This window comes from Pelophylax lessonae, assembly GCF_965119305.1.
Source record: "Pelophylax lessonae genome assembly, chromosome: 1".
In the NCBI taxonomy this organism is placed as follows: Eukaryota; Metazoa; Chordata; class Amphibia; order Anura; family Ranidae; genus Pelophylax; species Pelophylax lessonae.
In genome coordinates this window covers 653,785,070-654,361,785 of record NC_138768.1, presented here as the reverse complement: position 1 = coordinate 654,361,785, position 576,716 = coordinate 653,785,070, and the positions used below count along the sequence as shown (strand labels likewise).

At 44.0% G+C, this 576,716-nt stretch overlaps 2 protein-coding genes across 2 annotated transcripts; one reads left to right on the top strand and one right to left on the bottom strand.

Annotated features, from left to right (window-relative positions):
* Positions 1 to 81,902: 81,902 nt before the first annotated feature.
* Positions 81,903 to 157,015, bottom strand: ZNF330 (zinc finger protein 330; the record flags this gene model as incomplete). The annotated part of the gene is made up of 9 exons (XM_082271001.1): positions 81,903 to 82,208; positions 83,138 to 83,255; positions 83,347 to 83,393; positions 83,759 to 83,863; positions 109,785 to 109,911; positions 130,294 to 130,373; positions 138,064 to 138,134; positions 138,250 to 138,269; positions 156,896 to 157,015. 9 exons carry the CDS (start codon positions 157,013 to 157,015, stop codon positions 81,931 to 81,933), a joined length of 966 nt encoding a protein of 321 aa, XP_082127127.1. The 3' UTR covers positions 81,903 to 81,930.
* A 74,061-nt stretch (positions 157,016 to 231,076) lies between these two features.
* Positions 231,077 to 484,068, top strand: RNF150 (ring finger protein 150). The gene is made up of 7 exons (XM_082243763.1): positions 231,077 to 231,617; positions 351,459 to 351,709; positions 415,510 to 415,581; positions 430,005 to 430,087; positions 448,106 to 448,202; positions 460,749 to 460,956; positions 482,799 to 484,068. Exons 1-7 carry the CDS (start codon positions 231,173 to 231,175, stop codon positions 482,915 to 482,917), a joined length of 1,275 nt encoding a protein of 424 aa, XP_082099889.1. The 5' UTR covers positions 231,077 to 231,172; the 3' UTR covers positions 482,918 to 484,068.
* Positions 484,069 to 576,716: the final 92,648 nt, after the last annotated feature.

Sequence of the window (576,716 nt, the reverse complement as noted above, 5' to 3'; positions counted from 1 at the left end):
AATGCAAAATGGTTTATTCATCTTAAGCCATTTAGAGGATGGTTATTATCAAAGAAATATGGGATCAAGTGTCTTTAGTAGTAGAGTGGAACAGTAAGTATAACTTTCCCACGCTTTAGCACTGAATCCAAGAGTAAGCACAATGGTGGAGTGGAACAATGCATGCAAAAGATGGCATAGATGGAATAGTGAGGATGAGAATGCACAGCATGTAGCACAAACAAAGGGTCACAATGAGTTATAGTGGAGTAGTATTGTTAAGATGACATTGCACATTTTGCAGGCCAGCGAGGAGAAGCAGCCATGGTGAAGATAATGGGACAATGCCATCACACAGTATTCAGTAAGGGGGGGCAAGGTAGGGGCCCAAAATGGATGAGCACAGAACTGCCAGGATGGGAGTAGACATAAGGGAGTGGAACACTGAGGAAAGAACAGAGAGGGAGGTGTGCGTGTTTCATAAAGTTGGCAGGAACCAGGAAATGTCCTTTCTTTTTATTATACGGTATAAATGTGATGTAACCTGTACTTAGAAATGTATGTCAGCTATGTTGAACTTCTAAAAATACAAGTTGTCTGTCTGTGCCAAGCCTCATGACTTTCCAAATCATTGACTCTGAACTCCTGTACATGCATACATGGCCAAGGTCAATATCTCAGAAAATACTAAAACCATTTTATCATCCAAACAGTCAGAGAACTTTCACTGTCTAAAGAGAGGTCAGCAATGGCAACAACCTTAAACTAAAAACATAATTTCAGTAAAAAAAATGTAAAGCAAACAATATCCCAAACTGAAATACTTACCTTTTATCTCAAGATGCCCCGACAGTTAATTTCTGCCACAAAAAGTCCCTAGTTTCTCAGATTGTATGACTACCAGTGACCCACCCTAGCCTGCGAATAAGTAGTGAAGGTAAAGCAGCTGTACAGTGAAGAAATAATCTCTCTGTCACTCTGATTTCTTCTTCGCTCAGCCTTCTTTTGCTATTTTAAGTCCCTTAGGATGACAGTCTATTCCCTAATAGTATTTTAAAAACTGAATTGTTTTTTCAAACTTAGCGTACAGGCATGGCCAAAAGTTTTAAGAATGACACAAATATTATTTTTCACAAAGTCGGCTACTTCAGTGTTTTTAGATCTTTTTGTCAGATGTAACTATGGTATACTGAAGTATAATTACAAAGGATTTTATTGACAATTATATTAAATGTATGCAAATAGTCAATATTTGCTGTGTTGACCCTTCTTTTTCATGACCTCTGAAATTCGCCCTGGCATGCTGTCAATCAATTTCTAGGCTACATTCTGATTGATGACAGCCCATTTTTTCATAATCAATTCTTGGAGTTTGTCAGAATTTGGAGAAGGGAGGTGTTTTGTTCATCTTCCTCTTGAGAATTAACCACAAGTTCTCAATGGGATTAAAGCCTGGGGAGTTTCCTGGCCATGGACTCAAAACTTCGATGTTTTGTTCCCCAAGCCACTTAGTTATCACTTTGCCTTATGGCAAGGTGTTCCATCGTGCTGGAAAATGCGTTGTTCCTTACCAAATCTTTCTTAGATAGTTGGGAAAAGTTGCTCTCGGAGGATGTTTTTGTACCATTTTTTATTCATGGCTGTGTTCTTAGGCAAAATTGTGAGTGAGCCCACTCCCTTCACTGAAAACCAACCCCACACATAAATGGTCTAAGGATGCTTTACTGTTGGCATGACACAGGACTGATGGTAGCGCTCATCTTTTCTTAAACATAATAGGCTAGGTGGGACTTTGAGTGAGACCCCAGCAGGTAGTGCCCGGCGTCTCCATCCCTATAACAAGAAAAAAATTGAGGTTGAAGGATTATAAGAGGTGCATGAAAGTCAGCCAGCCCCCAGTCTGATGTACTCACCCTCCAGTCTGTCACCAACCAAGTAGACCTGTCTCTTGGTACAAAGAACAGGGGTTTAGTTGACACACATTTGCAAACGCATGTGAAAGCTGCAGAGCCACTTCACGCCACCCTGTTAAATCTGCAGTCCTAACACTCCTAATTTAGTGTCTCCACACTGGAAGCACGTGGCTGCTAATGGATGGATAGGGGAACAGGTGAGAGGGAGACAGCCCAACCTCCCCCAACCCACCCTCATCCATGACTGGTCTGTTGTCTCAAAACTCAAATAACTAAGTTGTAACGATGGTACAAACTGGAAAGGACCAGCTGAGAAGCATTACACCTCCATCCCCTTGGTGTATGCAGTATAAAGACAGATAGGGATTTTATATATGGGGCATGGCCTGTAAAGCACAATGCCTTTCAATCCCTAATTTCCTATTTGGGACATTGTGTGAGACAAGCAGGTCATGCTATTGGTCTCCATCCCTGTATACGGAAAAATAAGGTCAAATCAGACTGCATCCACCAAAAACGCACAAAAATCGCACGGTGGGACTTTATATGAGGCACCAAGCTGTAGGCAAGGCGTCTCCATCCCTGGTTGCTTAAACATAATAGGCTAGGTGGGACTTTGAGTGAGACCCCAGCAGGTAGTGCCCGGCGCCTCCATCCCTATAACAAGAAAAAAATTGAGGTTGAAGGATTATAAGAGGTGCATGAAAGTCAGCCAGCCCCCAGTCTAATGTACTCACCCTCCAGTCTGTCACCAACCAAGTAGACCTGTCTCTTGGTACAAAGAACAGGGGTTTAGTTGACACACATTTGCAAACGCATGTGAAAGCTGCAGAGCCACTTCACGGCACCCTGTTAAATCTGCAGTCCTAACACACCTAATTTAGTGTCTCCACACTGGAAGCACATGGCTGTTATAACTAAGTTGTAACGATGGTACCTTTCCAGTTTGTACCATCGTTACAACTTAGTTTTTTGAGTTTTAAGACAACAGACCAGTCATGGATGAGGGTTGGTTGGGGGAGGTTGGGCTGTCTCCCTCTCACCTGTTCCCCCCATCCATCCATTAGCAGCCATGTGCTTCCAGTGTGGAGACACTAAATTAGGAGTGTTAGGACTGCAGATTTAACAGGGTGCCGTGAAGTGGCTCTGCAGCTTTCATATGCGTTTGCAAATGTGTGTCAACTAAACCCCTGTTCTTTGTACCAAGAGACAGGTCTACTTGGTTGGTGACAGACTGGAGGGTGAGTACATCAGACTGGGGGCTGGCTGACTTTCATGCACCTCTTATAATCCTTCAACCTCAATTTTTTTCATGCTCACCTTTTCTTCTCCGGACAAGGTTTTATTCTGGCTGCCCTAAATAATCGGAAAGGGGATTGAGAAAATGACTTTACCCCAGTCCTCAGCAGTCCAATACCTGTACCTTTTTCAGAATATCACTCCGTCCCTGTTGTTTTTTTCTGGAGAGAGGTGGCTTCTTTGCTGCCCTTCTTGACACCAGGCCATCCTCCAAAAGTCTTCACCTTACTGTGTGTGCAGATGCACTCACACCTGCCTGCTGCCATTTCTGAGCAAGCTCTGCATTGGTGTTGCCCCAATTCCACAGCTAAATCAACTGTAGGAGACAGTCCTGGCGCTTGCTGGACTTTCTTGGGCGCCCTGAACCCTTCTTTACAAATAGAGTAAAAATGTTTTTTTATGGGATTGTCAGGATTATTGGGAAGATTAAATAAAAGAAAAATGGAAATATGTCATATTCTGTTTTATATAGAAATTTTGAGCAGTGGCGTCCATGTTGTAGAAGGTCACTGAAAGTTCAAACCTCCTTTTAGGCAAAAGTGTCTATTCAAGAGATTTCTAAAAGGTTTCCCCAAACATGCTGTGTTGACCTAAGGTAATAAATAAATAGCCTGTTGACTTTCTTTACATAAAGTCTAGCTGTACCAAGGTAATCTTGTTTGTGTGGTGATCATAAACCCTAGTCAAGTATTCTGTGTTTAAACCCATTTAAAAATAAGATTTACAGATACATTATAATCCTATGTAAAAGAATATTAACAATGAAGTATATATATAAATAACATACATAGATATGTAGGAAATCTTTCTATATTATAGTGTGTTTCATATTCTTGCTAGATTCTAGTTTTGATGACTCATCACTGCATGTCAAGAAAGATTTCAGTAAACCTTAGTAAGTGGTGAAGTGGTCATAAAACTTTTCTGACCTTGCCAAAGAAGTCTAGTCTAGAAGGTCTGGGATTATAGGCTCTTTGTCAATATAAGGTTCAAAGTTTATTTGTTATATTGCTATATACTGAACCTAAGAGCAATACAATTCTGCCATCTTTGGTGACTGACTGCTACTAAGTGAAGTCTTTGGCTTAAAAAGTAATTTCCAATATATATAGATATATTGATAATAATAGTTTTTAAATGGTGTTACCAGATCCAATCCTTACCTAGATACATGATGGAGATATTAGATGGACATGTATATTAGATGAGAATATGGATAGATTTTTATGTTGTTTTTATGATATTCTTAAATGGAGAAATCATATAGTTTTAATATCCAATATACTGGACAACCAAGAGGTGTCACCCAATGACCTCAACAGTTAATGGATAAGTTAGCCCAACCAATGGGGATAAAGTTACTCCTTCTGGGTTCGACTTATGGTAATTTTACAGCCCTTTTGTTCAATACAATATAAAAAAGGAACCCCAGATGTGAGAGACACATGACACATTACTGACAACATACATTACACTTACAACACACACGCTACTTCAGCCATGCATATACTCATCTATACATACTCCATTTTGCTCCATCACTCATCTGAAACTTTGAAGGATGCCAAACGAAACTCCTCCCTAACTGGCCACCATTTTGGGAAGGCGGCCATCTTAAGGACTCTGGTAATGACCATTTTAAGCTAGCAGCCATCTTAAGTGTGGTAAATATACCTTGCTGTTTATTTGATTATTATTTAATATTGTTTATTTCCTTCCTTATATGTTTTATATTTCATATTCAAAGGTAATGAGATTACAATCCCAGCTGTATGAACCATGTAGATTTTTCTTTAAAAACTGATTTTTGTTTTTATTAATATTAGATTAATATCAGATTTAGCACATTATTAGCGATCTAGTCTCCCGTTTTGCATAGCCTATTCTCGCTCCATCTGCAGCGGAGTGAATGTCGGCTGCGCAATTAGCAGACAATTGTGGTCTGATTGTATAGAACATTTAAATATGGTTTCTACTATACCTGGGGAAAAGTAATCTTGCTTTATTTTTACTTTCATCATTGAGCTAAATATCACATTGCATTCATTTTAAGTTTGTATTTTATGAAAAGTTATCTCTTTGTGTCACTCAATAATCAATTATTGTGAATACATGTCTTGTGAATAAATATATATATATTCCCTACTGTAGACTGTTTTCACTAAGATTGGTATATGCTTTTAAAAAGAAATGAATAGATTAAAAATAATTCGTTACATATTGATTTGTGGAAATCTTTGCTTATTTACATAAATGGAGACACTGTTATATTCAGAGCACTATAAATATTCTGACAGGATTAAGTTCATGTTCATGGCAAAGAGGGACTTTGCAATTAATTGCAATTCATCTTATCATAACATTCTGGAGTATATGCAAATTGCCATAAAAAAAACGGAGGCAGCAGACCTTGTGAAAATTAATAATTGTGTCATTCTCAAAACTTTTGGCCATGGCTGTATGTAAGGCTGCACTTTATTGTGAAACCAAAGACCTTGCTGTTTTAGTTTCAGGACCTGTCTTTTTATATCTAATAACCTAATCTGTAACCTAATGATCATTTTTCATGAAAAATAGGGGAAAAGTTAACAAAATTAAATGTTAAAAATAAAATAAAAGATCAAACTTAGTGAGTTAAATAAACTGTACTAATTTGGGGAAAAAATAGAGACCTGTTTTTGTAAATCTGTTTTAGGTCAAGCAGTTTACAATTAATCACTAAATGCAAATTTTAGAGGAAACAAAGTTGAGTCCTATTTTAACAAAAACTTTTCTGGCTAGCCACAGATTGGTCTAGTAAAAGCCGCATTTGTTGTGCTGCATTTGTCATGCAAAATTTTTTTTTTTTTTTTTTCACAAGATACCTTGCTGTTTTAGTCTCACAACCCAACAATTAAAGTGATACTAAACACACACTGTTAAATTTACATTATTTACAAATTTACATTTCTGTATATGAATGATGGCACTGTTGTTATTTTAATAATAAAAAAAAAAAATAAAGTACCTTTTTCCTAATCGATGTGCAGCTGTCGCATGCCAGGTCTTTCCCAGCCTGTCTGCATGGAAACATAAGCATTAGGAACTTCTAGTCCTCTGCTGTTGGTCACATGTTCAAAAAAATGCCTTTGGAATAAAGAGTAAAAATAAATAAATAATTGTCATACAAATATATATTTGAAATCAAATCTTTATTATTTTTGGCAATAACATGGTGTGGGAAGATTTCTACCAGTCACTACTATTGTATGTAGTAAACACTGCACTTTTCTAGTTCTTATTTATAAAACAAATACCTAAGGGGTATTTGATCAAAATGTAAAATCATATATTGATTTCCACATTTTACGTCTAGCCTACTATGATTTTGATATTTAGAAATTCAGTTAGTGCAGATTCCTCACAGATTTACTTTCTTTTATTCTGTGACTCAGTCACTATTCCTTGTTGATATGGACTGTTTTACAAATTTCACACATCCTGCCTTATGAACTAGGCAGCAAGGTACCATGGGATACGTAGTCCTTAGAAATTGAAAGTAAACAGAAGAGGAAAAGATGCAAAGCATGCAGGGAATCCAGAAAGTTGTGGAAAGAGATGTCCAGCAGACAGACAGCACTTACAACATGAAAGGATATTTCTCAAATAAGCTTATATTGGATTGTCAAAAAAAAAAATGACAATAATAATAATGAAAGTGTATGCAATGACCACAGATTTCCTTTAATTTTTTAGATCCAGCAAATTGACAGTCTACTTCCAAACCCAATGCATTGAAAAACAAGACACATTCTATTCCCCAGGCATTAGTTACTGCTGCTGCTGCATTTTCTATTTCCACCAAGAAAATATTGTGCAAAATAACTAAAAATCATATCCCACATGATAATACCCGTAAAATATCTTTGAAGAATTGCCAGTTTACAGGGATGAAGGTTTGGGGGCTAAACATGCTTTGGGTGTAATTATCGCAACTCACAGGCAGAGTCAAATTTTCTCGTTTCTAGTACTCAGTAAAACACTGTTGAAATTGTGTCAGTAAAATAAATAACATCTTGATGACATCTGGATTTGATTTAAAAAGTTTATCTGTCTGCAAATATATAACCATTAAATGTGTTTCATTTACGTGTTGCAGATGCAGCATTTAGTTTGCTGGAAAAGGAACCTGAGCGGTGTAGTGCTTTTCCCAACACCCCGTTGTTGGACTGAATGCGATTTTCAATTGCTTGCTGCCTTCCACCTCTTTAAAGTAGAACTAAAGGCAAAACTTTTTTTATATATATTTTGGATAGTATAAGGTATAACCCCCTGTCTGTTTTTTTTTTTCTATCTGTGTCTCATAATGGAGATTCACCTTCTATTCCAGTCCCATAGACAAACAGGAAATGTTAGATAATCCCAGGGTGTCACATGGGTCACTAGAACTAGTGTCTCCATTGGAAAATTTGCCCTCTATTACTGTTGTGGTGTCAACCCAAGATTTGTTATTTTCTTTTAATTTCACTTTTGAAAAATGCTAACAGTAAAAATAGAGAGCGTGGATCTCCCTAACCAGGGGAACACACAGCAATAAAAACTGGCAGGCGTCTGAGCCCTCACTACTCTATCCAATACTAAAAAAAAAAAATTTTGCCTTTGGTTACACTTTAATAACTGCTGTGAATCATTTATTTGCTCGCTCGACTCACTGTTTAACTACTATTTTTTTTTCAGGCATTCGTCTGACCTACAAGGTAAAACACATAGTCCATGATCAGATAAAGCTATGGAACTTCTCAAAGGACTCTTCTCATCCTATTGTATGTAGAAGTGGATTTTTATTGCCTCTGTGGTATGCTTGAACATGTTTTATACAAACCTCATAACTTTCCAATCTTGGTTGATGCAATGAAAACACACTTACAGTATATGTTTCAAGCTGCTTGTTTAAAGTGGAACTTTACTCTCCCAATCAACGACTAACGGCGAAGAAACTAGCTCTTAAAATAAGGGTTGGATTTATTTAGAATAGGGAAATAAATACATTATAGTTGCAGATAAGGAAGTGGGGTAAAACAACGGGGAGGGAGATAGACTGGGGAAGGAAAGGGGTCTGTCTGCTATCACACTCACATCCTCACTGTGAATCTCTCAGGCCAGGGTCCTTTTATCCAGACTTGAGACCAGTGGCGGCTGGTGCTCCATGGGTCGGGGGGTCTTTAGACGGACCACACCATACCCCCCCCCCCCGGACCACACCAGCCTACACACCATACCCCCCCTTTCCGGTCGCCAGCTCACTCACTCTAGACATGTGGAGGGCAAGCAGGCAGGCAGCTTCTCCCTCAGTCTTCTGCGTCTACTCCCTCCTCCTCCTTGGCCAATGGCAAGGCTTCTCTCAGGACCTGCTTCCTGATTGGCCAGGAGCTGGATCCGTGTGACAATAGCGAATATTCATTCGCTATTGTCACACAACCGGGTGGGCTCCGGGCGCAGTGCTCTGCGCCCGAGCCCACCCTTTTTTGAAGCCTTTTAGAGCCTCTGGCTCTAATCACCTGCTTCAAAAAAAAAAACCCCATTGGAATCCATGTGTCCGGTGCCCTGCATGTAGATTAGGGGGCCGTACGCCTGGATGGGGGGGTGGCGCCCCTGCACCCCCAATGGATGGGCCACCAGTGCTTGAGCCCCACACCCCAGCTGGGGGTTGATAATCACAGTCATAAGTCTGCTATCACACTCAAATCCTCACTCCGAATCTCTCAGGCCTTTTTGTTCAGACTTGAGACCCACACCCCAGCGGAGGGTTGGTAATCACAGTTACTGAAGACATTTGAACCAAAAGTCAAAAAAAGATAATCCCTCTCCCAGGCTCAATTTTCTTTGAGCAGATAATCATACAGGATGTCTATCTAATTTATCACCCCTCAGGCCCCATGCTTGAATAGCCTCAGGAGTCCTACTGGTCAGATGATAACAACCCTGTGCATTCTTCTAGCCCTGTTTACTGCAGGCTGGCTGTGGAAGGTGTCATCTGCCTCAAAATCCTTTCAAAATCATATTGTCCAAGCCATATTGTTTTCATGTCCCACCTGCATTAATATACATTTTTTCCAATATTACACATTTCTTCAGTTACTTCCTGGTTTTTATGTCATACATCCCAGGTGTCTACAGGAGGGGTCTTCTCAGCTAAGCACACTCTCCTGCATGCATGCCTGAACTAAGGACAGACAGATTCCAGGAAGTATATGCTACATGAATCATTTGCCCTTACTTAAGATGGCAATGGCCAAAAATGCTAAGGATGTGTTTTTCAAAGTGATTTTTCACCAAAATAAAGCATGGAGACATGGATAGATGGGGTTTTTTTTATGAATATTAAAAATGTATTAAATAGTGTTTTTGGTTTGTGGGGGCTCAGGCGCAGTGAAGATCCGCTCTAATGCAGTAAGCTAAGCCCTAATGTAATACCACTTAAGAACAAGTACAAAGCTGTCCAATCATACATCAATTAAAAAAAAAAACAAACACTGTACAGCCTTTCTTGCTGAAGTGTACTTTATTATATTCATTTTTATAGTGCACTGTTCTGCATAGACTATCCTACCTGTATAAAGATATGCTTGGTCCCAGGCCTGGACTGGCATTTTGACTGTGGGCCACTCAGCCCTAATCAAGAGGGATTTAACAAGACAGCAAGGTTCATTTCACATTATTTACCTGTTGCTTGGACCCACAATGGCATTGATTAGTAAAAAAAAAAAAAAAAAAAAACGATTGAAACCCCTAAACCAGAATGGCAGCCTGGCAACTAGTATTTTTAGAGAAAGAGATCCGCAAATGCAACATAAGTTATTTTGTCAGTGCAGGTTCCTAAATAATATTGCTTTACAGGGTTTCACAAAGCTGGGTCATAAGGTTATGGGTGAATTGCAATGCTATGCATTACTTACTGTAAAAAATGAATACAGTAAGCAAAACTGAGTTTTAATGTATTCTCTGTTTCAGCCTGATATGAGGATTGCATGGTCAAAACAATAGGGTTTAGGAGGGAGGAGTGATAACTGCAGCTCTCCATAGTAAATCATGTGAAATGTAGCCACAAATAAGTTATTAGTGACTGGAGACTTTCTAGAAAAGGAGTGGATTGCTAGGAGCTGCAAAGAATGCTGCAGGTTAGAGGTGATCAGCAGCACTGTCACTAAATGCCAGTTCCTCCCTATAGAGTCTTTGGGATAAGCCAAAATGGTGTCAATACCTGGCACATGCTCAGTATTAGTGGGAAGATAATCATTATAAATGTTGTGTTGCTGCTACCCATTGAACAATAGCATTGGCCTTTAAATGTATTGCCATAAACAACAGCCATACACTGGGAGAAGCACATACAGAGTGGTCCCTACAGCAGGTAAACCTATGTTGCAAGGGGACATTAACTTCAAATTTCCCTAAGGACCACCTCCCTACCCCCCACTTACTACTGCAGCTTACACAGGCATTTCCTTCACTAGCCAGACAGCTCAACCTTAACAGACCAAACTGCCCTGCAAACGCAGCAATAAGAAAGTTGAGACAAACTTTTTACAGTAGTATTAAACCCAAAACCAAAAATGTAATATTTTGCAGCTTACCAATCGTTAGGCATGGTGGCTGCATTAGTTTAATTTTTTCTTCTGTTTTCACACACCCCCTGTACTACAGACAGTGCCTCCACACTGGATGAATGAGAACAGGGGGCATATTTGGACAGCACCATTGTCAGTCTTGAGGGAGGGGAGTTTTAGATATACTAGCAGATTTAAATATTTAAACAAACTGAAGCCAAACTCTGTCAAATACTTTAAAAGCAGTTTCAGCATTTTTTTTCTTTTTTTTTGGGGGGGATAAAAGGTTTTACAATAAAACATAAAAGCTTATTCATTTTTAGGCACCCTTAACAGTGTTAAATGGTTTGTCTCATCTCTGCAACTGATACATCTGCAAAAGAGCTTGTTCTTTTGAAATACAACAGACTTACTGGCTGGATCACCAGATTAAAATAGAAGAAAGAAGAAAGAAAGCCTAAAAAAAAAGAAAATGCAAATGCAGCCATGACATCTAAGAATTGGTACGCTGCAATATAATAAATGCTTAATTTTGTGTTTAATACTGCTTTAACACTGACAGGGCTGCTTTCATACTGTTTACAAACTGTTTCTGTATTTCCTAAAAAAGTGTTACTTGGAGTTAGGCTAAAGCCTCGTACACACGCAACGATTATCGGCCGACCGATCGGCCGTCTTTTGTCCAGTGTTGTTGTGTTGGTTGGAATGTGCTCTAGACTGCACACGAATTTTCTCGGCCAACAACAACCAACTTCAGAAGTGATGTCATGTGCTGGTTTACTTTCCGTGTGCTTTTTCTTCTCTGAGCATGCCCAGTCTTGCTCATCTGATTTTTATCTGCCGAAATCTGTACTGACTGAGGAACAATCGGCCGTTCTGTTGACGGCCAACAAAAATTTTATAGCATGCACACCAGATTTTGTTTGGCCGAAAAGTCGGAGTCTGTTGTCGGAAGCATCATACTAACAAGCGGACAATTGGCCGATCGGGCGTTGGCCTAAAATTCACGGCCAACGATCGTTGCGTGTGTATGAGGCATTAGTTTGCTAGTCGTTATGTAAAACACAATCTAAATCTACTAACACTACCCTCGCAAGCCAATGCAGTTGTCCAAGGATGTCTCCTTTGCTCCTCCATAGATGGAGGAACCACCCTAAGATAGGCAATGTGATACTGGCCAGATCACCAGGTGAAAAAAAAAGGAACAAAAAAAACAGAAAACAAATGCGCTAAGATGCAATATATAAGGATTTTGTTATTGGGTTTAGGTATGCTTTAAATATCAAGAGTTCCATTCCAAAATGTCACTGGTTTTGTGGTGATCATCTAGTTATAGGTACCTTTAAAATCAAGATTTGCCAGCTAACATTTAGTTCTCTGGAAAATGGAATAAAATAACTATAGAAAGCAGACAGCAATACTGGCATTACCTTGCCATCCTATCACTTGCAGCACTGGTGCGCCAAAATTATGTATCTTAAAAGACAATACTGAAAGCAGTGATGAACCCCTATGATGTATATATTTAATTTGCTGACTTGGAAGCACTGGCATAGAACATCACACTTGAGGACACCAGCAATCAATACTTCTTATTGTTCTTAGATTGTCTTTAGTAACAGATCTGCCAGTATTCATCTTTAAAACCTTACTTTTCTTTGAAAAAATCCATATATTACTATTCCGTTTTATTGCAGTATAGATTTCAAATCATGCACCTGTAAAATTAGACATTATTCACAGAAGCTTTGTATATTAATGTAACTTATGCAGGAGAGTATGGATATGTGATTGGTTTTGGTTCCTAGGCCTAGATCATAAAGAGGAAAGCTGATCGTGTATATTTTTCATTTATTCCTCAGTGGTTGCAAAACAACTGTATACATTTTAAAAGACTATGGATTAATAGCTGTGCCACTGTATAGTGCGTGGTCAATTCTTTTTTTTTTTTTTCCCTATAAAACTATAACAACTTTCTGTTGTATATATGGGGACCCACAGCGGAGAGAAAAATTGGCTATAAGAAGACAGCTCTGGAAACCATGAGCTGGAAAGTAAGTACATAATTTTTAAAAGTCCACAGCTACAGTATTTGTAACTGCTGAATTTTAAATAAAAAACGCAGTGAAGTTCCTCTTTTGATACACAAAAATGTACCCATTTGCTTTAAAACCCCCAAATAGGGTCTGGTGAAATCACTTACTTTAGAAAGTTGCAAGTCCACCACTTTGCAATTAAAATTTCACATGAGCGCAAATTATATTATATCAGCTTCTATAAGATCCTTGAGATTGTTAGAGAAAATACGTGACCAAAATGTGTCACAGGAGGCAAAATGGGGAAAAATATGGCACAACCACAAGTCTAAAAAAGTAAAGAGATCCACAACTTTAAAAAGTAAGAACAGCCAAGGGACAACTATAGTGGGGAATTATTTGACCCCCTGCAGATTTTGTAAGTTTGCCCATTTACAATTGAATGAAGGGTCTATAATTTTCATCACATGTGTATTTTAAATGATAGAGACAGATTATCAACCAAAAATCCAGAAAAAACACGATTCAAATGTTATAAAGTGAGTTCCAGTTCAGTGAGTAAAATAAGTATTTGAACCCCAAGCAAAACATGACTTAGTACTTGGTGGAGAAACCCTCGTTGGCAAGCATAGAAGTAAGACTTTTATCATAGTTGGTTACCAGGTTTGCACACATATCAGCAGGAGTTTTGGTCCACTCTTCTTTACAGATCGTCTCTAAATCCTTAAGGTTTCTTGGCTGACGCTTGGCAACCTGAAGTTTCAGCTCCTCCATAAATTGTCCATAGGATTAGGGTCTGGAGACTGGCTAGGCCACGTCATAACCTTAATGTGCTTCTTCTTGAGCCACTCTTTTGTTGCCTTAGCAGTATGCTTTGGGTCATTGTCATTCTGAAAGACCCATCCATCACCCATCTTCAGTGTTCTGGCTGGGGGAAGAAGGTTCTCATCCAAGATTTTAAATAAATGGCCCTGCCCATTGGCCCCCTCAATGCCACAAAGTCATTCTGTACCTTTAGCAGAGAAACAGCCCCAAAGCATACTGTTTACACCTACATGCTTGACTGTAGGGATGGCGTTTCTGGGGTCATAGTTAGCATTTTTCCTCCTCCAAAAATGCAGAGTCCAATTTCTCAAGAAGGTACATGTACAGTCATGCCAATGAACATCTAAATGATTCAGAGAAGGATTGGGAGTAATGGCTATGGTCAGATAAGTCCAAAATTTAGCTCTTTGGCATTAACTTGACTCGTCATGTTTAGAGGAAGAAAAATGCTGAATATAATCATAAGAACACCAACTACAAGAAATGTCTTACCTCAGTGCTTGCCAACAAGGGTTTCCCACCAAGTACTAAGTCATGTTTTTCTTGGGGATCAAATACTTATTTTACTCATTGAACTGCAGCTTCATGTATAGCATGTGTTTTTTTTCTGGATTTTTGGTTATATTCTGTCTCTATCATTTATGATAGACACCTATGATAAAAATGCACAGAGCAGCCCCGATCCCCCTTTTCTGGGGTGCCCCATCGTCGCTCCTCCTCTTCACGTTAATGCATAGAATGCATTAAGGTGAAAAACCATGAGACTTTACAACTTCTTTTATTTAATACATATATGCAGGCAAACTTACAAAATCTGCAAAGGATCAAATAATTATTCTCCCCACTGTATATCTTGCATGTTCCACATAGCTGGGATTTATAAAAAAAGTAGCAGGATTATAGGGAAGATGGATAGAGCTAACTAGAAAGGGAATTCTAAATTAAACAATATAAATTCTCAGCGCTTCCGTTCATTTGTCAAGTGTAAAATTTCCAAAAGAAAGTGGTATGTGTATGTATACACTACCGTTCAAACGTTTGGGGGTCACTTACAAATGTCTTTAGTTTTGAAAGAAAAGCACTGTTTTTTTCAATGAAGATAATATTAAATTAATCTGAAATACAGTCTAGACATTATTAATGTGGAAAATGACTATTCTAGCTGGTAACGGCTGATTTTTAATGGAATATCTTCATACTGTAGGTGTACAGAGGCCCATTTCCATCAAGCATCACTCCTGTGTTCTAATGGTACATTGTGTTAGCTAATCGTGTTAAAAGGCTAATTGATGATTACAAAACCCTTGTGCAATTAGGTTAGCACAGCTGAAAACTGCTGTGCTGATTAGAAAAGCTGTAAAACTGGCCTTCCTTTAAACTAGTAGAGTATCTGGAGCATCAGCATTTGTGGTTTTGAAAATGGGAAGAAAAAGAGAACTTTTTTCTGAAACTCGACAGTCTATTCTTGTTCTGAGAAATGAAGGCTATTCCATGTGAGAAATTGCCAAGACACTGAAGATTTCCTACAACGGTGTGTACTACTCCATTCAGAGAACAGCACAAAAGGGCTCTAACCAGAATAGAAAAAGAAAAACTATCCAAGAACTATTTAGGGAAGAAGCAGTCAGCTGGTATTCTGTCTGTAATGGTGTGGCCAGGACAGTCACCAGATCTCAACCCAATTGAGCTGTTGTGGGAGCAGCTTGACTGTGTGGTATGTAAGAAGTGCCCATCAAGCCAATCCAACTCGTGGGAGGTGCTTCAGGAAGCTTGTGGTGAATTTTCTTCAGATTACCTCAACATATTGACAGCTAGAATGCCAAAGGTCTGCAAGACTGTAATTGCTGCAAATGGAGAATTCTTTGATGAAAGCAAAGTTTGAAGGACAAAATTATTATTTCAAATAAGAAACCATTATTTCTAACCTCGTAAATGTCTTGACTATATTTTCTATTCATTTTGCAACTCATTTGGTGAATAAAAGTGTGAGTTTTCATGGAAAACATGAAATTGTCTTGGTGACCCCAAACTTTTGAACGGTAGTGTATATACGCACAAAAGTGTCTCTTAGGTGCTCAGTCTGGATAAAAGTTCACTTCAAAGGGGGTGAAGATTACTGTGATCTCCTATAGAGGTTAGGCTGCCTGCACTTGCTTCTGGGAACCCACGCAGTAACAAAAGAAGGGAGGGGGAGAGAGAGGTGCCAGGCGACCAATAGTGTAGCACAGTTTAATAGAGAGATATATACAAAGGTCAATGAAAGGTTCCACTCATGATCATGATCATAGGCTGAGGAAGGAGGCATGACTAGGCTCTGAAATGCGTTCCAATTGGTTACTCCACCCGAAGGTTTGGAAGGAGTCCACTGGTTCATGACAGCTCGTGCTCGCAGCATCCTCCTACACTCTCCCATCAGAGCCGCCGCCGCAGCAAGGACTGTTTCTCAGATCCTGTGCAGGATCATTCCCAGAGCCCGTCAGGGCACTACTTGTTACCCTGTGAGCGGAACCTTTATTGATTTTTTTTTTTATATATCTCCCTATTAAACAATTTTAAATGAAAACATGGTTTACTCTGTAACAGCCTCGATATTAAAGACTCACTTTCACTGGGACAATAACCCTAAAAACATACCCAGTGCTACACTGAAGTAGTTAAAAGGAAGAATCTGAATGTTTTAAAAAGAACAAGTGAAGCCCAGAACCAAATGCAACAAAGAATTTGTAGCAAGATTTAAAAAATTGCTGCTCACCAACAGTTGCCATCAAAAGCGCAATAATGCAATAGGCTGCACACACATACACCAGACACTTTATTCAGACCAGACTGTGGCTTCTCAAGTAACCAAGTAAAACAACCACTGAGTTCATAGGCATGTGCACGAGCCAGGTGTCCCTGGGCACACCCTAATCACCAAGGTTGCCAACTGCCTGGAGGGCTGGCTGCAGTTGTCTAAGCCTAGTGTCTGTGACACTCTCTCTTACACTGCTCAGAGACAGCACAGCACAGAGGGCTCGATCTGCTCCTCCATCTCCTGCTCCTATCCCTCTGTGTCTGCCTGCCCACACTCCAATTCCTGACGTGCTGTGTCTTAGAAAAGGGTTGTGTTGAAGCCCAGCAGCCAGCATATACATCATGGATGAAAGGTGTCAATGCCTGAGCCTCCATCCTTGAATGAGTGAACTGATTTAAGGAGGAATGCTGGTCACTCTGATGTAAGTGGGGGCTTTGTTGAGCAGAAACCCCCTTTCATCAGAGTCCCCTTTTATACAGTGTTCTCCCTTAAAAAAAATTGTCATGCGTGGCTAAAGTGTTTGGTTTGGCTTGAAGAAAAGGTGGCAAACCTAATTTAAGAACGTTATTGCAGGGCCCTAAAACCAACCTGGCTCTTCAGAAATAACCATTTGCCATCCTCCTATACTCTGGAGACCAATATGCTGTGTTTTTTTTTTTCCATGTGTACAGCTCAAATTATATATAACTATCATCTCTCTGCAGGATCCTAATGAACTAGACAGCACAATTCTAGGTCAGCAAATAATAATATGCTGGCTCCAATTGTACATCTTGCTTTCCATTTACTGTGGTAATAATGACTTGAGTGATTAAATAACACGTGGATCCCTAAAGATAGACCTGTGTCTATGTCAGCTTAAATATGACCTTGGGTAAACACAGCAATGACAGGATGAGTTTATAACACAGAAATTAACCATTTTTATATCCTAAAGCTGATATGAAATACAACATTGTCTTTATTTCTTTATTTCCTTCTATCGCCTCTGATGCCTTTAGGTTTAATGCTAGTAATGGGCTGAATTTTAAAAGGAAAGGTGAAGCTGTGCTGAGTAAAAAAAAAATAAATCAATGTTTACTTACAGATGTACAGTATATTATGGGTGCCTTCTATGTCCACATCTATATATTCCCTTTAACCATGTAGGGCTCTTCTAATCAAATTCAGACTGGGTGACAGGTGATTCTTTGTTACATTTCAACCACCCCTTTTCCTTGGTTTATTATTTCTGAAAAGCCTGGATCTCCCTATAATATATGAAAGTAAGTAAAAATAATATTTCTGAATTTTTGATTTTATGAGGCGCACAGTTGACCTTTGATTGAGAAGTGAATGGATGGTGTGGATAGGCGGAAAGGTTTTTTTAATCAGGCAGCAATTATAATATTATTAACCTTATGATTAAGCTGTATCAGTGAAACGTGTCAAGGCTTTGCAAAGTTTCTGCGATTAAATAAAGAAGCTTCTGGGGATCTATATGTGCTTTGTCTCATTTCAAGTTTCATGACAAGGAAAGCAAAATCTGGAACCTTGCACTGACTCCAGCGTGGAGGTGAGTCAGTCTTACTGCTGTAAGCAGCACTCTATACGTGAACACTTGTAAGTTATTTAAATAGAAATTTGCTCTCCCCCGAAACCAATTCTATAGATACTTTCAATTGAGACATGCTCTTCACTCTGTCTTGTTTCTGTACATTGTGCCTCACTGATCACCCTGTCATACAGAATGTCATTCAGGTGAAGGACAAAAAAGGTATGATCTCTAGAAGTTACTCGATCCTTCTTTCTGCACTACAGGAAGCCTCTGCCTCTGCCTTACATGTAGGAAAGGGTGGGAAAAAGATTTGGGTGTGATTGATGGTGAAAGATGGGGGCTATGCTTAGCCTCTGCCCCGATGGTTTCAGTTTTGGCTTCACATAAACCTTCCCATCTCTACCTACTTCATAGGGCGTACCGGTCCCAAGTTCAACTGTATAAGCAGGGGCGTAGACCTAAGCCTTTTTGTCCGAAATGTGCACGAGATCATGGTGATCTTGTCCACATGCTTTGGAGATGCCCCAAGCTCACTCAATATTGAACCGAGGATATTGACACAATGTCTCAGGTGTATATGTTTAGACTCCCGATGGATCCTGTTGTCTCAGTAAATATGTGTAGCGCTAACATCAAAACAGTGTTGACTATGAAAATAATGCTCAAAAAATACACATTATATAAATAGTGACATATTAATAACAAAAACTGTGCATCTGTGTGAAAAAAAGTCCATTGAAGAAATAAATGAATCAATAGAACAACAAGTCACAGAATGGGCGATGATAGATGGAAGACTTTGATCCCAAGGAGATGGTGGAGCAGGAATACACCCGTGAGGAACACAAAAAATGGCTGCTTACCAGAAGCTTAGGCCCCCAAGTTAATGGATAGGCCACAAACGCTTAGATACAAAGCTGCAATATTATCATTCCTTCAGGTATCAAGGGAGGAGATGTTTATCTGATATAAACCCTTGTATTCAACTCCGGGGATAATAGGAACCAAATGTATAAGGAGGAAATAAAGAGCACATAGCGTAATCTAGTAAAAGGTGAACCAAAAGTTTAATATGAATTGCACTTACAATTTTTCCATTAAAAGCAGGCAGAACGCTAAAATCGCGGTGTCCCGCGTGTGGATACAAAGCCGGCGTCTAAGGGGGCGTGGTAGCATCACATCAGGTACCGCCCGATCCTGTTGTCTGCCTGTTGGGCGCCTTGGAGGAGCAATCTCTTACTCCGCATGCTCATGTAGCGATTCTATGATTATTATATACAGCTCGCAAGATTATTGCTCGATGCTGGATTGCTCCTCGGGTGCCCACCAGGGGACAGTGGATAGAAAATGTGAACAAAATGCTCATCCGTGAGAAATGAACCTATCAACATAGAAATGTTCCCTGAAAATTTCAATCTATGTGGTAACCATGGTTAGAAGTCCCGGGCCTAGCACCAGTTTGTAAGGTACAGAATTCTCCAGGGTTAAGCTCAGTCCAGGGTATTGACGGGAAAATAGGTCTGATTGGTGCAGAGGACGATAGTCCTTTTATAATTGTGATAATGGAGGTCATGTGTGGTTTTCACTTTTTTTCCTTTTTTCTTTTAAACAAATTTTATTTCCTTTTTTGTGTACTTTTTTAACTTTCTTGGGAGGTCCCAGAGTTTTGGGACACAATCCACACCTTTCATGGCTGCATAGACTAAGTTATTGTGTACATCTTATGTGACTGGGTATATTCCATTCTTTGTTAGTTTGATTTTCAAGCCGAGAGAAAGTGTACTGAAATGCACTTTTCTTTTTCTTCCAAGCCACCTGCTCATACCTTGTACTGCATCAATATATATCATTGTATGTTCACACCTTTCTGATGTGTATCTATTGGTTTTTACAATAAACATTTTCTGATTCTAAAACATGTTATTAAAATGATACTTAAAAGTTAACCTTTGCACAGGACGATGCACACTGCTCCTGAACAAGCAGTCAAAACTCTTTAAAAAGGCCTTCATTTACCTCTGTAGCTGCATGCATTGTGAAGAAATTAATTTTCAAAGCTCACAACAGAGGTATTTTTAAGTTGTTAGAAACTGACTGACTGGCTGCATTCTGATCTGTGCAATAGACCCACAAAGATTAACACAGAATGCACTTTGAGAACCTGTGCATCAGTACAGGAAAAGTAGGCCCCTTCGCATGGGTGTATCGATCAGTACCCCCGCCTAAAAGTCACCTAAAGTGTGGGGGTGGAGAAGAGTCTGTTACTCATCTTAGAGAGAATATATGCCCAGATTATGGGCACTCCCTTCTTAATTTGAGGATCTTTAAGAAGCAATTACAGTACATGCAGCTAGGAAGGTTAGTAAGGGCTTGTTTCAAAGCTGTTTTACTACTTGGTAAAGTGAAATTCCAGCTTATCCCTAACCACTCTTAAAAGTGTCCCCTACTTCCTCCTAACACCTATGTTAAATAACCTGTGTAAAAAAGATGTATATACTTACCTATTTTTAGGCCGCTCCAGTCTGGTCATGTGACCCAGATCCCCTGTGTCAGCCAGCGCAGCTTCAGGGGAGAGGAGGCAGTACCAGCAATGGATGGGCCATTGAAGCCTATGGGTGATCTCATTGCTCCAGGCTTTACTAACTCTTGTCACAGCGTTCTCTCTTCCCCCCTGCAGCCGCCACTGGCTGATACAAGGTAGATCACATGACCATATCAGAGTAAGCTGAAAATAAGTTAGTAAACATAGTGTTAGGAGGGGGAGGGGACCATTTTAAGACTAGCTAGGGTTAAGCTGGTATTCCACTTTAAGGATTTTTCAATATTTTAATGACCATAGTCTGGGCACAAATTAAATCTAAAATGAGTAACAGACTCTTCTCCATTCTAAGCGACCATTGTTCTGGGAAGACGTCATATGACGTGATCCCAGAAAAGCAGGGCAGGCGGGCGATCGTGTGCGCGCCGCCCTGCACTACCGGTGTCAGGGTGTCCCCGGGACACTCCCTGTCACCGGCAGGGGGGAAACAGCCAATGGGCATGGCTGTTTCCCACGTGATCGGCTGTGTTCCAATGACACAGCCGATCACAACACAGGAGCCCGGAAAATGACCGCGCATGCGCGATCGGGAGCGCGCAGCGCGGTCATGTAGGTGGCGCTGTGTTCCGTAGGAACACAGCTGTCACCGGCAGTAGTAAACAGTCACTGACAGTGACTGTTTACTAAGTGATCGGCTGTGAATAAACACAGAGCAGTAACTCACTGTTACTAGCTCTTCTCCCCTCACACAGCTTCCAGTGTGAGGAAAGCAGAGCTAGAAATAGTGAGTTACTGCTCTGTACACCTGTCAAACGTAAAAGCACACAAAAAAAGGTCCCCACACAGTCCTCAGCCCCCCCCAATGGCACCTGTCACCCAACAGTCACCTCATCAGTGCCCAGAAATTGACACCCATAAGGCTACGTTCACATGTGAGCGTAGCGATCACGGGCAGAATCACAGCGATTCTGCCCGCGATCCGGAAATCATTGCAAATTGCGGGATGCCTGTGCGTTGCCCGTGATTTGCAATAGCACCCCAAACGCTGTGCGATGCCGCGATTTCCACCTGCCGAATCGCGGTAACATCGCGCAAACAACGCATGACGCTCAAAAAAGGTACAAGAGCTTCTTTGGGGCGTCATGCGTTGTTTGCGTGATGTTACCTCGATTCGGCAGGCGGAAATCGCAGCAACATCGCACAGCGTTTGGGGTGCTATTGCAAATCACAGGCAACGCACAGGCGTCCCGCGATTTGCAATGATTTCTGGATCGCGGGCACAATCGCAGTGATTCTGCCCGCGATCGCTACGCTCACATGTGGACATAGCCTAAAGTTCACCGGTCACCAGAGACTGCCATCAGTACTGCCGTGCACCATCGCCCGTCACCTGTCACCCATCAGTGACCATCGCCCGTCACCTGTCACCCCATCAATCACCGTCACCTGTCACCCCATCAGTCATCATCATCTGTCACCCTATCAATCATCGTCACTTGTCACCCCATCAGTGATCGTCACTTGTCACCCCATCAATCATCGTCACTTGTCACCCTGTCAGTGATTGTAATCTGTCACCCCATCAATCATGGTCACTTGTCACCTCATCAATCATCGTCACCTGTCACCTCATCAATCATCGTCACCTGTCACCCCATCAGTCATCGTCACCTGTCACCCCATCAGTCATTGTCACCTGTCACCCCATCAGTCATCGTCACCTGTCACCCCATCAGTCATCGTCACCTGTCACCCCATCAGTCATCGTCACCTGTTTGCCATATACATGCAATCACTTACCGACCGCCTAACGACTATATGCGTCGGCCATTAAAAGCTAAATACTGGGGTTATGGCAGCAGATATTTGGCAGCCTGGTATTTTTTTAAACGACGGGCGGTCGGCTTTCAGATAAGGGTGGTCCCAGTGGTGGATTCACCGCGGAATTACCCTTACGGTGCAGGGGAAGAGGCTGCCCCCCCCCCTCCTGCCGCATCCCAGACGCTTTCCCAGCTTACCGGCAGCGGGAAAAACTATCCGGTCCCGGATCCTCAGAGACAGGAAGTCGAGTGAGGGCAAGATGGCCCTCACTCGACTCTATGGTCTTGGAGGACCGGAGCTACGTCAAAAGACGTTGCCTAGCAACCGGTTTAAAGGGCCGCTTTTTTTTTTTTCCTTTTTCAACAATTTTTTTTTTCTTTTTTAGTGTAGTTGTGAGGTGTGAGGTCTTTTTGACCCCAGATCTCACAATAAAGAGGACCTGTCATGCCTATTTCTATTACAAGGGATGTTTACATTCCTTGTAATAGGAATAAAAATGATTAAAACATTTTTTTTTTTAAACTGTGTAAAAATAAAAAAATAATAAATAAAATAAATAGGAAAAAAAAAAATTAAAGCGCCTTGTCCCCGTTAGCTCGCGCGCAGAAGCAAACGCATACGCAAGTCCCGCCCACATATGTAAACGGTGTTCAAACCATACATGTGAGGTATCTCCGCGATCGTTAGAGCGAGAGCAATAATTTGAGCCCTAGACCTCCTCTGTAACTCTAAGCTGGTAACCTGCAGAAATTTTTAAAATGTTGCCTATGGGGATTTTTAAGTACCAATGTTTGGCGCCATTCTGTGAGCATGCGCAATTTTGAAGCATGACATGTTGGGTATCTAATTACTCGGCGTAACATTATCTTTCACATTATGGAAAAAAATTGGGCTAACTTTACTGTTTTCTTATTTTTTAGTTAAAAAAAGTGAATTTTTTTCAAAAAAATTGCATTTGGAAGACTGCTGCGCAAATATGGTGTGATAAAAAATATTGCAATGATCTCCATTTTATTCTCTAGGGTCTCTGCTAAAAAAAAATATATAATTATTGGGGGTTCTAAGTAGTTTTCTAGCAAAAAAAATGATTTTAGCTTGTAAACACCAAGTGTCAAAAATAGGCCCAGTCTTAAAGTGGATAAATGGACAACTTTGTGAAAAGTGCTACTTGGATGTTAGGCCTATGTATGTGGCCAGGCTGTGAAAAAGTGTTACACATGTGGTATCGCCATACTCAGGAGGAATAGCAGAATGTATTTTGGGGTGCAATTTTTGCTATGTACATGCTATGTGCTAGAAATATTGCATAAATGGACAGCTTTGTGTAAAAAAAATGTGTTTTCATTTTCTTTCCACATTTTCCAAAAACTTGTGGAAAAAAATGACATATTCAAAAGACTCATTATGCCTCAAAAATTATACGTTGGGCTGTTTGCTTTCCAAAATGGGGTAATTTTATGGGGGTTTCCATTGTCCTGGTGCTCCAGGGCCTTCAAAAGTGCAATAGGTTGTCAGGAAATTATATGTGTAATTTGTGCTCCTAGAATGCCGGACGGTGCTACTTGGATGTTAGGCCTCTGTATGTGGCCAGGCTGTGAAAAAGTCTCACACATGTGGTATCGCCATACTCAGGAGGAGTAGTAGAATTTGTTTTGGGGTGTAGTTGCAAGTATACATATGCTGTGTGAGAGAAATAACCTGTTAATACGTCAATTTGTAAAAATAAAAAAAAAAAAAAAAAAATTTTCATTTTGCAAAGAGTTGTGGGAAAAAATTACAACTTCAAAAAACTCACCATGCCCCTTATTAAATACATTGGAATGTCTACTTTCCAAAAAGGGGTCATTTGGGGGGTATTTGTACTTTCCTGACTTTTTAGTGTCTCAAGAAATAGATAGGCCTTCAGTACATCAGGTGTGGTCAAGTGTGATCAATTTTCAATGATTAGCACCATAACTTGTGGACTCTATAACTTTCACAAAGACCAAAAAATATATACTTATTTGGGTTATTTTTACCAAAGATAAGTAGCAGTATAAATTTTGGCCAAAATTTGTGAAGAAAAATTACTCATTTGCTAAATTTTATGACAGAAACAAAGAAAAATGCGTTTTTTCACAATATTTTCAGTCTTTTTTTATTTATAGCACAAAAAATAAAAAACCCAGTAGTGATTAAATACCATCAAAAGAAAGCTCTATTTGTGTGAAAAAAAGGACACAATTTTTTTATGGGTACAGTGTTGCATGACTGAGTAATTGTCATTCAAATTGTGAGAGCGCTGAAAGCTGAAAATCAGTCTGGGCAGGAAGGGGGTGAAAGTGCACTGTAGGCAAGTGGTTAACATTAGTGATGGTCACTAGTGAAAGGCGGAAGAAGGCAAGTCAGTAAGAATACATGTCCATGATAAGTCTTTCAAACTAAATTTGCAAATTAGAATAACTGTCTGAAAAAGGTTATGATACAGGGAGTATAACATAAACTTGTATGCATGAAAGCCATGATTGGATGATGAGACTATATAGTGTGTTTAGAAGAGACCCATGTCATTATGCTTAGCACTCCTTATTTCTCATTTGAAATGTTCATGCTTAGCTACAGGGACCCATGGCAAGTAATCAAAATATGCCTTGAACTGCAAGGATCTGGTCTCTGTAAAGGTCTGGTGATCTTTGATTGTAGTGCACTTCACATTTACTTGCACCTTTCAAGGATGCTTTATGTGGGTTGCTGGTACTCAGGTGCCCCTAGGACCTAAGCACAAGATTTCAGAAGCAGCAAATTATCTGACTTTAAAACCACTTGCCGTCTGCTCACATTGCTGCTACTGCAGCAATGTGGCTTGTTATCGTCTAGCGACGTAGTACTACGTCGCTGGACTCCTCCCCCTGTAGGCGGCGCTCGCGCGTTTTCAGTCACAGCAGGAGTCGGGCCAGGGGAGGAGCAGCGGTGATCGCCGCTGCTCTTCCCCGATCGTCGGGGAATCTAGTTTGGAGATCCGCCTGCCTGTGTAAACAGAGCGGGCGGATCTCCTAAGTGACAGGGAGTGACAGATTGCAGTGTTCAGCATAGCTGAACATGCGATCTGTCCCTGACTCACTCAGTCACCTTCCCCCACACACGTCAGTAAGCACCAGGCATACATTAACCCCTCCCTCTCCAATAAATTTAACCCCTTCCCTGCCAGTGTCATTTTTACAGTAACAGTGCATATATATAGCACTGATTACTGCAGTAATGTCACTGGTATCCCCAAAAGTGTCAAAAATGTCAGTCAAGGGTCCGATCTGTCCGCGGCAATGTCGCAGTCCCGCAAAAAAAATCGCAGATCGCCGCCTTTACTCGTTAAAAAAAAAAACACCAAAAATGACAAAAATCTTTCCCTTAGTTAGTAAACGCAATAACTTTTGCGCAAACCAATCAAAATACGCTTATTGCGATTTTTTTTTACCAAACATAGGTAGCAGAAAACAAATTGGCCAAAAATTTAAAAAAATTTTGATTTTTAAATTTCTTTTTGGGGGAATTTCATATAAAAAAATTTAAAAATATTGTTATTTTTTCAAAATAAGCAATATTTTTTTGTTTATAGCGCAAAAAGTAAAAATCGCACAGGTGATCAAATACCACCAAAAGAAAGCTCTGTTTGTGGGGAAAAAAGGACGTAAATTTTGTTTGGGTACAGCGTCGCATGACCGCGCAATTATCAGTTAAAGTCGCACAGCGCCAAATCGCAAAAAGTGGCCCAGACGTAAGACAGCAAAATCCTCCAGTGGTAAAGTGGTTAACAGGAGCTTTCCCCAGCAAGAGAATTGGTGCCGAAGGATGAGACAAGAGTGTGAACAAAAGGTGTAGCCAAAGGCCATTGCCAGGGGTAACCAGAACCCAACCTCAGAACCAGAATAGGGCCAAACTCCTGGTCAAAAGCACATCAGAAGTCAGGACAGGAGAAGTGCAAAGTCAGAGAAGCAAAAGCATGTAGTGGACAACTACAGAGAAAAGAGCAGCCCAACAGCTTAGTGGTTAGCACTTCTGCTTTAGAGTACTGGGGTCCCTGGCGTGAATCCCAGGCATGGGAAATGGAGTTTGCATGTTCTCCCTGGGCTTCCTTTAAGTACTCTGGTTTCCTCCCACACTCCAAAGACATGCTGATAGGTTAATTGGCAACTGTCTTCTATTTGTCTTAGTATGTTTATGAATGTGAGAAAGGGACCTTAGATTGTAAACTTCTTGAGAATTGTTCATGTTTGGTTACTGTGGACTATAGCACTTAGCATTTAGCACTTTGGAAAAAGACTTCTTTATTGAATAGGACTGATTTTTTCTATACTTAATAGGGGCTCATTTTCACTAGCGATGCCCTCTGAAAAGTGATCGACGTGTAAGAAGGTGTAGTTATCTTGTCTGCCACTAGGTGGCCCTGTCACAAAATAGTGTTTGGTAACTGTGAATATTGTAAATGAGTGTTAGGTACCTTTTAGACAAAGCCTATCTGTAGTGATGTAAGTGGTGGAGTCAGTGTCCATATACTGTATATAGAAGGTTGTGGGGAGCCTAGTGCAGTCAGAATGAGAGCTAAATACCCCACTAGCATGCAGATGTCATCAACTGGGCAGAGGCCCTGGATAGGGCTGGAGGACAGGATGAGGTAGTGCTGCACACAGAAGAGTCGGCTATAGTCTTCCTGTCTCATATGGTTGGTGTAGGCTAGAGCGGGTTGCATAAGGCCTTTCAGGCCAGGCCAAGTGTCCTCTGCTGTGAGTTCTATTCTCTTGGAGGACCTAGGAGAAGGGTACAGATACCAGAAGTGCAGCTGAAGTGATCCTGTCTCTTGAACGACATTCAAGGAGTCATGAGTTGGATGCACAGAGCCTATGGCAAGTCAGAGCCTTCTAAGTAAGTACTAATGACCCTGGAAGGGAGAGAGAGACTGTGAAAAAGGAAGATGGCTTAAGGGTGACGTACTGTGTGCTACTTTCACATAATGACTGCTGCGGTTCATCCACGATATGTGATTGACAAAACAATGTCAAGTGACCCCAGATTGTTTGTCAATGTGAAGTGACTAGTTATTGCTATTTTCTGAAGGAACATCAGTAAAGTGTGGAAACTGTACTATTTGTGTGAAAATAAGTTTCCTTTGAATATAAAGGCTAATGGCCATTGATGTCGTGGAAGGCCTTTGGCATGGAGTTTGGCACAATATGGTGACGGTAGAGGGATACAAACAGGTGGATTGTTGTTCCATCCAGAAGAAGCAGGGTGGGGACTTGTACCTCTTAGAACCAACACACAGTCAATCAGAAGCCCCCTTACACACGGTGGATTGCTTTTCAGAGGGCATTTGACAGGCGGTGATGAGGTGTTATGTTGCCTCCTCACCACTTGTTCTAACCTCTGAACATGACAGGGCAGATACTTTTTGCTGCTCCACACTGTACAACACTGTCCACTGCCCTTGCAGCTTAAAGTGGTAGAAAAACAGAATTTTTGTAAAATCTTACCTGTAAAATTCCTTTCTCGGAGTCCTCCGACAGTCGCCGCCTCTTCATATTCGTCACATATGGGGTATTAGACTTTGCTCCGAAGGAGTAGCTAGGCAACAGAATATGTTAACAATAAAGCTTTAACATATCCCACCCTCAAGGGGTGGTCCCCTCAGTCAATACCCTCCTACTTCCTGCAACCATATCTCAGTTTTAGTGGAATAGCAGTAGAGTATACATTCAAACCCCAAAAGAGGGGCGGGGGCGGCGACTGTCGGAGGACTCAGAGAAAGGAATTTTACAGGTAAGATTTTACAAAAATTCAGTTTTCTCTTACGTCCTCCGACAGTCGCCGCCTCTTCATATTCGTCACATATGGGGACGTCCCAAAGCAGTGCAAACATGAGGGGTGGGAAACGCATCCGCGTCGAAAGGCAACGCAGTCTCCACATCAAAGAAAGGAACCTTACCAAAGGAAGGAAACCAGCTGGGCAACAGCAAAAATAAGTGCTCAACAGGAGCAACAACCCAGGAAAAGACAAAAAAACCAGGGGATACAAAAAACTATCCCAACAGCCAGGAGTCCCCAACAAGGGACCCTATGGAACAGCCGCACTAAGAACCTTGCGGCCAAAGGAAGCATCCGCCGATGCCTGAACATCTACTTTGTAGAATTTTGTGAAAGTGTGTACGGTCGACCAAGTCGCCGCCTTACACACCTGGGCTACAGAAGCCCCATGACGGCAGGCCCAAGACGTACTCAGTGATCTAGTAGAGTGCGCCTTCACAGGCACAGGGGGAACCTTCCCCTGCAAGGCATAGGCCTGTTCAATGGTCTGCCTGATCCATTTGGCAATGGTAGAGGCGGAAGCCGCCATGCCCTTCCGAGGACCCTCTGGAAGAACAAACAAGGAGTCAGTCTTACGAAAAGACTCAGTCGATTTAAGGTAAACCCTTATCGCCCGAACAACATCCAGAGAGTGCAATCTCACCTCCTTCGGATGTTTAGGCTTCGTGCACAACGAAGGCAAAACAATATCCTCGTTAAGATGGAATTCCGAAACTCGTTTCGGTAGAAAAGAAGGATTAGGTCGCAAGACCACCTTATCCAAATGAACAACCAGGTACGGAGACTTGCAGGACAAAGCCGCCAGTTCCGACACTCTGCGAGCCGAAGTGATCGCCACCAAAAAGGCGACCTTTTTGGACAACATAGACAACGAGATCTCCCTGATCTGTTCAAAAGGAGCACGTTGTAACACAGATAGAACTAGATTCAAGTCCCAAGGGGGCAAAGGATCCCTCCTAGGAGGAACCAGATGCCGCACACCCTGAATAAAAGTGCCAACCAAGGAGTTGGAAGCCACGGGACGTTGAAACAGAACGGCCAGCGCCGACACCTGACCCTTAATCGTAGCCAGCGCCAAACGCTGATCGACACCCGTCTGAAGGAAAGATAGCACACGGGAAACCGAGTACGTGCGGGGTGAAAACCCCCTGGACTCACACCAGGCAAAATAGGCCTTCCAAGTACGGTAATAAACCTTCCCCGAGGAAGACTTCCTCGCGTTGATCAAAGTATGAACGACCTCTGGAGAGAGACCCTTCTCCTTCAGGACCTCGGTCTCAACAGCCAGGCCGTCAAAGCCAGCGACTGTAAAGCAGGATGGTAAATCGGTCCTTGAGACAGTAGATCGTCTCGAAGAGGCAGACGCCAAGGAGCGTCGACCGCCAGATTCACGAGGTCTGCGTACCAGGACCGGCGAGGCCAGTCCGGTGCCACAAGAATCACCGTGCTGCTCTCCGAGTGCAACCAGCGAAGGAACCTGGACAGCAACTGAATCGGTGGAAACGCGTACATCAGCCTGTACTGATGCCACGGGGCCACTAACGCGTCCGACGCGTCTGCCCGAGGGTCGCGCGTCCTTGCCACGAACCTCTTCACCTTGTAGTTGAGGCGAGACGCGAACAGGTCCACATCTGGAAGACCCCACTTCGCGCACAACATCTGGAAGACAGCCGGGTGGAGAGACCATTCCCCCTGATCCAGGGTCTGGCGACTCAGATAGTCCGCCTGCCAGTTCTCCACTCCCGGAATGTGAACCGCCGTTATCGCCGGGACATGAGCCTCGGCCCAAGACAGAATGTCGGCCACTTCTCGAGCCGCTCGGGCACTCCTGGTGCCCCCTTGGTGGTTGATGTAGGCCACCGCCGTGGCATTGTCCGTCTGCACCCGAACCGGGCAGCCCTGCAGCCGGTCCGTCCAGCGATGAAGACAGAGCCTTATCGCACGCAATTCCAGAATGTTGATCGGAAGGGAAGACTCCCCCTCCGACCAGGTCCCCTGGGCGGACAGAACGCCCAGAACACCACCCCAGCCCGACAGGCTGGCAGCCGTGGTGATTATCGTCCACGAGATCGGACGAAACGACTTGCCCCCGGACACCAACGGGGACTGGAGCCACCACAGAAGGTTTTCCCTGGTGCGATGACTCAACGAGATCTGAAGATCCAGAGATTGAGGTCGCCCGTCCCACCTGGACAGGATCTCCGCTTGGAGACCCCGCGTGTGAAACTGCGCGAAAGGAATCGCCTCGAAGGCCGAGACCATCAATCCCAGACATCTCATACCCGTCCGCAGAGACGAGTGTGGAACGTCCCTGAGGGACCTGACTTCCTCCTGAAGAGTCCTGAGTTTGTCTTCCGGCAGGAAGACCTTCGCCCGCACCGAGTCCAGTATCATTCCCAGATAGGGGAGACGAACCGACGGACTCAGTGTCGACTTTGGAACATTTATCGTCCAACTGAACTCCTGCAGAGTTTGCATTGTGACAGACAGGTCCTTCTCCAGACCCTGTCTGGTCGCAGACCGAACCAGAATGTCGTCCAGATACCCCAGGACAGAAATGCCCTGGGCTCTCAATAATGCCAGAACCGGTGCAAGCACCTTGGTGAAGACCCGCGGAGCCGAGGCGAGCCCAAAGGGCAACGCCACAAACTGGTAGTGATCCTCCGCAATGGCAAATCGAAGGTACTTCTGATGACCCTCGAATATGGGGATGTGAAGATACGCATCCTTCAAATCGATGGAGGCCATGAATTCCCCCGGAACCAGGGCAGCCACCACCGAGCGCAGGGATTCCATGCGGAACTTGCGAACTTGCACAGAGCGGTTCAGAGCTTTCAAGTCCAGAATCGGATGAACCTTGCCCTCCTTCCTGGGCACGGTGAACAGATTGGAATAAAACCCCCGAAATCTGTCCCGATGAGGCACCGGAACCACCACTCCCTGAGCCCTCAGGTCCCGCACCGCCAGGTGCAGATCCCGCAGGCGCTCTGGAGACAGTTGAAGATTTGAGGGAAAAAATCTGCTCTCCGGCCGAGAGAGAAACTCGATCTTGTAACCAGATCGAACGATTTCCAGAACCCATCTGTCCCTCACACGGGCCAACCAGGGCTGAAGAAAACCGAGCAAGCGTCCCCCCACCCCAAAACTGGGTGAGGGCGCCCCTTCAGGCCGAACTGTTATGGGCCGCAGGTCCGGATTGACCGGACTTCTGTTTCCCAGACCAGGGCTTCTTCTGAGAGCCTTGGCCCTTGAACGGTTTGCCCTTGTAGTGCGGCCGAAAGGCACGAAAGGACCCCTGAGGGGGCCGAAAATGAGCATGCTTCTTCCCAGAAGCCCCCTTAGCCTTGGGGAAATGGGGCAAGAGAGTGCTCTTACCCCCGGTAATCCCCTTAATCAACACATCCAGGGACTCCCCAAAAAGGCGAGACCCATCATAAGGCAGATTGGCTAAGGTTTTACGTGAAGATTGGTCCACCGACCAACATTTCAACCAAACCAGGCGGCGAGACAACACCGCCACGCTGTGCACACGCGCGGCCAACGGAATCAGGTCCAGGTCCGCATCACACAGATACATGACACCCTGGTGGATCTGATCCACCATATCCAGGGTCGCCGCCGAGGCCGAATCGGCCACTAGGACGCGCCTAAGCATCTGCGTCCAACTTGCGATCGCCTGGGCCGCCATGAGAGAAGCAAACAGAGCCTTAAGCATAGAACCCGTAACAGAATAAGTATGACGGGCAAGAGACTCCAGTCTCCTATCCGTGGCATCACGGAAAACAGGGGATCCCTCTGCAGGGATCGCAGTGGCTTTGTTCAAAACCGCAATAGCATGATCCACTGGCGGAGGCACACACCACCGTTCATCAGTGGCAGGCGAGAAAGGATAACGCAGCTTAAATTTACTTGGTACCGCAAAAGGCTTGCGCAAATCGCGCCATTGGTCCTTAACAGCGCGCTGAAAATCAGCATTGCAGGGAAAAACCTGCGGCGTCCTGCGTTTTCCCTGCGTCCCATAAGCCGCCAAGGCAGCTGGGGGACACACCTCGTCCTGCAAACGTAGCGTCTGCTTAATGGAAGCAATCAACTCATCCATGATTGCAAGCTCTTCAGGCGAGCCAGGGGGAGAATTATCAACCCCCTCAACTTCAGCCTCTACCTCAGACCCCACTAGATCAAGAGAGGAGCGGGACCCCGATAGGGGGGTCCCCGCCAGAACAGCCCCATCACCTTCACCCTCAGAATCAGAGGACAGAGCAACTCTGGGCCGTTTAGTAGATTGAGCAGCCACCAGCATTTGCACCTGTGCAGCAAGGCCAGCCACAATAGTGGCTAAATCCCCCCCTGGGGGGGAAACAGCGGTCCCCTGGCTTTCCACCAATACTGTGGGAAACTTGCCCTCCTGAGAATCCATTGCCCCTGTATGCCAGACAACCAAGGGTTAACTGCCCCCTTACAGCAAGCGCGGCAAGCGCAGCCCACCGCACCACACTCAGGCACAATGAGACCCCCACAGGGAATATACAGACTGAATACAGGCAATGGAACACAGGAATAGAAGGATAAAACCTGAGGAGACTCCGCTGCTGCTGCTGCCTCGATCGGTGCTTCCAGGAGAGAGGAAGTGATGCTGCCAGGGCGCTCTATGTAAGCCTATGGAGGCTACAAGAAAATGGCCGCCGTGCATGTAAACCATGCGGCCGGAGCGGGCGCCGGTAAAATGGCGTCGTTTGGCGCCGAAATCGCCGCTCCACAGTGCATAAAATCACACACAATATTATCCCATTATATGGATACATGTTAGATCGCCGCAGCGATCGCTGTATATGCCCCAACATGCCATTAAAAACATGCCCCACAGCACACAGCTCCTCACACTGCCCAGCCTGACATACTCAGTGTCATACAGCTCCCCCCCCCCCTTGCAGCCCACAGCATGCAGCCGAGAGATAGGGAGACAAGCAGTGTGATTAAAGGCAGGTTACACAGTCCCAGACTGAGACCCCCCCCAGACAGACAGGTCCCCACATAGATACACTTACCTCACATGGCGTGGGGAACCCGCACAGGCGAACAAGCCGCTGCACATGAGGCAGGGAGAGTCGCAATTCAAGACGCACACAATGGCGGTTCAGAAACCGCACAGCGTCCGGTGAGGTAGCCACCTCACCAATCATCCCTGCACCGAACAGGGATGGGTCGTTCACTGTGCCAGGAGCGTTACCTGGCTGAACGCTCGATGGCAGACTGGGAAGCCACTGACCCACGACCTGCGACCAGGGGGATCAGCCCGAGACCCAGTCCGCATGATCCTCTTCGTCCGAAGAACTAACTAATGCTGACAAAAATAACAGCTAAGTAAAGGTAGAGAGAAAACTCAAACAAAATATCAAAAAGAAGAAAGAGTCTGGGACAAAAAGTCCCAGCACAGAGAGAGCCAGCCACTCCTGACAAGCTAGACATTAAAACTGAGATATGGTTGCAGGAAGTAGGAGGGTATTGACTGAGGGGACCACCCCTTGAGGGTGGGATATGTTAAAGCTTTATTGTTAACATATTCTGTTGCCTAGCTACTCCTTCGGAGCAAAGTCTAATACCCCATATGTGACGAATATGAAGAGGCGGCGACTGTCGGAGGACGTAAGAGAAACTCTTATTTTTTTGTTTTTATCTACAGGTTAGCTTATAATAAAGCTTACCTGTTGGTTAAATTAATATCTCCTAAACATGCACTGTCTAGGAGATATTCTTGTGAGCAGCGGTCAGTGATGTCACCGGCACATGAGTTCTGAAGGAAATACCTATGCCGTTCCTCCAAAGCTCTGTGCCATGGGAAGTGACGTCATTGCGGCTCGCCCATTCAAGTGGCTGCAGCTCATGTAGCTCAATCATATGTTGTTACCACCTTTATGTAATTACATATGTACATGGGGTTGTTCATACTGTACGTGCTCATTATATATAAGATCTCTTTCCTAATTGGGCTTTGCTGATCCTCTTATTTGATTGCCTTCATTACAGTCTCTCTGACTTAAAACAACAGACTGCAGTCTTTATAGATGTTAAAGTGGTTGTAAACCTCTGACATGAAATATAAACAAAGAACATCCATCTACAGTGTGTACTTCTCTCAATCCAGAGCAATGTAATTTCTGCCTGCTACCTAGTTCCTCTAATATCTGCATGAGTCACTTCTGACAGGTTTTCCTGACACCAAGACATAAAAAGGTGACGGGAGGGAGCTCCAACACACAGTCTGTTATTGACAGCCTCAGCTCTGTTCCTGTGTGAAGGGGGGCTTGTCCCTTCCCTCCAAACAGCTCTCACTGAGCTCTGCAGAGTGTAACTTCAGCCCCCCGCCCCTTGCTTTTTGGAAGCTCTGACAAGCTGTATAAATTGTGCACTTTGAATGGCCATAGAAAAGAGAAAGAAAAGCATTGAATTCTGGCGCACAGAGGGTGTATGTTCCAAAGTAGAGGAAGTCTCTGATTTATTTTTAGGAAGGGAAGGAAACAGAGGAATCTCAGTCCATAAGTTCATCCCAATTAAAATGTCATTAAAATAGCAGCGGCAGCCATCCTAGGATTGTGTCCAACTCTAAAAAGACATAAAGGAAATAAGGGGGGGGGGGGTCACCAACTGAGTGTAGTATTAAAGTTAGATTTTAATATTTCATGATTTAAAACACATACAGGATGCAAAGATCAAAGGTGCTCCAAACTGAGTGTTCAATTGATCCGGATGGCTGGCAGAGGATGGAAGGAGACAAGAACGCACTGCAGCATTGGGATGTCTCATGCTGACCAGTGTGGAACGCATAGGTGGAAGTGACGTCACTGGAGGATCGGAAGTCGGGGCTGTACCATCAAGGCAAGAGTACACGCTCGGAGTTCACAGCTCCGCCTACTTGCCTGATGCTACACAAAGTGATGCAGCTTAAATAGAAGAACACAATGTTCGCGGTCATGGGACTACAATGGCCAGCGGACCAAACGCTATTGGAGACATCATTATCACATACTTAAAATGCACAAAAAAAAATGTTGTACAATATATATGAGGCATGCACATAAACTACAACTTATATGAACCCATAAGAACTAATCTATGAACACTATAAGAAAATGTTTTGAAGCATTTTTCTTAAAAGCTATGGATCATTGTATAAGCAAAGAGGGGGATGATTAGGGGACATTGCAAATTAAACTGATAAATGTTCCAACACTATATGCAAATCCAATGGACTTCAGAATTGCGGGTGGGATCAGGAAAGAAAAGAAAAGGGGGGGATATGAGTAGGGGAAAGGAGAAGAAAGAGAAAAGGATGGATTGAAAAGGGGGTTAAGGGGAGCTAAATAACAAAATCAAGTTGTGGTCACATATTTTAGAATTAGTTCAACTGCGGCATCAAAGAGTCCTATCTTATTTTCATGGGACTACTTACTATGCAAGCAAAACCACCCCCAAAAAGGGTTTATTCCAAATCCAAAGAAAATAGGAGACCGTAAGGATCCGCTGAAAGATAAAAAACAGTTGTATTAAGACAAGAGGTATATAAACAGTTTGAGTATATAAGCTGACTTGTTATAACAATGTATGCACTTAAAATGTCCTCATTTAACCCCCCCCGACACGAGAGTATTGAGCAAATATATTCAGGAAGTCTCTTGTTGGCACAGACGTTTGAAACCTTCTGCCAGGGGTGGACTCACAGAGATGGCCTTGATAACTCAGACTTTGAGACCAGCTGTTGATTTTTGGTGGTGTTGTTTAAAATGTCTCTGAACATTATGATCGTCACAACCTTTTTTCAATAAACTTTTTATGTTCACCCAAATGTTTACGGAGGGTAGGGGTTGTCCTGCCTATATAGCCCACATGGGCATGTCAGGCAGTATATCACGTATTCACTGAAGCAATTGAGAAATTCTTTAAAAGTGTATGTCTTCCCTTTGGTAGTTAAAGTTTTTTGGCCATGCCTAATAAATGGACAATTGAGCCACAGTCTTTTCTTACATTGAAACATGCCTATGAGTGGAATCAGAGGGATATGTTTGACATTGATGCCAACAATCTTTTTAACTACTTCCCGCCCGCCCTATAGGCAAATGACGGCGAAAGGTGGTTGCATTATCCTGACCGGACGTCATATAACGGCGGCAGGATAATGCGCTCTAAGCGGCCCCAGGGGGGGCGCAGAGCGGCGATCGGTGCTGCGGTGTGCCACTCTAACACACCGCATCTCCGATCTCGGTAAAGAGCCTACTGATGTAGGCTCTTTACCATGTGACCAGCTGTGTCCAAATAGGAAGTGCCGTTGATCGGCTTTCCTCAGTTCGTGCCTCACAGGCACGAGTAGAGGAGAGCTGATCTGCGGCTCTTCTGACATCAGAGCATTGATTACCAGTGCAGACCCTTGGAGGGGTGCCACTATAACCACCGGGGATGCCCACCCATGACCCCAGGGATTCCCACCCATGACCCCAGGGATGCCCACCATGGCCACCAGGGATGGCAATCAGGGCTCAGGGAGCCCGCCAGTGCCCTCCCCATCAGTGCTGCCCACCAGTGTCCATCATTGCCGTCTATCAGTGCCACCCACCAGTGCCCATTATTGCCCACCAGTGCCACCTATCAGTGCCCATCAGTGCCACCCATCAGTGCCGATCAGTGCCGCCTATCAGTGCTCATCAGTGTAGCCTATCAGTGCCCACCAGTGCCGCCTATCAGTGCCCATCAATGCCGCATATCAGTGCCCAGGAGTGCCGCCTATCAGTGCCCACCAATGCTGCATATCAGTGCTACCTATCAGTGTCACATATCAGTGCCTATCAGTGCTGCCTATCAGTGACGCATATTAGTGCCACCCCATCAGTGCCTCCTCATCAGTGCCTGTCAGTGCGGCCTCATCAGTGGTCATCAGTTCAGGAAAAAACGTATCTATTTACAAAATTGTATAACATAAACAAAAAAACTTTTTTTTTTCTTTAAACTTTTCGGTCTTTTTTTATTTGTTTAGCAAAAAAGAAAAAACCTTGCGGCGATCAAATACCACCCAAAGAAAGCTCTATTTGTGGGAAATAATGACATAAATTTGGTTTAGGTACAGTGTTGCATGACCGCGCAATTGTCATTCAAAATGCAACAGCGCTAAAAGCTATAAATTGGCCTGGGCGGGAAGGGGGAAAAGTGCCCGGTATTGAAGTGGTTAATTTTGCTAGGTGCAACTTTACTGTTGATACTGTTTTTAGCTTTGCGGTAAGACAGATTCCCCCAGTAAGAGATTCTTGTAAGAAGGGGTCTTCGAGTAGTAGAGACCAATGTTGGGATAAGATGTTCTCTTTTCTTTTATACTGACTATGGAATTAAGTGTTGAAATGTATTGGCAGCAAACTTTTGGGGAGGTTTTGTAGAACATCGTTGGATGGCCTCTGAAACAAGAAATGGGGGGTAACTTTTATCCAGAAACTTCTTGGTAAAAAGTTCACCCTGTGCATGTTAATCCGAATCTCTGGTGCAGTTGTTATGGATCCCAAAGAAATTGGCTTTTAGGAATATTCCTTATCCACCTGGGGGTGATCCCAACTGTGATAGTGGATAAAGGAGTTACCAGCAGTTGGTTTCATTACATTTTTTGCATGTATTTGTTGGTCCTGATGACATCTCTAGGTTCAAGAAGTTTAGGCTGTCTGAAACAGTAAAAATATTCAAAAGTAGGACTGCACTCAAGGCAGATGTTGAAATCAATAAGATCCTTTATTCCTCATAGACAAATTCACACAGACAGTGCATGACAGACATGTCAGGTTGACACGTTTCACGATATAGACAATCGCTTACTCATAACCAACAGTGTGGCCCAAATAGCGGTGCCATTGGATTGCAGATAGTATGTGCCGTCAAATTTCGAAATAACCATGCTTCAAACAAAATTGTGTAGCCTCAAATATGAACTAGGCTTGTCTCTGATTAACCAGAGGATCTTCCCCTAAGAAATGTTCTACTGCCATGAGGCCTACTTCATGAGGTATGGAACTATACAAGGACGTGACACCCAGGGACAACCAGGTGTACGTAGGTTCCCACTGATATGGTGACATCATTTTGAGTAGGTGTGTACTATAAATATAAAGGTAAGTTCTGGGGGAGGGGTTGGAGGAGCTGGTCAATATACATGGAGAAGCCACTGGTAAAATTTTCCATTGAAGCTACTATCTTTCGATCCGGTGGAATTTTTTGGTCTTTGTGGATTTTGGGTAAGTGATGAAAGTATCGTGTTTTGTAAAATTCCTTTTTAAGAAAGGATAATTCTGCTTAAGAAATAATACCCTCATCAAAGGCCTGATTAGCCAGAGAAGCAGCTTGTTGGGTGTATTCAGGTAATGGATCGTGTGACAGTTTGGTATATGTATTGCTGTCCGATGGGAGTCTATAGGCTTCTTGAAGGTAGTCATACATATCCTGAACAACTATACCTCCCCCTTTGTCCGCGGATTTCATGACAATATCCTTATTAATGACTTATTTATCTAGGGCTTTTTGTTGTTGTACAGTGAGAGTCATGGTATTTTTTGGAGTAGATTTATACATCCGGATGAGGCCAGAGTACACCAGTGTTTGTATATAAGGCCCTTTTTTGTGTGTGGGGTTGAGAATGGATGTGGGTCTTAGGTGAGTGTATTGTATAGGAGGTGATGTTGGACGATGTGTGTTAGCCATTCAATTTCCTCAGAATTACTCTCTACATATAATTCTTCCAAATCTCTTAAGATAGGTAGATCAGAGCCATCACAGGGAGGAATATGTATGGATGGATGTTCTATGGGTTCTTCGGGGAGAGACTGGGTTTTGGATGATTTAATGCTATAGAATCTCTTTACTGTCAGATACCTTATGAATTTATTAAGACAAAGGGGTTGGGATGGGTAGTGGGTGCAAACGTAAGTCCCTTGCTGAGTAGGGAGAGAATTTTGCCTTTTCTTCTGTCTACCTACACCTCCTCCCCCCGCATGCTTTCTTTAGGCTATGCTGGATGGGCGGCAAATCGCTAAAAAAGTCTGAGTATACAAATAGAAAAATATGTGAGGCCACAAGGGGGTACCACATCCTGATTGAAGCAAGAAGTATATGGGAAAAGGGGGGACTGGAATGCGGACTTTACTGATACCAAATTAGGATGCCACATATTTGTATTAAAAAGCAGCAAAATACATTACAAAAAGACATAAAAGACATACCGGTAATCTTAAAACCAATACATATTTATGCTCTCATAGTGCATGTATAGAGTATACAAAATATCTCTGATAACATCCAAGAGGTTGACGCGTTTGGCAAAGTCTGCTTCCTCAGGACCCTTTATCTTGGTAGTAGAGATATATCCTTTTCATACAAAACAGAGTTCTTTAACAATTTAACAATCATATCAAATATTAAACCGTTACAATTCAGGGATCTATGCATCTACATGCCAATGACTGTTGCACTCAGCATCCATAACATGACTTACATGACAGTTTGAGACAATGGCCAGCTAATGCAACATGTAAAGTGCATAAAGTAGGGTGTATTTGTTGTATGCCAGATAGTTTCCTAAAAATCAAAGATATATAATAGCAAACCATAGTAATAGGATTCGGCCATCATGATATTCAGTAATTAAAGCTAACAAAAGCAGCTAGAGATCACACAATATTACTTACTATGCCAGCAACAAAAACACATTCAACCACTGGGATCAAGGAGAGGAGATGATTTCTTACGGGCAAAATGAAGCAGCAAAAGGAAGTCTGGAAGGAAAAAAAGTCTGAGGATTAACAGAGGTGTCAGCTGGAATTAAGTTAAATTGGAAACTGGGGGAATCTGGTATATTGGATGTTGTTGACTCTGGACATGTGATGTTATTGACACACATTGTGTCATTGAGAGCAGCCTTGGGGATAATGGTGTCCGGATGGAGTTGGAAACTGATGATTTAGTTGTTGCATCATGAGATGTTGTGATACTGGTAGTGACAGGGGGAGGTGAGGCCCAAGGTGCAACTGGGGTGATTGTCTGTTTTGTAGTCCTTTGGGAATGGCATTTGTTGGATTTTTCATATGGATGTTTAGGTCAGGGAGTCTAGGGGGATGTATAGTCATGCCTTTGGGGGGGGTCCCAACTTTGATATATACTAAAGTGTGGCCATGGGAGGGGGTCCCTAGGTATGGAGAGCATAAATGGCATTAGACCCTGCGGTGGAGGAATTCTTGGTTTTCTCTAACAAAAGACTTTTCTCTTTCTCCTCCTTTCATTCCCCCCCCCCTTTTCCATTTTCTTTCCCTTCCCAATCCCACCCACAATTATGAGGTCCTTTGGATTTGCATATAATGTTGGAACATTTATCAACTTAATTTGTGATGTCCCCTAATCATCCCTAATAATTCCTCCCCGTTTGGTTATACAACGATCCATCACTTTTAAGAAAAATGTTTAAAAACATGTTTTTATAGTGTTCATAGGTTAGTTCCTATAGGTTCAGTTGTAGTTTATGTGTATGCCTCATATGTATTGTACAACATTTTTTTTTGCATTTAAATGATGTGATAATGATTTCTCCAATAGCGTTTGTCCGCTGGCCATTGTAGTCCCATGGCCGCCGATATTGTGCTTTTCTAATTATGCTGCATTACTTTGTGTATCATCAGGCCAGTAGAAGGAGCTGTGAGCTCCCAGCGCGTAGCCTTGTCTTGACGGTGACGTCACTTCCGCCTGTGCGTTCCTAGCTAGTCAGCATGAGACTTCCCACTGCTGTAGAGCTTTCCTGTCTCCTTCCATCCACTGCCAGCAATCCAGACCCAGCCGGCAGAGCTTTGAGGACAGTTCTACATCCCGGGCTGAACACTCATTTAAGAGCCCCTTTTTTATCTTTGCATTCAGTATGTGTTTTCAATCATGCAATATTAAAATCTTACTTTAATACTACACTCAGTTGGCGCCTCCTATCCTCCCTTCCTTTACGTAGAAAAGAAAAGAATACAGTTTAACAGGTACAACTCCTGTAGAAGGATTTGTTTAATCTCTGTGTATCGCCTGAGACTAGTCACTTTACTTAGTATATGTAAGGGTTTACAACCACTTTAAACACCTACAATTCTTCTGTTTGCTAGAGACCATGCTATTATAATATAATCTGTAGGTACAAACATTTTTATATACATGGCACAAAATGACAAAAAGAAGTACTCTTCTACTTACATTACTAATGTGATCTCGTAATGCATATGTGCCCTACCGCTTAATTTGGATTTATCCAACAGGTCTATGTAAATGATACACAGTAAGTGTTTCCTGGGAAAGGTTGGAACCTACTGGCAATAAGCATTTAGTAACAAAATGATTCCAATAACTCACAATTAAATATTAGGAGCTACTGAAGCCAATAGATCAGCACAACAGCCAGGAAACCAGATTATTTTAGGAGTCAGCAAATTACAGCCACATATTTCTCTCCTGACAGTTTTACTTTTAAAATGCCACTGGGTTATTTACTCTTTATTAGCTCTATAGTATGCTCCCTTTGGATTGCAGGCTTTGTGCGCTGGTGCGCAGTCAGGTTGAAACAGGACGGGGCCATCCCCAAACTGTTCCGGCAAAGTGGGAGCATGAAATTGTCCAATATGTCTTGGTTTGCTGACACCTTAAGTGTTCCCTTCACTGGAACTAAGAGGCCAAGCCCAACACCTGAGAAAACAACCCCACACCAGAATCCCGCCTCCACCAAATGATTTGGACCAATGCACAAAGCAAGGTCCATAAAGACATGGATGAGCGAGCTTGGGATAGAGGAGCTTGACTGGCCTGCACAGAATCCTGACCTCAACCCGATAGAACACCTTTGGGAGGAATTAGAGACTGTGAACCAGGCTTTCTCGTCCAACATCAGTGCCTGGCCTTACAAATGCGCTTCTGGAAGAATGGGAAAACATTCCCATAGACACACTCCTAAACCTTGTGGACAGCCTTCCCAGAAGAGTTAAAGCTGGTATAGCTGCAAAGGGTGGACCCTATGGACTAAGACTGGGATGCCATTAAAGTTCATGTGCGTGTAAAGGCAGGTGTCCCAATACTTTTGACAATAAAGTTTATATGTAGAGTGAAAAAACACACCGGCATCTAAGCACACAAATGAGGTGGGTAGTTGAGGATGCTTAAAACATGATAGAGCAAAGACACCAAAATGCACACTGTTGTGCCAAAAACATGCAATGATGCACACATTGGTGTATATGAGCCCTTACCATTTTGTTCCACTATACAATATCCTAGTAGTAATTTGAAACACATACCGGGCAGTTTATAAAGGGTGTTGCAGACACCCTTTAGAATTCCGTCAGACCTCCACACCGAAATTGTTGGTGATGTTGATGCAAGTAGATTCATGTACCTATAGAAACAGGTACATTTATCTGTCAGAAGCAGGAACAATACTGGGCACTTCTTCCTCAGTGCACTCCCTCCCCATCCACTGCGCCCAGCACACAGCCAGGTGCATGGCTGATGAGTTTTGTAATGGGGTGGACAGAACTTATCTGGGAACTGGGAGACAAATTGCCCATCTGGTCCACCTTGCTTTGATTGACATAACAGTAACTGTGGAATCGGCCCACTGCCATGTGCTGTCAATCAAAAGCAAGGCAGACCCGATGGGGAACTAGTCTCTCAGTTTTCCATCAGGCTTCACTCATTCAACAGGTGCTGTGGCCATGCATATTAGTTCCCCATCAGCTTCCCTGTGCCAATGCCACATTTGCGTAATGACATCACCGGCATCCCCACTCTATTGTTTACAATCAGCTTTCAGCTGGGGAATCTCCTGGAGAACTGCTTAATAGAACAGGAGATATAGCCCTGCGTGGGAAGCAGTCACATTTATGACCCACTATGAGCACTGGTGTCTCTCGGTAATCCAAGTTAGAGCTGGTTACCGTTACAGCCAGTTTCAAATCTGCAATAAGTAATTCTTAAAGAATCTGATGTAGTCAAATTAACAAGTTCTTACTGCTTCTCAGGGCACTCCACATCATGCTCGGACACACTGGGAAAAATTGCTACATATTGAATTTACAGATGAGCAGTGGCGACAAGCATCATTGCTTGCACATAAAGGTTCCATAAGTACTAGAATACAGGAAATGTCGCATAAGTCACTGACCTTCTGGTACGCTACCCCTGCAAAAATTAAATTGTGGTACCCACTGTCCTCGGATACATGCTGGAGATGCGATGGTTCACGTGGAGATTTGGTGGGCCTGTCCACTATTGACCCCCTTTTGGAATAAAGTTTGTAAAATTATTAAGCGCATTACTGGAACTGATGAGAAATTCTCATCAGCTTATTGTCTTTTACATGTTACTGATTGCCCAGCAAGATTGCCCAAATGATCCCTAACAGGACACCTTTTAAATTCAGCTAAACTTCTCATCCCTAGACATTGGAAATCCTCACGCTCTCCCACGATTGTTGAATGGCTCGCTGTAGTTGAGGAAATTTACAACATGGAAGAGTTAGCAGCTATTGCCAGGGATTCCATTGACAAATGCAACAAGCTATGGTCGCCCTGGTTGGTCTTCCGTTACTCCACCTCTTATACTCAATTAGTCAATTAGTCAATTAGTCACCAGTTGAAGGTTATCAGGATTTTGGTTACACTACACCTTTGACCAGTCCTATCTGGTCCACTCTCCAGTAGTTATATTTACCTTCATGACTTCCATGGTAGCACTTGCTCTTGTCTTTTTCTATTTGATCTGTACCAAGACTTACCCCCCCCCCCTTCTAATATTTACAACCCCTTTATTCTTTATTCTTTTTTTATTTATTATTCTTTTAATTCTCTGATCTGGATTTATTGTTAATAATATATTTGCTGTACTACCGCACATCATCGATATCTTGATGTATGTAAAAGCTTTTTTGTGTTATGATGTTATTGATCTTTTGTACCTGTCTATTTCTCCAATAAAATATTTCTAATTGAAAAAAAAAAAAAAATCAACAAGTTCTTAAAGTTTCCATAGCAAGAACTATCTGAAATTGTAACACAGGTCGGTACTGTTACCAAAACTGGCACAAGTGCTTGCCTGAATAACGTGCAGGTAGTTTTACGAAGATATTACCACCAGGAAAGTGTTCGAAATAGTGGATAATATCTGGGGAATTAAAAAAAAGTAGGAATCTTACATATGTAGCAACAATTTTTAGAAGATACGGCAGGTTCCACAGGCAGGCTAAATATGAATACATCACTCTGCAGGACTATGTGACTTGAGCAAGTTATCAGGAGGAGGCTCTTAATTGTACTATATTCTGCGCACTTTGTTTCAAATGGTAATGGTAGGCCTCACAAGGCTTTAAAGAGGCTGAATAAAAATAAATGTCATTAATCCTCAAAGCCGGAATTAGCTCTGTGTGGACCAAGGCCCCCCAACAAAGTAAACTCTACAACAGATGTTTGACACATACACACAGCAATCATCACCACCAACCTGTACTCTCATCAGCAGAATCTGTTTTCGGATGGCTGTTTGCTTGACTTAAAAAAAAACTGTGCAGTTGCTCCCTTAAGATGTAACCTGGCGGTATAAATTATGCTCATTTTATATCCAGCAGGTGCCTGGTGCACCTGGTGTACAAAGCTTCATTTCCATTTGTCTCCTATTAACAGATGGTCTTAATCTAAAGGGAATTTGCAGAATACAGCTTTATTTCAGAAGCAGCTGAGACTTTCATTTACCAGCTGGGTGCCTGCTCCTTGCTGGGGAAAATTCATCCTAAGGAGGAATGAATAAGAGAGGGAACACTTCAAGACATAATTAAAATGGGTTAAATTGTTTCAACAGAATGAAATACAAGTGTAAACACTTTTTTGAAACAACAGTGGGGGTTGAATTGATGATCGTAAATGGAGAGAGGAACTTGTATGAAGGTCCATTCTACTAAAGATTTATATAATATAAAAATGACAGCAATAGGCTGCAAATGCCAATTTTTTGATTTTTAAATGTTACTGCTCAAAAGCTATAATCTTTATTTCATGTATGTTTCTAGGTAGGGAAACACAGAGATCATGGATATAATGGATATGGATTGAAAGAAAGGAAAGCCGCTCAGGTGTAGTAGTTAAGCCTGGTGCAGGTCAGATCCGTCTTCCGAAATAGTAGAAATCCAAAAGTGTGAACACACACAAAGCAATTAGTTGAAATCAATAAATTCCTTTATTCCTCGTAGGTGAATTCATACAGACAGTGCAAAAACAGACATGTCAGGTTGACGCGCTTCACGATATGGATATGGATAATGGAATGGAGTTTGGATAATACAGTTACAGGGAAAGGATTTTGGAGAAATCATCCAATGGAACAGATTTATGAGAGGAGATTTTCTCTCACTTTGGAGAGATTTCCTATCATTTCCAGTTGTTTCACTGGGACAGAAAGTGAGGAGAAATCTCCCCCATGGGAAACATGCCGCAAAAACTTCAGGAACACTCACGGGCTGCCCTCATGTCCAGAAAAGGGCAGTCACAGCCAAACCCGCATGTAGCTAAGGATCTTTATGCGCTTGGTGGCTGAGCTGGGATGGCTACAAGGAATATATCATCCTGCTTGTCGCCCAGTTCAACTGTTGATTGAAGGTCATTCAGACATAAGAAAAATAATAAATCCCTGCAAGAGAAAGGGGAACTAAGATTCCCAACAGGGAGCTTAGGTTATTACTCCTCGACACTAAGCTAAAAACTGAACTGGCTCTAGCAAGTTGGGGGTTGAGTCACCTCACCATCAGGAGACGCCCCCCGGGGCTGTGCTTTGTTTTTGTGCCTAGTGTCCTCCTAAAGTGGCACTATAACCCAATGAATGAAAGAGAAAATAATTTTGGAGAAATCTTCTAAGAGGACGACTTTATAGGAGGAGATTTTCCCTCACTTTGAAGAGATTTCCTATCATTTCCAGTTGTTTCACTGGGACAGAAAGTGAGAGGAAATGTCCCCAACAGGACACATGCAGCAAAAACAAAATATGAAAGTACTGACAGCTCTGCACTATATGCAAAACCAAAAATAAAAAGAATGTCTAGAGGCACAGCTATTATACACTGCCTGGCCAAAAAATTAGATTAGCTTCTGCAATGTCACAAGATTTATTTCCATCCAGTGTTGCAATAATTTTTCACCAAATGATGGGAGATTCAGACCTCTGTGGTGGCAAATCCATGTGTGAAAATTATGTCTCATGCTCTTTGAACCACTCTTTCACAGTTTGTGCCCGATGAATCCGGCATTGTCATCTTGGAATATGCCCGTGCCAATAGGGAAGAAAAAAATCCATTGATGGAATAACCTGGTCATTCAGTATATTCAGGTAGTCAACTGACCTAATTTTTTGGGCACATGTAGTAACTTCCTTTAGTTAGTTGCTTAGTTAATTCCAGGTGGCAACTTTTTTTTTGGCCGGGCAGTGTAATTAGAAACCTGTATAGCAGGGGTCTCCATACCTTCTAAACAAAGGGACAGTTTATTGTGCTTCAGCCTTTAGGGGGGGGGGGGGGAGGCAGTGGGAATAGAAAATGGCTTGGCATTAGTGTCCTATCTTTGGTTTTAGGGAAAATATCAGTGCGCTATCATTGGTATCAGTGGGAGTAGTAGTGCCCCATTATTGGTATCAGTGGGAGGAATAGTGCCCCATTATTGGTGTCAGTGGGAGGAATAGTGCCCAATTATTGGTATCAGTGGGAGTAATAGTGCCCCATTATTGGTATCAGTGGGAGGAATAGTGCCCCATTATTGGTGTCAGTGGGAGGAATAGTGCCCCATTATTGGTATCAGTGGGAGGAATAGTGCCCCATTATTGGTGTCAGTGGGAGGAATAGTGCCCAATCATTGGTATCAGTGGGAGGAATAGTGCCCAATCATTGGTATCAGTGGGAGGAATAGTGCCCAATCATTGATATCAGTGGGGGGAATAGTGCCCCATTATTGATATCAGTGGGAGGAATAGTGCCCCACTGTTGTTGTCAGCGCAGGAATTTTTGACTCATAGTTGGTGTCCGTGGAAAGAATAGTGCCTCGTATCAGTGGGAGAAATAGTGCCCCAAGGGCTGGATAAAGGCATGAAAAGGGCCCCACAGTTTGGCAACTATTGCTGTATAGGGTAATGATCTAACATACTAATAGAACTGAAAACAATGCACTGTATGGAAGTTTGAGGACCCCACCACTGCCAGTATTATACCATGGCCCTTATTCCTGTATTCCCGGGTTTTTACTTTTCTCAGTAGTGTCCTATTTTAGAATTATTTTATTTTAAAGATAATATGCCATCATGAAACACTGAAACATTGCTGCCACATAGCCAAAATGTAAGCCACTAGCTCTATGCTCTTAAAACATGGGACAAAAAGGATAAATCACATGGGTGGGGGTGTCCTAATATTAAGAAAGAATAAACCTTCAAAATCTCATTTTTGGTAAATGATGGAAATAAAATCTAACTTTTGTTGACATAATCTGTCATTTGATGCCTTTTGGAGATTTTTCCATCTTTCCTTGGCTTCTTTATGCATATAAATACAAATTTTTACCTGGGGTGCCCAAACTTTTGATCACCACTGTAGCTGGCAAACTGAAAAATGCCACCCACACACGTGCAGCTGCAAGTGACTCACCCCTTTAAACACCGCTGGCTCTACACAGTTACCAGCCTGCAATGTCCGAAGTATACCAGGGAACAAGTATACCCTGCTCGTGCATACAGGATTCAGATACAGCCATCACACTTGGCCCAGGTCCATAGGCAACTGATCCGATTGAAGTGCTTTCCCTTCTCCAGCAAAGGTGTTCAGAATAGGCCATGAAAGGGAAACCTTCAGAGAGACATCTGTAGGTACATCCATTTCATGAGGACACTAGCTAAAAAAGGAGGTTTATCTGAGCTTGGAGGGGTTATGCCTGTATGGGGAATACCTGCCCTTTTTGCCAGTGTCCATTCACCTGAAGGTGGCGTCATAACCCAAGAAGTCATAAATATGAAATCCTGCACTGTACATTAAAGACAGTGAGGGACCACCCACAACTCGGAACAAAGAGGTGGGCGCCAAAATCCTGCCCCAGCAAAGGAAGTAGACCTTTTCCTCTACCCCTAGAGCTAACAAGCATTTAACTCTTGCAAAGTGAAATTCCTACTGCAAGGGATTTTTCATTTTTTTTTTTTTTTTTTTTAATTCAGCTTTAAGTGCATGTAAAAATTCTGGAAGGAAAAAAATGATGATGGAAAAAGTCACTGGACCTATCTTCAACAAGCAACAAGATAAGATATAAATGTTTTACAGAATTTTCACATTGACTTCATTAAATGAATTCCGGCCTTTAACCCAGAATGAAATGTCCTGCAAGTCAGTACTATACATACTGTATCTCCTCCCCACCCCATCCCAACAAGCACTATCCTCTTTCCACACCTACACCACTATGTCAGGTACTAGTAGAATAAGAATTAACTGTTGTATTAGGAATATAACAAAAACAGTTGGTGCAGTTGCAGCCTTATAGGAACAGGGACAGATATGCACCGGCAAACAAAAAAAGCGCTGAATTATGTACATTAAATAAAATCCAGCGTCTGTCTTGTAATACTGTGTTCCATAGCACAATCAACACAGAGTGCTACAGTATAATTTAGAACATTTAATATAACTGCACTACACTGCGGTTTTCCCCTAGTAATCAGTACAAATAGATGTATTCTTTTCCTACTGCAGTTTAGAAAGGAAACCTAATATGACACAGGTTGCAGATTTAATACAGAATGAAAAGTGTCTGACCCTACCACCTATATTAGGTTGTTTTAAAAAATGGTTGCATGCATTTTTAAAAGGTTAATTAAAAATGGTACCAAATCTTGTAATCTGCTCCTTGTAATAGTCTGTAGGTGGTGTTCTGTGCCCGGGCATAGTAATCATTGTTCAGGTGCTAAATAGCTTTTAAACTAGCAACCCGCACATTTTAATAGGATTAACATATGCTATACAGAAGCTCTGGTACAAATTGTTAAAGGTATCTGCTATTCAAAAAATGTCATAGTATACAAGAGTCATTGCAATAACCTTTTTTGACTGGCAAACCAACTCCAACTGTCGGTGAAGGTACTTTTTATCATTTTGATATAGCTATAGAATAACTAGATCTTCATGCATAAGGTCTAACAATAGCAGTAATGTCAAAAGAAAAGTAGTCACTTGTAAGGGCACATCTGAAACATACAGTATATGGTAGTGTTAGCAGGCGGGTAAGCTGTACAAGTCATCATTCTTTGCTCCTCTCTGGATTTCCTATAGTTATGAGACAACATTAATGCAATATTTAATATTGTCCTTGAATATGATTTCATTCACCTAGCAAGATGTGATACATGTGTCTTCAAAACAAAGTTATACTTCCCTTTGTTAAATAAATTGATTTTGTGCAAGACACCAAGCTTAAAATAGGTGAAACATCCATAGCTGAATATTTTTATATTTGATTGCAAGTTTTATGGAGAATTGTTTTAACACTTTGCATCCGGAGCAATTTTTAAAAAAATTTGTGACAGCATTGGACAATTGACAGGCACTCTTTAGGGAGACATCAGGGGTCTTGATCTGCTGATTACCTTGGCTCTGTAAAAGTGATAAGGCGGCCCTACCTTTGCCCAGATCACTTTTACAAATTTGCCTTCAGCATGCTGCTAGAAATAGAAACAAGCTCACAGCTGCAAGCTTATTTTAACCACTTCAAAAGCTGGCCAAAATAACAAATCTTTTGGCAGTAAAACAGTTAACCACTTTCCCCCTGCCCACAATGTACTGCAGAGTGGCGACCGGTGTAGGCAAAGGGACATATCCCAATGTCACTGCTTACTTCCGGGTTTATGCACACATGCATGCCCCCTGGCCAGCACCTGCTGTGACTATACACAGCGGGAATAAACAAAAAGAAAGCAGCGCCAGCTTAGTGAAGCATAAGGTTTATTAATACAAAAAACACATAGTGACTTACTCTTAGGTAAGTAAAGGCCGGTAGGGTAGGTGAATGGGATCATCCATCTTCTTGTCCTGGATACTGTTCTAGAAAGGAGGGATTGCGGGGTGCCGGTGGTGCGTGGAGGCTGTTGTCTGGCAGCCTGTCTGATGGTGCTGTGGTGGTGGAGGACTCTCAGTGGGGCTCCACTTCTTACTTCCTGTCAGCCTGACATCACTTCCTGTGAGGCGGAGGGAAAGATGGGCGTTGCTAGCTTTCGGAGCATCCGTGCTCCTTCATTAGGCGGTAAAAAAAGCTAGCAACGCCCATCTTTCCCTCCGCCTCACAGGAAGTGATGTCGGGCTGACAGGAAGTAGGAAGTGATGTCGGGCTGACAGGAAGTAGGAAGTGGAGCCCCACTGAGAGTCCTCCACCACCACAGCACCATCAGACAGGCTGCCAGACAACAGCCTCCACGCACCACCGGCACCCCGCACCCCTCCTTTCTGCAACGGTATCCAGGACAAGAAGATGGATGATCCCATTCACCTACCCTACCGGCCTTTACTTACCTAAGAGTAAGTCACTATGTGTTTTTTGTATTAATAAACCTTATGCTTCACTAAGCTGGCGCTGCTTTTTTTTTGTTTATTCTCCTCAGAGCCTCTCCTTGCTCCAGCTGGCAGCCGCTTTTCGTGGGCCCCCTCCCCCCTTCCACCTCATCCTTTTTTATATTTGTCTACCCATTTTTTACTTTCTATATTTTTACCTCATGGTATGCCACCCACCATCAGAGAGCGCCATGTAATCATTGACTTTATGCTTATACACAGCGGGAGCCTGTCAGCAGATACCGGTACCGGCCGGTACCTTCAAATCGGATGTGTCCATTAATAGCCATAAGCTCTGTGTTGACATTCAACACAGAGCTCCGTACAGAGACAAAGAGCTCTCAATTTCTCACTCCTGCAAAGCAGGGATGAGAAACTTGGAGATCTATTAGTAAAAGCAGCACACTTTATACACAGGCACACATTTAACCCCCATAATCGCCAGTGTCATTAGTACAGTGACAGTGTATAATATTATCACTTTATTATTGTCACTGGTGATGTCAGTGGCAGTCTGTTTCCCCTCCCCATCCAGCATCAGTTAGTGTCAGATTTCCCACTGCACTATTTCAATCCCATTATAAGTCGCTGATCACCACCATAAGTGGTATAAACAAAATAAAAATTTCTCTATATATATACCATAGTCAATCAATATACATTTATTGGGATTTATTTTTATCAAAGATATGTAGCAGAATACATTTTAGTAACAAAGAAATGGCCCCTGCCCCATCTATAACTGGCCTTCACAGCAAGGAGCACATGGATGGGCAAACACATGAAAGACAAAACCAGAGAAAATTCCCAGTTCAACTCACCAACCAGTCTGCTTACCAACCGAATTACCTGTCTAACAATATGCATTAAAAACAGGGGTTTAGTTAGCACACATTTGCAAACGCATGCTTAAGCTGCAAGGCCACTTCACGGCACCCTGTATCACTTGCAGTCTTAACCCATCTAAATTTTTGAGAGACTCTACAGTGGAAGCACATGCATTCTAATGGATAGATAGAGGGCGGGTGGGCCTGGAGGTAGCCCAATCCTCCTTAAAGGTGCAGGCACATCCTGGAAACGCAGCACATGGCACAATAGCAGCAAAGGTGCCCAGTGTGTCTCCTTACCTATATTTACCCCAGTAACAAAGAAATGGCCCCTGTCCCCATCTATAACTGGCCTTCATAGCAAAGAGCACACGAAAGGGCAAAAACATGAGCTTTCTTTTAGTGGTGTTTGATCACAACTGGATTTTGAATTTTTTGCAATATAAACGAAAAAAGACTGCCATTTAAAATAATAATAATAATAATAATAATATTTTTTACTTTCTGTTATACAACATATCCAATAAAATTTTTACGAAAAATACATTTATACATAACTTTTGGGCAAAATGTATTCTGCTTGAAAGCCAAAACCAGAGAAAATTCCCAGCTCAACTCACCAACCAGTCTGCTTACCAACTGAATTAACCTGTCCAACGGTATGCGCTAAAAACAGGGGTTTAGTTAGCACACATTTGCAAACGCAAGCACAAGCTGCAAGGCCACTTCACGGCACCCTGTATCACTTGCAGTCCTAACCCTTCTAAATATATGAGAGTCTCCACAGAGGAAGCACATGCATTCTAATGAAAAAATAGGGGCAGGTGGGCCTGAAGGTAGTCCAATCCTTCTTAAAGGTGGAGGGACACCTCGGACACCCAGCACATAGTACAGTGGCGGCACAGGTGTCCAGTGTGTCCCCTTACTTATATTTACACCAAAGAAATGGCCCCTGCCCTAATCTAATACTGGCCTTCACAGCAAGGAGCACATGGAAGGGCAAACGCATAAAAGACAAAACCAGAAAAATTCCCAGCTCAACTCCAGGCTCACCTGCCCTCTATCTATCTATTAAAATGCATGTGCTCCCACTGTGGAGACTCTCATAAATTTAGAAGGGTTAGGACTGCAAGTGATACAGCTTACGCATGCGTTTGCAAACGTGTGCTAACTAAACCCCTGTTTTTAATGTATATTGTTGGACAGGTTAATTCAGTTGGTAAGCAGACTGGTTTGTAAATTGAGCTGGGAATTTTCTCTTGTTTTGTCTTTCAAGCAGAATACATTTTGCCCAAAGGTTTTATATAAATTTATTTTTTGTAAAAAAATTTTATTGGATATGTTGTATAGCAGAAAGTAAAAAATATATATATATTTTTTTTAAATGGCAGTCTTTTTTCGTTTATATTGCAAAAAATACAAAATCCAGTGGTGATCAAACACCACCAAAGCAAAGCTCTATTTGTGTGAAAAAATGATATATGAAATGAAATGACGATGCAATTACCAGTTAACCACTTAAGGACCAGGCCATTTTTTGTAAAACGGCACTGTGTTATTTTAACTGACAATTTCGCGGTCGTGCAAAACTGTACCCAAATAATATTGATGTCCCTTTTTTCCCCATAAATAGAGCTTTCTTTTGGTGGTATTTAATCACCTCTGTGGTTTTTATTTGTTGCGCTATAAACAAGAATTCTAAAAGTGGCAATTCTAAAAAAAAAAAAAAAAATGTTTTACATTCTGTGATAAAACATTCCCAATAAAAAAAAAAATGTAAAAATCAAATTTTTTCATCAATTTAGGCCAATATGTATTCTGCTACATATTTTTGGTTAAAAAAAATCCCAATAAGTGTATACTGATTGTTTTGCGCAAAAGTTATCATGTCTACAAACTAGAGGAAAGATTTATGTCACTTTTTTTTATTTATTTTTTACTAGTAATGGAGGCGATCAGCGATTTTTAGCGGGTCTGCGACATTGCAGCAGACAGATCGGACACTTAACTGACACTTATGGGGGAGCCAGTGACATTACTACAGTAATTAGTGCTAAAAATATGCACTGTCACTGTACTGACACTGGCAGGGAAGAGATTAACACCAGGGGCAATCAAAGGATTAAATATGTGCCTAGGGGATGTTTTCTAACTGTGTCGGGATTGTAATCACTGGATGAACACAGAGACCTGTGTTCCTAAATAGGAGGAACACAGGATTCCTGTGTTCATCACGGACAAAACAGCAGTCTGCCTTGTTTACATCAGCAGACCGCCGTTGTGTCTCCATTGGGAGTGATCGCGGGTACCCGGCGGACACCGCGTCTGTCAGGCCCGCTAATTGGCTCCCCCTCTGTGTGCGCACCCCCCCCCCACTTACTTCTACACGAAGTGACGTACTTTATACTGCGACAGGTACATTGTTTTGTGTAACAGAGATGACCTGCTGCAGTATAACTACAGCGGCTGGTTGGCAAGTGGTAAATAGCAAAAAATGGCCTGGTCATGAAAGGAGTAAAATCTTCCGGAGCTGAAGTCTTTTAAACAATAAGGTTTGCATGGAGTTCCACTTTAATCTCTCATGTACCCATTTTCTTCCAAACGCTCTTTGCAACAGTATAGGTGCATTTACACCTGCAAACGCACCCTGCCTCTGATTAGATATGAGAACCCTAGCGGGTGTCCCCTGATTAGCTGTGAGAGGCATCCCCATTGAAAGCAATGCCAATCTACTAGCATACAATTCCTGTGCGATCACATGCGATTGGCTGCAGGAACGGGCAGCCTCCCATTGCTTTCAATGGGGCTGTTTGTCACAGCCAATCATGGGAACCCCTGCTGGGGTTTTCACAGCTAATCCAAGGCAGGGTGCATACTCAGGTGCGAATGCATCCTAAAAAGTGCCTATGGCCATTAGACTAATCCGACATTTTTATGTTTATAGACCCCTCCTCGTATGTTTTTCCAGGTGACCCCTCTGCTTGTCTTCAAGGCAGCCAGTGCTCACAGCTTTCCCTTTCATAGATATATTATAAAGGTTTGCCTGATGCAAACTGACTTATCACAAAGGTCACTCAGCGACTGCTTTGTGGAAAATGACTGCCATCTAAAGTGACATTAATTCACCTGTAAACTTACCTTTCTTTCAGACTTCAACAGCGGAAGCTCAGTATTGTTTTGTATAAATCAGCCAGAGTACATTTCCATCTCCTGTTTCTTATACTACTAGTATATTATATCCCTGCTGTGTCATTTAAATGGGCTTTAGCTTCCCAGGCATTTATAAGAGGAATTAGAAGTGACAGTGTGTTAAAAGGTACTTGACACCAGTAGTGTGAAAAAAGAAAAGTAATTCTATTAGCTGGAATACCATTATTTTATTGATCCAATCTAAATACAGTCATAACCCTTCACATCAGAAGCATTGTTCTTTCCAATGAAATATGCTGCTATCACTGCTCAAGAGATTCAAACTGAGACTTTGTGCTGCAGGCCAAGAAATTCTCAACAGAGCGGGTTTTATAAGAGTACTTGCTAACTAAACCACACAAATATGATTATCTTAACTAGAAAAAAAAAATCAAGCAGCAATAAACTTCTAGGGTCAAAGTTCTGTTTGTCTACAACACATAATGTGTTATTTGTAATATAGCGTTGACACTGGGCTTCATGTTTACAATCTGACATGATACTTTCATTCTGTTTTCTCCCATGTACTCCTATGGAATTATTGACAAGTAGAAAACTCACCTTAGGACCACTACATACTGCAGTCTCAGCACACTGTTACTGATAAGTGGTTAAAGAGTAACTCAACTTTTGTTGAGAAAAAAAACATTCCCCTCTGAGTGATCTCTGTACATTGCAAGAATTTGAACAAACTTTGCTGCAGATTCCTTCTGTTATCCTGAATAAATAGTTGTTTGACTGTGTCCATGTGCAAAATGAATGTGAATGGGAGTGATTGCACAATTATCAATCAGCTGCTGCACTGGCAAGGCTATAATGAGGAGAGTAGCAGGGACTGCATTCCTTTAGATGTGACTTATTTTTGGTAGTATCTCACCATAAATTACAGAGGTGTTGCCCAAAATCTGACTTGTATCTTTGTGCAGACTTCTGGGAAATCAGTAGGTCAATCACACAAGCAGAAAATGACATTTCTGGGGGGCATTCTGTACACCATCTGTGTACAGAATATCTCCAGGTTGTTATATTGTATTTTACAGAAAATTACAGCAATGCAGATTGAAAATAAAAAGTAATTTTTAATATCATCCAATTACAATATGACTTGTGTCACAATTATATATGCTATATATATATATTTTTTTTTTTTATTTGCTCATTTTTCCCCCACAAACGTAAAGTTACCTTTTAAAGCAAGGGTGCGCAACCTGTGGCCCTCCAGCTGTTGTGGAACTACAAGTTCCATGAGGTATTGCAAGGCTGACAGTTACAAGCACTGCTCATGACGGCAGAGACGTGAAGGGACTTTTAGTTCTGCAACAGCTGGATGGTCACAGGTTGAGCGCCGTGCTTTAAAGGTACCCCAGTGGACAACTCCTTTTGTTTTTACAAAGAGTCAAGAAAAATGATGTGAACAGCTCCTCTTACTATATACACTGCTCAAAAAATAAAAGGAACCCTTTTCAACCACTTACCGCAAATCGCCGTAGCTATGCGTCGGCTGCATTAAGTGGTTGTACCGGGGTAATACCTCTAGCTAGAGGCATCATCCCAGTACCATTTTTTAGAGCTGGCGGTCGGCTTTCCGGCGGTAATAACCGATGCGGCTCAAGATCCACTCGATCGTTAACCCAGAAAGCGGAAGGGGACGTCCCCCCCCCTCCCGCCGCCTTAGGCGGCTCTGCCCGGGTCACCCGTCCCATCGGGATACCCAAGCAACCAGCCGGCGTCTCCGATGACGTAATCTGGAGGCGGCGTCTATGATGTCACGTCCAGGTTACTCAGCTGCTAAAGACGCCGAATTTAAAAAGTAACTATATTCAAAAATGCAGTTTTTGGCATTTGGAATACATTGAAGTGCAGTGGAGGAGTCTATGGCCTTTTAGGCCCCCGATCCCTCCATAAAGGGTACCTGTCACTGCCTATTGCTGTCACAAGGAATGTTGACATTTCTTGCGAAAGCAAGAAAAGTTATCAGATTTTTTCTTTTTAATAACCTGTGCTAAAATTAAAAAAATAAATAAATTAAATTCTTTTTAAAAAACGTTGCCTATGGAGATTTTTATTGACCATAGTTTTTCGCCATTCCACGGATGTGCGCAATTTTAAACATAACATGTTGGGTATCTATTTACGCGGCGTGACATCATCTTTCACAATATTCAAAAAAATGGGCTAACTTTACTGTTTAGTTTTTTTAAATGCAGTGAAATGCAATTTTTCCCCAAAAAAATGGCGTTTGAAAGACCGCTGCGCAAATACCGTGTGACAAAAAACATTGCAATGACCGCCATTTTATTCTTCAGAGTCTTTGTTTAAAAAATATATATATATATATGTATATATATATATATATATATATATAATGTTTGAGGGTTCTAAGTAATTTTCTAGCAAAAAATACTGATTTTAACTTGTAAACAACATGTGTCAGAAATGAGCTCGGTCCTTAAGTGGTTAATCAGAGTACAGCATCAAGTCAGTTAAAATGCCTGGTATATTGATCTACTCAGTTAAGTAGCAGAGGGGGTTGTTAATACGTTTCAGCTGATTTGGTGTTAAATAAATTAACAATAGGTGCACTAGATGGACAACAATGAGACAACCCACAAAACAGGAATGTTTTTTCAGGTGGAGGCCACTGACATTTTTTCCCCCTACTCCTCTTTTCTGACTGTTTTTTACTAGTTTTGTATTTGGCTAGGGTCAGTGTCACTACTGGTAGTATGAGGCAATACCTGGACTCTATAGAGGTTGCACACGCAGCACAACTCCTCCAGGATGGCACATCAATACATGTCATTGACAGGTTTACGGTCTCCCAGCATGGTCTCAAGAGCATGGAGAGGATTCCAAGAGACAGGCAGTTACTCTAGTAGAGCTGGACGGGCCGTATAAGGTCCTTAACCCATCAGCAGGACTGGTAGGCCACTGGTGTGAATGTCTCTGACTAAACAATCAGAAACAGACTTCATGAGGGTGGCCTGAGGGCCCAACGTCCTCTAGTGGGCCATGTGCTCACTTCCCGGCACCATGGAGCTCGATTGGCATCTGCCAGTGAATACCAGAATTGGCAGGTGCTTTTCACAGATGAGAGCAGGTTCCACTGAGCACGTGACAGAAGTGAAAGGGTCTGGAGAAGCCGAGGAGAATCTTATGCTGCCTGAAACATCATTCAGCATGACCAGTTTGGTGGTGGGTCAGTGATAGTCTGGGGAGGCATATCCATGGAGGGATGCACAGACCTCTACGGGCTATACAATGACACCCTGACTGCCATTAGGAACATGATGAAATCCTTGGACCCATCGTCAAACCCTACGCTGGTGCAGTGGGTCCTGGGTTCCTCCTGGTGAACAACAGTCCATCCGATGCTACCAGGTTGCACCTCAGTCTGTTTAGGAGCTCAGTGATGCCCTTGTCCAGATCTGGGAGGAAATACCCCAGGACACCATCCGTTGTCTCATTAGGAGCATGCCCGGACATTGTCAGACATGCATAAAAGCACGCGGGGGCCATACAAACTACTGAGTATCATTTTGAGTTACTGCAATGAAATTTCAGCAAAATGGACTAGCCTGCTGCATCATTTTTTCATTTTTATTTTTTTGGAGTGTCTGAGTTTAGCCCTCTTCAGGGTGATCATTTTCATTTCTATCAAACGATGTGGCATCCTTTCATTCCTAATACATTACCCAGTCCAAATCAGTAAAGATATCCAGCAATGATATTTTTCCCCATTGAGATCTGAAGTGTTTTCAAAGTGTTCCTTTAATTTTTTTGAGAAATGTATTTCAGAGTAAATCTGCTGTTATACAAATATATCAAACCCAACAAACTCTTAGTCTGTTGGGTTTGATATTGATTTGGCCCACCCTTTGCTGCTATTACAGCTTCAACTCTCGCAGGAAGGCTGTCCCACAAGGTTTATGAGTGTCTCAATGGGAATGTTTGACCTCTCTTCCAGAAGTGCATTTGTGAGGTCATGTACTAATGTGGATGAGAAAGCCTGGCTCACAGTCTCCGCTCTAACTCATCCCAAAGGTGTTCTATTGAGTTAAGGTCAGGACTCTGTGGAAGCTAGTAAAGTCCCTCCACACCAAACTTGCTCATCCATGTCTTTATGGACCTTGCTTTGTGCACTGGTGCACAGTCATGTTGGAACAGGAAGTACCAACCCTAAACTGTTCCCACAAAGTTGGGAGCATGAAACTGTCCAAAATGTCATGGTATGATGACACCTTAGGAGTTCCCTTCACTGCAACTAAGGGGCCAAGCCCAACCCCTGAAAAACAACACCACAACATAATCCCCCTTCCACCAAATGATTTGGACCAGTGCACGAAGTAAGGTCCATAAAGACATGGATGAGCGAGTTTGGGGTGGAGGCACTTGACTGGCCTGCACAGAGTCCTGACCTCAACCGATAGAGCACCTTTGGGATGAATTAGAGCAGAGACTATGAGCCAGGCCTTCTCGTCCACATCAGTGCCTGACCTCACAAATACGCTTCTGGAAGAATGGTCAAACGTTCTCAAAGACACATTTCTAAACCTTGTAGACAGCCTTCCCAAAAGAGTTGAAGCGGTTATAGCTGCAAAGGGTGGGCCAACTCAATATTGACCCCTACGGACTAAGACTGGGATGCCATTAAAGTTCATGTGCATGCAAAGGCAGGTGTCCCAATACGTTTGCTAATATAGTGTATATAGGCATCATAGTACTAGTGAGCATTCCTGGTGCTTGCAGTTAAAACAACGCTGTTATTAAAATGAAAAACGTCAGCATGACTTGCCTGTAAATTACTGAATTACCTTTTGTCTGTGCCACCAGATTGCTTTATTAATGAAAAGAAAACCCTCTGAAGTTTGCTGGAAAACAGAAACTTCTAGAAGTGGCGATCTCCTGTGACCACTGCAGTGCTCAATGGTTCTTCCCCAAATTGATGGCTTTCCTGCAGACTTCAGGAGGATTTTTTTGTGAACAGAGCAGCATTCTGGTACTGCAGACAGTGGGTAATGTAAGTATTTAGAATCTTCTCTTTCAGGTATGTCCATCTGGGGTTTTATTAACAGTTATATAAAAGAGTAAAGGTGCCCGAAAATTGGCAAGATTTGGCCACGCAACACTACATCTACACAAAGCCTATCTGGCTGTAAAAGAGCTAAAAGACGAGTCTTTAGCATTTTGAAGTCCACTGTAGCATCTCGAACCAACAAATTTGTGCAACTGTTCATCAAATGCATATTTTTAGGACAAAATATAATAAAATTAAGTTTAGTGCACACAAACACAATACCCAATATTTGGTAAAATATAAAGGATGGTGTTGCAACGAGTCTTAAAATTGTGTGCGCCTGTGATATCGCGAAAAGCAATGGCACCCAAAAATCTCGATAGGCAAATCTTTAAAAGCCTTTACTGCTTATTGGTTTAAAGTTAACTGTGAGCTCTAGCACTAGAATTATTATTCTCACTCCAACGTTCGTGGCAATACCTAAAATGTGTGGTGCTATCGTGCTTTACACACATGTGCACCTTGAAGGAACATTTGCATTTCGTGGGTCTGTGAAGGGTAATGGGGGAACAGGAAAATTTTATTTTGGCTTTTAATAAATTTTATTGCATTGCCAAGTGCATCCTTTTAACTATCACACATTCATCTGTGGCTTCCATACAGTAAAATGATGGTATTAGTTTGGTATCCCTCTATAGGAGCTGTTGGTGTAAGCATTTTGTGACGAGACCAATCTCGCCACTGGGCATTGGAGAAGCCTGGTTGCTCGCTAAGCGTAAACCCCATGGCGATTTGACTGTGTTTGTGGCATCCGAGCGCTGTTTGGATATGTTGAGCGCTCAGATCCAGGCTATCTGGGGATGGGTTGAATGTGGGGGTTCTGTTCAGTGGACTGGGAGTTATGCATTTTTGTGTCTTTTTGTGTTTCTTTAAACATGTGGCTAATGGAGTCTTGCCTCTATCCTGGAAGCTAAACCTTCTTCCTGTAAACTGTAAGGCACAGTAAGTGCACTCCTAATATGGTCATCCCAGGAAGTTCTGAGGAGACGGACTGTCTAAGGTGGCTCCCCATTCACCTTTTGTCAGGTGTGCTAATGACCTCACCTGTTGTCTGCTAAGGGAGGTATTGACACTCAGAGTAATGTGTATTGAGGGCTCGTTAGGGAACCATTGTTCTGTGTCTGACTATAGTTTACATTGATTGCCCCCTGGGGCTTCTGTCTCCTTGCATTGGTCAAAGCTATCTGACCAATCCCTGTTGACTCATTTTCAAGTCCTCATTTGCATAGCAGCCCTCCTGGTCAAGCTATCTGACCAATCACTACTGACTCATTTTCGAGCCCTCATTTGCATGTCTGGAGAGGACCTTATGGGGGACTGCAGGTACTGTGAAATTGACCAATGGGAAAGCGGTTGTTGGGGGAAGGATGTTCCAAATTCTGTATAAAAGTGTGCTGTGTTCTTCCAATAAATGTTGTTCCTGTTTTACCCTCAACTCGGAGCTCTGTCTCGTTCTTGGGGGGATTCACTGTATGCTGTTGGAGACTGATTGCTAGGAGTGTAAGCTGATGTATGCTTTTCCTGTTCGTCTGCTAGCAGCTATTCGTGAGGTTCCAGGTTGGAGTGCTATTTTGTATCCAGTTCGGGAGTTTGATATTCTGCAGTAGCTGTGCCTGTCTCTCAGAAAGCGGCATATCGCCTAAACGGATTTTAACCCCTTGTCTGCTGAAACGGTCCGTTACAATTGGTGGCAAGCGGCGGGATCGTTCCTACAGCCAGAAGGACAGCTACAGGAGACACCATTGCTCTGGATTTTACAATTGAGGGCAACGCATGTCCCAGTACAGCGACCCTGACAGCACCAGCATGGAACCAGCAGTGGAGTTCGATGAGGGTGCCATGGATGACCGAGATGCAGTCCGTAAAGGCATCTGGTACCAGGCACTGGGCATTGTGGAGTACCAGCAGGGTGAGAGACTCCCCAAGGTAGACCAGCGGTTGCAGAAGCGAGTAGCCCTGCGGATGCCCTTCCTGGGGGAGCAGCCCGGGAGGAATGGGTAAAAGAATTGGAGCTCCAGGTATGGCAGGAGATGTGGCTGGAGTATGCCTACCAGGCGCTGTGGTGGTGTGTTGCACAGTACCTGCCCTGGACAGCCGAGCATGACAAGCCAGAGGTAGAGGAGTTTGATGGTCCTGGCTTGTTATGGGAGTCTTTTTCAGAGCTGGAATTTGGGAGCCCTACACAAGCCCGGTTCAGTGATCTCTTGGAGTGGAGGGAGAGCAGGTATGACTGGGACGACGCTCACGAAATTGAGCAAGACCTGGTCCACCTGGTGACCCGGGAGATGGAGCTAGAACAGGACTACCAGCAGCTGTTCCAATACAGTGAGAAGGCTCAGCAGGAGAGCAGCAGGACAGACCCAGAGCCAGACCCATTCAGAAGGGACGAGATGGTAAAGTTTTACTGGGAAGAACCCCAGGTGGCCGGTAGAGATGGGACCAAGGTCTCTCCACCAGTCCTGCAGGGAATTGGGAGCCCAGTCTCCATTCCCCAGCGGCAGTGTAAAGTGCAGGGAGAGGAGAGCAGCGTCCTCCCTCCCCAGCGGCAGGCTGAGTTACAGGGGGCAGAGGTAGTTGTTCCTGCCCCCCAGCAGCAAAGTGATATGCCAGGAAGGCAGTGTGAAGTACAGGGAGAGGAGAGCAGTGTCCTCCATCCCCAGCGGCAGTGTGATGTGCTGGGAATTGGGAGCCCAGTCTCCATTCCCCAGCGGGAGATGCAGGAGGGAATTGGGAGCCCAGTCTCCATTCCCCAGCGGGAGAGTATCCTACAGGGAATAGAGAGCCCAGTCTCCTTTCCCCAGCAGCAGGACTCTGTGTTGGGAGGAGAGACAGTCGGTCTCCCTCCGCAAAGGCTGGAAGTATATATGGGAGAGCCCAGTCTCCATCCCTCAGCGGCAGATTGAGTTACAGGGGGCAGACACAGTTGGTCCTGTCCCCCAGCGGCAGATTGAGCTATTGGGAATTGGGAGCCCAGTCTCCATCCCACAGCAGCAGCTTAACGTACCAGGGGGAGACAGTAAGCCCCCCAATAGGCTTGTGACGGTATCAGATTTTCATGCTGCGATTAATTGATTAAGGTTTTGCCACGGTATACGGTATTATCACGGTATTCAATTATTAAATTTAAATTATTAAATTTCCACCTCACTTCAATTTCATTGCTGAATTTAGGGGCTTTGGTTCACTTATGCACATTATTATATAGTCAGTCAATGGGAAAGTGGTTGTTGGGGGAAGGATGTTCCAAATTCTGTATAAAAGTGTGCTGTGTTCTTCCAATAAATGTTGTTCCTGTTTTACCCTCAACTCGGAGCTCTGTCTCGTTCTTGGGGGGATTCACTGTATGCTGTTGGAGACTGATTGCTAGGAGTGTAAGCTGATGTATGCTTTTCCTGTTCGTCTGCTAGCAGCTATTCGTGAGGTTCCAGGTTGGAGTGTTATTTTGTATCCAGTTCGGGAGTTTGATGTTCTGCAGTAGCTGTGCCTGTCTCTCATAAAGGGGCATATCGCCTAAACGGATTTTAACCCCTTGTCTGCTGAAACGGTCCGTTACACATTTGTAGTCAAAAGGCTTCACTGTAGAATGTAAGGAAAAGGGGAAAAGTAATAAGCCCCCTTTTCCTCATGGGAGAGTGGCTGGGGTAGGAAAATAGTTCATGAGGTAATATTTCCCTCCTTTTTTTCCTCAGGTAAAAAGGGAGGGATTTTCAAGGTATCCTGAGGGAATAGCTGTAGTGGGCGTGGCGTTGCAGGGGTCAGAGCACCTATAGGAATAGGTTTAGTGTAGAAGCTTCTAGAGCCCTCTGAGACCTTATATAAGGTGGAGCTCCCCTCAAAGGGGCTCATTCGCCTCAGAAGATTCAGCAGTGTGAGTTCCCCATCCCACCCCCCTCCCTTGTCGCGGCTGTATATTATGTGGTGGTGTCACCTTTGCTATAGCAAAGGGGGACGGTTTTTTCTTATATTTGAGTGGAAGTTGATGGTTTTAAATGTGATTTTATTTATCCGGCCTGAGCCGTGGTGGCTAGGCTGTTGAGAGTGTTAATGTTTTATTATATATTTATTTATTGAAAGTTTTAAAAACCAGTAATAAACGGCCGCAGCCTATATTTTTCCAAAGAACACAGGTGTCTGCTTTTTATTTAAGTTAAGTGTTAATATTATATTGGATCCTGCCTACTGTCCCATCCCAATGGTGCCTAACAGGAGCAGTACAATGCTGTTGTCTGCATTTGATGCCTGTTTTCTACTTTACTTTTAAAAGAAGGACCAGAGAAGACATTTATTGCCTTAAAATCTGTATATACACAGTATATATTTTTTTCAATTGCAGGTATATATTAAACTAATCATCATGGGGCTTTAGTTAAGAATTGTGAGTTATACTGTGTAACCATTATTTTATCTTTCATCAGTTTAGAACACTGGTCTCCAAAAGCTGCCTTTTACCAAGTATTGGGGCACCATTTTTTTCCTCTCACGCCAATGGGCCACTTTTCCTCACCCAACACCACCAAAATCTACCCTCTGACACCAATGATGGGGCAATATTCCTCCCACTGATACCAATGATGGGGGCACTTTTGCTCTCACCAACACTAACAACCGGGCAGTATTCATCCAAATGACACCAATGGACATTTTTTTTACTTCAATGGACCATCATTTCTGAGACATTTTTACTCCCACTCACCGCTGAGTCAAGGGGATTGTTTATTTCCACTGAAGCAAGGGAATTTTCTAATCCCAAAGGCCACAGTCTAGACTCACTAAAATCTGAAGGACCGGTAAACGCCCCTTTGTTTAGAACAATTAAATATACTTTGAATTTGGTTAAATATTGCACTAGTTTTACAGCTTTGTTTCCTCTTTTATAATATTAATATTAACATTAACTAAGACCTAAAATAATGTGTAGATCTAAAAGGATGCTGATGTGAGGTCATCAAAATGTAAGAGGTGGCCCACCACTGTTCAAAGGACACCTTCCTCTTCAGCAAGAGTGCCAGAAAAGACAAGTCTTATAGTGTGAGCAATATTGAAGCTTTGTGGTCTTCTGATCACATTGAACCAAATCCGAGAGTTGGATGTTCAGCAACTAAGCTGAATTGGATTGCCTACAGAACAATGGATGCAGTCATACAATTACATCCTGCAAATTGAAATACAGTCATTATGCAACCACATCTAGCACTCTGTTTGATTTTCGAGCCTGATTCAGTTAATCGAGGATTTTTGTTATTTTTATTTATTTCAGGTATTTTTATAGCGCCGACAATTTATGCAGCACTTTTACATATACAGTGCTCATCATAAAAAGGTAAACCCCTTTTGAAAAGTAAGATTTTAATCAATATCTCAATAAACACAAGAACAATTCCCAAAATGTTGAGAAAACTGCGTTTTATAGAACATTTGTTTAGCTCCATTACATGAAAGTAAGGTTAATATTATAGCTTAGATTACAAAATCTTCAGTTTTACTCAAATAAGTTGATGCAAACATAATACACCTCACAACGAAAACTACTACATCTAGTATTTTGTATGACCTTCATGATTTGTAAGCAGGGCCATCTTTAACGCAGGGCAAAAGGGGAAACTGCCCTGGGCCCAATCATTGCTCTGGGGCCCAAAGTAGCTGCCCCTTGAGCTTGCGCTGCTGCCCACCAGGTCTTTCTTTCAGCCGGAGTCGACACGGATGCATGCCATTCCTCTGCAGTGTACGCCGTATTGTGTCAAAGGAAACAATCACCCCAGTTTGGCTTTATACTTTTTTAGTGAACTACAGTGAATTTTCATGGCGATTTTCTTCAACCCTTCTCATCAGAAGACGCTCCTGTGGAGGTGTTAACCTCCATGGGCGGCCTGAACGTTTCTGTGAGATGGTTTCAGTTCAATCTTTGCATAACTTTTGCTACCATATTCTGACTGATAAGTAAAGCTATGCTGATCTTCTTGTAGCCTTCACCTTTCTTGTGTAAAGAAATTCATTTTCTTTCTCAGGCCTTGTGACATTTCCCTTTCAGGTGGTGCCATTGCTAATAGCATGAAGTGGGAAGTTTTCTTTGTTAAGTAACTCACTTTTATAATCAACTGTCTGCTGGACACCTGCTTAATGAATTACACTCCCCTGTAGTTGAATTCTTGTTAATTAGGATTTTGTTGTCTAAAATTTAGCTTTGCTCGTAAGACTTTAATTGGGGTGTATTCATTTTTGCAACATGGTCTTGAATAAATTTGTTAGGAAAAATACTTTTTTTTTGTGCAAATTAACAAATCTTGGTTGCAATCAATGGCCTGCATTTGTAGGAATATTTTGTAGTATACTGTCCCATTGAAAATGTTGATTCTGAAAAGAAAGTAAAGGTTTTCTGACAAATTTGTTGGGGTGTACTCAGTTATGCTGAGCACTGTATATATTGTACATTCACATCAGTCCCTGCTCTTAAAGAGCTTACTATCGAAGGTCCCTAACTCACATTCATACATACACATACTAGGGCCAATTTACACAGGAGCCAATTAACCAACCAGCATGTCTTTGGAGTGTGGGAAGAAACCTGAGTACCTGCAGAAAACCCATGCAGGCACAGGGAGAACATGCAAACTCCTGGCAGGCAGTGCCGTGGTTGGGATTTAAACCAAAATCCCTAGTGCTCCCAGGCGAAAGCACTAACCACTTAGCCACTGGTAGTCTATTAATGTTTCCTGAAAGAATAATATTTGTAAAATAAAATGTGTGCATGTGACCCTGTTGGGTCATTAATAGGATATGAGGGGAAATCTTCCCAACAAAGACACAAAAGGGGATAAAAGCCCATGCTGTACCTAAAACAAGAAAAACTGGATTTTTGTCTTACCGAAAGACCCTTTTCTCTGATGTTCATTGACGGACACAGCTCCAGATCTTCTTGACCCTTAGGTTTATGCTGCCCCCTACAAGAGTAGGATACTAGGTGGGAAAAAAGTTTTACTAACCCTATAGGGCAGTCCAAGGGGGTATACTCCCACTTCCTGCTATAGGTCTTCAGTTTTGTAACAAGCAGTGTCAGAAGAACATTAAAAACCCAACTCAATAGAGGGGCGGGTGCTGTGTCTGCCAATGAACATCAGAGAAAAAGATTTTACGGTAAGACAAAAAGTCATTTTTCGCTTTCGTTCATTGACGGATGTCCCAAAAGCAGTGTCAATATGAGGGATAGGAAGAACACAGCATGAAACACACTTCCAAAAGGCTAAACATAGCCAACCAGGTAAAACAGGAGCTCAACCAGGAACAACTGAAGCTCATCTGAAAAAAAAACAAATAGACCCTCAAAGAGGACTAATCCTCTCCAACAGCGGCCTGCAAAAACCTTGCGGCCAAAAGAAGCATCCGCAGAGGTCAACACATCCACCTTATCAAATTTTGTTAAAGTGTGCAAGGACAACCAGGTGGCCACCTTGCAAATCTGCACTACCAACGCCTAATGACAGAAGGCCCAAGAGACACTAAGCACCCTCATAGAATGCGCCTTAACAGGGAAAGGAGGATCCTGACCCTTAATGGAGTAGGCCTGCACCCTCTTCTGCATGATCCATCTGGAAATGGTCGCAGCAGGCGCGGCTCCCCCTTACGGGATCTATCCGTAAGGACAAATAGAGAATCTGATTTTGGGAACTACTCCGTTGCCCCCAGGAACACCCTGATTGCCCGAACCACATCCAAAGAATGTAGGGCAATCTCTTTAGGATGCTTAGGCTTAGGACACAAGGAAGGCAACACAGTGTGTTCATTTAAATTGAAATCAGAGACGACTTTAGGAAGGAACGACAGGCAGGGACAGAGCACCACTTTGTCTCTGTGAACCACCAGGCAAGGTGAACGACAAGACATTGCAGCCAACTCTGACACCCTGCCCCCCAGATGTTATAGCCACCAAAAAGGCTACCTTCAGTGACAGAGTAAGCAGAGGAACCTCACAAATATTTTCAAAAGGTGGTTTCTGAAGAACCGACAGCACCAAATTGAGGTCCCACGGAGGTAACAGAGACCTCACTGGGGTAGCCAGGTGGTGGACACCCTGAACAAAGGGGTGAACCAAGGTATTTGTGGCCAATGGGCACTGAAAGAAAATTGCAAGGGCCGAATCTGGCCTTTGATGGTACCCAAGGCCAAGCGCTGAACTATGCCTCTTTGGAGAAACTCTAAGACACGAGACACCGAAAAGGAACAGGGGGAAGCCCCCCCCAGGGGAAGCCCCCCCCCCCCCCACGAGACTTACACCAAGCAATGTACGCCCTCCAGACTCGATGATAAATCTTTCTAGAAGTAGATTTTCTAACTTTTAACAGCATAGGATTTACTGATTCAGAGACCCCTCAATTATTCAGCACCTGGCTTTCAATAGACAAGCCGTTAAAGCCAGCGACTGTAAAGCAGGATGGAAGATCGGGCCTTGAGCTAACAGATCTTCTCTGAGAGGGAGTCTCCAAGGGACATCAGCGACCATCCATACTAGGTTTGCATGCCAAAACCTGCGAGGCCAGTCCGGAGCCCTTAGGATGACCGGAACCCCTTCTGGAGGAAATGAGTACATCAGACGATACTGGCCCCAAGGAGCCACCAGAGCATCTGTGGCACTGGCCAGAGGATCTTCAGACCTTGCTACGAACCTCAGCACCTTCCTGTTGAGACGCGAGGCCAACAGGTCCAGATCGGGAGTCCACCGGAGACACAGTTGATTAAACACCTCCTGGTGGAGAGACCATTCTCCCTGATCCAACCTCTGCCAACTGAGGTAGTCCGCCTGCCAATTTTCCACCCGTGGAATATGCACGGCAGAGATGGCTGGAACTAACCGTTCTGCCCCCTTGATGATTGACATATGCCACAGCACTGTCCGATTGAATCCTTACCGGGCGCCCCCGCAGACGATCAGTCCATTGGGTCAAGCAAAGCCCGATCGCCCAAATTTCCAGGATATTGACCGGCAGGCTGGACTCCTTCAGAGTCCAAACCCCCTGACTACAATCCGTGCCCGACACCTCCCCACCAGGACAGGCTGGCATCCGTGGTTACCACCGTCCAGTACAGGTGGAGAAAAGATTTTCCTTGTCGAAGCACCAGAGAGCGGGGCTCGTACCCCAGCTCAACAGGATCAGATTGTTTAGAGTCTGTCTGTTCTTGTTCCATTTGGCAAAAATCTCCTTTTGCAAAGATCTGGCATGGAACTGAGCAAACAGAACCACCTCGAAGGTGGAGACCATCAGGCCCAACACTTGCATGCAAGTCCTGAGAGATGACCGCCGGCTGGACAACAGGAGCTGTACTGCATCCTGTAACTTCCGGAGTTTCACCTCCGGAAGAAACACCTAGACTGAGGCCGTGTCCAGGGTCAGGCCCAGATAGTTCAGCTTGGTGGACAGGATCTGAACAGATTTTTGGAAATTCAGTTTCCATCCGAACTCTTGCAAAGTCGGCACCGAAATGTCCAGATTGTCTTTAAGGCATTCAGAGACTCTGCTTGCAGAAGGAGGTTGCCCAAGTACCCCAGTACCGAAATCTCCTTCTGCCTTAGCAATGCAAACACCAGGGCCAAAACTTTTGTGAACACCCGAGGAGTCAAGGCAAGACCAAAAGGCAACACCACTAATTTATAGTGCTCCTCGCCCACGGCAAAGTGAAGGAAAAGCTGATGCCTGACATATATTGGGATATGAAGGTAAGCGTCCTTGATATTGACGCCAAAAATCCCCCTTGATGAAAGGATGCCACTACCATGCGAATGGACTCTATTCGAAATTTCTGAACCTGCACAAAGTGGTTCAGGGCCTTGAGGTCCAGGATTGGATGGACCTTGCCTTCCTTCCTGGGAACAGTAAATATGTTTGAATAAAACCCCTGAAAGCGTTCTGACTCCAGGACCAGTACAATGACCCCCTGTGAAAGCAGATCCTGTACCACCCCAAGAAGACCTCGTAGGCGATCTGGGGACAAGTGTAAGTTGTAAGGGAAGAACCTTGCCAGAGGTCTTGAATCGAGGAGGTCCACGGATCCAGAAAGAAGCAAAGACATCCCCCCACCCCAGATACGGGTGAGGGCGCCCCTTCAGGAAGAAGTGGGCTTGTCTGCGGTCCCGAAGGAACCTGCTCTCGACTTACCAGGCCAGGGCCTCTTGGAACCCACTGCGGCATTACAGGCGAATTTTGATCCCTGGTCCTTAGATCCAGAGGGATGAAAGGACCGCTTATGGGTTGAGAAGAAAGGGCCACGTTTGCAATGAGACTCTTTGCTCCTGGTAGTCTGTGGATGCAGAGTGCTCTTACGACCCTTAATGATCTCTTCCATGGAAGCTCCGAACAAGCGGTCTCTTACAAAAGGGAGATCAGTCAATACCTTCTTGGAAGCCTGGTCCGCAGACCAGTATTTCAGCCATATCATGCGGCGAAGAGTCACCCTTGTCTTGGATACCCTGCAGGCTAAGGGGGCCGCATTCAGAGTGGCATCACAGATATACTGCAGCCCCTGGACCAACTGGCTCGCCAGCCCTGCCAGGTAAGGAGTCAGGAGAAGGCTGTTCCCCTTCCAAATCCTGGCGCAGGAGCTTAGCCTATTCTGTTAAGGTCTGGGAAACCAATGTTATGGCAAAAAACGGCCGCAGAATGGAACCGGCTATGGTAAAAAGGTATCGGACTATTCAGCTCTTTTGTCAAAAGGGTCCTTAAAGGATAGATAGTCCTCCCCGGGAGAAGGGTGGCTTTATTCAACCAGGAAAACTAAGAGTCCAGCACAGGTGGTACTGTCAGTTTCTTTAGCAGGGACTTTTCAAAAGGATACCTTCTAGTGAAGCGCTTAGGGACCCCGACAGTGCGTTTGGGGGAACTCCACTGACTCATGACAAAGTTGTTGAAATAGGCTGAAAGTGGAATATCTTTGCCGCTTAGGGCTCTGCGGGTACCAAACTGCACCGTCGCAGCCAATGCAGCAGTAGCTGTGTCCTCCAATTTCAAAGTTTCCTGCACTGATACAATCAGTGCATCCACTAGCGCCTTTTCATGCGCGGCTGTAGTGGAAGAGGAATCAAACTCTCTATCAGAGCACTCAGGGTGCATGGACGCAGACCCAGTAGGGTGACTCGTGTCCCCATCGGCCCGATCAACCTCTGAATTTGAGGAGGCAGAGGATGCTGGTGAAGGCGGAGGACGCTTTTTGCTCATCCTATTTTGGAGGGCCATATCTACCTTGGGCATTAGTGACTACAGGACCGCCATTATAGCAGACAAGGCGGACTGGGACCCTGTGGGCCCCGCAGCCTCTGAAAGAGGATCAGGTGGTAACATGTGCTCCAGGGACTCCATGGGTTAACCTGGGAACCACCAGCTACAAGTGTAAAATATGCTGTGAAAAATACCCCCCCCCCCCCACCACCACTGTACCACAAGTCCCAGGGCACCTATTACCTATGTAGCAGAAAGAGGGAGATGTTTAGCATCCACAGGGACTCACCACCCCCTACTCAGATGCAGAGCCAGTGCCAGGCTGCACGCATTGCGGCAATCAGAGAGAAAGAGGAAGTTCAGGAACTGCCACCAGAGGCCCACTGCCGATTCACCCTCCATAGGCTTCAAATACATGGCAGCTGTGTAATAGCAATGGGAAACTATGGCCGCCAAACTACAGAAACATGGCCGCCGATATATACAGCAGCCAGCCACGGCAAAATGGAGGGCCCACGCGGCTCCCGGGACCCCCAGGTACGCTTGGACAGTAAAGGGGGTACCCCCACCAGGACCAGGCCCCCCAAGAACCGTGTTTTGCTCAGCCAGCGGCGTGCCCCCCTCCTGGCCTCTAGCACCCCCTCGATACCCCCAAACATACAAACAGGCATGGCTGCCCCGGAGGGGGGGGTAGCTAGGCTTGGGTGAATAGGGGGTGGTCCGCAGAGGGACCCCAATAGTGAGGAGGAGCGTTCAGTGGGAAGGAAGGGCACTCGGGGGTCCAACCAACCATGGGAGGGGCCCACGTCCACCCCGAAAAACCACCAGAGGGGAGCGGGGGTCACTACTCACACCTTCGGACCAGGCAGGCACCGCTCCAGGCATACCACCGCACCATCTTGGAATGGGGGTGCTGCAGGCCAGAGGCACGCTGAGACTCAGGTCGTGACCAGGGTGGGGGGCGTGGCCTGAAGCTTCATGTGAGCAGACGTGCGATTCCGCCGTCAGGAAGAAGGCATGCAGGCCCAAGATGGCGGCGAACCTTCCCCCGCTCTGGATCCGGCCGTGCAGGTCTCGGAAAGCGGTAAGATCCTTGATGCTATCTCGCACTGCCAGGCTACCCTTACCTCGAAAATCGAGGAGGTTAAGGTGGATATATCGTTGATCCGCCAAGACCTGCAGAAGCTCAGGGGGAGGATGACCGAGGTGGAGGACCGCTTAGGTGTGGTGGAAGATGAGCTCCCCCCGGTCCGCACATCGGTGGAGCAGGCCTCTAGGGACATTGCACAATTATTCTTCAATCAGGATGACCTGGAGAACCGTGCAAGACGGAATAACATGCGCTTTATTGGTCTCCCTGAGGGTTCGGAGGGTGCCGACCCTGCCACTTTCCTGGAAAACCTGCTGGTTACTGTGTACAGCCGCGCCGCCTTCTCCCAGGCTTTTGTGGTGGAAAGGGCCCATAGGATGCCAGCTAAGAAACCTCCCCAGGGTGCCCCACCGCGAGTCTTTATAGCCCGATTTCTCAACTACAGGGATAGGGATGCAGTGCTTCGCCTGGCCCGGGAGAAGGGCAACATTCCCCTGGATAACCACACAGTTATGGCATTCCCTGATTTCTCTGCAGCTGTTCAAAAGCAGCGCAGCCAATTCACTGAGGTTAAACGACGATTACGAACCCGCAATATCAAGTACTCCATGTTATATCCTGCACGACTGCGTGTGGTTGCTGACGACAGAGTGAGATTCTTTGAGGATCCTGATGCTGTGGTGGCCTGGCTGGATGGTCTCCCATAAAGCTGCGCTCCACTGTCATCGCCCGCTGCCCTGTGCCTTCTTGTATAACTGATGCCCTTGTGCCTTGCCATCCCTGCTTTCCATTTACTTCTTCAGCTGCTACACTTTTCACCAGACCTTATGCTTCCTCTTATGGACATGCCTCTCTGCTGCAGGACGCGGGATCCCCTGCCTGGCTGTGCTGTGTGCGGTCTCCCTGCTCATGTCTTTCTCCTATGGAACGGTTCCACTCCTACCTTGCTGCACCTCTCCCTCACCCCATGGACATGCCTTTCTGCTGTGTGATATTGTTCTTTTATTTGGCTGGGGTGAAAGGGGTGTCTTGCACTGAGTCTCCAGTGGGATCTGCCGTTTCCCTTTCTACTCCCCTGAGCCTCCTCCATCCCTTTGGTACGGAACACTGTTTACTCGCTAACCGGGATGCATCTGGCTCACGTTGACCTCTCATGTTTGATGACTCACATCACTACAGGGCCCTGGACTTGGGCTCTTCCTTCGGAGAATGTTCGCCCCCGTTTCCCCCTGTCTTGGGGGGGTACTATGTATGTTAAGCCTGGTGCCCCAGCTGGTGTTCCGTGGCCCCTGCTGGCCTGGTTCAACCTGCTGGTGTCCTTTATGTATGCATAACTGTCTACTTTTTTACTGTTTGATCTGGGTTGATGCTCCCGCGTGTTGGGGTCTGTGCGGAGCCGGGTGGGCGGGTTAATGTATTTGGGACTTGTTTGTTCCTGTTCATGTGTCTATTTTTGGGTTCACTTTTATATGTCTCTCATTTTATTTACTGTACAGTCAATTTTGCTTGTCACTTATGGGTGGAGTGGGCGTTGCTGCCTGCGCTAGGGGTCCTCCTGCTTCCCCTGCCTGGTTATGTCTTGTTTTCGTTACGATGGCCTCTCTAAAAATCCTTACCTGGAATGTACGTGGGGTGCGAGATAGGATTAAACGCTCTGTTGTCCTATCCTATTTGAAGGACCAGCGTGCTGACATTATGGTTTTAGTTGAGACGCATGCTAATGACCACATGTTACAGGCGCTGCGTCGACCATGGATTGGATGGTCGTTTCATGCCACCTATTCCTCGTACTCGAGGGGGGTTTCCCTACTCATATCCAAATCTACTCCTTTCCAGGCGGGGGATGTGCTTACGGACCCTCAGGGCAGGTATGTTTTTGTCCGGGGGGTGATCGGTGGTCGGGAGGTTCTAATTTTAGCATGGTATGTGCCACCCCCTTATGCAGCCTCCCTCCTTACAGTGGGTTTTGACTTTATGGCTAAGTTCCCCTCCATCCCTGCAATATGGTTAGGGGACTTCAACATGGTCTCTAATCCCGTACTGGACAGACAGAGCCCCTCCCTGATGGACACCGCCCCTGTGCCTGACACTAGATTTAGTAGACTGCTTACAGACTTTGACTTGGTGGACACCTGGAGACATCTCTACCCCACTACTCGCGCCTATTCCTGCTACTCTGCCACCCATTACTCCATGTCAAGAATTGATTCCATTTGGCTATCGCGCTCGCTGACACCTGGTCTGCGGGTTGCGGGGTTTGGGCCCCGCCTGCTCTCCGATCATGCCCCATACTGGATATCTCTGACCTCCTTTCCTGGCCCTCCACAGAGCCACTGGCGCCTGAATCCTTTCTGGCTCTCTGTGGTCCCGGGGATGGACAGCCTTGGGGAGGAGTGGACGCACTTTTTTGCTACCAATGACCTTACCACCTCCCCCCTATTAGTGTGGGAGATGTTCAAACTCCACGCTAAAATGCTCTTGTCGGAGCGCATTTCCAGGTTTAAGAGATCTTCTCGGCTGGAGTGCTCCTCCGCGGAGCGCCAACTCGAGGCGCTTGAGAGTCAATATGCTCTTGCGCCTTCCCAAGAGTTACTTGCTGATTTGAATTTACAGACGAGGGCAGTGGAGCAGCTCTGCCGGGAACGCGCTAATCGCAAGCTTTTCTTTTGCAAGCAACGGGCTTTTGAGTTTGGTGAGAAGGCGGGTAAGCTCCTTGCGTACTTGGCTCATCTCCACGACAAGCCCCCGGTTGTTATTTCCCTTCACCGGCTCACTTCCGGGGACCCCGCGGACCCGTCTGCGGTTGCGGAGGAGTTCGCCTCCTTCTTCCAGGACGTCTACACGTCCAAGGTGCAGTATTCCCCTTCGGATTTAACGGCGCTCCAGGTCGTGACCAGGGTTGTGACCAGGGCTATGTGTCCTTGCGAGGCGTTTAACTCTCCAGCCAGCCCCCGTCCATTGGGGCTATATTGCGGCCAACCTGGAGCAGAGCTAATGTCGGGTCGCACTCGCTGGCCAGACTGGGAAGACTGTAAGGATCTAGGATATCCAGTTCGTCGCCCAGCAGTTGATTGTAGTTCTCACAGGAACCAAATTGATTGTAGTTCTCACAGGAACAGAAAATAAAAGAAGAAAAAAAATTCAGTTTAAAAGGAAAAAATGCCAGGACCAGAGATCCCAGCAAGGAACTAGGTCCTTCTGACTAGGCAGAAAAAAACTGGACACCTATAGCAGGAAGTGGAAGTATACCCCCTGGGACTGCACTATAAGCGAAGTTAAACTTTTTTTCCGCCTAGTGTCCTACTCCTGTAGGGGGCAGCATAAACCCAAGGGTCAAGAAGATTCGGAGCAGTGTTCGTCAATGAACGAAAGAGAAACATACATTTTGATTCTAGTTGGATTTTAATATGTCCAGGTTTGTACGGATTTTCCCCTGTTGCAGTGTAAGAAAAATTGTTCCTTTACTTATGACAAGAGATTAAATAATCATTTTCCTCTATGATCCTAATAAAAAAACAAGATTTTTGTAAGATCTTACCGTAAAATATTTTTCTCTGAAGTCCATTGACAGAAGCAGCCTCCATCTTCATTAGCTGAATAGGTTATGCTGCCCCCTGTAGTAGTAGTAGTAGTCTAGGCAGGAAAAATTTAAATGTACACACCCACGGGGCCGTCCCCACAGGCATAACCCACACACCCTCTGCTCAGCAAACCAGTTTAGTTGTAAGCAGTGAAGAAAAAACAATCTCCATATCGGAGGGGCGGGTGCTGCGTCAGTCAATGGACTTCAGAGAAAAATATTTTACGGTAAGATCTTACAAAAATCTTTTTTCTATCGCCCATTGACAGATGCAGCCTCCATCTTCATTAGCTGAATGAGACGTCACAAAGCCTTGTAGGCATGGGGGTTGGAAGAATGCAACCAGAAAGTAACGTAAACTCCAAAGGCGAAACTTAGCCCACTGGGTAACATGAAGCTCAACCAAATAACAGGAGATCACCCAGGTTAAAAGACCCCTTAAGAGAAATAAAAAACATTCTCTTACAAAACAGCAGCCTGCAAAACCTTGCAGCCAAAAGAGGCATCTGAACATGCCAACAAATCCACCTTGTAGAATTTTGTAAAGGTGTGCACAGACGACCAAGTTGCTGCCTTACAAACTTGTACAACAGAGGCCTGGTGGCGAAAAGCCCAAGAGGCAATCAGCGCTCTAGTAGAATGCGCCTTTACAGGGAAAGGAGTAACCTGACCCTTGATTGAATAAGCCTGAACAACCGCCTGCCTGATCCATCTTGATATGGTCGCAGCAGTAGCAGCCAAACCTTTGCAAGGACCATTCATAAGGACGAAGAGAGTCCGATTTTCTAAAGGACTCAGTAACTGTAAGAAAAACTCTTATCGCCCTAAATACATCCAAAGAGTGCAAGGCAAATTCTTTGGGATGCTTAGGCTTGGAAGGCAACACAAGGTCTTCATTAAGATGAAAATCCGACACCACCTTAGGGAAAAAAGACGGATTAGGTCGGAGAACCACTTTATCCCTGTGGACCACCAAATAAGGCGAACACCATGACAGCGCCGCCAACTCAGATACTCTGCTAGCAGAAGTAATAGCCACTAGGAAGGCCACCTTCTGTGACAAGGAAAGCAGAGAAATCTCCCTATTATTCTCAAAAGGAGGCTTTTGAAGAACAGACAAAACCAGATTGAGATCCCACAGAGGTAACGGGGATCTCCTCAGGTGCGAATCAAGCTATTAGTAGCCAACGGACGTTGGAAGTAAATGGCCAGGGCTGACACCTGACCCTTGATAGTGCCCAACGCCAAGTGCTGCTCAACCATTTTTTGTAAAAAGGCCAAAACCCTAGCTATAGAAAACAAGCGAGGGTGCAGCTGCAGCTATTCACACAATGAAATGTAGGATTTCCACGTACGATGATAGATCTTCCTAGATGTAGACTTCCTGGCCTTCAAAAGGGTAGGAATCACCGAGTCAGAAAGACCTCTGTCCCTCAACACCCTGCCTTCAACAGCCAATCCAGCGACCGTAAAGCAGGATGGAAGATCGGTCCTTTAGACATCAGAGTTTCCCGCAGAGGAAGTCGCCATGGAGGATCCACAACCATCTTTACCAGGTCTGCGTACCAAGTCTGCCGAGGCCAGTCTGGTGCCACCAGAATGACCGGAATACCTTCCACTGCCACCCGGTGAAGAAACCTCGGCAGGAGTACGAGTGGAGGGAAGGCATAAATCAGCCGATACTGGCTCCAAGGAGCAACCAGAGCGTCTGTGGCATCGGCCAGAGGATCCCAATACCTGGCCACAAACCGCTGGACTTTTCTGTTGAGGCGAGATGCAAAAAGATCCACTTCCAGAGTCCCCCACCGGACACACAGGAGGTGAAAGACCTCCGGATGAAGGGACCATTCCCCTTGATCCAACACCTAATGACTCAGGTAATCCGCTTGCCAATTCTCCACACCCGGAATGTGGACTGCGGAAAGAGCTGGAACATTGGCTTCCACCCAAACCAGAATCTCGGCCACCTCCTTGGCTGCCAGAACACTCTTGGTGCCCCCTTGATGATTGATGTAAGCCACAGCCGTGGCATTGTCTGACTGTGTCCGAACTGGAGAACCACGTAACCGGCTCGTCCAGTGGAACAGGCAAAGCTTGATCGCTCTTAGCTCCAGAATATTGATTGGCAAGGATGACTCTTCTGATGCCCAAGTCCCCCGGGCACAGAGCTTCCCCAGCACTCCACCCCAGCCTGAGAGGCTGGCATCTGTGGTGACCACCGTCCAAAGCAGCGAAAGGAAGGACTTGCCTTGACACAAAGCAGGAGCCTGGATCCACTAGGATAGGGTCGACTTTGTGAGATGACTCAAACTAATCTTCTGGTCCAATGACTGAGGGTCCCTGTTCCATTTTGCCAGAATCTCTTTCTGCAGAGGCCTTGAATAAAACTGAGCAAACGGGACCGCTTCGAAAGTCGAAACCAGCAGGCCCGCCAGAAGTTGCAAAGGGTGATCAAGTTGCTGATGGAAACTGAAGTTTTTCCAAGGGGAGAAAGACCCTCGCTAGAGTGTAGTCGAGAGTCAGCCCCAGATAAGTTACCCACACCGATGACGACTGACCCACACCGATGACCGATTTCTTGAAATTGATCGTCCACCCGAATTCTTGAAGGGTCTGAACTGTAATAGAGATGTTGTCCAACAGATCCGAATGAGAGTCTGCTCGCAACAAGAGATCGTCCAGATAACCCAACATTGAGATTCCTGCACAGCACACTGCCAGGACCTTGGCAAAAACTCTTGGAGCAGAGGCGAGACCAAAGGCTAACGCCACAAATTGAAAATGCTCCTCTGCCACCGCAAAGCGGAGGAATCGCTGATGTCCCTCGAAGATGGGGACATGGAGATACGCATCTTTGATATTGATGGGGGCCAGGAAATCCCCCTGATTTAAGGATGCCACCACCGACCGAATGGACTTAATTTGAAACTTCTGCACCCGCACAAAGCATTCAGAGTCTTGAGATCCAGGATTGGACGCACCTTGCCATCTTTCCTGGGCATCATGAACAGGTTTGAATAGAAACCTTGAGAGTGTTCCTGCGGAGGAACCGGCACAATCACTCCTTGAGCCAGGAGATCCTGCACCGCTTCCTGGAGATCATTCAAACGCTCTGGAGACAAGTGAAGATTTGACTGAAAAAACCTGTGTCCCGGCCAGGAACAAAAATTTGATTTTGTACCTGGAACAAATCAGTTTGCGAACCCATTTGTCTTGAACGAAGGAAGTCCATGGTTCCTGAAAGAAGCGCAGATGTCCCCCCACCCTAGAAATGGGTGAGGGCGCCAGAAGCTCTGAACGGCTTACCTTCTTCTTGCGTCCCGGGGGCAGGAAAAAAACATCTTTGAGCAGTAAAGGAAGGACCCCGCTTAGCACTGGGAGTTTTACCTTTGGAGGATTGAGGAAGAAGAGTACTCTTCCCGCCAGTCAGCCCCTTGATCAACTCATCCAGTGAGTCGCCAAACGCTCTCCCAGAAAAGGGAGATCTGTCAGGGCTTTCTTGGAAGCTTGGTCAGCCGACCAGCTCTTCAGCTAAACCATGCGCCGTAGGGCAATACCCACAGCCGTAACTCTGGCCACCAGGAGAGCCACATCCATGGATGCATCACACAGGTACACCAGGGCCTGAGCCATCTGGTCCAAAAGTTCCATCAGCTCTGGGGGAACTATCATCAGGGTCCATGTTCCCTTTCAAAACCTTAATCCATTCCGTAACTGTCTGTGATACCAAAACAGACACAAAGACCGGTTTCAAAATGGAACCCACCAACACGTGAAGATGGCGGAAAGGCGATTCCACCCGCCTGTCAACCTGGAAACAGGGTGGTCCACCTTAGATGGCACTGTCCAACAGTTGGAGACCGTATCAGCAAAAGGATACCGACGTTTAAAGCGTTTTGGAACAACCAGCACGTGCTTAATGCTCCGCCATTGGTCATTCACAACATTATGAAAAGTCTCGGGACAGGGAAATACCTTGCCAGACTTTTGAGTCTTGCGGGAGCCAAAGGCCACCCGTGTCCCTGCTGGCCTGGGCTCAGCAGCCAATTTTAAAGTTTCCCCCAGTGAAATAACCAGGGCTTCCACCAAAGCACGTTCCTGCGCTGCAGCTGAAGAAGACAGGGCCTCTTCACCATCTGACTGAGAGGACAGCGACCCTTCAGGTAGGGGGGGCGTCCGTGGCGACCACATCAGCCTATGAATCAGAGGACTCCACCAAAGATGGAGGAGGCAGCGACCATTTTCGGCTATTAACCTTTTTCCTGGCATAATCAAGTTTTGTTGCCAGGCTTTCCAGAGCTGCTGAAATCGTGGCCAGCGACTGCAATCCAGACTGTCCAGGAGTCGCACAGAGTGGGTATGAGGGTGAATTTACAGCCTGAGACTCCATATGGAAAGTTACAGAAAAACGGAGTACTGTCACTTTAAGACGCGCGGATCGCAGTTCCCACTGCCGATCGCAGCTGTCTGCAGAGTCCCCCTTAAACATACACTAACAGCAGAGTGTGCAGGGATATGCCCGCAAAGACCCCAGTACTGTACCACCTCCAGAGAAAACCCTCCTGATCGGCCAGTGCAGCAGGAAGAGTCACAGGAAGTGACCTCGGCCTGAATGTAAAAGGTCATGCTGCTAGTGAAGTACAATAGGACTACACAAAAATGGTTGCCAGTGCATTTTAATAGGAAGCTCCGGGAAAATGGCTGCCCCATACAGGCCAATGGGAAAAATATACACATTGCCCCATGCGGCCAGGGAACCCCACAAGGAAGGCCTCAAATATCTACAAGACCCTTCAAGAAACAAGGTACTATTGCCACCCCCCTCAGGATGCCAGACGCCCCAGTTACATAGCCCCCCGTGGGGACGGGAGAGTGAGACAGGGCACAGAGGCCAGGTACCTGACAGGCCAGGGGGATCTTTTAGGAGGTACAGGTCCTATTATCCCCAGGAGAGGCCCCACATCCCCCCCAAGGCCACCAGGGGCAAGGGGAGGTCACATTTACTCACCATACCATGAACCGGGTGGGCTCCGCTCCATGCATAGCTCCTCTTACCTGAAGTTGGGGTGCCACCAGCCGAGGGGTACACTGCGACTCAGGTCGTCGCATCCCGGCAAGGCATCCGCTCGCAGGCTTGTCCCCATCCAGAAAGGGGCACCGTCGTGGCGAGGTCTAGTGTGGGACTATAACCTGCTCGTAGGCCTGGCTGGGGATCTAGATTATCCAGTGCGAAACCCCGAGCTGGCATTGCTTGCAGATCACCAGGAGGATCCCCCTGAACACTAGCTAGTAAAGTGAGTAAAGGGAAATAAAACAAAATATTCTGAAAAGAATAAAAAACTGAGACCGAAGTCCCAGCAGGAAACCTAGGTCCTACTCCTTCTCTAGGCAGAAGCAAACTGGTTTGCTGAGCAGAGGGTGTGTGGGTTATGCCTGTGGGGACGGCCCCATGGGCGTGTACATTTTAATTTTTCCTGCCTAGACTTCTCCTGCAGGAGGGCAGCATAACCCATTCAGCTAATGAAGATGGAGGCTGCGTCTGTCAATGGACAATAGAGAAAGTAATTTTATTTCTCGCTAATGTATATTATTGCAGAACCAAACTCAATCTCTAAAATCTCATACGCTTTGATATGTTAATAAAATTGCAAAATTTGTTTCCAGTTTTTTGTCCTAATCTGAAGCTTTTATTAAAGTAATACCTGGTGATCCAGCCATAAATGTCCTTGTTAATATATTTAATGTTATGGAGTGAAAGCTGTCCTCCAACTGTGGTCATGCATTGTCACCCTATCATATGTGCCCCTGATGGAAAGTACAATGTCAACACATTGTGCAGGCGTGGCCTATGGTATTGATTTGTAGTCAATGCTGTAGTGAGTGCAAGCAGACAGGAAGTGCCTGAAAAAGTCTGGGGGAGATCAACTTCACCAAGGTACAAGAAAAGGATGAAAAAAAAAAAAAAAAGGTGAAAGCTGCATTTTATGAAAATAATCCACAGCCGTAATTTATACTACCCAGTACTTTATTAAATTAATGTATATGTCACTTAGGGTTTGGATTTACTTTAATCATACACATACATGAGGCACTGCTGCTTCATTTAAAAGGTATCATAAAGGTACATTCTCATTATAGTGCACAATATTTAGATAACTCAGTCTTGAGACTCTTCATAGTGGGCATAGCCACTGGCATATGTCCTTCCTAAGTTCAAGTGGCTAAATAGTTCCGTGGCCTCTGTATCAGAGTCCTTTTCTCCTTCCTCATCACCCTCCTCTTCATCATCATCATCCTCCTCTTCCTCATCCTCATAATCATCATCGTATGTACTGGTGGCACCAGATGCCAGATTCTTCCAATAATTGTCATAACCAGAAGCTCCATTTTCATCATCATCTGCTCCAGTCTGTCTGCCAAACTTGAGTGTTCGTGCTACAAATAAAAAAAAAAAAAAAAAAAAAAAAAAAAAAAAAGAGTACGGCTTAGAAGTGCACTCTGTGCCCCTAGGTCTGGCTATACTTCCACTAGTTTCCACAGGCAAGGTCTATTAAATATAGAGGCCTACATTTGTACCTTCTGCCCTCACCTACCTACAAATCCAATAAAGTCCAGAGCAAGCTGAATGAGCTATACAGGTTTACAACTGTACCTCCTGACCGCCACCTATCTACATATTCACTAATTTTCACTTCAAGCATTATGAACTATACAAGCTTACTACTGTACTTCCTGTCCTCCGCCACCTACACATCCGCTAATTTCTGAAGCAGGTTCTATAAACTATGCTGACTTATTGCTATACTTCATGCCCTCTGCCTACCTACACATCTGCCATTTTTTTAGTGCAAGCTCCATCAACTATACAGACTAACTATTGTATTTTAAGCCCTCAAGCCTATGTACACATCTACTAATGGCAAGCTCCATGAGCTACACAGGCTTACTACTGTAATTGTATGCCCTCAGCCTAGCTGTACATCCACTAACTTCCAGTGCAAGCTCAATCAAAATATACCGTCTTAATACTGTGATTGCTGCTCTTAGCATAACTATACATCTGTTTACTTTCAGTGAACGCTCCGTGAAATAAAAAGGATTACTACTGCACATCCTGCACTTAACCAAGCTATACATCCGTTAATTTAATGTTCAAACTCCATGACATATAATGGCTTTTACTGCATGCTTCATAAAATATACTATTTTTAAAAAGGTTTATCAAAACTGAAAGATAGTCCACCAACTGAATTCATTCAATAAATGGTATGCTCTTTCCTCACAAGGGACTGTTAGAGCATATTGGAGACCAAAAATTTTTTTTTGATCAAGCAAGGCGGAGTAAAAAAGAAAAAAGCACTTACTAGACATGCTGAGATCCTTTGTTTGCTGCGTTTCATGGCCGCACTTTGGGCAGGGGGGCTCCTTGCCTTTCTCAGTCTTAAAAACTTTGCTACGAGCATGATCATCGCAGAAACATGCCTGTCCAAAGAAAGTGAAAGGAGTAAAAGGTCATTAAGATGATTCCAACTGTCAGACTGTAATCATTTTTGTCAATATTAGTCATAATTACCTTGCAGCGCAGGCATGAATGTTGACCTAAGCGATTGCAGGAAGCACCTGTTAAAAAAAAAAATGTCAGCAAACCACAAAACAATCCGAACTATTTAATCTAGGTTACATTCATAAAGGGGTTGAAAGAGAGAACTGGCATTATAAACACCTGTCAGGTGTCCCCAACCACTATTTGCGATAGGGTGCAGCAAGCCAAACAGTTTAGTACAGATTTGCACATTAGTCAAGCATAGCATTCACTTGAGTAAAAGATAACAAAATGAAGACTATAAACAACACAGGACTTTTCTGCTGTGGCAGGGATACATAGGAAATACACTGATGCCTATCAGTGAGTATTCTAATTTGATTTGCATTTTTTTGTTTTCATCAACTATGATTGACCTTTAAGCTATTTGCCAATGACTTACATTTAAAGGTTTCTGCTTCCAAGACTTGGCAGCTTGCCTGGTGTTCAAACTGGTCATCTTCACACAAGAAGTTGTAACAGAAAGAGCAACTGAATATCCTGCCACCTGTATAACACAAGATTATTAATAATTATTAAGATTATTAAGAAAGCAGAAGTTCAAGGAAACATTTACCAATACAAAACTTAAGCATATTTTAAATCAATCAATGCAGGTTTGTGCCTGCACTCTGAAAACCTTTCCATTACTTGAGGGCAGGGTGTTTCAAGGAAGAAAACAGGCAAGGCCACAACATGTGACCATTATTTTTGCTGCCAGTCTGCATTTCTTGGAAACAGGCCAGCATTGTTTAACAAAAAATTCAATTTGTGTCTTACCGTAAAATCCTTTTCTCTGATGTTCATTGATGGGACACAGCTCCAGAATCTTCTTGACCATTGGGTTATGCTGCCCACTACAGGAGTGGGACACTAGGCAGGAAAAAGCTTTACCACGCCTATGGGGCAGTCCCCGGAGATATACTCCCACTTCCTGCTATAGGCACTCAGTTTTGTTGCAAGCAGTGTTAGAAGAAATTTAACCCAACTCAATAGAGGGGTAGGTGCTGTGTCTATCAATGAACATCAGAGTAAAGGATTTTCCGGTAAGACAAAAATCCAATTTTCTCTTTTGTTCATTGACAGACACAGCTCTAGAAACTTCTTGACCATTGGGACGTCCCAAAGCAGTGTCAAACATGAGGGGTGGGAAAAAAACACAGCAGAAACTGGAGCTCACATGAAATATACACCCTCAAAGAGGACTAGTCCCCTCAAACAGCAGCCAGCAAAGCCTTGCGGCCAAAGCAGCATTCGCAGATGCCAGCACATGCACTTGTAAGAATTTTGTGAAAGTGTGCACAGACGACCAGTGGCTGCCTTGCAAACTTGCATCACTGACGCCTGATGGCGGAAGGCCCAGGAGGCACTAAGCGCCCGCGTACAAAGCGACTTAAAAGGGATCCTGACCCCTAATTGAATAGGCCTGCACCACCATCTGTCTAATCCATCTGGAAATGGTTGTGGCAGACACGGCCAACCCTTGCGAGGTCCATCCATAGGGACAAATAGCGAGTCTGATTTCCTAAGCGACTCGGTTGCTGCCAGATACACCCTGAACGCCCGAAGCACATCAAGAGAATGCAAGGAAATCACCCTAGGCTTAGAACACAGGGAAGGCAACACCATGTCTTCATTCAGATAGAAACCAGAAACAACCTTAGCAAGAAGCGAGTCACAAAGACGAAGCACCACTTTATCTCTGTGAACCACCAAGTAAGGTGAACGACAAGACAAAGCTGCCAGCTCTGACACCCTACATACAGAAGATATCGCCACCAAGAAGACAATGGGACAATGTAAGCAGAGGAATCTTGGGAATATTTTAAGGCGGTTCTGAAGAACTGACAGCATCAAGTTGAGATCCCACGAGGGCAGCTGAGACTGCACTGGGGGGAGCTGGGGGGAGCCAGGTGGCGAACCCCCTGAACAAAAGTATGAACCAAAGAATGCATAGCCAAAAGACATTGAAAGAAAGCCGCCAAGGCCGAACATGGCCCTTGATGGTACCAAAGGCCAGACGCTGCTTAACACCTCGCTGGAGGAAAGCCAAACTCTGAGTCCCTGAAAAGGAGCAGGGGTTAACCCCCCAGAGATGCACAACTGCAAAGTACGCTCTTCAAACGCGATGATAAATCTTCCTAGACATAGATTTACTAGCTTGCAGCAGTGTGGGAATCACCGATTTAGACAATCCTTTATCCTTCAGCACCTGGCTTCCGACAGCCAAGCCGTTAAAGCCGAGCGACAGTAAAACAAGATGGAAGATTGGCCCTTGGGCTAACAGATCTCCTCTAAGAGGAAGTCTCCAATGAGCATCGATGACCAACCATATCAGATCTGTGTACCAAGACCAGGGAGGGCAGTCTGGAGCCACTAGGATGGCTGTAATCCCTTCTGCCTCAAACCTACGCAGGGGTCTTGGCAGAAGTTCTAGAAGAGGAAAGATATATATCAGACAATGCTGGCCCCAATGGAGCCACCGGTGCATCTGTGGCATTGGCCAGAGGATCCCGAGACAGGTTTGTGGAACAAAGCACCTTCCCGTTGACACGAGAGGCCAACAGGATCACCTCAGGAGTTCCCCAACGGAGACACAACTAATCAAACACCTCCGGAGGAAATGTCCAGTATATCAATCGGTAGTCTGGATTCCTCCAGAGTCCAGACCCCCTGAGCACAATGCGTGCCAAAAAAGCCACCCCACTCAGACAGGCTGGCATCCGTGGTGACCACCGTCCAGTACAGGGGAAGGAAGATTTTACCAGTCGAAGCGCCGGAGAGCAAAGCCACAGAATCAGGGACCCTCTAGTACCCCAGCTCATCAGATTGTCTACAGACTGTGGATTCTTGCCCCACATGGCAAAAATCTCTCTTTGCAGAGGTCTTTTGTGGAATTGTGCAAACGGAACCGCCTCAAAAGGTGGACACCATCAGACCCAGCACCCGCATGCATTCCTGAAAGATGACCGACTGCTGGACAACAGGAGCCGAATTGCATCATGCAGATTTTGGAGCTCGTCCCATGTGAGGAACACCCTGGTTGAGGCCAAGTCCAGAGCAGACCCAGATAGTCCAACTAGGTGGACGGAACCAGAGCCAATACCTGGAAATTTAATTACCAACCAAACTCCTGCAGAGTCCGCAAGTACTCTCCCGTGTAGGGATGCCACTACTATACAAATGGACTACATTCGGAACATCTGTACCCGCACAAGGCGGTTCAGAGCTTGAGGTCCAAGATTGGACATGCCTCGCTTTCATTCCTGGGACCTGTAAACATGTTTGAATAAAAGCCATGAAAAAAACGTTCCGATTCTGAGACCAGAACAATCACCCCTTGTAGTAGCAAGTCTTGCACCGCCCCGAAGAGACCTCGCAGGCGGTCTGGGGATAAACGCAGGTTGGAAGGCAAGAACCTCTCTGGAGGAGAAGACCGAAAACTCGATTTTAAAGTCAGACCGAATAAGCTCATGGACCAACCTGTCTTGAATCAAGGAGGACCATGGGCCGAAAGAAGCAAAGACATCCCCCCTCCCCACCCCAGATACAGGTGAGAGTGCCCCTTGAGGCAGAAGAGGGCTTGTCTGCAGGTCTGGAAGGACCCGCTCTCGGCATACCAGACCAGGTCCACATTGAAACTTCTGGAGGAGGTCCTGACAGACTTTGATCCCTTGACTTGAGGTCCTAAAGAACAGAAAGGCAGCTTATGAGCCGAGAGGAAAAAAAAGGCTCACAAATGTGACGAGACTCTTTGCCCCTGGCAGCCTGTGGAAGAAGAGTACTCTTCCCTATGAAAGACTCTTAATGGTAACATCCAGGGAGGCTCAGAACAGGCGATCCCCCACAAAGGGAAGATCCGATAAGGCCTACTGGAAAGTCTGGTTTGCAGACCAGCATTTCAGCCATATCATGCGTCAAAGGACCACTGCTGTCACGGACAGCCCAGAGACTAAGGGAGCCGCATCCAGAGAGTCATTACAGACCAACTGCAAGCCCTGGACCAACTATTCCGCCAGCTCCCCAAAGGCAGGGGGAAGCTGTTCTCCCTCCACATCCTGGCGCAAAAGCTTCGCCCACTCGTGAAAGTCAGGGATACCAATGCAATGGTGAACACCGGCCTAAGGACCGAACCGGCCACAGTAAACATGTGGTGGACCAAAGTCACGGCTCTCCTGTCAAAAGGATCTTTTAAAAACCAGAGACTCCTCCATCGGAATAAGGATGGATTTATTCAGCCTGGGGACCCGAGAGTCCACCACAGGTGGGACTGCCCAATTTTTCGACAAAGACTTCTCAAGAGATACAGTCTATCGAAACGCTTAGGCACCATCATATTGCGTTTAGGACAACTCTACTGACTTACGACAATTTTGTCACAGTAGGCGGGAAAAGGGAATACCTTTGCCGCTTTAGAGGATCTGCGGGCACCTAGGGGACCAGCAGCTCTGATGCAGCAGCAGCTGCATCTCCCATGTTTAAAGTTTCCCGAAACCAATACAATCAGTGCATCCACCAGCGCCTTTTCATGCACAGCTGCAGTAGAAGAGGAACTATCCTCACTATCAGAGTATTTGAATTACGCTGACACAGACCCAGTAGGGTCGCTATATACTAAGCTCACCCTAAAAACTTAAGCAGGGGAGGCCCCTGACCGCAATCCTGCAAGTAGATGCCGGCCAAAAGGTCCACAAGAAGACGACCTATTAGACCCCGCAAAAAAGCAAGGGGGTTGCCCGCCATAAAGGACATAGTCCCCTTGAGGACCCTCGCCAACACAATAATGGCTGCTACACTGTCACTAAAATCGAAGCGCCACCTGGTTCAACAAGGCTGACCATATGGCCCAGCAGGTCGCAAGCCGTGGCCTAAATTTCAGTGGAGGCCCAGCCTCAATTTCCTAGATCCACAGCCCGGTAGATGCCGGGGGGGGGGGGTGCTTCAGCTAAATTCACTGAGGCCGCCCCCCCCCCCCCCCAGGCCATGGCCCAGTAGGCTGCAAGCTGCGGCCTAAAATTTTGAGGGCGCCCAGCCGCAGTGGAGCCGAGCACACAGGGCAGTGGGGGGGGGGGGGGGGTCAAATGACCATCAGCAGCTCGTTCAGCAGGGCCGCCTCACCTAGGTTCCGGTCAACAGCTCGATTAGCTTGGTAGCTCGGACAGCTTGGTCAGCAGCCCGGGGAGCTTGGTTAGAGGCTCAGACGGCTTGGTCAGAAGCTCAGACAGCCTGGCCAGAAGCCCGGACAGCCTGGTCAGAAGCCCGGACAGCTTGGTTAGAAGCTCAGACAGCTTGGTACATCAGCCGTGAGTAGCCAGCAAAGCCGTGGTCATACTATGGGTTGGGGGCCAAAAGACCCACAGTGAGGGTTTAGAGGAGCTGGGGGGGGGGTGGAGGAGAACCCGGGGGGTCCAACCATCCCAGGGAGGGGCCCACATTCACCCTGAAAGGCCCCAAAGGGAGAGGGAGGGACACTACTTACCCCACCATGGAAACCAAGTGGGCACCACTCCAGGCAGACCACCACACCATCTTGGAATGGGGGTGCTGCGGGCCAGAGGTACACTGTGACTCAGGCCGTGACCAGGTCTGAGCGTCCTCGCAAGATGTTTTAACTCGCCGGCCAGCCCCGTCCAGTAGAGCTATGTAGCAGCCAACCTAGCACGGAGCTGAGATTGGGTCACGCTCACTGGCCGGACTGGGGAGACTGTAAGGATCTAGAATATCCAGTGGGTCGCTCAGTCCAGCAGTTTATTGTAGTTCTCAAAGGAACAGAAAATAAAAAAGGAGGAAAAAAATCAATTTAAAAAAGAAAAAAATGCTAGGAGCAAAGATCCCAGCAAGGAACTAGGTCCTTACTCCTGACTAGGTAAAAAGAACTGGGTACCTTTAGCAGGAAGTGGGAGTATATCCCCTGGGACTGCCCCATAGGCGTGGTAAAGATTTTTCCTGCCTAGTGTCCTACTGCTGTAGGGGGCAGCATAACCCAATGGTCAAGAAGATTCTGGAGCGGTGTCCATCAATGAACGAAAGAGAAAATAAGTTTTCACACCAAAAAACATTTAAAATGAGGGTTTATTTTTAAGGGTAGTTTCACATTAGTACAGCAGCAATTTGATTGGATCTTCAGTGTGACTTGATTTGGTTTTGATACTACTGCATTTTGACTCATCCCTGCTTGCAGCCAGCAGGGATGAGTCATTGGTTGTTAAGGAGCTGGCACCTGCCGGACTCCTAACAACCAGTGACTCATCCCCACTTTCAATAGCAGAGATGATACATTGGTCATAAGGAGCTGGCACTCACTGGTCTCTTAACAACCAATGATGCATCCCTGCTGTCATCACAATTTTTTTACCTGATCTTCCATTCCCCTGGCAAACAGTGCTCCCTTCCACTTCAGCAGTTTGCTTTCCCTTGGCATCCTCACAACCAATGCAGGGCAATGCACCAGTCTAGGTGACATCAGAGGACAGGCCTAGGACCACTGGAGCACTTTTTTATGGGGGAATTACTGATTTCACTAGAGGTTTCAAATATTCTAAAGGGGCTACAGGTGCCTTAAATTTGAGCACTATTGACTTACTGTCATAAAATAATAAGAGACCCAGCAAGGTCCTGTTTGCCCTGGAATGAGTGAAGGCCTCTACTAGGCCCCATATCCAAATATCAATCTGGCATGGTAACTCTTATGGTGATCTGGGTAAAAATAAATTTTATGAAATTATGAATACACGTGCCTGTATTCCCCAGAGCCATCCAAACACTGCCAGCAATGGGAGAGGAGATTGAGAGTAGATTTTATGTAGCCTATGGGGCATCAAGTAAACACTATGTAATATCTTGAACTGAATGAGGCGGTCTCTGGCAGAAACCAGCTGAAGGAAAGGGGAATCCAAAATTTCTCCCAGTCCTCCCCATCCAACTTAGACACCCAGGAGGCCCATAACCTCTCCAGTCTGTGGTGCATCGTGTGCTGTGAAGTTATATATTTATTAGACAAAGGTTTTAGCAAGGAATCATCTCTCATGTCTAGATATCACATGGTTCTAAAGTGAGAGAGGAGTCCCAAACTGTACCCTATAGGCGTGATGGAGTTGCAGGAACCGAAAGAAGTTAGGGAGGTTGAACAGAAGCGTCAAGGCATCAAAGATCTTAAGAGCACCACCCTCACAAATATGGCACAAATACTTCACTCCCCTAGAGGCCCACAAAGATGGATCAGGGAAAGACTAAAGTTCAGGAAGATTGGGATTAAACCAAAGTGGCATATGAGGTGTACTATGAGTAGACCATGGAGGTCCTTTGGGCAATATCTGAATCAAGGCCTTTACCAGCACTATCATGGATAATGTAAGGTAACAGGGCGCCTAGGCTTCTCTATACAAAAGGTTGCAATAGGAACCCAGGCGAGAGGCCTCCAGGGCAACCGAAGAATTTGAGTCATCTGAAATCAACCAGTTGTATGCATGGGTAAGCATAGCTACCAGGTAGTATGGATGGAGATCCAGACAAGCTAATCCTCCCTGAGTCCATTGTTAATATTTTTAAATATGAATCTATCATTAAAGGAAAACTTGGTGATCCATTCACGATGGTTCTTGTTCAGACAACTCGGTTGTGAGTTGACAACTCTCTTTCTCAATTGTGTGCTTGCATTGTCATTTTGGGGATTATTTACTAAAGATAGAGAGGGCAAAATTAGTCACAATTCTGCAGAGAAACCAATCAGCTTCTAACCTCAGCTTGTTTCATTAAACGTTAGCAATAAAACATGAAAGCTGATTGGTTTCTCCGCAGAATTGTTACTAATTTTGCCCCCTCTAGCTTTAGCAAATAAACCCCTCTGTAACATGCACCCCTGATGGAGACTACAAGAGGCCATGCGGACTTGTACAGGCATGGTCTAATGTTATCACTATCAGAAGTACAGAGCAATGTCGGTGCAACTGACACTGTAGGGTTGTTTATGTACACAGGAAGTAGCTAAAACAGGCTGGAGGAGACCAGCAGTATTGAGATGCAGAGATGTGCTAAGATCAGAATAGATGCATGTGTAATGTTTCTTAGAGCACTGAGGGAATGGTACTATATATATACAGAGAAAATGCTAATCTTGCCATACACAGACTGAAGTTTTTCAGCAAGAGGTTGACTTTATCTCAATCAGCTATTGTTTGACAGTAACTGTTTCAAAATATTAACCACAGGTGCAAATTAAAACTGTAAAAAGGAAACAAGAAACAATTCTCTCTAGAAGCCTCAGAGAGCCAAGGAAAATACTTCTGTTCTTCTCTGTATAATTGCTTTTTTTCGGTCCTGCTGGAACATTTTATGTCGGAAAAGTAAAAAAGCTGACTAGCACCTGAAGAACAGGACAATTCACAAAACAATCATTCACTGTTAAAGAAAACATTGCGCTGGAAGACATCTATAGTGTTTGTTCTTTTTCACCTGCACTATATAATTAACCAGCAATTTATACCATTTTACCTCAACGGGTTCAAGCTAAAAACCAGCAAGAAGAATTGCTTACACTTCTGTACATCATCCTAATGCCTCGTACACACGTACCGATCTTCGGCCGACCGATCGGCCGTCTTTTGTCCAGGGCTGTCGTGTCCGCTGAAAAGTGCAAAAGACTGCACAAGAATTTTGTCCGCCGACTGCAGAAGTGATGTCATGTGATGGTTAACTTTCCCTGTGTTTTTTCTTCTCTGAGCATGCCCAGTCTTGCAAATCTGCTGATTGTCGGCCGAATTCTGTACTGACTGGCAAACAATCGGCCGTTCTGGTGTTGGCCAACAAAAATTTTAATGCCTGCACGACAGATTCTTTTCGGCCGAAAGTGCGCTGTCGGAAGCATCATACTAACAAGCCTACAATCGGCTGATCGGTCGTCGGCCGAATATTTACGGCCGACAATCGGTACGTGTGTACGGGGCTTAACTCTTTCACTTTCTCAATGGACAATTAAAAACTTCTAACGTTTAGTATAAAAACTGGTGGTGCCAGGGATTCAGAAACAACTTGCCATATTCTGCCTTGTATAAACGACCTTTCGACTAACTGGGACAACAGACCATCTGTTTTAGTTGAATCTTGTACGGAAAGTGTTTACTGGTACCTTCTGGGGAAAGGCTGATAGAAAAAATCAGGTCATGAAAAGAATTAGAAGACCCTGAGACCTTATTTCGTTTCCACGAATCACGAAGGCAAACCGTGTGGTAGCTTCTGCTAGGATGATGTTCTTTTGAAATGCAGGTAAAACCCAACAAATAGCAAACCATTCTGGGTGGTTAAATAAGGCCCTGAAAGGTTTTCTGACCCCTGTATTTCGATACAGGACTTTCAAATATGCACTCCCTATCCCTAGATTCTGGCATCAGGCATAATTAGATCTAGGGGAGAAGTGTGACCCTGGTTTAGGCTGAATTCACACCTAAGTGTTGAATCTTTAAGTGATTCTTGGTGGGATTTTTTTGAACGTTTGTATATGTATTTTTAAACATTTGTGTACAGCCTTTTAAAAGCGTTTTAGCTTTAGCGTTTTTTAATTAGCCAATAGAGAAAAATATCATCAGTTTCATCATTTGTTGCCATGTTTTTCAGCTTTTTCATATTATTTATTTATGTATTATTTATTTTAATTTAATCGTTGCATATGAGCAGAAAAATGCTCACACGCGCAACAAAATGCAATAAAACGCACAAAAACCCTAGAATCAAGAGTTTTTATGCATTTCTATGGAACAAAAATGCTTCAAAACCGCACCAATTTGCCCGACTCAAGCTACAAAAAAAACCCCAGCACTTTGAGCTTCAAGCGACTTCTAGTGAAGATGTGAACCAACTTCATAGAAATCCCAAACCGATTTGGGGGTGTCATTAACTTTACATTGACACCCACAGCGGTTCGCAGAGCGCAGTGAGAACTGCCTGCAATTCTGATGGGGTGGAGGAACCCGCACAGGATTCGCTGCGGCTCCTGTATCGCACCAGTGTGAACCTTGCCTTAAAGAGCATTTAAAGTGTATGTCAAGCCCAAACTAAGATAAGATAAGATTTATTGTCATTGTAGAAAACAAAATTTACAATGAAAATGTCTTGTTTTTAATATTTTGGTATAATTAAATAATTTATGATAAATGCTTAGTTGATGATTGTGATGTATGATTATTGTGCGGAGTAGAAATGTTATTTGATGCGATTTCAGCTATACAAATTGTATGGCTGAATTTGTACTGTACAAACATTGCATGTGATGTGCACAGGAATGTGGTGTGAATCACATGCAATGTCTGCAATCGCATTAGTGTGAACCCAGCCTGAATCTCCACTGAAGATCTTTCCGATTATCTGAAAGATGCTTTATTGTTGAATAATATAAGACTGATAAGGAAATTTCACAAAATGTCTGGTATGTATCTGGGACTACTGAACCACAGAAATAGAAGCTGTACTAAGACTCAACACAGATATGGTCCTATGCATTGAAATTCGCTCGGTAGATCTCAACAATGCTAATAACTACAAGAAATCTGCTCTTCCACATTGGTTAAATACAACTAGAGGCAAAACTTTTTGTTTTGTTTTTAACCAATTCAGCCCCAGAAGATTTTACCCCCTTCCTGACCAGGCCCTATTTTGCGATTCGGCACTGCATTATTTTTAACGGACAATTGCGCTGTCGTGCGATGCTGTACCCAATTAAAATTGATGTCCTTTTATTCCCACAAATAGAGCTTTCTTTTGGTGGTATTTGATCACCTGTGTGATTTTTTTTTGCGCTATAAACAAAAAAACAGCGACAATTTTGGAAAAAAAAAAAACAATATTTTTCACATTCTGCTATATGACATTCTCCAAAAAAAAAAAAAAAAATAAAAAATCTAAATTTGTTAACATTTTAGGCCAATTTGTATTCTGCTACATATTTTTGGTAAAAAAAAAAAAAAAACGCAATAAGCGCATTTTGATTGCTTTGCGCAAAAGTTATCACGTCTACTAACTACGGGAAAGATTTATGTAATTTTTTTTTTTTTCTTAGTAATGGCGGCGATCTGCGATTTTTTGCAGGACTTCGACATTGCGGCGTACAGATCGGACCCCTGACATTTGTGACATTTTTGGAGGGACCAGTGACATTACTACAGTAATCAGTGCTAAAAATATGCACTGTTACTGTAATAATGACATTGGCAGGGAAGGGGTTAACATTATGGGTGATCAAGGGGTTAAATGTGAGCCAAGGGGAGTGATTTTTACTGTGGGGGGTCTGGCTTCTGAAATGACCATAGAGACATGTAATCCTATATAGAAGGATGACATGGGCTCTATGATCATTGCAGGGAGAAGGATGGTCGGCTGTGTTTACAACAGCCGACCGTCCTTCTCTCTCAGCGGGGAACGATCGCACAGTGTCAGGCGGCAATCGGAGCCGCCTGCCCGCTGCATCAGCTTCCGCCGCCTGCGGCGCGCACTCGCCCCCTAGCCTCCCGAGAGCGAGCACTGTACATGTACGCCAATTTGCCTGGGAGCGGCTGCCTGCCACAGTACATCTGCGGCGAGTGGTTGTAAAGTCGTTAATAGGAGAGATGGATTAGAATGCTTCTCATTTTTTATTACCATCTGTGCCTCTCCTGTTAGAGAGATTCACCCTCTCTATTTGTCCTGTTTACCATTATAACTGAAGGAAAAGAAAATCCCAAGTTTTGGGTTGTTCCCAAAAAAGTAATGGTGGGGAAATCTCCCAATGTGGTCCCAAAGGGATTTCCTTAATTTTTAGGAATTTCCTTTCACGTCCTGTTTTAGGTCAGGAAGTGAAGAGAAATCTCCCCCCATGGGACATGATGGCAGACAGGGGTTATAACCCTCCCATACTCTATCCCAAATGGGGGAAAAAACGGAAAAAAGTTTTGCCTATAGTTCTACCTTAAAGATTAAGTTTAGTCAAAATTAAAAACATAAAATTCAGGATAAGGAACATAACTTCGCTAAGTGTCACTTGTGCTGATTTTTCTGGTATCAGTAGAAATCTTCCTCCGTCCTACCCCCACAACCTTCGGGTGCAACAAGGTTAATACAACTAAAAGGCTGACTGAAGCTCTAATCATGAAAGCCTGACTATTCCTGGCCTTTTCTACCAGATCCATCATTCATAGAAACTACAGCTTTTCAAGGTTCCAAGTTATTTCAAATTTCAAAATTTGAAATCTTTCACCAATATGTCCCTCAGCTGTACTTGCCTGGTATTTATCCTATTACATGGAAACTAGAAAACATTAAAGTGACATGTTTACACCACACATTCCAAATTCATTGTTAGAGTTTTAATTGTAGAAAGCTGTGGATTGAATCTAATTGGCAGGAAACAAAAAGTAAACATTTGCTTTAAAAGCCTGTATGGTCAAAATAAAGCAAAATAAGTCATGCAACTAATAAATAAAAAAATAGTAATGCATTCTTAATCTTCTGGTGAGTCATAAACTTAAAGGAGAAGTTGGCCCTACTTCTATGAATCACAGGAGAGCAGTTCATTCTGCACTCCTGTGACCCGTTTTCAGCTGATAGAAGGCTAAGGTGTACGTTTAGCAAACAGAAGTTTTCGCTCAGTTCACTTCTCGGCAGTTCTCAGAGAAAAAAATATCTCCTCTGGCACCCAGTTTAGAAGGCGGAGAACTTCACTTCTCACAGGGTGATCTGAGAACTGCCAAGATCCCTGTATAACTGAGTGGACTGCCTTGTAATCTCACAAGATATTGTGAGATTACAGCCGCCGCTAAGTTTAAAAAGTGAAACTAAAGTTTAAAAGAACTCGTAATGACATGTTCTGACACATGAAAACATACCCACAAACACACATACATACAATATATACATATATATATATTTTTAATATTCATTTTAAACCCACTGGTACTGATATATAGGAAGAAAGAAGTCTTCTTCCTCTAATCACACAGCTTCTCCCCCTGATTCTCCACCTCTGAGCTGGAGAATCTGGAATGGAGATATTTAAGAGTAAAGGCTGTGAGATCTTCAGATCTCACTTTTCTAAACTGGCCGTTTGTTACAGAACGGTCATGTACTGTGATGAGGAGTGAAGAACATGTTCTCTGCTCCTCATCTCAGCTAACTAAACCGTTACACACCAGAGATCAGTCGTGATCCTGAGGATGACGGCTTTTCTCTGTTTAATAAAAGTACACCTAAAGACTGCTGTCGGCTGACCTCACTCAGCCACTCCAGCCTCTGGGCTGATCCCAACTTTGTCAGGATCCACCCAGATGCCTGGACTGGCAGCTGGCTTAGCATCTCAGCGCACCAGCTCTCTCTTACTAAAGACTGAAAACTGAGCGAAGAAGGGGACAGACTTTTTAGCAACCCTATATTTCTTTTCGAAAGGATTAGTATAGCCAAAGCTAATTCAGCTGTACTTATCCTATGGGTCACAGGAGTGCATTCGTTTTGCACACCTGTGACCCGTTTTCAGCAGAGAGTGGACTGAAGTCCGCTCTCTGTTGACATCACAGAGCCAGTCCAGGCTCAGGCGTCATCACCACCATGGAGTCGGAATCCGCCCACATGTCTGGACCGGCACCTGGCTCAGCCTCTTTTCAAGTTGCTCCCACCCCCTCCACAGATCAGCGCAGAGAGCTGCTGACTGACCGTCAGCAGCTGTCTGCTCAGGGAGCTGTCAGATCCGAGCTATCGGCAATGTTTGATCGCTTAGTTCTTAGTGTAGAGGCGGTGGGGGATGGAGCGATGCTGCATCCACCTAAGTATGAATTAAAAAGAAAAAAACACATTCATCTCTTTTAATAGCACGCCATGCCAAGCTACAGTTTTGCAAAGAGTATAATAAGTTCTATGGGAGTCTACACCCGTTAATACAAGAGACATAACGTTGCCCCTGTACAAACCAGTACTAGTAAGACCTCATCAGAATATGCAGTTCGGTTTGGGCACCAGTTCACAAAAAGGATATTGGAGAACTGGATGCAGAGAAGGGCAACCAAACTCAAAAGAGGCATGGAGGACCTTGGCTGAGAGGAAAGACTGGCTGAACTAAATTTTTTCTCTCTTGAAAAGAGGTGGATAAGAGGGATATCCATGTAAAACTTGTCAATAAACACTCTATAGTCATGTGGGTTGCAGAGAAAAGGAAAAATAAGAACATGAAAGGCTTGGATGGGAACTGAAACCAGAGAATGCACACTAGATTTGACAACGGGAGATCAGTATGATCACAGGCTGCAGCAGGAACACATGCAAGGATGAATCACCAGCGAATGGAAGATTTACCTAGGTTTTTTTAAATCTACATTAAAGTAAGGGACAAATGCTTAAAGTATGCACACATGTGATCTAGCATGTTAAGACAGTTTTTAACATTCTGGGTTTAATGATACTTTAAGGCTCAAGGAAAAAAAAATGGATTTTTGGCTAACAGTAAAATCCTTTTCTCTGAAGTTCATTGACAGACGCAGCTCCACATTCTTCTTAACCATTGGGTTATGCTGCCCCCTACAGGAGTAGGACACTAGGCAGAAAAAATCGTTACCATGCCTATGGGGCAGTCCCTGGGGGTATAAACCCACTCACTCTGCTATAAGCATTCCGTTTTGTTGTAAGCAGTGTCAGAAGAAAATAACTCCAACCCAACTCATATATAGAGGGGCAGGTGCTGCGTCTGTTAATGAACTTAACAGAAAAGTATTTTAAGTAAAAAATCCAGTGATTTCTCGTTTATCCAGTGATTTCAGTGATTATCGTTCATTGACAAACGCAGCTCCATATCCTTCTTAACCATTGGGATGTCCCAAAGCAGTATTAACATGAGGGGTGGGAACACAACGCAGAAAAGAACGTAATTCCCAAAGGCTAAACTTAGTCAACCAGGTAAAGTGGAGCTCAACCAGAACAACTGGAGCTTACCTAGAAACAACATACACCCTGAAAGAGAATACATTCTCTTTTAAACAGCAGCCTGCAAAACCTTGCGGACAAAAGAAGCATCCGAAAGATGCCAACACATCTACCTTTTGTGAATTTTGTGAATGTGTGCACAGACGACCAAGTTGCCGCCTTGCAAACTTGTATCACTGGCGCCTGATGACGAAAAGCCAAAGAGGCACTCAGCGCCCTAGTAGAATGTGCCTTCACAGGGAAAGGTGGAACCTGAACCTTAATTTAATAAGTCTGTACCACCGTCTGCCTGTTCCATCTAGATATGGTCGCAGCAGATGCAGCCAATCCTTTCCAAAGTCCGTCCATGAGGATAAAAGCGAGTCTGATTTTTCGAAGGACTCAGTAGCCACTAGGTAAACCCCGATTACCCTAACCACATCCAAGGAATGCAAAGAAAATTCTTTAGGATGCTTGGGCCTAGGACATAATGAAGGCAGCACAAAGTCTTCATTTAAATGGAAATCCGAGACCACCTTAGGAAGAAACGGACCACCAGATAAGGTGAGCGGCAGGATAGTGCCAATTCTGGCACTCTGCGCGCAGAGGTAACAGCCATTAAACAGGCTACCTTCTATGACAGTTTAAGCAGAGGAATCTCCCTAATATTTTCAAAAGGAGGTTTCTGAAGAACTGACAGTACCAGGTTAAGATCCCACGGAGATAACGGACACCTTATCTGGGGAACCATGTGGTGAACACCCTGAATAAAAGTGCAAATCAAAGAATAGGTGGCTGGAGGGCGTGGAAAAAATACCGCTACAACTGACACCTGGCCTTTGATAGTACCCAAGGCCAACCGCTGCTCAACCCCTCTTTGGAGGAAAGTCAATATTCGAGCCACTGAAAATAAGTGTGGATACACCTTAATGGATTCACACCATGCAATGTACAATTTCCATGTATGATAATAAATCTTCCGAGAGGTAGATTTTCTGGCCTTCAACAGTGTGGGAATCACAGAGTCAGAAAGACCCCCTATCCTTCAATACCTGGCTTTCAACAGCCACGTCGTTAAGGCCAGCGACTGTAAAGCAGGATGAAAGATCGGCCCTTGAGACAGTAGATCCTCCCTGAGAGGAAGTCTCCAAGGAGCATCAGCGACCAATCTCACCAGATCAGCGTACCAAGATCGGCGAGGCCAGTCTGTAGCCACCAAAATTACTGGAGTTCCTTTCACCTCTATCCTGCACAGAAGCCTCGGCAGCAGTTTTAGTGGGGGAAACACATAGATCAGCCGATACTGCCCCCAAGGAGCCACTAAAACGTCTGTGGTGTCGGCCAGAGGATCCCGAAAACGGGCTACAAACCTCTGTACCTTCCTGTTGAGCCGAGAGGCCAACAAATCCACATCAGGAGTCCGCCACTGGACACACAGCAGGTGAAACACCTCCGGGTGACGGGACCATACTAATTATAGTGGAGAGTTGATAAATAGAGGTAATCGATTAGCCAATGAGAAAGAACGTAATATGTTAATTAACCCGGTCTTTGAAGATAGAAAACGTTCCTCTTGCATATTCAGAAAAGGCATACATTTTGTAACATCATATTCAGCACAACATGATCAGCTAGTGAAAGTTGTCAAATGTTGCCTTCCCATTTTGTATACAGATAAAGCAATGTACAATATTTTACAAAGTATAGTCCGATTCTCCTGTGCTCAAGTGCAGTATAATGGAAGAAAGAGGAATGTTTCCAACGGGCTTGGATGGGTATGACTTATGGTCTTGCTGCAACCTCAGGACCAAGGGTATCCAATACAAACTGGAAGAAAATGACAAAAAGTGGGGCGCACCGACCTAGTGTATTACCACTAAAAACATTTATTAAAATAGTAAAACGTATAAAATATACTCACAAAACAGGTGTGAATATTCCACACATCAACATAATCAATATGAAATCTCCAAGGTAGCCAAGCCAATGCGTGATGCTGGATGGTATGCAGTGAACTGCATGAAGCTGCTATGGCTAGGATGACGCGTTTCAAGGGCGAGCCCCCTTCCTCAGAGCCAAGAAAAGCTACTGACTGTTTTGTGAGTATATTTTATACGTTTTACTATTTTAATAAATGTTTTTAGTGGTAATGCACTAGGTCGGTGCGCCCCTCTTTTTGTTATTTTCTTACAATATTTTACAGCAAGGTTGTCATTTTTCCAGTAGGAGAGCTCCCACTTAAGGAACTATGTTATCACCTTCACTTTTTTGTTCCCACAGTCCTCGAACATCTCATTCTTGGTTGAAGACTGTGGGATCATATCCATGTGGCTTTCTCACATGTAAACAATGTGCAAGACATAAAAAAAGTAAAAACGTTATCTCCTTTTGTACAGGAAAGTCTTATTCACTTAGGCATTATATAAACTGCAATTCTAAAATGGTCATTTATATCATAGAATGTAGTGTTTGGAAGACCAGTTAGAGGAGGGGATATACACCACACTTTACTACAGCGTGAGGTGTGGTGGATACACAAGCTAAATACAAGAGCACCTAGTGGAATGAACAATAGGATGGACATAAACCTTTTCTTGAAATAATTGTGAAGTTTATTAAAGGTTGGTGTCGGTTCGCACTTGTGCGATGCGGGAACCCTGCGAATCCACTGCGGGTTCCCGCGTTGCATTAAACTCGCATGGCGGTTCGCACTGCCGTATGCGAATCGCTGGGCGGATTGATACTAAGTTAGCGACGCCCCCCGGGGCGGCTTGCGAGTCGTGGTGCGAGCTGACAGCTTTGCGCCTGAGTCGGATCGCATTGGTGTGAACCACCATGCAATTCGATTCTGCTGCGGACTCAAATCAGGTTCTGTGCGTGTTTGGTGCAATTCAGATGCTAATTCGGCCATGCAATCTGCGTGGCTGAGTTTGCATGGCACAGACAACGCGTGTGATTTTAGGAGCAGTGCGCTCCGAATCGCATGCGGTGTCTGTCATCGCATAAGTGTGGACCGGCACTTAATTGTTTTCCTATGGGACACCTTCCTTGATTTTTGACCGACCTGAACACACCACCTCTCCCCTGGTGTTATGTATTGATGTTAATTGCAATTACATTTGTACCGCCCCTAGTTTTAGGAGCAGTTTTCACATTATATAAGTTAGTTTTTTATTGTATATGTACATGCTATAAGGAAGGCATAAAGCCGAAACGCATCAGTTTTTTCATGTCACCGCTATCCATGCTGAAAGAAAGAATTTTACTTGGAAGAAGCCTTTTCGTCTGCCGGCTTTATTCATATAACATTTGAAGGGACCGTACTCCCTGATCCAACCCCTGATAACTCAGGTAATCCACCTGTCAATTCTCCACTCCGGGCATATGCACGGCGGATAGGGCTGGAACAAGGTTTTCTGCCCATATTAGGATCTCGGCCACCTCTCGAGCCGCCAGGACATTCTTGGTGCCCCCTTGATGATTGATGTAAGTCACTGCAGTGACATTGGCTGATTGTATCCAAACCGGACACCCTTGAAGGTAATTTTTCCAGTGAATCAAGCAAAGCTTTTTTGCTCCGAGTTCCCAAATATTGATCGGTAGTCATCCCCCCCCCCCCCCCCCCCAACCGGACAGGCTGGCATCCGTGGTATCCACAGTCCAACACAGGGGAAGGAATGACTTGCCCCGACGTAGAGCAAGGGAGCCGAGCCACCACAGAACACTTCTCGTGTTTTTTGGCTCAGCAGGATCAGATTTCCAAAGATTTTGGATCCTTGTTCCACTTGACAAGAATTTCTCTTTTCAGAGGTCTCGTGCGGAACTGTGCGAACGGAACTGCCTCGAAAGTAGACACCATCGGGCCCAGCCCTCGCAAGCAGGTCTGTAGAAAGGACAGTTTGCTGGATAACAGCAGGGGAATCAACCTCTGCAATTCGTGCAGTTTGTCCAGAGGAAGAAACACCCTCGATGAAGCTCAGTCAGTCCCTGATTATCCAGTTTGGAGGGACTAGAGCAGATTTCTGCAATGTGATGTTCCAACTGAACTCTTGCAGAGTCCATAAAGTGATGGTTAGGTTGGCCAGCAGGGCCAAATGGGAGTCTGCTCTTAAGAAGAGATCGTCCAGGTACCCCAGTACCGCAATTCCCGCTGTTGCAATAATGTCAATACCGGAGCCAACAAATGGTGAAGATCCTGGAAGCAGAGGCGAGACCAAAAGGGTAATGCCACAAATTGAGAATGCTCCTCACCCACTCGATAGAGGCCAAAAGTTCTCCTTGGTGTAGGGACGTCACTACGTCACTACCGTCACTACCGTGCGAATGGACTCCATTCAAAACTTCTGTACCCGCACAAAGCGGTCCACAGCCTTGAGGTCCAATATATGATGCACTTGCCTTCTTTCCTAGGCACAGTGAACAGGTTTGAGTAAAACCCTTAAAATCGTTTTTGAGAGGGAAGTGGCCCAATCACCCCTTGCAACAGCAAATCTTGTACTGCCTCTCATAGATCCCTTAACCGGTCTGAAGATAGGCGTAGATTGAGTGGGAAGAATCCATCCGACGGTCGAGACCTGAATCAGTTTGTGGACCCATTCGTCTTGAATCAACAAGGTCCATGGTTCCGGAGAAAAACAAAGACATCCCCCCAGTTACGGGTGAGGGCGCCCCTTCATGCAGAAGAGGGCTAGACTGCAGAACTGGAGGGACCTGCGCTCAGCTTACCCGACCACGTCTTCTAGGAACTCCCAGATGAATTAAATGTCTTAGATCCTTCTCCTGCGTGCCGGAGGCACCAAAAGGCCGCTTGCATGCTGAAAAAGAGGGACCCTGTCTTGATGAGGTGCCTTGCCCTGAGCAGATTGCGGAAGAAGAGTACTCTTCCCACCAGTAAGACCCTTGAAAAGTTCATCCAAAGAAGAATCAATTAAGCGATCCCCTGTAAAGGGCAGGTCTGACAGAGCCTTTTTGTAGGCCTGGTCTGCAGACCAGCTTTTTAGCCACACCATGCGTCTCATGGGCACCCCCACCGCGGATACTCTAGCCGCAAGGGGGGGCCGCATCTAAACACGCATCACATATACATTTTAAACCTTGGACCATTTTGTCCGCCAGTTCAGCAAAGTCAAGGGGAAACTGTCTCGTTTCCAAATCACTCTTCAAGAGTTTTGCCCATTCCGTAATGGTCTGGGACACCAGAGCGATCATGAAGACCGATCTAAGTATTGAGCCCACTATCACATGTAAGTGGCAGGACAGTCTCATCCTTCTATCAACAGGATCTTTAAAGACCGGAGACTCCTCCACCGGAATCACAGTGGACTTGTTCAGTCTGGAGACTGTGTGGTCCACCTTCGGTGGAACGGTCCATTTTTAGACCGCAGTGCCTGCAAGGGGACAGCGTCTCGTGAAACGCTTCGGCACCACCCATCACCTGCTATAGCCCCTGCACCGTACCCGACTAAGGTAGGGACCCCTTATGTAGTAGTAGGGAGAATGGCCTGCGAGGGGAGCCTTGGATTGTCGATGGGGGATGGTCCCTAGGGACCATACATACAACTGGGGGGCATGGAGGGGGTAACCCGAGGGTCCGACTGTTCCAGGGAGGGGCCCACGTCCACCCCGAGACCGCAAGAGATACGGGGGACACTACTTACCATACCAATGATATTTGGGTGGGCACCACTCTGGACAGACCACCTCTCCACCCAGGGTGGGGGGGGGCTGATGGCCAAGGGATACGCTGCGACTCAAGCTAAACCAGGTAGTGTGCATCCGTCCAGTGTCGTGGTGAGGACTAGCACGGAGCTGCGACCTGCACACGCTAACTGGCCAGACTGGAAGACCATAAGTATCTAGAATATCCAGTACGATGCCCAGTCCGGCTGTTGATTGTAGTTCTCCCAGGAACATAACTAGCTAAAAAAATTAGACAAAAGGTTCCCTTTTTATATAAAAAACATGCTAGGACCGAAATCCCAGCAGGGAACTAGGTCCTTACTCCTGACTAGGCAGAAAAAAACGGAATGCCTATTAGCAGTGTGAGTGTGTGTATACCCCCAGGGACTGCCCCATAGGCGTGGTAAAGATTTTTCCTTCCTAGTATCCTACTCCTGTAGGGGGCAGCATAACCCAATGGTTAAGAAGAATATGGAGCTGCGTCTGTCAATGAACGATAGAGAAAAGGATTTTTGACTTACCTGTAACTTCCATATGTTGGAGTACAGTACTGGACACAGGCTTAATATTCATAGATCTTGGGAATATAGGCTGGTATCTTCAGATGACCGGACACTGGCAAAGCTTTTAGACACACCTCCTGGGTGGACCTCTAAACTATACCCAACTCTGTGATAATTTTAGCAAGAAAGCAATGCAGAGTAGTAACATAGGAACAGAGGGAAGGGTGGCCTGTACTGTACTCCAAGATATCAATATCACACTTACAAGTGAGTCAAAATTTCCTTTATTTTAATTAAACAGTACAGAACGCAAGCTTGATATTCAGAGATCCTGGGACATCCCTAATCAGTGAATAAGAATGACGGGCAAACAGAATTGTGCTAACAGATCCAACAATACCAAGGATCAACTGACCCAACTCAAGAGTGCTGCTGCAAGCACCTCGTGGCTGTAAGCTGCATCCACAGAAGATTGGACATCCACCTGGTAGAACTTTAAAAAAGGTAAGAACAGGTGGCAGCCTTTCAATACAGGGCAACAGAGGCTTGAGGTCAGAATTCCCAGGAAACGCCTACCGATCTGGTAGCGTGAACACATTAGTGCATGAGGTGCTTTGTTCTTTAGGGCGTAAGCTCTCACGATTAGTTGTCTAATCTACCTAGTGATGGTGAATCTTCAAGCATATTTTTCATTGTGAGGTCCTGAGGGTAGGAAGAAATGGGTGTTCATCTTTCTGATAGAAGCTGTAGCTTTGAGGCAAACAGATGGTTTTGACCATGTCTTGGCAGTGAAATGCAATCGCTTTTAGGTACTTTGGTGTAGAACAAAATCAAGGAAGGGCTAGGTCTTCATTGATGGGCAAGGATGAACCCACCTTAGGAAGAAAGGAGGGTCTTGGATGCAAGGCAATTTTGTCCTTATGAGGAATGGTTCTTAACAAGAGACAGCAACTAACTTATACACACATCTGACAGATGTGATAACCACCAAGAAGGCTGCCTTGCTGGAGAGATCATTCAAGGAGATTTCCTGGATGGGTTCAAAAGATGGTTTCTGCAGGGCAGAGAGAACCAAACTGAGGTTCCAAGGAAGCACAGCGTGCTTTAGGGGTGCTTTGATCCATGAAACACCTTGAATTAAAAAAAAAAAAGGTCTTTACACGGGAAAATGAAACCAGAGATTTTAAAAAAGAATGGACAAGGTTGAAACATGTCCAATAAGAGTACTTAAGGCCAAAATATGAACTGAAGGAGGACAGAATACGAGGCTAAAAGTAATCTTTGGGATTCACATCAGGCGTTGAAGGATTTCCAGGTATGATAGTAGATCCTTCTTGAAGTGGCTTTCCTTGTTTTTAGGGGAGAATGAGAAATCCCTTAGTCCCTCAAGGTTTAATCCAGTAATTTAAAAGATGAAACAGGGGGCCCCGAGACAACAGGTCTGACCTGTTTAGGAGGGGCGGTCTCTTGGACATCCTGAGTTTGTCTGTTTACAAGCTTCTTTTGGGCCAGTTTGGTGCCATGAGAATCACAGAATTTTTATCTAGCAGTATTTTGTGGAGCTTTGGGACAGAAATCACACCGGAAGAAAGACAGATTGCCTTAACAGAGTGCAGGGAATTTCCTGTGCATCTGATGCTGGAAGATCCTTGGTCCTGGCCACAAGCAGAGCTAACTTGATGTTAAACCTGGAGGCCAGGATATCCACATCCAGAGCCTCCCATCTTCAACATAGGCTGAAAATGGTGTGTGTGTGTGTGTGTGTGTGTGTGTGTGTGTGTGTGTGTGTGTGTGTGTGTGTGGGGGGGGGGGGGGGGAGATAGTGTTTGCTCCTGATCCAAGTGATCACAACTGAGATAATCCACCTTCCAATTATCCAGTCAAAGGATGTAGACAGCAGGGATCACTGGACAGTGTTTTCTATCCATTGGATGATCAGACTTGTTTCTCTAAAGGCTGCATGACTCCTAGTGCCCCCTTGGCGATGCAGGCCACTGTCATGGCATCGCCTGATTGCATTCTGATCAGGGGTCCCTGATGATAGGGGGGTCCAGTTTTGCATGTTGATGGGGAAGGTGTTGATGGGGAGCTTGGTTTCCTTGGGTAACCATGTTTCCTGAATTGCAAAAAAAACTTGAACACTACTCCACAGCCTGAGGCACTTGCATATTTTGTTGTCATCTTCCAGTCGTAGACTTTAGCTTGGACTGCTTCTAGAATGAGGCCCAACTATTCCTGGTGAAGAGAAGGTTTGAGAGCAGAGTTTTTGGAAGTTGATTATCCCTGTGGATGTTTTCAGATAATAAGAAGGTTCTCTACATACCCTGTGACCTGAAAGCCCTGTGTTCACAAGAGGGCAAGAAGTGATGCGTGTACCTTTGTGAATACTCTAGGAGCAGAGGATAGGCCAAAACAATGAGGATAGATGTGAATATGCAGATAAGCATCCTGGATGCCAGCATTCCCGTTGTCTGAGAGAGAGACAATATTTCATCTTGCAGATTCCATACAAAAAACTTTGGATCTTGAAAGTAATTGTTTAGGTTTATTAAGGCCAAGATAGGATGAATATTTTCACTTGGTTTTGGTACCAAGGTCAGGTTTGCAAAAAAATCCTTTGAATCTGTCCTGAAACAATTCCCTGGGACAAGAGATGGTTTAGGGTGTTTTGCAAATCTGATGGACCTTGGGTATATTTTGGTTGGTTTTAAAGAAGAAAGTGCAGATTTAACCCACAGTTCTGGAACATCTGTGACTCAGAGAAAAGGCAAACTATAAAAGATGTCACTCCCCACTCTTAGGAGTGAGGGCATCCCTTTTTTGGGAAAAGGTTGATGGATTTTGTGTTCCAAGTCTTGCGCTGGAAGCAAGGGCTAAATTTAGGCTTAGTAGTTGAAGCCTGGTTAGAGAGTTGAGGTGCTCTGCTTGGAGGTGGTATAAGCCCCTAAAGTAGGGGATTCTAGAACCTTCTGCTGTGGAAGAAGGACCTTTCCTACTGTGAAATCTTTGATAAATTTGTCAGGTGCCCCACAAAAGACATCCCCCTTCAAAGAGGATATGTGTGAGGCAGACCAAGCTTTGAATCACAAAATTCTGCACATGTGATCAGAATTTAGAGCCATTCTGGAGATTTGTGTCATGACTTGTCCCAGGGCATCAACAGAAAAGAGCCAAGGTACAATCCTTGAGGACAGGATCGTGGTGGTTGTTCATTGCCCTAGTCCAATTAGCTGTGTCTGGGCAAAAAGAAAATGTAGCAATAGCTGGATGCAGAGCTCGGTCTGCAAGAAAAAAGAGCCTTTGAGAGCTTATAAAACCTGTCAGCAGAATCGTCTTCTATGGGTACAGCAAGATGTTTTAAGACTGAAATGACAGGGTCAACTATGGAAACAAACCACTGTTTTGGGAATTCTTTTTCAACTTGATCGAGCTTGACAATGATTCTCAGAGGGATAAAAATATTTTCTGGATTCATAGATTGGCTATTCTAGTTGTTTATGAATGGGGAATGTCTTTTTAGACTTGCCAAGTTATTTAGTATCCAAAAGGGGCATGGCAAGGAGGTGATCAGCTGCAACAATGCAAAGGCTTTTGCGCCCAGCTGAAGTGAGCATATCAACACTGGCAAGTATCTTGAGTGAAGCTATAACATCAGGTGGGTCCTTCTGGGTCCTCATCATTCCCCTGCATGTGTACTTCTACTAAAGCAGACATATCAGGATCTGACTTGGGTAGAGAAGGTGGGAGTCAGGTTAAGTCCAGTGCTTTTAAGCTCTGGACAGCGATGACTGTATTAAAGTCATAAGTTGTCCAAGGAATTTTGCTTAAAAATCTGAATTGATCATGTAAGCTGCATGTTGTATGGCTGTGATAGAGCTAGAATCAAATGCGGAGACCAAAGTTAAAAGAGGGTCCTACTCCATTGCAAGGGAAGCATCACACTGGTTTAAATGTTTTCCAGTACAACAGCAGAACAAATTTTTGCCTGCGTTTTTGCGGTTGTTCACTTGCACCTGGTTTGCACCAATTGTTACATCAATGTCATCTGTGAGGGTATTCCCGTGTGGGGTACTTACAAAGTCGGGTAAAGAAATGGGGTAAGCATGTCTAAGAAGGAGAACATACCCCGGGGGGTGAACGTCCTGTAGCAAAGTCCTCATGTCAAAAGGGTAAGAGGGAGTGCCTGAGTACCCTACAAAGAACTCTAGTAAGGAGGGGCAGTAAAAGTGTGCAACTTGTGGTGTGATGCAATATTGGTCATCTACAAAGACTAGGCTATGATCGGTTGAATTTTAGTGCCCAGTTTAAAAAGTATAACATTGTATAAAGAAATACATTTTAAAAAACATTCCTGGATTCCTAATAGTTTTAGCATATGCTGTTAAATGCAACCTATTCAGGGTATAGTGTGAAGCAGGCAATGGAGATATTGAAGGAGATTTACAAAAACTGTGTACACAGAATATAATGCAGTTGTGCATAGTAACCAATCAGCTTCTAGGTTTTATTGCCAAAGCTTAATTGAACAAGCTAAAGTTAGAAGCCGATTGGTTTACTATGTAGAGCTGCACCAGATTCTGGGTGCACCAGTTTTAATAAATCTTCCCCATTATGTCTCATACTTGCTAACGGTCAGAAAAACAGGGTAACCCTGTTTTATCTGTCCATGCCAATGGTCCCTATTATCCCTGTCAAGGTGTGCATACTCCCGAAAAGGGTCTCCAGGGTCTAGGCTTCATAGGGATGCACCACAGCCATGGACCTCTACAGCACCCTGTGGCGTTGCACCAAGTGCCGAGGTCCGCCCAAAGGTTTTACCATTGTTGTACAGATCTGGATGCACTGCTTCTATTATTGTATTAATACAGTAAAGACCTGATTGAAGAATCTGAAGTAAAATAATTAACTAGTTAAGGTAAGAGTGATTTCTCAGTAAAGAGGTCCAACACCTTAAGACAGTGAAAAAACTGAGGACTCTCAGATAGGGGTAGGGTTACAGGAGGACACCCAGTGAATGTCCTTAAAAGCTTTGCCAGTTTCGGATGACCTTAATGTACTAACCTTTAACCCAGGCTTTATGAAAATCCAGCCTGTATTCTGTTATGTACGATTATGATAAGAAGTTTAATCCCAGCATATGGAAAGGCTTCTTTACAGATGCAAGGCAAGCAACTCTACTGTTGATAAGCATATTATAAATTATTCATGTTGTACATTAGGAGCTTCCATATATTACATAAACTATTCTGATATGCTATTTGTCTCTCAAATGCTAAACAGTAACTTGTTGATGCATTCATTTTTCCATAATTCAATAATTATCTGAATGTAGTAACACACCATGGTCCCAGACTGATCTTTCACATTCGATACAGTCGGCAGACGTGAGGGGACAGCTGCATGCATGGACACTTAGGCACTTCCTGCCGTGACACACCCAGGCCTCACAAAAATCACAGATTGCACCCTGAAAAAAGAGAGAAATATGAGAAAGGTTAGAATGTAATAATGCCGAAACTGTGCACATTGCAACCACACACAATAAGTAAATTTAATAAATGAACTGCTTATATCACCTCTGAAACACTGATTTAACCAACATCAGCAAGTCAACTTAGAGTACAACAAAAGTCTCCCTTATGACAGTCTAAACAAGTCCAATTACTATGTGATGCACAAGTGTCATAAAGTTCCTTTCATTCTTGTCTATTGAGAGACACAGAAAGTTAGGTTATACTGCTGCCTACAGGAGGATCAGAGACTGGCAAGCAAAAATTTGTAGGCCAGCCCAGGATAAAAATTCTGCTAATCCCAGCATGCCTCTGTTTTTTTTTTTTTTTTCCTCCAATGTCCAGGAGAATAAATGTCTTTTTCTGGAGCTCTGCTGAGAAAAGTCTAAGCTATTTATAGGTTTTTCCTTTACTTTTACCACCTTAATACTGGCCACTTTCACCCCCTTTCTGCCCAGGCCAATTTTCAGCTTACAGTGCTATCGCTCTTTGAATGACAACTGCACAGTCATGCAACACTGTACCCTTATGAAATTTTTTTAATTTTTTTTGAGACATATAGAGCTTTCTATTGGTAGTATTTAATCACCACTGGGTTTTTTTTTTAATATTTTGCGCTTTAAACGAAAAATGACCAAATATTTTTTCGGGAAAAAAGCATTTTTTTCTTAGTTTCGGTTACAAAATTTTGCAAATAAGTAATTTTTCTTCATAAATTTTGACCAAAATGTATACTTCTACATTTCTTTGGTAAAAATAACCCATATCAGTGTATATTGGTCGGTGTGACAGTTATAGAGTTTACATGATATGGTGCCAATCACTGAAAGTTGATCACACCTGATGTACTGATCTAATTTCTTGGGGCCCTAACATGCCAAGACAGTACAAATATCCCCCAAATGACCCCTTTTTGGAAAGTGGATAGTCCATGAAAACGAGGAAATTAAAACGGAATTTTTGTAAAATCTTACCGTAAAATTCCTTTCTCTGAGTCCTCCGACAGTCGCCGCCCCTTCATAATCTTCACCAATGGGTAATTGACCTTTTCTCCGTAGGAGTAGCTAGGCAACAAGATTTGTTAATATCAAAGCTTTTAGCATATCACACCCCTAGGGGGCGGTCCCCTCAGTCAATACCTCCCTGCTTCCAGCATTCTCAACTCAGTTTGGTAGCATAGCAGTAGAGTACATAAACAAACCCCAAAAGAGGGGCGGGGGCGGCGACTGTCGGAGGACTCAGAGAAAGGAATTTTACGGTAAGATTTTACAAAAATTCAGTTTTCTCTTACGTCCTCCGACAGTCGCCGCCCCTTCATAATCTTCACCAATGGGACGTCCCAGAGCAGTGTAGACATGAGGGGTGGGAAAAAAACGCAGCCGCGCATAAAGCAACGCAGAACCCACATCAGAGAAAGGAACCTTACCAAAGTAAGAGAACCAACCTGGCAACAGGAAAACGTGCTCAACAGGAGCAACAACCCAGGAAGAACAAGTAACCCAGGGGTAAAAACACCCCAACAGCCAAGGGCCCAAACAAGGGACCCTAAGGCACTGCCGCACTAAGAACTTTACGGCCAAAGGAAGCATCTGCCGATGCCTGAACATCCACTTTGTAAAATTTGGAGAAGGTGTGAACGGACGACCAAGTCGCCGCCTTACACACCTGGGCCACAGAAGCCTGATGACGATAGGCCCAAAACGTACTCAGAGATCTGGTAGAGTGCGCCTTCACAGGGAAAGGAGGAACCTTCCCCCTCAAAGCATAGGCTTGCACAATTGTCTGTCTGATCCATTTGGTGATGGTAGCAGCCGACGCCGCCATGCCCTTCCGAGGTCCCCCTGGAAGGACGAATAGGGAATCCGACTTGCGAAAGGACTTAGTCGATGACAGGTAAACCCTGATCGCCCGAACAACATCCAAGGCATGCAAAGCCACCTCCTTCGGATGCTTAGGCTTCGCGCAAAGCGAAGGCAAGACAATGTCCTCATTCAGGTGAAATTCCGAGATCCTCTTCGGAAGAAAGGAAGGGTTAGGTCGCAAGACCACCTTATCCAAGTGAATCACCAAGTAGGGAGAGCTGCAGGACAAAGCCGCCAGCTCCGACACCCTACGAGCCGAAGTTATAGCCACCAAAAAGGCAACCTTTTTGGACAACAGAGACAACGAGATCTCCCTGATCTTTTCAAAAGGAGCATGTTGCAAAACGGACAGAACAAGGTTCAAGTACCATGGAGGCAAAGGCTCCCTCCTAGGAGGGGCCAAGTGTCGCACCCCCTGAACAAAAGTGCGAATCAACGAATTAGATGCCACTGGGCGCTGAAAAAGAACGGCCAGCGCAGAAATCTGACCCTTAATCGTGGCCAGCGCCAAACGCTGGTCCACTCCAGTTTGGAGGAAAGCCAACACTCTCGACACCGAGTATGAGCGCGGAGAAAACCCCCTGGACTAACACCAAGCGAAGTACGCTTTCCAAGTACGGTAGTATATCTTACCGGAAGAAGCTTTTCTAGCCTTAATCAAAGTAGGGACAACCTCAGGGGAGAGACCCCTATCCCTCAGGACCTGGCTCTCAACAGCCATGCCGTCAAAGCCAGCGACTGTAAAGCAGGATGGAATATCGGTCCCTGCGACAGAAGGTCTTCCCGAATCGGCAGACGCCACGGAGCGTCGACTGCCAGATTTACGAGGTCTGCGTACCAAGACAGTTGAGGCCAGTCCGGTGCCACCAGAATCACCGTATGCGGTTCCGAGGTTAACCTGCGAAGGAACCTGGACAACAGTTGAATCAGAGGGAAGGCATATATCAGGCGATACTGATGCCAGGGCGCCACCAACGCGTCCGGGGCATCCGCCCGCGGATCACGCGTCCTTGCCACGAACCTTTCCACCTTGTTGTTCAGACGAGACGCGAACAGGTCCACATCCGGAAGACCCCACTTCGCGCACAACTTCTGGAAGACATCCGGGTGAAGGGACCACTCTCCCTGGTCCAGGGTCTGGCGACTCAGATAGTCCGCCTGCCAGTTCTCCACCCCCGGAATGTGCACAGCCGTTATCGCTGGGGCGTGCGTCTCGGCCCACGACAGAATGTCGTTTACTTCCCGAGCCGCACGGGCACTCCTGGTGCCCTCTTGATGGTTGATGTAGGCCACCGCTGTGGCATTGTCCGTCTGAACCCGAACCGGACGGCCCTGAAGCCGTTCCGACCAATGCAGAAGGCAAAGTTTTATCGCTCGCAAGTCCAGAATGTTGATCGGAAGGGAGGATTCCTCCTCCGACCAAGTTCCCTGGGCGGACAGAACGCCCAGAACACCACCCCAGCCCGACAGGCTGGCATCTGAGGTGATCACCGTCCGCGACAAAGGACGAAAGGACTTGCCCCCCGACACCGCCGGGGACTGGAGCCACCACAAAAGACCCCTTCGGGTGTGGCGGCTCAACGAAATCCACAGATCCAGAGATTGCGGACGCCCGTCCCACTTGACCAGGATCTCCGCCTGAAGACCCCGCGTGTGAAACTGGGCGAAGGGAATCGACTCGAAAGCCGAGACCATCAATCCCAGACACCTCATACATGTCCGGAGGGACGAGCACTGAGTGTCCCTGAGGGACCTGACCTCGTCTTGAAGTGTCCGGAGCTTGTCTTCCGGCAGGAAGACCTTCGCTTGAACAGAGTCCAGGATCATCCCCAGGTAGGGAAGACGAACCGACGGACACAACGTTGATTTTGGAAAATTTATCGTCCAACCGAACTCCTGCAGAGTCTGCATCGTGGTGGACAGGTCGTTCACCAGGCCCTGACTGGTCACAGACCGAAGCAAGATATCGTCCAGATACCCCAAGACAGAGATGCCCTGGGCTCTCAATAAAGCCAGGACCGGCGCAAGCACCTTGGTGAAAACCCGCGGAGCCGAAGCGAGACCGAAGGGTAACGCCACGAATTGGTAATAATCCTCCGCAATGGCGAATCGAAGGAACCTCTGGTGACCCTCGAAAATGGGGATGTGAAGGTACGCATCCTCCAAGTCGATGGAGGCCATGAATTCCCCCGGAACCAGGGCAGCCACCACCGAGCGCAGGGATTCCATGCGGAACTTGCGAACCCGCACAAAGCGGTTCAGAGCTTTCAAGTCCAGAATCGGATGTACCTTGCCCTCCTTTCTGGGCACAGTGAACAGATTGGAGTAGAACCCCCGAAATCTGTCCCTCTGAGGCACCGGAACCACCACTCCCTGGGCCCGCAGGTCCCCGCACCGCCAGGTGCAGATCCTGCAAACGCTCCGGAGACAGCTGAAGATTTGAGGGGAAAAATCTGCTCGCCGGCCGAGAGAGAAACTCGATCTTGTATCCAGATCGAACGATTTCCTGAACCCGCCTGTCCCGAATGCGGGCCAGCCAGGGTTGAAGAAAACCGAGCAAACGTCCCCCCACCCCAGAACCGGGTGAGGGCGCCCCTTCAGGCCGAATTGGTATGGGCAGCGGACCCGGACTGGCCGGACTTCTGCTTACCTGCCCACGGCTTCTTCTGGGAGCCTTGGCCCTTGAAGGACTTGCCCTTGTATTGCGACCGAAAGGCACGAAAAGACCCCTGAGAGGGCCTAAACGAGGTATTCTTCTTACCGCGAACCGACTTATTCTTGTGAGTGTGGGGTAAGAGAGTGCTCTTACCCCCGGAAATTCCCTTTATCAGAGTATCCAAAGACTCGCCAAAAAAGGCGAGATCCCGCGTAGGGAAGATTAGCTAGAGTCTTGCGAGAGGATTGGTCAACCGACCAACATTTCAGCCATATCAGGCGACGGGTCAACACCGCTACACTGGAGAGGCGTGCAGCCAAAGGGACCAAATCCAAGTCCGCATCGCACAAATACATGACACCCTGATGAATTTGATCTACCATAGCCAATGTTGTCGGCGGAGCAGAGTCAGCCACCAGGTTGCGCCTGAGCACCTGCGTCCAATCCGCAATAGCTTGGGCTGCCATAATGGAAGCAAAAATAGGCTTCAGCATAGAACCAGCAACCGTATAAGCATGACGGGCCAGAGACTCCAATCTCCTGTCTGTAGGGTCCCGGAACACCGGGGTATCCTCAGCAGGAATCGCAGTAGATTTATTCAAAACTGCCACAGCGTGATCCACCTGAGGCGGCACACACCAACGCTCATCAGTGGTGGGTGTAAATGCATAACGCAGCTTGAACTTACTTGGCACAGTAAAGGGCTTCTTTAAATTGCGCCATTGCTCATCAACAGCGCGCTGAAATTCCGCAGGGCAGGGAAAAGCCTGCGCCGTTTTGCGTTTCCTTTGCGTCCCATAAGAGGACATCAAAGCAGGAGGACTTGGTTCATCCTGCAGACGCAGTGTTTCCTTGATGGAAGTAATCAACTCATCCATGAGTGCAAGCTCTTCAGGCGAGCCAGGGGGAGAAGTATCAACTCCTTCTACCTCAGCCTCCCCCTCAGACCCCACAAGGTCCAGAGATGAACGAGACCCTGAGAAGGGCACTCCAGCCATAGCAGCCCCATCGCCCTCTGAATCAGAGGAAATAGATAACCTGGGCCGTTTTGCGGATCGATCAGCCATTAGCATCTGCACCTGAGAAGCCAAGTTCGCTACAACAGCAGCCAGATCAGCCCCCTCGGGGGATGCAGCAGCCCCTTGGCCCCCCACCAGGGTGGGAGGAAACTTGCAATCCTGAGAATCCATGCCCCAGTATCAACTGAAACAAAGGACTGGCCCTTTAAGACCGCGGCGAGCGCAGCCCACCGCACACTACTGGGTGTACCGACCCCCGCAGGGATAAGGAGCACTGAGCAAGGAAATACAGGATAAGGAAGGTAAAAACCTGGAGAGACCACACAGCTGCTGCCACCAATCGCTGTTCCAGCGAAAAAGGAAGTGATGCAATGACTGACCGCCCTATATAGCCTATGAAGGCTTCACAAACATGGCCGCTTGGCTGAGGGAATTTAGGCAATAAGAAAATGGCGCCGACATGTGCTTGTATGAGCGATCGCCGCCAAAATGGCGGCGTTTGGCGCCAAAACACCGCGCTGTACCACACAGGGCCGGTCACCACAGTTTGCCGAAAAAAATGGCGGGCCGCATCAGCGGTCGCCGCACAGCATGTCTGAGCCCAGTCTGCCCCATACATCTCACACAGCAGAGCGGGAGAGCCCCCTCCCGCAGCCCACAGAAAGGCAGCTATCACAGGAATCTGACAGGGAGCTCAGCACTTACACAGACATGCGGGTCACACAGTCACAGACTGACACCCAAACAGACAGGTCCCCACATAGAAAAACACTTACCATTCCGGATGGCGTGGGGAGCCTTCTCTAGAGACCAAACCGCTGTACTGAGGACAGGGAGTGTCGCAGCCAGGACGCAGTGGACTGCGGTGCGAAACCGCAAATGGCGTCCGGTGAGGTAGCCACCTCACAGGCAGAATCCCTGCAGCGAACAGGGATGGGTCGTTCAACATGCCAGGGAAACCTGAGCTGAACGCTCGATGGCAGGCTGGGGAAACCCCTGGCTCTCAGCCCTGGGATCCAGGGTGGCCAGTCCGAGACCCAGCTCCGCATGATCATCTTCATCCGAAGAAAACTAAACTAATGCTGAGAAAAAAACAGCCAAGTAAAAGAAAGAGAAAAATACTTGAAATAAAATCAGAGGATAGAAGGCTGAGACTGAAAGCCCCAGCACAGGAACAGCCAGCTATTCCTAAGCTAGGCAATTGAATACTGAGTTGAGAATGCTGGAAGCAGGGAGGTATTGACTGAGGGGACCGCCCCCTAGGGGTGTGATATGCTAAAAGCTTTGATATTAACAAATCTTGTTGCCTAGCTACTCCTACGGAGCAAAGGTCAATTACCCATTGGTGAAGATTATGAAGGGGCGGCGACTGTCGGAGGACGTAAGAGAAATAAATGTTTATTTTTTTTTTTTACAAAAATGTCATACTAACAAGTTATTTCTCAAATGCGGCATAGGTATACTTGCAACTACACCCCAAGACACATTCTGCTACTCCTCCTGAGTATGGCGATACTACATGTGTGAGACTTTTTCACAGCCTAGCTACATAAAGAGACACAAAATCCAAGGAGTACATTCAGGTTTTATCCACTTTAAGACCAGGGCTTCTTCTGATAATTTGTTTACAAGAAAAGCCTGTATTTTTTCTAGAAAATTACTTTGAACCCCCAAAACATTATATATTTTTATCGCAGAGGCTCTAGAGAATAAAATGATGGGTTTTGTAAATTTTAATGCTACACGGTATTTACGCGGCGTTTTTTTACACATGAACGCATAAATACAATTTAACCACTTCTGGACCGGAAGGATTTGCCCCCTTAATGACCAGGCCAGTTTTTGTGATTCAGCCCTGCGTTATTTTAACAGAAAATTGCGCAGTTGTGCGACGCTGTATCAAAATAAAATTGATGTTCTTTTTACCCCACAAATAGAGCTTTCTTTTGGTTGTATTTGATCACCTGTGCGATTTTTATTTTTTGCGCTATAAACAAAAAAAGAGCGACAATTAAAAAAAAAAAAAAAAAAAAACAATATTTTTCACATTCTGCTATATAACATTCCCACAAAAAAAATTTAAATATCAAAAATTTTCATCCTCTTAGGCCAATTTGTATTCTGCTACATAATTTTGGTAAAAAACCAAATCGCAATAAGCGTATTTTGATTGGTTTGCGCAAAAGTTATCGCATCTACAAACTAGGGGAAAGATTTGTAATTTTTATTTATTTTTTACTAGTAATGCGGCGATCTGCATTTTTTAGCGGGACTGCGACGTTGCGGCGGACAGATCGGACTCCCAACTGACATTTTTGACACTTTTGGGGGGGACCAGTGACATTACTGCAGTAAGCAGGCCTAAAAAATATGCACTGTTATTGTAATAGTGACATTGGCCAGGAAGGGGTTAACCTAGTTGGTGATCAAGGGGTTAAAATGTAAGCCTAGGGGCGTGTTTACTAACTGTGGGGGTTGGGCTTTTGAAATGATCATACAGACCTGTGATCCTATATAGAAGGATCACAGGTGCTCTGTGATCATTTCAGAGAGAAGAACAGTCAACTTTGTTTACAACAGCTGTCCGTCCTATCTCATCGGGGAGCGATCGCGGGTGCCCAGCAGCAATTGCGGCCGCCGGCCCCATGCATCGGCATCCCCACTGCCGAGTCGGATCGCGCAGGAGGGGCTGCCTGCCACAGTATGACTGCGGCAGGTGGTCCGTAACTGGTTAATGAATTTCATTGCACACAAAGACAACACCCAATTTTTTGGTAAAATATAAAAATATGGTGTTGCGTCGGGTAAATGGATACCAAATATGTCATGCTTTAAAACTGCGCACGCTTGTAAAATGGAGCAAAATTTCACTTTTTAAAAATCTCCATAGTCAACACTTTATAAGCCTTTATTGGTTACGTTTAGTTATAGGGGAGGTCTGGTGGTAGAATTATTGCTCTCGCTCTGATGTTCGCGATGATACCGCACAACTGTGGTGAAATCGCCGTTTATATGCGTATGGAACCAACATGTGAGTTTGCCTTTGTATGTGAGCACGGATGGACAGGGGCACTTTATATTTTTTATGTATTTATTGGTGGGACACTAGTACACTGACAGATAATTTTGTGCACTTGTACACTAACAGATGTTTTTGCGCACTTGTACACTGTGACAGATGTTGTTCGTCCACCTGGGGACACTATTGCAGATGGTTTTGTGCACTTGCACAGATGTTCATGGGACACTTGGACAGGGACATTAATGCTTGGTGTACTGTGTGGGGATTGGTGCAGTATGTGTGATCTCTGTAACTGAACACTAAAATCATCAGTTACACAGAGAGCTGTCACAAGTTGCAGCATTGCGGCCAAGGATCTCCCTGACGACCTCGGGGCTCTCATTTCCTTTCTGATTTTGATCGATACCAGGCTCAGGGAGAGACCATCGTTTAAGGAGCGCCTGCGGAGACCTCCTACCAGATTGGCTCCTAACAGATCTCTGCTGCTATATCTCTGACCATCAGGACAATTGGGTTGATCTTCTACCCTGGGCGGAGTTTGCCAGGAACTCTGCCATCAACTAGTCTTCTGGAATGTCTCTATTCATGGGCAATTATGAGTTCCAACTCGCTGTGTTGCCCGAGTCGTTCTCACCACAGGACATCCCAGCTGTGGAGGATCATCTTCGTGCCCCCTGTTCCTCTTGGGTGCAGATTTAAGAGTCTTTACGGGTCTCTGCGCAGCGTCAGAACCTCCAGGCAGACTGGAGACTTTATCTGCTCCTTCGTACCAGGTTGGGGAGAGGGTGTGGTTGTCGACCTGTAATTTCAACCTCAGGGTGCCCACTCCAAAACCGACACCCCGTTTTGTTGGGCCTCTTCGCATCCTCTGTAAAGTGAACCCGGTGGCCTATGCCCTTGGTCCTCCCCCCTGGCATGCATATCTCCAATGTCTTTTACGTGTCACTTTTGAAGCCACTGGTTTTCAATCGCTGTACTTCTTCACCTCTATACCTCGCCCTCGTCCCATTCCTGTAGGCGATCATGAGGAGTATGAGGTTAGCAGCATCTTGGATTCTCGTCTGTTCTGAGGTCAGGTTCCATATCTGGTGAATGCCCAAGAAACCAGGGATTCAGGCTCTGAGTCATTGGAAAGAACCACGATCCTGGACCTGTGTAGCATCCTACAGCCAACTGTGAGCGCACAAGCAGGATCCAGTGCTGAAGCAATATTACAGGCTGTCCCCACAAAGGAGTATATGTGCAGTTCCCAAGTTTTTACCGAATTTGCACTGATCTGGAGGCACCGCTTCTTTTGTTATATTATAAAGCAGTGGAGAGTTGACTGAAGAATTCTAAGTAAATGAGCAATAGTTAAGTATAGAAATCTTTCCATAGGAGAGAAGAGGTCAATCACCTAAAGGACACTTGCAAAAAACTGAGGTCTCATGGTAGGTAGGGCTATAGGGGTATGCCCAGGGGGCCTGTCCAAAAGCTTTGCCAGTCTGCAATCATTGGAAGATAGAAGCCAAATGCATGAGAGTGGCAACTGTGCTCTCAATTAAGGACCAGTGCAGCACTGCTGCCAAACCAGGGAAAGGACTTTTGCTGGCAGGTTCAACAGGATATTTGTGGGACTTTGCAGAGGGACTAAAAGAAAGATGGATAGATGCAGCTCCGGTGGCGGGGAGCTGAATGTCAGGCAGACGTACACACTTTCACAAGACATTGGATTGATTTGTTACAAGGTCCCTCTGGCAAATGCAAAAAGGCCACCTCACCCTGTTGCAGGGTTTTGAAGGGGATATACCCTCTGTTACCTTGGTTATACTGATAGTGGAGGAGAGGAGTAGAGGAATCTTGTTCATGAGTCCGTAAACAGGATACTGGGTGGCCTCAGCTTCTAATAGCCAACGTGGGAAGAATAGTGGGAACACTCTTTGATCCCAAAGATATATATTTTTCTTTTTCCCCTTGTTTCTTCTATGAATGCATACAATCCTGGATCCTGAGGAAGCCCCTGAATAGGGCGAAACGCGTTGATCCTTAGTCATTTATATACTATCTTTTGGATTTCACCAATAATGAGTTCACTAAATGTATATTGGATTGTAACAGTGTTGTACTGTCTATACAAAATGTTTTTAACTTTCTACACACTAATAAATTGTTAAAATTTTTATATATGGATGTTTTTTTAAACTGTTGTTTGCAACATTACCAGGCACTTTAAAATCCCTATTTTGTCCCTATTGTTTTCTCCCTTTGGAGAGCGGACAGGAAACCCCATTATTTAAAAGAAAGATACAGTGCCTTGCGAAAGTATTCGCCCCCCTTGAACTTTGCGACCTTTTGCCACATTTCAGGCTTCAATCATAAAGATATAAAACTGTAATTTTTTGTGAAGAATCAACAAGTGGGACACAATCATGAAGTGGAACTAAATCTATTGGATATTTCAAACTTTGTTAACAAATAAAAAACTGAAAAATTGGGCGTGCAAAATAATTCAGCCCCTTTACTTTCAGTGCAGCAAACTCTCTCCAGAAGTTCAGTGAGGATCTCTGAATGATCCAATGTTGACCTAAATGACTAATGATGATAAATAGAATCCATCTGTGTGTAATCAAGTCTCCGTATAAATGCACCTGCACTGTGATAGTCTCAGAGGTCCGTTTAAAGCGCAGAGAGCATCATGAAGAACAAGGAACACACCAGGCAGGTCCGAGATACTGTTGTGGAGAAGTTTAAAGCCGGATTTGGATACAAGAATATTTCCCAAGCTTTAAACATCCCAAAGGAGCACTGTGCAAGCGATAATATTGAAATGGAAGGAGTATCAGACCACTGCAAATCTACGAAGACCTGGCCGTCCCTCTAAACTTTCAGCTAATACAAGGAGAAGACTGATCAGAGATGCAGCCAAGAGGCCCATGATCACTCTGGATGAACTGCAGAGATCTACAGCTGAGGTGGGAGACTCTGTCCATAGGACAACAATCAGTCGTATACAGCACAAATCTGGCCTTTATGGAAGAGTGGCAAGAAGAAAGCCATTTCTTAAAGATATCCATAAAAAGTGTCATTTAAAGTTTGCCACAAGCCACCTGGGAGACACACCAAACATGTGGAAGAAGGTGCTCTGGTCAGATGAAACCAAAATCGAACTTTTTGGCAACAATGCAAAATGTTATGTTTGGTGTAAAAGCAACACAGCTCATCACCCTGAACACACCATCCCCACTGTCAAACATGGTGGTGGCAGCATCATGGTTTGGGCCTGCTTTTCTTCAGCAGAGACAGGGAAGGTGGTTAAAATTGATGGGAAGATGGATGGAGCCAAATACAGGATCATTCTGGAAGAAAACCTGAAGGAGTCTGCAAAAGACCTGAGACTGGGACGGACATTTGTCTTCCAACAAGACAATGATCCAAAACAAAGCAAAATCTACAATGGAATGGTTCACACTAAACATATCCAGGTGTTAGAATGGCCAAGTCAAAGTCCAGACCTGAATCCAATCGAGAATCTGTGGAAAGAACTGAAAACTGCTGTTCACAAACGCTCTCCATCCAACCTCACTGAGCTCGAGCTGTTTTGCAAGGAGGAATGGGAAAAAATTTCAGTCTCTCGATGTGCAAAACTGATAGAGACATACCCCAAGCGACTTACAGCTGTAATCGCAGCAAAAGGTGGCTCTACAAAGAATTAACTTAAGGGGGCTGAATAATTTTGCACGCCCAATTTTTCAGTTTTTTATTTGTTAAAAAAGTTTGAAATATCCAATAAATTTCGTTCCACTTCATGATTGTGTCCCACTTGTTGGTTCTTCACAAAAAATTACAGTTTTATATCTTTATGTTTGAAGCCTGAAATGTGGCAAAAGGTTGCAAAGTTCAAGGGGGCCGAATACTTTCGCAAGGCACTGTAAGTGCAGATGCACCTATCATTCAGTGTTCCAGCACATATTCTCTTTAAATGGGAGGCCATACTACTAATCAGTTACCCATAAGCCACTGCAGGTAGGTCTAACAAGTGTTTCACATTGCATCAGGGCATAATTGCACGCTCTTGTCACATGTCTCTGTGCAACATCCCTTTAAGGCCTCTCTTCACTTGGGCATAGTAGCTGACTGGGGTTGTCAGCAGGTGATTATTGGGAGGGGGGTATGCTGCCCCCCCCCCCCACCTGTTTGAAGAGACATATTACAATGATGCTGGAGCAGCACTATTAACCTCTATGGGGTGTGGTAGAAGGTAGTGTTACTACCGGACATGACATGCCTTATTGTTGTTGTTGCTCTGGAAAGCACAGCAATGTGTGTGGAGCTGTGCAGTGACAAGGCTCAGTCACCTTGTTTTTCCACTTGACAGTACCCATGTGAAAAGGGCCTAGGAGGCAGGGAAACAGTGAACACAATGATCTGGATTCATGCCAGTAAAGAAATAAAGAAACCATACAGATTTATCAAGTAGAAAGTAAATACCAGCATGAAAATTAAAGACACAATGCAGACAGGTTATATCCGGAGTAAGTGAAATACAAAATGTCCCTGTTATAAACATTCATAGCACAAATTCCTTAAAACTGAATAACACATTTGACACTCGGCATTCATTAATATTATACTGGCTTCCTGACCTGCCTGGTTTCTTTTGCTAAGACAAAATGGAAAGCACAGACACATAACAGGGTGGGGTATTATTAGAGCTGCACGATTCTGGATAGGGATGCACCGAAATGAAAATTCTGGGCCGAAACCGAAACCGAAAATGCAGGAGGCCCTTGGCCGAAAACCGAAACCGAAACCGAAAATGACTTTTTCCCCCCAAATAATTTTAAATTAGATAGAACAGGGGCATACACAAAAAACAGGCAGTGACGTACACCTGTTGCTGCCACCCTGTCACAGTATATGTACTGTGAAGGGTTGGCAAGAGGTTAATTTAATTACCAATGGTATTAGTATTAAGGAGCATGAGGGGGGTTAATGTATTGCCACTGCTGGTCACTGATGCATTAGTGACCGACCAGTGGCAGTTAATTAACCCCTTTGTGCTGCATTAGTGCAACCAGTATCAGTGTTAATTAACACTCGCTGCACTGATACTGGTTGCACTAATGCAGTACAAAAGGGGTTAATTTTTTTTTTTTTTTATGCAAGAAGATTTCTTTTTATGTTCCTATAGAACACAGAATTGCATAAACTTAAATGAAACATTATGTATACATACAAAGAGAAAAAAGTACATTTGCTGCTTCAGGGTAATTAACCTTCAAATAAAGTACATGTCTTTAAAAACTGACATTATTTCAAACATTAGAATAAACTTAATTACAAACAGCAAAGTAATTGAACTGTTTGGAATAATTTGGTGTTTGTTACTGCCATTTCTGCACTGCTTCTTTTCAGTTCAAAGACAGGGAGCTTTTGGCAGATACTGGTCAAGATAGCCCAAGAGTTTTAACAACTTAGTTTCACTGGTTGTCATGTGGACGCTTTGCTAGAGAAAAAAAAAAAAAAAAGGATGGCTCAGATTTCATTCATGAGGCTTGCAATGTGTACGTAGCTGCTTGCTGTTCTGCATATTTCCCGCCCACATCCCCCTCTCTGTCCTGCACATACGCCGAGATAGGAGAGTGGGCGGCCCCGGGCAGACAGAAAAACTGGGGTGGGAGGGGGAGGAGGACGAGCTGTGTGTGTGCCTATCTCCTCTCCTGTCCGTGTCTGGGAGGGGGGAGTACTGCTCGCTGCTGGGCTGTGTGATAGACGAGGTGTCACAGACGCTCCGTTCTGCTGCAGCCACGGCCCCTAATTGAACAGACTGATTCTCCTATCCTACGGACGGGAGAATCAGGGACTTTTCAAACCTGCGCTGCGGCCATTAATTTCGGCATTTTAACCCATTTTCGGCCGAAATGGGATAGGCCCATTTTCGGCCGAAAATTTCGGTGGCCGAAATTTCGGTGCATCCCTAATTCTGGATAAAATGAGAATCACAATTTGTTTGCTTAGAATAAAGATCATGATTCGCTCACGATGCTCGGCGTGACATCTTTCACATTATACAAAAAAAAATTGGGCTAACTTTACTGTTTTGTTTTTTTTTTTTTTAAATTGAAGTGTTTGAAGTATTTTTCCATAAAAAAAAGTGTTTGAAAGGCCACTGCGCAAATACAATGTGACATAAAATATTGCAATGACCGTCACTTTATTCTCTAGGGTCTCTGTTAAAAAAATACATATAATGTTTGGGGGTTCTAAGTAATTTTCTAGCAAAAAAAAAATAGATTTTAACTTGCAAACAACATATGTCAGAGAAAAGGCTTAAGCTCCAAGGGGGTTAATAATACAAACAATTTGACTAAATTAAACTGAAAAGGATGTCACAAAATTAATAGTGTTACTGAAATGTGGGTCCAGGCTCTGGGTAATTCGAAAGAAAAATATATAGTTGTAAGCAACACTTGTCAGAAAAAGGCTTAGTCTTTTAGTGGTTAAACTTACCTAATTTACAGACCAAAGTTCATCTCTTTGATCTCTAAAAGAACCAAATGATACAATGCTTCGTTTTATCTCTCAGCGCTGAGCAATGTTGTGATAAACTTTGCCGGCTGCTTTTTTTATTATTTTTTATAAGCTGTGAGCAGAGAACTGCTCTGCACTTGTTACATGAATAGTGGAAATGCTGGATTAAGATCGTGAGGGGGGTTGAATCAAGATCACGATTTTTTAACGATTAATCGTGCAGCTCTAGGTAGTATAAACTATAAATAATTTCCTGTTATATATTTTTATAACCAGTGGCTAGGCATTTATGGTCATTGAACCTCAGCATCCTATAATTTACATTAGAAGATTTATTGGATTTGCTTCACGAGGACACAAAAATCATTTAAAAAGGAAAAAACAAATATTTGGGAAGGTTTTAGGATTAGGTTTGACAACAACCTGTGCCAAAAAAAGTATGTATTAAATATCTTATAGGTTCAATGTGTAGAGGATGAAAAGTTAAAAAATAGTATAGGTATGTCTATATACAAAGCTCCTCACATACACAGCAGTGATTTTAAATTACCTTAAAAAAAATAAAAAAGTAATAATTGTACTTATTGCACCATCTTGTGGCCACCTGGTGAAAGCACAAATAAGGACTACTTCAAGGGTACAGTGGGGTTTATTTATTAAAGCTGGAGATTCCAAAATCAGGAAAATTTCTGCATAAAAACCAATCAGCTTCCAGGTTTTATTTCCAAAGCTTAAAATGAACAAGCGGAGGTTAGAAGCCAACTGGTTTTAATGCAGAAGTGAGCCTGATTTTCCACTCTCCAACTTTAGTAACAAAACCCCAGGGTGTCTGGGCAAAATTAAAATATGTCAAGCCCAAAAAAAGAAAATGAGAACAATAACATGCAGTACATGTCACACGTGTTTTAAACCCCTTTTTAACATAGAAAAATAAATTTTGATCCACCAGAAATGCACTTGGCTTATTGTGGCCTGTCAACACACCGCTTTATTGTGGACCGAGTGTTGTCAGCCTTCCCACTGTCAACCAACCACTTCTACTCTCAGATCTCCACAAGATAAAAGGCTAATTATTTTGTAGTCCATGATTAGAAATAGAAATGTTCTTTGAAATAACACTGGCACTTATCAGATACAAAACAATGTTTTTATTGGTATATTAAACATACCAAAAGGGAACAAATAAAAGAAGTTTACAGTTAGGGTTTATATACACTTTAAAAGAAATATGTACAGTACGTGCATATTTCGCCATGTTTTCTCTCTTAAAAATGTTGCAGCACATAAAAACATTAGTTGATTCACCAGGAATTAGGAATAGTGAGTTCCCAACAGCATGTGCCCTGCTACATAAAAATTCCCAAGCCATGCTAGACTATAGAACACCTTTAATGAAAGGGGAGGTGTTCTGCAGTTTGGCAAAATAAAACTAGGCAGGGCTGATTACTCTACTTGGGATTTCAGTGTAGGAGTGCAGTCAGCTCACAACAGGAAGTTAAGAAACACTCTGGATATCCTGCAAATCAAATCAACTTTGTCTTTCTGTACTTGCAGCATTTTTAATGGGGACGTACAGCCAAAGCCACAGAGTCAGTCCAGGCTCGGGCAAGATCATGACCATATGGTTGTGATTCGCCCACACCCAACTCAGCGAGCCACTAAGAGCCTAAGCTGGCTGCTTCTGCCCCCTTCCCAGCCCAGCACACCAGTGAGTGCAGGGGAAGACGAGATGAGCAGAGAGCTGCTGACTGAGAGTCACCGGCTCTCTGCTCAGGCTCCATTCACACCTGAGCGTATCGTTTTCAGGCATTTTTTGCAGGTGTTTGGAGGCAGGCATTGACATCTAGCAAAAACGCTTGTAATCAGCCAAAAAAAGAAGCTCATGTACTTTTTTGAGCTTCAGGCGTTTTACTTCAGGTGACAAAATGCTCAGATGTGAACAGGGGCCATTGAAATGAATGGGATTTTGCTTGTTGAGCGTTTTGAGACTTCAGAGATGAGCGTTTTACAAGCTGAAAAACCCTCAGGTGTGAACAGAGCCTCAGGGAGCTGTGAGAAACCAAGAAATCAACGGTGTTTGTTTGATCGGTTCTCAGTGTTAGGCCCATTTCCCACCTTAGTGTTTTGTAGCTTGAAGCTCAACGTTTCAAAACGCTGGAGGAGAAAAAAAATCAATTATTCTCTATGGGGATGCTTCACATCTCCATTCTAAGTTGCCTGAAGCCAAACGCCTGAAGCTCAAAAAGGTTTTGAAGCTTTTTTTGTAGCTCAAATCGGGAAGATTTAAGCATTTTGGCGCGTTTTTATTCCCATAGAAATAAATGGAGACGCATCATTCGGGCAGTTTTGTATGCATTTGCGCATTTTGATGCGCGTATTTGCGCAATTTCTGCTCAAATGAAAACATTTTAAAAATTAAATAGTAATAATATATGAATAAAGAAATGTAAAATAAATACAGAAACAACAATCATCATAAATAATAAATAAAATAAATGAATATGTAATAATATACAAAGAATTAACCCCCAACCTTAAAAAATTTTTTAATTATTATTAATAATAAAAAAATAATACTACATAAACCCCATTATATAAAAATAAATGTATTTATTTTGTGTTAGGGTGCTTTGCTATTTATTTTTATTATTTATTTTTTTAAGGGTTACAGGTTTAAGTTAGGGGTTAGTTATTTATTTATTATTACTTAGTACTCATTTATTGAATTAATTTAATTATTTATGATTATTTTTATTTATTTGTGTATTTATTTCCCATTGATTTATTCATTTATTATTATTATTATTAATATTATTATTATTAGTAGTAGTAATAGTAGTAGTAGTGGTAGTAGTAGTATTAACACCCTAACAAAAAAATAAATATTATATAACCCTAGCCCCAACTCCTAATCCTAACCCCATACCCTAACGAAAAAAAAAATAATAATAACTGAATAATAATATTAATAATAAAGAAAGGAAAGCCAATGGAAATGCTAAAAAAAAAGCTGAAAATGCCTAGCAACAAATGATAGTTTACTCTATTGGCTAATAAAAAAAAAAAAATGTCAAAGCTCAAAAACACTGTATAAAAACACGCCAAAATCACGCGGAAAAGCGCTCAAAGACACTATGCTAAGGTGTGAATGCAGCCATCGAAATGCAGAATCAGACCAATGCTGCATCCACCAAGGTCAGATTAGAAAAAAAAAGAAATACAATTACCATACTTCTTTTGGAAAAATGTGCATGAGATGCAGAAATGTACTTAACAGTTTTTTCCCCCAGACATACAGGGCTCAGCCAATCTGTCTTTTGTAGACACTGGGTTTTTTCATTTTTTACTATACAAAAGGCAAGGAGGACAAAAAAATTTCCTTCATAACTGTTAACACCACAAAAACATCTCCAGATCCATTCTAGGTTTCTGCATGCGTGTTTTTTACACTTTTTTTTTTAGGGTTAGTTCACATCACATACGTTCCAGTGGTTTTTTTTTTTCTGCATCTAAAACGCATAGAAAGTAGGGTACATGGTTTTCAATGACATAGTTCACACCAGTGCGCTCCAGTTGCAGAAAAAAAAAAAAAAAAAAGTAGAACATGCTGCATTTTCCCTGCAGAGAACTGTACTGGAACGTGGTAAAAAAAATGTTATAAACGCACCAGAACACACTTGCACACATCAATAATGCACCGGACCCCAGTACAGTGAAAAAAAAAAACAGGAAGAAGAAAAAGGCAGAAAAAAAAAAAAAAGCATCCGGAACACATGAAAAACGCACCAGAACGGAAAAAAAAAAATAGTCAAAAATGTCCACGCAGAAACGCATCTGGAATTAGTTGGCGGACGTTTTTGTGGTGTGAACTTGCCTTGGTGCATTCCAGTGTGTTCTTGATGCGTTCTTGAATGCATTCCAGATGCTTTTTTTCTTCTTTTTTTCCTGTTATTTTTTATTTATTTGTTTTTCATTGTACTGCAGTGCAATGCATTTTTGATGCTTTTTACTGCGTTCCAGTACAATTCTGTGCAGGAAAGAACAACATACTTTTTTTTCTGGAACTAAAAAGCACTGGAAGGTACTGCACTAGTGTGAACTATGCCAGTGTTTCTCAACCTTTTTTCAGTCAAGGCACCCTTTAAAACTATAGACAATCTCGAGGCACCCCCAAAAATTCTGAACAGTCTTGAGGCACCTCATTCTAAAATGTAAAAACTATTCTAATAGTGTTACATAATGTAGCAACATCAATACATGTAGGACACCCAACATAAAAGTTGATTTATTCTTCCATTTTACAAACTGGTACTGACTAGTATTCCAATGTTTCTCTTCTTCCTCAGTTTTTCTCTATAACTTAGCTAATAAGACTCCAAAGCTTATGGAAAGAGGCAAGGGAGGGTCAAGCAAGGATGATATGCAGGCAACTGACATCCTAGTCCTTATCTACTGATAATGTCTTTGGGCATTAGGAGGTTCACAGCTAGAGAAGCTGCAATGAAGTACAATGAAAACCTGTGGCTTTGTGTAACTAAAAGGCAGGTTTCATCCACCCATTAGCTTGTATACAATTTTAGGGCAAATTTTAGGAATTTTGCCAAGGCGCACCTGAAGAAAGATCAAGGCACCCTGGTTGAAAAAGGATGAACTAGGCCATTAGAACCAGTATAACCTACTGTCCATGCATTTTTTGCGTGAAAGGAACGTTGCTGTTGAAATAAAAATGTGAGCACAGTGCTCACAAAAATGACCTCTTCTTGGAAAAATAGACAGCCAGATTTTTTTGATAATGAGAAAACATGCTGGTATTGAGGTGGGTAATATTGTATGTTATTAGTCTAATGCCTTTATCCCCTTGCTTATAGGCATCCTGGTATTCAAGGGGGTTAAACAAGCTACTGTAGCTGTAAGCTTAGGTATGAGTTTTACAGCCAGCAATCAGCTTCTAGGTAAAAGCCCTCCTGGCAGTTCTACAGCTGCCCAAACACTTTAAGGGGGGAGGGGAGGTCGCTTTATTCCTGAAGATGCCGCCCCTGATATATAAAAGTATGTGTGTGTATATATACATATATTATTTTTTTTTTTTTCATTTATGCTATGTGAATGAGAACATACTGTATAACAGAGTATAAAGTAGGTGTTATCACAATTTGGCTGTAAAAGTGGAAATACACTTTAAAACCTACACAAACTGAAGCATATGCAGTACTTTATTAAATAGAAATAATTGATAACAGGCATTTTGTTTTGTGAGCACAGACACTTACCACCATCGCCATACCAGTGCTATAAACACTGGGATGTCTAATGACACAGTCTGAGGATTTCATCATACATTTGGTCTTTCCTGTAAGAAATGAATAAAATAACGGTTATTGTTACCAAAGGTGCCAACTGAAAATGAAAAAAATCTTTAGAATTTGCTAATGGAAATGATAGAATTCATTTGAGGCAGAAAATCAGATACACGGATTTACTGAAAATTGATGTTTGCATAAAAACATAGAAAGTGATGACAGACAACAACCAAGTGGTCCATCAAGTTCCCCTTTTCGGATTTTTTTTTAATCTTTTTGTCTGATTATACAGATCTGTGTTTGTCCAAAGCATGTTTAAATTTAAATACTGTTGAAGGACTTACTACTTCTGCTGGAAGTCTGTTCCAAGCATCAACTACTCTTTCAGTAAAATAATACTTTCTAGGTTTTTGTTATGAGTTTCCCCACTGCTAGTTTGAGCTCATGGGTTCTTGGTTTTGGTTTCATATTGAAAATACCACCCTCCTGGGGGCTCGTTCTCACCATCTGCAGAAACCTGCGGTTTTCTGCAGCAGAAAACCGGAGGTCTCTACAAGACACATAGGAAACATTGGTTTCCTATGGGCTTGTTCACACCAAAACAGAGGTGTAATGTCCGGTGTGGAACTGTGCAGGATTATGCAGCATGTCTGCAGTTTTCACCACTGGAACGCAGACAAAACAGACCGCACCACTCTGCATGCCTCTCATATGACAGGCAGTGGGAGGGAATGCAGAGCAGCGCTCTGTGAGTGTACAGCCCATCTTCTCCCCCTCACGTTAGATGCCGGCTGGGATGCTGCTGCTCGGGTAGGTTTCTAAAGCTGGAAGGGCAACAATAGCGGCAAACAGAGCGAAGGTATGCTATTAGGGGGGCACAGGTGGCCGACAGACATGGTGGGGACATGGGTGGTGGACAGTGACGCGGGGGGTGGGTGGGGGGGGGCAGAAGGGTACACAGTGACGCCGGGGGGGGGGGGAACGGAAGGGCGCACAGTGACGCGGGAGGGGGGACAGAAGGGCGCACAGTGACGCGGGAGGGACAGAAGGGCGCACAGTGACGCGGGGGGGCTGGGACAGAAGGGCGCACAGTGACGCGGGGGGGGGGGGACAGAAGGGCGCACAGTGACGCGGGGGGGGGACAGAAGGGCGCACAGTGACGCGGGGGGGGGGGACAGAAGGGCGCACAGTGACGCGGGGGGGGGACAGAAGGGCGCACAGTGACGCGGGGGGGGGACAGAAGGGCGCACAGTGACGCGGGGGGGGGGCAGGAGGGCGTACAGTGACGCGGGGGGAGGGGGGGCAGGAGGGCGTACAGTGACGCGGGGGGGGGGGCAGGAGGGCGTACAGTGACGCGGGGGGGGGGGGGGGGCAGGAGGGCGTACAGTGACGCGGGGGGGACAGAAGGGCGCACAGTGACGCGGGGGGGGCGGGACAGAAGGGCGCACAGTGACGCGGGGGGCGGGACAGAAGGGCGCACAGTGACGCGGGGGGGCGGGACAGAAGGGTGCACAGTGACGCGGGGGGGGCAGAAGGGTGCACAGTGACACGGGGGGGGACAGAAGGGTGCACAGTGACGCGGGGGGGGACCATAGGGCGCCCAGTGACGTGGGGGGACAGAACAGAAGGGCGCACAGTGACGCTGGGGGACAGAAGGACGCACAGTGACGCTGGGGGACAGAAGGACGCACAGTGACGCTGGGGGACAGAAGGACGCACAGTGACGCTGGGGGACAGAAGGACGCACAGTGACGCTGGGGGACAGATGGACGCACAGTGACGCTGGGGGACAGATGGACGCACAGTGACGCGGGGGGACAGATGGACGCACAGTGACACGGGGGGACAGAAGGACGCACAGTGACACGGGGGGACAGAAGGACGCACAGTGACGTGGGGGATATAAGGGTGCACAGTGATGCGGGGGGGGGGGACAGAAGGGGTTGAAAACTGATGTCCAAATGCATGAAAACTGAGGTAAACTGATGTCTCTGCAAGTGAAATCTGTGCGGGTTTTCCCATGAGGTTTCATGCATGTATGGTGTGAATGAGCCCTCAATGTACAGTATTCTTAAGATTGCAATCATGTCCCTCATTTCCCTTTTTTACGCAAGACTGTAGATAATAAAGCAGTAGTTAAGTCCTGAAGTAAATTTGAAAGTTTCCGGTCTCCCTGCAAGGTAATTGCAGAACGCGTTAGTATGCATCGCATACTAGCACATTATGAAATGCTTACCCATAAAATGGATCCCTCCAGTAGCATGCTGTCACTGCTGTCAGGACTTCTATCTTCACCCATCCTTCCTTCTGGGTTTGCAGGGTCCGGCTATTTGAATGACCAAGCCGCGATAACATCACTGCCGCACATGCACACAGGAGTCACGGCAAAGCACTCTGGATTGACAGCACATTCAGTGTGCCCTCAATTCAGAGCGCAGTGCGCATGTGCCAATGACTTCACCAGCTGTAAAACACGTGAATATAAACAGTGCATATTTAGGAGGCATTCATTTTACCTACAGGTAAGCTTTAATATAACCTTACCTATAGGTAAAAGTGACAAAGCAGAGGTTACTACTGCTATAAGTTACCGCAGTCTCATTTTTGTTGCCTGTCTCTGGACTAAAGCCCCGTACACACGTACCGATCGTCGGCCGAACGATCGGCTGTCTTTTGTCCAGGGCTGTCGTGTCTGTTGAAAACTGCAAAAGACTGCACACTAATTTTGTCAGCTAACAACAGCCGACTGCAGAAGTGATGTCATGTGATGGTTAACTTTCCGTGTGTTTTTTCTTTTCTGAGCATGCCCAGTCTTGCTAATCTGCTGTCTGTCGGCCGAATTCTGTACTGACTGGCGAACAATCGGCCGTTCTGGTGTTGGCCAACAAAAATTTTAATGCTTGCACGACAGATTCTGTTCGGCCGAAAATGCGCTGTCGGCTGTCGGAAGCATCATACTAACAAGCCTACAATCGGCCGATCGGTCGTCGGACGAATATTTACGGCCGACAATCGGTACGTGTGTACGGGGCATTACTCTCATCAATTTCTTTTTGTAATTGAGGTCTTCAGAACTGAACACAGTATTCCAAAAAAGGTCAGACTAAACTCTTTATATACAGGAATCAGGAACTTCTTCCTCCTATTGGTAATCCCTCTAAGTGATGCATCCCAGAATTCTATTCACTATCCCCACTCCCAGTCCACACCGTTTACTCATTTTGAAATCATCCAAAATAAGCACCCCTACCTCCCAGATCCAGCAATGTTTCCTCTGACAAGGTCCTGGCAGGCTCCTCTTAATACTGGACATATGCGCACCACAGCCTTATTTGTTTCTATGGGAAAACTGTATTTCCAAGGACCGCTGGAGGCTGACAAAACACATTGCCTATAGAAATGAATGGGGCTTTGGCACATAAACACAGTATAAAAAAAAAGAGGAGCCTGTCTCCTCTTTCTCAAGTTGCTTGGTCAGAAGGCAAGTATTATCCCAAATGGGCTGCACTCAGTAGAATGGAGACATTTATTAAAAGGACAACTTCTTTAAAGGTGAAGTGGTCCTTTACACCCACACCTCTGCGTTTTTTTTTTCAATGCTTTTTGCATATCTTGCCATTCAATCCCACAATCCCACCTTCTTCAGTGCATGCAGCTTCTAATAAGCTTTCAGTAAAGGCAGTACCTGCCCCTGGCTGTGTCCACTTTTAGTCATTAAGTTCTCCCTCTAAATAAAACAGGGAATGGTTCGAATTCCTTTTTACTGAGCTCCATTGAGAAGCTTTCCTGTTTCTGAGACACATCAAGAAGAATCAGGAAATCCCACTGACACGGTTATCACCATAAAACATGTCCCAATTGGAAGATTTCCCATTACTTTAAGTTGTCGTGACTTCTTAAAAGGTTTTATTTCCTACCCCTTCCTTTCCAAGTGAAAGAGGTCACTGGGACCAACAGAGGGGAACAATCTCCCAAACTGACAAAAACCACATAAAAAAAAAAAAGGACAGGGGTTCTAACCTAACTCCACTGTATGAAAAAAAAAAATATTAATGAGCAGACTGCAGATGATTAATAGAAAATAACGTTTTCCCCTCTGGGTGATCTAGGTACATTGCAGTGATTTTAACAAACGGTTGCAGATTGCTATTTTTTGCTTTTCTGAAGAAATAGCTGTTTTTCTGTGCTGAGTGAATGTGAATTAAAAAGCAACTTTAACCATCAATCGGCTGCTGTAGAAATCTAATGAGGAAAGGGGCTGGGTCTGCATCCCTTTAGACCCGATTTCCCTTTGGGAGTATCTCACCAAAATGACATTTTTATTTCAGGGGATACCCAAAATCCAGTTTGTATCTTAGTGCAGACTTTTGGGGAAATTAGTGAGCCAATCACACAAGCAGGAAAGGACATACAGTGCATCCAGAAAGTATTCACAGTGGTTCATTTTTTCCATATTTTGTTATGTTACAGCCTTATTCCAAAATTGATTAAATAATTATTTTCCTCAAAATTCTACAAACAATACCACATAATGACAACAAAAATAAGTTTGTCTGAAAGCTTTGCAAATGTATTAAAACCCCCCAAAAATTCTATGTACATAAGTATTCACAGCCTTTGCTCCATACTTTATTGAAGCACCTTTGGCACCAATTACAGCCCTAAGTATTTTTGAGTATGATGCTACCAGCTCGGCACCCCTATTTGTGGGCAGTTTCTCCCATTCTTCTTTGCATGACCTCTCAAGTTCCATCAGGTTGGATGGGGAGTGTTGGTGCAGAGCCATTTTCAGATCTCTCCAGAGATGTTCAATCGGGTTCAAGTCTGGGCTCTGGCTGGGCCACTCAAAAACATTCACAGAGTTGTCCCGTTGCCACTCCTTTGTTATCTTGGCTGCATGCTTAGGGTTTTTGTCCTGTTGCAAGATGAACCTTTGTCCCAGCTGGTGGTCCAGAGCACTCTGGAGCAGGTTTTCAACAAGGATGTCTCTGTATATTGTTTCATTCATCTTTCCCTCGATCCTGATTAGTCTCCCATTTTCTGCCGCTGAAAAACATCCCCACAGCATGATGCTGCCATTACCATGCTTCCCTGTAGGGATGGTATTGGCCAGGTGATGAGCGGTGCCTGGTTTCCTCCAGACATGACGCTTGCCATTCAGGCCAAAGAGTTCAATCTTAGTTTCATTAGCCCAGATAATTTTGTTTCTAATGGTCGGAGAGTCCTTCAGGTGCCTTTTGGCAAACTCCGGGCAGGCTGTCATGTACCTTTTACTGAGGAGTAGCTTCTTTCTGGCCACTCTACCATACAGGCCTGATTGGTGGAGTACTGCAGAGATGGTTGTTTTTCTGGAAGGCTCTCCTCTCTACACAGGGAAACTCTGGAGCTCTGTCAGAGTGACCATCAGGTCCTTGGTCACCTCCCTGACTAAAGCCCTTCTCCCCCGATCGCTCAGTTTGGCCGGGCAGCCCGCTCTAGGAAGAGTCCTGGTGGTTCCAAACTTCTTCCACTGTGAGGCTACTGTGCTCATTGGGACCTTCAATGCTGCACAATTTTTTCTGTACCCAGATCTGTGCCTCAATACAGTCCTGTCTTGAAGGTCTACATTCTATTCCTTGGATTTCATTGCTTGGTTTGTGCTCTGACATGCACTTTTAACTGTGGGACTTTATACAGACAGGTGTGTGCCTTTCCAAATCATGTCCAATCAACTGAATTTACCACAAGTGGACTCCAATCAAGTTGTAGAAACATCTTAAGAATGATCAGTGAAAACAGGATGCACCTGAGCTAAATTTTGAGTGTCACGGTGAACACTTATGTACATGTGATTTTTTCTTTTTAATACATTTATAAAGATTTTAAACAAACTGCTTTCACGTTGTCATTATGGGGTATTGTTTGTAGAATTTTGAAAAAATTAATAAATTTAATTCATTTTGGAATAAAGCTGTAACCTAAAATGTGGAAAAAGTGAAGCGCTGTGAATACTTTGCGGATGCACTGTATCTGAGGGGCATTCTGTACATCTGTATTCAGAAAGCCTCTAGGTAGCCATATTGCATTTTACAGGTGATTTTTTTAATAGCATTCAATTACAATATAACTTGTGTTGCAACTGTATACGCTATATTATATATATATATAAAATTATATATAAATAGAATAGAATATATATTTATCTATAAATATAATATAATATATATTTATATATAAATATAATATAAATATTAATATAATATATATATATATATACATATACACACACACACACCCACACACACCAATCAGCCATAATATTACGACTAACCACCTAATATGGAGTATGGCCCCTTTTTGCTAAAACAGCACTGAACCATTGAGGCATGGACACCAAAGTAACATGCACATGAATGGCAGGACCCAAGGTTTAACAGCAGAGCATTGCTCAAAGCATCACGCTGCCATCTCTTCCCCAGGTGACACACATGCAGCCGGCCATCCACACGATGTAAAAGAAAAATCTTGATTCATCAGACCAGGCCACCTTCTTCCATTGCTGATGTTAATGTGACCATTGTAGAAGCTTTTGGCTGTGGAAACACAGCTCCATACACAACAAACTCCGATTCCCATTTATTTCTCCTTTCACCACATCAACTTCATAGTCCAGAGAAGGGCAACTTAACTAATCAGGGGATTGGAGGACCTTAATTATGAAGAGCGTCTGCAATCGCTTGATTTATTCTCCCTAGAGAAGAGACGCCTGAGAGGGGACATGATAGCAATTTATAAATATCTCAATGGTGATCTCGGCATAGAAAAACAGCTATTCAGTTGAAAGGATTGTATGAGGACTCGAGGGCATACAATGCGATTAGAGGAGAAGCGTTATAACCTCAGGCAACGTGGGGGGTTCTTTACTGTTAGGGCTACAAGATTGTGGAATTCTCTACCACAAGAGGTGGTTTCTGCGGAAGTATGGTGGCTTTCAAAAGACTCTTAGACGTACATCTCAAGGAGAAAAACATTCAGGGGTATGTGAGATGATTACGGCCACACACACCTACACAGGTTGAACTGGATGGACTATTGTCTTTATTCAACCTCACCTACTATGTAATAGACAGCATGATCACTTTCTGCCTAATATATCTCACCCATTTTCAGATGCCATTGTAACGTGATATTTCCTCTGTCAGGTGGTCATAATGTTAAAGAGGTTGTAAACCCTACCTATAGACTTCGGCGTATAGGTAAGCATATAACAAGGCTTACCTATAGGTACTGTAAAGATCTCCTAAACTTGCATCGTTTAATAGATATTTACATTGCATGCAGCCGATGACATCATCGGCGCACGTGCTCTGAAGGAACGGCCACCCGTGCCGTTCCTTCAGAGCCCTGTGCCGTCAATGGCGGCTCCCGCGAGCATGCCAGAGGACACAAACCAGGAAGAAGGACGGCTGAAAATGTCTGCTGTGTTACGGTGAGCGGGCGGCACTGTGGGGGCTTCGTTCTAAGCTCATTATGCCTTTGTCTTTCAGGTTTTTCTTTTTTAATTTTTTTTTCTACAACCTATTTAAGGCTGATCGGTGTGTGTGTGTGTGTGTATATATGTATATATATATATATATATATATATTATATCCCCCCCACCACCAAATTTTAAATAAGCTGAACAGTAATATTTGTTTGTCTGTAATTTTTTTAAACCCATTTCCTTAAAACCAAGCAGTAGAATGTTGATGTAGCACTTACCGCAGTGGGCACACATGGGCAGCTTCTGTACAGAACTGCAGAAATAGCAGAAAGCTCGGTTCTTCTGCCGCCTTCATTGGGCACATAAAGAAAAAACAAACATAACCCAGCTTTAACAGATCATCGACAAGCTGTTAGAAAAAACAGCAATGGGAAAGAAAAGGCTAATAAAAACACACAACCTACCTTTGGCATTTGTCACATTCCTATAAAAATAAAGAGAGAAGTACATCAGAACACAAACAAGTATTTACATGACAATTTCCCAACAGTGTTTACTTAAGCTGCACTTTATGTTCCTGAAAAAATAATGACTCCCGTGGTGAAGATTATCGTACTCTAACATATACGCTTACCAGGCAAGTCTATGCCCCTGTCAGTAGAAGGAAATGTAAATGTGGAGCAGCTCTTTGTAAATTATTCCTAGTCACACAGAGTTATATCTTTTTACACCTGCTTATAACAAGTACCCAAAGGACCCATGACACATTACAGCAGTCAGGGGAGCAATAGGTATGACGACTGCAAAGCATCAATTATATATTATGGATGCTTCCTAAAGAAAAAAACAAAGCGACTGTAACTTGGATCGATTCGGCCTGTCTAGAAAACATAACTTGTTCTCTCTCCACGGACCACTGGTATTATTTTTCTAAATGCCACCGCTGCATTTTTTTTTTTTTTTATCAAGTGCTTTGTTTTCTTTTACGAGAGCGCAATAGTAGAACAATGGCAGAGTCAGCCATAGCAAACCACTGACATCCTGAGGTCAGTTTAGGAAAACCACATATTGAGGCATCTTTGTAATTCGGTTTTTAAAAATCAAGTGCCATGGTTTTACTTTTTTTGCATATGTTTAAAATGTATTTTACATGGGCTATGGAAGATGTGCATTAGGTGCAGTGTAAAACAGGTCCTTAAAGTGGTTCCAAAGGCAAGACATTGTTTTACCTTAAGCCCCGTACACACGTACCGATTGTCGGCTGCAAATATTCGGCCGCCGATCGATCGGCCGATTGTAGGCTTGTTAGTATGATGCTTCCAACAGCCGACAGCGCATTTTCGGCCGAACAGAATCTGTCGTGCAAGCATTAAAATTTTTGTTGGCCAACACCAGAACGGCCGATTGTTCGCCAGTCAGTACAGATTTCGGCCAACAATCAGCAGATTTGCAAGACTGGGCATGCTCAGAGAAGAAAAAAGACACGGAAAGTTAACCATCACATGACATCACTTCTGCAGTAGGCTGTTGTTGGCCGACAAAATTCGTGTGCAGTCTTTTTCACCGGACAGGACAGCCCTGGACAAAAGACGGCCGATCGACCGATTTAATGCACTGCCTTAATTAAAGGAGAAATACGGCCAAAGCTTGTTTGGCTGTACTTCTCTTAGCGATCACAGGAGTGCAGTACGTTTTGCACTCTTGTAACCCGTTTTTAGCACACAGCGGGCTGAAATCCGCTGTCTCGGTCCAGGCTCAAGCAGGATCGTGACCATGAAGTTGGGATCCGCCCACACAGAACTGGCACCCTGCTCAACCTCTCAGCGAGCCACTGAGAGCCTGAGCCAGCCGCTCCCGCCACTCCACAGCTCAGCGCTCCAGTGAGCGAGGGCAGAGCAGAGAGCTGCTGACTGACAGCTCTCTGCTCAGGGAGCTGTGAGAACCCAGCGATCTGCGGTATTAGCGCTGCATTCACCTAGGTAAGTACGAATCTAAAAAAAAAAAGTCCATACTTCTCTTTTAAGGTAAAAATTGTCTCAGGAGTTGTATCGCCACCTCACCTCCCAATATTCTTACCTAGTTCTCTCTTGGTCCAGCACTGTGCCCGTCTATAATAGCGCTGGTCTGTGTCCCCCTCCTTACAGGACACAGAGGCAGCAGCAGTATCCATTGGCTCCCTTTGCTTTCAATCAAATCCTAGGAATAGGGAGCAGGGCCAAGCTACGCTGTATGTGTCTATGGGCACACACAGCCCAGCTCATGAGGAAGCCCACAGGTGTGCCCTCACAGCAAGCGGCTTGCCAGGAGATCAGTGACAAGAAGGGGACAGGGCATCTCTGCAGTAAAGATTTCTACAAGATCTGGGTGTTAACACAATGTAGGATAGATTACATGTAAATTAGGTCAATAAAAGTTTTAGAGCTAAAAATACATTTTAGCTGAACTTCAGTTTTTAGAAAACAAAATGCTACTGTTGCTCTATGGTAGGAAAGCTATTGTATTGTGCTCAAAATGGAAGTCTCCAGCTGCCCCTATTATAAAATCTATTCTCTACATTCGAGTCAACTCAAATTTGCAATTATAGAAGGCCATTTATTTATCACGGGGCAGCCCAAAAAAAAATTCATAAAGTATAGGATAATTGGGTAGATTTTTTTGTCCAGCAATGCTGATCCCAAGACCCCTACTTGATTTTCCTTGAGAATGGAACCTATGGTTACCATTGTGATTCTTCTGGTAATACTCTCCAGGTAACCTAATAGTGTACTTTGGAAAATGCCTCTTCCCTTATTTCATTTACAATTCAGTCTCTGAGCATATTACTAATGAAACTCTGCCTGTCCTACATGGTGGTTGAGCAAACGTTTTAGTTCTTGTTAGAGAAGGTATTTAGTCTGTTTTTGTACACCGAGCCTGGGTATGCCCAACAGGCTCTGTTTTGTATTAACAATTTTATTACAATGCAAACATTGTTACAATGCAAATGTTCTTATGTTGACTATCCGCAGGTGATATTATGTGGGTTTTGTTCCTTCTATAATTACTGGTGTCCCCCGGGGTGATCCCATTGGTGCATGAGTCAATATTTCAACTACTTGGTGCTTCTGAGTAAAACAACCCTCCAAATGACCCAGTTTACATTTGTTTTTTTTATACTGCTATGCCATTTATGATTGTTGGTTTATTCATAAATATAATTATATCTCGTTTTTCAGTGGCATCTTTTGCCGTATTCAAGTCTCCCGAGGAAGCCAACATTTTGGCAAAACATGTAGAGCTGAATCTACTGCACATACTTTCAAGCGGCATGTATATTCTGTGATGGTTTTATGATGAATACTGTAAAAGTGATGTTTTTAACAATATTTGCATTGATATAAAATTGTTGATATCTTAGATCTTTTGGAGTTTTGATTTTGGCACCTTTAAAATCCCGTTTGTTATTTCTGTTTCAAATTGTTCATTTTCATGGAATGTGGTACCCTTGATCTCTTGACACCTAGAAACGTTTGTATTAACTCTGTTTTGTATTATAACTCTTGAAACTGAAAAAAAAAGTATTTTCAAAAAAAAAAAAAAAAAGCTACTGAGAGATACAAATTGTAGGCACCCAGAGGAGCAACAGCTCCTGACAGAATGCTGCTGTCCAAATGTGCTCCTTCATCCAGAGTGGGGGCACTCTAATACAAGAGGTGTGTTACTGGCCAGATCAACAAGTGAAAACCGAGGGAACAACCCTGAAAAAAGAGAACTACTTTAGCCACCACATCTAATGACTGGTAAGATGCAATAGATTAACATTTTTGGTTTTGGGTTCAATACCGCTTTAATGTATCAATTAAAAGCCAGAGCCAGGTAACACAAATCCAGCAGCTAACAGAAAGCTTTAACCATTTAGTGACTGTTTCCTTTAGCAACTGTAAAAAAGGCCAAAGTGACTGTCTTTGTAACATTGTATAATATATATATATATATATATATATATATATTACATACACACACTGCTAAAAAAAATGTATGGAACACTTTGAAAACACATGAGATCTCAATGGGTAAAAATGCCGGATATCTATACTGATATGGACTGGGTAATGTGTGATGAATGAAAGGATGCCACATCGTTTGATGGAAATGAAAATTATCAACATACAGAGGGCTGAATTCAAAGACACCCTTAAAATCAAAGTGAAAAAAAAATGATGCAGCAGGCTAGTCCATTTTGCTGAAATTTCATTACAGCAACTCAAAATGGTACTCAGTAGTTTGTATGGCCCCCACATGCTTGTATGCATGCCTGACAATGTCGGGGCATGCTCATAATGAGACAACGGATGGTATCCTGGATATTTCCTCCTAGATCTGGACCAGGGCATCACTGAGCTCCTGAACAGACTGAGGTGCAACTTGGTGTCTTTGTATGGACCAAAACATAATGTCCTAGAGATGTTCTATTGGATTTAGGTCAGGCAAGTGTGGGGGCCATTCAATGGTATCAATTCCTTTATCCTCCAGAAACTGGCTGCATACTCTCGCCACTTGAGGCCGAGAACTGTCGTGTACCAGGACCCACTGCACCAGCATAGGGTCTGGCAATGGGTCCAAGGATTTCATCCCAATATCTAATGGCAGTCAGGGTGGCATTGTCTAGCCTGTAGAGGTCTGTGCATCCCTCCATAATTATACCTCCCAAGACCATCACTGACCCACCACCAAATCAGTTATCCTGAACTATGTTACAGGCAGCCTAACATTCTCCGCGGCTTCTCCAGACCCTTTCACGTCTGTCGCATGTGCTCAGGGTGAACCTGTTCTTATTTGTGAAAAGCCCCGGGCGTCAGTGGCGAATCTGCTAATTCTGGTGATTAATGGCAAAAGCCAATCGAGCTCTACGGTGACGGGCAGTGAGCACAGGGCCCACTAGTGGATGTCGGGCCCTCAGGCCACCCTCATGAAGTCTGTTTCGGATTGTTTGGTCAGAGACATTCACACCAGTAGCCTGCTGGAGGTCATTCTGTAGGGCTCTGGCAGTCCTCCTTGCACAAAGGACCAAATACCAGTCCTGCTGATGTGTTAAGGACCTTTTACAGCCCTGTCCAGCTCTCCTAAAGTAACTGCCTGTCTCCTTTAATCTCCTCCATGCTCTTGAGATTGTGCTGGGAGACTCAGCAAACCTTCTAGCAATGGCACGTATTGATATGTCATCCTGGAGGAGTTGGACAGCCTGTGGAACCGCTATAGTGTCCAGGTATCACCTCATGCTACCAGTAGTGACACTGACCATAGCAAAATGCGAAACTAGTGAAAGTCAGAAAAGAGTAGGGGAAAAAAATGTCAGTGGCCTCCACCTGTAAAACCATACCGGTTTTGGAGGTGGTCTCATTGTTTCCCATCTAGTGTACCTGTTAATTTCATTACCACCAAAGCAGATGAAACTGAATAACAACCCCCTCTGCTACCTAACTGACCAGATCAATACCCCAGGAGTTTACTTGACTTGATGCTTATACTCTGATTAAAAAGTGTTCCTTTAATTTTGTTGAGCAATGTATATACAGGTGCATCTCATAAAATTAGAATATCAATAAGTTAATTTATTTCAGAATTTCAATTCAAAAAAGTAAAACTGGGTTACACACAGTGATATATTTCAAGCATTTCCTTTCTTTTAACTTTGATAATTATGGCTTACAGCTAGTGAAAACCCAATATTCAGTATCTTAGAAAATTAGATTACTTAGGACCAATAAAAAAAAAAAAAAAAAAATTTTAATACAGTATGCCCATGTACAGTATAATATGCATTCAATACTTGGACAGGGCTCCTTTTGCATGAATTACTGCATCAATGCGGCGTGGCATGGAGGCGATCAGCTGGTGGCACTGCTGTGGTATTTTAAAAACCCAGGTTGCTTTGATAGCAGCCTTCAAGGAGTTGGAAAGTCAGAAGCTTTTATATCCTAATGCATTCTATGCATTAAGTTAAAAAGCCTTCTGTGTGCAGCAGCCCCCCTCGGCACCCCTAACACTTACTTGAGGTCCCTCTCTGTCCAGCGATGTCCACGAGTGTCTCAGCCATCCAAGATTCTCCCTCCTGATTGGCTGAGACACAGCAGCGCCACCATTGGCTGCCTCTACTATCAAGCTAGCCAATCAGGATAGAGAAGGGCGGGCCGAGTCTCCATGTCTGATTGAACATGGGGATGGGTGACTCAGCTTGGGTGCCCCCATAGCAAGCTGCTTGCTGTGGGGGCACTGAACAGGAGGGCAGGGCCTGGAGAGCCGAAGAGGGACCTAAGAAGAGGAGGATCTGGGCTGCTCCATGCAAATCCACTGCAAAAGAGCAGGTAAGTAGAACATGTTTGTTGTTTTTATAGGAAAAAAACAAGGTTTTTCAATCACTTTCAGCTCGTCTGCATTGTTAGGTCTGGTGTCTCATCTTCCTCTTGACAATACCCCACAGATTCTCTATGGGGTTTCCGTCAGGCGTGTTTGCTGGCCAATCAAGCACCGTGATACCATGATCATTAAACCAGACATTGGTACATTTAGCAGTGTGGGCAGGTGTCAAGTCCTGATGGAAAACAAAATCAGCATCTCCATAAAGCTGGTTTAGCAGAGGGAAGCATAAACTGCTCTAGGATTTCCCGGTAGAGAGCTGTGCTGACTTTTGACTTGATAAAACACAGTGGACCAACACCAGCAGTGACATGGCTTTCCAAACCATCACAGACTGTGAAAAGTTTTGCATTTAATTTGAAAATCAAGGTCACAGAGTCTGGGAGGAAGAGTGGGGGGACACAGAATCCAAGTTGAATGAGGTCCAGTGTGAAGTTTCCACAGCCAGTGATGATTTAGTGAGCCATGTCTTCTGGTGTTGGTCCACTGTTTTATCAATTCAGCTCAGCCCTCTACCAGGAAATTCTAGAGCACTTAATGCTTCCCCAGCTTTATGGAGATGCTGAATTCATTTTCCAGCAGGACTTGGCACCTGTCCACACTGCCAAAACTACCAATACTTGACTTAACAATCATGGTATTATTGTGCTTGAGAATCTGTGAGGTACTATCTAGAGCATAGGTCGGCAACCCGCGGCTCTTGAAACTTTGCCGCCGATCTGGGGCGGATGCTAGCGAGGGGAGGAGGCGCACTGTGCGCCCCGACACTCCCCACTGTGGCGCTGTACTGGCTGTGACGTCGCGTGGGGGGCGGTGCATGCGTTAGTCACGCACCGTCCCGACGTCACCTTCCCGCCCGCTGTCAGAGAGGAGGGCAGCGGCGCGCATACAGGTCTAGTCGAGGAGGAAGAAGACGTCCGTCCAGACTCCCGTCAGCAGCAGCACGCCAGGCACCAGTGTGAGGTAAGTGAAGTGATGCCTCAGGGGGGGGGGCCCACACACTGCATTGAAGGGGCCACGCACGCACGCACACTGGTCTCTGCATTGAAAGGGGCATGTATGCTGGTCACTACATTGAAAGGGGCATGTATGCTGGTCACTACATTGTAAGGGGCATGTATGCTGGTCACTACATTGTAAGGGGCATGTATGCTGGTCACTACATTGAAAGGGGCATGTATGCTAGTCACTACATTGAAAGGGGCATGTATGCTAGTCACTACATTGAAAGGGGCATGTATGCTAGTCACTACATTGAAAGGGGCATGTATGCTAGTCACTACATTGAAAGGGGCATGTATGCTAGTCACTACATTGAAAGGGGCATGTATGCTAGTCACTACATTGAAAGGGGCATGTATGCTAGTCACTACATTGAAAGGGGCATGTATGCTAGTCACTACATTGTAAGGGGCATGTATGCTGGTCACTACATTGTAAGGGGCATGTATGCTGGTCACTACATTGTAAGGGGCATGTATGCTGGTCACTACATTGTAATGGGCATGTATGCTGGTCACTACATTGTAATGGGCATGTATGCTGGTCACTACATTGTAAGGGGCATGTATGCTGGTCACTACATTGTAATGGGCATGTATGCTGGTCACTACATTGTAAGGGGCATGTATGCTGGTCACTACATTGTAATGGGCATGTATGCTGGTCACTACATTGTAATGGGCATGTATGCTGGTCACTGCATTGTAAGGGGGCATGTATGCAGTGTTATATTTGTTTTAAATGTCGCAATGGTTTTGCGGCTCCCAGTTTTTTTTTCCTTCGGAAATGGGTCCAAGTGGCTCTTTTTGTCTTAAAGGTTGCAGACCCCTAGTCTAGAGGAACATGAGAGACACCAGACCCAACAATGCAGACGAGCTGAAGGCCGCTATCAAAGCGGGCTTCCATAACACCTAAGCAGTGCCACAGGCTGATCGCCTCCATGCCATGCCGCATTGGTGCAAAAGGAGTTCGACCAAGTATTGAGTGCATACTATACTGTACATGGACACACTTTTCAGTCAGCCAACATTACTGTATGAAAAACCTTTTTTTTTTTATTGGTCTTATGTAATTTTTTAATTGTCTGAGATACAAAATTTTAGGTTTTCATTAGCTGCAAGCCATAATCATCAAAATTAAAACAAAGAAATGCTTGAAATATATCACTGTATGAGTTTCACATTTTAAATTGAATTACTGAAATAAATTAACTTTTTGATGTTCTAATTTTATGAGATGCAACTGTATATAAACATACACACACTGTAAGGATAAAGGTGTTAGAGCAGAGTGGCTGACATTGAAGGGGAAAAAAAAAACAAAGGAACAGAGACAGGGATGAGCAGAAAGAAGAAACACTGCAGGGTGGACACTCCCAGAGATAGCAATGTAGGGGGTGCACGAACATGTTGCAGGGAGACAATGCTTACACCTGCCATTCCTCCCCACTGTGGCGCTGTACTGGCTGTGACGTCGCGTGGGGGGCGGTGCATGCGCTAGTCACGCACCGTCCCGACGTCACCTTCCCACCCGCTGTCAGAGAGGAGGGCAGCGGCGCGCATGCAGGTCTAGTCGAGGAGGAAGAAGACGTCCGTCCAGACTCCCGTCAGCAGCAGCACGCCAGGCACCAGTGTGAGGTAAGTGAAGTGATGCCTCAGGGGGGGGACCACACACTGCATTGAAGGGGGCACGCACGCACGCACACTGGTCTCTGCATTGAAAGGGGCATGTATGCTGGTCACTACATTGAAAGGGGCATGTATGCTGGTCACTACATTGTAAGGGGCATGTATGCTGGTCACTACATTGTAAGGGGCATGTATGCTGGTCACTACATGGAAAGGGGCATGTATGCTGGTCACTACATGGAAAGGGGCATGTATGCTGGTCACTACATGGAAAGGGGCATGTATGCTGGTGACTACTTTGTAAGGGGCATGTATGCTGGTCACTACATTGTAAGGGGCATGTTTGCTGGTCACTACATTGTAAGGGGCATGTATGCTGGTCACTACATTGTAAGGGGGCATGTATGCTGGTCACTACATTGAAAGGGGCATGTATGCTGGTCACTACATTGAAAGGGGCATGTATGCTGGTCACTACATTGAAAGGGGCATGTATGCTGGTCACTACATTGTAAGGGGCATGTATGCTGGTCACTACATTGTAAGGGGCATGTATGCTGGTCAATACATTGAAAGGGGCATGTATGCTGGTCACTACATTGTAAGGGGCATGTATGCTGGTCACTACATTGTAAGGGGCATGTATGCTGGTCACTACATTGTAAGTGGGCATGTATGCAGTGTTATATTTGTTTTAAATGTCGCAATGGTTTTGCGGCTCCCAGTTTTTTTTTTTTCCTTCGGAAATGGGTCCAAGTGGCTCTTTTTGTCTTAAAGGTTGCAGACCCCTAGTCTAGAGGAACATGAGAGACACCAGACCCAACAATGCAGACGAGCTGAAGGCCGCTATCAAAGCGGGCTTCCATAACACCTAAGCAGTGCCACAGGCTGATCGCCTCCATGCCATGCCGCATTGGTGCAAAAGGAGTTCGACCAAGTATTGAGTGCATACTATACTGTACATGGACACACTTTTCAGTCAGCCAACATTACTGTATGAAAAACCTTTTTTTTTATTGGTCTTATGTAATTTTTTAATTGTCTGAGATACAAAATTTTAGGTTTTCATTAGCTGCAAGCCATAATCATCAAAATTAAAACAAAGAAATGCTTGAAATATATCACTGTATGAGTTTCACATTTTAAATTGAATTACTGAAATAAATTAACTTTTTGATGTTCTAATTTTATGAGATGCAACTGTATATAAACATACACACACTGTAAGGATAAAGGTGTTAGAGCAGAGTGGCTGACATTGAAGGGGAAAAAAAACAAAGGAACAGAGAAAGGGATGAGCAGAAAGAAGAAACACTGCAGGGTGGACACTCCCAGAGATAGCAATGTAGGGGGTGCACGAACATGTTGCAGGGAGACAATGCTTACACCTGCCATTCCTCCCCACTGTGGACTGAAGGAACTATGCCTGAGTGATACTTCTAATCTGGAACTTACTTTCTTTATCCACTTGACCTTCGGAAAGTTTTATGCCCTTCCTGACCAGGCCATTTTTTGAGACATGGCACTGCATTACTTTAACAATTGCGTGGTCGTGCGACACTGTATTAAAATGCAATTTCAGTCATTTTTTTCCCACAAACAGAGCTTTCTTTTGGTGGTAGTTGATCACCTGTACGGTTTTTATTATTTACGCTATAAACAAAAAAAGACAATTTTGAAAAATAAAACAATATTTTCTACTTTCTGCTAAAAAACATACCCAATAAAAAAAAAGGGGTTAAAAAAAAAAAAAAAAAAAAAATCGAATTTCTTCATCAATTTAGGCCAATATGTATTCTGCTACATATTTTTAGTAAAAAAATTTTATTTATTTTTTTACTAGTAATGGCGGCGATCAGCGACTCATAGTAGGACTGCGATATTGCGGCGGCCAAATCAGGACACTAACTGACACTTTTGACAGTTTTTGGGAACCAGTGACACTAATACAGTGATTAGTGCTAAAAAAAATATGCACTGCTACTGTACAAATGACACTGGCCGGGAAGGGGTTAACATCAGAGGTGATCAAAGGGTTAACTGTGTGCCTAGGTTGTGCTTACTCACTGTGGAGGAAGTACTTTGACTAAGGGTAGGCAAAGAACTGTGTTCCTGCTTTGCAGAAACACAGAATCAATACCTTCCCCTCTGACAGAACGACAATCTGCCTTGTTTTTTTTACATAGGCAGATTGTCGTTCTGCCTTTTTCCTGTGTAATGGGCAGGTGCAGGCGGACATCGAGTCCGCGGTATCCGTTGCTGGGCTCTCTATGTGTATAATCACAGTGAGAGCAGGTCAGCAGCGCGTGTGTGCGCCCCAGACCCGAAGTGTCAGATCACATACTATGTATGTGATCTGACACAGAGCAGCCGCCCAGCTGCAGTAAATGTACTGTGGGCGGTCCGCAAGTGATTAAGGCTTATGTAATAAACTGAGGACCTTTCTAGCAGATGCATCCTGTGCATAAAGGTAGATTTAGATGTGCATCTAAATCTCCCTTGCCTCTGAAGCTCGATCCATGTCCGAATTGTGCTCCAGAGGCTACTGACAGGCATTGAGGAAGTGATGCGATACCTCATCACAGCCTGCTTTAACCCCATTTTTTTAAAAATCGTGTCACTACCGCATGCATTTCATACAATTGCGGGGCGTTTGCTGCGCTTCCTCACTGACTTGCATGTGTAGCCAGAGATGTTAGTAGAGTGAGGATGTTCTTCAGCAGCTGACATCATTAAAACACACCCTGCTCCTGCCCTCCACCTCCAGGAGATTGCTCCCGCTCGCGCCCATGCCTTCACTACCTTAGGTCAGCCCAGAGCTGAAGTGCATTCTAAAACCAATAATGAGGGAGGCATGGTTAAACACACCCTATACTGTGATGCAGTAAGGCTGTGCATGATGGGATATAATGTTTCCTGAATGGTCACATGATGCTACAGAAAAAGCTCAGAATGCTTTTTATTTACATTTTGAAAAGAGAGGGTACAGATTTAATCCTGCCATGGACTAGGTAACAGATTGCGTTTGCTTGGGCAGAAAATACATTAGAAAAGGCTTCAATTTATTATGAAAAATGAAATTCTGCTTGAAGGTTAACTTAGCCTTTAAGGTATACCTGTTCTAAGTAATAGTGCAGAGGTTACAATATTTCCCAGGTTTTTATTGCTGTGTGTCCCTTTTAGGGAGATTTACCCTCTCTTTGTCCTGATTACCAGTACCACCGAAAGCAAAAGTGAAAGAAAAGCCCAAACACTGAGTGGTCACCAGAACAGGAATAGAGGAGAAAACTTCCAATGTGCACACAAGCTCAAGGCTTGACAAATTTGCTTTGAATCTAGGAGCCAGCAAAAAAATCAGGCGCCAGTTTTTTTAACTAACAAATCTTATGGGTGAAACATGTAACATGTTCTCGAAGGTGAATTTATCCTTTCACCCTTTTACTGTCAGAGCGTTTTTTTCACACGTTTAAAAAATAATTTTAGGCCTGAAGATTACATAAAACTCCCAAACATATATTTTCTGAAAGCAGAAACCCTAAAGAATAAAATAGTGATATTTCCATTTTTTTATGTCAAACGATATTATCGGAAAGGTTCAGTAAAAAATACATTAAGTCCCGGTTCACACTACTGCGACTTGTCAGGCGACTGGTCAGCCTGACAAGACGCGGTCCATTCAGTGCTACGGGACCCGTTCTAATAGGAGCGACTCAAGTCGGTCCAACTTAGAAAATAATTCCTGTACTACTTCGGGGCGACATCAGAGCGACTTGCATTGACTTCCATTATGTGAAGTCTGTGCAAGTCGTGCCGAAGTCACGGTGCACGCGACTTCACAGGTCGCCCCCGAAGTCGAATCGCCATAGTGTGAACCGACACTAAAAGCTAATTTTAGGGGTCAAAAAAATGCAATACATTACCCAATTGTTTCATAAAATATAAACGCAGAGTAAATAGATACCCAACATGTCAAACCTTAAACATGTCAGTAGCTCAAATTTTCTATAGGTGACGCTTTTAAAGCCCCCTTAATATAGGCTTACCTATAGGCAAAAGCATTTAAAGTGGGTTTACAACCTCTTTAAAGATCGCCCTCTGCAGTTTTACTGCAGCAGGCAGCCCCTCCCTGCGCGAACCGACGTAACTCGGTTACACGTCTGCTGCTAGGGGGCGAGCACATTCCACTCGGCAGCGGGGACTCAGATGCACAGGGCAGGCGGCCCTGATTGCCACCAGCCATCCGCGATCGTTTCCCGCTGAGAGAGAATAACGGTCAACTGTTGTAAACACAGCTGACCGTTTTTCTCTCTGGAATGATCACAGAACGCCTGTGATCCTGCTATATAGGATCACAGGTCTCTGTGATCATTTCAAAAGCCCCATACAGTTAGAAACACTCCCCTAGGCATACATTTAACCCCCTTGATCACCCACTGTGTTAACCACTTCCCTGCAAATGGCATTATTACAGTAACAGTGCATATTTTTAGCACCGATTACTGTAGTATGTCACTGGTCCCCCCCCAAAAGTGTAAAAAATGTCAGTTAGGAGTCCGATCTGTCCGCCGCAATGTTGCAGTCCTGCTAAAAATCACAGATCGCTGCCATTACAAGTAAAAAAAAATGGCATATATCTTTCCCCTAGTTTGTAGATGCAATAACTTTTGCGCAAACCAATCAAAATACGCCTATTGCGTTTTTTTTTTATACAAAAAATATGTAGCAGAAAACAAATTGGCCTAAAGTGATGAAAAAATTTGATTTTTACATTTTTTGGGGGGAATGTTATATAGCAGAACGTGAAAAATATTGCCTTTTTTCAGAATTGTCGCTCTTTTTTTGTTCATAGCACAAAAAATAAAAAAAATCGCAGAGGTGATCAAATACCACCAAAAGAAGGCTCTATTTGTGGGAAAAAAGGACATCAATTTTATTTGGATACAGCTTCGCACAACCGCGCAATTGTTTCATTAAAATAACGCAGTGCAGAATCACAAAAAATGGCCTGGTCATTAAGGGGGCAAATCCTTCCGGTTCAGAACTGGTTAAAATAACAATCTCGAAACAAGATAACAAACCACACAGTTAATTTATTTGGTGAAAGAACTGTTTACCCTTTTGTGACCAGAAGGCATTGATCCCTAGCTGCCCCGGCCAAATGTAGTAAACATGTGTCAGTTAACTTAGCAATAACTCTATGTCTAGTTTTTATTCCTAAATGTAAGAACACAGAAGGTTTTTATTTAGTACACTATGTCATTTAAAAAAAAAAAAACACTTTATTTGTATTATTTTTATATTTATTTTTTAATTATTTTTTTAAATAGTGCAACTGATTCTGACAGTTAAACTATTAATAGATGGAACTGCAGATGAAAACGGCTGCCTTAGAGTGACAGTATTCCTCTGGAGGCTTAGTGTTTGTTGCCCCAACACTTCATATTCCTGATTTGTGCCTGCTGTACCATATATTTGAATGAAAATGTATCCTGTTCTCTTTGTATTGCTTTCTTTATGTGAAATCCCTGGTGTTCCTTCCAAAGGGACTGCTTTCCTAATAAAACTGACCACACTAAGCAGGAGAGCACAGTGTGGTCAGTTCTCTAGCTATGCTGGGAACTCAGCCTGCTCTCCTCCAAATGATCAGACTTGTCCTGACATGCCCCCAATGCTAAGCCATTCACTGGCAAGCTCAATGTGCTGCTGCTTGTAATCTGCCGAAAAAGAAGCTCATCTACTTTTTTGAGCTTCACGCGTTTTGCTTCAGATGACAAAAGGCTCACATGTGAACAGGGGCCATTGAAATGAATAGCATTTTGCTTGTTTGGCGTTTTGAGACTTCAGAGATGAGCGTTTTACGAGCTGAAATACGCTCAGGTATGAACAGAGCCTTATTCAGCTGAGAACAGAGGGAATGTGATCACTTATTAATATTAATATTATTTTATTTCTATAGAAACATGTATTGCCTTTCATTTCTAGTTTAAGCTAAATGGGTTGTTTTACAAGGTGATCGTTTACAATCACTTTAAATTTTTGTTAACAAAACCTCTAGCCTGTACTTGATAACTAGAAATGACAACTCGCCAGTAGGGATCTGGCTGTCAGTGACAGCCAGGATTTTGGGAATAAGCAGCTTAACAAAGCAGATCTCAAAAGGGAGAACATTGTTTATTCTCGCTAAGGCTACGTTCACATGTGGGCGTAGCGGATCGCGGGCAGAATCACCCCGATTCTGCCCGCGATCCGGAAATGTTTGCAAATCGTGGGACGCCTGTGCATTGCCCGTGATTTGCAATGGCACCCTAAACTCTGTACGATGTTGCCGCAATTTCCGCCTGCCGAATCGCGGTAACATCGCGCAAACAAAATCGCGGGACGCATGACGCCCAAAAAAGGTACAAGAGTTTCTTTGGGGTGTCATGCGTCCCGCGATTTTGTTTGCGCGATGATACCGCGATTCGGCAGGCGGAAATTGCGGCAACATCGCACAGCATTTGGGGTGCCATTGCAAATCACGGGCAACGCACAGGTGTCCTGCGATTTGCAATGATTTGCATGTGAACGTAGCCTAAAGGGACATTGTGCTGGAAAAAGCCAATAAACAGATTGCAGATGGAAAGGGGTTAGGATCAGTGGTATATCTTTGCATGTTCCCTCACTGACAGGTAAGACAAGCTGCACGATATCCATGCAGACGTCCTGAATTCCTAAATTCTTTCACTCAAGTGACAGGCAGAGCCACCATTGGGCCCCTACTTTCTTCACATACATTGTTACAGTCTTTATGAAATTGCATTGAGTAATGTTATTCGGTAAAGCAAATAGTTTATAGCATAGCTGCTAAATCAAAACCCCCCTACCCCCTTTCCCATTTTTGGCACTCAACTGTGCCCTGCCATTACACGCTCAAAATCATTCGTTAGGTCAACAATACTTAACATTTGGATAAATACTCTGAAAGAGAAGACATCTCTATACGCCAATGATATGCTCTTGTATTTAGCAGAAGCGGAGGGATCTTTGGTCACAGCCTTAAACAGAATCTCATATTTGGTGCTTACTCTGGGTTTAAAGTTAACTGGAATAAGTCGATAGTTTTTCCTTTTTTCCCAGTATATCCATGGGCTGCCCCCGGATGTTCCACTGCAAGTGGTTGCTAAATTTAGGTACTTGGGGGTTGAGATTCAGCTGCCACTGTGCAAATACATCTCTAATAATCTCTCTCCTCTGATGCCTCTGCTGAAGGATAATCTAGAGACTTGGTCTAAACTGCCTCTCAATCTCCAAGGCCAAATCAACCTATTTAAAATGATTTATCTTCCCAGATTTCTCTACCTGGTATGGCGTGCCCTGATCTGTATCCCCAAGACACTGTTTACCCAAGTAAATACACTACTCTCCTTGTTTCTTTGGGGTGTTAAGCCGCCTAGGATCTCCCTATGTTATACTTGCCTTCACAAGATGGAGGCATGGCTTCACCAAACCTCCAGTGTTACTATTTAGCATCCCAATTAACTCATATACACTGGTGGTTTTTCTCGAACTTAGCCATTGCTTCTGTAGCCACTCATGTCCACTCATATGAAGCACTAATTAACTTATTATACAGAAATGGCCCATATCCTGAAAAGGGGTGGATATTCCTAAACTTTCTTTTTTCATTTGTGTAATAATAGGAAGGGGGGCACTCCTCTGTCTACTTCTTCTAATCCCTCTTTGGCAGAACCCTCAGCTAATCGAAATATACAGGATCCTAGAAGGGTCATGTTGGGCTAATTATGGAATAACATATGCTCGCCAGCTATTTTCTGGCCATGCCTTCAAATCATTTAAAGACCTACAGATAGAGTAGAAGATCCCCAATTCCTTTTTTTTCCGCAATCTGCAATTGCGGCATGCAGTGGCGGCACAATTTGGATTGATGGAGGTAAAGCTTTGCCCCTCGAATTTAGAAAAACTTCTATTTGAAGATGACCACTCAAAACTTATCTCTAGATATTATTTTACCCTGTGGACCTCTTCCTCCACTAGGATGGAGAAGGTAGCTAAACAGTGGAGTGATGATATCCAATCTCTCAGAGGAAACATGGTCTGAGGTCACTGGAACTTTGCTACCCTCAGCGATATCAGCCAGAGACAAACTGATATAGTTCAATTATTTACACCGAATCTACTATACCCCGCCATGTCTTCAGAGGTTGGGTAGGGTGGACTCCCCTGATTGCCCTCGCTGTCGTGCTGCAGTTTTATATAATCTGGCTTTGCCTACTTGTAGGGAGATACTGGGTAGCAATCCTAAGGTTTCTAGAGGAGAAACTGGTTCTTCCAAATATCTACTCCCCAGCTAGATGTCTTCTGGGACATTTTGGAGAGGAGGACATAACTAGCTTTCAAAAAACTCTACTGAGGTTAGTGTTCTTTTATGCCAAAAGGCATTGGCACTCACGTGGAAGGACCCTGTCCCTCTATCTTTACACTTTTGGGTGGAACTGATCAACAAAGCATTACCAATGTATAGGCGAACATATACCTCTAGGGGTTGCCTCAAAAAGTTTGAAAAGGTATGGGCTAGTTGGCTTACTTCGGGATCTGGTGAGATAGAGGTGTAATATAAGTATTGGTAATGGAGTGTCATGTGCATGGAATTGGGTGGGGAGGGGCTACCTGTTGCAATGCTAATCATGCTTGCTTATTCTCAGAGTAGTGGTGAGCATTATTTTTGTAAAGTTTATGTTAAGTTCATCTGTTTTTTTTTTCTTCTGAATTATACTTCTATAATTACCCAAACTGAAACGCTATGGGTTTTCTTAAGTTCAGCTTTACTGACAAGATGCTGAGGATGTAAAAAATTCTGTATATATTCTGACAATATGTAACTTGGTTAAAAAAATGTTCTTTTACAGATATTATCCTATGTACACACTACATTATCGATGATGTAAATAATGTTTTTCTTTAAAAAAAATGTTCTTTTACAGATATTATCCTATGTACACACTACATTATCGATGATGTAAATAATGTTTTTCTTTTATATAAATAAAATTTACCCTTAAAAAACAATACTTAGCGTTGTTAAAGAGGAAGTAAACTTCCTCTGCAAACATTTACCTATAGGTAGTGTAAATATCTCCTAAACGTGTACTGTTTAGGAGATATTTACAGGACATGTAGCCACAGATGTCGTTTCTTCCGAGCTCCGTGCCGCGAACGATGGCTCCCACGCCCGTGCATGGGAGTGACATCATCGTGGCTCCTGCCAATCACAGCGCCGGAGCCTGTGAACCCAGAAGTAACTTCGGGGGAAATGTCAGCAGTGACACCGATGTGCGGGGCCTTCGTTATAAGGTATTACATAATGAGCTAGTATGCGATGCATACTAGCTCATAATGCCTTTGTCTTAGCCCCCATTCACACTGGGGCGACACTACTTCGCACCGCGACCTCCGAGGTCGCGGTGCGAGCAGCGCGCCGCGACCTCGGAGCGGCCGCCACGGACTTCATAACATTGAAGTCTATGGCGGTCGCCTCCTGGTCGCCCCAAAGAAGCTCCGGACCCTTTTTCTGAGTCGGAGCGACTTGTGTCGCTCCTATCAGAATGGGTCCGCAGCTTCCCTATGGGAGGCGACCTGCGGCGACCTGTGAGGCGACCAGGTCGCCTCACAGGTCGCCCCAGTGTGAACGGGGGCTTACAGGTTTTTTGTTTTGTTTTTTTTTTTTTAAGAGTTTACAACCTCTTTAACAAATGCAAAATATGTAGTAGCTCTCAATGTTATAGCACTGGGGCCTGCTGATTTGTCTAATGGTCACACAGGCCCCAAGTTCTGCATTAAGAAAAGGCAGGTGACATTTAATTTGCAGGGATTTTCACACATCGGTGATGATCTGAGTAGTAGGGCAATGACAGTAAAAGTACAAGCGCCAGAGGATGCCTAGGAAGTGAGGGTGGTGGATCGGGTTTTTTGGTGATGTGTCATGACAAAGTTGCTTTATGTGACTAATAAGAATAAAAAACATTTGTATAAGTTGCGGATGCATTCTTAATTCTAATGATAAAATCATATAAAGACAAATACTTACCATAGAAGCATTACAAGGGTGTTTGGCAAGGTCTACAGTGCCTCGAGCAGCTTTCATCTGTTTTTCCCTTTCTTTGCGACTCTCTGCCTTCTTACGGGCACCTGTCTTCTTTTTGGGCATTTTTCAAGCACTGTCTGTCAAAAGAAAAGAAAATACTGTTATTTTATTTTGCCAACATCTAATTCAATAAAGTTTATATATAAATAATGACATAATTTCCTCTATAGCCATTAAACATTTTAACAACGTAGATCAGAACATAGAGCTCACCACCCAGTTCCAGTTCCATTAATTGAAAAAAAAATGTATCTACAGTGCCTTGCGAAAGTATTCGGCCCCCTTGAACTTTGCGACCTTTTGACACATTTCAGGCTTCAAACATAATGGATGATCATCCATTTACATCAGTTTACATCCACATCTGTCATCATCAGTTTTTTTACACTGATCAAAGCTCAATTTTTCTTCCGTTAAAAAAATGGTCAGTTTTTCAACCGTTTTTTTTTTTTTTGCGTTGGTAGTGGATGTAAAAAGAAGAAAAAAAAAAAAAAAAAAAAAAAAAACAGATGAAAAACTGATGACCACTGATGAAAACCTGATGAACACTTCATCCATGACGTGACTGAACTGATGAAATGAACGGTTCCCATGTGTGAAAGAGGCCTTAATTGTTGGCAATTAAATTACTTAAAGCGGAGTTCCAGCCATTTCACTCACCTGTCCAACGGTCCAGCGATGCGGCCGCCTGAAGCCTCAATCCTCTCCCTCGGCGCCGGCATCACTGCTGTGGGCACCCGGCTGTGACAGTTTGCGGCTTCACAGCCAGTTACGCACTGCGCATGCGTGAGTTGCGCTACGCGCCGTGATTGGCCGCCAATCTTCTGGGACCTTTGACATGTCCCAGAAGATTGCAGGGAGGGAGGGGGAGAGGAGAACTTCCGCTCAGGGCGCCGCGGCGCTCCGAGCGGAAGTGGGAGCGGGTACCTGTCAAAACTAGGTACCCGCTCCCCCCCCCAAAAAAATGACATGCCAAATGTGGCATGTCAGGGGGTTAGGACCACCTAAAGCGGAAGTTCCACTTTTGGGTGGAACTCCACTTTAAACACCCAGAGCAATATATATTTTCTGAAAGCAGAGACCCTGTAGAATAAAAAGGTGATAGTTGCAAATTTTTGTTTCACATGATATTTGCGCAACTGTTTATTAAACGCAAAATTTCCGGGTAAAATATAATGAGTTTTAGTACAAAACCACACCATATAATACCCATATTTTAATAAAATATAAAAGGTGAGGTTGCATCAAATAAATAGATACCAAACATTCCATGTCTTAAAATTGCTTGCACCCGGGATATCGCCAAAAACTATGGTGCCTTAAAATCACCATAGGTGGATGCTTTAAAAGCCTTTACAGCTCATTAACTAGCAGCTCTTGTGCTAGAAATATTGTTCTCACTCTGACATTTGCAGGAATATGTCACACATGTGGTGCAACTGCGGTTTACATACGTGCACACCCTGGGCTTGTTTGATCAGGTGTGCGAGGCAACTGGGGGTTTCAACCATTATTTATTTTTTTATTTTAATATATTTTATTTTTACTTGATTGTCATGACAAGGGGTAATAAACAGCTATGTGATGTATTGGGATTGGGCAGATTACAGCGGGAGGGGGGGGGGGGTACGGCAGAAAGGACAAGCATATTGGACACTCTTGATTAGTGCCTCACAGGTCCAGCACTGGTATTAACCCCTGCAGCACAAGATTACGGCTGCAGTGTATGGAAGGGGGGCAGAGGACTTTAGATTTCCACTGAGACTACTGGCACCAGCACAAGGGACACTTTACATTAAATGTGAGTAAAAAATAAAAATCCTAAACTTAAAAGGACAACTTCACTTTAATCTCATTTATTCCTATGGTTGGTTTGTAATAAGGTCAGCCCCAGCCATAAAAATAAAAGAGGTTACATTGCCAGTATGTTTAGGACCAAGTCAGAACTTTTTTCATTAAAAGTTGTACAGTACAAGGAAACCCAACACCTGCCAGGCTATAACAGGGGACAAGCTTGGTGCAGCAGGCCAAAATTAACCCAGGAGGAATGTTTCCCTCCCGCAGTACTTACTCTATAACATCAGGAGTTCCAAAATCCCCCGTGAGGTAATGTTCTGTTCACAAAGACAGATAAGAATAGATACATTACTATATTTGATCCTAGCCAAAAAGCGGAGATGCCCCACATGTTACTAAGATCCCTTGCCAGCATCTTCTACCAGACATGCACAGCTCCACGTACATACTACAGAAACCTGTGAGCAGGCAGGTAGGCTTTGTTTGTTGCAGAGGAGACATTGCTTGTCTGTTATTCAATAAAAGGCCTGCCTGCTCACAGTATTATTTTTAAGGCTGGCTTCACACATGTCCGGCTGAGGTTTCCAGTCCAGAGTCTGGTGCAGTTTTGTTCACCAATTCCGGTGCAAATTTTTACTTAGATTTGCACCTAAACTAGACCAAAAATCGCACAGGACCCTTTTCAGGATCAGACTACGGCCACCAAGGAAATCTGTGAACTGGCTCCATTGAAAGCCAGTCTGATTAACATGTTATGCGGTCTCATATATGTGAACTGAACCCAATTCTTTATTTACACTTTAGGAGGTTTGCATCCGGAATACACAGTTTGCCAAGATAAATCACGCCACGTGATTTTTAGTGACAGACAATTGTGGTTAAACAAGCTACGGTACCATATGTAATCCTGCATAATCACTGTAGAAAACAAGATTTCCAAGGTATTAATTCAACATCTCTCAAAAAGAATATTTTGTATCCTGGAATCAGCAGTGATATACACCATTAAACATTAGCAAAAAGTCAAAGGTAAACTTGCAACATGTTGAGAAATGTGAACTGTAGGTCAACATCACTCGGAAAGGATGTTCTGTCAGTCCCAAATACTATGCTGGCTTACACAAATTTTGTATAGAAGTAGAAGATAGAGCTGCATGATTGTTAAAAAAAATCACGATCTTGATTCAACCCCCCCTCATGATCTTTGTCAGGCATTTCTACGATTCATGTAAGTGCAGAGCAGTTCCGTGCCCACAGCTGTCAAAAAGAGACAAAAAAAACAGCTGGCAAAGTTTATCACAACTTTGCTCAGTGCTGAGAGATAAAAAGAAACACTATATCATTTGGTTCTTTTAGATCAAAGGGATGAACTTCGGTCTGCAAATGAGGTCAGTTTAACCACTTAAAAGACATGTATGGGATTTTTTGTTCCCACCCCCATTTATACTTACTTAGGTGGATACAACATTGGTCCGATGCTGCGTCTGTCCCCCAGCTCCTCTACACTGAGAACCGAGCGATCAAACACTGCCGATAGCTCGGTTCTGACAGTACCTCGAGCAGAGTCAGCAGCTTTCTCCTCAGCCCTCTTCTCACTCACTGGCAGGGGGCAGAGCAGAAAGTGACTTGAGTCGCTCTGATTAGAACGGTTCCATTTCACTAAATGGGGCGCGACTTGTCAGGGGACAAAGTCTCCTGACAGTTGCCCCAGTGTGAACCGAGCCTAAAAAATAAGGGGGGTTTAATTCCGCTTTAAGGCTGTCGGCAGATCGGCCTCTACAAACTCTACAGTGCCTAAACAAAAAAAAAAAGCAAGCAACTGAGCATGCGCAGAGCAGGGTGAGACAGTGTAGATTTAAAACAGTATAGTATAGGCACTTATTTTTAGTGTTTTTGGTGGTTGGACAACATCACACCATGCTGAGAGTAGGACGCTTGACTGTAAGTGCCTACGTTTTTTAAATAAAGTGGAACTTGATGGTACTATGAGGAATCTCCTATTTATTCCCACATGATGGTATCTGCCTGCAGTATTGAGGAGAGACATATACTGAACGCTATTAGGATCTGGCACTGCTGTCACCAAACGAATCATCCATTGATCTGCCTATATAGACCTTTGTAATGGGGGTCTATATCATTTGGTAAGAGGCTGTAAAGTTGGGTGTTGGTGGTGGTTTCCTCTATGGGTGACCCAAGGAACTTTCCCCTCTTTTGATGTGGACTTTGAGAGAGACTACTTAGTGCTGCACTTTATATTTTAATTGCCTTTATCTTTTGTAAACATTCAAAGATTTTGTGTTAGCTGCTTTTCTATATTCAATCATTCCAAGTCCAGCGCAGTATATTTATATTATTGTTTTTATATAGCTATACATGTAAAAGGGGCTAGCCTTCATTTTCTGACTAAAGTTCCACTTTAACAACTAAATGGATACGAGTCTACCTAAACAATCTACATCCAATCAGACGGGCCTTTGCCACTGACAACCAATCAGACGTGCCTTTGCCACTGACAATCAATCAGACGGGCCTTTGCCACTGACAACCAATCAGACGGGCCTTTGCCACTGACAACCAATCAGACGTGCCTTTGCCACTGACAACCAATCAGACGTGCCTTTGCCACTGACAACCAATCAGACGTGCCTTTGCCACTGACAACCAATCAGACGTGCCTTTGCCACTGACAACCAATCAGACGTGCCTTTGCCACTGACAATCAATCAGACGTGCCTTTGCCACTGACAATCAATCAGACGTGCCTTTGCCACTGACAATCAATCAGACGTGCCTTTGCCACTGACAATCAATCAGACGGGCCTTTGCCACTGACAATCAATCAGACGTGCCTTTGCCACTGACAATCAATCAGACGAGCCTTTGCCACTGACAATCAATCAGACGTGCCTTTGCCACTGACAATCAATCAGACGGGCCTTTGCCACTGACAATCAATCAGACGTGCCTTTGCCACTGACAATCAATCAGACGGGCCTTTGCCACTGACAATCAATCAGACGGGCCTTTGCCACTGACAATCAATCAGACGGGCCTTTGCCACTGACAATCAATCAGACGGGCCTTTGCCACTGACAATCAATCAGACGGGCCTTTGCCACTGACAATCAATCAGATGGGCCTTTGCCACTGACAATCAATCAGACGGGCCTTTGCCACTGACAACAAATCAGACGAGCCCTTGCCACTGACAACCAATCAGACGTGCCTTTGCCACTGACAACCAATCAGACGTGCCTTTGCCACTGACAACCAATCAGACGGGCCCTTGCCACTGACAACCAATCAGACGGGCCTTTGCCACTGACAATCAATCAGATGGGCCTTTGCCACTGACAATCAATCAGATGGGCCTTTGCCACTGACAACCAATCAGACGTGCCTTTGCCACTGACAACCAATCAGACGTGCCTTTGCCACTGACAACCAATCAGACGTGCCTTTGCCACTGACAATCAATCAGACGGGCCTTTGCCACTGACAACCAATCAGACGTGCCTTTGCCACTGACAACCAATCATAGGGACTCCTGCTATATATAGCGGTTAGTCTACCTAGAAGCTATTGTAACGAACTTAAAGCGCACAGTGTACAATACTGCCTTAAAGAGGTCATGTGACACAAAACAGCCAGAATGACTAGCTAAATAAAATAATAAATATGTGTGAAGAGCTGAAACTCCAGTAACTAGTAAAGGGATATGCGATGACATACTGGAGATTAGGTGTATAAATGAACAGGGGCAGAGGTACACAACTCGGTAGTGTCCTTAAAAATGGAGGTCTTTTGGCAGCTGCAGGGACGGGGTCCATGACATGAGGCAGAATGACGTACACTACTCACATATGTGACTCTCTACTAAGCTTTAGTAGCAAGTAATGAAACCTGTACCGCATTATAGGGCATTACAAGTGAGCAGCCGGGACTTACCTGAGGCCTTATATACTGGTAACGTCAGGTCCAGCATGCACCGGAAACGCCACACCGTACACTGCTGGCAGAGGCAGACACCTGTGCACAGACCCCGGAAGCACACGCTATAGGTCACGCATCACGTTACTTGTGCATGGTAAGCCAATGGCTGGGCCGCTCTCAGTTTGCTCCGCCCAACTAAGTATATACAGAGAACTCTGATAGGCTGAACCCAGTTCTTCCCAGCGAGTCAAATGACAAGGGGCAGGCGCTAGAGGAAGGACTTGCTTTGTTTCAGTGTCTCCACTGCAGTAGTCACGAAGATGTCTCTGCAAAGCATCGCTGAGCTGTCGGAGATGTTTGCTAAGCGTTATAATGAGTGATGTCAGAGAGCTTTCATAAACAGCTGTTTTATAGACGTATACATTTATTTGTAAACCATGCAGAGTGTATCTATAGAGCATTTTTTTCTTTCTAGTATTGAATAGAGTAGGGAAGGGTTAAAACTCCTTCCTGGTTGTTACTGTGTGGGGAGATTTTCCTTCACTTCCTATCTGAGAGACAGAACAGGAAGTTATAGGAAACCTCCCAAAGTAAAGGAAATTGCCCTCTTGGTTCTCTCTGACATGGGTGTCCCCTTTGAAACATTTTCCCTACCCCTTGTTCTGGGGACTACCCCAATATTTTAGCTGTCCCCTATTTTTCTTTCTTATTGATTATGGTCACAAGTACAGATAGACAGGTGAATGCCCTCTATGGGTACATAGATAGCAAATTGGAGGTCTAACCTTCAATTCAGTGCTCTGTCCGCTCTGTGTTGCCAGCTGGCTATGGGGCAGTGTGGTGCGCGATTCATCAATTTTATGTGCGTTTTGATGCACACTGAATTGCGTTGATCTGCATTTTTAGGGCAATTGTAAAAAGCAGGTGGACACATAGACACATAAAAGTTAAAACATGATTGTTTTTTATTTATCTTGTTCACACACTTCAGTGTGAATTCAGCCTAAAGGGCCATACACACTATAATATTTTCTGAAGACTTTTTCCTTCAGATTTACCAAAACCATATAATATGAGGTCAAACCTAAACACTTTCAATTTGTATGCAATCTGGCAGGCCCTTGTACTACATAGAAAAGGTAAATCTGAAGGAAAAAGTCTTCAGAAAATCTTATAGTGTGTATGGCCCTTTAGCCTAAATCTACTCCCACCCCCCTTCAAATGCTGGCCATACACTATACGAAAAATCGTTCAAACTCATTTTCGAAAAAAACAAACACTCGGCCGTGAGAGCAAACGATCGTGCCATCATGTAATGACCGATAAATCGTTCAATGGACATAAATGAATCAGTTTTTTGTTTGTTTTTTCACATATACCTAGTGCAAACAGTTTGGACGAGAAACACATTAACCTTTCAATTTATCGTTCGTTTGGCAGAAAGTTTCCAAACTTGTCCTTTGTTTTTAAGGCTCAAAAACATCACAACCGATTACCGATTTGTGCCCATTAACTGGCCAAAAATCGAACAAACTGTCCAAAGGACCGAATTTCGTCCAAATGTTTCGTATAGTGTATGGCCACCATAAGCCTAGTCTATCTGCCCTGTAAAAGGAAAGATGTGTATACTTACCTATTCTGAAGATCAGCTTCAGCTCCAGTGTAGAGGAGGAACAGCTGACAACGGATGCCCCATATTAAGCCTATGGGTGACGTCATCACACAGGCTCTGCAGCCATTATCAGTGATCTCTCCTCTACATTAAAACCGGCACTGGAGATAGCATGCAAACGGACCAGACCAACTTCAGAATAGGTAAGTATACACATATTTCCTTTTAAAGGGTAGATAGAATGGTGGTGGGAGTAGATTTATACTTACTTTGAATTTGACTAAAGTTCCGCTTTAAAGAAGTTGTAAAGTCAGAAGGTTTTTTATCCTAATGCATTCTATGAATTAAATAAAAAGCCTTCTGTGTGTAGCAGCCCCCCCCCCCCCCCAGCACACCCTAATACCTACCTGAGCCCCATCTCTGTCCAGCAATGTCCACGAGTCCCTCGGCCATCCGGGGCTCCCTCCTGATTGGCTGAGACACAGCCGCGGCCCCATCGGCTCCCCCGGCTACCAATAAAATTCAGTTAGCCAATCAGGAGGGAAGGGGGGGTAGAGCCGAACGTTAGCTCAGCGTCTGAATGGACACACAGAGCTGCAGCTCGGCTCGGATGCCCCAAAAGCAAGCTGCTTGCTGTGGGGGCACTCAACAGGAGGGAGGGGTCAGGAGGAGCGAAGAGGGACCAGAGAGAAGGAGGATCTGCTCTGTGCAAAAACAATTGTGCAGAGGAGGTAAGTATAACATGTTTGTTATTTTTAAAAAAGAAAAAAAAAAAAAACAAGACTTTACAATCACTTTAGCTGCTAAATGGAACACCCCCTTTAATGTATCCACTAAATGCAATGCCCCGCAAAACATATCTGCTAAAAGCAATGCTCCAAACATTACCGGGTGCATCAAATGCCCTCAAAAGTCACCTGCTAAACCAAATGACCCCAAAACCAAACTGTTAAATGGAATGCTCCAAAGGGATATCTGCTAAACCAGGGGTGTTCAACCTGTGAATCCATCTATTAGCAAGCATGTACTTCCCTTTGTGAAGGCACTTATACACTCTGGTTGAGCAGTGTTATTTAGTGTTAGGTTCTGCAAGAACGCAGGATGCCTTGTCGCTGGTCTTGCAGCTTCCGCATGCATTTGCAAATATGTGTTAACTAAACTCCTGCTTTTAACTTATTTGTTAGACAGGTTTATTTTGGTTTGTTAACAGACTGGTGGGTAAGTATTTCAAACTAGGGATCGTTTTTTTTTCACACACCCTCATTTATCCCATCTTGCTTTTCAGTTTGACTGTTCACAGGGATGGAGACACTGTGCAGTGCTCGCCAGTTCTCACACAAAGTCCCAAATTGCCCCTTTCTTGTAACATCTGGCCCTTGGAGCCCTCTGATGTGGCCCTCGACCTTAGCCCAGGGAAGCATACTTTAATTATATCCTGTGGGTTTGGCACACTTTCTAAAAGAGCACCAGAACTCCTGAATGCAGGAAGTGCATTACACTCACAAGATATAATAGAAGTCTATGGCAAAGCACAGCTAACCTGCAGGAAAGCTGCAGATTCATTGCACTGCATCCTGGGTTTGGGTAAACTGCAGCGCATCAGTGTGAAAGCAGCCTTATAGGGGGCTCAAGACAGTAAGGGCTTGTTTACATTTCTGTTTTGGGGGGTGGTAAATCCCCATAGTTGAGACGTGTTTTTATCACTGGTGTAGTATCAGGGGTCACAATGGTGACCTTGTCCCATGCTCCAGAGGGCCCTTGCAGCCTCCTTGTCACATTCGGTTTTACACTTGGACAGGAGGGGCAGGGGGTGCAGCATATACAAGAACCAATCCTCTCCATTTTCCTCCTGCAACCGCTAAAAGATGGCTTCTCCTCCTCTCCCTCCAGCCACCATACAGAGGATCACTGAAGTGACAGAGCCTACTACAATGATTTCTCTGCACAGGGAAGGGCCAGGTATGGAATATGCATACATAGATTTAAGCTGGACAGATGTAACTATGCAAAAGAAATAACCTTGAATTTAGCTTTTTTTATTAAAAAGTGTCATATATTTTTAACATCTCCCACTGATTTGAAGGTATCCTTGCTATTGCTATTCTCCTATTGCTTCAAGAACCAGATCTCGATTTTCTCTGCTAGGCCATGCATCTGTCCAGCTGCCAGCAAGATCTAGAAGACAGAGACGTCTGATTCCATCCAGAGGGATTGAAGTCGTTCGCTGGGGTGACCTACTATCTGCACCATCTGCTTAGAGGATTTGGAAGAGGGTGTAGGAACTTACAGACTACCCTGCCCCCCACGGCTTTTTACTCCCCCTGCATTGCAGAGTGGCTGAATACACCCATGAAGGACAGGCTTTGGCCCCAGTGTACCCAACTGCCAGGCTTACGTCTCTAATCCTCATTGGCAAAGTATCATACCTCTCAATATTTTGGATATGTATTTTTCTTTAGGCTGCAGGAGGAAAATGTTTATTATGCTATTCAAAAAAAAAACATTCAAAATTCTGAACCATTTCTTTTTATTGTGGCCCACAGCCGATTACCAAATCACTTAAGTGGCCCTCTTCAAATGGTTGAGCACTCCTGTGCTAAACTGAATGCCCCAAACTTTACCTGTTAGAATCAGTGACCCGAAATGTTTCCTACTAAATGGAATGGCTCCCAGAATTTACTCGCCAAACTGATTGCCGTTAAATTTTACTTCCTATAAACCAAATGCCCCCAATCTTTGCCTGCTAAACTGAAATGCTCCCAAATGTTACCTAATAAACTGAATGCCTCCAAACTTTACCAGCTAATTTTAGAGCCTTATTTAAAGTGGAGCTAAACTCTGCGACAATTACCTGTCCTTCCACTGCCCAATGTCCCTTGCCTGGCATCTTCTACCTGGCTTTTTCCAGGTGTCAGGCCTTGACCATTTAATTCTTCATTGGCCAGCGTGGGATGACTTAAGAAACAAGCGCTATACTAAAATGTAAACTGCTTCTCAAATGCAGCTCAGTGTACTTTCTGAAGCAGACGGTAGGCAGGTAGGTTTATTTTAATGCAGAAGAGAAATTGCATGTTTCTTCTGCAATAAAGAGCCTGTCTGCTCAGAGTTTCTGTAAGTGGGACTTAAGTTCTGCTTTGGCACCCCCATGTTTTTTTTTATCCCTCTTGCCTGTATTGGGGGTGTAAGCAGGTGCTTGTGGGGTGTCGTATGTATTTCTGCTGTTAGATTCATTGCACTGTCCAGTTATACAGACAGTTACAGGCTGCCCAGGGTGGGAAGGGGTTAGCTGTGTCTAGACTCTTTTTCCTGGGCTTTCTGTGTCCTGCCCCCTGCTGTAGGCCACATTCATTCAGGGGAGGGCTCAGAGCTCTGGCTCTCTTCCACATGGGAAGACCTACTAGAGCATATGGCCCCCTCCTGGGATTCTCCCTGGACTAGGAACCTACCATTACTGGACTTTTGCAGAATAGGCTTCTCCAGAAGGTATGAGCCTGGGTTTCCTGCATTAGTTAGTTAGGGCTGGACTCACTGTTTTATGTGTGCTGTGCTGTTAAATTGTGTTGCTGAATCTTTATTAAAGCTGGTAACTGTTTCAAGCCTGACCTGAAGTTTTTTAAGGGTTGCATGGTGGTACATGGTGTATCAGAAGAACAGGGCCTGTAAAGCACATATGGGGTATGAAGAAAGGCCTCTATAAAGGGTTAACTCAGCAACAGAGTTGAAGTTGGAGAACAGTTGCTACGGGTAACCATGAACGGTTGTGAAGTGAATAGCAGCCAGTCATGAAGCGTGGTACCTGGTACAGGTGAAATGTCTTCCGGTACCGAGGGAGTTGGTGATCTGGCTCCCCCCTAAGCAGTCAGTTCCCCCAAAAGTATCTGAGACCGAACCGCAGTATGGATTCCACATGTACGTAAGATCGAAGGAGTTAAGTGAGAGTACGCATGAGATCCACGCTAGTACTCAGCGGACCCCATTCTGTCACTGGGAGTCAGGGTACGCTGGACTGGTGGAGGGAGCATGAGCTCAGCAGTGTCCCTCCTAAATGCAACATTCGGCAAGGTGTGTAGTAACCAAGGACAACACGTTTCACAGAGGGACTCTGTAGATTTACCACTGCACACAGTAAACAGCTCATCTCTAAGACAGGTATCCCCATAATGTTTGATTTTCACATGGACCCAGCCTGCTTGGTCTTGGGCATTGATGAGCGCGTACACAAGAAAGGTACCCCAATGTTCAGGGTGAGTAAGCCCTGCCCACATGGGGTTATCTTTGAAAATATGTACTCACTCAATATACACTGGTTGAGACAAGAATCTACATCCCTAAACCCTCCTCAGTACAGACCTTTCTTCCAGTCCACCCCCGCAGTACAGACCTCTCTCCCAGTCCCTACCCAGTAAAGACCCCCAGTTCAGCCCATCCACTCGTTACAAACTGCTCCAGTACAGAACCACCCCAAACCCCTTTTCAGTAAAAAACCCCTCCAGTACAGACCTACACCCCTGACAATTTTCAATAGAGACCATCCCCTCATTACAGACCTCCAGCCTACTCCACAGTAAAGACCCCCTCTGATATGCAGATGTTTTCCCCAGTTAAAGTCACTCCCTAGATGCTGAAAACATGACATGCAATTTTTAGAGGGAGGATGTGATGTGGATGTGATAATAGCAGAGGAATACCCTTGCTCTGCTTTGCATATGAATAAGCTGATGCTACCTACAGTTTATACAGCGCTGACAGCAAGCATGCCTGTTAGTGAAGGGAATAGTTTGTTTGGCCCAGCTTCAAGTCACAGTAAACATGGAGTTAAACTTTAAATTTGTGTAAATGTTTGCCAGCACACCACGGATCTTCAAATTTAATCCAAACGGCTTTTTTGAAGTACGATCACATCACTAACAAGAGAGTGCAACGTTTCCAAGTCACGAAGGACCTTTTCATCAGGCAAACTTTAAGTTTGGGTCCCTACAGTAAAGGGAACCTAATACTTTGACCACTATCGGAAAAAAGTACAGGTTCAGTTTAAAACTAGTGGGCTAGCTTAACATGTTAATTAGCATTTTTAGAAAGAGGCTACATTTTTCTCCCTCAATTCTTTTTTCATTTGCCTATATTTTAAATGTAAATTAAATAAAAAGCCAGGAGATGGCGCCAAACTGTCACATCTAAACCATGAAGGTGCTATTCATTGCAGAAACGTCATCCTTTTCTAGGATAGCCTGCTTAATTACCAAGAAAACTCATTTTCTTATTTCCAGTAGGGTGTAGTCATTTTATGAACCTAAATGTTGAAATATCTGAATATGTGAGGTTCTATCATTATGTAAACCATTCATTTATAGTGCAGAAAAAAAAAATCACATTTCTTTTCGGAAAACACAAAACGTTTTACATTAGTTCTTGGTAGGAATGTGGGCTAGGTTTTTTATTATCATAGGTTCAAGGTGAATCCTGGGGGTTCAGGAATTTTGGACCTGGCAATTTTTTGTGCAGATTTGCCAAGGGGAGATTTTCCTAAAACATAATGCAATGCGTGATCTTAAAACTAAAACATGCAAACTTTAAATGGTCATTAGCTAGGCTTTTGGATAAGCTAGCCCTCTCACTATAACAGCACAGAGCTGCACCAGATTTTGCATCCTCTAGTTTTAGTAAATTAACCCCATAGTGTCAATGAATTGGAAGCTTATGTAGGGAAAGCTGACAAACCGCATTGGGGGGATTAGGGTCAGTTTGGAAACTGTCTTTTATTTTATCAGCTCTAGTTAACCAACCCCTTAGGTGCCTATTTTTCTTAATATTGGGGGCATTTTTGTCCTTCATTTTATTTTGTGGTAAGTTTGAGGTCAGCAGTCACTGCTGAGTTGCTGTCCTAGCAAACTTTATTTATTGCTATATAGTAGAAATACACTGTCCTAATATACTAAACAAAGGGCCTTTTTACTGTTCTTCAGACTTTAGGGGGGCCAGATTGTGACCATTGGGATAAGAAATTGTCCTGGTGGCAGTGGGAGAAAACAATGCATCTTTGGTATCAGTGGGAGGAATAGTGCCCCGTTGTTGTCATTGGGAAGAATATTGTCCCATCATTTGTGTCAGTGGGAGTATTGGTGAGCTATTGTTGGTTACATAGTTACATAGTTAGTGAGGTTGAAAAAAAGACATCCAGTTCAACCTATGATGTGTGTGTGTGTGTCTACTGTTAACCGCACATTGCATACCCCTGCATGTTGTGGTCTTTAAGGTGCCCATCTAATAGTTTTTTTAAACTATCAATGCTCCCTGCTGATACGACTGTTTGCGGAAGAGAATTCCTCATCCATACTGCTCTGACAGTGATGAACCCCCTGCGTATTTTAAGGTTAAACTGCCTTTCCTCTAGTTTTAGTGAGTGGCCACGTGTCTTATTGTATTCCCTTTCTCTGAATAGGTTTTTCCATATTAAACAAGCAAAAAATTTGGGGGAGCATACCCATGTATTTCTAAAGCTGGTGCAGCTATGAACCAAGAGACATGTATATTAAAAAAGAATAGTGCACACATGCAAAAGAAATTACTACCAAATTTGAAGACAATCCATAAATAAAAATGGGGATTTGGTCCCACCATATGGCCATATAGTGCTCAAGCCCACCACTACGTCAAAGTACCCCATTATCAGTGGGTCCTACACTATCCATGAAAAAGAGATGAATCCAGCCTTTCTAACCCTTGGAGATAATACTCCTTGCTGGGAAGGATGTGCAAATGCACTACAGGGGACTCCTCCTATATCTACTTGATAGTGGACACTGATAGAGTACAGGTCTGTGTGGGGGGTGGGGTGCTCAACCTCGGTAGTCTGGTCAGACCGAATACATAATAAACAAGCAAAAAATTTGGGGGAGCATACCCATGTATTTCTAAAGCTGGTGCAGCTATGAACCAAGAGACATGTACAGTGGGTACGGAAAGTATTCAGACCCCCTTAAATTTTTCACTCTTTGTTGTATTGCAGCCATTTGCTAAAATAATTTAAGTTCATTCTTCTTCCTCATGAATGTACACATAGCACCCCATACTGACAGAAAAACACAGAATTGTTGACATTGTTGCAGATTTATTGAGCCCCGGTTCACACTACTGCGTGTGCGGGGTTCGCATGTCATGTCGGAGCGCACTGCTCCGACATGACATGCGATCAGCTGTGCGGTGCGAGTTTAGCCATACAGTTTGTATGGCTAAATTCGCATCGCACCCGCAGCAAACACGCACAGGAGGCATTTTTGCTGCCGCATCAGGATCGGATCGCACAGCGGTTCACACTTGTGCGATCCGATCCTGTGCGAACTGCACGATCGCACTGCGATATGCGATCAAACTGGGGGTGTCGTTAAGATTACATTGACACCCCCAGCGGATCGCATATGGCAGTGTGAACTGCCAGGGGTGCGTGTGCGATGCGGGAACAGGCTGCGAATTCGCAGCCTTCCCGCATCGCATCAGTGTGAACCGAGCCTCAAAAAGAAAAACTGAAATATCACATGGTCCTAAGTATTCAGACCCTTTGCTCAGTATTTAGTAGAAGCCCCCTTTTGATCTAATACAGCCAGGAGTCTTGTTGGGAAAGATGCAACAAGTCTTTCACACCTGGATTTGGGGATCCTCTGCCATTCCTCCTTGCAGATCCTCTCCAGTTCTGTCAGGTTGGATGGTAAACGTTGGTGGACAGCCATTTTTAGGTCTCTCCAGAGATGCTCAATTGGGTTTAAGTCAGGGCTCTGGCTGGGCCATTCAAGAACAGTCACGGAGTTGTTGTGAAGCCACTCCTTCATTATTTTAGCTGTGTGCTTAGGGTCATTGTCTTGTTGGAAGGTAAACCTTCGGCCCAGTCTGAGGTCCAGAGCACTCTGGAGAAGGTTTTTGTCCAGGATATCCCTGTACTTGGCCGCATTCATCTTTCCCAGTCGTCCTGTCCCTGCAGCTGAAAAACACCCCCACAGCATGATGCTGCCACCACCATGCTTCACTGTTGGGACTGTATTGGACAGGTGATGAGCAGTGCCTGGTTTTCTCCACACATACCGCTTAGAATTAAGGCCAAAAAGTTCTATTTTGGTCTCATCAGACCAGAGAATCTTATTTCTCACCATCTTGGAGTCTTTCAGGTGTTTTTTAGCAAACTCCATGCGGGCTTTCATGTGTCTTACACTGAGGAGAGGCTTCCGTCGGGCCACTTTGCCATAAAGCCCCGACTCGTGGAGGGCTGCAGTGATGGTTGACTTTCTACAACTTTCTCCCATCTCCTGACTGCATCTCTGGAGCTCAGCCACAGTGATCTTTGGGTTCTTCTTTACCTCTCTCACCAAGGCTCTTCTCCCCCGATAGCTCAGTTTGGCCGGACAGCCAGCTCTAGGAAGGGTTCTGGTCGTCCCAAACGTCTTCCATTTGAGGATTATGGAGGCCACTGCGCTCTTAGGAACCTTAAGTGCAGCAGAAATCTTTTTGTAACCTTGGCCAGATCTATGCCTTGCCACAATTCTGTCTCTGAGCTCTTCAGGCAGTTCCTTTGACCTCATGATTCTCATTTGCTCTGACATGCATTGTGATCTGGAAGGTCTTATATAGACAGGTGTGTGGCTTTCCTAATCAAGTCCAATCAGTATAATCAAACACAGCTGGACTCAAATGAAGGTGTAGAACCATCTCAAGGATGATCAGAAGAAATGGAAAGCACCTGAGTTAAATATATGAGTGTCACAGCAAAGGATCTGAATACTTAGGACCATGTGATATTTCAGTTTTTCTTTTTTAATAAATCTGCAACAATGTCAAGAATTCTGTGTTTTTCTGTCAGTATGGGGTGCTATGTGTACATTCATGAGGAAGAAGAATGAACTTAAATGATTTTAGCAAATGGCTGCAATATAACAAAGAGTGAAAAATTTAAGGGGGTCTGAATACTTTCCGTACCCACTGTATATTAAAAAAGAATAGCGCACACATGCAAAAGAAATTACTACCAAATTTGAAGACAATCCATAAATAAAAATGGGGATTTGGTCCCACCCTATGGCCATATAGTGCTCAAGCCCACCACTACGTCAAAGTACCCCATTATCAGTGGGTCCTACACTATCCATGAAAAAGAGATGAATCCAACCTTTCTAACCCTTGGAGATAATACTCCTTGCTGGGAGAGATGTGCAAATGCACTACAGGGGACTCCTCCTATATCTACTTGATAGTGGACACTGTTAGAGTACAGGTGTGTGTGGGGGGTGGGGTGGGGTGCTCAACCTCGGTAGTCTGGTCAGACCGAATACATAATAAACAAGCAAAAAATTTGGGGGAGCATACCCATGTATTTCTAAAGCTGGTGCAGCTATGAACCAAGAGACATGTATATTAAAAAAGAATAGCGCACACATGCAAAAGAAATTACTACCAAATTTGAAGACAATCCATAAATAAAAATGGGGATTTGGTCCCACCCTATGGCCATATAGTGCTCAAGCCCACCACTACGTCAAAGTACCCCATTATCAGTGGGTCCTACACTATCCATGAAAAAGAGATGAATCCAGCCTTTCTAACCCTTGGAGATAATACTCCTTGCTGGGAGAGATGTGCAAATGCACTACAGGGGACTCCTCCTATATCTACTTGATAGTGGACACTGATAGAGTACAGGTGTGTGTGGGGGGTGGGGTGGGGTGCTCAACCTCGGTAGTCTGGTCAGACCGAATACATAATAAACAAGCAAAAAATTTGGGGGAGCATACCCATGTATTTCTAAAGCTGGTGCAGCTATGAACCAAGAGACATGTATATTAAAAAAGAATAGCGCACACATGCAAAAGAAATTACTACCAAATTTGAAGACAATCCATAAATAAAAATGGGGATTTGGTCCCACCCTATGGCCATATAGTGCTCAAGCCCACCACTACGTCAAAGTACCCCATTATCAGTGGGTCCTACACTATCCATGAAAAAGAGATGAATCCAGCCTTTCTAACCCTTGGAGATAATACTCCTTGCTGGGAGAGATGTGCAAATGCACTACAGGGGACTCCTCCTATATCCACTTGATAGTGGACACTGATAGAGTACAGGTGTGTGTGGGGGGTGGGGTGCTCAACCTCAGAAGTCTGGTCAGACCGAATACATAATAAACAAGCAAAAAATTTGGGGGAGCATACCCATGTATTTCTAAAGCTGGTGCAGCTATGAACCAAGAGACATGTATATTAAAAAAGAATAGCGCACACATGCAAAAGAAATTACTACCAAATTTGAAGACAATCCATAAATAAAAATGGGGATTTGGTCCCACCATATGGCCATATAGTGCTCAAGCCCACCACTACGTCAAAGTACCCCATTATCAGTGGGTCCTACACTATCCATGAAAAAGAGATGAATCCAGCCTTTCTAACCCTTGGAGATAATACTCCTTGCTGGGAGAGATTTGCAAATGCACTACAGGGGACTCCTCCTATATCTACTTGATAGTGGACACTGATAGAGTACAGGTGTGTGTGGGGGGTGGGGTGCTCAACCTCGGTAGTCTGGTCAGACCGAATACATAATAAACAAGCAAAAAATTTGGGGGAGCATACCCATGTATTTCTAAAGCTGGTGCATGCCCAGAAGATATTGGCATGCTTAGTTTAGTATCATCCGCAAATACTGAGATTTTGCTCGATATCCCCTCCTCTAGATCATTTATAAATAAATTAAACAGGATTGGCCCCAGGACAGAACCCTGGGGGACCCCGCTTTCCACACCCGATCTGAGTACTCCCTATTAATCACCACCCTTTGCATCCTCCCCTGGAGCCAGTTCTCTATCCAGGTACTCACCTTATGGTCCAAACCTACATTCCTTAGATTGAACAGTAAGCGTTTGTGGGGAACGGTGTCAAAGGCCTTTGCGAAGTCCAGGTACACCACATCCACAGGCTTACCTTTATCTAGGGCAGCTCACTTCATCATAGAAGGTTAATAGATTGGTTTGGCAAGAACGATTTTTCATGAATCCATGCTGATTACTACTAATAATACCATTTTCATTACTAAAGTCTTGTATGTGGTCCCTTAACATCCCCTCCAAAATCTTGCAGACTACTGATGTTAGGCTGACCGGCCTATAGTTACCCGGGATATATGTCGGTTGGTGTTAGTCGGAGGTATAATGTCCCATTGCTGGTGTTAATGGGAGGAACAGTGACCCATTGTTGGTGTTAGTGGGAGGAATAGTGATCCTTTGTTGGTGTTAGTGGGAGGAATAGTGACCCATTGTTGGTGTTAGTGGAAGGAAAAATTACCCTTTGTTGATGTTAGTGGGAGGAATAGTGACCCATTGTTGTCCCCAAGGGAAATTGTGGTCCCAAAAAAGTGTCAGTTAGTTGTCCAATTTGTCCTCCGCAATGTCGTAGTCCCGCTAACAATCGCTGATCGCCCCCATTACTAGTAAAAAATAAAAAAAAATAAAAATGCCATAAAAATATTCCATAGTTTGTAGACGTGATAACGTTTGCGCAAACCAATCAATATTTGCTTTTTGGGATTTTTTTTTTTACCAAAAATATGTAGCAGAATACATTATGGCCTAAATTGTGAAGAAATTTGATTGTTTACGTTTTATTATTGGATGTGTTTTAAAGCAGAAAGTAAAAATCATATTTTTTTTTTTTTTTTCAAAATTGTCGCTTTTTTTTTTTTTTTTTTAAAGCGCAAGAAAAAAAAACACAGAGGTGATCAAATACCACCAAAAGATAGCTCTATATGTGGGGGAAAAAAATACATAATTTTTTTTTTTTTTTGGATACAACGTCGTACGACTGTGCATAACGCAGTGCCGTATCGCAAAAAATGGCCTGGTCATTAAGGGGGTAAAACCTTTCCGGGTCTGAAGTGATTAAAGTGGTATTAAAGCTTCAGGTTTTTTTTTTTTTAACAACAAACATGTTCTTACCTGCTCCGTGCAATGGTTTTGCACAGAGCAGCTCTGATCCTCTTCTTTTCGGGTCCCCCGCCGGCGCTCCTGGCTCCGCTCCCTCGAGTGGTGCCCCCAGAGAAAGCCGCTTGCCCTGGGGGCACCACTGCATGCTCGTTCTTGAGCCGCTGCTCTATACGCCCGTAAGAAACATAGAGCTGCAGCTCGGCCCCGTCGTCCGCTCTCTCCTTGTTTGGCTCACTGGCTGTGATTGAAAAGAACTTATTTGTAGGTACAAATTTAAAAAAAATTGTTTACTACCACTTTAAACACAGGATATTGTGTGATGAGCCCTAAGGCTTTGTTCACATCTAGGCATTCCGAATCCCAGGAGGAATCGACGCGACTCTGCCTGCGAATCTGAATCACCGCAAATCGCGGGATGCCCTTGCGATTCCCCAATTGGAACTTCTTTTGAGCGACAGGCGTCCCGCGATTCTGTTTGCATGATTTTACTGCCGTGATTGGGGTGCCATTGGAAATGACGGGGATCACAATTGCGTCCCACGATTTGTGGTGATACGGGATTGAGGGCAATATCCTGGCGATGCCACCCGCGATCCAGAACGGCTAGATATGAATGGAGCCTCAGCCCCCGTTCACATCAGGCCCATTTGACATGCGATTTGACATGTCAAATTGCATGCACAAGCAGAGCCTATTGCCCGCAACGGCACTGTCCAAATTGGTGCGATGCTGACTATGCGGCACCGCACTGATGCCCAAAAGTAGTTTCTGCACTTTTGGTGACTTGAGGGGGCGATTTTATTAGACATCTGTGCAGGAACCCGCACAGATGTCTGTCAAATCGCCCCTGAACTGCACTGGCATTCGGGTTTTAAATCCAATTTCAAACCTACCCTCAGTGTGAACGGGGGCTAAGGGCAAAGTCTCCCTAGCAACTTTATTACAGAGATGTGTAGCAGCTGCAAATCTCACTGCCTAATTTCCCTGGTATTTGTAACTAGGTACAGAGTTTCTGCTTTAGCTGACAATACTTTTCTAAGCAGCTAAAAATCATTGGCATGCTAAGGTCCTATGCATCTGCATTGGATAACATAAGAAACTACTGAAGCTGGTGATTCTATTACTGGCTCCAGAGCTGCAAAAAAATCATTTGCTCAGCAACTACAAATCGCTTGGAACTTCTGCAACATAGACCTTTTAGTGATTGGATCTAATTTTTCCCTAGTAATAAAAATGCTAAGCAGAGTAATTCTGTAGCTGCTACAAATCGTTGCTACAAGAGCTCTAGTGTGACGAGGACTTTAGGCATTTTTCCTCACTAGCAGTGGAGAGCAGTTTGTCTCTTACATAATGAAATGTTTACTGCGGATGGCTAGATTCTGTCTCTTTTGCTGTGGGCAGCATAGAGACTTTACTCTGGATTTTACTACAGTAAAGGAGTGAGACAGATGGGAAGGAAAATTCACAGCTGTCACCACTGTCTCTGTAAAACTACAATTTCCAACATTCCACCAGTATCCTTTCTGTGTTTGTTCCCACCTAAGCACTTCCTTTTTATTCCATATGGAAATACATTTTTTCTCTAAAACAGGTCTACTAGTATAGTTGCCAACAGTCCCGATTTGCCTGGGACATTCCCGGAAATCAGACCAATGTCCCGGTCTGGCAATGATGGGCAAAATCCCAAAAATCCGCCTCTGTCTTAGACATCAGGGCAGAGGCGCTGTGGCCGAGGCATGGTGTGGGCATGGCAGATGCAGGATCATGAGGAGAGGCAGCCTGGGCCAGTAGAGTGGGAGCTGGAAGCCTGCTGAGCCCGCAGATGGTGTGCGGAGCAAAGGAGAGGACTGGTCTGACTGCACTAATACCGGGGAGACCCGTGATGAGATTGCTTCCAACTGCTCTGTGATGAGATTGCTCTGACTGCACTGTGATGAGACTGCTCTGGGATGAGACTGCTCTGACTGCACTGTGTTGAGACTGCTCTGTGATGAGAACTGCTCTGACTGCACTGTGAAGAGACTGCTGACTGCTCTGTGAAGAGACTACTCTGACTGCACTGTGATGAGACTGCTCTGACTGCTCTGTGATGAGACTGCTCTGTGATGAGACTGCACTGGGATGAGACTGCTCTGACTGCTTTGTGATGAGACTGCTCTGACTGCACTGTGATGAGACTGCTCTGTGGTGAGACTACTCTGACTGCACTATGAGGAGTCTGCTCTGATGAGATGGCACTAATGAGACTGCTCTATGATTAGACTGCTCTGATGAGACGGAACTGATGAGACCGCTTTGATGAGATGGCACCTATGAGACTGCTCTGATTAGACTGTTTTGATGAGACTGCTCTAACTGCTCTGATGAGACGACTCTGATGAGACTGCTCTGACTACACTGATGAGACTGCTCTGATGAGATGGCACCTATGAGACTGTTCTCATTAGACTGTTTTGATGAGACTGCTCTGATGAGACCTCTCTGACTACACTGACGAGACTGCTCTGATGAGATGACACTCATGGGACTGCTCTGATTGCACTGATGAGACGGCACTGAAGGACACAGACTTTAAAGCAGTTGTATACTTAAAAAATAAAAAATGAAAAATGAAAAATGAAAAAAAAAAAAACCCTGCAAGACAAAGGCATAATGAGCTAGTATGCATCCCTTACTAGCTCATTATTAAATACTTACCTTAGAACGAAGCCCCGACACGGACCCCCCGGACACCGCTGTGGGAGCTGACATGATCCCTCGGCGTCTCTTCCGGGTTCGGCAGGCTCCGGCGCTGTGATTGGCCACGTCACTCTCGCATGCACGCGGGAGTCATTTTTCGGCAAGTTCCCAGCAAGGAACGCTGAAGGTCCGCCGGACCTTCAGAGTGCATGCGCCGCTCGCGTGAGCGGCTGCATGCAGTGCAAATATCTCCTAAACCGTGCAGGTTTAGGAGATATTAATTGTACCTACAGGTAAGCCTTATTATAGGCTTACCTGTAGTTAAAAGTCGCAAAAAGCGGTATACTACAGCTTTAAAGGTAAAGGATTTTTTTATCCTGCAGGCACTGTACTGTGTGAAATTAGGATTAAAACTGCACTTTTCTCCAGATTAAGCCACGTACAATAGTGGCGTAACGCGTAGAGGTGGAGTCTGGCGGTGGGATCACTTATATGGAACACATGAGACCTGTTGGATTTTAACTTCTGTAAAAAAAAATTAAATAAATGTGTGCATTGTATGAACCTGAGGGTTTGCAGTTTATTTAGTTAAGTAACCTAGGTACTGTACTGAAAGCAGAGCCTCACCTGCCACGAACATTAAAAAAAAAAAAAAGCAAAAAAAAAACGATCGAGCTTTGAGGGTTGTAGCTTGGCGATCTGGGGTCACAGAGACCCATCTTGTCAGAGGCACTTGTTCGAAATAGACTTCTCAGCTGTCACGATACTTCAGGAAAGTGGTTTATTTTCTTAAAGCAAGGCAAAACATACAAAACAAAATAAAACAAAAATGAACAGAAGGAGAGAGAGATGTTACGTGTCTTTAGAGTGTTAGATGTTATTTTCTCTTCTCTGCTTAATCTGTAGATATAGTTATCTTGTATACTGTATGTAAAGACAATATCAGCAAAATTGTGTCCCAAGACGGTAGTAATTCTAAATATGAAAGTAACATCTACTCTGGCATTTATGCATTGAGTCTATAGTAAGACACATAGCTCCACCTAACATACTAACATAGAAACTCAGAATAGAAATACATACATAGCAAAATGGCTTCTCTATGCTTCACAAAGACAAAATGAAGTAACCTTCAAAAACTAACATATTACATTATAACATTCATATGTATTTCAGAGACTGTTATCATTTAAAATAATACACTGCCCAGTCAAAGAAAAAGTCGCAACCTGGAATAAACTAAGCAACTAACTAAACTAAGCATCCAGTAACTACCCTATTGGATAGTTACTGCAAGTGTCCAAAGAATAGGGATGAGCTTCGAGTTTGAGTCAAAGCTAACTTTGACTCGAACATCGGTCGTTCCATCGTTCATCGAGTGACGAACAAATGTTCTTCTTCGCGGGAAATTGGACATTCCCGCAATGCACTGCGCGTGCCGCGCGTGCAGCACGTTATGTGATTGGCCAAAGCATGCACCCTAACCTCATGCTTTGGCCAATCAAATGATCTCTGCCATGATTGGACTAAAGGCAGGCTGCCTTTAGCCAATCATGGCTCAGGAGCCAAGTACACGCCCTACACTACATAAAGGCTGCCCCTGCAGCGTGTAGTGTGATTGTGCGGGCGAGTAGACGGAGAGGAACGCATGTGAGGCAGGGTGAGAGTAGCTTTTCTTGGAGTTTATCAGACAGTGCAGAGAGGCATTCCTAGCAGTGTAGGGAGGGCCAGGAATGTGTTTGAGGCAGGGAGAGATTTTTTTCTTTGAAGTTTGTCAGACAGTGCAGTGAGACATTCCTAGCAGTGTAGGGAGGGTCAGGAACGTGTTTGAGGCAGGGAGAGATTTGTTTCTTTGCAATTTGTCAGACAGTACAGTGAGACATTCCTAGCAGTGTAGGGAGGGCCAGGAATGTGTTTGAGACAGGGAGAGATTTGTTTCTTTGCAGTTTGTCAGACAGTGCAGTGAGACATTCCTAGCAGTGTAGGGAGGGCCAGGAATGTGTTTTAGGCAAGGAGAGGCAAGTATTGTTAATCTGTCACTTGCGTACATCTATAAGCACCACAGCTCATCTATAGGGCTATCGATGACATCACATCAGTGAGAGTATTGTTAATCGGTCACTTGTGTACATCTATAAGCACCACAGCTCATCTATAGGGCTATCAATTACATCAGATCAGTGAGAGTATTGTTAATTGGTCACTTGCGTACATCTATAAGCACCACAGCTCATCTGTAGGGCTATCGATTACATCACATCAGTGAGAGTATTTTTAATCGGTCACTTGCGTACATCTATAAGCACCACAGCTCATATATAGGGCTATCGATCACATCATATCAGTGAGAGTATTGTTAATCGGTCACTTGCGTACATCTATAAGCACCACAGCTCATCTATAGGGCTATCGATTACATCACATCAGTGAGAGTATTGTTAATCGGTCACTTGTGTACATCTATAAGCACCACAGCTCATCTATAGGGCTATCGATTACATCACATCAGTGAGAGTATTGTTAATCGGTCACTTGCGTACATCTATAAGCACCGCAGCTCATCTATAGGGCTATCAATTACATCACATCAGTGAAAGCATTGTTAATCGGTCACTTGCGTACATCTATAAGCACCACAGCTCATCTATAGGGCTATCGATTACATCACATCAGTGAGAGTATTGTTAATCAGTCACTTGCGTACATCTATAAGCACCATAGCTCATCTATAGGGCTATTGATTACATCACTTCAGTGAGAGTATTGTTAATTGGTCTAGAGAGAGGGGGTAACAATGACGGATAAGAAACCAGCAGTCATGTTGCCAGAGCTGAAGCATATTGCCAAGTTTGCTTCAGTGACGAGGAGGGAGGGGATGATGAGGTCACTGACTGTACTTGGGTGCCTGACAGGATAGGAGGAGGAGGAGGAGAGCGAGGATGAGGAGAACGCACAACTCCAACGAGGCAGGATGTGCTCCAGGGGCCACCATAGCAGTAGCCAACCTATTGCGTCACAGCACAGAGCTCCACAGGTGCAGGGTGCTGCAAACTCCCTGCAGACTCACAAAAGTTCATTAGTGTGGGCTTTTTTCAGCACATGTGCAGTAGACCGCATCATTGCTGTTTGCAACATCTGTCTAAAGCGGATCAAGCATGGCCAGAACACCAGCCACTTGGGCACCACATGCTTGGCAAGGCATATGATGACCTGCCATGCAGTCCGTTGGCAACAGCACCTGAAAGATGCACCAGATCAAAACAAGCATACATCACCTTGCTCCTTATCTGTGATCTCTAACCCTACAACACCTCATGCCTTCTCAAATACCAGCATTGAGAGGGATGATGGTATAGCAATGAGTGCTACAGAGACTTGCACCCAATCTGCTAGCAGTACACCACTGCTTGATTTGAGCAGCAGGCAAATTTTACTACCCAAGTTTTTGAACCGTAGAAAGAAATACTGTCTCAGCCATCCACATGCTCAGCGTCTTCATGCTAGCTTGGCCAAATTTCTAGCATTACAGTTGCTGCCTTTTCATCTGGTAGACTCTGCTCCCTTTCGCAAATTTGTGTAATGTGCTGCACCACAGTGGCAGGTCCCAAAAAGGCATTTCTTTTTGCGTAAGGCCATTCTGGCTCTCCACCGTCATGTGGAAGGTAGTGTTTTGGCCTCGTTGGACAAAGCGGTCAGCAGGAAGGTGCACATTACTGCTGACTCTTGGTCCAGCAGGCATGGACAGGGACGTTATATCTCTTTCACGGCGCACTGGGTAACTCTGCTGGCAGCTGGGGAGGATGCTGGACAGGGTTCGATGTTGCAGCTTCCTTTGCCACCATGCCTCCAGCTGGTGCTGGTTCTGCCACATCTTGCTACTCCACCACCTCCTCCTCCTACTCCATGTCTTCTTCTGCTCAATTGTCCTCTGAAGCAGCAGTGCTCCCTAAGCGTTCAAGGGGCTACGCAAGTAGTCAGGCTAAAAAATGCCATGCTGTGCTTCAGTTTGTCTGTCTAGAGGATAGGAGTCACGCCGGTGCAGAGATTCTGTCAGCTCTGCAGGGGCAGACTCAGAGATGGTTGACGCCATGACAGCTTGAGCCAGGAATGGTTGTATGCGACAATGGCACCAATCTTCTCTCCGCCCTCCGACAGGGACATGGATGTAGAGAACAGCATATAGCAGTCTTCAAGGGATGGTTTTGATTCCCCAGAAACCCCAGGAGTTGTACGTGTTTGGGGAGAGGTTGCTCCTGCTGACAATGTCATCCTTAGTGACCCAGAGGACTCAGAAGCTCATGGCTCCTCGAACTTACATTGCATGGGCTCCTTGATTCTGCAAAGCCTGCAAAAGGACCAGAGGATTTGTGCTATCAAGAAGAGGCATCATTACTGGTTGGCAACCCTTCTTGATTCATGTTAAAATGGTAAAGTTGCAGAGCTCATCCTGCCTTCGTAGAGGGAGCAGAGGCTGAAACATCTTGAGGAGGCCTTGAAAAATGTGTGTACCACCGATGTACTGACCGATGCCTTTAAACAGTTCTTGAGTCCTCAGCAGCACCCAGGGCTGTTAAGTTTAGGAAACCATCGGCAGCATCTTATATGGTGCATGATTATCTAGGCGCAAGAGCAGACTTGGAGACCTTTCCAGCTGAGCATCCACTGGGTTACTGGGTCTTGAGGACGGACCACTGGCCAGAACTTGCTCAATATGCAATGGAGCTACTGCCCTGTCCTGCTTCCAGCTTGCTTTCTGAATGGACATTAAGTGCTGCTGGAGGTTTTGTGACGGACAAAAGAGTGCGTCTGAAATATGGATAAAAATTTTGCGCTCAACACTTCAAAATCTTGGATCATGTGTAATAACAAATGTGCAATTTGCAAACAAATAAAGTCCACATGTGTTCCGACCATCCGCATCACACTCCCTCACCAATGATAGTGTGTAATCAGACCAGAAGATGGATCCAGATTCAGGACATATAAGGAAGCAACAAACAGGCTCTCATGGTGCAGTAAGAGAGCCTGTTTGTTGCATTGGTGAGGGAGTGTGATGCAGATGGTGGGAACACATGTGGATCATTATGCCTGTGTGACCCCCTATAATCAAGGGAGCGTGTATTTCTGGTAAGAAGTACCTAATAAGTGCACTGGGTGAAAGTGTGGAGGTGAAGGCTTTGGAATCTCACTCCTATCAAGTGTGTGCTTCTATCAATTGCTGCTGCTATTTATCCAACTCTTTTGATATTTTGAGCACCAAAGACTTTATTTGTTTGCAAATTGCACATTTGTTATTACACATGATCCAAGATTTTGAAGTGTTGAGCACAATATTTTTATCCATATTTCACTTGTCACGTTACTTACGTTGTTTGTTTGCAGCTCACAGTGTGGAAGTAATTTCACCCATATATCTAATCTTCACATTTATATCATTTGTTTTTTGGAACCACATTGTTTTTTTGTTTTTTTTCTTTATTGGGGTGTTTTTTATCCTTTTTGCGCAGTTCTTTTGGTATACACCATATTTTTTTCCCAAAAGAGTGCGACTGTCGACAGACTCTGTTGACCAGCTGACTTTTATCAACATGAACCAGTCTTGGATCAACAAGACCTATCAAGCCCCTGATGCTGATATAACAGATTGAATTTGCTAGGGGTCTGCCATCCCTTGAAGACTGCATATGCTGCGTATCCTATTCCTCTACCTTGATTCTGCTAGCTTCCAACAATGTTTTTGGTTTAGGTCACTACCAACCCCCAAGGCCTAATTTTTCAGCACTTGTATGACATGTGCATACAATTTAAATGTCGTATGTCATTTTTAACAGCAGGCCCCGTCCCTGTGCCCTGCTAACTGTGATGGGTTACGGTGTTCAGTCACCAACAACTCCAAAGGCCCAATATTTTTGCACCTGTATGACAAGTACATGCTTTTTCACATTTGTATGGAATTCTTACCAGCAGGTCCTGTTCCTGCACCCAGCAAGAGTATCTGCGAGGGCTTGGTTACGGCGTTCAGGCACTACCAACAGCAAAGGCCCAATTTTTGGCACCTGTATAGCACAGGCAATTTCACATCTGTATGGCATTCTTACCAGCAGGTCCCGTTCCTGTATCCAGCAAGAGTATCTGCGAGGGCTTGGTTACGGTGTTTAGGCACCACCAACAGCAAAGGCCCAATTTTTGGCACCTGTATAGCACAGGCAATTTCAAATATGTATGAAATTCTTACCAGCAGGTCCCGTTCCTGCGCCAAGCAAGAGTAACTGCGAGGGGTTGCGGTGTTAAGGCACCACCAACAACCAAGGCCCAATTTCAGTTTCAGTTCCTGCCGATACTAACCTTCCAGGTCCCCATCACTCCAGCCAGTTTGCATAGCCGCCACCCAACCTTGGCCAGGTCAGATGACAGCACAGCGCCCCCACTAGATCACTGATAAGAACACATACAACACTTGATCTTTGCCAATTTCAAATTTGTATGGAATTTTTACCAGCAGGGCCCGTTCCTGCGCCCAGCAAGAGTAACTGCAAGGAGTTGTGGTGTTCAGGCTCCTCCAACACCCAAGGCACAATTTTTCTGCACCTCTATGACAAGTGACAAATACATGCTTTTTCAAATTTGTGTGGAGTTCTTACCAGCAGGTCCCATTCCTGCGCCCAGCAAGAGTAACTTCAAGGAGTTGTGGTGTTCAGGCTCCACCAACACCCAAGGCACAATTTTTCTGCACCTCTATGACAACTGACAAGTACATGCTTTTTCAAATTTGTGTGGAATTCTTACCAGCAGGTCCCATTCCTGCGCCCAGCAAGAGTAACTGTAAGGGGTTACGGTGTTCAGGCACCACCAACAACCAAGGCCCAATTTTACTGCACCTCTATGACAACTGACAAGTACATGCAATTTCAAGTTTGTATGGAATTCTTACCAGCAGGTCCCGTTCCCGGCACCCAGCAAGAGTAACTATGAGGGGTTACGGTGTTCAGGCACCACCAACAGCAAAGGCCCAATTTTTGGCACCTATGTAGTACATGCAATTTCAAATTTGTATGGAATTTTTGGCAGCAGGGCCTGTCCCTGTGCCCAGCAAGAGTAACTGTGAGGGATTGGGGTGTTCAGACACCACCAACAACCAAGGCCTAATTTTTCTGCACCTGTATGACAAGTACATGCGATTTCAAAATTTGTATGGAGTTTTTAGCAGCATGGCCCGTTCCTGCACCCTGCAAAAGTAACTGTGAGGGGGGGTTAAGGTGTTCAGACACCACCAACAACCAAGGCCCAATTTTTCTGCACCTGTATGACAAGTACATGCAATTTGAAATTTGTATGTATATTTGTATATGACATTTTTTGCTTAAGAAATGTCAGTATTGCTGCAGCAGGCTACATACATCATAGAGATGCACTACTTTACAGGCACATTCAGGGGACCCCACAGGCACGATATTTGAAGGAATTTTTTATTTTTATAGTTTCACTTTAAGCCTCATTAAAATCAGTAAATCACTGCTCCTTTAAAAATTATCGTTTTTAAAAACTTTTTTTTCATTGCTACATGTTCCCCAGGTCAGTACCTGGACCCCCATACACTTGTTTGGGGCAATAACTTGCATTTAAGCCTTCAAAATGAGGCCGTTTGATTTTCGAGGTTCGAGTCCCATAGACTTTAATAGGGTTTGTTTATTCAAACAAACTTTTTCTCTGTTTGCGGTGTTCTGGTGCAAACCGAACTGGGGGGTGTTCGGCTCATCACTACCAAAGAATGAGGTCAGATGACTACCTGAATATACTGAATGACCAGGTTATTCCATCAATGTTTTTTTTCTTCCCTGATGGCACAGGCATGTTCCAAGATGACAATGCCAGCAATCATCTGGCTCAAATTGTTCAGGGTGCATGAGACATAATTTTCACACATGGATTGTCCACCACAGAGTCCAGAACCTATCCCCATTGAGAATATTTGGGATGTACTAGAGAAGGCTTTGCACAGTGGTCCGACTCTCCCATCATTTGGTAAAAAATTAATGCAACACTGGACGAAAATAAATCTTGTGACATTGTAAAAGCTTATCGAAACAATGTAACAGCAAATGCATGCCGTAATCAAAGCTAAAGGCGGTCCAACAAAATATTAGAGTGTGTGACCTTTTTTTTTTTTTGGTGGCGACTTTTTTTTTGGCCAGGCAGTGTATTAAACTCTAAATGCGCGGGAGTGACTTTATCGCGGCTCCGGCCACTCACAGCGTCGGAGCCGCCGAACCCGGAAGAGACGCCAAGGGAGCATGTCAGCTCCCACAGCGGTGTCCGGGGGTCCATATCGGGGCTTCGTTTTAAGGTAAGTATTTCATAATGAGCTAGAATGCGATGCATACTAGCTCATTATGCCTTTGTCTTGTAGGGTTTTTTTTTTTTTTTTCAGTATACAACTGCTTTAACTACAAGGAAAAAACATGGGATTATGGGTATAAGGTTTACCCATAATCCCATGTTTTTCCCACACAGTTAAGGGGGGGAATCTGCTGCTACTGTTGCTGCTGCTGCTGAAAAGTACTTTTTTAATTAGACAAAATAATATATTATTATGCTATATACCTTGAACCCCTAAGGCTCCGTTCACATGTGAGCGTATGGATCGCGGGCAGAACCGCCGCGGTTCCGCCCGCGATCCGGAGATTTATTGCAAATCGCGGGACGCCTAGCGTTGCCCGTTGATTTGCAATAGCCCCCCAAACGCCGAGCGATGTTGCCGCGATTTCCGCCTGCCGAATCGCTGCAACATCGCGCAAACAAAATCGCGGGACGCAATACGCTCCAAAGAAGTACAAGAGCTTCTTTGGAGCGTATTGCGTCCCGCGATTTTGTTTGCGCGATGTTGCCGCGATTCGGCAGGCGGAAATCGCGGCAACATCGCTCGGCGTTTGGGGGGCTATTGCAAATCAACGGGCAACGCTAGGCGTCCCGCGATTTGCAATAATCTCCGGATCGCGGGCGGAACCGCGGCGGTTCTGCACGCGATCCAAACGCTGACATGTGAATGCAGCCTTATTGTTTACCTGTTTATTACTGATATATTTCTGGCTTCAGATAATAAAGAGACATGTTTTTATTTTTTCTAAAATCTTTATTGTCTTCTTTGCTAGTAATATTGTTTACCACATCAACAAAAAGGGTGACTGAAAAACGTCTTAAAGAGACAGCGTTTGTAAATATTTTTGTTAAATTACTATAACTAGAAGATCTAGTAGAACTGCAATTGCGTAAATGAGAATTGAATATGCAACTTGTTAATATGTAACCTGTGTGTATCTGGCTCAGATACTAGCCAGTGCCTCACCAGCCACTGACCTCACCACACGTCCCTGCTCGGAACAGGGCTCGACAGGAGGGTGAGGGGGCACTATGTGCACTGCATTACTATTCTCTTTGGTATTGCCCAAAGGTGTCGCAGGTCTGTTACAATCCTATCGTTTATACTTAAATTAAAAAAGTTACTGTGTGCCACTAAAGGGTTTGGGTTTGGCTTGAAGAAAAAGTGATAACCCTAGATCCAATCTAACACTGCAAAGGAGCATGTGTAGTTGCTGAAACCTGGGATTGAACCATGGACCTTTAGACATTCAGTCTAACGCTCTTCCAACTGAGCTATTTCAGCTTTTAATGCTCCTTAGGCTATGGGGGTGCACACTGATATAAGGGGAGCACACTAATATAAGGGGGGCATACTGATGTAAGGGGAAGCAGACAAATGTAAAGGGGAGCACACTGATGTACAGGGAGCACACTGATGTAAGGGGAGCATACTAATATAAGGGGAGCACACTGATGTAAGGGAGGCACACTGATGTAAGGGGAGCACACTAATGTATGGGCACATTGATGTAAGAGGAGCACGCTGATGTAAAGGAAGCACACTGATGTAAAGGGAGCACAATAATTTAAGGGAGGGCACACTGGTAAGAACTGGCCCATGTGCGCCCAGCTTAAAGGGTTGCTGTGCACCTAGCTTAAAGGGGTGCTGTGCACCAGGTGTATGCAGTTGGGAAAAACTGAACATTTGGCTCTATGATGTTGTTATGAGCCTCCTCATAATACATGGGCCAGGGTGTAAGTCCTGTCTCTCTGATGGTAGAAAAAAAGTCACATAAGTATTGCTGCGCCTCTGGCTCTATGATGTTATTATGAGCCTCTTCATGATACACTGGCCAGTGGCCACGGTGTAAAGAGATTCTCCTGGTTGTATGCTGGTGGGAATAAGTCCTGTGGCTGCAGAATCTGGCTCTTGCTCTTGTAGCAAAAGTCCCTGAAATAGTTCTGCTCCTCTGGCTCTTTTAGGTTCTTATGAGCCTTTTCATGGTAAATTGGCCAGGGTGTAAAGAGAATTTCCTGGTTGTTTGCTGATGGGAAAAAGCCATGTGGTTGCCGAATCTGACTAACGCTCTTGTAGCCAAATTCATAGACCTAATTCTGCTCCTCTGGCTCTTTTAGGTTCTTATGAGCCTCCTCATTATACATTGTCCAGTGTGAGACGATGTTCTCCCGTCTGTCTGCTGGTGGTGGCTGAGAAAAGTCTATTTGCTCTAGCAGTTGTTGGAGAGCCTTCTTATAATGGTTCTCCTTGGAGTCAGTACTGGTCCATAGTTGTTCAGTGGTAAACGTGGAGACCAGTCCATTGGTTCCACCTTCTGACTCTCACTATCTTCACTACAGTCAATGAAATGAAGCTTCTTCTCTAGCTCTTCCAGTGGTTTAAGAGCCTTCTGATTGTACATCTGCATCAGTGTCGGTAGTTGTCCATGGTTGTCTGGTAATGGTGATGAAGAGGGGTCCATTAACGGCAGTTTCGGGGTCTTATTATTGTTAATGCAGTCAATCAAATCCAGCTTCTTCTCCAGCTCTATTGGTATTTTATGAGCCTCTTTGTTGGACATTGCACGGAAGACGGTAGTTCAGGATATCGGGTGAATTTGACGAAAAGCTCAAGTCAAGGGAATTCTTCCATTTCCTTGGCTGTATTGGTTTTTTGTGAGGCTCTTTGTAGGGCATTGGCATCAGAGTCATCAGTTTCTGGTTATTTGGCGATGATGATGGAGGTGAAATAAGTCCATTGGTGACATCATCAAACTGTCGCTTATGTAGGAAAAATCAGTGAAATACTCCTGCTCCCTTGGTGATATTGGAGCCTCCAGGTCCATGTAGTTGATAAATTAATTCAATTACATGCTGTTATTTGATGGTTTCTCACAAATCTAGTAAGAGAAAAAGGCATTCATTATTGTTTCTAATTGATACAGAAATTGGTAATAAAGTTTGGTAAACCCCACCTCCGAGGTGCAGCAGATTTCACCAAACAGGCTCCTTCCTCCCTAGCTCCCTCTAGTTGTCAAAAGACATACACACTAATCATCAACAATAATAAACAGAATAAATTCAGACCAGGCAGCATGATTGTTTAGTGAGCACAAGCTCATAGAGAGTTCTGAAAATCTGGTAAAAAGTATGTCTTAGATGGTGAAGAGCCTGCCACTGAAACTCTCCCCTTCCCTGTGGTTGGACTTCATTATCCGTTGTGAGGGATTAGCTGGATGACCCCTTGGGGGGGTGAGTTTACACAGTAAGATAGCCGACAAGTGGTTGCAAACAACAGTTTGGTTTATTCATGCCATTTTCTTCACCAGACTGCATGCAGCAAAACAGCAAAATAAAATAAAACACCAAAATAAATCCTTGCCTCTGTGGGCGGCTACCTTCTCACACTGGAACCTACCTAAGAGTCTGTCCCCAACCTACTGTTGGGCAGACTTTGCTGATCCTACAGCAGACCATCAATAGTTCATTTATAATCTCTTCATATGGCAAACATTCCTTTTACATGTCCCTTTTCCTCTTCATATGGAACATGTCCCTTTGTTTTCTCTCCACATAGAAAAACAGTCCATGTCCTCACCTTTGAGTAGTCTTCACACTCGTTTACCCTCCTTAGCGCACATCACTTCAGGGGGTCTTCTCCCATGCTCACCAGCTTGTCGGGAGGCACTCATCTGACTGTCCTCCTCTCCCAGCCCACACGGCGACAGGAGGCAGCAGTCCTTCTCCCAGGCTTCCTCAGCGTCGGGAGGCACACATCTGTTTGTCCTCCTCTCCCAGCCCACACGGCGACAGGAGGCAGCAATCAATAGGACTTCCTTTGGACAAATTATAGAGGCCTTCATTTCCTCATTCTGAACAGCTGAAGTCTGTTCAACTTCCTGCTGGCTAGCTCTGTAGCCAACACCCTATAGTAATTGGTGAACTTTCTAAATCAGGTGGAAATGTATCTCCTGCCTGTGACTACATTCCCAGATTTACCTGACTTCCTGTCACACCGTATACTCACTAGTCCAGATTCAGTTGGTGTAGGAGACTTTCTTGGTGGCTCCTGATGTCACTGACTAGATATTTTCATCCCTCTTGGTCTTTCCACAGAAGCTGAAAAGAATAATGAAATATAATGAAACACTGAAGGAGAAATACCAATATCTGAGCAATAGAGAAGCTGAGGCTCTATGTAAACTTATCCTAAGTCAGAGGTTTTGGAGGTCAGGGTTCATATCCTCCTGATAATCGGGCTCCCTTTTTAATAATTTTCTTCTGCATTTGTTCCCAGTTGTCCATTATGAAGGGATGTTTGTCAATGGCCATCTCTTATACAATTACTTTAAGGGAAAAATAGTCAACCATGCTGAAATAATCCATTTGTTGCAAGACCTGTAGAAACATAAGAGAAAGAGGGATCAGCACATTGCCAGACCAGGCAGATGACAGAGATGAAAAAATAGTTACACGTGATGAATAAAGCTCACGCAGCACTAAAATTACAGTGAAACAGCATCAAACTGAAGTGCCGCTTGTGAATAATGGAGGTGAGGCTTAAAAGGGATATATAGTCAAAACCCTTTTTTTTTGGATGGAATAGAAAAGGGTTAAACTCTAGGGCTTTGCCTAGAGATGCCATTTAATTGCCCCCTTTAAAGTAGGTAGATGAAGGTATACTGACCCCAATATCTCAATGTTCACAGGCACTTCCTATGTTAAAGAGAAAAAGAGAAACAGGGAGCAGTTACTGGAGGTTTTACCCCCATTTGTATGTGTGAAACAGATTTGTGAGTATGATAGTTTTGTACCATATCTTGTATTTATTATCCTACTATTGATACATAATTACACTAGTTTTACAGATATATTGGTGTATGTTTACTTATGGTATCTATTTATGTTCCATAAAGTAATCAATACCCTCTGAAAAATATCTCTGACAGAGGACTCGACAAACATTAGTCCGAAACATGTTAGATTATTCAAGATATCTACACTATACAGCCTGCCCACACTATTTTCTAGTATAAATTGGCTTACATATGTGTGTGATGGGTATTCCTTGAAAGTTTTAGATAGTCCCATGTGGGACGTTTATTATTGTAATATTTTTTTGTATTTTTGTATGTGTTTTCATATTTCTATATGTTCATTCAATAAAACTATGCTGTTTTATTCTTATAAAATATGGTCTTTTGCCTACAGACCATGAGGGTATTAGCACAATTCTTGTCTCTTTTTAATGAACTTCACCACCAGCGTTTAGTCAGTGGCAGGATGGGTGGAAAACACCACTTTTCCAATGCTCCCCTCTCCAAGTACCTTATAGAACGTAAAGCTTTCCACATATAGTTTCTTGACACTGCTGGACGGGGCCAGTTCAGATGTTCATGGTGGGCATGGATGGAGTTGGAAAAGATTTTGTACTTTCAATATCCCTGTATCCCTGGTGCTTGGTCATTCAGTATTTCACTGTCGATTTTGATCTATGGATTCAGCCCAAGCATTTTGGCTCTAAGATTTGAAGGGACCAGAGCTGATGGCTCACTCTTTTTGGAGTTTAGAGGTTTTTTTGTACTTTATGAAGTTGGGGAATGCTGCCCAAGTATTATTTTCAACCTCATCATTAAAAAGGAGTGACTGTATTTTTCTGGTTCTCCTTAACTGTATCCAATTTAGTCTTACTGGTGGATGAAGCCTGTATGTTCTAACCCTCCAGGATGTCTGAAGTGACTAGACGTTGCTGGTCCTCCATTGCTGTGTCCAGTTTGTTTATTATACTCTCATTGATGGTAGTAGCCAGTGGAGTTTTCTTACTGTCCTTCGTGGATGGGATACCTCAACATTGATGGTCTTCCACAGTCAGAGATACTATGGTTGCCTCATCCTCATCCTCACTGGTGGATGGAACCAGTGCAGTTTGATCACCCCCTATGGTAGATAGGGCGACTGCACTTTGTTGTTCCTCCACAGTCATAGCTGGTGTTGCTGGCCCTCTGTCTCTGGTAGATGGAACCAGTGCTGTATTCTCACCATCAATGGTGTATATGGTGAGTGGACTTTGTTGGTCCTCCATAGTCTTAGCCTTTGCTGTTGGCTCTCTGTCACTGGTAGTTGGAATCAATGCAGTATTTTAACCCTCAATGGTGTATGAGGTGAATGGACTTTGTTGGTCCTCTGCAGTCATATCTGGTGCTGTTGGCTCTCTGTCACTGGTGGATGGAACCAGTGCAGTTTGCTCACCTTCCATGGTGGATGGGGTGACTGCACTTTGTTGGTCCTCTGCAGTCAAAGCCAGTGTTATTGTCTCTCTGTGACTGGTGGATTGCACCAGTCGGTTGTTCTCACCCTCCGGGGTGAAAGTGGTGACACTGGGAGATGGTGGATTATTATCTCCTGGAGAGAGAAAAAAAATAGTTCTTACTGTTTTATAATAAACAAATCTGAGGACATTCAAATATATTTTCTTATTGTGCGTTCATAGCTTCCAATATTGTCGTTGTCCATACTCCCCCTCGGGAGTTCATTCTCAGCGCATGACTTTCTATGCAGGAACAAGTGTTTCGTAAAGTGCTCTTAAAAGCCCCCATGATGTCCATAACAGCTATTCACCACCCCAATATCCAGATTTCCACCAAGAGATAGCAATCCTAATGTGATATCTCACCACACTGAGATCTCAGTGCCAAGGACCGCTGATCTGCTGCATGACACTGGCAGGGAAGGGGTTAACATCAGGGGCGATCAAAGGGTTAAATGTGTTTCCTGGGACTGATTACTAACTGTGAAGGGAATGTGCTTTGACTGGGGGAATGAAGGGAATGTGCTTTGACTGGGGGAATGTAAAGATCTGTGCATCTGCTTAGCAGGAACACAGGTTCAGCTCATTTCTCTCTCACAGAACGGCAGTCTGCCTTTCTCCTGAACGATCCGCGGGTCCCGTTGCATCCACCAGACCCATTGATTGGCTCCCGCAGTGTCCAATCCGAGCAGGTCGCCAGCGGGGCGCCCCAGATCCGGAAGGGTCAGTTCACATACTAGGTAAGGTACTAAGCGGTTAACCACCTGTTGACCGCCTAACTGAGAAAATACATAATTTGTTTGACATTAAATGCCATAACTCCGGTATTTTGTTTTCCCTCCAGTGGCGAACCTTAAGATAAAAGTGATACCGTGGTGAATCCGCCATGGGGATAACTTTATAAAGGGTACTAGTTTAGCTCTACAAAGGAGTTCTACAGCTAGAATTATTGCTATTGCTAAACCTCACATATGTGGTGTGAACACCGTTTAAATATGCGTGGGAGACCTACACATGCGTTTACCTCTGTATGCAAGCACAGGAGGATGGGGTGCTTTAACATTTTTTTTTTATTTATTTAATTTAAAAAAATATATATTTTAACACTATCTCTTTTTTTCTTTGACCACTTTTATTGCTGTTACAAGAAATGTAAACATCCCTTGTGATGGCAATAAAGCATGATGGAACCTCTTTATGGAGACATCTGGGGGTCTATGCTTTAACCCTTTCGCTGCCAGGCCCTGTGCCCCACTTTTAAACTTAGCTGGCCAGGCCATTTTTGCAATTTTTCCTCTGCTTTTTTATTTTTCCCTTACAGCTTTCAGAGTTTGTTAAAGACCCCCAAAAATATATCTTTTCTGAAAACACATGACCAGTACAATACAAATAAGGTGCTACTGATTTTTAGGGCACAATGATATTTGGGCAAATGTTTATCAAAACAATATTTTTGCTAAAAGTACACTAAAATCATTATTAGCAGATAAAAACACAGCACAATTTACAAAATCCCTGCTAAATATAAAAGCTAACTTGTATTGAGTTAATAAATAACCACTATTTTTAAATTTTAGATTGTGCTTTTTTGTGAAATTGTGAAAATCGAAACATATGCAAAAATGGAAACATCCAAATTTCTCCAAAAATCTAGAGGTTTTCCTTGTTCCCTTACAGCTTTGAGTTTAAGACCCCCCCTCCCCAACCATATATCTTATGAAAGCACATGACCCGTAGAATAAAAAGAAGGTGTTACTGATTTTAACGCCCAGCGATATTTGCGCAAATGTTTATCAAAACTATATATTCCCTAAAAATTCTCTAAATTCATTTTTAGCAGATATAAACACAGCAAATTTCACAAAATTCCTGTTAATCTTCTACTAAATATAAAAGCTTAACCTGTATTGAGGTAATAAATAACAAGTATTTGTAATTTTTAAATTATGCCCGTTTGCAAAATGGTGAAAATTGAACATACGCACAAATGTAAAGAACCACATTTCTCTAAAAATCGGAAGGTTTTCATTGTTCCCTTACAGCTTTAAGAGTTTGTTAAAGACCCCCCAAATCATTCTGAAAGCATAGGACAAGTAGAATAAAAGGAAGGTGCTACTGATTTTTAAGGCCCCATGATATTTGCACAAATGTTTACCAAATCAATATTTTCGCTAAAAATACACTAAAATCATTTATAGCAGATACAAACACAGCAAAGTTTACAAAATTCCTGCTAAATTCCTACTAAATATAAAAGCTTAACCTGTATTAAGTTATTAAATAACAAATATTTGTAAATTTTTAATTGCTCCTTTTTGCGAAATGGTGAAAACTGAAACACAAAACAGTAAATAACCAAATTTCTCAAAAAATCTGGAGGTTTTCATTTTTCACTTTCAGAGTTTTTAAAAGACCCCCCAAACTATACTTTTTCTGAAAGCAAAGGGCCAGTAGAATAAATTAATGGTGCTACTGATTTTTTTTTTTTAAACTTGACTTTTATTGTTTTATAGAAAAATGACAAGCGAGCTTAATCATACATCATATAAATAAACTAGATACATAGCTTACGTAACAACAAATACAAATACATGCTGCTTCCAGACTCATCCACCTTACCAATCGCTCAGTGTCTGCTACTCCTCTCTGTCAATCCCCCCACTGGCTTCTGCTCACCAAACAAATTAAATTCAAAATACTAACAACAGCTTACAAAGCCATTCACAATTTAGCCCCCAGCTACATCACTAGCCTAGTCTCAAAATACCAACCTAATCGCTCTCTTCGTTCCTCTCAAAACCTTCTGCTCTCTAGCTCCCTCTTCACCTCCTCCCATACTCACCTCCAGGACTTTTACAGAGCCTCTCCAATCCTATGGCACTCCTTAACTCAATCTGCCCGATTATCTCCTACTTTATTAGCTTTTAGACGATCCCTGAAAACCCTCCTCTTCAGAGAAGCCTATCCTACCCACATCTAACAACTGTACTTCCATTTACTTCATCAGCTCATTCCCCACAGTTACTGCATTTTGTTTCAGTTGACCCTCCCTTTCTAGATTGTAAGCTCTAACGAGCAAGGCCCTCTAATTCCTCTTGTATTGAATTGTATTGTAACTGTATTGTCTTCCCTTATATTGTAAGGTGCTGCGCAAACTGTTGGCGCTATATAAATCCTGTATAATAATAATACAAAGATAAGTATATACTTTGCTATAAATGAGAGTAAGCTGGGTGGCATGAGCCACCCTGGTAATAACATGCCCTGGAGTGAGCAGATCAGGTGTAGCAAAAAAAAAAGGAAAAAAAAGATATTTTGAAAAGTAGGTATCTTAAGCATAAGTAACAAAATAGAAACAAGTCCAGAGCTGGAGGGATGATAACCCTTCCAGATGCTAGGTAGTCAGTCTCGTCCTCCTCGAACACGAAGAGCGATAGAGGAAGATATATTCTTGTGGGAGGACGAGACTCACCACAGTCCCAAGGTACTATGATGGGTTATGTAGTCTTATACCAATGAGTTAAGATAATTCTTTGCTGGGAGTAAGGTTTAGAGGGGCATACGTGAGAGTAACATTCGCTTCATGTGGTATGATCCTCCCATCTTGGGTCTTGTAGCCAGGGGGCCCAGTGAGCAAAAAAATTTGTTAGGGAAAAATTAGCTTTAGCATACACAAATTCCATGTAGGAATTCTGATTAAGTATAGACAGGAAGTGCTGGTTAGTGGGGGGAGAGCTATGTTTCCAGTGACGGCAATGGCCAGCCTTGCAGCTATGAGAAAATGCATAATTATAGGATGGAATTGAGTGTGCCACGTCTGTAGCCCCAATCCCAGCAAAGTGCACTGAGGGGTTAACAAAGCTTGTAGACCTGTGGGAAGGGAAAGTAGAGCATTTACATCTTTCCAAAATTGAGTGATTACTGGGCAGCTCCTGAGCTCCACCAAATGTGTGGGAGGGTGCCAGGTAATCCACAATTCCTCCAACATAGACTGGACTGGACTGCGATGAATATACAGTAAGGAGGACAATTTAACATGGGTATAGAACCAGAGGTGAAGAATTTTTAGTGCTGGTTCCCAGTGTGATAGATATTTGGAGTTTTTTAGTGGGTAGTTCACCGCCTGCTGCCAATTTTGAGTTTCTGCTGTAAACTGAAGGTATTGTTCCCATCATTCCCTAGAAGTGTTTTTTTGATGTTTTAAGTCAGCTGCTAGAACCTTGTAGATATTAGAGATCCCTTTACGAGAGCGAGAAGGGTGTTCATAGGTTTGGAGGAGTTTCTGAGGTAAGGTGGAGTTTGTCCATAGGGTATCTCGGAGGGCATGCCTGATGCATAGATATTTATAGAAGTCTTTATGGTTAATTTTCGATTTGGCTTGTAGTGTTTGAAATGAAGATAGGACCTTGTTGTCAAATAGATCTCCAATGGTTTGAATACCTGCTGCAACCCAAGAATCAAGGGTTCTATAGAGATCCCTTTGGAGGTTTGCAAGATGGATTTGCATACCTTTACTGCTGCAGATACCGTGTTGAGATATGAGCGCTTGTAACGCTCCTGCGTTTTATGTATGATGTGGATTTACAGCTGCAGAAATATTCCACTTCAGTAGTAAGGTAGAGAAACGCTGAGACACCAATCCCAACTCCCAAAGACTCATCATGTGTGGATGATCTCAATTCAGCAAGTAAATACACACACTCAATAAGATGTTCCTAGAGTGACTTATGTATATAGTAACACAGTGATGATAGGCTGAAGAGACAGGTTGGGTAGAGATGGTAGATGACAGACACTTGAGAGGAATGTTCTTGAGAATGAGATAGTAACAGGTGGGATGCAGATAGGTTAGCAATCATGTATGGTAGTAGATGATAGGATAGCAGATGACATACAGGAGAGACTAACCCAGTGCAAGAGCAGATGATAGTAGGCTCAAGAGCTAGCAATCTAGATAGTGCAGATGTAGTAACAGTCCTTAGTATGCAGAGCTAGACAGTGTAAGCTTTAGTATGAAGGTTATTGAGGTTTCCCCTGTGGGGTACTTATCACTAGTAGCAATGTAGCAGAGGAGAGGTTCGACAAGAGCGGATGATCCGGTAGCGGGATACAGGGATCAGCGCAGCGTGGTTCCGACAGCGAGGTATGCTTGCAAGCATGAGAGCTTCAAGACAGGTTAGCATCAAGGCACAAAGCAGGTTGAACGAACACATGTGAGTGAGAGCTGGTGATTTAAATAGCTGTTCAGTCCGGCGCTCAGTGATGACAGCATCAGTCTTAAAGGGAAACACACCTATATGTGCTTCATCTATCTAGGTAGATGGAAAGCACCCGGAAATGATGTGATAGGAGGCACTGAGAGTGCCAGAACCTTACAGTACCCCCCCCGTAAGGCCGGCTCCGGAAGGCCTCTAAGGCTGGTTGTCGATATAAGAATCGGAAAAAGCTGGTTGCCGATGTGAGAATCGAAAAAGACTGGTTGCCGATATGAGAATCGGATAACACTGGTTGCCGATACGAGAATCGGATAATACTGGTTGCCGATACGAGAATCGGAAAAGACTGGTTGCCGATACGAGAATCGGATAAGACTGGTTGCCGATACGAGAATCGGATAAGACTAGTTGCCGATACGAGAATCGGATAATACTGGTTGCCGATACGAGAATCGGATAACACTGGTTGCCGATACGAGAATCGGATAAGACTGGTTGCCGATCTGAGAATCGGATCACTTGTTTGCCGATATAAGAATCGGAACACTTGTTGCCGATATGAGAATCGGATCACTTGTTGCCGATATGAGAATCGGATCAGGTTGGTAACCGATCTGAGAATCGGATAGGACTTGTTGCCGATACGAGAATCGGATCAGGTTGGTAACCGATGTGAGAATCGGATCACTTGTTGCCGATATGAGAATCGGATCATTTGTTGTTAGGGTGTCTGCTACATGAACCCCTCACTAGAATCGGACGCATAACCATCCGAAGTAGTCCTAGCAACCAATGCTTCTTCAAACATCCTCAGATCCTTCCTACATACCACCGTGCCATTAGAAGCGCGTACGCAGTCAGGTGCAAGAATCTCAATGTTTTGATTGGAAGCTAGAAATGTACTTGCAAAAATAGGAGTATCTATACCAACATCTGCCAATTTCTGGGTGTCCTTTTCTGATATAGAACGGGGACAGGGCTGGCAACAGCCTTGGTAATTTCCAGGCTGTTTTTCAGGGAAGACAGTTCGGATTCGCCTGGCCTCTATTGGGAGAGCCTTAGGCCTATGGGGTCGGGTTGGGCAGGATGTAATGAAATGTCCCCCTTCTCCACAATAAAAACAAAGGCCACAGATTCTCCTGTGATCTTTTTTTTTTTGTAAGGACAACTTAGTATGTACGGCACCAATCTCCATAGGCTCCTCATCCATCTCTGTAGGATCAGGGTTCAAATGAGATGTGTCAGAGTGACAAGGCTGACTGTTTAAGGCAGGCTTGGACCATGACCAGGCAGGATCACCATATTCATTTGGTTTCCTTTTTTCCCTAGGTAGCCGGGGTCTGCGGTTACCTGGAGCAGGTTTAGGAGTAGATTTTTGGGAGGGGAGACACTGGGAGTGCATCGCAATTGCAAATGATTCCCAATTGTCTAGGATCGGACTTTTTTCTTGCAGTTTCTGGTATGCCCACGTTTTCATTTTGCCAGAAAGCAAATTAATGGCAGCATGCACTTTAATAAAGTCATTATGATAGGTCCTAGGCTTAAGGGTAAATAGGAGCTCACAATCCATACGAAAAAAAAGAAAAGAGGAACGGGAACCCTCAAACCTGTCTGGTAGAAGGACAAGAGGTTCTGGGGGTTGAGCAGCAGTAGGCTGTGTCAGTCTGGCCACCTGCTGCGTCAGAGCCTGATTGTCTTCTTTTAATTCAGTAAGTTTGTGTATTAACGCAGTTACTTGTTGTGTTAACTGTGTCACCTGAGTGGTCATTTCTGCTGAATCCATTTTATCTGGTTCGTTCAATCTGTAATGCTCCTGCGTTTTATGTATGATGTGGATTTACAGCTGCAGAAATATTCCACTTCAGTAGTCATGTAGAGAAACGCTGAGACACCAATCCCAACTCCCAAAGACTCATCATGTGTGGATGATCTCAATTCAGCAAGTAAATACACACACTCAATAAGATGTTCCTAGAGTGACTTATGTATATAGTAACACAGTGATGATAGGCTGAAGAGACAGGTTGGGTAGAGATGGTAGATGACAGACACTTGAGAGGAATGTTCTTGAGAATGAGATAGTAACAGGTGGGATGCAGATAGGTTAGCAATCATGTATGGTAGTAGATGATAGGATAGCAGATGACATACAGGAGAGACTAACCCAGTGCAAGAGCAGATGATAGTAGGCTCAAGAGCTAGCAATCTAGATAGTGCAGATGTAGTAACAGTCCTTAGTATGCAGAGCTAGACAGTGTAAGCTTTAGTATGAAGGTTATTGAGGTTTCCCCTGTGGGGTACTTATCACTAGTAGCAATGTAGCAGAGGAGAGGTTCGACAAGAGCGGATGATCCGGTAGCGGGATACAGGGATCAGCGCAGCGTGGTTCTGACAGCGAGGTATGCTTGCAAGCATGAGAGCTTCAAGACAGGTTAGCATCAAGGCACAAAGCAGGTTGAACGAACACATGTGAGTGAGAGCTGGTGATTTAAATAGCTGTTCAGTCCGGCGCTCAGTGATGACAAAATCAGTCTTAAAGGGAAACACACCTATATGTGCTTCATCTATCTAGGTAGATGGAAAGCACCTGGAAATGATGTGATAGGAGGCACTGAGAGTGCCAGAACCTTACAGCGCTGCGGGTTGAATTGCAGCCAAAGGGCTGCTAGAATTTAAGTAGTGGAGCAACCAATTGCATTCTCTTCAATTTGTAGCCACAGGTGTTATCCTGAGGGTAGCCACCATTAGGATTTGATCCATTTTGTAGTATTTTTTGGAGTGTGAAGAGTTGGTCTTGCAGAAAGATGGTGGGAATAGAGAGGAACAGATATAGGACATGTGGCATGAGGAACATTTTTACGAGGGCGATTTTCCCCGCCCAGGATGCTTTTATGGTTCGCAGTTGGAGAGATAGTTCCTGTAATTTCTTTACTACTCTTTCCAGGTTTATCTTAACTAAGTTAGTGGAGGGTACTACTAATTGGATACCAAGATATGTAAACGATGAAGCTGGGGCGCAAGGGAAGGGGGACAAGTCAGAAATTTGTTGCTTCTGCTGGGGATACAAGAAAACGCCTAGCATACAGGATTTGGAGCAATTAACTTTTTAAAGAGATACATCGCTAAATTGAGTGAGGATGTCGGCTAGTGCTGTTAATTACTGGGTTGGATTGGCAAAGGCAATTATTACGTCGTCAGCATAAAGTCCTATTTTTTTAGCGGTATTACCTATTTGTATGCCATCTATGAGGGGGTGGGTTCTAATTAGCTCCACCAAAGGCTCCATTACTAGAGAATATCAGTGGTGAGAGTGGGCATTTTTGTCTGGTGCCATTGGTAATATTGAAGGGTGTAGATGTGATGCCAGCCATTAGAACTCCGGCAGAGGGGGAAGAAAATAAGCTCATTATGACAGTAACAATGGGTCCATGGAGACCAAATTTCTGCAGAATAGCTGTGATGTATAGCCAATATACCCTGTCGAACACCTTCTCTGCTGCCAAAGATAGAAGCAGAGAAGGCGTTAGGTGGTGTTCTGCCCATTGTATGAGATCAACAAATCTCCTAGTGCCATCAGGGGCCTGTCTGTGTGGGACGAAGCCGACTTGGTCGAGTTGTACCAGTTGGGGCATAAATTGGGAGAGACGGTGGCCAATATTTTTGCAAAAATTTTGATATCGGTGTTAAGTAGTGAAATGGGTCTGTAGTTGGCTGGGTCTGTATGCGCTTTACCTGGTTTTGGAATAGTGACAATCATCGCTTCTAAGGATTCCCTAGGAATTTTCCCCTGAATCTGCAAAATGGGAAAATGTCTTACAAAAGGTGGGGAGCGAGAAGTGCAGAGAAGGTTCTATATTATTCATTACAGAAACCATCAGTCCCAGGGGCTTTATGTACAGTATAGGAAGATCACAGATCGTGTCTAAGGTCTCTTCTTCTCAAAACGGTTTGTTGAGTTAGTTGTAATGGAGGGTAGGCATACCCGTATCTAAAAAAGCATACAATTTGGGCCTTTTCGGGTGAGGGCTCCATCTCGGAGGTATTGAGCTTGTACAGCTTAGAATAGAACTCATCGAAGCAATAACAATATCTTTAGGATTGTATACCCTACGTCCCTGAGCTGTGTGCATAAAAGGGATCCTTACGCTTAACCTGTCATGCTAGTAGCGCTCCAGGTTTGTTGCTGTGGGTTTACCAGGCGAGGCGGAGCCTCTTGATATGATAGTCAAATGTTGCATATAGATAAGTTCGGAGATCCTGCTGTGCGGGAGGCGTCAGGATTTTGTTTATTGATCATTTCCGATTGTCTAATTTGTTGTAGGAAGGAATTAAATTGCTCCGACCATTTACGTTTACTCTTGGGCACCCAGCTTAAGGAAGAAGCCTCTAATATAAGTTTTGTGCACATTCCAGAGGGTTGCTTCACTAGAGACTGTTCCTAGATTGAGAGCAAAAAATTATTTAAAAAAAACTATTTTAATTCCTTCTTGACCTGTTCCTGGTACTCTGAGTTAGATAGAATGGTGGAATTCATGCGCCAAGTTCTTTAGGAAATGGTTGCAAATTGGCCATTATGGTTTTATAGAAATTTCTATGCTTAGTGTTGGGAGCATAGATGTTAGCTATCACTAGAGGAGAATTATTGATCGAGGCAGATAGTATTAGATATCTACCCATTGGGTCAATGTCTAATTGGTGAAGCTGGAATGCTACCGAGCTACGAATAGCAATCATGACTCCTCTGGCCCTTTTAGGCGCGTTGGAAAAGAATTGATGGGGAAAGAGTTCTTTGTTGGCAGGTGGGAGCTTTAGCATGGGCAAAATGTGTTTCTTGAACCCATAGTATGTCTGATTTTTGTGAAATTGCTTCCCTCCATAGTCTTGAACGTTTAAAGGCACTATTCAGTCCCTTTGCATTTATAGTGGTGATATTGAGCAGCATTATAATTGAATATGGACATTGATCACCAGGCCCGGAGAAGAAGCCTCAAGGGTACAGAAGGATGAGTAATCACGTCAGATACCAAAGACAAAAGCAATAATACCTGAGCACTTCACTATCCTAGATAGGGAAAAAAAAGGAGAAAAACACAGTATAACACCAAGGTAATTGTTCTAATTCAGCAATACAGGTATTGATAAACAGGGAATCGTGTGCGTAGCACACTTTGTATCTGGGGGTGAGAGTAACTGTGTGGGAAGGCCAGGCTTCCAGGGTGACCTTAAGTAGTGTGTAATCTATGGAAGTAAGCCCAACATTAGATTCAGAATAAAATCTAGGGCGGAGATGATCTCTGGGTTTTGCGATCAGGAGGTTCCCAATGTTGTGATGGTTTGTGCTGTTTGGTGTGATGGGCAGCCTTTGAGGAGGGTGTAGGTACAAGATCCCAGTTATGAAGCTGTTTGAAACCCTCTTTGGGAGAGGTAATAGCCACTTGCTGACCTTGATGAATACTAGTCACTTGGTTGGTAAGCCCCATTTGTAGGTAATTTTGTTATCTTGTAGGACCTTATTGACAGGGCCAAATTCCCTCCTCCTTTTCGCAGTGGCTGCTGATAGATCCTGTGACGCCCCTGCATATAGAAGGGGAAGTGTGTGAGCATTCCTGGTGGCTCTAAGTAGCTAATAATTTATGTGATAATAATGGACATGAGCCAGAAAATCCTTGGGGACTGTGTCAGAGAGATGCGCTGGTTTCGGTGATCTATGGGCAAAGTCCAGGAGGAGATCTCTAGATGATAGATTGGGCATTCATTTAAGGAAAAGCTGTTTCATATATAAAATAATCTCCTGGTTTTTGACTGTTTCCAGGACCCCCCGAAATTTAATATTATTGTGGCGGGATCTGTCCTCTAAGTCCGCCACTTTCAGTTGCAATTTGCAGATTACTTTTGCTGCCCCACATGCACATCAACCATCCCATTGTCAGCTGCCACTATGTCTGACATCTGTTGTTCCAACTGAAGTGATTTTTCTTCCAGACCAGCTACTCTGGTAGATAAGAGGTTAATTGAGGATCTAAGCTCAGTGCGAAGCCCTGCTTGGAGGGATAGCAACATGGCTTTAAGGGTTGTCTCAGTAGCTGGGACATCTGCTGCAGGAAAGGTAGATAATATGTCATGGGAGTTCTCCTCATGGTCAGAGGGGAGTGCAGGGAGAGGAGCCCAGAACTGCTTTTTAGCTCAGGGCAGCTTAGTAGGGGAAGATGCTGGGGATTCAGCAGCCCTCTTACCTCGCTCAGATGAGGGGGAGAAGGTGGTCTCCTGTGCTGATTCCTTCATGTCAGATGCAGGATCCGCCAGAGGGTCACTGGAGAGAGGCTGTGAAGGAGAGAAGCCGCTTCCTGCAACGCCATCTTAACTGGCTGTATGTTGCAGCTTCACTAAGAAGTCTGTCAGGCGGTGGGGACCCTGCGACTGTGGTTTTCTTCGGGTCATACTCCGATGCTGTCTAGGTGTCTTCCCCTCACTAGCAGAGGGGGATTTGGCGGGTTGAGGTGCTGTGAGCTTCGTCAGTCACCATGTGAAGCCGAGGAGCTGGGAGTCAAGCACCCATGCTACTTGGTGGGCAGGACACGCCGGCTGCTACTAATTTTTAGGGCCCCGAAATACTTGCGCAAATGTTTGACAAAACAATATTTTCGCAAAAAATGCACTAACATTGTGCAAATGTGCAAATCACATACGGTGTTTGACATTGCACCAGTTTGAAACGGTCCTCATACCAGACATTTTCTGAAAGCACATTACCTGTAGAATAAAAAAGTGCTACTGATTTTTTGGGCCCTGCAATATATGCGCAAATGTTCATCATATCGCTATTTTCACTAAAAATACACTAAAATCATTAATAGTGCACATAAACACAACATAACTTGCAAAATTCCTGCTAAATTGCTACTAAAGCATCGTTCACATGTGGCATACTAAAGTGTACGCCCATGGAGGGCCATGTTTTCCCACACAGGGATGCATAGGTGTTCCGTGCATCCCTGTACAGGCAGTCCCATTTATATCAATTAGGATGCAACAGCTGCACAGGCATAGCTGCTGCTCCCAGTCTAACACCTGTTTGGGTGTAGGTGCACGACCCCGAACGCAGACAGTGTGAGTTTAGGGACATGCATGCGGACCTACATGGATGTCAAATTGGGAGTGACGGCCCTGTTCGTGCAGTTGCTACATCCCAAATTACATCAATGGGACTGCCTGCACAGGGATGCACGGAACACTTGTGCATTCCTGTAAAGCAGGGGTGGGGAACCTTTTTTCTGCCAAGGGCCATTTGGATTTTTGTAACATCATTCGGGGGCCGTACAAAATGTATGCATAAATGTAATAGGCATTGCTTTGCGGCAAAAAACGCTGTAAAAAATTGCGTGACTTTGAGGTTACAAAAGTGTGAAAGGGGCCTTCAGTAATCAAGGTATAGTGTGCCCCCTTTCAATGCAGACTGACCACAGCATGCCCCCTTTCAATGCAGACTGACCACAGCGTGCCCCCCTTTCAATGCAGACTGACCACAGCGTGCCCCCCTTTCAATGCAGACTGACCACAGCGTGCCCCCTTTCAATGCAGACTGACCACAGCATGCCCCCTTTCAATGCAGACTGACCACAGCGTGCCCCCCTTTCAATGCGGAGTGACCACAGCGTGCCCCCTTTCAATGCGGAGTGACCACAGCATGCCCCCTTTCAATGCGGAGTGACCACAGCGTGCCCCCTTTCAATGCGGAGTGCCCCCTTTCAATGCGGAGTGACCACAGCGTGCCCCCTTTCAATGCGGAGTGACCACAGCGTGCCCCCCTTTCAATGCGGAGTGACCACAGCGTGCCATGCCCCCTTTCAATGCAGACTGACCACAGCGTGCCCCCCTTTCAATGCGGAGTGACCACAGCGTGCCATGCCCCCTTTCAATGCAGACTGACCACAGCGTGCCCCCCTTTCAATGCGGAGTGACCACAGCGTGCCCCCTTTCAATGCGGAGTGACCACAGCATGTCCCCTTTCAATGCGGAGTGACCACAGCGTGCCCCCTTTCAATGCGGAGTGCCCCCTTTCAATACGGAGTGACCACAGCGTGCCCCCTTTCAATGCGGAGTGACCACAGCGTGCCCCCCTTTCAATGCAGAGTGACCACAGCGTGCCCCCCTTTCAATGCGGAGTGCCCAGAGCGTGCCCCCTTTCAATGCAGAGTGCCTAGAGCGTGCCCCCTTTCAATGTGGAGTGCCCAGAGCGTGCCCCTTTGCAATGTGGAGTGCCCACAGCGTGCCCCCTTTCAATGCGGAGTGCCCACAGCGTGCCCCCTTTCAATGCGGAGTGCCCACAGCGTGCCCCCTTTCAATGCGGAGTGCCCACAGCGTGCCCCCTTTCAATGCGGAGTGCCCAGAGCGTGCCCCCTTTCAATGCGGAGTGACCACAGCGTTCTCCCTTTCAATGAGGAGTGACCACAGCGTGCCCCCTTTCAATGTGGAGTGACCACAGCGTGCCCCCTTTCAATGCGGAGTGACCACAGCATGTCCCCTTTCAATGCGGAGTGACCACAGCGTGCCCCCTTTCAATGCGGAGTGCCCCCTTTCAATGCGGAGTGACCACAGCGTGCCCCCTTTCAATGCGGAGTGACCACAGCGTGCCCCCCTTTCAATGCGGAGTGACCACAGCGTGCCCCCCTTTCAATGCGGAGTGACCACAGCGTGCCCCCTTTCAATGCGGAGTGGCCACAGCGTGCCCCCTTTCAATGCAGAGTGCCTACAGCGTGCCCCCTTTCAATGTGGAGTGCCCAGAGCGTGCCCCTTTTCAATGTGGAGTGCCCAGAGCGTGCCCCTTTTCAATGCGGAGTGCCCACAGCGTGCCCCCTTTCAATGCGGAGTGCCCACAGCGTGCCCCCTTTCAATGCAGAGTGCCCACAGCGTGCCCCCTTTCAATGCGGAGTTCCCAGAGCGTGCCCCCTTTCAATGCGGAGTGACCACAGCGTGCTCCCTTTCAATGAGGAGTGACCACAGCGTGCCCCCTTTCAATGCAGAGTGCCCAGAGCGTGCCCCCTTTCAATGCGGAGTGCCCAGAGCGTGCCCCCTTTCAATGCGGAGTGCCCAGAGCGTGCCCCCTTTTAATGCGGAGTGCCCCCTTTCAATGCGGAGTGCCCAGAGCATGCCCCCTTTCAATGCGGAATGCCCAGAGCGTGCCCCCTTTCAATGCGGAGTGCCCACAGCGTGCCCCCTTTCAATGCGGAGTGCCCCCTTTCAATGCGGAGTGCCCACAGCGTGCCCCCTTTCAATGCGGAGTGCCCACAGCGTGCCCCCTTTCAATGCGGAGTGCCCACAGCGTGCCCCCTTTCAATGCGGAGTGCCCACAGCGTGCCCCCTTTCAATGCGGAGTGCCCACAGCGTGCCCCCTTTCAATGCGGAGTGCCCACAGTGTGCCCCCTTTCAATGCGGAGGGATTGACCACAATGCAGAGTGAACAGCGTGCCAAGCCACAGTGCACTTGACTTACCTGTTGTAGCGGCGGGCGGCTTCCTCTCTTCATCTCTTCGAGTCCTCCCGCGTTCCGCCTCCCGCCTCCTCCTCGGCCAATGACATTCTGGATCTAGAGTCGAGGATTCAGCACTTCTGTCAAGTTACAGTGTGCTCTAAGCGTCAGTGAGCGCTGGCTAGCGTCGGCTGGCGTCAAGGCAGCGTTAACAGACATTTTCTGGATAAAGTCCCAAATTGTAATTAGTTAAGCCTAAAGGAGTATCCCACTCATTCCCTTCTCCCATCCCCTTTATCTACAATAAAACCACAAAACCAAGATGCCGGAGTTGTCCATGTCTCAGTTCCCACACCCAGGGTCGCAGCTCACATGGGCTGGAGAGGTAACTGGTAACAATGGCAGACCCACATCAGGCCCAATGCCTGGAAAACCTTCTACATATATTTTTTTTTTTGGAGGGGATCCTTGGTGAGATATCAGAGGGCTAAACAGACCCCCATATCTCTTTTTTTGAGACAGAGAAAGGGACTTAAGAAAGTTCCCTTCTCTGCAGCACTTTACATGAATGAATAAGGAGTCTCGTTTTACTATGTGATCAGCTGAGCTGTCAGTAGACACAGGAGCCGTTGATATAGATGACTGCCTTGGTCCACCGCACTACAGGGGGGGGATGGATGGAAGAAGGGGGGGTGCAGCGGGTGGTACGGGGGGGGGGGGGGAATTGTCCTGCTGTGGGGGGACATTCTGTGATCCAAGCCCCTGCAGCACCTGAAGCCGGTGGGAGTGGCAGAGGAGGAATGCCAGCTTCTAAAGGTAGTTGCAGGAGATCAGGTTTGCGGGGGGGGTGGATCGATTGTGGGGGGAAAGCAGTGGGGGGTGAAAAAGGGGGATGAAGGGGATAGAAAAGGAGGGTGGGGGGGGGGGGGAGTCGTTTCAGGTGACAGGGAAGCAGCAGAATGGGCGGGGGGTCACATTATAGGTTAATAGAAAAATTGTAATCTGCTGTTCAGAGTTATAGAATTGTTTAGCAGAGTCTGCTGAAAAATTCTGTTATTAGTTCATGGTCATTGAAGTGACGATGAACTTTATGCAGGGGGAGAAATTAGGTCCTGGCGTATGGGCTTGGCCAGCTGCAAGCAGTGCCGTAGGTCCGTACGCTGTATGGACCTGGCAATGACAGGGTTAAGGGCCAGTTCACACCACATGCATCTACATCAAAAAACACATGAAGAAGGATGTGGACGAGTGGCGCACCGGCAGATTTTCGTGGTTTGGGCGCTGTAATGTTCTCAAAATGAACGTGATGCCCCGCTTGTTGTATGTGTTCCAGGCCTTGCCGGTTGCTGTCCCATCCCATTTCCTTAAGAAGATAAACCAACTGTTTAGAGACTTCCTGTGGATTAGAGGCCCCCCACGGTTGGCCCTACGTGTTCTCCGCATGCCTAAATTAAGTGGCGGTATGGCCCTGCCGGACGCAGTGGCCTACTACGAGGCCTGCCACATGTCTCGCATCCTTGATTGGTACCGCCATGGCTCACTGAAGCAGTGGGTACAGTTGGAGCGGCTTTCAGTGGAGTCTCCTCCGGAATTGTTGCTATGGACTCCTTCCTCCGTTCCCAGGGAGCTGTCTACTCACCCGACCATTGGCCCTACGCTGAAAGTTGGAAGGCGGCTGTGTCATGGGGGCCAACTAGCAACTCTGCCATCCCCCCTTCTCCCGGTTGTCGGTAATTCGGACTTTCTGCCGGGACTGGAGTGCCCTGGCTTTCGGTCCTTGGGGGCTGCCGGGCCTTGGACAGGCTCGCCACTTCATACGAAATGGAGAGTGGATCTCTAGGTCTCTCCTGCACTCCGATACTTCTTTTTCTATGTTATCATTCTGGCAGCAGGTCCAACTTTCCCATTTCCTGCAGTCCCTGCCGTCGGCACGCTTGTTCACCAGACGTCTCACTTATTTCGAGGAGCTCTGTTCTGACTCATCTCCTCTACGGCATACCATTTCCCTGGTTTATAGGGCTTTGGTCACGCCGGAGGCACCATCCCGTCCTCCGTATATTGCGTGCTGGGAACGGGATCTTGGTCTGACTTTTACCGACCATCAAGTTGACCGCCTTTTATTCTTTGCATACAAAACCTCGATCTGTTCACGCTACCAAGAAGTGGGCTACAAATGCCTGACCCGGTGGCATTATACCCCGACGAGGCTTCGTCGGATGTTCCCGACATGTGCCGACACCTGCTGGAGGTGTGGTAGGGAGGTGGGCTCATACCTCCATGTTTTTTGGTCCTGCGAGGGGCTACAGCCCTTTTGGGCCTCGGTGCTTCGCATAGCCCAAAAATTCACTGATCACCCGCTCACCCTGGACCCGGCCCTCCTCCTTCTTCACCACCATGATTTTCCGAGGGCATCTTATAAGAAATCAATCCTGCCGTTGTTGTTTACGGCGGCAAAAAGTTGCATCCCCCCTCTCTGGAAACAGACTCAGCCCCCTACTATAGCCATGTGGCTCCGTAAGATGAAATGTATCAATGAGATGGAAGACCTGATGGCGACGGAGCACGGTGACAGAGAGAAATTTCTGAAGCGCTGGTTTTACTGGCATGAATTCACGTTTACAGCGGAATACCGTGATCTTTTGATCTAAGGGTGCTGCTGTCCTTGGGCCGGATTGCCCCCTCCCCCCCCCCCCAACTCCTCTTCCTCTCCTGCTTCTTCCAGTCTACTTTCTCTTCCCCTTTGATATCTTCTCTTGCTCTCTTTCTCTTCCCGACCTCCATTCTGCTTGTTCTTGGAAGTCGCGGATTGGATCTCCCTCTTTCCTTTGCTGTCTATCGACTTCTAGATTGTCGCATCTTCTATACTGAAATATTACCTATGTATTGTTTGTTCACTTTTGCCTGATATCGCTCATTGCATTTCTCTGTTTGAACTGTGATATGCCTTTTTGTTTCTTCAATAAACAAATTTTTAAAAAAAAAAAACACATGAAAAGCGGGTCATATGGTTTCCAATGGCCTAGTTCACACCTGTGCTGTTCCATTTCCATAAAAAAAAAGTAGAACATGCTTCATTTTTCCTGCACTGGACTATACTGAAACGTGGTAAAATGCATCAAAAATGCACTGGAATGCACCTAAACACACTGGAAAGCATATGTCCTTATATAAGGTAAGAGAAAAGAGGGGGAAAAAAGGCAATGGACTGCATCAAAAACACACCAAAAACGCACATGCAGAAAAACATCTGGAACGCACCCGTAATGCGTTTCTATGGTGTGAACTGGCTCAAAAAAAAAAAATGGCTCTGTTTACATCTGCCCTGATCAAATACTCGTCATTTCCATTCTCCTGGACCACAGAGATCATTGAAGACATTCCAGTTGAACACAATCACATATACTATGTATACATGATTGTGCGGCGAGGGGTTAAGGCCCTTCTCCCCCGATTGCTCAGTTTGTCCAGGCGACCAAGAGTCTTGTTTGTGCCAAACTCTTCTATTTGGGAATAAAGGAGGCCACTGTGCTATTGGGAACCTTCAGTGCAGCATTTTTTTTGCAGCCTTCCTTAGATCTATGCCTTGCAATAATCCTGTCTCCAAGCTCTGCAGGCAGCTCCTATGACTTCATGGCCTTTGCTCTGATACAGTATGCATTGTCAGCTGTGAGGCCCTTTATTGAGAGATGTGTGCCTTTCCAGATCATGTCCAATCCTTTTATGCAGGGCCAGATTAACATAGGGGCTATTGGAGCTGCAGCTCCAGGCCCCTACCTTTTATATAGGCCCCGGGTTGGCCATATTCACTGTTACCGCTCTTCTGTCACTTGTAAACACAGAAGTCTGGCTTCTATGCTCGCTTCCCCAGGCAGCACCCTCAGAACCTCCCCACACAGCGCGAAGGCCGGACAAGGAGGGACAGTTGCCGATGCATGGATGTGTTTATGGGCTTCAGAGACAGCATCCCATGTTGAATTAGGCATGCATGGCTGCACCCTTCCTCCTCTGGGTGCATGCCAAGGCACGGCCCTTAAGGCCATTCAAAATCCTCAGCACCAAGCCCATGATGCTCTTAATCCGGCCCTGCTTTTATGTTACCACAGGTGGACTCCAATCAAAGTGTAGAAACATCTCAGCAACCATCAAGATAAATAGGAGGCATCTGAGCTACATTTCCAGCATTATTGCAAAGGGTCTGAATACTTGCCAATGGGATATTTCAGTTTTTCCCTTTTCATACATTCACAAACATTTCAACAATTCGATTTTCACTTCTTCATTATGGAGTACTGAATGTAGATTAAGTAGAAAAAAAATAATTTAACCACTAGGGGCAGCCGGCACAGGCAAAGGGATGTAGTCATACCTCGCTGTCTAATCCAGGGTTTAGGGTGCCCCTAACTGTGATTGTACACAGCACCAGCCCCAACCCCAACCAAGGATTCATAGCTGGGACCTGCTAATTGGCTGTGTACAATCACATTATAGAGCTCTGTGTTGACAACTAACACAGAGCTCTGTACAGAGAGAACAACCTCTTTCTTTCTTAGCAGGTATGAGAAACGAATGCCTCGTACACACGCAACGATTATCGGCCGCCCGATTGTCCGACTTTTGTTCAGAGTGGTGTTTTGTTGGTTGGAATGTGCCTAGACTGCACACGAATTTTCTCGGCCAACAAAAATCTACTTCAGAAGTGATGTCATGTGATGGTTTACTTTCCGTGTGTTTTTTCTTCTCTGAGCATGCCCAGTCTTGCTCATCAGATTTTTGTCTGCCGAAATCTGTACTGACTGACGGAAAATCGGCCGTTGTGTTGACGGCCAACAAAAAATTTATAGCCTGCACACCAGATTTTTTTCGGCCGAAAAGTCGGAGTTGGTGGTCGGAAGCATCATACTAACAAGCCGAAAATCGGCCGATCGGACGTTGGCCGAAAATTCACGGCCAATTATCGACGCGTGTGTACGGGGCTTTAGAGAACTAATAGTAAAAACAGCACACCTTACACATAATTGGGCACACATTTAACCCCTTGATCGCCCTAGATCAGGGGTCTTCAAACTATGGCCCTCCAGTTGTTCAGGAACTACAATTCCCATCATGCCTAGTCATGTCTGTGAATGTCAGAGTTTTACAATGCCTCATGGGATCTGTAGTTCTGCAACAGCTAGAGGGCTGTAGTTTGAGGATCCCTGCGCTAGATGTTAACCCCTTCCCAGTCAGTGTCATTAGTACAGTGACAGTATAGTATTATCACTGATCACTGTATTAGTGTCACTGGTTATGTCAGTGGTAGTTGGTCCTCCAACATCAGTTAGGTTGGGTTCACACTTGTGCGATAATTCACACCGTATTGCTGTGCAGATTGCATGCAATGTCTGTGTGATGCGATTTCAGCCATACAAACTGTATGGCTAAAATTGCATTGTATTCGCACCACATCGGTGCAGGACCCTTTTTTTGATCCGCACTGGAATCAGATTGCATCATACCTAACTTTACATTGACACACCCAGCGGTTCGCTGATCTTAGTGTGAACCAGTGTGCGATTCAGGTGCAATGTGGGCACCAGCACTGAATCGCAGGGTTTCCCGTCTCACACCAATGTGAACCGGGACTAGGTCCTGCACTATTTTGGTGTGAATGCGATGCGATTTCAGCCATAAAGTTTGTATGGCTGAAATCAAACAGATATGGCATGTGATCCGCACAGCTATGCGTTGCGAATCACATGCAATGTCTGTCTTAGCACTATTGTAAACGCAGCCTAAATGTCAGATTTCTCACTGCACCATCGCAGTCCCATTCCTAGATAGCAAGGGTGACTTGCCTAGAGCTGTACATGCATGTCCTGTACCTATTTTTATGGATCTTCAATAAAGACTTGGATTTTTATGCTGGAAGTTCTTCATACAGCAAGGATGACTTGCCACAAATTTGTGGCAGTGTTTATATTTAAATCTTAAAGCGGAGTTCCACCCTCGTTATACATTTTTTTATAAAAATACCCCCGGGACAGTCAGGGCTAGCACATTCCACAATGGCTAGCCTCTGATCTGTCCCGGGTTGCACTTACCATTCAGGAGAAATACTTACCTTAAAATTGTCTTGTCCAGCGCTGCCATCTCAGGTGTGGGCAGCTTGAAGCCAGCACGATCCTCTTCTGCGTCCTCTTCCTTCTTCTTCGGTCCCACGATGCACTGCACCGGCCCCAACGTCACTTCCGGGTCTCGCGCGTCATCCCTCCACAGCTTCTGGGCATGCCCAGAAGCTGTTTAGAAGGGAATGACGCGCGCGCCCCGGAACTGACGTCGGGGCCGGTGCAGGCGCAATGATTCCTGGGAGCGATGACGTTCAGCTCCCAGGAATCATTGCAAAAGCCAGGAAGTGACGAATCGCCGTGGCCGCCGAGGGGAGGAAGAAGGAAGTAAGGTGAGTATATTTTCTCTAAAAGGTAAGTGAAAAAAAAAAAAAAATTGCGATTATCCATTTGTTTTTCAGGTGACCGGGAGCGAGAAGATGGAGGTAAGTATAAATTTCGGGTGGAACTCCGCTTTAACTTGCTGCACATTCTCACTGGCAAGTTGTACACTTACAGAGCACTCGAAGAACACGTTCTAGTTGACATTTTTCCAATTTGTAGAAAATTTGCGCGGCAAGTATCTAGTGAAAGCAAAGTTGCAGTGTTGTGCCTACAGCAAGAGCTTTTCAAGTCACAGTGACCCCTGTGGTGGGATGACTATTGCACAATATAACTGAACCAGAACATGGAGCAGGCTTTCAGAAAGTTGGCAAATGTGCAACAAACTTGTGAAGCCTGGTAAGTCTAACAATAGCTTAGCAAGTCATTTTCAAACTTGCAACTCAATTGCTTGCTGTGTAGGTTATAAGTCGCTAATCATCGCAATTAGTAGTATATAAAAAAAAAAAAAAAATCTCCAGTATGTATCTCATAGTTTGTAGGGGCTAAAACTTTAAAGACATACTTAGTGGATTTTTTTTTTCTAACAAACACATGTAGCAGAATACATTTTGTCAGTGAGGGGCAAATAGGTGTCAGTGAGGGGTGTGTAGATATCAGTGAGGGGGGGTGTATAGATGTCAGTGAGCGGTGTATAGATGTCAGTGAGGGGTGTATAGATGTCAGTGAGGGGTGTGTATAGGTGTCAGTGAGGGGGGTGTATAAGTGCCAGTGAGGGGTGTATAGATGTCAGTGAGGGATGTGTATAGATGTCAGTGAGGGGTGTATAGGTGTCAGTGAGGGGGGTGTATAAATGCCAGTGAGGGGTGTATAGGTGTCAGTGAGGGGGGTGTATAAATGCCAGTGAGGGGTGTATAGGTGTCAGTGAGAGGTGTGTAGATGTCAGTGAGGGATGTGTATAGATGTCAGTGAGGGGTGTATAGGTGTCAGTGAGGGGTGTATAGATGTCAGTGAGAGGTGTGTAGGTCAGTGAGGGGTGTGTAGGTGTCAGTGAGGGGTGTGTAGGTGTCAGTGAAGGGTGTGTATAGGTGTCAATGAGGAGTGTGTAGATGTCAGTGAGGGGTGTGTATAGATGGCAGTGAGGGGTGTGTATAGGTGGCAGTGAGGGGTGTGTATAGGTGGCAGTGAGGGGTGTGTATAGGTGGCAGTGAGGGGGGGTGTAGGTCAGTTAGGGGTGTGTATAGGTGTCAGTGAGAGGTGTGTAGGTCAGTGAGGGGTGTGTATAGGTGTGAGTGAGGAGTGTAGATGTCAGTAAAGGGGGGTATAGGTGTCAGTAAGGGGTGTGTATAGGGGTCAGTGAGGGGTGTATAGATGTCAGTGAGGGGTGTGTATAGGTGTCAGTGAGGGGTGTATAGGTGTCAGTGAGGGGTGTATAGGTGTCAGTGAGGGGTGTGTATAGGTGTCAGTGAGGGGGGTGTAGGTCAGTGAGGGGTGTGTATTGATGTAAGTGAGGAGTGTAGATGTCAGTAAAGGGGGGTATAGGTGTCAGTGAGGGGTGTGTATAGGTGTCGATGAGGAGTGTGTAGATGTCAGTGAGAGGTGTATAGGTGTCAGTGAGGGGTGTGTAAAGATGTCAGTGAGGGGGTGTATAGGTGGCAGTGAGGGGTGTGTATAGGTGTCAGTGAGGGGGGTGTACAGGTGTCAGTGAGGGGGGTGTAGATGTTAGTGAGGGGTGTATATAGGTGTCAGTGAGGGGTGTATAGGTGTAAGTGAGGGATGTGTATAGATGTCAGTGAGGGGGGTGTATAAATGCCAGTGAGGGGTGTATAGGTGTCAGTGAGGGGGTGTATAAATGCCAGTGAGGGGTGTATAGGTGTCAATGAGAGGTGTGTAGATGTCAGTGAGGGATGTGTATAGGTGTCAGTGAGGGGTGTATAGGTGTCAGTGAGAGGTGTGTAGGTCAGTGAGGGGTGTATAGGTGTCAGTGAGGGGTGTGTAGGTGTCAGTGAGGGGTGTGTATTGATGTAAGTGAGGAGTGTAGATGTCAGTAAGGGGTGTGTATAGGTGTCAGTAAGGGGTGTGTATAGGTGTCAGTGAGGGGTGTATAGATGTCAGTGAGGGGTGTATAGGTGTCAGTGAGGGGTGTGTATAGGTGTCAATGAGGAGTGTGTAGATGTCAGTGAGGGGTGTGTATAGATGTCAGTGAGGGGGTGTATATAGGTGTCAGTGAGGGGTGTATATAGGTGTCAGTGAGGGGAGTGTATATAGGTGTCAGTGAGGGGGCTGTATATAGGTGTCAGTGAGGGGGCTGTATATAGGTGTCAGTTAGGGGAGTGTATATAGGTGTCAGTGAGGGGAGTGTATATAGGTGTCAGTGAGGGGTGTGTGTAGGTGTCAGTGAGGGGAGTGTATATAGGTGTCAGTGAGGGGTGTATATAGGTGTCAGTGAGGGGTGTATATAGGTGTCAGTAAGGGGAGTGTATATAGATGTCAGTGAGGGGGGTGTATATAGATGTCAGTGAGGGGTGTATATATGTGTCAGTGAGGGGGGTGCATATAGGTGTCATTGAGGGGGGTGTATAGGTGTCAATGGGGGGTGTATAGGTTTTAGTGAGGGGTGTATATAGGCGTCAGTGAGGGGGGTGTATATAGGTGTCAGTGAGGGGGGTGTATATAGGTGTCAGTGAGGGGTGTATAGGTGTCAGTGAGGGGTTTATAGATGTCAATGAGGGGTGTATAGGTTTTAGTGATCGGTGTGTATAGGTGTCAGTGAGGGTGTATATAGGTGTCAGTGAGGGGGTGTATATAGGTGTCAGTGAGGGGGGTGTATATAGGTGTCAGTGAGGGGGGTGTATATAGATGTCAGTAAAGGGGTGTATATAGGTGTCAGTGAGGGGGGTGTATATAGGTGTCAGTGAGGGGGTGTATATAGGTGTCAGTAAGGGGGGTGTATATAGATGTCAGTGAGGGGGGTGTATATAGATGTCAGTAAAGGGGTGTATATAGATGTCAGTGAGGGGGGTGTATATAGGTGTCAGTGAGGGGGGTGTATATAGGTGTCAGTGAGAGGGGGGTGTATATAGGTGTCAGTGAGGGGGTGTGTATATAGGTGTCAGTGAGGGGGTGTATATAGGTGTCAGTGAGGGGTGTATATAGGTGTCAGTGAGGGGAGTGTATATAGGTGTCAGTGAGGGGAGTGTATAGATGTCAGTGAGGGGTGTGTATAGGTGTCAGTGAGGGGTGTGTATAGGTGTCAGTGAGGGGGGTGTAGGTCAGTGAGGGGTGTGTATTGATGTAAGTGAGGAGTGTAGATGTCAGTAAAGGGGGGTATAGGTGTCAGTGAGAGTGTATAGGTGTCAGTGAGAGGTGTGTAGGTCAGTGAGGGGTGTATAGGTGTCAGTGAGGGGTGTGTAGGTGTCAGTGAGGGGTGTGTATTGATGTAAGTGAGGAGTGTAGATGTCAGTAAAGGGGGGTATAGGTGTCAGTAAGGGGTGTGTATAGGTGTCAGTGAGGGGTGTATAGATGTCAGTGAGGGGTGTATAGGTGTCAGTGAGGGGTGTGTATAGGTGTCAATGAGGAGTGCAGAAGATGTCAGTGAGGGGTGTGTATAGATGTCAGTGAGGGGGTGTATATAGGTGTCAGTGAGGGGAGTGTATATAGGTGTCAGTGAGGGGGTGTATATAGGTGTCAGTGAGGGGAGTGTATATAGGTGTCAGTGAGGGGGTGTATATAGGTGTCAGTGAGGGGAGTGTATATAGGTGTCAGTGAGGGGTGTGTGTGTGTGTAGGTGTCAGTGAGGGGAGTGTATATAGGTGTCAGTGAGGGGTGTATATAGTTGTCAGTGAGGGGTGTATATAGGTGTCAGTAAGGGGAGTGTATATAGATGTCAGTGAGGGGGGTGTATATAGATGTCAGTGAGGGGTGTATATATGTGTCAGTGAGGGGGGTGCATATAGGTGTCATTGAGGGGGGTGTATATAGGTGTCAGTGAGGGGTGTATAGGTGTCAATGGGGGGTGTATAGGTTTTAGTGAGGGGTGTATATAGGCGTCAGTGAGGGGGGTGTATATAGGTGTCAGTGAGGGGGGGGTGTATATAGGTGTCAGTGAGGGGTGTATAGGTGTCAGTGAGGGGTTTATAGATGTCAATGAGGGGTGTATAGGTTTTAGTGATCGGTGTGTATAGGTGTCAGTGAGGGTGTATATAGGTGTCAGTGAGGGGGGTGTATATAGGTGTCAGTGAGGGGGGTGTATATAGATGTCAGTAAAGGGGTGTATATAGGTGTCAGTGAGGGGGGTGTATATAGGTGTCAGTGAGGGAGTGTATATAGGTGTCAGTAAGGGGGGTGTATATAGATGTCAGTGAGGGGGGTGTATATAGATGTCAGTAAAGGGGTGTATATAGATGTCAGTGAGGGGGGTGTATATAGGTGTCAGTGAGGGATGTATATAGGTGTCAGTGAGGGGGTGTATATAGGTGTCAGTGAGGGGAGTGTATATAGGTGTCAGTGAGGGGGGTGTATATAGGTGTCAGTGAGGGGGTGTGTATATAGGTGTCAGTGAGGGGGTGTATATAGGTGTCAGTGAGGGGTGTATATAGGTGTCAGTGAGGGGAGTGTATATAGGTGTCAGTGAGGGGGTGTATATAGGTGTCAGTGAGGGGGGTGTATATAGATGTCAGTGAGGGGAGTGTATATAGATGTCAGTGAGGGTGGTGTATATAGGTGACAGTGAGGGGGGTGTATATAGGTGTCAGTGAGGGGAGTGTATACAGGTGTCAGTGAGGGGTGTATATAGGTGTCAGTGAGGGGTGTGTGTGTGTAGGTGTCAGTGAGGGGAGTGTATATAGGTGTCAGTGAGGGGTGTATATAGGTGTCAGTGAGGGGTGTATATAGGTGTCAGTGAGGAGTGTATATAGGTGTCAGTGAGGGGGGTGTATATAGAGGTCAGTGAGGGGTGTATATATGTGTCAGTGAGGGGGGTGCATATAGGTGTCATTGAGGGGAGTGTATATAGGTGTCAGTGAGGGGTGTATATAGGTGTCAGTGAGGAGTGTATATAGGTGTCAGTGAGGGGGGTGTATATAGAGGTCAGTGAGGGGTGTATATATGTGTCAGTGAGGGGGGTGCATATAGGTGTCATTGAGGGGGTGTATATAGGTGTCAGTGAGGGGTGTATATAGGTGTCAGTGAGGGGTGTATAGGTGTCAGTGAGGGGTGTATAGGTGTCAATGGGGGTGTATAGGTTTTAGTGAGGGGTGTATATAGGCGTCAGTGAGGGGGGTGTATATAGGTGTCAGTGAGGGGGGTGTATATAGATGTCAGTAAAGGGGTGTATATAGATGTCAGTGAGGGGGGTGTATATAGGTGTCAGTGAGGGGTGTATAGGTGTCAGCGAGGGTGTATATAGGTGTCAGCGAGGGGGTGTATATAGGTGTCAGTGAGGGGTGTATATAGGTGTCAGTGAGGAGTGTATATAGGTGTCAGTAAGGGGGTGTATGTATATAGATGTCAGTGAGGGGGTGTATATAGATGTCAGTGAGGGGTGTATATATGTGTCAGTGAGGGGGGTGCATATAGGTGTCATTGAGGGGGGTGTATATGTGTCAGTGAGGGGGTGTATATAGGTGTCAGTGAGGGGTGTATATAGGTGTCAGTGAGGGGTGTATAGGTGTCAGTGAGGGGTGTATAGGTGTTAATGGGGGGTGTATAGGTTTTAGTGAAGGGTGTATATAGGCGTCAGTGAGGGGGGTGTATATAGGTGTCAGTGAGGGGTGTATAGGTGTCAGTGAGGGGTTTATAGATGTCAATGAGGGGTGTATAGGTTTTAGTGATCGGTGTGTATAGGTGTCAGTGAGGGTGTATATAGGTGTCAGTGAGGGGGGTGTATATAGGTGTCAGTGAGGGGGGTGTATATAGGTGTCAGTGAGGGGGGTGTATATAGGTGTCAGTGAGGGGGGTGTATATAGATGTCAGTGAGGGGGTGAATATGTGTCAGTGAGGGGGGTGTATATAGATGTCAGTAAAGGGGTGTATATAGATGTCAGGGTCGGGGTGTATATAGGTGTCAGTGAGGGGGGTGTATATAGGTGTCAGTGAGGGATGTATATAGGTGTCAGTGAGGGGGGTGTATATAGGTGTCAGTGAGGGGAGTGTATAGGTGTCAGTGAGGGGGTGTATATAGGTGTTAGTGAGAGGGGGTGTATATAGGTGTCAGTGAGGGGATGTATATAGGTGTCAGTGAGGGGTGTATATAGGTGTCAGTGAGAGGAGTGTATATAGGTGTCAGTGAGGGGGCTGTATATAGGTGCCAGTGAGGGTGGTGTATATAGGTGTCAATGAGGGTGGTGTATATAGGTGCCAGTGAGGGGGGTGTATATAGGTGTCAGTGAGGGGAGTGTATATAGGTGTCAGTGAGGGGTGTATATAGGTGTCAGTGAGGGGTGTGTGTATGTGTAGGTGTCAGCGAGGGGAGTGTATATAGGTGTCAGTGAGGGGTGTATATAGGTGTCAGTGAGGGGTGTATATAGGTGTCAGTGAGGAGTGTATATAGGTGTCAGTAAGGGGAGTGTATATAGATGTCAGTGAGGGGGGTGTATATAGGTGTCAGTGAGGGGTGTATATAGGTGTCAGTGAGGGGTGTATATAGGTGTCAGTGAGGGGGGTGCATATAGGTGTCATTGAGGGGGTGTATATAGGTGTCAGTGAGGGGTGTATATAGGTGTCAGTGAGGGGTGTATAGGTGTCAGTGAGGGGTGTATAGGTGTCAATGGGGGGTGTATAGGTTTTAGTGAGGGGTGTATATAGGCGTCAGTGAGGGGGGTGTATATAGGTGTCAGTGAGGGGGGTGTATATAGATGTCAGTAAAGGGGTGTATATAGATGTCAGTGAGGGGGGTGTATATAGGTGTCAGTGAGGGGTGTATAGGTGTCAGCGAGGGGGTGTATATAGGTGTCAGTGAGGGGTGTATATAGGTGTCAGTGAGGAGTGTATATAGGTGTCAGTAAGGGGGTGTATATAGATGTCAGTGAGGGGGTGTATATAGATGTCAGTGAGGGGTGTATATATGTGTCAGTGAGGGGGGTGCATATAGGTGTCATTGAGGGGGGTGTATATGTGTCAGTGAGGGGGTGTATATAGGTGTCAGTGAGGGGTGTATATAGGTGTCAGTGAGGGGTGTATATAGGTGTCAGTGAGGGGTGTATAGGTGTTAATGGGGGGTGTATAGGTTTTAGTGAGGGGTGTATATAGGCGTCAGTGAGGGGGGTGTATATAGGTGTCAGTGAGGGGTGTATAGGTGTCAGTGAGGGGTTTATAGATGTCAATGAGGGGTGTATAGGTTTTAGTGATCGGTGTGTATAGGTGTCAGTGAGGGTGTATATAGGTGTCAGTGAGGGGGGTGTATATAGGTGTCAGTGAGGGGGGTGTATATAGGTGTCAGTGAGGGGGGTGTATATAGATGTCAGTGAGGGGGTGAATATGTGTCAGTGAGGGGGGTGTATATAGATGTCAGTAAAGGGGTGTATATAGATGTCAGGGTCGGGGTGTATATAGGTGTCAGTGAGGGGGGTGTATATAGGTGTCAGTGAGGGATGTATATAGGTGTCAGTGAGGGGGGTGTATATAGGTGTCAGTGAGGGGAGTGTATAGGTGTCAGTGAGGGGGTGTATATAGGTGTTAGTGAGAGGGGGTGTATATAGGTGTCAGTGAGGGGATGTATATAGGTGTCAGTGAGGGGTGTATATAGGTGTCAGTGAGAGGAGTGTATATAGGTGTCAGTGAGGGGGCTGTATATAGGTGCCAGTGAGGGTGGTGTATATAGGTGTCAATGAGGGTGGTGTATATAGGTGCCAGTGAGGGGGGTGTATATAGGTGTCAGTGAGGGGAGTGTATATAGGTGTCAGTGAGGGGTGTATATAGGTGTCAGTCAGGGGTGTGTGTATGTGTAGGTGTCAGCGAGGGGAGTGTATATAGGTGTCAGTGAGGGGTGTATATAGGTGTCAGTGAGGGGTGTATATAGGTGTCAGTGAGGAGTGTATATAGGTGTCAGTAAGGGGAGTGTATATAGATGTCAGTGAGGGGGGTGTATATAGGTGTCAGTGAGGGGTGTATATAGGTGTCAGTGAGGGGTGTATATAGGTGTCAGTGAAGTTGTGTGTGTATAGGTGTCAGTGAGGGGGGTGTATATAGGTGTCAGTGAGGGGAGTGTATAGGTGTCAGTGAAGGGTGTATAGGTGTCAGTGAGGGGGGTGTATATAGGTGTCAGTGAGGGGCGTATATAGGTGTCAGTGAGGGGTGTGTGTGTATAGGTGTCAGTGAGGGGTGTGTGTGTGTATAGGTGTCAGTGAAGGGGTGTATATAGGTGTCAGTGAGGAATGTGTGTGTGTATAGGTGTCAGTGAGGGGGGTGTATATAGGTGTCAGTTAGGGGAGTGTATATAGGTGTCAGTTAGGGGAGTGTATATAGGTGTCAGTGAGGGGGGTGCATATAGGTGTCAGTGAGGGGTGTGTGTGTATATAGGTGTCAGTGAGGGGGGTGTATATAGGTGCCAGTGAGGGTGGTGTATATAGGTGTCAATGAGGGTGGTGTATATAGGTGCCAGTGAGGGGGGTGTATATAGGTGTCAGTGAGGGGAGTGTATATAGGTGACAGTGAGGGGTGTATATAGGTGTCAGTGAGGGTTGTGTGTATGTGTAGATGTCAGCGAGGGGAGTGTATATAGGTGTCAGTGAGGGGTGTATATAGGTGTCAGTGAGGGGTGTATATAGGTGTCAGTAAGGGGAGTGTATATAGATGTCAGTGAGGGGGGTGTATATAGGTGTCAGTGAGGGGTGTATATAGGTGTCAGTGAGGGGTGTATATAGGTGTCAGTGAAGTTGTGTGTGTATAGGTGTCAGTGAGGGGGGTGTATATAGGTGTCAGTGAGGGGAGTGTATAGGTGTCAGTGAAGGGTGTATAGGTGTCAGTGAGGGGGGTGTATATAGGTGTCAGTGAGGGGCGTATATAGGTGTCAGTGAGGGGCGTATACAGGTGTCAGTGAGGGGTGTGTGTGTATAGGTGTCAGTGAGGGGTGTGTGTGTATATAGGTGTCAGTGAGGGGGTGTATATAGGTGTCAGTGAGGGGTGTGTGTGTGTATAGGTGTCAGTGAGGGGGTGTATATAGGTGTCAGTTAGGGGAGTGTATATAGGTGTCAGTTAGGGGAGTGTATATAGGTGTCAGTGAGGGGGGTGCATATAGGTGTCAGTGAGGGGTGTATATAGGTGTCAGTGAGGGGTGTGTGTGTGTATAGGTGTCAGTGAGGGGGGTGTATATAGGTGTCAGTGAGGGGGGTGTATATAGGTGTCAGTGAGGGGGTGTATATATAGGTGTCAGTGAGGGGGTGTATATAGGTGTCAGTGAGGGGTGTGTGTATGTGTAGGTGTCAGCGAGGGGAGTGTATATAGGTGTCAGTGAGGGGTGTATATAGGTGTCAGTGAGGGGTGTATATAGGTGTCAGTGAGGAGTGTATATAGGTGTCAGTAAGGGGAGTGTATATAGATGTCAGTGAGGGGGGTGTATATAGGTGTCAGTGAGGGGTGTATATAGGTGTCAGTGAGGGGTGTATATAGGTGTCAGTGAGGGGGGTGCATATAGGTGTCATTGAGGGGGTGTATATAGGTGTCAGTGAGGGGTGTATATAGGTGTCAGTGAGGGGTGTATAGGTGTCAGTGAGGGGTGTATAGGTGTCAATGGGGGGTGTATAGGTTTTAGTGAGGGGTGTATATAGGCGTCAGTGAGGGGGGTGTATATAGGTGTCAGTGAGGGGGGTGTATATAGATGTCAGTAAAGGGGTGTATATAGATGTCAGTGAGGGGGGTGTATATAGGTGTCAGTGAGGGGTGTATAGGTGTCAGCGAGGGTGTATATAGGTCAGCGAGGGGGTGTATATAGGTGTCAGTGAGGGGTGTATATAGGTGTCAGTGAGGAGTGTATATAGGTGTCAGTAAGGGGGTGTATATAGATGTCAGTGAGGGGGTGTATATAGATGTCAGTGAGGGGTGTATATATGTGTCAGTGAGGGGGGTGCATATAGGTGTCATTGAGGGGGGTGTATATGTGTCAGTGAGGGGGTGTATATAGGTGTCAGTGAGGGGTGTATATAGGTGTCAGTGAGGGGTGTATAGGTGTTAATGGGGGGTGTATAGGTTTTAGTGAGGGGTGTATATAGGCGTCAGTGAGGGGGGTGTATATAGGTGTCAGTGAGGGGTGTATAGGTGTCAGTGAGGGGTTTATAGATGTCAATGAGGGGTGTATAGGTTTTAGTGATCGGTGTGTATAGGTGTCAGTGAGGGTGTATATAGGTGTCAGTGAGGGGGGTGTATATAGGTGTCAGTGAGGGGGGTGTATATAGGTGTCAGTGAGGGGGGTGTATATAGATGTCAGTGAGGGGGTGAATATGTGTCAGTGAGGGGGGTGTATATAGATGTCAGTAAAGGGGTGTATATAGATGTCAGGGTCGGGGTGTATATAGGTGTCAGTGAGGGGGGTGTATATAGGTGTCAGTGAGGGATGTATATAGGTGTCAGTGAGGGGGGTGTATATAGGTGTCAGTGAGGGGAGTGTATAGGTGTCAGTGAGGGGGTGTATATAGGTGTTAGTGAGAGGGGGTGTATATAGGTGTCAGTGAGGGGATGTATATAGGTGTCAGTGAGGGGTGTATATAGGTGTCAGTGAGAGGAGTGTATATAGGTGTCAGTGAGGGGGCTGTATATAGGTGCCAGTGAGGGTGGTGTATATAGGTGTCAATGAGGGTGGTGTATATAGGTGCCAGTGAGGGGGGTGTATATAGGTGTCAGTGAGGGGAGTGTATATAGGTGTCAGTGAGGGGTGTATATAGGTGTCAGTCAGGGGTGTGTGTATGTGTAGGTGTCAGCGAGGGGAGTGTATATAGGTGTCAGTGAGGGGTGTATATAGGTGTCAGTGAGGGGTGTATATAGGTGTCAGTGAGGAGTGTATATAGGTGTCAGTAAGGGGAGTGTATATAGATGTCAGTGAGGGGGGTGTATATAGGTGTCAGTGAGGGGTGTATATAGGTGTCAGTGAGGGGTGTATATAGGTGTCAGTGAAGTTGTGTGTGTATAGGTGTCAGTGAGGGGGGTGTATATAGGTGTCAGTGAGGGGAGTGTATAGGTGTCAGTGAAGGGTGTATAGGTGTCAGTGAGGGGGGTGTATATAGGTGTCAGTGAGGGGCGTATATAGGTGTCAGTGAGGGGTGTGTGTGTATAGGTGTCAGTGAGGGGTGTGTGTGTGTATAGGTGTCAGTGAGGGGGTGTATATAGGTGTCAGTGAGGAATGTGTGTGTGTATAGGTGTCAGTGAGGGGGGTGTATATAGGTGTCAGTTAGGGGAGTGTATATAGGTGTCAGTTAGGGGAGTGTATATAGGTGTCAGTGAGGGGGGTGCATATAGGTGTCAGTGAGGGGTGTGTGTGTATATAGGTGTCAGTGAGGGGGGTGTATATAGGTGCCAGTGAGGGTGGTGTATATAGGTGTCAATGAGGGTGGTGTATATAGGTGTCAATGAGGGTGGTGTATATAGGTGCCAGTGAGGGGGGTGTATATAGGTGTCAGTGAGGGGAGTGTATATAGGTGACAGTGAGGGGTGTGTGTATGTGTAGGTGTCAGCGAGGGGAGTGTATATAGGTGTCAGTGAGGGGTGTATATAGGTGTCAGTGAGGGGTGTATATAGGTGTCAGTAAGGGGAGTGTATATAGATGTCAGTGAGGGGGGTGTATATAGGTGTCAGTGAGGGGTGTATATAGGTGTCAGTGAGGGGTGTATATAGGTGTCAGTGAAGTTGTGTGTGTATAGGTGTCAGTGAGGGGGTGTATATAGGTGTCAGTGAGGGGAGTGTATAGGTGTCAGTGAAGGGTGTATAGGTGTCAGTGAGGGGGGTGTATATAGGTGTCAGTGAGGGGCGTATATAGGTGTCAGTGAGGGGCGTATATAGGTGTCAGTGAGGGGTGTGTGTGTATAGGTGTCAGTGAGGGGTGTGTGTGTATATAGGTGTCAGTGAGGGGGTGTATATAGGTGTCAGTGAGGGGTGTGTGTGTGTGTATAGGTGTCAGTGAGGGGGTGTATATAGGTGTCAGTTAGGGGAGTGTATATAGGTGTCAGTGAGGGGGGTGCATATAGGTGTCAGTGAGGGGTGTATATAGGTGTCAGTGAGGGGTGTGTGTGTGTATAGGTGTCAGTGAGGGGGGTGTATATAGGTGTCAGTGAGGGGGGTGTATATAGGTGTCAGTGAGGGGGTGTATATATAGGTGTCAGTGAGGGGGTGTATATAGGTGTCAGTGAGGGGAGTGTACATAGGTGTCAGTGAGGGGGGTGTATATAGGTGTCAGTGAGGGGGGTGTATATAGGTGTCAGTGAGGGGGTGTATATAGGTGTCAGTGAGGGGAGTGTATATAGGTGTCAGTGAGGGGGGTGTATATAGGTGTCAGTGAGGGGAGTGTATATAGGTGCCAGTGAGGGGTGTATAGGTGTCAGTGAGGGGGGTGTATATAGGTGTCAGTGAGGGGGTGTATATAGGTGTCAGTGAGGGGGGGTGTATATAGGTGTCAGTGAGGGGGGGTGCATATAGGTGTCAGTGAGGGGTGTATATAGGTGTGTGTGTATAGGTGTCAGTGAGGGGTGTGTGTATATATAGGTGTCAGTGAGGGGGGTGTATATAGGTGTCAGTGAGGGGGGTGTATATAGGTGTCAGTGAGGGGGTGTATATAGGTGTCAGTGAGGGGAGTGTATATGGGTGTCAGTGAGGGGTGTATATAGGTGTCAGTGAGGGGTGTATATAGGTGTCAGTGAGGAGTGTATATAGGTGTCAGTAAGGGGAGTGTATATAGATGTCAGTGAGGGGGGTGTATATAGGTGTCAGTGAGGGGTGTATATAGGTGTCAGTGAGGGGTGTATATAGGTGTCAGTGAAGTTGTGTGTGTATAGGTGTCAGTGAGGGGGGTGTATATAGGTGTCAGTGAGGGGAGTGTATAGGTGTCCGTGAAGGGTGTATAGGTGTCAGTGAGGGGGGTGTATATAGGTGTCAGTGAGGGGCGTATATAGGTGTCAGTGAGGGGTGTGTGTGTATAGGTGTCAGTGAGGGGTGTGTGTGTGTATAGGTGTCAGTGAGGGGGTGTATATAGGTGTCAGTGAGGGGTGTGTGTGTGTATAGGTGTCAGTGAGGGGGGTGTATATAGGTGTCAGTTAGGGGAGTGTATATAGGTGTCAGTTAGGGGAGTGTATATAGGTGTCAGTGAGGGGGGTGCATATAGGTGTCAGTGAGGGGTGTGTGTGTATATAGGTGTCAGTGAGGGGGGTGTATATAGGTGCCAGTGAGGGTGGTGTATATAGGTGTCAATGAGGGTGGTGTATATAGGTGCCAGTGAGGGGGGTGTATATAGGTGTCAGTGAGGGGAGTGTATATAGGTGACAGTGAGGGGTGTATATAGGTGTCAGTGAGGGGTGTGTGTATGTGTAGGTGTCAGCGAGGGGAGTGTATATAGGTGTCAGTGAGGGGTGTATATAGGTGTCAGTGAGGGGTGTATATAGGTGTCAGTAAGGGGAGTGTATATAGATGTCAGTGAGGGGGGTGTATATAGGTGTCAGTGAGGGGTGTATATAGGTGTCAGTGAGGGGTGTATATAGGTGTCAGTGAAGTTGTGTGTGTATAGGTGTCAGTGAGGGGGGTGTATATAGGTGTCAGTGAGGGGAGTGTATAGGTGTCAGTGAAGGGTGTATAGGTGTCAGTGAGGGGGGTGTATATAGGTGTCAGTGAGGGGCGTATATAGGTGTCAGTGAGGGGCGTATATAGGTGTCAGTGAGGGGTGTGTGTGTATAGGTGTCAGTGAGGGGTGTGTGTGTATATAGGTGTCAGTGAGGGGGTGTATATAGGTGTCAGTGAGGGGTGTTTGTGTGTATAGGTGTCAGTGAGGGGGGTGTATATAGGTGTCAGTTAGGGGAGTGTATATAGGTGTCAGTTAGGGGAGTGTATATAGGTGTCAGTGAGGGGGGTGCATATAGGTGTCAGTGAGGGGTGTATATAGGTGTCAGTGAGGGGTGTGTGTGTGTATAGGTGTCAGTGAGGGGGGTGTATATAGGTGTCAGTGAGGGGGGTGTATATAGGTGTCAGTGAGGGGGTGTATATATAGGTGTCAGTGAGGGGGTGTATATAGGTGTCAGTGAGGGGAGTGTACATAGGTGTCAGTGAGGGGGGTGTATATAGGTGTCAGTGAGGGGGGTGTATATAGGTGTCAGTGAGGGGAGTGTATATAGGTGTCAGTGAGGGGGGTGTATATAGGTGCCAGTGAGGGGAGTGTATATAGGTGCCAGTGAGGGGTGTATAGGTGTCAGTGAGGGGGGTGTATATAGGTGTCAGTGAGGGGGTGTATATAGGTGTCAGTGAGGGGGGTGTATATAGGTGTCAGTGAGGGGGGTGCATATAGGTGTCAGTGAGGGGTGTATATAGGTGTGTGTGTATAGGTGTCAGTGAGGGGTGTGTGTATATATAGGTGTCAGTGAGGGGGGTGCATATAGGTGTCAGTGAGGGGTGTATATAGGTGTGTGTGTATAGGTGTCAGTGAGGGGTGTGTGTATATATAGGTGTCAGTGAGGGGGGTGTATATAGGTGTCAGTGAGGGGGGTGTATATAGGTGTCAGTGAGGGGGTGTATATAGGTGTCAGTGAGGGGAGTGTATATGGGTGTCAGTGAGGGGTGGATATAGGTGTCAGTGAGGGGGTGGATATAGGTGTCAGTGAGGGGGTGGATATAGGTGTCAGTGAGGTGGGTGTATGTAGGTGTCAGTGAGGGGTGTGTGTGTATAGGTGTCAGTGAGGGGGGTGTATATAGGTGTCAGTGAGGGGGGTGTATATAGGTGTCAGTGAGGGGGTGTATATAGGTGTCAGTGAGGGGAGTGTGTATAGGTGTCAGTGAGGGGGGTGTGTATAGGTGTCAGTGAGGGGGGTGTATATAGGTGTCAGTGAGGTGGGTGTATGTAGGTGTCAGTGAGGGGTGTGTGTGTATAGGTGTCAGTGAGGGGGGTGTATATAGGTGTCAGTGAGGGGGGGTGTATATAGGTGTCAGTGAGGGGGGGTGTATATAGGTGTCAGTGAGGGGGTGTATATAGGTGTCAGTGAGGGGGGGGTGTATATAGGTGTCAGTGAGGGGAGTGTATATGGGTGTCAGTGAGGGGGGTGTATATAGGTGTCAGTGAGGGGGGTGTATATAGGTGTCAGTAAGGGGGGGGTGTATATAGGTGTCAGTGAGGGGAGTGTATATGGGTGTCAGTGAGGGGGTGTATATAGGTGTCAGTGAGGGGAGTGTGTATAGGTGTCAGTGAGGGGAGTGTATATGGGTGTCAGTGAGGGGGTGTATATAGGTGTCAGTGAGGGAGTGTGTATAGGTGTCAGTGAGGGGGTGGATACAGGTGTCAGTGAGGTGGGTGTATGTAGGTGTCAGTGAGGGGTGTGTGTGTGTATAGGTGTCAGTGAGGGGGGGGTGTATGTAGGTGTCAGTGAGGGGTGTGTGTGTATAGGTGTCAGTGAGGGGGGTGTATATAGGTGTCAGTGAGGGGGGTGTATATAGGTGTCAGTAAGGGGGGGGTGTATATAGGTGTCAGTGAGGGGAGTGTATATGGGTGTCAGTGAGGGGGTGTATATAGGTGTCAGTGAGGGAGTGTGTATAGGTGTCAGTGAGGGGGTGGATATAGGTGTCAGTGAGGTGGGTGTATGTAGGTGTCAGTGAGGGGTGTGTGTGTGTATAGGTGTCAGTGAGGGGGGGGTGTATGTAGGTGTCAGTGAGGGGGTGTATATAGGTGTCAGTGAGGTGGGTGTATGTAGGTGTCAGTGAGGGGGGGGGGGTGTATGTAGGTGTCAGTGAGGGGGTGTATATAGGTGTCAGTGAGGTGGGTGTATGTAGGTGTCAGTGAGGGGTGTGTGTGTATAGGTGTCAGTGAGGGGGGGGTGTATGTAGGTGTCAGTGAGGGGTGTGTGTGTATAGGTGTCAGTGAGGGGGGGTGTATGTAGGTGTCAGTGAGGGGTGTGTGTGTATAGGTGTCAGTGAGGGGGGGTGTATGTAGGTGTCAGTGAGGGGTGTGTGTGTATAGGTGTCAGTGAGGGGTGTGTGTGTATAGGTGTCAGTGAGGGGTGTGTGTGTATAGGTGTCAGTGAGGGGTGTGTATATAGGTGTCAGTGTCATGCTGTGCGGAGTCTGGAGGAGGATACACTCCAGCAGAACCCACACAGGAGCGGCAGCGGCCGTCCAGCATGTCTCCCCATGTGCCCCCTGAGGTGTCAGGCGGGTAATGTACGGTGGCGGTGGTGGGAGCGGATAAGCACTGTGTGGAGGAGGCGGGGGAGCTGGCGGCAGCCAATGAGCGTGCAGTCTCCGGCAGTGACATATGCAGAGGCAGAGTTGCCGTGTATCCTAAGCTGGGGGAAGAAAGATGGCAATGTCTGTCATTGGAGCGTGCCGCAGCCTGGCTCTGTCCACCTGGCTGCTCTCCTACTGCTTCGTCCATCTGTTGTGTATGGACTTCACGGTGGCCGAGAAGGAGGAGTGGTACACGGCCTTCGTCAATATCACCTACCACGACCCGGCCAGCGGCACCAACCGGACGGAGAAGAGCGAGTGCGGCCGCTACGGCGAACATTCCCTCAAGCAGGATGCCTGGGGCTTGGCGGTCCTTCCTTCCCCGCATGACAGGCTGGCCTGCGACCCCGCCATCAAGTTCCCGGTACCCGCCTATGCTGGCCGGTGGGTGGCCCTCATCCCCATCGGGAACTGCACGTGTAGGGACAAGATACGGCATGCCGCTCTGCACAACGCCTCGGCCGTCCTCATCTATAACGTGGGCTTCGGGAATGACACCAGTACCATGGCCCACCCAGGTAGGTCACCCTGGACCACCCACACACCGGGACTTACCTTCCTACTGCAGAAGATATGGGGGGTACAGGTGACATCTTCCCCTGTCTACACAGGTGACATCAGTATATGTCATAGTGTTCCTCTACACCGGTGACATCAGTACATGTATACATGTCATAGTGTTCCTCTACACTGGTGACATCAGTATATGTCATAGTGTTCCTCTACACCGGTGACATCAGTACATATATACATGTCATAGTGTTCCTCTACACAGGTGACATCAGTACCTGTATACATGTCATAGTGTTCCTCTACACAGGTGACATCAGTACATGTATACATGTCATAGTGTTCCCTCTACACCGGTGACATCAGTACCTGTATACATGTCATAGTGTTCCCTCTACACCGGTGACATCAGTACATGTATACATGTCATAGTGTTCCCTCTACACAGGTGACATCAGTACATGTATACATGTCATAGTGTTCCTCTACACAGGTGACATCAGTACCTGTATACGTGTCATAGTGTTCCCTCTACACTGGTGACATTAGTACATGTATACATGTCATAGTGTTCCCTCTACACTGGTGACATCAGTACATGTATACATGTCATAGTGTTCCCTCTACACAGGTGACATCAGTACATGTATACATGTCATAGTGCTCCCTCTACACAGGTGACATCAGTACCTGTATACATGTCATAGTGTTCCCTCTACACTGGTGACATCAGTACATGTATACATGTCATAGTGTTCCCTCTACACAGGTGACATCAGTACATGTATACATGTCATAGTGTTCCTCTACACAGGTGACATCAGTACCTGTATACATGTCATAGTGTTCCTCTACACAGGTGACATTAGTACATGTATACATGTCATAGTGTTCCTCTACACAGGTGACATCAGTACCTGTATACATGTCATAGTGTTCCCCTACACAGGTGACATCAGTGCATGTATACATGTCATAGTGTTCCTCTACACAGGTGACATCAGTACATGTATACATGTCATAGTGCTCCCTCTACACAGGTGACATTAGTACATGTATACATGTCATAGTGTTCCCTCTACACAGGTGACATCAGTACCTGTATACATGTCATAGTGTTCCTCTACACAGGTGACATCAGTACATGTATACATGTCATAGTGTTCCCTCTACACAGGTGACATTAGTACATGTATACATGTCATAGTGTTCCTCTACACAGGTGACATCAGTACATGTATACATGTCATAGTGTTCCTCTACACAGGTGACATCAGTACCTGTATACATGTCATAGTGTTCCTCTACACAGGTGACATCAGTACCTGTATACATGTCATAGTGTTCCCTCTACACTGGTGACATCAGTACATGTATACATGTCATAGTGTTCCTCTACACAGGTGACATCAGTACATGTATACATGTCATAGTGTTCCTCTACACAGGTGACATCAGTACATGTATACATGTCATAGTGTTCCCTCTACACTGGTGACATCAGTACATGTATACATGTCATAGTGTTCCTCTACACAGGTGACATCAGTACATGTATACATGTCATAGTGTTCCTCTACACAGGTGACATCAGTACATGTATACATGTCATAGTGTTCCTCTACACAGGTGACATCAGTACATGTATACATGTCATAGTGTTCCTCTACACAGGTGACATTAGTACATGTATACATGTCATAGTGTTCCCTCTACACAGGTGACATCAGTACCTGTATACATGTCATAGTGTTCCCTCTACACTGGTGACATCAGTACCTGTATACATGTCATAGTGTTCCCTCTACACTGGTGACATCAGTACATGTATACATGTCATAGTGTTCCCTCTACACTGGTGACATCAGTACATGTATACATGTCATAGTGCTCCCTCTACACAGGTGACATTAGTACATGTATACATGTCATAGTGTTCCCTCTACACAGGTGACATCAGTACCTGTATACATGTCATAGTGTTCCCTCTACACTGGTGACATCAGTACATGTATACATGTCATAGTGCTCCCTCTACACAGGTGACATTAGTACATGTATACATGTCATAGTGTTCCTCTACACAGGTGACATCAGTACATGTATACATGTCATAGTGTTCCTCTACACAGGTGACATCAGTACATGTATACATGTCATAGTGTTCCTCTACACAGGTGACATCAGTACATGTATACATGTCATAGTGTTCCTCTACACAGGTGACATCAGTACATGTATACATGTCATAGTGTTCCTCTACACAGGTGACATCAGTACATGTATACATGTCATAGTGTTCCTCTACACAGGTGACATCAGTACATGTATACATGTCATAGTGTTCCTCTACACAGGTGACATTAGTACATGTATACATGTCATAGTGTTCCCTCTACACAGGTGACATCAGTACCTGTATACATGTCATAGTGTTCCCTCTACACTGGTGACATCAGTACATGTATACATGTCATAGTGTTCCTCTACACAGGTGACATTAGTACATGTATACATGTCATAGTGTTCCTCTACACAGGTGACATCAGTATATGTCATAGTGTTCCTCTACACAGGTGACATCAGTACATGTATACATGTCATAGTGTTCCTCTACACAGGTGACATCAGTACATGTATACATATCATAGTGTTCCTCTACACAGGTGACATCAGTACATGTATACATGTCATAGTGTTCCTCTACACAGGTGACATCAGTACATGTATACATGTCATAGTGTTCCTCTACACAGGTGACATCAGTACATGTATACATGTCATAGTGTTCCTCTACACAGGTGACATCAGTACATGTATACATGTCATAGTGTTCCTCTACACAGGTGACATCAGTACATGTATACATGTCATAGTGTTCCTCTACACAGGTGACATCAGTACATGTATACATGTCATAGTGTTCCTCTACACAGGTGACATCAGTATATGTATACATGTCATAGTGTTCCTCTACACAGGTGACATCAGTACCTGTATACATGTCATAGTGTTCCTCTACACAGGTGACATCAGTACATGTATACATGTCATAGTGTTCCCTCTACACCGGTGACATCAGTACATGTCATAGTGTTCCTCTACACAGGTGACATTAGTACATGTATACATGTCATAGTGTTCCTCTACACAGGTGACATCAGTATATGTATACATGTCATAGTGTTCCCTCTACACCGGTGACATCAGTACATGTATACATGTCATAGTGTTCCTCTACACAGGTGACATTAGTACATGTATACATGTCATAGTGTTCCTCTACACCGGTGACATCAGTACCTGTATACATGTCATAGTGTTCCTCTACACAGGTGACATTAGTACATGTATACATGTCATAGTGTTCCCTCTACACAGGTGACACCAGTCCATGTCATAGTGTTCCTCTACACAGGTGACATTAGTACATGTATACATGTCATAGTGTTCCCTCTACACCGGTGACATCAGTACATGTATACATGTCATAGTGTTCCTCTACACAGGTGACATCAGTACATGTATACATGTCATAGTGTTCCTCTACACAGGTGACATCAGTACATGTATACATGTCATAGTGTTCCTCTACACAGGTGACATCAGTACATGTATACATGTCATAGTGTTCCTCTACACAGGTGACATCAGTACATGTATACATGTCATAGTGTTCCTCTACACAGGTGACATCAGTACATGTATACATGTCATAGTGTTCCTCTACACAGGTGACATCAGTACATGTATACATGTCATAGTGTTCCTCTACACAGGTGACATCAGTACATGTATACATGTCATAGTGTTCCTCTACACAGGTGACATCAGTACATGTATACATGTCATAGTGTTCCTCTACACAGGTGACATCAGTATATGTATACATGTCATAGTGTTCCTCTACACAGGTGACATCAGTACCTGTATACATGTCATAGTGTTCCTCTACACAGGTGACATCAGTACATGTATACATGTCATAGTGTTCCCTCTACACCGGTGACATCAGTACATGTCATAGTGTTCCTCTACACAGGTGACATTAGTACATGTATACATGTCATAGTGTTCCTCTACACAGGTGACATCAGTATATGTATACATGTCATAGTGTTCCCTCTACACCGGTGACATCAGTACATGTATACATGTCATAGTGTTCCTCTACACAGGTGACATTAGTACATGTATACATGTCATAGTGTTCCTCTACACCGGTGACATCAGTACCTGTATACATGTCATAGTGTTCCTCTACACAGGTGACATTAGTACATGTATACATGTCATAGTGTTCCCTCTACACAGGTGACACCAGTCCATGTCATAGTGTTCCTCTACACAGGTGACATTAGTACATGTATACGTGTCATAGTGTTCCCTCTACACCGGTGACATCAGTACATGTATACATGTCATAGTGTTCCTCTACACAGGTGACATTAGTACATGTATACATGTCATAGTGTTCCTCTACATCGGTGACATCAGTACCTGTATACATGTCATAGTGCTCCCTCTACACAGGTGACATTAGTACATGTATACATGTCATAGTGTTCCTCTACACAGGTGACATCAGTACATGTATACATGTCATAGTGTTCCTCTACACAGGTGACATCAGTACATGTATACATGTCATAGTGTTCCTCTACACAGGTGACATCAGTACATGTATACATGTCATAGTGTTCCTCTACACAGGTGACATCAGTATATGTATACATGTCATAGTGTTCCCTCTACACCGGTGACATCAGTACATGTATACATGTCATAGTGTTCCTCTACACAGGTGACATTAGTACATGTATACATGTCATAGTGTTCCTCTACACCGGTGACATCAGTACCTGTATACATGTCATAGTGTTCCTCTACACAGGTGACATTAGTACATGTATACATGTCATAGTGTTCCTCTACACAGGTGACATCAGTACCTGTATACATGTCATAGTGTTCCTCTACACAGGTGACATCAGTACATGTATACATGTCATAGTGTTCCCTCTACACCGGTGACATCAGTACATGTCATAGTGTTCCTCTACACAGGTGACATTAGTACATGTATACATGTCATAGTGTTCCTCTACACAGGTGACATCAGTATATGTATACATGTCATAGTGTTCCCTCTACACCGGTGACATCAGTACATGTATACATGTCATAGTGTTCCTCTACACAGGTGACATTAGTACATGTATACATGTCATAGTGTTCCTCTACACCGGTGACATCAGTACCTGTATACATGTCATAGTGTTCCTCTACACAGGTGACATTAGTACATGTATACATGTCATAGTGTTCCCTCTACACAGGTGACACCAGTCCATGTCATAGTGTTCCTCTACACAGGTGACATTAGTACATGTATACATGCCATAGTGTTCCCTCTACACCGGTGACATCAGTACATGTATACATGTCATAGTGTTCCTCTACACAGGTGACATCAGTACATGTATACATGTCATAGTGTTCCTCTACACAGGTGACATCAGTACATGTATACATGTCATAGTGTTCCTCTACACAGGTGACATCAGTACATGTATACATGTCATAGTGTTCCTCTACACAGGTGACATCAGTACATGTATACATGTCATAGTGTTCCTCTACACAGGTGACATCAGTACATGTATACATGTCATAGTGTTCCTCTACACAGGTGACATCAGTACATGTATACATGTCATAGTGTTCCTCTACACAGGTGACATCAGTACATGTATACATGTCATAGTGTTCCTCTACACAGGTGACATCAGTACATGTATACATGTCATAGTGTTCCTCTACACAGGTGACATCAGTACATGTATACATGTCATAGTGTTCCTCTACACAGGTGACATCAGTACATGTATACATGTCATAGTGTTCCTCTACACAGGTGACATCAGTATATGTATACATGTCATAGTGTTCCTCTACACAGGTGACATCAGTACCTGTATACATGTCATAGTGTTCCTCTACACAGGTGACATCAGTACATGTATACATGTCATAGTGTTCCCTCTACACCGGTGACATCAGTACATGTCATAGTGTTCCTCTACACAGGTGACATTAGTACATGTATACATGTCATAGTGTTCCTCTACACAGGTGACATCAGTATATGTATACATGTCATAGTGTTCCCTCTACACCGGTGACATCAGTACATGTATACATGTCATAGTGTTCCTCTACACAGGTGACATTAGTACATGTATACATGTCATAGTGTTCCTCTACACCGGTGACATCAGTACCTGTATACATGTCATAGTGTTCCTCTACACAGGTGACATTAGTACATGTATACATGTCATAGTGTTCCCTCTACACAGGTGACACCAGTCCATGTCATAGTGTTCCTCTACACAGGTGACATTAGTACATGTATACGTGTCATAGTGTTCCCTCTACACCGGTGACATCAGTACATGTATACATGTCATAGTGTTCCTCTACACAGGTGACATTAGTACATGTATACATGTCATAGTGTTCCTCTACATCGGTGACATCAGTACCTGTATACATGTCATAGTGTTCCTCTACACAGGTGACATCAGTACATGTATACATGTCATAGTGTTCCCTCTACACAGGTGACACCAGTCCATGTCATAGTGTTCCTCTACACAGGTGACATTAGTACATGTATACGTGTCATAGTGTTCCCTCTACACAGGTGACATACTGCACCCCGGGTGACACTTCATCTCTGATAAGGGGAGGTTGAACCTCTGTCTTCCCAGGTGACAATCACCGCATATATAGATGACATTCCGCTGTCTGCACAGGTGACATTGCATTTGGTTCAGGTGATATACTGCATCCATGTCTACCCAGGTGATACTTTCTGTGTGTTGGGGGTGACACTAAACTTTTGTCTTACTAGTTGATCTTGCATTTTTGTTACCCAGATGACAGTTCACTTAGTGTTCCCCTGGTTGCACAGGTGACACTCCATAGGGCAGTGATGGCGAACCTTGGCACCCCAGATGTTTTGGAACTACATTTCCCATGATGCTCATGCACTCTACGGTGTAGTTGAGCATCATGGGAAATGTAGTTCCAAAACATCTGGGGTGTCAAGGTTCGCCATCACTGCCATAGGGTGACACTAAACCTCTGTCTTACCAGGTGACAGTCAGTTCATTTGTATTTGACATAGCGTTCTTCGGTCTGCACAGGTGGCCTTGTTTTTTGTTCAAGTAATACATTGCGTCCTGGGTGACCATTTATCTCTGTTAGGGTGACACTAAACTTGCCTTACCAGGTGGCACAGTCACTGCCCATATAGATGACATTCCTCAGTCTGAACAGGGGACCGTGCATTTGGTGATATACTGAACCCCAGGTTAACTCTTCTGACACTTCCACGTTAGGGTGACACTAAACGTCTGTCTTCCCAGGTGACATTACATTTTGTTCAGGTGATATACTACATCCCTGTCTACCCCAATTTCACCTTAGCTCTGTTAGGATGTCACTGAATCTCTGTCAGTACATATGTAGATGGCACAGTGTTCCTCTGCTCAGGTGTCTCTTCATTCTTGTTCAGGTGATATATTACTTCCTAATAAATACCTGTGACACTTCATCTCTGTTGGAATGACGCTGCCTCTGTCTCACCAGGTGACAGTCAGTACACAGTTCCTGTGTCTGCACAGGTGACATAACATTTTTGTTTAGGTGACATGTTGCCCCCTAGTTTACCCAAATGACACTTTATCTCTGCAAGGTGACACTAAATGTCTGTCTTACCAGGTGATATTGTCACTGGATATATAGATGACATTCCCCTGTCTACCCAGGTGACACTTCATAGGTTGACGCTAAACCTCGTATCTTACCATTTGCTACAGTCATTGTATCTATGGACAGTGTGGATTTGATTTAAATCCGTAGTAAAAAAGGCTTGTTTTAAATCGACTTGATTTAAATCATAATTTTTTAATAGCAACTGTCACCCTCCTCTGACCCGTTGTTGACTCACCGACAGTCCCATTCACTTTAATGGGATGGCTGATGTAGCAGTGACCCAACAAGGTGAGGGATGTGGTGGCAGCAGGTGGGTGGATGCCCTCTAACAGGCGCTGCCATGATGAATCTAAAATGACAGGTTCTCTTTAACTGTTAGGACTCATTCTTGCTGGTAGTTATTGTGAAATCGTGTGAATGAATCAATGCAGTTCATGTTATATCCGCTTGCAGAGCTTTTTTCCTTTCTATCAGCTAAATGCCAATCAGTGTTTAATTTTGGCAGCAAATTTCAATTTAGTTTTAGTCTTAGTCTTAGGACTAAAATGGCATTTTAGTTTTAGTCCCATTTTAGTCTTCTGCAAGTGTTTTAGTTTTAGTCGTATTTAGTCGACTAAAACGTCCTACGTTTTAGTCATCTATAATCGAATGGGTGTAGTTCAATTGTAATTTGTAATGCATTATTTAAGCATTTCTCTACAATTTCCAAACTCATTATATACTACTGCTGGTCCTGGAGTGAAAAATCTAATATGTTATTATTTATGGTATTAAGCTTTGAACATGCACCAGTGTTAATTTTGGCAGCAAATTTCGATTTAGTTTTAGTTATAGTCTTTTGACTAAAATGCCATTTTAGTTTTAGTCGTATTTTTGTCATCTGAATTGTTTAAGTTTTAGTCGTATTTTAGTCGACTAAAATTGTGTTAATTTAGTCGACGAAAACGTTTTAGTCGACGAAATTAACACTGATGCCAATAACCCCATTTTCAGCCGATTTTATATCAGTGCATCCCTACAGGTGACACTCGGTTTTTGTTTAGACGATGTATTCCATCCTGTTGTATCCAGGGGACTCAGTTTAATGCGAACATAAAGTCTAGCTTTTTTTCCTATAAAAATAACAAACATGTTATACTTACCTGCTCTGTTTTAGTGGATTTGCACAGGGCAGCCCAGATCATCCTCTTCTCGGGTCCCTCTTCTGTGATCCTGGCCCCTCCCTCCTGTTGAGTGCCCCCATAGCAAGCAGCTTGCTATGGGGGAACCCGAGCTGAGTCACAGCTCCCTGTTACTATTCTGACACGGAGCCCTACCCCTTTCTTCTGATTGGTTTGCTGACTTTGACAGCAGCAGCAGCCATTGGCGCCACTGCTTTGTCTCATCCAATCAGGAGGGAGAATCTCGGACGGCTGAGACACTCGTGGACATCGCTGGACAGAGAGAGACCTCAGATAAGTGTTCGGGGGGCCGAGGGGGACTGCTGCACACAGAAGGCTTTTTATCTTCATGCAAAGAATGCATGAAGATAAAAAACATTCTGACTTTTACAACTTCTTTAAAATAGAAATGAAAGGCAAAACATTTTTGTAAAGATCTAAAAATACATTATAAATACCCTTTTTATAAGTGATCACATTCCCTCTGTTCTCAGCTGCATAAGAGAGGAGGAGAAACAACATTACACCGAGCTTCCCAATGAATGGCTGTGCAGCGGGGCATGTCAGGACAAGTCTGAGTTGCCAGCATAGCTAGAGAATTGACCACGGTGTGCTCTCCTGCTTGGCGTGGTCAGTTTTTAAAAGGAAAGCAGAGGGACTGGCAGGAACACCAGGGATTTCACATAAAGGAAGCAATACAAAGAGAACAGGATATTTTCTAATACAAGTACATGGTACAGGAGGTACATGTCAGGAAAATGAAGTGTTGCTTTGACAAAAAAAACCCCTGGAAGTGGATTGGTTTCTCTGCAAAGCTGCACCAAATTTTATACTCCCCAGTTTTAGTAAATAACCCCCAATGTGTCCTAATTTTCCCAGGTGTCACACTTTATCTCTGTTCAGGTGCATGCATGTGTATAGATGACATAGTGTTCCTCTGCCTGCGCAGCGCAGGTGTCCCTATATTTCTGTTATGGTGACCGTATACTTCTGTCTTACCATGTGACACAGACAGTGCTATATACATGACAGTGTTCCTCTGTACAGGTGACATATTTTCATTCAGGTGATATACTGCACCCCACTTTACCCAGGTGGCGCTGTATCTTTGTTAGGGTGTCACGTTGATCCTTTTTCCACGGGTGACACAGCTTGTACATGGATGCATGCACAGGTGACACTGCATCTTTGCTAGGGTGTCACATTGATCCTCTCTTTCCACAGGTGACACAGCTTGTACATGGATGCATGCACAGGTGACATGAACACAATGCACAGGTGACATTGCATCTTTGGTCAGGTAATACACTTCATCCTTGGGTGACATTTCACCTCTGCAACAGTAACACAATTAACTTCTGTCTGCAGAAGACGCGGATCTTAGATTAATGGAGGTACAGGTGACGCTATCTCTGGTTAGATGGGTGACACTTCATTTCTGCAAGGATGACATTCTGAACCTCTGTTTGTCTATCGCTGCCTTGTACATGGATGCACGCAGAATAGACATTGCACCCTTTTCTGTACCGAGCATGCTGCATCTCGCACAGGTGATACACACATCTATATTTAATATACACAGTATCTCACAAAAGCGAGTACATCCCTTACATTTTTGTACACACCTCCAAGATGGCCACTGCTTTGCTTAAGAAGCTGAGGGTAAGGGTGGTGGACTGGCTAAGCATGTCTCCAGACCTAAACCCTATTGAGCATCTGTGGGGCATCCTCAAACGGAAGGTGGAGGAGCACAAGGTCTCTAACATCCACCAGCTCTGTGATGTCATAATGGAGGAGTGGAAGAGGACTCCAGTGGCAACCTGTGAAGCTCTGGTGAACTCCATGCCCAAGAGGGTTAAGGCAGTGCTGGAAAATAATAGTGACCACACAAAATATTGACACTTTGGGCCAAATTTGGACATTTTTCACGTATGGGGTGTACTCACTTTTGTTGCCAGAGGTTTAGACATTAATGGCTGTATGTTGAGTTATTTTGAGGGGACAGCAAATTTACACTGTTATACAAGCTGTACACTCACTATTTTACATTGTAGCAAAGTGTAATTTCTTTAGGCCCCGTTCACACTGGGGCGATCCGACTTCCCCAGGCGACCTCCGAGGTCGTGGTGCGAGCAGCGCGCCGCGACCTCGGAGCGGCCGGCACGGACTTCATAACATTGAAGTCTATGACGGTCGCTTCGGGTCGCCCCAAAGAAGCTCTGGACCCTTTTTCTAAGTCGGAGTGACTTGTGGCGCTCCTATTAGAACGGGTCCGCAGCTTCCCTATGGAAGGCGACCTGTGAGGTGACCAGGTCGCCTCACAGGTCGCCCCAGTGTGAACGGGGACTCAGTGTTGTCACTTGAAAAGATATAATAAAATATTTACAAAAATGTGAGGGGTGTACTCACTTTTGTAAGATACTGTAAATATTGAATCGGCTGAGGACTTGCTTACACATGACTTGCCTAGGCAACTACCATTCTGCTAGCAACACAGGAGCCTCTGAGAATTTTACATCATAAGAGGTATATCCCTTCCACCCCTGCTTCTAATCCCTGAATTAAATTCATGATGTCATCATAGGGCTAAGTCTAGGAACAGGAAGAACAGTCTGAGGTTTTTCTTGTACTCCACCAATATGGCCACCTTTCAGCCATACAGCAAAGTAGGCCTAAGTCAAAGAGCAGCTGCAGAATGCCAAATGTAAATGGTAAATCATTCATAACTGTTTTGTCTTGGGTTAATTCAAGACTTATGCCTCGTACACACGCAATGATAGTTGGCCGTGAATTTTCGGGCAACATCCGATCGGCCGATTTTCGGCTTGTTAGGGTCCATGTACACGGGACGTTGTTAAAAGTCCCTTTGAATGCTGGAATTTTTAGGACGTTTGAAACGTCCGTTCGGTCGCGTTTGTACCCGCGTTTAGCGGGCGTTTTGCGGGCGTTTGCGTTTAGAACCGTGCCTAGAGGTCAAAAAATTATTCCCCTTTAAAATGGAAAAACGCGAACGCCAAACGCGGGTCATCGCGTTCGGTCGCGTTTTTGCGTTTGAAATGCCGGGAACGTTCGAACGCAAATAATTGCATTCTAAAAAAAGTCCCTGAACGCAACTGCCCGCAAACGACCGCAAACGACCTGGTGTACATGGACAGATAAGATAAAATGTAGATGGGTTCAGGGGCTTCTAAAAAAAAACGGCCATTTCCAGCGTCCCGTGTACATGGAGCCTTAGTATGATGCTTTCGACAACCGACTCCGACTTTTCGGCCGAACAAAATCTGGTGTGCATGCTATAAAATTTTTGTTGGCCGTCAACAGAATGGCCGATTTTCCGTCAGTCAGTACAGATTTCGGCAGACGAAAATCAGATGAGCAAGACTGGGCATGCTCAGAGAAGAAATAACACACAGAAAGTAAACCAGCACATGACATCACTTCTGAAGTTGGTTGTTGTTGGCCGAAAAAATTAGTGTGCAGTCTAGAGCACATTCCAACCAACACAACAACACTGGACAAAAGACGGCCGATCGGTCGGCCGATGATCGTTGCGTGTGTACGAGACTTAAGGTTGCCTAAGGCTAGGTCAACTTTAAAGCAGCTGTTATTGATTGCAACATGGGCTTATACAGTATATTGGAGAGTGGGCCAACTAGTTTATTAAAACTTGTGACATCAGTAAGGTATAAAGTGCGAAAACTCCTCATGCCACATGATTATTTCTAGATCCTAGCGAATTAAACTTTACTCAGTCAGCTGATAAAATGGCTGTATAGCAGAGTGCATAAAAGTCGATGATTTTTTTTGATTTTTATCAAATTTATTTTATTAAAATGCTTTTGGAGTAAACATCTATCTAAAGAAAGTTTTCTATTTAAGATACATTAATAATATAGTTTATTTCACCATGAAATGGAGCTTAGATATGTAGCATGAGGCTGTATATTCTGTAATATTTACATTTTTGGTAAACTCAATTAAATTAATCCAAGCTCTGCAAGCTGAGATAACATGCACTGCATTGATCAATTCACACAATTTCACACTAACTACCAGCAAGAATGAGTCCCTACATTTAACCACTTAAGGACCGGAAGGTTTTACCCCCCCCCCCCCCTTACTGACCAGGTGCCATTTTCTCTTTCGTTCATTGACGGACACAGCTCCTGATGTTCTTAACCATTGGGTTATACTGCCTCCTACAGCTCACCATACGACCTTTGAGGGAGTTTGGCTGGATTCTGAATTTTCAGAATTCTGCTCTGATTCCATCCACAAAGCTGGACTATCTGGGTCTGACTCTGGAGTGCTCCTTCCTCTGGACAAAAACTCCAGCAACTGCAGGCTGCAATTCATCTCCAGCAGATGGTCGTCCCTGCGGACTTGCATGCGGGTGCTCGGCCAGATGATGTCTACCTTTTTGAGGCGGTTCAGTTTGCACAGTTCCATACAAGGTCCCTGCAAGGGAGATTCTTGCCAAATGGGACAAGAATCTGCAGTCTCTGGACAATCAGATCCAGCTGAGCCAGGGATCGAAAGAGTCCCCCAATATGGTGGCTGTGTTCTCCAGCACTTTGGCTGGGCACAATCCTTCCTCCCCTTGTATTGCACAGTGGTCACCACAGATGCCAGCCTGTCTGGCTGGGGAGGCTTTCTTGGCAAAAATTCTGCTCAGGGGATTTGGTCACTGGAAGAGTCCAACTACCGATCAATTGGCTCAACAGAAAGGTGCAGTGGCTTGGTCACGGGATCCTCTGGCGGGCGCCACAGATGCGCTGGTGGCCCCATGGGGTCAGTATCTTCTGATTTACTCCTTCCCTCCTCTTAAGCTTCTGCCAAAACTTCTAGGCGGGATCGAGGCAGAATAAAGTTGGGTCATCATAGTGGCCCCGGACTGGCCTTGCCGGGGTTGGTACGCCGATCTGGTGCGGCTGGTTCCTTGGAAGCTTCTTCACTGGCTTTTGAACGCCAGGTGCAGAGTGATAGAGTTTTTGTCTGAGTCTGTGATTCCAACACTGTTAAAAGCAAAAAAATCTTCTAGGAATATCTACCATTGTACGTAGAAGACTAATGCCCCGTACACACGTGCAGATCGTCGGCCGAACGATCGGCCGTCTTTTGTCCCCGGGCTGTCGTGTCTGTTGAAAAGTGCAAAAGACTGCACAAGAATTTTGTCCGCCGACTGCAGAAGTGATGTCATGTGATGGTTAACTTTCCCTGTGTTTTTTTTTCTTTTCTGAGCATGCCCAGTCTTGCAAATCTGCTGTCTGTCGGCCGAATTCTGTATTGACTGGCGAACAATCGGCCGCTCTGGTGTCGGCATACAAAAATTTTAATGCTTGCACGACAGATTCTGTTCGGCCGAAAGTGCGCTGTCGGCTGTCGGAAGCATCATACTAACAAGCCTACAATCGGCCGATCGGTCGTCGGCCGAAGCTTTTCGGCCGTCAATCTGCACTTGTGTACGGGCCTTTACATTGCGTGGTATGAGTCTTTTTGGGGTTCTGCCTCGCTCTTTTTCGGTGGCTTGGATCTTGATCTTCCTTCAATGGGTTGTTGAGCAGAAACTGGTCTTGAGTACTATCAGGTGTCAGCCTTAGTGGTCTTCTTTCAACAGCCCTTGGCCACATACTCCCTGGTATGTACTTTTTCTTTAGGGAGTTATGCACTTGACCACTCCAGTGCGGTCTCTGTTGCCGCCTTGGGACCTCAATTTGGTGCTCTCAGTTTTCCAAAGGCCTCCTTTTTGAGAATCTTTGGGAGATTCCCTTGCTTACCCTGTCCCAGAAGGTGCCCTTTTTAGTGGCTATCACCTCTGCGTGCAGGGTGTCAGAATTGGCGGCGTTATCCTGTGGTTCACCTTACATGGTGGTTCACAGAAATAAGGTGGTTTTTCGCCTCTGTCCGTCGTTCCTTCCTCAGGTTGTCTCTGATCTTCATTTGCATGAACACATTGTGTTGCCTTCTTTGTGTCCCAAGGCAAAACATCTGAAGGAAATTGCTTTGCATGCCTTGGATGTGATCCAGGCAATTAGGGTGTACCTGGCAGCTACAGAGTCTTTTTAGGAAGTTAGACTTACTATTTGTGCTGACAAATGGGCCTCGGTAAAGGTTGTCCTCTTCCTCTGCAACCATTTCCAGATGGATCAGACAGACGGTGGTTTAGGTCTATTCCATCAAGGGTCAGGTTCCTCCTTTCCCTGTCAAGGCGCATTCTACTCGGGCACTCAGTGCCTTCTTGGCCTTCCATCATCAGGCGTCAATGACGCTGGTTTGCAAGGCGGCCTTCTGGTCGTCGGTGCACACTTTCACAAAGTTCTATAAAGTTGATGTGTTGGTATCTGCTGATGCTTCCTGTGGCCACAAGGTTTTTGCAGGCTTCTGTTTAGAGGACCTGGTCCTCTTTGAGGGTGTAGTATTGTTTTTGGTTAAGCTCCTGTTTACCTGATTGGCTATAGTTAGCCTTGGGAGTTTCTTTTTGGCTGTTCCCACCCCTCATGTTTAACACTTTGGGACATCCCAGTGGTTAAGAAGATCAGGAGCTGTGTCCGTTAATGAACGAAAATAAGAGAAAATGGGATTTTTGACTTACTCTAAAATTAATTTCTCTGATGTTCATTGATGGACACAGCACCCACCCCTCTGTGGATTTGTAATTCTTCTAACACTGCTTGTAACAAAACTGAGTACCTATAGCCAAGAGGGATGAGGGATTATACCCCCCTGGGACTGCCCATAGGCGTAGCCAGACTTTTACTGCCTAGTGTCCTACTCTTGTAGTATAACCCAATGGTTAAGAAGTTTAGGAGCTATGTCCATCAATGAACATCAGCAAAATTGATTTTACAGTAAGTCAAAAATCCAATTTTTTGTGATCCGGCACTGCGCTACTTTACCTGAAAATTGCGCGGCCGTGCATTGCTGTACCTAAATAAAATTGCTATCCTTTTTTCCCCACAAATCGAGCTTTCTCTTGGTGGTATTTGATTACCTCCTGCATTTTTTTATTTTTTGCGCTATAAACAAAGATCGACAATTCTGATTAAAAAAAAAAATCTATATATATATTTTTTTACTTTCTGCTGTTAAACATTCCCAATAAACAAAAAAAAAAGAAAATTTTTTTTTTTATCAATTTAGGCCAATATGTATTCTGCTACATATTTTTGGTAAAACAAATCCCAATACGTGTATATTAATTGGTTTGCACAAAATGTATACCGTCTTCAAACTAGGGGGAAGCTTTATGTCCCTTTTTTATTTATTTATTTATTTATTTATTTTACTAGTAATGGCGGCGATCAGCGGTTTGTGGAACTGCGACATTGCAGCAGAAAGATCAGACACCTAGCTGACAATTTTGAGGGGATCAGTTACATTACTACAGTAATCAGTGCTAAAAATATGAACTGTTACTGTACGAATGACACTGGTAGGGAAGGGGTTAACACCAGGGGCAATCAAAGGGTTAAATGTGTATCTAGGGGTGCTTTCTAACTGTGTGGGGGATTTACTCACTGGATGAAAACGGAGACCTGCGTTCCTAAATAGGAGGAACACAGGATCCCTGTGTTCATCACTGATAGAACAGCAGTCTGCCTTGTTTACAACGAACCATTCTTCATCGTTCTAAACCCAACAATGAATTTCTCCTATTTTACTCCCTGTTGGTCTGTTAAAGGAGTTTTATGGTCCCAGCGTTTTCTTTTCATTTTATAACATCAGAATTCTACTAACCGTACAAACAGTAGTTGTATTTGACAATCCAATATGAGTTTACTTGAAAACAAAATCTCCTTTCATGTTATAAGTGATGCCTGCCCACTGGCCATCTCTTTTTACATCTTCCTAGATTACCTGCATGCTTCTTTCTAAGGATCCCATGGTACCTTGCTTTATGCAGGCTGTGATTCCTTTACTGACTCCGCCTCCTAAAAAAACTCCTCCTCTCAGAACCTCTGTAGTTCAGAAGGCTGGCTCTGTGAAATGTGTGACACAGCAGTGCCTCCCCAGGGCATAGTAAATACATTTTACAGAATTCAAGTAAGTAATTGTGTGCGGATCTTCAAAATTAAGTTTACAAACTTCAAGATCCTTCAGATTGATAGGAGTAGACTAGAAATAATTGAAATGTAATGCAGAAATAAATATATCATTCTACATTTTAACCATAGATGAACTTTAAATATTAGATCATTTAGATATAACAAAATAATTTTAATTCTGTAAGTGAGAAAAATGCCTGTGAATCACGTCAGAAATTCAAAGCCGTCCTCAAGGAGCGTGATTTAGGCTCCGTTTCCACTGCTGCGGCTACAGAGTCGTGCTACTTCTAGCGCGACTCTGTAGTGTTACTTGTTCGTGGCTTTCAGTGAGACTTGTCCCTCATTATAGAAGGAAGTCGCACTGAAGTCGGCCCAAAAGTAGTGCACAAACTACTTTTCAAGTCGCTGCAACTCAAGTCGCTGCAGTGAGAACGGGCCAAATAGAAATGAATGACTTTTGACTTGCTGTGCGACTTGACATGTGTCAAGTCCCACAGCAAGTCGCAACAGTGGAAACGTAGCCTTAGCCCTCCTAGTTTATTTATTTTTTATTTATATTTTTTTATCTTGGACTACAAAAACATTAGTATCTATGTTGTAGAGATGAAAAGTGTGGGAGTAGTTGAGTAGTTTAAAGTGGAGTTCCACCCATTTTTGGAACTTTAGATCTTTGTAATCCCCTTTAAAATGGCTTTTACCAATGGAAACTTTTTTTTTTTTTTTTTTTGCTAGTAAATACCTTAATTTTGGCTTTATTCCTCCTCTCCTCACTTCCTGGTCCGATCGGCGATGACGTCATTCGGCGATCCGCAGTGTCTGCTGGGATGTATTCTACTTGCAGTAGCTGTATCTGTACTGAGCCGTGCCTGCCCCGCCTCCGCCCCCCCTCCTCTCATTGAATTGCATTGTATGAATGTATTAAGGCCGTTCTCTGCCCAGCCTCCGCCCCGCCTCCTCTCATTGAATTGCATTGTATGAATGTATTAAGGCTGTTCTCTGCCCAGCCTCCGCCCCGCCTCCTCTCAATACAACTCAATGAGAGGAGGCGGGGCGGAGGCTGGGCAGAGAACAGCCTTAATACATTCATACAATGCAATTCAATGAGAGGAGGCGGGGCGGAGGCTGGGCAGAGAACGGCCTTAATACATTCATACAATGCAATTCAATGAGAGGAGGCGGGGCGGAGGCGGGGCAGGCACGGCTCAGTACAGATACAGCTACTGCAAGTAGAATACATCCCAGCAGACACTGCGGATCGCCGAATGACGTCATCGCCGATCGGACCAGGAAGTGAGGAGAGGAGGAATAAAGCCAAAATTAAGGTATTTACTAGCAAAAAAAAAAAAAAAAAGTTTCCATTGGTAAAAGCCATTTTAAAGGGGATTACAAAGATCTATGTATTCCAACCTATTAAAAATGGGTGGAACTCCGCTTTAAGGCCCCTTTCACACTGTCCGTCCGTCAGGTGGACTCCGTTTATCTCAGCGGGGGGGTCGATCCGCCGATCCCCCCCTGAGCAGGAGGATGACAGCTGTTCTATGTGCTGTGTTCGGAGACACAGCTGTCAGTTCTCCATACATCTCTATGGGGGAATTGGATGGGAATAGACTGTTGGTCCGTTCTCATCCGATCCGATCCGATCCGCTGGACGCATGGAAAATAGGGTTTCCATCCGTCCAGATTTGACGGATCGGATGTCAGCAGACATGTCTCCGCTGACATCCGAGCTCCATAGAGATGTATGGGGGGGACCGTTTTGATCCGCCAAAAAAACGGACAGGCGGATCTGAACGGTCCGCCTGTGTGAAAGAACACTAAGAAAAGTAAACAAGTTAGGCCTGGCACTGCTCAGTCTATAAAAATGCTGTCAGCCCACAACAGGACTGAGGAGCTGTGTGCTTCTGGCAGGCATTTTTCTGGACATGCAGGGCTTGATTTTGCTAAAACTGGAGAGCGCAAAATGTTGTCCAGCTGTGCATGGTAGCCATGGTCGACTTCTAACTTCAGCTTGTGTAATTAGGCTTTGACATAAAAAAAACCCTGTAAGCTGATTGGTTTCTATGCAAAGCTGCACCAGATTTAGCATTCTCCAGTTTAAGTAAATCAGCCCCACAAGGTCTTAAAAGGTATAAAAACCTAGTAAATAGTGCATATTGTGCAGAAATGTCTTTTTAATTTTGCCTTGACAAACTCTATGTATGTGCTGCAGGTTAGGGGGCATTAAAGCAAATCTGTTTCTGTGCCCTCTATGCGGATATCCTGGGCATGCATTAACAACCATTGAGATAAGGCATCAGCCACATAGGTAGTGCATTCTTTCCAGATAGTCCAGACATTGAGCACTGCTGCAACAAAGGAAGAAGAGCCTGAGTATGTAGAGAATAAATAGAACTATCCCCATGTAAATGTAAAAGTACAAACTATACTAAGAAAAGGTTTTTCTAAAACATTTATACGATTGTGTAGACAATTTCTTTTTACGTGTATTTTAAAACTGTTAAAAATACCATAATTTTCAGGTAACTGCTGGGGCAATCAGTAATTTATGGTTACCAGACGAGGGAATGTTATTCTACGTTCCATGTTTTTACATCTAACCTCTCTTAGAAAAGTGTACTACTAGCTGTCAGACTTGACTGTCACTGACTGCTCTTGGCTCCACCAACCCATAATCAAGAACCCATCAGCATGGTTCTCAATCATGTCACCTGGACGCCCATGGCATGGTGATCAATTGAGGTTTGATAGTAAACAAACTTCCTCTTGCTTTAGCTGTCAAGTGATTGCACACAGAAAGAAACATAAAGATAAGTACAGTGTTTAAATAGGAATTCCAGGTATAAATGTAATACCTAGTTGCATTGGTCCAGCTTACTTCAATGTAACTATGTGTATGCCATATCTGGCTGATGCCGCTGAAAGCTGGAAACCACTGAAGAAGACCCCACTACTCCAGTCATCTCCACTAGCTTCCAGGTCCCAAGCTGAGTGGCTGCCGGTGTTCTAAAATTTAGTCTGACCCGTGAAAATTCCGGACCCTCATCACTTCCGGATGAAATTCTAAGACTTACGAACAGCTGACTGAGAGGAGGAGGGGCTGAGGTGGGACGCACACACCGCCGTGTCATCGAGCAAGGAACATGTTGCAGAGCGGACTTAGAGGAGGCGGGAAGGAAGTGAATACTCATAGTAAATAGTAATGATAACAAATGTTTAGTATTTCTTATTTTATTTTTATCATTACTATTTAGTATGAGTATTCACTTCCTTCCCGCCTCCTCTAAGTCCGCTCTGCAACATGTTCCTTGCTCAATGACACGGCGGTGTTGTAACATTTTCTCGCGGCGGTGTGTGCATCCCACCTCTGCCCCTCCTCCTCTCAGTCAGCTGTTCGTAAGTCTTAGAATTTCATCGGACCTTGAAAATGCCTTATGCGCACCGGGGCTCGCATCAGCTGGGTTATGACGTAGCGTCACCGGAAGTGACGAGGGTCCGGAATTTTATAACACCGGCTCATTCTGAGAGAGTGCACAAGGTGGAAATTGTGACATCACTTCCCCGTCCAATCAGAACACTTTTGTAATACTTCAGAAAATACAAAATATTCTCTGAATGGCGCCCTTGCCAAGCTGCTAAATACTGGACCCAGAAATCAGTGGAGATGACTGGAGTAGTCGTGTCTACTACTGTGGTTTTTAAGCTTCCAGGGGCATCGGCCATAATATGGCTTACACATAGTTACATAGATTCAAGCTTGACCAATGTAACTGTATAAAATATCAAAACCTGAAATTCTTCTTTTTTTTCCCCCCACATTTATGTCCATTTATCAGCCTTTAATAAAAAAGAAGTTCTGAGTGAACTCATGCAAATGGAGCGTATGATTGCTAAAGGCAAAAAGTCAGAATAATTCAGTGCAGTTTGGATGTTGTGGTGGGTGTTTGTTGAAACACCCAATTTTACACAATATTTTCCCTGAAAACCTTCCACCCCCTCGTGAAGTCGGGTCTTTCCTGGAACTATAATTGAGTCTGAGCTGGCCATCCCTTCCTCGCCCTCCTACCCCTCCTTCTTCCCTCCCTTTTGTTTTTTTACTCCTCCTATTTTCTCCCTAACCCCACCTTTTACTATTATTCAGTATAAGGTCTTTAAAACTGTGAAGGTCCCCTGAAAAGGCAATCTGTCTGTCTGCTGCCCTATTTGGGACTATCCTTTGCTGTATTGTTTGTGTGGTTGCAGGTTGTCATTTGCGATGTACTATTTTAAAGAATGTTAAACTGTTGTAACCACTATATGACACAACCTGTAACTGATTTTGTATTTAAAATAAATACTGATTTACATAAAAAGACTGTTTTCTTAAAAAAAAAAAAAAAAAAATATATAAGCCCCAGTTTACACCGGTGCGATTTGACAGTTCCACCTCATTGTCGGCAATAGTCACATTCAAATTGACACGACTTATGTAGCAGTGACTTTGAAAAAGATCCCTTTTTGCCGATTTTAATTGCGACTTGCACAGACTTCTGTTTTGAGGTTGCAAGCTGCAGTGAAATCGGCAGTGTAAATCGCACTGATGTACAGCTTTGAATCGCACTGAAGTAGCCCGATTTTTTAAAAGGCACAACAGGATGAACGGAGGCTAAGAGCCGGTTCACGCTGAGGCGATCCGACTTTGGGGGGCGACCTGTGAAGTCGCGTGCACCGCAACTTCGGCGCAACTTGCAGGGACTTCACATAATGGAAGTCTATGCAAGTCGCTCCGAGGTCGCCCCAAATTAGTGCAGGACCCTTTTTTCTAAGTCGGAGCGACATGTGTCGCTCCTATTAGAACGGGTCCTGTACTACTCAATGGACCGCGACCAACCGCGACTTGCCAGGCTGACAGGTCGCCTGACAAGTCGCGGCAGTGTGAATGGGCTCTAAAAATTAGTTTTCGGTATTTTTAAAAAACTGCCACATTTTGATGCTGGTTAAAGCTTACTGTAGGCTTGCTTAGCTTTAAAGGATAAGGCCAGCCATACACAGAGCGAAATTCTTTCCTGCAACAATGGGCTACAGGAAATAATTTTGTGCTTGATTTTCCCAAGACAGTGTTGATGCCGGAATCCCTCCTGTCGGGTCATTGTCTTCTCATGGCAGGAGGGCAGGGGAAGCCATCCCCACTGAGAGAAGATGGGGATTCTTGCTAGCGGCTATAGCAGCCACTAGCGATAATTGCAGGGTAAACCCGGCATGCTGGTTCCACCCAAGTTGATTGATCAATAAGCTTGGTACATTCAGCCCATACACGGTTCAAATCTTGGCCGGCTCTTGCTGAACTGGCCAAGATTTATTTTTTTTTTTGCAAATATAACTTTTATTGAGATCAGCCGGATATAGGTACACCAAAAAGTCACATGAGGGGTACAATGAGAAAAAGTTAAACCTAACGACAGCAGTCAAAAGACATCAGTGCATCGACGGCCAACTATGTTAGGACATCAATAAGTTAATAATGACTCTCCTTCTAAGGAGAGTCATCAGAGCAAGACAATACCCCTTGTAAGCGCAACAGTAAAGAAGTAACCCTCACCAGCGTGTTGCCCTGTTATCATGAGGAAAATAAGAAACTGGCCAAGATTTTAACTGTGTATGGCACATGTGTCAAACACAAGGCCTGCTTGCCAAATGCGGCCCTCCAGGCCATTTCATGTGGCCTTTGCACGCACCTTTCCCTGCAGCTAAGGGACCCCCTTGTCTCTGCCCCCACCTTGTATCAGCAGTCTGCAAAAGAGAGGACAGAACTCCTTTGCCAGATCCTGCGCTTCTCTGTGCAGCTGCAGAAAGGTTCATCTTTGCCCACCCCCCTTCTTAGCAAGAGGAGGGTAGAACTCCTCCTACAGATCCTGCACCTCTGTGCAGCCACAACACCACCTTGCCTCTGCCTCCCCTGGTCTCTGCATTCAGCAGACTCTGGAAGCTGACTCCAGCCCTCCTCTGGTCCTCCTCCAGACCCTGCACTTTCTTCATAGATCCACCGACATCTTCTTCTTTCTGGCAGCAGCACAATTTAGGGGGTGCATTGTGATGTAAAAGGAAGGGTGGGTGACTCTTGACTTCTGATGGTGGTGGGCTCTTGACATCTCATGTAAGTGTATAGGGGGGTGGAGTGCTCTGGACATCTAATCTTACAGATATAACCGGCTCTTTGAGGGCAACCATAATGCTGATGTGGCCCGCAATGAAATTGAGTTTGACACCCCTGGTGTATTGTCTGCCTAAATCCACCTTTTATAACGTGTTACACCCATATTAATAGGTGTAACATGTAACCTGTTACTTTCTCTTACGTCCTCCGACAGTCGCTGCCACCTCTAAGTCATCACTATTGGCACCCCACACCATCTGGTACAGGTAACAATGCTACCGCGGTGGCTTACATCAACCACCAAGGGGGCACCAGGAGTGCCAGGGCTGCCCGGGAGGTGACCGACATTCTGTCTTGGGCCGACACTCATGTCCCGGCAATTTCAGCAGTTCATATTCCGGGTGTGGAGAATTGGCAGGCCGACTATCTGAGCCGCCAGACCCTGGACAAGGGGGAATGGTCCCTACACCCAGAGGTCTTCCAAATGCTGTGTGCGAAGTGGGGATCCCCGGACGTGGATCTGTTCGCGTCTCGGCTAAATCACAAGGTGGAAAGATTCGTGGCAAGAATGCGCGATCCGTGGGCGGATGCCTCGGATGCGTTGGTGGCCCCTTGGCATCAGTATCGTCTGATGTATGCCTTTCCTCCGATTCAGTTGTTGTCCAGGTTCCTTCGCAGGTTAGCCTCGGAACCGAACTTGGTGATTCTAGTGGCGCTGGACTGGCCACGTCGGTCCTGGTACGCCGACGTTGTTCACCTGGCGGTCGAGCCTCCTTGGCGACTGCCAATGCGGGAAGATCTACTGTCTCAGGGGACCGATCTTCCATCCTGCTTTACAGTCGCTGGCTTTAATGGCCTGGCTGTTGAATGCCAGATGGCGTGGGGTGCCAATAGTGATGACTTGGAGGTGGCGGCGACTGTCGGAGGACTCAGAAAGGATTTTACGGTAAGATTTTACAAAAATTCCGTTTTTTGAGCAGCCCCCTGATCCCTCACTGTGACAATGGGCAGGGGATCCTCTCCCTGCAACCACTGTCCCATTTTAAAAACGGCGTGACTGTGGGGGTCTTCACCCACATAGCCACTTAATTGGTTCATAGAGATCTGTAAATGAATGAACTATAGGTACTGTGTGCCACTGCGACAGACGGCTCATTGACTCTTCCTGCTGTTCAGTAACGGTCTGCTTGTACAGGAGGTACAGGCACACGGCTGTATTGAGCCTGACTGATCGTGTGTGCAATGCATAGCAAGCTTCAGAATTAAAAAAAACAAAAAAACACATATATATATATATATATATATATATATATATATATATATATATATATATATATATATATATATATATATATATATATATATATATATATATATCTATATATATATATATATATCTATATATATATATATATATATATATCTATATATATCTCTATCTTTATTCTATCAAATGATTACATGCACTTTTTTTTTCCCTGCAAAATCATGTATGTATGTGTGTATATATATATATATATATATATATATACAGTGCCTTGCGAAAGTATTCGGCCCCCTTGAACTTTGCGACCTTTTGCCACGTTTCAGGCTTCAAACATAAACATAAAAAACTGTAATTTTTGTGAAGAATCAACAACAAGTGGGACACAAATATGAAGTGGAACGAAATTTACTGGATATTTCAAACTTTGTTAACAAATAAAAAACTGAAAAATTGGGCGTGCAAAATTATTCAGCCCCTTTACTTTCAGTGCAGCAAACTCTCTCCAGAAGTTCAGTGAGGATCTCTGAATGATCCAATGTTGACCCAAATGACTAATGATGATAAATAGAATCCACCTGTGTGTAATCAAGTCTCCGTATAAATGCACCTGCACTGTGATAGTCTCAGAGGTCCATTTAAAGCGCAGAGAGCATCATGAAGAGCAAGGAACACACCAGGCAGGTCCGAGATACTGTTGTGGAGAGGTTTTAAGGCCGGATTTGGATACAAAAAGTTTTCCCAAGCTTTAAACATCCCAAGGAGCACTGTGCAAGCGATAATATTGAAATGGAAGGAATATCAGACCACTGCAAATCTACGAAGACCTGGCCGTCCCTCTAAACTTTCAGCTCATACAAGGAGAAGACTGATCAGAGATGCAGCCAAGAGGCCCATGATCACTCTGGAGGAGCTGCAGAGATCTACAGCTGAGGTGGGAGACTCTGTCCATAGGACAACAATCAGTCGTATACTGCACAAATCTGGCCTTTATGGAAGAGTGGCAAGAAGAAAGCCATTTCTTAAAAAGTGTTGTTTAAAGTTTTCCACAAGCCACGTGGGAGACACACCAAACATGTGGAAGAAGGTGCTCTGGTCAGATGAAACCAAAATCGAACTTTTTGTCAACAATGCAAAACTTTGTTTGGCGTAAAAGCCACGCAGCTCATCACCCTGAACACACCATCCCCACTGTCAAACATGGTGGTGGCAGCATCATGGTTTGGGCTTGCTTTTCTTCAGCAGGGACAGGGAATATGGTAAAAATTGATGGGAAGATGGATGGAGCCAAATACAGGACCATTCTGGAAGAAAACCTGATGGAGTCTGCAAAAGACCTGAGACTGGGAGGGAGATTTGTCTTCCAACAAGACAATGATCCAAAACATAAAGCAAAATCTACAATGGAATGGTTCACAAATAAAGATATCCAGGTGTTAGAATGGCCAAGTCAAAGTCCAGACCTGAATCCAATCGAGAATCTGTGGAAAGAACTGAAAACTGCTGTTCACAAACGCTCTCCATCCAACCTCACTGAGCTCAAGCTGTTTTGCAAGGAGGAATTGGCAAACATTTCAGTCTCTCGATGTGCAAAACTGATGGAGACATACCCCAAGCGGCTTACAGCTGTAATCGCAGCAAAAGGTGGCGCTACAAAGTATTAACTTAAGGGGGCTGAATAATTTTGCACGCCCAATTTTTCAGTTTTTTATTTGTTAAAAAAGTTTGAAATATCCAATAAATTTTGTTCCACTTCATGATTGTGTCCCACTTGTTGATTCTTCACAAAAAATTGCAGTTTTGTATCTTTATGTTTGAAGCCTGAAATGGGGCAAAAGGTCAGAAAGTTCAAGGGGGCCGAATACTTTCGCAAAGGCACTGTGTGTGTGTGTGTATGTATATATATATATATATATATATATATATATATATATATATATATATATATATATATATATATATATATATATATCAGTCTTGTTAAATGCAGTCACAAAGTCACCACAGCCTGGGCTCCTGCAGTTGGCTCCCAGCACTTGAGGCAGTACAGCCATTCAATTTAGAAATATCGTTTCTGCCTGATGTAGATCTGCTTTGTATTTTAAGCCTGGTACTAGCTGCAAAGGGAAATATAAAGAATTTCATCTCTGATATATGGAATGTTGTCTTGCTGTGTCACATACTATAGTTATGATATTTTTGGAATGTAGCTGGTAAGAATAAGCAAAGTGTATATGCAGAGTAACCGAGTTTCTTGTACTGTGAAATCAAACGTAAGTAAAAGATATCTATGTCTATAAAAATGGAACACAAACATTTTTTTTAGCTAGTAATAATATTAAATACTTGATGAATAATAAATGATGCAACTGTCCTGGCTTTATTTCTTACAAAATGTGCATCAAATCCCCTAGATCAAATTAGCCCAAATATTTGTACTCTTAGAATGATAGAGAAGGCCTGGGGAGCCTCGGTATTATTCATAATAATCCTGCACTTATCCTTAAATTAGCTTTACTGGTATAACCTTGTCAATATGTAATTAGTGTTACCTATTAGATTGCAAAAGAATTCCACCTTAAAGCTGAACTCCCAGATATGACACTAATGACATTCTTCCAGTGGTCTTGCTTGAACCAATGTGTGTAAGCAGATCTCATACCGGAGAGCCGCTGGGGAAGCTGACAATCGTTGTGATAGTAATTGTAGTCCTAACCTTCCATGTGGAGAGGAAGGGCTATGACATTATAATCTCTACCTTGTCCGATTAGAAAACCATTTCACTGAAAAAATACAGGATGCACTGGAAGTGCCAAGTGAGCGACCTCCTGTGGTCAGTGTGCAGAGGGGAAGCCATTTAGCATAGGACCCAGAAGATTGTACCTATTAATGTAGTAGAACCAACTACTACAGTGATCACCGCCTTCCCCAGCTGTCCCTCAGGTATGAGATATGCATTCTTACATTAGTTTGAGCTGGACCAATATCGGCTTGAAATAAAAATCATGCCTCAAGTTCAGCTTTAATTCAGTGTTATTTTGACATCAAATTTTCCTTTTAGTTTTAGTCACTGTCTTTTGATTTAAAATGTCGTTTTAGTCATATGCTAGTCATCTGAATTGTTTGTCCTATTTTAGTCGATTTAAAATATTTTTTTCTAATCTTTATTTAGGAAAACAAAGTTATACATAACAAACCAGAACAGAAATAAAACACATGGCAACTGTCCTAACACCGGTTAATTACCAAAGCCGCAGGCCCATAGGCCATACAGAGTATAACCTCATCTTGGGCCTACCTGTAGATTGGGCTGGTCGTCTCAGAAATAAGCGACTAAAATCATTTTAAGTTGACTAAAATCAAATGGGTTTAGTTGAATCGTAATGCAATAGTTAAGCATTTCTCTAGAATTTCCAAACTCATTATACACTCCTTGAGTAAAAAAAATCAAATCGCATGTTTTTTTTATTAATGATATTAAGGTTTGAACATGCACTACAGACAGATTTAGCCATTATATATCACAAAGGCTAAATCTGTGTCTGTAGTTTATATTCAAAGTGGTTGTAAAGCCTCAAGGTTTTTTACCTTACTGCATCCTATGCAGTAAGGTGAAAAACCTTCTGGGCTGCAGCTCCCCCCCCCCCCCTCCTTTATCTTACCGAAACCTAATCCGCTCCACCGCTATCGCTCCCCTCATTGGACAGATTGATAGCAGCGGGAGCCATTGACTCCCGCTGCTGTCAATCAAAAGCTGTGACACAGGAGCAGGGTGCGAGGCTGAGTCCTGCTGTCTTTGTCAATGGACATATCAACGGGCCTTAGAAGGGAGTTCGCACAGATGCCCCCATGGGCAGTCAAATAAAAAAATCAGCCGGAAATGTTTTTCAACTACATTGCTCAGCGCTGAAAGAAAGATAAAAATAAAAATTTTATCTTTCTGTTCATTTACAGATCAAAGGGATTAACTTCGGTCTGCAAATCAAGCCAGTTTTTAAAGCAAGTGGTGTTTTTAGTTTTTCTTAAATTGTTGCTTTTTTTTATTAACCCTTATTCTCCTTCTCCATTTAATTATTTTCCTACTGATTTTTTTTTAATTTACTTCTATTTACTTCTAATTAAACCTTTTTTTTTATTTTTTTACATCTTTAACATATATTTGCACGTTTTCACATTTTAAAAAAAGCATTTAATGTATGTATTTAATTTGTAAAATAACTTTGCAATGCTTTGTACCATTGCTGATGGCTGAAGTGTAAACAAAAAAGTTACGGTAGGTATCGGTAATTGGTATCAGGCGAGTAATAAAGAAAAAGACCCGACTATAACTTCATGGTCATTTTTTTTATTTCTTTGCACATTACATTATTTTTCATGACATTTCTTTAAATTTGATTGAAGTAAAGAGCATTCGGTCTTATTTTATTGCCATCTTGTTTGATAACGTAATGTTCAGGGGTTGTAAATCTTTATAATAAAAAGTTCTTCAGAATCTTGAGAGAATCCTGATCTTTATTCTAAGCAAAAAAAATATTATTCTCATTTTATCCAGAATCGTTCATCTCTAGCATGTTTGTTATTTTTTAAAAAAGGAACGTTTACAACCACTTTAATAAATATAAATAACATGCTGTTAAATTTTTTACTCCTGTTAGTGCCGGTTCACACTGCCGCGACCACTAAAGTCGCCTCATAAGGGGCGACTTTTAGCACGACTTTGGTGCGACTTTGGCGCGGCTTAGCGCTATTTGTGAATTATTTTATGCGAGACGACTTTGTACGACTTTGTATTTGGCCAATCAGAATATGTGTTGTGACCTAATTTCCCTTTCCTGGTTTTTTTTTTTTTGCTGGCATTTATCGGGCATTTTTTGGGCATCTTTGGAGGCAGGCATGTCTTTAGTGTCTGGGGGGTCTAAAAAGTGTACCTGTGAAGTTTTATCTCTGTAGCATGTCCAGAACCAGAAAAAAAGAGCATTTTTCTTATTTTTATGAGCACATGAATATGGCTTCTCTCCACCTGGCCGTTTTTCTTGCAGGCATTTATCGGGCATTTTTGGAGGCAGGCATGACTTTTTTTGGATTAAGTGTCTGGGGGGTATAAAAAGTGTACCTGTGAAGTTTCAGCTCTGTAGCATGTCCAGAACCCAAAAAAATATATAATTTTTCTTATAATTATTAATACAGCAGTGTGGCGGCTTCTCTCCACCTGGGCAATTTTCTTGCAGGCATTTATCGGGCATTTTTTGGGCGTCTTTGGAGTCATGTCTGCCTCCAAAGACGCCAAAAAAATGCCAGATAAATGCCTGCAAGAAAATTGCCCAGGTGGAGAGAAGCCGCCACACTGCTGTATTAATAATTATAAGAAAAATTATATATTTTTTTGGGTTCTGGACATGCTACAGAGCTGAAACTTCACAGGTACACTTTTTAGACCCCCCAGACACTAAATCCAAAAAAAGTCATGCCTGCCTCCAAAAATGCCCGATAAATGCCTGCAAGAAAAACGGCCAGGTGGAGAGAAGCCATATTCATGTGCTACTAAAAATTATGCTCTTTTTTTTCTTGTTCAGGACCATTTTTATGGAAAGTCGGATCACAAGTCGCTTCAATTAAGATAAGGAGGCAACTCCCATTGAAGTATATGGGACAAGTCGAGACACAAGTCGCCTCAAAGTAGTACAGGACCCTTTTCTGAAGTCGGAGCGACTTCAGTAGTGCCAATTAAGATGGCACTGATTAACATTGGATTTGTTATGTCAAGCGACTTGGGGCGACTTGAGGGCACACAAGTCGCCTCACAATTCGCCCTAGTGTGAATGGGCTCTAAAAATGAGTTCTAGAGAAATGTTTAACAATTTAACTAGACCCATTTGATTTTAATAGACTAAAATATACTGATTTCAATTTTAGTTTTAGTCCTAGTCTTTTGACTAAAATGCAATTTTAGTTTTAGATGTCTTTTAGTCATCTGCGTATTTTAATCGACTAAAATATTTTCGTTGACGATATTAAAGTTGAACTTCACTCTCAATCAACATGGACTATTTCTAATCCTTATGCTGCTAGCATTAGTAAATCGATAAGAAAGTAGATCATATTTACTTGTTACACTTTTTTTTTTTTGCATTTCTTCAGTTACTTTCTGGTTTCCAGGCCTAGGCAAATAATGTCATACATCCCAGGTGTCTTGATGAGGGGAGGGAGGGTTCTTGGCTCAGCCAATGCCCGAGACGGATTTCGGGAAGTAAATGATACATGAGTCATCTGCCCTTAATCAAGATGGCCACGGCCAGAAATGCCAGGGGATGTTTTTCAAAATAATTTCTCAGCAAAATAAAGCATAGAGACATGGATGGATGGGGGAGTTTGTTTTAAATACTAAATATAAATGAAATGGCGTTTTTGGTTTGTGGTGCCCAGATGCAGTGCAGTTCCACTTTAACACTGCTTTAATTAGAACATTGTCAAATGTATTGGGACGTCTGCCTTTACACGCACATGAACTTTAATGGCATTCCAGTCTTAGTCCTTAGGGTTTAATATTGAGTTGGCCCACTCAGGACTTGACAAATTTGTCTGAAATCTAGGAGCCAGCTAAAAAAAAGTTAGGAGCCAGTTTTTTTTTTTTTTTTTTTAAACTAACAACCAAGCTTTATTTAATAAAACGGATACTAAATTTACACATAAATACGACTAGAACCCCACTCTCCTCTATAACGCAATTGGATGGAAACAGACTGTCTGTCTCTTTCCATCCGATGCCATCTGATCCGATCCACAGTCGGGATGGATAGAAAATAGAACCACCATCCGTCTGCCTCCTGCAGGGCACCCCAGGCGCCAGGTCGCTAATTCTAGTCACAAATGCGACCTGGCGCCCGGGGTTCGTCGAGCCCTGGGCCCACCCTTTGCACCTATAAGAGCTTCATCTCTTCTGGGAAGGTGGTCCACAAGGTTTAGGAGTGTGTCTATGGGAATGTTTGACCTGTCTTCCAGAAGCGTATTTGTGAGGTCAGCTACTAATGTTGGACGAGAAGGCCTGGCTCACAGTCGCTACTCTTAATTCATCCTAAAGATGTTCTATCGGGTTGAGGTCAGGACTCTGTGCAGGCCAGTCATGTTCCTCCACCCCAACATTGCTCATCCATGTCTTTCTGGATCTTGCTTTGTGCACTGGTGTGCAGTCATGTTGGAACAGGAAGGGGCCACCCCTAAATTGTTCCCACAAAGTTGGGAGCATGAAATTTGTCTAAAATGTCTTGGTATGCTGATGTCTTAAGAGTTCCCTTCACTGGACCTAAGGGGCCAAGCCCAACCCCTGAAAAATAACCCCACACCATAGTATCCTCTCCACCAAATAATTTGTACCAGTGCACAAAGCAAGGTCCGGCACAAAGGGGAGATAGAAATATGCGCTCCCACGGAAAAAGCCCAGTCTGCTATATTTAAGTGTGGCTGCTGTTTAGTGTGTGGGTTTAGGGGGGTTATTAACCACTCTACTACCGCTCACGGTAATACTACTGCGGCAGAGTGGCTCGTTCCCGTCCAGTCACGTAGTATTAACGTGACTGGACTCCTCCCCTTCTGGGCGGCGCTTGCGCGCCGCCGGAGGCTCGCTCCCGCTGTTTTCATTCACAGCGGGAGTCGGGCCAGGGGAGGAGCAGCGGCGATCGCCGCTGCTCTTACCCGATCGTCGGGGATCGAGTCTGGAGATCCGCCCGCTGTGTGTAAACACAGCGGGCGGATCTCCATAGTGACAGGGAGTGACAGATCGGACTGTTCAGCATAGCTGGACATCCGATCTGTCCATGAATCACATAGTCACCTCCCCCCCTACACGTCAGTAAGCACCAGGCATACATTAACCCCTCCCTCTCCAATAAAATTAACCCCTTCCCTGCCAGTGTCATTTTTACAGTAACAGTGCATATATATAGCACTGATTACTGCAGTAATGTCACTGGTACCCCCAAAAGTGTCAAAAATGTCAGTCAGGGGTCCGGTCTGTCCGCCGCAATGTCGCAGTCCCGCAAAAAAAATCGCAGATCGCCGCCATTACGCGTTAAAAAAAAAACACCAAAAATGACAGAAATCTTTCCCTTTGTTAGTAAACGCAATAACTTTTGCGCAAACCAATCAAAATACGCTTATTGCGATTTTTTTTACCAAACATATGTAGCATAAAACAAATTGGCCAAAAACTTTTAAAAAAATTGGTTTTTACATCTTTTTTGGGGGGAATTTCATATAAAAAAATGTGAAAAATATTGTTATTTTTTCAAAATAAACGCTCTTTTTTTGTTTATAGCGCAAAAAGTAAAAATCGCACAGGTGATCAAATACCACCAAAAGAAAGCTCTGTTTGTGGGAGAAAAAGAACGTAAATTTCGTTTGGGTACGGCGTCGCACGACCGCGCAATTGTCAGTTGAAGTCGCACAGCGCCGAATCGCAAAAAGTGGCCTGGACGGAAGACAGCAAAATCCTCCGGTTGTAAAGTGGTTAAAGAACACAGTGTGTATAGATAGTCACAGTGGAGGGTGGTGTGAGTTGTGTACATCAGCACAGTGTTACATAGTTGGTGTGTTTGTCCAGGTATGACAGGTAGTACGTTTTAGAGAAGGAGAAGTAGTGTGCATGGCTGTTACATAGCGCTACAAAGTAGGAAGCTGAATAAGCACAGCTTGCATATGTAAGGAGCAAGCATGGGTATCCCATGAAGATGCATTTTTACAAATTATTTAAAGTTGTAAGGTTGTTCAAATTTCAAGTTTTTTGATTACTTTAAAGTGGGTGCAAAGCCTAAGGTATGCAAGGCTTATTACCTTGCGTGAAGGTAAAACATGTTTGGGCATCAGCATCCCTCCCCCCTTTTACTTACCTGGGCCCTCATTCCATCCAGCGCTGTGCATGTCTGTGGCTCTTCTCTCCTCTCACTTCGGGTCTCGCTGGCTTTACTGGGTCACCGGGAGCAATTGGCTCCCAGTGCCGTCAAACAAAGCCAGTGGGGAGCAGGGCCAAGTTCCGCTATCTGTCAATGCACACAGCAGCGGGGGCTCAGGTTTGAGCACAGGAAGGTATAGACATATATATATTTTTTTTTTATTTACCTTTACAATCACTTTTTAATAAAATGCTTCAAAGAACAGGTTCCATAATTCATATTTTTGCCGGCATCATCAAACGGTAATAAAAACAATCAACATTTGAAATACAACTAAACCATTATTCTAAAGACAGCTTTCCATTCTTAATGGATGTATCGCTAATGAAAACAACCATCACTATAAGCCAAACTAAATAAAAATGTTCACAAACCTGCAGATGGATGCCCTGTTTTGAACTCTACATTAAATGTGAGCCCATTCTATTTATAACCCACCATGTGATCTCACTGCTTTCAAAAGAAATAATCTACAATCCAATGATAAGTACTAAGAATTTAGCCTATTTTGTTACATGTCAGTCCAGTACTTTATAGCAAAGCTCCAGCCACCTGTGGTAAACATAAAAGTCAGCAGCTACAAAAAAGTGTAGCTGCTGACTTTTAAAAAACACCCGCTCACCTGTGCCGCTGAGCGAGGACTGTCGGCTGTTGTAAACACAGCCGACTGTCCTTCTCCCTGGGATGATCAGAGCCCATGTGATCCTGCTATATAGGATCAGGGCCGCTGATAAGGCAGTACAACCAATCCTGTTGTACTGGGCCCTGGCCTCATCAGCGGGGCCCGTCAGCTTTATAGTTCATGTCTCCCAAATAAATAAATAGGTCTTCCTAAACTTCACCCCCTTTCCTACTTGCTTAGGGGGTGTACAATTGCATTATACAGGTGAGATCAGAGGAGGGACTTTTTTTTCTATTTTGGGGCACAGGTACATAATTCTGTTTCGCATGTTGTAGTTCCGGCTGGCCACCCACTGCCCTCCCTGGCTGAGTGATCGCATGTAAGTGCCTGGTTCCACTCAGCACAAAGATTGAGCTGCTGACCAGTTCTTGGTCCCAAGAAAACATTGGTAGTCAGCAGGACTGAGTTAGTGGCAGGGCCAGGGGTGGGGCCGAGGGCAGGGTCGAAGGGCCCATCAGGTAAGCTGTACGGGGCCTCATGATTTCTAACAGTGGCCCTGTATAGGATCACATGTCTCTATGGTTATCTCAGAAGCCACGCCCCCCACAGTTAGACTCACTCCCCTAGGGTCACATTAAACCCCTTGATCACCTACAGGGTTCCCTGCCAGTGTCATTATTACAGTAACAGTGCAAATTTGTAGCACTGATTACTGTAGTAATGTCACTGCCCCTCCCCCCCCAAAAGTGTCAAAAATGTCAAAAATAGGGGTCCGATCTGTCTGCCGCAATGTCGAAGTCCCGCAAAAAATCGCAGATTGCCCCCATTACTAGTAAAAAAAAAACAACAAAAATGACAAATCTTTCCCGTAGTTAGTAGATGCGATAACTTTTGCGCAAACCAATCAAAATACGCTTATTGCGATTTTTACCAAAAATATGTAGCAGAAAACCAATTTGCCTAAAATGTTAAAGTTTGATTTCTAATTTTTTATTTTTTTTATTTTTGGGAATGTCATAAAGCAGAATGTGAAAAATTATTGTTTTATTTTTTTTTTCAAAACTGTCGCTCTTTTTTTTTGTTTATAGCGCAAAAAATAAAAATCGCACAGGTGATCAAATACCACCAAAAGAAAGTTCTATTTGTGGGAAAAAAGGGGTACAGCGTTGTACGGCCGCTCAATTGTCCGTTAAAATAACACAGTGCCGAATCGCAAAATAGGGCCTGGTCAGGAATGCAGGAAGGGGGTAAAATCTTCCGGGACTGAAGTGGTTAAGTAAAACCACACAAAAGCCTCAGCATGTGTTGTAATATACAATGCTGATAACACAAAAAAAGACTTCCTTGATGTTTGCACTGGAATAGTCTTTGTTTTATGACATGACTCACGCAGTATAGAGAAGAATCCTCCTCTGCTCTATGTTCTAGTAGTGCTGTCAGATAGAAAAGCGCTCCATTTACATATCCTATTTGTTACAGTGAAGAAACCATCAGCTTCCATAGGGTCTGTTATCGGTGCATTATAACAAAGAATAAAGGAATGTGGAGTTATGTGAAAAATGAAATGCAGTACACGGTTTGAAAATTGTTACCTTTTTTTTTTTTTATATATTTGAACCGGCAGCATTAGATCTTTTATTTAAATAGTGCCTATGGATAAAGGTGATATACTTGCATAAGAGTTAAGGAATAATAATTTATTCAACTCAAACATCAATAGATGTAATAGTTTACTGTAGAAAAAGTGTTTTCAGAAGCTGGCAGAAATTATTTATTGTATATCCTGTAGAAAAAGTGTTTTCAGAAGCTGGCAGAAATTATTTATTGTATATCCTGTAGAAAAAGTGTTTTCAGAAGCTGGCAGAAATGATTTATTGTATATCTGCCTATCGGTCTCTGACATTGACAGGCGTTTGTGGGTTTTCATTCAAAATTCCCATACAAAATTTCAATGGGAATCAAAAGAGGGCTTTGACCGGGCAGTCCATAACCCTTTTTTTTCTTTGGGCCTTCCTTCATTGATTTGCTAGTGTGTTTCAGATCATTATCATGTTGAAAAAACAATTTGCAATTCAACTTCAAGGTTTGCACAGATGACCTCCCAGTCTCATTAAATACACTTTATGATGCAGACTCTGTGGTTGATTCAATGACTGTGAGCTGCCCGGGCCCTGCAGCAGCAAAGCAACCACAAACTGACATTTCCTCTACCATGCTTCGTATATGGTAAACTACTATAAACTAAAGGTATATTGAGTGGGCTTTCTAAGTAGCTCACTGGGTCTGCTTTTCTGTATTAGCGGTTTAACTGATTTAGGCTAACTTGACGTGTGTGGGAGTGTGCATAAAAAAGCGCTACTTTAACCGTTTGCCGACCACCTCATGTAAAAGTATGGCAGCAAAGCAGCCTCTTAGTGCTGGATCACGTATCTGATATGTAATTCAGCACTTCCGGGAAGGGGACACGCACCAGCCGCCCTGGCTGTACTGTGGTTAGTTACAGCACAAGCCAATCAGCGGGCCAATGATTGATCACTGGCACCTGCTGATCAGCTCTGTCATTCAGGGAAGGGAGCTCTGTGTTGTAAACAACACAGAGCTCTGAATAGTGAGAGGGGATCTTGCTGTTTTTTTTTTTTTTGTTTTTTTATTTCTTAAAAAGTAGGGAAACAAAACCGCAGAATCGCTTATTACAAGCACCACATACCACACACACAGTAAACATTGTTAGGCGCACATTTAACCCCTTGAGCCCTCTAGATGTTAACTCCTTCTCAGCCAGTGTCATTAGTACAGTGACAGTGTATAGTATTAGCGCTGATTACTGTATTAGTGTCACTATTGAGGTGTACCCCCCTCCCCCCCAGCTATTGTCAGATTGCTCACCACACTATCACAGTCCCACTATAAGGTGCTGATCACCACCATTACTAGTATACAAATAAATAAATAAATAAAAATTCCAGTATCTATAGCAGACAGTATAACTTTCACTGAATGAAAGTGGGTATTGGCGCTGCTCTCAAATCTAATTAGATATATGCAAGTATATATATATATATATATATATATATATATATATATATTATATATATATATATATATATATATATATATATATATATATATATATATATATATAAATATAAATACATTTATTTATTTATTTTTTTCACCATACTATAGTTGGATCCCAATTAATTTTGCACATTAAAAATTTGGCACACAGACACTTTAATTATTGCACATGAACTTTCTTTAATATTTTATATGCACTGGCGATATATATGATTACATTGTATGTGTATTGTATTTGAAGCACTGTTTGCACATGCACTATTTTGCACAATTTTCTATTGAATTTTCATTGAACTTAATAATATGCCCAGATTCACATTATTTAATTATTTAAGGTGACACTTGCATATATCTAATTAGATTGGAGAGCAACGCCAATACCCACTTCCAATCAGCATAATTTTTTCCAGACGCCACTCGGGTGGATAGTTTTAGTGGGGGCAGCAGCATGCATACACTTTTGTCACAGATCCATAGTGCAGGATTACCTTAATTTCTTCTAGTATAACTTTCACGTAAACCAAATAATATACACCCTTTGGGATTTTTGTCATACAAAGACATGTAGCAGAATACATTTTGGCCTAAACTCATGCAGAAATTAGATTTTCAAAATTCTTTTTTTATTGGATATGTGTTCTAGCAGGAGTAAGGACCTAGTTCCTTGCTGGGATCTCTGGTCCTGGCAATTTTTTCTTTTTAGATCATTTTTCTCCTGTTTTTTTCCTGTGCGATCTACATAAACTGCCGATATGGGTGATGGGCTGGATAATCTAGATTATCTAATTATCTAATCTAGAGCATTCCTCCTGGCCGACAGCCCCCCATTTCGATGGCGAGGAGGTTCTGTCTGGAGCTTTGCCCACCTGGTTCTAGTTATGGTGAGTAGCTATCCCCCCTCTCCCCCGGAGGGTTTTGGGGTGGACGAGGGCCTCTCCCTGGGACGGTTGGACCCCTGGGTTCCCGTCCTTCCCGTTAGGCCCCCCCCTTGAGACTGATGGTCCTGTGGGTCATCTATCCCCCCACTGCTCTGCCTCCCCCCCCCTCCACCTATACTGGGGTTGTATGGTGGTCTGACTACTTACTGTGGCAGGGTGCTGTACTGGCGATGGGGGCGGGGGGGTACGCCGCCGGTTATCGGCTGTAGGGGGGGTGTACCTGGTGGGGGGCTCCTGCCACAGCCCCCCTTCTTGCTCTGTGTCTTACCTGGGCCCAGGGATTCCTCCTGGGAGCCTTGTGGCGCCGCCATTTTGTTGTAGCCTATTTTGTGTATAGGCTGGTAGCCGTGTTTGTGTAGCCACGGTGGCCATTTTGCGTTAGTTCGGCGTTGAATTGAATGGCGGCCATTACTGTGGAGCCTTCTGGGCATCCATTTTAGCTGTGGGAGCCCCTTCTTATCCCCTGGTGCTGACTCCTGGGCCTCTTTCCTTCCTGGATGCCGCACATGGAGTGCTTTATACCTGGTGCTCCCTGTGACTGCCTGGTGGGATCCTCTCCCTCTCTCTGCTACAGGATTGATGGGTGCTCTGTGGGTGGTGACCAGGTGGTGTTACCAGCGCGGCAGGGGTGTCCCTTAGTGTTTTTTTTTTTGCTTTTTTGTGGGGTACCCTTATTCCTCATGACCTTGGAGCACATTTCCCCACCTGAGCCTGCGGGGCCCTCTGGGTCCCAATCATATATTGATACACTGATGGCGGTCTGGGAGTTCTTTGTGTCCCGGTGGCGGTGGCTTTTGGGCGGCGGAGTAGTAAAAGTGCCCCCCCACCCGCCTTCCCCTGCTTCATCTGTCTCCTCAGATTCTGAAATGGATATGGCCGCACGGACGGAGCCCGCCCTGAGGGGTCTGCGGCCTTGCACCCTGAGTTTTCAGATAGTAAGGATAATTCCTCCACTCCTGTAGCTGGTCACGAAAAGGCGCTGATGGACGCACTGGATCTGTGCGTGAGACTTTAAAAATGGAGGACGCAGCTGAAGCTGCGGCAGAGGCACTGGTTCCCTTTGGCACTCACAAGCCATCTAGAGCAGTGAAGGTGTTTGTTTCCTTCCTATTTTGACAGATTTGTCGCAAAAGAGTGGGAACATCCAAAACATCCCTTTGTGGTCCCTAAGCGATTTGCAATGAGGTATCCCTTTGAAGAGTCCTTCTTTTAAGAAGTGGACTGTTCCACCAGTGGCGGATTCCCCTGGTTTCCAGGTTGAATAAGGCAACCATTATTTTGGTAGAAGAATCGCCGACTTTTAGGAAACCGGCTGACAGAAAGATGGAGGCTGTGGCCTGCAGTATGTTCACTGTGGCCGGCTCGGCACTCAGACCGGTCTTCACCATTGCCCTGGTGTCACAAATTCTGACCGAGTGGGCTAAGCTTTTACGCCATGTCCTGAAGGGTGAGCAGCTCCTCCCTGCCTTTGCGGAGCTGGCGGACCAGTCGGTCCAGGGGCTGCAGTTTATCTGCGATGCCTCTTTGGATGTGGCTCCCCTGATTTCTAGTGTTTTGTGGCGCAAATGTTGGTCTGTGGACCAGACCTCTAAAAAAAGCCTTAACTAATTTTCCTTTTGAAGGAGATTGCCTTTTTGGAGCTACCCTGGATGACATCATTAAGAGTCTCACAGGGGGTAGCGCACCTTTCTTCCGACATGCTAGTAAGGGTAAGGAACCTTGTCGCAAACGTGATCCGTCCTTCTTGGCTCACAGGAGGTTTTTTTTGTCCTTCAGGGTCGACTGACAAGGATTCAAAGCCTTTCAAGGCCTGTTCGAGAGGATCCAAGCAAACTTGGTCTTGCAAGTCCAAAGCGGGGTTCTCCAGACGCGCAGACAAGGCTCCTTCTGCATGAAGGTGCACCCTCAACTGTGCCTAGGGTGGGGGGAGGTCCTCGCTGGTTTCTGGACCCGTGGACCTCCTTGGTGCAAGACAAGTGGGTCCACCAAGTGATACGGTCCGGCTACCAGATCAAGTTTTGTTCTTACCCGCCCAGAGAGGTTCTTTTCTTCCAATGTGTGTCTGTCCCTGGACTCAGTGCAAGCCCTCTTCAGGACAGTGCAAGACCTGTACTTCAAGGGGTAATTTTTCCGGTTCCAACTCCAGAACGTTTTCAGGGGTTTTATTCAAACCTGTTCATGGTCCCGAAGAAAGAAGGCAAGTTGCGTCCAATTCTGGATCTCAAGACCCTGAACTGCTTTGAGCGGGTACAGAAGTTCAGAATGGAGTCTGTTTGCACTGTGGTGGCATCCTTGCATAAGGGGGATTTCTTTGCCTCTATCGACATGAAGGATGCTTACTTACACATTCCAATATGTGTCTGTCACCAATGCTTCCTCCGCTTTGCCATGGGAGAGGAACATTAGCAGTTTGTAGGGTTACCCTTTGGTCTCGCCTCTGCTCCTCGGGTCTTCACAAAGGTGTTGGCTCTGGTGCTGGTGTTACGTAAGCGAGGAATAGCAGTGCTGAGCTACCTGGACGACTTTCTCTTGCGAGCAGTCTCCTACAGCTTTGATGGACAACTTGGATTTACTGTACGGACTCTGAGAAAGTTCGACAGGCTTCTCAATTTTCAGAAGTCTGTTCTGGTTCCTTCCACAAATCTGGACTATCTGGGTCTGACTCTGGACAAACTCCAGAAGTTGCATCTTGCGATTCATCTCTTGCTGTCCAGAAGGTTGGTTGTCCCTCCGAACTTGCATGAGGGTGCTGGGCACCTTCGAAGAGGTCCCATTTGCGCATTTTCTTACGAGGTCCCTGCAAAGGGAGATCTTGGCCAAATGGGACAAGTGTCCGAAGTCTCTGTGATATCAGATCTGGCTGAACCGAAAAACAAAACGGTCTCTGATCTGGTCGCTTCGCTCTCCATCTCTTCGCCAGGGCAAATCTTTTTTCCCCCAGTGTTGGACAGTGGTCACCACGGATGCCAGTCTGTTCCAGTGGGAGGTGCCCTGGATCGGCACTCTGCTCAGGGAGTTTGGACACTGGAAGGGTCCAGACTCCCGATCAATGTCCTGGAACTCCGAGTGTGAATCCAATCGGACAATGCCATGGCCGTGGCTTATGTCAATCACTAGGGTGGAATAAGAAGTCTATTGGCAGCTCTGGAGGTAGGCAGCATTCTTCGGTGGGCATAACGTTTTGTTCCGGCCCTCTCCACCGTAAAAATTCCAGGGGTGGAAAATTTGCAGCTAGATTATCTCAGTCAGCAGGCGTTGAACCAAGGGGAGTGGTCACTTTAACCGGTGCGTTTCATCAGCTGTGTCTCTGGTGGGGCACCCCCGAGGTGGATCTGTTGATGACTCGGCTCAACAGGAAGGTGCACAGGTTTGTGGCACGGGATCTGCTAGCAAACACCACAAACGCACAGGTGGCCCCTTGGGGCCAGTACCATCTGATTTTACACTTCTCTCCTCTCAAGCTTTTGCAGAGACTCTTGCGCCAGGTCGAGGCTGAAGAAATTCCGGTCATTCTAGTGGCTCCGGATTGGCCTTGCTGGTCTTGGTATGCCAACCTGGTGCGGCTGGTCGCCGACGTCCCTTGGAGACTACCTCTCAGGGAGGATATGCTGTCCCAAGGGCCAATCTTCCATCCTGCTTTACAGACTAAAATGTAGGTAGAACAGGTACGTTACTATGGTAGGGTGAATGTCGCTAATATAAAATACACACTGATGAGTAAAAAAAATGCGCATTACTGCTCCCACCAAGCCCAAGTACAAAAAAATATTTGTGTGATAGTGGTGTGCTATTCATTCAAATATTAATTTAATAAAGAAATCAATCAATGGGATACCGAAAAAAATTAATATGCATATAGGAGTGCTTAATCTGCACCTTAACAGACATCCAAAATTATACAGTAGAGTATAGTGAACTGTGATAAACTATCATAAAAGTCAGTGTGAATTCAAACACATGCAGTGCTTCTTTAGAATCTAGAAAGACATTTTTGATTGTTCCAATACGTGCAGTGCTTCTTCAATCAAACTCAGTCAAACTCCTTTAACAGTGGGCTCCAATGCTGAAGCAATTGAGGCTGCTTTTTATACATTTTCTCCAGCCACAGCAGGGGATTTCCCTGCTGACACTGCTTGTAACTTCAAAATATTTGTCAAATTTTTGCTCCTGATCTTCTTAGAGTGTGTTTAGTGAACCCCTTGTGTCTGGTAGAGCTTCCACCATAGGGGCTGAGAGTCCTCCTGTGGTTTTATGGAGAAATTATAAAGTAGAAATAAAGTGGTTGCGGCATTCTGAATTGGAATTGATTAACTGGCTTTAAACTTAAAGTGATGATAAAAGTTTTAGGCCCCTTTCACATGGCTTCGTTCCGTTGACTGAGCCATTCTGCTCAGCGGGGGATTGATCTGTTAATCCCCACTGAGCAGGCAGATGACAGCTCCGTCTCTGCTCTGTGTGTGGAGACGGAGGTGTCAGAACCCTGCTGTCCCCTACAGGGGAATCGGATGAGAATGGACCGCCTGTCCATTCTCATCCGATCCGCCAGATGGATGGAAAATAGGGTTTCTATCCGTCCGGATTTGACAGACCGGATCGGATGTCAGCGGACATGTCTCCGCTGACATCCAATGCCCCAAAGAGATGCATGGGGCATCAGTTCAGATTCGCCTGAAAAACTGACAGGCGGATCTGAACGGTCCGCATGTGTGAAAAGGGCCTTAAGGCAGGGGCGTAACTACAGGGGTTGCAGGGGTTGCAATTGCTACCGGGCCCCATGCTCCAGGGGGCCCGGTAGAAAACCAGTGGGTGAACTTCCAGGATCTCAAAGGTCACACTTGCGACCGGGCCCTGGCATTGCACCACTGTGGGGAGGCCCCAAGATTGCAGGAAGGGGGCCCACTGCAGAACTTGTGAAAGGATACTGCTGCGGGACCGTAATAAAAGGCCATGCAACGAGAGTAAAGAGCCCCAGGAGTAGTGGGAAGAGCCCCGGGCTTGAAGGGAAGGGCCCCAGCCAGGGGTCTGGGGGGCCCTTCATGGTTTCTTGCATCGGGGCCCTGAAGGTTCTAGTTACGCCTCTGCCTTAAGGTTTTCAAATTTCAGGAGAATGGTTGCTTAGTTGACAGAAACAGTTAAAAAAACTGTGAGAGATTATGCACAGGTGATGATGATTAAGCCTCTCACTTTCCCTGTCAGTCTGCAGAAGAATATATTTTGGATAACGCCAGTTTTTTTTCTGAACAGATAGATATGAGAAGTCCCATGGCTGGAGAGATTTATATAATCTTGCACAAACTCTTTGTGCCCCAGATGAGCGTGCATTGCACACAGAGCTGCACAGCAGGTGAATACATTGGGCACAATATAATTATTTTTAATTGAAGAAGCAGTGCTTGTATTGGAACAATCACAAATTTCTATCTAGATTCTAAAGAAGCAGCACTGCATGTGTTTGAATTCACACGGACATTTATTATTTACTATTGTAATGAATAGCACACCACTAACACACTTACACATCCTGCTTTATAGTCCCTGGCTTTGACGGCTTGGCTGGTAAAAGCCAGGTGCTGAAGGATAGAGGTTTGTCTGGGTCGGTGAATCCCACACTACTGAAGGCTAGGAAGTCTACCTCTAGGAAGATCCACCATCGTACGTGGAAAGCATTTCATGGTGTGAGTTGCTTGGTGTTCACCCTCACTCTTTTTCGTTTTCTTCACCCCTCTGTGGAATTGTATTACTTCTGACACTGATTGGGACAAAACTGAGTACCTGTAGCAGAGAGGTGGGAGTATACCCCCTGGGACTGCCCATAGGCATACTCAAGTTCTTTTTCTACCTAGTGTCCTACTCCTGTAGGAGGCAGTTTAACCCAATGGTCAAGAAGATCAGGAGCTGTGTCCGTCAATGAACATCAGAGAAATTGATTTTATGGTAAGTCAAAAGGCACTGAGCTTCATGAATACCTTGAAACATGATCAATCCACTTAGAAGTAATAAGTAATACCATTATAGAAATTAAAATAGATTTGCCTACTGGATTGCTGGTGGAGTGACTACTTTTTTGATATTATGTTTTCATATAAGTAATGTAGAGGTTCTCAGAGATGAGATCTATAGAAAAGCATTGAAGGACTGTATTTGAATTTTTCATTACTTACCTTACCTCTAAGCAATCCTTAAGTCCCGGTTCACACTTGTGAGGTGCGGGAAGGCTGCGAATTTGCAGCCTGTTCCCGCATCGCAAACGCACATCTGGCAGTTCACACTGCCATATGCGAAACGCAGGGAGTGTCAATGAAATATTAACGACACCCCCAGTTTGATCGCATATCGCAGTGCGATCTGACAGTTTGCACAGGATCGGATCGCACAAGTGTGAACTAGGGCTGCAACTAACGATTAATTTGTCTGTCGACTAATCTATTGATTATTTTTACGATTAGTCGACTAATCTAACGATTATTTAAATTTTTTGTTTTTTTGCTTAATTTAGTGTCTTTTTGATTAGCTAATTAATCCTGTAATTAATACAGACCCCTCAGTAAGCCCCCCTCCCACTACAGACCCCTCAGTAAGCCCCCCTCCCAGTACAGCCCCCCACAGTAAGCCCTCCCACCCAGTACAGACCACTTAGTAAGCCCCCCTCCCAGTACAGACCCCTCAGTAAGCCCTCCCATCTAGTACAGACCACTTACTAAGCCCCCCCCTCCCAGCACAGACCCCTCAGTAAGCCCTCCCACCTAGTACATACCACTTACTAAGCTCCCCCCCAGTACAGACCCCTCAGTAAGCCCTCCCACCTAGTACAGACCACTTACTAAACCCCCCTCCCAGTACAGACCCCTCAGTAAGCCCTCCCACCCAGTACAGACCACTTAGTAAGCCCCCCTCCCAGTACACTAGTACAGACCCCTCAGTAAGCCCTCCAACCTAGTACAGACCCCTTAGTAAGCCCCCCTCCCAGTACAGACCCCTTAGTAAGCCCCCCCTCCCAGTACAGACACCCCAGTAAGCCCTCCCACCCAGTACAGACCCCTTAGTAAGCCCCCCTCCCAGTACAGACACCCCAGTAAGCCCTCCCACCCAGTACAGACCCCTTAGTAAGCCCCCCCTCCCAGTACAGACACCCCAGTAAGCCCTCCCACCCAGTACAGACCCCTTAGTAAGCCCCCCTCCCAGTGCAGACCCCTCAGAAAGCCCTCCCACCTAGTACAGGGCTTACTGAGGGGTCTGCACTGGGAGGGGGGCTTACTAAGGGGTCTGTACTGGGTGGAAGGGCTTACTGAGGGGTCTGCACTGGGAGGGGGGGGCTTACTGAGGGGTCTGTACTGGGAGGGGGGGGCTTACTAAGTGGTCTGTACTAGGTGGGAGGGCTTACTGGGGGGTCTGCACTGGAAGGGGGGCTTACTAAGTGGTCTGTACTGTACAGACCACTTAGTAAGCCCCCCTCCCAGTACACTAGTACAGACCCCCCAGTAAGCCCTCCAACCTAGTACAGACCCCTTAGTAAGCCCCCCTCCCAGTACAGACCCCTCAGTAAGCCCTCCCACCTAGTACAGTCTGTACTAGGTGGGAGGGCTTACTGAGGGGTCTGCACTGGAAGGGGGGCTTACTAAGGGGTCTGTACTAGGTGGGAGGGCTTACTGGGGGGTCTGTACTGGGAGGGGGGCTTACTAAGTGGTCTGTACTGTACAGACCACTTAGTAAGCCCCCCTTCCAGTGCAGACCCCCCAGTAAGCCCTCCCACCTAGTACAGACCATTACAAGCCGGTGTAGCGCCGCAAATGTGACATGTCTAAGTAGCTGGGTGATCGGGGGAGGATGGCGAATGTGTGTTGAGGCAGAAGCTGTGGCAGTACAGGGGTGCTGGAGACGGTCAGCACTCGCCTCTCGTCTCCGACGGAGCCCGGCGGGGGAATTTCACCCGGCCGGCAATGCTTCAAGCGGCGGCCGGCCGGGGGCGTGTGACGTCACGCGTTGACGCGTCGACGCATTTTCCGCACGTCGACGATTTTTTGTAGTCGACGAGTCGTGGCAGCCCTAGTGTGAACCACTGTGCGATCCGATCCTGATGCGGCTGGAAAAAAGGGTCCTGTGCGTCGCACCGCACATCCGATCGCATGTAATGAAGGATCGGTGCGCTCTGATATTACATGCGATCGCCGAACACGCAAGAGTGTGAACCGGCCTTGAATTGAAATTTAAAGTTTTTGTTTTTTAAATAAAAACCTGTTCTACTTACTTGCTTTGTGCAGTGATTTTGCACAGAGCAGTCTGGATCCTCCTCTTCTTAAGTCCCCCGCTTAAACTCCTGGCTTCTCCCTCCTGCCGAGTGCCCCCAGAGCAAGCAGCTTGCTAGGGGGGCCTCCAAGCAGGCTCGCCCCTGAGCCGCTGCTCTGTGTGTCCATTCACACACAGAGCCATGTCTCCACCCCGCTCCCTCCGTCTCCTCATTGGTTCACTGGCTGTTATTGACAGCAGCGGCAACCAATAGTTTCCACTTCTGCCTCAGCCAATGAGGTGTGAGTCCTGGTCACTCACACCTCACATGGTCCTGGTCCCCTTAACTTGCTTCCCTAGTTTAGTGTTCTTATCACTTATGGTTCGGAAGCAGTGCCATGTCAAGCTGACCAAGATTTTCCATAGAGCTAGTGTATTTACATGCATTGAGAAGTGAAAAAAGGTATTGCTTTACTTTAAGTACATTTTAATTTTGCATACATGCTCTGGTCCTATTGTGTACATAAAAGTGGGGTATGCCTGTATAGCTGTTTTTGAATTATATATGCAGAGAATACATAAACGTATCTGGCGTGTTTCATAGATAATTAGCTCCTTCTTCAGCAACAACTCTACAGACAATATGATGTGATCTATAGTAGAAATCACAGCATATTCAAGTATTTTAAATAGCATCACATATTGTCTTTTTTTCTTTTTTTTTTTTTTTTAACTCGTCTAAGACCTGAACTGAAGGTTTTAAAAATTTTCGAGTAACCACTTGATCTCGTTGGGCCTTAATTTTGTCCAACAGTATTTATGGCTACTGACATCCAAATTGCTTTGGCTTAGATAATGCCCTCCTGGTTTGTCATTACTAGGGTATAAGAAAAAAAATGAAAAAGTTGTGTTTACTTCTTGCCATCGGTTGAAAATCTGTTCCATGCTATGCTTGAAAAAGCTAGGTGGCCATATTCAGCATACTTTATGTAATACAGTGTTCCATTGTTCCTCACATCAAATCTGTACCTTTACTTACTGTTATTCCCCCTCCCCCCCCTTTTTTTTCTTCTACTGTTTGTGAATATTGGCATTTTTGCTATGCATCTTTTTCTTAAACTTTCAGTGGATACTTTTTCAACCAAAATTGTTAGAATTTAATGGAGGGATCTTATTCCATTTCACAGATGACGTGCCAGATGGAGAATCTGTGTAAGCAAAAACCTTTGTCTACCCTAGAAGTTTAAGTCCAACTTAAAACTAAAATCCCTGCGTCTATAGGCATCCACGCTCTAACACTAACCTATCTAGCCCTGTAACCTATCTAGCCCTGTAAAAAAGAAATCAATATACATGCCTTTTTTTTTAATCCGATCTGATCAGGAGAAGCTCTGCAGAGGACACAACTGACAACGGAATGGAGAGGGACATCACGCATAGACTTACTATGGGGCTTCCATTGTCGGATGTGTCCTCTGCACCCACCTCCACAGCGAACCAGTGGCTGACAGTTCAGCGCGGGATCGGATCAGCTTCAAAAAAGGTATGTATACTGATTTCTTCTTTACAGGGCTAGATAGGTTAATGTTAAGATCGTGGATGTCTGTAGAGGCTGAGATTTTAGTGTTAAGGTTGACTTCTACTTGAAAGCCCAACTACAGGAGACCTAAAAAGCCTCCCTTTGCAGTGGGGCTGTGGCTAACTGCTACATTCTGTGTAGTGGACAGAAAAGCAATTTTGCTTACCTGATCCTCTGCTCCCCCTGGCAGATAATACTCCACCATTTTTTGGTGGTCAATTGTTGCTCAGCATCTTCACATGTCCAAGTAAAATTTTGGCTTCTGCCTCGATCTTGATGATACCAGATGACCTTAGACTGTCGGAATACAGGGCAAAGGAAGCTGCAGGATTGATAGCTTGGTCCCCTAGACATAAACAAGAAGGTTACCCTTGCAGTGTGGGAGCAGCCCGACTGCACGGGAGGATTTTTAAATATCTTGGAATTCTACTTTAAAAGGAGTCCTTATGCCTGCTAATTGCCTCCCTGCGTTTGGAGACAAAGGGATATAATACAAGTGCTTAGTAATGCAGTCTCATTGGCCGTCTACAGCTTGGTGGAACAGCTGATCATGTACCTGTGTAAGCCAGGCTAGAAAAGGCATCGGTGCTTGTGGTGGTGGGCAGAGCTGTTCCCGTTTATGTTTTGAAATCATTCTATCTTGGTTGGACATACTATTGGGACATATCTTTACAGTTTCTCATATTTATTGTGTAATGTTTGTTCGACTATACTATAATGTATGTATTTATGGATTTCTGTTGTGAAATTGTCTTTTTCTAAACAAGATGTGTTCACTTTACGTGGAAGTCTGAATTGTTCCTTGGCTGTTTTTCTTTGGCATGCTGAGTTCTCAGATTTATACATTCCAGTCCTGATATACTATATCTTATTTTTGCAGCTGCTGGAGTTGATGATATATTAGCCTTTTTGAAAAGAACATTATAGTGTACTTTCTGAGAAGGGGAAAAGTGCTATGTGTTTTCCTGTATTTATGTTTACATTTTATAGACTTGCCAAAGAATGTCTCGGTAGGAAAGAAGACTGAACAAGTACATTAGTAGCAGTAGCAAAGTGACCAGTTCATGGGACGCAGAACTTATGGAATGCCGAAGGCTAGAAATGTAGTAGTTGGGACATTTTTTACCAATTAAAGCAAAAATAGTTCATAAATGTTTTCTTATTGTGTGAACAGCATACAGTACAAGATCTTTTCAAGAGGACACCTTTTAGTGTTCAGTAAAAAAAAAAAAAAAAACGCAGCCTTTTACCTTGTGTAGCATTTCAGGGCTTAATCACACGAGTATATGCATGTTTTTCGGACAGAACGCAGGTTCTTTCTGACAAGGCTAGCAGAAAATCTTGCATAAAATATGCACCTAAAGTTCTTGCTTTTAGACGTGTATAGTCCTTCTAATGACTTAACGTGTGAATGAATCTATACAAATTTACACATGTGCACCTGCAAAAAAGTACAATGGGTGGATTGGAATTTATACAACATAATAGATAATGATCAATTGTAATTTAACAATAAACTAGTCAAGCTGACCATACACTATTAGAATTTTTACTTTGGAATTTTTCATTTTGATATGAAAATTGAAAGTTAGTATGATAAAATTGATGATCATTTTTTTGACCACACTGATGAGAAAAATTGTAGGTACAAGATAGAAATGTTTTTACGAATGAACAAATTTCTGACTGTGAATGCAGTTTTCATTCTAGAAAGTCCATTCATTTGCAAAATTGAATGTTAAAAAGAAACATTGCTTTCGAATTGCGTTCATCAAGTCATCAAATGTACAAATGAGAATTTTCACATTATTATTCTTACAAACATTTGTTTGAAAATCTACTAGTGTATGACCAATTTTAAACAATAAACTACAGTTAGACACAGGGATGCTTATTGTTTTGAGCAGACCAGCAGTGAAAAGTAGTGGGCACCACTGGTGCCCTTATAGGACATGACTGTACTTTTTGTACGAGCAAGAGTCGGGTTTTAGGGTGTGTTTTTATCTGTGGAGGTTCAGCCGGCCCTGTTGGTAATATGCATTCCATTCAATTTGTGGAATGCGGTTATAGATAATGAATTAAATAAAAGTGCTCTAGTATTTCACATAAAAAAAATAAAAAAATATTTTGCCTTGTGTAGAGTATGTGGGTTGGGGTATAGGTTACAATGACTATCTATACCAGTGGTTTCCAACTGCGGTCCTTTGTTTGCCATTATCCGGCCCTTGAGACATTATTCCTGCCACTGACTCCATCAATGGGACACTATTCCTTCTGCTGACACCAACGATGGGGCATAATTCCTTCACGGACAAACAAAAATGGGGCACTATTCCTCCCAACGACACCAACTATTTCTCCCCCTAATACCAAAGAAGGTATTGTTTAATCCCACTGGGCTAAGTCCGGCCCTCCTAATGTCTGAAGGACCATAAACTGGCTCTTTCTTAAAGTTTGGAGACCCCTGATCTGTACCATGCCCAGGGTGCCATTTACCTGGCCTGCAACAATACTGTATGTATTGTCTAGTGGGCAGCCTTTGCAAACTGCAGCCAATTAGATGCTTGCTTTCATTTTGTAACTTCACTTTACACATTGCAACTGGAATTTGGTTTCATCTTAGCAATTTCGTTTTCGAAGGCAGAATTCCAAACTGTGCTAAAATCACGGCAAGACGTGTGGCCCATGTTTGGGTGCCATGCATTATTAATATGGCTTTTAGGCGCATTAACAATGGAAGGAGATTATCCAAGATGAACCCTGAAAGATTGTGTTGCACCTCGAGGCCTAAACATTTGAATTTGGTTACTGTATGCACTGGAGGAAAGGGGACAGAGGGGGAGGTGCCTGGGGTCAGAGGGAACAGCAGGGACTTGTCCCAACTAGTACAGATGCCTGAATAAAGACAAAAAGCCTCTCTAACTCTCAGGGCTTCTAGAAGAGAGGAAGTATAATCTCCGAGGTACAGCAAGGTATCAACTGCATACAAGAAAATACGTCCCTCCCCACTCACCCACGGGTAGGCCCCTAATGGTCTCGGATGAACGAATCGGACAAGCTAAAGGCTCCAACACCTGGATCGGAGAAAGGGGGCAGCCTTGCCATGCATTATAATGGCACCCCAAATGCAGAGATTGTTATCTGGCAAAAATTGCCCCAAAATGTGGTCCCTGCCACGAAAAATGCGCATAGAGCAACCTACTTAAGTGAATAGGCTGGCTTATGCGCAACATGCAGAAACGCGTGTTAAGCTCAAAAAAGTAAGTGGGAATGCACTTCCCGCTATGTAAAATGTGAACATGGACTTACAGAATACACATTTAGAAATAAACTATCCGCCTATTTTTGTGACTTGTTTGTTTCTGTAATATAACCTTGTGAAAGCAGAATTCAGTCGCGCAAAACAATCACCTCATCCAAGCATTGAGCTGAAAGATTTTTCACATACTTTGAGCAGTTCTGCTTTTTTCATTCAGCTTTGCAGTCATCTGATCCTATTTTTATCTTTTCTGTAAGAAGGTGGAACATGAAGTGAGAGTTCTGTAAAGCTTGCTAATGGTTTACATCTAAAACTTGTCAGCAGCCGAGACTGTATTTTTTGCAGAAAGCTGATTAGAGGTCCACTAAATGTACATTACATTTGTAGAACTTAAAGCAGTATTAAAACTTAAAGCAGTATTAAACCCAAGAGCAAGCATTTAATATTTCTCATTGACAGACGCAGCTCTTATGCTTTTTATACCATAGGGTTATGCTGCCCCCTACAAGAGTAGTACTAGGCAGTGAAAAAATTCACTCACACGCCTACAGTGGCTGTCCTTCACGGCATAACCCCACACACACACTCTGCCACAAATCAGTTTCTTGCTGCCTAGTGAAGGAGTAGGACCTAGGTTTCCTGCTGGGACTTCGGTCTCTGTTTTTTTTGTTCTTTTAAGAATTTTTCTGTTTATTTCTCTTACCTCACTAACGCTAGCTAGTGTCAGGGGGATCCTCCTGGTGAACTACAAGCGACAGCCGGCTGAGGTTTCGCACTGGATAATATAGATCCTTATGGACTCCCAGCCTGGCCGACGAGCATGAGCAGGTTATAGTCCCGCACTAGACCTCGCCACGACAGAGCACCTGTGGACGGGGATGAGTCTGCGAGTGGATGTCTTGGCGGGACGCATCGACCTGGAACGCCCTGAGTCGCAGCGTACCCCTTGGGTGGCAGCACCCCCACTCAGGGACAGAGGTGATCTGTCCGGAGCGGAGCCCACCGGTCCATGGTATGGTGAGTAAACTGAGCCCCCCATGTCCTTAGTGGCCTTTGGGGGGGCCCACTCCTGGGGATAATAGGACCCTGTTTTCCTTAAAGATCCCCCTTGGCTATCAGGATTCCGGCCCTGCCCTCCTTACTCTCGCATTGGGGTGCTATATTCGGTGCCTGGCACCCGGGGGGGGCGGTACCTATTCCTGTGGGGTCTTTTTAGGTAGATCCCTGGTGTGACCTTGTATCTGGATCCTGACTGTATGGCAGTGCTCAGCCAGCATCTTAGGTGTGGGCATCGGCTCCCTGTGTGTGAGGTGATGTGGCCCTTTTCCCTGGGCTTCCTATGCAGCTGGTTCCTCCACAGGAACGATTTCAAGGTTTTTTTTCAAACCTCGCCCTGTCAGATAAGAGCTGTGTGCTCCAGCCAGGAGATAGTTGTGCTCCCATTAAGAGAGGTGATACCCTCGAGAGACTGTACTTGATGTTGAAGAAATTCCTCACCCGCAGAAAAGTTTGGAAAACTGAGCGAGTCTGGGAGACTGAGGCAACTATGTGAGTCCAGGAGACAGAGTGTTATTGGATAAATGAATATACGTCAACCTTGGGCATAGGAGTATTTCATTCAGGAATAGAAATCTATGGCAGAGGGGAATACCATCATTGGAGTCTGAAAGAAGGATACAGTAGATGTTTAAAGGATTACCATTGACTGATCCGCTGTTAATGAGCTTGGTGAGCCTATTCCATGTGAATGGTTAGGCATGGTGATTTGTTGAGTAGCCATTCCCTCTGTCCCAACACGGTGGTGTTGGAACGTAATGGTGACTCCCTTTAAATCTCACGGACTGCTTACATTTCCCTGCTGATAAATGTGAAGTTTTATATTTAGAGTATGGACTTTTTATGAACTTTTATGAATTTTATATTGTATGTTCATTTAATTAGATTTTCAATTTACATGTTATATATATATATATTTTTTTTTTTTTTTTGTGTGCACAGAATAAGGGATTGCAGAGTTGTGTTTAAATGTCAGCTGAAGTTGAAGTATTTACATACGTACTGTTTACCTCTGGCTGTATCTCACTGGATGCAGGTAGAGGAGGGTACCATCATCCTTGCGCTACTGATATTAGTGCTGCTTTGTTATAAAGCAATTTATTAATATCTTTCTTATACATTTTATTCAAACCTGTTCATGGTGCCCAGGAAAGAGGACAAGGTGTGTCCTTTTTTGGACCTCAAGTCTCTGAACCGCTTTGTGTGGGTGCAGAAGTTTTGGATGGACTCAATTCGGTCGGTAGTAGCGTCTTTAAATCGGGGGGATTTTCTAGCCTCCATTGACATCAAAGATGCGTATCTGCACATCCCTATATACGGGGGGGGACACCAGAGGTATCTCCATTTTGCAATGGCGGAGGAGCACTTTCAATTGGTGGTGTTACCCTTTGGTCTCGCCTCCACTCCTAGAGTCTTCACCAAGGTTTTTGCCCCGGCGTTGGCATTGCTGCTCAAAAGAGGGATTGCGAACCTAGGATATTTTGGACGATCTCCTGTTGAGAGCAAACTTTCAGCCTTGTTGGGCGATCTGTCAATCACGGTTCAGACCCTTCAAGAGTCCAGGTGGACCATCAACTTCAAAAAATCTGCACTGACCCCCGTTGGTGCGACTGGATTACCTGGGACTAACTCTGGACTCCTCCTTGGCGAGGGTCTGTCTTCCTGGGGACAAACTTCAGAAGAGTCAGAGATCCGGTTGCTGCTGGAAAGTGATCTCTCTTCTCTACGGATGTGCATGAGAGTCCTGGGTCTGATGGTGTTGACCTCCGAGGCGGTCCCATTTGCTCAATTTCATTCCAGGCCTCTGCAAAAGGGGATCCTTGTCAAGTGGAACAAGGATCCACAGTCCTTAGACAGAATAAGTTTGAGCCGACTAGAGGTCAACGCTCTATTGGTGGCTTCGGTCACCTGCCCTGAGGCAGGGCAAGTCCTACCTACTGCTGCTGTGGACGATGGTCACCACGGATGCCAGCCTGTTGGGCTGGGGCAGAGTGCTGAACCACCTCTGTGCCCAAATAGTCTGGTCGACAGAGGAGTCTTCTTTACTGATCAGTGTTCTGGAACTCAGAGCAGTCAAGCTTTGTCTGATCTATTGGATAAATCGGCTGCGCGGTCTCCCGTTTCGGATCCAATCTGACAATGCCACGGCTGTGGCCTACATCAATCATCAAGGGGGCACAAAGGGTGCCCGGGCAGCCCAGGAGGTGGCCGAGATTCTGAGCTGGGCAGAAGGATATATTCCGGCTCTCTCCGCAGTTCACATTCTGGGAGTGGAGAATAGGCAAGTGGATTACCTGAGACGTCAGGTTCTGGATCACAGGGAATGGTCCCTTCATCCGGAGGTATTTCGTCTCCTGTGTGTCCATTGGGGGACCCTGGAGGTCGACCTGTTTTGCGTCTCGGCTAAACAAAAAAGGTGCAGAGGTTCGTGGCCAGAGCTTGAGATCCTCTGGCCGATGCCACAGACGCATTGTTGGCTTCTTGGAGCAAGTATCGGCTGATTTATGCCTTTCCTCCGATACAGCTGTTGTCGAGATTTCTCTGCAGGATGGCGGTGGAAAATTTTCCAGTGATTCTGGTGGCTCCAGTCTGGACTCGTCGGTCTTGGTATGCAGACCTGGTAAAGATGGTCATCAAGCCTCCCTGGTGGTTGCCTGCTGTCTCAGGGGCCGATCTTCCTTCCTGCTGTACGGTCGCTGGCTTTAATGGCATGGCGGTTGAAGGCAAGGTCTGAAAGATAGAGGTCTCTCTGAGTCTATGATACCCTGCTGAGGGCTAGACAAGCCACCTCTTAGATTTATCATCGCACGTGGAAGATGTATATTTCATGGTGTGAATCGCAAATATTGCACCCTCGCCTTTTTTTCGGGGGCTAGGGTCTTGACTTTCTGGCAGAAAGGAATTGAGCAACGGTTGACCTTGGGCACAATCAAGGGCCAAATTTCAGTCTTGGCAATATACTTCCAGCGCCCGTTGGCTGCTAATACCTTAATTCGTACCTTTTATTCAAGAGGTGCATCATATATGGCTCCTCCGAGAAGATTACCCTTGCCTCCGTGGCAGTTGACTTTAGTTTTGTCTATTCTTCAAAAGCTTTCTTTTGAGAATATTGGGGACATATCTCTGCCTTTTCTTATCTCAGAAGGTTGCCTTTTTGGTGGCCATTACTTCTGCCCGCAGAGTATCTGAGTTGGCGGCGCTTTTCTGTCGTTCGCCTTATTTGGTCGTCCGCAGAGATAAAGTTGTTCTCCGACCTAATTCGTCTTTTCTTCCTAAGGTGGTGTCTGATTTCCATTAAGACATTGTTTTGGCTTCACTCTGTCCTAAGCCTAAGCCTAAGCCTAAGCATCCCAAAGAAAATTCCCTTGCACTCTTTGGATGTGGTTCAGGCGATCAGGGTTTATCGGTCGGCCACTGAGTTTTTTAGGAAATCAGACTCTCTTTTTGTCCTTACTGAGGGATGTCCTAAGAGTTGGCTGTGTCTGCTGCGACTATATCCAGACGGATTAGGCAGACGGTTGTACAGGCTTATTCATTGAAGGGTCAGGTTCCTCCTTTCCCTGTGACCGCGCATTCTACCAGAGCGCTGAGTGCCTCCTGGGCTTTTCATCATCAGGCCTCTGTTACTCAAGTGTGTAAGCCGGCGACCTGGTCGTCAGTGCATACTTTCACAAAATTCTACAAGGTAGTTTTGTTGGCATCTTCGGATGCATCCTTTGGCCGCAAGGTTTTGTAGGCTGCTGTTTAAAGAGACTCGTTTTTCTCTTTCAGGGGTTTATATTTTTTCTCTATGGGTAAGCTCCTGTTGTTCCTGGTTGAGCTTTGTTACCCAGATGGCTATGTTTAGCCTTTGGAAAAACGTTACCTGTTTTTGGTTGCGTTCTTCCTACCCCTCATGCCTACACTGCTTTGGGACATCCTATGGTATAAGAAGCATAAGATCTGCGTCTGTCAATGGACGATAGAGAAAACTGTATTTTTGTAAGAACTTACCGTAAAATCCTTTTCTCTGCAGTCCATTGACAGACACAGCACCCCACCCCCCTCTGTTATGGGGATGGTTTGTGTCTTCTTTTTCTCTGCTTGCTACAAAACTGACTTGTGGCAGAGTGTGTGTGTGGGGTTATGCTGTCAAAGACAACCCCTGTAGGCGTGTCAGCATAACCCTATGGTATAAGAAGCTTAAGAGCTGCATCTGTCAATGGACTTCAGAGAAAATGATTTTTTGGTAAGTGCTTACAAAAATCCAGTTATTGCAGCTTACCAATTATTATGGGATGACTGCGTTAATTTCCCTTTTTTTAGGCTTTCTTTCTTCCCTTTTTCATCTATTAATTCAGCCAGCAAGTCTGTTCAACTCCAGCAGAATGTATACATTTACACGGATGAGACAAACCATATAACACTGATAGGGGTGATTAAAATGATCAACTTTTATTTATTCATGCAAAACCTTTATCCCGAAAGAAAAAGAAACTGTTTGCTGTAACTGACTATTAAGTGTTAGTTGGAGTTTGGCTTCAATTTGTTAGTAGTTCTAAATCTGCTAATACATTTAACACTCGCCCCCCCCCCCCCCCCCCAAAACTAACAATGTGCTTCATTCAGAGTAGTGTCTCACTGATACAGGAGGTGTTACTGGCCAGATCATCAGTTAAAAACTGAGGCAAAAATTCCAAAGAAAAGAAAATGAATGCAGCCACAACATCGAATGATTGGTAAGCTGCAATTTATTACATATTTTGGGTTTAATACTGCTTTAATGTACACTGCTTAAAAAAAAATTAAAGGAACACTTTGAAAACACATCAGATCTCAATGGGGAAAAATATTATGCTGGATATCTATACTGCTATGAACTGTGTGTGTGTTAGGAACAAAAGGATGCTACATTGTTTGATGGAAATGAAAGTTATCAACCTACAGAGGGCTGAACTCAAAAAACCCCAAAAATCTAAAAAAATTATGCAGCAGGCTAGTTAATTTTGCTGAAATTTCATTACAGCAACTCAAAATGGTATTCAGTAGTTTGTGGCCCCCACATGCTTGAATGCATGCCTGCCAATGTCGGGCCATGCTCCTAATGAGACGACGGATGGTGTCCTGGGGTTGTTCCTCCCAGATCTGAACCAGGGCATCACTGAGCTAAACAGACTGAGGTGCAACCTGGCGGCATCGGATGGACCGAAACATAATGTCCCAGAGGGGTTCTATTGGATTTAGGTTAGGCGAGCATGGGGGGGGGGGGCACTCAGTGGTATCAATTCCTTCATCCACCAGGAACTGGCTGCATACTCTCGCCACATAAGGCTGGGCATTGTTGTTCTCCAGGAAGAACCCAGGACCCACTGCACCAGTGAAGGGTCTGACAATGGGTCCAAAGATTTCATCCCGATTCCTAATGGCAGTCAGGGTGCCATTGTCTAACCTGTAGAGGCCTGTGCGTCCCTCCATTGATATGCCTCCTCAGACCATTACTGACCCACCATTAAACCGTTAATGCTGAATGATGTTACAGGCAGCATAACATTCTCCACAGCTTCTCCAGACCCTTTCACGTCTGTCACATGTGCTCAGGTGGAACCTGCTCTCACCTGTGAAAATCACAGGGAGCCAGTGAGGGACCTGCCAATTCCAGTTTTCAATGGCAAATGCCAATGGAGCTCCAAGGTGCTGGGCAGTGAGCACAGGGACTACTAGAGGATGTCGGGCCCTCAGGCCACCCTCATGAAGTCTGTTTCTGATTGTTTGGTCAGACATTCACACCAGTGGCCTGCTGGAGGTAATTTTGTAGGGCTCTAGCAGTGCTCATCCTGTTCCCCTATGCACAAAGGATCAGATACCTGTCCTGCTGATGAATTAAATACCTTCTACGGCCCATCCAGCTCTACTAGAGTAACTGCCTGTTTTCTGGAATCTCCTCCATGCTCTTGACACTGTGCTGGGAGACACAGCAAACCTTATGGCAATGGCACGTATACAGTGCCGTCCTGGTGGATTGGACTGCCTGTGCAACCTCTATAGGGTCCAGGTATCACCTCATGCTACCAGTAGTGACCCTGACCCTAGCCACATGCAAAACTAGAGAAAAACAGTCAGAAAAAATTAGTAGGGAAAAAAAGATTTCAGTGGCCTCCACCTGTAAAACCATTCCTGTTTTGGCGGTTGTCTCATTGTTGCCCATCTAGGGCACCTGTTATTAATTTCATTAACACCAAAGCAGAAAACCGATTACCAACCCCCTCCGCTACTGACCAGATCAATATTCCAGGCGCTTTATTGACTTGATGCTGTACTCTGATTTAAAAGTGTTCCTTTAATTTTTTGAGCAGAGTATATACAAAAGTTACAAATGGCATTCAGAGAGATTAATTTTTAAATGGAACTGGTAAATATGGAAATAAAGGATCTGCCATTGCTAGCTTTTTTATTTATTTATTATTATAATTGTAGGCCCTGAGGCTCTCAGTCTGTTCTAGGCTTCACTATCAAGTATGCCACTGACCTGCAACAAGAATGCAGTTAGTGAATTTCAAAATGTCTTACTTTGTCTTGTATGCTTTTTTTCGGTCAAAGACTCACTAGGTTGTGAGGCTAAAATGGGAATGAAAGCTCTAAAGCCTACAACTTTAAAAAATTAATAATAAAAAGTCAACAATAGCAGATCCCATATTTCTGTTCTCACAGATTCACCTTAAGGCTCCTTTCACACACTATGTCCATCAAACGGAGTCCGCTTTTCTCAGCGGGGGATCGAGCCGCCGATCCCCCGCTGAGCAGAAGGATGACAGCTGTGTCTCCGCGCTGTGTGCGGAGACACAGCTGTCAGTTCCCCATGCATCTCTATGGGGGAAATCGGATGGGAACGGACCGTCGGTCCATTCTCATCCGATCCGATCCGCTGGACGGATGGAAAATAGGGTTTCCATCCATCCATCCAGATTTGACGGATCGGGTCGGATGTCAGCGGACATGTCTCCGCTGCCATCCGATGCCCTATAGGAATGCATGAGGGGAACGGTCAGATTCGCCTAAAAAAAAAAAGGAACAGGCGGATCTGAAGGTCCGCCTGTGTGAAAGGGGCCTAAACGTCCTTTCCAGGAAATGCTCTCCTGTAGTTGTTGAGAAGGTAAGTGTAACATACACTTTTTGTTGTGTTCTTGCTGCAATCTTCCATCGATGGCTACCTTCTGCCTGCTACTGCTCCCTACAGTTCGGTTGACAGCCTGCTTGATTTCCATCCCATTAGACTTTCTGTACTCGGATTAAGTCAAACAATGCAAGGCAGAGTGCAGGGACCAGACTCGGGTAGGCAGTGGCTGAACAACTGCAGAAGGATCCTTCTAGGCATCCTGCCCTAATATTCAGGAGCTCCTATGCAAAGATCATAATACATTTCTGAAGGTGACATGTTTTCCCAAAATGGGAGAATTTAGGTAAAACCGAAACCACTTGCTGGTGAATTCCAAACACAATGGTTTTCTTTGTAGTGTTGTAAGCAGCAAAGGGCTCTTGTTATTTTCAAGGGGGCTGTGGAAAGCAGGCGTTTGCATGAATAAAAAAAAACAGTTAAAAAAAGGATTGTGAAATAAAATTGTCACAACCATTGTTTGCTCGGACAACTATATGGTAACCTTGCTTCTCATACATTGTACCAGAATGTCCTCCCAATGCCTGATATTAGTCTGCATCAGGTGTTATAAATGCAGATCTCCTCTTTGCAGGAGCAATCTGATCCTTTTTCCGACCCTTACCAAAGGAAAAGACAGAACACTTCTGGGTTTTGATTTAGCGGCCCATTGCACCTGTTAAATGTAGTATATATAGCACATTACAGTGATGAAACTTAGGCAGTTTGTTATTGGATTAAACCCATCTGATCCGCTAGAGCCTAGTGTGAACGATATTTTTATATCAGAAGAAAGAAAGAAGAAACTGGAAGTTGATTTAGTAAAGGATTAGCAAAGGGAATGTTGCTGAGCCACGTAAATGAGGTGAAGCTTTGTTTGCTTCAGTCAACCAATTTATGTCCTAGCAAAAAAAACGATTTTCTAAATTTTTCTCACACCTGATTTAGGTATTCAAAGTAAACACAGGGTCATTTTATTTACTACCATTCACATTGCAAAATCGCACCATCTATGGCCTGCCTTAGTGAACAGCATCTATTCCTTTTTAATAAAATGATCCTGTTGCAGAAAGCATGCTTTCAATGTGAAAAGAGGGAGCTAGCTAGTCTTCTAAAATCTTTCTTTTGCAAGACCTGTAACACTTGTATCTACCAGCTTGCATGCTTTCCTTCTACTTCTTCACAAGGTCACATCTACCAGCTTGCATGCTTTCCTTCTACTTCTTCACAAGGTCACATCTACCAGCTTGCATGCTTTCCTTATACTTCTTCACAAGGTCACTGGTCATGTGAGCAAAGGACTTACTTAATAGGCCCTTTGTGGAATGCAAGATATGAAAATGTTCCCAATGAATGGTGGTATTCTACTAGTACTGCCCTCCATAGGAAGGCACTCATCATCTGACCTGTATCAAGTTGTAACATTGGTGTGATTAAAGTACTATTTTGAACCACATGGATAAAGGCTTATTCAGAGAGAAGTAACCTATGCCAAACAATCAGAATTCATCTTTCATTGATGTTTGAGTGGGACTTAACTCATTATATATTTTTTTCTCTCTTGTATTATTGGGTTCTTTTCAAAAGACATACTCACCCGCTCAGTGAATCCAGTGTTCCCACTGCAACCTTAGGCAAGAATGGCAGCTGGGCTGGAAGAAAAATGTAAACAAATATAAAAAAAAAAAAAAAACATTGTTTCCGATTGTAGAGGGTTGCAAGGAAACAAACTCCATTTTTGGCGTTTTAGACCCCATTCACACTAGCGCGACTTGTCAAGCGACTTGGTCGCCTGAAAAGTCGCGGTGGGTCGCCTGCCATTGATTAGCACAGGACCCGTTCTAATAGGAGCGACACAATTCGCTCCGACTTAGAAAAAGGGTCCTGTACTACTTTGGGGCGACCTGGAGGCGACTTGCATTGACTTCAATGATATGAAGTCCTCGCATGTCGCGCCGAGGTCGCGGTGCACAGCTTTACAGGTCGCCCCAGCAAGTCGCATCGCCCCTGTCTGAACAGGGTCTAAGGCCTCTTTCACACGGCCGCTCCGGTTTTTTTGTCCGCTGCGGCACTTTTTTTTTTACGGACACAGATGACACTTGTGTCATCCGGTCCGTATGTCCACATATCATCCCATCCGTTTGCGGATGATATATGGACATAATGTTAGTCTATGGGGATTGCGGATGTCAGCGGATGACACCAATGACATCCGATTTTGCATCAGTTCTGTTTTTTTAACGGAGGAAAAATAGGGTTCTGTTCCGTTCCTAAAAACGGAAAAGAACTGAAAGGATGCAAATCGGATGTCAGCGGATGGTCATCCGCTGACATCCGCAATCCCATTGTCAAGCATTATGTCCGTATATCACCCGCAAACGGATGGGGTGACGGTCCATTTTAAGGCTTTGTTTACACAGGGCTTCGTGAAATGTAAAGCTTTGTTGCTGGTTTACACATGTTGCCATCAGCATTACTCTTCATACTTAATTTAATAATCCTGATTGTGATAGTCACCTGCAGATGATGTTTTTTTTATTTATCAATTAACAGTCCACAGTGCACTAATAGAAAAAACCCAAAATGAAATCTATATTAGGTGTGTATACCTTTTTGTCCTTAAAACTTTTCACTTCAACTCTTAAAGCAAAATGAAAGCCTAACACTACTTATTCTTAAAAATGTTCATCCCCCTTATCCTGCCTCTACCCTGTGTAAAAAAAGATCTATACACATACCTTTTCAGGCCAGTCAGGTCACAAAACACTGCAGCTACAGCTCCCCTATATCATTGAGCACTCAACAACGGTAGAGAGTTCCAGGAGCCATGACGAAGCCAGCCATGGTCAGCCCTCCCACCTCTCTCTTGCAGCCGCTGCTCACTCACACAGTAGAGCTGCAAAATTACGTGACCGGACCAGAACTCATTAACTCAGAGGATAAATTGTTCCAGACATCCAGGAAAATGAACAATAGATCTTCTGTGAATGAAGGTAGTCCTAGATGGATCGAAACTGGTTCAAAAGGGACCAGCTAAATTTTGATTCATGTGTGGCTACTGCGGTTGAACAGCAGTCAATCTTTTAATCAATTTCTGTTCATCTGCCCTTGCAGATAAAAGTTGCTTGATCAGCGACTGCAGCACTGATCAGTGTATTCTTACAGCGGGGAAATCTCCCTTCTGTCAGAATACAATATGGCCGGCTGAAGATGTTTTCAAAGGGGGAACCATTTCAGGAAGGAGGAGCCAAATCCCATTCTCTCTAGCACCCTGTGCATGTAGCACCAATCCACAAAATCAAACATTTTTCTATATCAAGTGCCACAATCGTCCTACTACTACCTTTCTTTACATGAGACACCTAGATATTGGTGAAGAAACACCTGATGTTGATATCAGTAGATTTCTAGGGAACCAAGCCCATTTGGTCAGAATCCACAAAATCTTCAACTACCTTAGACAGGCGAGATGCCAGAACTTTAGCAAGGATATTTTAGGTGAAAATTCAATAATGAGATGGGCCTGTATGAACCACAGCTAAGAGGGTCTTTCTCCAGAAAAGGACCACTTGCGCCTGGTACATGGAGTGAGGGAGTGCCTCATGCTTGTGAAATTGTGCATAGAAATAATTTATATTATATATATATATATATATATTTTTAGCAGAGACCCTAGAAAATAAAATGAAGATCATTGCAATATTTTTTATCACACAGTATTTGCGCAGCGGTCAGTTTTTTGGGAAAAAATTCACTTTTTTGAATTAAAAAATAAGAAAACAGTAAAGTTAGCCCAATTTTTTTCCATAATGTGAAAGATAATGTTACGCCTAGTAAACAGATACCCAAAATGTCATGCTTCAAAATTTTGCACGCTCGCGGAATGGCGACAAACATTGATATTTAAAAATCCCCATAAGCGACACTTTAAAAATATGTTACCAGCTTAGCGTAAAAGAGGTCTAGGGCTCAAATTATTGCTCTCGCTCGAACGTTCGCTGCGATACCTCACACGTGTGGTTTGAACACTATTTACATATGTGGGCGGGATTTGCGTATGCGTTCGCTTCTGCGCGCGAGCTAACGGGGACAGGGCACTTTTTTTTTTCCTATTTATTTTATTTATTAATTTTTCTTTTAAGTTTAAAATAAATAAATAAAATGTTGATAATTTTTATTGCTATTACAAGGAATGTACACATCCCTTGTAATAGAAATAGGCATGACAGGACCTCTTTATTGTGAGATCTGGGGTCAAAAAGATCTCACAACTACACTAAAAAATAAAAAAATAAACAAAAATTGTTCAGAGGCAACGACGTTTGATGTCTCTGCTGTCCTCCAAGACCATAGAGTCGAGTGAGGGCCATCTTGCCCTCACTCGACTTCCTGTCTCTGAGGATCCGGGCCGGATTGTTTTCCCCGCTGCTGGCGGGTCCGGTAAGTGGGGGAAAATGGCCGGGACGTGGTGGGGGGGGGGGGGGGTAAAAAACACACACCTCTTCCGCCGCACTGTAAGGGTGATCCCGCGGCGGATCCACCGCTGGGGCCACCCATATCTGAAAGCCGACCGCCCGCCGTTTAAAAAAATACTGGGGTTATGGCAGCTATCTGCTGCCATAACCCCGGTATTTAGCGTTAAACGACCGATGTAAATAGTTGCTGGGCAGTCGGTAAGTGGTTAAGTGCCGGTTCACATTTGTGCGATCACAGAGATCGCATGTAATTCGGAGCGCACTGCTCCTAAATTACATGCGATCTCTGTGCGGTGCAAATTTCAGCCATACAGTTTGTATGGCTTAATTCGCACAGCAATCACACTAAACACGCACATGACCCTTTTTTTTTTATCCGCAGCAGAATCGGATCACATGGTGTATCACACTAGTGCGATACAATTCTGTGCGGACTTGCAGATCGCACTGCGATATGCGATCTCAACTGGGGGTGTCGTTAACTTTTAATTGACACCCCCTGCGTATCGCATATGGCAGTGGGAACTGCCAGGGGTGCGGATGCGATGCAGGAACACGGTGCTTATTCGCAGCGTTCCCGCATCGCAGAAGTGTGAACTTAACAGGCACTGATAGAAGTCTGTTGTATACTGCTGATAAGAAAAAGTATTTAGTTTATATTTACTAAAATAATTGCATTTCCGTGTAGTGTGAGAGACCAGATATGGTGAATTCAGGGTCCTGGATTTAGTAGTACTTTAAGTCTTTCCCATTCTGTTGTTATGTGATAGAATGAAACGTGAATACCTTCTGTTTTTAGAAGGCTTTAATGTGCTACACACTGATTAGAGTGAGAGCTTTTTGCTTGCTTTAATCCCTTCTCACCATAACCTGTATGAATATACCACCTTGCTGGGTCCCAAGCCAGGCTCTGTAGAAACCCTGTATTCCTTAGCAGGGGTGTTTAAACTTTTTTCAAAGAGGGCCAGATTTGATGAAGGGAACATGCGTGAGGGCCGACCATTTTGCCTGACATTCTTTGGACCATTAAAATTAAATGCAAATGACTATTTTATGCTAAGTTTATTGCAAACGCCATACTTTTTTTTTCATCACCTGGATGACAAATCTAAACAGGCGTTATCACTTTGCCTTTCATATCTGAAGGCCAGATGAAAAGGAAGCTGAAATATATGTCAGGAACATTGTAAAGTACATTACATATTATTGGTAATAAAGTTTGTCTGTCAACTTTTAAGTTAAAAAAAATATGAACAGGAACATAACACCAAGTATACATGTTGTGTCCAAATATATTGATAACTGATTCAGACCAACTGACATTAACTGAGATTTTACAATGTATTCATCTCAATCCAGAGCATGCATGTTCCCTAATCAGTCACATTGGGTTAACCACATATAAGCGCTATATGAACCCACCGATGATGATTAATGATGGCAGCAAAAAAAGTCATAAATGATGCCTATGTATTTTTCCAAATTACCTGTGGGGCCGTATTAAAGCAGCCCGGGGGCCGCAATGGGCCCGCTGGCCGGACTTTGGACATGCCTGACTTACTGGGTCTCTGGGTGTTCTGCAAAGTTGCCTGGTTGTATCTGGCGTGACTCAGAACAGGCATGCAAAAAAAAAAAAAAAGTCAGGTTTTAATCTCTATACTGGTTCAGAAGCGATGATTTAGAAAGTACTGAGGACAAAGCATTATCATGACCGGTAACTAGCATTTTCAGAATTAAAGCGTAACTCCACTTTTGTTGAGAAAAAAAACATTCCTCTCTGGGTGATCTATGTACATTGCAAGGATTATAACAAACTTTGTTGCAGATTCCTACCTTTTGTTATTCTGAAGAAATCATTGTTTGTTCCTCTATGCTGAGTGGGTCTAATGGGAGTGGTTTCATAAATATCAGTCAGCTGCAGCAGCTGCAGGGCTCTAATGAGGAAATCTGCTGGGTCTGCATCCCTTTCTTTGTTCAGGGGATGCCTGAAATCTGACTTTTATCTTAGTGCAGACTTCTGGGAAAATTGGTGAGCCAATCACACAAGCAGGAAATGTTTCTGGGGTGTGGTCAGTATACATTCTGTGTACAGAACAGCTCCAGGTAGCCATAGAGTATTGCATTTTCAAAAAATTACAGGGCTGCAGTTGAAAAAAAGGTCATTTTAATTAACCTTTAATTACAATATGGTATACGCTATATTATTTTTTCTGTGTTTGCTATTTTTTTCCCCCCACAAAAGTGGAGTTACCCTTTGAAATAAGTGGGTTGCCCCTGCTGACATTAATTATGAATGCTTTATATGTATATTTTGAATGTGTTAGTAAATAAGGATTTAGAGGAGTATACATAGGTTGTGAATGTTCTTTTAGAGCCGGTTCACACTGCCGCGACCTCTAAGTCGCCTCATAAGGGGCGACTTCTAGCGTGACTTTTAGCGCGACTTCAGCGCGACTTGTGAATTTTTTTACGCGACTTATATGATAGACGACTTTGTACGACTTTGTATTTGGTCAATCAGAATATGTGCTTTTTGGATTTAGTATCTGGAGGGGTCTAAAAAGTGTCCCTGTGAAGTTTCATCACTGTAGCATGTCCAGAACCAGCTAAAAAAAAGCATTTTTCTTATAATTTTTAGTAGCACATGAATATGTCTTCTCTCCACCTGGCCGTTTTTTATTGCTGGCATTTTTCGGGCATTTTTGGAGGCAGGCATGACTTTTTTTGGATTTAGTGTCTGGGGGGTCTAAAAAATGTCCCTGTGAAGTTTCATCACTGTAACGTGTCCAGAACCAGAAAAAAAGAGCATTTTTCTTATAATTTTTAATACAGCAGTGTGGCGGCTTCTCTACACCTTGCATTTTTTATTGCTGGCATTTATCGGGCAATTTTTGGGCGTCTCTGGAGGCAGGCATGTCTTTTTTGGATTTAGTGTCTGGGGGTCTAAAAAGTGTACCTGTGATCTTTCATCTCTGTAGCATGTCCAGAACCAGAAAAAAAAAGCATTTTTCTTATAATTATTAATACAGCAGAGTGGGTTCAGTGTGGGTTCTGGACATGCTACAGAGCTGAAACTTCACAGGTACACTTTTTAGACCCCCCAGACACTAAATCCAAAAAAAGTCATGCCTGCCTCCAAAAATGCCCGAAAAATGCCTGCAACAAAAACGCCCAGGTGGAGAGGAGCCACTACCCTGCTCTATTAATAATTATAAGAAAAATTATCTTTTTTTTTCTGGTTCTGGACACGCTACAGTGATGAAACTTCACAAGGACACTTTTTAGACCCCCCAGACACTAAATCCAAAAAAAGTCATGCCTGCCTCCAAAAATGCCCGATAAATGCCTGCAAGAAAAAATGCAAGGTGTAGAGAAGCCGCCACACTGCTGTATTAATAATTATAAGAACAATGATTTTTTTTTTTGTTCTGGACATGCTACAGAGCTGAAACTTCACAGGTACACTTTTTAGACCCCCCCCCCCCCCCCCAGTCACTAAATCAAAGAAAAGTAATGCCTGCCTCCAAAAATGCCCGATAAATGCCTGCAAGAAAAACGGCCAGGTGGAGAGAAGCCATATTCATGTGCTACTAAAAATTATGCTCTTTTTTTCTTGTTCAGGACCATTTTTATGGAAAGTCGGATCACAAGTCGCTTCAATTAAGATAAGGAGGCGACTCCCATTGAAGTATATGGGACAAGTCGCCTCAAAGTAGTACAGGACCCTTTTCTGAAGTCGGAGCGACTTCAGTAGTGCCAATTAAGATGGCACTGATTGATTAACATTGCTTTTGTTATGTCAAGCGACTTGGGGCGACTTGAGGGCACACAAGTCGCCTCACAAGTCGCGCTAGTGTGAATGGATTCTTAATGTTAGAAAAGCACATTATCCTGACTGCTTTCTGCTCCTAGACCATTTTATCTCTGTGTCAAAGGAATAGCACTACATCTAGCTGAGTGCTGCTTTTGGCAGGCAGCCCACATTCACTGGACAAGTTTGGCAAAAACTATAGCTGTAGAAATATTATGCTTCTGGAAACTTAGGCTCTTTTCACATGATCAGTCCGATCAGGTCTGTCTGTCTGTTTTTCAGGTGGACCTGATCGGGCCGCCTGCCATTCTACTCTACGGATCAGGATGGAGAGTGGGGCCAGTAAATAATCTGGATCTGGCATCTGATCCGACAAGATCCGCTAAAAACAGACGGGTGGCGATACGTTTGCTATCCGTCCAGCGGGTCGGATTGGATAAAAATGGACATGCTGTCCATTTTCATCCGATCTCCCCATAGACGAGAGCAAGACTCTGACTGGTCCATCTCTGCACAGTGAGCGGAGACGGACCTGTCATCTGCCTGCTCAGCGGGGATCAATGGAGCAATCCCAGCTGAGCTAGCGGAGTCCGTCAAAACGGATCCACCCCATGTGAAAGGGGCCTTAGTGAAAGGGTACTTTGTAAACATCTCTTACTATGAGACTGAGAAACATTACTTCTTCAAAAACTAGATTTGCGTCCTATTACATTTTATAAATGTGTTTTATTATCTGTATAGTCTCATTGGTAAACATGGGCTGCAGAGATTTACTGTCTGTGCAAAATAATAGCTTTGATGTTCCATAGCTGTTGTCTTCTGGGAGCTGGCTGGGGGATACATGTAATATCAGAAAGCACATTTTGTCAGTTATCAGGATATCTACATAAGCTCTACTAATGCTACCACTCTTGGGATTTATTCATACTTATGGATTTTTATGTGTGTTGTGTATTATGTGCATTACCATGCCTATTTATGTAACCGTTTTGTTGGAAACCTCACTAAACCAATACCAAGGAGGAATTTTTCCAATACACTGCACCCGAAATGCAGACCTGAATAAAGACATAATATGATGTTGGGGCATTTGTTCCCCCACGTAGAAGCCCCTTGAACAAATAGAAGCTCTTGCTAGAGAGTGACCTTAGTGCTTTCTATTTTTTTACCACCTTGAACTCCCTTGCTGGCAGCTCTGATGAGCCTTTGATCTCTCTGGGTTCCTGTGTACCATGTGCCCTTCCCTTATCTCAGAGAAAGTTATTAATGTATGCAAATCCCATATGCCCAGATTTAGAATTTTTTCCTGACTAAATAATTGATGTTCTATTAGCTTCTACCCGTGACTTGTCTTTTTTTTTTTGGCATATATATTTTACTGACCGTTTTTGTCTTCCACCAATTTAATTCCAGCCTATTAACATAAGAATGTCAAATTAACCCTACAGTCAGCATCATTAAAAGCGGAGTTCCAGCCACATATAAGACTTTGCGCCATTTAGTTAATCCATTACACTTAAAAACGTATTGGCTTTGGCTGACTTTTTTTTTACCTTCTTTCCTATGGTTTTCTTCTTCACTTCCTATGCACCCCGCCATGGCAAGGTACATAATTTCCCTGATTGCTTTGGGCCCCCCCCCCCCCGCTACCTTCTGGGACCTGTGTGTGTCCCAAAAGACCATGGGACCACTCAGCAAGCGAAGCACGACTTGCGCATGTAGAAAAGGTTTCCCAATGCCAGGGGCTGCACCTCAAGCCAATGGACGAATCCGCTTGTGGTACTGACATCGCGGGAACTCTGGACAAGTAAGTGTCGTTATATGAAAAGTTAGCAGCTACAGTATTTGTAGCTCCTGACTTTTAATTGTTTTTTGTACAGGCTGGAACTCTGTATTAAGCTTGGCTTATACACGACTCCATATTTACAGCTGTGGACAAATTTGTTTGTACCCTTACAGCCCATTAAAAAAAAAAAAAAAAAGTTTTGTTCCTCCTGAAAAGTGTTAAAATTCAGAGTAATGGTTTTGTGTACTTCTACATGATTTTAGTATGCCATAGAGCAGTGGTCTACCTAAACAACATGAAAAAGATCACTGGGGTTCAGTGCCCTTCTTCTTTTTTTTTTTTTATTTTTTTATACAAATGAACTTGCATGGCCTATATAAATATACATTTGGGCCTACCTTTAAAAGTGGACATTTTCAGTAGGGCAGTGGACAGTTCCAGTAGTGTAGAGGTTGATGTCAATAGGACAGTGGATGGTGTCAGGTTTTATTATTTTTTACACGTCTCACTTTGGAGACAGAGAAATTTACTGGGACAATGATTCCCAAGTCCCTTTCTCTGCATCCTCAACTGCACTGGACAGTGAATGAATTGGAAGCTAAGCAGCATCCTGTTCATTCACAAACTGAGGCCTAGTCAACACAGCTTGTTGAGCTTCAGTTATAATCTGACACAGGAGCGATCGGTGCCAATCACTCACTGCGTTCATTTAGTACAGGAAGGGGCTGGTAAATTATTTGATGGCCCCTTCCCCACTCTCCATCCTGATTCGTAGCATCAATCCACTCTCTATCCCTCTGCAGCAGCCGGCGGGAGAGGAAAGGAGGGAAGCTATGGCAGCACTATGGGTGGAGGGACCAGTAGAGCACACAAGGCCAGGCAGCCAAAAAAAGAGGGACAGGAGGTGCAGCGAGAACAGCATTTATTGTAACTAATCACCTTTCCTCCTGCACCTGTTAAATGTGGGAGGGAGAGGAGGAGAGGTGTATTTCAGCATCTACAAGAGGAAAGGGTAGCGGTACCAGTAAACGATGCCCTCATCGTGTGTCTGTCCAAGTTAAGGGTTTGGAATGGAAGGATCGCAGTCTACCTGCCACCTACCTGTGATCAATGGGTAGATTGCATATAGAGCAAAGAAAGTATTGCTTATTCTACTAATATATTCCCAACATGGCTGGTTAGATTTGTTGGTACCCGTTGAAGAGATTATAAATAATCAGATCATAGTGATATTCCAAACTAACTCTTTCCTGCAATTAGTATCACACATGTCTTCAATCTTGCAATCTGTCAGTCAGCCTGTTTACTGTAGATTGAGAAAAATAGTCACTCTGCAGTTTGGTATCATCGTGTGCAGCACATTGAACATGGACTAGATAAAGCAAGTTGTCTGAGGTGATCAGGGAGAAAATAATGGACAAGAAAGTCAAAGGTAAAGGATACAGGGCCATCTCCAAGCAGCTTGATGTTTCTGTGACTACTGTTGGAAATTCCTGAACGTGCCTGCAAGACGAAAATCAACCCCACAAAAGGATAGTTCAAATGGTAGACCGACAACTAGGAAAGCGTCTACAGATTTTCAAGCTGAATCTCAAGGTCAGGCTTAGTAGATTGGTAGATGTCTGATCGCACAATCCATAGCTTTTTGAGTAACAGTTGGCTAAAAGAAGACCCAGGAGAACTCCATCCATTGTTGGGGGGGGGGGGGGCAGACTAGGTTTGCTAAAATGCAGATTAACAAGTCAAAATGCTTTTGGCAAAATGTCTTTTGAACAGAAAAGACATAACTAGAGCCTTGACACATCAGCTCTATGTTCACAGATGAAAAAATTAAGTTTCTAAAGAAAATAACACCATCCCTACTGTGAAACATGGAGGTGGCTTGGTTATGTTTTTGCCTTGCTTTGTCTGGCACAGGGTGTTTTGAGTCTGTGCACCACATTATGAAATCTTAAGAGTATCAAGGAACTCTGTAGTGAATTGTACTACCCAGTCTCAAAAAGCTTTTTCTCTTTCGTTCATTGATGGACACAGCTCCTGATATTCATAACCATTGGGTGATCCTGCCTCCTACAGGAGTAGGACACTAGGCAGAAAATAATTCTGGCTACACCCATGGGCAGTCCCAGGGGGTATACTTCCTCTCTCTGCTATAGCCACTCAGTTTTTTTTTCTGGCTAGTCAGGAGTAAGGACCTATTTCCTTGTTGGGATCTCTGGTCCTGGCAAAAAAATTTTTTCTTTTTCAATAATTTTTATTGAGAGTTTTATGCATTAACATTAGAACAATAACAAAGAGTGCCACGTAGGGGCAAGGCCATCACTGCAACAAGCTGTAACAGTACCCTGGGCAAACAAAAAGAAAACAGTGGTTACACACTCAACCTACAAACTAAGACACAGAAGATATGCTACACAAGCGTAACTCCCTGAGCAGGTAAAAGAGCACATATTTGCAGTCATAGGCCCTCGTACGGGAGCCCCCAGTGATAAGTAGAAAAAATACAAAAAAGACAAAGGAAAAAGGTAAGAGAAGAGAGAAAAGAAGAAGTAGGAAAAAGGGAAAAAGAGTGGACCCAGCTCCGCGCCCCGCCCCCCCCACCCCAAAGACCTCTCTCAAGCCGGCCCCGTCAGATAGCTGAGCCATGGCTCCCAAACCCTGTCGAAGTTACGCATCCTGTCGTCCAGCTGAGCCGACAGTCGCTCATTCACCATGATCCAGGACAATTTATGCCTCAGCTGCTCGAACGGGACCACAGGAGACCTCCAGGACCTGGCAATAGTAATTTTTGCTGCTGTAAAAATAAAGGTAATAAGCCTCCTCTGTGCCCTCGTGGCCGCCTCCACTTTCTGACCCAGGAGGGCCTGTTGCGGAGATTTAACTAGGTTCACCTGTGTCAGGGAGTACACAAAATTGTACACCCTGATCCAGAAACGTCTCACCCTAGGGCACAGCCACCAGACGTGGAACATAGAGCCCTCCTGGCCGCAGCCCCGAAAACACAGAGGAGATGCTCCTGGTACGAAGGTGGCAATTCTAGCTGGCACCATATACCAGCGTAGCAGAACTTTATAGTTGGCCTCTATAATGGAAGTATTGATCAAAGACCTGGAGGCCTCCTGAGCCATGACATGCCAGTCAACTAACTCCAAGGTGTCCTGGATATCGGCTTCCCAACGGACCATGTAAGGAAGTTTCACCGGCGAGTCAGATAACACATTATAGATCACGGAGATAAAACTACGTAGGTTATCATATTTGCGACACAGATATTCTATGGGCGTCATTGTCGTCAGGTCAGAGAGGCGAGATAGAGCTCGTACATAATGATCAATTTGAGTGTACCGAAAATATTCAGATTGAGGTAAATCATATTTGTCAACCATCTGCTGTCTCTTAAGAAAGCCCCTATGATCACAGAGGTCCGCTATGCGGATCAGGCCCTTGTTCGTCCACCATAGAAATGATCTGGGGGAGAGACCCGGGGGGAACCCACTATTATTCAAAAAGGGGGCCATGGGGGTGTGAGGAGACCGGAAAGCATGTGTCCTGGACAACCGATCCCAGACTGCTAGAGAGTGGGACAATGCCGGGCATAGAATTGGAGGGCGGTCTTTTGGCAATAACCACATAATTTGGGAGACCTCACTACCCGGTACTGAGCTGGCCTCCAAGGTCATCCACGCCGTAGGGGACCGATGAGAGTGAAATTGAATCAGTTGGGCCAACTGGGCCGCATAAAAATATTTCATCAAATCTGGCACCCCCAGACCTCCCCTGGATTTAGGGGTATAGAGCGTTTTTTTGTTCACCCTAGGTCTCTTGTTCCCCCAGATAAACGAAAGGACCTGGCCCTGAAACTTGAGCACATCTGTCCGGTGCAGAGCCACTGGCAGTGTGCGAAACAGATATAGCACCCTCGGGAGGACGTTCATTTTAATCGAATGCAGTCTGCCAAACCATGAGGGGGGATGCAGTGACCACCTACCCATGTCCTCCCTCAACCGGGCAAACAGAGGTGGATAGTTTTTAGCATACAAAGTGTGCAGGGATGGAGTCAAATTAATGCCTAAATAAGGGAGGGAATCTGAGTGCCACGAAAATTTAAAGAAGTGCTGTAGCGTTACCACCGTCCCAGGGTCCAGAGAAAGATTCATAGCCTCCGACTTAGCCTGGTTAACACGCAGTCCCGACACTAGTGAGAAAGAGTCCAGCAGGGCAAACAGGTTAGGCAAGGTCGTGAGAGGAGAGGAGACCACCGCCAACAAGTCGTCCGCAAATAGGACGCACTTATGTTCGGAACCCCCACAAACTAACCCCCTAACATCCTGTGAGGCCCGGATTTTTAGCGCAAGAGGTTCCAGAGCTAGAACGAAGAGGAGGGGTGAGAGGGGGCAACCCTGACGGGTGCCCCTTCGTATCGGGATAGGTCCCGAGCAGTAGCCCTTCAACCTTAGGATCGCCTTAGGCGTGCTGTACAGGGTCCGTAGTAAAGTAAGAAAGGGGGAGCCAAAGCCAAAGCGAGCTAAAACATCAAACAAGTAATCCCACGAAAGGGAATCAAAGGCTTTGTGTATATCCAATGAAAGAAGCATACCCTTACGAACTCCCCCCCCCATCCCAGTCCGATTGAATCGCAGAGATAATGTCCAGGACCCGCCTGGTCTGGTCCGAGGTCTGACGACCCGGGACAAACCTGGCCTGGTCAGGGTGAATATATGTGGCCAAAAAGGAAACCAGTCTAGCTGTCAGAACCTTTGCTAAAATTTTCAGATCCGAGTTGATCAATGATATCGGACGATAATTATCACAAATGCTATGATCCTTTCCCGGCTTAGGGAGGACATGAATATATGCCACATTTTCCTGAGGCGGAAGCGATTCGCCGGACCGGAGAGCATTAAAGAGAGCACAAAGGTGAGGGGTCAGAGAGTCCTGAAATTTACGATAATATGCTCCCGAAAAACCGTCTGGCCCAGGGGCCCTGGAGGGGTGCAGGCCCTTAATAGCCTGGATCACCTCCGCTTCCGTGATCGCACCGTCCATCAATGCTGCATGGGATTGGGATAGCATAGGCATAGCGAGATCCGCGAAAAAAACGTCTGCCTGGCCCCCGATCGTAAGCTGCCGGTTCACGATAAAGCTTGGTATAAAACCTCGCAAACTCGGACGACAGCAGGTCCGGATTACGAGAAAACGCCCCCGTCCGCAATCGAAGCCTAGGAAGAGCCGACATAAAAGGGCGGGGAGCCAATTTACGCGCCAACAGCGTGGTTGGTTTGTCACCCATGGTATAAAATCTGTGGCGGGACCATCGAAGACACTTCTCAGCTTGTGTCGTGAGGCTCAGATTCAGAGCCAGTCTAGCCGCATCAATCTTGTCCCTGAGGTCCAGCTGGGGATGCGTCTTCTGCTCCTGGAGCAAAGCGGCAAGGGCCTGTTCCTGTGTTTTGACGGTGCTCTCCCGGTTACGTTTTAAACGCGCCGCAATTTGGATCAGTTTACCGCGTATTGTGGCCTTATGGGCAGCCCAAGTTATTATCGAGGAAGTCTCCCCCGTATTATTTTCCTGAAAAAACAATTTAATATCTTGCCCCACCTCCTCCACGACCCCGGGGTCAGTCAGCAAAGACGCGTTCAGCCGCCACGGGGAGGGACCCGGCCGGGACCACAGGGCCTCGAGCTGCACCAGCACCGGCGAATGATCCGACCAAGGAGTAGACAAAATTTTGGCCATGCACATATGCGGAGCCAGAGCAGAACTGGCAAACACATGGTCTATCCTGGAGTAGGTACCGTGTACATGAGAAAAATATGTGTAGTCTCTCTGGGACGGGTTATATTCCCTCCAGAGATCCAGCAGGTCCCAGTCGTGGAGGAGGCGAGCCAGTTTGTGTCCATTTTTGGGCAAATGCTTATATCTAGGCCTACCCGGGACAGACTTGTCCAAGGTGTGCTCCAGGGGGAGATTACTATCCCCCCCCCCAAGATTACTCTACCCTGAGTCTTGGGGAGTAAAGTACGCAGCATATCATGGAAAAAAGCCAACTGACCCGAATTAGGAGTATAATAGGAGATAAGGGAGACCAATTGGTCATCAATCAGCCCAACAACCATAAGATATCTACCCTCCCTGTCCCTGACCACAGTAACCGGAGAGAACAGAACCCTACGTGAGAAACAAATAGCTACTCCCCTCTTCTTCTCCTGACCCGAGGACAGATAAAACTGTGGGAAGTGGGACGAGAGGTAACGCGGAGCTGAGGCAAAAAAATTTTTTTAGATAGAAAATTTGTTTCTCCTGGATTTTTTCCTGTGAGATCTACAATCAACGGCTGGACTGGGTGATGGGCCGGATAATCTAGATCCAGTGGTCACCCAAGTCTGGTCAGCTGCGCGCTAGGTCGGCCGCGACATAGCCCCACTGGACGGAGGCTGGCCTGCGAGTTAAACGCCTCGCGAGGTCCCATATGACCAGGTCTCGGCCCAAGTCGCGGCGTTCCTCCTGGCCGACAGCCCCCCCATTTAGATGGAGAAGGGTTCTGTCTGGAGCGGTGCCCACCTGGTTCATTGTATGGTGAGTAGCTGTCCCCCCCCTCTCCCACTGGAGGGTTTTGGGGTGGATGTGGGCCCCTCCTTGGAACGGTCTGACCCCCGTGTTCTCCGTCCCGCAGGCACCCCCCTTGCCAAGTTCCCCATCCTGCCCCTCCACGCTGTGGCTATTTGGGTGGTCTGGCCACTTTCCTGGGATAGGGGCGGGAGCTAACTAGCGATGGGGGCCAGGAGTGCCGCCGGTGACCAGACATCGATTTTGCGGATGGGGGGTTGTACCTGGTGGCAGCTCCTGCCAGGGCCCCCCCCCCCATCCTGCCTGGATCTGTCCTTGAGGCCTGGTCTCCCTCCTGGGTCCCTGTAAGCCTCATGGTGCCGTCATTTTGTTGTAGCCTGTGTGTTTCTATACACGGTGGCCATGTTTGTGTAGTATGGCGGCCATTTTCTTATGGTTTGCCATTGGAAATAGCGGCGGCCATGAAAGTGAAGCCCTGTGGGTGCCGATTTTGGCGGTGGGAGCCCCTCCTCATCCCCTGGTGCTGACTCCTGAATAATTTTATTCCTGATCCTGGAAGTGCAAATTGTATCTGTGCGTGAGACCTTGAAGATGGAGGACGCAGCTGAAGCTGCGACGGAGGCTTAGGTTCCCTTTGGCACTCACAAGCCATCCAAAGCAGCAAAGGTGTTTCCTTTCCCTGCCTATTTTGACAGAATTGTCGCTAAAGAGTGGGGACGACCATAGCGTCTCCGTGGGGTCCCTAAGCACTTTACTTGGCGTTACCCCCTATGAGGAGTCCCTTCTTAAGAGGTGGACTGTGCCACCGTTGGTGGACCCTCTGGTTTCCAGATTAAACAATGCAACCATAATTCCGGATGAAGAGTCCCCTGCCTTTAGGATCCGGCTGACCGGAAGGCAGAGGCTGTGGCCAGCACTATGTACATTCTGGCTGGTTCGGCAATGAGGCCGGTATTCACCATTGCCCTAGTGTCACAAACTTTGACCGAGTGGGCTAAGCTCCTACACCGTGACCTGGAAGGGGAACAGCTCCCCCCTGCCTTTGCCGAGCTGGCTGATCAGACTTCAAAAAAGGCCTTTACTGATCTTCCTTTTCAAGGAGATCGTCTGTTTGGAGCTACCCTGGATGACATCATTAAAGGTCTCACAGGGGGGAAGAGTACTTTTTCTTGTGCAGGCTACTAAGGGAGGGAACCTCGCCGTAGACGTGGGTCTTCCTTCTCCGCTCATAAGAGGTTTTTTCGTCCCTGACAAGGGCTCGAAGCCTTTTAGGACCTCTTCTGGAGGATCCAAACGAACCTGGTCTGGCAAGCCAAGATCTGGCTTCTCCTGACCCGGGGACAAGGCTCCTTCTGCATGAAGGTGCGCCCTCATACGTATTGGGGGTGGGGGGACATCTACGCTGATTTCAGGATCCGTGGACTTTCCGGGTGCAAGACAAGTGGGTCCACAAAGTAATTTGGTCTGGCTACAAGATCGAGTTTCGCTCTTATCCCCCTGCAATGTTTTTTCCTTCCAACTTGCGCCTGTCCCCAGACTGCTTATAGGGCCTGTTTGGTGGGGTACAAGACCTGTTCCTTAAAGGGGTGATTGCCCCGGTTCCGACCTCAGAAAGTTTTCAGGATTTTTACTCAAACCTTTTTACAGTTCCCAGGAAGGAAGGCAAAGTGCGTCCAGTCCTTGACCTCAAGGCGCTAAACTGCTTTGTGCAGGTACAGAAGTTCAGAATGGAGTCCATTCGAACGGTAGTGGCATCCCTGCATCGGGGATTTCCTCGCATCTATCGAAATCAAGGATGCCTACCTTCACATTCCAATATGTGCCAGTCGCCAGCGTTTTCTCTGCTTTGCTGTGGGAGAGGAGCATTATCAGTTTGTGGTGTTACCCTTTGGTTTCTCACTTGCTCCTCGGGTCTTCACAAAAGTTTTAGCCCCGGTGCTAGCTTTGCTACGCCAATGGGGGATCGTGGTACTGGGCTACTTGGTGGTACTTGGACGAAATCCTTCTGCAAGTGGAGTCTCCCTCTGCTCTGGTGGAGAACCTGGAGATCACAATACAAACTCTGCGGGAGTTCGGCTGGATTCTGAATTTTCAGAAGTCTGCTCTGGTTCCATCCACAAAGCTGGACCATCTGGGCCTGACTCTGCACCCGGCCTTAGCCAGAGTGCTACTTCCTTTAGACAAACTCCAGAAATTGCAGGCTGCAATTCGCCTCCTGCTGTCCAACAGATGGTCATCCCTCCGGACGTACATGCGGGTGCTGGGCCTGATGTTGAGGCTGTTCCATTTGCACAGTTCCATATGAGGTCCCTGCAAAGGGAGATTCTGACCAAATGGGACAAGACTCCGCAGTCTCTGGACAATCGGATCCGGCTGAGTTGGGGCACAATGGATTCCCGGATATGGTGGCTTTGTTCTCCAGCGCTTCAGCTGGGAAATTCCTTCATCCCCTTATATTGCACAGTGGTCACTACGGATTTCAACTTTTCCAGCTGAAGAGGCATCCTCGGCAAGCATTCTCCTCAGGGGATCTGGACGCTGGAAGAGTCCAAACTCCCGATCAATGTCTTGGAACTCCGAGCGATCCGACTGTGTCTGGATATTTGAACAGATCGTCTTCAAGGTTGTCCAGTGAGTATTCATTCGGACAGCACCATGGCCGTGGCTTATGTCAATCACCAAGGGGGCACAAGAAGTGTCCCGGCGGCTCTGGAGGTAGCAGGCATTCTAAGGTGGGCAGAACGGTTTGGTTCCAGCCCTTTCCGCCGTACACAATTGGCAGGCAGATTACCTCAGTCGGCAGGCGTTGGACCATGGGAGTGGTCCAACGCCTGCCGGAGGTGTTTCACCAGTTGTGTCTCCGCTGGGGCACCCCTGAGGTGGATCTGTTGGCGTCTTGGCTCAACAGGAAGGTGCAGAGGTTTGTGGCTCGGTCAAGGGATCCTCTATAGAATGCCACAGACGGGCTGGTGGCCCAGTGGGGTCAGTATCCACTGATTTACTCCTTCCCTCCTCTCAAGCTTCTGCTAAGACTTCTAAGAAGGATCGAGGCAGAAGGGATTCCGGTCATCTTAGTGGCTACAGACTGGCCTCGCTGGGCTTGGTATGCCGATCTGGTGCGGCTGGTCACCGACGTTCCTTGGCAGCTTCCTCTCAGGGAGGATCTGCTGTCCCAAGGACCGATTTTACATCCTGCTTTACAGTCGCTGGCTTTGACGGCTTGGCTGTTAAATCCCTATCTTTCAGCACCTGGCGTTCATCTGAGTCAGTGATTCCTACACTGTTGAAAGCTAGGAAATCTACCTCCAGGAACATCTACCATCGTACCTGGAAGACGTACATTGTGTGGTGTGAGTCTTCCTCGCTGCTTCTTGGTGGCACATATCTTGACCTTCCTTCAATGGGGGGTTGAACAGAAATTGGCCTTGAGTACAATCAAGGGCCAGGTGTCAGCTTTGGCAGTCTTCTTCCAACTACCTTTTGTCACACACTCCCTGGTGCGTACTTTTCTTCCGGGTGTCCAAGACCTCAAAAGGGGTTGTCCGCTTCCTCTGCGACAATTTCCAGATCAGACAGGCAGTTGTTCTGGCTTATTCCATCAGAGGTCAGGTTCCTCCTTTCCCTGTCAGTAAAGCCAAAGAAATGCCGCTCTAGGTGAGTGACTGGCTCTCACACGTTGTGAACAGGAACCCAGGGTGCTGCACAGCTCATCTGTGAGATTCAGAAACATGCAAAAATCTGGAATATTGCTGCACTCCCTGGTAACTTTTAGTGAAGTATTAAAATCACATCACAGGTATGACAGGAACGTAAAAGGTAACACGTTTCGTGCTAAAGTCAGCACTTACTCAAACCTCATGAGGTTACCTTTTATGTTCCTGTCATACCTGTGATGTGATTTTAAAACTTCAATAAAGTTACCAAGGGGTGAAGCAATATTCCGGATTTTTGCATGTCTCTCTTCCTCCTTTCCCTGTCAAGGCACACTCTTCTAGGGTGCTTGGTGCCTCCTGGGCTTTCCGTCATCTGGCGTCAGTGACGTAGGTTTGCAACGCGGCCACCTGGTCGTCGGTACACACTTTTACAAAGTTTTATAAAGTGGATGTGTTGGCATCTGCGAATGCTTCTCTTGGCCGCAAGGTTTTGCAGGCTGGTGTTTAAGAGGTCCTTATCCTCTTTGAGTGTGTGTTTTTTCAGGTGGGCTCCAGTTTTTCTGGTTGAGCTCCTTTTGCCTGTTTGGCTAATATTTAGCCTTGGGGAATTTTTTTTATTCCCACCCCCTCATGTTTAACACTGCTTTGGGACATCCCAATGGTTATGAATATCAGGAGCTGTGTCCGTCAATGAACGAAAGAGAAAAATGGGATTTTTAACTTACCATAAAATCCATTTCTCTGATGTTCAATGATGGACACAGCTCCTGATATTCATAACCATTGGGTTATACTGCCTCCTACAGCAGTAGGACACTAGACAGAAAACAACTCTGGCTATACCCATGGGCAGTCCCGGGGCTATACTCCCTCTCTCTGCTATAGCCACTCAGTTTTGTTACAAGCAGCATCAGGAGAATTATAACTTCACAGAGGGGTGGGTGCTGTGTCTGTCAATGAACATCAGAAAAAATTGATTTTACAGTTAGTCAAAAAATCCCATATTTCAGACTGCCATAGATGCCTGTTGTGTTGTTTTTTTTTTTTTTTTCTTTTTCGATCATCCAGAGGGCTAATCGGAAAAAAAATGTACAAATGGCTTTTCCCATCCATGCATGTGAGATGGATTGAGAAATCCTTCCCACTGTGCCATTGTATTTTTATAGTGTTTTTTTTTTCTATGAGGTCGAAATACACTTATCGGCGGCTTCAGCTGGCTGATCAACAAAAGTTTTCCAGCAGTCCTGATCAATTTATATTAAGTGAGAATGGCAACATTCTGAACCAGACAATTTTTAGATTCATGTATGGGCAGCTTTAACAGGATAATGACCCAAGTTCATAGTTAAATGCTCCCAAGAATGACTAAGAACAAAATATTGGATTATTCAGAAGTGACCTTCTATGAGCCTTGATCTGAATCCTATTGAATATCTGAAACATGCAGTCTGGGAAAGGAACCCCTCAAACCTGAGACAGTCGGGTAAAGAATAGTGTGAATCATTTAATTTACAGAACATGCCCACAACTTTGAAGATGTTTTTTTTTTTTTTTTTTTCTTTTTTATTGTGCTGCAAACAACAAATAGGACAAAATAACAGAAAAAGTCAATGTGCATAACTATTCACCCCCCTAAAGTCAATACTTGGTAGAGCCACCTTTTGTGGCAATCACAGCTCCAAGTCGCTTTGGATAAGTCTGTATGAGCTTGCCACATCTTACCACTGGGATTTTTGCCCATTCCTCCTTGCAAAACTGCTCCAGCTCCTTCAAGTTGGATGGTTTGCTCTTGTGAACATCAATCTTTAAGTCTGACCACAGATTTTCTATTGGATTGAGGTCTGGGCTTTGACTAGGCCATTTCAACACATTTACATGTTTTCCCCTTAAACCACTCAAGTGTTGCTTTAGCAGTGTGTTTGGGGTCATTGTCCTGCTGGAAGGTGAACCTCCGCCCTAGCCTCAAATCACGCACATAATGGTAAAGGTTTTGCTCAAGAATATCTTTGTATTTAGCACCATCCATCTTTCCCTCAACTCTTACCAGTTTCCCTGTCCCGGCTGCTGAAAAACATTCCAACAGCATGATGCTGCCACCACCATGTTTCACTGTGGGGATGGTGTTCTTTGGGTGAATGATGTGTTGGGTTTGCGCCAGACAGCGTTTACTTTGATGGCCGAAAAGCTAAATTTTGGTCTCATCAGACCAAAGCACCTTCCTCCATACATTTTGGGAGTCTCCCAAATGCCTTTTCGCAAACTCAAAAGGTGCCTTTTTTTTTTTTTTGGCGGAAAGAAATTGCTTTTTTTCAGGCCACTCTGCCATGAAGCCCAACTCTATGGAGTGTACGGCTTATTGCCGTCCTAAGTATAGATAATCCAGTCTCTGCTGTTAAACTCTGCAGCTTCTCCGAGGTTACATTAGGTCTCTGTGCTGCCTCTCTGATTAATGCCCTCCTTGCCCAGTCCATGAGTTTTGGTGGGTGGCCGTCTCTTGGCAGGTTTGCTATTGTGCCCTGTTCTTTCCATTTGGTTATGATCGATGTGATGGTGCTCCTGTGAATCATGAAGGATTTGGATATTTTTTTTTATAACCTAACCCTGACTTGTACATCTCAACAACGTTGTCCCTTACTTGTTTGGAGAGTTCCTTGGTCTTCATGGCAGTGTTTGGTTAGTGGTGCCTCTTGCTTAGGTGTTGTAGCCTCTGGGGCCTTTTAAAAAAGGTGTGTATATGCAATGACAGATCATGTGACACTTCGATTGCACACAAGTGGACATCATTTCACTAATTATGTGACTTCTGAAGGTAATTGGTTGCACGAGGAGCTTTTTATTGGCTTCATAACAAAGGGGGTGAATACATACGCACGTGCCAATTTTCTGTTTTCTATTTCTAAAAAATAGTTTTATGTATATATATTTTTCTCATTCCACTTCACCAACTTAGACTATGGTGTTCTGATCCATCACATAAAGTTCAGATTAACAAAACCTTGAATTTAAGGCTGTAATGTAACAAAATAGGTAAAAAGTCAAGGGGGGTGAATACTTTTTCAAGGCACTGTATACAAACCACTTGCTTGCAGTGATTGCCTCTAAAGGTTGTGCAACAAAAATATTAATGTATTAATGGTCCCATAATTTTTGCCCATGCCATTATCAGTTGATTTATTGTAAATATTCTGTTGCATCAAATGTAAAATCTGATTTTGTTAAATATGGAATAAAAAGTTATGGGTGCTAATTACTTCAAGCTATGGGTGGCTCTTTTTTGTGAAAGAGCGCCAACAAATTTCTCCATGGTTGTATACTGCCTAGGATGTTACTTTGGTTTACTGGCCCTTTACACAAGGACTTGTGTGAACTCTGAATCAGATGAGTTAGTTTGTAGTTTTGATGGTTATGTGGCAGGACAGTAATGTAACCACTCAGTCTTCTCTGCACAGAGAGGAATGCTAATTAGCAGAGTTGCCTTGACAAGGACAGTAGGTAAAGTGGAGTACATTGCCTTGGGCCATTTATTATGAGAATGACAGGTGCTGATGTTTGGCAGATAATGCTTTTGTTTAGTGCATTCAGCTGATCACTGGTTTAAACAGCTCAATGTGGTATTCCTGCAAGCCAGCAGCATGTATTCCTTTTAGTTAGTAATTACTGCACAGTAAGCATAACAGGTAACAAATTTATAGATGTGTATGTGTGGTCATGAGTGTTCTCATCGTGTCTCAGAAATGACTACATTTAAGATAAAAACTCGGTCCCATATGAGTATTACCTATTTATGTAAAAATTCATAAAGAACCCTGTAGTATGGAGGCTGCAATCGCTGAATTCCTAAAATTCTATTTGCCTAGTTCTCTGGCTTCAACTGTTTCTGATCCATTGACCTGGAGCAAGCTTGCAGATTAGAGAATGAAGGCAGGGCCTGAACTCTTGATTTACATGCTTATTCCAGGTTGGTTTTGATGTGGAAAAGGGAGCAGCCATTTTATTTATCAAACATGTATTTTTGATTAAGCAGATATATTGGATGTATATGTTGTGAGAAGTCATATTGTATAACAGCTGTTGTCTTCAAAAGCCATTTAAATTTCCAGCTGTTAGATTGCTATCTAGGCTTTTGAAGACTTGTCCAGTTGTTTACTGGAAGTAAACAAGCCTTTGTGAACAACTATTCCGCATTTCAATCAAGATGTGACTTCAAAGAAACTTTAGATAGATAGGTGCCACCCTCTTCAAAATGTATAAATTGTAATACAAGTCCTTAGGAAGTTAGAGCAATTTTTATTAACCACTTGCCGACCGCTCACTCGAGCTCTACTGCGGCAAAGTGTTAGTTCCCTGGACTCCTCCCCTTGTGGGCAGCGCACGCACGCCACTGGAGGCTCGCTCCCGTTGTATTCAGTCACAGCGGGAGTCGGGCCAGGGGAGGAGCGGCGGTCATCACCGCCGCTCTTCCCCGATCGTCGGGGAATCGAGTTTGCACAAGCGGACGGATCTCATAGCTGAACCTGTGATCTGTCCCTGTGTCGCTCAGTCACCTCCCCCCACACACGTTAGTAAGCACCAGGCATACATTAACCCCTCCCTCTCCAATAAAATGAACCCCTTCCCTGCCAGTGTCATTTTTACAGTAACGGTGCATATTTATAGCACTGATTACTGTAGTAATGTCACTGGTACCCCCAAAAGTGTCAAAAATGTCAGTCAAGGGTCCGATCTGTCCGCCGCAATGTCGCAGTCCCGCAAAAAAAATCACAGATCGCCGCCATTACTCGTTAAAAAAAAAAAAAAACACCAAAAATGACAGAAATCTTTCCCTTAGTTAGTAAACGCAATAACTTGTGCGCAAACCAATCAAAATACGCTTATTGTGATTTTTTTTTTTTTTTTTTACCAAACATAGGTAGCAGAAACAAATTGGCCAAAAATTTAAAGAAATTTTGATTTTTTTTGGGGGGGAATTTCATATAAAAAAATGTGAAAAATATTGTTATTTTTTCAAAATTTACGCTCTTTTTTTTTTTTGTTTATAGCGCAAAAAGCAAAAATCGCACAGGTGATCAAATGCCACCAAAAGAAAGCTCTGTTTGTGGGGAAAAAAAGGATGTAAATTTGGGTACGACGTTGCACGACCGCACAATTGTCAGTTAAAGTTGCACAGTGCCGAATCGCAAAAAGTGGCCTAGACGTAAGACAGCAAAATCCTCCGGTGGTAAAGTTGTTAAGCCAACAGAATGTATGTAACTGAATTGCTCTCTAAACATGTTTACCTACATGTTTGTCTAATAAATAGAATTTTCAATCTGGCTTCAACAGTCAAAATGTTACTGAAACCCATGAGTTCTGGGGATTCCCTGTCAATTTCTAAGAAATGAATGAAGTCTCTGGATCAGAATGATACCCAGTCAGCCAGAAATGCAACACAAGAAGTTGTTGGCAATGGCAGCTTTTATGGTCTGCTTTTTTGGCCCCATAGACTTCAAAAGAAACGCCTGACTTGAGCATTTTACAAGTATTTTGTCACTAGTTTTCAGCTCAAACAGCAGCTCTCCACCCCTAATTTCCTCTCCCGCTCCTCCCTCTAGTGCTTTCTATTGGCTAAAGGAAAATGCCTGATGCTGTAAAATGATTGTAATACGCTTCTAAAATGCTTTAAAAATGCTTGTAAAAAGCTGCAAAAACTTTAAAAAGCTTTAAAAAATGCTGGAAAAAAACACCAGTAAATCACTACTCTCAGGTGTGAAATGGAGCCTTAAGGCTCCGTTCACATGTTAGCGTATGGATCACGGGCAGAACCGTCGCGGTTCCGCCCGCGATCCGGAGATTATTGCAAATCGCGGGACGCCTGTGCGTTGCCCGTTGATTTGCAATAGACCCCCAAACGCTGAGCGATGTTGCCGCGATTTCCGCCTGCCGAATCGCGGTAACATCGCGCAAAAGAAATCGCGGGACGCAATACGATCCAAAGAAGCTCTTGTACTTTTTTGGTCGTAATGCGTCCAGCGATTTTTTTTTTCACGATATTACCGCGATTCGGCAGGCGGAAATCACGGCAACATCGCTCAGCGTTTGGGGGTCTATTGCAAATCAACGGGCAACGCACAGGCGTCCCGCGATTTGCAATAATCTCCGGATCGCGGGCGGAACCGCGGCGGTTCTGCCCGTGATCCATACGCTAACATGTGAACGGAGCCTTAGGGTTTGCAGTATATTTTCCATGGCACAGTAAATATTGTGTAAGTAGAAGAAAAAATAGACTCTACTTATGGCACTTTTCCACTGCAAGTACCGGCTAGTACCGGCTCGGCTCTACTCGGCCCTGCTTGGCCCGGTTTGCTTTTCCACTGCGGTACCGCATGGTATAGTGTCGGAACGGTTCGGTACGGTACGGTATAGGTTTGCTTTTCCACTAAAGTAGTACTAAAGTTAAGTGGGTGGGATAACAACGGGGTGGGTGTGATTCTCTGACCAATCAGTGGCTAGTAGTGACTGCATGCAAAGGATTGTGGGATATGGTACCAGTTTGGTACCTGTTGGAACCACAATCGAGTAGGTACTGTTTTTTCAGAGCCGTACCGTACCGTACCGTTCGGTTCCATGCAGTGGAAAAGCAAACCTATACCGTACCGTACCAAACCGTTCCGACCCTATACCATGCGGTACCGCAGTGGAAAAGCACAAAAGCGTGCCGAGCCGGTACGGTTCCATGCAGTGGAAAAGCGCCATTAGTATGGACAAACTCTGAAGGCTAGTATCCCAATGTCAGTGAAAAACTGAAAATGGGTTCAAACTGCTTGTAATCACAAAATCATCCAATAACTGCTTGTAATCACAAAATTATCCAATTACTGCTTCTAATCACAAAATCATCCAATAACTGCTTGTAATCACAAAATCATCCAATAACTGCTTGTAATCACAAAATCATCCAATAACTGCTTCTAATCACAAAATCATCCAATAATCGCTTCAAGAAACGCAATGAACCAATAACTGCTTCAAGAAACAAGAAATATGAGGGTAGATCTCAGAGATGCAGTGCATGTCAGCCGACCTAAGAATATTTCTGTACAAGAAGTAGCAAAGAGGGTTGGGAAAAAATTCCACAGCACTTCAAAGAATCATGTGTTCTATGCCTTGCAGCAACAAGGGCACACTGAAACAGCTGTAGGCAAGTGCAGATAAATGGCTCTGTATATTTAGCCTGTATCTGTGCCATATACACTGGTAGTTCTGGATGGAAAATGGGCCGCGGAAGCATAAAGGTATCATACATTTTCTTCCTTGCCGAGGAAATACAAGCCAGAGAGAGAGATTTTTTTTTCCTGTGGTTCTATAATAAGTGCTTTGAAGTTTTAATTAAATAAAAAATGAGGGTTGTCACAATTTTTCAGGGATTTAAATGTCTTTTTTTTTTTTTCATCATCTGTGTATGGCTTTCACGTGTCTGTACTTCTAAATGAACTTTGATAACCTGGGTAACAGATGCTCAGTCTGCCAGCTATTTTTAGACCCTCTCTATATTTAGTGATCATACAGTCCTTTTTGGATTCGTTCGTTGAGAGCGAGAGAATTACCCTAACTGCAGTCCCAGAGTTGTCAGTCACTGAGAACAAACATCATGTTTATTGCTATACAGACATGACACAAGCAATTTACTGACATGAGCTACAGATATTTAATTAATCAAAGTTAAATGCATTAACATACACCGGACAAGGAAAAATGTAGTTGGAAACATTCACATTTTATCATTTCTATAATTCTAATAAAACTTACAGTATTAGTGCCAGGTCTGTTTTACTCATTTAGGCAACTGTGGCATATTTGTGATTTTAAGCTGGCCATACACAGTTAGAAAATTATTCAAAAAACGCTCGATTATTTTACTTTCAAAATATTAGTGGGCTAATTTTGATTCTCGAAATGCAAATTTATATGCTAAAAAACTAACCAATATGCTGGGTTTTTTGCACCGAAACTAACAGTTTTCAGAACATTGGTAGTGTAATCGATCAGGAACAGTGTAACCCCAAATCGTGTAATCGACCGATGAAAAATATACTGCTTATGTCATTATTGATCGATAATATGTTAATTGGGTGACATCTATTATTACAACAATGGCGTTATCGCATGCACATTCCACAGAATGTTTTTAACCACTTACAGGCCACCCGCCGCAGTTATACGTCGCTACTTTGATGTTAAATACCGGGGCTATGTCAGCAGATAGCTGCAGATAGCTGCCATAACCCCGGTATTTTTTTACTGGGCGGTCTTCTTTCTCACAAAAGTGGTCCAGCGGCGAATTCGCTGCAGGATCACTTTTATGGGTGGCGGGAGAGGTGCTACCCCTCCCGCTGATTTCTGGACGTTTTCCCCACTTACCAGAGCCGTCGGTAGTGGGGAAAACGATCTGGTCTTCTCCCTTTATAGGCAGGAAGTGGAGTGAGGGCAAGCTGGCCCCCACTCGACTCTATGGCCTTGGAGGACCGGAGTGACGTCATACGTCGCTTCCTCCTAACGACCTTACAGGGCCCATTTTTTTTTCCATGATAAAAAAAAAAAAAATATATGATTTTTTTTTTTTTTTTGCTTTTTAGTGTAGATGTGAGATCTGAGGTCTTTTTGACCATAGATCTCACATTAAAGAGGACTTTTCCTGTCTATTTCTATTATAAGGGATGTTTACATTGCTTGTAGTAGGTATAAAGGGGATCTAAAAAAATGTTTTTACAGGGACAGTGTACGAATAAAAAATAAAGGGTAAAATAAATAAGAAAAAAAAAATCATAATTTAAAGCGCCGCGTTCCTCCGAGCTCGCACGCAGAAGTGAACGCATACGCAAGTCGCACCCACATATGTAAACAGTGTTCAAATTACACATGTGAGGTATTGCCCCGATCGTTAGAGCGAGAGCAAAAATTCTAGCCCCAGATCTCCTCTGTAACTCTAAACGGGTAACCTGTAGAAAATTTTATAGCCTATGGAGATTTTTAGGTACCAGTGTTTGTCACCATTCTACGAGCATGCGTAATTTTGAAGCATGACATGTTCCATATCTGTTTACTCTGCGTAACATTATCTTTCACGTTATAGAAAAAAATTGGTCTAACTTTACTGTTTATTTTTTTTTTTTTAACCAAACTTTTTTTATTGAAGTAAAATAGGCATATACAAATAGAAAAGGTAAACATTTCCATACATGAAGATGCATAACAAGTTGCATGACAAAGGTATACAATTACAGTTCACTGCGTGTCGGTACATTATCGTAGTGTCAATAAACCCTACATTATTCTTGTATAGCTGCCACGTGGGGAGGGGAGGAGGTGGTTCTACCCTGTTCACATGGCCTATTACAACCTTTCCAATCAACTCCCGTTGTGTCGTTACCCCTGCAGGCTATGAATGGGACGCAAGGGAATACCCGTCACCCCCAAGGGGAACAAACTGTGATCGGGTACCCCTCAGTACTGCAACCAGAGGGAGCAAGTGCGCCACTACCAGCCCCCTACGCCCAGCAAGGTTGACTGTATACTCCAGACCTAAGTCGAAGGAACCACCACCACCCTCTGTTTGGCCAACCATAGGGTTTTCCTGGATATCTCACTGGACCCTTAGCACTAGGGTGTTCTAACAAAGGTAGAAAGGGGTTAGCAGGGTGGGGGGGGGGGTCAAGTGGGTAGGTTGGGAGTGGAGGGAGGGGAGAACAAGAGAAGAGGAGGGGAAAGTAACTAGGAACCTGCCACTGGAGGAGAAGCCTAGAAAGTACTGGCATGTGCTTCAGAGAAGAGAAGAGTCAGAGGTTCAGCTTAACATCATCAACATTTAACAGTAGGAGCTGCCAACCATGAGTCCCATTTTTTGTGGAAAGTACCCGCCTTTTTTTCCTTATACGCTAGCATCCTTTCCATCTCACAGTTAGAATTAACTCTCCTATGGACATCCTCGATTTTTGGGATTTCAGGAGATCTCCAAAGTGCTGCTATTGCTATTCTCGTGGCAAACAGTATATGTGCCACAATTATTCTACCTGCAATAGGGAAATCCTCCACTCCTATACTTAAAAGCGCCATAGCCGGGTTCAGAGTACACTTCTTTCCGCACACCCCTGATATTAGCGAAGAAACCTGTCCCCAAATAGGGCGAAGCTTAGGGCAGTCCCATAGCACATGGAGCAAATTGCCCCTTTCCTGGCAACCCCTCCAACATAAAGGCGAGATGCTAGAGTCTATCGTGTGCAACCTAGAGGGGGTCATATAATACCTATGTAGAATTTTTTGAGCATTGTCCCAGTGGTCAACGCAGGCCGAGGCCTTAGTGTTAAGTTTCATAGCAGCGGACCATTTAGCAACATGGAATGACTGACCTAAGACCTGTTCCCACTTAAGCATAAGTTGGGATTTACGTAAAAGCACGTTCTGATGGAATAGTTTATAGAAGAGTGAGATACCCTTCCCCATAGATTCCTGGGAACCTATAAGGAACTTCCAAATATGGAGGGGTACTGTGAAGTCGGGGAGAGGGTTGTTTTTATGCCAAGAGTGTATTTGGTGCAATGTAAAGGTCTTCAGCACACTTGGCTGTCTGTCGGAGGATTCTAGAATATTAATTCCCTGCTTTCGCCAACTGGACACTGATAGACCTGGGATCAGGTGCGAGTAAACCGCTAGCGGTATAGATAGTATCTTAACTCTCATGTCACCACAGTCATATTTAAGTAGTCTCTGCCACGCAGATATAGACGCCATTATGGTCGGGTATGGAGGTCTATTTACACTGTGTGCAACGCTCGCAGCCATTGCCAACGCTGGTAAGTCGTGGCCCGCAGTCACCTGACGCTCAATCTGACTCCACCAATTGTCTGCTTGGTTCGAGAACCAAAATCTAGTATGATCTAAAAGCGTAGCATGGTAATAAGCCTGAGCGTCAGGCAACCCCGCTCCACCTGTCTGCCTGGAATCGTACAGTTTAGTCAAAGCTATTCTAGGTCTCTTACCATCCCAAGTAAACATCCTAAGCTTGGTGGCCAATTTTACAAAGCAGGATTGAGGGATCGGGATGGGAAGGGTTCTGAACAGATATAACAGCTTGGGGAGGATTTGCATTTTATAAGCTGCAATTCTACCCAGCCAGGACAATTGAACTTTCCTAATCTGTTGGAATTCCTCTTCCTTTTGGGATAACAGTGGGGGGAAGTTACTGTCATAGAGGTTTTCAATCGGGGAGGTCAGTTGAATACCTAAGTATGTGATAGAGGGGTGATCCCAATCACAGGAGAATAGACTTCTTAAGGTTGGAATTTGCGTTTTAGATACACATACCGGGAGAGCAGAGCACTTAGTCTTGTTCACTTTGTACAGGGAAACCGCTCCAAAGCGATCCAAAACGGTCTGAACCGCCACTAAAGATTTTGCAGGATTAGTCAGGGTGAGGATTATGTCATCTGCAAACAGACCCAGTTTGTGTTGCGAAGAGCCTATCTGAATGCCTTCAATCGTGGGGTCTGCACGAATGGCCTCCGCTAGCTGTTCAATAACCAGTGAGAACAAAACCGGCGAAAGCGGGCATCCTTGACGGGTCCCATTGGTCAGAGCAAAGCTTTGTGAAAGTAGCCCATCCGTGTATACCCTCGCCGAAGGATCAGAGTATAAAGCCATAATGGCCGCGTGAATACTACCCCCAAAACCGAACTTCTCTAAAGTGGCTGCCAGAAACCCCCAGTGGACTCTGTCAAACGCTTTTTCGGCGTCAAGCGCCAACAGCACCGACGGCGTCCGGTGGATTTGCAGGTGGGAAAGGAGATCAATCATACGCCTCGTGCCATCGGGTGCCTGCCTGCCTTTGACAATGCCCACTTGGTCCAAACCTATAAGAGTCGGAGTAACATGGAGCAACCTATTGGCTAATACTTTGGCATAAATTTTAATGTCCACATTCAGGAGCGAAATGGGCCTAAAGTTTTGGGGGGCATCAGGCGTTTTTCCTGGTTTAGGTAGGGTAATTGTGTGTAAAATAGGTGCGCTAACAATGAATGAATAAATGAATATATCAACACAGTGATAAATAACAATCTTAAATATGGTGATATTCCAAGTGAGTAAATAAAATAAATCAAATGTCCAAAAGAAATCAAAAGTGACAAGTGATAAAACGTTGTGATCCTTGACTTATTAAATACAAAAACTCATATGGTGATGTGAATTCAAAAGTCCACAAAAACTCTTCACCAAAATGTTGAAAAGGTAAAGTAAGTTGCCAGTGCTCTGTGATTGAAGATCCCGCCACCACCACACTATCCTCCTTACCAGATGAATGAATTAGGAAGGCAGAGAAAACTCTGATGATAGTGTTGGGGAGAAGAAAATAATCAATTAATCCACCCTGTGATATGGTGCAGGATTAGCCTCTTACCAAATGGCAGATGGAATCAGCACAGAGAATATGGAGCAGACAATGCCTCTTCACTGTATCTGTAACTGGCAGCTGTGTTTCACTTTCACTAAGAATCCGTCCTCCTATTAGCTCTCCAAGATGAGCATTATGGTGATAGAAAATAAACGGACCATAGTGTAATATCCCCGAGGTAAATTTATTCAAAATAAAGTGTTGCACTTACATTAGGGATGGAAACATTTGCGGCAGTACAGAAACGATACACCTGACTCGGCTGCAGACCGAGCGGTGTTAGACGTTCGTGGCGGCGCGACACGCCTCCTCTCTAACGACGTTTCTTCCAAACAGGCTTCTGCTGAGATAGGAGGGACGTGCGCGCCGCCACCTCCGTCCTCTTGAAGCTCAGGAGTATGACCACTTCCGGTGTCCGCAGTGCATGTGCGGAAGTGCTCACTCATAACAAAAATAAGCTGATTATCCATTAAAACCCAATCATTTCTTTCCTTCGGTACTCGATACTTATTGGAACGATAATCATGGTGTATATCTATATGTGGGCTTTTAATATGCACATGCAATATAAAAGGGACACCGGAAATGTACAATCCTCCCACTTCCTGTGCCACCATAAACCTATGCATGAAACAAAATCGGAAGTGTGGGGAATGTGAATGTTGGACCAATCACGGTCCATATAAATGCAAAATAAATGATGTATGTCTAAAAACATAATATTGCATAGTACAGTTTAAAAACTATTTAACATAATTAAAATTAATATTAAATATATATGACTAACATTTATTTGCTGATAATAAAATATTAAAATTTTAAATATAAAATATACAATATTTGAATTATTAAAATCATAATAAAATGTGTAAAATATTAAAATGTCTTAAATCAGTGTATTAAGACTGAACAAGGAGTTAATTGTTATTAATATGGGCATTGATGTCCCATTCCACGTTGTGTCCCCAAGGTCTAAAGCACTTCATTTCGTAGATCCAGAAGGTTTCCCTTCTTGAAATGGATCTCTTCAGGTTACTCCCTCTCCAATGGGGTACATATTTTTCAATCACTATAATTCGTAAATTCTTGGGATTTTTATGGTGACATTTTGAAAAGTGTACAGATACACTGTGTCCAGTGAACCCTTTTCTTATGTTGGAGAGGTGTTCCCCTATTCGAATGCTGGCAGTGCGTATAGTTCTCCCAATGTATTGTTGCCCGCAACTACATTGGAGGAGATAAATCACCCCCTTCGTATGGCAGGTGATGAACTCCTTAATCTTATACTCTTTTCCAGTGGCGGTAGATGAGAACTTGTTAGTACGTATAGTCTTTGCTCCTTTGCAGATTTGGCAATTTTTGCATGGAAAATAGCCTTTCATATCTGGAAAGAATTTTGGTACTAACGGTTTTTCAATTGGATTATTTGCAATGAGGTTTTTCAAATTCCTCGCTTTTCTATAGATGATATCTGGTTTCTCAGGGAGAGAAGGCCCTAATACTTTGTCTCCTTGTAAAATACTCCAGTGTTTTTTGAAGACATGATTGAGCCATCTATAGTTTTGGGAAAATTGTGTGACAAAGGCATATTCGAATTTAGGCTGGGAAGTTTGATCAGTCGTTTTGGTCAAGACGAGATCTTCTTGTGTTTGTTGACCTATCAACTCAATTTCTTGGTCAAGTATCTGTGGCATGTAACCTTTTTCTAAAAATCTTTGTTTTAAAACGTTGGCTTGTTCTTTAAAATCCGACTCATTTGTGCAGTTGCGTCTAATTCGCTTGAATTGTCCCTTAGGGACCGATCTGAGCCACTTCGGGTGGTGGCAACTGTCCATGGTGATAAAACCGTTTTTGTCGGTCGGTTTAAAATATGTTTTTGTAATAAAACCTGCGCCATGTCTTAAAATTACTAGATCTAAAAAGTTAACCGCTGTGGGGCTGGATTCGTAAGAAAATCTGATTCCCCAGCTATTGCAGTTTAGCTGGTCCATAAAAACTTTCAATGATTGGTTACTCCCTTTCCAGATAAAAATTGCATCATCAATGTAGCGTCTCCAAAACACTAGTTCCTTGGCTCTGTGGGAAAAGATATTTCGATCCTCCCACAGAGCCATAAAGAGATTCGCCACACTGGGGGCAAATTTGGCCCCCATCGCAACTCCGGTACGTTGGAGATAAAACCTTTGATCGTAATAAAAGTAGTTATGTTCCATGCCAAAGGTTAAAAGGTTTAAAATAAACTCTTTATGTGCCACTGATATATCTTGATTGGTGTCCAAGAAAGTGCTTACCGCCTCATATCCCATCTCGTGTGGGATGATTGTGTATAAAGACGCCACGTCAGCAGTCACGAGTAGTACATCTCCTTCAATATTTAATTGTCTTATTTCTTGGATGCACTGCGTGGTGTCTTTTAGGTAAGCTGGGGTTTCTTGGAGCGATTTAATCACTGCAAGAATTTCTTCCTGCGTGATAGGAGAGTTCAGTTCCTGAAGCATAGACGAGTCCAGGCTAGGGAGGTGAAGGGTTTCCAAGAACTGCTGTATGGCGTCCTTGGTGGGCATCGTTTCAGAGTCGGAGCTTGCTAGGTTGTAAAGAGACTCATAGTAATCCTTAAATACTGCGGCAATGTCTGTAGGATTGGAGACCACCTTATTAGTCTTATGATGCTTAATATGCGGGATACGTGCCTTTATTCTTCTGTTTATTTTTTTTAAATGCAGTGAAATGTATTTTTTCCCCAAAAAATATGCTTGAAAGACCGCTGCGCAAATACTGTGTGACAAAAAATATTGCAACGACCGCCATTTTATTCTCCAGAGTCTTTTTGATAAAAACATATATTTCTAAGTCATTTTCTAGCAAAAAATACTGATTTTAACTTGTAAACAACAAGTGTCAGAAATAGGCCTAGTCCTTAAGTGGTTAATCTGACCATTTTTGTCAAACAATTTTCTAACTGTGTATGGCCAGAAAAAGTATGGTAAGTTAAAAACATTTCTGATTGCTGCAGTCTCTGGCAAAACACATTTTCCATAAGGGTGGATGGTACACCATGTATAACACAGAGCAGTGAAATGCGGCTTTGTGTAGTGGTGACACTCCTGTTGTGCTTTTCAGAGGACATTAAGCCATTCACGTCAGCCCCTGTCCCACTAAGAGACTTGTAATATTGTGCCTCAGTCCTATACTAAGAGCCGGTTCACACTAATCCGACTCAGTCGCCCCGACTTCGGGCTACTTTGAAGTCGCCCCTGCAGCGCGACTTCATCGCGGCTTGCAAACGACTTCTCATAATAGAAGTCAATGCAAGTCGCTCCGACTTTGCCAAAAAATAGTGCAGGAACCTTTTTCTAAGTCGGAGCGACTTGAGTCGCTCTGATTAGAACGGTTCCATTGCACAGCATTGGGAGCTACTTGTCAGGCGACCAAGTCGCCTGACAAGTCGGATTAGTGTGAACCGGCTCTTATGCACACACTGTGGGAAAAAAGGTGTAACGGACAGGGCACCCCTGAGCGGGTACTTCCATTGACAGATGCTCCTAGTGCTTCCCGAGGGCTCCAAGCACTCCACCAGACACCGTAAGCACTTCAGACTCCACGAACCGCCGCAGCTTGGTTAGGGTCTTGGCATCTCCTACCCACCCTGGACCTACGACAAGGCTCCAGGTTCCTGTGGGTGAACCTCCTTTCCCCAGAGAGTGCAGCAGAACAAGCACTTACACAAGCTCTTACAAGAGCTTAGTGATTCTCTAAGGGAGTATGGAAGACCATAGCAATCCCTCGCAGCAGATTCCCCCAATAAGAGACCGAACTCTAGATTGAGGTGAAGGAACTCAAAACAACTTTATTGAACAAGACTTATATACAGAATTTGGAACATCCCACCCCCAACAACCGCTTTCCTATTGGTCAATTGTAAAGTACCTGTGGTCTCCTTCAGGTCCTCCATAGCCATGCAAATGAGGACTTGAAAATGAGTCAGCAGGGATTGGTCAGATAGCTTGACCAGAAGGACTGCCATGTGCAATGAGACAGAAGCCCCCAAGGGGCAATCAATGTACACAATAGCCAGACACAGAACAATGGGAGGTCATTAGCACTTACAATGAGACAGGGCAATCCACATTCCCAATACACAAACAAAAGGAAAACCTTGCTGACATTGAAAGATATGTAATATACACAGCATTTAGGAATTACAGATTTCATGGCAAATGGGAATAAATCTTAATATTTCTATATGGAGATATTGCTGGCCAATATGAAGCAATTCAAACCATTACTTATCTGTCTTTAAATTCCAGTGATGGTGAATACCGTCACAAAAGGAAATCACGCGATCATCATACCTGCACTTGAAGTTTTGTTCCTGGGTATGGCTACTCCTCAGCATGTTGTAAGTGAGTAGGTCTAATTCAGTTTGGAAAAATGATATAATGACGCAGTGGTTTGCACCATGTAAACTGTACTCTGTCATAATGCTACGACAGGGCAGTTGGCCAATGACATAGAGCAATGACCTAAATAGAAGTGTAAGTTGGTTCTGTTAAATATATGGAATTGGGTGTACAGTACATCTCATCCTTCATGCATGAAAGTGTATGAAGAAATAACTACCAGCGGCACCGTTGACAAAAAATTAAACTCTCTGCTTTTGTGTTCTAATAAATAAAAATAGAAAATGTGGCTCGGTGTTTTGGATGACTTGGACGTGCCAAGTAAATGACAAGGTGCGTTCATGTATCACTCTCTGCAAATTTCTGTAATCAGATTTATTCTGTAATTTGTACAGCCACACATTCCATTCAGAAAAGTAAATACCGTGGAATCCATTACTATTTAGAGCAGGAATCACTAAGGGAAGATAAGAGGATTGCAGTCTCTCACGCGATTTGACTGTGTGCTCGTTGGGTCTGCATCTACTTGTAAGCCCCTCGTGGCTCGCCTGATGTCCCAGGCTCTCTTCTTGATTACACTGTCAGTTTTACTTAGCTCTAATAGGCTGTGAGATCTCTCGCTGTTACATGGATACAATCCAGTTGGCTCATTGTTGTTCGCTAGCTGCACCTACGGTCACTGCAGCCACTCAAAGCAGGTTTCCTTTACTCTTTGACAGGAAAATGTATTCCTTATTCAACCTGCTAGCTCAAAACCTGAGAAAACAGTCAGAATAATGATATAAAATCTCTTTCATTGTTTCATTTAGACCAAAGAGTATATCTGCCAACCGACTTGTTTGAAAGATCTGTGATGGACTGAATACAAAGGTTTAAATTTTGATTGTATCTAATATTGTGTGTCGGGGCCAGGTCAGAAAGAAAACCTTTTTACCTGCTGCTATTCTTGCATTGGACAGCATGATGGCCAAGTAGTTAGCACTTATTCCTTGCAGCCTCCATGTTTCAATGAGTTTCCCCCTGGTGGTCTGGCTTCCTCCATCCTCCGCAAATATGCTGGAATAGTTGGCTTTCAAAACTCTGCAACAGAATATGAAATGATTCTGAAAGTTGTAACTATTTTTGTGTAGCTTATGCAATGCTATTTGGGGTTGTTTTTCTGAAGGCAATGTCACTGAGTTCTGTCACAATTTTTTTTTTTTTTTTTATCTCTGTAGCTTAAAGTGATTGTAAAGTCAAATTGATATTTTCTTTTAAAATAAACATGTTATACTTACCTACTCTGTGCAGTGGTTTTGCACAGAGCAGCCCTCATTCTCTTCTTCTCAGGTCCTCTACCAGCACTCCTGGCTTCTCCTTCTTGGTATGCCACCATAGAAAGTTGCTTCCTATGGTGGCACACCTGCGGGCTTGATCCCGAGCCACGCTGTCTGTGTCCATAGACACAGATTGTGCGGCTCAACCCCACCCCTAATCCCTCGTCACAGGATTTGATTGACAGCAGCAGGATCCAAAGGCTCCCACTGCTATCATTCTGCCCTGTGAGGAGGGAGGGGGCGGAGAGGGCCGCTGCTCTCGAGCACAGTGCTGGAATGAGAATGGGCTCAGGTAAGTATAATGGGGGGGGGGGGGGTAGTTGCATACAGAAGGTTTTTCACCTTAATGCATACAATACATTAAAGTAGAAGGAAAGACTATTACTTAAATTCTCCCCTGCAATTACTAATGTAAGCTAAAGTCAGCCTTCTGTATAAAATGGAAAACAATCCCAGTTTTTCTACCTTTATTTTGCAATATCCAGTGCCTGTCACATGACTTCAATTCCTCTTTCTTCTGAGTCTAAGAGCAGCCAGTGGGCGTGGTTTCTCTCATCAATAAGATTTCATTGTGCATCATTAGAAAATAAAAAAAGTACCATTCACACAGGGCACAGGAGGGCTGGGAGGTTCAGTGCACATAACATATACAGTATATCTGTGCAGGGCTTTGAATGAACACTACCACAGGAGAAGGGAGCTGGATGCAGGGAGAACGGTCAGTGTAGCTGGAAGTGCTCTGGGGTCTCAGCTCACAGTCTGCAATGAACAATATACATTAACTCCACATGGTTCCGCCTTATAGTGTGAGTGTAACGCATGGCAAGCCAAAAACTCCACGATTCCACCTTGTGTAACATATGCTAAGCACAAAACTCCACATAATTTCACTTTGTAGTGTGAGTGTAAGGCATGATAAGCAGAGAACTCCACATGATTCTGCCTTATAGTGTGAGTGTAACACATGGCAAGCCAAAAACTCCACGATTCCACCTTGTTCCACATGATCCAACATTGTAGTGTGAGTGTAACGCATGACAAGCAGAGAACTCCACATGATCCAACATTGTAGTGTGAGTACAACACATGACAAGCGGAGAACTCCACATGATCCAACATTGTAGTGTGAGTAGAACACATGACAAGCGGAGAACTCCACATGATCCAACATTGTAGTGCGAGTGTAACGCATGACAAGCGGAGAACTCCACATGATCCAACATTGTAGTGTGAGTGTAACGCATGACAAGCAGAGAACTCCACATGATCCAACATTGTAGTGCGAGTGTAACGCATGACAAGCAGAGAACGCCACATGATCCAACATTGTAGTGTGAGTGTAATGCATGACAAGCAGAGAACGCCACATGATCCAACATTGTAGTGTGAGTGTAAAGCATGACAAGCAGAGAACGCCACATGATCCAACATTGTAGTGTGAGTGTAAAGCATGACAAGCAGAGAACTGTTCCACATGATTCCGCCTTGTAGTGAGTATAACACATGATAAGCAGAGAACTCCACATGATCCAACATTGTAGTGTGAGTGTAATGCATGACAAGCAGAGAACTCCACATGATTCTACATTGTAGTGAGTGTAATGCATGACAAACCGAGAACTCCACAAGGATGGGAGGGATGGGGGGCGGTGCTGGGTAGGACAGGGGTGGGTTTCCTGAAAGCTAGGCTGGATTTCTCACACAGAAAGTAACAAGCTTTTCAGGAAGTAACTGAGTGCTGCCAAATTCAGCTCAGCAAGCAAACAGTTGTCGGTGAAGAACAGGAAGCACCTGATTGTCTTAGATCAGACTTTCTAAGCTAGACAATCCGCTAGCCTGAAAATGAATAATATCCAAGTTAAACATATTTAACATACTAGTTATTGGCACATTTTCAATTTTGACTGGAATTACAAAAAAAAGAAACTTCTACTTTTGCGACCACTTTAAGCATTCATTTTTACATTGACTCCTGTAGAAGAGCCGCTTATGGAGAAAGTGTTAGTTTTCAATCACTCCTTGGCACAGGCTCACGTTAAACTGCACCCTAGCAGTTAAGTTATCAATTCAACTCCTAACCCTTGACTTCTTACATTAGCTCCCAACCTTATGCTTAACACTAAACTCCTGCAGCAGCAGCATACTTACCCATGTTGGTGCCTGAAGCATCTGACAGTAGGGGAGATTTACAAAAACTGGTGCACCAGTGTTTAGATATCTACACTGTAAAGTAATGATGCCTTTATGGTAAGAACATTAAGAGCCGGTTCACATACAGGCGACCCGACTTCCCGGGGCGACCTGTGAAGTCGCGGTGCACAGCTCGCCCTGCGACCTCGGAGCGGCATGCATGGACTTCATATCATTGAAGTCAATGCAGGTCGCCCCAAAGTAGTACAGGACCCTTTTTCTAAGTCGGAGCGACTTGTGTCGCTCCTATTAGAACGGGTCCTGTGCTACTCTATGGCAGGCGACCCACCGCGACTTGTCAGGTGACCAGGTTGCCTGACAAGTCGCCCCAGTGTGAACTGGGTCTAAAAGTTCTAAACTAGGCTCTGATGACTTCAATACACATCTCTCATCCCCCCCCCCCCCCCCCCGAAGCTGCACTCTTATCTTATTTAGGGTAAGCACAGTAAACTGTTTAAAGCGTAACTCCACTTTTGTTGCGAAAAAAAAAAAATTCCCCTCTGGGTGATCGCGATACATTGCAAGGATAACAAACTTTGTTGCAGATTCCTACCTTTTTGTTATTCTGAAGAAATCATTGTTTGTTCTTCTGTGCTGAGTGGGTCAAATGGGAGTCGTTTCATAATTATCTATCAGCTGTGCAGCTACAGGACACTGAGGGAAGCTGCTGGGCCTGTATCCCTTTAGACGTGTTCCTATTGGGAGTATCTCACCAAAAATTACATTTTTGTTGCAGGGGATGCCAGAAATCTGACTTGTATCTTAGTCATACTTCTGGGAAGATTGGTGAGCCAATCACACAAGCAGGAAATTATGTTTCTGGGGTGTGGTCAGTACACATTCTTTGTACAGAACCGCTCCAGGTAGCCATATTGTATTGCATTTTCAGAAAATTACAACAGCTGCAGATTGAAAAGCAAAGGTAATTTTTAATAACCTTCAATTACAATATAATTTGTGTTGCAATTGTATACGCTATATTCTTTTATCTTTATCTGCTATTTTTTTTTCCCCCACGAAAGTGGAGTTACCCTTTAAAGTATGAAAAATAAGGGAATCGATTTGTGGTGAGGATTTTGTACATTAGGCTTTGCCTTTGGAAAAAGACTGTAAAATTGCTCTAAATACTAAGCTGCTATGAGATTAAAAAGGCTTTCGGAGTGATTCAAGTGGCCAGCTATCTATATGTACAGATTAAATAGACATAGGAAAATTATTTTTACATACAGCTTACTCTTAAAAGAACTGCATACTTTCCTTTCAAACACATTTTACCAAAATATTTCTTAAAATGTTTTGGAATATTTCGACTGTCGTCTAGTAACCACAGAAGCACATGGTGCAGCTCCAATTCTTTAGAGTTGAGTTTAATTTCAGTAGTTAGTTGAAAGCTTTTCTTCAGAATATCCACTATCTGCAGTCTTATTGTTAAAGTGGTTCTAAAGCCTAAACATTTTTCTCTCTCGTTCATTGACAGACACAGCTCCTGGCATTCATAACCATTGGGTTATACTGCCTCCTACAGGAGTAGGAGGCAGAAAATAATTCTGGCTACACCCATGGGTAGTCCCAGGAGGTATACTCCTTCTCACTGCTATAGCCAATCTGTGTAGTCAGAAGTAAGGACCTAGTTCCTTGCTGGGATCTTTGGTCCTGGCAATTTTTTTATTTTAGATAGAAATTTCTCTTTCCTTCATTAACAGACACAGAGCTGCATACATCATACTATTGGGTTATATTGCCTCCTCCTGGAGTAGGACTAGGCAGAACAAAAAACACCTGGCTATGCCCATGAGCTCAGCTGGAATATAACCACCTCTCTAGGTAATCGGTTTTACTCTGTCTAGTCAGGGGTAAGGACCTAGACTGCCGGCTGGGATTTCTGGTCCTAGCAATTTTCTCCTTCCTTACATATTTTTTTTGTTTTTCTCTCGGGAGTTCTACAATCACTGGGTGACGGGCTGGAAAATCTAGATCCAGTGGTCCCCCCCAGCCCAGCCAGCGGATGCATGCAGTCTGTAGCTACGTGCTAGGTCGGCCCCGGCATAGCCTCACGGACAGAGGCTGGCCCACGAGTTAAACTTACAGGGTCGTATTTTGTATCGAGTACCCAGTCTCCTCTCTGTTCTTATATATACGAATTTGGTATATTATCCAAGCTTCTGTTATCATGTACCTTTGCTACATACCATTCGGTCTCTTTGAATTAGAAATGCATATCAGTTGTGCAGTTTGGTGTATGTATGTATGTATGTATATATATATTTTATTTAGTTTTATTGATTTTATTATTTTTTTTATTATACATTTGTCTTATATACATCTTTGTTACCAATATATATATCCATTTTTAATCCTATTTGAATATATCTATAGTAATGGTAATATTATAATGTAATACTTGATCCTTTTATTTACATCTATCTTCTTTTATTTTCTTGTTTTACTCCCTGTTTTCAGTAGTAACCTTTTATTCCCTGATACTGGCAGTCTGCAAGCCAAGGGTTAATGGCTCAGCTATGTCTCCTGTGATTTTCTCTCCCCTCCCATATTCCTCCCCTTCCTGCCATTTTGGCTTTCTAAGTCCATCACTTCCTTTCACTGCCCAAGCATTTGAAGAAGAGGGCAAGTCCCTGGAAACGCATCATGCACTCCCCCTCTCCCGACATCCACCAGGCATTTTGACAGCTGTCATCCTTGTGTGCAGCCTAGAACGCCGCTGCCAATACCCAAACTTGGAGCTGGCTGACTCCCTGTCATCCTGAGTCTCTGTTTGCTCAGTGATGTCTATAGCCTCAAACTGATTACAGCTGCTTGGTCCCAGGTGTTCCCTATCCATGCTGTTTCATGCTAACTTCTATGTAAGTGTGCTGCTTATTTTAATAAAGTGTTTTTAATTTGATACTGACCTCAGCACCCTGCTATTCTTTTTCTTCCATTAAAAATGAACTTTGGAACCCTCCTTAGTAAGAGGACCACAATTGGGAAGCGCTTGTTAACCTAAGCTTCAGTTTGTACGTAGATGGACATATTGTTCTATTTATCCTTTATGGTATGGCAGCAATCATTTTGTTTTATTTTCCTGCTCAAACGAAGCATCATGACTGATGTCAAGCCATAGTGTCCAATTGCACGCTATATTTTTGCCATGTGGACTGCTTATATGATTTTTTATGAACTGTGATCATATCCTGCCTTTCATAATGTGTGTCATTTTGTTGATGTAAGTTCTATTAGGCTGTGCTACCATATTCTGTATGTGAACTATATTCAGTATAATTATGTTTCCTCTGTAAGGAGGGGAAAAACAGTGAACTCTAGGAACTATAAGCAGTAATTAAATATACATTAATATAGTATATATAGTGTGTGTGTGTGTGTGTGTGTGTATGTATGTATATGTATATGTATATATATATATATATATATATATATATATATATAGTAGGGCTGCACGATATTGGGGAAAAAAGTACATTGCAATATTTGGTTTTCAACTATATATATATCGCGATATTTCTCCACAGTCACGTGCTATCACTGGGAGACACATATCACAGGGGAGGAAGACGCTGCTTCAGCCAATCAGCGCTCAGCTTACATGGCACTGCACAGCTGGAAGGAAGCGATGTGTGTGCGGTGTGCCCGGTGTCAGCTGATCACCTCCATCCCTCCCTCGATCTCACCTGGTGATGGTGCTGTGCCCGGAGTGTAGCCGGGGAACACACACACCCGACCCCCCCGGACCGAGATCCGGTGTTGTGTCGATATCGGTTTCCCCTTGCCCCTTGCTTTCGGCTGTGATCGGAACTCTGCCCCTCCAGCCCGAGCCATACAGCCCTCCCAGCTCTGCCTCTAGTCTCCAGCCGACCATAACGCCCTGCTCCGCCCATTGTCTCTCCATTGAATCCATTTACAAAACATTACAGCCTGATCCCGCCCCCATGCGCGCCCCCGATGCAGCCAGGAGAGACAATGGGCGGAGCAGGGCGGAGTAATGGTCGGCTGGAGACTAGAGGCAGAGCTGGGAGGGCTGGATTGCATCGGGCTGGAGTTCCGATCACAGCCGAAAGCAAAACGGATGTGTCGGCTGCCAACACTGAGTCCTCCCCCGAGTCCCGACTTCTCCCTTTGCTAAATATCGTGTCTTCAGCGATATGAATATCGCCCACGCCCGCAGAACGATAGTCGATATCACATCAACTATCGTTCAGCCCTAATATATAGTATGCTATTACTCTTAAGAAGTATAAAATGAAACCAATTCATGGACAAGGAACCATTAGCCTCCGAATACTTACTGTACCTATGCGGTGTGCAGTGTGTAAAAACGTTTGCGTTTTAAAGCTCTTAGCTCTATGTTGGCGTAGGGAGGGGTAAGAGGAACCACAGCACCCAGAAGAAACTTTCATACACACTTGGAAGTGTTGATTAGCAACAGCACCCTTCGCTTTTTAAGAGAGTGAAATTTTCTCTTCTTCAATAGATTGGCGACAGTTGTTTTAAAATGATATTTACAGAAATGTCTTAGATTTGGGATGGCCATATGAAAATCAGACATTGGTATTTGAGAGCTAAGCAAAAATGAGATTATCTCAAAGGTTCTGCAATTTTTTTCATTGACATGTTTTATACCTACACACCACGGTAGACTATTCTCTGTCACCAGTATTGAGAATTACTATATAAAGTAAGTTTTTTTCCATTTATTTATTGTGGTTTTCCAGCCTGTTTTTGCTTTAGCAACCCATCACAGTACTTTTCCTGTGTGTATGGAGGTTATAAGTCATCTTCCTGTACATTCAGCGGCTGTCCCTGGCTATCATACAATCTTCTTTCTGATGTAAAGAGACAGCTAGTGTCTGCTGAATTGAATAACGTAAGACTGTAATGGTTTATTTTCTATTCATCTGTGACTGTAGCATGCCTGAGAACTGGGGAATGCAGTAAACATCTGGCCTGTCATTAAGACACATGCTTTTATCAGAGCTTGGCATGGCTAACCTCTGACAGAATGTTCTTACGCAACCGCTTGTCTGCTTGGCTTGTGCACTAGGCAGTCAGAATGGGAAACAGAAAGCTTTACAGTGAGACCAGTCGCTGCACTGCAGCTCATGGCTTTTTTTTGCAGGACGCCGATTTTGTTTTTAGATGTAAAAAAAAAAAATCAATTTACCAAAATATGCTGTAAGCAAACCTTTGTGTGCCACCTTTTTGGAGTTTTCTTTTTTCTGCAATTTACAGTTTTACTGAGCGCTGACAGTACAGCTATTGCTATACTTCATGCACTCCCAACACCAGACCTTCTGGTCTCCTATACTGCAGCCGCAGAGTTGACTGCCGCCCCTCCTTTCCTCTTACCCAATCACAGAATGCTTTGTATTATGTGAACCCATTCACAAAATACAAATCCTCTATGAAAGCAGAGGAGGAGTGGCAGCTGTGTTTTATCAGATTGCCAGAAGTATAGAGACCGCAGTACTGTTGTAGCTCAGTAAGACTGTAAATTATAAATAAAAGAGAAATACTCAAGGTGGCATACACCTCATTGGATTTAAAGTGGTTCTAAAGGCTGAAGGTTTTTTTTAATTCACTGTGCAGCTCCTCCCCCCAGCTCCTTCTTATACTTACCTAAGCCCGATCTCGACCCAGTGATGTGCATGAGAGAATCAGTTCTTTTCTAGTCCCTCCCTCCTCATTGGGTGAGACACAGCAGCAGAAGACATTGGCTCCTGCTACTGTCAACCATAGGCAGTGAGGGGCGGGGCCGAGCTGTGCTCTGTGTCTCATAGATATGCAAGTGCCCCCATAGCAAGCAGCTTGTTCTGTGGGAACTTAGCAGGGGGTAGGAGCCAGAAGTGCCAACGGGGGACCCGACAAGAGTAGAATTGGGGCTGCTCTTTGCAAAACCATTACACAGAGCAGGTAAGTATGGCCTGTTTGTTGTTGTTGTTTTTTTTTTTTTTTAAAGGGAAACCTTTATTTTCACTTTGAAGTGGTTCTAAATGCTGTTTTTTTTTTTTCTCCTTAAAATATCAAATATGTTATGCTTACCTCTTCTGGGGTCCCCGCCGGCACGCTCTGCTGCTCCTCTTCTATGTCTGCCACCACAGCAAGCCCCTTGCTATGGGGGAAAGACATGAGGGCTCACTCCTGAGCCAGGCTGTGTGCATCCATAGACCTGCACAGTGCGGCTCAACCCCATTCCCTGCTTACATGATTCGATTAATGTATTTATACACATACACACATATAGGTGTTATAGGAGCGGAGACATATGCCTGTTAATTATTTCATTAGCGCAAGCATAGGTTTCTGCTACTTTCACACCTATATATGTGTATGTGTATATATACATACGTGTGTGTGTGTGTGTGTGTGTGTGTGTGTGTGTGTATATATATATATACCCCTACACAGAAGTTCAGATGTCATGCCTGACTCCAAACATGTCCTTAAAAAAGCCCTATAAACGCCTGCAACAAAAAGCCGGGTGACAGGGGAGAAGCCACTATCCGGTTCTATAAGTGTTCCAAGAGAAACGATCTTTTCTCTATAGTGGTCACCCTGAAATGGAAGGGTTTTGTCACCCTGCCATAGCAGTCAGAGTCAGTTAACCCTACACTACACTACGGTCCCCTTACACTTAACACTTTCCATACAGAAACTAGGTTATTAAATCTAACTATAGTGGAAAATAGTACCCTAACTACACTAGATATCCCTTTCCTCACACTAATATACTAATAATTGCTAAATGACACTTTGAAGCAGAAGTAACAAAACTCTGCACTCTCTTCCACAGCCCTGTATTAAAATGGTAGAGATTTGGCGGGGCTATCTTGTATACTGGGGGGGGCGTATTCACATTCAATGATTGGCCTCTGGACCCCCTAGTCACTCCAATCACATTCCTAGCCTTCTCCTGCCCCCTCAATTGGCTTTTACTGATGGATCTGGTCCAATCACTGGTTTTAAAGCCCAGTTTCTGTTCCATTGCATTTTGGTCGGTTCTGGTTGCCGAATTCCAAACTTTTTCAGCAAAAAGTTTGGAATTCGGCCGAACCTCGAACAGTCAATGTTTGGGTCGAACTGATGGTCGACCCGAACCGTTCGATCATCCCTAATAGTCAATAGGATGTGTCCCTTGTGATGAAGCCTTTTCTTTTAGCAGAAATCCTCCCCTGTCCTTGCCCCTCTACCCCCCCCCCCCATTGCCATAATCATCTGGTGCGGCAGGGACTACCACAACTAAGGGACTGTCACCGGCTCATATCAAGACTATGCCTGCCCTTTCCACCCGGGCCCTCCATTCATACAGCTTCTAAGAATAAGAATAAAACAAGATCTATGAATAGAGGATAGGTGGGTAATTGATAGGTCCACCCCCTTTAGTCATAGAATGGAAAACTGCTATTATTCAGGTACAGAAATTGTATAAAACAACTCCAGTGCCAGTAGTGGTCCTGCCACTTGTCACATCTATAGTGATTACTGCTTGCTTAAAACCAAAGTGTGGTCAGAAAACTGCAGTAATGCGCAGGATACATAACACATTCTAAAATAGGTGTGAGTGTGGGTGTTTTTGTCTTATTCCTTAAAGGCTAAGTTCATTCTTGTGAAAAAAAAAAAAAAAAAAACAATATATTTTTGCAGCCAAAAAAAAAAAAAATGTATTATTTTTTTACAGGAGCCTGCAGACCATTGCACCCATGATCAGTGGCTAAGAGGGGCAATGTCATGTTTTACATGTCTCCTGCAGACATGCCCTACAGCTTTCTGGCCGTACCTCCCAACAGGCTGTCAGTTTGAAGGCTGCAGGGCTTGTGCATGAACTACAAAGGTACTTATCAGTGCTCTCCCAATTTATTGAGAACTACAAGCCATCTGCCACAAACAGAACTTGTAGTTTTCTCACTCACATGTCGCTAAATAATATGGCGGTGGGGCAGAGCCCTGAACAGCCACACCGTTCTTAAAAATGTGACAGTGAGTGTGGGGAGAGGAACCCTGCCTGCTGTCGCAAGGAGGAGGGCTCTAGCAACAGGAGGTGGGTGACTAGGCACATGTAAACTTGCTCCTTAAACTAAACATATCCTTTAAAAGGAAAACCTGCTAAACTAGGTTGCCGATTTAACCTAATTGAATATGTTCTTGTCCTGAGAACCATGTTCAGTATTGGCATCAGACCTAGTGAATTTTGTTGACTTACTAGAATAGGGATGACTAGACCTGAGCTGCTTGTAAGAGATTTGTATCAACATATACTCTTTCATACATCCATGCCAGTTAGGCATCATGCACATGGATGTTTACATGTTGAAAAGTCTTCTAGAGTAAAATCTCCAAGCGCTTTCCCTCTCCAGGGGAACCAAAAGTGCTGTGTCTAGTTGCCAAAATAGGTGACTAGCGGTATGCCGCTGTACTCCTGTAAACACTGATTGCTTCTGCGTTGGCACTTACCACACATACTGTATGTGTATGGCATATTTCCCCAAACTTGCCACTTTCACGTTTGGAGAAAATACACTGTAAATGCATAAATTTGTAAATATATACACTATAGTACCAAAAGTATTGGGAGCAAGATCCACAAAGACATGGGCGAGCGAGTTTGGGGTGGAGGAACTTGACTGGCCTTCACAGAGTCCAGAACTCGACCTGATAGAACACCTTTGGGATGAATTAGAGCGCAGACTGCGAGCCAGGCCTTCTCTCCAACATCTGTGCCGGACTTCTGTGCTTCTAGAAGGAATGGTCAAACATTCCCATAGACACACTCCTTAACTTTGTGGACAGCCTTCCCAGAAGAGTTGGAGCTGTTTATAGCTGCAAAGGGTGGGCCAACTCAATGTTGAACCCTACAGGCTAAGACTGGGATGCCATTAAAGTTCATGTGGCAGGCAGGCGTCCCAATATTTTAGTAATATAGTGTATATATTTAAACACATTAAGTTTGCATATGCTTAAATTGCTATGCATGACTGAATGCATACAATAAACCTGGACAGGCTCGCTTTAAAGAAACAAAACCGGTGGAAAGGGTAGTCTGCACTCCTAGACAAAGCTTTTATCTTGAGTCACAGCAACTAAGTGCTTGTGATGTGCTAAGGCAGACAGTTTAATGAGCCCATGTTTGCCTACAGCGTAACTCATCAGCTTTGTCTCAGGCCAGGGACTGACATGTCCTACTTTACATGCTGCTAGACAGCCTCAAAAACAAAAATTGCAAGATAAATATTAGCACTTTTCCAGCTAGTAGGATTTACAATATTTCAGATTTCTTAACATTTTCAATGTTTGGGTTTTCCTAGGGCATAAGACAACTTGTAGCTTACCAGCTGTTCCACTTCTAGTTCTTGGTCAGTAGCTGGTTCTGTTAGGCATGTTTAGGACTCTTATGATAACTGAAGGGAAAACGAGTAAATAATGGAGCTTTCCGAAGAATCCAAAAACATTAATTCTTTCATATGTTTGGCTTGATTGCAGGTAGGATCTGACAGTATATTACAAGCTACCTTGTAATTTGAATTGTAGTCCTTACGATTACGATAAAAGACACCCAAAATGATTTTCTGTACAACACAGATAAATTATGAATTGGCAACTTAAAGTGATTGTAAAGGAAAATTAAAAAAAACAAACAAACTTAATACTTACCTGCTCTGTGCAAAGGTTTTGCATAGAACAGCCTCAAACGTTTTCTGCTCAGGATCCCCGCTGGCACTCCTGGCCCCTCCCCCCAGCCAAGTGTCCCCATAGCAAGCCGCTGTTAGCTCCCGAGCCCCACTCTTTGTCCATTAGACACAGACCATGCAGCTCAGCTCCGTCCCCTGCTCCCGCCTCAACTGGCTGTGATTGACAGCAATGGACTCCTCCTCCTGCATCTCAGCCAATCGGGAGCGAGAGACCTGTGAGAGCCTCGGCTTTCATGGACATTGCTGGATCGAGATTGGACTTTGGTATGAACAAGGGGAGCTGCACACTGAAGGATTTAAATAAAAAATTTTCAGCCTTTATAACCATTTCAAAGCGGAACTTCACTCATGCCAATTAATTTCAGTTTTTCACTTGCATACAAGCCCAGCGAATCCTGCATTGTCCATTTCTCCTCGATCTGTCCCCTGCTGCACATACAGTACCTTCCCACTCCACCATCTTAATATTCTTCATCACCCTGAGCCAGTTTTATTTGGTGCCAGATAAATGTATAGCTCCTGGGACCCTACAGGAGAAGACTTCCCCTAGCTAAGGCTGGATTGGAGGAAGGTTGCAGGTCAACCATTAAAAAAAAAAAAAAAAAATTAAAACCAAATTTAAAAAAAAAAAAAAAAGTTTTATTTTCTAAATTGTAGACGGATGAGGATCTACGGATTAAAAATGTTGTTTTTGTGTGAAGGTCTGTTTTAAGTGAACACTGGGTCCTGTACACAAAGAAAAGTAAATAGCTGAACTGAAACTAAATCTGGAAACATTAGATGAAGTGATTATTGCACTGATTGCACTAGTATTATAGACTTTAGAATATACAAGCAGACAGACCAAAAAAGGAGCATCACTTTAATAGTCTAGTATTCCAGTTCCTCTTTGAGTGTAATCTGCAATAAATGTTGATCACAATATACAGCTATATTCTCAAATTATAGTGTAAAAGCCAATGTCTCATCAGATGAACAAGGTATTTAACAGGTAATGGGAACAACATGTAATCGTGGAGGGAGGCTCGCTTTATGCAGTCTGTGGCTATGCAATTGCAATTCCAGAATTTGGATTGCATCGAGAATGCAAGTATTATTTAAACATTTACAAAAAGAAAAGAAATTGGATATTTTATGGCTTGCCTTTTTAATGTGATCCTTTTCAAGGCAAGCATGGGCAAGGTTCATACTGTGTTTAAAAAAATGCACAAAAAAATTGCCTAAAGACAGCTGGACTTTGTTCCTTGTTACTACACACTGTACTTGAAGGTTTTGCATAAGGAGGGACATGCTGAGCATGTGCCCACTCCACCAGTCCAGCATCCTCTGTAACCTTACCTCAGCGCTGACCTCCTGTGTGCTCGTTAACTCCTTTCTTGTTGTACCGTGTGATCCGGTCTTGGATCTTCATAACGTTAGTCTGCTACCGGTGACCAGGGAAGAGGAAGCTAGAGCCCTGACCCCCACCCCCCGATTGCTACCAGAGGACCTGTTGCCTAACCAGGTACTGCGTGAAATGACTGCTTGTAGCGTAAATACCAAAAGCAGCTACACTCCCCTTCTCTTCTTGTCGTTGCTGAATTAACCTTCTTCTAGTAGTGTTACCCATATCCTATAGTGCTCTACAGACCCAGGTTCTTTTGAATACCTCAGAACCCAAGATGCACCCCTTTGAATAAATTCAGACCAGGTTCAAAGCAGTTGAAACAACTTTACTGTAGGAACTCGATGTAACAGTATGGCAGGCAAAAGTCCTATCTAACCTTTATAGGCTAAGTCCATAATGATGAAATCCCAATTTCTGGTGTCCCAACAAGTCGGCGTCGTCTTCTCCAGCAGCAGCTCTTTGGAACCCATGGCTCGGGCCTGGTCCCCTGTCCTTTTTTCAAAGAACAAACAAAAAAGGGCGCACCAGTCTAGTGCATTAGCCCATGGTTTTTATCAAAATCATAATAAGAAATATACTCAGAAGTGTATGAATAAAATTTGCTTATCGAGCCACTCGGCCATAGCCCAGTGATCTAAGACTTAGCCGTCTCCAGAATATAGTGGGACCTTACCGGGATCCCTGCTGTCTGTCGCGTTTCGATGACATCACCTTCTTCATCAGAGCCAGCAGAGCTCTTTTTATAAAGACACAATATCAGCAAATCTGACCCAAAAAAGCCTGTGAATATAGATCGGGAACAGTGGCAAGAGACATTAACCGCCATGCTAAATAGCTCACAGTAGGCAACCTGCCTACAGACTCATATGATGGGGCCATTTTTGTAAACATATCTGTTATTCTGTGAATGTCGATCCGTTTTGGAACACTGCTGTCCTCATTTATAAAGAGCTGCTTCATCAGAAACAGAAATGGCCTTTCCATGTAATAAGCTTGTCTTATACCAGCATTCTTTCAGCAGTTTCGTAGGGAACATTCCACAGTGAAGTGTATGTTCTGCTGTCATCTGTACAGGAGAGTGGCTGGGGGGACACAATATTCTCTGCTTCGTGCTGCTGTGGATGAATATATATGAAAGGGTGCCATGCATACATACATTTCCTAAAAATGAAAAAAGCTAGATTGTGTCAGATAGCACTGTGAATAAAGCTATATCTGTTCCCAGTCCCTCCACTACATCATGCTGAATGCATTATATAACTGCTTTTATGCATCTCCTAGTGCATCATGGGAGCTGAGGTTTTGAAGCCTACTGAACTGTGACATATGTAAGAAATGGGTAGGTCACACAAAGGTCCTTTTTTTGATATGGATGTGCTAGCGTACGCGGTGCTGTGACCTGATAAGGGGATATACTATAAATTTTGTCTGGTTATGCATCTTTCTTTACAGCATTTTTCAAAAATGTGTTTCATAGAATGGTTTCCTTTTTTTTTTCCAAAAAATCTTTATTGGATATTAAACAAGAAAAATTTGAACATACAGCTTTTGTAGAGTTGAAAGTAAACATTTGATAACCGAAAACGATATAATGTGCTCGTACCAATACATCAATCAACTACTGAGTACAACTTAACTAAAGAAAGCATGGGTAAAATCAGCATGGATGTGTTGTTGAGTTTTGTGTTATGATTAACCAACGAAATGAACGTCAAAAACTGAGGGATGTTTTTTACAAGCTCATTGGGTGTAAGTATTTAAAGCGGAGTGCCAGCCACAAAATCGACATAACCGATTTTGTGGCCATCTGCTTGCTTTTCCTCACCTGAAACAGAATTGGATAGTTAGGATATTTATTTTTTACTTCCCTTGTAATTGTAGAAAGAAATACTCACCTGTCTTCCACTTCCTCCCTCGGCGGCCGCGGCCCGCGCCGTCACTTCTGGTTTGCAATGATTCCTGGGAGCTGAACGTCATCGCTCCCAGGAATCAATGCGACGGCACCGGCCCCGCTTGTCACTTCCGGTGCGACGCCGCATTCCTTGCTAAACAGCTTCTGGGCTTCTGTGGAGGAACCTGACTGTCCCGGGGTATGTATATATATATATATATATATATGATATATTGAAAAAATGTTTTTGTGCCCGGAACTCCGCTTTAAGAACACAATAACTGTTTATGAGCGAGCAAGGTTTGAGAATTCTTACCCTATCGGCATATGTGGGTAGGGTCAACCTGGTCAGTAGTCAAGAAAAAAAAGGGGGGGTAGGGTGAGAGTACCTAAGCACCTTGTAATCCAGAGCAATGTGTAAGAAGCAGATTTAGCTGTATGGGAGGAAATTATAGGGGAGGCCTGTATCTTCCACCTCTAGGGCGTCCGACACATGCCTCCCTAGTCCGGATATTGAGATCAAAATAGGAGGGGGAAAGGGTAAGGGAGGGGGGAGGAGATAGGGAAGGTGAGGGGGAGGGGGAGGAAAGAGGCAGAGAGGGAGGGTAAGAGGAGAATTGGAGGATGGTTTCCTTTTTTTAAAATTGGTATTGGTATGTGGTCATTTTAAAATGTAAACCATAGTTTAGTGCTGGTCTAGGAAATCTTTAGAATATAAATATGGCAGTGATCATTGCAAACTCGCTTTTTAAGCTGCAAACTCCCAGGCTGTTATTCTTGCTCTTTATTTGCTACATAGCGATTCACTGACTGGAACAAGCATGCAGTAGTGAAGTACTGCTATGCACATGCTTGTTCCAGGTTAGTGGCTTGCCAAGAAGTGGGGGCATATTGCTGCACATGTCCTTTTGTGTGGAATATTTTTGGCAAAGGCTGAAAACCATTCCCAATGGCAGGGAGACGGCCAGAGCAAAAACCCAGCGAAGCCCTTACCTCAAGTCTGCATTGGTATTTAATTTTTTATTTTTTTTGCAGGGAGGCTAAGAAGGTCTTTATGCCAACTGGCCCATGTTTTAAAAAAAAAAAATGTTATCCAATATGTAATACAGCCTGGTTCAGGACCCATCCCAGGCATTGGCAGGGGAATGGAAGAGCAGTAGGGTACTGGTTAGGTCGTCCACTGATCTTTCCTTCTATAGGCATGTTCACTTTATCAGGCTATCAGCACTGTGCTATGCAATATAAACCCAAGTGGCTCATGCTGACTTCCCCGCATCAAGTTTTGTTTTTTGGGGTACTGGAGGCGTATTGCGCCAGGAAAAAAAATCCACATAATTATGCAATGTGTAAATGTAATGGTTTTTATTAAACACATAGATGGAATTTTATATATCTGCCTGGATATCATCTCTAGTACTGTACAGTGTTTTCAATTTTGTTTTAGATACACAAATTAAAGAGATCAGCTTGGCCAAGCAAATTTTAATAATGTGTGTTAATAAAAAAAATATTTTCTCAAGTCGTCTTCAAGGACAGCCCATGAGACATAGGGCTCCTCCTACCATGACAGGAAACACATTCCAATCAAATAAAAGGCGTCGCCCTAGTCCTCAACTTCAGTATTAGTGTTTCCTCCAGACGGGGGGTAACCTGTTTCTAGGAACTGAAGCTCCTGGTCTCATGGAACTGTCCTAAAAAGGCCGGGATTGAAAGAATGCATCTTCTCCAGCCCAAGTGCGGTACCCTGATTTGTTGCAATGGGGGCTTACCGCTTTGTCTCCTGTATCTCGTGGTCCATAGGGGCAGGACCATGGATGTCGTCAGTGGAATTGCAGGGGGAGTCTTCTCCGTTCGTGGCGGCGTCCTTGGTGTACCCGTGATGCCGCCAATTCAGCAGGGAAACCTGCAAGTTTGAATTTGGCACCACGAGCGGAGGGGGCGGAACTCCAGCATTGCACTCTGGCCCCAGGAAGCGGCACAGGTCACTTCCGGCGCAGCGATGACATCCGCGGGCGCCGAAAACAGTAGTTCCGATTTCCTAAAGGCGCGAACAGGAGATATCTGGGCCACCGGTGTAAGGTGAAGACCCAGCACAGGCTGCGGACCACCACACAGAGCAGGATGGATTGCAGCATCCGCTCAGGCGGTTGAGGCAGGCTCTGTCACCGGCACTAGGTAAGCGATGGGGAATTTTCCCTTCCAGCATATACCTGTGGTGGTCTTTTCCCCTTCCCTTCTCTTGTAAGTTTAATCGGGTTGGTAGAAGGGGGCACTATTTCTTTACCCTGTACACACTATGTGGGAGGGTGAATTTGGGAGTCATTACTAACTATGTTTTTGATCGTTCAAGACAAGGTCCAAAGACTCAGCCCCCAAAAAGAAATGTGCAGTTTGCGGGACTAGGCCAAGTTCCACATGGAGCAAAAGCGTGCCGCACATGTATTTGATAATCTTGTTAAAGAGGACTCTAATGTTTCCACCCAAAAGAATGTTGACCTTTTTACTTGGGTCCCTACATCTGTGTCTAAACCAACACAGAGAGTGTATAGTGAGGAGACAAGGGAAGAATCAGAGTCCCCTCATTTCTCAGTTGAGTCTGGGCAGGGGAGGAATCCAGGGAAAGGAGTCCCGTGAAGGTTCCAGATTCAAAATTATCCCTTAAAGATGTGGATGAATTGCTTAAAACAGTGTATGTTACACTAGAAATTGAAGAGGAGAAGGTGCAAGCATAATCTTATGTATACAATCCATAAGAAAAATGCTTGAGTTTTTCCCTGTACACTCCTTGCTAGAGCAGGGTATGTGTGTGATTACCATCACTGGCAATCAATCGGCTCCTTGCTAAAATACAATCAAGCTGCCATGGGAAAATCCTGAAAGGTGGAGGAGGAGGAGTGCTGATTACACCAAACCTCCCCCACCACCCTGAACATACAACTGAGTGCCTATAGCAGAAAGACGGAGTATACCCCCTGGGACTGCCCATGGGCGTAGCCAGAATTTTTTTCTGCCTAGTGTCCTACTCCTGTAGGGGCAGTATATCCCAACTGTTATGAGCATCTGAAGCCATGTCAGTCAATGCACATCAGAGAAATAGATTTACCAGTAAGTCAAAATTCCCATTTCTCTTACGTCCTCTAAAAGTCGCAGATAAGTGTCAGAAATAGGCTTAGTTTTTAAGAGGTCAAACTGCCCTCACTTAGAGATGGAAGTTCATTCCTTTAGTCCCCATTCAGACTAGCGCGACTTGTCAGCCTGACAAGTCGCGCTCGGTCGCTCGCCATTGATTACCACAGGACCCGTTCTAATAGGAGCGACATAAGTCGCTCCGGCTTTGAAAAAGGGTCCTGTACGACTTTGGGGCGACCTGGGAGCGACCTGCATTGACTTCCATTATGTGAAGTCCCTGCAAGTCGCGTGCACCGCAACTTCACAGGTCGCCCCTAGAAGTCGCATTGCCTCAGTGTGAACCGGCTGTTCTCTAAAAGAAGGAAATAATACATTGTTAAACATTGTGTTTATAGTTATCTAGCAGCTTTAACAACGTAGATAAACATTTGCCAGAGGCTTTTTTTTTTTTTTTTTTTTGACAGCTGTGAGTGAACAAATAACAGCTTTGTATGAATCGAGGACATGCCGTTTTAAGATTGTGAGGGAGGGTGAATCGAGATTGCGATTTTTTTTTTTTAACAATAAATCGTGCAGCTGTGTGGTCAAAATGACAAAGAGTGAGTAAAATCTCACAGCAGGTACACAGCTGGTAATTTAACATTTTATTAAAAAAAGAACTGAGGACAGAAGCAAACTGTGACAACTCTTACCAAAAACTCATGGGGTAGACATGAAAGTCGCTCCTCTCAGTGGCTGCTCAATTTCCTCCCCTACCTTCTCACTTGCTTTTTTTTTTCCGCTCTATTACTCTGTACTCAAATTCCAATTTTCTGTGCTATCTCTGTACTTTTGTATTGTATTAAAATTATTCAAAAAAACTCTTACTATTAAAAAATAAGACTTGAAGAGGGTGAAAACTTTTATTAGGGTTCTACTGCTGCCTTTGTCCCCATTGGGTAGATCTCAAAACTTCATTGTTTGGTCATCAAGACAAGAAGTTAAGGGTTCACTACAAGCAATAAAAACCTGACAGAGGTTACAGTCCTACCCCACTCTGACCAAAACAAATAGTTTTGCTGTTTTTAGATTAAAGCTGGGTATGCATTCAGAAATCTTCATTATACAGTATCTAACAAAAGCGAGTACACCCCTCCCATTTTTGTAAATATTGTATTATATCTTTTCATGTGACCACACTGAAGAAATTACACTTTGCTACAATGTAACGTAGTTAGTGTACAGCTTGTATAACCGTGTAAATTTGCTGTCCCCTCAAAATAACTCAACACACAGCTATTACACCGCTGGCAACAAAGGTGAGTACACCCCTAAATTAAAATGTCCAAATTGGGCCCAATTAGCCATTTTCCCACTCCGGTGTTATGTGACTCGTTAGTGTTACAAGGTCTCAGGTGTGAATGGGGAGCAGGTGTTTTATATATGGTGGTATCGCTCTCTCTCATATTGGTCACTGGAAGTTCAACATGACACCCCATGGCAAAAGAACTCTCTGAGAATCTGAAAAAAAAAGAATTGTTGCTCTACATAAAGATGGCCTGGGCTATATAATAAGATTGCCAAGACCATGAAACTGAGCTGCAGCATGATGGTCATGACCATACAGCAGTTTAACAGGGCAGGTTTCACTCGGAACAGGCCTAGCCATGGTCAACCAAAGAAGTTAAGTGCACCTGCTCAGTGTCATATCCAAAGGTTGTCTTTGGGAAATAGACGTATGAGTGCTGCCAGCATTGCTGCAGAGGTTGAAGGGGTGAGGGGGTCAGCCTGTCAGTGCTCAGACCATACGCCGCACACTGCATCAAATTGGTCTGTATGGCTGTTGTCTCAGAAGGAAGCCTCTTCTAAAGATAATGCACAAGAAAGCCCGCAAACAGTTTACTGAAGAGAAGCAGACTAAGGACATGGATTACTGGAACCTGTGGTCTGATGAGACCAAGATAAACTTATTGGTTCAGATGGTGTCAAGCGTGTGTGGCGGCAACCACAGGTGAGGAGTACAAAGACAAGTGTGTCTTGCCTACATTTAAGCATGGTGGTGGGATTGTCATGGTCTGGGGCTGCATGAGTGCTGCCGGCACTGGGGAGCTACAGTTCATTGAGGGAACCATGAATGTCTACAATCTACTGTGACATACTGAAGCACAGCATGATCCCCTCCCTTCAAAGACTGGGCCGCAGGGCAGTATTCACACATAACGACCCCAAACACACTTCCACACATAACGACCCCAAACACACCTCCTTGCTAAAGAAGCTGAGGGTGATGAACTGGCCAAGCATATCTCCAGACCTAAACCCTTTTGAGCATCTTTGGGCCATCCTCAAATGGAAGGTGGAGGAGCGCAAGGTCTCTAACATCCGCCAGCTTCATGATGTCATCATTGAGGAGGGGAATAGGACTCCAGTGGCAACCCGTGAAGCTCTGGTGAACTCCATGCCCAAGTGGGTTAAGGAAGTGCTGAAAAATAATGGTGGGCACACAAAATATTGACACTTTGGGCCCAATTTGCACATTTTCACTTAGGGGTGTACTCACTTTTGTTGCCAGCGGTTTAGACATTAATGGCTGTGTGTTATTTTGAGGGGACAGCAAATTTACACTGTTATACAAGCTGTACACTCACTACTTTTAAAGCAAGCGGAGACGGACCTGTCATCTGCCTGCTCAACGGGGATCGGCAGATCGATCACTGCTGAGCAGAACGGAGTCCGCCGGGTGGAAAGCCCGTGTGAAAGGACCCTAACACTTTAGATATAATTCAAAAGTACCAAATATTATTCATGTCTCAGTGTACATAATACTTTATAGTTTGTCACATCAGTATACTAGTGTCACTGAAGGCAGAATATTTTTTGTTTTGTTTTTTGGGTTGATTAAAACATTTTTCACTTTAGGTTCACACCTGTGCAGCACTTCGGGCCACAGTTTGCACGGCCACGAGAGCCTATTCATTTCAATGGGCTGCCGTGCCCCACGACATGCAGGAAAGAAGTCCCTGCGCTATTTTTGAAATTGCAGATCCAACAGGATCCTTGTACAGGTTGGATTTCCAGTGCCGGTGGCGTGCCATTACGATTAACGGCACCGACGGGTCCCACATTTTTCTGTGTGGGTGGTTGTGGCTGTTGGTATATGTCCGGGTCCTTCAGCTGCACCACCTGCACAGATGTGAACCGTGCCTTAGTTTGTATTGCTGTCTGTAACCCCATTTGGGAGATTCACTCTCTCTATTTGTCCTGTTTACTGTTATTATCAAAAAAGAAAGTAAAAGAAAATCCCAAATTTTGAGCTGACTTCAAAACAGGAATAGAGGGAAAATCTTCCAGTGGGGACACTAGTCCTGGTGACCCCCTGGAGTTTCCTTATTTTGGAGAGATACATTTTCTTAGCTTGGTCCGGTCATATGATCATGCAGCTCTTGCTCTCATATGTAAGTGAGCAGCGGCTGCAGAGGAGAGGAAGGGGGCACTGACACTGGCTGGGTCATGGAAGCCTATGGGTGATGTCACGACTCCATGACACAAGAGAGCCAGTGCTGCAGGATCATTTGACCGGGTTGAAAAAGGTAGGTATTGGTATCTTTTCCAATACACAGTGAAGGCAGGATAGGTAGGAGGAAGGGGGTAGGGAACAATTTTAAGAACAGTTACAGTAAGTGTCAGGATTTTACTCCACTTTAATCACTATCTTAGGCAATGAACAGAGTATTATTGGTTATGTTTTTATCTGAAAATACATTTTTTATTATTTTGTTGTACAGTGCGTGTGGTTTATTACTCTGGAAGGATCTGCAGTGGCTTTGTGAGCAAGCTGAAAAAAGAAACAGTTCAGTACCTTTTATCTGTTTATCTGACATGGCACATAATTGCCTTTATGTTCTTAACCTCGTTCTTCTTTTTTCTTCTAGGTATTGAAGATATTGTAGCAATAATGATCCCCGAGCCAAAAGGAAAAGAAATAGCCAGCTTAATTGAAAAGAACTTTAATGTGACTATTTACATTACTATTGGAACTCGAAACTTACAAAAATTTGTCAGCCGTACATCCGTGGTGTTTGTTTCTATATCCTTCATTGTTCTGATGATCATTTCACTGGCCTGGCTTGTGTTCTATTACATCCAGAGGTTCAGATACGCAAATGCTCGAGACAGAAATCAGGTGAGTTTTTGTTATAGAAATAAAAATTTTCAATACTTGTTAACTGTAAAACATAGGACTTTTAAAGGTGCTGTTTGTGTAATTTGTGCACACACATGTTATGCAGAACATCCGTTAGGTGGGCTGAACAGAACCAAAAAACCCTTCATTAAAAGCCATAAAATAAAACACTGTATTGCCCTCTTAAAACAAAAGATGTGTTATCTTCTATCACAAATCCACACACCATAGGGCTTTGGTGGCCTTGTAGGATGATAGAGACAACACATCATTTACACCCAGCTTTGCATTCATAGCTTTTATATACATTGAGACATTGATTTAACAATGCAAATTACTAGTTGCATTATTTAAAGTAGCTGTGTACTGGATAAAGTACTATTCATTGTTCAGGGTTTTTTTGGCATAAGCATTGTGTACAATAAAATAAATATTTCTTAGTAAAATATTTACAATTTTTTACCCCAGCAATTGCAGTTTACAACTTTCAATGTTGCTGGCTCCTAGTCTGTTAATGCTGCTTCTCTGAACTTCTGCTCTTTACAGGAAAATAATTAAATGTGTACAGTGCAATTCTCAGGAAGCCTAAGAAGCAGGGAAGTGCTCTGCCATCCCAGGCTACAGGGCTGTGGGTTTATTTTTATGCACACAGTGTAAGGAGGCACAACCCTAGTTCCTACGGTGACTCCATAGGACGCTGCAAAAGAAAATGGCTACCCTGAAACCAAAAACCTGGGCCAGTGGTCACCAGCTTAAATTGGTTGTAAAGGTAAAAGGTGTTTCTCTTGTTCATTGACGGACACAGCTCCCGGTATTTATAACCATTGTGTTATACTGCCTCCTACAGGAGTAGGACACTAGGCAGAAAAATATTCCGGCTACACACATGGGCACTCCCATTGGGTATACTCTCTCTCTCTGCTATAGCCACTCTTTTCTGCCTAGTCAGGAGTAAGTACCTAGTTCCTTGCTGGGATCTTTGGTCCTGGCAACATTTTTTTAGATGGAATCTTTTACCTCCTGGATTTTTGCTGTCAGATCTACAATCAACTGCCAGACTGGGCAACGGGCTGGATAACTAGATCCACTGGTCACTCCAGTCCGGCCAGCGAACGCGTGCAGACCTCAGCTCCATGCTAGGTCGGCCACAACCGAGCCCCACTGGACAGGGGCTGGTCTGCGAGTTATACGCCTCATGAGGTCGCATAAGACCGGTCTCGGCCCAAGTCGCAGCGTTCCTCTTGGTTGAAAGCCCCCCCATTTCAATGGAGAGGTGTTCTGTCTGAAGCGGTGCCCGCTTGGTTCCTAGTATGGTGAGTAGTTTCCCCCCTCTCCCCCTGGCGGGTTTTGGGGTGGACATGGGCCCCTTCTTGGGATGGTAGGACCCACGGGTTCCCCTCCATCCCGCATGCATCCCCCCCTTGCCAAGTCCCTCATCCTGCCCCCCCTCCACATATGCTGGGGCTGTTGAGTGGTCTGGCCACTTTACAGGGGTGGAGGCAGGGCGCTGACTGGCGATCGGGGAGGGGGGTGCGCCGCCAGCGACCGGACGATCAACTGTGCGGGGGGGGGTTTGGGTTGTTCCTGATGGGGGCTCCTGCCAGGGCCCCCAGCCTGCCTGGATCTGTCCTTGAGGTCTGGTCTCCCAATCCTGGGTCCCTGTGTGCCTTGTGGTGCCGCCATTTTGTTGTAGCCTGTGTGTTCTATGCACGGCAGCCCTGTTTGTGTAATTCGGTAACCATTTTGCTGTGATTTGCCATTGACAATAGCGTCTGCCATGAAAGTGGAGCCCTGTGGGCGGTGATTTCGGCAGTGGGAGCCCCTCCTCATCCCCTGGTGCTGACTTCTGTATCATTTACTTCCTAAACGCTGCACATGTAGTGCAGATTATCCTGGTTGGCTGCAGGTGCTTGTCTCTGTGCGTGGTGAGTCTAGCGGGGACCTCTCCCTCTCTGCTGAGGATCGCTTGGTGCTTTATGCCTGGCAACCAGGTGGTGCTGCCAGTGCAGTGGTGGTTGTCCTTTAGAAGTGTTATACACTTTTTTGTGGGGTCCCTCCGCCTTCCCCTGCCTCATCTGTCTCATCAGATCCTGAATCTGATTCGGCCACTGTGGACGTGGGTCACGCTGCTGGGTCTGCAACCACGCGCCTGGATTCCTCTGATAAGATGATTACTCCATGTCTGCGACCGTGCACGAAAAGGCGCTGGTGGATGCACTGATTGTATCTTTGCGTGAGACTTTAGAGATGGAGGACGCAGCTAAAGCTGCAACAGGGGCGCAGGTACCCTTTGGCACTCACAAGCCATCGAGACCGGCAAAGGTGTTTCCTTTCCCTGCCTATTTTGACAGAATTGTCGCCAAAGAGTGGGGACTACCAAAGTGTCTCAGTGGGGTCCCTAAGCGCTTTACTAGGCATTATCCCTATGAGGAGTACCTTCTTAAGAAGTGGACTGTGCCGCCGGTGGTGGACCCTCCATTTTCCAGATTAAACAAGGCAACCATAATTCCGGTTGAAGAGTCACCATTGCCCTAGTGTCACAAACTCTGACTGAGTGGGCTAAGCTCTTACACCATCACCTGGAGGGGGAACAGCTCCCCCTGCCTTTGCCGAGCTGGCAGACCAGAAGGTCCAGGGGCTGCAGTTTATCTGTGATGCCTCTTTGGATGCAGCTCCCCTGATGGCTCGGCTCGTTTTGGCGGTGGTGCTTCAGCGTGTCTTTTGGCTCAAGTGCTGGTCTGCGGATCAGACTTCAAAAAAGGCTTTGACTGATCTTCCTTTCAAAGGAGATTGCCTGTTTTGGAGCTACTCTGGATGACATCATCAAAGGTCTCACAGGGGGGAAGAGTACTTTTCTTCAGTAGGCTACTATAGGGAAGGAACCTCATCATAGACGTGGGCCCTCCTTCTCAGCTCATAAGATGTTTTTTCTTCCCTCAGGATCGACTGACAAGGGCTTGAAGCCTTTCAGGGCCTCTTCAGGAGGATCCAAAAAACCTGGTCTGGCAAGCCAAGATCAGGCTTCTCCAGACCCATGGACAAGGCTCCCTCAGCATTAAAGGGGCACCCTCACCCATATCAGGGGTAGGGGACGTCTTCGCTGGTTTCCAAACCTGTGGGCTTCCCTAGTGCAAGACAAGTGGGTCCACTAAGTCATTCGTTCCGGCTACAAGATCGAGTATCGTTCTTGTCCCCGGCAAGGTTTTTCCTTCCAACTTACGCCTTTCCCCAGACCGCTTACAAGGCCTGTTTGGGGCAATACAAGACCTGTTCCTTGAAGGGGTGATTGTCCTGGTTCCGACTTTGGAACGTTTTCAGGGTTTTTACTCAAACCTGTTCACAGTCCCCAGGAAGGAAGGCAAGTGCATCTAATCCTGGGCCTCAGGGCACTAAACTGCTTTGTGAGGGTACAGAAAATAAGTTCAGAATCGAGTTCATTCGAACAATGGTGGCATCCCTGCATCAGGGGGATTTCCTCGCCTCTATCGATATCAAGGATGCCTACCTTCACATTCCAATATGTGCCAGTCACCAGCGTTTTCTCCGCTTTGCTTTGGTAGAGGAGCATTATCAGTTTGTGGCATTACCCTTTGGTCTCGCCTTGGGTCTTCACAAAAGTGTTAGCCCTGGTGCTTGCCTTGCTACATCAACGGGGGATCGCGGTACTGGGTGTGACGGTGGCGGGTATCAGACCCCTGGCCTTCTCATCCACCTTGTGACCAAAGACCAAGCAATCTCACACCCTGCCGTCACTTGCGTAACAATGCCACTCTCAGCTGCACCCAGCACACAGATTGTCCAGCTTGCGGGACCACAATCTAGATGCCAGCAGACTGAGAGCGATTGTCACCGGGTTAATTAAACGATTAACCCTTTCCTGCCACCACCTCTACGTTATACTGAGCCTAGAGGATGCTCGTGGTTTGACAAATATCAATTATGACTTTAGAATAACCGTCTGTAACACACTGTCACATGACAAGAATGTTTCAGGTAGGTTAGCCTAAACAGTACAAATATCAATTATGACTTTAAAATAACTGTCTATAACACACAGTAGCGCTCTTCAGGAGGCAGATTCGTTTTGGGTCAAGTTACGTTTAAGAGCTTAGAGACAAAGTGAACACTTTTCAAAATAAGGTTTAATTATAAGAAAGGTTTAAAATTGGTGCGAATAAAAATATTCACAGAAAAATGGGTTGCCAAGAAATAGAGACACAATACAGCAATTAAGAAATAGGAGAATAAAAGAATGAAAATATTTGCATTAAAACGGTCCTGGTATTACCTTAGTTTCAGAGTTGAAAAGGTATGTTTGGTTCCCCTTGGGCGGTGTTATGCCTTCGATCTTAGGATGAGAACTGAGCTCTCTGTCAGTTCCTGTGTTTTTCTCTGACCCTCCAGGGGGTGTCACCAGAAGTACTCAGCCAATGGCTCGGAGTCTATAAACTGCTAAATGACCTCCCGCTTTGACAGATTCATAAAAGCACTCATATCTGGAGATATGAAACGGTGACACGCTCGAAACCGATATTTCATGGTCCGGTTTGGAATGTCCTATCTTTAGACACTAAACATGGGTTAGCACGGAATAACCTCTGACCTGTACGGCATTGGATCGCTAGCTTGCCTTTCCTAGGCATGACGGTGTCCGTGCTGGGACTTAATTCGATTGTTTTTTTATGGGGCACCCAAATATCTACTTTTTGTTAATATGTTATGTTCGGTTAAAAAGATATGATTTGAGCACGGATTGTGAGATGTAAGTTAACAATTTGGCTTTGAGAATGTACAAAGCAATTTAACTGGACATCTAATCTGACCCCCTGCTGTCCTCGGAAACACAACTCTTGCTTGGTCAAGCTGCTTGTGTATATTAAAGGTGTGAAGAATGTCAGCTTAGCAGGAACCTGGCATATAGTGACCCAGGGGGTCATTAAACTGCCAAAAGGCTGGAGGATGAGGCTGGTAAGAATGACCCATTTGGTTTTAACACTGTCACACAAGATGGATGCTTGTGACAGCGTTTGAACGAAATGGCGGCCTGACAAACTAGCGTGCCAACGCAAGATATCATTACACTGGGCTATTTGGACGATCTCCTTCTGCGGACCGAGTCTCCCTCTGCTCTGGTGGACAACCTGGAGATTACAATATGAACTCTGGATTCTGAACCGTTAGAAGTCTGCTCTGGTTTCCTTCACGAAGCTTGATTAGCTGGGCCTGACTCTGGACTCAGCCTTAGCCAGAGTACTCTTTCCTCTGGACAAATTCCAAAAATTGCAGGCTGCAATTCACCTCCTGCTGTCCAACAGATGGTCGTCCCTCCGGACTTGCATGCGGGTGCTGGGCCTGATGAGTCGAGGAACGAGGGAGTCCTTGATATGGTGGCTTCATTCTCCGGCACTTTGGTTGGGAAAATCCTTCCTCCCCTCGTATTGGACAGTGGTCCCCATGGATGCCAGCCTGTCCACCTGGGGAGGCATCCTCAGCAAGCATTCTGCTCAGAGGATCTGGACGCTGGAAGAGTCCAGACTTACTGATCAATGTCTTGGAACTCTGAGCAATCAGACTGTGTCTGGATCATTGGACTGATCGTCTTCAGGGTTGTCCAGTGCGCATTTAATCGAACAATGCCACGGCTGCTGCTTATTTCAATCATCAAGGGGGCACGAGAAGTGTCCTGGCAGCTCTGGGGGTAGCCGGCATTCTAAGGTGGGCAGAGCGTTTCGTTCCAGCCCCCTCTGCCGTACACCTTCCTGGGGGGTGGAAAATTGGCAGGCAAGTTATCTCAGTTGGCAGGCGATGGACCACAGGGAGTGGCCCCTTCATCCGGAGGTATTTCATCAGTTGTGTTTCCGGTGGGGTACCTCCGAGGTGGATCTGTTGGCATCTTTGCTCAACAGAAAGGTGCAGAGGTTTGTGGCTCGGTCAAGGGATCCTCTGGTGGACACCACAGACGCGCTGGTGGCTCCGTGGGGTCAGTGTCGGCTGATTTGCACCTTCCCTCCTCTCAAGCTTCTGCCAGACTTCTATGCAGTATCAGGGCAGAAGAGATTCCGGTCATCTTAGTGGCTCCAGACTGGCCTCGCCAGGCTTGGTACGCGGTTCTGGTGCTACTGGTCACCGACGTTCCTTGGAAGCTTCCTCTCAGGGAGGATCTTCTGTCCCAAGAACCAATCTTCCATCCTGCTTTACAGTCGCTGGCTTTGACGGCTTGGCTGTTGAACGCCAGGTGCTGAAGGATAGGGGTTTATCTGAGTTGGTGATTCCTACCCTGTTAAAAGTTAGGAAATCCTTCTAGGAAGATCTACCATCATACATGGAAGACGTACATTGCATGGTGTGAGTCTCTTGGGGTTCCTCCTCGATCCTTCTCAGTGGCTCGGATCTTAACCTTCCTTCAACGGGATGTTAAACAGAAATGGGCCTTGAGTACCATCAAGGGCAAGGTGTCGGCTTTGGCGGTCTCCTTCCAAGGACCCTTTCTTCAAAGTGTCCAACATTTGGTTCCTCCAGTGCAGGCTCCGTTGCTGCCTTGGGATCTTAATTTGGTGCTTTCAGCTCTGCACAAGCCTCCTTTTGAAAATATTCGGGAGATTCCCCTGCTTAAATTGTCCCAGAAGGTGGCCTTTTTATTGGCTATCACTTCTGCATGCAGGGTGTCGGAACTGGCGGCGTTATCCTGTCGTTTACCTTACCTGGTGTTTCACAGGGATAAGGTGGTTCTTCGCCTCTGTCCGACTTTCCTTCCAAAGGTTATCTCTGACTTTCGTTTGAATGAAGACATTTTGTTGCCTTCCCTGTGTCCCAGGCCTAAACATCTGAAGGAAATTGCCTTGCATGCCTTGGATGTGGTCTGGGCAATTGGGATGTACCTGGCAGCTACGAAGTCTTTTAGGATGTCAGACTCTCTATTTGTGCCCACTGCTGGACCTGGAAAAGGGTTGTCTGATTCCTCTGCGACCATTTCCAGATGGATCACACAGACGGTGGTTCAGGCCTATTCCATAAGGGGTCAGGTTCTTCCTTTCCCTGTCAAGGCGCACTCTACTAGGGTGCTTAGTGCTTCCTGGGCCTTCCGTCATCAGGCGTCAGTGACGCAAGTTTGAAAGGCGGCCACCTGGTCGTCGTTGCACACTTTTACAAAGTTTTATAAAGTGGATGTGTTAGCATCTGTGAATGCTTCCTTTGGCCGTAAGGTTTTGCAGGCTGCTGTTTAAGAGGACCTGATCCTCTTTGAGGGTGTATTGGTTTTTTTTTTTCAGGTGGCCTCGGGTTGTTTGGTTCAGCCCCTGTTGCCTGGCTGGCTAATGTTTAGCCTTGGGGAATTTTTGGGTTGTTCCCACCCGTCATGTTTAACACTGCTTTGGGACGTCCCAATGGTTATAAATACCAGGAGCTGTGTTCGTCAATGAACGAAAATGAAAATGGAATTTTTCACTTACCATAAAATTAATTTCTCTGATGTTCATTGATGGACACCACACCCACCCCTCTGTGGAGTTATTATTCTCCTGACACTGCTTGTTACAAAACTGAGTGGCTATAGCAGACCCCCTGGGACTGCCCATGGATGTAGCCATTATTTTTTTCTGCCCAGTGTCTTACTCCTTTAGGGGGCAGTATACCCCAATGGTTATGAATACCAGGAACTGTGTCCCTCAATGAACATCAGAGAAATGGATTTTATGGTAAGTCAAAAATTCCCATTTTTACCTTCATGCATTCTTTGCATTAAAGAGTTACTAAGCCCAGGACACTGCATTCACTATATCTGGTCTCCCGCAGTACACAGAACATGGAAATGCAATTATTTTAGTACATATAAACTGCTAAATACCTTTTCGAGTCAGCGGAAGAAGAGGAGGATCTGTGCATACAAGATCATGGAGCCTTTTTACACAGTCCAGAGATTAACCCCTTATGCTCAACAGTGAGGATAACCAGCATGCTTTACTGCATATACAGACTGATTTTACTGTTGTGGGTTTACACTTTAAGGTAAATAAAAAAAAAAAACTTTCAATAAATCCCTCCTTAAACACTTTTCTGAGATTTCTCTCTATCTAGTGCTGTCCCTTCTGCAGCATCTCTTCTCCCCTCTCGCACTCTTGGCGTTGGCTCCTGCTTCTGTAAATCAAATCCTGTGAGGAGGGAGTGGGCGGCAGGGCCAAGCTGCACTATGTGTGTGTCTATAGACAAATCCAAACTAGAGAAAAAAATACCGCCCAGGTATGGTATGTAATGGATTACTCACAGGTGCTGGTCCTGGCTGGCTTCCGCAGTTACATGCAAATGAGAGGAAGACTGGTCGCAAACCCCAATCCAATAAAACATCCTTTATTCTTCAAACATGGGAATATAGCACAGGATAGCTTACAGTTGACATGTTTCACATGTAGGAGTGCTTAGTCATAACCTTATGACTAATGGTTATGACTAAGCACTCCTATGAGTGAAACGTCATCTGTAACCTATCCTGCGCTATTGTCCCATGTTTAAAGAATAAAGAACGTTTTATTGGATTACAATCGCGGTTTGTGATCAGTTTTCCTCTCATTTGTGTCTATAGAGACACACAGCTCGGGATCGAGCCGGCACGGGTGCCCCCATCTTAAGCAACTTGCTGTGTATCTTTTTAAAAACTTGAAAAGCTGATAAATCTCAAACAGGACTGAGAAAGAGGCATCTAGATGTGGCTGCACATACCTCCTACCTAGCTTCCAGATCATCTTGGGAGTACCAATCCAGAGTCCCTTAATTATGCAAATCTTGACTTCTTCTTGCAAAGTTCTGGCACATGCCCTCCTGCACCATGCAAAGTCATCATTACAGTAAAAGGCCAGTTGTGGGGAGAAGTAGGCGGTAGGGACAACGTTATTTTGTGACAAATTTTATAGCTAAATGCAAGATCTGCATAACCTAATACCATGGATTTTAGAACACTCTTGGGATTTTCTGGAAGCTATTTAAATTTATGTTCAGGTGCCTTTAGTCAGCTGTTTTTAAGACCTGTTAGCAGTTTACCAGATTTAAGACTAGCATAGGATAACTTTAAATATTTGCAACTCTGCTGCTTCAACATATTTTGAAGCAAGCAAAAAAAAAATCATGCAAGCCCAATATAAATACTGCATTTTATCTGTCATAATAGTGAAGAAGCAGTTGTAAAACTGTGGAAGGCTGTATTTCTAAATATTTGTAGTTAGCCACTAAAAGGTATTGCTTTGATATATAGATATATATTATCTCAAAAAAGTGAGTACACCCCTCGCATTTTTGTAAATATTTTATTATATCTTTTCATGTGACAACCCTGAAGAAATTACACTTTGCTACAATGTAAAGTAGTGAGTGTACAGCTTGTATAACAGTGTAAATTTGCTGTCCCCTCAAAATAACAACACACGGCCATTAATGTCTAAACTGCTGTTAACAAAAGTGAGTACACCCCAAGTGAAAATGTCCAATTTGAGCCCAAAGTGTCAATATTTTGTGTGACCACCATTATTTTCCAGCACTGCCTTTTTCCTCTTGGGCATAGAGTTCACCAGAGCTTCGCAGGTTGCCACTGGAGTCCTCTTCCACTCCTCCATGACGACATCACAGAGCTGGTGGATGTTAGAGACCTTGCGCTCCTCCATCTTCCATTTGAGGATACTCCACAGATGCCTTATTAGGGTTTAGGTCTGGAGACATGCTTGGACAGTCCATCACCTTTACCCTCCGCTTCTTTAGCATGGCAGGAGGTGTGTTTGGGGTCGGTATCATGTTGGAATACTGCCCTGTGGTCCGGTCTCCAAAGGGAGGGGATTCTGCTCAGCATGCTGCAGTATGTCACAGTACATGTTGGCACACATGGTTCCTTCAATGAACTTTAGCTCCCCAGTACCTGCAGCACTCATGAAACCCCAGACCATGACACTCCCACCACCATGCTTGACTGTAGTCAAGACACACTTGTCTTTGTACTCAACTGGTTGCCGGACCATGCTTGACACCATCGGACCCAAATACGTTTATCTTGGTCTCATCAGACCACAGGCTATGGTTCTGGTAATCCATGTCCTTAGTCTGCTTGTCTTCAGAAAACTGTTTGCAGGCTTTCTTGTGCATCATCTTATGAAGAGGCTTCCTTCTGGAATGACAGCCATGCAGACCAATTTGATGCAGTGTGCCGCCTATGGTTTAGGCACTGACAGGCTGACCCCCCACCCCTTCAACCTCTGCAGCAATGCTGGCAGCCTTTATACGTCTATTTCCCAAAAACAACCTCTGCATATGACGCTGAGCATGTGCACTCAACTCCTTTGGTCAACCATGACAAGGCCTGTTCTGAGTGGAACCTGTCCTTTTAAACCACTATATGGTCTTGACCATTGTGCTGCAGCTCAGTTTCAGGGTTTTGGCAATCTTCTTATAGCCTAGGCCATCTCTATTTAGAGCAACAATGGGGTGAGTAGCTTAGAGGACACTTCATGTGCTAGAAGAAGAGGGAATGGCTTAGAAGATATTTTATGGGCTAGAAGAAGAGGGAATGGCTTAGGATACTCCATGAGACAGAAGGAAGGGAGAGTGGCTTATAGGATATTTTATGGGCTAGAAGAAGAGGGAATGGCTTAGAGGATACGCTATGAGCCAGAAGCAAGGGAGAGTGGCTTAGAGGACACTTCATGGGCTAGAAGAAGAGGGAATGGCTTAGAGGGCACTCATTGAGCCATAAGGAAGCTATAAGGGTATTTCATGGGCTAGAAGAAGAGCGAGTGGCATAGAGGACATTCCACAAGCTAGAAGGAGGGTTTAGAGGACACTTCATGGGCTAGAAGAATAGGGAATGGCTTAGAGGGCACTCATTGAGCCATAAGGAAGCTATAAGGATATTTCATGGGCTAGAAGAAGAGCGAGTGGCATAGAGGACATTCCACAAGCTAGAAGGAGGGTTTAGAGGACACTTTATGGGCTTGAAGAAGGAGTGGCTTGGAGGACACGAGCTTAAAGGAAGCAGAAAGTGGCTTAGAGGACACTTCATGGGCTAGAAGAAGAGGGATTGGCATAGAGAACACTTCATGAGCTAGAAGGAAGGGGGAACTCTTCATATGCGAAAACAAGGGAGGGGAGTGGCTTTGAGAACACTTCATGGGCCAAAAGAAGTGGGAAAGTGACAGAAAGGGCTTGAAGGAGAGGTAGTGGCGTAGCGGGCACTTCACAGGCTAGAAGGAATGTGGGTTTGGCATTTACCACAGCATTGGACCTAGTTCTGATAAATGGATTTCAGGCAAGTTGTTCACACCCCCACTACTATATTATTGTGCTATTGAAAGAATAAATTGCATTTTAGCACAAGCACGTTTTGTGTATTAGGTATTAAATACATTTTGCTTGAATTTTTATTAAGAAAAACTGTGAATTAAAAAATTTGCTAGATTCATTAGAGAAATTGCTAGCATATAACACATCTAATTCACCACGGTTTGACTAGCAAGCAGTATAGAGGACCGGAACTGCTGTTTTTTTTTTTATAAGGGTATTGTTGTAATTAGGTTACAGTATGTTATGTTGGTTGTATCTAGTACATGCATCAACCTTTTCCTTCAATGTATTTAGTAAATATATAGGACTTACAAAGATTCTTTAGGATTATACACATAGCATGTTCTGTTTCTGTTTTGATTTCCCAAACTAGTTTATAGACGTATGTAAAGGTACAATTATATCCAGATGTGGAATGTGTTGTAAAAATTGTTTGCCACCAAAGTTTCATACGGAACAATTTTCAGACGGTGCCATTAAACACTGAGAATTAGATAGCCCTCCCTCCTGTATTTCAAATGGAGAGCGTTATAATAACTATCATGAGGTGCTGATACACAGGGGTCTCTGTGTTTCTGTTGACATAGCTACACAAGGGAAGCTCTGTGCGAGAGGCTGTTCTTAACTGAACGCAACTTTATGGTTTAGTAAATTTATCAAACCATGCCAGGGGAGAAAACCTCAATCATAACATGTACACTGCATGAAGTTCACCAGAGGCATGGATGTGTTTTCGAACTCGCTGAAATAGTGAAAATAACCATCTATGAAGTAGAAATGTTAAAATTGCATTGCCTGCCACATATATCAAATAAAGTAATCTTGTAGGCAGTCAAGTTACAATAAATTGCCATTGGGAGGATATAGCAGAAGCCATAAGGCTAATTGAATTTTTCAGGTGTTGTTATTTCATGCATTAATAAATAAGGGGAGTCTGAATTATAGTTTAGCCTAGTAAACTTTCAGCATTAAATACAGGCAGAGCACTCTGGATGTCTCAATACCTGGAATGCTCAGTTATACAAAATTCAGATTGCATCTCTGAAGTCGGAGCTGTGCTGCACAGCATCACAAATAGTGGACTGTAGGAGACATCAGAAGTTAAGATTTAAATTATTATTCAATGTTCATGGTTTTGGGTTTCAAAGGAAGTCTGGAAGAAAACTAAAATTGTATGTGGATGTATAACCAAATGTTAACCGTCTTCCTGGTATGGATAATCACAGAATAAAAGGACTGAAATCTTCTGGAAAAGAAGCTGACAGTCGCAAGCATGGCCCACCCATTTTTAAAAAAATCCTTGTACAATAAGTTGAAGAAAACATATACCCCACGATGATACCCCTTTGGTTCACATCTGTGCAGCTGCTGTGTTTTTCTGCCGTGTTTTGCAGTGTGTTTTTGAACCCGCATTTTTGCATGCAGTTTTCATGTGTGTTGCGTTTTTTTTTTTTTTTCTCTTTGACAAACTGTGAATAGCTGGTTGTTAAGGAGTGGAGCCGGAAGCCGGACACCGCGTCCTTAACGACAGATGAGTCCTTGGCTGTCAGTGGGATTCCCCGCTGACAGCGCAGTGTAAAAAAAAAATTGCCGGCCATAAAAAAAATTGCAAACAAAATGGTGTGGGGTTCCCCCCCCCCTAATCCTTTTCCAGGCCCTTATCCAAGCATGCATCGCAGCCGGTCAGGAAATGGAGGGGATGAGCCAGCGCCCTCCCCTCTTGAACCATACCAGGCCACGTGTCCTCAACCGGGGGGGGCAGCTTTGAGATAGGGGGAATTCTGCCATGCTAAGCTGCATGTCTGGGGTGACGTTGGTTGCGGTGAGTGGTCTGGCAGAAGCCCAGGTGCCAGAACGTGGTTTCTGGTCACCATGGCGCCTGGGATTTGTCGAGCCCTGTCTTAACTATCACAGACAGGCCATGCCTAACATGCCCTCATTTGTCTCTTACAGCCACACAACTTGCATACAGCGCATAGGGGTCATAAAACCTGCAATTCACCTGCCTGCACATATTACAGCTGTGACATGCAAGGGCTGAATAGCCATGCCCACCTCCACATTCTTTCTTTTTCAATATTTTTTATTGGGTTTTTTACAAAAAGAGAAAAGATAACGACGATTAAGTATGCAGTGTGCTCATTGTCCACATAGCTGAATAACATGGATCACAGACAAAATAGTCAGAATAAACACATGGATGTACAGTAAGACAAAAAAAAGTTGACATGTAAACAAAAGCAAGCTAAGATTCCCAAAAATGGACCTCTGAGAATAATACTATTATAAGGATGCTGATACTGCTTATAAGAACTGCTCATACAAGCAGAGGAAATGCTAGAAGTGTCTGAGAGTCACTTTTCCTTCCTCTAACATAGTTACTCCAATAACGTAGCTTGCATGACTATCAACTAATAGGTGGAAAATGCGAATAAATCACAGCATACCGATCAAATTCAGACATAATTAAGGATCAATGAGAGAAAAAAATGGAGAGAATGGAAAGGGGAATATAGTGTCCTAAACTGAGCTCTGCACTCCCCGTCCACCTGCCAGCATATGTCAAGATTGGCATTGCAAGTAACGTAGCCAAGGTTTTTAAACTTTTTCAAACTCCACATCCTTTTTGTGGCGTGATGAGCACACAGAACATTTTGCCAGCGTACTAATTCAGCTAAAGAGATGTAAGTTTTAATGACTTTTGGATAGTTTGTTTTGAAATATTTTAGGCTGATTATTTGGCACAGATTTTGATCACTGTGGGGATTATCTATAGATGCACTTTAGTAAAGGATGTCTATTGTGATTTTTTTTTTTTTTTTTTTAATTACATCTGAAGTAACAATTATAACCTGATATAACACAGTTCCATTCAAAGCACACATATGTACTGAGCGCCAGAGGCACAGATGGGGTAGTGGAGAGACTGGACTAACCTATGCAGCTGTCAGTATGCACTTTGGGTGGTGCATAGTATGAGCATAAACAAACAAAAAGGACTGTGCTCGGCACCCACAATGGTAAATATGGCAGGACAGAATCCCGTTAATGGAGTCTATGAAATGGTAAAGGTCTCAGCAGTTTATGGTGATTTTTAGAAAAAAAGATATAAGATAAACCAGCCATGACACAGCAACTGATCAATCCTGCGTTCCACGCTGGTCCCCTGAGGCTTCCCTTGGTTCTTCCGGCTTCCGCTGGCTGACCATGACGTTGCCCAAGTGTGCCACACTCAGTTTGGCCTCCCGAGCGGCAGCATCGTATTCCATCAGGCTATTGGATTTGCACCCTTCCGTCAGCCCTACCCGTGGTGCAGGATGAACCTCTCCTCCTTGGCCATGGATTCAATGCAGTGGCATCTTTGGTTTATCTTGTATATTTTTTTCTAAACATGACCATAAACTCCTGAGCCTTTTACTGTTTCATAGACTCCATTCTGTCCTGCTATATTGGCCATTGTAGGTTGCTGGGCGCAGTCCTTTTTTGTTTGTCTGTGCTCGGTACCATGTAAAAACGACCTTATTGCCAAAATATAAACATGTCTTTCTGTATCTCGATGTGACAGGATAGTGATGGCGAGGTGCCTAGAGCAATTATTTTCTTTATTTTGCAGCCTTGAGGGAGTTGTTAGGTTTCCAGTAAATTAAAAAGCTTTATTCCCTACAACAGGTATTTGGGGCTTTTTTCTTACTAACCGCTAGTCTAATCTTAGATTCCTCTTTCGTTCGTTGACAAACACAGCGCTCCATAAATCATAACTACTGGGTTATATTGCCTCCTCCAGGAGAAGGACTAGACGGAACAAAAAACACGGGCCATCCTCAGCTTGGTATATAACCTCCCTCTCTGCTCTAGGTAATCAGTTTTAATTTGTCTAGTCAGGAGTAAGAACCTATGCTCCCGGCTGGGATCTCTGGTCCTAGCAATTTTTTCTCCTTCCTTACAACCTTTTTGTTTTTTCTCTTGGGAGATTCACCATTAACTGCCGGGCTGGGCGACGGGCTGGATAATCTAGATCCAGTGGTCCCCCCCAGCCCAGCCAGAAAGCGTGTGCAGACCTTAGCTACGCGCTAGGTCAACCACGACATAGCCTCACGGACAGAGGCTGACCCGCGAGTTAAATGACCGGGCTTGAGTCTAAGTTGCAGTGATCCCTTGGCCGACAGCTCCCCTACTTTGGTGGTGAGGATTCTGTCTGGAGCGTTAACCGCACCATGGAAGGGTAATTATAGTCCCTCCTCTCCCCTTTTGGCGTTTTTTTGGGGGTGGACATGGGTAACCTTCAGGGACAGTCGGACCTGCCTGCAGGTTCCCTTCTCCCATCTTTAAATCCCCTAGTGAGCTGGGCTTCCCCCATTTCCTTCCCCCCCCCCTGTCTGGACCTGGATTCTGGTTGGGGTCTCAGGGCAGAGGATGCAGAAGAGACCCCTGGGGTCTCCCCCGCTATCCCCACTCTGTAAGGGTCCAGGGATAGTGTGCTTCCTGCCCTGCTAGTCTGGAGTGGTCCCAGTGTAGGAGATCCCTAGGTACATGCCTTACTATTTGCAGTGTGGGTATAATGCAGGGGGGTCCCAGTGCAGAGTGCGCAGCGGAGTCTCCCCTAAACGTGTGTCCTACCTTCAGGGGGGTCCCCTTGCAGAGGGTGCAGGGTTGCAGAAGGCACAGGGAAGATCCTGGCAGCATGCTGTAGCTGATGGTGGCCATTTTCCTTTAATCTGGCTGGTCTCCGACTGGCGGCCATGTGTCCAGGAGATGCTGGAGATGACCGAAGCCTCGTGGGGATGCTGAAGCTCCTCCTCTTCCTACTCAGTTTCTTGTTTCTATGCCCGGGACATATGAACAGGGATGGCGTCCATGATATTGCTGCGCTCCTCCGGTCGGTAGGGCGAGTCCTTGGGGGTCCCTGTTATCTCTGTTTCTGCTGATAGGTACCCTGAGCCTTGAGGGGATTCTTTAGTGGTGCCAAAATATTGTTTCTCTTACGTCCTCCGACAGTCGCCGCCCACTTCATATTCATCACCAATGGGGTTATGTCCTTTATTCCGTAGGAGTAGCTAGGCAATAGAATATGTTAGTACAAAGACTTTTAACATATCCCACCCCCAGGGGGTGGTCCCCTCAGTACATAACCCTCCACTTCCTGTATCCAACTCAGTTTCATTTGTCTAGCTGTCAGGAGTAGCTGGAAGTTTCTGTGCTGGGGCACCTTGTCTCGGCTCTCTTTCCTTTCTTTGGATTTTATTTGAGTCTTTTTCTCTCTTTCTTGTTAGCTGTTATGTTACCAGCGTTAGTTAGTTCTTCTGATGAAGAGGATCATGCGGGCTGCGTCTCGGGCTGATCCCCCTGGTAGCAGGCTGTGGGTCAGTGGCTTCTCAGCCCGCCATCGAGCGTTCAGTCAGGTATCGCTCCTGAGTTATCTGAACGACCCATCCCTGTTCCGTGCAGGGATGCTAGGTGAGGTGGCTACCTCACTGGACGCTGTGCGGTTTCTCAACCCACCTTCTGATGCGTCCTGGATGCGACTCTCCCTGCCTCATGTGCATCGGTTTGTTCGCCTGTGCGGGTCCCACGCCATGTGAGAGGTAAGTGCATTTATGTGGGGACCTGTCTGTCTGGGGGGTGTCAGTCTGGGACTGTGTACCTTGCCCTGTGTTCACACTATTACGTTTTCCCTATCTCTCACATTGCAAGCTGTGGGCTGCAGGAGGGGGGGCTGGCTGCACTCTGTGTCAGTTTTCTGTTTGTGTGAACGGCTGTGTGCTGTGGGGCTTGAGTTTCTCATGCTTGGGGCACATTACAGCGCCGCTGCGGCGGTTTACCATGTTCCTTTTTTGGGCAGATGGTGTGTTTTACTTCTCCCTCATGGGGTGTGGGAGCGGCAGTTTCGGCGCCAAACGGCGCCATTTTGACTGCTATCGCTCCGGCCGCATGTTTTACATGCATGGCGGCCATTTTCTTGTAGCCTCCATAGGCTTTCATAGAGCGCCCTGTATGCCAGCATTTCCTTTCCTTCAGGAGCACCGCAGGCAGCAGCAGCAGCACCGATCTCTCCAGGTTCATTTCTTTTTATTCCCTGTATCCTGCCTTGGTATACTTGTCCCTGTGGGGGTCCCTTGTGTGGGATGCTTAGTGTGAGTGGGCTACGATCGCAGCGCTCTCTTAAAGGGGCGGTCACCCATTTATTTTTGAAAGGGCATGGATTTTCAGGAATACTAGTTTCCTGCCAATTTAGGGGGAAGCCAGGGGACTGCGGTTTCCCCCCCCCCCCGGGGGGGGGGGATTTGGCTGCGATTGTGGCTAGCCTTGCGACTCAGGTGCAAATGCTGGTGGTTGCTCAATCCTCTAAAAGGCCCAGAGTTTTCAATTTCCTCTGTTTCAAGAGGGTGATGGTACTGGGGCTGCTGGGGCAGAGATCTCCTTATCGGGGTCTCGTTCCTCCCGGGACCTTATAGGGTCAGTAATGGAGGCTGAGGTAGAGGGGGTTGATAATTATCCCCCTGGCTCGTCTGAAGAGCTTGCGCTCATGGATGAATTGGTTGCTTCTATCAAGCAAACTCTGCGTTTGGAGGAGGAAACATGTCCTCCTGCTGCCTTGGCGGCTTATGGGACGCAAAAAAGGCGCATATCATCGCAGATGTTTCCATGCACTGATGATTTTCAGCGCGCTGTGAAAGAACGATGGCGTAATATACGCAAACCTTTTGCTGTGCCAAGTAGGTTTAAGCTGCGCTATCCTTTTACGCCCGCTACTGATGGGCGTTGGTGTGTCCCACCTCCGGTGGACCAGGCGTTAGCAGTTTTGTACAAGTCCACTGTGATTCCTGCTGCAGACACCCCGGTGTTCCGGGATGCCGCGGACAAGAGGATGGAGTCCTTTGCCCGTCGTACCTATTCTATTATGGGTTCTATGTTGAAAGCTTTATTGCTTCACTTATGGCGGCCCAGGCGGTCGCGAACTGGACGCAGGTGCTTAGGCGTGTCCTGGGGGCTGATTCTGCCCCCCAGGCGACTTTGGATATGGTGGATCAAATCCACCAGGGTGTCATGTATTTGTGTGATGCGGACCTGGATATGGTTCCGTTGGCTGCACGTGTACACAGTGTGGCGGTGTTATCTCGCCGCCTGGTTTGGTTGGAGTGTTGGTCTGTGGATCAATCTTCACGTAGGACCTTGGCCAATCTGCCGTTTGATGGTTCTCGCCTTTTTGGCGAATCCCTGGATGCCCTAATTAAAGGGGTCATGGGGGGTAAGAGCACGCTCTTACCTCAATCCCACTAGACTAAGACGGCTCCTGGAAAACAGAATGATTTCTTTCGGCCCCCTCAGGGGTCCTTTCGTGCCTTTCGGTCACATTTTTGGGACAAGCTGTCCAAGGGACAAGGCTCCCGCAAGAAGCCGTGGGCAGGTAAGCAAAGGTCCGGCCAATCCGGTTCTGCGGCCCACTACAGTGCGGCCTGAAGGGGCGCCCTCACCCACTTCACAGGAAATCGTTCGATCTGGCCACTAGATCGAGTTTCTCTCTCAGCCCGGAGAGCAGATTTTTTCCCTCAAGTCTTCTGTTATCCCCGGAGCGTTTGCGGGACCTGCATCTAGCGGTGCAGGACCTGAGGGCTCAGGGAGTGGTGGTCCCGGTGTCTCATCGGGACAGATTTCGGGGGTTCTATTCCAATCTGCTCACCGTGCCCAGGAAGGAGGGCAAGGTGCGTCCGATTCTGGACTTGAAGGCGCTGTACCGCCTTGTGCGGGTGCGCAAGTTCCGCATGGAATCCCTGCGGTCGGTGGTGGCTGCCCTGGTTCCGGGGGAGTTCATGGCTTCCATCGACTTGCAAGATGCGTATCTTCACATCCCGATTTTCGAGGGTCACCAGAGGTACCTTCGATTCGCCATAGCGGAAGATCATTACCGATTTGTGGCGTTGCCTTTTGGTCTCGCCTCTGCTCCAAGGGTGTTCACCAGAGTGCTGGCACCGGTTCTGGCTTTGTTGAGGGCCCAGGGCATTTCGGTTCTGGGGTATCTGGACGATATTCTGGTTCGGTCTGCGACCAGCCAGAGTCTGGAGAAGGATCTGTCCGTCACGTTGCAGATTCTGCAGGAGTTTGGTTGGACGATCAATTTTCCAAAGTCGACATTGTGCCCATCGGTTCGGATTTCTTACCTGGGTATGATTCTGGACTCTGTCCAGGCGTAGGTCTTCCTGCCGGAAGAAAAACTCGCAGCTCTTCAGGAGGCAGTCAGGTCCCTCAGGGACGTTCCATCTTCGTCCATTCGGACGTGCATGCGATGTCTGGGATTGATGGTCTCGGCTTTCGAGGCGATTTCCCTTCGCCCAGTTTCACACGCGGGTTCTCCAAGCGGAGATATTGTCCAGGTGGGATGGGCGTCCGCAGTCTCTGGATCTCCAGATGTCATTGAGTTCTCAGACCAGAAGGGATCTTCTGTGGTGGCTTCTATCCCCCTCAGTATCGGGGGGCAAGTCTTTTCGTCCCCTTTCGTGGACGGTGATCACCACGGACGCCAGCCTGTCGGGCTGGGGTGGTGTTCTGGGCCTTCTGTCCACCCAGGGTGTTTGGTCGACGGAGGAATCCTCCCTTCCGATCAACGTTCTGGAACTGCGAGCGATACTCCTCTGTCTTCGTCGTTGGACGGACAATCTTCACGGCTACCCGGTTCGGGTGCAGACGGACAATGCCACGGCGGTGACTTACATCAATCACCAAGGGGGCACCAGGAGTGCCCGGGCGGCTCGAGAAGTGGCCGCGATTCTGTCTTGGGCCGAGACGCATGTCCCGGCAATATCGGCAGGTCACATTCCGGGGGTGAAAATTTGGCAGGCGGATTATCTGAGCCGTCGAACCCTGGACCAGGGAGAATGGTCCCTTCACCCGGCTGTCTTCCAGATGTTGTGCGCGAGGTGGGGTCTTCCGGAGGTAGACCTGTTCGCGTCTCGTCTGAACTACAAAGTACCACGGTTCGTGGCAAGGAGTGCGATCCTCGGGCAGACGCGTCGGACGCGTTGGTTGCCCCGTGGCATCAGTACCTGCTGATGTATGCGTTCCCGCCGATTCAATTGCTGTCCAGGTTCCTTCGCGGAACCGACCACGGTGATTCTTGTGGCACCGGACTGGCCTCGCCGGTCCTGGGACGCAGACCTCGTAAATCTGGCAATCGACGCCCCGTGGCGTCTGCCTCTTCGAGAAGATCTTCTGTCGCAAGGACCGATCTTCCATCCTGCTTTACAGTCGCTGGCCTTGACGGCCTGGCTGTTAAAACCGAGGTCCTGAAGAACAGGGGTCTTTCCCCTGAGTTCATTCACACCTTAATAAATGCGAGGAAGTCTTCCTCGGGGAAGGTTTATTACCGTACTTGGAAGGCGTATTTTGCCTGGTGCGTATCCAGGGGTTTCTCTCCTGACACTTATTCGGTGTCTAGGGTGTTGCCCTTCCTTCAGACGGGTGTTGACCAGCGTCTGGCGCTGGCCACGATCAAGGGTCAGGTGTCTGCTTTGGCCGTTCTTTTTCGACGGCCTGTGGCATCTGATTCTTTGGTTAGCACTTTTGTGCGGGGGGTACGTCATCTGATCCCTCCTAGGAGGGAACCTCTTACCCCTTGGGACTTGAATCTAGTTCTATCAGTGTTGCAGCGTGCTCCTTTTGAAAGGTTCAGGGAGATCTCGCTGTCTTTGTTATCCAAGAAGGTCGCCTTTTTGGTGGCTATCACCTCGACTCGACGAGTGTCGGGGCTGGCAGCCTTGTCCTACAAGTCTCCGTGTCTGGTTGTGCATTTGGACAAGGTGGTCTTGCGACCTAACCCTTCTTTTCTTCCAAAAAGGGTTTCGGACTTTCATCTCAATGTGGACATTGTCAAACCTTCGCTTTGCGCGAAGCCGAAGCATCCGACGGAGGTGTTGCTTCACTCCTTGGATGTTGTCCGGGCGATTAGAGTCTATTTCACATCGACTGAGTCTTCTCGCAAGTCGGTTGCCTTGTTTGTCCTTCCGGGAGGTCCTCGGAAGGGCATGGCGGCGTCGGCTTCTACAATCGCCAAATGGATCAGACGGACCATTGATCAGGCCTATGCTTTGAGGGGGAAAGTTCCCCCTGTACCTGTGAAGGCGCACTCTACCAGATCTCTGAGTACGTCTTGGGCCTGTCGTCATGGGGCCTCTGTGGCTCAGGTGTGTGAGGCGGCGACTTGGTCGACCGTACACACTTTCACGATATTCTACAGAGTAGATGTTCAGGCATCGGCTGATGCTTCCTTTGGCCGCAAGGTTCTTAGTGCGGCAGTTCCCTAGAGCCCTTGTTACGGGTTCTTTGGCTTTTTGGGATTTTTGTTTTTTCCCTGGGTTTTCTTGCTCCTGTTGAGCGAGTGTTTTGTTCTTATGCCCAACTGGTTTCCTTCCTTTGGTAAGGTTCCTTTCTCTGATGGGGAGACGGCGTTGCCTTGGGCGCGGCTGTGTTCTTCCCACCCCTCATGTTTACACTGCTTTGGGACATCCCCATTGGTGATGAATATGAAGTGGGCGGCGACTGTCGGAGGACGTAAGAGAAAACGGAATTTTTGTAAAATCTTACCTGTAAAATTCCTTTCTCTGAGTCCTCCGACAGTCGCCGCCCCCGCCCCTCTTTTGGGGTTTTGATGTACTCTCTACTGCTATTCCACTGAAACTGAGTTGGATACAGGAAGTGGAGGGTTATGTACTGAGGGGACCACCCCCTGGGGGTGGGATATGTTAAAAGTCTTTGTACTAACATATTCTATTGCCTAGCTACTCCTACGGAATAAAGGACATAACCCCATTGGTGATGAATATGAAGTGGGCGGCGACTGTCGGAGGACTCCGAGAAAGGAATTTTACAGGTAAGATTTTACAAAAATTCCGTTTTTTGTACTGCAAGGTCTTCCTTTTCTTATGGAGCCTCAGGGTCACATCTCCCCCACTGACCCCCTCATGGAGGTGGCAGGTCCCTTGGAACCCCAGCTTCCTATGGTTGCACTGCGGCGGTCCTACAGTCCTTAGTGTCCCCGGTGGAAGTCGAGTGTGGGCAAAGGCCCAGGAGCAAGCTTCCTCCGCCTTCCCCTGCTCAGTCTGTTTCATCTGATTCTGTGCCTGATGCTGCTGTGGATGCGGCCCATCCAGGGGGGCTTAATATCACACCCCTAGGTCCATCCAATAGTAAGGATGATTCCTCCATGGTCACAGCAGTGAATGAAAAAGCTCTGGTAGACGCACTTATCACTGCAGTGCGTGAGACCTTAAAAATGGAGGATGCAGCTGATGTTGCCACAGACGTGGCTGTGTCGTTTGGTACGCATATGCCACCTCGCACTCCAAGGGTGTTTCCTTATGTGTCTTATTTTGACAGGTTTTCCTGTAAGGAATGGGAACAACCAAAATCACCCTTTGTAGTCCCCCAAACGTTTTGCTGTACATTACCCTTTTGAGGAGTCACTTTTAAAAAAGTGGACTAGTCCACCAGTGGTGGACCCTCCTGTTTCCAGGTTGAATAAAGCAACCATGATCCCAGTAGAGGAATCTCCGTCCTTTTAAGGACCCGGCTGACAGGAAAGCAGAGGCTGTGGCACGCAGCATGTTTACTATGGCTGGTTCGGCATTGCTGCCAGTCTTTGCCTCAACCCTGGTGTCTCAGACCCTAACTGAATGGGCCAAGCTTTTTGGGCCAGGGCCTGGGGGGTGATTAGGTCTCTGCTGCTTATGTTGCTTTAGCAGGCCAGTTGGTCCATGGGCTACAGTTTATTTGTGATGCAGCTTTGGATACAGCTCCTGTGCTGTCCAAACTTTCTGTTTCATCAGTGGTGATTAGGCGCGTGCTGTGGCCTAAGGGTTGGACCAAGCCTCAAAAAAAAGCTCTCATTGATCTGCCCTTTTAAGGGAATTTTATTCCTTTTTTATCAGTAGCAGCCTAATACGTTTCTTCACTATACATCTAATATAGTAAACATTCCTAAGCGCAGGTACACCCCCCCTTAGTTAGGGTGCTGGTATTGGTGCCTACCGTAGAGAGTAAGTTTCTCGCCAAGTGGCAAGGTCCCTTTGAGATAGTGGAGAGGGTGGGGAACGTTAATTACAAAGTCCAACGGCCTGCCAAACGTAAACCCTACCAGATTTTCCATGTCAACCTGATCAAACCATGGAAAGATAGAGAGGTTTTGACAGTCAGTGTGAAGGTCCAGGAAGATCCTGATGCTCAGATTAATAAGGTAGGAATTGCAGAGGCTCTCTCCCCTCCACAAAAACAGGAGTCTTTGGAGTTTTTTCAGAGGAATTGAGACATGTTTTCAAACCTGCCGTGTTTAACCTCTGTAATAGAGTATGATATGATCACAGAACCTGGCATATGGGTAAACATCAAACCATCCTGCATACCTGAAGCTCGCCAAAATATTGTCTTGGCCGAACTAAAGAGTATGTTGGACCTTGGGATCATTAAAGAGTCCTCATGTAGGTGGTCCAGTCCTATAGTGCTTGTATTAAAGCCGAATGGAACCTGACAGTTCTGCAATGACTTTCGCAAGTTAAACAAAGTCTCCAAGCCAGACGCATATCCCACGCCCCGGGTGGATGAGTTAATCGAGAGGTTAGGACCGGCCCGATACATTACCACTCTTGACTTGACCAAGGGATATTGGTAGATTCCACTTTCCCCAGAGGCTAAGGAAAAAACTGCGTTTACCACACCAGAGGGGTTTTGGCAGTATGCCAGAATGCCGTTTGGGTTGCATGGGGCCCCAGCCACCTTCCAGAAGGCCATGGACTTCATTCTGAGACCCCATAGGGAGTTCTCCGGCGCCTTCCTTGATGACATTGTCATATTTAGTCAGGATTGGGAGAGTCGTCTTCCGAAAGTAGTCAGTGTTGGATGCACTCCGAAAGGCCGGGTTCACAATGAACCCAGAAAAAAGTAAGGTTGGGTTGGAGGAGGACCGCTTTTTGGGGTATGTTGTAGGTAGAGGGCTGATTAAACCCCAAATGAACAAGGTGGAGGCCATCCAGAAGTGGTCCCGCCCACTTACAAAAAAAAAAAAACAGGTGCAATCCTTCCTTTAGGATTGTGGAGTATTACTGGAGGTTTGTTCCCAGCTTTGCCAGCCTAGCTGCACCTCTAACAGTTTTCACAAAAGGAAGGAATTTGACTGTTGTTCTGTGGAGTGCTGAAGCAGAAGCAGCTTTCTGCCGTTTGAAGCAAGCTTTGTGCCAGGAACTCATGCTTGTAGCTCCAGAGCTCCAAAAAGAGTTCCTAGTACAAATTGATGCCTCAAAGTTGGGTCTGGGTGCATTTCTGTCTCAGATGGTTGGGGGAGATGAGCACCCCGTTGGGTACTTAAGCCGGAAGCTCTCACCGGCTGAGAGGAGTTATTCCATTGTGGAAAGGGAGTGTCTGGCAATAAAATGGGCTTTTGAAACACTCCGCTACTACCTGTTAGGCCGACCCTTTAGGCTAGTGTCAGACCATGTGCCCCTTACATGGATGGCCCAAAACAAAGATAAGAACTTTAGAACCACCTGGTGGTTCCTCGTCCTACAGGACTTCAAATTTGCAGTGGTACATAGACCGAGGAAGGTACATCAGAATAATGATGCCCTTTCCTTGGTATATTGCCATTTCGCACATGGTGTCCAAACCCCTGACCTGGAACAGGGGGGGTGTAAACCTTCTGGCAATGGCACATATTGAAGTGCCATCCAGGACAAGTTTGACTGCCTGTTCTACCTCTATAGGGTCCAAGTATCTCCTCATGCTACCAGTAGTGACACTGACCCTAGGTAAATGCAAAAATAGTGAAAAACAGTGAGAAAAGATGAGTGGGGAAAAAAATGTCAGTGGCCTCTACCTGTAAAACCATTCCTGTTTTGAAGGTTGTCTCATTGTTGCCCATCTAATGCAGATACAATATTTAACAACCTTGGATCAGATCAAGTTTTACTTGATGTTATACTCTGATGAAAAAAAAGTGTTCCTTTAACTTTTTTGAGCAGTGTATAAACTGCTAAATACCTTTTCTCTTTCGTTCATTGACGGGCACAGCTCCTAGTATTCAAAACCATTGGGATATACTGCCCCCTACAGGAGTAGGACACTAGGCAGAAAATAATTCTGGCTACACTAATGGGCAGTCCCAGGGGGTATATTCCATCTCTCTGCTATAGCCACTCAGTTTTTTTCTGCCTTGTCAGGAGTAAGGACCTATTTCCTAGTTCCTTGCTGGGATCTCTGGTCCTGGCAATTAGTTTCTTTTTAGATGGAATTTTTTTCTCCTGGATTTTTTCCTGTGAGATCTGCTATCAACTGCTGGATTGGGGGGACGGGCTGGATAATCCAGATCCAGTGGTCATCTCAGTCTGGCCAGTGAGCATGCGAAGACCTCAGCTGCGCGCTAGGTCGGCCGCGAAGTAGCCCCACTGGACAGGGGTGGCCTGCGAGTTAAACGCCTCACGAGGTGCCCTCCTGGTATGGTGAGTAGTTGTCCCCCCCCCCTCCCCCTGGAGGATTTTGGGGGGGGACATGGGCCCCTCCTTGGGACAGTTGGACCCCCGGTTTCCCTTCCCTCCCGCAGGCACCCCCCTTGCCGAGTCTCTCACCTGCCCCCCCCTCCACATATGTTGGGGCTGTTTTTGGGTGATCTGGCCACTGTTCCTGGGGTGGGGGCAGGGAGTTTTACTAGCGATGTGGTCCGGGGAATGCACCGCCGGGACCGGACAATTGACTGCGTGGGGGGGGGGGGGGCGATTATGCCTGGTGGGAGCTCCTACCAGGGCCCACCATCCTGCCTGGATCTGTCCCTGAGGCCTGGTCTCTCTTCTGGGTCCCTGTATGCCTCGTGTTGCTGCCTTTTTGTTGTAGCCTGTTTATTCCTATACACGGCGTTCATGATTGTTGAGTCCGGCAGCCATTTCGCTGTGGTTTGCCATTGAAAATAGCAGCGGCCATGACAGTGGAGCCCTGTGGGCGGCGATTTCGGCGGTGGGAGCCCCACCCCATCCCCTGGTGCTGACTCCTGGATAATTTTACTTCCTGATTGCCGCACGTGTAGTGCAGATTATCCTGGTGCTTGCCTCTGCGGGTGGTGAATCTGGTGGGGTCCTCTCCCTCTCTGCTGAGGATCACTTGATGCCTTGTGCCTGGCGACCCGGTGGTGCTGATAGCGCAGTGGGGGGTTGTCGCTTAGCAGTGTTTTCACACCTTTTGTGGGGTCCCCCTGGTGACCTTATGAAGTCTTTGAAGCACATTTCCTCACCTGGTCCCCTCTCTAAGGCTGCGGGTCCCGACCATTCAGCTATGCCCTGATGGCGGTCCTGGAGTTCCTTGTGTCCCAGGTGGAGGTGACTTTTGGGCGACAGACTAGCAAAAATCGCCCCCCTCCCCTGCCTTATCTGTCTCGGATGTGGGTCACCCTACTGTGTCTGCAACCATGCGCCTGGAATCCTCTGATAGTGAGGATGATTCATTCACGTCTGCGACTGCACATGCAAAGGTGCTGGTGGATGCACTGATTGTACAGTATGTGTGTACGAAACCCTTAAGATTGAGGACCTAGCTGAAGCTGCGACGGAGGCGCATGTACCCTTTAGCACTCACAAGCTATTTAGAGCAGCAAAGGTTTTTTCTTTCCCTGCCTAGTTTGACAGAATTGTCGCAAAAGAGTGGGGACGATCAAAACGTCAGTGTGGGGTTCCCAAGCACTTTACTAGGAGCTACCCCCAGATTGAACACAGGAACCATGATTCCGGTTGAAGAGTCCCCAGCTTTTAAGGATCTGGCTGACCAGAAACCGGAGGCTGTGGCCCACAATATGTACACTCTGGCTGGTTCAGCAATGAGACCGGTATTAACCATTGCCTTGGGTTGCAAACTCTGGCCGAATGGGCTAAGCTCTTACGCTGTGACCTGGAGGGTGAACCGCTCCCCTCTGCCTTTGCCGAGCTGGCGGACCAGCTGGTCCGGGGGCTGCAGTTTATCTGTGATGCCTCTTTGGATGAGGCTCCCCTGATGGCTCGCCTCTCTGTATTGGCTGTGGTCCTTCGGCGTGTTTTATAGCTCAAGTGCTGGTCTGCGGATCAGATTTCAAAAAAGGCCTTGACTGATCTTCCTTTCCAAGGAGATCGCCTGTCTGGAGCTACCCTGGATGACATTATTCAATGTCTCACAGGGGGGAAAAGTACTTTTTTTCCGCAGGCTACTAAGGGCAAGGAACCTCGCCGTTGACATGGACCTTCCTTCTCAGCTCCTAAGAAGTTTTTTTTTTTTGGTCCCTCAGGGTTGACTGACAAGGTCTCGAACCCTTTCAGGGCCTCTTCGGGGGGGATCCAAATGAGCCTGGTCTTGCAAGCCAAGATCTGGCTTCTCCAGACCCATGGATAAGGCTCCTTCATCATGAAGGTGCTCCCTCACCAGTAGCGGGAGTGGAGGGACATCTTCGCTTGTTTCCGGATCTGTGGACTTCCCTGGTGCAAGACAAGTGGGTCCACGAAGTCATTCGGTCCGGCTACAAGATTGAGTTCCCCAGCAAGGTGTTTTCCTTCCAACTTGCGCCTGTCCCCAGACCATTTACAGGGCCTATTTGGGGTGGTACAAGACCTGTTGCATCAAGGGTGTCTCGGTTCCGACCTCGGAACGTTTTCAGGGTTTTTTTTCTCAAACCTGTTCACAGTCCCCAGGAAGGAAGGCAAAGTGCGTCCAAATCTAGACTTCAAGGCGCTCAGTTCGAATCCATTCGAATGGTGGTGGCATCCCTTCATCAGGGAGATTTCCTTGTCTCTATCGATATCAAGGATGCCTACCTTCACATTCGATATGTGCCAGTTACCAGCATTTTCTCCACTTTGCTTTGGGAGAGGAGCATTATCTGCTTATGGCGTTACCCTTTGGTCTCGCCTCACAAAAGTGTTCGCTCCGGTCCTAGCTTTGCTACGCCAGCTGGGGATCGTGGTACTGGGCTGCTTGGACGATCTCCTTCTGCAGGCGGAGTCTCTCTCTGCTCTGGTGGAAAACCTGGAGCTCACAATATGAACTCTGCAGGAGTTTGGCTGGATTCTGAACTTTCAGAATTCTGCTCTGGCTCCTTCCACGAAGCTGGACTATCTAGGCCTGACTCTGGACTTGGTCTCAGGCAGAGTGCTCCTTCCTCTGGACAGACTCCAGAAATTGCAGGCTGCAATTCGTCTCCTGCTGTCCAGCAGATGGTCATCCCTCTGGACTTGCGGGTGTTGATCCTGATGGTGTCTACTTTTTGAGGCAGTTCCGCTTGCACAGTTCCATACGAGGTCCCTGCAGGGAGATTCTGGCCAAATGGGACAAGAATTTGCAGTCTCTGGACAATCCAATCTGGCTGAGCCAGGGAACGAAAGAGTCTCTGATGTGGTTTCATTCTCCGTTGCTTCGGTTGGGCAAAATCCTTCCTTTCCTTGTATTGGACAGTGGTTACCACGGATGCCAACCTGTCCAGCTTGGGAGGCATCCTCAGCTAAAATTCTGCGCAGGTGATCTGGACACTGGAAGAGTCCAGACTACCGGTCAATATCTTTGTACTCTGAGCGATCAGACTGTGCCTGGAACATTGCACGGTTCGTCTTCAGGGATGTCCTGTGCGCATTCAATCGGACAATGCCAAGGCTGTGGCTTATGTCAATCACCAGGGGGGCACAAGTGTCCTGACGGCTCTGAAGGTAGCTGGCATTCTAAGGTGGTCAGAACAGTTCGTTACAGCCCTCTCTGCCATGCACATTCCCAGGGTGGAAACTGGCAGGTGGTTTACCTCAGTCAGCAGGCTTTGGACCAAGGGAAGTGGTCCCTTCAACTGGAGGTGTTTTATCAGTTGTGTCTCCGGTGGGGCATCCCTCAGGTGGATCTGTTGGTGTCTCGACTCAACAGAAAGGTGCAGAGGTTTGTGGCTTGGTCACGCGATCCTCTGGTAGATGCCACAGATGCGCTAGTGGCCCCGTGTGGTCAGTATCGTCTGATTTATGCACTCTTCTAAATCTTCTGCCAAGACTTCTACGCAGGATTGAAGCAGAAGGGATTCCAGTGATCTTGGTGGCCTCGGACTGGCCTCACCGGGCTTGGTACGCCGATCTGGTGTGGCTGGTCGCCGACGTTCCTTGGAAGCTTCCTCCCAAGGAGGATCTGCTGTCCCAATGGCCAATCTTCCATCCTGCTTTATAGTCGCTGGCTTTGATGGCTTGGCTGTTAAATGCCAGGTGCAGATGTATAGAGTTTTTGTCAGTGATTCCCATGCTGTTAAAAGCTAGAAAATCTACTTCTAGGAAGATCTACCATCATACGTGGTGGTTGTTGCAATATTTTGTCACACTGTATTTGCACAGCGGTTTTTCAAACGCAATTTTTTGGGAAAAAATACACTTTAATGAATTTAAAAAAAAACTAAACAGTAAAGTTAGCCCAATTTTTTTATTTTTTTTTTTGTATAATTTGAAAGATGGTTACATGGAGAATTATGAGAGAATCATGATCTTTATTCTAAGCAAAAAAATTGTGATTCTCATTTTATCCAGAATCATGCAACTCTACAGTGTTGACATGATGGCCTTTGGAATGGATATAGTGCCGATTCTTTAATACTGTATACAGTATAGGTCTTTACACAGCTTCAAATGTGATTTGATTGGGAGTAATTTGTTTATTTTGAGCCTTTTTTTTTTTTTTTTTTTAATTAAAAAAAAAAAAGATTTAAACATAGAGACACTGCCCATTCCATCTGCATGGGGTGTCAGCATTCAGGTGGTGGGTGATCTTTTCTTTGTAATAGATAAGTCACTACAAGGCAGAGATGAGTTACTGCAATTAAACTGCTCTGTGACCCAATTTAGTAGAAAAAGATCATGTGGCTCATTATCACTTAGATTTCTATAGTATAGCTTTATTTGCTTTTAATAAAATGCAATTGCTAATTGAACATTGCCAGATATGAATAAACCTGTTGAACCCTAGGTTTCTCTTCAATTTGGGGTACCTGTTGCTTGGTAAGGTGTAGCAGCATGTTAAATGCTGACTTTTTACATCTGTCTCAGTATCCCAACAGCCCCATGTGGCTCCATTATTTCATTTAATATGTTTTCTTTTGCTGTCCTTTGACCCATTTGAAGGGAATCCAGGCACTTGCAGGCTTCCTAATAATTCAGCAGTCTCTCAAGGGAAGTTTTTTGGTGGAATCAGTTTTCTTTTCTTACTGCTTATTTGTTATTTCAAGCACAAGTGCTATGATTTTCACTGGTTGCTTTCCACTGGGGTGAATCTGCCAGAAGCTTAGACTTATCGTTTTAGAAACTGGCAGTGTATTTACTGTAAGATCAATTCATTATTTGGTATAATTGTTTGTATTACATTTTCAATTAGAATAGTTTATGTTCGTAAACTGAAAAAAAAAAAAAAAAGTCCAAAGGAAGAGAATATGGAAGCTTCCTTATTTATTCTCTCTACTCTCTGTGGAGAGTGATTCAGGTTTGGAACAGGTTCTGCCCCTAGGGGCTATTGAAAAATACAAAATTTCATTGCAAGAGTATTGCTGTGGAACCTAAAGAATTAAAGGTTCCTTTTCTGTAATGCATCTCCACCCAATATTAAATACTGTGGTATTTAACCACTTGCCGCCCGCCCTATAGCAGATTGATGGAGGCAAAGTGGTTGTACTATCCTGACTGGCCATCATATGATGTCCAGCAGGATAGAACACTCTGCGCGCCCCCGAGGGGTGCGCAGAGTGCCGATCCGTGCTACGGTGTGTCAGTCTGACTCAGCACATCTCCGATCTCGGTGAAGAGCCTAATGACGTAGGCTCTTTAACATGGGACCAGTTGTGTCCAATCACAGCTGGTCACATAGTAAATAGGAAGTGCCGTTGATTGGCTTTCCTCTGTTCGTGCCTGACAGGCACGAGTAGAGGAGAGCATATCTGCGTCTCTCCTGACGGGGGGGGGGAGTCTGTGCTGGTAATCAGACCATTGATTACCAGTGCAGACCCTTGGGGGGGTGCCACTAGAGCCACTAGGGTTTGCCTACCCATTGCCACCAGGGTTGCCCACCCATGGCAATCAGGGCTCAGGGACCCTCTCAGTGCCCTCCCCATCAGAGCTGACCATGATTGCCATCTATTTTTTTTTTTTTTTTTCAAACTTTTCGGTTTCTTTTTGTGTAGCAAAAAAAGAAAAAAACCTTGCGGTGATCAAATACCACCAAAAGAAAGCTCTATTTGTGGAAAAAAATACATAAATTTGGTTTAGGTACAGTGTTAAATGACCACACAATTGTCATTCAAAATGCAGCAGCGCTAAAAGCTGAAAATTGGCCTGGGCAGGAAGGGGGTGAAAGTGCCCTGTATTGAAGTGGGTAAATACACCATTGGTATCTCTTGGAGTGGGGAAAGTAATTCTTTGGGCAACTTCTAACAATTCTTTAGGCAGTTGTTTGACAAACAGCAGCAGCAGGTACTGACACCTTATAAGAGGGTTGTACTGCGCTTCAGGAATTATGAAAACAACTCTTCAATATATTAAATAAATAAAATGTATATACAATTTTACAGGGTGCTTCTATACATATATAGCCACAAAAAAACATGTGTAAAATACTGTCACTTGGTATAAATAGAATATATATATATATATTGTAGGGATTTGCTCTTGTAGGTAGGATTTGCGGGTGCAGTATAGAGGGAAAACAGATGATTCTTCAAGTAAATCAGGAGTGTTTTATTTACACTTCAGGAACACAAAAGTAACAGTCTTTCTTGGTGTTAACTCACACCCAACAAAAAGGAAAACGAAAGTCTTTTAAGGCAGGTTTAAACACAGCAACAAGTCCATTCACCTGTGTCTCTTTGGTGCTGTTCACACACAGCAACGGATCAGTTCACCTGCTTGTAACTTTTCCAGCCTCAGCACTCACTTCCACAGCCTTCTGGTGCATGGAGATAATTCTCAATCACCTGTTAGGCTGTCTGCCTTATAAACCCCAGGCAAGACCTGGCCTGGAGCGTGGGGAGCAGCCACCCACCCATACCTTAACTGCTCCCAATAAGAGCCGGCCCAGATTCGGCTTTGCAGCCACACTAAAATAGAAAAATGTCAAACAGCACTAGCTGCTGCTGACACAGAATTACCGGCTCTTATCTCACCGAGGCCAGGAACCTCGGTGACGAGTATCTGCCATTGACCACGGATCCATGTGCCCTGCCACATACCTCCCCCCTTTGTTCAACCCTCAGGGGGTGAACACATGTCATACAGTGTGCGCGAGACAGGGCATCCGCATTTCCCTGTAGGCGGCCTGCCCGGTGTTCCACTGAGAACTTGAAGTTCTGAAAGGACAGGAACCATCTGGTGACCTGAGCATTTCTCTCCTTGGCCTGGCTCATCCATTGGAGAGGGGAATGGTCGGTCACCAGACGAAATTTCCTCCCCAACAGATGATAGCGAAGAGACTCGAGTGCCCATTTGATAGCCAGGCACTCTCTCTCCACTATACTGTATCGGGTCTCTGCTGGGGTGAGCTTCCGGCTGAGGTACACGACAGGATGCTCCTCCCCATTGACCTCCTGTGATAGTACAGCCCCTAGACCTACTTCCGAGGCATCGGTCTGTACTATAAATCCCTTCTTGAAGTCTGGTGTGACCAAGACTGGGGACCCACATAGTGCCGACTTCAAAGCGGAAAAGGCCTCTTCCGCCTTATCATTCCAGTGAACCATGACGGACTTTCGTCCCTTTAGTAGCCCTGTCAGTGGAGCAGCTAAGGTGGCAAAATGGGGAATGAACCTCATATAATATCCCAGCATTCCCAGGAATGATCTGACCTGCTTATTGGTGACTGGTCTGGGCCAACTACGTATGGCTTCTATTTTGTTTACTTGGGGTTTGATGACTCGCCCAACCACATACCCCAGGTATTTAGTCTCTTCTAATCCTATTGAACACTTTTTTGGATTAGCGGTCAGCCCGGCCTTCCTAAGGGCATCCACTACCGCCTGCACTTTGGGCAGATGACTTTCCCAATCCCGGCTGTGGATGACGACATCGTCCAGGTAAGCCGAGGGGTACTGACGATGAGGTCGCAACACTATGTCCATTAGTCTTTGGAAGGTGGCAGGGGCGCCATGCAGGCCAAAGGGTAACACCTTATAATGATATAGGCCCTGAGGAGTAACAAAAGCCGTTTTTTCCTTGGCAGACTCCGTTAAGGGTACTTGCCAGTACCCTTTGGTGAGGTCAAGCACTGAAAAATATCGGGCTTGGCCTAATTTCTCAATCAGCTCGTCTACTCGGGGCATGGGATACGCATCAAACTTGGAGATTTTGTTTAGCTTACGAAAATCGTTGCAGAACCGCAACGTCCCGTCTGGTTTGGGTACTAAGACTATTGGACTGGCCCATTCACTTTTAGACTCTTCAATAACATCGAGTTTTAACATGAGTTGTACTTCTTCCTCAATAGCATGTCGCCGAGCCTCGGGTACCCGATATGGCTTTACCCGGACCTTGACCCGGGGCTCAGTGACAATATCATGTAGGATTAGAGACGTGCGTCCAGGGAGGTCTGAGAACACATCTGTGTTCCGAGTAATGAACTTCCTGGACCTGTTTGGAGGACAGGCTATCTGCAGCTTTTACCGAGGTTACTGCTTCACAGGCTTCAAGAGGAGGGGCTGGACCCTTTTCACCTAGAAACCCTGGCTGGGGGCTGTCGTTCTCGGACAAGTCCCTATCTTTCCACGGCTTTAGTAAATTTACGCGGTACACCTGCTCCGGCTTCCGCCGCCCTGGCTGGTGTACTTTGTAATTTACTTCCCCTATCTTTTCGAGCACCTCATAGGGACCTTGCCACCTAGCTAGGTACTTGCTATCTACTGTTGGTACTAGTACCACTACCCGATCACCCGGGTTAAAGTTCCGGACCCTAGCCTGTCGATTGTAGATCCTACTCTGGGCTCGGTGGGCTGCCTCCATGTGTTCCCGGACCAAAGGCATCACCTTTTCCATCCGTTCCTGCATCTGGGTGACCTAGTCAACAACACTTTTGTAGGGGGTGGGTTGTTGTTCCCAGGCCTCTTTGGCTATATCCAACAACCCGCGAGGATGCCTACCATATAACAGTTCGAAGGGCGAGAACCCCGTGGAAGCCAGAGGTACTTCTCGCACTGCAAACATCAGATAGGGTCGAAGCAGGTCCCAGTCCTTACCATCCCTAGAAACTACTCTTTTTAACATGTTTTTTAATGTTTGGTTAAATCTCTCGACCAGGCCATCTGTCTGGGGATGGTAGACGGATGTACGTAATTGTTTTATGTGGAGCAGCTTACAGAGTTCTCTCATAACCTTGGACATAAACGGTGTCCCTTGGTCAGTCAGGAGCTCTTTAGGCAGTCCCACCCGGGAAAAAATTTCCATTAACTCCTTAGCTATAAGTTTGGCGGACGTATGTCGCAGGGGTATCGCCTCCGGGTAGCGAGTGGCGTAGTCGAGGATGACTAGAATATGTTGGTGACCTCTGGCAGATTTTGGAACAGGGCCGATTAGATCCATATCGATTCGTTCAAATGGGACCTCAATTATTGCGAGAGGTAGCGGGATCAATGCCCACATCCTCCACCAAATGTGGGGATTTTCTCTTGTAGGTAGGATTTGCGGGTGCAGTATAGAGGCAAAACAGATGATTCTTCAAGTAAATCAGGAGTGTTTTATTTACACTTCAGGAACACAAAAGTAACAGTCTTTCTTGGTGTTAACTCACACCCAACAAAAAGGAAAACGACAGTCTTTTAAGGCAGGTTTAAACACAGCACCTGTGTCTCTTTGGTGCTGTTCACACACAGCAACGGATCAGTTCACCTGCTTGTAACTTTTCCAGCCTCAGCACTCACTTCCACAGCCTTCTGGTGCATGGAGATAATTCTCAATCACCTGTTAGGCTGTCTGCCTTATAAACCCCAGGCAAGACCTGGCCTGGAGCGTGGGGAGCAGCCACCCACCCATACCTTAACTGCTCCCAATAAGAGCCGGCCCAGATTCGGCTTTGCAGCCACACTAAAATAGAAAAATGTCAAACAGCACTAGCTGCTGCTGACACAGAATTACCGACTCTTATCTCACCGAGGCCAGGAACCTCGGTGACACGTATCTTCCGTCGACCACGGATCCATGTGCCCTGCCACAATATATATATATATATATATATATATATATATAAGGTAAGGTACTGATGACACTAGCTCACCTTTCCTTTAGTATTAATAAAATTGAAGAGAAGTTATAAATTAATGCCCAAATGGTATGGACTACTCACTTAATTATGTTAGATATGGCCCCACTCTCCTGGAGATTTTATCCAACTTGGGTCTTACAGCCATTTGTACTGGTTTGTACAAATTATTTAAGTATTCTGGAAAACAATTACTTTTCACATTAAACAAATTTCAGCACTCTTTCTAAAAAATCCTTAACTTTATTGCAAAGATAGCTCTCACAGTGGGTGCTAGATGTCTTTGACTCCTTCAATTTAAATAGGGCTAATAGGCTCATTCCAAAATATATGGAGCAGAAAATGTCTTCCCCTATAAAGGAGTAGTCTCTGCTGGTCAACTGATATTGCTTGATGAAGGAACTAACATTTAAAAAATTCATGAAAAATTCAGTGCAAATGTCCCTGTTAGCTGTAAAGCAAATCATCTACTAAGAAACTCTGGCAAGGTTTTATCTAGCAGAGAGCAGTACAATACTGCAGAAGGCGATCTGCTATACTGCAGTGGGAGGTCTTCAGTACTGTAGGGAGCCATACAATCCTGCAGAGGGTGATCTGCTATACTGCAGAGACCCATACAGTACTGCAGAGGGCGATCATCAATACTGCAGAAAGCAGTACAATGCAGCTGAGTGCAATCTTCAATACAGCAGGAACCTGTACAATATTGTGGAGGGCAATCTTCAATACTGCAAAGAGAAATGCATTACTGCAGAGGGCTATCCTCCAATAATGCTGAAAGTCGACTATACTGCTGAGGGCAGATCTTCAGTATTACAGAACGATATTGAATATTGCAGGAAACCATACAATGCTGCATAGGGTGGATCCTAAATACTGCAGAGAGCAGTGCAGTACTGCAGAGGACCGATCTTGAATACTACAGAGGGCAGATCTTCAGTACTGCAGAGAGAACAGTACAGTATTGCATGGGCATTCTTCAAAACTGCAGTGTTTGCCACTGACATTATGTTGTCAGTGCTGCTCTCTGCAGTAATAAAGGGTGCCCAACTTTAGTGAAAAGGGAAAAAGACCCAAGAATGTTATGTGGCTGTCCAAAAGACAGCTTTTTTTTAAGGTATTGAAAAAAATATGTACTGAAAAGGAGAAAACCTACTATGTATGTGTCAGATTTTGACTCCTCAGTCCAGAGCACCTGCTGTTTTTTTTCTGCACCCCAGTTCCTATGTTTTCGTCCATAGTTGAGTCATGTAGCCTTGTTTCCATGTGCTGTGCTTGAGAACATAGTAACTGGGGTGCCAAAAAAATGGCAGTAGGTGCTTTGGACTGATAAGACAAAATTTGAAATGTTTTGCTGCACCAGGAGGAAGTTTTTTTTCCACAAAGGGCTGGAGATCGGTACAGTGATGATTGTCTGCAGGCAACAGTGAAGCGTGGTGGAGGTTCCATGCAAGTTCGGGGCTGCATTTCTGCAAATGGAGTTGGATATTTGTTTAGGTTCAATGGTCTTCTCAATTCTGAGGAACGTTTATCTATTATGCCAGGTGTCTCAAACTGGCAGCCCTCCAGCTGTTGCGGAACTACAAGTCCCATCATGTCTCTGTCAATGGTCAATGGGAGTCATGCTTGTAACTGTCAGACCTGCAATGCCTCATGGAAATTGTAGTTCTGCAAAAGCTGGAGGGCCACCAGCTAGAGACCGCTGCATTATGCCATACCATCAAGGAGGCGTGTGATTGGCCCCAAATGTTTTCTGCAGCAGGACAATTACCCCAAACATACAGCCAATGTCATTAAGAACCATCTTCAGTGTAAAGAACAAGGAGTCCTGGAAGTGATGGTTTGGTCCCCATAGAGTCTTGATCTCAACATCATTGAGTCTGTCTGGGATTACGTGAAGAGAGAGGATTTGAGGCAGCCTACATCCACAGATGATCTGTAGTTAGTTCTCCTAGATGTTTAAAACAAGCTACCTGCCAAGTTCCTTCAAAAACCGCGTGCAAGTGTACCTAGAAGAATTGATGCTGTTTTACTGGGAAAGGGTGGTCACACCAAATATTGATTGATTTTGATTTCTCTTCTGTTTATTTACTTTCCAATTTGTTAACTGATAAAAAAAAAAAAACGATTAACACGTCAATTTCTAAAAGCATTCTTTACAGCATTTTTTCACACCTGCTTAAAACTTTTGCACAGTACTGTATATGATATGTCTTCTGATGAATTTCTGTCACTGCATGTGGGATACAGTGCCGAAGGTAACACTATACAATAATCGTTCCTTAAACTGAATAGCAAAAAAATATAATGCTTAGTTAATACTATCATTAATCTGATATTTTAATAAACTTGATTACTGGTGTTAAAATATTTTTTTTAATATAAACTAGCAGAATTCCAACTCCTAACCTTTTTTTAGATATAGATGTAGTGTCAGGTTTTTATTGCTATCTGTGTCTCCATTATTGAGATTTCCCTTTCTGTTCCTGTTGTGTCACTGGGAATAACATGAGGCAAATCTCTCCACAGAAACACAGACCACAGTAAAAACACTCTTATTGGTAAAGGGACGAAAGGTGAGTAACTCTGATGCTGTATTCCCATTGATTAGATCTGCATACATCCTTTTGATCTAATACCCCCCCCCCCAATCCAAAGCTAAAAAAAAAAAAAAAATCTTTGTCTTATATTCTACTGCAAATCTGATTGGCTAAAGAGTATTTTGACATTATCACTAGCAGAGCTAAAAGTGGTAACTCACACAGTGTTTAGGAGGTGGTGTTAATTCTAGTAGTTAACTAAAGGTTAATCCTTTTATTGTTTTATTGCATGTCAGTGTACCATGATTTAGGAAAAGATCTCATCCACACATGGTTTGCAAATGTACATTTTACCCAAGAATCTCATTAAAGTGTAGAAAATGATGAGAAAGAGTACCATGGTAAGGAGATGGTTCCTCTCCCCTTCACCCATGTGAGCGGTAACTATACAAAAGCACATTAATCTGTTGATGTGCTTATCAGTTTTGATGTGACTTGCGTAGGTTTGGTCAGAGTTAAAAAAATAAAAATGGAAAGGAAAATGTAAAAGGGCTCTTTCACACTGCGGTTACTGGTGTGTTTTCACACTGGATAAATGTCAGTCACTGCACGGGCATATGTGCTCTATTCACTCTACAAGGCTGGTGTGGTGGGGGCTGTGGCGCAGTGAGGATAAAATGCAGACATGCTGCATTTTTTTTTTTTTACAACATTTTTATTAACCTTTCTTAAAAAAAAAAAAAAAAAAGATGAAAAAAAAAACATATACAACAGGATGAAACCTCCACAAATTAAGTAGTACATGTACCATAGTCAGAATATAGGTGGTATAGCAGTATTCCAAACCTTGGATTGAGAGTAACTTGGTTTGAGAGCGTTTTGCAAGACAAGTAACATTTTTTTAATAAATTTTGACTTGATAAACAAGCGATGTCGTGATATACAGGTAGCGTCATGTCACAGCTGAGTATAAAAGAGAAGAGAGGCGCCTCTAAGTGTAGCAATATGGTTACATTTAATGAAGGTACAACAATTAGCAACTCACATGTTTGATGATTAAAACAGGAACATCAAAGTATGCAGGCATAATGGGTAAAGCTGTCCACATAGACCATCCTCAGTATCGCTATCAACGTCATCTTTTCCACACTACGCTCCATGAGCGCTTTTTAGATTGCTCTACTGCAGGGTAGTCACGACTGCAGACTGACGGCGGTGAGGAGAATGGTCTATGAGGGCCACTTTACCCCAGATGCCTGCATTCTTAGATGTGCCTCTTCGAATACATTTTGATAGCAAACTTTCTGAAACTTGTTGTTTCACACAAGGCTGTGAATCTGACCGAGCAAGTACAATTTCTCTGCTATGTAACGGTAGCAAGAATGAAACGGGTCTGTCATTGTTGAATGTGCATGTAAGCCTTGTGGCCCTAATCGACAGAAAAGCAGATTTTATCATTTTCTCTTGCTATAATCTGCTGATGGGAATGGATTAGTGTCTTTCTTCATACAGGACAGGATGCATTAGGGGAAGCCATGCTAAAGAAAGAGCCAAACAACATCATTACTGCTGGACACCTTAATTATAGGCATAATGCAGACACATTATTGAATCAGTCAAATTTCTATGTATGTTAGTTATAACTTAACCCTGCAAAGGGTAGAAAGGAACAATGAAAAAGAAGATTTTAAAGAAAAAAAAAAACTCCCTTGTCCCCTAAACTAATCTAACCTGGATGGTTTTGTTGATGATCATCAGTAAACTGCCATCTACAATCAGTCCTGGGTGAGTCTAGCTGATGGAGTGCAGGGCAAACAGATCTAGCAAAATAAAAGCAAAGTAGGTGATGCTTCTAACCCTAGCATCACTAATAATAATTGGCAGACATGTGAGTAAGTCACACATGTGCAAGTCACAAGCAAGTCCCAAGTTACTGTGGCGAAAAGCAAGCAAGTCAAGTCGAGTCCCTGCTAGAAGTCAATCAAGTCAAGTCACAAATCCAAGTCAAAATACTGATCTACCCCAATTTTCACCTTTAAATTAGTTGAAAGTCAGTGGTCAGGAAAGGTTTTGTTTTATTTTCAACATTAACAAACCTGCTTAGTGCTTTTTTCTTGGCATATTAAAGAAACACTTTGAATGCCCAAACAGCTCAAAATCTTTCGTCCGGTCATGTTTCAACACCACAGTCACTAAAAACATGTTAAGCATTTCCATTGTTAAACAGCCAGTGTCCTAAAAATTAGAACACAGGTGTTTTAAGTGACTGTGGTGTCAGAAACATAACAGGCACATTAATTTTGCTTCAGCACATCTTGAAAAAATGCAAATATTTAATAACTTAAAAAATTAAAGTCATTTCGAGTCATATGTCTCAAGTCAAAGTCAAGTCTCAAGTCATGAATACCAAGTCAAAGTCAAGTCGAGTCTTTTATTAATTTTAGTCGCAAGTCTAGAGTCCTCAAACTGGTGACTTAAGTCTGACTTAAGTCAAGTCATGTGACTCAAGTCCCCCACCTCTGATAATTGGGTCATGGGTTAAGCATGTAACAGCAGATGGTTGCGTATAGTAGTCATGAAATCCTTTAAAGGTACTGGAAAAGCCTTCCAAACTTTTCATTAAAGATATCTATGGCCTTTATTCTTTGGAATACTAATAGCATGTCCTTCGTGTATGTTTTTGGCTTCAGTTCTTTCAGACCCATGGCTTGAAACCTATGTCTGTCTCAGTGACCGTTTGAAACTTTATGCACAGTAGGCCACTAAACTTAGTCATATAAGTGAATTACTTTCAAAATAAACCTTCTGCATATTAAGTGCTCCATGCTCAAATTTTATTAAACAAAGTGCTGAAGTGCTCCAAAAACATCATGCTGTGAAGTGTAGCGCACACCCCTCTCATGCCCTTCCCAGAAGAAATGGACCCCCAGCTTTTCAGCAGGAGGGTCTAACATGCTTAGTTCTGGTAAAGTTTGAAACTTTAATTTGCCAAATGTTTGTTCTGTGCTAAACATCTAGCATTTTCAGAAGTAGGCAAACCATGGCATCCCCCACTGATGAAGTCCCTCATTAGGATGATACCTGCACGGGAGGTGGAGCCGCTCGTCACCCGCCACCATCCTCTGATCAGTTTTGCTCAGGAGCTGCGTTCATTGCAGCAGCACTGTGTCTCCCTGCATCTGAGACACAGTGCTATCTGGAGAGAGCTGTCACGCTTTTACTGCTTATATTTATGTAAGTGCAGTTCTTTTATTTATGGTGTGAATAAAAGTTTTTAACAGAGAGCACTTAGATCAGTCCTTTTATTGCATGGTATGCTTATTGGTGAGCGGATATTGTCTGAATTTGACCAGCCCCCTGTGTAAGCCGTGGATGCAAGAAATCTGCCTTGATGTTAACCCTTTCAGGGAAAGCGCTGATTTTTTCATTTCAGGTGAGCGCGGTGTAATCACAGGTGGAGGAGATCCTATTGTTTTTCCAACTTTCCTGCACCATATGGACTGTTCTGGGACTTCTGGCTTATAATAAGGACTATCCTCTCATATAAAAGATTTATTGCGCTGCACTATGTTTATTAATGAAACAATGGCATCCTCCTCATTTTTCTTAGGACAACATTACTTTAAATGGTTTTAAATCTCTGATATGAAAAATGAATAAAGCATATACTTCTATAGTGTGTGCTTGACTCAATTCAAAGCACGGGATGTCAAATCTCTGTTCTCTCCTTCCTCTACTGTCTGCAGGAGCCACTTCTAAGAGTTTTTTTTTTACACCAGAAAATCTCAAGAGATGGCCCCCTCCACACGCAGCAGGTGATTGACAGCTCCAGCTGTCCATGTTAGGGTTTGTAGAGGAGGATGTGTTCATTTCCTCTGCTCAGGTCTATGATTACACTTAATTCTCCTCTCTAGTCTGTGCAGTGTCTGACATCAGATCCCCACCCCCTGCCTGCTGCAGCTGCAAAATATCTGTGTTCTTTGAAAGGCAGTGATTGTGTGTTTTTAAAGGCAGCAGAGAACACAGAACTGCAGGTAAAACGGGTACAACTTATGTTGGAGGAATTTTTACGTCTCTATGTATCACCTGAGGTTAGTCACTTTAAAGAATGTTTTCTGTTCCTATATACAAAACATACAACTTTTTTGTAATCATAGCAAAATCATATAATTGTACTCCTCATCTTCCGCGGTGGTCTTCTGTTGTATGCCTAACAGTCAGATGACTTTATTTTAGCCAGTTTTCCAAGGGGCTCATTTGAGTATTGTAGCAATAACTGGTCATATATGGAACACAAAATGAGCTAACCAAAATGCCTGGGCCAGTTGCAGAAATTCTTACTTGTGCTTGAAAACCTCCTGTTTTTCTTTTGCTGCTCCCTTTTCCAATTTAAAAGAATGTAATCTATTTTTTTGCACATTACAGACTAGTTCACCAAATTGGTACATGCAAGCCTTTTATTGCAAAGACTGCGATAAACCAAGTTCAAAGGTACGCCACAGTCAGAACTAAAAATAAAATCCTTCAGATGAGTAGAAGGCATAGCCTACCATCTCAGTGCCGCATCACTACTTTTTTCAACATACTCCTCCATGCTAAAGAGAAATACACAACAAAGAACATTCTTCTGCCAAGATCATTCATTTGACAAGCGAATGGCCAATCAATTTGTTTTGACATATGTTTTGTGCTTCACAATGAATCTCTGTTGGATTTGGCAGATATTACTCCAAGTAGTTCTATGGGTAGCAGAAGTTGCTAAAATTATTAGTCCCCAAGGGCAAAATAAGGCATTGGAGATCTGAGGCAGATATGCCAGATATTATGTAAACCCAGTAATTTAATGGATAATGGAGGTTACTAAAAGGATTAGACCCCAAGGGCTAAATTAGGCCATGGGCAGATATGGCAAGTATTACATACTCAGTAGTTACATGGATTACAGAGGTTGCTAAATTGATTAGCCCTTGTCACATAGACTAATAGAAGGTATTTGGAAGCCTCCACTGTTTGTTTCCTGTAGGGACTTAAAATGTCCAGAACACAGCACCAAAGGAATGTAGGTCTGTGAATAATGCTATTAATGCCCCGTACACACGTACCGATCGTCGGCCGAACGATCGGCTGTCTTTTGTCCAGGGCTGTCGTGTCTGTTGAAAACTGCAAAAGACTGCACACGAATTTTGTCGGCCAACAACAGCCGACTGCAGAAGTGATGTCATGTGATGGTTAACTTTCCGTGTGTTTTTTCTTTTCTGAGCATGCCCAGTCTTGCAAATCTGCTGATTGTCGGCCGAATTCTGTACTGACTGGCGAACAATCGGCCGTTCTGGTGTTGGCCAACAAAAATTTTAATGTCTACACGACAGATTCTTTTCGGCCGAAAGTGCTCTGTCGGCTGTCGGAAGCATCATACTGACAAGCCTACAATCGGCGGATCGGTCGTCGGGCGAATATTTACGGCCGACAATCGGTACGTGTGTACGGGGCTTTAGGCTGCATATTTCTTGCACAAATAGTATGCTAGCAGCTGTGATGACTACACTGTCAGACCCCACCCTGTGCAGAGATTTTCCTGCTCTGGGACAACAATCTTGGCAGAATGAGTGGTCAGCAAATGGAATAGGTTGTCTGTAAATATGGTTAACTGCTCAGTTAAACTCACACAACTGTGTTGTTCCCATGTGCTTTGACACAAAAAGCAGTCTGACCTTAACCACTTAAGCCCCGGAAGATTTTACCCCCATTCCGACCAGGTTTTTTTTTGCGATTAGGCACTGCGTGACTTTAATGGACAATTGCGCGGTCGTGCGATGCTGTACCTAAACGAATTTGACGTCCTTTTTTTCCTCACAAACAGAGCTTTCTTTTGCTGGTATTTGATCACCTGTGCAATTTTTTGATCATGCGCTATAAACAAAAAGAGCGTCAATTTTGCAAAAATAACAATATTTCTCTAGCGCTCATCGACAGACGTAGTCCTCGGTGATACACCACCTTCGGGTTATGTTACCTCCGCAGGAGCAGGACTAGACAGGAAATTAAAAAGCTCTGGCCACACCCTAGGGGCAGTCCCAGAGGGTATATCCTCTCTCTCTCTGCCTCAGCAAATCAGTTATTTTCTGTCTAGTTAGGAGTAAGGACCTAGACACCTTGCTGGTATCTTAGGTCCTGGCAAGAATTTTTTCTTAAAGGATTTTTTTAGACAGCTTTTTCTCCAGTGTTCCTGTGAGATCTTCAAGCAAGAAAGCTGAACTGGGCGACGGGCTGGATGTTGAGATCCGGTGGTCACCCCAGTTCAGCCTACGAGCGCGTGCAGGCCATAGCTCCGCGCTGGGTCGGCCGCGACAAAGTCCCATTAAAAGGACTGAACCCGCGAGTTAAACGTCTCGCTGAAACGCCAAAGACCATGAGTCACGGCGTTCGTATCGGTCGACAGCCCTCCCGCCCCGGTGGAGAGGGGTACTGTCAGGAGTTGGTGCCCGCCTGGTTCCGGTATGGTGAGTAGTATGTTCCCCCTTTCCCTCTGACGGGTTTTGTGGTGAACGCGGGCCCCTCTCGGTATGGTAAGAAAGAGTCCTTTCTATCCTATAACATGTGACAGATCCTCCTACTTTGAGTGTGATTTTTTGTGTACAAAAAGCCAGGAGGCTTGGTTTGGGAGCTAACAATCTATTGTATACATGTTTAAAAGATGTAATCTGTGGCATTCTGGGAATCTTATGGGTTAAGTATAAGCTACCTACCAGTCAGAAGCCACGGACATGTAGACTGCCTTCCAAATCAGATCTCCAGCTATTAGCAGGCCTCCCGAACGGCCATGCGGTCCGCCAGGGGCCGATACCGCCAACCACGCCATATCCCCAGGCAGAGACAGTGTTGTGTGCAGCACACCGACATTCAGCAGGCCGCCGCCATTTTTTCTTGCAGGATCGCACGAGCCGCCATTTTGGCGTAGCCTCGTGTCTCCAGCATGGGGGCGGCCATGTTTGAGGTGATCCTACACCTCGTGGAGCTTGGCGGAGCCGCCTCCTTTCTTCCTGGGCAGCCAGCCAAAGACTTCCTGTTTGTCAAGACAGCGCTGTAAGCTGTTGCAGTTTAACTCTGAGCATCAAGTGGTGAGCCTGGGGGTCTATCTCTTTCTCTCTCGTTCGATAGGGATCCCTAAGCAGGTAACACTAAGGGGTTTTTTTTTGTGGCGCTGGGGGTCAGAAAAAAAAAAAAAAAAAAAGTTTTTTTCTTTACTTTTGAATTATATTATCCAGGAAGTAACTGGAGTTATTATGGACCCTGCCACACATATTCCCCCACCTGTTTCCCTCGAGGGGGCCTCGGGACCCGCCGGTGCACAGAGTATAGAGTCATTTACAGCAATTTTGGAGTCTATGGTGGCTCGGGTGGAGGCGGCCTGTCAGGGACGGGGGTCAAGGAAGCGACCCCCGCCTACCCCTATACCATCTGACACCTCTGACTCAGATTCAGAGATGGTCACGGCAGTTGCAGGTTCCTCTGCAAGGGCTGTTATCCCAGGTAAAGCCCCCTCAGACAGTGAGGAGGACGCTTCTTCTCTTGCTATAATTCAGGAAGAAGCATTGGTGGACGCACTAGTTGTGGCAGTGCAAGAAACCTTAAAACTTGAGGCTTTACCGGCAGAGGCAACTGAAACAGAGAGGCCTTTTGGGACTAATAAGCCCATCAAGACGGCGAAGGCTTTTCCTGTACCTAAATGTTTTGGTAATCAGATTAAAGGAGAATGGGAGCATTCTAAACGTACCTTTACTATTTCCAAGCGTATTGCTAGACGCTATCCGTTTGAGGAATCCATCATTAAGAAATGGACGGTACCACCAGTCGTGGATCCGCCTATTTCCAGGCTGAATAAAGCCACGGTTATTCCAGTGGAGGACACTTCGTCCTTTAAGGATCCGGTGGATCGAAAGATAGAAGCAGAGTCCCGCACTATCTTTTCTCTGATAGGGTCAGCATTTAGACCAGTAATCGTTATTGGTCTAGTTTCCCAGACACTTACAGATCATACAAGGGCTACGGTTTATCTGTGACGCAGCCTTGGACACTACTCCCCTATTAGGGCATGCATCTAAGTTAGCAGTGATCCTCAGACGTGTGCTGTGGTTAAAATGCTGGTCAGCTGACCTAGGTTCCAAAAAGACCTTGACCAATCTCCCCTTTCAGGGGAATCGTCTATTTGGAGCCAACCTAGATGAAATCATTAAGGATGCCACTGGGGGCAAGAGCACTTTTTTGCCACAGGCTGCAAAAGCTAAGGGACCTCGCAACAAGCGAGGACCTTTCTTTACCGCCCATAAAGGGCGCCCGGCTGGTACTAGCGGGAAAGGCAAGACTCCTCCAGGAGGGTTCAAGAAGGGGACCAACCCAGCCAAACCCGAAGCAAAGGAGTACACAGCCTGAAGGTGCGCCCCCACCCGGTTTCAGGGTGGGGGGACGTTTTCACCGGTATTCAGGACATTAGATCGAGCATCAACCACTACTACCGGTGCGATTCTTCCCTTCCAACATTTAAGTACCACAGGAAGCGGTAGTTACCGTTCCCTGAAAAGGTCTTTTCCTTTACCTTTTCCTAAGATTAGTCCCGATACCTCACAGGAATCGGATCTGGTTGACCAGATAGGCCAAGTAGCCTCTAGTCGGGTGACTTCGGTCCCTGAGGTTCAACCAGAAAAGATCACTTTTCCTGATAACTATCAGGTATCTGATAAATGTGTGGGAACAGAAAACGACCAGACTTTCTCGGATGGTCGGGGCCAGATAGCTCTAGGGACGCCTGGTTCAGATCCAATCAGCGCCAGTGGTCCTAGAAATTCTAGGCTGGCCTCCTCAAGCCGGCCTGGCCGACTTGGACATGTTAGTCGCAGACGTTCCGTGGGAACTTCGTCTCAGGGGGAGTGTCTGTGGTCTCAAGGACCAATTTACCTTCGTGCTTTACAGTCGCTGGTTTTAATGGCCTGGCCATTGAGACCCAAGCACTGAAGGACAGAGGTTTGTCTACTTCAGTCATTCCTACCCTTATTAAAGCAAGGAAAGCGACTTCCAGCAAAGTCTATTATCACACATGGAAGACTTATATTGCGTGGTGCGAATCTTTAGGATTTCCTCCACGTACCTATTCGGTGACTCGAATATTGGCTTTTTTGCAACAAGGGGTTGAGCAGAAGCTAGCCTTGAGCACCATCAAGGGTCAAGTTTCAGCATTAGCAATCTTCTTTCAGAAGCCTTTAGCTACCAAATCCTTGGTGCGGAATTTCATCCAGGGGGTGCGGCACCTGGCTCCTCCAGTCCGCGCGCCCTTACCGCCCTGGGATCTTAATTTGGTTTTGTCGGTTCTACAGAAACCTCCTTTTGAAAACATCAGGGAGATTCCCTTGCTTACTCTATCCCAGAAGGTGGCCTTCTTGGTGGCTATTACTTCTGCTCGCAGGGTGTCAGAACTGGCTGCATTATCATGCCAGTCACCATACCTAGTGATTCATAGGGATAAGGTAGTACTTCATCCTAAGCCATCTTTTCTTCCCAAGGTGGTTTCAGATTTTCATCTGAATGAAGATATTGTACTACCTTCCTTGTGTCCTCAGCCCAAGCATCATCGGGAACATGCGTTGCATTCCTTAGATGTGGTTCGGGCAATCAGGGTATACCTGAAAGCTACGGAATCATTCCGTAAGACGGATTCACTTTTTGTGATCACGGATGGCCCCAGAAAGGGTTTGCCTGCATCTGCCGCGACCATTGCCAAATGGATTAGACAAACGGTGGTACAGGCTTATTCTATTAAGGGTCAGAGTCCTCCGTTCCCTGTTAGGGCGCACTCCACTCGAGCGCTCAGTACTTCCTGGGCCTTTCGCCATCAGGCGTCAGTGGTCCAGGTATGTAAGGCGGCCACCTGGTCGTCGGTACATACCTTTACAAAATTCTATAAAATTGATGTGACGGCATCGGCGGATGCCTCATTTGGCCGCAAGGTTTTGCAGGCCGCAATTTGAGGAGACCGGTGGTCTACCTCGAGGGTTTTTTTCTGTTTGAAAAAAAAAAAAAAAAATTTGTTTTCTCTTTTTTTTGGTTGAGTCTCATCATTAAGGATGAGCATTGTAAACTTCTAGTTGGCACCGGTTGGGCCTTCTAGATTGGGATTTGATTTCCATTTTCCCACCCCTCAGTTGTGATACTGCTCTGGGACGTCCCGAAGGTGGTGTATCACCGAGGACTACGTCTGTCGATGAGCGCTAGAGAAAAATGGATTTTTGTAAAATCTTACCGTAAAATCCTTTTCTCTTAGCTCATCGACAGACGTAGTCCCCGCCCCTCTGTTTTGGAGTTGGGTTGGGTTAAATTCTCTAAGCACTGCTTTTTCACATAACTGATTTGCTGAGGCAGAGAGAGAGAGGATATACCCTCTGGGACTGCCCCTAGGGTGTGGCCAGAGCTTTTTAATTTCCTGTCTAGTCCTGCTCCTGCGGAGGTAACATAACCCGAAGGTGGTGTATCACCGAGGACTACGTCTGTCGATGAGCTAAGAGAAAAGGATTTTACGGTAAGATTTTACAAAAATCCATTTTTTTCAAATTTTTTTTATATGAAATTCCCCCCCAAAAAAATGTAAAAATCAAAATTTTTTAACATTTTCGGCCAATTTGTTTTATGCTACATATGTTTGGTAAAAAAAAATCGCAAAAAGCGTATTTTGATTGGTTTGCGCAAAATTTATCGCGTTTACTAACAAAGGGAAAGATTTTTGTTGTTTTTTTTTTAACGCGTAATGGCGGCGGTCTGCAATTTTTTTTTTTTTGCGGTACTGCGACATTGCGGCGGACAGATTGGACCCTTGACTGACATTTTTGACACTTTTGGGGTTACCAGTGACATTACTACAGTAATCAGTGCTATACATATGCACTGTTACTGTAAAATTACACTGGCAGTGAAGGGGTTAACTTTTTTTGAGAGGGAGGGGTGGTGTGTGTCCCTAGGGGCATGATTCTAACTGTGATTGGCTGTGGCTTGAGCTGTAGGAACAGTGATCAACGGTGCTACATAGTAGAACCGTATGATCATTGTTTCTACACAGGGGAGAATGACAGGCGGCTTGTTTACATTAGCCGCCTGCCTTTCTCCCTCTGCACCGACGATAGCCGAGTGACCGGCGGACATCGGGTCCACCGGTCACACGCGCGGGGGGGGGTCTGTGACCGCGCGGGAGCACGCTCGCTCCCTAGACCCTCACAGGCTAGCAACATAGTACTACGTCGATAAAACATAAAAGTGTAGCGCTAAGAGTATTCATGATCACAAAATTGATAAATAGTGTCCAAATGAATGGAAAAAACTACTAATCACAATGATGTGTATAACGAAGAGAAGAAGTGTCCAAATGAATAAGTCCCAATATAAATGATATAGAATGAGATCATAAATCCACGTGTACAATATTGCAAGAAGTGATTCGACCCGTGACACCCAGGGTATGTGAAGGAAGAGGACACCTCGGTGATGGGATATATTAAGCAGCTTACCAGATTTCCTTGGCTGCTCAACTTAATGAGTCAGCCTCTCCCAGCTGTTAATCAAGGCCGCTGAAGATCTGATGTTAAAGGGATGCTTAATCGATGCAAGTAGACCACCTCTTAAGAAGCATGTAGCAGATCAATGTAGGGTTCATACTCCTCAATATTTTTCTCCAGCATAAATGAATGTGTGGAAAGAAAAGAAAGCGAAGCCCATAGCGTAATCCCGTTTTAGAAATAATATTCCACTTTATTAAAAAAATATTACTCACATTTTCTCAAGAATAAAATAGCTTTATCAAATCGCTAGACAGGGGATGGAGGTGCGGCGTCCCGCGAACAATCCCAAGTAGCAAAGGATGATGAAGGCCGGCTAATTTCCAGGGGGGCGTGTGGACGTTGCGTCTGGAGTCGCCAACGTTTCGTCTCAATAGACTTCGTCTGGGCGTCCTGCGTCGCTCTGCCTGTGAGGGGCTGACCGCTGCAGTAAATAGTCGTGCGGCGGTTGGCAAGCAGGTAAGGATGTGTTCAGTTCATATCTGCGGTTTCAGGTGCACATTTTTTACCTGAAATCGCACCTGAGCCAGACCCAAAATCGCACAGAACCCTTTTTAAAATCACCCCATGGTCGTCCCACACGTGTGAATCGGCTCCATTGAAAACCGGTGCGATTCACATGGTATGCAAATTGAATGCAGTTAAAAACGCATTAAATTCACATATATGTGAACCAAGCCTAAAGTAAATGTATTTAGCACTCTCTGCCATGCCCAGACTGGAATGTAACAGGTTTAAACTACAGTAGCTCTCTACAGAGGAGCAATCAGATTCAACTTTAATTTTTAAAGTTAAAATTGAAAAATAATTGCCAAAGTTTGCCTGGTCTTTGATTTTGTGCAGAGTCCAATTCACTTGTAGAGTAAGTCCATATATATCAGAGCTATTGGTTCTCATTATTTAGCTTTCCTTCATAGTTGCAGCCATTATTTCTAGTCCCTGGAAGGGATGGTACACAATACCACACACAATCAAAGGGACTGAGGGGTGAGCTGAAGGAGCTGGAAAATATTTTATAATGCTTTGGCAGACAAAACCCCCTACTGCCAAATATTAGCCATACATAGATATTTTTATCTGACAAGGTTTTTACAATCTGCCAACCAACACATTGCATAGAATGAAGTTAGGGTTTGTTAGACCGATATCCTGTAGATAATATGAATGTCTCTTTTAGCAGGGTGAATGTGTCCTATCTGGTTCTGGACCTTTGTAGTTATTGGCGCGTTTATGCGTTTTCCCATAAAGAAGTGTAACTACTTTTTATAAAGATCACTCCATGACAGGAAGAAATATTGATTATGTAGTATGGCTTTGGTAGTAAAATACAGACTCAGAATATGTATTTTCTGAAACTATTCTCTAGACGTTTTTACAATCTGGCTGGTTACAACAGGGCTCCTTTAGTGCCCTTTGCTCTGTGGCTTGCCAAATTGTTGCACCCTCTTTTTAACTGCCCATCACAGGCATGAGATTTAAATCTGACCAATTCCATTAGAAACTTCTGCATTTTGGGGCATTTTGGGGAAAATGAGGATGGTACTGTATTTAGTATGACTTCGCCATTCTCTCCACTTTAGTTTAGGGTTTGTAAGACCTCGATATCATCACAGTTGCCATCCAGTATGCAAAACCGGGAAGGGTAATACTTACCTGTAGGCAGATTTTACTGTAATCTAGAGGTATCCAAATGTTTTAAAGGGAATGTTTACTGTCCTTCAAACTTTACGGAGGCTGGATTGTGGCCAGAAAATGTCCTCAGCCCAGCATCCATGAAAGTAAACCTGTCCTCAGGGTTTGTGGTCAGTAGGAGGAGTAGTGCCTCATCATTGGTATTAGTTGGAATAATAGTACCCCATCATTGGATGAAATAGTGCCCCTTGTTGGCTTTAGAGGGAGGAAAAGTGACTGATATAATTGAGAGGATTAGTGCCCCAAGAGCTGGATAAAGGTTAGCAAAGAACCACAGTTTGGAGACCCCTGCTGTAATCTGATAAAAGCTGGCAGTTTTTCAAAGTGAAGTATTTTCACTCGCTTTATGTATTGCAGGAAATCTACAAATCATTGAATTATATCGAACAGTTAAAAGTTTCTCAGTGTGTGTTTTGTTTTTGGGTTTTTTTTTTTTTGTGACATTTTAATTATTGCTAAGACAAGAGCAGAAATCTGTTGAGGTCATTGCGATAAAGACCCTTGTGACATCTGTTTCTAGCCTGGTTACATTGAATTTGAAATACTTTCCTTTATTTTAATTTTGAAGTACTTTCTATAGTTTGTATGGAAAATACAGCCGTGGCCAAAAGTTTTGAGAATGACACAAATATTAATTTTCACAAAGTCTGCGGCTTCAGTTTTTATGATGGCAATTTTCAATTAATTGCAATTCATCTGATCACTCTTCATAACATTCTGGAGTATATGCAAAGTCCCTCTTTGCCATGAAAATGAACTTAATCCCATAAAAAACATTTTTATTTAATTTGTGAGGAAGGCTTTAGGGTGCCTAAGAAAGTCCGGCAAGCGCCAGGACCATTTCCTACAGTTGATTTAGCTGCGGGATCCAGGCACCACCAGTGCAGAGCTTGCTCAAGAATGGCAGCAGGCAGGTGTGAGTGCATTTGCACGCACAGTGAGGTGAAGAATTTTGGAGAATGGCCTGGTGTCAAGAAGGGCAGCAAAGAAGTCACTTCTCTCCAGGAAAAACATCAGATACAGACTGATGTTCTGCAAAAGGTGCAGGGATTGGTCTGCTGAGGACTGGGGTAAAGTCATTTTCTCTGATGAATCCCCTTTCTGATTGGGGTATCCGGAAAAAAAAGCTTGTCCGGAGATGAAAAGGTGAGCGCTACCATCAGTCTTGTGTCATGCCAACAGTAAAACATCCTGAGACCATTCATGTGTGTGGTTGCTTCCCAGCCAGGGGAGTGGGCTCACTCACAATTTTGCCAAAGAATGCAGCCATGAATAAATAATGGTACAAAAACATCCTCTGAGAACAGCTCCTCCCAACCATCTAAGAACAGTTTGGTGACGAACAATGACTTCTCCAGCATGATGGCGCACCTTGCCATAAAGCAAAAGTGATAATTAAGTGGCTTGGGGAACAAAGCATCAACATTTTGGGCTCATGGCCAGAAAACTTCTTAGACCTTAATTCCATTGAGAACTTGTGGTCAATCCTCAAGAGGCGAGTGAACAAAAAAACCCCACACGTTCTGACAAACTGCAAGCATTGATTATGCAAAATAGGGCTGCCATCAGTCAGGATGTGGCCCAGACGTTGGTTGACAGCATGCCAGGGCGAATTGAAGTGGTCTTGAAAAAGAAAGGTTAACACTGCAAATATTGACTCTTTGCATATACTAAGGCCCCATTCACACTAGTGCGACTTGTCCCGCGATTTTGGACTGCAAAATCGCATGACAAGTCGTTTTCCATTATTTTCAATGAGCCCCATTCATATCAGTGCGTTTTGAAGTCGCACCGACTTCAAAGTAGTTCCTGCACTACTTTGCCACGATTTTAATGTGTTTTGAGGCATACAGCCTTGCCATTGCTTTAAAAATCGCGGCAAAAATCGCGCCGCGAAATCGCGGTAAAATTGCGTCGCAATAGTGTGAAAGGGGCCTTAATGTAATTGTCAATAAAAGCATTTGAAATGTTTCTAATTATACTTCAGTGTACCATAGTAACATCTGACAAAAAAAATCTAAAAACACTGAAGCAGCAGACTTTGTGAAAATTAAAATGTGTGTCATTCTCCAAACTCTTGGCCACGGCTGTATATTAAAATTATGAGATGTTGTCATAGCCAAAATTTCCACCCAAAAATAGCCTTTTTCAATCACAGATGGTTCTCAATTTACCACAGGGTTCCCGTTCCAGCAGTTTCTGTAAGTGCCTGTGTAATTTTACAAACCTAATTGCAGTGAAAAGTGTTCCTTTAAATCATGCCAACGTTAGTCAAATTGCAGTAAAAAGGTGTTTCCTGTGCTTGACAGTGAAAATAATTCTATTTGTAATACCGTTTTTGCCAATTTTCAAACCCTGTGTAATAAGTAGTTGAACTTGCTATTCTGTACTCTACAGAATCCATAAATTTCTCAGTACAGTATATGGGAAATAACTGTATTCTTTCTGCCTTGCTTTCTTTTTTCCTTTTGGTGACTTTGGGAGACTTAAGCTGGATACACACTATCCAACTTTTGTGGTTAGATTTCCTTCAGATTTACCTTTTCTATGTAGTGCAAGGGCCTGCCAGATTGCATACAAATTGAAAGTGTTTAGGTTTGACCTCATATTATATGGTTTTGGTAAGTCTAAAGGGAAAAGTCTTCAGAAAATCTTAGTGTGTATGGCCCATTTTACTGCATCATCTGGAAATAGTGTACAATAGTACTTTTGCTATATACAGCACATTGTACCTTGGTAGCAGTCACAAACAGAATTTGCAAGTAAAGTATAAAATAAACAAAACTACCTCTACTATTTGTGAACATTGAAGAGGCACCGCACCAAGATACTCTTGTCCCCTGCTGTGCTCTTTAGTTCAGCCTCCCTTTCATCCCTACTGTATCCCTGCACATAACAGGAGAGGCAAACTTCCAACGCACCCGGATTCATCGGATGCCAGCAGTGGCTGTAGCTCTTCAAGAGAGTAAAGATTTAAAAAATCGGTGGCTGAACATATAAGTATTTTTAATATTTTTCCTAATGGGATGCTGTAATGCGAACTTTTCTAGTGACAGGATCTGGAGGCAGCAGAGCCCTTAAAGTGGTTCTAAAGGGTGAAGGTTTTTGCATGAAAGAAAACAAATCTTCAGTATGCAGTTCTATCCCTTAGCCTTTCAACTCTTACCCAAGCCCGATCGCCATCCAGCAATGCGCACGAGAGCAGCTGCTTTCCTGGATCTTTGCCTTATTGGCTGAGAGACAGCAGGCTCCCACTGCTGTCAATTACAGCCACTGAGGAGGCAACAGGGTCCTGCCCCGCCAGTTCCCGCCCGTCCTGTGTGTCTTACAGAAGCAAGCACGCACGAGTGCCCCCATAGCAGGTGGCTTCCAATGGGGGCACTCGGAGAGGAGGAGCAGCAAGGAGCATCAGCAGGGGACCGGAGAAGAGGAGTATTGGGGCTGCTCTGTACAAAACCATTGCACAGACCAGGTAAGTATAACATATTTTGTTATTTTTCATTTTTTTAATGCCTTTTAATATAATTTAAATGAATGTAATTGCAACACTTTCTTTAGGCCTTTTTACTGATATACGTATTCTGATAACATCCATTTTTAACGTCCGGTATGCTATGTGATTTTCCTGTTGTTCAAATACACTTTTTGTATCTATGCATTAGGGAAAGTGACAAGCAAACCTTCAGTAATTACATGTTCCGTGATGTGGATGCTTTGTAAACCCACAACAATGCAAGATACATGTGTTTTTATGCTTTACTTTTCAACTCAATGGATCTAAGTAAGGTTTAAAGAAATTCTATAATCACAGAATAAACTTTCATTTTATACCATCAGCATTGTAATAACATAAAAACAAAAGTTATAATTTAACCATCCAATATTGGCTTACTTGAATAATCTCCTTTTATGTTGTGAGTGCTGGCTGTCTGCTGGCTGTCTCTTTCCACAACTTCCTGGATTCCCTGCAAGCTTTGCAGCTTCTCTTTTCCTGTTTACGTTTAATTTCCAAGGACTATGTATCCCATGGTACCTTGCTGCCTACAAGCTTTGATTCCTATACTGACTCTGCAATGACACAACAGTGTCTACTCACAGCGCATGGTGAAAGTATGTGTCACAGAATTAAAGGAAGTAAATGTGAAGGGGTTTTCAAAAAGCAATATTAAAAACTTCAAGATTGTTCAGAATCATAGGAATAGACTAGAAGTAATTGAGATACAATGTATAAATGAATACATTAGGGCTGCAACTAACGATTAATTTGTCTGTCGACTAATCTATCGATTATTTTTACGATTAGTCGACTAATCTAACGATTATTTAAATTTTTTCTTTTTTTGCTTAATCTAGTGTTCTTTCTTTGATTAGTTAAATAATCCTTTGAATAACTTTACAAAAAATGATACGTACAACTTCTAATATAATATTTCAACTTTTATTAAAGTTTTTCCAAAAAATACTTCAATGTGGTTGAAGTTTCAGTGGCAAAAATAAAATGTAAACAACACTTTAACATCAGGCAGGAATAATGCCATTAATTCAAAACCAAAAGCATTCAAAATGCCATATAAATTATAAAGCACTGCAGTGCTCAACAACACTTGTGCAACTGTGCAAAAATACAAGAGACACATAAAGTGCCAAACACTTTAGGGCATCAGGCATGAAAAATGCCATATCTGCCTAACACTTCTTTAAAGTTTAAACTTCTTTAAACTACAAGTCAGCTCTCTGCCTTCAGGTAATCTTTTGCTGTATTGGCCATTATTTTTGGCCATTACTTTTGCACAGTTTTGAGCAGTGCTTTTGTTGGACTAGTTGGCTCCTTTAAAACTTGGTTACTTTTTAGGTATGTTTTCCATATACAGTGTTATTGTTGACCAGTATTTTTTTTGGTGTGTGTGTTACTTGTAAATGTAAAACATACCTAAAAACTAACATAGTTTTAAAGGAGCCAAGTCCAACAAAAAGCAAGCACCGCTCAACACTGTGCAAATTATAATGGCCAATACTGAGGAATGATTACCTGAAGGCAGCCAAGCCAACAGCCATCTTGTAGTTTAAAGAAGTCCAACAATACAACCCAAGAGTGCAACAGGTATAGGTTGGGGGCCTGTATCTATAATATAGCATTGCAATGGAGGAAGGTTAGCATATCGACATGCTCTGCAGTTAGGCTTGCTCTTTTTTTAGTCACAATGTTGCCAGCAACTGAGAAAAGCCTTTCAGATGGGGTTGATGTTGCAGGCACAGACAAGTAACTCTTTGCCAGCATGGCCAAGATGGGAAACCTCCCTTCATTTTCCTTCCACCATTTCAGTGGATTGTCTTCCTTTGGAATGGCCTGCTCACTAAAGTACATGTGTATCTCATTCCTCACAACTTCACTGTGAATTTCTGGATCTTGGATGTGACCATTGTCATCCTCACCATTACTGTGGTGTTCATCTGTATCTGAACCGAGCAAAGAGTCCAACATAGACACTTGCCTCTTTTCTGAAAGTTTCATGTCTGGACTCATTGTACTGGCTGACTGAACCTGTTCCTCACATTGACGTTGATGTGTTTGCTCTTCCTCATATCATCTTTTCTCTTCAAGAGCAACAGCTTGGACCTTGAGGTGAACTTTTAAACTATCCTCTGCTGCCAGGAATTTTAGCTTGCGGAATCTGGGGTCCAGGGCTGCTGCAATAAGACATATATTTTCTCCTTCGTCATCTCTGAATTTAGTTTCCCTCTCCCATCTTGTGGTCATCTCCTGTGCAGCAACATTTTGGAAAGCCTTGACTGCCGCTGTCTCGCAAATTGTGCTCTGTATGGATTTCTGGAGGCCTTTTACCAAAGGAGGTAGAGCGGAACCAGTCACATAGCACTCTCCACTCAAGAAAACAGTAGCACACTCAAAAGGCTTCAAGACTTGTTCCACTTCCTCAAGTAAGCTCCACCGATCAGGTTTTAAATCCAGGAAGCGCTTCCCTCGGATACATCATTTATTAGTGCATGATCAGGGGTACCCATTTGTTGTTGCTTTGCTTTAAGCTTTGTAGTGGCCAGCTCACTTTTTTTAAAATGTTCCACAAGGCACTTCGCAGCCCTCAGTGTCTTGCTGATCTGGGGATCCCTCAGGGCATGGTTGACAACTAACTGCAATGTATGACCAGCACACCTGAGCGAAGAGATGCCAGGATGCTTTTCTTCCAAAATACGCAGAGCAGCGACAACATTTGCAGCATTATCATGAACAACTGCAATTACATTGGCCATGGATATCTCAAACTTCTCAGCTGCTTTTTCCACCCAGTTAGCAATGTTTTCAGCTGTGTGGCGATCTTCAAGTGGCATAGTGGTCAGATTGTAGGATTTAAGCTTCCAGTCTTCATTAATGAAGTGGCATGTGACACCCAAGTATGCCTCTGTGGCAATACTGGTCCATGCGTCTGTGGTGAGAGCTATTTTGGATTTGACATCTTTGATTGACGCTTTCAATCTTTCAAAATTCTCCTCATATTTCCTCTCCATCAGCTTCGTGAAATGGGACCTGGAGGGAAGTGTGTATCCTGGGTAAAATGTGCTGATCATCTCACGAAATCCTTGACCGTCTACAATGGAAAGAGGTTTCATATCTTTTACAATCATGTTGAGTATGCTATTGGTAAGTGTAATGGCCACTTGGGGTGTGCAAGCAGTGACATCCTTTTTATGAAAGAAAAAATCTTGTAGACAGCTTTGCCTCTTCCTGAGGAAAAACAACAATAATAATAATTAATAATAATAATAATTAATAACATCACCAATTTACACATTTATGAATGCTCAGCCTCAACGCTAACAATATTAATTGTATTTTTTCTAGTAGAAGTTTGAGATATCCATGGCCATGGCCAATGTTGTAATTATTAATGCTGCAGTGACAGTCAAAATAGCTTTTAGGTGTGCTGGTGGTCATGGTCAGATCATTGCACTTGTCAATCATGACCTGAGGGATCCACAGATCAGCAAGACAGACACTGAGGGCTGCAAATGCAAATTGCCTTGTAGTCCATTTAAGAAAAGTGAGCTGGCCCGGCCTGAGCAATCATCAGCTAGCAATGCATTAATTATATTGTTGAAATTAGTAGTACTAGTACTTACAAAGATGGCTCATCCTTTGTGGTCAGTGCGCCAGGATGCTTTCTTCTGAGGTGCTCGTGCATAGCAGTTGTGCTGCCGTGGTATGCCATTTCACTTTTGCAAAGGGAACAAAGGACCATTTTATTTCGCCTCTGCTGAAAGTATTCCCATACCCTTGACGACCGTGATCGTGCTCTCGCTCCCTTTTGTACTGGAACTGTGCTGCTGGAACTGCTGCTGGAAGCCTTTTGTGGTACTGGTACTCTGCTGCTGGAAGTGGAACTGCTGCTGCTGCTGGCTCTTTCTCCCCCAGGATCAGAAGTTGCCATTACCGCTGCTATGTTCCGCTATTTTAAAGCAACTCGCGCGAGATGCGTGTGACGTCACGTCACGTGTTGACGCGTCGACGCTTTTCACGCACGTCGACGATTTTTTGTAGTCGACTACGTCGACGCATCGTGGCAGCCCTAGAATACATATATGGTTTTACATTTTGAGCAGCGATTCACCTGAAATGTGCACAAACGCCACATGTCCTATTTTGTGTGCTCTGGAAGCTGAAGTCAATGACAGATAGAAGCTGAGAGTGTTTCAATCAGCGAAAATCTGACAGGTTGGTTGTACAGAAGTCGATTAGTAGATCAACTTCTGTACAGCCTTTCTCCCCATACATGGATCAAAATTCGGCCAGTCCCTGCTAAACTGGCCAAATTTCAATGATTGTATGGGCAACTTAAAAGAATAAATAAACACTCCATCTTATACTGTATATGTAGCCTTAACTGCCAAAGAGCTGCTGGATTTATTTTTTTTTTTTTTAAAGGCCCTTTAGACTTTTTAGCTGCCCTAAACCACTCACTGATCCACCAGCAGCAAACGAATTACAGACTGGCAATTTAATGATCAGAACTCTTGGTGCTTTCTCTTTGGACTTGGGCTCTGAAACTGTATCCCCCCCCCCCAGAAAAAAAAGGTCTGGGAGGCAATGACTACATTCCTAGAATAAGTCCCCAAATATTGATTCCCTTCCCCAGCATGCATCACTGGAATAAACTTTCTAATTGTTGACCAGGGTGAAATACATTTTCCTAACCTACAACTTTGTATCTTCTCACTCTATCTATTGAAGAACACTCCTCGGCAGCAGGGAGAAGCAAGCAATGTCCTGGCTTTAGGGGAAACCCAACAAACCTAGATAACCATACAGTCAGAAATATGTGCTGCATTAAAAAAAATAGGCCGGATCTTATTTTGGGCCATGTGTTGGCAACATATTTGTAATAAATTGATTGTCTTAACACATGTTAATTTGAGACCTAATGCATGTGTGCCCTGGAGAAATGTGAATGGTCTCTCTCTGTAACGGATCAACCGGCACACCGACCAGGTACCTCCGTTGACGGATGCTCCTAGTGCTTCCCGAGGGCTCCAAGCACTCCACCAGACACCGTAACCACTTCAGACCCCACGAACCGCCGTAGCTTGGTTAGGGTCTCGCCGTCTCCTACCCACCCTGGACCTACGACAAGGCTCCAGGTTCCAGGTTCCAGTGGGTGAACCTCTCTTTCCACATAGAGTGCAGCAGGAACAGGAACAAGCTCTTACACAAGCTCTTACAAGAGCTTAGTGATTATCCAAGGGAGTATGAAGGACTTAGCAATCCCTTGTAGCATATTCCCCCAATGAGAGACAGGACTCTAGATTGAGAGTGAAGTATAACTCAACTTTATTGAACAAGAAACAGACTTTTATACAGTTTTCCCCCACAAGGTTACCGCCCAGGTGGACCTTGTTGAAAACAGGCCCTGACATTCACAATCCAATGAAAACAGAGTTTTACACTCCCATACAGTGTATGCAAAGATATACACTGTGGGACAATTCCCCCCTCCCTCTTAGCAGCCAATCCACATACACATATACATCCCATAATAAGCTTATATTAAGGCAGACAGAACAATGTGAGGTCATTAACATTTAACAATCAGACAGGCACAATCCACATTCCCTCCCAATACACAAACAATAGGGAAGTCTGCCAATGACAGTCTGTTTGTCTCTCTCACAGACAAGCACATGGGATACACTGTGTAAGGTGATATTAAATCTTCTATATGAAGATATGGTTGACAAATATTACTGCCCCACTTGAAGAAATCCAAACCATTAATTATCTGTCTTTCACTCATAGTGACGGTTAGTACTGTCACACTCTCTATTTGTCCTTTATTAGAACAGAAAATTGTTATGGTTAGCATTGGAACAGGTGGTGGGGAAAATTGTATAAAGGGAGCACCTGTTCCAATGCAACTGTTTAGAGTAGATTTTCCCTCTTTGGAGAGATGTATCCATATACTTGTTTTGATAGGAAGTGAAAGAAAACCTTCTATTGGAAATAAGTAAAAAAAAAAAAACTGACCGGAGGTTTATTTGGTACTTTATCCAAAACTGAAACATTTTTGCAATAGATATACTATAAAGCATTATTGTAAATGTATACTTTATTCATGAGGAGTGGTATAACTCATGCTATACGTTTTTTGGCATGCTGCGGATATGAGAGGTGCCGCTCTCATACACTGAAGCCATAGTGTTGTTTATCTGCTCTGCTTCTTCCCTTGCCCATTCACAGAATGCTGTGTATTTATATCCATTTTCCTGGAGTTCTGCTTTCATTTATCTGTCTGCTAATGATGAAGCTGATTTACTAAAGGAGTCGAGAACCTTCGCTTAATTAATCCTGTGACTATTTGCATCAGTTATGCAATTATGTGAAAAGCTATTTCCAACCATGTGCACATAAAATAGGTAAACAAGAACATAAACCTGCCCTGATGCCTAATGTGTACCTTGCAAATGCTACACAAAAAAGTATTTGACTGCTGAGATCTTACCGTAAAACAACTGCGAATGAGCAGGTTCACCGCCCTTGTCTTTTTACTATTTTGAGTGTTCATTGTGCTTAAATGGCAGTATGCCATTGAGTTTTGACACACTTTCGAATCTGTTTTGAAGAGTATGCATGCTGAGGAGTATTAATACAACTATTTTGATTACTTCCCGTCACTGCTGGAGAAATCCAGCATCTGAACACAATGTTTCCAGTCTTGTCTTTTAGCACCTTGAAGTGTTTGCTGTTTTAGAAATATGTCTACAGATGACGAAGGAGCCTGCTGTTTGCCATTATTTAGAGGCCCTTTTATAAAATGGACTGGCCACACTTGTTTCTTCATGGAACGCTTTGTGGTCTTTAGACAAACCAGAGTTCATTGTATCTGGAACTGCTGTGAAACTTATTTTTCCTGTACTGATGAGAAACAAAATGAAAGACGTGACATAGGTTTCATTATTACTTTTTTTTTTGTGATTGTGTTTTTGTATGTATGGAGACAAAGAGACAGCAGCCATCCTAAAAATGTATTTTTATTCTATTTGGCTGGAGCTAAATTAATATTTTAAAGGTAGAAAGTCCTTTGTTTCATGAAAAGTTTTATGCAATGAAAGGTATTTATTACCTATACATCTTGAGATTTTGCCATCGATGAGGCTCATGCTCATCTGCACCGGAAATGCAAATTTGGACACTTTTTGCTTTGGGATTGTATTGTTTCAGTCAACTACAAAGGCTTAGCTGTAGGTCATAAAAACCTTTGGTGAAGGCACCTGCTGCATACGTTTTTTTTTTTTTTTATGGGTAGATATTCCGTTATTTATATATCTAACATTGTGCATATCTTAAAAGTTGGTGCATTCCTGATCATATGATCCATGTTGGCAGCAATTGTTTTCTTTTCCAGCCCTAGCTTCATACAGATCCCACAAGATCTCATGGCTGGGGAGGAACACCTGAAACAATAAGATGAGCTACCGCTTTGTATACTATGGGTATTTAAAGAGGAATTTCAGGTATCAATATTTTATACATAGCTACACTAGCCTAACATGGATTATTGTAACAATGTTTATACCATACCTGCTTAATGCCCCTGAAAGCTGGAAATCACCGTAGTAGACACCACTACTTGCCTCCAGGTTCCGTGCAGAGTGGAGGTTGACCATTCAATATGGGCACCATTTGGAGAATTTTTTGCATTTACTGAACGAATGCAAAGTATTCTCTGATTGGACAAGGTGGAGGGGTGGGATGGTGATGTCAGGCTCTTCGCTTTGGTCAGGTATGGTATGTACTGTTCATAGTTACATTGTTCCAAGCTGGGCCAATGTAATTATGTAAAAATATACCATACTTGGTATTCAATTTTAAAATACATTTTCAGACATGAGCAAAAGTCCTCTGGTGCCGTATGGACAACATTGTGGTTATTCCTGACTTTATAGTGTTGGGGAGTCCTGGTAACTGTCCAGCATTATTTGGACTTCACGTCAACTCTGATTTGCAATTAGATAAAACTGGAATGTGATATTTTTACAGGCACTGTCTTCTTTAAATGTTATCACAAGGCAAGTTTTTACATTTACACCCCTGATACTGCTAGAAAGCCTGCACAGGTGTGGTAAATATGTAGATTGACAAGCACCGAGAAAAATGGCAATGTTCCCAAAGACAACCATTGCAATTTATCCACCATTGCTCTCCTATACAAACAGGAGCAATGATGATTTCTATTGACCTGACCCTTCTTTAGGTCCAGTTCACATCTCGGTGACTTGAAGCATGTTTCCTGAGGCGCTTCAACACTTAACAAGATTCCAGTTATAGTCAATGGTTCCCATTTACACCTGAGCGGTGTCACTTGAAGATTGTTGGTTAAAGTGTGAAAAAAGTACAAAAACTTTTTCGAGACCGAATCGTTCATTTTTGTGGGAGTGCCTGAAAACGCACATAAACACAGTTTTCTTCTCATAGTAATAAACTTTCCATTGGCTAAAACAAAAATGCTCAAGCCTGAAAGCACAAACATAATATAAAGAATGCTGCAAATAAAAGTAGCCTGAGTATGAACCTAGACTTAATTTTTTAATTTAGTTTAAAATAAATCAGCAAATTGATTCTCTTATCCTGCATTACTATTCCTCGTAGCCATCTCTCTTCCTAATGTTTGCTATATGTGAGTTATAAATGAAATATTGTGATTTTACAATGAGTTCATAAATCATATTCATATATCATAGAGTATTATAAAGCATAGAATCTATGTAAAAAAATATATATTCTAGGGCACCCAAATCATGCGGGTCTCAATCTGGAGAATGACTGATATTTGCTACAAAGTAGATTATTAGATTACAGACTGTGAACGATAAAATGTAACCTGCGTGTTCATTATTCCTAATTTACATTTTGTTTGTCTTTTAGAGGCGGCTTGGGGATGCAGCAAAAAAAGCCATAAGCAAACTGCAAGTCCGAACTATTAAAAAGGGAGATAAGGTAAATGACACTAATGTGTGGTTGTTGCTTTTTTTTTTATTAATATACAGGATTTATATAGTGCCAACAGTTTACACAGCACTTTACAATTTAAAAGGAGACAATACAACAACAATACAATTCAGTACAAGGGGGTTAGGAGGGCCCTGCTCTTGGGAGCTTACAATCTAAAAGGGAGGGGGGAAGTAAAACAAAAGGTTATAACTGTGAGGGATGAACTGATGGGAGAAATAAGTGATTCGGTTAGCTGAAGGCAGGAAAGGCTTCTCTGAAGAGATGAGTTTTCAGGCATCATCTAAAAGTGGACAGAGTAGAAGATAGCTGGACAGAATGGGATAGGGAGTTTCAGAGGATGGGAGAGGCTCTGGAGAATGCCTGGAGACGAGCATGGGAGGATGAGACAAGGAAGCTAGAGAGCAAGAGGTCTTGGGAGGAGCAGAGAGGACAAAATTGGTGATGTAGCTCAGGGAGGAGTTGTGCATGGCTTTGTATGTTGTTAATATTAAAAAAAAAAAAAAGTGTTGGGCAATGGGAAGCAGTCAGGGAAGGGATTGGCTTCTGACAATGCGCAGTTGGTAGGGTGGATGGGTCTGGCAGCAGCATTGTTTACACTTTCTTTGCATTCTACATGGAGTCTAGTGGGCTTAGCCACCATGTGGTTTCTTATATCTCTTGGGGATTTCAGAAGTGAGATGTCCCTGTCATAATTCATGGCTGTTTACCTACCAGCATTCAGATTTTGGTTATGTTGCATTCTTAAAAAAAAGATATGCATTTAAAAATTGTATCGGGGGGGGGGGGGGAAGAGACTTTTTCGAAGCTGTGACTGGACTAGAACTGAAAGTTTGTGATCACTGCAATGGGAATACAGGGGGAAGCATTGCAGTGGGGATACTTGTTACAATCACAGCTAAAGCCTTGTACACATGGGCCAAAAATCTCACGACCAGCTTCTGGCGAACGGGCGTGCTGGAAAACCAGCACCCGACCCGCATCCAGTGTGTACTATCATTTTATAGAAGTAATGATGAAATTGGCAACCACTTAAAAACAAAATACAATCACTTATTGTAAAAATGTTTGTTGTATGCTGCAATTAATTTAACTGGAAGTGCCACAAATATCTCCTTTTTTCCTGAAATTTAATATTCTAGGACAAATCTTCTCCTAACAGACTGTGAGCTAACATTCAATACAGTGAAATTGGTCAAAAGATATCAAAGAATTAGTGAAAAATAATTTATGTTTGCTCTGAAAATTAAAGGAATGCCAGGGGATCATACGTTCCTATGTGAATGTTGACTTGAATGTCTGTGTTTGCTTAGGATTCCTTGCCCACATGTCAATTTTCTGGCTTGGCTTATGGTTGTTCAGGCACCAAGGCTGCATTTAGGTAGTGAGAAATCATCCTTATTTTCCTCATATACAAAAATTGTGGATTTCCAGGGTCCTCTAGTGGTGATGATGGCATTGATGATAATAAGGAATTGATCTGTCGGACTAGAGGTGTAATGTGGCACCATATGTTGTAATGCTAGGTTTAGTTTGTTTTTTGAAGAAGACTTGATCAAGAGGTGTTCATTTTCACCCACTGAAAAACATTTGGTGGAAGTAATGCATATGCATAGGAAGACTTAAAGGATAAGTTCACCTTCATGAATATGTTGTTCCACGCATTTTTAGGGTGGAACATCTAACCTATTCCCACTTCTGCAGCCGCAGAGGTATCCACTGCCTCTGTGTGACAGCAGTACTGGGAGAAGCTTCCCGTATCAGCTGTCAGTGAATGAACTATAGGTACCGACATCCTTTGTGTCTGCTAGCTTGTAGTTCTCAATGAACTACCACTGCGCCCTGGTAGTTCATTGATACTTCTTTTAGGTGTGAAACTGCCTGCCTGTCAGTCTGCAGGAGACCTACAGTATCTCACAAAAGTGAGTACACCCCTCACATTTTTGTAAATATTTTATTCTATCTTTTCATGTGACAACACTGAAGAAATGACACTTTGCTACATTGTAAAGTAGTGAGTGTACAGCTTGTATAACAGTGTAAATTGATGTCCCCTCAAAATAACTCAATACACAGCGATTAATGTCTATACCGCTGGCAACAAAAGTGAGTACACCCCTAAGTGAAAATGTCCAAATTGGGCCCAATTTGCCATTTTCCCTCTCTGGTGTCATGTGACTCGTTAGTGTTACAAGGTCTCAGGTGTGAATGGGGAGCAGGTGTGTTAAATTTGGTGTTATTGCTCTCACTCTCTCATACTGGTCACTGGAAGTTCAACATGGCACCTCATGGCAAAGAACTCTCTGAGGATCTGAAAAAAAGAATTGTTGCTCTATATAAAGATAACCTAGTCTATAAGAAGATTGCCAAAACCCTGAAACTGAGCTGCAGCACGATGGCCAAGACCATACAGCAGTTTAACAGGACAGGTTCTACTCAGAATAGGCCTCACCATGGTCGACCAAAGAAGTTTAGTGCATGTGCTCAGCGTCCTATCCAGAGGTTGTCTTTGGGAAATAGACGTATGAGTGCTGCTAGCATTGCTGCAGGGGTTGAAGGGGTAGGGGGTCAGCCTGTCAGTGCTCAGCCCATATGCCACACACTGCATCAAACTGGTCTGCATGGCTGTCGTCCCAGAAAGAAGCCTCTTCTAAAGATGATGCACAAGAAACAGTTTGCTGAAGACAAGCAGACTAAGGACATGGATTACTGGAACCATATCCTGTGGTCTGATGAGACCATTATAAACTTACTTGGTTCAGATGGTGTCAAGCGTGTGTGGCGGCAACCAGGTGAGGAGTAAAAACACAAGTATGTCTTGCCTACAGTCAAGCATGGTGGTGGGAGTGTCATGGTCTAGGGGCTGCATGAGTGCTGCCGGCACTGGGGAGCTACAGTTCATTGAGGGAACCTGTAGGGAGGGAGACTGTGCCGCAGGGCAGTATTCCAACATGATAACGACTCCAAACACACCTCCAAGACGACCACTGCCTTGCTAAAGAAGCTGAGGGTAATAGTGATGGACATGCCAAGCATGTCTCCAGACCTAAACCCTATTGAGCATCTGTGGGGCATCCTCAAACAGAATGTGCAGGAGTGCAAGGTCCCTAGCATCCACCAGCTTTGTGATGTCATCATGGAGGAGTGGAAGAGGACTCCAGTGGCAACATGTGAAGCTCTGGTGAAATAATGGTGGCCACACAAAATATTGACACTTTGGGCCCAATGTGGACATTTTCACTTAGGGGTGTACTCACTTTTGTTGCCAGCGGTTTAGACAATAATGGCAGTGTGTTGAGTTATTTTGAGAGGACAGCAAATTTACACTGTTATACAATCTGTACACTCACTACTTTACATTGTAGCAAAGTGTAATTTCTTTAGTGTTGTCACATGAAAAGATATAAAATATTTATTTTGGAAAAAAAAAAAAATATTTACAAAAATGTGAGGGGTGTACTCACTTTCATGAGATACTGTATGAGGCCAATGCTTTCCAGGCTCCTAAAACATTTTTTACCTGCAAAATAATGTGCATTTATTTATTTATTTATTTTTAAAGGTGAGTCGGCCATACATGGATCAAGATTCAGCCGGTTCAGCAGAGACCAGATGAATTTCGATCCATGTAAGGGGACTGTGGTTGTACAGAAGTCAATCTACTGATAAACTTCTATACAACTGCCTTTTCTGATTGATTGTCCCTGTTCATTCATCAGTGTTTTCTGGCGGCAGGGAACTCTTCCCACTGTCAGAATACAATAGCTCAGCAGGGAGGATTCCTCCATCCACATCGAGTGTGCAGATGTGGGAATTGAGTCCGTTTTTTTTCATTCAACCCACTGGACTCATTTGTGGTCTGCTCTATTTATCATGTTGTGCGTATATCTATTTTACACCTTTTACATGACCCTTAAGCTGACCATACACAATTAAGCTGCACACCCTCATATGGCCAATGAAAAAATTGATCTAGTCATTGAACTTTCCTTCCAAGCTTCCAGGTTGTAGAGGAGTTAAATAACTTGCTGAAGCAGAACTAAATTATTATGGGTCCTCAGGAGCTCGTGCCATAACGTTCAATAAAGTATGCAGAACATATTTTCATATTATGGCACACTAACCTAATAAAACACTCCTTTAGCATTATCTATGCTTCCCTTTGTTGTTACATTTCACCTGTTTCCATCTTCACCTGGACTTCTTCCTTGTTTGGAGTCGTCTTTTTCTCTATTGGCTGGATTGGGATAACCTAAGTCCCATGCATGCTCATGGGTGTTAATTTGTCCTGGCACCTATTGCACACTAAGCTTGCTTGTGCTGCTGTCATTGTACAATCAGCAGAGCACTGTTAGCAGGCAGGGAACAGATTCTGTGGTAGAATAGACCAGCAGAAACTCTTCTACCATAAACTCCTATCATGGCATTTTTTATTCATTATTTATACATTTTGTCCATGAGAGTTTTCTGACCAGTTTCTAGCAGATGTGTGGTAGTAGTTATAAAATCTGTTAGAAAGCAGAGGAAAACTAATGTCTAAAGTGCCATATTGTATGCTATGCTGGGTAAAACTTTAAACCTAGACCAGATGGGCTTTATGACAAGAAATGGCACTGATATCAACATTTAGGAGGCTTTTTACAAACATTTCTGTGTCTGGGCCAGTGAGGGATGGGGGTGTGGTTTCCTTGGATGACGAAAAGACATTTGATTTCCGCGTCCATACCAATTCGTCATTGTATCTTCCTTTTTTGCTCCACTGGATTTCTAAACAGGATTCCCGCTTTCTCTGGGGCTCTTTGCCCTGGAGCTTGAAGCTCTTGCGTGTATTATCCGGTTAGTGACATGATTGCAGGGTTTACCTGCAGGTACCTGGGAGGAAAGAATATCACTGTATGCCGACGACACCCTATTAAATCTTGGTGATCCAGAATCTTCCCTCTGCTCTGCCCTGGCGATTATCGATACCTTTGGCTTCTACTCTGGTTTCAGGGTTAATTGGGATAAATCCCTAGTATTTCCTCTCACTTCAGGACCTCTTCCTACTATTCCTTTTGCTCGACTTAAGATTGTGACAAAGTTTCGTTACCTTAGCATGGAGGTTCGATGCGTTCTTTCCTGCTATGTGGCAGACAACCTTCTTCGCTGCTTCACACCTTTACTTGAAAATGTTCAACATGGGCGTTCAACAGGGTGCCTACCAGCACCTCACATCAAGGCGGCTACTACAAGTCAACCTCTTTACCCCATGAATCTATCCAATCTGACCAAATGTTATTAAATTTCTGAGAACATTTCGATTAAGATTAAGATAGGTATGTTTATATAAAGGTAAAATTCTATCTACAGCACAACGCCAAGAAGCAGCAGTAGGGGGGCTGATCAGATTTCCAACATAACATCTTTCTGCGGGCATAAAAGGAAACCTAGCAGATGAAAAGTTTTACGTGGTGAGTTATATGAGTGTCATTAAAAACATTCAAAGAGAGTAACTTGGGGTCCAATCCGAGAGTTAAACCACACACCGAGTTTACATCCAAGACCACCTGTGCCCAAAACGACAGCAAGAAAGGAGCCTCTGGGGCCTGACGACTTAGGCAGGTCAGAGAGGTAAATGGATAGATGGTCGCCAAGTGTTAAGGTGTAAAGTATACCCTATGTAGGAACGTACGTTGGATAAACCAGTCTCTAGCCTAAATCAAAATAGTAACATAAGAGCTAAAGCAAGCTTCCCACTCCTCCCTCTCCAAAGTAGGTATATCAACTTGCCACCTTCTGTATACCTGATCTAACTTAGTAGTGTAAGCCACAGATAAGGATGGAGGATGGAGGTTTGTCCAGCAGCATGGAGGTCAGGAGCCGCCCAATGGGGTCCGATTCCAGCACAATCCGAGCAGGCAGCTGCTGGCCAAAGGCATGTCGAAGATGCAAATATCTGAAAAACATCCAGCTGGGTAACTGAAACTCTGCCTTAAGATCAGGAAACGTTCTCAGATAACCTTCTGCAACAATATGTCAAACCCACCCATGAAAGACTGTGTTCTATTCTGCTTACTATGCAGAGAGATCCTTCTGCATTTTAAGTATTCTACCCCCCTACTGTGAGTAGCTGGAAAGCAGCTATCAATGGTACCCTTCCCTTGTATAAATTAACCTATGCTAGCAGGAATTGCCCACATAAGTTTGATAAGATCTGGAGTTGCTGGGTTGATGCACAGGGAGTTACTGTTTAATCTCTGTCCATCTCAGGCTGCTCTCTTTGGTTCCGGACTGTGGGTTTTTAACAGATTTTTATGCGGGACATGTGAACAGCATACTAGTATTTGAAGGGATTGAAGGGACTGCCCACAGAAATGAATGAGTTCTAGTCACTGGAAGGGTCTGCAGGAGGTACAATAGCTTAGGAAGAACTGTCATTTTCAAAATACTATTCCTCCCAAACCATGTTAACATTTGTTAGTGCAACCCTGTCTTGTTCTGTAACCCAGGGAAAATTCAGACGATAATGTTTCATTGGCTCTAACTGCTGCCGCGTGGTGGGAATACATGGCATCAATCCAGGTGCACATTTTGGATCCAAGACCAATTTGACAGAAAACCTGCTTCACAAAGGCCCAGTTGACGCGATCAAAGGCCTTCTTCGCATCAGCTGAAATCAGCAGTCAGGATATCCTTGGAGCTGGCCAAATGGATCATATTAAATCCAATTACTCTCCCCTCTACTCCTGAACCCTCCCCCCTTTTTTTTTCCTTTTTCTTTTCTTTCCTCCTTGCTGATGACTGAACCTCTTCCATATGCTCCACTGGGTATGTTTTGCTACCCTGTGTGGGTACCATAATGTGATGTATTGCGTATTGTGATCAATACATTTGTTTGTGAATTTGAGATACCATCGTTGTTGTTTCATGTAAGTCTCTGAACATTCTTTCTATGCATTTTTGTACTTTTATACTTAAATGTATACTTTGCAGACTTTTAAGTAAAACTTTTACTGGCAAAAAAAAAACTGTGCATCCATAAAAGGGCAGAAAATCGCAAACAAAATCAAAAGGGTCTCAGGCAGAGCAGCAATATGAACACCTGATTTCTACAGAATCTGAAGTTTTTTTTATTTTTTAACCTGGAAAAGCATATGGTTTTGTCTGGGTGAAGAGGGATTGTGATCAGTTTTATAAAAATCTATCCTCTCCTGCAGGCAGCCACTGTTGTGGAAAACCATTAAAATATGTTGTCTTGATTGCTTAGTTCTCCTTTAAAATAATAACAGCAGCACATAGCTTCTCCCCCACAGCCCTCCCTTGATATAAGGAGGAATATTTCACCTGGCCTAACACTTCAGTTTGTGGATTTTTCATGTTTTTGCGTGCACCGTAAAGTAGTACCGTAGTAAACCTTTGGTTAATTTTACATATTTAGCACAATAAAAATAAACATTCCCCAGCAAATTGTTAATTTTTATCCCAGCACTTACAGTTTACAACTTTCGGGCCTCGTGTACACTGGACATTTTTACAGCTGCTTCTAGGGGGCGTCTGATGGGGTTTTCTTTTCTGCCTCTAAACAACCCTCCATGTTAGCCTATGTGTCTATGCATACATAGGCTATTAGCAGCATTTAGTGGCAGGAGCTTTTAGAGCCAGCAACAAAAAAACACTGCCAGTGTGTCCAGAAAAAGCAGAGTTTGGGCAGAAAAAAAAACACTTGAAGCTGCTAAATGCGCCTAAATATTAGTGCTTGAGCTGAGCATTAATTCATTTCAATTACCAGAATAAATTATTTATTCTGGCCAATTCAATGAATTAACGCCCAAGAGTTTGACGCCCTTAGAAGCTTGTAAAAGCTTCACACACTATTTTTTTCTGCAAAAACGCTGCTGGCTTCTAGGATAGTTAAATTAGCTTCCTGTGTGCATAAGGCCTCAGTGCTGCAGACTCCTACTCTCTCTGTGCTGCTTCCCTGAACTTCCACAGGAAAAGCATTAACAGCAGACCATGTCGTTTCTAGTCAGCCTGTTAGCTTGGGGAAGGAAAAAGGAGTGGGGAGCAGGGTAAAGTCTTCCCAGCAGTGGTGGCTGGTGCTCCATGGGCCAGGGGGGGTGGGGGCGTCAGGCGGACCACACCATATCCCCCCCCCCCCTCGGACCACACCAACTCACACACCACCCCCCCATCGCTGGCTCACTTACATTAAAGCGCTAAAGATACCCTGGAACACTCCTGCCTGGCCCCATTAGAAGCCTCCCATCAGCTTCATCTCTGGCGGTGGCTTCCCTAGCGTCTTCTCCTCATTGGCCAATAGCATGGCCTCTCCTTTTGGCCAATCGGGAAACGGGTCTCATGAGCCCACCCTTTTTTTTTTTTTTAGCCTTTTGAGAGCCTCTGGTTCTAATCACATGGTTAAAAAAAAAAAATCCCCATTGAACTCCATGCGTCCGGCGCCTCAAAAAATACCAGCCGCCACTGCTTCCCAGGTTATGTGGCCCTGCGTTTTTATTATTGTACACAGTGTAGGGAGAGACCACTCTTTTTTCCTGTTTTCAAAGGGGCTTAGGATGCTGCAAGAGAAAGGTACCCTGAAAAAGGAAACTTTAACTAGCATCATCTATGGAGATTTTTGGGCACCATAGTTTATGGCGATATTGCAGGCGCATGCAATTTTTAAAAACATTTACATTTTGGTATCTATTTACTTGATGCAGCCTCATCTTTTATATTTGAACCAAAAATGGGTATTCTTTGCACTAAAATTCATTTCATTATATTTTTCCTGAAAATTTGCGTTTAATAAACAGTTCGGCAGATATCATGTGACATTGAAATTTTCATCCATCACCTTTTTTTTTTCTACAGGTCTTCTGCTTTCATAAAATATATAATGTTCTTGGGGTTTAGGTAATTTATTGCCAAAAATTAAAATTTTTACATGTGTGAGACCAATAAAAAAAAAAATGCTCTGGAGCCAAACTGGCTATATAAAACTAGAATCACTGAGTAGGGCTAATCGTACAGGATTGCTTTATATTTGTGTTAGCGTAGGCTTGCCTTATGCTTTAAGTTCAGAAAAAAATAATACATTAGACTTTGTTTTCTAGTTGTTTTCTTGTAGAAAATCTCTAACTAACTGAGGTCAGAACTTCCCTTGTGGTATGGTTGCTCTATCCACTGTCTAAACATTAGCTAATTAGAGATTAAAAGAACATTATTATTGTTGTGCAGCAGGCTGAGATATGACAGACTGTTGGGACTGAAGCAAAAAACATCACATTAATATTTAGCTCTATGTGGAAAATTATTTAAAACCTAAATGTTTACTTCTTTTGTAACCAGCGCTGCAGATTTGCATTCTGCAAACAATAAGGTAGTTGTTGGATAAAGTAAAACTCCAGGCTAACAGCTACATACACTGTTGAAATACATACAGTATATGTGAACTGTCTTACCTGCCAAAGTATTTGTAATTCTGTGAAGTCAGTCTTGAAAATTGCACACCCCTTCCACCCTATATACAGTAGCTAGGAGGGTGACCCAACTCATTCATGCTGCAGCTATGCTGGTAGCTGGTGTCACATGCCTAGTCATTGGACTGTAGAGGAGCAGCATCAGGCTTCACGTACACTTCAGCTTTTGGCATTTTTTTTCGCCAAAGCTTCTAAACTCAACTCCATAAAAGCCTGTGTCCATGTACACATAGGCTTTTAGGATCGTTTAGGTGCTGCTGCGGTTAGGGGGAGGTTCAAGACAGGAAGGCTTTGTGCGCTGGCTGTAAAATGCAGTGGTAAAATCGTGGCGTGATTTTGTCACATTTTACCAGAGACGGCGGTCATAATAAATGTGGTTCATAAGCAGTGCTAAAAATAGTAGAACAAAAGGATCAGTCCCCGGTGTCTGTACAGATGAACACTGTGTCCAAGGTGAGTAATTCAAACTGCTTACCGGACAGTCACAGAGAAAATGCCTGACAGCAAGTACTCTTCATTTAGACCAAGATCCCTTCATATGAGGCAACGAAGCTTACACATCCCAATTTTCTCGAATGAAAGGGGAAAAGGTGATCGGAATCCAGCATAAAAATTAGAAAATGACACTCATAGTGTAGTAGGTAAAATAAAATGGATCATACAACTAGAGTAAATGATGCACTAAAACCGTCACCAAAATGTCAGTGCAAGGGTAGTGAGTCTATCTTAACTGCTTACCAGACAGACTGACTTTAAAGCAACCTATCAGTAGGATCCTGGCAGGGCTGGGTCTTCTCATTAGGTCATAATAGGCTACATGGAGCCTTACATAAGTTTCCTCCCTATGGTCCCTCAATCCACCATTCTCCAGTCTTCAGTGTTTGAAAATTTGGCTCACATTGCATAAACGTTTGCTGTTGGTGTAACACCTGACAAATTACAATTAGTTAAAAAAGCAGTATTCTAAAATGCAATTAAAGTCTTACTATAAATAATGCATAACGATAATGATTAAAGCAAAGTTTTTTGTTTTTTTTTTAGTTTTGTTTTAGTTTGTTTGAAGTTCAGCTTTGGACGAAACCCATCAGGATAGATCTGGTGCAATTTCAGAGGCTAAACTCACCTCTGGAGCATCATGCATGATGATGAACTTGCTCCAGAAAAAAAAAAAAAAAAGAATCACACAAGGGAAATCTTCAGCGCTGGATGAGAGCCTGGGGTGTGCAATGTAAAAGTACACATAGCAGGTCCTTATTTAGCAATGGCAAAATTGTTGAGTCACCCTATGGCACCAAATCCCACCTTAACATTCAAAATAATTTGTACTAACGAATATTGCCAGTTGGCAGAAAAAAGACCAAGTTGTCCATCAAGTTTGCCCCATTCCCTCTTTTTTAAGGCCACATGATGGCAACAAGGGACCCCCCTGGAGCCGCAGTGGAGGAGAGCGCCAGAGCCTCCTATTCCCCGCTTAGAAACTTTTTTTTCTTTTTTTTTGTAATTCCTACAGTTGTTTTTTAAACAATCATACATCCTCTTGTTCATGTAAAAATGTTCATCAGACTCTTAGATTGGACTGACTTACTCCTGAATTCTTTACCTAGAATAAAATGATATTTTTCTTTCGTTCATTGATGGACACGGCTCCTCATCTTCTTGAGTACTTGGGTTATACTGCCCCCTACAGGAGTAGGACACTAGGCAGAAAAGAACTTGACCGCACTGCAGACCCAGGGGGTATACTCACACTCTCTGCTATAGGTACTCAACTGGCTAGTCAGTAGTAAGGACCTAGTTCCTTGCTTGGATCTCTAGTCCTGGCAATTTTTTCTTTTTAAATTGAATTTTTTTTTCCTGTTTTTAATATTTTGTTCCTGTGAGATATACAGTCAAGTACCAGACTGGATAATCTAGATCCAGAGAGTCCCCCCCAGTCTGGCCAGCGAGCACGTGCAGACCGAAGTTCCCGCACATAATCCCACTGGACGGGGGCTGGCCTGTTAGTTAAACATCTCGCAAGGACACATACAAACTGGCTTTGGCCTGAGTCGCAGCATTTCCTCTTGGCCAACATCACCCGCATTACGATGGAGCAGCGGTCTGTCCCACCCTGCTCCTGGTGTGGTAAGGGGTGTGTGTGTCCCCCTCTACCCCAGGAAGGCTTTGGGGGGAGGTCGGACCCAGGGGCTCCCCTCCCATCCCAGTTAGCGCCCCCCCCCCTTCTAGGCAGTCTTCTGCAGACCTTTGCCCCCTATCTGGCCACAACTGCCTGTCCCCCCCCCCCCCCCCCCTGGGATGGACATACCTTTTTAGGTCGGCCTGGGGTGTTAAGATGGGGGTGGGGAGCGCGCCGCCGGCAACCAAATGATCGAACCGTGGGGGGGGGGGGTGGTCCTGGTGGGGGCGCCTGCCAGGGCCCCCCTTCCTGTTGGGATGGTTTTCAAGCTTCTGGGTCCCCCCTGGAGCCCCAGGGAGCGATGCAGTGCCGCTATTTTCTTGTAGCATTTTATGCTACAGATCGGCAGTCATGTTTGTGTATCCTCCGCGCCCATTTTCTTGAAGTTTCCCTTTGAAAATAGTGGCGGCCATGTTTTTGGAGCCGGATGGACGGTGATTCGCCAGTGGGAGCCCCTCCTCTGCTTCTAGTGATGATTCCTGGATATTCCTCTTCCTGATCGCGGCATTGGGGGGCAGTCAGTTCGGTGCTGTGAGTACCTAAAAGGTGGTGGTGAGTCTGTTTGTGGTGTTCTCTCTCCCTCTCTCTGCTGTCTGCTATTCTGTTAAAAGCCAGGTGCTAAAGGATAGAGGGTTGTCTGACTCAGTGATTCCTACGCTGTTAAAAGCTAGAAAATTGACTTCTAGGAAGATTTACCATTGTACTTGGAAGACGTACATTGCGTGGTGTGAATTCCTCAGAGTTCACCCTTTCTCCTTTTTGGTGACTCGGATCTTGGCTTTCCTCTAATGAGGGGTTGAGGAGCGCCTTGCCTTGAGTACCATCAAGAGCCAGGTTTCGGCTTTGGCGGTTTTCTTTCAATGTCCGTTGGCCACACACTCCTTGGTGCGTACCTTTCTCCAGGGAGTGCGACACTTGGTTCCTCCAGTGCGGTCTCCATTGCCGCCGTGGGACCTCAGTTCGGTGGCGTCAGTTCTCCAGAGCCTCCCTTTGAAAACAATCGGGAGGTTCCCCTGCTTATATTGTCCCAGAAGTTGGCCTTTTTGGTGGCTAATACTTCTGCGCACAGGGTGTCAGAGCTGGCGGTGCTGTCTTGTCCACCTTACCTGGTGGTTCAAAGGGATAAGATGGTTCTTCGTCCATGTCCGTCGTTCCTTCCAAAGGTCGGCTCTGATTTTCATTTGAATGAGGACATCGTGTTGCCCTCCCTGTGTCCCAGGCCTAAGCATCCTAAGGAAATTGCTTTGCAATAAGGGTGTACCTGGCTGCTACGGAGTCTTTTAGAAAGTCAGACTCACTATTTGTCCTCACGGATGGACCTCGCAAAGGGTTGGCTGCTTTTGCTGTGACCATTTCCAGATGGATCAGACAGACTGTGGTTCAGGCTTATTCCATTAAGGGTCAGGTTCCTCCTTTCCCTGTTAAGTTATACTCGGGCACTTAGTGCCTCCTGGGCCTTCCGTCATCAGGCATCAGTGATGCAGGTTTGCAAGGCGGCTACCTGGTCGTCCGTGCACACGTTAACAAAGTTTTATAAGGTAGATGTGTTGGCAACAGATGCTTCCTTCTACCACAAGGTACTGCAGGCTGCTGTTTAGAGGACTTGGTCCTCTTGGAGGGTGGTTTAATTTTTTTTTAAGGTGAGCTCCAGTTGTTTTTATGGTTGAGCCTTATGTTACTTGGTTGTTTATGTTTCTTGCTGTTCCCACCCTCATGTTTGAAACTGCTTTGGGACGTCCCACGTAGTCAAGAGGATGGGGAACTGTGTCTTGTCAATGAACAAAAGACAAAATGGGATTTTTGACTTACCTTAAAATCCATTTCTCTGATGTTCATTGACGAACACAGCACCCACACCTCCTATGGAGTTGGGTTTTTCTCTTCTGACACTGCTTGTAATGAAACTGAGTACCTATAGCAGAGAGTGGGAGTATAGTCAGGTTCTTTTCTGCCTAGTGTCCTACTCCTGGGGGAGGGGGGCAGTATAACCCACGTAGTCAAGAAAATGAGGAGCTGTGTCCGTAAATGAACATCAGAGAAATGGATTTTACAGTAAGTCAAAAATCCCATTATTTTCTGTCTACAGTTTGAAAAAGGTTTTATTAAATAAATAAAATTGATCATTGCAAGCACCCCATGCTATTGTAAAATGGTTTGTCTCATACATCTGGAAGAGAGCTTGTTCTTTTGAAAAACAACAGACTTACTGGCTTGATTATCGGGTAAAAATAGAGGAAAGGGTAGAAAAGAAAGCTAATGCAGCCATCACATCTAGGAATTGGTCATCTGCAATATGTTTGCTTTTGGGTTTATTACAGCTTTAAATGTCATATTGTATTATTTACATTAGTGCAGATGTCTAAAGACTGAAGTCAGAAAATATGGCTGTTCTGCCTAAAGAAAGTTTTCATTATTTGCTTACAAATTCTTTCTTCATGTAAAAATAACAACATGTCTAAATGATTGTTGTGGTCAACATCTTCCACATTTCCTTCCAATAGCATTTATCAAATTGTTATTCTCTTTCAAATAACTTGTAAACAAAAATATAATTTGGCTATGGGTCGGCTGTTTATGACAAGGTCATGCAAATAACTTTTATTAGCATTGTGCTTATAAGTGTAGGATTTTGTAAATGCATTTTAAAATGTAGGAGGAATCCCATGCAATAGGATGTTAGCTGTGTTACTTTAATGTTCTGCAGTTATTCTTATAGATAAGCTGGAAAGAAGGGCACACTGTACAACCTTCTCTAACTTTTGCTGTCTTTCCCACAGGAGACAGAACCAGATTTTGACAACTGCGCTGTATGCATTGAAGGATACAAACCAAATGATGTTGTCCGAGTCTTGCCGTGCCGGTGAGTTCATGCATTGTTGGCATGGTAGTTAGCAGTTTCCTTAAAGGAAAGCTGCGTAAATTCCAGTATTTACACAATAGTTTGTAGACGCTATAACTTTTGCGCAAACCAATAAAAATACGTTCATTGAGAATTTTTTTGTCAAAGACATGTAGCTAAATACTGTAGAAATAAACCTATGCGCTACCAAAAGAGAAAAAGGGAACGGATAAAAAAGAGGAAATGAAGATATGTAAATGGAGCACCAGAAGTCTGCAGCCAATTCTGTAGTGTCACCACATACAATAAAATGTAAATAAAAGGATAAAATCAGCGCAAACACACAAGATTTTATATATTTATTGAAGTTTTACTATTCATTCTTATTACTTATCATCTTTTTAGCCATTCCTTTGGGATTACAAATTTTTATATTTTATGTATATTTATTTGCGTTCACTATGGCACCTTCAGCACATTTGTGAAGATTGATATTTATTATCCAGTTTATGGTTGACCGATTTTAGAGTGTTTGCGCTGATTTTATTTATATGTAGCTAAATACATTTTGGCCTAAATATATGACAAAAATGTAATATATTGGATATTTTTTAACTGTCAAAGTAGAAAATTTTTGCTCTTTTTTTATTAATATCGCAAAAAATAAAAAGCACAGAGGTGATCAAATACCACCAAAAGAAAGCACTGTTTGTGGGAAAAAAAGGACGTAAATTTTGTTTGGGTACAGCATTGCATGACCGCGCAATTGTCAGTTAGTCGCACAGTGCCGAGTTGAAAAAAGTGGTCTGGTCATTAAGCAGGAAAATCCTCCGGTCTTAAAGTGGTTAAAGAGAGTAAACACAGTTGATTTTAATAAATGGCTTAAGCCAAACACTAACCATGAGTGAAAGAAAAGTTTTCATGTTATCATTCAAATTCTCTAAAAAATGGCCAAGAAATCATAAATTCTGTCTGGGTATGTAAACTTATGAGCACAACTGTATTCCCAATAGGACACCTACTAAAAAAATAAAAATAAACTGGCAGCAGTTTTGTGTATCACCTACTAAGCTAAAATAAAAGGTTTTACTTATACACTTTAATAAATCATCGGATCACTGCAAAAGACTCCACAGACCATCCTTTTTTTTTGAATAAAGCAAAGGTTGTCCACAAAAAGAAATCCAGTTTTATCTTTCTTTCCAATCCTTTACTGAGGAAATTAAACCTGTAGTCTGGTTAGCTGCTGCTGGCTGATGTTCCCCATCTCTTCACACCAGTTTTCATAAATCATTTATTTGGTAGGTGTAGCAATTTTCAAGTATGTTCAAGAATGGCTTGTGTTTTTCAGTGTCTCCACACCCAGACTGTAAATGTGTGTTGCTGGTTATGCTGACTTTACTAAGGTCTGTTTTTCATTTTCAAAACTATGTGGGGCTGCCTTGCAAAGGAAGTAGCTGAATGAATTATGGGTTTGTCTCCATTTACTCAACTACCACAAAATAGTGCCAACATTTCTCAGCATAGATTTTTTTTTTTACATTATTAACTAAGAATCTTAAGCTTTGGACAACAAATTTTTTGAATATACTGTATATGTTAATATTAATATATGCAACATGTGAACAATACAAGTCATTAAAAGTATTATTGTATTATTTATTATTGATTAAATAATGTTTCTTATCATTCTCTTGACCGTAAGATGGATTTCCACTCTCCTGTGATGATCTCCTGGTGGTACCAAATGTGACAATGTCCTTATGGCTGGATGTTAGAGTTCACATTTAGCATTCTGTCATCCTTCTACATTGCTATTATGAGAATGCATGCCCACACCTTTTCCTCTGCCAGATTTCTTTCTAAACCCACTAGAGCAAAGGTGTCAAACACAAGGCCCATTGGCTAAAACTGGCCCTCCAGGCCATTTCATGTGGCCCTCACACCCAGGGCTTTTTTTTTTTTTTGGCAAGAACATGGCGGAACTCTGTTCGACCACCTCCAGTTCTTGCCCTCCGCTCCCCCGACCTGGGTGCGCAGATGCCGATCTGCTTGCAAGTGAGAGAGAGAAAAGTAGAGCCACCTACACTACTTGGAGGTACTAGAGCCAGACCGGGTAGGTGAGAATGGAACTCCACACATAAATGTACTCCTGGTGTTTATTGCCCTGTTAAGATCCTCCCACTTTTAGTGCAATTTGGCCACATCCACCGTTTGATGCAGCTTGGTTAGAGGGGTGGGGGCATCGCTCCGTTCCTGCACCTGTTCTCTAAGAAAAAAAAGCCCTGAATACATTTATATAGTCTTTGAGATGCAACCGTCCCTTGGAGGGCAACCATAATGCTGATGTGGACCGGGATTAAATTGAGTTTGACACCCCTGCACAAAGTTTCTTCTAGGATACATTTGAATAATAAAGGTTAGCGGTCTTCTTGAGTGTGATTACGGATTAGTAACCATATCCACAGTTTTTTGTGTGAATGATTACTAAAAGCGGCAACAGAAGGCTCTGTTTTTGCAAGAGGTGCAGCCAGCATGGGTATTACAGTAAGTCGTTTCTGAACCTGGCCATACAAACTTAAATGTTTTATTGTGGAAAAAAAAAAAAGATTCTTACATCCACAAACACAAGGTGGATGGACACCCCCCTCTCACGAGAACATTGTGATTTAACAGCAGCACACACTGATCAGCAGATTGTCTGCAGCCGCTCATCAATGGAAAGTTTTCCAACATGTCCCATATGACAAATATTGATTACACAATTAACTTATGTAGAGTGGTGAAGCCCCATGTACTCCTCACAATTTGACCAGTCCCTGCTTGACTGGCATAATTTCCATCAGGGTATGGCCTGTGTAATGTTTGATAAAGTATGAACACAATATTTAAATTCAAATGTTTAACAAGTATCTTCAGGAATGGGCGTGTTATATCAAGTGCCCCTTGAACATGTATGTTTCCTTACATTTGACAGCTATTTTCCAAAAGTGTTATGTGAATTTAAGTAGCCCTTGAATCTTACAGAAGTACTCCCAGGGAAATTGCACCACTGGATGAGATTCTGTGATAAAGGCCATTTGAGCATTTAGGAATACACTCAAGTTTTGATTTTTCAGGATCAAGTAATATAAACAAATTTGTCCCAATCTCAAAAGGCTTATTTGTCTGTGAGATAAGTTCATTGAAAGCCTGGAGTAGCAATCAAGAAAATTCTGCTTGTTTTATTTAAAATTGTTCTTCGTTTATATATGCAGGTAAACTGGTGCAGTAGTTAATGGCCTATGGAGTTCTAATGCAACATTTATTGAATGTGCACACGAGGTGAAAAGAGAGAATTCTGACTGTTTGATTGGTCAGAAATAAATTGCTATAATCCCTTTCATTGGTAAAGCTGAATTTTGGTCAAAGATTCGTTTTTCTCCTATAGCTGCAGTCACATCATTTACCTGTGATGAAGTCTGTCACATTTTATGTAGGCAGCTGAATCCCATAGAAATCTCTGTGCAGGGATGCCAAGTCCTGTTCCTGGCACATAACTTCCAGCTTTGAGGTAGTTAATAGCTTTACACGTCGCTTCTGAGTCAGCAACAAGAAGGAGAGGCCACGAAGGACTTGTCCGCTTACCTCCCTCCCCTCTACCAGTGGCACCCGCTATGCTGTTCCCAGGCCAGCAGATGGGCAAGAGAAGCCTGGGATACATTGGTGGGGGTGCACTTGCCCATTACCAGTAAGTATAAAAGCAATCCGGCATCACTGGAGTTGCCGAACTGCTTTCATCTGACAGTTGGCTTGTTAGATTCACATACAATCCCAGTGGCTGCAGCAACCGGCACTGTGTCTAAGGCTAGGTTCACACTGATGCGATGCGGGAGCCGCAACGATTCCTGTGCAGGTTCCGGCATCGCATCTGACTTGCAGCCAGTTCACACTGCTCTCTGCGGGTGTCAATGTAAAGTTAATGACACCCCAAACCGTTTCACAGAACTCAGTGTAAACTGTGAAATTGGATGGGAATTGGATCGCATGGGTCTGAACTCCCATGCGATCCGATTCCAGTGTGGACCAAAAAAGGGGCCTGCTCCATTTTGGTCCAAATGCGATGCGATTTCAGCCTCTTTACATGTCCGTATAACGTACAGACCTTGCAGCAAAGTGGTTAAAGAATATGTAAACCCAACAGTTTCATATTCCTGATATGTGCCTGCTGTATCATGTACTTCTACCTGCACAGTCACTCACTGGGAAGTTCAGTTTGCTGCTGTGTCTCCTCTCGGAGCCTTATGCAGCTCGGAACAGAGATTATGTGAATTTAATGTTTGTGTGTATATATATATGTGTGTGTGTGTGTGTATATATTGTAACAGGAAGTCAGCTAAATCTGGGAATGTAGTCACAGGAAGGAGATACATTTCTACCTGATTTAGAAAGTCCATTAATTAATTTAGGGTGTTGGCTACAGAGCTAGCCAGCAGGAAGTTGAAAGGCCTTCACCTGTTCAGAATGAGGAGATCAAGGACTCTATAATTTGTCCAGAGAAAATCTATTGACTGCTGCCTCCAGAAGCTGCATCCTGAAGCCATGTGGGCTGGGAGCAGGAGGACAGTCAGCGTGTGCCTCCCGACAGGATGTGTGGGCCTGGGAGAAGACCCCCCGGAGTGATGTGTGCCCGGGACGGTAACCAAGAGTGAAGACGTCTCAAAGGTGAGAAGACGAAGTGTTGTTGATGTGAAAGAAAACAAAGGGACATGTTCAATGGACAATGTTTGTGCTGTGTGAAAAGCAAACAAATGGACATTTGAGTGTCTGCTGTAGGATCAGCAGTGTCGGCCCAACAGTAGGTTGGGAAGACTTCTTAGGTAGGTTCCAGCGTGAGAAGGTAGCCGCCCACAGAGGCAAGGATTTATTTTGTTTTATTTTATTTTGATGTTTTTGCTGCATGCACTTGTTTGAAGAATAAACCTGTTGTTTGCAAGCACTTTTGGGCTATTTCTCTGTGAAAACGCACCCCCCAAGGAGTCATCTACACCCGCCACCGAGCTAATCCCTCACATATGGTGGAGGTATGCAGTGGGCAGAAGCAGCAAGATCCCTGCAATGGAGTGCATATGTTTGATGAACTTTGTCTGGTGCATGAGATTGCACAATCTATGTGTGCAGGAGAGAAGATCCTGACAGAAAAAAAAAAAAGTGTTTTAAAGAGACAGCGGTCTCAAAATTATTTGGTGAACTTTGTTGTGTCTGGTGCAAGTGACTGCACAAACTGTGTGTGCAGGAAAAGAGATCTTGCAAGAGAGAGAGAAAAACTACATGTGTTAAAGAGACAGTGGTCTGAAAATTTTTTGCTGGACTGTGAAAAATTTGTTTGTGGAGTTATTGAAGATGGGGCGTTCAAAACGCCTGAAGAATGCAAAGATAGATGAAATGAGAGACCGGATTCTATGGATGGAGGGGATGTTGCCGTCTGAACCAGCCCCATCCATGCCTAAAGAGAGTATACTAAAGAGGAAGGTTGTTGTCCCTAGCAACACTGATGAAACCGCTATGGAGACGCAGTGTGCTCAGATGAAAAGTAAACTCAAAATGGAGGAGATGTTGAAACATCTGATTATATCAAATGCAGCTCAACAGCAAGCAAATGCAGCTCAACAGCAGGCAAATGCGGATTTTCAGCAGAGCTTTGCAGCTCAACAAAAGGCTCATCAAGAGAGCATGGCAGGCTGGAAACAGAGACGCCAGCAGCCAATGGAGGCCATCGGTTTGGAGGAAACCGAGTATGTGTGCAGGGCTGAGTTGGATGCCTTGCAACGGAAAATGGAAGAAAAGGAACAAGCCTTGGAATTGCTTAAAATGGAGCATAGAAACTTGCAGGAAATGAATGAACTACTCAAGTCTCATGTGTTACAGTGGGAAGAATCCACTGCTCTTCTTTTGGTCGAGTTGCAAAAACGCAGAGAGACTATAATGGAGAAAGATACCATCCTCATGGAAAAGGAAAGTGAAATTCAGACTTTGCAGAAGCAAAGTATGGCTGATATGTTGGAGTTGCGTAATCAGCTGGAAAAAAGTCTTCAGTGTTTGGAAGTTACAAAAATAGACCTGCAGGAGTCGCAGGAACAGAATGTCGCTCTGAAAGCGACATTGTCTCTCAGCGACAAAGAGAAAAGTGAAAGAGAGGCTAAATTACTGAGTACTGTGTATGAGCTCACTACTTTGAGCAATGTGGTAGATGAATGGCGTGCGGACTGTGAAAGTTGGAAAGATGAAGCCCAACGTGTCCAGCAGCAGTTAAAGGAGAAAGAAGCCTGTGTGGCAGAATTACATTCTTATTCCCAGATGCTAGCCAGTGAGGTGAAAGCTCTTATGCAGGGAAAAGGAGATTCTGAACACAAGAGAAAAAAAGTAGAGGCACAGCTGCAGGAATCGCAAGTCAAGGTGTCAGAAGGTGACCGAGTGTGTGCTAAGCTGTCAGAGAAGGCAACCCGATTGCAGGTTGAGTTGGACAATGTTACAAATCAGCTTTCTCAAGCAGACAGCAAATCTAGAGAAATTGCGGAAGATTTTTCTATCTTGGAATCGCAGCTGCAAGACACGCAGGAACTCTTACAGGAAGAGAGGTGTCAAAGGCTGAGTTTTAGCACAAAGCTCAAACAAATGGAAGATGAGAAAAATGGCTTCCTGGAACAATTAAAAGAGGAGGCGGAAGCAAAGAAAAACCTATCAGAGCAAGTCGCAACATTGCAAGCTCAGATAGCGGATATGAAAAAACGCATGGAAGAAAGCGTTGGTTCATTACAGAGTGTTGAAGATGTGAAAAAGAAGTTTGATCAGATGCTTGGTGAAGAGAAGACTGTGTCTGCAAAATATGCAGAAGAACGCGACCGTGCAAAAACGGAGGCGCGTGATAACGAGAGCAAAGCCCTGTTCTTGGCTCGCTCTTTGGAGGAAGTTCTAGAGTGTAAGGCTGAACTAGAAAGTGTTAACAAACAGCTGCGTACAGAAATGGAAGAATTGGTCAGCTCCAAGGATGATGTTGTGAAAAGCGTTCAGGAGCTAGAAAAGTCTAAGCGAGCCTTAGAACAGCAAGTAGAAGAGATGAATATTCTGTTGCAGGAACTGGAAGAGGAATTCCAGGCAACAGAGGATCTGTCCCAAAGAGGGGATAGTGTGCCTGATGCAGTTTTTAAAAGGATCAGTGTTTTGGGGTCTGTCCTGAGTGAGCCTCAGAAATGTGATGACACGTGGCTTGAATCACCCCTTTGGAATAACCCGTTCCTTCAAAAACTTCAAGCATTGGAAAATGTATCATTAGAACTTCAGCAAATAAAGGAGTTGTGTAAGAAATGTGATGATTTCTCAGTTCAGGCTGAAAACCTAGTGGAGAAAACTAAAGCGGAGAAAACTAAAGCAAGTGATATAAATCTGGGAGGAAAAAGCAAACGCCACCTAGTGGAGAAAACTAAGGCTGTTGGTGAAAACGTGAAGCAAATGAATTTCAAGTGCCTTTCAGAGAATATTTCTAAAATGAAACTGGTAAAAGACGGGTGGCAGAAGTTTGATCGTGATCTTGAGATGCATTCCATGTGGAATTCAGATAGAGAAAAAGAACTAGGTGACCTTGAGCGGTCAAATAGTTCAGCAGAAAGTGCATTGAAGAAACCTGTAAAAGAATGTGTTGCAGTTCCATGCTTCTTCACTGATGCAGAGAGGAGGTCTATAATGGATACCACCCAGATCGCTGGGTTCAACTGTGTTGTTGCCTTTGACCCCTATGTTGGTGGAAGGAAAGTTGATGATGTTCTGGTTGGCTTCTTCTGTGAAGAGTTTGGCAAGAAATATAAACTCAATATCAAATCAAATAGTAGGCCTTTACTGCGACTCGCTCAGGAGGGCGAAAAGTTTAAGAAGTTGATGAGTGCAAATGCTTCAGATCTGCCTATGAATATGAAATGTTTGAATGATATTGATATCTCTGGGAAAAGGAACAGGGGTCACTTTGAAGAAATGTGTGACAGCCTGTTGTCTCAATTGGAAAATCCTCTGCACAGCATCTTAGAGCAAGCAAAGCTCAAGAAGGAAGATCATTCCCTTTTACAACAAAAAGTCAATGATTGTGTACAGCTGTATGGAGAGGCAACTCAAGTCACAGAGGGATGTCAAGAGTCCCTACTTGGAACAAAGCTTAGTGAAGCAAAGGTTCTCAAAGTTTTGTGGAAAACATTTATGGATTGCAGAGAGAGGCGTCTTAAGAATGTTGAAGACATTAAGACTAGCCCAATTGAGTTGCCTATGGATCACGGTCCTCCATGGTGGATTGGACAGACGGTTATGAGGGACAAGCTGTCTGACATTTATGAGAAAGCTGTCAATGAAGATGACAGAAACGAGAAGGAGCAAAATGATGCCAAAAATGCAGTTGAAGAATGTGTATATGAGATGAGAGACAAACTGTGTGGCATTTATGAGAAATCTGTCAATGAAGATGACAAAACAGTTTCATCCGGAAGCTTGAGGATAATAGGAGGCTTATCAGTGAGTCAGCAGTGCCTGACACATGCGTGCCTGGAAATATGTGTCCCAACCCTAGGGTTGAAACAAGAGGGGGGGGTATGTAACAGGAAGTCAGCTAAATCTGGGAATGTAGTCACAGGAAGGAGATACATTTCTACCTGATTTAGAAAGTCCATTAATTAATTTAGGGTGTTGGCTACAGAGCTAGCCAGCAGGAAGTTGAAAGGCCTTCACCTGTTCAGAATGAGGAGATCAAGGACTCTATAATTTGTCCAGAGAAAATCTATTGACTGCTGCCTCCAGAAGCTGCATCCTGAAGCCATGTGGGCTGGGAGCAGGAGGACAGTCAGCGTGTGCCTCCCGACAGGATGTGTGGGCCTGGGAGAAGACCCCCCGGAGTGATGTGTGCCCGGGACGGTAACCAAGAGTGAAGACGTCTCAAAGGTGAGAAGACGAAGTGTTGTTGATGTGAAAGAAAACAAAGGGACATGTTCAATGGACAATGTTTGTGCTGTGTGAAAAGCAAACAAATGGACATTTGAGTGTCTGCTGTAGGATCAGCAGTGTCGGCCCAACAGTAGGTTGGGAAGACTTCTTAGGTAGGTTCCAGCGTGAGAAGGTAGCCGCCCACAGAGGCAAGGATTTATTTTGTTTTATTTTATTTTGATGTTTTTGCTGCATGCACTTGTTTGAAGAATAAACCTGTTGTTTGCAAGCACTTTTGGGCTATTTCTCTGTGAAAACGCACCCCCCAAGGAGTCATCTACACCCGCCACCGAGCTAATCCCTCACAATATATATATATATATAAAGTTGTATTTTTGAGGATTAATTTAATTGTTGAGCAACTACAGTGCTCTCTGTCAATCCAAAATGTTAATAAACCTCAAACCTGAATATTAAGGAAAGTAAGGGTCCTTTCACACGGCCGCTCCGTGTGTCCGCAAATCATCCCATCCTTTTGCGGATGATTTGCGGACATAATGTAAGTGAATGGCACTGCGGATGTCAGCGGAATACCATCCGCTGACATCCGATTTTCCTCCTTTAAGTTCTGTTCCGTTTTTTCGAATGGAACAGAACCCTATTTTTTCATAGGTGTAAAAAACGGAAAGGAAGGAAAATCGGATGTCAGCGGTGTCATCCGCTGACATCCGCAATGCCATATACTTACATTATGTCCGCATATCATCCGCAAACGGATGGGATGATATGCGGGCACACGGAGCGGATGACAGAAATGTCATCCGCTCCGTGGAAAAAAAAAAGTCCCGCAGCGGACCTTTCATACGGAGCGGCCGTGTGAAAGGACCCTAAAAGTGAGGTTTCGGCTTTCTTAGTAGAATATCTCTGTGTGCAAAATTATTGGACAACTTTTCCCATCTTGTTTATTTTCATTTGTTAAAGTGAGAACAGTTCAAAACAAACAACTCAAAATGTACAAATAAACCTTTCTAAAATTTCAATAAAAAAAATGAATTCACCAATATAGCCACCCTTCTTTTCAATACCCATAAGGGCTCTTTCACACGGGCGTTCCGATCAGATCCACCTGTCAGTTTTTTAGGCGGCTCTGATCGGATTCCCCATTCAGCACTATGGAGCAGCGGTTGTCAGCGGTGACATGTCCGCTGACACCCGCTGCCATCCGTATCCGATCCTGTCTGGGAAATCCGGACGGATGGAAACCCTATTTTCCATCCGTCATGGGGATCGGATCGGATGGGATCGGATGAGAGCAGACAGGCGGTCCGCTCTCATCCGATTCCCCATAGAGAGCAGCGGGGCTCTGACACCTCCCTCTCCGCACACAGTACGGAGACGGAGCTGTCATCCGCCGGCTCAGTGGGGATCGGCGGATCGATCCCCGCTGAGCAGAGCACGGTCCGCAACGGAATGCGGACCGTGTGAAAGGGGCCTAAGACTTCCATTCATGGAGTCAGTTTCTTGATCTGTTGACAATCAACTTTTTGTGCAGCCGCAACCACAGCCTCCCAGACACTGTTCAACGGGGTGTACTGTTTTCCTTCACTGTAAATCTGCCATTTATGAAGGGCCCCCAAGTCCTCAATAGGGTTTAGTAATTTGAGGAGGGGGCTGTGCCATACATCTTTAATCTTTAAGGCCTTTAATATCTAGCTATGCAGTGGAGTACATTGATGCATGTGAGCATTGTCCTACATAAATATCATGGTCTTCTTGAAAGATGCTGACTTTTTTTCCGGTACCCCTGCTTGAAGAAAGTGTCTTAAAAAAACTGGCAGTAGGCATGGGAGCTGATTTTGAATCCATCTTCAGCCCAAAAAGGTCCAACTAGCTCATCTTTAATAATACCAGCCCATACCAGTACCCTACCTCCACCTTCCTGGCATCAGATTTGAAGTGGAGCTCTGTGCCGTTACTGATCTAGCCACAGGCCCATCCATCTGGTCCATCTAGAGTCACTCATCTCATTAGTCCCTAAAATCTGTCTTCAGATATTTCTTGGCCCAGTCTTGTGTCTTGTTCAGTGGTGGTCGGGTTTTAGCCTTCCTTATTGACCATGTCTCTGGGCCCTGAACACCTTGAATTTCTTAGCACTCCAGGAAGGTTGCAGTTCTGGAATATGACTGCACTGGAGGATAATGATTCCTGGCAGCTTCATGTTTGATTCTTAAATCTTTGGCAGTTAATTTGCGTCTTTTTTTTTCTCAACTCATTTCTCTGCCCTGTTGACTATTTGCAACAAAATGTTTAATGGTTCTGTGATCACGCCCCAATATCTTAGCAATTTCAAGCTGCGTCCCTCTGAAAGACTTTTTACAATTTTTTACTTTTCAGAATCAGTTAAATCTCTTTTTTGCCCATTTTGCCTGAGGAAAAGAAGCTGCTACTAATTATACACACCTTGATGTGTTGATCTCCTTGGGCCACATCCCACATTACACAGATACACATCACCAGATATGCCTAAACATCACCAGATATGCCTAAATCCAATAAGCATTAAAGTTTATACAGCTTGAAGTTGGACAATATGCATAAAAATGATGATTTGGTCAAAATACTCACGTGCCTAATAATTGTGCACACAGTGTCCCACAGCTCTGGATGTTCAGCAGCAGGAAGATGACAAAGCTTTTAGATCTTTTTATAATTAATAAAAACATTGTCTCCATGTCTGCAGCTAGGATGGCTGCTAACATGCAAATATGCACATGCTCCAGCAGAGTATGAACTCTCTATACCAAGGGTGTTCAAACTTTCTAAACAAAGTGCCAGTTTACTGTCCTTCAGACTTTAGGAGGGCCGAAATGTGGCCATTGGGAGTAGAAATGATCCTGGAGTCAGTGGGAATAAGTAGTGCTGCATATTTGGCGTTAGGGGGAAGGAATAGTGTCACATTATTGGTGGCAGTGGGGGGAATAGTGCATGATCATTGGTGGCAGTGGGGGGGGGAATAGTTCCCCATTCTTGGTGGCAGTAGGAGGAATATTGCCCCATCATTGGTTGCAGTGGGAGGAATAGTGCCTCATCATTGGTGGCAGTGGGGGGAATAGTTCCCCATTCTTGGTGGCAGTAGGAGGAATATTGCCCCATCATTGGTGGCAGTGGGAGGAATAGTGCCCCATCCTTGGTGGCAGTGGGAGGAATAGTGCCCCATTATTGGTGGCAGTAAAAAGACTTCTGCCCCATTGTTGATGTTGGTGTGAGGAATAGTGTTTTGCATCAATAAGAGGAAAAGCGCCCAAAGGGCTGTGTAAAGGCAAACAAAGGGCTGCAGTTTGGAGACCACTGCTCTATAGAATGAAATTAGAATTAAACAGCACGAGTGTTGGAGGAATCAACAGTTGCAGTTTTTCTGGTAATATGTTGGGGCTATATTGGAAGGTCATTTTAAATGTAGGTAGTGCTTATGGAGCAACAGAAAGGAAAAAGCTTGTAAAGGAAGATGAAATGTGTCTTATGCTGTGTGAGCACACAGTTGATAAGCAAATAAACCCAATAAACAGTGATGCTTGACCACCATGGCTTCATGGGTCCAAGAGCAGTTGCATGCCTTGTGGTCATGGCCCATGGTAAATTTACTAATTTACTCAGTAAGTGGGTTATTTCTGTATCGTGCTTTCTTTCAGCTACTCTTTCTGTTTTTCATTTATGATAAAATTGATTATTACTCTAAACAGCTCTTTGTGGTTTTCGCTCGCTTTAAGAACTGCATAACCTCAGTAGCTTGACATCACTGTTTATGTAATGAAACCCATCCTGCAAGCTTGTAGTTATAAGATCTATCCACCCACCTCCTGGAAAACTTGGACTGCACTGAGTTAAGACATTACAGGGAAGCTACTAGGAATGTTAACAGTGAGAGTCATGCCAGTTCATGGAAGTAAGAGCTGGAAACCAAGAATTCATTCACTACTTCCCTTCCAAGGAAGCCCCACATTACGTGTAAATGGAAAACAGACCTCTGAAGGAAGCTATGTGTCAGCAGCAACACATGGGTTTACAGTCTGGGTGTGGATACACTGTAAAAGGTCGACCATTTCTGCACAGTCCACAGTGTGCTCTATATGTACACTGCCTCCATTTGTAGAGTATGCATTGCACAAAAAACTGATTATCTATCATAATAAAGTATATCTAAAGCCATAACTCTTTTTTTTTTCAATTTTGGATCGAGTAAAACCTGGGTATACGTGAACCAGCATTTGGACAAATTTTACTACGTGTGTACCGCTGTCTAACAGAAGCTAGTTTCAGGGTTTAAGTATAAAAATTCACTTCTAAATTCTCAGAGATGACTGGAAACATCTGCAGATTGTTCAGCTATGGTCTTCATACTTTTGTTTAATTTAGTCATTGCGAATGTATTTAAATGACTTAATAGCTTCCACATCACTGCAGTCCTGACTTATAGATTTGAGTGGTTTCATTACATTAATCATTTTTGAATGCCAGATTATGCTCAGAGGGTTTAAGACTACTATGGACAGTAATATTATTGCATTAACAAGTGAGGCCACTGCCGCAGTTTAATTTTTCAAATCGGTCTTCTAAATTAGTTAATTGCTGGGATTGTTGTGCTTTTAATTTAGGTTCTGTTCCAGGAGCAGCGTTCTTGTTTTGTCTGGTTGATTGCATAATCGTGAACCGTGCCTTTTACTCTTGCTATGTTCAACAGGAAAGGAAACTTTAAGTCCACAACGGCTATCTTCTTCCTGTACTTGGGTTTTGGTGACAGATTTACAGTGTTGGCTTAAAGTAACACTAAAGCTCAGGGTTTTATTTATTTTATATTAAAATTTATTTTTTTAAATAATTATTTATTTATTTTTTTACTAAAATAATAAACATGTTATACTTACCTGCTTGCTGTTGAACAATCCCCCTGGCTCCTCCTCTTTGAAAAGTGCCCCCATAGAAAGCTACTTTCTATGGGGGCACTCTCGTGGGCTCACTCCCAAGCCACCAGATCTGTGTCCGAACTTTAAGTTCAGCTGTCTGTTCAATGGAAGTCTGTCTAACCACCACCTTCTGTCGAAGGTCATGCTGCAAAATCAGCAGTTGATCAGCATTTGCAGCCATTGACCAGTATATTCTGGTCCCCCATCAGAATACAATGTCTCGGCAGTGGTGTGTGGGGATCTGTCAGTTTTGTTTTTTTTTTTTGTTTTTTTCATTCAACCTGCTGGTTAAACAAAAAAAAATAAATAAAGGTATGTACCCAGCTTTAGATACACTATCAGATTTAGATGAACTTGACCAACAAGCAGGACCTAAACTCATTTTTAACCACTTACTTTCTGCTATAAAACATTCCCAATAAAAAAAGATTTTTTCATCAATGTAGGCCAATAAGTATTCTGCTACATATTTTTGGTAAAAAATAAATCCCAATAAGTGTATATTGATTGGTTTGCGCAAAATTTATCGCATCTACAAACTAGGGGAAAGATTTGTTATTTTTATTTATTTATTTATTTATTTTTTTACTAGTAATGGCGGTGATTAGCGATTTTTAGTGGGACTGCGACATTGCTGCAGACAGATCGGACACCTAACTGACACTTTTGACATCTTTTAGGAGACCAGTGACATTATTACAGTCATCAGTGCTAAAAATATGCTCTGTTACTGTACTAATGACACTAGCAGGGAAGGGGTTAACACCAGGGGCGATCAAAGGGTTAAATGTGGGGATTAGGGGATGCTTTCTAACTGTGTGTGGAAATTACTTACTGGATGAACACAAAGACCTGTGTTGCAGACCGCTGTTCTGTCTCCATGGGGAGTGATCGCAGGTCCCTGGTGAACATCGCATCCGCTGGACCCGCTGATTGGCTCCCCCTTTAGCCAATAAGGGTGTGCGCACGCCCCCACTAACTGCTACACGAAACGATGTACAGGTACGTCCTTTCGCGTAACAGAGCCAACCTGCAGCAGTAGAACTACTTAAAGCGGAGTTCCACCCTGGAATACTTTTTTTTAATAAAAATACCCCCGGGACAGTCAGGGCTAGTACATTCCACAATGGCTAGCCTCTGATCTGTCCCGGGTTGCACTTACCTTTTAGGAGAAATACTTACCTTGAAAAAGTATTATCCAGCGCTGCCATCTTAGGTGTGGGCAGCTTGAAGCCAGCGCGATCCTCTTCTGCGTCCTCTTCCGTCTTCTTCGGTCCCACGATGCACTGCACCGGCCCCGCCGTCACTTACGGTGCGCGCACGTCATCCCTCCACAGCTTCTGGGCATGTCCAGAAGCTGTTTAGAAGGGAATGACGCGCGCGCCCCGGAACTGACGTCGGGGCCGGTGCAGGCGCATTGATTCCTGGGAGTGATGACGTTCAGCTCCTAGGAATCATTGCAAAGCCAGGAAGTGACGAATCGCCTTGGCCGCTGAGGGGAGGAAGAAGGAAGTAAGGTAAGTATTTTCTTCTCTACGAGGTAAGTAAAAAAAAAAAAATGTGATTATCCATTTGTTTTTCAGGTGAAGATGGAGGTAAGTATAATTTTAGGGTGGAACTCCACTTTAAAGACTGCAAGCAGCCAGCTTTTTATTGCAGAAGAGACATGCTATGTCATGTGAAGCTTCGCTTTCCCTGCAAACACTGGCTGTGCTGGAATGACTGTCTCCTGTGCAGATGCGCAGAACCACATCTAATGCCCCAACTGGCCAGTCAAGAAGCCGAAAATCCAAAATAGTATAGCCAAGCCTGCTTTTAAATCTGACATTCAGACAAGAAGATAGGTACAAAGTTGAAATAAATGTATAGGAATGGTTTTCCTTTCACAGGGATAAGTAAATCTAATCAGTGAGGATCCAGGCACCCTGTCAGACAGCTGGTCTAAACACATTTCCAGCCTTCTGATTGGACAGTTAAAGAGCAGCAGCAGAATAATAAAGTCATCCGTCCGCTTATTTACTCACTATTGCTGTTAGCATATTCACTATAAGCTTATGTGTACATGGCAGACCCTGTCTGGCTTTTACTTCTAGTTCACCCATCCTTGTCTGAGCGCTGCTTTACAAGGGATTACAGGAGACTGAGACAAATCCGATCGTAGCCAGATAGTGCTTTCATATTTTCAGTTCATTCTTCTGCAGACTGCAAATTCTGAATCCAAGCCTGCTGTAACTGTAAGTTTTTGGTTCTTCCTGCTGTTGAGTGCTGACACACTGCACATTCTTATGGTACCGTCACAATAAAAGGTTACCAGTAAGCACATGCAGTAGGCTGGAGAGGCAAAACTAGCATTTCCGGGAAGTGTTAAAGCTTACAAATTTTATCAGCCAAGATTTTCGATCGTCTGGACTGCAGGAGAATGCATTTAAAGGTATGTGCAAGCCTACTTGGGTCTGGAGACTCAAGTATTGGCAGATTTACTTTTATACTGCACTGACGCAATTTTAGTTATATGCCAAATCTGCCCTAATGTGCACCTTTTTCACTCACTGCCACTACACCCACGTACATCTATTCGCTCACCACTACTGTACCAGTGCACACCTACATACTTGTCATCACTACATCGTTGTGCACTTATTTACTTACCAATACTGCACCAGAATGCATCCCATTCACCAAATTCTCACATTTCTGCTAGTGTATTTAAAAATAAAAATTTAATGTATTTTTACATTCATCCCGTATTGTAACTGCTTGTCTTTCTTGATAATCGGCCTACTAGAATCCCCTCCACAGATGTATTCGGATATGATTGATATATGTGATGCCTATGTTGATTTTTTTTTTATGGCTAAATCATTTGCATTCCCTTTTGAAATGTCATGTAGAGGTATGAAATGCAGTACGCTGGTACACAGGGATTTATGGGGCACAAGCAGTCAGTCTTTAAAGAATACATAAAGGCAAAAATATTTAAAAAAGACAGTTGATGATAGCATACACCATAAATCATACATTCTTTTGGAAGTAGGAAATCCTGTACTCTTACATACTGTATGAAATCCATGTATCAGTCTGGTCATAAATACATTTTGGTTTCATTCATTAGCAAGTTCCCAGCTAGGTTTTTACTGCTGTGTATCTGAGTCATGATGTGTGTGAAATTCAAATTAACATGAAGAGTATAGCTGTTGGTGTGGGGCTATGTTTTTAGACGGCAAAAAGTAATTTACTAAAGGTTAGAAGTTTTTTACCACACCACTGAACTTTTTTCTACTTCGCAGAGCCACATGGGTCAATGGGAAAATAAAGTAACCTAGATGAAATGTAGTTATTTTACTTATGTTTAGAGGATGCATCTCAGAACTGTTCTGCAAAATTTCCGAAAACTATTGTTAAAATACCTTACATGGGAAAATACAGGGGTGCAGTCACAGCTTCTGTACCTGTGAGGGCCGAGAGCACAAGACTGGAGTTACTACTAATTCCATTAATTTATTATCTGTACAGAAGAATAAAGCCTCATTCTTGTTTTTACTTTACATCCCATTTACAGTTCTATCACCTCTTGTTGGAGCTTGTAGTAGGTTTCTGAAAACACAAATTTGGAGATGGAGCACCCTACTTAACAAATTTGGAGATGGAGCACCCTACTTAAACCAACACAAAACAAAAAGATCCTTAGAGTCGGTTCACACTAGCGCGACTTGTCAGCCTGACAAGTCGCGCTCCCTCGCGGTCCATTGACCGCTACAGGACCCGTTCTAATAGGAGCGACACAAGTCGCTCCGACTTAGAAAAAGGGTCCTGTACTACTTCGGAGCGACTTGCATAGACTTCCATTATGTGAAGTCCCTGCAAGTCGCTCCGAAGTCGTGGTGCATGGTAATGCACAAGTCGCCCCCGAAGTAGTAAGGAGTCGTGTCGCCTCAGTGTGAACCGGCTCTTAATGACTATTATGCCAAAAGTGGACTTTTGTTTTGATTGGGTCCACTGAGAACACCTTATAGTGTGTTCTACCCTGCTGTTGCTATTTGTAAGGAGTTTCTGTTGTACTTGATACCATGTCATTCTGCCCCTGAGGAAGTGATTATCCATTGGATGTTCATGTGTATTTTGTGTCGTCTTCATATTACAGGCATCTTTTCCACAAATCCTGTGTTGATCCTTGGTTATTAGATCACCGCACCTGTCCAATGTGTAAAATGAACATTCTCAAAGCACTGGGTATACCGGTAAGAACATCAAGCATTAAAGGTTTTATTTATATCTGTCCATGCATTAGCCTTCCGGTTATTTCTGTACCCTTGGTAGCATCTCTCCCTATAATAAATGGGTGTTCCACCATCACCAACAACAAAAGCAATACCTTTTAGATCAAACAATGCATTACATGCTCGACTGAATTTGTGATCTGTGTTCTCAGGTGCCAGTGCAACCTACTATATGTAGGACGCACAATACGCACCATGCGCAAATGAATAGGGGAATATCAAAGAATTATCCAAAAAGGCTGGGATGAACATAGCGTCCCACACCATTTCCTACAGGCACACAATAAAGGTATTCAGCGCCTGCAGGTTATGGCGATTGAGGCCATCCCAAAGGGTACATTGACCGAAAATGGAAGATTTGACTTTTTTAATTTACAAATTCGGATCTTTGTCCCCTAATGGCTTCAACAAGGACCTCAAATTGCACACTGTTATGTACATTCAGACACCTCCTGGGGAATGCTATTCTAATAGATCCCTATGTGCCATTAAAAGTCAGGTTCCATGAAAGCTAATGCTCGTAGGATCTGTTAAAATGTATTTTTTCCAAAAGTTATATGTGAACACCCCTACAATATGGATTATGGTATTCAATTGAATGAGGCATTCCATATCCATACAATATATATATAATAACAATATATAGGTGTTGTATATTTATATATGTATATGCATATAGCATTATACGTTTCCTACGTATATACCTTTCTTTTTTGTATTTTTGCAATTGCCAACTATTAATAATTAATTTTGATCATAATATGCACCAATAAATACACCATGGTGATTTTTATTGTCATTGTCATTTTTTTTGTTTTTTTATATATATTATTATACTATATTTGTTTTAGTGTTATAAATGTTGTTTATGCTATGATGTTCATTACAGCCTCTTTTTTTGTATTGACAACGATGGGTTAATAGTATTCTGGGTCCGCAGCTTGCTCTGCCCACTCCCCACTGCCATCGTAATAACTATGGGCTTTAAATACTTCTATTGCCATCTATTCCGTGACTTGACAAAGCGCATTTGCGAGAAACGTGTTGTCACGGCAACAGATTCTATTTGCTTTCCACGCTGGTCAGTTTGGCAACCACTATGGTCCCGGACTTCCGCCTAGTGGTTGCGGCGACATCACCTGGGAGCACCGACGGACTCCCAAGTGTGTTTGGGGCTCGCTTTCGGCAGCATATGGCCACATGCCACACTGCACCCCTGCCACCCCCCAGTCCATTGGACCCTGTGGACATTAGCCAATCTGCATTCAAAACCACCAGCATTGTATTGTGTAGCCCATTATGGGTTTAATTTTAGATTGTGTACAACCTTGTACTGTGAACAATAAACTTTCACCTTTTAGCCTTTATATTTGGCTTGGATTTTTTTTACACTTTAAGGAGTTATAGTCCTCCACATCCATACAGATAGCGCCTTCATCTACCCTGTTTGTGCCCATGGTTACTGTGTGTACTACTGATGGCTACATCAGATTGGCCCTTGGTCAGTGGACAGTGTGGGTCTCCATAGGGCCTAGCGCTTGGGACATACTGTGTTTATAGATCTCAGGGGAGTGTTCTCCAACATAGAGTTGAAGATCGTTTGCATAACTATGTTTATATACCAACTTTGTTCTTTTATCTGGTACTTTGTAATCTGGCTATTAATAGTCTGGTTTTGTTTTGTACATGTTCCTGAATACCTCTTTAATGAAGTTTTTATTAAGAAATAAAATTGAACATGAAGCTGAACGCATCAGTAGTATTGTAAAAACTGTAAATGTGTTTGTTAGGCAATTTATTAGGGATGCATTTTAGTAAATTGAGATACTTGGTTATCTATCTCTAATTGTCATGCGTGTCATCCACAAAGGATTCTAGTAAAAATTGATTTTCAGAGTTTGAGGGTTTAACATATCCAAATTGGATATGAACATGTGTGTACTGAAATATGGCAGTTTGTAACATGCCCACATGAATTTGTATGCCAGCTCTGTATTTTTGAAACAGGGCATCACTAATGGTTAGCAACAACATAATGCTAGCATCAGATACTCACCAGTATGGCAGCAGTGGAACTTGTTGCTACTAGTAGCTGTCCAATAACATAAAAGGAGTAATGCCTATAGGTGTGGTAGTAGTGTAATATGTAAAGACTGCAGTGAATCTTGCTGAATAACATACATCTGAGCTTCATGCAGTAGCTCCTACTAGCCCATATTAAAGTGATTGTAAAGGCTCGTTTTTTTTTTTTTTTTTTTCTATTAAATAACAAACATATTATACTTACCTTCTGTGCAGTTGGTTTTGCACAGAACAGCCCAGGATACTCCTCTTCTCGGGTCCCTGGCTGGACCTCCTGGACCCTCCCTTCTGTTGAGTGCCCCCACAGCAAGCAGCTTGCTATGGGAGCACCCGAGCCAAGCTGCAGCTCCGTGTATCCATTCAGACACACAGCTGTGGTTTTGCCCTGTCCCCTCTCCCTCTCCTGATTGGCTAACTGCCTTTGACAGCGACAGGTGCCAATGGCACCGCTGCTGTGTCTCAGCCCATCAGGAGAGCGAGTCCCAGATGGCTGAGGCAATCCTGGGCATCGTGGGATAGAGAGGGGGCTAAGGTAAGTTTTAGGGGGGCTGATTGGAGCTGCTGCACACAGAAGGCTTTTTATCTTAATGCATAGAATACATTAAGATATAAAAAAAACCTTCTGACTTTACAACTCCTTTTATGTATTCGACACACCAGCCCTTCTGGCACATAACTGTGTAGCCAATTTGCCTGCTATGGCTGTCAATGAACCCTTTACGGTACATAGACTTGACATCATATAGTTTAGGTCCAGAGTCTGCAAACTAGTCATACAATAATCTGTTTCTTTCTGTTCCTCTCATTTTGTGCTACCAAATTCAAGATATTCTGCTGTTCTAAAAACATATTCTTTATCTAATGCCTGTATTAAATCTGCAGACATCTTGCAGTTTTACCAAGAGGAATCATACAAATAATAAACCTTCTAAATCAGTAGGTGTTATTTCGATGCAATATACACAGCTGAACAAAACCCCAGAGACATGTTGTCAATATTACTAAAGCATTACACCCTGCCTTTTGGACTATTTTCGATTTATCGGTATCTTGTTCTGTGACTCCTAAATGTTTAGACTGGCTTCTGGATTTGACTCATTGACTTCTGCATTCTTCATGAATGTATAGACTATATCCAGTCTGTTCATCATATAAAGGCTTTAGTACATAAAGGACATATTCTAAGATTGAGGCACATCAGTATTATATAGTATTGATTCGCTGGGTTTCGGTTTTTTTTGCAAAGCATACACTGTCATGCAGCAAACTGCAATGGGGAAATATTGTGGGCTGTCATTGATTAATACAAACCCAATTCCAAAAAAGTTGAGATGCTGTGTAAAATCTAAATGGTCATTGAATGCAGTGATTTGCAAATCTCAAATTAAGTTTTTATTCACAATAGAAAATAGAAATTAAACTCCTGATCCTTGCATTCTGAGCGCAATGCATTCCTAATCCCTACATTCTGAGCGCAACGCACTCCTGATCCCTTCATTCTGAGCGCAACGCACTCCTGATCCCTTCATTCTGAGCGCAACGCACTCCTGATCCCTTCATTCTGAGCGCAACGCACTCCTGATCCCTGCATTCTGAGCGCAACGCACTCCTGATCCCCCTGCATTCTGAGCGCATTGCACTCCTGATCTCCCTGCATTCTGAGCGCAACGCACTCCTGATCCCCCTGTAATCTCAGCGCAACGCACTCCTGATCCCCCTGCATTCTGAGCGCAACTCACTCCTGATCCCTGCATTCTGAGCGCAACTCACTCCTGATCCCTTCATTCTGAGCGCAACGCACTCCTGATCCCTGCATTCTGAGCGCAACGCACTCCTGATCCCCCTGCATTCTGAGCGCATTGCACTCCTGATCTCCCTGCATTCTGAGCGCAACGCACTCCTGATCCCCCTGTAATCTCAGCGCAACGCACTCCTGATCCCCCTGCATTCTGAGCGCAACTCACTCCTGATCCCTGCATTCTGAGCGCAACTCACTCCTGATCCCTGCATTCTGAGCGCAACGCACTCCTGATCCCCCTGCATTCCTGAGCCCAACGCACTCCTGATCCACCTGCATTCTGAGCCCAACGCACTCCTGATCCCCCTGCATTCTGAGCCCAACGCACTCCTGATCCCCCTGCATTCTGAGCACAGCGCACTCCTGATCCCCCTGCATTCTGAGCCCAACGCAATCCTGAACACTGCATTCTGAGCCCAACGCACTCCTGAACCATGCATTCTGAGCGCAACGTACTCCTGAACCCTGCATTCTCTTGTAATACTTATTTTATTTTTGTTCTGAGTAAAAATATTTTATGAAGAAAAAAAAGGTTGGTCTTACTGTCTTTTTTAATTTTTTTTTTTTTCGGGGGAGGTTGTTGGGGCGCTTTAGAATTCTCTGCCTATAGGCTCCTGAGATGTAAATCTGGCCCTGGCTGCAAATTGCATCAGACTGCACAAATGACAGTGCATGTTCTACTTTCAAAAATTCACTGTGCCAAATTGCATGACCCAGGATTGCATGGTACTGCAGTGTCCACAAATACACTGTGTTTGCAATCCATGTTTGGGGTTAACAATGTATTATCACCCGCAGTAGATCACAAAGTCAGGGCGTTTTGAACACTGTGCAGGGAACACACATGAAACATGTCTTTCTGGCACTGTGTGTTCCGATGTGAACCAGCCCTAACAATAAGACTCAGTGCCCCGTGATATTTGACTTCATCTGTGTTGTTCAAGTAGATATCTATCTCTCTAAGGATGCCTACCCCTGCTTTTGATTTACCAAAACTATGGAACCGGAGGACCCATCTCTACAATCCATTCAATTTTTATCAAATCAGACCCTTGCACTACCTAGCTGATGACTACATTGGGAAGCTCCAATTCCAGGTGTTTTATTCTTAGGGGAGATATATGTTTTATGACAGGCCTAATCCTTGAAACTGTAATTTGGATTGTTCGTATTTATGTAAATAGATTGTGCACAGGACCGTTTTGAATGGCTTTGTATAAATGCAGTAGACACAATGGCATAGATGCTGTGATTTCTGTATGTGCAATGTAAATATACTTGTGATACATCTAGGAATCGTACAATATACAGGCATACCCCACTTTTAAGTATGCAATGGGACCAGAGCATGTATGTAAAACGAAAATGTACTTAAAGTGAAGCAATACCTTTTGTCACCTCTCAGTGTATGTAAATACAGTAGCTCTATGAGAAATCTTGGTCAGCTTGACATGGCACTTCTCCCAGTTTTTAACATTTAACATTGGCGTTTATGGGAAATCTGGGTCAGCTTAAAATGGCACTGCTCCCGGGTTTCTAATGTTTAACATTGGTGTCTATAGGAAATCTTGGTCGGCTTAACATGGCAATGCTCCTGAACCATAAGTGACCGGGACACCAAACTTGGGGAGCACTTAAAGTTAACACAGGCTTACGACATGATAGATTTAGCTAGGCAAGCTGGCCGACCCCAAAATTGGATATGTTGTAGTCCTGAGTCCCCTCACGGTGCACCAAGTTTGGTGTCCCTGTCACTTATGGTTCAGGAACAATGCCATATCAAGCTGACCAAGATTTCCCATAGATGCCAATGTTAAAAATCCGGGGACAGTACCTTATCAAGCTGACTAAGAATTCCCATAGACACCAATGTTAAAAACCGGGAGCAGTGCCATGTCAAGCTGACCAAGATTTCCCATAGATGCCAATACCCGGGAGCAGTGCCATGTCAAACTGACCAAGATTTCCCATAGACGCCAATGTGTTCATACTCATGAGTGTACATAATGTGAGGTTACGCAAAGTGGGGTATGCCTGTAGTATATAATAATAGATTAGTATAGAGACATGTTTGGGTTTTTTTTTTTGCATGTTTAAGAGGTGCTGGTTGACCCAAACACTGTCAGGAAGGTTGTAGCCAGTCTTGTGCAAAACTGAAATAAAAAAATACAACCCAAATTCCAAAAAAGTTGGGACACTGTGTAAAATCTACATAAAACGGAATGCAATGATGTTTAAGAGTACCCATCTGCTCCAGTTAAGCCAGAGTTTTTCTTCCCTAGGAAAAACTTCAAATTCTTTACTCCCAGACTCTGGCTCTTCAGTCAGGGAGTCACCTTACTGTCTGCGTTTGCATGAGAGTTCTGAGACTAATAGTTGCATTTTTTAAAGCAGTCCTTCATACCTAGTTTCAAATCAAACCCCTACAGCTCAACGTCCTGGTATCATTGGACAAGTCAGTCCAATCTTTGGACAGACTGGTTCACCTGAAAAAGAAGACTTTTGTCTAGTGGCAGAGGAATCCAGCTCTGGAGTTGGGGGAAGTCCTTTCATCCAATGTCTTGGAAAATCCTCATAACAGATGCCAGCCTTTTGAGCTGGGGATTCGTTTTGGACACCTTGTGGGTGCAGGGGACTTGGATATCATAGGGATCTCATTTGCTGAATAACATTCTGGAATATCAGGCGATATTGTCTGTGCAATGCTGAACACTCCAATTGGAGAGTCATTCAACCAGTATTCAGGCAGACAGTGCCACAGCAGTGGTGTACATCAGTCATCGGGGAAAAAACAGAAGTCTTGCTGTGGCAAGAGAAGTAGATGGAATTCTGCAATGGGTAGAACAGTCCAGTCTTGTCCACAGTTTACATCCCAGGTGAGGACAATTGGCAGGCAGACTTTTTCAGCCGGGAGTTTCCTGGGCTCAGGCAAACCTGGATGTTTTCTAGGACCTGTGTCATAGGTGGAGGACCCCAGTTGTTCTCCTGGCACTTCAGATTCAGCAACAAACTGGACAGGCATGTCTCTGAGTGCAGTGATTCTCTGGCAGAAGCAGTGAATGTCCTGGAAGCCTTGTGGGATCCGTACATCTGGTCTATGCGTTTTCTTCCCTGAAACAAATTGATTATCTGCTTGTCAGGATCGTGATGGAGGGGATTTCGGTGATCCTCAATGCTTCAGAATGGTTTAGGCAGATGTGGTACTCCAACCTGATCAGTAACTTGTCCGATGCTCTGTGGAAGAAGACCACTCCCTGTAAGGTCTATCGCCGCTCTTGGAAGGCATTCTTTACTTGGTGCAAGCATAGGAACCTTTATCCCAGAATGTTCTCCATTTGACAAATCCTGGCCTTTCTGCAGTTAAGCCAGGATAAGAATTTGGCCTTGAGTAATATCATAAGGAAGATGTCAGTACTTGCAACCTGGTCCCAGAGCCTATTATATTAGCTTTCCATTTGATTAACGTAGAATGGGGTTGATTTACTAAAACTGGAGAGTGAAACTGGTTAGCTTCTGTCCATCCTAATAATTTACTGTGGAATGCCGATGCAGATATTGCTTCCTCTACTCTCTTGCAATCTGCCGCATTCACGTGTACTATGGTAAATATTAAAACATAAGCTTCCTGTTATGTCCGGAGCCTCCTTACGGACAGCCTTTCTGTTCAATCCCAAAGTGACACATAGCCTAACTTCAGATATCCTCCCCATGGATGTCAGAAAAGTTATTTCACTTTGGCCAACTAGCAGACCCCAGGACAAGGAAGTTGCTTCCTTTTGACAGAGAGAAAATCAATATACTGTGCCGCGCATATTCTGGTTATTTGCAGATACGTCATTATGCATACTTCATTGCCCCTACCCTACAGTTTTCTAAATTGACCCCTTTTGAGAGGATAGTTTTGGCAGGCCCTTCCCAGAAAGGCCTAATCTCCATTATTTACAAAATTCCTAATCCTTTTATAATGCAAACACATGGGAAACATGCTTTCATGTGCAGATGGGAAAGGGCTATAGGTGAGGTATTTTCCTCCGAAGTTTGGCAAGTGATTTGGTCTCAGGCTGCGAAGAGCTCTAAAAGTAGGCTCTAGGATGAAAATTCCTATACGGTCCTTGATTTTTGGTATTTAACACCATAGCTTTTGCATGTTATTCAGCCAACTACTAGTAATCATTACTGGAGATGCCTCAGGGACCAAGGTTCCATGCTGCACATATATTGCCACTGTCAGCGTCAGCATTTTATTTGATTTCAGTTTTCCCTTTCTTCCCAAAGTGTTCCTCTTAGCCTTGCTTCCTCCTACATGACATGTCCTATTCTCACTGCAGCTCAGTGCTTTATTGCGCTACATTGGAAAAAGTGAGAACCTCCTTATAAATACATTGGATAAATACAATAAGGTCTGTGAGCTCTGTCTCCTTATTAAAGATCCACCATGATGGACCTTCTAGATGGCCATTAGTTCCTGTCTAGTGGAGGACTGTTGGTGCCCCGGAGAGTGGAGAGCTTTGCATCTTCTTGTCTCTTCCTTCTTTTTGTCTCTTCTTCCTATTATTTATTTTTTTCGATACACTTTGTAATACATTCATTGCTGAGATGGAAATAATTTCTGGTTTGCAGTTTGCTCGTAGTAAGTAGAGTTTGAGCAATTTTAATCTTATTGTTCTGAGCTCTGCCTACCTGGTAGCTTATTTTAATATACACTATTTTCTCTAGTATAGAAGCCACTGTTTTGCACATTGTTTAGAATGGAAGTTTTTCTGAATAGCAATTCCTTTTTTTCCTCTTGTTTCGGCTGATGGTTATTTTACTTCGGGCTGAGGTAGGGTGCTGGGGAAGCTCTGTGCCCAGGGTACCTGGACGATGGAAGAGTCAAAACTGCCGATAAATGTTTTGGAGCTCAGAGCAAAAAAGCTGTGTCTTAGCAGCCAAAGAGGTGGCTGAGATTCTGGCTTGGGTGGAAAAATTTATTCCAGCCCTTTATGCTATACACATTCCATGTGTGGAGAACTGGCAGGCGGATTACCTGAGTCGTCAGGTGTTGGATCAAGGGGAGTGGTCCCTGCACCCGGAGGTATTTCATCTCCTGTGTGTTCAGTGGGGAACTCCCGAGGTAGATCTGTTTGCTTATTGCCTCAACAAGAAGGTTCAGAGATTGGTAGCCATGTCTTGAGATCCTCTGGCCAACGCCACAGATGCTCAGGTGGCTCCTTGGGGTAAGTATCAGCTAATTTATGCCTTTCCTTCCTTGAAACTCTTGCCGAGGCTTCTGCGCAGGATAGAGGTGGAAGGGATTCCGGCCATTCTGGTGGCTCCGGACTGGCCTAGCCAGTCTTGGTACGCAGACCTAGTAAGGTTGGTCGCCGATCCTCCTTGGAGACTTCCTCTCAGGGAAGATCTGTTGTCTCAAGGTCCAATCTTCCATCCTGCTTTACAGTAGCTGTCTTTTAACGGACATGGCTGTTAAAAGTCAGGTGTTGAGAGATAGAGGTCTTTCTGACTCTGTGATTCCTATGCTGTTGAAGGCTAGGAAGTCGATTACTAGGAAGGTACGATCGTACGTGGAAATCGTATATTTCATGGTGTAAATCACTGAAGGTGCACCCTCACTTGTTTTTGATAGCTAGGGTCTTGGCCTTTCTGCAGAAAGGAGTTGAACAGCGGTTGGCTTTGGGCACTATCAAAGGCCAAGTGTCGGCTTTGGCTATATATTTCCAATGCCCGTTAGCTATGCATGCTTTAATTCATACCTTTTATACAGGGAGTGCCCCATATGGCTCCTCCGAGAAGGTCCCCGCTACCTCCGTGTGACCTTAATCTTGTATTATCTGTTCTTCAAAAGCCTCCATTTGAGAACATTCAGGAGTTTTCTCTGCTTTCGTTGTCCCAGAAGGTTGCCTTCTTGGTGGCTATCACTTCCGCTTGCAGAGTATCTGAACTGGCGGCGTTGTCCTGCCGCTCACCTTATCTGGTGATACACAGGGATAAAGAAGTACTTCGACCTAATCAGTCGTTTCTTCCTGTTTCTGATTTTCATTTGAATGAAGACGTGTTGCCTTAACTCTGCCCTAAGCCCAAACATTCTAAGGAATTTGTGTTGCACTCTTTGGATGTGGTTCGGGCGATCAGGGTCTATCTGGAGACCACTGAGTCTTTTAGAAAATCAGACACTCTTTTATCCTTACTGAAGGATCTCGTAAAGGGATTGGCTGCATCGTGTGTGTGTACTGAAGACCGACAGTGACCATCGCCCCACAGTATAGTAGGAAGAATGTTTATCCGCTTGTACTCTGTAAGTGAGACAGAACACTGTAACGCTCCTGCGTTTTTGTAGTAGGCTGGATTTGCAGCTGCAGAATCTCCACTCAGTAGTCATGTAGAGATGTGTTGAATAACCAAATCCAACTCTCCAGACTCATCACTGTGGGCCTGTCAGCTTCAGCATACAGATATACACACTCAATAAGATGTTCCTGGAGTGATAGGATGTATATGTTAGTATGAAGATGATGTGCTGAAGGGACAGGTGTGAACAGTGACAGAGATGGTAAGCACTTGATAGAAATGTTCAGGAGAGTACTAGATGGTATTAGGTAGAATGCAGATAGGTTAGTAATCGAGTATGGTAACAGGTGGTAAGGATAGCAGATGACAAATACAGGATAGACTAACCCAGTGCAAGGATAGATGGTAGTAGACTCAAGAGCTAGCAATCTATGTAACAGTGCAGATGATAGAATTAGTATGCATAGATAGTAACAGTCCTTAATGTGCAGAGGTAGATAGTGTAAGTAAGGTTATGGAGGATTCCCCTGTGGGGTACTTATCACTAGTAAGGTTAGTAGTAGAAGGGTCCAGTAGTGAGGGAGTGATCCAGTAGCGAGATACAGGGATCAGTAGCGAGGTTCCGGTCTGTTTCCAAGTAAAAGAAAATAGCTGGAGGTTCCGGTAGCAAGACAAGCTTGTAAGCATGTGGACACACAGGCAGGCGAGTGAAAGCAGTAAGCCAAGAGTGATCGGGTAGCGAGATACAAGATCAGTGAGTGAAACAAGTTCAGGTAGCGAGATACAAGAGCGAGTGACATCAGGTATGGCTGCTTCACAGACGGCTTGAACGAACTAACCATGCGGTTAGAACGAACAATGTGAGAGAGAACGCCGGTGGTTGAAATAGCCGCTCTGCGGCGCTCGGCGATGACGTCATCCGTCTTAAAGGTGTATGCGTACCACCTAATTAGAAAGGTGGGACGCATATTTAAAAAGAAAATGGAAAATAAGGGTACCAGAGGTACCAGGATCTTACAAACACCTATACCCATTTGATAGTACCCTCCTTCACAACACCAGCAAGCTGTCAGCGGGAAACCCTTTGCTAAATCGAACAGCTCCCATGGAGGATATCTCGACTGTGGTCACTTGAGGTTACCCATTGATTACACCATGTGGAGAATGTGCTGTGTTTTAAAGTCGGTTCCCTTGTACTGAAGGCATTTTGACATCAGCAATACAGTGACAACCACAATTCTTTCTCATGCGAGAGTGACCTAAAGAGTATACACTCTATTGGGTCCAATTTATTTGGTAAGCCTTCTACCTACTTTGTTCACCGGTGGAGGTTATTCACTTGACGTCACCGTTATTTTATTCATAAGATCCATTTGCATGTTGAACTTTTGGTGGATTCAACACAATATCATATATATTTATGAACTTTCAATTTTTATTTATAGCATGTATGCACTTTTATGACTGTTTACTTATGTCATATCACTGATACACTTTATTACATGTTTGCAATGATATTTGCTTGATTTTGCACATAGTGATTCATGCGTTTGTACTATCCTTGCAAGATTTTGCACATATAGATTTATATTTTTATTATTTCACTTCAAATGTTTGTTATTCTCAACACCAGGGCTGCAATATTTTTAACTTTGTATCTTTTACGAACTGTCATTCGTTTTTACTGGCTGTGGGTCCTTAGGGTTGGCGCGGTATACTTTCTATACTTTTTTTTTTTTTTACACATCCTTCAGTATATCTGTGTGCCCATACATCCCTTGCAGGCGGGCAGATACAATCTGGCAGGAAGAATCAATGAACTACCACGGTGCTCCACAGCGCCATGGTAGTTCATTGAGAACTACAAGCCGACAGCCGCAAAGGATGCCAGGGCTTTTAGTTCATTCACAAACAGAGCTTTGCGCATAAATGACGTGGGCGGAGCCACGCACAGCCACGCTGATTTCAAAAAGTTATACCTAGTAGGGGGAACGCTGTCACAGGGAGTGCGGGCATTGGGCAGAGGCTGCAGCATTGGGCACATGTTACATGTTCCACCCTAAAAATGGGTGGCACATGTAACATATTCCCAAAGGTTAACTTATCCTTTAACCAGTACTGTTCTGACAGATCTTCATTATCAATTGTAATCTAGATGTGAATACTGTTTGTCCTCTCAAGGTCTAAACATTTCAAGGTCTGGATTGAAAATTGCATGTTAATCCCTGCATACCTCAGTGAACGCAAAGTGCAAAAATCCCATTTTTTTTTTATACTGGCTTGTTTTGTGGAAAAAGCATTATGGAATTATAAATATGTTCTCTTTTTTTCCCCCCCAACAGCCTAATGCGGATTGCTTAGATGATATTACCCCAGACTTTGAAGGGTCAGTAGGACCACCAACCAATCAAATTACTGGAGCCAGCGATGTAACCGTGAATGAGAGTTCTGTAGGTGTTGACCCCATTGTCCGCTCGGTGGGTCTGCTACAAGTTATTCAAGATGCAGACATACTACCACAGGTCGGCGAGGTCAGCTATACAGCAAGCAGTAAGTACACATCTTTAACATACAGGATCAACAAAAACCTCTTGGCAGTCCGTATTTCCTTTCTTTATTATAGTTACATTATATATACCTATAATTTCTGAAATATTTATGAATTTTCTCACTTTAGAGATGGAGCTTTCCCATTACTTTAAAGATTGAGGTCTTTGTACAAGTGAGAACTAAATATCCTCTTTCATTGGAGCAAATTATTACATTGGTACATTGTCAGTCTCTGTGCCTGATGAGCCCTCTGAGACAGTGTGCCCTGTGTAAATTCCCATACAGGTTCACAGAAATGTCTTGTGCAGGTCAGCAGTCCAAATCATATTACAGTTACCGTATATACTTTTATAGGCTACTTTTATTGTACAACCTTCATGACAGTGGATTGTTATGGCTTCCCAATTCAACACACCTTGTAGGATGTAATATTCATATAATGTACCTATGCTGAGGGTTATTAAAAATACAATGTTGTGTGTATTGTCTTTATTATTATGACTTTGATGATAATGACACATTTTAAGAATAAATCATACGAAAATTTAAAAAATTTGCAAAAAGTTCACAAACTTACAGTATTTTATTATGAAATCAAAGGAGTGAAATGAAATTCCTCTTTTTCCCCAAGAGATGAACTTCTTGGATTCTGTGGTTCCAGTCCCAGAAAAGATTTAGTTCCTGTCAGAATCCAACAATAGATATGGCATATACAGTAAACCCCCCTCCATTGCGGGGGTTACGTTCCGGACCCAGCCGCGAAAAGTGAAAATCCGCGAAATAGAAAAACCCTATTAAAATGTATTGTAGGCATGTTTTTTTTTACTGTCACTGTACGTGTAAAAGCATTTTAAGGTCTTTAAACACACTTTTAAAATAATAGAAACTCATTTAAACACATAAAAGATACTGAGAGACATAGCAAGAGCTATGGAAAACACAAAAATATTTCATTTTTAATGATTTATATAGTAAAATAACATTACAAAAAAAAATGCAATATACCGGGACCGCAAAAACTGAACCGCGATGGGGCGGGGGTTTACTGTAATACTAAGTATGTTGTTTCCAATAATGCTCTTAATGTCTCGGCACACCTGATTGGTTCCCTATGCTTTCATTTTCCCAGGGTATATGCATTTTTAAAAAATATAATACAGAGCCTGTCTTCAGTACAGTTGAATGTCCTAGTTTTCTAAAATTCAATCTGATATACAAAGTGTAATTAAAGAAGAAGGGGAGGGTATAAGGTGAGAATATGTGTGTGAATAATGCTTCCCGCCTTAAAGTTGTAAAAGCAACACATTTGTGAAGAACCGAATTCATGTATGAAGTGTTTTTGATGATTAATGAAGCTATATAAAGGGAATGGATTCTAACAAGTGACAATATCGCTTCATGCAGCGACATGATGGATCAGCCCAGCTTGATCATTTATGCTTAGAATGGTGAAGTTTTTCTAAAGCAGCATTATAAGAACTAATGTGGAAGTGGTATTTGAAATCTATTGATCCTATTCTCAGTGGTTATCAGTACTGCCTTAGTTACTGCTCCACCACACATCCATCACTATGAAAAGAGACAAAATAATTGGCAAGTAAATGCATGTCTCTGCAGTTGGTATCCAGTCAGAATAATGTTGTAGCTGTTACACATAATACAAGTTACTACATACAAGTTTTTTCCTCCTTTTTAAAGGGGTAAAAGATATATAAAGGATATAAAGCACTTAAGAGATCAATTATCATGTCCAAATAAAATCAATTGAAAAGTTTTTATTCCCATAACAAAGTAAAATTTCTTTGCAGTGATTACTTTCTTTGGATGAAAGTTTTATACAGTGGTAGTAGAACCATGGCTGGATATCTGAAAAGTCTAAGGAGGCAGGACTGCAAGGGGTGGCACACTGCCACCTATGTATCTTGACCTGGACTATCACTAACCCATACCTGTCAACTTCCACAATCCAGCTGGGTCCTCTTTGTTGCAGCACAGTTTTAGTTTAATAAATACCGTACTAAGTATCTAAAAATGGTTAGTTCCACTCTAAAGTTACCAATTATGGTACTGTTTTAAGTACTTGCAGTCCACCCATTCTGTGCCTGCACACCTAGAAATAGACATCCTATAGAGCCAAGTGACCAGTTTCATTTTTCAGTAGTGGATGCAAACTGTACAAAAATTGTTTTCAGCCTCTGTCTCCATCCTCAGTGTGCCTATCGTGTCTGACATTAGGTTTTGTTGAATAATAAAGCAGAGTATGCCCACTGATTTTTTTTTTTTTTTTCCTTTCAGCCAGTGGTTTGAACGAAAAAAAAAATAAACTTACAGATCCCAGCATGCATACAAGCAATGTAGATGCAGGGATCTCTCCTACTGTGACAGTAGGGACTTTCCGCTGGCATATCTCAAGCGCAAGAGAAAATGGTCAGAGGGACTTGTTAGCTCACGCTTAGCCCTAGTAGAGTAGTTTATCCACTCAAGGCCCTAGTACCCTTTCTAAAGGTTGTCCCTGTTCTAACTCCTTTTTCCTTTGGCCATTCTTTTGGACTATCTGCCACACTAGCTGCCTTATCTAGAAAATAATTTTCTGTAACAATATATAATTTCATTGGCAGAAATCCTGGCCCTATTGAAGCCATAGATAACAGTGGTCACAACCATGCCCCTTTTGACCTCCAACTTGAATCGGTCTTTGAATTTGCCCTTGGCACATTACATGAGGAAGTGGTACTTGATCTTTGTCCTGAGGAATTGGATCAGGGTGACACGCTTGTAATGCAGATTTCACCCAAATTGAAGCATACCCTTGCTGCTTTTATTGACACTGTATGATCTCGCCATACACATGTGTAGAATCCTCTGGCCTAAATGATGGTGAGCGCCCATGCCATAAGCCACCTTCTGAACTTGCCCTTTGAAGGCAAACATCTGCTTGGTCCCTCTTTGGTTCTTTGGATAAGTACATCAAAGAGATTACAGAGAGTAAGAGTACCCCTCCAGAGAAAGAAGGCTAATGCCTATATTGTTAGGATTTCTACTCCTTAGGTTAGGAAAGGTTCCTTTTTGTATTTCTGTCTTCCAATCGTAAATCTAAGGCAAGTACATTCCAGTTAGAAGACATACAGTAGCCTTACAAACCAGTCAAATCTTGTTCCAATGCATTTTTCTTTCCAGTAATGGAAAGCCCCACTTAGAGTGGGAGGATGTCTGTTGGACTTCTCTGCCTTTTTTTGCTTTACTTTGAGGCTTGTGCATCTCATAGTAACTGGATTTGGTGCTTGTTTTTTTTTTTTTTTTTTTTTTTTACAAACGAGGATTTAGTACTTGTTTAGACAGGAGCTAGTAGTGCATTGAAGCCCAACTCCAAAAAAAAAAAGTTAAAAACCCATTCTTGCAGTGGACCTCCTCCCCTTTGCCCCTGCTGCACAGCAAAGGTTAAATTCTCATTAAGTCTAAGGGCAGATGATTTAGGTGTAAAGCACTGCGACCAATCCCCACAGCCTGCTCTGAAAGCTGCGACCAGCTTCATTTGCACTTTAGCCTTCTCATCGTACAATACAAGTTTAATGTCCCTGTATATTTTTGTGGTAATGCCAAAGCCAGACCTTCAGGTGACGGAATAGAACCACTGAGCCGGCCTAAGCGGGGTGGGTGCAAGGTAAGTAAAACTGTCTGTGCTTTAACACCTATAGAGATCATGCACATGCCTTGCAGCACAAGGAAATTTTTTTTTTTTTTCTTCATTTTCCTGGGGTTGGGATTTAAGACTTCTACAGCATTTGATGGAGCTGGCTATAAAACAAGAGTATCCAATCAGGAAAGGAAAATAGTTAAATACCCAAAATCATGAAATGTAAAAGCACAAGAAATGTTGTAAGGCGATATGGATAAAAGACATACAGAAATGTGATTGCAGTCGAAAGAATGTTTTGTGTACATCAGGGGATTCGTAACATAACATATGACATGCTCATGCTCATTATACAAAGTTGAGCCTGTGAGTTGTTGATATTGGCAAACTATAATTTTCTTTTCTAATCAAAAGATAATGCATGTCTGCTTCTCACACTATGTGTGTTTGATGTCCTGTGAATCCCAGGACCCGGACAGCTGATAAAAATGAGGACGTAGGGTCTATCTTTGAAGCAGGGAGGAATTCATTCAGTAATGGTATGAGTGCAAGCATGGTTATCTGTTTTCATAGATTTATAAGGGTCAGCAGCCTAAAACTGAAATAACATACACACACAAACCTAGTAAATCACATTGCTTAGGATGGCTTTAAAAGCAGTGGGACCAATAAGGCCTCATGCACGTAGGGCATTTGCCAATATCTCCTAGACTTTCCTCCTGGCAGCAGCATTTTGCCAGAAAAAAACGATTAGAACTTGTAAACACTGAAAAAATCTAAAGGAATGCATCAAGTGAAATAAACTCATGGGATATGTGTCTGGTCAGTTAGGTAGCAGAGGGTGTTGTATATCAGTTTTAGCTGCTTTGGTGTTAATGAAATAACAGGTGCACTAGATGGGCAACAATGAGATGACCTCCAAAACTGAAATGGTTTTACAGGTAGAGGCCACTAAAATGTTTTTTCCCCTACTCATTTTTTCACTAGTTTTGCATTTCGCTAGGGTCAGTGTTGCTACTGGTAGAATCAGGCAATACCTGGCCAGCAGGCAGGCCACTGGTGTAAAATGCCTCTGACCAAACAATCAGAAACCAACTTTTTTATGATGGTGGCCCAAGGGCCTGATGTTCTCTAGTGGGCCCTGTGCTCAGTGCCTGGCACCTTGGAGCTCGATTGGCATTTGCAATTTAATGCCAGAATTGGCAGGTCCGACACTGGCACTCTGCTTTTCACAGAAGAAAGCAGGTTCACCCTGAGCACATGTGACAAATGTGAAAGGGTCTGGAAAAGCCGTAGTGAACAATATGCTGCCTGTAACATCATTCAGCATGACCGGTTTAGTGGCGGGTCAGTGATGGTCTGGGGAGGCATATCCATGGAGGGACGCACAGACCTCTACAGGCTAGACAATGGCACACTCACTGCCATTGGGTATCGAAATAAAACCTTGGATCAATTGGCAAACCCTATGCTGGTGCAGTGGGTCCTGGGTTCCTCTTGGTGCACACAATGTCCGGCCTCACGTGGTGAGAGTATGCAACTGGTTCCTTGAGGATGAAGGAATTGATACGGTTGAATGGCCCCCACGCACGCCTAAACTAAATCCAATAGAACACCTCTGGGACATTGTTTCCGTCCATCCGACGCTGCCAGGTTGCACCTCAGTCTGTTCAGGAGCTCAGTGATGCCCTGGTCCAGATCTGGGAGGAAATACCCCAGGACACCATCCGTCATCTCAGGACCATGCCCCGACATTGTCAAGCATGCATACAAGCACATAGAGGCCATACAAAGTACCATTTTGAGTTGCTGCAATGAAATTTCAGCATAATGGACTAGCCTACAGCATAGTTTTTTCACTTTGATTTTTGTGGTGTCTTTGAATTCAGCCCTCTGTAGGTCGATCATTTTCATTTCCATTTCCATCAAACGATGTGGCATCCTTTCGTTCCTAACACATTACCCAGTAGCCCATATCAGTATAGATATCCAGCATGATATCTTTCCCCATTGAGATCTGGTGGGTTTTCAAAGTGTTCCTTGAATTTTCTTTGAGCAGTGTATTCATCTATTAACTTTTGTTCAGGCTTTATATATTTTTATGGCATATTCCACATTTGTTTACAGCTAAATCACTAAAATTACTTTGCTGTTTTAAATGCTACCATCCTATGTAGTCTGTCCTTCTGGCTATCTAATATCCCCTAGTGCATTACTTTTATTTTCTGTGGACAGCAGTAGTTCCCACCTTGGCTCAGCCTTTTGTGTAAAGATAGAAATTTCCATTAGGTAGAACAACCTTGTCTTAGGGGTGCCTCCATTGATGAATGGCTTGGGCTGTATACTTGCATCTTTTACTACACTGTGAATAGATTATAGTCTGAAGCTTTGGAGTACCACTAAGATGTTTCAGGATATAACCCTTAAGCTGGTCATGGAAGGATCGAAATTCCCTGATGAACCAGACAAATTTTGATCCATGTATAGCCCTCCCTGCTTGAAAGAAGTTGATCAAGAATGTTGGAAAACTTTTGTTGCTCAGCAGCTGCAGCAGCTGATCAATGTTTCTGACAGCAGAGGAGACCAACTATCAGAATACAATGTCCCAGCAGGAAGGATTCCTCTATCCCACCTCACTTGCATGGATGGAGGAATCTGTTTGAGGTTTTTTTTTTTTTTTGATCAGGCCACTGGCTGAATGAAAAAGAGAGTCATGTATGACCAGCTTTATGATGTGGTTCTGTATTGTGCATTGAGTGGTAGATTATACACCTAGCTTGGTTTGCTTTCAGATTAAGTACCGTAATTAGAAGTATTGTTTGCAAAATGTGCAAGCAGTGCAATCTTCTTGAAATGTTGAGTAACACCCAATTTCAGTAGATGCGTTTTGTATTCCTGTGTATAATAATACTTAGAGTACGTACTCATGCATCAAGATACAGGTGCATCTCATAAGATTAGAATATCATCAGAAAGTTAATTTATTTCAGTAGCTCAATTTAAAAGTGAAACACCTATATTTTATATAGATGTGTTACACACAGAGTGATATATTTCAAGCATTTCTTTCTTTTAATTTTGATGATTATGGCTTACAGCTACTGAAAACCCAAAATTCGGTATCTCAGTATATTAGAATATTACATAAGACCAATAAAAAAAAAAAAAAGAAGGATTTTTTAATACATATGATGGTTTTTAATAGTATGAGATTTAGGTCAGGCGAGTATGCTGGCCAATCAAGCAGAGTGATATCATGATTATTAATCCAGGTATTGTTACTTTTGGCAGTGTGGGCAGGTGCCAAGTCCTGTTGAAAAATTAAATCTGCATCTCCATAAAGCTGGTCAGCAGAGGGAAGCATGAAATGCCCTAGAATTTCTTGGTAGAGGGCTGCGCTGACTTTGGACTTGATAAGACAGTGGACCAACTCCAGCAGATGACATGGCTCCCCAAATTATCATTAACTATGGAAACTTCACACTGGACCTCATGCAACTTGGATTCTGTGCCTCTCCACTCTGTTTCCAGACTCTGGGACCTTGATTTCCAAATGAAATGCAACATTTTCCACACTCCGTGATGATTTGGAGATCCATGTCATCTGCTGGTGTTGGTCCACTGTGTTTTATCAAATCCAAAGTAGCACAGCCTTCTACCAGGAAATTCTAAGCAAGGATGATGCATATCGGCCGCCCACAGCCTTGTGGGATAAATATGTCACACATTCCAGGAGGCTGTGTTTTAAGCTTGGGTCCCACTCAAGGCCTACAGAACCTCAGTGGATGCACTGGATCAATGGAACATCATCAGGAGCACACTATGGAAACAAGAGATACTCAGCTCTTTATTATGGGAGATTCAAGAGGGCCGCACTGGACAGGATGTGTGGTGGAAGAGTAGCAGTTTTAGAAAAGGAAAACGCAGGATCCATTAGGCTTGTGAATATATTCATCCTGCAGGAAGAATTGTCAAAGGTATATATCGTATGAAAAGTAAAATCCATGGGCGGGGGGGAGGGGGGGTTCCTCTTTGAGTAAAAAACACATGTCAGAAGAAACCAAAACACAGGCAGATGAAGTTAAATGCAAATTTTTTACTTTTTCCTGTAAAAATCAAGCTACGTCATGCCCTATACTGCCTCCTAAGGCCTTCTATTGGTCTTTTTTTGTCATCATATTAAAGCTGAGCTCTAGGCAGATAAAAAGGACAGAGGTTGTCAATACATCATTTAAATGTATTTTACATACAAGCAGTGTAAGTACTTGAATTTGACCTGTTTTCGGTGTCTTTGAGTCCCTGTGTAACAGATCAGGACTGTGGGAGGACATAGAAGCATAAGGAGCTAATCAGTTTAAGTGCTGATAAGAAGCATGTGGAAAGGAGGAGAAAGCAGAGTAACAGAGATTAGTTCATCACTGTGCTGCCTCTCTTTTGTTACTGTCCAAAAGCAGGCTGGGTGAGGTTCAGGGTGACATGGGCTTAGAGGAAGTGGAAATTATAACAATAAAATATCCACTTGCAACTCCTAATATCCAAAAGAAAAATACCTTTTAGGACCTGTTGCAACTAAAATGTACAGTCGGCCAGCATAAACTAGAATAATATATGTGTAATATAGTGAAGCTATCAAATGAAATGTAAACCTCAAAAAACCTTCAAAACAACATTATATAACAAAAAATAAAATGACTATATTCGTGTTTTAAGTCGGCAAATAATATAACCTGAATTTCCAACACTTTGTGTGAATACAATTCATAAAAATAACACACAAAGTGCGAGAGTCAATATCCTCAGTCGCAAAACTACGTGAAATAGTTTAATACACAGTCCCAGTGAATACTATTCACATCACACCAGACTTTAGTGTATTGGAACAATCTTCACCGGGAACAGGGTAAAATACTTTTCCAATTAAACCACATACGCCACAGCAGTGCACTAATTGATGTGCTCTTACCTCCTGCGATGGACCTCACCACCGCAATAGGAGGTATAATATTACTTTTAAGCCCCGTACACATGGGCCGAATGCCGGCCGACATCGGTCAGTTAAAAAAAAAAAAAACAGCTGACATTCGGCCCCTGTGTATAGCACCTGTCAAGATAACGTCTGTAAGCCCCACCCACCTGATGCTAAAAAGGTAAACGTTAAAAGCAAGATGCGCCCATAGCAGCTGCTGCCTTTGATAAAGTCCGAAGGAGGAAATGGGTTGAATGATGCCAACCACCAGACTGAGGACATCTAGGAGCCAAAAAAAGTACTGCAGGGAAAAATTAAAACTAAATATTGCAGCAAAAACTGTTTTTGCTATTTTATCTTTATATGGGCTATTCATTGTTTATCTAGTTAGTTTTGGCCAAAATACTACTTTAAAAAACCTAAAGGGATGAGTCCAACTCCTCTTTTTTCAGAAGCTCAAGATTTGTATATACCTTCAGCTATTAATATCTCTGCATCCTCTGATCATTTTGACTTAAGGTAATCCGATTGCGTTTTTCGTACTATTCTTAAAGCGGAGCTCCACCCAAAAGGGTAAGCTCTACTTGTTCGCAGCCCCCCCCCCCCTTCTGCACTGCCACATTTGGCACTTTTTGGGGAGGAGGAGACAGCTGATACCTGTCAAAACCAGGTACCCGATCCCACTTCCAGGTAAGATCATAACCCAGCAATCGCAGCGATGTACGAAATTTCTGGCCCCGGCTTCAGTTCAGGCTGAAACTTTAATTTGATCTTTGTAGGTTTGTGACAGGTATTCGTTAACCTTTTTTCATGGGGTGTTTTTGTTGTTGACCCATCCCCTTTATTTATTACTAGTGATTAAAGTTCGTAATGCCACAGATATTGCATAGTATGAGCTTTAGAAAATGTAATACTAGTATTGGGGTCAGAAAAGAAGGAAAACTAAGCAATAATATCAGATTTCCTGGACCTGAACTCTAATAAGTATGATGGAGGGTTCTTTGTTTGCTTCAGCATACAACATTCAGAGCCGTCTGTAAACACTTGGTTTCTCGCCATTTTCAACTCAGTGTATGGCTGAAACATTCAAAATAAAGACTTCAAAATTCTATTTAATTTAACTTGTCACTAAATCTTGACTTTTCTCTAAGATTATTTTGATTTTTTCACCCTGGCATGCCCTCTTATTGTTAGTACGCAGGCTTCTTATTTTATGAGAGAAGTGAATTGTTATCTGAATCATGCAGTTACCAGGTAACATTTTAATACATTGCAGGTTGAAGTGAAGACAATTTATTCCCTGCGGATTCTCACACCTACACAATTATCCTTTGTTATATGCTATAAAGATTATGATAGATGAGTTTATTTTGGAGCTGATGGCTGTAGTAATCAGTGACAACATGCTGAATATGACCAGCTACTTTTCTCCACCCACACCAATGTTACTATATAGGGAACATTCTTATTCTTTTATAAGGTTACCATAATCTTCACTTCATTACTTGTAATCGAGAAATTGGCACCACCTACTGCACACTGCATGCTCCTTACTGTCATTTATACAGAGGTAATAACAAATGCCAGACCTATTCAAATCTGGAAACTTAGGTGTTGTTGGTAATACAATCAACAGATTGAGAGAGGAAATTAAACATCCATTAGGAAATTCAGTATAGGGATGCATCTCGAAAAATTTGAATATCATCAAAAAGTTAATTTATTTCAGTAATTCAATTCAAAAAGTGAAAATCACTCTCGCCACACTGACCTCGGCAGAGTCAAGATGGGCAATACTACTTTAAATATTTGGGGTAATGGAGCCTCCAGACCAGCTTAACAGTTGATCCATTTGTAGTTTTGAGACTAAATTATATCTCCACTCCACATGGTACATCCAGTGATATCCACGCAGTCAAATGTTTTAAGTTGTCCTGCTAAGTAATATAGATCAGAGTGCTATACCCACCTCCTCCTCCTTGGGCCGCTGTAAACCGAGTGGGTTTGAGTTTGTCAGTAGACCAAATAAATGAGGTAAAAGAGTGCAGCATTTAAAAAAAAAAAAAGGTTTTCAGGACAGCCACAGGGGAGTGTAATAAAACCTAACAGCATTTGGTAAGCCTCAGAGAATAGGCGGACATTGACAAGAGCTATAGTGTCTACATAGTGGGCATAAACCCCCAGAGAGATGCCACCTGCCCTGAGGCTTTACCGGAGGTCAAAGACACAGTAGCATTTTTACTTCCTCCTGAATTATGTCCCTATCTAATAGGGTTACCTGTTCTGATGTAAGGGTAGGGAACGTTAAATCTGCAAGATGCATTGCCTTGCAAAAATATTCACCCCCCTTGGCATTTTTCATGTTTTGTTGCCTCACATCCTGAAATTAACATGGATTGCTTGAGGATTTGCATCATTTAATTTACAGAACATGCCCACAACTTTGAAGATGTATTTTTTTTTTTTTGTGAAGCAAACAACAAATAGGACAAAATTCAATAAAAAGTCAATGTGCATAATGATTCACCCCCCTAAAATCAATACTTTGTAGAGCCACCTTTTGCGACAATCACAGCTCCAGTTCGCTTTGGATAAGTCTCTATGAGCTTGCCACATCTCACCACTGGGATTTTTGCCCATTCCTCCTGAGCAAAACTGCTCCACCTCCTCCAGATTTTGTATTTGATTGAGGTCTGGGCTTTGACTAGGCCATTTCAACACATTTACATGTTTCCATTAAAACCACTCAAGTGTTGCTTAAGCAGTGTGTTTGGGGTCGTTGTCCTGCTGAAAGGTGAACCTCCGTCCTAGCCTCAACTCACACACAGAGTGGTACAGATTTTGCTCAAGAATATTCCCGTATTTAGCACCATCCATCTTTCCCTCAACTCTGACCAGTTTCCCAGTCCCGGCTGCTGAAAAACATTCCCACAGCATGATGCTGCAAACCACTATGTTTCACTGTGGGGATGGTGATGTGTTGGGTTTGCGCCAGACATAACGTATTCTTTGATGGCCGAAAAGTTAAATTTTAGTCTCATCAGAGCATAGCCCCTTCCTCCATACATTTTGGGAGTCTCCTACATGCCTTTTCGCAAACTCAAAACGTACCATTTTGTTTTTTGCTGAAAGTAATGGCTTTCTTCTGCCCACTCTGCCATAAAGCCCAACTCTATGGAGCGTACGGCTTATTGTCGTCCTATGTACAGATACTCCAGTCTCTGCTGTGGAACAGATTACCTTAGGTCTCTGTGCTGCCTTTCTGATTAATGCCCTCCTTGCCCGGTCTGTGAGTTTTGGTGGGCGGCCATCTCTTGGCAGGTTTGCTGTTGTGCCATGTTCTTTCCATTTAGTTATGATAGATTTGATGGTGCTCCTGGGCATAATCAAAGATTTGGATATTTTTTTATAACCTAACCCTGACTTGTACTTCTCAACAACATTGTCCTTTACTTGTTTGGAGAGCTCCTTGGTCTTCATGGCAGTGTTTGGTTAGTGGTGCCTCTTACTGAGGTGTTGCAGCCTCTGGGGCCTTTCAAAAAAGGTGTGTCTATGTAAAGACAGATCATGTGACACTTAGATTGCAAACAGGTGGACATCATTTCACAAATGTTGTGACTTCTGAAGGTAATTGGTTGCACCAGAGCTTTTTGTCTTATGTATATACTTTTCTCATTTCACTTCACTAACTTGGACTATTGTGTTCTGATCCATCACATAAAACTCAGATTAACAAAACATTGAACTTAAGGTTGTAATGTAACAAAATAGGTAAAAAGTCAAGGGGGTGAATACTTTTGCAAGGCACTGTATTTGTCTATATCCACACTCAAGCACATCAGGGAGAAGGCAAACATATTAGCATAAAAAGATCGAAAACAGGCAAGTACCTCATCTGCCATGTATGCAAACACCCCAAGTACGTCACACACTTTGGGAATCACAGTGCCGGATACCTGTTAGGAAATAAATGCTAATAATTTACTAGATTGCCATAATTGAAAAAATTGTTGTTTCTTTAAAAAAAAAAAACAGTTGAGAGACACATCTTCTAAACCTAAATGCCCTCCCTGCACACTTCAACCTTTTTTTTTCCACTCGGAGGATATCTATGATGTATGGAGATGTCAGCAAGCGGAGGAACGTGAATGTACCTTCCACTCATCCCGATACAACTCATATTCAAGGACTGACATGATCCTGGTGGACAGAGTTTTGCTCCAACTAACTTTTTCTTCGGACATACATGACCTATCATGGTCTGACCATGCACCAATCTCAATAACAATACGAGAAGACCATGCCCCCAATCCCTCGTACATATGTGGAGTCAACACTCAGGTGCTCGACTCCCCTCAGCATGCTGCCACCATAGCCAAGCATCTCTGAGAATACTTTTCTACAAATTCCCAATCTGTCTCGAATCCGACTACTGTGTATGTGCTCACAAGGCCTTTATACAGGGTATTCTTATTCAATTGTGCTCACGCATTAAACGCAGTGGGCATCAACTCAACTCTACTCAAACCGTATCCCAAACCCTTTCAAAACTACACTTAAATCTCAGAACACTGCTGATAGAGCAATGTGATAAACATTTTAGGGCCCTCAAATTATCATACTATTCCTCTGTAAACTAAGCAGGCAAGTTTTTGGCTAACAGATTAAAAACTAGAAATGCCCAAACCAAAATAGCCTATTTGCTAGACCCGAAATCTAACAAAAAGATTGTTAATCCAAAAGAAATAGCTGAAACTTTTGCCCAATACTACAGTTCCTTATACAATCTGAAAAAAGACCCTGACATGCCCCAGCCTCTCGACTTGCGTAGTAATATTTTTCTGGCATCCCTCCAGCTGCCCACTCTCACAAGCACCCAACTACAAGCACTCAACCGTCCTATCACCCCTCAAGAAATAACCAAAGCCATACGCTCCCTCCCACTGGGGAAATCCCCGGGTCCAAGTGGTCTATCGAATGCATACAACAAACAATTTTGCTCTATTTTGAGCCCCAACCTCACCCAGGGATTCCCAGCTGCCATGTCTTCTGCCTCCCTTCCTACTGAAATGTTACAAGCATATATCGTGACGCTGCCAAAGCTTGGCAAGAAGCCTACTTCCCCAGCCAATTTTCGGCCAATATCATTACTGAACACTGATGTCAAGTTGTACGTGAAAATAATTGCGCATAGACTGACGCCTATTCTACCAGATCTGATTAAACCAGACCAATCAGGTTTTATATTGGGGCAACAGGCCTCAGACGCCACAAGGATAGTTCTTGGTGTGAATGAGAGTGCTGGCTCCTGTCGGGTGCCTTCCCTGTTGCTCTCTTTGGACGCAGAGAATGTGTTCGACCTAATCCATTGGCGGTATATGAGGAAAACTTTGGAGATGTTTGGTTTTGTGGCACCAATAATGTCCGCTATATCTGCATTGTACTCGGCTCCATCTGTAAGTCTATATACGTCCAATATGTTATCTCGGCCTTTTCCAATTTCAAACGGCACCAGGCAGGGTTGTCCATTATCCCCTTCGATCTTCAACCTATTAATTGAACCCTTGGCCGAGGCTAAAAGATCCTCTCCAAACATCACAGCATTCAAATTCCACCATACCTATCATACACTGAATTTCTTAGCAAATTACATAATTATTTTCCTAACCAATCCGGAAACCTCCATATGAGCGACTCATAAAATCCTTACTGACTTTAGTACCTTGTCCTATTACAAGGTAAACTTCACTAAATCTCTCATTCTTGACTTAGGGGTTTACCCTACTCTTAAGAAAACAAATGAAGGATACATACCCATATACCTGGAGTTCAGAAGGCAGTCCATACCCGGGAATTCATCGGATGCCCAAAACATCTCAACTGATAGAGGCTAATTACCCCCCCACTCATTGACAAAATAGCTAAAGAATGTGTACGCATCTCAAAGATTAAATTAACGTGGTCAGGACGCCTTGCCTCCTTTAAAATGTTGTTGCTACCACAAATACTCTACCTCTTTAGGACTCTACCCATTCCCGTGCCACGTAGACACTTAATGACCCTTAACACTACTCAAAAAATTAGTCTGGAAGAATGTGAAACCTATAAGCTCCCATTGCCAGCTTATCAAACCTAGATCAGCTGAAGATATGGGCATGATAGACCTCCGAGATTATCTCCTAGCGTCCCACTTGGCACAGCTCAGACATTGGGTTTCCCCATCAAACCACATAGTATGGATTGATATGGAGGCCACTCTCTGTCATATTTCTCCACTCAGCAAACTACTATTGGTGGCTGTTTGGTGGCCCTTCTCCCTAAAAACTCTACCTCTGACTATCCAAGCCTCTCTAATAGTGTGGAGAGCGCTTATCTCTACAACCCTTCCAACTGAGTAAGTTACACATATATCCATCCCATTAGATACTATTAAAGCTATTGTTCCCAACATATCTCTGAAGGGGCGGGCTACTAGGTGAATGTCATCCCTCGACTCCATGCTTAATAACACATCCCTGAAATCCTTTTCACAACTTCAACAGGAATTTTCTGTCCTCCCAACGGACCAATATCTTAAAATATCCCACTTCATTAAATCACTTGCTTCCCCAATAATAACGGTACCTAAACAAGAATGGTCATTTCTACTCAACCCCAGGCCCTCAGTAAAAGGTATTTCCCTATTTTATATTATTTTACAAACCAAACTTACTTTCCATAAATCCACTCCATATTTGAAGAGGATAGAGGAGCTAGATGTAACCTTCTCCACTGAACAATGGCAACATGCCATCAGATCAGTTTTCCAAGCATCCAAGTGTACTAACCACTGGGAACTGTCCCAGAAAATCGCTCTTTAATGGTACCTGACCCCTTATAGGATTTCTAAATTCCCCCTGTCCCAGTCCCCACCAGTACCTTCTTTTCTGGATGGAGAGGAGGATTTTTACCTGGTGTCGCTGCTCACGGGCTAGTGTTTCCTTCCAGAGTTCCAAGCGGATTAAATCATACCATCCTAGCAGGACCTGCTCTGACAATGGTCCCCTGTGCTGTATCTGCATCTCTCACAACCTCCTTCCGAATTCCTCTTCCATGGCGGCTGGTATCTGTACCTCTCCTCTTTTGCTATCCGGACTTTGGATCCCAGTGGAGATTTGGATGTCCCAGACTGCAGGAAGCATTCCACTGCTGCCACCAATGTAACGGAACCGTGACCCCACAATGTGCTTGTGTGCTTCCATCAGAATATCGCTTCCTTCAGTTTTGAACATAGATATTAGATATTACAGCCGCCCCCATACAAAACTAGCCGAGAATAGCTTGTATAAGATCTGGAACATTTATTGAACAGACTCATACACTTTAACCACACACAGGTCAGGTGAGCTTGATTACATTATCATATGCAGATGAAATTGTATACAGAAACCTAATTAACCTAAGCTATTTACCTAGCCATCTGGACAGAAACAATAGGTGAGTTAATTAACAATGGGACAGACATGCTTAGCGGAAAACACACAACACCTCAATAGCAGGAGATCACCAGTAACAGATTGTCCTTCTCTTACATTGAAGAACATGGAACGCAGGCCAATGTGATGAGCTCTTGAGAGATATTGTTGATACATATATTACTTTAACATTTGAAGTAATCCAAACCATATTCTCTGTGTTCATTGAGTAGCTGTCCATTATTTTCTTGGTCACCCTGTGCCCCTAATAGACACATGGTGACTGGGGAGCTGGAAAATTGGTTTTCAGAGCTCTCAAATGTAAGCTTGGATTCTACAGGCCCCCCAACCAGAGTTACTCCCGTCACAATTTCCCATATCCCTGTATGTTGTGTTCACTAAGATGTACGTCCAAGAGTCTTTTAACCACTTTACCACTAGAGGATTTTGCTGTCTTACGTCTGGGCCCTTTTTTGCGATTCGGTGCTGTGCGACTTTAACTGACAATTGCGCGGCCGGGCGACGCCATACCCAAACGAAATTTACATCCTTTTTTTCCCACAAACAGAGCTTTCTTTTGGTGGTATTTGATCACCTGTGCGATTTTTACTTTTTGCGCTATAAACAAAAAAAGAGCGTAAATTTTGAAAAAACAACTATTTTTCACATTTTTTTTATATGAAATTCCCCCCAAAAAAAACGTAAAAATCAAAATTTTTAAAAATTTTTGGCCAATTTGTTTTCTGCTACCTATGTTTGGTAAAAAAATTCACAATAAGCGTATTTTGATTGGTTTACGCAAAAGTTATTGCGTTTACTAACTAAGGGAAAGATTTCTGTCATTTTTGGTGTTTTTTTTTTTTAACGAGTAATGGCGGCGATCTGCGATTTTTTTTTTTTTTTTTTTTTTTGCGGGACTGCGACATTGCGGCGGACAGAACGGACCCTTGACTGACATTTTTGACACTTTTGGGGTTACCAGTGACATTACTGCAGTAATCAGTGCTATATATATGCACTGTTACTGTAAAAATGACACTGGCAGGGAAGGGGTTAATTTTATTGGAGAGGGAGGGGTTAATGTATGCCTGGTGCTTACTGACGTGTGTGGGGGGAGGGGACTATGTGACACAAGGACAGATCCAGGGTTCAGCTATGCTGAACTCTGCAATCTGACCCTGCCTGTCACTTAGGAGATCCGCCCGCTTGTGTTTACACAAGCCGGAGGATCTCCACACTAGATCCCTCGCCGCTGCTCCTCCCCTGGCCCGACTCCCGCTGTGACCGAATACAGCGGGAGCGAGCCTCCGGCGGCGCGCGCACGCCGCCGAGGAAGGGGAGTGTCTGATGACGTAGATCTACGTCGTCAGACGATAACAAGCCACTTTGCCGCAGTACTATTACCGTACGCAAACGGCAAGTGGTTAAAAATATCAATACTCCTCGATGACACCACCAATTGTGGAAGGGTGTTCCACATCCTTATCACCCTGACAGTGAAAATCCCCTACGCAGCTTAAGGTTAACCTGCTTCTCCTCTAATATCATTGCATGGCCCCACACTTTTTACATCCCCTGAGACTGAAAAGTTTTCTTCCCTCACTGGGATCACCACTGAGGTATTTGTAAACTGGTATCATATCTCCTCTCAAGCATCTCTTCTCCAGGGAGAATAAATTCCGTGTTTGCAGTCATTTCTCATAATTGAGATCCTCTTACCAATTTAGTCTCCCTTCTCTAGACTCTCTCCAGCTCCACTACATCCCTCCTGAGGACTGGTGACCAGAACTGGACGGAATACTCTAGATGTGGCCAAACCAGATATATAGATTTTATAGATTATAAAGTGGCAGGATAATTGTTTTATCTCTGGAGTAAATTCCCTTTTATATATACAAGCTAATAGTCTGCTGGCTTTGCTTTCTGCAGGCTTGACATTGCCTGCTATTGCTCAGTCTATCTTCTGCCAATGACCCCTAGATCTTTCTCCATCCTTGATTCCCCCAGCGGTTCTCCCCCTAGTGAATAGTTTGTGTTTATATTCTTAGCCCCCAAGTGCATCACTTTACATTTTTCAACATTAAACCTCATTTGCTGTGTAGTTGCCCACCCCAATATTTTATTTAGGTCTTTCTGTAAAATTTCTATAGCCTGATGTGACATTATTGCCCTACTTGTTTTTGTGTCCTCCACAAAAACTGAGATATCTATATCAACTTCTATTTAATTTATGAATAATACCCCACTTACCAGTTTTATTTTGACCAGGAGTACTTTCTAGTGTGTGGGTATGTCTCCATAAGTTAACCCAGCCAAATGCTACAAGAAGGCAACTAAAGGTAGTAGAGCCAGGGGAATAGGGGAAGGGAGATTCCTCATTTCTGTCCAAGACCTGATCTAGTAAAAGATTAAAATCCCACATACAGAGAACAATTGCATCAGGATATTTGGCAACAAACACAGTAGCCTCTTTCAGAATCTGCAGTGTGGCAGGGAGTGGGTTATGGATGCCAAGGAACACAAATGACAAAGAATATATTTTGGCCTATGCAAAAATATATCTGCCCTCTAAGTCAGTTTTAACATATATTGTACATGTAACAGTATGGTGCACCAACCCAGACACCCTTCTAGAATAAGAATTGTGAAGAGTGACTAGCCCATTGGGTCCGGGGTTTCTTTATTATAGCAAGATGATCTTTTGGCTATGTGGGTTTCCTATAAGCACATATTTTGAGCCCGAGACTTTCAGATGACAATAAAGTCTGGGGTATATTTGATGGGGGGTTCCAAGCCCAAGAATGTTCAAGGAAATAAAGCCACACGGTCAACCGTGGGAAAAAATATATAAGGGAAGCATTCAGAAGGAGTTAATGCCTATGGATGCACTCTAAGGCAGCATTCCTCCAAAAGTCTTACATGTAGCACATTTTAATCCATGAAGTCCACCAGGAGGCGAATAATGGAGGCAATTCACAATGTCCACTAGTGCAGGAGTGTTTTCAAGGCTGAAGGTCTTCCAGCTGCAGAAGACAAGAAAGCCACTATAAAAGAGCAGAGAAACAAAGTTCCATAGTGGCAAACAAAGAAGCCTCAACAGGAAGACCAAGTAACGCAACAAATAATGGAGGTTATGTTCCATAGCAACATGGATACATGCAGAAAACCAGGCATGTAGATCTGGGTCACCAGAGATCCAGGCTGTTCACTTAAACATGTACAGTGAGATCTGTAAGGTGAATAAGGCAAGTGTATAAGATGCAGGAAGATATGCAAGGAATTCTGCAGGTGGTAACAAGTGGTAGGCCACCAAAGCAGAATATGGTTAGGCCCTTTCAGAGGTGTGCACCTTGCAGACTGAAGCCGGTCCTGGGCTTGGTCAGGGATATTGAAGAACAGTGTCTTGCCATTATCCACTACCCGAAATCTGGTGGGATATAGCATAAGGAAAAGTGTGCCCTTGTTTTGATATCAGTGAAGTTAGCCCGCTGCTTCTGACGCTGTAACGAAAAATCTGGAAAAATATATACCGTAACATTTTCATGGTGCATAGTACCTTTTTTGCCATGCCTTACATAGAATCAGATCCCTGTCTTTACAGTTCAGCAGCCTGGCTAGTAGTGGCCTTGGTGGTGCACCTGCAGGAGGGAGTCTTCCCTAGACCCTATGAGCCCTTTCTATTGGTAACGCCACTGAGAAATCTGTGTCAAGAAGAGTCTATTTCAGTCATCTTTCCACAAAGTCACCCTGTTCTGCTCCTTTAGAGAGGCCCACAATCCTTTTATGCTTCTTATATTCTTAGATCCTGTTGGATGCTAATGCTTGGCACACACAGGCAGTTTTTTTTCATTCAACCCAGCAGGCTGAACAAAAAAAAAAAAACTGAAGAGCTTGCTGTACTAACCATTCAATGTTAGTGCAGCGATCTACCTGCTGAGCTTATGTGTTCTAAAGAGAAAATTAATGTTTTTTTGCAGAGGAAGCCAAAAATCTGACTTGTAGCTTAGTGTAGACTTCTGGGAAAATCAGTGAGCCAATCACACAAGCAGGAAATATTTATGGGGGGGGAGGGAGCGTTCTGTACAGAACACCTCCAGGTATCCATATTTGCATTGCACTTTACAGAAAATTACAGAGCTGCAGATTGAAAAGGAAAGGTCATTTTTAATAACATTCAATTACAATATGACTTGTGTCGCAATTGTATATGATATATTATTATTTTTTTTATTATTTGCTATTTTTTTCCCATTAAAGTGGAGTTACCTTTAAAGGCTCAAAGCGGAGCCTCTTCTCCAAATGCAACAGGCAATACCTGGCCCCATTTTTTAATCTTGAATTAAATAAATGATTAAAAAGCTAAAGTGTCTAATGTTCCTATTCAGGTTTGTCACCTTTATCTGTAGGCACAGTTAAAAAAATGATCTCATGTTTGCCTGTTCAAATATGTTAAAAAAGAGTTTTTATCTGCATAATATATGGTAATGGAGAGATCAGCAATTTGCAGCCTCCTATTAAGACGAGGCTGACAGGTTTCCTATAAGACGAGGTTGTTACTTCAAGTATCTACTGGAGTAGGTGCATCAATACAATCAGAGCCCTTATGTGCTGACAATGCATTATGTTGATTAAGTATCTTGATTTAAAAGTTTACAAAGTGATTCCTTGCCCATCATAGCCAAGTTCTGGACAGGTAGTCAGTGGTATGATATCTTTCACACCATACATGTTCATACACAAAGGAGCAAGAATAAAGAAAATAAAAGAAAGTGTCATGATTCACCAATGTTTTAATTTATAACCCAGCTGTATTGCATTTTTTAGAATAGTTACCCATATACTGATTGAAAAAAATGTGACTATAGTGCCTGTATTGACATGCATGGGTGTAACTTCTGTACAGATATGGATGGCCTTGAATCATGTCCTTTTCTATGATCAGCTATTGTATTTGAGTTAGCTATTCTAAATGTTTTTTTCCTTCTTACTCCTACACACACATCTGTCTTACATCTGTCTCTAGCCCCATCTCTGATATATTGGTCACATCTGCTTATATTTTGGCTCTTAATAATAACCGATAAATGTGTCCAATCTATACCCCCACTGGAAGGTACTTGTAGTGCAAGCAGAAAATACAAGAGGGATACATAAAAGCATCTGCCACTTCTCTTCATGATGATCATTTACTTGCATTTGCATTTAGTTAGACCTACTTTTTCACAGGATTTATTGTTGCAGCAAAACATTACACATATACTTTTCATTCAGCTAGCATTGTTTCATCAGATGTTATCGGAACTACTAATCCTGTTTTATTCAAATCTCAAAAACAAGAGTTGTTTGTATGCAAATGCCTGGAAAAAAAAAAGCGTTCTGAGGTTTTTTGTATCTACCAATGAGATTTTCAAAGCTGCACTGGAAAAATTACATTTGCAATGTGATGGGTTGCATTCGGGGTAACCTAGCACATAGCGGTCTGTATGAAATAAAGGGAAATTTGAATCATGCTGTTTGCTGGAAGCTTGACTGACAAGCTGCATGTGTTAGTTCCAGGGCAGTGAAGCATGGACTTGGAGTATGGTAACAGTTCTGGAACTAGCATACAGCTTGTGAGCTGAATGATGACACCACATTGAAATTTAGCTTAGTTACAGGTTACTGTGTGTAGTTTTTAGCTCTCTAACAAAAGGTCCCTAATCTTATTTTGTGTTATATGGAAAACAGAATGCTACTACTCCGTCTGCAAAGTTAACCTCCTTTCAACCAAATATATTTCTTCTTTCAGGTGAACAGGAGCCAGTTATCAGTAGTGACTCGGACATCTCTCTTATTATGGCAGTAGAAGTTGGACTTTCAGATGTGGATCTTTCCACTGACCAGGACTGTGAGGAGGTGAAATCGTGAGCAGGTCTGTTGCTGCAGTCCAAAGGAAAGACTTAGGAGATGTGAAGAGTTCGCCTCTTCTGGAGGTTGGACTATTACAAACAAACCGTAAAAACCACTCACCATCACCATAAATCTCCAGTGCACTCCATTATGGGATGATCATGAAAAGCAATAGTGCCAGATGCCTGCCGCCTCCAGTACAGATGGATTTTCCTCGGTGTTCGTATGGGAGCAAGTCTTCAGTCTGCAGGCTTACCTGATGTGGATGGTAGACCTGAAAATAAAGTGAAATCTCTGATGCTGTTTTTCAAGAAAACGAGATATAAACTTTATAACCTTTTGTTGTTTACCCAGTTTTAATTAGTGTATTACAATCACAAATATCTTGGTCCAGATAGCAGATATTCTTTTCTACTCCATGGTTTTGCTGCCAAGTCAACAGGAAGAGATTGCGATGGTCATGAGTGAATGCATTGCACTTATCTGAAGAAGGCTATAATTACAGCACGGGCATCTGTCCCAAAAGCACTCGAGAAGAAAATGTCTTTAGAGGGCCCTTGCCGGTTGCATGTGACCTGGCATTCCTCATGAACTGCATCAAGAATGCTAGATACTAAAATTGCAATCTGTTGGTTTGAGTCATAAAAGAATCTCAGACTTGTGTGAATGAAAATGCACACCATCTATTTACATCTGTATTTTAAAATATGTTGGTCAAAGTGTTTGACTCATAAAATTTAAAAAAAAAAATCCTCAAATGCATATTGTGGGGGAAACTATCCTTTTCACTCTTAATCAAGATGTATACAGTATTGTGCATACACTACAGAGTGAAATACATTTTTCAAGAATAAATATATATATTTTTTCAAAAGAAAATATAGCTATTGGTGAATTTTAAGAGTGATAATTTGGTGCACTGAATTCCTTCTGATACTACATTGCGCATTTTGACAACATGAAATCTAGGGATATGATAACACGTGGTTTGTTTACAAATGAATGTATGAACCTCAATTACACTGAAACCCACACAAATATAGGTTATTTGTCTTTTTTTTTCCTTTTATGGGAAACCTGAACACATAGGCAGCTGGACATATTTGAGAAAGTCCACCTCTGTGATTGGATCATAGCACAGAGTTCAATACCTTCAAAATTTACATTTAAGTACTGTTACAAATGTATGAGATCTGTAGGTGGTTAGCTGTCCTTGAAAGGCGATGGGATGTTCAATGTGGCTATAAGATGTGACTGATGTTATTATTGCCCATCTTGTTTTAGATCATACAAAGCCTTATGCTTTCTTACATATTCAGGAGATGTCTTGAATTGTAAAATGCATCTGTACTGTTACAGTGGTTAGTGAATGGCCTTCAAGTTAACAGAGGAGTTAAAAAAAAATTCCCAGTTGTCATGGCAACAGATTATTTTAGACATTGCCTGCTTTGTGACTTCACTGGAGTACGAAGTACAAATAGAAAAAGGTTTGGCAATGTATGCAAATAAGCCTTTAGAAAAACATAAGGACTTGTGGGTAAAATACATTGTTAAAAGCCAAGGCTGCAGCCAAATGCCCCAGTTGTCTGCTTGTGGGTATGTAACACATCACACAGCTCTTACTGAACCAGAAAACATACCCGTGGTCTGTAATACTCTAAAATATTAGCCTGTGGACAATATCTGAAGCATTATAGAAGTAGGGAAAAGTGGATAAAGTGCAAACACAGAGATTACATGCAAACTTTTTTGGAAAATGTATGCAGATAAGTCTTTGTTAATGTAAGTAGACCATCTGAGTACATTTCACTTCTTCCATTGCAAGCCTCTACAGGAGTTCCCATGTGTATAGACCATTTACTCAAAAGATTGTTCTCATTTTAGAGTCATATGTGCACACAGTTCCCATGAAGTTTTTTTCTGAACTCTTGCTGTTAGTACTCCAAGTCAATTCTCTGATGTGTTACATACAGTACTTATTAGAGCTACTGAGACCCGGTAAATCCAATTGTTCTGATCATGGGTGTGTTCAGCAATTTAGGTTGCTTTCACATACAGACAAGTTATGTACTGTATGAAGTACCTTGGAGAAGCTTGATTATTGCCTTGTGATACAGCACTGTAATTTGTTAAAGTTCACATATTGAAAATAATTCCTATTCTAAGGTACAGTAGTTAAAACAGATTTCTAAGTGTCATTGTTAATTTATACACTGTATAACCCTGTGGAGAGATGTGCTCATTCAGTACACTGTGTGAGCTTTGCATTCTGATGGGCACTACTACATTACAAGAACGGGATAAACAAATGTTAAGTGCCACACAGAAATCCAAGAATGTTACTTTAAAAATGAATGTGGCATTTTGTTTGGTATTTTTTGGAACCTAATGTTGCCTGATTGTTTTAAATATGAGAAATGAAGATAAAAGCTATCATCCCTACCATTTAGGTCTTAGTGTTAGTTGGGCTTTATTTTTTATAATTTTTTTAGTTAGACATCAAAGTATTAATATTGAAAACATTTCAACGCCCAAAGGGTTAGTTCATCTTTACCAAAACACTGCCTCTACATGTCAGGGTGTAGATAAAAACAACTGTGCAGCTCTGATTAAAGTTAAATGATGCCCTTGCTATAGGTGTAGGGCCTCATGAAGCCTGACTGGAATACTCCCAGGATGTTGCAAAGTGTGGCCTAGTCATTACTGCTCACCACTTCAATCAAAGGAGTGAGCTCTCAAACACTGAGCTCAGAGCTACTGCATCTGGGGAGAGCATGAGCATGTGAGGGGGTTTGAAGCAGAGAAAAAGCTCACTCCTGTGATGGCGCAGAGGAGCAGTAATGACTAGGCCTTACTTAGCTAAGTCCTAGCAATATCTTGAGAGAACTCCAGTTAGGCTTCAGGAAGTATGTAAATAGCCTACACCTATAGCTAGGGCATTGATCAACTTTATTCAAAGCTGCATATTTACTTTTTCTCTACGGATGCCTCTTATCTGCATAGGAAGTTTTTTGGTAAAGGGTGAACTAACCCTTTAACTTCAGCCTCATAAACCCACAATCCAATAAAATGGTGTTAGTATTTATGTAACCCATCTCCTACTGGAAACATGTTAAAGCAAAACTGAAGTCCACAAAGTAGCGTTTTTTTTTTTTTGTGTGTGTGTGTGTAAAAGAGCATTCAGTGTTATTTCTGCCAAAAAAATACATTCCCTGGAATTTTTCTTATGTAGAACACTGCCTTTGTTGTTTACAACATCTGTAAGACACTGAAAATTGAGTCTGGTGTTGGGGATAAAGTAACTCCTGTGCACATGCTGCTCAATAGCCGAAGAGGAGCAACGCAGAACCTGGAAAAATGGCAGGGGGAAAGGCTACAGTATATCCAACTTTTTCACTATAGCACCCAGTGGGATTTCAGTTCCTTTTAACACATTTAATGTAACTATTGGAGGATTTGCAGATGTGGCTATCATATACAGTGCCTTGAATGAAAAAGTATTCACACCCCTTGACATTTTCCACATTTTATCATGTTAAAACCAAAAACATAAATGTATTTTATTGGGATTTTATGTAATAGACCAACACAAAGTGGCACATAATTGTGAAGTGAAAGGAAAATGATAAATGGTTTTGACATTTTTTTTTTACAAATACACTACTCGGCATACACTAGTACACCCCAACAGATTTGTCAGAAAGCCTTTACTTTCCTTTCAGAATCAACATTTTCTATGGGACACTATAATACAAAATACTCAAAAAATAAACTCAAATACCCACAAATTCTGGCCATTTACTGCAATCAAGATTTGTTAAATTGCACACACTCACAAATTAATTCAAGACCATTCAAGTTCAAGTACCATTCAATTCAAGTTGCAAAAACGAATACACCCCAGTAAAAGTCTTAGAAGCAAAGCTAAGTTTTAAACAACAAAATCCTAATTAACAAGAATTCAACTACAGATGAGTCGAATTATTCATTAAACCGGTGTCCAGCAGACAGTTGATTATAAAAGGGTGGTATTTACCAAAGAGAACCCCTTCCCATTTCATGCTGTGAGTGATAGCACCACATGGAAGAGAAATGTAACAAGGCCTGAGAAAGAATAATTTCTTTACACAAGAAAGGTGAAGGCTTCAAGAAGATCAGCAAAGCTTTACTTATCAGTTAGAATACTGTAGCAAAAGTGATAAAAAAAGTAACAAAGATTGAACTAAAATTTTAAGATTTGGAGATTTGGTCATGATCAATGGTGTCCTCAATACTGAGAAATACAGGCAGATACTTGCCCATCATGACCTACCATCAAGGAGGCACGTGATTGGCCCCAAATTGTTTCTGCAACAGGATAATGACCCCAAACATTCAGCCAATGTCATTGAGTCTGTCTGGGATCACATGAAGAGAGAGGGGGATTTGAGGCAGCCTACATCCACAGAAGACCTGTGGTTAGTTCTCCAAGATGTTTGGAACAAACCTACCTGCCGAGTTCCTTCAAAAACTGTGTGCAAGTGTGAAGAAGATGAAAGCCAGGAGGAAGCTGATCAGAGAGGCTACCAAGAGGCCTACAAAACACATCGTCCTGAGTATGGCGCTGCCACATATGTGAGACTTTTTCACAGCCTGGCCAAATACAGAGTCCCAACATCCAAGTAGCACCTCCAGGCGTTCTAGGGACATAAATTGCACATCTAATTTCCTGACTACCGATGATATTTTTGAAGGCACCAGAACACCAGGACAGTGCAATTACCGACAAGACGACCCCATTTTGGAAAACAAACACTCCAAGATATGTGCTGTGAAGCATGAGTCTTTGGAACATGTAATTTTTTTTTTTTTACACAAGTTTTTGAAAATGTGGAAAGAAAAATAAACCCTTTTATTTTTTTTAACACAAATTTGTCAATTTATATGATATTTCTAACACCTAGCATGTGCATACCAAGAATTTCACTACAAAATACATTCTGCCACTCTTCCTGAGTATGGCAATACCACGTGTGAGACTTTTCCACAGCCTGACCACATACAGAGGCCCAACAAGTAGCACCTTCTGGCATTACGGGGGACATAAATTACACATCTAATTTCCTGACAGCCTATTACATTTTTGAAGGTCCTTAATATTTCTAACACAACATATGTACATACCAAGAATTACAACCCAAAATACATTCTGCTGAGCAAAGGGTAAACAAAAGATTACCTGTGGTTTTAGTAGTGCAGTGGTCCACATAGGAGAGCATTGGTCCAGGCAGTAAGCAGGAACATTTACAGTGAAAGGAATTGTCCAGGTAGCAGGCAGAAATACTGTTTATAGTCAGTACAGACAGCAGGCAGAGAAATTGTCAGCACAGCCAAAGCATTGGTCCAGGTAGCAGACAGGGATGTGGTCAGCGAAAAGAATCATCCAGGCAGCAGGCAGGATCATTGTCCATAGTCAGTACAGGCAGCAGGCATAGATACAGTGGGTACGGAAAGTATTCAGACCCCCTTACATTTTTCACTCTTTGTTATATTGCAGCCATTTGCTAAAATCATTTAAGTTCATTCTTCTTCCTCATGAATGTACACATAGCACCCCATACTGACAGAAAAACACAGAATTGTTGACATTGTTGCAGATTTATTAAAAAAGAAAAACTGAAATATCACATGGTCCTAAGTATTCAGACCCTTTGCTGTGACACTCATATATTTAACTCGGGTGCTTTCCATTTCTTCTGATCATCCTTGAGATGGTTCTACACCTTCATTTGAGTCCAGCTGTGTTTGATTATACTGATTGGACTTGATTAGGAAAGCCACACACCTGTCTATATAAGACCTTCCAGATCACAATGCATGTCAGAGCAAATGAGAATCATGAGGTCAAAGGAACTGCCTGAAGAGCTCAGAGACAGAATTGTGGCAAGGCACAGATCTGGCCAAGGTTACAAAAAGATTTCTGCTGCACTTAAGGTTCCTAAGAGCACAGTGGCCTCCATAATCCTCAAATGGAAGACGTTTGGGATGGCCAGAACCCTTCCTAGAGCTGGCCGTCCGGCCAAACTGAGCTATCGGGGGAAAAGAGCCTTGGTGAGAGAGGTAAAGAAGAACCCAAAGATCACTGTGGCTGAGCTCCAGAGATGCAGTCAGGAGATGGGAGAAAGTTGTAGAAAGTCAACCATCACTGCAGCCCTCCACCAGTCGGGGCTTTATGGCAGAGTGGCCCGATGGAAGCCTCTCCTCAGTGTAAGACACATGAAAGCCCGCATGGAGTTTGCTAAAAAAACACCTGAAGGACTCCAAGATGGTGAGAAATAAGATTCTCTGGTCTGATGAGACCAAAATAGAACTTTTTGGCCTTAATTCTAAGCGGTATGTGTGGAGAAAACCAGGCACTGCTCATCACCTGTCCAATACAGTCCCAACAGTGAAGCATGGTGGTGGCAGCATCATGCTGTGGGGGTGTTTTTCAGCTGCAGGGACAGGACGACTGGTTGCAATCGAAAGATGGGAAAGATGAATGCGGCCAAGTACAGGGATATCCTGGACAAAAACCTTCTCCAGAGTGCTCTGGACCTAAGACTGGGCCGAAGGTTTACCTTCCAACAAGACAATGACCCTAAGCACACAGCTAAAATAACGAAGGAGTGGCTTCACAACAACTCCGTGACTGTTCTTGAATGGCCCAGCCAGAGCCCTGACTTAAACCCAATTGAGCATCTCTGGAGAGACCTAAAAATGTCTGTCCACCAACGTTTACCATCCAACCTGACAGAACTGGAGAGGATCTGCAAGGAGGAATGGCAGAGGATCCCCAAATCCAGGTGTGAAAGACTTGTTGCATCTTTCCCAAAAAGACTCCTGGCTGTATTAGATCAAAAGGGGGCTTCTACTAAATACTGAGCAAAGGGTCTGAATACTTAGGACCATGTGATATTTCAGTTTTTCTTTTTTAATAAATCTGCAACAATGTCAACAATTCTGTGTTTTTCTGTCAGTATGGGGTGCTATGTGTACATTCATGAGGAAGAAGAATGAACTTAAATGATTTTAGCAAATGGCTGCAATATAACAAAGAGTGAAAAATTTAAGGGGGTCTGAATACTTTCCGTACCCACTGTATGCTCATTGTCCATAGTCTGTACAGGCAGAGATATGGTCAGAACAGCCAAAGTATTGGTCCAGGAAGCAGGCAGAAATATCAAGCCTGTGCCATTGCCAGGAAACAATGGGCACAGGAGTAGAGGCTTCTTCCCACCCAAATCTTTTCTAAGCCTCCGGTCTCCAGACCCTGATCTGGGAATTAAAAGACTCAGGGGAAACTAAAAACTGTTTTTCTGTATTTAGAACACTATTCTGAAGCCCCCTCACATATATGATACCCCTGTGTTATCCTGAATCCCACTACTACAGCAGCAGGGCAAAAGATCAGTCCAAGCGGCAGGCAAAAAACATAGTCGATTAACAGACCGAGGTCAGTGCAGGTAGTAGGCAGAAACGTGGTTGATAAACAATGCAGATGACAGGCAGAGGCATAGTCTATAACAGGCCAGGTTCAGTTCAGGTAGCAGGCAGTAGAATGGTTGGTTGAGGCAGCTGGCAAATGATCAGCACAGATCTTGAAAATGGGGAAATGGCAGGCTGTTAGAAATATTGGCTAATATTTTAGTGATGTGTGAAAATGTTGAAAGCAGTCTCCGATGCATAGACCCAGTTGCGAGTAACATCGGGAGAATGAAAAGTGTACCCCTCTGCTGCATACCCAACATTTTTTTTTTTTTTGCATCTTCGGCCTGCTTCTGTTGGTGGAATGCTCTCAGGAAAAATGTTCTCATGAAGTCTGCTCACAGAATCAGAGGTTTTTTTAACCTGCAAAAAAATGTGAATTTATTAATTTTTGTCAAAAGGTGGACTCATCTGTTTGCTGTTCTCTGGTTAAAGTTGTTAGAAGATCAGTATATAAATATGAGAGCATGGTGGAGCTGTCCATTGCAATTAATCATATTCCGAAAGTCAGTTTCATATTGCCATTTCCTAATGACAAAATAATGGCTCTTATCCAGATTTTCACTATACAGAGTGCATAACAACATGGAGAATCATAAATAGGTTGTTTTGACAGGGCCAGAATGTACCCTCACCCACCCTATTCTTTCACTGATTGATGTGGAAAGCTGTTTTGATAGTGTATGCAATATGGACAAGGAAGATGGTATTTATTTTCAAGTCAATATAAACTACTGTGCAAAAGTTTTGGGCAGGTGTGAAAAATGCTGTGAATTAAGAATGCTTTTAGAAATAGAAGTGTTATTAGTTTATTTTTATCAACAAGCAAAATGGAACTTAAATGAATAGAAGAGAAATTCAAATCAAATCAATATTTGGTGTGACATCATCAGTTCTAGGTACACTTGCACACAGTTTTTGAAGGAACTCTGCAGGTAGATAGTTCCAAACATTGAAGAACTAACCTAAGTCTCTTCTCTGGAGGTAGGCTGCCTAAAATCCTTCCATCTCTTCATGTAATCCAAAACAGACTCGATGATGTTGAGATCAGGGCTCTATGGGGGCTAAACCATCACTTCCAGGACGGACTCCTTGTTCTTCTTTACACCGAAGATAGTTTTTAATGACATTTGATGTATGTTTGGGGGTCGTCCTGTTCTAGAATAGATTTGGGAACAATCCCACGCCTCCCTGATGGTATGGCATGATGGATAAGTATCTGCCTGTATTTTTCAGCTTTGAGGACACCATAGATCCTGACTAAATCTCCAACTCCATTTGCAGAAATGCAGCCCCAAACTTGCAAGGAACCTTCACCATGCTTCCCTGTTGCCTGCAGACACTCATTATTGCACCGCTTTCCAGTCCCTAGGCAAACAAACTGCCTCCTGCTCCAGACAAATATTTCACATTTTGACTCATCAGTCCAGAGTACCTGCTGCAGTTTTTTCTGCACCTCAGTTCTTATGTTTTCATACATAATTGAGAACCTTAGCCTTGTTCCCACGCTGGAGGTATGGCTTTTTGGCCGTGGTTTTTCCATGGAGACCACTTCTCTAGTCAGTAGATGGGTGTACCTAGGTCCCACTGGATTATACCAGTTCTGTGTCGAAGACACTGCTGGATATCTTCTGATGCGGAAGGGAATTAAGCATGATTTGTCTTTTATCTGCTGCATTAGGTTTCTGTGGCCGACTATTACGTCTATGGTCCTCAATGTTGCCCGTTTCTTTGTGCTTCTTCAAAAGAGCTTAAAACCGCACATTTTCAAACCCCGGTCTCCTTTGAAATCTTTGCCTGGGAGAGACTTTGCTAATGCAGTTTAACTACTTTGTGTCTTGTTGATGTGCTCAATCTTGCCATGGTGTATGACCTGTGACATGAAACTGTCTTCCAAAACCTCACCTTAGTAGCATAGTTTGGCTGTTCCTTACCTAATTTTAAGCCTCCTGCACAGGTGTCAGTTAATGACTGTGTTTCAACCTACATAAGAAATTGATCATTAGCTCTTGCTTAGTATAATTGATTAATCCTACATCTGACTAATCCTACAAAATCCCTGACTGTCTACAAAGTGTGCAAGTTTAAGAACTGATGCTGGTTTGAAGCCATAGGGTTGTCAAACAAAATATTGATTTGATTTAGATTTTTCTTCTGTTCGCTCACTTAGCATTTTGTAAACTGATGAAAATAAACAATAAAAAAAATATATTTTTGCAAGCATTCTTACTTAACAGCATTTTTTTCACACTTGCCCAAAACTTTTGCACAGTAGTATACGTGGCCCAAAATATGTGAATAAATAAGTCAGAAGAATAGCTACTCATTTTTAGATCCAATATTTCACAAAAAATATAGACTTACAGAACACCCTGAAGCCTGTCTATGTTAAAGAGCACTAAACCACAAAACATAATATAATATATGATACAAAAAATAATTAGATTAGGTTTTTTTTTTTTTTTAGACTTGTTTTTCCCTTGGTAATCCTGCAAATGAGGCACTTCCTGTCGTAGGGTGGCTTTGCTTATTCCACCATTGGGGGGGGGGGGGATTACTATTTTCTTTTCTCAGAGGAAGTGCCAAGGACCCTGTATTTTCTGTACTTGCTGAAAATATTCTTAGCCTGAAAAAATAAAAGCTGATTCAGCCGCCACATCTAAGGACTGATTCTAGATACACTGTTGGCAACAAAATATTGTTTATTTATTACAGGCACTTATGTAGCACCATTATTTACGCAGTGTTTTAAATATAAATTGTATATTCACATCAGTCCCTGCCCTCAAGGAGCTTACAATCTAAGGTCTCTAACTCACATTTATACATGCACTAGGGCCAATTTAGACAGGAGCCAATTAACCTACTAGCATGTCTTTGGAGTGTAGGAGGAAACCAGAATACCCAGAGGACACCCACGCAGGAACAGGGGAATGTTCAAACAATCCAAATGCGGTAGGTAGTGCCAGGATTCAAACCGACTGCTAGGCACTAGGAGGTGCTAACCACTTAGCCACTGTGCTGCAATTGTTGCAGAGGATTAAGTTTTAAGCTTTAGTTCAGGCATCTTTGGAGCGTCTATTTAAAAGAAGAGAAAAAAATATCCAGCAGATAAAACCCTATTAATCCATATGCTTACTGGTGATGCCTGAATAGATCCCATATTTTAGAATTACTGTATTGTATCTAAGATTAAAATGATAAATAATTGTAGTAGTGGTTTAAAGCAGACTTTTCTTAACATGAGTGCAGTCACTTTACAGTCCTAATTGGAGCTATAGTTCTTCCCTCATGGTCTCCAATTGTGCATCTGAATTTTCTTTTTCTTTTTTTTTTTTTTTTTTTTTACAAACAAGGAGTGCTTTATTGAAAAGTAAATGACATTACAGTACAAAGTCACAAAAAGTAAGGGAACGTCAGTACAAAATGCACAATGCAATTAACAAGAAGACAATGGTATATCAAAGAGGAGCATACATAGTATGCAGTAGAGAACCAATAGCAGCAAAAAACAGTAATGACCAAATAACTGTACATTGCAACCCAGAGTAACTTCCCACTAGGGAAGGAAACAAGGTAAAAGAGAGAGAGGGGGGAAAGGAGAAAAGGGGGGGTGGACATGTAAAGGGGGAAGAGAATGAAGTAAAGAGGGGGGGAGAGAGGGACCTAGGAGGAGAAGAAGTAGAAGAAAGGATGAAGAAAAGGGCCAAGAAGAGGGAAGGGGTGGAGCGAAGACAGAGGGGGGAAGGAGGATAAGGCAGGCATCAGGAAGCTGGGGTTTTTTTTTAATCACATTGTGTAGCACAGTTTTACATGCATTCGCACACAGTTTCATGCAGTTTTGTTTTGGCCAATGGAAGTCAAATAAAGTATAGGTTGCTGGGAGGTATGGGGCTAGTTGTAATGTGCATAAACGCTCATGGTCTCTAATGGAAGTCTATGGATCCAAAAGCCGATCAAAAAGAACAGTCCACAAGGAAAATAATGGGACTCTTTTTTCATGCATTTTCATAAGATGGCCATAGCTCTTCAAATTGGACAGGAGTACATTGAAACTCTATCACAGGCACTTGACAATCCTACTTGTAGATGTATTTTATCCCTCTTCTTCTGTACTCTACATTCATCGAGGGCAACCATCAAGGAAAGGACATTTCTTTCACTTTTTTTTTCTCAATTTGTATTTGGAATGGAATGGTTAATAACTGACGACAAATAAGTCTATAGGGAATTTTCAACACTTGCTGTTGTGATCTCTTTGGTAGATATTGTTGACGTTAAAAGTGCCAACATTGCGTTTGAAATATTGATGGAAACACAGTCCTCAGGAGATGAGAACAGTAACAGAGGCTCTAAGAGTAACAGAATATTCTTTTTTTCAATGTTGACTGAAGATAACAATGAAATGATATCTTCAGACATGCTTCTGTTTCCCTAGAATATCCCCATTGGGAGATCTTCATATTGCTGTCTATTATACCGTAATCACGCACACACATTTATTCACAGAAACTATTAGGATAATAGGCAATCCATTCTATCCAGTGGAGACATTGGTCTTCCACAGTCCCCTGATATGATCATTTGCATTTCTTACTAAAATATACATTATAAATTATTTCTACTTCTGTATTGCTTTAAGCAAGCCTATATTTTTCTTTTTAGGGCAAAATAGTAGGTTCTGTTTAGTATCGGGAGGATATTGAGCAAATGTTTACCTGCCATGAGTTCCCCTCGCCTCCCCTGCTGGAGCCCCAAACAGGAATTGCTGTATGAATTCTAAACCCAAACTGGGTTAGAATTTACAAAGAGATTATGAGTCTTCCCAGGGCTGGCCCAAGACATTATGCTGCCTGGGTCCAAGAAGGAATTGCTGCCCCCTCCCAAAAAAAAAAAAATAATAATAATCATGCCAAACAAAAGGCCCCCACATCCATTTTGTTATAAAAATATAAAATTAAGAAAATATTATATGTACGGTTATCTTCTTCTGTAACTCCCCACCAGACTGGTCCACCAAACACCCACTGTCTGTCCTCACTCCTCCTGTCACTCCTGTGTCTGCCACCGCCCTAGAAGATCCACCCTGCCCTGTGTGAGATGGAATGTGCTGATGTCTGACGTCATTGCACACACCGCGATCACGCGAGGGACGTTCCCCGGAGGAGACACTCCGCTTCCTCATACTCATCAGTTTGCACTACGAGCGGCAGTATTGTGGGGAAATGCCGCCCGTAACCCGTGGAAACTGGTGACACACAAAACTGCTAGAAAAAAATTTTGGGTGTCAATTTGCCTCCCCTCTCCAAGTGCTGCCTGGGTCCAATGGACCCAGCGGGACCCATGGTAGGGCCGGCCCTGAGCCTGCCCCTCAATCTCACGTAACAGAGATTAGAATTGGGGATTTGCTAATCAAACATGGATTGCTGCATTGTGGAGAGGCCCCTCTGGTCAGGTGAGCTTCACCACCCAAAAATACCAGAGCGGTATTTGCAAGTCAAGTCGCACCGGTGTAAACGGGAGCTTAATGAAAATCCAATTCTAGTTTACAGTGAGAAAAATTCCTAGAAAACAAGAATGAGGAACAGGAAGATCATGCAAACTCCAGGCAGGTAGTGCCGTGGTTGGGATTCGAACTGGTGAACCTAGTGCTGCTAGGCTGAAGTGCTAACCATTTAGCCACTATGCAGCCCCATGTTCCCTTTTACGCGTCATGTTTTTTCTTTATTTATTTTGCATATCTCTAATCAGATCGAGTTGTTACCACTGTTGTCAAGTAGTCTAGAAAAGAAGAGATTTAATAATACTCTTTCCAGTAGGTGTTGAGTTTCAGCTTCGCTCTCTGGAAGAGCTACAAGCTTAGCCCCCTGGTATCTGATATTTCCGGGTGTGTAAGATGTGCGGTCCCCTGCAATGTTCTGTGGTTCCTGCCTAATGAGGTAGCAGCCAGCAGGAGCAACCGGAGTGCCCAGCAGTGGACCAGCAGCACTTGTAGCACTTCAAGAGAGTGAACCATTGGCATCCAGTCTTTCCATATTTGCATTGCATTGTATTAAATATCAACTGATAGGGTAAATAGAGCTGGAATATTTTTTAAAATGGTGACTAGTGCGAGAAAGGCCCCCAAATCAACAGAATAATGCCCCTCTTACACTGGTGTTTGTTGGAGGAAAAAAATGCCCTTTATATTGGTGGCCAGTGGGAGGAATTTCCACCTACATTGGTGGTAAGAGTAAATATAGCCCTTTTATAGACTTCTTGATAGATCCATGGTGTTAGAAAGTAGTTCCCTGAAGAACACGCAAAAGACGCTCCACATATCCACCTGACACTTTTTCTGGTCTGCAAAACTATGCAGGCACCATCAGGTGAGTTGAATGCACCCAAAGAGTTCGTAAACAGACACCCTTATTACATGATCCACTGTTGGTATGCCACTGGAAAGCCTTTTACTGTTTCCAGGGGTATAGAGTATTTCTTAAGATAAACAAACTATGCCCTACTTATTTTTGTCTGGTGTTTTACAGTATCTAAGCTGGAGTGTACGCTAACATACACACTTGCTGTAGGATTCAGCAAAACAAAATAAGCAGCCAACAAATTATGCTACGTCTGCACTTTTTTGTCCATGCTGAATACAGTGGGATACAGAAAGCAATGAAGTGCTAGAGCTTTTTTGGCCTTAGGTGAATGTGAATATGGAGATTAAAGCATTTTTAACTTTTCCATGTACATTGTTAATTGCATCTGAGAATATCCAATCTACAACCAACCACAATAAAGGTATATTTTAAAAGGATTTTTATAGGTGTATTTTACTTATTATAATCTAAAATGATTTTTAATACATGTGAATTTCAAAAAGTTCAATCTGAAATCACTTGTAGCTTTCCCTAATGACAGCCCGTGCTGGGAAAGGAATGCCACAGTGTTCAGAAGTTTCTGTGAGAACAGTCCAAGCATTGGCATGTCCTCATATGTAATTCCACTTCCAAAACTTGTAGTGTGTGTTACTGTGCAGAACCTGACCAATGTGTTTTTCCAAACCCTTTCCCAAGACCATTGGCTGAATGACTTCCATCTATCAACAAAGCCTGTCAGGAGCCAATTCTTGAAAAGAAATTCAAGCCAGCAAAAGGTGAAGAATAAATATGAAGTGATATCCCAACAAGTAGGTGGCCTTTTTCTTTATAGCTACAGTTCAGCTTTAATAACCTGTTATACAGCTAATAGACTTTTGACTAAAAGCAGTTGCTGGTCTTGTGATTGCTTGAAGATGATAGATTTCGGATCCTTTTTACTGGGATCCTAGAGACAAGGTTCGTAGAACCAGACCAATCAATGGAGTAAATTGTACAAGGAATTTCATGCAGCTGCTATTACTTTATACACCTAGTACCTTGAAGACATTCCCCCAAAACCTAGGTTCTGTGTGGATATCTCCTTTAAATGTTCTGTACCCACATGATTGTAAGCATTTGCAATTATCATGTGGTCAGTAGGTGGAAATCTACATTTCTGACTCAGCGCTGTTCCCCTTTCCATACGCAGGCTCCTGCAGACCACATACAAACATAAACCAAGCACTGTATTGCATTATTGTTTCTGCTTTAAATAAATTCTGGAGATCTGAGGACTAAAGCCACTATGTTGTTTCCATTACCGAAACAAACCCTAAACTGGATGTTACTTGAACCACAATCTTCTAGCGTGTTATTTGTACTGTTTGTATTCTAGCATCAGGCCAAAGAATTTATTAGCAGATCAATATTATATACTATGATACTATGGCATCTGTACAACGTTTTTCATTTGTGATTTAGGAGAACATGTCAGCAAATACATAGCTGAAAAGTCAAATAAGTTCATTTAAACATCCAAGCTTAATTTGAGAAGTCTCTAGAACAAATTTGGTGCTGTTTTTTTTTATTTTGTGGCAGGGGCACTTTGGGAGTTATCTAGGGGTATCTTTGCCCCAGCTCCTTGTAGGAGGACTGCGTAATAGAGATTAGAGGGAGGGTTTGATGTGTTGGTGGGTTACAGGTAGAGGGGGGTGTCCTGTGGGTATATGTGGGGAGGTAGGGAGGGAGGTATTTGGGACATGTGATGCTGTTATTTTTAAATGATTTTTAATAAACATATGAGGAGGTAGCCTCTGGGTATGTACATGCTTTTTTGTTATTTTTATATTTGATAAGCTGTTCATTTAACCCATAACCTTTATAAGCAAATACTGCTGACGGTAAAATTAAGCACCCGGGTACATTGTTATCGCATTGCAGAATTTAGAATCTTGTTTTAACAAAGAATTTACTCAGTTTATCATTATCACCATATTAATACTTCATTTTTCTAATCAAGAAGTTAGAGCACAGAGCCTATGATTTTATTGAAGAATTACTGAGTATTCTTTAATTAAAGATCAATTAAAATACTCTACAGCATTTGGTCATACCACAGATCTTAAAAAGAAGGGAATTTGGATAGCCCTAGATCATCATCTTTTTGTAGGGTTGGATACCTGCCTTTATTTGTGTTGAACAGGTTTTGAACAAAAAAAAAAAAAATGCTAGCAAGCCTATGGCTGTGTTCCCACCCTGATTGAAGAATGCTTGATACTTTCACCCTCATTGCGCCAAAGGAAGTACATCCGTCATCACCATCATATTTATATCAGCAGAAGAGGCTTCTTGGTCATTTAGTTCTTATCTTTAGTGAGGCATTTGTGTGCTTGATAGCTGTTCAGAATGTAGTGGCTCCCAGTTAACATCTTTTATTGAGTTCAAGAGACTTTTGCTGTGCCCAGCGAGTTTTACTAGGCTTGAATACTGGAAAGAATTCAACATTTGCTTTCTATGTACTATCTTGGTTGATATTTTACAATATGATACAGACCAATTACAGTAAATAGGGAAGCTGATGAATTTTAGTTTCATCTGGTCTTAACTCAAAACAAGACAAGTTGAGGGTGTGATAAAGACTTGAGAGAGAACATAGGTAGGCCATACAGGGAGCAAAGTTTTTTCCTGCAACCACAGGCAGCCATCCATGCCGAGAGAACACAGTGATTATTGCTAGCGGCTTTACCAGACGCTAGCGATAATTGTATGTAAAATCAAGCAGGCTGGTTGTACCAATAAGGCAACATCATTCAGTAGGCAAGTTCACAAATGCAAAATGCTAACGAGTTTTTGTGATTTTGTCCCTACTCAGAAGCAATGTATATCCATATTAAAGTATATGTTTATCCACTTTACCCCCGCTCACTGTGCCTCTACTGCGGCACAGTGGCTCGTTCCCATCCAGCGACATAGACCTGCGTGCCGCCAGAGGTTCGCTCCCGCTGTTTTCAGTCGGGCCAGGGGATGAGCGGCGGTGATCACCGCCGTTCTTCCCCAATCGTCGGGGAATCGAGTCTGGAGATCCGCCCGCTTATGTAATAATAATATATATATATATATAGCTGCCAATGAATAAATAAGTGCAAAGGTGCAAGGGTGAAAAATGTCTTCTTATATATAGCTGTGCAAAAAAATGGCAGTATAAAAGGTAAAAAAAGTGTCCGTATAAATTATCAAACGAATAAGTCCAAACACATGTGCTGTCTCTGTGATTTTAGATCCAGATAAAGTCCTAAATAAGTGTAGTCCGTATATGGCTCTTTTCTCTATGCCCAAAGTATGGTGAGTGGGCAGAAGGAAAAAGTGTTCCCCTGAGCCTGGGGTCCTGCGCTTACCAGATTCCCTTACCCCTTACCCTACCCGCTGTTTACCCCTGTAGGGGTAAGGGAATCTGGTAAGCGCAGGACCCCAGGCTCAGGGGAACACTTTTTCCTTCTGCCCACTCACCATACTTTGGGCATAGAGAAAAGAGCACTTTAATTATTCATTGGCAGCTATATATATATATATATATATTATTATTTTTGCACTCATATTTATCAGTACTTTTATGATTATATTTATTGATTGTTATTTCATGGTTGCTAATTTATTATTGGATATTATTTAATTGATATTTATTACCTATCACTTCACTCCTGATATTCACTACTGCACTTTTTTGCACATTGCACATATTATATGTATCTGCTGATCTAATTTATTAGGTTTTTACTTTATGTTTAGATTTTGCATATAGACCTACTCCGATTTTACACAGTTTTGCCATTTGGTACATGATTTTAGTATATTATACACAGGTCTTAATATAAATTATATTGTATAGACTTCCATATAATACCCTACTCAGGAGTGTAGCAACCATTAATTACATTCCCAAAATACCCCACTAGGCAGCGCCAATCACTTCCTTCCTTTTCCCCTATCTATTTAAATGCTCTCCTTCTAGGGTTGCATTTTTTGAAGTGGGCAGCAGCCAGGTGCGGTGTCATTTTTTACATATATACCCCCCATCCTAAGCGCGGAATCACATAAACCTTTTCATAGGTAGCAGAAAACAAATTGGCCAAAAATGTAAAAAAAATTGGATTTTTACATTTTTTTGGGGGGGAATTTCATATAAAAAAATTTGAAAAATATTGTTATTTTTTCAAAATTGTCGCTCTTTTTTTGTTTATAGCGCAAAAAGTAAAAATTGCACAGGTAATCAGATACCACCAAAAGAAAGCTCTGTTTGTGGGAAAAAAAAGGACGTAAATTTCGCTTGGGTACGGCGTCGCATGACCGCGCAATTGTCATTTCGCACAGTGCCGAATCGCAAAAAAGTGGCCTGGTCGTAAGACAGCAAAATCCTCCGGTGGTAAAGTGGTTAAATCCCTTGACAGTTTGTTGTATTTTTCTTAATGTTACTGTCTGTATCTCAATGGGGAGATTTTGCTTTCATTCATTGATTGGCACAGCTCCATATCTTCTTTAACCCATGGGTTATGCTGCTCGCCATAGAAGTAGGACTTGACTATGCCCCTAGGGCAGTCCTAGGGGGTATACTTCCCACTTCTTGCTATAGAACTTCAGTCTATTCTGCATAGTCAGGAGTAAGGACCTGGTTCCTTGCTGGGATCTCTGGTCCTGGCGTTTTTTCCTTTTTAAATATAATTTTTTTTCTTTTAATATTTTCTGTTACTGTGATGGGGGCTAGCCGACAAGTGAAATACCTCACGAGGATGCATAGCCCTGGTCACAAACTGAGTCGCAGCATAGCTCTGGCCCGCAACACCCCCATTCCAAGATGGTGCGGTGGACTGCCCGGAGTGGTCCCCGGTCAGTTCCCAGGAGTGGTAAGTAGCGTTCCCCCTCTCCTGTGGGAAAATGTTGGGGTGGACGCGGGCCCTTTCCTCGGGTTTGTAGGCCCCCTATATGCCCTTACTTCCCGCCTGGTGTTTCTCCTCCTCACTAGCAGGGTTCTCCTGCACATGTCACCCTCACCTACCTCCCTTAGTCCCCCCTCCCTGGGGTGGCCTGTCTACTTTCAGGTACGGGGTCATGCAGTGTTGGGCTAGAGGGGGAGGGAGCGTGCCGCCGGCGGCTCACAATAAAATGTTATGTGCCAATGTGAGGGTGGGGCATACAACAAGTACCTGGAGAGCCATTGGGGGTCCTGGGTACCACGCCGTGTGGCGCCACCATTTTACTGCGGATGGCTGTTCTGAAGCTTCGTCGGCCATGTTTTCTGAGTTTCCCATTAAAATCAATGCAACTGCCATTTTTTTGTAGCCTGTGGAGCGGTGATACGGCGGTGGACCTCTAGTGGCAGTTGCCCCCGCTTCCCCCCGGCTTTCTGATCGCCGCATGGCAAGCAGTTAGTCCCTGCGGGTGTACAGCTCCCTCTTTCTGCTATAGCAGCACCGTTGGTGCACTGGGACTTGTAGTGCTACCGCTGCAGCGGTGAGGGGGGTTTTTTTATTGCAATTTTTCACATATTTCAGACGGCCTCTCGGTTAACCATGGAGTCCCTGGAGCATGTGTCACCACCTGACCCACAATCGGAAAGCTGCGGGACCCTCTGGTATCAGTCTGCCCTGGGAGCCATGACGGCGGTCCTGCAGTCACTAGTGTCCAAAGTTGATATGACCCTTCAAAAGCGGCCTAGCAAGAAGCGCCCCCCGCCTTCACCTGTATCCTCTGCCTCCTCAGATTCGGAGGTAGATTTGGCCGCTGCGGACGTGATTCAACCCACCGGGTCTGTGTCCACGCACCCTGAGTGCTTTGACAGTGAGGATGAGTCCTCTTCCACTACAGCTGCGCATGAGAAGGCACTTGTGGAGCCACTGATTGTATCAGTGTGGGAAACTTTAAAATTTTAGGACACCGCTAACACTGCGTCGGCTGCATCAGTGCAATTTGGTACCCGCAGACCATCCAAGGTGACTAAGGTGTACTCCTTTCCTGCCTATTTCAACAAGATTGTCTCAAGTCAGTGGGGATCCTGAAACACATGGTTGGGTTACCTAAGTATTTCGTTAGGAGTCAGAGCCGGTACAAGGGCGGGGCAGAAGGGGCGGGAGCCCTGGGCGCTAACATTTATTGGAGAGAGGGCGGGCGCCACTGCTGGAAACTTCTTTCACACACTGCTGACTGTGCGAGTGTAAATTATTGCTGGCCGCCAGCCGCTATCTGCCTGCAATGTGCCAAGTGCGCTCCTCCTGCACTCGGCACAGCCTGAAGCCTTCTGTTCTACTTCTTCTTCTGTCAGGGGAGCGGAGAAAACACCCCCCCCCCCTGACAGGCGCTCTGTAGTCTATCCCGGCCGTGACGTCATTGAGCATAGAGCGCTCTCCTCCTGCTTCAGTCACTACCTCGAGGAGCCGTGGAATAGAGGAGAAAGTGAAAGCAGAAAAGCACATCCAGAGCCTGGCACTGTGTCTCTGTCTGTCTGCAGCAGCGTGAGTGAAGCCTGCCTGCCCTGGTGAAGAAGTGAACTATTCAGATGGAGGGAGGGGGGGTCTGTCTGTCTGGCTGAGAGCAAGTAAACTCTTCAGATTAGTGGGGGGGGGGGTCTCTCTGGCTCAGAGCAGGTAAACTCTTAAGATTAGTGGGGGGGGGGGGTCTCTCTGGCTCAGAGCAGGTAAACTCTTCAGATTAGTGGGGGGGGGGTTCTGGCTGGGGGGGGGGGGTCTCAGAGCAGGTAAACTATTTAGATTAGTGGGGAGGGGGGGTTCTGGCTAGGGGGGGTCTGTCTGGCTGAGAGGAGGAGGTGAATAGGTGAACAATTTAGATTAGTGGGGGGGAGGGAGGGGGGTTCTGGCTGAGGGGGGGTCTGTCTGGCTGAGAGCAGGTCAACTATTTTGATTAGTGGGGGGGGGGGGGTTCTGGCTGAGATTAGGGTGGGGTCTGTCTGAGGTGAGGGCAGCTATTTAGATTAGGGGGGGGCTCTGTCGGGCTGAGAGCAGGTCAACTATTATTTAGATTGGGGGGGAGGTCTAGCTGAGAGGAGGAAGTTAACCAATTGTATTTAATTTGTATTGTTTTAAGTATTTTCTTGTTTTGAAACTACATTAATTCTTATATTACACCCACGACAGGGACGGGATAAGGGATGGGATTGGGGACGGGGGGGGGGGCGCAGTTTGCCATCTTCGCCCTGGGCACCAAATGACCTTGTCCCAGCCCTGTTAGGAGTTATCCTTTTGAAGAAACTTACAATTCCACCCGCGGTGGATTCTCAGGTTTCCAGATTGAATAAAGCCATGCTTTTTCCGGTGGCGGATTACCCGTCTTTTAAAGACCCTGTGGACAAGAGAGCTGAGGCTATGGTCCGATACCTTTTCACCGTGGCAGGTTACATTTTGAGGCCGTTGTTTGTCATCACCTTGGTCTCTCAGGCCTTAAAGGAATGGGCAAAGCTTCTGGCCAAGATTTGAAAGGGGGTCAACATCCTTCTGAGCTGGCGGATCAGTTGACACAGGGGTTACAGTATATCTGAGATGCCTCTCTGGATGCGGCCCCTTTAGCCTGCAGAGTGTCTGTGACAGCTGTGATCCTTCGCCGCATGATTTGGCTTAAATACTGGTCTGTGGCCTGGGCTTCCAAAAATATGTTGACTTATCTCCCTTTTGTAGGAGACCGCCTGTTCGGAGCTTCTATGGAAGAGATCATTAAAGGTCTTACAGGAGGTAAGAGTACTCTGCTTCCACAGGTTGCCAAGAGCAAAGAGCCCCATCATAAATGTGGTCCTTTGTTCTCGGCTCAAAAACGGCCCTTTTGTCCCGCGGGCTTGCAGGGCAGGGGACAAAAATCCACCCGTAACTTTGCAAAGGTTCCAAGAGGCCCTGGGCTGGTAAGTCAAAAGCAGGTTCCCCTGGTCCCGCAGAAAAGCCCTGCTCTGCCTGAAGGGGCGGCCTCACCCGTATCTGGGGTAGGGGGACATCTTCACTTCTTTCCAGACCCATGGATTTAATTCAAGACAAATGGGTCCACGAGTTGATTTGGTCAGGTTACAAGATCGAGTTTCGGTCCTTGCCTCTGGCAAGGTTCTTCCCTTCCAACTTGCGCCTGTCCCCGGATTGGCTGCAGATTTGCTATCACAGGGAGTAAATGTGCCGGTTCCAGAGTTGGAACATTTTTCAGGGATTTTAATCAAATCTGTTTACTGTTCCCAAGAAGGAAGGCAAGGTCCATCCAATCTTGGACCTCAAGGCCCTAAATCGCTGGTTCAGAAATTTCAGATGGAGTCCATTCGCACAGTCGAGGCATCCGTTCATTAAGGGGATTTTCTGGCCTCTATTGATATCAAGGACACCTACCTTCATATCCCAATATATGTCGGGCACCAGCGTTTTCTTCGCTTTGCCATGGGAGAGGAGCATTATCAATTTGTGGCATTACCCATTGGTCTCGCTTCAGCTCCTCGGGTGTTCACAAAAGTGTTCGCTCCGGTGTTAGCCTTGCTCAGACAGAGGGGGATCGTGGTCCTGGGTTACCTAGATGATCTCTTTTTGCGAGAAGAGTCTCCGCCTGTCTTAACAGACGATCTAGACATCACTGCGAACTCTGACTTCGTCCAACAACCTGGATTACCTGGGCCTGATTTTGGATTCAGACTCAGCTAGGATATTTTTTCCGGAGGCGAAACTACTGAAGTTGCAGCATGCAATTCGGCCCCTGTTGTCCAACCGTCGGTCGTCTCTCAGGACTTGCATGCAGAGGCTGGGCTTGATGGTCTCCATCTTCAAGGCGGTTCCGTTTGCTCAGTTCCATACCAGGCCTCTGCAAAAGGAGATTCTTGTCAAATGGGACAAGAATCCTCAATTTCTGGACAATATCATCCTGTTGAGCCAGAGTGTGAGGGGATCCTTGATTTGGTGGCTCTGTTCCCCGGCGTTTCGATAGGAGAAATCCTTTCTCCCCCTATGCTGGGCAGTGGTTTCCATGGACGCCAGCCTGTCCGGGTGGGGAGGGCACAGATTCGGCTCAAGGGGTTTGGACTCGGGAGGAGTCCAGTCTGCCGATCAATATACTGGAGATTCAGGCGATCCGGCTCATCTGCAAGGGTGCCTGGTAGGGAGTAAATCGGACAATGCAATGACTGTGGTATATGTCAATCATCAAGGGGGAACCAAAAGTGCCCTAGCGGCCAGGGAAGTAGCCAAGGTGGACAGAACGATATGTTCCAGCCCTCTCTGCTGTGCACATTCCAGGTGTGGAAAATTGGCAGGCAGGCTACCTCAGTCAACAGGCATTGGAGCCGGGCGAATGGTCTCTTCACCAGGAAGTGTTTTCAACAACTGTGTCTCCATTTGGGGAGTCCCGATGTGAACTTGTTGGCCTCTCGTCTGAACCGGAAGTTTCAGAGGTTTGGGGCAAGATCTCTGGATCATTTGGCCGACGCTGCCTGATGCTCTGGTGGCCCCTTGGGGTCAGTATCACCTGATTTACGCTTTTCCTCCACTACAGCTTCTGCCGAGACTTCTGCGCAGAATCGAGGCAGAAGGGTTTGGTACGCAGGCCTCGTAAGGTTGGTAGCCAATGCTCCTTGGAGACGCCCTCTCAAAGGAGATCTTTTGTCTCTTCTGTCCTACTTTACGGTTGCTGGCTTTAACGGCCTGGCTATTGAAAGCCAGGTACTGAAGGCTGAAGGGTTGTCGGATTCAGTGATTCCTACACTGTAAAAGCTAGAAAATCTACTTCTAGGAAGATTTATCATCGAGTTTGGAGGGCTGTATGTATATCTTGGTGTGAGTCTCGGGGGGTTTCTTCTGATTCCTTTTCGGTGTCCTGTGACAGGGTGTAGATCAGTGTTTGGCTCTTGGCACCATCAAGGGCCAGATTTCCACCTTGGCAATTTTCTTCCAATGGCCGTTGGCTGCAAATTCTTTGGTTCACACTTTCATCCAGGGGGTTCGCCCCTTGGCTCCTCCGGTAAGGTCCCTGGTACCTCTGTGGGACCTCAATCTGGTACTGTAGATTCTTCAAAAACCACCTTTTAAAAATATTTGTGAACTTCTTCTGCTTACTCTAGCACAGTAGGTGGCCTTTTTGGTGGCTATTACTTCTGCACGCTGGGTGTCAGAGCTGGCTGCTTTGTCCTGTTGGTCACTTTACCTGGCGGTTCACAGGGACAAAGTGGTGCTCCATCCCTGTCAGTCGTTCCTTTCTAAGGTCCTCTCAGGTTTCTACTTGAATGAAGACATTGTGTTGCCTTCCTTGTGCCCTAAGCCAAAACATCCTAAAGAAATTGCTTTACATTCCCTGTATGTGGTTTGGGCAATCAGGGTGTACCTGGCGGACACTGAGTCGATTTGGGAATGGGATTCCTTGTTTATCCTTACTGATGGATCTTGTAAGGGGCAGGCCTCATCTGCTGCGACCATTTCCAGATGGATCAGGCAGACGGCGGTGCAGGCCTTTTCCATCAGGGGTCAGGTTCCTCCTTTCCCTAATAAGGCGCATTCTACAAGGGCGCTTAGTGCCTCCTGGGCCTTAAGTCATCAGGCGTCAGTGGTCCAGGTGTGCAAGGCGGCCACATGATCGTCTGTGCATACATTCACAAGGTTTTACAAGGTGGATGCACTCGCATCTGCAGATGCTGCGTTCAGCCACAAAGTTTTGCAGGCTGCCACTGCAGAGGATCCTGCCTCATGAGGGTATTTTTTTTCCTGGTTGGTGAGCTCCAGCTGTTCCTGGTTGAGCTCCCAGTTTACCTGGTTGGCTATGTTTTGGGAATTCTATCCACTGCTGTGTTTTTCCCACCCCTCATATTGACACTGCTTTGGGACATCCCAAGGGTCAAAGAAGATATCGAGCTGTGTCCGTCAATGAACGAAAGAGAAAACCGGATTTTTGTCTTACCGTAAAATCCTTTTCTCTGATGTTCATTAACAGACACAGCACCCACCCCTCTGTTAAGTTGGGTTATGTATTCTTCTGACACTGCTTGTTACAAAACTGAAGTCCTATAGCAGGAAGTGGGAAGTACAGTGGGTACGGAAAGTATTCAGACCCCCTTAAATTTTTCACTCTTTGTTCTATTGCAGCCATTTGCTAAAATCATTTAAGTTCATTCTTCTTCCTCATGAATGTACACACAGCACCCCATACTGACAGAAAAACACAGAATTGTTGACATTGTTGCAGATTTATTAAAAAAGAAAAACTGAAATATCACATGGTCCTAAGTATTCAGACCCTTTGCTGTGACACTCATATATTTAACTCAGGTGCTTTCCATTTCTTCTGATCATCCTTGAGATGGTTCTACACCTTCATTTGAGTCCAGCTGTGTTTGATTATACTGATTGGACTTGATTAGGAAAGCCACACACCTGTCTATATAAGACCTTCCAGATCACAATGCATGTCAGAGCAAATGAGAATCATGAGGTCAAAGGAACTGCCTGAAGAGCTCAGAGACAGAATTGTGGCAAGGCACAGATCTGGCCAAGGTTACAAAAAGATTTCTGCTGCACTTAAGGTTCCTAAGAGCACAGTGGCCTCCATAATCCTCAAATGGAAGACGTTTGGGACGACCAGAACCCTTCCTAGAGCTGGCCGTCCGACCAAACTGAGTTATCGGGGGAGAAGAGCCTTGGTGAGAGAGGTAAAGAAGAACCCAAAGATCACTGTGGCTGAGCTCCAGAGATGCAGTCAGGAGATGGGAGAAAGTTGTAGAAAGTCAACCATCACTGCAGCCCTCCACCAGTCGGGGCTTTATGGCAGAGTGGCGCGACGGAAGCCTCTCCTCAGTGTAAGACACATGAAAGCCCGCATGGAGTTTGCTAAAAAAACACCTGAAGGACTCCAAGATGGTGAGAAATAAGATTCTCTGGTCTGATGAGACCAAAATAGAACTTTTTGGCCTTAATTCTAAGCGGTATGTGTGGAGAAAACCAGGCACTGCTCATGACCTGTCCAATACAGTCCCAACAGTGAAGCATGGTGGTGGCAGCATCATGCTGTGGGGGTGTTTTTCAGCTGCAGGGACAGGACGACTGGTTGCAATCGAGGGAAAGATGAATGCAGCCAAGTACAGGGATATCCTGGACAAAAACCTTCTCCAGAGTGCTCTGGACCTCAGACTGGGCCGAAGGTTTACCTTCCAACAAGACAATGACCCTAAGCACACAGCTAAAATAACGAAGGAGTGGCTTCACAACAACTCCGTGACTGTTCTTGAATGGCCCAGCCAGAGCCCTGACTTAAACCCAATTGAGCATCTCTGGAGAGACCTAAAAATGGCTGTCCACCAACGTTTACCATCCAACCTGACAGAACTGGAGAGGATCTGCAAGGAGGAATGGCAGAGGATCCCCAAATCCAGGTGTGAAAGACTTGTTGCATCTTTCCCAAAAAGACTCCTGGCTGTATTAGATCAAAAGGGGGCTTCTACTAAATACTGAGCAAAGGGTCTGAATACTTAGGACCATGTGATATTTCAGTTTTTCTTTTTTAATAAATCTGCAACAATGTCAACAATTCTGTGTTTTTCTGTCAGTATGGGGTGCTATGTGTACATTTATGAGGACGAAGAATGAACCTAAATGATTTTAGCAAATGCCTGCACTATAACAAAGAGTGAAAAATGTAAGGGGATCTGAATACTTTCCGTACCCACTGTATACCCCCTAGGACTGCCCTAGGGGCGTAGTCAAATTTGTTTCCTCTTACTCCTATGGAGAGCAGCATAACCCAAGGGTCAAAGAAGATATGGAGCTGTGTCCGTCAATGAACATCAGAGAAAAGTATTTTAAGGAGATCTCTTCAAAATAAGGAAAGGCCGTGATTTGTCTTTTTGCAGATCCAAGTCTAAGTCTAAGGGGCAGTCAGATACAAGTGGACGTTAGTCTGATTACATCCGATTACGTCCAAATCTATCCAGGTCCTTTTCTGTTTTTTTGGACTATACATGAGGGATCAAAAGTTGTCTGATGTAAATTAATTTAAATCTGTTTATAGCTAGCTATTTAACATACATAGGTGTCACAAAAGTGACATCCATTCCAGTCTGCTTTAGGTAAGCACTGGATGTGTTTATGGGTCTCCTGTTGATCTGACCAGACACGTTTCATGTGAAAGGGGGTTTTAAACAGTTGTCCTTGGATCAAACATCCCCATTGGAATGTTTACCCTCTATTACTGTTCCAGTGACAACATTTTGGATTTGCCTTAACGTTCGGTCCCAGTGATAACAGTCATTGGGACAAACCGAGAGAGGGAATATCCACCTGGCACAGACAACAATAAAAACCTGATGGGGTTCCAACTGATCCATAGTCCAGTACTTAAAAAAAAAGGTTTTCCAAATTGCAAAGGAAACCAGAGTTGACTTGCTGAATATAAAGCTAAATATCATTACAACAGCATCCTTTTTTTCCTTTCATCTTAACCATTGTTGTCCTTTAAAAACTGTTCACAAAATGACATGGCCTTTCCATAACAAAGCTGTTGTACTAGAAACGTAGCAAGACTAACATTGTTTCATGGAAACAGATGTATTGTATAAGAGTGGAAATGATTTTGAGGGTTAGTATGATAGCATTGAGAACTGGAAATGAGCTATTCGAGTGGAAATTATTTTGAGGGTTAGTATGATAGCATTGAGAACTGGAAATGAGCTATTTGGCCAGCCTAAGAATTTTCTTCTTTTAAGACTGTGCATTCCAAGCATTGTAACACAAAATTGAATTTCTCACCATCTGCACGAAAATTAAATTACACTTTTAAAAATGCACTTTACCAGCAGACAAATGTGAAAAGCTAAATAAAATTATAAACCATTCCTATGCTCATCTTATATTTTACACAGAGTTATCTTTGTTGGTTCCTTTATTTTTTTTAAGTTCCTTCGTTACTTTCAAATTAAAGGTTCTAGTTTAAACTAAAATTAGTCCCCAACTAGTGGCAGTTCTGTGTTACATTGAAAATGTCACTGCATCTTGATTTGCTGTTTCTCCAGATTTTACCAGCACTGCCCTCACAAGCGAAAACTGGTATAGCAGCTTGACTGCTCAGGTATAAAAGCGCTATAAATGTGTTTTAGCTGAACTAGCAAAAGTGTGCCTGTTTCACAACTGGGAATGTTAGCGGTATACAGTAACAAGCACAAAAAAAAAAACCCCTGTGGGTTGCGGGACTTTAAAGGCAGGGAGAGCGCCACAAACACATATGTAAAAATATAATATTCGATCATATTAAAAGAGAACATTATTATACAAACAACAAACATATTGTGGACATACATTTAAAAGATTATAAATAGTGTGACAACCCATGGAGACAGGGATAGCCGGATCAGTAGTTTTCCATACTCCCCTTGTTGGTGGTATCAGGGTGAGGTAAGCATACAACACCAGCACAGCATTAGGGCTTAGTTTAGGGGTTATGTTAGTTTGGCTTGGTCAGGTATTAATGTATTTATAGCTTGGCTTCAGGGGGCAATTAAATGGAAATGGTTTGGATCTGATCTGATCGGATCATTCGTGTGAAAGAGGCCTTAGTAGAAATCTGAAGGAGCCCTCTCAATAGAGCAGGCAGAGGGAAGGAATCACTCCTCTGTTCATTTAGTTGTGTGTTTGTAAATATGAGTTTAAGCTACTGATCTCTGTAAACAACATTTTTTTCAACAGTTCATAAAAAAAATAGAAAGATAAAGAAGTGAAAAAAGGCCAGCATTTTTTAGAAGAAGGTATCAGTAACATCAGCCCACATTTTTTCTCATGACAGGTTTCCCTACCTTTTGCCAATAACTCACTAATAAAATTAAGCAAGCATTTATAAGGCCCTGTTCACATATAGTGCAGTGCCTTGTGTTTTACCACACCGAATGAACACAGATCACTGATAGGACACATAGAAAACAGTTGTTTTCTATCTGTCCTGTTAACACTGCAATGCACCCCTGAGGCGCAGTGCAACAACAGTCAATAAAATGTAGACATGATGCATTTTATCACCACGCACAAAGCACCGAGCTACTGTATAGTGACATGAACGAAGTGCCACTTTTTTGTGCACTTCAAATAAAGCTGGTGCAAAAAAAGAAAAAAGTGAGCTGTGTGGTGTAATAAAATACGCATCACTCAGCCCCTATCACCGTCTCACTGCAGCTGGAAAGTAGAGAATCCCACACAGTAAACCACTACAGTTTAGTGTGCAGGCAATGTGAACTGGCCCTAAAGCCTTTTAAAAGTAGAGTAGATTCCTTAACGTACACCTGCCTTGAGATGTATATGTATGTTGTCTTTGCTGGCCTTCTTCAGACAATATTTGCCAGCCTTAGCTGGAAGCTAATCATAAACAAAAAAAAAAAAAGACAGATCACTAGCATTTTCAGAAGTAAAGCATCCTCCATATTTCGATTATGACAACTGTGCTCTAAAACAGGGCTCCTCATCCCCCGGGCTGCCGACCGATGCTGGTCCATGGCCTGATGGGGACTGGGCTGCAGGAGAGCTTGCCAGCACAACCTGCACTGCCACTCTCCCACCACAAGAGAGCACCCGTTCTCCTTCTTCTAGCACCACTATTTGCTTTACTCTCTGTGGTGACCTTACCCTATGGCAAGGAGAAGAAGAGGAGGAGGGAGTAAAACCTGGGCCTGCCCAGAGGTGAAAGGCTGTACATGCCCACACTCTCCAAAGGTGACAGGTTGCCCCAATACACAACCCCCCCCGAGTGACAGGCTGCACATACACACCTCCCCCCCTAAGGTGACAGGCTGTACATACCATCCCCTCCTCGCCCCCCCCCCCCCCTCCCCAAGGTAAAATGCAGCACCCCCCCAGAGGTAACTGTTTGCTTTTGGGTTTAACACCTTTCTGCCGACAGTACGCATATATGCGGCCTCAATGGCCTGGGCTTTTTTTCATAGGGCCGCATATACAGTAGCTCACAAAGTGAGTACATCCCTCACATTTTTTTAAATATTTTATTATATCTTTTCATGTGACAACACTGAAAAAATGACATTTGCTACAATATAAAGTAGTGAGTGTACAGCTTGTAGAACAGTGTAAATGTGATGTCCCCTCGAAAAAACTCAACGCACACCCATTAATGTCCAAACTGCTGGCAACAAAAGTGAGTACACCCCTAGGTTTATATGTCCAAATTGAGCCCAATTAGCCATTTTCCCTCCCCGGTGTCATGTGACTCGTTAGTGTTACAAGGTCTCAGGTGTGAATGGGGAGCCGGTGTGTTAAATTTGGTGTTATCAATCTCACTCTCTCGTACTGGTAGCTGGAAGTTCAGCATGGCACCTCATGGCAAAGAAGTCTCTTAGGATCTGAAAAAAATAATTTTTGCTCTACATAAAGATGGCCTAGGCTATAGGAAGATTGCCAAGACCCTGAAACTGAGCTGCAGCATGATGGCCAAGACCATACAGCAATTTAACAGGACAGGTTCTACTCAGAACAGGCCTCACCATGGTCAACCAAAGAGGTTGAGTGCACGTGCTCAGCGTCACATTCAGGGGTTGTCTGCATCAAATTGGTCTGCATGGCTGTCATCCCAGAAGGAAGCCTCTTCTAAAGATGACGCACAAGAAAGCCCGCAAACAGTTTGCTGAAGACAAGCAGACTAAGGATATGGATTATTGGGACCAGGTCCTGTGGTCTGATTAGACCAAGATAAACTTATTTGGCTCAGATGGTGTCAAGCGTGTGTGGCGGCAACCAGGTGAGGATTACAAAGACAAGTGTGTCTTGTCAACAGTTAAGCATGGTGGTGGGAGTGTCATGGTCTGGGGCTGCATGAGAGCTGCAGTTCATTGAGAGAACCATGAATGCCAACATGTACTGTGACATACTGAAGAAGAGCATGATCCCCTCCCTTTGGAGACTGGGCCGCAGGGCAGTATTACAACATGATAATGACCCCAAACACACCTCCAAGACGACCACTGCCTTGCTAAAGAAGCTAAGGGTAAAGGTGATGGACTGGCCAGGCATGTCTACAGACCTAAATCCTATTGAGCATCTGTGGGGCATCCTCAAACGAAAGGTGGAGGAGCTCAAGGTCTCTAACATCCACCAGCTCTGTGATGTCGTCATGCATAGGGTTCTAGTGGCAACCTGTGAAGCTCTAGTGAACTCAATGCCCAAGAGGGTTAAGGCAGTGCTGGAAAATAATGGTGGCCACACAAAATATTGACACTTTGGACCCATTTTGGACATTTTAACTTAGGGGTGTACTCACTTTTGTTGCCAGCAGTTTAGACAATAATGGCTGTGTGTTTAGTTATTTTGAAGAAGAGCAAATTTACTCTGTTATACAAGCTGTACACTCATTACTTTACATTGTAGCAAAGTGTAATTTCTTCAGTGTTGTCACATGAAAAGATATAATAAAATATTTACAAAAATGTGAGGGGTGTACTCACTTTTGTGAGATACTGTATGCATACAGTGCCTTGCGAAAGTATTCGGCCCCCTAGAACTTTGCGACCTTTTGCCACATTTCAGGCTTCAAACATAAAGATACAAACCTAAAATTTTTTGTGAAGAATCAACAAGTGGGACACAATCATGAAGTGGAACGAAATTTCTTGGATATTTCAAACTTTGTTAACAAATAAAAAACTGAACAATTGGGCGTGCAAAATTATTCAGCCCCTTTACTTTCAGTGCAGCAAACTCTCTCCAGAAGTTCAGTGAGGATCTCTGAATGATCCAATGTTGACCAAAATGACTAATGATGATAAATAGAATCCACCTCTGTGTAATCAAGTCTCCGTATAAATGCACCTGCACTGTGATAGTCTCAGAATTCCGTTTAAAGCGCAGAGAGCATCATGAAGAACAAGGAACACACCAGGCAGGTCCGAGATACTGTTGTGGAGAAGTTTAAAGCCAGATTTGGATACAAAAAGATTTCCCAAGCTTTAAACATCCCAAGGAGCACTGTGCAAGCGATAATATTGAAATGGAAGGGGTATCAGACCACTGCAAATCTACGAAGACCTGGCCGTCCCTCTAAACTTTCAGCTCATACAAGGAGAAGACTGATCAGAGATGCAGCCAAGAGGCCCATGATCACTCTGGATGAACTGCAGAGATCTACAGCTGAGGTGGAAGACTCTGTCCATAGGACAACAATCAGTCGTATACTGCACAAATCTGGCCTTTATGGAAGAGTGGCAAGAAGAAAGCCATTTCTTAAAGATATCCATAAAAAGTGTTGTTTAAAGTTTGCCACAAGCCACCTGGGAGACACACCAAACATGTGAAAGAAGGTGCTCTGGTCAGATGAAACCAAAATCGAACTTTTTGGCAACAATGCAAAACATTATGTTTGGCGTAAAAGCAACACAGCTCATCACCCTGAACGCACCATCCCCACTGTCAAACATGGTGGTGGCAGCATCATGGTTTGGGCCTGCTTTTCTTCAGCAGGGACAGGGAAGATTGTTAAAATTGATGGGAAGATGGATGGAGCCAAATACAGGACCATTCTGGAAGAAAACCTGATGGAGTCTGCAAAAGACCTGAGACTGGGACGGAGATTTGTCTTCCAACAAGACAATGATCCAAAACATAAAGCAAAATCTACAATGGAATGGTTCACAAATAAACATATCCAGGTGTTAGAATGGCCAAGTCAAAGTCCAGACCTGAATCCAATCGAGAATCTGTGGAAAGAACTGAAAACTGCTGTTCACAAACGCTCTCCATCTAACCTCACTGAGCTCGAGCTGTATTGCAAGGAGGAATGGGCAAAAATTTCAGTCTCTCGATGTGCAAAACTGAAAGAGACATACCCCAAGTGACTTACAGCTGTAATCGCAGCAAAAGGTGGCGCTACAAAGTATTAACTTAAGGGGGCTAAATAATTTTGCACGCTCCATTTTTCAGTTTTTTATTTGTTAAAAAAGTTTGAAATATCCAATACATTTCGTTCCACTTCATGATTGTGTCCCACTTGTTGTTGATTCTTCACAAAAAATGGCAGTTTTATATCTTTATGTTTGAAGCCTGAAATGTGGCAAAAGGTCGCAAAGTTCAAGGGGGCCGAATACTTTCGCAAGGCACTGTATCTGTTTTTGTGCTGGGAGCAAACTCAGATATGGGGGGGGGGGTCTCACCAAGAGTCCCACGTCTCGTACCAATGATCATACCAGAAATTCCCAGTCCTGGGTCTGATCGCTGTGATAGCCTCTGATTGGCTGTCACAGTGATTCGTGTGAAGCCTGTCCCTGTGTTTTCGTTCTCTTACCTGAATAGATGGGAGAGATGCACTGGATCTCTCTCTCTCCTTGCAGGAGGAAAGAAATACACCAAACTGTGTAAACAAAAAAAAGAAAAAAAAATCTATATCATCTAGGTCAGTGCTAGGGTTAGTGTTTTGGTCAAGTTAGAGTCAAAAGTCAGAGGCAGTATTATATTTTGGGCAGGCATTTTTTTTAAAGCATTTTTTAAATTAGTATCCGTGTATTTTAGGTGGGATAAAAAAAAAGCAAAATGCACGCTATTGTTTCTGGGCTGTATTACAGGTACAAATAACAACTAACATACACATATGTGGTATCGCTGCCATCATTGGGAGCAGGAGAATCTATTTTGGGTTGTTGTTTGGTGGAAGGTTATAGTAGTAGCAAGAAAAGTAGAGCTACATTTTGTGCCAGTTTCCTTTGATAATATAAACAAATCTGGAGATATCATTTAGCATTTACCCCCAAATGAAAGCCCAATTTTTCCTGAAAATACAAGGTATAATCCACCTGGATGCACAAAGTAGTTGTGATGATATGTATAGTTTTACTAACGCATTTTTTAAAATGGATTTGCTAGACATGCAAGGTTATTATACGCACCACATCCAAAGAGAAAGAGACTTTCCATTTCCACCTTTGATTCTATAGGGTAAATCAGACCAGCCAGACAGATAAACCAGGGTGAGCAGCCCTGGTGGATACCTGTACATAGTTACATAGTTACATAGTTAGTGAGGTTGAAAAAAGACATGAGTCCATCCAGTTCAACCTATGATGTGTGTGTGTTTGCTTTTAGCCGTACATTGTATACCCCTGTATGTTGTGGTCTTTAAGGTGTCCATCTAATAGTTTTTTGAAACTATCAATGCTCCCTGCTGATACGACTGCTTGTGGAAGAGAATTCCACATCCTTACCGCTCTTACAGTGAAGAACCCCTTACGCACTTTAAGGTTAAACCGCCTTTCCTCTAGTTTTAGTGAGTGGCCACGTGTCTTATTGTATCTCCTTTCTCTGAATAGTTTGTTCCTTATGCTCGGGTCGCCAGTACAGTATTTGTACATTGATATCATATCCCCCCTCAATCGTCTCTTCTCCAGAGAGAATAAGTTCAGGGCTTGTAGTCTTTCCTCATAGCTGATGTCCTCCATCCCCCTAATTATTTTTGTTGCCCTTCTCTGGACTTTCTCCAGTTCCAGCACATCCTTTCTGAGGACCGGTGCCCAGAACTGGACAGCATACTCCAGATGTGGCCGGACCAGAGTCTTGTAGAGCGGGAGAATAATCTCTTTATTTCTGGAGTGAATCCCCTTTTTTATACATCCCAGTATTCTGTTGGCTTTGCTTGCTGCGGCCTGGCATTGCATGCCACTGCCAAGCCTGTTGTCTACCAGTACCCCTAAGTCCTTTTCCATCCTAGACTCACCCAGAGGTTCCCCCCCTAGCGAGTAGCTTGCTTTCTGGTTTCTGGCCCCCAAGTGCATTACTTTACATTTTTCAACATTAAATCTCATCTGCCATGTAGTTGCCCACTCCGTTATTTTGTTCAGGTCCGCTTGCAAGGTTTCCACATCCTGCATAGAAGATATTGGCATGCCTAATTTAGTATCATCCGCAAATACTGAGATTGTACTAGATATCCCCTCCTCTAGATCATTTATGAATAAATTAAACAGCATTGGTCCCAGGACAGAACCCTGGGGGACCCCACTTTCCACACCCGCCCAATCCAAGTACTCCCCATTAATCACCACCCTCTGTACTCTCCCCTGGAGCCAGTTCTCTATCCAGGTACTCACCTTATGGTCCATACCTATCTTCCTTAGTTTGTACAGTAATCGTTTGTGGGGAACGGTGTCGAAGGCCTTTGCAAAGTCCAGATACACCACATCCACAGGCTTACCTTTATCTAGGTGGCAGCTCACTTCATCATAGAAGGTTAATAGATTGGTTTGGCACGAACGATTTTTCATGAATCCGTGCTGATTAATACTTATAATACCGTTTTCATTACTAAAGTCTTGTATGTGGTCCCTTAACATCCCCTCCAATATTTTGCAGACTACAGATGTTAGGCTGATCGGCCTATAGTTACCCGGGATATATCTCGGCCCCTTTTTAAATATTGGTACCACGTTGGCTTTTTTCCAATCAGCTGGCACCATACCCGTCTGTAAACTATCCTTAAAGATCAAGAATAATGGTCTGGCAATCACCTGGCTGAGCTCTTTAAGAACCCTCGGGTGCAAGCCATCCGGTCCCGGGGATTTATTTATGTTAAGCTTCTCTAGTTTAGCTCTAAGTCTATCTTCTGTTAGCCATGGCGGCACTTCCTGAGGTGTATTATTTAGTTCGGCCTTACAAGCTGGGTTCGTGTAGACCCCCGATTCCTTTGTGAAGACTGAAGAAAAGAAATTATTTAACACTTCCGCCTTTTCTCTGTCCTCAGTGGCCATTTTTCCTTTATCATCTTTTATGGGGCCAATGTGTTCTGGCCTCGCTTTCTTACTGTTTATATACTTAAAGAACTTCTTGGGGTTCTTTTTACTCTCCTCTGCTATATGTCTCTCGTGTTCTATTTTAGCCGCCCTGATTTCATCTTTACATTTCTTATTACACTCTTTATAATGCTTAAATGCTGCCACTGACCCCTCAGTCTTGTATTTTTTGAAGGCCTTTTCTTTAGCTCTAATATACATTTTTATGTTGGAGTTTAGCCACCCAGGGTTTAGTTTTGTTCTTTTAAATTTATTTCCCAGTGGAATGCACTGGCCCACCCCCTTGTTAAGTATGCTCTTGAAGCACTCCCATTTTTCCTCCGTGTTCTTTGTTCCCAGGGTTCTATCCCATTTGATATTTTCTAGCAGCGAGCGCAGTTTAGGGAAATTGGCTCTTTTGAAATTCAGCGTCTTAATATTACCCTTGTGTTTCCTATTATTGTAATTAATACTGAAACCAATTGACCTATGGTCACTGCTCCCTAAGTTTTCCCGTATTTCTATATCCGTGAGCAGGTCTGCATTGTTGGTAATCAGTAGGTCAAGTACCGCATTGTTTCTTGTCGGTGCATTCACCATCTGACCCATGAAATTGTCCTGCAAAATATTTAGGAACTGCCTAGCCTTGGCTGAGTGCGCGGTTCCTTCTGCCCAGTCTATATCCGGATAATTAAAGTCCCCCATTATAATGACATTTCCCATCCTTGCTGCCAATCCTATCTGTAACATGAGGTCCGCCTCCCCCTCCTCACTCTGGTTGGGGGGCCTATAGCATACGCCCAATATTACCTTCCCCACCGTGCCTTCCCTTTGAAGCTCTACCCATAGGGATTCTGCCTCGTCCATAGCTCCATTATTAATATCATCCCTCATATTTACCTGTATACTGTTCTTAATATACAGACATACCCCTCCCCCTTTTTTACCCTCTCTATCCCTGCGATAAAGGGAATACCCCTGAATGGTCGCCTGTAAGCATTGGTGTGTAAGATTTAGGGGACTGCTCCAGCTTGAGGGCATCGCTGATGTGCCTGGTCTGGTCTATCTGTCTGCCTGGTCTGAGTTACCCATTAGAATCAAATGTGCAAATGGAAAGTCTCTTTCTCTCTTCCACTGATGTTTGATGGCCAATTGAAATTGAGGTAACTGCTAGTAATTAAAGCTTTGGCTTTGTAATTCTCATGTCTGATACAGCTAAAAGGTAGTCATGGGACCCCAATAGAGTTTTTAAAACACGAGGATCAGCTCCTGGATATGGTCCCATTAGGGAGCGTACCTCCTCTATAGCACACTGATATTCCACAGGTCTATCCATCCATGTTTTTCCATTAAAGTGTTTAAAACCCTATTTTACATCTGGGTAACATTATGTACAAGGCTTTATAAGTCTCCCGAAGACGCCGCAACTCTTGGTGAAACATGTTGAGCAAAAAAAGCTCTGTACAGTGACCATATGAATTTTGGTTTTAACAATATGTAATTTTTACCTTTGATTATCTGAAATAAAAAATGATTTTACATATAATGTGCCAAAAATGTTCTTCTTTTATGAGCACCTAAAAAAGCCTTGTTATTTGTTTCCCCAAAAAAATGTTTACTAACACAAATCAAAGTTGCTAAATTGTGCTTAAAGAGGAGCTCCAGGCACCTTCAAAAAAGTTAAAGTCAGCAGCTACAAATACTGTAACTACTGACTTTTAATATTAGGACATTTACCCATCTACGAATCCAGCGGTGTCTTTACCTGAGCCAATTTTTCAATGACCTCTCTGGTGCTGCCACCGTGATCTTGGCTTAAGGAAACCGGCAGTGAAACCTTGCGTCTCCACAGCCGGTTCCCTACTGTGCATTCACGAAGCGTGCTGCACCTTGTGAATGGCCCGGCAGCAGAGGAAGGAGGAGGAGAGCTGAACTTTTTGCTGAGTTCGCTGCAGCAAACTCACCTGGAAGTGGGAGTGGGTACCTGTCAAAACCAGGTGCCTGCTCCCCCCCCCCGAAAGGTGCTAAATGTGGCAGCAGAGGGGGGAGGAGGCAAACAAGCAGAGCTTCCCCATTTGGGTGGAGTTCCACTTTAAACACTAAAGTGGTTGTAAAACTCTGAACAAAGCACATGTTTCTACAGTGTTTACTTGCCTCTCTCCAAAGCACTAAAATTAATTTCTCTCTGCTGCCTCATTCCTCTATTATTGGCATGAATCACTTTGACACATTTTCCTAACAGAAGAAAAAAAGTTGTTGGGGAGGGATCAATCTGATTCAATATGATTGACAGCTTCATCTCTATTCTGTGTGAAGGTGGGTGTGTCCTTTCCCTCCAATCAGCTCTCAGAGCTCCCGTACAGTGTGTAACTACAGCTCCCTGCCCCCTGCTTTGTGAGTCTGTGAAAAATCCTTTTCATCTCAGAGTTTTACAAGAATGTATAGGACAAATGTTTTCAAATTAACAGGTACAACTTATATAGGAGGTTTTGTTTCATCTCTGTGCATCACCTGAGGCAAGTCTCTTTACTGGGTATATGTAAGGGTTTACAACCACTTTAACATTAGTTTTACCCTTAAGCACAAAGGGGTTAATATCGCTTTAAATGTCCTCTAAATCAAGTGCTAGTCACCTAACCATCTGGGATTAAACAATGTTCACACAGTATGTATAATATCTCCCTACAGAAAGTGTCTACTGTTGTATCACAACAAATGCACGGCACACTTTTCAGATATTTATTTGTAAAACATTTGGAAAACCATTGATCATAAAACCCCAATAAAATACAGTTATGTTTATGGTTGTAACATGACAAAATGTGGAACATTTCATGGGGTGTGAATACATTTTCAAGGCACTGTAAAGCATACGTTTAGTGATAAATGTGGTAAGATGCTCACAAGAACATTAAGACTGGATAAGAAGACTACCCATATTCATAAACTAAATGTAGGAGAGACTAGCAATGCACATATTGACAGCATCGTTCAAACGTTTCCGGAATTATTATACTTCATTATATGCTTTTAGAGCAAACGATCTGATGTTGACTTGAGGAATTGAGAATTGATTAGGGATTATTTGGCGGGGGCCAATTTTCAAAGCTATCTACAGATGACGTGAGGAATTTGGAAAACCAATCATGAAATGACGAGTTTGGAGAGGTGATCATCTCTTTAAATGAAAAGAGTCTGGGCCCAGATGGCTTTACCACTGCCTACACATACATTCCCTATAGCATTACCAAACATCTTTTTTTATGGTGACATTGCCCCAAATTTCAAAAATATTGGGATGTTGTAATGTGGATAAATAGAATTTCACCTTTTCCAGTCATTAAAGATCCTCTTCGAATATTATTTCATAATACACCAATGTCAGTCAAAATGTATAATAATTGTGCCTTACCTTTTCTCTTAAACACAGCTAAGAGTCTTATACCCCGTTATTGGAAGAAGGAAATATGTCCCACCCTGCGGGACTGGAGGATAGAAGTGGATAGGATAATAGAGGCAGAATGTTGGGTCCCTAAATGTAAAGGGGGCTCCTTTTGCATGAATTACTGCATCAATGTGGAGTGTCATGGAGGCGATCAGCCTGTGGCACTGCTGAGGTGTTATGGAAGCCCAGGTTGTTTTAATAGCGGCCTTCAGCTCATCTGCATTGTTGGGTCTGGTGTCTCCCATCTTTCTCTTGACAATACCCCACAGATTCTCTATGGGGTTTAGGTCAGGCGAGTTTGCTAGCCAATCAAGCACAGTGATGCCATGATCATAAACCAGGTATTGGTACTTTTGGCAGTGTGGGCAGGTGCCAAGTCCTGCTAGAAAATTAAATCAGCATCTCCATAAAGCTGGTCAGCAGAGGGAAGCATGAAGTGCTCTAGAATTTCCTGGTAGAGGGCTGGATTTTGGACTTGATAAAACACAGTGGACCAACACCAGCAGAGGACATGGCTCCCCAAATCATAACTGACTGTGGAAACTTCATACTGGACCTCATGCAACTTGGATTCTGTGCTTCTCCACTCTTCCTTCAGGCTCTGGGACCTTTATTTCCAAATGCAAAATTTACTTTCATCTAAAAAGAGGACTTTGTACCACTGAGCAACATTCCAGTCCTTTTTCTCCTTAGCCCAGGTAAGATGCTTCTGATGTTGTCTCTGGTTCAGGAGTGGCTTGACACAAGGAATGTGACAGTTGTAGCCCAAGTCCTGGATACACCTGTGTGTGGTGGCTTATGAAGCTCTGACACCAGCCGTAGTCCACTCTTTGTGAATCTCCCCCAAATTCTTAAATGGTCTTTGCTTCACAATCCTTGAAAGGCTGCGGTTATCCTTGTTGCTTTTGCAACTTTTTCTACCACTCAACTTTCCATTAATATGCTTGGATACAGCACTCTGCGAGCAGCCAGCTTATTTAGCAATGACCTTTTGTGACTTACCCTCTATGTGGAAGGTGTCAATAACTGTCTTCTGGACAACTGTCAAATCAGCAGTCTTCCCCATGATTGTGTAACCTACTGAACCAGACAGAGATAATTTAGAGGCTCGGGAAACCTTCACAGGTGTTTTAAGTTAATTAGCTGATTTGAATGTGACACCATGGGTCTACAATTTTAAACTTTTTCACAATATTCTATTTTTCTGAGATACTGAATTTGGAGTTTTCACTAGCTGTAAGCCATATTCATCAAAATTAAAAGAAAGAAATGCTTAAAATATATCACTCTGTCTGTAATGAATCTACATAATATGTGGGTTTCACTTTTTGAATTGAATTACTGAAATAAATGACCTTTTTTATGATATTCAAATTTTTTGAGATGCACCTGTAAGTTGATATGGGCTGATTAACTAGTTTCATATATTTTATTCCCATCAGAAAAGCATTTATATGAACAAATACTTGTATAAAACATATAATATTGTATGTACTTATATTATTCTGAATGTGTAGTGGTATTTGGGGCTTCCTCTGGGTACTCCGGTTTCCTCCCATACTCCAAAGACATGCTGGTAGGTTAATTGGCTCCTGTCTAAATTGGCCCTGTTATGTGTATGTACTGTATGAATGCGAGTTAAGAACCATAGATTGTATGCTCCTTGAGGGGCAGGGACTGATGTGAATGTACATTATACTGTATATTTAAATTGCTGCGTGAATTGACATTTCTATGTAAATACCTGTAATAAATAATAAATAATTTATTGGTATTTACCTTATTTATTTTATCCCCCTCTCTTTAGCCCCCCCCCTTTTTTCTTCTTTCCTCCTTTCTTTCTCTTTTTCTATATATTTATTTATTGCCTACAATCAAAATATTATATAAAAAAGCAATAACGATTCTTATATTAGACTGGCAAAATTCATTAACCTCCCTAGCGGTATTACCAAATGTGGCTCGGGATTAATAAACAGTGCCAAAATGGGTAAACCCGAGCCACACTCGGGATTACCCCACATTCACACTTACCTTCACACTTACCTTCCGCTACGATCCCCTGCCGTCCTCCAGCCATCCTCCCTCTATCTGCTCCGGCCAATGCCGACACCTGTCTTCCGGTTCCCTTCCCTGTGAGTGCCACGACGCAGGGGGATGGAACCAGCAGGAATTTCAAAAAGTAAATAAAACTAATTACATGATACAGTGTAATCTCTTCTGATTACAACTTTTTTTTAAGCCATTTCACCATAGCTTTTCACCTAGTGGCTTTTCCAGTGCCCTGCCTGTACTTTTGCGTTTCTTTGTGCCTGGAAAACTGAGAACGTCCATGGCGTCCAAAAAGTGTTCTTTTAGCTCAAAAGCGCTTTTAGAGGAACTGGAAAACAGGGAAAGTTAATCCAAATTATTTGAAGAACTGTGCGATAGTGATTTGTGGGAAAATTAGTCGTCAGGTACTGAAAGTGATGCAACAATTCTGTTACTGAGCTTAGCGATGTAAGAACTTGGTGCTCTATTGACTGCGGTACAGATCAGGCAGTGCCCCCCAAGATTCCCATTTACTGGAGCACCTGGTCTAAAAGTTGACGTTGACCATGACAACACCTTGGCATACCTACAATTATTTCTGACCAATAAGGGTATTGAATAAATAGTTACCGAGATAAACCGGTATAAGAGCAACAATTGGCTATGCATCAGAAGTTTGCAAGATGCAGAAAGTGGAAACCAGTGACCAAAGATGACATTTAGAAATTTCTGGGCCTAATAATACTTTAGGGAGTGGTAGGGAAACCCCTGCAGAAGTGGTATTGGACAACCGATACATTACTTGCCACTCCATTCTTTGGCCCCGTCATGAGTATAGATTCTCCCTCATAATGAAATATCTCCACTTCGAAAACAATGAAGAATTTGATGAAACTACTCATCCTGCACCAAAACTAAAGAAAATTTGGGAAGTATATCAAATTATTCCACAGAATTTCCAACGGAGCTATGTGCCAGAAATGAAACCAGATTCTAGTGTTCCGATTGTGACGTCGGACTTTGTGCAGTCCCATGTTTCGAAATCTTTCATACCCGAGATGTTTACTAAACCATTATTACAGTGACTAGTAATATCGCACCACTTGTTTATACACATTTCAGTGTTTTTGGTTTGATTATATTATTGAATAAAATGTATTATTATATTATAATTTTTGATTACGTGTTTCAAACTTTATAATACTGGGGATGTCTACTAGACTCTTGTTTGGACAAATATAAGTGAGTTAGTCCTAAGAATTACAGGCCTAAAAACAACAGATTTCCATGCAAAACAATGTACCGCTTTGAGATCAAAAATTCTGACATAATCAGACCGCCAGAGAGGTTAACAAAATACAATTTCAGAACTAATTTTTCCCAAGAAACCCATTGTGAAAGGACTCAACCTTTTGTAAATATGCCCCTGTACACTATACAGACTATTCTCTGTGTACTGATCCGTCATGGGAAAGATCCTTACAGGTATAAATGATATTCTGATGTTGTTTGCTTTGTGTTTAGTGAAGGAATAGTAATGTGTGTAACCTGAGGACTGAGATCACTGGAGCACGGCCATGTGTGCTGGTTACCATGTAAACTAAACACACAACACAGCTGTCACTAATGTTACTGTCACTCTGGGAATGTACATTCCCAAGAATCGATGGAGTGTAATCCCAAGCCACTGAGCCTGGCATCAATATTATTACATAAACAATGGAAAGGTGCAGATAATTAAAAGAATGCACGCATTAACTAAAACTATTTTCCACTGTATATATACATTTATTTCCCTTTGATCCTGTCTACCCATTGAAAACACTGTCACATATAATGATTGGATTGATCTCCATACTAACCAGTGAACAGGGATATACTGTACACTAAACAAAATTATAAACGCAACACTTTTGTTTTTGCCCCCATTTTTCATGAGCTGAACTCAAAGATCTAAGATGTTTTCTATATACACAAAAGGCCTATTTCTCTCAAATATTGTCCCAAATCTGGCTAAATCTGTGTTAGTGAGCACTTCTCTTTTGCCAAGATAATCCATCCACCTCACAGGTGTGGCATATCAAGATGCTGAATAGACAGCATGATTATTGCACAGGTGTGCTTTAGCTTGGTCACAATAAAAGGCCACTCTAAAATGCGCAGTTTTACTGTATCGGGGGGGAGGGGGGTTCCGAAAACCCCTCAGTATCTGGTGTGACTACCATTTGCCTCACGCAGTGCAACACATCTCCCTCACATAGAGTTGATCAGGTTGTTGATTGTGGCCTGTGGAATGTTGATTGACTCCTCTTCAATGGCTGTGCAAAGTTGCTGGACATTGGCAGGATCTGGAACACGCTGTTGTATACGCAGATCCAGAGCATCCCAAACATGCTCAATGGGTGACATGTCCGGTGAGTATGCTGGCCATGCAAGAACTGGGATGTTTTCAGCTTCCAGGAATTGTGTACAATTTCTTGCAACATGGGGCCCTGCATTATCATGCCTGACATGACGAAACCTTTGTGAGGACGTCAGGTGACGGAACTAGTAGGGCGAGGCTAGGACGCCGAGAAACACCGCACCGGTCATACTCCCCGCTCACGGCTCGGAGACACAGCCGAAGCTTGCAAGTCGGATGTCAGAGATCCCACTGTCAGGCAAACACTATCAGATGTGAGTGTAACATTATTACTTCTAAATAAATGATTAGATTTTTTACAGAATTACACTACTCTGGTATTCTTTCTCCTCCCATCCATCATCGTCATCTTGCAACTGTTTTGAGAGTAACATATTTATGAAGATTTAATGCCGAAGCTTCACATATAAAGCGTCATGCTGGGAAATATCTATTAAGTGCGATTGCTGGTTTGTAATTTGACCAGCTTCCCATCTGGTGAGTCATATTTGTTGGAAACGGTGGAGCACATTTTGGTATGATTTCTTCACGTGTGGTCACTGAGGATTATTTATCGATTGAACTTTATCAAATCACATTTTGGCACTTTCTCTCACTTGGGAATTTTTTAATGGACTATTTATTTATTTTTCAATTTTTTTATGGATTAATTTATTTATTGAATTTTTTTTATCAGTTTGATGTAATCTTTTAATACTTTTTATATAGTGATTTATTGCACTTGCACTTTTTTGGCTATCAGTCTCCTATCACACTCTTTGTAATTCATCATTTTTGAGGCACTTGTGCACTAATATTTGATCATATATATATATATATATATATATATATATATATATATATATATATATAATATACAATTCACAAGATTATATCATACACTAATCACATTTATTTATTATTTATTAATTATATTTAATTTGCACAATAGCACATTTAGCTACCTTGGGAGTAACACAAATTTGCGCTGATTACCTCTTCTCTCTGTATATAGAAAAAAATCTTAGATCTTTGAGTTCAGTTCATGAAAAATGGGGGAGAAAAACAAGTGTTGCGTTTATAATTTTGTTCAGTGTATTTATATCTACAGCAGCAGGGGAATTCCATAGTTATCAGTAGTATCCTTAGTATCTCCTGGCTGGATGGCACTCTATTCTATAGTGTTGGACCACACTCTCTAGGAACCCATTGGAGGCCTTACACTGCATTATTGATGTGGTCAAGCAGGATCTCAATATAAAATAATTAGCACAGAGCTGGATGGTCAAGAAAATGCACCCTTTTCCGCTGTTACAGCGAGCAGGCAGGCCTTTTATTAATCCCTTCCCTACCGGCGCATTGTAAAATGACACCAGCAGGGATGCTTCCTCCCTCTGGGTGGACGTCATATGACCCTCACTCCACTTTGCAGATCCTGTCCATGTCATTAAGGTTTTGAGGCTGACATTTGATAACTCAAACCTTTAGCTCCCTCCACATATTTTCTATGGGATTAAGGTCTGGAGACTGGCTAAGCTACTCCAGGACCTTAATGTGCTTCTTCTTGAGCCACTCTCTTGTTGCCTTGGACGTGTGTTTTGGGCCATTGTCATGCTGGAATACATATCCACCTCCCATTTACAATGCCTTGGCTGAGGGAAGGAGAGTCTCACCCAAGATTTGATTGTACATAGCCCTGTCCATTGTCCCTTTGATGCTGTGAAGTTGTCCTGTCAAGAAAAACACCCCCAAAGCATAATGTTTCTACCTCCACGTTTGATGGTGGGGATGGTGTTCTTGGGCCATAGGCAGCATTCCTCCTCCTCTAAACACAGTGAGTTGATTTGAGTCCAAAAAGCTTGATTTTTGTCTCATTCGACCACAACACTTTCACTTAGTTCTCCTCTGAATCATTCAGATGTTCATTAGCAAACTTCAGATGGGCTTGTACATGTGCTTTCTAGAGCAGGGGGACCTTGTGGACGCTGCAGGATTTCAGTCCTTCACTGTGTAGTGTGTTAGCAATTGTTTTCTTGGAGACCATGGTCCCAGCTGCCTTGAGATCATTGACTAGTGTCTCCCGTGTAGTTCTGGGCTGATTCCTCACCGTTCTCATGAATATTAAAACTACACAAGGTTGGATTTTCCATGGAGCCCCAGACTGAGGGAGATTGACAGTAATTTTGTGTTTCTTCCATTTGCGAATAATCGCACCAACTGTTGTCACCCTCTCACTAAGCTGCTTGGCGATGGTCTTGCAGCCCATTCTAGCCTTGTGTTGGTCTACAATCTTGTCCCTGACATCCTGGACAGCTCTTTGCTCTTAGCCATGGTGGAGAGACTGGAATCTGATTGATTGCTTCTGTGGACAGGTGTCTTTTATACAGGTAACAAGCTGAGATTAGGAGCACTCCCTTTAAGAGTGCTCCTAATCTCAGCTCATTACCTGTATAGAAGACATCTGGGAGCCAGAAATCTTGCTGATTGATAGGAGATCAAATACTTATTTCACTCATTAAAATGCAAATCAATTTATAACTTTCTTGAAATGTGTTTTTCTGGATTTTTTTGTTGTTATTCTGTCTCTCACTGTTAAAATAAACATACCATTAAAATTTTAGACTGATCAATTCCTTGTCAGTGAGCAAACGTACTAAATAATCAGGGGATCAAATACTTGTTTCCCTCACTGTATATACTATATTGTCAAAAGTATTGGGACACTTGTCTTTATACGCACATGAACTTTAATGGCATCCCAGTCTTAGTCTGTAGGGTTCAATATTGAGTTGGCCCACCCTTTGCAGCTATAACAGCTTCAACTCTTCTGGAAAGGCTGTCCACAAAGTTTAGGAGTGTGTCTATGGGAATGTTTAACCACTCTTCCAGAAGTGCATTTGTGAGGTCAGGCACTGATGTTGGACAAAAAGGCCTGGCTCCCAGTCTCTGCTCTAACTCATCCTAAAGGTGTTCTTTCGGGTTAAGGTCAGGTCTCTGTGCAGGCCAGTCAAGTTCCTCCACCTCAAACGCGCTCATGTCTTTATGGACCTTGTATTGTGGACTTGTGCGCAGTCATGTTGGAACAGGAAGGGGCAGGGCCGGATTAAGAGCATCATGGGCTTGGTGCTGAGGATTTTGAAGGGCCTTAAGGGCCGTGCCTTGGCATGCACCCAGAGGAGGAAGGGTGCAGCCATGCATGCCTAATTCAACATGGGATGCTGTCTCTGAAGCCCATAAACACATCCATGCATCGGCAACTGTCCCTCCTTGTCCGGCCTTCGCGCTGTGTGGGGAGGTTCTGAGGGTGCTGCCTGGGGAAGCGAGCATAGAAGCCAGACTTCTGTGTTTACAAGTGACAGAAGAGCGGTAACAGTGAATATGGCCAACCCGGGGCCTATATAAAAGGTAGGGGCCTGGAGCTGCAGCTCCAATAGCCCCTACGTTAATCTGGCCCTGGGAAGGGGCCATTCCCAAACTGTTCCCACAAAGTTGGCAGTATGAAATTATCCAAAATGTCTTGATATGCTGACGCCTTAAGAGTTCCCTTTGCTTGAACTAAGGGGCCAAGATCAACCCCTGAAAAACAACCCAACACCATAATCCCCCCTCCACCAAATTATATGTACCAGTGTACAAAGCAAGGATGATAAAGACATAGATGAATGAGTTTGGGGTGGAGAAACTTGACTGGCCTGCACAGAATCCTAACTTCAACCCGATAGAACACCTTTGGGGTGAATTACAGCGGAAACTGCAAGCTCTTCTAACAACAGTGCCTGACCTCACAAATGTGCTTCTGGAAGAATGGGTAAACCATAGACAAACTCCTAAACCTTCTGGACAGCCTTCCCAGAAGAATGGAAGCTGTTATAAGTGAAAATGGTGGGCCAACTCAATATTGAACCCTACGGACTAAGACGGGGATCCTTTAAAGTTAAAATGGTTGTTACCCTAAAAAAAAAAAATAGAAATCCTGTTTACCTATAGTAGCAGAGTGCTTGTGCTGTCTGACCTGCCCCTCTGGAAACTGTAAAAAAACCTCGCTGATCCTGTCAGTTTCTGCCCTTCCCTCTGTAAACTGAGTACGGCTTATCAGCCCTGACATCGTGGTTCGCCTGCGTGTCTCTGTCATCCGATGTCTCTCCTCTCTGCTCTCCCCTGTCTTCTCTCTGCCTGTCAGCTCGGGGATGTCTATATCTCTGTCTCAGCCCCCCCTGCTGCTGTTGGTAAAAAACTAAAATGTCACTGCCAGCCTCTCTCTTTTAAGCTCCCATCCTGCACTGTATAAGTGTTCATTGGAAACTAAGCCTCTAAATACCTTTTTGTGTTTTATCTTCAGGCCGGTCACGTGACTCCCGGACGCTCTGCTACTATGATCCAGGGCTACAGTGGGAGGGGCCGAGCGGCCAGCTTGGCAGCCGTGTGACCTCCCGGCTGATGTCAGAGGGAGAGCTCAGCTCCTCCTGCTGTAGCCCTGGATCGGAGTATTAGAGCTGCCAGGAGTCACGTGACCAGCCTCAAGATACTTCACAAAAAGGTATTTAAAGGCATCAATTCTAACAAACACTTAAAAAGTGCAGGGTGGCAGCTTCAAATAGGGTAACTGGCAGCAAAGCATATTTTAGGGTTACAAACCTTTTAATGTGCGTGTAAAGGTAGGCATCCCAATACTTTTGACAATATAGTATAAATCAGGGACTAATAACAGGGTGACAACGCAGGAGCACAACTAAGAGCCAGTCACCCTATAACAAGAAGCACATGAGAAAATGCCCTCATGGCAGGATAACCTGGTTTAACCACTTCTGGACTGGAAGGATTTACCCCCTTAATGACAAGGCCATTTTTTGTGATTTGGCACTGCATTACTTTAACAGACAATTGCACGGTCGTGCGACGCTGTACCCAAATAAAATTGATGTCCTTTTTCCCCACAAATAGAGATTTCTTTTGGTGGTATTTGATCACCTGTGTGATATTTATTTTTTGCGCTATAAACAAATAAATAGCGACAATTCTGAAAAAAAAAAAAAAAAGAAAATATTTTTCACATTCTGCTATATAACATTCCCAATAAAAAAATGTAAAAATCAAATTTTTTCATCATTTTAGACCAATTTGTAATCTGCTAAATATTTTTGGTAAAATAAATCCCAATAATATTAATAATATTTTGATTGGTTTGCGCAAAAGTTATCGCGTCTACAAACTAGGGGAAAGATTTATGTAATTTTTATGAATTTTTTTTTTCTACTAGCAATGGCGGTGATCAGCGATTTTTAGCAGGACTGCGACATTGTGGCGGACAGATCGGACCCCGAACTGACATTTTTGGGGGGACCAGTGACATTACTACAGTAATCAGTGCTAAAAATATACACTGTTACTGTACTAATGATACTGGCAGGGAAGGGGTTAACTCAGGGCTGATCAAAGTGTTAACTGTATGTCTAGGGGGTGTTTTCTAACTGTGAGGGGGATGGGCTTGTGGAATCAACACAGAGACCTGTGATCCTAAAAAGGAGGATCACAGGCGCTCTTTGCTGATTCCTGAGAAAACAACGGTCTGCTGTGTTTACAACAGCAGACTGTTGTTCTCTCGCCACAGAGACTGATCTTGAGTGCCTGGCAGCAATTTTGGCAGCCGGCTCCATGAATCAGCTGCCCCACTGGCTAATGGGGGCGCGCTGTACAGCGGGTCGCGCAGCCAAGCCAGCCTGCCGCAGTATATCTGAGGTGGGGCGGTCGGCAAGTGGTTTATTAATATTATCAACACCAATACGATCGGGCACCAACAGAATTGTGTGTATCTTGTCACAAGGATAAATTAAAGCCAACCATCCATAACAGCAGAGAATATCCTTGGGAGGAGAATCAGCAATAAACACAGAAAAGTTCTCTCAAAAGTGTTTGGGACATGTTACTGCACTTGTGGCTCAGTCCAATAAAATTAATAAAACATTCAAAAACAACCAGCTTGCGTAAGAACGAAAAAACCATTTATTGAATCACAAAGTCATAGGATCCATATCATAAAAATGATAGAAGGGAGGGGACATCCAAACATAATCCTTTAAACTATAGGAAAGTGTGTGACTTTAAATGTCAGCTTTACTTCCTCTCATTGAACTAAGCCCATGGGTGGGAAGTCTACTTGCCTCTGGATGGAGATGTTACTGGCAATCGTGAGGGTGATGGAACAAACTGCTGGAGCTGACGACCAAGATGTCCCCTCTGAGGAGATAAGGGGGCTTGTACAGAGATTGCTCATTGTAGCAATGGAGGCCCAACCACAGACGACAGTAGCTGTAAACTTCAAAGCACAGCCACTAACAACCGGCTGAGAAGACATCTCAGCCTCACGCCTGACTGGCTGACCACAAGGGAGACTGAGGATTGTTTAATTAATAACAACTGCAGATTAAAAAAAAAAGATTTAGTACAACTTTTGAAATACAACATATAAAAGTATATAGGATATTTATATGCATCAATGGAGTTAGAAAGCATAACTGGCTACTGTGGAAATCAGGGATGGTGGAGTGGGCCAGTGCTCTAGGCGGGGCTTGGGGTTTGTTATTTGCATTTTATTCGTTAAATTGTCTGTGAATAAAACCAAATGGGGTCAGTTTACTATGAAGTATTGTTTGTTTTATTTAAATGTATTATTTTGTCTCACGATCATTTTGTCATTAACATGCTCAGTTTGAATATGTATATTTCACCTTGGATTGAAGTCGAACTCTATCTAGTTCCCACTTCCCTCCCCGGGAGTAGTGTGAGCCCAGATGTTGTGCCCATGTGAGCCTGGGCTCAAAGGAAGTGAGTAGGCCATTATTCAATCTGGAAGAGTGGCGACATCTAGTGGCAGAGAAGAAATTGCAGGGGGAGGGGGGACAGCTCCAGATTGAGGGTTTTCTCTGAATTGCAGCAAAAGCTGTGTTTTTAATTTTTCCAGCATCTAAGAGTTCCACTATACCTACTAAAGCCTTTATTTTACACACAAATCTTTATTTAATCTAAACCTCCAGTGACTCCATATCCTGCTCTTCTCAAGAGACATGTTATAAAATCTCACAACTATCACCTGGAATTTTCTGAATTCTACGGCACCTGTATCATCTTATGGATCAGAGCCATTTTATGTTTCAACTTTGGGCCTATTCATTTTGTAATAACTTTGATTGACATTAAGACCCCAAAGTATTACATAGAGTATGTCCTTTTTTGGGATAAAAAATGTTTAAAAACCTAATTAATTAAAACTATAATGAGGTTGTAAACCCTCGAAAGTTTTTTTTTTTTTTCTGGAACCTGAAAGAGAAACCCATAATGAGCTAGTATGCATCGCATACTAGCTCATTATGAAATACTTACCTAAGAACGAGCCCCCGCCGTGCCGCCCGCTTAGCTGGATGACGGGCGACATGTCCAGTCGCCCGTCTTCCGGGATCGCGGCATCCGGCCATCTGATTGGCCGGAGCCGCGGTGACGTCACTCCCGCGCACACGCGCGGGAGCCGATGGTCACGGCACGGGGCTCTGAAGAAACGGCACAAGCGGACGTTCCTTCAGAGCGCATGCGCCAGTGACGTCACGGTCTGCATGTAAGGTAAATATCTCCTAAGCGGTACAAGTTTAGGAGATATTTACAATACCTTTAGGCAGGGGAGGACTGGGCCAGGGGGCAGGGGGGCAATTGCCCCCTGGGCCACTCTGATGCCCCGTAAAAAGGCTGCACCGCTTCTGCCACAGACATGCCTAAAGGATTCCTGGTGAAGAAAAGTAAAAAGTTCCCACTGCTGACCTACTGAGTGCAGGATGAAGACAAAGACAGAACGCAGGCCTTCCTCCCCTGTGTCTGAGCAGAGGCCGGTTCCATGCCCCACTGGAGACTCTCCCCTGCCAGCCCCAACCAAGCTGTCTCAGCTCCCCCCTACTGCCCCATGGCCAGATTCAGCCTGTGAGTAAAGAGTACCTAGAGCAGGGCTTCAGCCTGGAATGGGGGTCAAGGGGAGGACAGGAAGAGGGAGAGTGGGAGGAGGGCCGAGTCGCTGCACCATTGGCCTCTGGTTTGTAGTTGCCCCCTGGGCCGAAAGTTGCCAGTCTGCCCCTGCCTATAGGTAAGCCTTAATATAGGCTTACCTATAGGTACAAGTGTCAGAGGAGGGTTCACTTCCTCTTTAAATGAAGCATAAAAAAGAAGCAAGTAGCTAATTATGGCTGTTTATGGTTAAGTAAGAGATAATAAAGGATGAAAGTGGAAGTTTTTTTTTTTTTTAAACCTTTTTTCTTTTTTTAACTTGCATGTTTGCCTTAACTGACATCATATTCAAACTATGATCTGCACATAAAAGAACCAGTGTAAATACATTGTAGCAATAATAATGTTAGATTTCTATTTACCAATGGTATTTGCAAACATGAAGGCATGATTTTACACAGGAACAGTTGCAGCTACTCTTGAGGCACAGACTGAGAATCAGCTGGGTCTTGCCAATTATACTGGTGAGAATGGCCATGGTGGTGGCATAGGACCAGAAATTACAGCGTGCACACTTTGATAACTTTTTTGGGTGTGGTACTCCGTAGGTCTAATGCCTTGTACACACGCATCGATTATTGCCTGGGAATTTTTCGGCCAAAGTCCGATCGGCCGATTTTTGGCTTGTTAGTATGATGCTTTCGACAACAAAAAAATCTGGTGTGCAGGCTATAAAATTTTTGTTGGCCGTCAACACAATGGCTGATTTTTCATCAGTCAGTTCAGATTTCGGCAGACAAAAATCTGATGAGCAAGACTGGGCATGCTCACAGAAGAAAAAACACACGGAAGGTAAACCAGCACATGACATCACTTCTGAAGTTGATTTTTGTTGGCCGAGAAAATTCGTGTGCAGTCTAGGCACATTCCAACAAAACACCACTCTGGACAAAAGTCGGACGATAATCGTTGCGTGTGTACGAGGCATTAGAAGACAAAACTTGTACAAAGTACAATAATATTGCAAAATATCATATACTTATATATGAAAAATACCATAAAAAATGTATTTTATAACTTGCATAAAATAAATTAACTCATGGTAAGAGGAATACTTCAGATACTTTGCTTTAGTGAATCATGTCTTGTTAGAATAAAGGCTGATTTAATTTGTGGGCTTCCTTAAATTCTGCACTGTGGTACTGATTAAAAGCCAAACCCAAACATTAAGGCTGGCCATACACTATACAATTTTCTTATTCAATTTCCTTTAGATTTACCTTAAACTACGTAGTGCAAGGGCCTGCCTGACTGCACACAAATTGAAAGTGTTTAGGTTTGACCCTATATTACATGGTTTTGGTAAATCTAAAGAAAAGTTGAACAAGAAAATTGTATAGTGTATGGCCAGCCTATGTTTGGCCATAAGTAAAACTTCTGCTTCTCCTTTATGCCTCTTCCATAGAACAACAAAGAAAAATTAACTGAATAAGTACTACATTTATTCCATCACATTGTTTTGAAAGCTGTCACTCACCGTGGAGTGCGTATTGTGAATACCATAGTATAGGAGCAACATGTGGTCCTACTACAAAACTACTATGTTACATAACTGCGTGCTAATCTTTATTGGCCAAAAAATTATTTCACTGTGGTGCAGACACCCAAAAAAGTAACTTGACTGTATAACTGTTGCACTTCTCAGTTATTGTGTGTCCATCAGGAGACAATGGACTTGTACTGAATCAAATTATTTGAGTCGGGTCTATGTGTATCAGTTTTGGACACATGCCTAGAAAGCTCAGACTCACGGTAGTGGAATTTGATGAGCTCATGTCTACTACACCCTCTCACCAAAAATCAGTCCTGTTTCCTGTCCGGACACAATATTACTTACTCACTTGTTATTCCCCTGTTGATTGCTGTCTGCACTCCAGCTGTAACCCTGGATAAAATATTGTACAGTATGCTGACCTCAGTTCCCAATGACGTTGGCCAACATTAACCAAAATGTAATTTATTGGAAACTGACCTTTATTTAGGGGACTCAAATGAATCTGTAGCTGGACTATTAAATTACCCTTTCTATCTCTTTACAAATAGGACAATGAAAAACTATCAGTGTAGTACATAGCATCCAAATTCTGGTTAATATGTTTGTAGTACAGCTTAGTAAAACAAAGCAAACTCCTCTGGGTCATGTTCGTGGGCTTATGATTACATCTGACCTTTCTTTCCATCTCTATACAAGTCAGTTTCCATTAATCTCAAAATGCTTTTTCCAGACAAAAAAGTGCTAAAACGTGACATATGTTGCATTATTAAACCTTCTATATACTGCTGTGTTCACATATTTACTTCTGGAACAAAATCATTCGGGGTGATAAGGCCAAAATTAAACTTTTTGTCAGTCAAACAATGTTTGATAAGAAGTCAACCTTATTGTGAAGGATGGAAGTGGATTTGTTGTTTTTGGGGTTTGAGCTACAACAGCACAGGAATTTTAGTCAAAATTCATGTAGCATATTATTAGAAGATATTAGAGGAAAAACTGCTTCTGAAGACCTGGAAGCTGCACATTACATACATTTGGTCCAACAGGGAAATGTAATTTTGGTGGAAAACTACATTTTAAATAAGCCTTAAAATCATTATACGAGCCTTATAATATTACAAAGGGATTACTGAATGTATATGATACAATTTTCTGTGTCATAATGTGGTTGTGACATGGTCAGTTTTAGAAGAAAAAATGTTTGTAATTGTAACGGAACCGCAACCCACACTGTACTTGTGGACTTCCATCAGTATACAGCTTCCTCCCAGTCGTGAACATAGATATCAGATTTTCCAGCCGCCCCCATACAAAGCTAGCCGATAAATTGTACTGGAATCTTCTGTTTATTTAACAGTAACACAGAAATGATATACAGCATGGACCACCCCCTCCTGATCAGATTACCACACACAGGTCAGGGGTTGCCTGATTACATTATCATATGCAGATGAAATTGTATACAGAAATAGAATTAACCTGAACTAATTATCTAGCCACCTGGACAGATACAATATGTGAGTTGATTAACATTTAACAATGGGACAGACAGGCTTAACAGAATCCACATCACATCTCAATACACAAACAATAGGGAGAGCCTGTCTCTGCCATTGAAGTACAATACACATTAGCATAAGTGTAAATACAGACCCCATTTGAAGCAATCCAAACAGTTAAGTATCTGTCTTTCACTCCCAGTGACGGTGAGTACTGTCACATAATCTTTGTAATTAAGTGAGAAATATATGGCCTTTTTATATGCATTTTTGAATAAATAATATGTTTTGAACATAAAAGCTATTGTGCCTCAAAAATTCCAATTTTAATATATTGATGTGTTTATATTGTTACATTTTTAAAAAAATGTATGCTTATATCATTTCACCCTAAAGCATAATTTATTTCTAAAGCACCAATATATAACATATTTATAGAGAACAGAGGCAAACAAGGTAAAGAGGACATTGATGACTTGAGTGTTATGCTGAATAGCCACTGGGAAAGATTGTAATGTAAACTGTGTGAGGAAACTGAAGAGATATTTAGAAATATAAATCAGAAGCAGGCAGTTCATTCCCTCTGGTTACAGAGCAGGAGTACAGCCAGTAATGGGGAAAACAGCATAGCGAGGAAAATTACCTCAATACAAGGCAAAAGAACAACTACTTGGATTGTCAACAGAAGGTGCCAAATAAATGTGTAACAAATTATACCATATATAATAAAATAATTTTTTAATACAAAAAAATTATATAGAAACTTTCTTATTAAATTCAATTAGATACATATACCAGATGTTTTTACATGTGTATTAAAAAAATGTCCTCCGTATTTTCAACCTTAAACCCCAATTATTCGGAGAATTTAAAAATCGTTATATTACCAAATTTAGTGAATATTGCCATTCAGTAGAAGCTGATTTTTGAAGTGGGATAAGAACAATTAACATATGTCCCAGATTAAAAAATCTTATTAAATTCAATTAGATACATATACCAGATGTTTTTACATGTATATTAAAATAAAACGTCCTCCATATTTTCAACCTTAAACCCCAATTATTCAGAGAATTTAAAAATTGTTATGTTACCAAATTTAGTGAATATTGCCATTCAGTAGAAGCTGATTTTTGAAGTGGGATAAGAACAATTAACATAGACATAGAAGGCCTATCTATAATTATACATGAAAGCACATACAGTAGCTCAAGGCAAAAAGTGAAAACGGCTAAATGGCAAATTGTATCATGAAAACTAGAAGAAAAGAACAACAATGAGAACACATTAATGAGCATTAAATTGGACCTTCCTTTCCATGATGGAAAGAGCAATTTATTACATATATTCTTGTGAAGTACAATGTCAGAAAATGTGGTTTGTTTTATTCAATCATGAAGGTTTTAGTGTGTTTTTAAGCATTAATGCACCCCTGTCTATAACAAACTATTGCCTGTGCGTGAATTTATCAAGGTGATGCTGGGAGCTCAGGTGTTTGGTAAAAGGTGACTAGGTAAGTGGTTTTAGGAAACCATCATGAAAAGCTATAGACCACACCTAGAAACCTAAAGTTTTACGTGATTTTTTTCTCATCATCTAATTATTTTCAGTCCCTCATGCAAATAAGTTAACTGGAAGTTCGAACATCAGTGCCTTTCACAGCTAACTGCTCTACAACCTCCATAAGACAAAGGGCAAAGGACTAGTCACAAGTGTTATCTGTGGTCTCCCTACAGCTGATCTGTCCCCTATTACCAACTTACCATATCTTGTTCTGCGCTGTATCTCTGTGTTGAAGTGGCCATCTGGGTAGAGGTAGGGTTTTCTTTCCTCATATCAGACTACAGATATCCAGCTATGAGGCTGTAAAAAGGTAGCTAGATACAGGTTAGGTGTAAAAAAACACTTAAAATGTTCTCCATAACATAGAAAATCTACAGGTCCCCTTTAACCACCTCCCTACTGATGCATTGTAAAAAAAAATGGCAAGGAAGTGGATGTTTATTTCTGGGGTGACTTGTATAAACTAATGTAGCTCTTGGCATTCGTTTTGCTGGTTAATGTGAGTTTACCAAGCAGTCCTTGGTCAGCTCCATTCTCAGACACAGTGTGCAGAGCTGATCCGAGCAGCTCTGTACCTTCTGATTGCTGTGATAAGCCCTCCTCTTCTTCTCACAACAGAAAAAGGGAGGAAAAAGGAACTAATGAATGAATAAGTCTTTAGTTCCTGTGATCGCAGCACAGATATTGCAGCAGCAGTAAGGATATCTTTTTTTAACCCTTTTACTCCCCTTTCTCTCCTTTGCATTTAAACTCCAGCTCGCCTCTCTATGTGACCTACATATTAGGTTTTCACCTCTCTTATCCTGCACATCTGTGCATTAGCCCTTTCGACTCCACCCTCCCTCCATATGTGACCAGTACATTAACCTTTTTACCACCTCCTACCTGTATGCACAGTATTTAGTGCGCTATTACCAAGCTTCATGTTTTAACCCACTCAGTACCAGAAAGTTCCAAAAAATTGTGACCATAAAATAGTTCACCTTATGATGCCTACTTCCTAAAAAGGGGTTTATTTCGGGTTGTTTTTTCTGTCCTGGTATTTTTATTTTAAGAGAGTAATCCAGGAATGGATATTTTATATATAGTTACATTGGTCCAGCTTGGGCCAATGTCCATGGAAGCTGAAAATCACAAAAGTAGACGCTGCTACCCCACTTGGTTCCAGGTCCCAGACTGAGCAGCTGTCCTGTTGCATCCTGAAGGTTGGCTGCTCAGGGCGGATGCCTTTGCATTTTCTGAAAGAATGGCAAGCATTCTTTGATTGGACAAGGTGAAGAGGCTAGGCAGCGATGTCTCATCATTTGTTGAGTTTTTAATTTTCTTTGTATGAGTATACTGTGGATCTATTTTTGTCCCAAGTACATTTAAATTTACTTACTGTTGACTGACTCACTATATCAGCTAAATGTCTGTTCCAAGCATCAACCACTTCTTTGGTAAAATAATACTTTCTAAAGATTAGTTTTGAGTTTTTGTCTGGCTAGTTTGAGGTCATATCCCTGTGTTCTTGATCTTAGTTTTATATTGGATATACTGTCTTCCTGAACCTTTTTCACATCCTAATGTATTGAACTCGAGAATTTAAACAAGAGGGGTTCGAGGTGAAATCTAGTCATTTGACCATAGTTTTCTGCTAATTGCCATCTATATTTCTCTCTGCTTACAGAATGGAGAGAAGCACAGAAGTCTAGAGAGAGAGTGTTTCACAATCACCTGCTAAACATAGTCAGTATGTATGATGAGTATGGGCTCCAGGGAGAGGGGGCCCATTGTGCACTCACTGCACACATTGGGGATTCAATTTTGATAACACTCCCCACCGCAAAACGTTCTTTAAACTGCAGCCTCACGTGTCACTTGCTGCTGCATCTCAGTGTTTGAGCAGTGATGGTCTATAGCACATGTGTCAAACACAAGGCCCATGGGCTGAATCTTGCACTCCAGGCCATTTAATGTGGCCCTTGCACCTCTCCTGCAGTTGCGGCGCCACCCTTGTCTCTGACTCCACCTTGTTTCAGCAGTCGGCAGCAGAGAAGAGGACAGAACTCCTTTTACAAATCCGGCGCCTCTCTGTGCAGCTGCAGCACCCTTTTGTCTCTGCTTCCCCTGGTCTCAGCATTCAGTTGACTCCAACCCACCTCTGGTACTCCTCCAGACCCTGCACTTTCTGCCTCCCAGCTCCGCCACAGCTTCTTCCCAGCAGCAGCACAAGATAAGGGGGGGTGCACTGTGATGTAATAGAGCGTGGGGAATTCTTGACTTCTGATGGTGGGGGGGGGGGGGGGCTTGGCATCTGATGTAAAGGGGGATGGAGTGCTCTGGACATCTGGTAAAACAGATACAACTGGCCCTTTGAGGGCAACTATAATGCTGATGCGGCCCGCAATGAAATGAAGTCTGCCACCCCTGGTCTATAGTAAGGGGGCACAGTGGGGATTGTGATGGCTTGCAGTAAAGGGGCACAGGGGTGATTGTGATGGTTTGCAGTAAGGGGACACAGTGGTGACAGTGATGTTTTGCAGTAAGGGGACACAGTGGTGATAGTGATGGTTTGCAGTAAGGGGACACAGTGATGACAGTGATGTTTTGCAGTAAGGGGACACAGTGGTGATAGTGATGGTTTGCAGTAAGGGGACACAGTGATGACAGTGATGGTTTTCAGTAAGGTGGCACAGCGGTCAGGGTAAAGAGACATCCAATCCAGCAAAGAGACATCCCCGTATATTCAGCAAAGAGACATCCAATCCAGCAAAGGGACATCTCCATATATTCAGCAAAGAGACATCCCCATATATTCAGCAAAGAGACAGCCTCATATATTCAGCAAATCGATAGCCCAATCCAGCAAAAAGACATCCCAATCCAGCAAAGAGACAACCTCATATATTCAGCAAAGTGACAGCCCAATCCAGCAAAGAGACATCACCGTATATCCAGCCAAGAGACATCCCAATCCAGCCAAGAGACATCTCAATCCAGCCAAGAGACATCCCAATCCAGCAAAGAGACAACCTCATATATTCAGCAAAGTGACAGCCCAATCCAGCAAAGAGTCATCCCTTTGGCTGCATCAGCTTACCCTGCTTAAGCAATTGCTAGTTACTACAGCAGCAACAACTTGATCTCGTTGGTTGGTCATGGGCGGCCGGGCCCCTTGGAACGCCCAGGCCCCCTACATGTGTATGGGCCATCTCCCCCTGATGGCTGCCCTGACAGCGGTGATTGTGATGGTTTGCAGTAAGGGGACACAGTTGTGATAGTGATGGTTTGCAGTAAGGGGGCACAGTGGTGATAGTGATGGTTTTAAGTAAGGGGGAACAGTGGTGACTGTGATGGTTTGCAGTAAGGGGACACAGTTGTGATAGTGATGGTTTGCAGTAAGGGGGCACAGTGGTGATAGTGATGGTTTTAAGTAAGGGGGAACAGTGGTGACTGTGATGGTTTGCAGTAAGGGGACACAGTTGTGATTGTGATGGTTTGCAGTAAGGGCACACAGTGGTGATTGTGATGGTTTTCAGTAAGGGGGCACAGTGGTCATTGTGATGGTTTGCAGAAAGGGGGCACAGTGGAGATTGTAATGGTTTGCCATAAGGAGACTCACCATAAGGAGACACAGTGGTGATTGTGATAGTTTGCCATAAGGGGACACAGTGGTAATAATGATACTCTTCAATAAGGGGACACAGTGGTAATAATGATACTCTGCAATAAGGGGACACAGTGGTGATAATGATATTCTGCAGTAAGGAGACACAATGGTGACAGTGATGCTCTGCAGTAAAGAGACACAAATATGACATTTGTTGATGCTCTGCAGATAAGTGTGGCAGGTGGTGAGTACAGCCAGTGGATTTGCAGACCAGGTTTTTTCTAACCAGTCCACACTAACAATCATTTCTTTTTTTTTCTTCAAGAAAGGGAGCCCAACTATTCTGGTACTCAGGCCCACTGCTTTCAGAAACCACCCCTGTTGCTAAAGGTTGAATGGATTGTTCTTTAAATATACAATATTTATGATAATGATCACTTTCCCCGGAAAATAGTAGAAACAACAACACCACGGATTTGAAAATCATTGGATTATCCCTTGAGAGCACATATAATAAAACAATCTGCAGAGTTTATTTTAGATGTGTTTTATTTCTTAAAATAGAAGCTGCATAAATAGCATTTACATTTGAGAGCAGACAGTACATTTTCCATTTCCTTTGTGAGTGTGAGCATTACATAGAATTTTCTGTGCTTTAATCTTGAATTATGTTTCCAAGGCTGCTACTGGCTGAGAATGACTTTGTTATGTAAAAAGACCACGGAAACTTTGAATCACATTAAAATATCAAGTCACATTTTTTAAATATACGCAGAAGTGTTTGTATTCACTTACAGTGCAATATTGGTAGAATGGCTTATACCACAAAGCATTTATATTTAGTAGCAACAATAAACTGTATATTATTATTTCAGCTGCTGCTTAGTTTTGGGGTAAGATTATGACAGTGTTCTAAGGTATATGAAACCTATTTAGTTATTGGTGGTCTGTCTCACAATCAATAAGATTTTCTTAATAATTGGGTTCTTTTGGAAGAAAAGAAATAATTGGGTTCTACTTTTAAAAAATGTCTATGTCCTTTATTCACAGACAAGGAGAAAATATAGAAATATTCTTAGCCTTGAGAATGAAATTAGAAAGATTTAAAGGCTCTATACAAGTCAGCAATGGAGACCTGGCTATTATTGGCCCAGAGACATACTACTCAATGGCCCATGTCAATGCAGCAAGCCTAGGTCTAACCTGACAGGAAGGTATGAGAAAAAGAGAGCTAGAAAATATAATAAGTCAGTAGCTTTATCCACCCATAAGACAGACAAATGACTCTTTTCTCTCTAGAAATCTATATTTGTGAAATAAAAAGATGAAAGATGCTATCATGATGCACTCCTGTACTGTAGCCTTGTTCCAGCCAAAACGTTTTTTTGTTTTGGATAGATTGCATTATAACCTCTGTCAGTTTTTTCCCTTCTGTGCCCTTGTTTAGGAAATATATTCCAATTTCCTGTCAGGGCAGGAAGTGACAAAAAAATGCCTCTATGGTAGCATACTGATAATAAAAAACTAGGTGTCAGGGGGGATAATGCTGAAGTATTTATAATACAAGAAACTGAGGACTGTAGAGTATGTCTTCTGAATTCTACAGTTGTCAGAGCACTCGGATCTGCACTGTGGTGTCAGAGGAAGGTGTAAGAAGATGACCAGTTGGCTGCTTTACAGATTGTCTCTAGGGAGACTCTGTCTAGCACCTCTATGAAGCCCTGAGTGAAGAAGTTGCCTGGAGGTAGGATCTCAAGGATCTTACAACATCTAGTCAATATCATTCTGAACTCTCATCTTCTGATGGAAATTCTAGCTGTACCCATTCATGTGACAGGGTATGAAAATGTAACTTTGGGAATTATTTGCTGGATAGGTCTCAGCACCACCCTGTCAAGGAGGAATGTAACATACAGTTTGGAGGCTTCCAGTGCTTGAATTTCTGAAACCCTTTCCCTGAAGTAATTGGAACCAAAAAAGGGTTTTAAATGTGATGTTCCACGATGAACAGTTCTCCGTGGGTGTGAAGGTTTCTAACGAAAGCTTGTTTAGGACCATGCTTATATCCCACTGAGGAAATGCATTTATTTTGGGGCATCTGGTCCACTGTTAAGAATTGTTCAGTCAATGTTTAATTTGCCCACTTCTTCCTTGTGACTGCGGAAATGGCCAAAATCTTGTCTTATAGGAAGCTAAGGCTAAGAAAACTCAGGATTGGTAGGGTTAAAGTTAGGACCTGCAGCAAACAGTACAAATGTATCACGTTTAAGATTAAATTTAGTTTTTTTGATGATTTTGCTAAACTTCAACAGAGTTGTTATCATCACTGAGGAGTACCCTAGTCATTCCAGCCTATCCCTTTCAACTTACAGGCTTGTAGAACATGTTACTCTGGTTTCAAATGAAGGAGCTTCCCCTGAGCCAGAAGCTGTGGGAAAAGTGGAAGAGCTACCAGAGTGCATAGGCTGAGAAGTACTGCCAGAGGCCATGCTGGGCTGGTAAGCTAAGATGGCATTTACTGTTAGAGCACTTTCACTAGGATACCCTTTATGAGAGGGATAGGATGGAAGGTGTAGGCCAGGTTGCAAACCCATGAATGAGTAAGTACATGACCCTTTCCGATAGGGGGGGGATGTGGTTTGAGATTTTCATCTGCCCAGATACTGATAGGCTCTACTTTTTTTCTTCTTTCTTTTTTTTTAGTAGAAGGACCCGACACTGGGCCTCCACTTGCCTCTGCATGTGGGATAATTGCTGCCTTTATGTCCATGCAGAGAATCGCTGACTTCCCTGAAATATGTGCCAATTGAACTGCCTTGATTTCCAGGATGCTTGACACCATCCACTCTGTTGGAAATTTCCACCTATCCTGTACAGGGCTCCCTATCCTTCCAAATTAGCGTCTATGCTAAAAGGATAATGACCCTAAGACTGCTTGAGAGTTGTATGTTGTATCCACCACCAAAGAGTCTACCGCATCAGAAGAGAGCTTCTTATTACCCGACTGAGATTTTGTCTCTTCCATTGTACTAGAAATCCCCCCTGGAATTGCCTAAGGTGCCAACATGCCCAGGGTATCAATGCAGGCTTACATGGTTCCTAGTAGGCTCATGCATTGTGAGCCTGGTATTAGAGTAGATGGTATTGCTTTTTGGATCTTATCCTTGATTGCTGGAATTTTCTGTAAAGGGGAGGGTATGGAACCAGTTAATGTGTTGAGGAGACCTCCTAGGAAGAACTGCTGGAAGGGATCGGAGTGGCTCGTCTTAAAGTTGATTATCTGGCCGTACATTTGCAGGATAGGAGAATCTTTTGATGTGTCAATAGTTGCTACCGATTGTATGGTGAAAGCAAAATTTAGGAGGTGAGAGAATAGCGATAAAGACCTTCATAGAAGTTTTTGGTGAGGTGGACAGGCCAAAGGACAGGCTTTGGATTTGTGCTGGCTACACAGCTGAGTTCCTGTCCTAATCAGGAAACCCCCATGGTAAAGTAATGCCTCAACTTGCACACATGCATGGAGAAATCTGGCAGTCCTGAAGGAAGAAAAGGTAAGTGAGACAAAATGTTCCCAATTGGGTTACAGACAGAAATATTAATGTGCCACAAATCTTTACTCTTCACCACTTTATTAAAAAAAAAAAAAAAACTCTGTCTGGAGTTAGGACCTGTTTATGCGGATGCATTATGGAAATATGTGGTATAGTGTGTTAATGGGCTGCTACAGCTCCTCATTGTACTAAAATCAGGCATGCACATCTGGCTTACAAATGCGTTGTGTTGTATAGGCAAATTTTCATACCATTTAAAGCTAAACAAATGGCGCTGCAGTGCAGCCAATTGCGCTTACTGTGCACAAAAACCTGAAACCAGAGTACATAGGGATTGCACTAGGCAACACAGCCTAATAGCCCATTACATACAGCTGTTGTTAATGGGCTCTCAGGCTTTAGCTAAATATGTACAGCATTAACAGAGGTAGTTCTCCTTTAATCTCCTGACATCTTACCCCAGCTATTCAGCAACTTTCTCAAGTGTCAGGAATGGCTAAGACCAGAGAAGGACTGTGCTGGGGGCATAAGAGCATTTGCATTTTTCATAGTAAGATATATTTGGGTGGTAGACTTGGATAGAAATACTTCATACATCAGTCAGAACAGGGCCTGCAATCAGTAACACTCACTGTGCTTTATACAATGATCTGCTCCTTGTTCAGATCTGTGATCACAATGTCTGACAGAGGGAAGTCTTCAAACTTCCTCCACAACTTTAAGAATTCATGCTAAGAGCCACAATAGAAGTGTATATTGGAAGGTTCCCAGTCCTTTACTGACTAGTATGTACAATTGTTCTGATCCAATGCATAACATGCATGGGATGTGATTATCTCCTCCAAACCAATAATGAGCCTTGACTCTTTAAAGAAGGCTGTAAACTCTAAAATAACTGCAGTACGTTTTAGGAGGTGTTTGTAAGGATACATATCACCTGCCCATGGCCAAGAGGCTTTATTCAATGTATAAATTAGGTCTACCAGGCTTTGTTATACAGCTACCACCTTACAAAAACTTTCCAATTATTAGCTCATGCATACAGTGCCTTCCTGCAGATGGCTTTTCTTTCTGGCTTTTATATGTAAATGAGATGTTACAGATTCTCCTATGATACTGAAGTTATATTAAATATTAAAATGCACCTTACCATGTTAACATATGCAGCCTGGTGGGACTAAATTACAAAAGCTTGAGAAAACTAGATCTTAAACAGATTCTATGTGACACGCCTGTTTGGTCGCTAACATGACCCAGGTGAGCACATCAATGGTAACAGTGCCTGTTGTTCCTCAGCTTTTCTTGTTCCACGCTTCAAAACTACTCCAACATGCCAACTGTTGAACCTAAAATTCAAAATCCAAATGCATTTTTTAACAGAGTGTCATGAATATGTGTATTAGAATCACAAAAAAATCTTAGACATTAATAAAGAAATCAGCAAAACGATGCTTGTCTAACATATCATCTGATGCATCAAGACATGATGGGATTTTACAGATCTCTAATCTATTATCACTGCTTCAAAATTACTTCACAGCTCAGATGCCAAGGCAAGTTGTCTCATTGTTAGAAAATGTCATTCTGATGAATCCTCAGCAACAAGTGTCAGATACTTTATGATTATGTTAACAGCCTGTCTTCTGCACATCTTAAAGCAACTGTACATTATAGTAAACCTGTCATAGTATAATGGCAGCTAAAACTTCTGGTCTCCTCTAGATAATTCTAGTTGACATGCTGCTATACAGTCTTAAAGTCAGAAACTTTTTTTTTATTTTTTTCTTTAACATTAAGTTACCAGTTACCTGATAACCACCAGACCACTTAAATGATGACGCTGTACTGCACTGGTGACAGTATGTAAAAAAAGTGAAAAACTATTTGTCCTGGCATTTTAGGGCGTCAAGAAAAGAGATAGGTCATAAGTACATCAAGACTGATTGAATTTTAAGTATATATTTAATAGTGTGAAACCTCAATAACTTTCATGCGGACCAGGGGTCTGCAACCTTTAAGACAAAAAGAGCCACTTGGACCCGTTTCCGAAGGGAAAAAAAAACTGGGAGCCGCAAAACCATTGCGACATTTAAAACAAATATAACACTGCATATATGCCCCCTTTCAATGCAGTGACCAGCATACATGCCCCTTTCAATGGTAGAGACCAGCGTACATGCCTCTTTCAATGGTAGTGACCAGCATACATGCCCCTTTCAATGGTAGTGACCAGCATACATGCCCCTTTCAATGGTGGTGACCAGCATACATGCCCCTTTCAATGGTGGTGACCAGTACATGCCCCCTTTCAATGGTGGTGACCAGTACATGCCCCCTTTCAATGGTGGTGACCAGTACATGCCCCCTTTCAATGGTGGTGACCAGTACATGCCCCCTTTCAATGGTGGTGACCAGTATATGCCCCCTTTCAATGGTGGTGACCAGTACATGCCCCCTTTCAATGGTGGTGACCAGTACATGCCCCCTTTCAATGGTGGTGACCAGTATATGCCCCCTTTCAATGGTGGTGACCAGTACATGCCCCCTTTCAATGGTGGTGACCAGCATACATGCCCCTTTCAATAGTGGTGACCAGCATACATACCCCATTTCAATGGTGACCAGTACATGCCCCCTTTCAATGGTGGTGACCAGTACATGCCCCCTTTCAATGGTGGTGACCAGTACATGCCCCCTTTCAATGGTGGTGACCAGTACATGCCCCCTTTCAATGGTGGTGACCAGTACATGCCCCCTTTCAATGGTGGTGACCAGCATACATGCCCCCTTTCAATGGTGGTGACCAGCATACATGCCCCTTTCAATAGTGGTGACCAGCATACATGCCCCATTTCAATGGTGACCAGTACATGCCCCCTTTCAATGGTGGTGACCAGTGCATGCCCCTTTCAATGGTGGTGACCAGTACATGCCCCCTTTCAATGCAGAGACCAGTGTGCGTGCCCCCTTCAAAGCATCTCTTCACTTACCTGCCATCACTGTGCCTGGCGTGCTACTGACGGGAGTCGGGTCTCGGTCGGACGTCTTCTTCTTCTTCCTCGACCTGCATTCACGCCGCTGCCCTATTCTTTGACGGCGGGCGGGAAGGTGACGTCGGGATGGTGCGTGACTAATGCACGCACCGCCCCCCACGCGACGTCACCCAGGATGTCCTCTATGATCGGTCCAGCCTGGACCAATCACAGCCAGGACAGCGCCACAGTGGGGGAGTGTCGGACACGTTGCTATGCGCACCGATGACACCCAGAAGGCCGCCAATCGGCGGCTCTGCGTGTCGCACAGTGCGCCTCCTCCCCTCATCCGCCCCTGAGCCGCGGCAAAGGTTTAAAGGAGCCGCATGCGGCTCTGGAGCCGCGGGTTGCCGACCTATGATGCAGACTAAATGATATTTACTGATTTATGCTATTTTCACCAAAAAAATGTAGCAGTATACATTTTGGCCCTAAATTTATGAATAAGTTAGTTTATTTATCAAAAAATTAAAACGGTGACTTAATACCACCAAAAGAAAGCCCTATATGTCTAAAAAAAGTTAGAAAATTTAATTTAGGTACAGTGTTGCATGACTCAGTAATTGCCATTCAAAGTGTGACAGCACTGAAATCTGAAAATTGGCCTGGGTAGGAATGGGATAAAAGTATCTGGTATTGAAGTGGTTAGACAGGTGAGCTCATAATGATGGTTGTTTGAAGACTAGAGAGCGGTTTGCAAGACTGCATTCCAAGGAAAAGCTGTTACATTGTGCTAGCAAGTTATTTTTCACAAGTTATATCTACAATTTCACCCCAAAACACATTTGGAGTATGGAAATGCCACATGTGTGAGACTTTTTCACACCCTAGCTGTGTAGTGGGACCCATAATCCAAGGAGCATCTTCAGGCATTTAAGGGGCATAAATTACACATCTAATTTCCTGACTATCTACCATATTTTTGGAGGCCATGGAGCACCAGGACAGTGGAAACACAATCAAAATGAACCAATTTTGGAAAACGAGCTCACCAAGGAATTTTCTGAAAGGCATAGTGATTCTTTCGAAAATGCCATTTTTTTTTACCACAAGTTTTTGGAAATTTCAGGAAAGAAAATTGAAAATGTATTTTTTTTTACACAAAGTTGTAAATTAATAAGAGATTTCTAACACACATCACATCATAGATATACTTAGAATTACACCCCAAAGCACAGTCTGCTACTTCTGAGTGCGTGTGTCTTTTTCACAGCCTATGTACACAAAGAGCTCAAAATCCAAGGAGCACCTTCAGGCTGTCTAAGGGCGCAAATTACATCTCTAATAATATCTAATAATGATAAGGGGATACTGTAATTGGTGAGGCGGTGATTAGGGACAGTGTAAACAGTGTTGTGCTGATTAGGGAAAAAAATTACTGGTGTGATGGTAATCAGTGACAGTGTAAAGCCCCGTACACACGTACCGAATGTCGGCCGAACGATCGGCCGTCTTTTGTCCGGTGCTGTCCTGTCGGCTGAAAAGTGCTAAAGACTGCACACGAATTTTGTCGGCCAACAACAGCCGACTGCAGAAGTGATGTCATGTGATGGTTAACTTTCCGTGTGTTTTTTCTTTTCTGAGCATGCCCAGTCTTGCTAATCTGCTGTTTGTTGGCCGAATTCTGTACTGACTGGCGAACAATCGGCCGTTCTGGTGACGGCCAACAAAAATTTGAAAGTCTGCACGCCAGATTCTGTTCGGCCGAAAATTCGCTGTCGGTTGTCGGAAGCATCATACTAACAAGCCGACAATCGGCCGATCGTTCTGCGGCCGAATATTTACGGCCGACAATCGCTATGTGTGTACAGGCCTTAAGGGTCCTTTCACACGGGCGGTCCGTATTTTTCATCCACTCAGGCACTTTTTATTTTATTTTAGATGAAACTTTGGAGTGTCCGTTCCATATGTCCGTTTATCATCCCATCCGTTTGCGGATGATAAATGGACATAATGTATGTCTATGGGATTGGGGATGTCAGCGGATGACACCGCTGACATCCGTTTTTGCGTCCGTTCCGTTTTTTTAAACGGAAGAAAAATAGGGTTCTCTTCCTTCTCAAAAAACTGAACAGAAAGGACGCAAATCGGATGTCAGCGGATGGTCATCCGCTGACATCCACAATCCCATTGACATGCATAATGTCCGTTTTTTATCCACAAACGGATGGGATGAAAAACGGACATACGGACCGTCCGTGTGAAAGGACCCTAACTGTTGTGGCAGTGATCAGGGACACTGTAACTGGCGTGGTGGTGATCAGGGATACTGTAACTGGTGTTGCAGGGATTAGGGACAATATGACTGGTGTGGCGGTGATCAGGGATACTGTGACAGGTGTGGCGGTGATAAGGGACATTGACTAGTAACATTATGTAAAAATAAACGAATTGAAAAAATATATTATATATATATTGTGAGGGATTAGCTCGGTGGTAGGCGTGGATGACCCCTTTGGGGGTGCGTTTTCACAGAGAGATAGCCGAGCAGTGGTTGCAAACAACACTTTGTTTTATTCATGCAATTTACTTCACAAAATTGCAAGCCTCAAAACAGCCAAAATAAAATAAAACAAAATAAATCCTTGCCACTGTGGGCGGCTACCTTCTCACACACTGGAACCTATCTAATGAAGTCTGTCCCCAACCTACTGTTGGGCAGACTTGGCTGGTCATACAGCAGACTCTCAATAGTCCATGTTTTACCTCTTCACACAGCAAACAGTTCATTTAACATGTCCCTTTTCCTCTTCATATGGAACATGTCCCTTTGTCTCTTCACATTGAACACAGTTCATTTGCTTGTCTCTCCACATAGCAAGCAGTGCATTTATTTCTTTCCACATAGAAATAGTTTCTCTTCTCACCTTGAGACGATCCAAGACCTCACTTCGAGTAGTCTTCACACTTGTTTACCCTCCTTAGCGCACATCACTTCAGGGGGTCTTCTCCCATGCTCACCAGCTTGTCGGGAGGCACTCATCTGTCTGTCCTCCTCTCCCAGCCCACACGGCGACAGGAGGCAGCAGTCCTTCTCCCATGCCCACACGGCGTCGGGAGGCACACGTATGTCTGTCCTCCTCTCCCAGCCCACGCGGCGACAGGAGGCAGCAATCCATAGACTTCCTTTGGACAAATTATAGAGGCCTTAACTTCCTCATTCCGAACAGCTGAAGGCCTTTCAACTTCCTTAGACAGTTCTGGCTACCTCTGCAGCCGACACCCTATAGTAATTGGTGATTTGTCTAACCCAGGTGGAAGTGTAGCTCCTGTCTGTGACTACATTCACAGATTTACCTGACTTCCTGTCACATACCCCCCCCTCTTGTTTCAACCCTAGGGTTGGGACACAGTTTTCCAGGCATGCATGTGTCAGGCACTTCTCTTGACTCTCACTGATAAGCCTTCTATTATCCTCACGCTGACGGATGAAACTGTTTCTGTCATCTTCATTGACAGATTTCTCATAAATGTCACACAGTTTGTCTCTCATCTCATATACACATTCTTCCACTGCATTTTTGGCATCATTTCGCTTCTTCTCAAGTTTCTCTTGCATACAAGTTTGTCCTATCCGCCATGGGGGGACCGTGATCCATAGGCAACTCAATTTTGCTAGTCTTAAAGTCTTCAACATTCTTAAGACGCCTCTCTCTGCAATCCATAAATGTTTTCCACATGACTTTGAGAACCTCTGCTTCACTAAGCTTTGTTCCAAGTAGGGACTCTTGACGTCCCTCTGTGACTTGAGTTGCCTCTCCATACAGCTGTACACAATCATTGACTCTTTGTTTCTTGAGCTTAGCTTGCTCTAAGATGCTGTGCAGAGGGCCTTCCATTTGCCACAACAGGCTGTCACACATTTCTTCAAAGTGACCCCTGTTCATTTTTCCAGCGACATCATCAACTTTCCTTCCACCAACATATGGGTCAAAGGCAACAACACAGTTGAACCCAGCGATCTGGGTGGTATCCATTATAGACCTCCTCTCTGCATCAGTGAAGAAGCATGGAACTGCAACACATTCTTTTACAGGTTTCTTCAATGCACTTTCTGCTGAACTATTTGACTGCTCAAGGTCACCTAGTTCCTTTTCTTTATCTGAACTCCACATGGAATGCATCTCAAGATCACGATCAAACTTCTGCCACCTGTCTTTCACCAGTTCCATTTTGGAAATATTCCCTGAAAGGCACTTGAAATTCATTTGCTTCACGTTTTCACCAACAGCCTTAGTTTTCTCCACTAGGTGGCGTTTGCTTTTTTCTCCCAGATTTATATCACTTGCTTTAGTTTTCTCCGATTTAGTTTTCTCCACTAGGTTTTCAGCCTGAACTGAGAAATCATCACATTTCTTACACAGCTCCTTTGTTTGCTGAAGTTCTAATGATACATTTTCCAATGCTTGAAGTTTTTGAAGGAACGGTTTATTCCAAAGGGGTGATTCAAGCCACATGTCATCACATTTCTGAGGCTCACTCAGGACAGACCCCAAAACACTGATCCTTTTAAAAACTGCATCAGGCACACTATCCCCTCTTTGGGACAGATCCTCTGTTGCCTGTAATTCCTCTTCCATTTCCTGCAACGGAATCTTCATCTCTTATACTTGCTGTTCTAAGACTCGCTTAGACTCTTCTAGCTCCTGAACGCTTTTCACAACATCATCCTTGGAGCTGACCAAATCTTCCATTTCTGTACACCGCTGTTGGTTAACTCTTTCTATTTCAACCTTACACTCTAGAGCTTCCTCCAAGGAGCGAGCTAAGAACAGGGCTTTGCTCTCGTTATCACGCGCCTCCGTTTTTGCACGGTCGCGTTCTTCTGCATATTTTGCAGACACAGTCTTCTCCTCACCAAGCATCTGATCAAACTTCTTTTTCACATCTTCAACACACTCTAATGAACCAACGCTTTCTTCCATGCGTTTTTTCATATTCGCTATCTGAGCTTGCAATGTTGCGACTTGCTCTGATAGGTTTTTCTTTGCTTCCTCCTCCTCTTTTAATTGTTCCAGGAAGCCATTTTTCACATCTTCCATTTGTTTGAGCTTTGTGCTAAAACTCAGCCTTTGACACCTCTCTTCCTGTAAGAGTTCCTGCGTGTCTTGCAGCTGCGATTCCAAGATAGAAAAATCTTCTGCAATTTCTCTAGATTTGCTGTCTGCTTGAGAAAGCTGATTTGTGACACTGTCCAACTCAACCTGCAATCGGTTTGCCTTCTCTGACAGCTTAGCACACACTCGGTCACCTTCTGACACCTTGACTTGCGATTCCTGCAGCTGTGCCTCTACTTTTTTTCTCTTGTGTTCAGAATCTCCTTTTCCCTGCAGAAGAGCCTTCACCTCATTGGCTAGTTTCTGGGAATGAGACTGTAATTCTGCCACACAGGCTTCTTTCTCCTTTAACTGCTGCTGGACACGTTGGGCTTCATCTTTCCAACTTTCACAGTCCGCACGCAATTCATCTACCACATTGCTCAAAGTAGTGAGCTGATACACAGTACTCGGTAATTTAGCCTCTCTCTCACTTTTCTCTTTGTCGCTGAGAGACAATGTCATTTTCAGAGCGACATTCTGTTCCTGCGCCCCCTGCAGGTCTATTTTTGTAGCTTCCAAACACTGAAGACTTTTTTCCAGCTGATTACGCAACTCCAACATTTCACACATACTTTGCTTCTGCAAAGTCTGAATTTCACTTTCCTTTTCCATGAGGATGGTATCTTTCTCCATTATAGTCTCTCTGCATTTGTGCAACTCGGAAAAAAGAAGAGCAGTGGATTCTTCCCACTGGAACACCTGAGCCTGCACGTTTCTATGCTCCATCCTAAGCAACTCCAGGGCTCGTTCCTTTCCTTCCATTTTCCATTTCAAGGCATCCAACTCAGCCCTGCACACATACTCGGTTTCCTCCAAACCGATGGCCTCCATTTGCTGCTGGCGTCTCTGTTTCCAGCCTGCCATGCTCTCTTGGTGAGCCTTTTGTTGAGCTGCAAAGCTCCGCTGTTTCAGCATCTCCCCCATTTTGAGTTTACTTTTCATCTGAGCACACTGCGTCTCCATAGCAGTTTCATCAGTGTTGCTAGGGACAACAACCTTCCTCTTTAGTAGACTCTCTTTAGGCATGTATGGGGCTCGTTCAGACGGTAACATCCCCTCCATCCATAGAATCCGTTCTCTCACTTCATCCATCCTTGCATTTTTCAGGCGTCTCGATCGCCCCATCTTTAATAACTCCACAAACAAATTTTTCACAGTCCAGCAAAAAATTTTCAGACCACTGTCTCTTTAACACATGTAGTTTTTCTCTCTCTTGCAAGATCTCTTTTCCTGCGCACACAGTTTGTGCAGTCCCTTGCACCCAGCACAACAAAGTTCATCAAAAAATTTTGAGACCGCTGTCTCTTTAAAACATGTTTTTTTTTTTCTTTCAGGATCTTCTCTCCTGCACACATAGATTGTGCAATCATATGCACCAGACAAAGTTCCTCAAACATATGCACTTCCTTGCAGGGATCTCTGCTTCTGCCCGCATCCTCCACCATATGTGATGGGATTAGCTCGGTGGTAGGCGTGGATGACCCCTTTGGGGTGCGTTTTCACAGAGAGATAGCCGAGCAGTGGTTGCAAACAACACTTTGTTTTATTCATGCAATTTACTTCACACAATTGCAAGCCTCAAAACAGCCAAAATAAAATAAAACAAAATAAATCCTTGCCACAGTGGGCGGCTACCTTCTCACACACTGGAACCTATCTAATGAAGTCTGTCCCCAACCTACTGTTGGGCAGACTTGGCTGGTCATACAGCAGACTCTCAATAGTCCATGTTTTATCTCTTCACACAGCAAACAGTTCATTTAACATGTCCCTTTTCCTCTTCATATGGAACATGTCCCTTTGTCTCTTCACACTCTTCACATTGAACACAGTTCATTTGCTTGTCTCTCCACATAGCAAGCAGTGCATTTATTTCTTTCCACATAGAAATAGTTTCTCTTCTCACCTTGAGACGATCCAAGACCTCACTTCGAGTAGTCTTCACACTTGTTTACCCTCCTTAGCGCACATCACTTCAGGGGGTCTTCTCCCATGCTCACCAGCTTGTCGGGAGGCACTCATCTGTCTGTCCTCCTCTCCCAGCCCACACGGCGACAGGAGGCAGCAGTCCTTCTCCCATGCCCACACGGCGTCGGGAGGCACACGTATGTCTGTCCTCCTCTCCCAGCCCACACGGCGACAGGAGGCAGCAATCCATAGACTTCCTTTGGACAAATTATAGAGGCCTTAACTTCCTCATTCCGAACAGCTGAAGGCCTTTCAACTTCCTTAGACAGTTCTGGCTACCTCTGCAGCCGACACCCTATAGTAATTGGTGATTTGTCTAACCCAGGTGGAAGTGTAGCTCCTGTCTGTGACTACATTCACAGATTTACCTGACTTCCTGTCACAATATATATATATATATATATATATATATATATATATATATACATATACATACATACACACACACGCACACAGTATATATATAAAACTGTATATTTTTTTATTCTTCAATTTTTGCATACTATCACCAGTGCTTCTACAGAACTACTGTGATGATATGATTGGTCACGGCTATCACATGGTACCGTTTGCTTGCTGTGACCCATCACATTTGATTTGATGGTTTTCTCTGGGCCAAAAAAAACATTGCAAAACCCAGACATTGGCCCATATTACATTGCATTGGTTTGTCCCACTTTGGTTAGTGGCCTGCCAGATGGCCCAGTTGGTGGCAAGCCCAGCAATAAACCTCACAGGGTTCTCTATCAGCCCATCTTTTCTCAATAGGGATTGCTGGAGGTGTATCTTTGGCGGGAATATTATGCCCCCTGGTGGACACACTGAGGTCATCCACTGACAACTTCATTGTTCATTTTCTTGCTCTTGTCCCTCTCTTGTTGATAAAGTGCCCCCTAAGAAACTTTCTGTGCAGCTGTTTCAGTACAGCAGCTATCTTAACCAAAAACTGAGGTTTAGCCAGGGCCACCCACCTGCACAGTTCCTTGAAAAAAACTGCACACAAAATGATCCAGGGTGACCCGCTCCACAATCTTAGTGGAAATCAGCACCTCAGGTTGAAACTAGTCTTTGAGCAAGCGCTTAAGACTATATAGTTGTGCACTGGTAGGTTTATCCTTGTCAAAGTGGCAAGCACAGACATAGCTCACCCTCATGGTAAGACTCATCCCCCAGCTTGGCCAGTATTTCAAGCTTTAACAGCAGGTAGTCATTCTGGGGCCACGTATGCTCTACAATCAAAAGGGGCCAACACATCTGCCGAGTTAGTTTTAAGCAGCCCTTCTTTAGTGGCAATCCATTAAAAAAGATATGCTTCAATAATGTCTGCAGTGGTCATATTTTTCACAAGTTATATATTTTGTATAATATTTTGTAGAGCTGGCTGCATGTTCTTTTAAGGCTCAACTGGCCATTTTGATGTCTTCCAGCTTGCTGGTTTACTGCCTTCAGTAGGGCCACAATTTGTTCAGCCAGCAAACAATATCTTGTTGGGCTGAGAGAGCTATGCGTTTTTTCACATACGTTTTTTAATTAGAAGTTTATTAAGTGATCACTAGCACTTTATTGGTTCTTTATTGCACCTTTCAGCACCTTATTGGGTTTGCACAATATATTCTGTGGCACTAGCACTTTACAAAAAGGTTTATGATGGTATATATGATTAGTGGTTATAAAATTTAACCTACATATTTTTTACAATTTTTTAAGAATAAGTTACTATTTACCTTAATTTATTCCTTGTCACAGACAAACACAAGGCATTGCACCTTATATTCATTTTTTTATTTTATAATATTAATTAATTTGTCACAGATATTTGTATTTTACACATTTATATAATTTTCAGAAAATTGGTGCACCATTGATATCTATTTTATAATCAGGGATACCAGTGCCTTTTTACCATTTTTATCTAGCTTGTATTGCATCTTGCAATTAAAAGGGCAGCAGGTTCTACAATCCAAAAAAATCCCCTAAGAACAAGGCGCCTTCACATCATCTATCCAAATGTAATAATGAGTTGATGTTACAGAGCTGCATTCATGTTTAGAGTTCAGAATTAGCAATGGTGCTTACTTCAGTCAAAAACATAATTTTTCCTTTGGTCAAAGTTATACATTTGTGGCTGATAAATCTATTAGGCTATACATGTTTATTCACACAATTGCATCAAAAATAGCAAATATGTTTTAGCCCATTTGCACAAAAGACTATAGCTCAAGGTTCTCACATTTTTGATGTAACCTATTTTTCACTATTTTCTGGTTCAGAGCCAGTCAGTTATGGTATGCTAAGGATGAGGACTGGCCATATATGGGAGCTAAAATTAAAATTTATTCAGACGTACTTGGCAGTATGTTTGTTTTGTTATTTATAACAGTAATATAGATGGAATTTCCATACAGTTGCAGATGCAAATGTAGCCTGATGCTTTCACAAGTCTGACGAACACTTCTGAAAATAAAACATCTTCTAACAAGTACATGTCATTTTACATTCTCCTCACTGCATCTGGCAGCGGTATAAAAGTCTGGAAGGGCAAACTAAATATACCTTCTCTAACACAAACATGGAAGGGTAACTATCGGTCACAGAGAAGTCCTCAACAATAAAATGCAAAGCATGCGAGATGTGGAATCAATTATTTCCCACCTCCAGTTTATCTTGGGAACTGTTCCAACTTCCAAAACTATGATATATAACAACTCCTATGGACACAATAATAAAGAATTCAACAATTTGTATCTAAAATGGCCACAAAAATATAATTTATTTTGGGCATTTAAAACATCAACAATTTACTCAGTGCTTCACTTACTATTCATCAATCAATATCTGCCTTCAAGGAGTTTTCCCTATTTCACATGCATACCCACACTGGGATCAATTTACCTACCAACATGTCTTGTAGTGTGGAGTATACCCACAGAAGTGCAGGGAGAAACATGCAAACTCCATGCAGATAGTGTCCTGGAATAACTCTAGTACTGCAAGGCAGAAGTGCTAGGCTCAAGATCCCTGTGCTGTCCCAAAAACAATGGGGGAAATTCATAAAGTGTCATAGACATCTTTTTAAATTCTGTTGGGCCTCTACAGTGAAATTGTTGATACTTGTATAAGATTAATGTACCTGTGAACAGATGAGACGTCCCCAGCACTCCATTGCAAATATACACCCTCTTTTATTAGTGTAATGTCACTTCAGTCAAATAAAGCTGAATTCCGGCCTCAAAAAAATGCTTTTGATAAAAATACCCCCGGGACAGTCAGGGCTAGTGCATTTCCGCAATGATAGCCTCTGAACTGTCCCCGGGTTCACTTACCTTTTAAAATAAATACTTACCTTGAAAATGTCTTGTCCAGCGCTGCCATCTCAGGTGTGGGTAGCTGAAGCCAGAGCGTCCTCTTCGGTGTCCTCTTCGGTGACGTCGGAGTCCCAGAATGCCTTGCACCGGCCTTGCTCGTCACTTCCGGGTCAGGCGCGTCATCCCTGCACAGCTTCTGGGCATGCACTCCTGGGAGCGATTACGTTCAGCTCCCAGGAGTCAATGCAAGCAGGAAGAGACGACGCGGGCTGCGGCACAGAGGGAGGACGTGGAAGGAAGGTAAGTATATTTTATTCAAAAACAAGGTAAGTAAAGCAAAAAAAAAAAAAATCGTGATTATCCAATTTTCTACTTTTTCAGGTTACTTAGAGCAGTGGTCCTCAACCCTGGCCTACAGGGCCCACTAACAGGCCAGGTTTGCAAGATAACTGAAATACATCCCAGGTGATATCATTTGCTGCTCAGTGATTGCAGTACTCTAGTCTGCATCTCACCAAGGTAATACTTAAAATCTGGCCTGTTAGTGGGCCCTGAGGACTGGAGTTGAGGACCACTGACTTAGAGCAAGCGGATGGCAAAATTTCATTTTGAGGCTGGAACTCCACTTAAGGCAATGTTTTGGGGCTGCTTTGAGCCCCTTGCTCAAGGCGACATAGTGACAACTTGCAATGCAAAGAGACGTATATATATATATATATATATATATATATATATATATATATATATATATATATATACAGTAAAACCTTGGTTTGAGAGTAACTTGGTTTAAGAGCGCTTTGCAAGACAAGCAAAATTTTCAAATAAATTTTGACTTGGTTTACAAGCGATGTCTTGATATACAAGTAGCCTCAAGTCACAGCTGAGTATAAAAGAGAAGAGAGGCGCCTCTAAGTGTAGCAATATGGTTAAATTTAATGAAGGTTCAACATTTAGCAACTCACATGGTTGATGATTGGAACAGGCACATCTACGTATGCAGGCATCCAGGCTAAAGCTGTCCACACAGACCATCCTCCTCACCGCCATCTACGTCATCCCTTCCATGCTGCCCCTCGCTTTCAGATCCCTTTACTGCAGGGTGGTCTTCCCGGTCAGGATTACAGACTGGCAGCCGGCGGTGCAGAAGATAGTCCATGTGGACAGCTTTACCCCGGATGCCTGCATACTTAGATGTGCCTGTTTTATTCATCAACCATGTGAGTTGCTAAATGTTGTACCTTCATTAAATGGAACCATATTGCTACACTTAGAGGCGCCTTTCTTCTCTTTGATACTCTGTAGCTCCTACTGGATTTTGCTTCTAATCCCCTTGTGGAAGCGGCTATTTGTGGATGGACATTTTATGGTTATATAACCTATCGCAATGCTATAATCTTTTTATATGGACTATAAACTGAAGGATTTATGAATAAATGGTTGTGGAACGAATCATCTGAGTTTCCATTATTTCTTATGGGGAAATTCGCTTTGATATAAGAGTGCTTTGGATTACAAGCATGCTTCCGGAACGAATTATGCTCGCAATCCAAGGTTTTACTGTATATATAGATGAACATATAATTCACCCCAGTGATGTCATAGTGACATAATCCTACAAAAACACTACAATGCTACACTTAAAAAAATTAAGTATATGCAGAGAAATATTCCATATAAACAAGCAGACAAGTGCAAAGGATACCTCATAACCTTGAAATGCCAAAAGGGTGGCATGGCAAATCAAGAGATCAGCATTGGCATCATTGTTGCCTAGGAGCCCCTATGCAGCTCATTGCCTGTCCATCAGTGGGAACAGTACAGGAAATCCCACCAACATATCACCAACATGCCGCATGCATATTCTAATCAACGCACATACGTGCATGTACAAAAAAACTCAAAACCGCAAAACCCACCACAAAACACACTACAACTGGATTGTATGATACTTTTGTTTCCAGTGCAGGAAAACACAGTGTTTGCAACCTACATTTGGGGTGTTATTAACTTAATTATTGACACCCGCTGCAGACCACAAATGGACTGTATTTTGAATGCAATGTGAATTGCACAGGAAAGCACATCATGTTCCTGTGTGGGCATGGTGTGAGCCGGCCCTTATTGTGTATACATCACTTTGCATTGGATCCGATATTTATAAAGACCTTTGTACTGACATCTAGTGGAATCCAATGTAATTACATTTTGTTTAATATTATTGTGTTCATAAAGTGGTACAATTCAGTTCACCTGTGTGTTTAGGTTGGTTGGATTAGTCCATAGATAGACCCTCCCCATTCCTTCTTCTTCATGTTCTCTCTTTTCACTTTGCTTTGACTTGTAAAAAATTGATGTTCTGTGCATTACTACTGTAGCAAGGTTTCCAGGCCTGTGGCCTGATGTGGGACTTTGTTACTGAAAAATGCCAGTTGGCGCTTCCTTAATGCCAGCTGGCGCCAGCCAACCCTCACTGACTCTTAGAACTCTCTGTGTAACCGAAGAAGTGTTGAATCCCCGACTTATAGTCCTGTAGATCCAAGACTGAGAGCTGTAGACTCTGACTGACACTGATGTGCTGTGGAAGTCACTAAATACTATCCCCCGCTTGGAACAGCTTGAGGTAGTATCTTGTAGAACTTTGTGTAACTGTCACTTCACTGACACTCTCTGTACAATTCAGGGCCCAGACTGCCGGTACCCCCTTTACAACTTCAGGGTCCTCTACCTGGGCACCCCTAGGCACCTAGCTGACACTGGATCCCAGAACCTCTTTTGGAGTGGTCCCCTCTAACACTTCAGGCGAACCCCCAGGGGCAATCCTCAGTACTCACGACCTGTGTAGGCTCTCGGCACACCGGATCCCCTCAGCTCAACTCAGCTCTCTCTTGATACTCAGACGACACCCCGAGACATCCACCTTACTCAGATAAGAGGAGAGACAGCCGCACTCTCCTTCCTGGGACTCTGCTCCTGCCAAAGATAACCTGTCACGCACTTTCCCCAGACTTATACCCACTCCCAGAATCCTATGCAGCCTAATCTGCCTTCTGGGGTAGTTACAAGCTGGGATGTGTCCCCTGATTGGAGGGCTTCCCACACTGCCCTATGAGAAACCTCTCACAGGAGCCAGTGGGGATGCTTCTCCCCTCAGCAGGCACATCTGGAAGTCCTGACACCCTACCTTACAAATCACAGCCCTGCTGTTAGGCAGACAAGGCCAACTATATATTTTACCTAGCACCTACCTGTAAGGTGCTACACCCACCCCACACCAAATGAGTCAGGTCCCTCTGACTCTGAAGCAGCCGCCTCCTATCAAAAACTCTGCCAAAAATTTTAGGAGTATCCCACAAACCTGGAAAGGGGGAAAAAGGAAAAAAAAACTGATTTCCAGAATAAATTAGCGTAAAAAAATATATCTTTACAATCTGCTGTACATGTATATACACATTTTAAGGTGGATGAAAACTGATGCACCCCCCACCAAATAAACTCACCTGGTGGAGAACAACAAGGAAAAATACAATACAACTATCCTGACTGTCTAACTCTAAGGTGGTCCCACCTGTATAGAGAAAAGGAAGCAAAAGTTAGTCAATCTCATCACATAGAAATCACATCACATTTCTAACTCACTAAACATTTGAGTGGAAAGACCCTCCTCCAAATTTCAAGGGCGACCTTTCCACTCCCTCCCTGACTGCCTCTGCCATCCAGTGTCTTCACACGCTGGGGTCCTCTTTTAACTTTAAGGAGCTTGTCCCCTAACACTGACTGTCTAGACAGAGTCCTTTTGTATGAAGTGAAACACAGCGCCCTCTGCTGTCTCTTTGAGCACTTCAGTAAGGAAACAGGGCAGGTCACAGTCTATCATGACCCACAGTCCTGCTGAGTCAGGGAAATATCACAGGGGTCCAGCAAGGCACCCCACAAAAAAGTTCTTGATCCTCACAAACTTTGAATAATTTTGCACGCCCAATTTTTCAGTTTTTTATTTGTTAACAAAGTTTGAAATATCCAATAAATTTCGTTCCACTTCATGATTGTGCCCCACTTGTTGTTGATTCTTCACAAAAAATTACAGTTTTATATCTTTACGTTTGAAGCCTGAAATGTGGCAAAAGGTCGCAAAGTTCAAGGGAGCCGAATACTTTCGCAAGGCACTGTATTCCTGAATTCCTCCCACTTTGGTGAGGCACTGAAAAAGTCTCACTTTTTTTTAAATGTAGTACTCTGGATGAGGCACTTGGATATATTCTACGTTCTCATTCTTGACCCGGATGGACCAAGCATGTCTCGAGCCATCCGGGTGGCAAACCTCCACCCTATCAGGCAGCCGCGGACTACAGGAACCTTCGGTAGTTACCCATCGTGTATATTCACGTTGCCCATGTAAGTGCATCTTATCTTTTTGAGCAATAAACGGTTTTAAGGATAATGCACTATTGGCTACCTTTGTCTCTTTTGCTGTATACGGAGGATCAAGAGTAGTCAAGACTAGCAGGGGAAACCCTGGCCCATCACAGCATCTGGTTGAGAGGAAGGATTATACCCTCAATTTGGGAATCTTTTAAGGTCCTTACAGTTCGAGCAGCTGGTAAGAGGCTTACCTACCCCCTGTGTATAGGAAGGTGTGGGAAGATTTCCATCTATCCCTCTCTCCAGCACGTGGTCTGTGTATTGGATGATGTTCCTCCGTGTCACACTTGGGGACCCCAATCCCCCATGGCACACCCAGGGACCCCAATTCCTCATGGCACACCAGGTGACCCAGGACTCCTGTTAAACCCGATGACCCCTATCCTCCATGTCACACCTGGTGACTCTGATTCCCCATGGCACACCTGGTGATCCCGATTCCCTTTCATACCAGGGATGCTCCATGTAACACCCAGGGACCCCGATCCCCTGTTCTGGGGACACTAACTGGGCGGTATGAAGAGAGTGGCCCACACTCTGCCCTCCTTCACAGTGATCCTGCTGATTCCTTCTCCTGGACCACAGTGCTCACCACAGCTCCAACCGGCTCCTGGTGGAGGGAAAAGCAGCAGTCAGAGAGCTCCGCATGTCTTTCATCACCAACCTCCTCAGACCATTCCGGTGCCTCGTCGCTTCTGCCCCAGTAAAGGTTCCGCCCTCCAGTGCCGAGCTCCGGCTCAGGTTCAGCTCTCCTCCGCTCCCTGCTTAATACCAACCCAGGGAAATGAACAGCTGCCTACCAGCTCAGTGCAGAGAGTCACTTCCTGCCTGGGGTTAAGGCCATTCAGCTCCAGCTGAAGAGGATCATCATGCAGGCAGCACTCTGGTGGGCTCCATTCCTGCCTCTTGGGGCCCCTCCAACAGTGGTGAAAAGCCAGGGCCTGATAGTTTCACCACTGCCCAAGACACCTGGCATCTTTCTCTGTCCCTTCTTCCTCCCCTACCACCACCTCTCCCCTCAGCTCACAATAATCATTCATGATGGAGAGAGAGTGCCGTCTCCTGGCTGCGCCCCTAGGTGGCAATGCGCCCTAGGCAGCTGCCTAGTTTGCCTAGTGGAAGCACCGGCCCTGTAGGCACCCCCTTTACAGCTAGCTAACACTGGATCCCAGAACCTCTTTTGGAGTGGTCTCCTCTAACACTTCAGGCGAACCCCTAGGGGCAATCCTCAGTTCTCACGACCTGTGTAGGCTTTCCTGGGACTGGACCCCTCTCTCACCACAGGCTCTCGGCACACCGGATCCCCTCAGCTCAAAACAGCACTCTTTGGATACTCAGGCGACACCCCGAGACATCCACCTTCCTCAGACAGGAGGAGAGACAGCCGCACTCTCCTTCCTGGGACTCTGCTCCCACCAAAGACAACCTGCCATGCACTGCCCCCAGACCAGCGGCACCAGCGGCCGGTCCTTCAGAGCGCATGCGCCAGTGACGTCACTGGCTGCATGTAAGGTAAATATCTCCTAAACGGTACATGTTTAGGAGATATTTACAGTACCTATAGGTAAGCCTTATCATAGGCTTACCTATAGGTACAACTTGCAGAGGAGGGTTTACTTCCTCTTTAACCAATAAAAGGGGGACAAAAAATATACAATCCTAAATACACAATCCTATACCCACAGTTGATCCAGAGAAAGGCAAAAACTCTTCCTGATCCCCCAAGAGGCAATCGGATATTCCCTGGATCAACTTTACCTATAAATGTTATCCAGTTATATTATGTATATTTAGGAAAAAATTCAGGCTTTTTTTAAAGCAATCTACTGAGCTGGAACGAACCAGCTCTTGAGGGAGTCTATTCCACATTTTCACAGCTCTTACTGTAAAGAAACCTTTCCGTATTTGGAGATTAATATACATTCCTCCAGACGTAAAGAGTGCCCCTTTGTCCTCTGTGATGACCTTAAAGTGAATAACTCAACACCAACTTCACTATATGGGCCTCTTACTGTATGTATTTATACTCACTTTTGTTGCCAGCAGTTTAGACATTAATGGCTGTGTGTTGAGTTATTTTGAGGGGACAGCAAATTTACACTGTTATACAAGCTGTACACTCACTACTTTACATTGTAGCAAAGTGTCATTTCTTCAGTGTTGTCACATGAAAAGATATAATAAAATACTGTATGTATATTTGTGTATGTGTGTGTGATTTTTATTTTAATGATTCCAATAGCTCTGTATATTCTTCTACTTGAGGAAGACTGAGAAAGCTGATGTGTTCTACTCTGTTACTGACATACACATTGTTTGGTTTGGTTGTGTATGTATCCCAACACTATCTTGCTGTCTGTGTAAAAGTGAAAAGAGTATATTTCATGTTTTCTAAGCTCAGCAGTTCCAATGGCTAAAATGACTGCACAGAGTTAAAGCCTTTGCATGATATGTGCTGGTTTTGGGGTCAGCTTGGCCTTACCAAGGACAAAACCCACATTTATTTTTTCTCATGAATCCATAGTTTCATAGATAGATTTGTAGCTTGACAGCTATTGTTTTAGGAAAAACATGGATCTCTCTTTGGTGGCATTCGTCGGGGATACAGAAATGTAAGAGCACAGTATCTGAAACTATTATAGTGTTTACAGGGTCTCTTTTTATGACTCCTATCTTTGTTGTTTCTCTTTGACTAATGGGGTATCCCAATCTGTGTTTTCAGAAGAAAAATGTCTTAGAAGTATCTTACCTTGAAGAATGAAAAGAAAAGGGAACGAATGGCCCCTTTTATTCATGGGGTAGTGGCAGGTGAGGATAGTTTAGGAGAAGGAATAGGCAGAATTTAAGTTGTCAGGCAGTTTAGAGCCTGTCAGAGTTTAATGTAAGCTGATTGGCTATAGGGTTTAGTTAGTGTACTTGAGTATCTAGGGAGAATAAGCCCCTGACCTGTCTGAGCCGGTTTCTCCCGCCTGTGAAGAAGTTCAAGTTGATTGGCTGAAGGGGTTCAAGAGGACCCATTTAAGTATCCCCTCACAGATGAGCCGTCACTCCGTCGGTCAAGCAGCGAAGAAAGAAGACAGCCCAGCGGTTCCAGAGTAGGCTTTCGGGAAGAACCATCGTCGGCGGTAGCGTTTGTCCACTGTCGGTAGTCCAGCAGGCGGTTCGGGGTAGAAGACGTCAGCGGCGGCTTTCCTGGAAGAAGAGGAGAAGAGAAGAAGAAGAGGAGTTAGGCGCCCCCGCTTACCTCAGCCGAGATGAGCCTCCTAAGAAGACTGATCGAGCGGGCGGGAGAAGATGGCGGTGAAGATTGGCTCCGGAGGTGTTTTGAATTGCCGCTCGTCGCTGCATCCGAGGGAGCGGAAGGTGAAGACCGCGCAGGACCGGCATCGACGGTGGCCGCCGGAAGAGACGTCGGGAGAGGATCGGGTGACGCGGCGGGCGCAGAAGGAAGATCGTCATCGTCGGTGACGCCGGGCGTAGAAGACGTCACGGAGAGGGGTGTGCGCAGGCGCGCCACACCCGGAAGAACCGGCCAAGGGATCGGGCCGGCGAAGAGGCGGCACACTCCGCGCCAACGGTTCTCCCCTCCGGCGGACGTCAGGCGCGCCGGGAGGGGAGGTGAAGACTCGCCAAGAAGAAGACAAGCGGGAAGACCTGCTCCAGGACCCGGAGCGAGGGCCCGGTCGGAAGCGGCGGGATCGATCGGCGGGACCAGGAATCCGGAGGGGATCGCGCCGGCGAGATCAGGTGAGGAGAACTTCATGGACACTGTGCCAGCCCCCACATTGATCGCTAGGCCCCCCGGAAATCAGTCACTCCCACCAGCCAGACACTTAGAATTTAGGCCTTCCGGGACACAGCAGCTCGGGCCACCAGCCCCTACTAGGGCCCCTAGGCCCCCCGGGACGCAGCAGCAGGGGTCACCAGCATCTGCCTTGAGCACTGGGCCCCCAGGACCACAGCAGGTTATCTCAGATTTTAACACTGGGGGTGCTGTCGCTCAGGACAGTACCCCCCTGCCAGCCATTTCAGGTTTACTTCAAAATTTCCTAAAGGATTTTAAGTCTATGCTTGAGACCAGTCCGGTTACTGGGTCTTGCACTAGTACACCGGCCAATTCTACAGCCGTATCTGCCAACCCCGCTCATGTAACGGGCGATATGGGGTTATCACAACATGCCCCTTCACCTAGGGATGTCTGGGTTCCTCCCATGGGCAATTTGGAGGTTGAACCTCATAGGCCCCAAAGCTTGCACTCTGAGATGTCGGCTTCTTATCTCCTGGCTCAATCACAGAATTTACCTGAGACTTCCCTTAGGGAAACTCTCACCTGTGAAATGTCCCCGCTAGGTTTCCACCTATCCGAATCGGTTAAGGAGAGGATATGGCAGGGACATTTTATTGATATGTTGTCACTGTTGCCTTCAGCTAGGGATTTTGTTGCTAAAGGGGATAGGAAGGATGATGAGGAACGAAGGCGCCCTGTTTCCAAATCTTTCAATAACTGGTTACAGGGTTTCTTTATTTTTTCATCAGTAATGTGTGAGAGATTCCCTACCAAAAGCGTGGGGCTTTTTCAACACGCGGATATCATATTAGAAGCGTACAAGAATTTCGGTGGGACATCATGGTTCCAGTATGACGTGGCTTTTCGCCAAAAACTGGCGGTGCAGCCTGCCATGAAATGGGGAACTAAGGACATCAGCCTTTGGCTGGACCTTTTTCTTCCCCAGAGGTCTATTTTTTCCAGACAGCCCTTTCCGAGTCAACAGTCCCAAGCAGCCTCTCCGGGTTTTCAATTTAGAAAAGGAGTGTGCTTTAACTTCAACGAATCCGTCTGTAAGTGGCCGGGTTCGTGCAAGTATCGGCACGAATGCGCCTTTTGCTCTGGGGCCCACCCCATTGCAAAATGCTTCAAGAAGCAAGGGGGTCAGGCCCCGGGTTTTCTACACAAAGGCGGTAACCCCAGTGAACCTCACCGCCATGCTCCCGTGGCTCCAGCGCTACCCAGACAGGGTGAGAGCCACCCTACTAATTGAGGGCTTTCAGGACAGTTTCCCCCTTCCCAAATTTTATGGTAAGGGTTGTAAGTTGGTAGATAACCTTAGATCCGTGGCGGGTTTGGAATCGGTTGTGGCCGAAAAGGTAAGTAAAGAAATCGAGTTAGGTAGATTCGCTGGCCCTTTCTCTGTCCCACCCTTTGAGGATTTTAGGATCTCCCCTTTGGGCATTGTCCAAAAGAAGGAGCCTAATTCTTACAGGCTTATTCATCATTTGTCGTTTCCTTTCGGGGATTCCTTAAATGATGAAATAAGCGAGGATTTAGCTACGGTTCAATATTCTTCGTTTGACGATGCCTTGGTTAAATTAAGGGGTCTGGGACAAGGGGTTTTGATGGCCAAGGCGGACATCAAATCGGCTTTTCGTCTGCTGCCGGTTCACCCGGACGCCTTTAATTCCCTGGGTTTTTTCTTTTCGGGTAATTTTTATTTTGACAGATGTCTCTCCATGGGATGTTCACTTTGCGATTCGACTGACATCGTCCATTATTTAGACGATTTTTTGTTCTTGGGAAGGGCAGGGTCTACAGACTGCTCGCGCTTACTGAATGGTTTTGTTCAGTTGTGCGAGCTGTTTGGGATCCCGTTGGCACATGAGAAGACGGCTTTTCCGTCTACTTGCATTCAATTTTTAGGCATCACAATCGACTCCGATGAGATGGAATTTAGGCTCCCGCCAGACAAAGTGTCTAAATTGAAGTTTTGCCTTCTGACTTTGATCCGGAGACGTAAGGTTCGCCTTAAGGAGATGCAGTCCTTGCTTGGTTTGCTGGCTTTTGCTTCCAGGGTTATTCCCCTGGGTAAGCTATTTTCCAGGAAACTGTATGCAATGATTGCGGGTCTGAAGTCGCCAAATTCTCACGTGAGGTTAACTCAGGAGGTCAGGGAGGATATGCTGGTGTGGTTCCAGTTTTTAACGGATTTCAATGGCAAAAGTCTTTGGCAGGAAGAATTTATTCTCGACAAGGATTTTTGTCTCTTCACCGATTCAGCGGGTTCGGTCGGCTTCGCCGCCATTTGGCGCACGCATTGGTGCGCTGATCGCTGGTGCCAGAAATGGGTCCAATTGGGTTATACACGCAATAGTGTTCTTCTCGAGCTCTTTCCCATTGTGGTGGCCCTGGAGGTTTGGGGCCATCATTTTCGGAACAGGAGATTAATGGTTCGGACCGATAACAGGGGGGTGATGTTCGCTATCAATTGTTTGTCTTCGAAGTCCCCTCCTGTTATAGCCTTATTGCGGTATTTAGTAGCTAAATGCTTATCATTTAATATTTGGATTAAGGCGACTTTTGTCCCCGGCAAAGATAATGGTTTGGCGGATGCTTTGTCTCGCTTACAGATGGAGCGATTTTTTACGCTGTTTCCGGAAGCGGACGAGCTGAGCTGTCATTACCCGAGCCACCTATGGCACATAGTCTAGACTTGGTAGCACAGAATGTTTTGCGTTCTTTGGCTCCGGCGACCATGGCGGGATACCAATCAGCATGGTCATTATGGGTGTCGCATCTTCAGTCCTTGGGTGCATCCCCCGATAGTTTTTCGGAAAATTTGGTTCTGTCCTTTTTAAATTCCTTATTCCGTATGGAGTATGCATGGTCTCATGTAAACAAAATTCTGGCAGGAGTATCATTTTTCGTTAAGTTAAAAAATTTCCCTTCATGCTCTTCCTTTTTTACAGTGCGTCAGACCCTGAAGGGTTACCGTAAAGCGAAATTTTTGCCCGATTCTAGGAAGCCCATTACTGTCCCACTTTTGGAGAGCTTATGTGCAGTTACGTCGGTCGTTTGTTTTTCTTATTATGAGTCGGTCCTTTTTCGGGCGGCTTTTTCGTTAATGTTCTTTGCGGCACTGAGAATATCGGAGCTGGTGCCGACAAGTAGGACGCTTAGCTCTGGTCTTTTTCTCTCGGATGCGGTTTTATCTGACGTGTCGTGTTGCATTTTGATACGCTTCTCTAAGACGGATCAATTAGGTGTTGGGAAGCGCGTTAATTTACACAGGTTTCGCAACTCTTCCATATGTCCGGTGCGTTTATTACAAAAATTTTTGACAATCAGATCGGCCGGTTCTGAATTCTTGTTCAATCATCGGGATGGTAGGCCATTGACTGGCTATCAATTCAATGCTGTTTTTAAAAAATGTCTTGTTCAATTGGGATTGGAAGAGGAAAGGTTGACTTCACATTCATTTCGTATTGGTGCTGCTACTGAAGCGGCAAGATTGGGTCTCAAAGATCAAGTTGTTAAAAAGTTGGGCAGGTGGAAGTCGGATGTTTTTCAAACTTACATCCGCCCTGACACTGTTTGTTAAAAAATTTTTCAGGTCAATGTCTGGACGTGTGGATCATCGGACATTCGTTCGTGCGCTGGGCTCGTGCTCGAGCCAGAAGACGTCCTTATGGCGAAAACATCGGTTTAGATCCCAATTATTTTAGGGTTCAGTGGTTTAGCAAGAGAGGAATGCTGTGGTCGGAATTTCGTCCGGAAATTTTTAGACTACTGCAGTTTCTTCCCCCCCCGGATATACTAGTTGTACACCTTGGGGGGAATGATGTAGGCAGAGCGAGAACATTAGACCTGATTTTTGCGATCCGGGATGACTTGCAATTATTAAGGTCAACATTCCCTTTTATGACCATTGTTTTTTCGGAGGTTATACCTAGACTCGCTTGGTTCAAGCATTGTTACTTGAAACCGCTTGAGAAAATCCGTAAGCGCGTAAACAGGGCTTTGGAGAAGCTGCTGCGCGTCGTTGGTATTTTATCCTTTCGGCACATAGAGTTGGAGGGAGGTACTAGTGGACTATACAGGTTTGATGACACCCATTTATCAGACATTGGCCTGGATACTTTTAATGCCAATCTGGGTACTTGCGTGGAAGAGGCCGCGTGGTGGGGGTGTGCCAGGCGGGTGTGAGCCGCCTGCCTTTTGGATGTGTCGATGTATTTAGTTGAGTAATGACAACCTGGGTCGTTGGGACCGGGTTTGTTCTATACTGCTGTTATTTAAAGTTTAAAAGATTTATCGATCTTTAATGTGTAAAATAATAAACGGCCGCGGCCTCTTTCATTCCAAATTTAAGTCTGAAGGTGTCTTATTTAATAGTTATAAGTAAGCTTAAGGAAATCCTGCCTACTACCCCATAAAGGGTGCTACAAAACCCAGAGTATCTTAAATGCTGTTCACAGCAGACAAAACTCCTCATTTTGTGAAGGGCTTGTCATATATTGATAATTAAAATGTGAATGTGTCTTGTTTGACATCCCAAAGCAATCTGAGACTACGTTGCATAAGCTTGAATCACTTTACACTAACAGCATGGTTGTCAGAAGGAAAGACCTTCATTGCCTTGTCAATGTTAGAGACAATTTTGTGAAGCCTGAGGTTGGCAGTGGCAAGCAGATCCTTCAAATCCTGCAAACTATGTTAAAAGATCAATTGCTTCTTCTTCTGAAGGCAGAAATTTGGTCCCATCATCTATGTGTAGCACTGTCCTCATATGGCTTGCTGTGTGATGACTTCTTGGGCCTCCTCTGATTACCTGCAGACAGTCACTAGGGGACAGTTCTCTCATCCATCTTTACTCCCAGTTGATCGTTACTCAATAAACAATCCAGGGGTTTTGGTTTTATATTTATTGTGGGACATGGATTGGAGAAGGGAATAGTGGGATACTCCAACTTGAACTATTCACAGTAGATAAGGACAACTCTCACTTGGCCTTACCCAGGTTATTTGTGGAAGCAGACACGCTGCTTTAACCATTCCGCCACTTTTACTCTCTAGGATCCACTTGACTGACACCCATCCACTGACTGTTATAGCAGAATGGGTGGCCCTCTCAGAAAGATCTGTACTCACTGTAGGCAAAATCAGATCCTCTCCAGTGTCGTCCTCCCAGTCAGCTCTGCATGACATCTGGGTTCAGCTCCTCTCTGACTCTCCGGCCCTCAGGTCGACCACCTGAGGCCCCATGGCAGCTTCTACAGAGAAGGGGCAGCCGCCCCCTCCCTCCAGGACCCTGCTCTCCAGGTAAAAGAACCTGGACCGGCTCCAATGATAGACGTCACAAGTGTGCTGTCTATCATAAGTTTGCGGCAGTCCAGGAGGCGGGACTTCACATTACAGCGGCCGTTCAGAGTAAGCAGAAGAATCCTGCTCTGTTTTATCAGGCGGCGCTCGCCCTCGCCCCCCCTCTACCTTTCCAGAGGCAGCCCAATGGGCTCAGCGGAACCTATGGCAGGGCTGGCCCTGCCCCAGCTCACAGTGCACCCGCCCAGGATCAGCCCTGAAAAGACAGGGACAGATTCGGGCCGGGGACAGTGTCCTCGGTATGGGGACTGTCCTCGGTCATCCTACCCTAGGCAACAGTGTACCCCTAGGTGGCAGTGCGCCCTAGGCGGCTGCCTAGTTTGCCTAGCGGGAGCGCCGGCCCTGGGTGGGAGTGGTGAGAGACAGCTGCAGGAGTAGGGATCCCCTCTCAGTTGGTTGGAATCTGGTTGCACTCAAAGAAAGTGGGCAATGGTATTTCTATGCTGCCATTCAGGGAAGCTTCTACAAGACCAATGACTCTTCTGCCTAAAACTTCTGTAATGCCAGCACAGGTACCTAAGGTGTATGGTAAAGCATCTCCTGTTATGTTTAACAGTTCAATCAGCTTTGAATTCTTTGCACCTAATAGTAGCCCTACAGTCTATACCCTGGTGTTCTGTGGAAGCACAGCATTTAAATCAAACCCCACATTTCTTTAAAAGCTTCTTGCAAGGGTTTATTTCAGAAGCCAAAATGCTTCCTAAGCAGGTGTGGCTTGCTATGTATGGAACATTTTTGATTCGGGTTCTCATTTTTTTTTTTGCTGTGATCAGTCTTTCCAGGGACTGTAGTAGGTGCAGGTAAAATATCAGTCCTTTTTACAGACACTGAATCTCAGCAGTATCTATGAAAAATGCATGAGCTTGCAGGCTTTGGAGAAGGTGGACCGAGAGGGTTGGACTCCCCATAGGAGAAGCTTGGAACGTTCTTAGCATCTACAATTTTTCTAATGAACTCACTGAAGTAGGTAAAGGGAGGGAAGGAAACCTTATTTTCTTCCTTGTACCTTGTGAAGTGATGCCCATTTTTCCCATTTCCATATTTCCATTTTTCGTAAGGTAACGCGGGGACTCTTAAATCGACTCCTTGAGGGGTATCTAGATAACTAAGGCCAGGTAGTTGGGTATCAACTGTGACGAGCTGAAGCTCCAAGAGGTGCTCAATGAACTTTAGAAACTTTAAAATTTCTCTGCCAGGTATTTTTGGGACGGTTTGCATTAAGACTACTTATATGATAAAGCAGTATAAATAGTAAATCTTATGCTCTAAGTGTAGAAGCGAAAGCAACCAATTACACTGCACATCTCTGTAGTCAGACTTAAGATATGTGATTTTTGTTAGGTCCTGAACGTTACTTTTGCCTTTTTATGCTGGACAGGTTATGTATTGTTTGGCGATACTGCCACCTTGTGGATATATAATATTTACATTACAGCCTTCCACAAATTTAGAGAGAGCATGGTTCTAATTTATGAGATAAGACAATATAATTAGCACCCTTAATTTAAACCCTTCATGACATGGGGTAAAACAAATCTTAATGCCTGAACACAGTTTTGCAACTTTGACATTTGTTAGCAAAACTGTGCATATCTAGAATATCTGCCCCTTACCCAGGTTGATGTCGATTTTCAACTGCGCTACCAAACTGGAGAGGGAAGTATGGGCCATACCTGGGCTGGGCAGCCTTCCCTGTGAGTGCTAATGCTTTGCACATTTTTAATTTGCCCTCCTAACCCTAGAGATGTCCCGCAGGATGTGGGTAGTGTAGGGACTGGTTACCTATCTGACAAGGACAGTGATTAGTAGCAGGGCTAAGTTCCAGGTGAGTTGGGAAAGGATAGGGACTTGCCATCCTCCCTGGACACCTTCCCATTTGGGTACGGACTGGCAAAGCTGCATTCCACGCCCCTCAAGACATATGCTGTCGGCATGCCCGAGACCTGCTCTGCTACACATTGCTGTTGTATTCTGTGAGTGTTCCCGGTTGGGCGACGTCCCTTCAGGCTTATTGTGAATTGCTGAACTGCACCATGCTGCACCTTCCAACATGCTGATGAAGTAATGTTGCTATGAACTCATGAACTATGAACCTGCAAACCAGAGTAAAAAGCCTTGTAGATACAGTGCTCCAGTTATGCTGAACTGTGCAAAAGCACTGTGGTCTGTGCTGCAGAGTGACTGCTAGGATAGAGTGTTCAAAAAAGGACTAGGGAGGGAGTGAATTTGGTGACTGGAGGGGACTTCACCATCTGGGCAAGCCCCACAGATATTCAGTCAAATAAATCTGCTAACTCTGGAGTCTGCTATGGAGTGGTGTCAATGCCTGTTGGCCGCAGTAACGCCAGCTATGGAGAAAGGCAGGATAACTCTGAGTGCTGTAAGAGAGCCGATGGATTTCCAGACCAATCAAGTGTGTGCTGTTGCCCCTGGTGGTGCTGGTGCAAGCTGATCATCTGTCATTGTACTGAGAGGTATAAGTGTGCCACAGCTTTAGGGATGGGCTCGAACTTTGGGTGTTCGTGTGTTCGCTGAACATATGAACACCTGGGGCGCTCGGTGGGAAGTTTGCCCACAGACGTACGCCCCATAATGCACTGCGATCTTGCAGTGCATTGATTGCTGATGATTGGCCAAAGCATGCACCTTACCTGTATGCTTTGGCCAATCACAGCACAATGTACTGTGTGAGCCATGATTGGCCAAAGGCAGGGTGCCTTTGGCCAATCATGGCTCAGGGGCTAAGTTCACGCCCCACACTATATAAAGCTGCTTACACGGCAGCCCTGTGTATTGTGTGTATTGTGTGTAGCACCCTCCTAGGTAGGTGCTAGAGAGTGTGGTTTTTTGGTCTTTCTGCTTACCAGAGAGATTGCCAGGTAAGTTTTTGTTACCCTCTGCCTACCAGAGAGCAGGATGTATTAGGAGAGTCTGCTTATGGTACTTAGGTGTAGCTCAGCTGGTCTGAAATGTTTTACACTGGTCCAATAGGGAGGCATATTGGACAGTGGGAGGAACCTGACAAGTGAGTGCACAGGCAAGACTACAGTGCCTACAGTGAGTACAGATCTGTAACGTGGGGCCTGTTCTCTGAGGGCCACCCCTTCTGCTAGAAGTGTCAGTCAAGGGGATGCTAGAGAGTGTCCTGAAGGTAATGTCGTTGCATCAAGTCTGCTGCTATAGAGAGCAAGAGGACTTAATTCCTCCATACAGGTGGCAGTATGGTCAAAGCAATGTGTCTGATTCCACAAATAACCTGGTGAGGCCAGGGGAGAGTTGTCCTTATCTACTGTGAATAGTTCAAGTTGGAGTATCCCACTATTCCCTTCTCCCATCCAAGTTCCACAATAAATATAAACCAAATCCCCTGGACTGTTTATTGAGTATTGAGGAACTGGGAGTAAGGAGGGATGTGTGAAAAATCCCCTAGTGACTGCCTAAAGGTAATCAGAGGGAGACCCAAGAAGTCATCATACAGCAAGCCCTACGGGGACAGTGCTACATGTGTTAGTGGACATTAGGCAGGGTAGTTTGTGGATTGTGTGTTCAGTTAGTTTAGTGAAGTCAGTGAAGTGTAGTGTAGTGCTGTTATTCTTGTGTAGCACAGTGTAGTGGTGCCACTGAAGTG

Coding starts and splice junctions, on each gene's coding strand:
- RNF150 (XM_082243763.1), top strand. CDS start 231,173: ATGGCAATGTCTGTCATTGGAGCGTGCCGCAGCCTGGCTCTGTCCACC. Junction 415,582..430,004: donor CTATTAAAAAGGGAGATAAG/GTAAATGACACT, acceptor TCTTTCCCACAG/GAGACAGAACCAGATTTTGA. Junction 460,957..482,798: donor GGTCAGCTATACAGCAAGCA/GTAAGTACACAT, acceptor TTCTTCTTTCAG/GTGAACAGGAGCCAGTTATC.